This window comes from Python bivittatus, unplaced genomic scaffold, assembly GCF_059951505.1.
Source record: "Python bivittatus isolate LINGU-HERP-01145 unplaced genomic scaffold, Pbiv_v1 ctg000020_np1212, whole genome shotgun sequence".
NCBI classification, from domain to species: domain Eukaryota; kingdom Metazoa; phylum Chordata; class Lepidosauria; order Squamata; family Pythonidae; genus Python; species Python bivittatus.
Window position 1 is genome coordinate 67238348 of NW_028277030.1, and position 550286 is coordinate 67788633.

The 550286-nt window shown below is 37.9% G+C and overlaps 2 protein-coding genes and 1 pseudogene across 9 annotated transcripts; all 3 read right to left on the reverse strand.

The window, feature by feature from the left end:
* Positions 1-53040: 53040 nt before the first annotated feature.
* Positions 53041-70098, reverse strand: THEMIS (thymocyte selection associated). Its single transcript, XM_007421007.3, has 4 exons — positions 69821-70098; positions 62727-62885; positions 60579-61037; positions 53041-54125 (listed from the first exon to the last, which is right to left on the reverse strand). The coding sequence occupies exons 1-4, from the start codon at positions 69909-69911 to the stop codon at positions 53041-53043; spliced, it is 1794 nt and encodes a 597-aa protein (XP_007421069.3). The 5' UTR covers positions 69912-70098.
* Positions 70099-83103: 13005 nt separating this feature from the next.
* PTPRK (protein tyrosine phosphatase receptor type K) lies at positions 83104-460467 on the reverse strand. 8 transcript variants are annotated; one of them, XM_088140663.1, is made up of 31 exons: positions 460034-460467; positions 386527-386649; positions 342547-342818; positions 283437-283518; positions 281410-281525; positions 262996-263170; positions 243738-244031; positions 186550-186852; positions 177885-177994; positions 175814-176015; positions 170314-170419; positions 157464-157737; positions 154339-154375; positions 133643-133778; positions 120058-120218; positions 118163-118198; positions 112705-112889; positions 110805-110892; positions 109182-109258; positions 105775-105811; positions 104538-104635; positions 103546-103662; positions 101430-101599; positions 98462-98597; positions 95787-95936; positions 95163-95336; positions 93305-93436; positions 90897-91022; positions 89611-89774; positions 87348-87483; positions 83104-84617 (listed from the first exon to the last, which is right to left on the reverse strand). In XM_088140663.1, the coding sequence occupies exons 1-31, from the start codon at positions 460134-460136 to the stop codon at positions 84564-84566; spliced, it is 4374 nt and encodes a 1457-aa protein (XP_087996789.1). In that variant the 5' UTR covers positions 460137-460467; the 3' UTR covers positions 83104-84563. The 8 variants fall into 8 exon arrangements, with proteins under 8 accessions (XP_087996789.1, XP_087996791.1, XP_087996781.1 ...); XM_088140665.1 differs by having other exon boundaries at positions 101445-101599; positions 133643-133781; XM_088140655.1 differs by having other exon boundaries at positions 133643-133781.
* Positions 220077-220177, reverse strand: LOC112541068 (U6 spliceosomal RNA; annotated as a pseudogene).
* Positions 460468-550286: the final 89819 nt, after the last annotated feature.

Sequence of the window (550286 nt, forward strand, 5' to 3'; positions counted from 1 at the left end):
ACTGAAAAAGTAACTTTACAACTAGTGCTCAAACTTACAACTGTTGCAGCATCCCCATGGTCATGTGATAACTGTTTAGGTGTTTTGCAGCCAGCATGCATTCATGACCATCCCTGCGGTCTTGTGATCACCATTTGTGAGCTTCACAGCTGGCTTCCGACACACAAGTCAATGGAGAAGCCAGGAGTAAAATCTCAAGTCACAGTCACATGATGTCTTGCTTAACAACCAAGACTGATTTGCTTAGTGATTGCAGCAGAACTGATATTGTAAATTAGGCACTTAGTGATGGAGTTGCTGGTCCCAATTTTGGTCATTAAGTGAGGACTACCTGTATTCATTAAAACAAATTAAAAAAGAAAATTAAAAAACAGTATAGTATAGTCTTCAGGCATTTTAGGGGGAAAACATTTTTTTTTAACCAAATGAACAGGCAGTCTTCTTGCCTTAATTGGGCACACAGAAAAAGAGCTCTAAAAACTGTAACAGAGCACCACCTTGTGGAACTGGTTAGTAGGTGTTACAAAAGCCTTCTTCATCTAGTATGTTTGGAAGTAGCACTGTTTACACACACATGCAAATTTAATCCTGATTAAATTACTATATTGCACAGTATCCTACTTTACCCTCAGTTTGGTTCTGAAACTCGTAAATGTGGTACCTTGATTGTTAGTGGTTTCAAACACTTTTTCTTGATATAATACCCATTTAAAACAGGTCTACTGGCTAGAAGCTTTCTTTCTGCACATGTAGTTGAGGGGAACACTCTTTTCATGAGATTAGAAAGACCCCATGTTTCTTATTATTGTGAAGGAAGGTAATACCTTTCTTCCACCAATTTTATACATTTTATATTTTACAGATTGGTAGTGTTTGAATGTAGTGCTAAACCATGAGTTAACCATTACTTATTGAATAAGTCACTGGTGGTGGGGTTCACATTTTGTGCCAAACTATAAACCATGGTTACTACTACAGTGGCTGAGTGCATATAACAGACTAAGCAAAAATCAAATCAACTTCATTAATTTTGGTTTGGAATGGGGAAAATATTTTTTTAACCTTTCATCTCTCCTCTGGCTGCAACATTGTATTGAAAGCAGTTGTTAATCCTTGTCATTACTGTGATCAAAGGTCACAGGGCTTCAATTACAGAGTCACTTTTTTTTTAGATTTTTTCATCCCGCCTTTATTATTTTTATAAATAATTCAAGGTGGTGAATATACTGATACTCCTTCCTTCTCCTATTTTCCCCACAACAACCACCGTGTGAGATGAGTTGGGCTGAGAGAGCGTGACTGGCCCAAAGTCACCCAGCCAGTTTTTCATGCCTAAGGCGGGACTAGAACTCACATGTCTCCTGGTTTCTAGTCTGGAGCCTTATCCGCTAGACCAAACTTCCTCTTTCTGATCTTTTGGACACACATTACACATACCCCATGGAATCCCTTGCATGGGATGGAAAAGCTCCTTTTGAGAATTTAGGTTAATGTTAAGTGATTCACTCATTTTATGTCACATGTTGTAGTGGCAATGCGGAAGACCACTGTTATTTCAAGGAGTTTAGGTGACATAGTTTGATTTCTCCTGCACATGTTAAGAAAGTTCACTTTGAATCATAATAATGTTCAGCTGGCTTGTTTTTCACTTTTACTTAGAAGTGGGGGGAGGGGGAGCAAAACCCTTGGGATCGTTTAGGATAAGCACTAGCTTATCTTTACAGTTCCCGGGCTCTGGAATCTTCTGATGAGGAGGTATCACATCTGGTCAAGGTCACTTTCAAAGCCCCTGTCTCCAAAACAGAGTCAGACTTGGATAAAAAGCCCTGGCATTGCCCCTGGAGTTTGGAGTGTGGACACAGGCCTTGGGACTAGGTGCTGTGTTATCTAAACCATCTTGGGGTCTCTCCTCTGTCACCTTATGGTTGCTCCCGACAGCAGGGGAAGAGTTTTATCATCTTGCTTGGTATGTTATGCTTTTATACTATGCTCTTGTATTCATGTTTAAGTCTGTTTGCTCAGGTTAACAGTAAAGCTTAAAATCTCCTTACCTACTGGTGTGTTCATTGTCTCTGGATCTAAAAGAACTAAAAGAACCAGTTGCCTGGGCACCTGATCACTGCCTTGACAATTGGCAAAATACATGTTCTCTATTTATTTAACTTTACCCCATTTTTTTGATAATTAGGCTTAAATTGCTTGGGAAAAATGACAGCATCCTTAAGGAAAAAGAGGAAAACCCCATCCATCCATCCATCCATCCATCCATCCATCCATCCATCCATCCGCATTTATTTAAAATATGTAATATTCTGTTTCTCAGTTTAAAATAAAATTCTCAGGCTCTTATACTTCACAATACAAGCAAGAAAACACTGTCGTCACCCATGATGACTGAAACAATTGTTCATAGTTAGAGCCGTAAGATCAGCTCTTTACATCTTTGGAGTATAGATCCTTCTCCTCAAAGATCTTGGATTCTGACACTGTCCCTTATTGAAATCAGCTTTCCTTTTGTTTCTGCTCAAATCTATCCAGAGGACTTTTTTTCTGAAAAAGCTCCCCACCCCCAATGTTTTCATCAACTGGCAGAAATTTAATAAAGTCTGCTTTGTGCTATGTTCTGGAAGCTGCATTTGTTCATCTTTTTCTGCATCACATCACTTTAACATGCAGGACCCTGCTAGGAAATGCAACGCCATGTCCATGCAGCCATCTCAAGAAAGGCTCTCTTTGCTAGCTCAGAATCTTGGCTAGCTCAGGGTCCAACACACAGTGCATTGTACACCTTCAACGGCTATGTTCTGAGCTATATATTAAGCCTTTCTGGACAGTGGAATTACAGGATGCCCCAAACTCTGTCTGGTGCTTGGTACTGACATGTACTATTCAATATAGAATCACTGACTATAGAAAAGGTGACAGAATCAGGACATACTCTAAAAAAAAACCTCCTGAATTTTGCAGAGCCATACAAAATCCTCTTTGGCATTGCTAAATAGCTCTGGAAAACTCTGAAGAGGCCCTAGATAATAACGACCTAGATGGACTACTGGTCCAAGGCTAGAAGACTACTTCCATTTTCTTGTAAATAAAGTCTCCTTCAGGATGAGTTTGCTGCTTGCTAACTTCACAGATATACCCATGGAGTTTTCTTGACAATCATATGGATGTGGTTTGCCACTACCACCTTCCCAGTTGACTCCACAGCCCTAGAATTCCTGAAGTCTCCCAAGTACTAGCCAGACTAGCAGTGCTTAACCTCCAAGCCCAAATAGAGTCATCCAGATGCTGTCACTTGCTGAGAAGATAATCTCATAGCTACACTATAATTATTTTAAGAGGGTATATATATATCGATTGCATACTCTAGATTACCTTAAAGGACCACCAATGAACAAGGAGAAAAAAAAAACAGGTCTCAAAACCTCATTCAAATCCATTTACTATAGAGACTGGAGTTCCTCTGATAAGATATACCTGATTTGATGACGCATGGATTGAAAATGCATCAAAACATTCAACTCTGAAGTAGTATTTTGTCCTTTAATGTCCCAGGACAAAGCTTCCAATTATTCAGCATCATTTTATGGATAAGCTTATAATGTACTGTCATTATCTAGTAATTTTCAAAGGAAATAAGTTAATGAGGTCTAAGAAAATGTGGGAGTTTTTACCTTAATTACCTGGTTCATAGATCAGAGTAATTATATTTCAACAGATTTCCATATATAATCTACAAGTAATTACTGCAGCTGCCAGCTGTTAAAATATTAAACTAATTGTACCCAAGAAAAGTTTTGAAAACAAGTTTTTGACCCTTTGTGGGTTTGAATTAGAATATATTTCACAGTTTCCATGAAAAAAAAAAACTAAATGAAGATAAAATACCAAACCAAATCAATGAAGGACGCAAGTGGCTTTTTTCCATCAAGGAAATAAACAAGAGTGGGAATAGACCTTCTGGATTTATTTATTAAAAAGCAAAGCTAGCATGTTATTTATTCAGTGAAGCTAATTTATAAAGCTTTCTTCCATACTCAACATTTCTCCTTCATTTCAAGGAAGATAAAGGATTCCTGAAAAAAAAAATGCTTTATTTCACTCATCAAAATTCCGTCCTAATTTTCTAAAATCTCTTCTGTCTCTGTTTACTCTGGACAGCAGAGTTTGGGATTAATTATGAAAGCAAAACTAAAGAACCCTTTTAATTACATACCGTTATGTAGATTTAACTTCTTCTGATTTTTGCAATTTTCCCCCTATTTTTGTAATATAATTTTAGGGAAAAAATGTTCACGTGTTCAGTATTATTTCTCATTAAATGCATTAAAAACCAAGGATAAGTCACTTTTCAAATCCTTTATTTTAGGTAGGAAATAACAATATATTTGAGAACTCTAATTTTTAGGACCTTATATAAATAATTTTCAAGGAAAGTACCAGGGATTTGAAAGTATACATTTTATTTAAGCATAAGATATTGTCTAGAAAAAGAATGCAGTCCTCTTTAAAAGACATTGGAGCTTTAATGTATGCACAAGTGAATATTTTGTCCTTGATCATTATATATATATATACATATATAACACACACACATACACACCACCAGAAACCTGAACAGTAGAGTGCAGAAATCCCACGGAAATCAGTGGAATAAGTCCCACAGCTTTCTCAAATTTAAGGTGATATATTTATGGCACATTGTCTATGGGGAAAAATTAATCTCAATGAATTCTACTGAGCTTACAGGTATTCCTTGCATAACGACAGTAATTGGGACTGATAACTCTGTTGCTGAGCAACGTGGTTGTAAAGCACAATGTCATGTGACTGCGCAGACTTATGACGACAGTTGCAGCAGTTCTAGCTGTCGTTGTTAGGTGAATCCCACATGGTCATTAGATGCGGCATTACATGATTGCCATTTGTGACCTCCTGCCAGCTTCCCCGTTGACTTTGCTTGTCCAAAGCCAGCAGTGAAATCACAAATGGCAATCACGTGACTGTTGGATGCTGCGATTGTCATAATTGCAAGCCAGTTGCCAAGCACCCAAATCACGGTAACATGATTGTGGGGATGCTGTGGCAGCTGCAAGTACAAGAATCAGTCGTAAGTCTCCTCATTCAGCACCGTTGTAACTTCAAATGGTCACTGAATGAGTGGTCACTGAACTAGGACTACCTGTACTTCAATATGTAGTATGTAGAGAACTGTAATACTAATCTGGATTTATCCCATATTTGTTATAAAGTCCCATCTATTAACTCCCTACACATTTCATGGGAGATAACATTGATCATATTAAAGGAACTAGAGGCAGTGAAGATTGCATCAGCCCCTTCTTCCACTTCTTACTGCCCTCCAGCAGAAGTTTGGTGCTATCCAGTATTATCTTCAACCAGACCTAATCACAGGATAAGACCTTGTACTGTCAGGAAATGTGCATGGACCATATACCAGGTTTCCAGTAATGGCAAACAAGAAAGCTTCCTGTTACATACTGCATATGTGCTGGAACAGGTTGAGGTGTCTTTTTTTCTTCTATAGCCAATATGGATTGCAAATGAGTTGGTTTAAGTAAGAAAGCTGCATCTTTCTCCCCAACCTTAAGAAAAACTTGAGTTGCCAGCATTTCATTTCTTTTCTTTCTTTTTCCCCAACTGGCTAAGTCAGCATTTTTCTATCTCCAGGCCTGTCATGGGAAAAAGTGACATCTGCAGATTTCTGCTTACCGCATCACCCCCAAAGCACAGAAATATTGATTATGTATGTGTGAAATAATCATGAATAACAGATGATGCCGGTTAACTGCTGTGGTATGAGGGAAGCTTTGAGCACAGTGGCTGGTTATGCTGGTTGAAACTAGTAGTGCAGTTCTATATGCTTGTTCTCAGAAGTAAACTCTGTGGAGTTTAAATGTATATGTTCAGTAAAACAAATGACTACAATCTAAAGAACTAAGGTTAGGGATCTATTACTCCATGAATGAAGTAATCTTCCTATTTTTCTTTCAAGATACTATCATTTCTGCAATTTTAACATGAGGAGAAATTATTTAACAGATTTAGTAACTTTTTAAAAATTTTCCCATTAATAAAATCAATTCGTATTGCTGAACTTCAGGTGGTCCTTTCCACCACCACTGGAATATCTTTTCCTACCACTTTCCACAACTTTGCTGTTTTCCTAATAAATTGTGTGGGCGGTGGTAAATTCTTTTTTGACAAAGTACGGTGCTTCTTTTCCAGATGGTTCTGAAAACAAAAATAACCAGTGAACAGCTTCATCATTTAGAAACAATGCAGAAATGTATGCCTGAATGTTTGCTTTGTTCACTTTTTACCAATAGTATTTTTGTACATATTGTTTCTTGAATGCTAAAAAAACCCTTTTGTACACATTTATTTGGCATGTTCCAAATTGATATTTTCATCTTATGGTGATGAATTTCTCATATATCCTTAGTTAAAATTAGACAAACAGAAGTTTTGTTTTACTGACTTAACCAAGAACTAAATAAACCAGTCAGTGCTTTCTCCTGAAGCCAACATTGTATAGACATAATGTCTTCATATCTCCAAATCCCGATCCTGACATATTTTTAAAGCTGCACATACCCAAATATTCTGAACATGGCCAGCTTGACACATATTTACTGGGAAATAATTTTAATTAAAACGGGAAATGTCATAAGCCCATTAAGGACAACTGTTTTAGATTTTATTCATCTACTATAATGTTTGTGTTCTTGGAAATCAGATGATTTGCATAATAGAGAAAAAGCAATTAGAAGATTGTCAGACCTGCTGGCTGACAGAAAATTAGACATCCTTTATCTATCAGATGATCTCACAAAACAGGACTGTTTCTCAGCTATTAAAGATAATTGATAGAATGGTTTCATAATCCAAGTCTCTGGTAGCAACGTCTGGAGAGACAGCCAGGGTCTTTGACTTTCATGTATTTCTAAAGCCTTCAAACAACAGGGCTAACGAAGTGCAGTTTGCTGTTTGTGCAGGAATTTAAAGGGCAGGGGGATAAAGTTTTGAAGGCCCTTTAATGTCACAATTAGAAGACCTTCCAACAACTGATGATACTTGAAGGTTGCCCTCTGTTCATCTGCCATAAGGGAAAGAGTTGAATCAAATAGTATACAGCAGAATATGTAGTCCCCCTGGAGATTCAGCATTATTGACCTTCTCTTATTATACAGAATGCATAAAACCTTTAGGTGTTTTCTGAAGCACCATATGCGAAGTGGTTCCCTTCATGTTCTTGATGAAATATAGAGTCTAGAAGATTTCTTGGACTTTATAACAAAATCATGCAAATCAAGTAGGCATAGACCTAGGCCATCATTCTTTTAAAATGATATCAAAATTGGCCCTACTTGTAATATTGCAAGGCATCTTACCATGGTAAAAAGAAATATAGAGGAAATTGGTTGAGTTGCTATAGTGATAGAGAAGCACAAGAGGAAAAGTAGAAGAATATTCACGCTGAGGTGCTAGGAAAAATAACTTCTTGCTGCCAGAAAGAATGACAAGACAAACAGAAGAACCACCTAAAAACAAGGAGGAAGACCCAGAGACAAATCAAGGATCAGGCAAGAGAAAATAGTGGGATTTCTGGAGTGAGTGAAAGAAGTGAGTGATTCAAACAACTGAGGAAAAGGCAGAGACAGGAATCCAAAAGAAACAAAAATGATTGGGGGGAATGCAATCCAGCTGCAGGAGAATCAGTCTGATTTTAAGGACTCTGCTCATATATTAATACAGTGACAGTTCAGATGTAAAACCAGACCACTGCCTAACATCACCAGAACAAGCCACAGAGCGCTTGGCCTTGAACATTTTTCTTCTTGTCTGATGTGAAGAAGGCATGGAAAGCATTCAACTCCATAATATGATCAGGAGAAACAAGCCAATTTTCTATTCCATGAGGTGAAAACTGCTTTGCTCATGCAGTAATTATCCTGGAAAGCCAGTATCTCTAAGTTTGCAGTCTATGACTTTGTGATTCTACTTTTCCTTGACCTCCTTGATGCAATCGTGACCTGCCAAGCACGCTAACCCATCTTTCTTTGCCAGTTCCTATTCAGCAAGGCTTCTCCATCTTACTGTTCTCCAAAACTGTTCAGGGGTACTAACTGCCTGACCCTAGCTGAATGGGAAAAGCTAAGCTAGGATTTTATGCATACCCATAAGTAGTCCCACGCATTTTCAGTACTTCAGCTCAACCTTTATTATGTGCAGAGTGCCCTTTCCAGCTACTGAATAATGCCAGCTAGAAGTACTGTATATACTGTATTTTTCCGTCAATAAGACGCCCCCATGTACAAGACGACCCCCACTTTTCCAACCCAAAATTAAGAAATCAATATTTTAAAGATAGTGCAGAACACATTTTTATTTAGTAATTAGTTAACATTTACCTGATACACTCGGTGGGAGGAGGTCCAAACCGTCTCTCTGGAGCTCTATTTCCAGGCTCTTTTGCATAACTGATTACATTCAATCACGAGTGAAACTGCCGATAGCTTGTCTCTGCAAACAGACTTCCTCCAATTGGTTTGTTCAGCATCAGCTGACGTCAGTTACATAAGGCTCGTGATTGGAGGAAGTCTGTTTGCAGACTCAAGCTATTTCACTCATGATTGGAGGCTAGCAATAGGAGGAAGCCTCTTTGCAGAGACAAAGTATGGGCAGTTTTGCCACCACGTGGTTCCCTCCTCGGCTGACTTCCTTGAATAAGACGCCCTTCAATTTTTAGCGTAAGGATTTTACAAAAAAGTATCGTCTTATAGTCGGAAAAATACAGTATATATGAAATTTAAGAAAGTGGTCTTTCCATATCAAAAGCCAGTTGAGTAATGGTGGCCCATTTCTCTTCCTTTACACACGCACAGCAGAAACATATGTGTGTCTTCCAGTACAGAAATGCAAATGAATAGAAATAGGATCTGGAAAAGGCAGGAAAAGGGCAAGGGACAGAGCCAGGCACTGAACCAATTTTGAAAGGAAAAAGGTCATTTGGAATATGTGTAGGCTTGCTGGTAGCGCTTTTTGTCAACTCCTTAATCCAAACAAAGATGTGCTCCAAAGCACCATTTCCCCTTCAGATCTGCTTCCGTGCACTGCCCTCATTCATAAGAAGTGAGATCACAGAGTACATCATTTAGGAATAATAATAACCCTAACCCTAACCCTATGCAAAAGAGAAAGGAATGACAACATAGGAAGAGGGCAAGTTTTGCTTTACTCTGGATGAGCAGTCAGTTTCCCACAGTCTTATTCTCTCTCTTAATTGTTTATCTCCGAAAACAGCCAGGCTAGCTCAGAGTGGCATCAATTTTGTGATTCCAAAAAACTGATGATTTCATGTACTTAAAATTAATGTAGGCTTAGCTTTTTAAATAATTGAAAAAGAAATGAAATAATGAATGTCAGCCAAGCTCTTTTTTGGATTTTTATTTTTAAAAAAGCATCAGTGAAATCCTTGTGTTTTTTCTGACTGAAAACATTAGGACAATCAGTATTTATTGAAAAGAATTTTATAATATCTCTAGGTTACATTTATAATGAATGTTCAGACACTCACCATTTTTGATCCTCTTCTCTAATGAGTACTATTAAGAGAACTCTGCTGGAGTTTTTTGGTAATATTTTCTGTAATATTTTTATTCTTCTCCTCTTCTTTGTTGTCAGATCCAGCCTTTGATTTCTGTTCTGCTCTGAACCTCACAGACATTCTACTTGATGAATCTAAACAAGCAGGAGACATAATAGTCGTAGGAATACGTAAAACATTTCAAATTCAAACCATTTTGAATCTGAAAGGGGGCTATTTCAATCATTTTGGAAGCGTTTCAAGCTCAAAACATTGTTTTGTACTTGAGATGGGGTTATTTCAACCACAACATTTTTGAAATGATTGAAACAGTCCATGTGGCATTCGAGACAACTATTCTACATTAGAAATGTGGCATTTTGAACTCATGACTGTTTCAGATTTGCAATGTTTTGCACATGCCTGGTACTATGTGAAGAATGAAGTATTGTCAGTTTCAGGATTATTGGTGTAGGTCCATAGAAACTCAGATTGTATATCATTAGGAATGTTGACTTATTTTTGTTAACAAGTGTCTCCTCCCCCTGCATGGCAAGCCAGTTTTTGAACTTAAGGGTGCTTTCAAAGGCAATGTTTGATTCAAGATTGGGGGATCACCATTCCCAAAAAGCACCAGTTGGCAGATACCTAATGCATTATTATTGATCCTTTGAATTTGACATTGTTTAATCAGGATGCAGTTCAGTAATCAAATGCCACAAAAAGACACACACTGTGGGGAGACTTCCTGTGAGGGCCATGGTGAGCTGACGTCCTGCTCGTTAGCGGTACAGCTTTGCAAGGAGAATCGCGGCTGGATGCTGGATTTGGACCAGCTAAATTTCTCTAGAAGAAGGAGAAATCATTGAGATTATCCATGTGACTCTAGACAGCTGCTACTCATGAGTAGGCTGTGGAAACTGCCATTTTGTGGTCATCTTATGAGAGGAGGGGCTGGGAGTTGGGATTTCATTAAACTTACACTCGCAAAGCAGCCTTTTACAAACATTAAGCTTGATTGAGCCTTATTTCTTAATCATTTTTTTGGATTTGGATTATTAATTTTTGTTTGTTTGTTTGTTTACTGGAGAGATTAAGACCCTTTGAACCAGCAAGGTTTTACTGTATTCATCGGGTAAGTTTCCTCCTCCTTAAGGGACGATGGTGTAAATTCGATGTTAAAAGTTTTGGAAATCTATGATTTCTTGAACTATATCGCAAAAGGGTGCTTAGTATATGGATTTGGAAAGTTAACAATGGGTTAAGGGGCCAGAAGGATTTGGAATTATAGCTTTGAATTATGTAGAAGATATTTTCTCATGAGAAAATGGTGACTGTTGTTGCTTTTATAGGATAAGAAGGTTTTGGTTGTTTTTAGGATGAGACCTTGAAGGTTGGACACTAGAGGGAGCTAGAGGATAAGGAATATGGAGAATATCTATACAGGTAGTCCTCCGGATAAGAACACCTGGGTTACAGACTACCTGTAGTTAATAACAGAGCCTATTGTAGCAAAATTTGAGTTAAATACCCAATGATTCGAGTTACACAATGGTTTGAGTTCATTACACTATACTGTTTATACAGTATTATACAATAATACTGTTCCGGCTTATATATACATTCAACTTAAGGACAGACCTTGGGAATGGAACTCGTTCTTAAACTGGGGACTACCTGTATTGCAAATTTTTGAATATCTCTCTATTAAGCTTCTTAATAGAATGGATCAATTGCTTGACACGATGGACAGAATGTGTGGTTATGAAGTTTTAGAACAAGACAAATTGCAATGGATGTCTATGAAATTACTTGAAAGGGGGACTTAAATGTAACACAAATGGATCTGATGGATGACTTATTCCCTAAAGGACATGTACAGATATTAAACCAAGGAATTGATTTGGATAATTTTTTTCTTACTGGATATACAAAAGAGCTCTGTTAAGGGTCTGAAGGAGTGACAAACAAAAGGATAAATGTATTGGATATAGCAAAGAAACTTGTTGAAATTCTGAAATATTTCTGCCTTGAAACACAGATGACCGGCAAACTTCTTTTGGGACTCTCTCTGAAGGGGCTAAAGAATATTTTTAAAAACTCTGGGAAGGAATAAAAGGTTGGTTTGTTCAATCAGGGCTAAAAGAGGAAAATAGTTATATCTGATTGCTCTTACTGGACTTTTGCTGACAAAGAACAGTTGACAAAGCATTTGGATTTTGTTTTTTACTTAAGAGTTGAGCTATGGGGTGAAGAGAGGTTATGTTGTATTTAGAGATGGTGATAGGCTATTAAATTTGTCTTTACTTGCTGGGATGAAAGAGGAAGTTGCTTCTTTTTTTCTTTTTCTTTTTTTTCTTTTTTTTCTTTTTTCCTTTCCATACCCCTCCCTTCTCCCCCCCCCCCCCGTTTTTGTATTTTTCTGTTTGTATTTTTTTTGTATTTTGCATTGGCTTTTATTCTTGCTATTTATAATTCTTAATAAAATTATTTGAAAAAAAACAAAGACACACACTGTACAGCTGAGAGTTCCATAGGACTAAAAAGTATTTCCTACAATATAATTTTGCAACAGCAGCCAGTCATTCCAGAGTGGAACAGGTTGTATTAATTCACAACTAAGAGTCCAGGCCTTCAAGCAATATGACAGTGAATTACTACTCCCCCATATTTTTATCCCTGTCATGAAGGAAATAACACTTGGCTGCTTATTTATGTATAAATAAGCAGCTCAACAGATATTTTCTAAAAAGCCATGGAAATGTATCAAGCATGCTTCGGGCCAGAAGGTTTATATCAGCAGCAGCTCAACATCCCTGCATGCCATATCAAAAAGAGGGGACTTTTCCAGAAAATGATTGTAGATTCAGCAGAGCATTTTCAGACTTCCTGCATGTTGAGTCTCATTTGACGTAAGATTGCCAAGGGTGTCAGTGGGGGTGGAGGCCAAAAACGTCAAGATGGTGGCTACCACCTTGATGTCTTTTACCCTCCCCGTGGATGTCACTGTGGGTAGGGCCATTTCGATCTGGAATCCCTGCATTACTGAGCTGAGCCAGCGTATCAGATGAAACATAAGTAGTCCATTCAAAGGACCCAAAGCAATATGTACGGTACTTTGGGTCAGGCTGAGGAAAGGTTCTAAGTGCTGAATTGAAGTCAAAGGGAAGAGAGGTAGGTGGACCAGCAGGTTGGGAAGAAGAGAAGAACAGAGAATATAGGCCATATAGTCGCACGTAGTGATGCAACCAGCTCTCGTGGTGTTGCTGCTATGCAAAGATCTTTTATTGTACTGAAGAGTTGACATACACAAATACCAAGACAAACAGGCCTTCCTCATGTAATTCATCCCATCCTTTTATGCAGTAGATGCTTTGCATGAATGGGGCCAGCTCAAACGTATGCACTGTGGCTCTGTTTAATTTCAGAAAAGTCATACGCTTCATTGCATGCCTGTGTCACAAAGGCACAAGTGAGCTTGCCTGTGTCTGGTTAAGAGGCAAAGACCTGAACTGTGTGCAATCACGTATATCATATCTGAATCTCCACAGACCACTCTTGTCTCTTTTCCTTCTCCTTTCAGCTCCTTCATTAAAACCAATCTCCTACTCTTTTCAGAAGCACATGGATTTATTTTTAACCAGGGGATTTTGGCTGAAAAGGGGCTCTCGGGGAAATCCATGAGAGAACAAGGAAGTGGCACATAAGCAAACACCCACATGGTAAAATTAATCTTGAAACCTTGACATTTCTCATCACTAAAGATGGGCACACATAACATGCAAAGATCGGAGGCATTCAAGCACAGCAGAAAGTTGCTGCTGAACTCTGCAAAATTTGTTGTGCGCTTCAGTTTCTGATCCAGCTTCCCTGGAGAATGAACTGTTGTTTTATATATCCAGGGGGACATATTTCTAGTGGGTGAGCAATAGCATGTAATTCATTATTCAGACAGTAAGCAGAGAGTTAATAAACCTTTCTACTTTTAAAATGTTCTTTTCATGGGCCAGTCTTGCACAGAATATTTATTTACCTGTTTCATTATTTATGGTTTCTGCCAACAAGTAGCACCCAAAGCAGTAAACAACAGCAAGGGCAACTTCAAATTAATTGAAAATACAATTCAAATATTCATAAAACCTAATTAAAAGAATGAAAATAGCAGCAGCATCCTCCAAAAAGTTGATTATAAAGTCAAGTCTCCAAGTTGAGCTTGATTTTTGGTGCCTTGGTGACATGTCCATGTAGTTTTCTTGGGTACAGTATAAAAATGGATCACCTTTGCCTTCTTCCAGGATGTAGTCTACAATCCTGAGAGCCAGTTTGGCCTAGCGGTTAAGGCCCCAGGCTAGAATCCAGGAGACTGGGAGTTCTAGTCCTGCCTTAGGTATAAAAGCCAGCTGGGTGACTTTGGGCCAGTCACTCACTCTCAGCCCCCCACGTCACAGGGTTGCTGTTGTTGTGGGGAAAATAGGAGGAGGAAAAAGTATTAGGTATGTTCACCACCTTGCATTATATATATATAATAATTTATATTATATAAATATAATTTTATATTATATAAATATAATTTATATTATATATAAAGGCAGGATAAAAAATAAAATAAAATAAAATAATAATAATAATAATAATAATAATAATAATTATTATTATTATTATTATAAAGGACAGTCCTTTATTTGAGAAAGCAGTCCTTTAGATTTATTTAATTATTTATTTTCTTGGTTTTGCTCTTGGCTTTTTCTTTGTAAAGCAAAGTTATAAACACAAACTTTTTCTTTATCCTTATGAACCTCTTTGAGATTTGCCCCTTTTCCAGGTTTGTCCTTTATTTTTTCCAAGAAAATATGGTCACTGTACTCTTATCCCAATGCTAGGAAGGCCTGATCCCACTTAACTGCTCAGACCAGATAAAATGGGCCTGGTGTTGCTAATTCCTGAGATTAACACAGACTACCAGCTATAAACTATAAGCATGAAAATTATAAATTATAAGCCTGAGCAAGCAAAGACCAGGCAACAGCCACAGCTGCTTCTCACTAGCGGTTCAATGACTGAGCTAATAGAAAATGCAAATATGCCTGCTTGAAAGATATCAATATTTGTTATTTTGGAGGCTCTACACTTCTAGTCAACCCAGCTGTGAGCTCAGTTTGGTCAATGCTTTGGTCAATAATTTGTTCAGATATGTGAACTATGTTTGTTGCCTCCAGTCAAGCATTTTCCTAAAATGCAGAAAATAAATGAAACCATGCAGAATACTAAGAGTAAGTGGTCCTAAATGGTTAGGCATAGGTCACTTGGAACCTCCAAAATGCAACATCTTGATGAAAAAAGGCATGGCCTGCCAAACCTACGCCAGCCCAGCAGTGAACGAATGTAAGTAGAAAGGCCTGGAAAGGCTAACTAAGCCACTGTCCTTCCAGATTTAGTTTTCCACTCTACAATAGGAGGTTCCAAGTGACTTTTACCTAGGACCAGTGTTTTTCCAGTTCCTCACTGGCTGGGGAATTCTGGGAGTTGAAGTCCACATGACTTCAAGCTGCCAAGGTTGAGAAACACTGCCTAAGACAGTTCTCATAAGGATCCTTTTTATTATCCAGGCTGAGCAATTGTGTTGGGTGTTGTTTGTTAGTTTGCTTGTTTTTTAATGGACCTTGCGAAGAGCCTCTGCCCAGAACAGCACCATATATTCACAGCATGATGTGAAACAGACTCTAATCCAGAGTTGCTCCTCTGGCAGAACGCTTTCTGATAGACCCATGAAAAAAAGGTCAAAAGGGGAGGCCAACTTTTCTGGGTAATTAATTGATTCACAGATTCTAGTTTAAAAAGTGGAACAGCACACATTTCCCAAAACTTGGTTTATGTTGTGTATATCGGTCTCTTCCTACACATATATACATATAATACAGTATATGAAAACTCAACTCACCTTTAACCCTCCTATGATCTCTCAACATAGCTATCCCATCCATGCCTTCCTTATTCTCCTGATGCTGCAAATCACTTGGACAACCTGACCCAGAAGCAGCTTGGTTAGAAGTCCACTTCTTGGTGGCATCTCCATAAAGATTCTGAAATGACATCAGACAAGAGGGCTGATTCATGCAGAACTATGAGTCAAAACCTCATGTTCTTGGCAATGAAATGAAGGAGAACGCTAGTCAAAAATTAGCATATTGATGGAGAAATCACATTTTGTCAGAGGAAATTATAAGCCACATTTTAAAAAATGCCTTTGAAGCACATATAGGTGCATAACTAGAACATGACAGAAACGTCTTAAAAGGTTGGATACCCTATGCATACACAGATGGGCATTTATGTATGGTATAGCATCTTTTTTCAGATACTGAGAAAAAGTAAAGTAACTCTCTCACCTATTAATGCCTGTACACAATCTCAGACAATATCATGGCTATAGTATAGAACGCTCAGTATTGAGAAAACATGATACCACTAATCAACTGGGTTTTTATTAGTGTCACCAGTAATAAATAGATTACAGTAATAAATAGATTACAGGAATCTATTTCTGTAATCAGCATCAGGACCTTTTGATATAAATGCTTGTGGCCATATCCACACCTTAGCATGATACAATCATGATCTGAACCAATGTTTGCATTGTTCCCATAAAGTTGGATTTATACCCAACCCATAAATGAGACAGGCTTAAATTGTCTTTAGTTGTATCAACACAGTTAGTATTTCTCCTCTTTAACTGCCACTATTCCGCCACAACTTATAAGTGTCTAAAATCTTTAATGCTTTGCAACCCAGAATCTTGGAGGTGAAGGCAGGTAAACAATAAGTGATGCAATCAGAGTCTGTTATAGGCAGTGTGGATACACACACATCCTCTAGTCACTAGCCAGTCACCACCTCAGTCATTCTTGAGGAAATTTCCCATTGGTCACGTCGTTGCCTGTTTTATGTATTTGACACCAACTCTTCTCTTAGCTTCCAATAAGGAGCACAGAAGGGCAGATTAACTCTATTTTATTTGGGGAAGAAGAGTAGGCCTCTTTGTAATCATGTGCTGGTTTCTCTATATTTGTAAAGTTCAATCACATCCCCACCTCCTGATAAAGTAAGAGATATATTACCGATGAAGTACGAGATATAATAGAAGAGTATATTCTGTTGATGTAAGAGAGGTGATTGTTCAGCAGCTAGTCAATTTCAGTTTTCCACCCTACAGGACGTAACTGACTGCAATCATCACAGGGACTCTGTTCCTCTTCCTTGTAATAATTTCTACCTTAATGTCTTTCCATGTTTCTTTATTTCATATTATATTAACTTGGGAAATTGTCAAATGAAAGTAAGGACAGACAAACCAATCTAGAGCAGAAAGGCAAAGACTAGAAGTGAGACCTATCCAACTTTTGTTCTAGTACTGTGGCTGATAGATATGTTTTTCCACTGCTAGGTCATGTGCTAAATGAGGAAAGTAGCAAAGTCAGAGTGACACACTCAAAGATATGGACAATAGGATTTGGAAGGTACTTGGAACAGAAGCAATAATAGCAGGACAGAAATTGGCAGTGGGGCAGCACACGTTATGCCAGCAATGTTTTGTTCTAACTCAAGAATAGAGTTATGAATACTCTATACTCATGAATAATACTCTAAGTCAGTAGTGGGGAAAGTCCTTATGACCTGCCAGCTCTGATCTAATAAAGTTCTACTAGATAGTATTTTTGATATTAAAGTTGTATTTCTGGCTTCATCCCAATCCATGTTCATTCTGCCCTGTTGGATCCAACCAAGGATCAATACTTTTTGTAAACAGTATGACAACCCTCCCAAGAAAATATGAGTCCAAATGTCATATAATGAGTCAGGGGACATAGCCAGATAGTAGGAATTGGATTCTTGAAAGTCTCAGTGTACCACAACTACAGGTTTGGTCAATGTTCATATTTGTTCATACTAAAAGTATATTAACATTTCTGTTTAGATAATACAATTTTAAGTTAAGAAAGCCAAGATTTTTAAAACTATAATCTACAATGTATAATCTTGGTAGTTTCTGAGCTCGGTTGTTTTCATGCAGATGTTTCATCATCAAACTAGATAACATCATCCATGCAAGGTAGAGCAGAGTTTGCTGGTTGTTTTTATATAGTAGCTTTCCCTGCTAGTCTTGGTTGGCATGTAGTTTCTTCCTTGATGGTTCCTCAATTAGGGTATCTTTTCTTCTCTGATTGTTTGTCTGGTGCTGTGACCTGCTTATCTGGGAACAAGGGAGGATTTGCTCTGACTTGGTTGGTTCCATCCTTGACTAGTGGTGGTATCTTTTAAATGATATGGAGATGGGGTTTATCTCTATGGCTGATTTGTCAGAATTCCAAGCTTCCAGGAATTCCCTAGCATTTTTGGATCTGGCCTGGTCTAAAATGTCAGTAGTTTCCCAACTATTGACATTGCTGAAATTATGGCTGAATTTCTCTATGTGTTAAGAGATTAAGGAACTTTCGTCATGTCTTCTGACTGCCATTGTTGGTTGAGGATGTGTTCTGCCAATCTTCTACCTGTCTGTCCTATATAGTAGATGTTACAGTCCCTAGACTGTATGTTGCAATCTGGTCTTCTGCTTGAGGGAACACCAAGAGCCTATCTTGCTATCTAAACACTTGCAAAATTATGGTGCACCTACAAACTTTTCACAAATAAGTTATGCCTCTTGATCCTCATTTGGGAATTAGTGCTTTATATCCCTGCAGCAAGAATTTACAACCTACTCCAGATTTTTTTCTTTTCAAAACATTTTTCCTCACTATAATCAAAATGGTGCAAGCCACTTTCCTTATTTTCAATTGTCCTCAAACAACTTGCAAATAAAGCTTTATTTTAATAACAGTACCAACTGGGAAATTTTTCAGCTTTGAAAAATTTGTACATATGCTGTTGGTAATATTATCAATCAAATCACTCTTTTATAGTTTTGTTCACAAAACGTCTCCCACAGACACGCTGCAAATAAAATAACATCTAAAGTACTTCAATATTTTATAGTAAGTCATGTTTCAAAAAATAGAGGACATCTGATTTCAACTTAAATTGAAAGCAGATGTCCTCCTAGCACATCAATTAGCCTGACAATATGTATTATAATATGTTATATATTTGAAATGCTAAAAAAAAGAAGAAGAAGAAGCCAGATCCCAGCATATTACGGATGCTTAATGTCAGTGAATTAACACAGCTAAAGACATCCAACTTGTGACTCAAAACCCCACCTCAGAACTGTCAGTAATGTTTTTTTTATTTATTTATTTATTTATTTATTTATTTATTTATTTATTATCAAACTTGTATGCCGCCCATCTCCCCCAATGGGTGATTCTGGGCGGCTCACAATAATAAAAAAGAAAAAACACAGGTCCCTCCAACCATGGACAAAATCTATAAATAATTAAAAAACATATATTAAAAATGCCCTAAAACCTCCTATAATTTTTAGCCCTAAAAACCTGCAAGATGCTGGGGGGGGGGGACAAACCCATCATCCCACCAGCCATCTCCACAGGTGCGGGCCCCCCTCCGGCCCCCAGGCCTTCTGGCAGAGCCAGGATTTGATCCCTTTCCTGAAGGCCATGAGGGAGGGGGCACACCAGATCTCAGGAGGCAGGATGTTCCATAGGGCGGGCGCTGCAGCAGAAAAGGCTCTCTGCCTAGACCCCACCAATCGAAATTCCTTGACTGGTGGGGTCTGCAGCCTGCCCCTTCTGCTGGACCGAGTGGGGCGGGCTGAGATGACCGGGCCGAGGCGGTTCCTCAGATAACCAGTTATTCCCAGTATTTCAGTGGAGAGCTGTTTTTCAGCTGAAATAAATTAATTACTCTCTGTATGGATGTTGCTTGCAGAACTAAAGCCCCATTAGGTGCAGGAATTTCACAGTTTGCATTTGTGCACCAACAACTGCATGGCGATGCTAAATAACACAGCAGGAGATACAATATGGTCTAGTTGAACACAGATAGGTAATAATTTGTTTGGTTCAGTTTTTGTAATAACGGACTTAAATATACAGTACAAACTGGTTTGAAAGAAATGGATTTTTAAAAAAAAATTGAAACACAAAAATGAATTATTTATTTATTTTTCAAATTTATGTAGCTGCCCATCTCAAAAACATGTGACTCTGGGTAGCATACAACAAGGCTAAAAACAATTAGTAAATAAATACCAAATAATAATAATAATTAATAGTATTAAAAACATTAAAAATTGTAAAAAGCAAGCTAAAAGAGAAGAACTATTGGGCAAAGTGATGTTAATAATAGTATAGCCACACCTCAATAATTCACGGTCTCCTGGGGTCCCCAGGCCTGATGGCACAACCAGATTTTGAGGGATCTTCAGAAAGTCAGAAGTGATGAAGCCAGAAGCATATGCTGGTTGGGGAATTCTGGAAGTTGAAGTCCACACATCTTAAAGTTGCCAAGGTTGAGAAACCCTGCAGTAGACTGTGATTAATCTAGAACCAGAAGGAGAATCTTTGTGCTCTCCAAAAATATGGACCACTCCAAAAGTATGGGATTAAGTTTAGTTTGCTCTTGTAGTACCATATCCAACACAGCCAGTGTGTCACATCCAACCTCTTTTGAAAGCATACACTGATAATTTCCAGAAACAGCAAATTCAAGGAAGAATTTCTACACAATTCTCCCTCCCTCCCTCCCTCCCTCCCTCCCTCCCTCCCTCCTTTCCTTTTAGTCTCAAACAATATCTTTTATCTGAAGACAAATCTAGTACACTCATGAATGTACTAAAAATATTACTAGGTTTAGAGGATTGAGGAACAAATTAATATATATTCTTCAAATGTCTATTAATTAAAAGAATGTGATGCCTATTGATACACTTTTAAATTTAAAAAAAATCCAGAAAATTCAATAATGTTAAAAGGATCTATTAATAAAAGCTGACTATCTGCAATGTATTGCTCCATAGTGAAAATAGGTTAAATGACAGGTTAAGAGGGCAGAGAAAGAAACATAGACAGAACCTATAAGAAAAGTAGAGTCAGAATAATCTGATGGAGTCACCCATTTCCAGACAGAATGTTTCATTGCTATATGGTTACAAAGTACTCCAGTGAAGAGAATGGCCAATGTAGTGGGGTAATTGGGGCTGGACATAGCACTAGAACTGTTTGATTACATTCAGGGTCATTACCCATGCTACAAGATTAACTAACTACTATCTTTTAAAGAGATCCTAGAGAACTCCTGTGGTGCCTTCTGAAATTCTGGATGAAATTCTAAAGAGATTTTAGTATTAATTAGCAACCTATTCTGTATACACTAATCTGCTTCCAACACATCTGCAAGGCACCAGGTAGTAGAAAGCTGATATAGGAAGTTGGCTTATGCCAAATCAGACCATTGATCTATCTAACTCAGAAAAGCCTACATTGGGTTTTTCTCAATGTAAACCAGGGATCTTCAACATGCTGTCTGTCTGTCTGTCCGTCTGTCCGTCTGTCCGTCTGTCCGTCTGTCCATCCATCCATCCATCCATCCATCCATCCATCCATCCATCCACACACACACACACACACACACACATTTGTTAAGTTGAAAATATGAACTTATAAATATAGAAATTCCTTAATACCAGCATTGCTTTTCTAGCCATAAATGTAATTAGAGATCTTGCTTAAAACAGAATATATTGCATCTTCTAATTCTACTCAATGTTCTAAAAATGCATGTAGAAAGCTGCTGGTGGGCAAGACCTGGAGAAGGTTCCAAGGCTGCAATCCTAGCCCAAAGTTCACCAAATGGGGTGCTATACAATTCAGCAGAAGCCCCACTACATCAGGAGATCATCAGAAATAGGGGTAGAACTTGTAGTGCATGTTTCTGTTTGCATAAATGCCAAATGGTTCTGCCACTGTATCTTCACTGTGACAAGGTACAGTGTGAATATAGGAATACTCTACATCTAAACAGCCAGGCATAACTTTAAGAAGCAGAGCTTACAGACATCCCATTGTGGTCCTTAAGGTTAATGCACCAAGCCAACATCTGACCAAAGGGCAATTATCTATCAAACCGTTTCACCATTGTTTATTAATATTCCTTAAAATAAATGTAAACATTATCTAGGAAGATTTCCACTTTCATCATGGAGATTCTGCTCCAAACATCACTTTGTTGTGAATTGAATGCCAGCATGGTTTTCATAACTGATCTTCAAATGCATTTTAAGACACATGCCTTTAAAATGCAACAGAGTGAGAGGCTGTGACACTTTGTAATGAAGGAACTATTACTTTCATGACTACAAGTCAAGGCTGATTTGTTCCATGCTGGCAAACATAATTTTCTTTTTTATTGTTACTCATTTTATGTCACAGTAGCCCTCTTGCTTCAGCTGTCGACAAGCCCAGCTATATTGCACACCAGAGTAATATTTTGCACAGGCGTTATGTAACTACAGTTATGAGCACTAATAGGGTCCATGTTTTTGTGACATGAAGCTTTCAACTCACTTTCCATGCTACATGAATTCCAACCTAGGAAGTGTGCCTTCATTTTCAAGTTTATTGGTCAGTGTGGAAATGAAATTCTAGGAAACTACTAATCTGCAAAAGGGTCAGTGACAATAAAAAGAAGTCTTATAAACACTAATGGTATGTTAGTGAGTGAGTAAGTGAGTGAGTGAGTGAGTGAGTGAGTGAGTGAGTGAGTGAGTGAGTTAGCTTTTTCCTGGAAGAGCTGGAAGGCACAATGAAAAGTACATAAATATTTTCTGGTGTCAAGCATATATTGGTCATGCCTAAAAATCTCAGCAAGAGTCCATGGAGATAATCTCAGAGAAAGCAACTCTATCATCACAAAACACACCACGGCCATATTAGAATGAAAGGTTAATTGTGCACTGGGGGCAAGGCTTCACTACACACAACTGGTGCAGAGGAGGAATTAACGCTGGTTGTGTCTATGGTTGTTTTGAAACATACAGTATCTGACATTCAGTGCAGCATATGTTTTTGTTCTATTGACTAGGAATGAAGAAGACCCATGAAAAGAAGACTTCTAGAAAAGCTAGATTACACAGTAAACATTTGAAATTATTACAACCACATTCAGTGTAAAAAGTAATCCCTTGCTTCAATCCATATCCTCAGGTATGTTTCAGAGAATCCATTATGGAATCAGACTTCTGAAAGCAGAACAGCTCCATGTCTGTGAAAATTATATTAGTGAAGAATTACATCTATGAAGGAATTACATCTATAACAGGAAAGATGATTAGGCACAAAGCTTCCATATCTGAGTTTCTGTGTGTGTGTGTATATGTATATGTGTGTATATGTGTGTGTATTCCACAAGAAATGATTTCTAATCCACAATAAATGATTGGATCATGATTTTTTTTTGGTATTAGTACATTACATATTCAGATAAGTTAATATATGTGTTTTATATCTGGATATTTCTTGTATATTTCCTGATGCTTTGTACTGTACCATATCTTCACAAATAAGTTTAGAATTCTAGGTACTCTGCTTAGACAATCAGACCAGAATTTATCCCCCTCTCTGTGGAATTTCATCATGTTATCTGAAATCTGTAAAAGAACTGGACCTGTGTTATGCATTTTTGTATAAGGAAGCTCCTAATACCTAGTATATACATGCCTTCATTCCACGAGAACAGTTTTATCCATATATGCTTTTACTGATGTACAGATTACAGCACAGATGAAAAACAGACTTTCTTTGGGATATATTAGGACAAAAATACCCTACCATGGTTATTCCTGGAGAGTATGCCAATCTTCATATGCATTATACATGGCTATATTAATCTGTTTGTTCTACAACCCAATTGTGGGAATAGCACAACCTGATAAAACTTGCCATTGGGAATAATCTACTAAATTGCCTGTCATGAACTCAAGTACATGCCAGATGTGCAGGTAAAGAAATAGGAAAAAGAAAACAAGCACATTCTTCTTTCAGTGCCAACAAGAGCAGGATCTTCATGTCAGTGTAAAATGAACCACTAGATGTCCCTCTTTCCTGCTGTATGAAGTGCACTTGAAAATTAGCACAGCTATTCCATTTTAAACTTCTCATTTCAAGGGTCCATAACTCTGGGTAAAAATTCACTGCAGGCAAAGACTTGTCATAAAAAGATCCAATCTAAGAGAGGTATTTATTTTCTCTTTCTCCTGCTCCTCCTACGAATACTTGAAAATATTGGGTCTTCATAATAGCAGTACTAAATTGTTAACTAGATTCCAGTTTGTTTCCGGCCGCCGCTGGATGAAATTGTTGATAAATAATATGGAGAAAGTAATAACAAAAAGGGAACAGGGAATGAAATATTTATAAGGCAGCTTCAGGAAAGAAAGAGCAGCACTGCCTTTCACTTTCAGAATTTCCACCCAAGTCACTCTCCTGTTCTCTTTCTCTGAAGTGCTCACAAATAGAGTCCTCCTCCCCATATGAGAGGTGGTTGAATTTTAACTATACCAGTGGCAACAGGATAGTATTTTCCACCATGTTTGAGAAGACCAGGCTAAGTGGCACATGGAGCTCTGCTCTCTGGCATCTCACTATTTCCAGCCTCCACCATCCTTTCTCTCAGAAAGGTTCCTCATTCTACCTCATGGTAGGTCCAATCTGTCCTCAGGTGCAGTACAGTGAAGGATTCAGTTATGATTAAGAAGGGTCCTGCTTGGTCAGGTCTTAGGGCTACCATTTCCTATTAATAGCAAGCACTGATTCCCCCCACCCCACCTCCCACTGATCCCTTTCCCAGTTGGTCAGATGCCATCAGTATGGCTATACTTGAAGCTGTCTGTCTCTGTATGTAGTCTTATCCTTCATTCTAAGCAGTCTAAAATGATTTGGAATAATATTCCAGTTTCCTCAGGATAGATGGATGGCAGGTAAAACAAAACCCTTTTCTGTTGTAGAGATTTTGCCTTTGGAACTCAATCCAACATAACTCCCTGCTCAAATCTTTTGAGAATCCAGCCAGGACCTCATTTATTTTTAAATGCTTTTTTAAAAATCCAGTTGAACAGTGTGTGTGTGTGTGTGTGTACGCGCACGCGTGTATAGTTGAACTTTCTACATTTTATGCTGTGTGTTTATTCTTTAATATGTGATTTTGTTGCAATTCATGTGATTTGTAAACTGCTTTGGAAGTTGCAACACTGAAGGATTTTTTTTTTTTAGTTATCATAAACTTTGTAGAATCATTACCCTGAGATTTACAGCAGATTACATGAGGGGCTGAATCACACAACACACATCTATCCTTCTGGCTTCATGAATGCAGCATCAGCCGGTGATGTGAGATAATATTCTAATCAAAGAATACAGAGAGCACTTTCATCTTTTCATATCATCTCAACATGTTTCTGGTAGAGTCTGCTGGTATATTTCACTGCAGTTCCTCAGTTGTGAAGAAATGTCCAGTGGTGATCATTTATGCACATGTAATTCATCCTTAAGTAACTGTCAATCTAGAGGTACGTACTGGAGAAACGAAACTATGAAATAAAAAGCAGAGAAGGAAATTGATAGGATGGGGGGCAATATGTAGTGTAGCAAACACAAACAGTTTAGAGAAGATTAGTGCAACTCAGCTGTATGTTGACAGCCACGTTCTCATGGATGCCATACAGTTAGTGCTGAGATTGCAGGAATGAATGAAAATGATGTTTTAATCTATATAGTATCATCATCCTTAAACTTTTTGATGACTCTGCTAATCTGTAAAACATTCAAACATCCCTGTAAAACATTCCAGGGATGTGTAATGTATAAAATAATATACATTAAATAAATAAATAAGTAAGTAAAATATAAAATATTGTTATTCCAAGGATTCTGGAATAAATAATAGATTGAAAAGTTGACAACACGCACCCTGAATCCAGAATACCAAAGCAGGTATCAACAGTTTTCAGTTTACAGTTGGGGCTATTTAATGCATGTTTGGTGGATAATGGGTTTACTGGTCAACAGAACTCTTAGTGAAGCCAATCCTTCCTTACTATCCAATAAAGCCCAAGTTGAGCTACAGATGTGTACATGAGCTCATTCTGAGATCAGCCACTCTTTACATCTGGCAAAGTTACTAACTACTTCTGGAAGTTTCACTCAATATTTTAGCCACCAGGAAAACTGCTTTAAAAATGTAATATACTATATAGCAGGCGTATCATCGTATGCTATAGTGATTTCCTTTGAGAGGCATTGATCCATTATCTTACAGCATCCTTCCACCAACCAGATGCCTTCCTGCAGTGTGAGGAATACAGTGCCAGAATTGTCTGGCTAACATGGATAAGAATTCTGAAAAGTATACTCTCTGACCTACATATGTGGCTGTATCATTAGCTATTATATTATGTGGGGGGGAGAGGATTACAATAATTATTTAAAAATCTTCTAGTGAACAGTGCTGTTCAGTTAAGCCTTTACCTCAGCACACAGGCATGGCTCCTTGTTTTCATGATAACTGGAAGCATTCAACCTATCAAATGTATTCCGTATCATCTGAAATGCTTCACATTTTTATAGCATGTTACGTCTTCTGAACTTCATACAACTGACATTGACTAATGAATCTTCTCAAACTCCAGAGAAAGACATGGTTACAGATCATCATCATCTCATTTTACAGGTGAGTGAACTACAACTCAGACAATTCTCCTTGTGTCAAGAAATAGGGTTCCATGGAAAATAGGAGACATAGATACGATTTAAAAGGAGAACTAATCAGATTTCATTCTTTTGAGACTGTATCATCCCAGTTGATAATGAATATATATTTTTTTGAAGGAATGATATTGTAAACTAGATGGTTTGGATGTATATCCAGTGATATACATGGTGAAAAAGATTTGCCTGAAATCTATGATTGTCACTACCCCTCAGTGTCATCTGTATTGAGCTTTCTGTTTTCTACAGCAAACTGCTAACCATGATTTACTTAGATCAGTACAGAAAATCGGGAAATTCCTACAAATATTGTTGGAAATAGTTTGCAAATAACTTGATCCAGGACTCAGTAGGTTCATTATGCATTATTTATTTGTAATGCATAATCTTATTTATAATCTTCTTTCCATTAGAGACTCTCAACTTAATAGTTCAGATCTGAAGGATATTCAATTAACATTTGGGAAGGATCCAAGAGTACATCAACCAAAGAAATTCTGGGTGCTGTGTTTTCTATAGATGGTGGCAAAAAAGTGCATGTAAGACTTTGCAAATGTGGGCTTGGCATAAACAGGTATCTTGAGAAGTTGTGCAGGTCCTTGGGCATGAGATTTTACAATGCTTTGGGCTAACAAGCATCATCTTGAGGCAAAAACTTGCATATTGGTTTTTTCTAACACTCACCTTGGAGATAGTAACAGAAAGAATTCAGTGGCTCTTTTTTATAATAATTTTTTTTCCTAAAGAATTAAACCAGGCCAAACACTTCTCTTTCCAAAAAACACCCTCATCATGTTTTGGATGTTCATTGAAAGATGTGCATGAAAACACCTGTATTTGCCTCTCTCAGGAAGGGGGTCTGCTTTCTAACTTCCACAATTAAAAAGGCCAGTTTCAGCATCTCTCCTTGCCCACTTGAGTTGGCTAGAATACAGTTTGTCTCTGAAAAGTGTTGAAAGGTATCTGTGAACAAGCTTGTAGGAAAGGACACCAGATTAAGTTCATCTGGATCAAGCAATTTTAAAAGTAGCAAGACTGTTGTTTTGAAGTTTGAGCCATTTGCATAAAAAAGTTAGAATGACATATTTAGGATTTCTGAGCACAATAAAACTGGAGTTTTCACCCCAGCAATATATTTAAAGAAACCCTAGAGAATTATTTTTTGTATGGTAAAGGTAATCCCAATATATCTGGAAATAACATTCTAAAAGAATTGTATTGTAGGCAGGAATCTTAACTCTGGATAAGAAAAAATGGCAGAACAAGGAATCTCATAAAACTAGATAATTTATTATTTATGCAAGGAACAATTAGGGGTGAAAAGCACAGTGTAGATAACCTTTTCAGCTAAACTTGTTTTTCTGTCCTTTTCTAAATTGAAGAGAAACAGATGAGATACAAGGTGTATTACCTGGACAGCTTTAATTTGTTGAGACAGGAAACTACATTTAACTGAGTTTTTATACTTTAATAAACTACGTAAAAATACAAGAATATGCTGGAAAATATTTGGAAATCAAAACAGTCATGCCAGTTCTTTTGAAAATGATGGTATTATTTCACTATTACATTGTTCTTACATTAAAAAAAGAAAGTCATTCTTTTAAACCTTTTCATTTTTTCCTTCTTGTTATCTCCTGTTGGGGAAAAAAACTTAGAAAAATCCAGAATAAATACTTCTACAGGTAGTCCTTAATGACCACAATAGGGACTGGAAAATTGGTCATTAAGTGGGGCAGTTGTTAAGTCAGTCATCACTTGACCAGTCCCAATTTTATGACCATTTTTACAACAGTCATTAAGTGAATCACCACAGTCGTTAAGCAAATCACATCACCACTAAGTGAATCACATGGTTGTTAAGCAAATCATGTGGTCATTAAACAAATCCAGCTTCCCCAATGGGCATTTTTTGATGATTGTTATAAAAAAGGTTACAAATTGTGATCACATAACTACAGGAGTAGGGGGACGCGGTGGCGCAGCGGCTTAATGACGCTGAAAGTTGCTGGCCAGAAATGGTCAACACTTCAGTGGTTCGAGCCCAGCCTTCCCACAGCAGAGTGAGCTCCTGCTTCCTCCCCCAGTTCCTGTCAACCCAACAGTTCGAAAACTTACGTGAGTAGACAAATGGGTACTCTCACTCCGGTGGGAGGAAAAATGCTGGTGGCGCTTTGCAAAAGGAGTCAGGAGCAGTTGCCAGTAGCATGGAAGCTGCGCTCGCCCGAAAAAGGTGCGAAGCAATGGAAACCCCACCTCCTGCGCTCGCCAGCTGGACTCTGCTCTAGGAAGGAGGCACTGGCAAACCACTTCCGAAACACCTTGCCTTGAAAACTGTAAAAGGACTCGTCCAAAAAGCAGTCACTGCAGAGTCGGTAACAACTGAGTGCAGATAAAAAAACAAAACAAAACTACGGGAGTGGTGTGACAGTTTGTGATAGTTGTAAAACACTTTTTCTGAGGTCGTCATAACTTCAAACCATTGTTAAATGCATGGTCATTAAGCAAGGACTATCTGTAATAAGAAAATATTTTATTCATTATTCTTTTAGGAACAGTACACGAAAGTACACTTGCAATAGTGCACCAATGTGATGGTGAAGGCACTGTAATCAGCCAAATTAATTTCATTCTTTACCCATTTTGCTCTCAGTTACACTTAGAACCTTTAGAAAAATGATTTGATCTTGACTGAAAGCTTCCTAATCTGTCCTATATACCAGGATGACCTGGTAGTCTGTCATCCAAGTACTAACTAGGTTTGACTCTGCTTGGCTTCCAAGTTCAGCAAAGATCAGTCTGGTTTTACCACTTGCTGAGACCTCAAACATTATACCACCAAAGAAAATAGTTCTGGTTAGTAAGAGTGTGGTTAATCCAACAACCTACTGATACCATCTAATGTACAAAATATATATGAAAATGTGTTATGTGTCACTCATTTCCACAGAAGTTGAGATAAAATCTGTGCTCAACATGAAAATCCCATGCCAATTATGTTTAAATTAGCATGACAGGGAAGCCCAAAGCCCATCTTCTAGTTACAAAAGAGAAAGTGAAAGGTGATTTGTCTACATATTACAACTCCACATGTGTTGCTTTTGACTGTTCCCTTATAGGAAGCTTCTGTTCAGGAATAGATGTCAGGGCTGAAATCTGGGGTCCTGCAATCAAGGTCCACCCTAAGGATAACCCTGGGAGTAGCAAATGATGGAGGTAGAGAGGAACAGGACCAGCATGAGCATCTGGGGCTGTCACTGGCACCACATTTCTTCTAATTTTTTTAAAAAAAGGATTGTCAGGGAACCAGACAGGCATGCAGATGTTGTACATTTTATACTTTTGCTTCATAATATGTATTACCCTTTCCAATAACAATTTTTTTTCATATTCTAAAAAAAGCCTTCAGGATAACAGAAACCAACTCCATTTTTTTTCTGGTAGTCATAATAGCACTGTGGTTTTAATGAGTTTAAACTGTAAAACTGCATGTACTTAGAGATCATTTTTCCAATCTAAGTTAGCAAACTTTTCTATGGTGTGTGTGTGTGTGTGTGTGTGTGTGTGTGTGTTTTAATCCAATGTATCAGAACTGTAGAAGTGGTTGTAAAACAAGGAATGATGCAGGGAGGGAGAAGATACATGTTAGCTATGAGCTTCATAACTGACGCTCAACCATCTTGAGGTGAGGTTCTGTGTTTCCTGTAAGACCATTTAGTTCATGGTCAAGAATGGCCCCAAAGGATCACTGCCTGAAGCAGGAGGAATCTTTGCCATTGGGGATAGCAGGGAGATCTAAAGCTTCCCCCCCCACGCCACTCCAGGACTCACACAATTTCCCCATCTCCAGTGACAGCAGCAGTGCGCTGTCCTACAAGGAGGAGCTCTGCTTTGTTTTGTTTTGTTTTATTGTGGGGTAGCTGTGATGACTCTCTGTGTGGGGAGATGCCATTGTTATGTAAGTATGTGTTGCTTTAGAAGGATGATGATAGAGCAGACAACTTAAGAGAAACTTTAACAGCACAATAGAGTGAGATTGCTGAGCTCCCATTCATCAAAAGGTTCCAGGCTATCTCTGAAGGTCTCAACAAACACAGTGGGTTTTTAACACATTATAGCAGTTAATTGATAAGGTACTTGTAATCTGTCTCACAGGTAACCTACATCAGTATAACTAACTTGTCTTCCCCTCCTCCCCACCCCCAGTCTTATCCCAATTTAAATCCTACATTAGTTTAGCCACTCCATGCATCTGATGAAGTGAGAGGCAGCTCATGAAAGTTCATACCTTTTAATATAACTTGTTAGTTGGAAAAAGATGCTCCCAGACTCCTGAGTCATGAGAGGCTGGAGCATTACCCCTGCTCAGGGTGGGGTGGTCAGGAAGTCAATAGGTGGGGACTTTGCCTGAATTCATCCCTTTTCCCATCCTGTTGCTCAAAGTGAGCATTTCATTTCACTTAAGGTGGGGTTGCCTGTCCTGAGTCTAAAATTATTTTGTTACAACATTATTCCTACTGCCAGATATCTGAACATGGATTTATCAATGCCAGAGAGCATACTGCTTGCCAGGAAGAAAAATAAAAGAATATGGGTGAACCATAACTTTCAAACAAGCAAATAAACAGAGAATCTCAAACAAGCTAGCTAGAACGTAATTATTTGAAGAAGCATTTCATGTTATTACCATAGCTGCATATTCATAATTATGATGGCTTCCTTAGGGTTGTTACTCCATAAATTCATAAATTATGTAATTTCTATTAATGTGAAAAGAGCTAAGTGGCCTCAACAATGCAAACTCAGTTTTTTGGGATTGCACAGTCTTTCTTACTTTTTCCTTATAGATTAGAATGAATTGATGAGTGACTATAAAATTAGTACTGATCATTCTCAGGCATTCAGTACAAATAAATTTAATAGGTTCTCTGTTCATAAGCTTTTTTGCACTCAGTTTTTTCTTTCTCTGAAAGTTGCACACTGATTTCCTTAAAATGATGAGAAAATTGTATACCAAATAACACTAATTCCTTGGGGATGTTTCCTCTGATAATCAGGAATTTGTTTTACATATTGTATTAAATGTTTTTTTTCTGGATAGCTGATAAGTAACTGTGCCATATTTTGCATTCTTGTAACCACTATTCTTTGCTGTATTTATAAAGAGAAATGGAACTTATTAACTAGTGAAGATAATCAAATGACTGATTCACTTTATTTTAATGGAAGCAGAGCTTCATTGCCTTTAATGAAAATGTCAATTTCTATCAATTATAGATTCATTTTGCTCCACTAAATACACATTCCAGTTCTATCCTAGTGGATGTCTAGATTCTGCACACTAGAACAGGGCACTTTTTGTAACCTATGCTGCAGAGAACATTTTGCATGTCTGCTTTTGTTTTTTCCAAGATCCACACCAGCTTGTATCTCAGCTGAACCATAACATTGGTGATGAGTCATTTCCAAGACTTGGGACTCAAAAGTGCATTGTGGCTTACATGGGAAGGTAAACCTTTGTGTGTTATTGTGGTTTTACCGGAGGATAGTGAAGAAAATTGTTTTCAGTAAGTAGAGATTTAATAACAATAAAGTTCACAGCAGCTATGAGGCATAAGGTAAGGTATGTTATATATACAGTATATCTCCTCTCACCCCTATGAGTGGTACGTGTCTTCCTCAATCTTAGGTCTTCTACTAGAGGCCTGGGAGTTTCATGGTTCTGCACAGTATCTTAGCTGTTCCTAGCACTACACTCTTCTGGGCAGAGAGCTCTGGTGTTTTTCCTGGGATCTGTTGGAGCCACTCTCCCACCTTAGGAGTCACAGCCCTGAGTGCTCCTACCACCACTGGGACCACTTTGGCCTTTACTTTCCACATACTGTCTAGTTCCTCCTTCACCCCTTGGTACTTCTCCAGTTTCTCATAGTCCTTCTTCCTGATGTTGCCAGGCATTCACAGATCCATGTGTATGGCATTGAGTCATATGCTTTTCTGTAGTCAATCCAGTCTGTGCTCAGATTGGTCTGTCTAGATCTTGAATCTCGGGTGACTGCTCTATTTATGAACCACTGGTGTTTTGAGCCTCTGGTGGTCCCAATACCCTTCTGAGCTGCGCTCATGTACTGGCCCATATAGGAATGGAATGGAAGGAAGATAACAGAAGTATTTGGTCTGATTTCCTGACCTTGCTTCTTTTGTCATACTGTGGTGCTTTTATTGCCACTCCCAATTCATCACCAAACCAACAAGAAAGTAAAAAAAGAAAAAAGAAAAAAAAGGAAGAAAGAAAACACACTCTTTCCTCAGACACATCCTGCACTCATTAGCACAGCTATAACCACTTTCTAACTTTTAGCAAAAACAATGTCACCATGAAACCTTGTAGTTCTAGAAGAAGGCTAAAAAAAAGGTGATGCCCCATCCGAAGACCTGATTGGAGTAAGCTAGAATTCAGGACTACCTATGGCAGGTGAGCTGGATAGAATTGCAGCCAAGCTTTTTCTGAAATGCAAACGACTATTATGTATTGGAAAACCTTCAGATAGTTCTGGGCTGAGCTATTTGATGAGAGAACCAGATCAAGGGAAGAGAATTACCTTAGCTAACCTTTGAGAATTGAGTGGCATAGAAACCATAATAAACACACACACACACACACACACACACACACACATGGTTGGAGGCCAAAGCCAGAAGTTAGTCAGGACTAAACATAAAAGTAGGCTGAACTACCCCTCCCATTTCCTTCTGCTGAAGATTTGAATTCAACTGGATGCACTCATGATCATATGCTGAGCGCTGAAAGAATACTGAGTACATAGTTACAACACAGAGTGTCCCATTAAATAGACAAAATGCTCATAATACAGTTTTCTTGAATGACGAGGATGTACTTCAACCAGATTTCAGTGAATTTTAACAGATATTCATTATATCTGAGGTGAAAAGTAGATTCATCAAGAAATAGATGAGGACAAAAAGCTTCACTGATATTAACATCACTACATACTGAAGAGAAGGAAGTATGAGCGGGAGAGAGAGGGAGAGTTCCCTTTTGTCTTTTAAGCACAGAGACTGGTATTATTATTATTAACAATAGGCCAGGTGAGAAACACACAGCTCTTGCCATGTGCCTTGGCTGTCAGAATTGCTCATGGGTGCAAAGAGATAATGCAGTTTCCATCACTACCACCCTAGCCAGTGGGTGGCAAAGGGAGGGCCAGATTGCCCAGACCTTGAACTGGCTGCTAGCAGAGAGCTTTGGAAAGTAGGCCAAGGTCTTGTGACATCAGATCAAAAGCTGCATTCATGCCTGGTGTCACAAGCTGCCCATTTCTGCACTAACTGATGTGATAGCTAACAACTTCTGCAAAAAGAACAAGATGAAATAATATGTTATGTCACATTGCCGATATACAAATAAACATGCACATGCACATGCACATACACATACACACACACACACACACACACACACACCAGAAACCACATTGGAGTAATTAGTTTCATGAACATCAGGAAAGAACAGCATTTGTACATGTAAGATAATCTTAATAAGAAAATCTAGCTTCATTGTTAATCAAAGTGTCAGAACTTTGTACAATATGTTAATATCAAGCAGAAAGCAATAGCAAATTGTGCTCTTTTTGATGAATCTCTGCCAGCCTTTTATCCCTGCAGTGTGACATCCAGCTCACTCTTCATTCACATGATGCACACCCCAATCTCCCCAGTGCTATTCCCCCATCCCTAATATACCACTATTTCCCGTGCCTATTTCTATTTATTCCACCTCTTTGGGTGATCGTGGCTTCCATCCATTGTGCAGAAAAACATATTTCAAATTTGCAGGATTTCAATTTCCTTTTTGGAATGATTATGACTACACGGATAGAAACAAGGACAGAGCATGATTGGGAAAAGAGCATCCCATCTGAGTGCCATGGAATTGTGCCTGAGACAGAATAAAAATAAAAAAAGCAGAAATCCTGAGTGGTAATCAGGGCTAGCAAAGAAAAATTGTGAATAGTAAGAGCTTCCTTCCTTCCTTCCTTCCTTCCTTCCTTCCTTCCTTCCTTCCTTCCTTCCTTCCTTCCTTCCTTCCTTCCTTCCTTCCTTCCTTCCTTCCTTCCTTCCTCTTTCTCTCTCTCTCTCTCTCTCTCTCTCCCTCCCTCCCTTCCCCTCCCTCCCTCCCTCTCCCTCTCCCTCTCCCTCTTATTTGATGGTTGGATGTACAAAGAGCAAAGTCATTATTTTTAAAAGCATATTACTAAGCACAATCACAGACAAATACTGTGATTGTAAACATCATGGGACCAACCCATGATCTTTCTAGCACCTTCCGCTTCTCACAGAGATATGACACTTTTAATGTGTGCTTCACACTCGCATATTAAACCCAGCAGATCTAGTCATTGCCATGCACCCCTCTGCCCAGGCGGCAGGAACCGCATTTCAGAAAAACACTGCCGCTGCAACACCTCATACAGAAGAGGTTCTAGTGCAGAGATCATCTGGGATAAAGTATAAGTGGAACAATTACACATTTTCTGCTGAGGGCCTGTTTGCAAGCTGTCACTCACATCAGATGCAGATACATTTTTCTCTTTGTATTTTCTCAGAAGCAAAGGAACACATGACTTGTTATTTCATTTTTTAGGTTTCTATGGAACATTGTACACAAAGTTGCAGAATACACAACGGTTCATTTATAACATGAGAAAAATGTGAATGGTAAAAAAGAATGAAATAGGATTCCAGCATATCTTCCTCTCTTCTCTAGGTCTGAGCAAAGGTTCTCATGGATACATTTTGGAGAGAAAGACATGAGGATGCTCAGAAAATGGCTGCCATTTGGATGTCCTAAATATCCATTTTCCAGAAGACAAACTGGTATGATTCCCCCACCCACCCACCCAGCCGTCTCCCCGGGATGCTTGCTATCATAGTTTACATTTGGTTTTGGTTTCAAACAAAATACTAGGCTGTAGCCTTGCATTGTTTCTATTTTTAAAAACTGGTCTTGGAACTATCTGGGACCTATCTGGATCTCTTGTTATAATAAAATGATGGCTGAAGCTGACAGTTTGCTTTGTGGCATACTAAATTCTCATTTATCTTTAAATAAATCCATCTTAAAGGGGAAAAAAAAACAGAGAAAGGAGAGAAGGGAAGTACTGTATCAGTGAGTTCATTAGTGCATATAGACATCAGGTTGGATCCAAAGATCAGAGATTCTCTAGGCTGGGTGCCTCCAAAGATTTGGGACTATAACTCCCCAAATTTCCAGTGAACCACACTATTGTCTGCCTTTTCCATGTCTTCTGAATCCACTTATTCAGGGTGTCTGCAAGAGGGAGAGTGTAAAACAAATCAAGATGGGGCACATGGTTGGACATGTAAAAAAAGGGATGGGGCTCTGATCACATGGTTGTGGCCCTTATCTTGACTTTTTCAGAATACAGAAAGCAGCAGTCATGAGGATGAAACTGGCCAGAAATCACTACTACTATTTCATCCACTAAAGAAACATATGTATCCATTCAACTGTTAGTTTACTAAAAATGGAAAAAAAAAAAGGAATATTAATCATGGAACGATCTCATTTAGGTAGGCTCTGCATGTGCATATCTATAAGCAAAGTTTCTCTTCCTGAGTGTTGTCATGTCACCCAGATTGGGGGACCTCCACTGCTTTGTCATAGAGTCCCAGAATCGTAGAGCTGGAAAGTACCTTAAAGGTAAGTTAGTCCAACCCACTGGTCAGTACAGAATCCACTATAGTATCTCTGATAGATAACCATACAGCTTCTGTTTGAAAATCTTTGTAAAATAGGACATTAGGAGTTCCAGTCATGACACACTTTATGTCAACTGTGACTCTTAAGACCAAAGCAGATATAATATAAATAAATATCAAGAAGTAATATATCTAGGTTTGCCTTAGTTAATAAAAGGAACATGGTAAGTGGGGTGGGAACAGGAAATAAGCTGAGTCTTCTTAGGAATGCTTCATAGAAGAAAGAAGCTTATGCATCTCCATTGCATTAACTTTAAATTCTTTTATAGTTACTAATTTGAGATTAAAACACAGAAGGAAAAAATGACATTTCTGATAAGAATTCCTCACTTGTAAAAGTAATTAAAATAAAATCACATATCTAGCCAACTACTACATATTTATAAAGCATCTGGCCCTTAGTCATCACTAACCAATTTAGACTGATAGCTTTTTACTGCATCTATTACAAGTGCCACTTAAGTTAAATCCACAATTTAAATAACGTGACTTAATTTTAGCCAAAGCCCTGCTAAAAAATAAAACTAACAACATATGATTAGTATCACTTGATTCTGCTACACTTTACAAAATGGGCACAATCCCAAACAGAGTTCAGTGTGCTTAATTTGGGAATGTATTGCAACCAGTGGCCATAAATCCAGATTCAAAGGATATTATGCTATAATACAGCAATGTATACACTGTTCACGAAGTCTCTTACATAAATGCCTGGGAAAAAAGACACTAGATCTAATCAAGTCAGACTTTTCTACAAAAGCCGATATAATAATATATACTGTGTTAACAAACTGTTTTTTATTTATTTATTTTAGTGTCTAGAGTTCCTCCTTCGTAATCTTTTCCATGCCTTGCTAAACAACATATCAATTTCAGCTGGCCCATTAAATTTGTTAGGTGGAAATTATTGGTGCTTTTTAGAATTAGAATCATAAACACACATATATTTCTCAATGGATAGCATGCTAAGAAAAATTCAGAGTGCAGTTGATTTCACTTTGCATACCCCATTAATAACACCCAGCATCTTTGACGGTAATATATGGTAAGATTACTCCACACTGGGTTTGCTTCCTTGGGATTACAGAGGCACAAAGACAAACGGCCAGTTTAAATAATGCTGTTTGTATTCCCAGCAACACTGCCTGTCTGCAAATTGGACTTGGGGAGTGAGTGAGACTGGAATAGGTATATACAAAAAGTCATGATCTGATGACCACAGATCCCCAGCAAGGCATGCAGAAAAGCCCCAAGGGTCTAAGCAACACTGGCTTAGTCACAGGAATTACTTAGGTACAGGTGCTTAAAACTTTTCAAATCCAAAATCTGATTTTAAACTCACCTTGCATCAGTGGGTCCATTTTTCCCTTTGCCTTCCCTGCTTTTCAGAATAACTCCCCAAAAGAGGAACAATTTCTCCCTCTCCCTCTCCCTCTCTCTCCCCCACCCTAAGAGGCACCCTCTTGATGGGCTCCAAACTAACCAATCCACAAAACTCCCAGTTCTCCCTCACTTAGGCCATTTTCCAAGGTAGTGGTGGTGGTGGAGGAGGAACTGTGCTAGTGCTTTGTCAAGAAAATCCTCAAAGTAAATAAAAGCTAGTGGTTTTCTCCCACTCCCCTACCAATCTGTTTGCCGTAAACTCAACAGAAGGCCTTAAACTGAGAACAGTCTGGCTGGCTGGGAGTAGGCTGAGAGTGCGTGGCCTTTGGAACCTGACCGATGTTTTACAGCTGACCTTTAAAGGAGTGGAGTTATGAGGAAGAGCAGCAAGAATCCCCTTTTAAAAAATCACTTTGCCATCCAGAATGCTAAATTAATGCTGTGGAGAATAGAAATGAAAGTGAGGGCTTGCAATGAAGTGCAGAAAATCTGATAGTTCAGGGGCAGCCTGAACTTCCTGGGCTTCACTTTATAGAAGGAACACCGTAGAAGAGAGAAGGATGTGGATGCTGCAGAAAGAAATTTAGTGGAGAAGCCTTAATTACAGGTTAGGCATGGCTTAGGGTTTTATAATGTGACTGACATGCAGATTTGTGGTTAGTGAAATACGTTCTGCTGCAATGCACTTAAGATAGAAAAGTTCTCGGACACAGAGCATTCAAAGTTTCTGGAAACAAATGTTTTCACAGTTAGTTTGACACACCTTTGCTTCTACAATGTAGCATCTTTTCTCACAATCATCTCTGTTCAGAAGGAAAAATAGTCCCCCCCCCCCAACAGTATTGTGTGAAACCTTCTATTTCTCACATGGTATTGAATTTATTTTACATTCATGGAATTGTAATGTTGGAGATACAAAATATTACAGAAATCATCAGGCATTTCTTTTAAAAAAAAGTGATATTGACTATACACTCTGGTCAAATCATCACTCCACAATCCTGCAATTATGTTTTTGTGGCATAACAAAAAGATCACACAGCTCTTTCTTTTCATATAATGTATCTTTTATTTTATTGCTCTTTGCAGCACCGGTCAAACATTTTCCTAAAGAATGCCCAGTTCTTTTCTAGTACTTAGATACATATAATCTGTTAATCTTCACACTTCCCTTGGGCATTTCTGATAGGTTGGTGTCTTTTATTGAAAATATGCCCTGCAATGGTACTCTTTTATATCTAGTTTTTAGAGGACTTCCAAACGTATATACAGGTAGTCCTTGCTTAACAATGGTAGTTGGGACTGGAATTTCCATCACTAAGTGATGTGGTTGTAAAGTGCAAAATCACATGACTGCATCACTTAGCGACAGCAATCCCAAGTGCAGAGCCCACTCCCTAGTTCTCTGGAACATAAGGGCAGGGGAGGGGGGAAGTGCTTTCAGAGTTGCAACATTCTGCTACTGTAACCTTACAATAAAGATAGTGTTAGTATTCATGGTTTTGATTTCCTGCTCTGGACTACATCAAAGGGCTGACATCAATCTTGCAAGTCTGGAAGCATTTCCCCCTTCCCTGCCTTTACCTTCCAGAGAACAAGGGAGGGTCAATTCTGAGATGCTTACTCAAATTGCATTCCTGCTTTGGACTCAGATTTCTCTTAACTGACTATTGTCTAGCCTGTGGCTCTTCCTCCTCTCTCTCAAGGTTATTCTTACAGTCCATTACAAAAAGAAAGCACATAGTAAACTATGGAATTCTTTGCCATTAGATGTGGGTAAATGGTTTATCAATGATGTCTAATCTTAAAGATGTTATGTTACTTCTTAAATCTCAGAAGGCATGCCTAAAAGATCTGCTGCTAGGGAACCCAGCTGGAAGAGGAGATCAATCTCTTGTCCATGCTGGTAAGCATCTCATTAGCCTAATTTACAGAATGCCAGACTAGACAGTGCTTGGTTCAATCATTGTTGTTGTTGTTGTTCAGTCATTAAGTCGTGTCTGACTCTTCGTGACCCCATGAACCATATTGCACCAGGCCTTCCTGTCCTTCACTGCCTCCCTGAGTTTGCTCAGTTTCATGCTCATTGCTTCAGTGATGCTATCTAACCATCTCATCCTCTGCCGTCCTCTTCTCCTTTTGCCTTCAATCTTTCCCAGCATCAGGATCTTTTCCAAAGAGTCCTCTCTTCGCAGGTTCAATCATACATTCTCATAATAGCAACCCACGTAATGAGTGTAACACTATAGCATCCTCTGACAGTAAAATGATGTAGCAACTTTGCTGAAACCAAGCAGGACTGGGCCCTTGAATTTTGTGAAACAAAGGCTGAATGGTTTCTGTAGCAGATAGTTTAGAGCAGTGTTTCTCAACCTTGGCAACTTTAAGACAGGTGGACTTCAACTCCCAGAATTCCCCAGCCAGCATGGATGAGAGATTGATTTCCTCTTCCAGCTGGGTTCCCTAGCTGCAGATCTTTTAGGCATGCCTGAGATTTAAGATCACTGGCTGGGGAATTCTGGGAGTTGAAGTCCACCCATCTTAAGGTTGCCAAGGTTGAAAAACACTGGTTTAGGGTCTTAACATTATTATCATGTGCATGGGGCAATCACTACAAAGAGATGGGTCATGTGCAGTGGTATTAAATAGCCCAAGCCATTTTGGAATTAGAGACAAAATGTATTGCTGGTGTTCCTATGATGGATGAAAAATAATGATGAAAAAACAACAGGATGTTTGCTGTTATATTCCCTTGCACAGTCACCTCTACCAGCATTAAGTGCTCTCTTACTTAACCAGTATATGGAGTCGCATAGTGAATGGGTGGCCATGTACATTGAATAATATATAAATTTATAAAATTTATAGAATTTGTATTGTAAACACAAGAGTGGTGACTTGACAGCCATAGTTACCCAGAACAGGAATATCTTCCTGGGAGAAATATGGCTTAACAAACGGCAGGAGTGTGAGATTCTTAAATAAATGTAATCTAGCAAAGGCAGGACAGACTGTAGCAAATAGGATGCCAGCATCAAAGACCTGCCTGTATAAAATCAAAGAGAGATTTCCTGTAGAGAATTAAGAACAGATGTAAAAAGATCTGATAATAGAATGAATGTGACTGAAACAGGCTTAAATGAACATTCGGCTAAAGTTAACTGATACAGCTATAGGTCTCGAGACATTTGACAAACGAGAGTAAGCTTGCACTGCAAAATTAAAAAGATGCCTGGAAGGGGTACAGAAAAGTATTATTGGAAAAACATGAAAAAAGAAGAGAAGAGAGCTTTTAAATAAGAAACGGTGCATTTCTACATAGCAATTAAGCAATAGTTGACTCTTATCTTTAAGTAGGTATGGAATTTTGCTTCAGGGAGGGACAACTATGTTAATATCAAGACAATGCAACTGATTGAAAAGAGAGAAAGAGGGAGATTACATTTTTAAGACCAAAGAAAGAGTAGAATACTACTAATAAATTTTTTATGGAGACATACTTAGGTTTATCAAACACATTCCTTGTTTTCATCTTATTTCAGACACACAGAACAGTAATACTGTTATTCTATTAGTGGGCCTTTTATTACTGTATGTAGTTTACTGCCTTAGAAGCTGCCTAGAAATATTTGTACTGAAAGATAGCATAGGAAGTCTTTAAATGTAATTTTTAAAATATCACTTTGTTCCACATAGAAAAATGGAAATCAGAGAGCTACAGATAGCACTTGGTATTCACAGCAAGCATATAGGGAAACAATGAGGTCCAGAGGCATAAGGGGAGGGGATCAAAATAGTCAAGATGGTGGCTGTGACTGAGCAATTGAAGATCTGCTCCTTTTCCAATGCTCATAAAAAGGGGCAGATCTTCATTGTTCAGTCACACCTGCCATCTTCAATTCTTTGACCCCTCAAAAACTGAAGGGCTGACAAAAACCGAAGAGAGACCAAAGTTGTTTACTGCTATAAAGGGCTTACTGATAGATAATTATCAGTATTATGGCATCTAAAACACTAATAAATATGGAGTATACAGTTCTTCTTTCTTTACTGCCTTCCCAGAACTCGGGATAGAGTATAGTAATATAGCCAAGTTTCAACAGTTTTCCAAAAGGCCAATAGGGTTGGGGCTAATGTAATGTTGAGTATGGAGTTCCAGAGGGCAGGCAGTATTCAACAGAAGATGCATACTTCCTGGGTCCTATAGGATTCTCTAACTGATGGAACCTGGAGCGTGCCCCTCCTGCCAGATTTGATAGGTCAACTCCAAAGGACCTGCATGAAAGCCAAAATCCAAGTTAGTGAATCCAAACAATTTTATCAACCAAATGCCTAGAATATTTCTCACAGAGGCCTTGTAAATGAGTTTTCACTGGGATATAAGAGAGAAGAGAGCCTCTTATAGCCTCTTTCAGTAAAGTATAATGCTACTCTTCCTGTGGAGTCAGTTTCCTGATCTGGTCTATCCCAATGGGCTGAAACCTGGTCACTCAAAGCAGGTTGGATGGACAGCTATCTGGCCATGCAATAAGGATGGAGAAGTAATGCCACTTTGCCACCTTTACTGGCACAAGATAGGCATTAATAACAGTTCTACCTTGTGCTCAATTGGATTTATTCCTTGTCATTCTCCAATGGTGCTCTAGGTGTCACTTTCCCTGCTTCAGTGTCCTAAACTCCTCCATAAACCAGATCAGTCCCAAAATACACGCGGGGTGGTGGTGGTGGTGAGGGAGAGATTCTGCACAGGCTCAATCTGATCTAAAGCCACCCTTGTTTCACAGATACTAGAAGTATCATACCCATTTGCTCTGCTCTGTTCAATTAAATGATGCCATCTACATCTTGAAAATAAATAAAAACAAATAAATAATTCTTGTTCTCACACTAAAATATGTAGAATAAATATAGAAAGTGGAGGTTTGGATCCCTTGCTTGTTCTTTTTCCAACTATATGCTCACTGAATATTCAATAAATAGCTCCTATTATCTACAAAGATTTTGTATTGAGAATCTAATCATAAGGAGTATTGAATATGTATAGATATTCAATAATACTTGTAAAGAGACTCTTTGGAGAGTTTTTTGAAATCATTAATGGGTCAGTCCAAATGTTGATGCATTCACTCAGTGAAATCAACTTCATTTGCCTTGAATAACCACTTGAAAACTCCTTACTTTCACAGTGCTGTTTTGGGCAGATGCCAAGAGGAATGAATCAGTTCAGGTAGCTTCAACGTGGGCCTGCAAACAATTGGTTCACAGGCTGCACTGAATGTGTCTAGGTCAGGGGAACCAGGATCTGCAAGCACATTTCCATCTTGCACACACATGGACATGTTTAGATTAATTGGGTATTCCATGATGTGCAAAAAAGAATAATGTGCTATCTGTTTTTAGAAATCAGAGATACACAGTCCAAGGGATAGTGGAGAAGCCAATAGAAAGGAAAAACATAAGATGTCTGACTTAATTGTAGGCTTGAAATAAAATATTTAACTTTTTGGGCACTAGCAATTGATATTAATTCGAATGTATCTCTCATTTAAGGTCAACTGTTTCAACTGAAAAGGTTTCTTTTGACAGTAAGTTCTTTCCTTAACGATGAGAGAAGAAAAGCTAAAGAATGCAGTGTAAGATTAAAATTGATTAAGACTGAAACCCAGAAATCTGTGGCTGAAAGAAAATGTCAAGATGTAATTGACAATTAATGTGCAAGTGGTTTTGTACCGTTGAGTCACCTATAATAAACCGTATTCATCATGGATCCAACACTGCACCCTGTTAATTTATAACAAACTTTCTTGTCGATCCAAACACTCATTATAACTGGATCGGCCTTCAGAGGTAGGTGTTTCATTGATTGTACAGACACAGGAATGTCAGTCCTTTGAAAAGAAAAATGTCAGCCTGTATGGAATGACTGTAATCTATACTTTTGAGTATACTTCTGGAAAGGCCATCTAACCGTTGCACTCTTGTCCCTAATTTAATTAATTGCTTGCACGTCCCCATTCAAAACTGTGAATCTTGCATAATTCATAACAAATGAATAAACCCATGAACATTTTTTAAAACATTCCAGCTTGCTTGACTACAGGTATATTTGATTGTATCAGATATTGTTTAATTGTCCCTAATTTAAGGTTTTAAAGCTTATATTATTTAATGGCACATAACAGATGCTTCCAAATCTTTCAACATTTTTAAAGGGCTGTGTCCCTGGTAGCCTTCCTGATACTTTCCTGAACATAACTAACTACAACTCTCAGCATGCCCAGGCTCCATTACTGGAGTACTCCTAAAAGTTGCATAAAAGCAATGTATTTATTTCTGTTAGTCCTTCATTCAGATTCAAGAGTAGAATAAGATGAAACAGTCTGTGCATTAAAAAAAGAAACAGTCCTATGACAGATGGCTGGTGTGGGTCTTCCAGGCTGTGTGGCCGTGTTCTGGAAGTTTTGTTTCCTAACGTTTCGCCAGCTGTTTTGCCGTTAACCCCAACCCCCCAACCCCCCCAACCCCCCAACCCCCCAACCCCCCTCCCCCTTCAGATCTCTATAAATACCCACAAAAGGGTCACATCATCCTGGGCACAGAGAGAACTGCTCCTCTCTGTGCTCCTGCACTCTGAAGATGCTGGTCACAGATGCTGGCGAAACGTTAGGAAACAAAACTTCCAGAACACGGCCACACAGCCCGGAAGACCCACACCAGCCATTGTACGCTGGCCATGAAAGCCTTCGACAATACAGTCCCATGACACCTTAAAGACTAACAAATATATAACACCAGAAGATTTCATGAGCACAGTACAGATATTTGAGCAAACACCTATTCAGAGCAGTGCTATGGACTGTAATGGCACCTTCCTTTCATCCATAGAAGTAGCCATGCAAGGGTTTTCTGCACATGTTGAGGAAATGTGTAGAAGCCACTGTCAGCAAGATAGACTAGCTCCATCTAGAGGTTTCAGCAAGATGGAATGATGCACCTCCAATGCAAAACAGAGTGTCATATTTTTTACAGGAATGCCTTCAGATCCCACAAAAGTTCTACTAGGATTGTAGGGACTATCCTGGGCTGCTAGTTTACATTCTGGTAAATGAGTATTTTGTGAAGGGCCAGACTCCTATGGAAACTATTTGATGAGTCTACTTGTCACGTACTTTAGAATTCCAGTTGTGCCCCTGGTCGAAGAAACTGTAGGAGGAGAACTATGCTAGTTTATTGTAGCCAAAAAGCAGTAGTAGTCTGGTAGCACCTTTTCAAACTAATACATTTTATTAAGAGGCCCCCCAAAATTGTCCACCTGTCTCCTGACTGAGTTCCATGCAGCTATTGCCATTTAATAAATATATTTCTTGTTTCTTCTTTGACAAAAAGGCTCACCAATGACCTGCAATGGATCACTAAGAAGGAGCAGGACAAGCAGGACAAGAAGAGCAACGTGTGTGAGAGTCAAGGGAAATGAGTGCATATGCATAGAAATGACTACAAGTATTTGTGGCCCTTGTTGTGGAATTTCCTTAGCTAAGTCAAAAACAGGTAAACTGTGAATAGCTCACGTGAATGGCAGGAGAGAAAGTAGATAATGGCTTCAACAGTTTGTCTTTACAATATGTGGATGAAAGGGTTAAAATTTACGCTGTGTTATAATTTGGAGAATTTCTATAAAATGATGTATAGATGTATCTATCACCAGAAAGATTATCAAAAATGTACAGAGGGGTTTCAAATATATGTTGGAAATATGAACAACATGAAGGGACTTTTTATCATCTTTGGTGGACATGTAATAAGGCTAAAAAAAATTGGACCCAAATTCATATATTAATTCAGAAGATCTTGAAGGTTAATATACAGTTAAAACCAGAGACTTTCCTTTTGGGACTGATGGGCAAACAATTGGAAAAAGCTCATGGACCTTTGTTTTGATATATGATAACTGCAGATAGACTTTTATATGTTCAAAGGTGGAAAGACTCGACATTACCCAGAAAGGAAGAACGAATGATGAAGATGATGGAGTTAGCTGAGATGGCAGAATTGACAGCTTTGCTTAGAGAAAAAACATGGACTAATTTTAATGCCAATTGGAAGCCCCTTTTGGACTTTTTGCAGGAAACAGAAAAAATGAAATTATGAGATATGGATTTGATGATTAGTTAAATGTTATACAAAATATGTATATTGAGGTAGTTTTAGAGTAAGAGGTTATTATATGATTTATCTATATCTGCTGTATAAGAAGTCGGAAGTCATTCTTTTTGTAATTTTTCCTTTTTTCCCTTTTCTTCACTTTCCATCACTTTTGCATTCTTTCTTTATTTCTAACTCTCTTGTTCTCTACTTCTCTCTTTGATTATTAGTTCTTGTTTGCTTTTATCTTTATGCTTTTTATAATTTAATAAAGTTCTTATAATAAAAAAAACAGTTTGTCTTTGCCTGGGGGAGAAGAAGATTCCTAAAAGTATAGAGATTAGATAAAGGATAAAGATTATAAAGATAAAGATTATAAAGATAAAGGATAAAGATAAACTGACGGAGACTGAAATCTAAGAAGGGAAACTTAATAGTATATAATTGGCTTATAGAAGCTGAAGTGTAACTGTTGAATAATGATGAGCATTGTTGAATAATAATGAGTATTCTGTAGTCCTATAAAAACTATGCTAACCATTTTTCTGGGTCCCTTCCTGTAAAGCTTTGCCTAGGGAGGGCACCTCTTGTACAAGAATTCTTCAAAATGAAATTACTTTGCTTTATTCCACTACATCTGGTTAACTGGTATACAGCTAGGAACAAACTCCTTATGCAAATGGAGATTTCCATAAGAACCTTGATGCATAACATCCAACCTATGCATCCTTCAGATTTCTCCACCTGTAACTTAAAACCATAGGGACAGTCCAGCTCACAGAAAAAAATGACAGAAATACCGGTAATTATATAATGGGAATTAAATTATCAGTCCAGTTATGCTGATCTCTTGCAGCTATTATATATTATTATAGTTAGAATTGCTGAAACTCAGAAAGTTTCTGAAAGTTTTCCTTGACTGTATTCTCTAGTCTGCAGGAGTGTTGCAATTTGAAAATAAACACATGATGTTCTTCTGTGTAATATAGCAATAACACTAGACAATAGGGAAATAAATGAAATAATACATTATTAAACCCACTATTATTCATTTTTTATTTGTTAGATTTATATACCATATTTTCATTCGGGGACTCAAAGTGATTATAGATCTTCCTCCTCTTCATTTTGCCTGTAAGAACAACTCTGTTAGATGGGTTGGGGCCCAAAGTCACTCAAGGAGTTCCCTGGCTGAGGATGGACTGAATTTCCCCACTCCTACTGACACTGTAACCATTGTACTACACTACCCTTGTGGTCTACTGAATGCCTTCAACCCTTGATTCTTCAGTCCATGTTCTTATTGTGCAGAGGACTGAGCAATGCTGTTATTTATTTCATTACCATTATGGAAGATTAACACTTTAGTAATTCCCTCATCATTTCAGCAGACAGTCTTGGATATGAACAAACAAAACTCTGTGTTGCCAACCTAGTGGGTCCTACTTTATCATACTGTTTGTATGTAAAATTCATGGAATAATTATTTAAATGGCAGCTCTTTTCAGCATCTTGGTGGCTGCTTTGTTAGTGACTGGCATGAAATTATATTCAATTTCACCTACAGGCTGTGATTTCAACGGTTTCTACAGGGCCTGTTTAGACTTTAAATTCAGCTCCATGGGGAGAGTTAGCACAGGCACAGACACCACATAATTCCCACTTAGGTTCCCAAAATAACTCTTAAGGGAATCTGTCCTCTCTTCTGTGTGCAAGTTTAACTCTTGCTTTGGCTAATAGATGTTGAACGCGTGCTTCAAAGTAAAAATAACAACGCGGCATACAATTGTGTCAACCCTGATTACTCATTGGAAGGATCGATAATGAAGCTCAAGCTCAGATATTTTGGTCACCTAATGCGAAGAGAGATCTCTTTGGAGAAGACCCTGATGCTGGGAAAGATTGAAGGCAAAAGGAGAAGAGGACGGCAGAGGATGAGATGGTTAGATAGCATCACTGAAGCAATGAGCATGAAACTGAGCAAACTCAGGGAGGCAGTGAAGGACAGGAAGGCCTGGTGCAATATGGTTCATGGGGTCATGAAGAGTCGGACACGACTTAACGACTAAACTACAACAATACAATTGTGACATCTCTGTATAATCGATTGATAATCTAATCTCCTTTAAGATTAAAAGGAAGAGAGAGAGAGAGGAGAAAATAAAGCTCTTTGAGTCTTTGAAGCACTCAGAATAATGGAATGGTACTCTGAAATCTCTGAACCCAGGACCCTCTTTCGCCTATTGACTTATTTTTCCTATAAGGTTAAAAAAGGATAATGATGAAATGATGCCAACTTTTTCTGTGGGGGAATGGGGGGAAGCATCAAAGTATGACAACACAAAAGAATAATATTTTTTTAATGCATGTTCATTCAAGCCAGAAAATCTATGGGCAGTTTTATTTACTGTTGTTGAAAACAGCTTGTCATGTTTTTCTGAAACTTCATCTGTCAGTTCTGAGCAGAGGCGTGTATGAGAATAGTTGCATTGGCTCCCCAAGATCACATCCAGTCTAGCACCCTTTTTCCCACAGGGCCTAACCCTAAGCAGCAATTCTGCCTCTTTTACTAGATGTAATATGTGGCTATCCTAACTGGTAACTGCTATTAACCTTCATGACTTTGACTTCTTGTCTCTTTTCAAAGCTATCCTCCATATGGTCGGATTGTGTTCTATAAGCTTTGTTTCACTGCAACACCTCTGTCTTCTCTCTGAAGCTTTTGGTTAGTGCTGTTTTATGTGGATAGTGAAAAAGCAGAGCCTCTGAATATAAAGTACCACGAGGACAACATCCCCCCTTTCAAAACCTTCTTGCTCCTAGCTGGGCAAAACTGTGCAAAGAATGTAACATCTTCTTTGAGTTACATGCCTTGTGACTTCATGGACATGATCATGTAACTTACAGAGATTCCCTTAGACCAGGATTGGGGGACTGTAGTAGCCCCTATGGAAACTTTTGGAGGCCACACATGTGATCCCTTCTCTGTGGCCCAGATGTGGGTTGAGCAGCTGGGGAGTGGACAACAGTGAATGGGGTTCCTAGGAACTTGTGCAGCAGATAGCATGGCCAAGGGTTAGGGGCTTTAGAATGTCCACAAACGCCATGCCTTAGATATTTGAAACCAATCTGATGTCAATCTAGAGGTAGGCAAAAGAGCAGTCAGGGATGCTTGTAGAGGAAGGTAGAGGCTCTGGCAGGCAAATATGTGATCAGAGAGATGAAGAAAACATGTGAGGTGCCAACCTCCATAAAGCCTGAGCACAGTTTTTGAGTGACTGAGCAACATTGTGCTTTAAGAAGGAAAGTTCTGTTTTAATGGGAAACCCTGACTGGATTCACAAGAGAGTTTTGCAGTCCAAGGTTTTGCAGTCCAAACAGCATATAACTTTGGCATAGATTTTGGGGGGAGATATAATACCAAATTTTAAGCTTTCAATTTTATAAATGTTCTAATTAGGCAAGGACCTTTGAAACAAACTTATTCTGTGTGCAGTATTGTGTAATCCATCCAGTGACCTAAAAATATAATATTTTCTGGACTACCTCCATTCAACTGGCTTCAAATGTTTTATCATAAGGAGCTCTGAGACTCAGCCTAGAATCCTCCTACTTCCCGCTGATTTCCACACAGGGTGAGTGAGATGCTGACCTAGCCTTGTACTGTTACTAGGCACTGCACAGAAGAGAGTAAGTTCAGGCTGAGTGCTGTTCTGAAGATTTTCTTCAGAGGCACAGAATAAGATTAAATGCTAAATAGGGTACCTAATTGTATTTTACTCATAAAGTGGAAGATTGCATGTAAATGCTGAAGCATGAATTCAAAAACAATATTACATTTGTTTTTTGTTTTTGTTTTAGGGAATAATTACAAACTTCAATATTAACCAATTAAAGCACTTCAGGATCCAGACACCCACTAGAATTTATAGAGTCAGGAGTAAGTAGATAATTAAGAAGGGGATTTACAAAGCACTCATCTTCGCTTCTGGTAAACATATTGACTTCCAAAATAATGTCACTGTCAGTGAACTCCTTTGTGGTGTCAAGGCAAACTTTAATTGCTTCATTTACACCCAGGGGAAACCTTTTACTTCGGCTGAGATTTTGATTCATCTTTGTTGAAAGACTGCATACTAATCATCCTGGAAAATCAATACAAATTTCACTTGAATGTAAAAGATTCAAGTGATCATCACTGTTTTTGGTTCTGTTGATATATTGATAAATATGGCACAAGACTGCATGGCCCAGAGTTTGAGGAAAAATGGAATATATACCTATATCACAGAAAAGATATGCAAGGGGATGCATCAGTTACTAACCCACTGCATGTATTCCTACTGACATACTCTATCTATCTATCTATCTATCTATCTATCTATCTATCTATCTATCTATCTATCTATCTATCTATCATCTATCTATCTATCTATCTATCTATCTATCTATCTATCTATCTATCTATCTATCTATCTATTGTACTTATATGGCTGCCTATCTCATGTAATGACTCTAAACTCTGTCTCATATAATGACATACATATGTATTCATCACAGTGTAAGCAGTTGTGGAATGTCCAAGTGCTATTACCTATCATCTACCTAGTTTATGCCAATACCTTTTGCATTATCGTTCCATAAATTACTATCCTTGTAAACCATTCTTGCTTTCACCTGCTTCATACACTGCTGCATGAATTTCCTTTTGTTCTTTAACTTTTCCGCTTTCTTTTTGAGGATTTCATCATTTCCTGACTTTCCTGACATTCTCAAATGTCCCCTTTCAATCTCCCTATTTACTCTTCCTCTGCATAATTGTTTTGGGATTCATTCCACATTCATTCTATCTATATGACCAAACCATCTCAATGTACGCTTTTCTAAGCAGATTCTCATCATAGCCACCATTCTTATTCAGTTTTGGATCTCCAGTATTTTTCCATACTCTCTTGATTCATTCCCATCTAGCCAAAAAGATTTTCCCCCCAAAATTTATCTGTTGTTACTGTTTTTTTCATTGTCACTAGTCACTGGAGTGTCACATGAAACCATCACTGAATTATGGGTTCCTACTTTCATTTGCACTCACAACAAGCCAGAAGACATAAATTCATACTTTCTGTCATACAGTTCAGCCCTTCCATTCATAATTAAACCTGTACTTTTCTGCATATCTGCTACAACTCCACAAGATCAGACCATTGACCTTTGTCACCCACCATTGTTTTGTTCAATTGAGGCATTCACATATTGTTTTTTAGTGTGACAGAAAAGATACTAATTATATTACCAGTCATAGTGACACCCATGCCAAATGCAGCATTCCTTGCTAATAGTAAGGACAGCAAAATTTGGTCAGTAGGCCACAAATGCAACCAAAAGCTAGTTTAACTCTGAGTATGCTCAGCTATTCTGAGCTTGCTCATACAAACCAGGATCACTAATACAGAGACTACTTTGCAATCCATAATAAGGATGCACTTATTTCTCATGCAAGAAAAAGCTGGCCTGAGATTTTACAAAGAAGAATAGAACCACATATGCCAAAGGAAAGGTGGTTTTCCAAAAAGGAAGAGGGACATGAAAGCAGAAAGACATGGTATTTTATGATATGATAATATCTTCAGAGCATAAGAAAGAGGCTTAATCTTGCTTCATTTACTACAGCAAGGTCTTTGACTATGCACATCATGTCAGAAGGTGGAACATATTAAGATGGATAGGCATACCAGAAAGCTACTGAAGGATCTGAATTTGGTAAAACAAAGTGGTTCAAAAACAGAAAGGGGGTCAGTGTATTATTCCCATACTTGTTTAACTAATACAGTGGATATATCATGACAGGATTGGAAGAGATGACAGCATGAATCAAAATTAGAGGTCAAAATGCTAACAATATGAGATATGCAGAGACCATCATTTTGTTAGCTGAAAGTAAAGAAGATTTTGAAGAGCTCCTTGTGAAATAAATAATGGAAAGTGAAAAAATCCAATTTAATGTTAAATATTAAGAAGACAAACACAATGTTAACAGTATGCTTAGTGAACTTATATCTGACAGTGAAATATAGATGGTTTTGGTGTCTTGTGCTCCAAAATAGATAAAGAAGGCAGTGTGCTGGAGAAGTCAAGAACACATTAATCTTTGGGAATAAGGTGATGACAGTTTTAGGTAAGATCAGGAAGGATAAAGAAATTTCAGTGACAAAAACATCAGAATAATTAAAGCAATGGTCTTCCTGTGGTAATATACAACTAGGAAAGCTGGACCCTGAGAAAGAGCAGGAGAAAGAAGATGGATGTTTCCAGTTACAGTCTTGGAGATATTTACTGAGGCTACCATGAAGTGCAAGTACCAGCAGTCATCAATTCTGGATCAAATAAAGGCTGGCTGCTCACTTAAAGCCATGATCAGCAAGCAGAAACTGACTTAACTACTTTCACTATGTGATGCAAGAAAATGATGGGCTGGGGAAAAAAATGTTTACGCTTGGTAGGAATTAGGAAAAGTAGAAGAAGAGGAAGGCAATGAATAATGTGAATGGACAGAATCAAATGGATTACTGGAATGTTACAGGTTACTACCAAAGACAGGGCAAAAAGATGAGCATTGACCACATAATTCACTTGAGTCAAACTTGACTTGATGACACCTGACTAACCAATCAACTAACTAATTATTTTGTTGAAGCTGAAGGAAACAATTCTTTCCACCCTCTTCTGATAATTACCTTGACTAATTCCACTCACCATTTATGACACAGAGAAACTAGGTATATTAGGTATATTCTTCCACTGATACCTTGCCTACACATTAAGGATTATGTGATACAGCTCTCTTTGGACTGTGCTACTTCAGAATGTGTCATGTGTCAGAATGTGTCATGTACATTTCAAGAGAAATGTAATGATTTTACATGCCAGAAATTCTGTGTGGTGATGGAAACTAACATAGAAAAGATAAAAAACCATATCCTCATCTTCTTCCTCATTCTTCTGAAAAATTGATTGGTCTCAGGAATTAGTCATGGAGAGAGAGAAAAAAAGAAATAAAGGAAAACATCTCAAAATATAAATCTATATTTTATGTCAGAATGAATGGCTTGTTATAATGGTCCATTTATCCTTACATGATCACCACATACATCTACCCAGTGGGGCAACCTAAGTGACTTAATGACACCAAGAGTCTTGTGACTGCAGCAAGTATAAATGCAAAAAATAAATACAATGAACTAAAATCTAAAGAAACTAAGGTGTGATCAAAACCACCATTAATCTGGAACAGACAAATGTAGAACTAAATAGTTTTCAGAACAATAATAATAACTAGACATGAAATAAAATAGGAAGCTGAGTTTCTGCTTTATAACTAGTATCTTTCTAGAGGTCTATGTGTCTTCCTACCTTGTCATCTTCTGGTGTATCAAAAAGATGGTGAACTGGAATGGTGGGAAAAGATGACTTGGATTCTTCTACAATGTGTATTTTAGGAGGTCTGGGTGGTGGGTTTGTGGCTTGATTTTTATATTTTCGCATCATATAGTATTGCTCTTCTGTAATCTCTTCTACAACTGACTTTATTGGGTCTTCTGGAGCCACAGTGTCTTCTGGATGTTCGCTCAGCAATTGGAAGGTCATATTTAAACAGTGCACAGAAACTTCCCAGATTTCTGTGGGATTATTGAAATTGCTGATTAACAAGTAAGAATCATTTATTTCCTCTTCAAGCTGCAGCCAGGGAACGCCAGCCAAAATATCCTCCTGGATGGAAAGATCCCTTATGGCGACTGTGACATTTAATGGAAGGTGGAAATCGTTGCAAAGCTCTAAAAGGTCATATTGCTTCTTATCATGCACCACTTCAGTGAAGCCCCCTTCCATGAACATTGGAAGAAGGATGGGCTTATGGGCTTTCTTTGGCAAGATAATTTGTTCACAGGGTAATGCAGTCTGCACACACTGCCTTCCAAATTCAGCAGCTTGGCTTTTCTGGTACTTCGGAATCAAAAATTCGTCTCCCACAGAAACTGAGCACATCTCTTCATGAGGACAGTCAAAAGCTTTGGTGGCTGCAACATGAAGCTTTTCCTTCATGTTCCTTGCTATTTCCAGGTCATAGGCGGTTGGGAATTCCCGAGGTTTCCTTTTGAATTTCCCTTTGTAGCTGGTAGGAATTAAAAAGTGTCTTTTAGAGGAATTATTCTTGATTTCAGATGCTAAGATTCTTGCTGCCTGACATTTTTTGTTAATTACTATTTCTCTACCAGGACCCAGCAAATTATAAGAGTGCTTGTTTCCAATGGAGGCTTCAACTACAGCAACAACAAAAGGGGATCCAGTGTCTGTCTTTTCTAATATATCTTTCACTGATAATGGCTGGAGGAAACTATTAATATTGTAATGGTCAGTGACATCCTCAACTTCCACATCTAAATCAGAATGGAAGTGAACGATCTCTTTTTGAACTGAAAAAGAAAGAAAGAATGAAACAAAATTCTGGTCAGTTTTTAATGATATAATGGTGCTAATTATCCAACAGTTCACTGTATAAAAAATGAATTATTTTCTATACATATCATTGATTGTTATACTGGGAGTTGCTTGAAACAATGATTCATGAGATTAAATGTTATTTCTAAATCCTATGTTAAGCGTTGAAATTAATTGTGTGTTATCCAGCACTTAAGAAATATGATAGTAGTCTAAGAGCAGTACTAGCAATTGTAATATACTGTGGGTGCTTTCGAGTACACTCTGTGATCCTAGGGAGGTCAGATTAGTGACTTTGTGTGTGTGTGTGTGTGTGTGTGTGTGTGTGAATGCCTTTGAGTCGGTGTTGACTCCTGGTGACTGTCTGGACTAGTCCCTGCAGTTTTCTTGCAAAGATTGTTGGAAGTGGTTTGCCCTTGCCTTCTTCTTCCTAGGGCTGAGGAAGTGCAACTGGCCTAAAGAAACCCAGCTGGCTTCACACCTAAGGTGAGACTCAAACACAGTTACATAGTTTAGACTGTAGTTAAGTTGCACAGTCTGTTCCACTTAGCATCCAAAATGGAGCAGGATGGCTTTGTATCACAAAATGGTTCTTCCTGAGATACAGCACAGAGGACAGAGAGTGATTGGCCCGAGGTTACCCAACTGGCTTTGTGCCTAAGGCAGGACTTGGACCTGGGTCTTCCTGATCCTAGTCCAGCAGCTTAAGATTTTCTGAATGTCTTTATATATTTCTTCCCAGCTGTTCTGATGTTTTTTTTACATAACCACCACATATGTAAATGTTCCTTCTTTGTAATCTTTCCAACATTTGTTATTATCCATAAATTGTAGATAATGATGGCTGAAAGATATTGGTTTGCAATTATTCAGGTGTATTTCTGCCAGGGAAAGCTGATGTCACATCATATTCCATAGAATTTTTATGTACATAAGTGAGATCCAATGTGTTAGTGAAGTATCCCTCTTAGCAAGATTCTTTAAAATGACACAGTTAAATATAGCAAACCTACATTTTCTATGAGCCATACAATGAATTATGCACTTGAGTTTATACTGAAGATCTGCATACTGCACACATTATCTAAATATTGATTAGTCCCCCTTAGCTGTGACAATTTTATTTATAACAGAATGAGTGCTAGGCTTGAGACTGCAATCTTATACTATATTGTTTCAAAGAAATGCAGGAATCTATTCTTCACAGCTCACAAAACAAATAGCTTGTTCTAGGAAACAAGTTACTTCTCAACAGAACATAGCAGAAACTGTTTAGAAAATATTCACTGCAATTTATCTGTGAACTCATGGTGAAATTCACTGATATGTTGGAAAACAGAATAGTTACTGAAGCATGCAGGTATAACATAAATTCTTTATTTTATCTGAAAAATATATTTGAAACTTGATCCTGCAATTAGGAGAAAGCTTTTTAAAAAAATGCTAACTCTGACTCTAGAATCATACTTGCTGTATTTCTGTAATACATATGGATATCTTTAGGAAAACTTCCTTTCCCTTTGTTGTCTTTTTCTTGCTGCTGTAGGTTATGTTGAAGGGTGCTTTCAGCTAGAGTTACTATCAACTGTATCACATTGGATTACTGTAAAAGATTCTACAACATTGCTTTTGTGGAGAAGGTGTGAGAATCTTGAGGGAAATGATCAGTGGAAGGTGTAATCAGTTGAACCCCTTGCCTCCATAAAATTCATCAGAAGAGGCAGGCAGTTGCACAACAGAAGTTTCATTTTGGGCAATTCCACACTGCAGCCTAAGCTGCTTGTCTCCCATGTAGCTCCCAGCTGTTTCTTAAGCTAACTTCACAAATTCCACCCTGGGTTGCAGTGGGTTAGCAATGGGAGCAAGCTGGAGCTCAGTCTAGATCAGTGTTTCTTAACCTTGGCAACTTGAAGATGTGTGGACTTCAGCTCTGGGGAATTCTGGGAGTTGAAGTCCATACATCTTCAAGCTGCCAAGGTTGAGAAACACTGCCTAGGCTATGGCCACCACAAGGCCTACATGCTCATTCCCTGCTTCTTGCCTTTCCTGTCCACACAGGGGAGGCGAAGCTCACTAGCTGCCTCCTGAGTGGACCAGTCTCCCAGTGCCTGCCTTTTCCTTTTAGGGATTGTTCCCTCCTCACTGGTCCCTGTACCTTTCCTTTGCTTTCCCAGATGTTTGCATACATGGAAGCCTTCACATACCCCTTCCCACTTATCTCCTTTGATACGAATGCATGGCCTTCCTTTTCTTCTTTTTTCCCCTTGGGGTACCATCATTGCTCTGATGCTACAGTAATCGCAGCAATAGGGAACAGGTTGTTCTTTCACTCCTACATCCTTCTGTAGACCATTGGAAATATTTTAGCAAGGAAAAATGGCTACTTCAGCTTAATAGAAACCAAGTAGCAAGGTTCCTAGGCTGCAATGTAAAGATGCTATATTTTTAAAAATAAAGGAAAAGGGAGGAAAATTTGCAGCTGTGGTAAGAGGGAGTAGAAAAGCAAGGGGAGCACGGCTCACCTGGGCAGAAACTGTAAGGGTGACCACTGGGAAATAAAAAAGCTGAATGGAATATGGGCTTCCAGGGTTGAGGTTCATTGACTTAATGGGCTATTAATGAATCAGCTGAAAGATTATTGGGGGAAAAATACCAGCAACTGCTGATCAGCAGAGAACATAGCAGCCCAGCAGCCCAGGACTAATTAGGTGCCCAGGGCAATGACCAGTTACTGGAAGGGAGAGGATGTGCCAGGGACTGCAGCCAATCAGAGCTGAAGCTGCTGCTGGGACAGAGCAAAGTGTTGTAGGCCATCTATTCTGAAGGGCTTAAGATGTCTTGGGTCAGAAAACAGCAGTTTTGAATGGAAGCTGGAAAACCCAGCCATGGGGTGCATTTGCAATGGGATGGGAGTGGGAGTAGGATGACATCATCTGCTCCTGCACTCAGGAGCAATGGGCCAGGCAGAAAGTATGGATTAGCTCACAGAAGCATTCATTGCTGGAATTAAGTTTGTTGTCAATATTAAGTATGTTGTCAGGATTAAGAATGTCAGTATTTCCTGAATTTGACAGTGAGGATAGATCTTCTGAAAGCAAGCTACATGAAGATGTATTATCACAGGTGAATAATAAAGTTATAAACAGCACCAAAAGAGCTATACATAATTCCAGGTCATCTAGCTAATCTCACATATTCTGTACACAGAAAATAGTTGCCTGTGTCTAACAGAAAATAGACACAGGCAAGTAATTGAAATTGGTCTGTGCTTATAAAACTTGCTATTTTATGAGGATGAAAGCACTTTTCATGCATTTGTGTTTTCATGTTCACAGTTGCTGCATAATCAAGCATAATGATGATGATGATTTTCTTGGTTCTGGCCTTTCATGTAAAGTCTACAGCTACCTCTGGTGTTACAATGTCTTCAGAATGACCACTTCAGTAGCCCCCTCTCCTCCAAAACTCACTGCTAAAGGTACAACCACATGGGGAAAAGTTGCAAAGAGGAACAGAAAACCTGTAAAGGGACAAACTCCAGGGAAAATGGGATAGCACTCTGAAGATATAAAAATCTCACTTATTATTAGAATTATTATTCTAGATTATTAGAAAACCTTTTTTTTAAAAAAAACGCTACTTTTACTTCACACATTATATATGCATGGATAGTTTTTATTATCTATTCACAAAGGATTTATTCTAGTTTGATTAAGGAAAGTCAAGAAAAATCAGCACTGCTTTCATGAAGATGTGCTATTTCGTAGGGCTGTGCTACATTTTGGATCTGATTCCAAAGAGGCCTTTCCATTACAATGATCCTGGGAAAGATGCAGCTGTTTTAAAGAGCTGCATTCTGCTGCCACTTTCAAACTCCCATGTGCCTAGAAACATGAAGCTGGGCCTAAGGATGCCAGAGAATTCCTAGAAGCTTGGCACCCTGACGATTTAGCCATCGACTGACAAGTAGAAGCATATTTATTTATCTATATATTTTTCAAAAGGAACAATCAAAGGTCAAAGAAAGGGGCAAAGAGCTCAGAGTATGCTCTCCTTTATCACACATCTATTAAGCAACACTCAGATGAGCAGGAATCAGCACCTCATCACCACAATAAGTACCAGACAAGAGCGTGCCACTCGAAGAAAGAACAATGCACATCCTGCATGAAAACACACCATCTGGTAGGGCAAGCTGCTCTGTATATAGGTAGTCCTCACTTAACAACCACAATAGGAACCAGAAAATTTGTCGTTAAATGGGGTGATCATTAAGTGAAGCATCACATGACCGCACTCAATTTTACGACCTTTTTTGCGGCAATTGTTACACAAATCACATGGTCATTAAGTGAATCATGTGGTTACTTATTGATTTTGCTTGCTGAAGCCGGCTGGAAAGGTTGCAAATGGTGATCATGTGACCATGGGATACTGAACTGTGAAGTATGAGCTGATTACCAAGCACCCAGATCGTAATCATGTGACCGTGGGGGCACTGTAACGGTTATAAGTGCAAGGACCAGCTGTAAGTAACTTTTTTCAGTGCTGTTGTAACTTTGGATGGTCACTAAAAAAATGGTTGTTAAGTGAGGACTATCTGTATGCAGCCCAAAGAACCTCAATTCTCCATATCAGAGCACTGATGATGTTACCTGGTCTGGTAATTAAACACCAGCAAGAAGAAAACCCAGTTCAGAAAACACCAAGAACCCAACAATTCAACCCTAAGTTACATATTCTCTCCACTATTGCAATATCTTCTAATAATTTCTGGGGTGTTGTACAATCTTGCTGTTTATCACTGAAACATAACAACACATGTTGCTGCTGTTTCTTTTAAGCGTTTTCAGCTTATCAGAAAGAAAGTTAAACTAGTACCCATCTCCTTGAATCTTCTAACTTTCTGGTTTTGTTTGCTTTTTCTAAATTGGGGGCATTCATTTATATTATCACCACCATCCCCACCACACCACAGCCATGCCTCTCTCCCCAGCATCATCTGCAGCCTGAAGTAAAGCAGTCCAAAAACCAGATTACTACCTCACTGGTTTGTGATAGAAGCATTTATCAGACTTTACTCTGAGCTTTGGCAGAATAGTTACAGATGATGAAATCAAGTGTTTTTCTTTTTATTCCATTAGCCCTTCTAGGCAAGTCCTGCTTAGAATTACGGAGTTGAAAATAACCATTTAGGTCATCAAGTCCAATCCCTTGCTGAGCACAAAAATCAAAATTAAGGCTTTCTTCAACACATCCACTGAATACACTGGGTAATTAGTTTAACTGCTGAATTGCACTTACTATTAGGAAGGTCTTTGCTAACATTCAGTCAAAATGTTCTTTCTTGTCTGTATTAGCTATGTTTGGAGGACCGCAGAAAAAAAGTTGAGATAATTCCAACTGAATTTTCCTAGTTCATTCACTGGGTGTTGTATTTAGCAAAGCATATGTATGTAAGTAGAACATAGCTCGTTACAAATAGCTAGTGAGAGATGCTTAGGATCCAAAAGGACAAGTACCATTTAAGTAAGCTACAAGTTAGTATCAACTGATGGATCATCAGACAAATTGACCCAGAGTCCTCACTCGAGGCACAAATGAGCAGGCTCAAATTATCGTACTTTGGACACTTTATGTGAAGGCCCAGCTCTCTGGAGAAGGCTGTAATGCTGGGAAAGGTGGAAGGAAAGGACGACCAGCAGCAACGTGGATGGACCCAGCGGTGATGAGTGCACTGTTAGGAGATCTGAAATAACAGGTTAGGGATAGACTGCCATGGAGAAAATCTATGTGGTCGCTAGGAGTCGAAAAGAACTTGATGGCACATAATCAATCAATCAATCAATCAATCAATCAATCATATCTTATTATAGAGTTCCTACATCTCTGAGGTTTTTGTCCTCATGGTGGGGAAAAGTGGGGGGAGAGAAAATACTCCTTCAGTAGAAAGAAGGCTGAAGGGAAGAAAGATCCTAAGAATCCTCCAATCAGAGGAAAGCAGAACAAAGAGGAAGAGAGAATCAGAGAGGAAGACCCTTGTTGTTATCTCTTTTCCTAATGCCCCGGCAGTAAAGAAGATTTACCAAAGTGGATGCATCTCTGTTCATTCAAGCAGTAAATTATATCTCCAGAATAATGGAAGCTTTTAAATTGTACCTATTTCATTTTCAATCTGGCCTGAGTGTGGGGATCAAAAGCACCTGCTACCTGCACATTCATACACATTGTGACCCATTATGTCAACAGCTAAACAAGTTATTCCAGATCTTAGGATAAAACATGACATGAGATTGAATTACAAATATGCTAGAGCTAAGTCATTTAATTTTCAGCTTTATTAACCTGCTCAAACTATTGAGCCACTATGTTTTTGTCTTTGAAACACCTTGGTGTTTCTGATTTGGTGCTCGTGTTTATCAACTTACATTTCATCACGGCATGGACTTCATATATTGCTTCTAGAACTACACAGCTTCCAAAATTCTTAGGCAGCAGCTCAGGAGTGTATCCGGCATTGCCAGTATCAGTGAACAGGACTTTCCGTGTTTGGCTCTTTGGGATTTTCCATTTGGCAACCTCTTCCAGGGTGTATATCTGGTCATCTTGACATTCATAGAAATCACCTTCTTGAGAAAGTGGCAGAGGAAAGGCATGTATCTGGTCATTCCTCTTTATTTCACAGTTCACTGTCAGGGTCTCATTGTGATCTTCTACAGACATAAATGCAAATTTCTCCCCCTGTTTGATGGTCAGGTTTTCTACCTGCATATCCTTAGAGCAATAGAAGCATGGCTGTTCATGCTGGGTAGGTCCAATCCAAACTTTGTTCACAATTTCTGCAACGTTGACATATGGGGTTTTATCAGCCACTAGCCTGCAAAGACCTTCAAAGGCAATTTTTAAATTGAGAAAGAGATGTTAACATTATGCAAATATCAAACATTACTGAACATTCATTTCATATTTATAGTTGCATGAATTCAGGAAATTGTATTAAACTAGAAAAAGATGATAATATTTTTGTAAAATAAAAAAATGTACAAAACAATCTATATTTTTTCCCATTTGACTTATACAAAAATATGCCTGCCATTTATATATGTAGGTTTACATGTGTGTGCATGTGTGTGCACATCTGGGAATGCTCTGAGGGTACCCACTGTGGTGACATTTGCTCATTTTCATTTGTCAAATTAATAATTGAAATGTTATCGGCCCAGGATTTAAGCTACTTCATTTGCAGAATATCGAGCCATAAGACTTTTGAGGCTCCTTCTAACATGAGGGTGTACAAGTAACTGTGTACAAGTGTGTACAAATAATGGTGTGTACAAGTAACTGTACATCCTTCTTTCAGAGAGAAGGATTTGCTTTTGCTTTTAATCTTTTTACTCTGCTGAAGGGGTAATGCCAGTAATAATGAGGGTAGAGGCCAATTGTGAGTGGGGCTGAAGCTACAGATGAAGCCCAAAATGGGCAGGGCCACCCTCTCCATGCTGCAGCCTCTGATTTTCCATCTTCCCCTCTTTGGGACTACCTAATGTTTAAGACTACCTAGTGAGCTTCGTAAACATTTGGTCATTGGCTTATATAAAAATGCAAGCATATAATCTGTTGTCCCCTTTCAGCTAGCTTTATATTGTTATAGCTTAACTTTTGAGTAGCTAGAAAGAATTTTTTTCCCAGCTAGGAAGCAGTAGAAATCAGAGTTTCCTCCCTGCTCCCAGTATATAGTCTTGGATGGAGTTTTTGGCCAGGACTCTGGAACCAGAAAGTATTGTGATGAATGGTGACAGTAGAGCAGTGTTGTCCAAACTTGGCCACTTTAAGATGAGTGGACTTCAACTCCCAGAATTCCCCAGCCAGCCATGCTGGCTGGGGAATTCTGGGAGTTGAAGTCCACTCATCTTAAAGTGGCCAAGTTTGGACAACACTGCAGTAGAGGGTGGCAGCTATACCCATGAGTTTTGTGTTTAGGCATTGCAGGGTTTGGGTTATCTAGTTCTAATTACAGCCTTGGAATGCTAAGAACCAAAAGGTTCTGCAAATGAAATACTTGAAAGGTGTTTTTATTTTCATGTTAATCAGAGCCATTGAGACTGTTTTATTAGAACTATGGGATGTGGGTTGGGGGGAAGAGTGCTTATGTATATTTGGAAAGAGTTTTTATTGTTTTCTTTTTCTTTTTTCCATAGTGGAAGGTTCAGTGAGACGTTTAGAGAACCAGGAAGTGAAAATTAATTTGGCTGTGTGATTAAACTGTAACTTTTGATATAATGGGATTTATGGCTGGCATTGTATGTTCTGGAAAATGCATTGCTATCTCTGATTTTTCCCTATAAAATGTAATGCCATAAAATTGTGGTATAGACTTGGGATTTTTTTTATTTTTGGTCTATACTTGTTCATCTTTCAGATAAGGCTGACTACTATGTATCATGGAGGTAAATTCAGGAGAAGCTGAAGTTCATTGCAGATAGGACACCTGGAAAATAACTACTTCAAAACTTTTTTATGCTGTTTCACTCTGCTCATTGGCTTTCTTATCTAAGCAGAAAAATATTGCACTGTACCTGGAAAATTTAGAGGTAGTTCTACTGTAGTGGGCTGTAGGTTTGCATCTTCACTTGCTTGATTACTTGCAAGGATTTTTTTTATGTCTAATGCAACAACTTTAATCACATCGCCTGTGGACAAACAACATTCATGGCCAAGCTTTTCATACATCGAACCTGAGAGATAATGTGAAGATAAAGAAGTTTTACTGATGTTATTAGCAGTTTCAAAGTACAGTTCCATAAATTTTACTCCTCCTTTGAGAAGCCACATTTTTTACCGTTAGTGCACAGTTTAGATACCATCATCTACGTTCCTATTATTTTGGGTCTAAATATCAAGATAAGTGAGAACCAAAATAATTATTCTGAGACTTGCTAACCTATACTTTCATCTGCGTCTAAGGAGGCATGGCAGCTTCCAAAAGAAGCAAAGCTTTCTCTGTCATCCCTTCTGCAATTTGTCCAGCCTTGTCCAGAAACTATTTGTTTAATTTGTTCCCAGAACTTTGCATGTAATTCCGTGAACCACCAGTACTGCTAGCATCTAATATTTTCAAATTGTTTATGGCTGATTGAAAAAACCTTTAGCAGTCACTCAAGTGTACAGAAGGGAGCCAGTTTGGTGCAGTGGTTAAGGCACCAGGCTAAAAAATGGGAGATGCGAGTTCTAGGCCCACCTTAGGCACGAAGCCAGCTGGGTGACCTTGGGCCAGTCACTCCCTCTCAGCCCTAGGAAGAAGCAAGCAATGGCAAGCCACTTCTGAAAATGCTGCCAAGAAAACTTCAGGGACTAGTCCAGGCAGTCGCCAGGAGTCAACACTGACTCAAAAGCACAAAACAAAAAACAAAAACAAAACCCTAGCCATACAGGCCATTTTAAAGGAAGAGCCCAAACAAGAGGATAATTTTAGAAATTACCGAGCAGTTTGTAATTGAAACACATTCCTAATATTGCTTACAAATGGCAGCTTCAGTTGACTTCAAGACTCTGCTTCCTCCACCTCAAATAACACAGCAGTTCTCTGTCTTGGCTTTATTTTTTTATCCTATACATTTTAGAGCACATGGGATTTAAATCTAAATAAATGGTTCTGGGCATATCCACATTTCTTAGGGAAAGCATGACACTTTTTAACATCCTTAAGTCAGCAGAAAATTCAGTTGTCTATAAAATTGTTATTGTGCATATTTTTAAAAGGAAAGCTTTTTGTAAGGTGGGGAATACAAATTCATTTCCCTGAAATCAATTGGCAAATAACACGCTTAGCTTATTCAATATCCACATTTATTTGACTCCTTTGAGGAGACAGTTTCAGTAAATCAGATGCATTTTTAGGAGACTTACTGTTCTTTAAAATCATATTTATGCTTAAATGAATCACTGCAATCATTCATTTCTTCAGTACGGATTATGAAATAATTGCCAGGGGAGGGGAAAATGGGAAATGTTTTTTTGTTTCTAACTTGAAACAAAACATTGCCTCCTGAAATACCTGCTGTATGGCTTCAAATTGCCTATGGTTTTATGAAACAAAACTTGGACTGCTCTAGGTATTCAGCATTTAATTGAACCAAACCTTGAAAAGGTGTCAAGTGTTTTGGCTGGGAGAAATAGTGGGAAAATCAGAATGACCTTCTTGGGATGCAAAAATTTGCAATGGCAGCAAAGAAGTACAAGAAACAAACTCTTGGCTACCCTCTAGTGGTGTTCCAGATGTTTGCAGCCCAGATATGGGGGCCTGAGCGCTAGCCTTTCTTGAGCTTCGATTACAATCATAATATAGCTATGGAGATGATTACAGCTAGTCCTTGTTTAGTGAACGCAATTGGTTCTGGTGTTAAGTGAAGCAGTCACTAAGTTGAAAATCATGTGACTTATGATTTCACTTCAGCTTTCCTTTGCTTTACAGCATCAGAAGGATATGACCCCCAAACAGCTGGGTGGGCCCAAATGGAGGAGAAGGTTTCTGGAACTCGACTCATGAGGAAGCCAGGTAAAAGAGCAAATCTTATAGCCTTTTCCCACTATTCCCCTGCCCTGTGGAATGCTTTCCCCAGCACTGGGATAATTAGCAAGAAGAGAATTGATGTTTGTATTTACATTCATTGGAGAGGGAGGATGACAACAGAGTAAGCAGGCACACAACTGGGAACACACATCAAAGGGATGCACCAGCCCTGCTGTTTGCCCAGTGAGCTGCTTAGGAGGCAGACAAAAGCCTTAGGGTGAAACTGATTAGGGCCTTGTCAATTTCAGATGCCAGCAGCTGCAAGCTGGAAGGTTCTAATCAACTCATTGAGGTCACAGAGCTGAACTTGTTAACTTGTGGTTAGTACTTTTTAAGGAAGTGCTTGCCCTGCAGAGAAAAACAGCTCAGGAAGAGACAGCTTGTTTAGGCAATCTCTCTGCTTTGGGGGGAGAGGAGAGAAAAATGGGTCAGGCACAGGACAATGTGCACTAATTGACTATAATAGTGAACCTGTGACTGAGAGAGAGACTCTGTGAAGGTTGTGAACATGGGCATGGGTTGCAAAGTTACTTCTTCATCTCTGTTGTAACTGCAAATGGTCACTGTCTGAGGCGGTCACTAAATGAGGATTATCTGTAATAGGCTGAGTTTGGGGGATTTTGATCTCACATACAGGACACAACCCTTTCAAATCAATTATCTCTTCTAGGGCAGGAGGACCTCCTAGTAGAAAACATTGCATTCAGGTTGTAGCATGAAAGTGGAGGGAGGGTTGCAAGCAAGGCCGGAGGGTTGGAGGATGACAGCTATTTATTTTGCAAAGGCCAGAATGAGTTTTGAGAGCTCCTGCTTTGCTTGCAGCAGTCAGAACTCACTCTTGCTTTCCTTGGACGAGTCTACAAATAAGCCCTGAGAAGTGACTTTTGAGGTTGCCCACTCAGGCAAACCTGAAACATTGTTGAAACTCTTTCCAGTTTGCCTGGACACACCTGCAGTAGGTTTTGTGCAGGCGAAGTGGGGCAGCAAAGCCTCTAGCAACCTTTGAGAGATCAGTCAAACATATCCGCCAAGCACTGCAGCTTTATTTTTTTATTTGTGGGAGGGGGAGATCACATACATCCATTGAGCATTTTAAGGAATGCAGTGTTGCAACATTTGAGAAACCCTGAATTCTTAAAAAACGAATCCAAATACCTTCTCAATCTTTGTCATCCCTTTGAGGTAGTCCAGACAAGACACCAAAACCATGAGTACTAAGACTACCTTTATTGTAAGGTTACAGTAACAGAATCTTGCAAGTCTGAAAGCGCTTCTCCCCTCCCCTGCCTTTACTTTCCCATCTGAGACTTTTTCCATGATTCTATTCCTTCTGGGGCTGAGGCATCTTTTGTCTGACCATTGTCTAGGCTGTAACTCTCCCTCCTGTCTACCAAGGTTATTCTCACAGCCCATTACAATCTGTTTTGTCTATGCATAAACCCCATTTTGCAGACAATTATGGACCATCTCTCTCCAGTCTAGCAGGTACAGCCAAACCGAGTTGGGGCTGCTGATAGAGTGGAATGAACTGCTAGAGATCTTCTATCTCTTTGCTTTATTCTAGCAGTCATCCAAATTTGCAGTCCAGATAAGGAAGGTCTATGGGAGATGGGAATCATCTTCCCAAAAACTCTGGGACAAAAGGTCAAAGATACAAATCAGCTATTTATTTATTTAATCAAATTTATTAGCTGCCCAACTCCTTTTCTACCCTCTAGCTGCTTTTCTGGAAGTACAGTACGGTTTTTCTTCTTAGAAACCTGAATGGAGAAAATTGTTCCATTCATTTGTGTAGGGGAGAAAAAAGAAACTTCCTCCTTTGCAAATTTTCTTTCTGTTCGTCTGTGTGTGTGAGAAGAGAGAGAGAAGGAGAAAGAGAAAGCAAGAGAATGAGGAACAAAGGAACCTTTATCATTTTATGATGGGACACAACCATATTAACTATTTCCTACAGCAATCATTCTGTGTCTTTCCTACCCCATGACTTTTTCAAAGAACGGCCAAACGAGCCAAGAATCCAAAAGATTTTGAGAAAGCTGCTAATATGTTAAAAGTGGGTTTAAATTATCAGTTAACAAAACTGCAGCTCTTTGTAGAGCTATACTTCCGTAGATCACTTTCTGGTTTTCATCTGCTATTGAACTCACTTAGTATATTATCATATTTATTGCAAATACTTCTGGTAACGTGGGTTAGCACAAGTTTCCTAAAATAATTGAGGGTGAGAAAATAAGTTAGGCATTATGATTTCTGAGGCTTCTCTTCATTTTAATGTGGTTTTGTGGTATTCTGAGTAGAGCAGTTTGTGTGAGATCATGGGCAGCAATGGCTATGCATTAAAAGACAACCATATGAAAACAGCAGGGCATTGGGCTGTGCTCATAGTACCGTACTAATGACAATAAGTAGAACAGCCAGCCTTAGAATTGACAATGAAGATATTGAAGTATCTTCTGGATAGCCTCTGCCCTTTAGGATCAACCATCAACACTAAAGAAGCAAGCAGTCAAGAAATACGCCACAGACTAACACTTGGTAGAGCAGACATGAAGGCCTAGGAATTCAGATGCTATGATGTATCGATGCCTACAAAGATCAGAATAGTGCAAGCCATGGTATTTTGTGTGACACTCTATTGAAGTGAAAGTTGGACTTTAAAGAAGCAGGAAAGGAAGAGTTTTGATGCTTTTGAACTTTGGTGTTGGAGAAGACTCTTGAGAAGATCATAAACAGCCAAGAAAGCAAACAAATAGATCATCGAACAAATCAGCTCAGAGTTCTCACTTGAGGCAGAAGTGACCAGGCTCAAATTATTCTACTTCAGACAGATTATGCAAAGACCAACTCTCTGGAAAAGGCTCTAATGCTGGGAAAGGTAGAAGGAAAGAAAATAAGAAGATGACCAGCAGCAAGGTGGATGGACTCAGTTACAGTGGTGATGAGTACATCATTAGAAGACCTGAAAAACTAAGTTAGGGACAGATCATCATGGAGAAAACTATCTATGTGGTTGCTAAGAGTTGACACTGACTTCATGGCACATAATCAACCAAACAATCCAATAGTACCATAGATATGTTTGCTTAATTCCATGAAAAAGCATTCCCAAGACCACAGCTGCTTTATTTTATACCTACTGCTTTTCAGCTTTCTTATGCTGCTGATCAGATGAGGTTTGAGTCCTCTGCATAGAGGGATGTGGATATAACATTGATATAGGTATGCAGAAGTCATTGAGGGAAGATAAAAGACAATTCAGTCCTGAGAAAGGGGAAGGTGTGAGAAGAAAGAGAAAGAAAGAAAGAAAGAAAGAAAGAAAGAAAGAAAGAAAGAAAGAAAGGAAGGAAGGAAGGAAGGAAGGAAGGAAGGAAGGAAGGAAGGAAGGAAGAAAGAAAGAAAGAAAGAAAGATTCTCAAAATAACCCACCTTGATGGTGGTGTTTGTGTAAGAGGGTGCAGAGGGAAACTCTGGCAGGGTTTCCAGACTGTTATTCTGCCCTCCAATAATAAAGTAGTGTTCCTGTAAGCTATGGCATACCCTGAAAGGTTGACCCTCTGGGACTGAAGAACTTTCTCCAGTTACTCTCACCATCATAAATATAGAATACCAAAAGCTGTGTCAATAAGGGACCCCTAATACCCATTCCCATACAATAATATTATTGTGATGGTACTGTTAAGGCTCTATTCCTTCCCCTATTCCTACTTTAAAGGGTTCAGAAAAAGATCAGAGTCTCCTAACCAGACATCCCTTGCATGTGTTGGTCTGAAGCTCTTATTAATCCCATTTAGCAGAGAATTGGGGGAGTCATGGTCCCAGGTCAGCTAGAGAGAACCAGGTTAAAATATGCATAGGACACACAGGCTAAGTTAATTGTGAGCAGAACTGCTGTTTCTTTTGCATCAATCAGCCACATTTAGCATGGAACTATGCCTATCAATAACAGGTGCTAAAAAGTTAATGACAATGATTTTTTCATGAAGGCATCTTCAGATATTGAGTGCAGACCAAGTTTTTTTTTTCTGTACACATCTAGCAATGGCACAAGTCTATTTCCAGATGCACACTTCTTTTAGTAGATTTAGCAACAAAGCTAAATTTGTTTAGCAACAAAGCCAACTTTATTGCTAAATTTCATGAAATACTTTGAACACTTATTTATGAAACTTCTACATGTCAATTCCTGAATTATATTACATCTGATCCTTATTTGCTATGTGTCCAGATATACTCTCATTAGGTGGTCCTTGTAGAAGGAAGGCTCTTACACTACAAATGCAGAGCTGTTTTACCACTATTTTATTGGGCCTTCCTGGATATACTTTTTCCCATAAAGGAAAAAAAAAATAGAAAAACCACAGGCAAACATCGGAAGGTTATAAATGATAAATGACATTCTCTGGATATTCTATCAAATACTGTGAAGAAGTTGGCAGGACTGAACAATGTGTCATCTGGAAGCATCATGAAAGCTTCCTCCTCAAACTTCCCTTTTTATTTGTTTTATTGAAACATTATTAATTTAATCATGAACAAGCAGTCCTAATTTCTCTGTCTCTCATCCCATCATTTACTTTCTGTCCTATCTAATATATATTCAAGTGACACAGAGAAATAATAGAATATACAATGAAAAAGAAACCAAATATGAATAGTGGTATAAAAAGTACAAAGTGTACAAAACACTCTGAGTTACAGCTAAAGTTCATGCCATTGGCCTTGCTGCTTTGGCGTGACACTATCTGGACTCAGTACATTTCTGATAGCCTACTTCAAACACTTCTATTTTTTCTAGCCTCATATATGCCACCCGTTCAGATGACACTCATGTTAGAATGTCTTTAGACTACCCTTCATGGTTCAGTGACAACTTAGACTTACTTTTCTGTGCTTGAGGAGGATGGCAACTATGAATGCTGTCATTAGTCAAGTGTTTTAACTGTGCTGATCAATCAGAGATTTAGTCAGGAGTCTAAATTCACTACTGATGTAAGGGGTCCCGCTAGTAATGACATAATGCTGTTCTTACAATATTCACCCTCAGATAAATGCTGAAACTGCACTGCTACACACAGTTAGGTGATTCAGACCAAAGCTCACCTTCATCATAAAAGCCAGACTGGATTTGCAGAATCCGAGGTAGGGATTTTGGATCCAGAGAATGGATGAAATTCTTCAGGCTACAGGCCATAGTCTGCAGAGCAACAGGGAGATGCCAGGCTTAAAGCCAAGCACCTTATAAGAGGCTTTCTGTTATCTCTTCTTGCATTTGAAATCAAGCCTGGGAAATTCTGAAGTATGCTTTCTCTAGCAGAGACAAGGTCTCATAATTCTTCACTGGGAGACCACTTCCTCTGACTTCACTCTGGGTTGCTGTAAAAAAGGAATAAGACTGCTAAGAGAGCTGCACTGAACACCTGGGTATGCGCTACCTACTTCTTGTACCAATCTGGGCTACAGGAAATACAGTTTACAAGCAGCTGTACACAGAAATATTGACTTTGACAGATTAACAATGAAGCTCTGGAACATTTAACATTAAAGCAGAGAGTTTTCTTCTTTTAAAGAAGCCCTTTCTTTCTTTCTTTCTTTCTTTCTTTCTTTCTTTCTTTCTTTCTTTCTTTCTTTCTTTCTTTCTTTCTTTCTTTCTTTCTTTCTCTTTCTCTTTCTCTTTCTCTTTCTCTTTCTCTTTTTCTTTTTCTTTTTCTTTTTCTTTTTTCTGCTGTTGTTTTTAAAAAGGGAATTTTACTTGCTTTCGCTATTAAAAGTAGCAGGAAATTTTGGTTAGAAACTGGTTAACTGAAAATGGTCTAGGAGCAAAGCAGAATAAAACTATTGCCCTACAGATAACACACTGGGGACATCTATTTGAAGGTGACCCTTTCTTTGCTGTCTGCAAAGAAACAGCAATTCTGAAGGCTCCCTTACAATTCAAATTATCTTCCTCTTGCAGAATGATGTGAGGCAGTCCAGTTCACCATTTCAGCTTTCTGTAATAGCAGGGTTCAGAGACCATTCCCCATGTTTTCAAAGATGGTCAGCAGGCTATCTCAATGCCCTACTTTTGAGCTCAGAAGCTATATCCTACTGCCATGCTCAGGAGTCACCATCCAATCAGCTTTGGGTTCAACCAGGGCTCCATATGTATATCACTCATGACCCCTCCCCCCCCCCATTCTCTATGGGTTCACTGCTGAAGAGTCCTGTGGAAGTGCTTCTTATTATAACAGTGAACAGTGGGGGCAGGAGAACGAGGTGGACGAATCAAGGCTAAATTATGTTCACCTTAAAAAAAAGTGGGCTGAAATCTCATCTTCCTTTGAGTAGTAGCAAAGACATTTTTCTAAGCTTTCAGTCAATGGGTCTAGTGAATCATTCCATATGGCTTTGAACTCACACATAATCTATAATATCGTTGTTAAAGCAATAGGTAATCCAATATTGCTAATCCAGATTATGAATTAAGGAGATGCAGATCATTTAAAGAATAGTCAGGATGATGAAGAGGTCAAGCCATTTTCTACAGAGAAAAGGCTAAAATGGTTGGTGTTTTCCCAGTCTCAGATCAAGCTCTATAAAGATGGTTCTGAACAGAATCAGATTGGTTTTCATTTTTGTTTTTTAATGAAGGGAAACCCATGAGCAATGCCTGTTTATACAGGCTTTGGATTGGAATTGACTTAAGGAAGTTCAGGTTTTGAGGCTGTCAAGGCCCAAACTGATAATGAGGTATGGCAGTTACCTGGACAAAACTTGGCTTAATTTTTGGTTCCTTGTTTCTTGATATGATTTGCTCGCTTCTCTGTAACCGAGTATATGAAATTGATGCCACAGCCTCTTACCCCTAAATTATAACCCTTCACTTTGATATCAATGGCAGTTTTCCATGGTAAACTATGGAGACATGATCAGTTGTCAATCAATTCCCTTCAGTAGAGTTTCTATTACAACAGGTGGTGTTTCAAGATGATCCACTAACAGTTACAAGACAAATAAATAAATAAATAATCAGACATTTATAAACACATGTTATGATTATGCAACTTGGCTAATAGCTTCATGTGTTTCAGGATGAAATGGGTTCTTGTGTATGTCATGGGTGAAGGCATTTAGGTCTAGCTTTACTTACAAAACTGTGGAGGAAAAGAAAACCCTTCAGCCTCCTTGGGATGTCAACAGTCCGTTCCAGCTATCAAGTAATTCTCCTCCCACTTCCAAGCAAAAACAGGACCAGGAAAGTCAGCCTTCCATTTCTTCCCTAAAACAAAGCCTGTTTCTATTTCATTCTTCATTCTTCCTTCTTTTCATCCCTGGCCCTGTCTGTCTGATTTTTAAAAACACTCCTCAAGTAACTTTCAAGTAAATGAGTACCGGACAAGAGTTGTCTGGCTTACCTCCACTGTCATTCCCATAAAGGCCAGCAACAGGAATGGAGGACATCTCCCTATACTCACCCCACCACCACCACGAACCTAACCTCAAGGTATATTTTTCTGTGTGGCTTTTAAAGAAGTGTTTTCCCATCTCTTTCAGCCTAAGCCCTGCCACCCAGTTTGCCTGCTACATGTTGCTTCCTTCTAGGCCACTCCCTACACTTGGATCGGTTGTTTTGCAGAGGCAGCAATGACCCCTTGGCTCATGGCCCTCAATGAAATCTGTGCCAGGAGCTGTTGTAACAGGTGTTTCTTGCTAGCCTAATGGTTGTAACAAATGCCTGACTGCAAACCATCTCCAGTTCAAAAGTTGGGGTTTAGTATTTTTGGCTGGCTACTTTTCTGCTGGTTTCTTTTTAAAAACAAGTCCACCAGTGCACCATTTAATCATTTTTCCAATCACTGGGACTCTGGCAGCGTACAAATTTAAAAATAAACAAATATTTTTGCCTGTGCTTCATCATTGCAGAGTTCCTAATAGAAGGAGCCAGTTGGCATATAAATTTGACAATCATAATATTTTTAATACACTTTTGAAGTCTTTGCAGAAGTACCTAAAACCAGCAGTAAGGACAGAATGCTATATTTTACTGAACTATGGTACTTCAGTTAAAGCATAATGTCTGTGTTGTTTAGGAAAGGGGTTGCTAACAGACATTTGGTTGTCTTCATTACATGGCTAGTTTATTGGGAAGTTAAGCCAAGACTGGCAGTTATGTGTGACATTTCAACTTGGATGGGCCATTTTCATAGCTTGCAAGATTGTCTGAGTTCCCAGAGAGGATGGGAGGAGAAGCAACGTCATCTTCCTGTCTAATTTTTTTAACAAATAGGATTGTGCAGATGCCATCTGTAGATATGATGGATGCTTTAGTGTCTCTAGGCACCGCACTGCTGTGCAGGCATGAAGCCACAAACAAATACTGCATTGGTTTATGCATGTTGTTCTATGTAGCATACCTGTATCATAGGTAATTGGTGGGAATATGCAAACACCTCTGGGCATGGAACATCTCATCTGTTTCCTGTCCATTGTTGTTCTATTCTTTTGTGTCAGTTATTGTATTTTTTTTCCCCTTGTTTTTAATGTTTTTAACTTGTGAGCTGGCCAGAGTCCCTGGGAATGAAAGAACAACAAATCCACACAATCCAAATGTTCATTCTTAAACCAGAAGAAAAGTGTATTATCTAAGTCATGCACATGCCATTAATTTTAAATATAATTTTTCCTTTAGAAGAAACCAACTTCTAGATGGTCATTCATAGTGTTACCAATGCAAAGCTCAGTGAGATTCGTTAAAGAAAAGAAAAAAAAGAGCCTATAGTATAATGAGGAAAATACCAAGCACCATTATGTGGGGGAACATGAAGCCAAAAATAATTCACTTTCTAAAGCAGTGTTTCTCAACCTTGGCAACTTTAAGCATGTGTCTTCCTCAATCTCAGGTCCTCTACCAGAGGTCGGGGAGTTTGAGGGTTCTGCACAGTATCTTAGCTGTTCCTAGCACTGCACTCTTCTGGACAGAGAGCTCTTAAAGTTGCCACGGTTGAGAAACACTGTTCTAAAGGGAAGGGAAGGGAAGGGAAGGGAAGGGAAGGGAAGGGAAGGGAAGGGAAGGGAAGGGAAGGGAAGGGAAGAGAAAGAGCTAGAAATTTAGGAACTGGAATTGATCCAGTTGTTGTACAGTGCTATGCCAAGTACTTCAATCTATCTCTTACAGTTTGATAGAAAAGATCTCATTAGCATGTTCTCAGTAATGTTAGAGAGAACATATGGGTAATAGTGTTGGCAATTCATGTGTCCTCATTTCCCCTTAGTGTTACACTGGCAAACAAAAAAGATTCTCAGCTCAAGCATGGGAATAGAAGAGACTCAGAGAATCCCTTCAGTTCGAATTACAAATTGTATTTGTGAAAATGGAAGTGTTACAGAAAGAGTGATTCAAGAACAGGTAAATACGTTCATTAAGCCTTTCAGCTTCCCGAACTCAACTGAAATGCTAACAAGCATAAAGGGGGCAATCTGAGAGGAATATTTGTTCGCAGCTCAGATGGCCCGATAAGCCTTTGACTGACAACTAACACAAAGACGCCTTTACAACCTTTGGTTGCTCTTTCCAGAAACTGCCATGTAATCCCAAAGTAAATATGAAAGTTATTTGATTATTGGCGCCGATTTAATCAAATAAGAAAGTAACTCAATCTCTGTTTTCTCTTGCAATTAAAAATCACTAAGAGTTAATTTCATGAACAGAAAGGTTTATGTTGTATTAATGATGTGTACACCCAAACTAGTAATTATACTGTATATTGTAATGCTTAATTTAAGTGAGTTGGTATTAATAATTCCTATACAATGGAATATGATTAAGGTTAAAACAAAAAAACCTTGTTTGACATTCCTCAACATGTAAAATAGAATTAGCACTACTCTCTAATTGCACTAATTCTGTATGTAGCCATAAGTACATTTATTTAGTAGTTAAGTCCTACTATATTCTATAGAGCTCATTTCCAAATGAACAGGCATAGAATCAAATGTGGCCTTCATGCTTCGTATTTCACAACAGTGTTTCTCGCTGATGGAATGATTCTTACCATGTTTTCATGCAAAATTGAATGAATAGAACTTCACCCCTCCCACCGCACACCATCCAAATCTTTTGCGGAAGATTTGAGGTGCTACAGAAAAATAAGAATCTGATCCTGCCAGTAATGTGTGTACATGGCTGACACATTTGGATGTAATCTAGGATAGGTTGAAGCTATTAAAGCTTTGGCCTGATATTATGTTTATAAACAAATTATTGAGGTTTGTATATCTCATAGCACACACATTGGTTGAATCACACACACACACACACACACACTCTCTCTCTCTTAATGACTTTTACAAATCAGTGAGTGGTGGTACTTTAATATTGGGGGGACATTAAAGGAAACTTAGACTCAGTGGACAAATTATATAATATATCCAATTACTGCAACTTTTGAAGAACTTTTCATATCACAGATACCTCTTTCTGTATTACAGTCTGGATTTCTTTCTAAAAGGAATTGGAGAAGCCAAGGAAGTTAGTTTTCCTAGATCATCATTGAGTGATTTACAATATAAGAATTTTTCCTAAGAAATTTTACAGCTCTTATAAAAACTTTTGGCTATCCTTCCAGAATTGCTTAGATACATTCTATGAATCTCCAATTCTAGATTATACAGAATGATCCTAAAATGTTGCTGGTCTTATGAAATTCTTTTATCTTTTCTTTCAAAGCAAGTCATCAGATTTACTTCTGGCAAAATTTAGCCCTGACTGCATCTGAAACAACTTAAAAATTATTTGAACTAATTAATCAATGATGAAACAAATTATACAGAATTATATAGAAAGCCAGTTGACACCTTAAACAAAAATAACTTAAATCAACAAACTATTATTTTACCAATAGAGATTGATTCATTGATAATCATATTTGATATTTTTATAGTATGGTAATGCCTATTGATTTCTCTTGCTCCTCCAAGATCAAGTGTTTTAAGAGTAGCCTCATGAATTCCCTTTGCTTTGTACTGAACAATAAAATGCAACTCAAACGTAAAAATATTTATTGACGATGACGTGTTAACATATGTTTCGCCTTTAAGAAAGTCTAGCAATGACTGTAAACACTGCTTACCCCAAAAGGAAATAGCATTATGGGTATGTATGTATTTAATTTTACTCTCAAGTGTATATACTACTTCTTTATCCACAGAAGGTGGGCTAAATTCTTTCTTTGTTTTTCATATCATGTCACATCAAATTGGGGGGGTCTCCGATGCAATACAATGAGGTATGGATAAACTTTTCAACTGACCCTGTATATAATGGGCAATTACTGTATATTCTGTTTATGAAATCTTTCAGTATGTTCCTTCTGTATATATTGTTACAGTATGACAATTATCTGCCTGCTCCCAATTTATTTATTTATTTATTTGTTTATTTAGTTCAGTTATGTAAGGTAAACATATCACACATGCAGTTTTCAAAAATAAAATACGGAAATGTTTTAAATTGGTTTTGTTTTGTTTCTGGTAAGATAATTTTTGCACTAGTGATTTATAGCATCATCTAGAGCTCTTAAACCACTGTTTGCCAGAATTATAGTAATGCAGACAAGGTTTTTTTCACTTTCAACAATGGCTAAGTAATGCAATGAAGATGCTATACGTCACCAGCATGGAAATGACCAAAATGGACATCTTATTCAAGGCCATCATGCCAAACAACCAAACCAACCAATATTTTTGAATCCCACGTGTAATTTAAATCTAGCAAAACAAATCTTGAAAGCCAAATAGGAGCAAAATGTAATTTTAGTTCACAACAAACTCACAGGCTTGCAGAGATCAAAATAGTCAAGAAGAGATGTTAAATAGTTCAAGATGTACTCGAGTTCAGCAGATACTGAGATAAGTTTCCTACGAGATTTCTATGAGGGGTAATAGACTTGAACTTTATAAAGGAGTCTTAACAGACCAAAATATTCTTTTTCCCCAAGAGATTATTTTTGAATGCCTAGGAAATTACTGAAAGGGACATGACTTTCTCTGCACCCACAAAATCTTTTTGGGAGTATACTTTAAGAAACAGGCAGCAGTATAGGAGAAAGAGCTAAATAAATAACTTGATAAACAAACAATGTTTTGGGGTGCTGACTGCGTTCCTTTTCAGATGTTCTAAACATGTCTTAGAACACTACAGACACATCCCAGAAGCCAGAGAAGGAGCAGAGTTCTAGTCGTTCTGCTTGTCTTTGCTTTTGTTCTTCTTGCACTCTGGATGAATTGAAGCATAAAGCAGGATCTTAGATCACTTTGCTCCAAAGTTGGGAAGCTAATGAGAACAGGGACAGACGGGGTCAATCTACCATGTGTAGCTCCTTCATTTGGTGAAGACAGCCAGGGAAGCTTTCAAAACAGCCATATAAAACCTGTGCTTTAAAAATCTGCATAGAGGGGTTTGGACAGTGCTCCTCCACGTTCCCTCTCAAATACTTTGGAAAGCCCTTATTTCTAATTATGTTTTACTCTATCCACTGATCTCTTCCACTAAAAACATTATAATGTACAAAGAGAGAAGACAAGCCACCTGTTATGTAAGAGCTTCTATGGCAATAATTTTTAATGGAAAAGTAGATACGAGACCTGCAGCCATTTAATCTCAATGTTTTACAAAAAGCAGGAAGTTACTAGCCACATTTAAATGTCAAAATGACAAAATGTCATTTTGAATAGAATATTCTTTCTGAGATGAAAATTCATTTGAGTTGTGGATTCATAAAAACTGTAGGAAAGTTGTTTGCAAGCTGAACTTTGCATGCATTCCTGTTAAACTCATTCTCAGGAACATCCTGATTCACAGCTTACTTAAATATTTCTACATAAACATATAAAAAGGTATAATCTATCATACTCAAAAAAAATAATTACTTGAACTCCTCCTCCACTGGCTGTCATACATTCCTCTCCTGTACTTTGTTTGTCTTGTTAATATCATTTCCTTTCATGAAAAAAGAAAAACCATAACTGAGCTTTTGATTAGTTAAATAAGATTTTTTTCTTATTTTGAAGAATCCTTTCCATCATGCCTGATTCTCAGAGATTGCCTAGACAAGTCCCTGCAATTTTCTTGGCAAGATTTTTCAGAAGTGGTTTGCCATTGCCTTCTTCCTAGGGCTAAGAGAAAGTGACTGGCTCAAGATCTCCCAGCTGGCTTTGTGCCTAGGCAGGACTAGAACTCACCGTCTCCCACCTGTTGCCTTAACCACTACACCACTACATCTTATTTAGATGCTCTCTCTAAATAAGAGTAGGAAGTCTCAAACTTGTGACCTAGCCTTTCTCTCTGTTTAGGTATTCTCTTCTCTTTGTTTAAGCATTTTCTCTTGGGAAACATTCAGTAAATCTTTTTGGTTTTATATCTTGATTTTGGATGGTTTTTCATGGGTGCTGCTGACTTCACATAAAGTTGATGTTTTCTGTTTGGCTATTGCTGCACTAGTCCAGCATCAAGTTTAAAAAAATGGAACTCTGGTTACCAATTCTTTCTCTATAACATTGTTAAATTTCAGAGAATATAATAAGAAAAAGGGACAAAGTTCAGCCCATAATACTATAATAATCTAACTGGTTTATTTTGCTCCCATCTTCATCTAGTTTTTAATTTTACTCTAAGAAAATGCTCTAGAGTAATGGCTCTGTATGGAATGACAAGTGCACACTTCACAGAAATGATCCCATCTCATAGAAAGCAGGCCTGTGTATCACTGGCGAATGGCTAATCCTGACTTGGAGGAAATCTCCACCAGTTAAAGCTGATTCTTATCCACATGATAAGAATGGATCCTAAGTAATCCTAAGTAACAGCCAGAAAACCAAAATGATTTCTTCTTGCATCTTGGGAATCTAAAAGAAATACCAGACTAGATTTCTATTTTGTATACTGCTGTCAAGAAATATCAAGCTATTCGCTTTCCCATGTGGAAAAAGTTGTTGAGTTGATAGGCAAAACTTCAGAAACAATTAAGTAAAGTGATTGGGTAAATGCCACTGGGAAGATCAGTCTTGCACAAATGAATGTAAATGAATTCACTGTCCTTTTCTTTTAGCAGAGTTTTCATATAAAGGACTTCAGGGGCATTTCTTTCATGACACCCAAGAATGGTTGTGGCCTCTTTAAAAATGTATTGCCAAGCACAACAACAGACACCATAAGAGGGGTGATCTGTAACATTAATTCAAAAAGTCTCGTGTGCATCTTCAGATGTCTCAAATGTGCTGAACACAGGCCAAACACATTTCAGAACATTTTTGCTATAATCTGAAGCACTGAAGTAATTTTCCTCTCAAAGTAAACCTTTAGCAGACCTCTTTTCACAAAGAGGTAACTTGGTTCTTTGTCTAAATACTTGACACTATCTGTGATGACAGATAATATTTTGCTACAAACACTTTCAGCAGTCAGTTAGGTTGCTTGGAGGAAAAAATCTTCAATAAGCTTTTTGTACCTAGAAAACAATCAGCGTAATTGGAAGAAAACACGTCCAGGAATCATTAATATTAGGTTCTATGCTAAATTATAAGAATGTCAATTTCAATAACTTGTGAGCTTTGGGGGAGCCAGAGGTGAAACTCTTCTAGCTCAGGTGAGTGGAAAAACAGTGAAATAGTCCTCCGTTCTCTTTTTAAAAAAAGCACAAGGAATAATTGGAAGCTCAGGAGAAAGGGACTTCCAGGGGAGGAATGGCGAGCGAACACGTCTCCAAATGAGTGGAGACAATGACACAGCTGCAACCAAAGGACTGGTGAGTAGACTGGCCACATGGAACCTCTTCAGATAAGGAAAGGATGGGAAATCACGCACTTGTGCTCCAGATGGCTGCTCCTCACGAGGAGACTACAGGATAGTGCTGGGAGATGAAAGGAAGCTGAAGGGAAGCCATCACTCTCCCAACTGTGGCGGAGCCTTTTAAAGAACACCGGGTTTGCTAACCTCACTTTCTAATCACTTTCAGAAATTACTTATTTAACTATCTTAAGTATAATAGAAATCTTCAAAATCACAAGTTTGAAAAGCCAACAGTTGTTTTTATCTTCGTTCTAGAACAAAAGAAAAATTAACTATAAGATTAAGAATTTGAAGCAAACAGTAAAAGCTAAATAAGATTTTAATTCAAGAAAGTTATAAACATATTAAGGGACCAGATGAATTTGGAATATTAGGATTTTTGCTATAAGGTTTTGGAAGTAATTATATAAATAAACATCTCCTTCATGGGAACTAAATTGTATAGTCAACCTTAAGTCATACAAAAATTCAAGGCTTTGTGATTTCAGAAATTGATTACTAGAGGGGATTAAAGATCCCAGGCATAAAGGGAGAAAAAAAGAAAAAAAGAGAGATGGGCTTGCTTTTTGTCTTTGGTCAGCATTGGGACAAAATGACACAAAATGGCATGACAGTTGAAATACTTCAGGAGATAATGAAGAATGGGGACAGAAACTAGCAACTACAATGTCACCAATGTTCTCTGCTTCTATGGGTAGATTACGCCCAAAAGATATTTAAAAAGAAATGACAGATGTGAGAGAATACCTTGGAAGATCTACGGATAAAGAGCTGAAACAAGTCTTATGCAGAAAAATTAGAATATAAAGAAATTGTTGAAATACTGGAAAATGAAAACAATTGTGGATTACAAAACAGAGATGACAGTTAAAGTGGAAATACAAATGATAAGCCAAGAGAATGACCTGGATAATGACTCCTTACTGGATCTACAAAAGGGATTTGTTAAAGCTTTGAAAAGCCTTTGAGATGGGAAAAAGAAAATCTGAAGAGAGATCAAAACCTACAACTTCTGAATGAATTAAAGATTAAGATTCCTAGAAGCAAAAGGAAGGAGTACAAAGCTGGCTTGTTTGACCAAGGTTAAAATAAGACATGTTTCTATAAAATTCTGGGAACCCTTTATGGACTTTTGCTGACACCAGGCTGAAATGTTAATGATTTATGGATTTGTGTGTGGATAACAGATGGGTTATGGGTAGAAGAGATACTTGCATGTAACCTTATAGGGGGTGAAGAATTCTATGTTTGTACTTGTGATGAAGATCGGAAGTTGCTTCTTTAAATTTTTTTTTCTTCTTTTTCTTATTCTGTTTTTTTCTTTTCTTTTTTCTTGCACTTTCTGTTCTCTCTTTACTTTTTTTTCCTTTTTGAGTTTAGTTTGTATTGTCTTAAGCAGAGTAGTATGGAAGGAATTTTTAAGCTAGTTGTCGTGACTGCATGTATGTGCATTTTGATGCTTTAACTTTGTATATATAAATTCAATTTAACTCTATGTATGTGTTTCACATATAAAAGCCTATATATCCCACACACCAGAAGGAAAACAACTGGCTATTTTCCTGGGAGAGAAAAATGGGAGGGGCACAACAGAAGGGAGGAAGTGGTAGCCTGAAGCCCGGAGTGAATGCCTTTGACCCTTTGTTGCCCAAGTCCAGACAGGACTGCCTTAAACTGCCTTAGAATCAAGCCAACATGAGTACCCAAAAGGAGCAACTTAAATGGTAAATGGATGTGCCATTTAGTCTTAAGTAAAGAAAAATTATTGATAGACCATTTATGGATCCAACCCATGATGTTTTTAGTTGACTTCTATAACAATTCAAAGGCTGGGTCACTTGATGCTTACACAATCTTAACCAGGAGTCTTTTTTTTTTTTGAACTGCAGTAGATTCCACATGAGCTATTTAGTGCCATAGTTACTGAGTGCTATTTTTAGAGATTTTTAACACATCTACTAAGCTACACACAGTCCATTAACCAAATATTATGGCACATCAGATCATTAACAACCCTAGTTTATTTGAAATTCCAGATGGGCAACAAAAAGAAAAATCTCTGGTGAGATGCCACACAAGACTGATAGTTTAAATTAGCTTAGTGAATCCCACATCGTGCAAGACTGTATTAGCTGATCAGATGATATTATATTCTATTTAAACAGCTTTCATTCCTTTGTTATATTATTTTCACTTTAATTTTTTTAAAAAAATTATTATGTGCGTAATAGCTATAATTTTATATTTTTAAGGAGAGATTTTTTGCAGCTAATCTTTCCATTCCAACTGTGAGTCATATGCATGCAGAAAGAATACATATATCTCAGCAAGCTGGAAAACTGTGCATCCTGATCCTGAATCAGAAGCTGTGCTAATCCAAATTGGGCTGTTTCATTAGCAGCGTAATATTTTGATAGAGAAAGCAAAGACAAGAGACTTAGTCATCTCTGCCCATCAAAGAGCCGATTGTGCTGATTATCTCAGAGGCATCCATAAAGAGCCACAGACTGGGTTTAAGGAAGCTGATGACACCCCATTTTTCATGCTTGGATACGACTTGGTGAAACAACTCTTCTTCCTCCTGCTACTGGACTTCCCCAATTTGCCACTGGAAAAGGACTAGGGTTCTCCTCACTGTCCAGATGTGGCCAACGGTGACCAATTGTGTGCCCCCAAGTCACCAATTCACTGTGTCACACCCTGAACCGCTCTTACTGGGATGAATCTTTGACTCCTGTCACTTGAGAGATGTCAGCATTTTTCCTTTTTCACAGGAGCTTGGAGACTTTAAAACTAAAATCACCAAGTGCTGCAATGTAACTGGAAGGTTTCTGGAGGGGAGGCCCAAAATGGGGTCTGGGAGCTTTCTGAAACCAATGGGCTACCCATCTTGGTCACTACTGTATTTAATTTTAACTAATTATTGTGTTCTTTGTCTTTGCCTCTTCAATGCAGGACTAGGGTGTGCTTCCTTCCCTCAGCCTGCCCTATCTGGGTGCAGAGCAGCACTTCCCACCCTAAAGATATAGAAAGGAGCTGCACTGGTGGTGATGTCAGGGAAGTAGGCCCTGATCCTCATGGCCATCTCCCATGAGGTTGCTGGTGACCCCAAGATTGGTGCAAGGTGACATCCCGTGAATTGGCTCTGGTAGGAGCAGGACAGCCCCACCTGGGGTATTGCATCATCACAGGGTTTTCAGGGTCTCTTATACCAAGCCAACATCTCCCTGTGCTAGGGCTGTCCCCCACATGCCCAGCTCCAATGTCACTAGCAGCCCCAACAGTCCTTAAACAGACATGCAGAAAAGTAGCTGTTTCACAGCAAAGTTCTACTTAAGAGCTTTCCATTTAATAACACACTATGGTACTTTTCATTTTTGGCTCCCTGGAGACTTTTGTATCAGTGTACGAAAAGATTTCAGTGTTGTGGACCTTGGGCTAATTTCCACCAATTTTTGATCACTGTGAGACAGTGATGAATGACCTTGCACAAGGGAGCTGTGATGTGTGTGATACTTTTAATAAAGGGATAAGTGAAATCAAAATAGGACATATGAACTCAATATTTTATAAAACTTCTTTAATTCACTCTTATTTTACACGAGTATTTATAAGCACCTTATCATTTACTCTTGATAAAAAAAATCAACAGGACACAGTACATGTTTTTCATTATGAAAATATGTCCAGGCTTATGAATGTGCATATGAAGAGCAAAGTAAAAAACATACCAAAGCTATCACCTAACTCTTGAATTGATTCAATCCATTTTGGCTTTGTCAGAACACAAAGCTACCAGTGCCACAAATCTAGACGACCACTGGGGGAAAAGCTGGAGCTGCTCTGGAACCTTTGACAAAAGCCGATTCCTTGGCTCAACTGGGAAGCCACAACCGAGGATGAGAAGATTCCTCCAGCAATGCAGAAGGGAAAATTGCATGCTGTGGTTGTCTAGAACATGTGCCTCAACTGTAAACATTAAAATAAATGTTATTAATTTGTATTTTTATTTATTTTTGTACTTGCTCTGTGTGTCAAGCATTCATTATTAACCCACGTATTCCTTAAAAAATTAATGAAACTCCCAAAGTTATATATATGTGCAGTTTCTATTTGATTTCTTATTCATATAAACTGAAAAAAACAAACCCTATATAATCTGAGAAAGAAGTTTTACGTTTGGTTTCTTATTCTTGTTTACGTGAATTTCATTCATAAGCGTGTACACACACCAACCAAAAAGTGTATCAATGTCTTCTGGTTTATCCATAAAAGGTATTTTCATTCTCTCTCCTTCTACTTACACAATACATACAAAAAATAATCTACAAAAATCATTTACACTTGATTTCAGCAACGTTTCTAAGAAAAAATGGTTGTGTCCAACCATCCTACAAGGAATGTCAGTAAACAATAAATACAATGTGCTTTCTTTCCCATATAAACATATTTACACTTGAGTCTTTGGCTTATGTTTGGAGTTCTTTATAAAGAACTTTGATCAGGCTGTCATTGCACAGGAAAACAAAATAAGCCGTTTTGTAAAAATGTGTGTAGTGTGTGTGGCTGTATCTCTCTCCATATATATATTCTTGCAGCACACGAAACCTATAGATTATCAATCTGCACAGTATTTTTAAAAACTTTTAACAGTATGAAATTAAGGGCAAAAGTGAAATAAAATATTCACTAGAATAGATACATGCAACAGATGACAGGTCTAACATAGCTGAGAGACAGCTGAATATGCAAACATTGAAAAGTTCAACTTTGTATAGCAGATGTGCTCTGACTTGACTCTTATTTATTTTTGTGGTATTATATTCAGATGGTATACAGGAATAGAAGAACAGTCCATAGATATATTTACACCATTTATTAAGAAAAATACTTTTGCATTTAAAAATTAAGTCTCCCCTTCACTAAAACGTTTCTTCATAGATTCAACAGCTGATGCCAAAACACAGTTTATTAAATTTCATATTATTTGGTTCACTTGATTGTATTTATCCTTTCATATTAAGTCGATTCAAGGTACTCCAGTGCGACATCATAGCAGAAACGATATTGTTCCTAAAAGAGCAAAAACACAAGTTACATTGCATTTGTGGAGGAATGAAAGTGAAAGGAGCACTACGATTCTTTAGAATTGCTTGTTCTTAACTCATAATATTTTAATTTTTTTCCCATGATTTTTGTTAAAAATAATAATAATTGGAATTCCTTGCTATCAATGGCTTCATATCTCACTATGATGCTCATTGCTAGTTATTTGTCTACCAAAGAATTGTTCTGCTACTCTACCAGTTGAAAAGAATAATAATAAAAAATCATTCATTTATCAGCTAACAAACCTCAATATTTTAATACTATAACTGATTTTACACCCAACTGAATGAAACATAAAACTATCTCCAGCAATTCTAATGAAAGCCCATAGAGTCAAAAAAGATATGAATTTGAATAAGTCAAGATATACAGTTTATAATATGGTTGTGAAAATATGTGTTTCCTAAGAGACAGGTTTTTACCAAGGCCCACGGTCTGAAAGACACAATAATATGTTGATCTATTCAAATAAATGCTAACATTTCATCTGATTTTTTTTTTAAAGTTACCCACCCTTCCTCCCAGGTGTAAAAACTATGACCACATGATTCTTAGCAGGAAGTGGGAAAAGATTTCTAAAACCATTTACTGCAGTTTCATTCTGGTTCTCTGATTAACTCAGTGAGTGCAGGTCAGGTGAGAACGTTTGGTTGATTTTCTTGGCTGGTTCCCTCTCCCAGCTTAACAGCTTTTGGGGATGTGATCAAGCCATTTTGCCCACATAAAGCATGACCTTGAAAACACCCCACTTTGGCAGCTGCACAGGAAGAATGTAATGGAATAGCACTGCTGCTTTTTGCTTTTACTTACAATCAAAGCTGTTAGAAATCATAGCAAGCTAGAAATACTAAAATAAACAACACTGATTACAATGTATGTGTTCTGAAGTGCTTTTAAATTATAAGTGGGGAAGATAGCAAAGGCAGATCTGTGGTACTGCCCTCCTCCATTCCAGCACAACAAAACAAATCCTACCCAGTGGATAAATCTACTAGTGTGCATATTCTGCAAATGAAAGGATGCAAAATGGATTTGTAAATAATTATAGTGGTGGTAGGCAAGAAAGAAAGAAAGAAAGAAAGAAAGAAAGAAAGAAAGAAAGAAAGAAAGAAAGAAAGAAAGAAAGAAAGAAAGAAAGAAAGTTATTTTTTCTTAAAAGAGGTGTAACATCTGTGATTCCCCAGATGGTCTTAAACTTAGACCTCAACTCTTGTCGTACTTGGCCCTTGTTCATACTGGCTGAGAATGATAGGAGTTCAAGGCCACAAGGTCCCTCTCTTGCCCAAAACCTGACTCTAGTTCTTTCTCTCTGCCTTGTCATCCTCACTCCCAGAGATCCCCCCCCGCCAGCTTCCTATTCTTTACTCTTTTCCCTTTATATGATCTAATATTTGGGGAAAATAAACACATACTCAGCAAATGTGCTAATCATGCCTTTTCAGTTTGCAGGAAGTAAGTCAACATGTTTTAAAAATTCCTACATCAGAAGTGCTAGAGTAGATATGGGATTCTATGGCTTTTGTCAAGATTGTTTCCATATCTCAGAGACTGGGCTGTGTAGATCAATTTACCTCACATCTAGATGATTGTTACAGAGTTGGGTTCAAAGGATGAAAAAAATGACCTTTAATAGTCAAAGGCTACAGATTCATTGGTTTCAGAGATAGTGCTGGCAATAAGCAAATCTTGTTTTGTTCTGACGCATTTCGATAACTTCTACATTTTCAAGCGTCTGCAGCTTAAAAATGTGCAAGTCTAGATTTAATTATAAACTTCAGGACTTAATTAATTTTATATTGTTACTTATGGATATTACATGGATCTTTTTCTCCCTTTTTTGGTCATTAGCCCCTTTCTTCTCTTTTGTAATATTTACTTTAACTTAATCACCATTATATATCTAGGGGTTTGTATAACCATCATTTATCTCTATCTCTCTCTTTCGGTTTCCCTATTGAATCTAATTTTAAAAAATGGTAAGAGTCTGTGGTATAATACATTGAATCATTTAAAGTTTTAATGAACTCTGGGTGATACCTTCTATAAGATTGGAAGTTCTTTATGTATCATATTTGGCTGACAAACAATAGCAGACATAAGTAAATGGTGGGCCATCTCGACAGCAACCTACTTTAATTCCACAGAAATGCCTGGAACGTTCTTGAGGAAAATTAGAATGCCAGGCTGGTTCTTTGCTTAAACCAGCTGTAACTACATTGGAAAAAGGAAATAATTTGGTTCCTTCTCTCCAAAAGCTGATCCACTGCTTTACAAGCTACATTGTCTTCTCCAGTGACTCCTCTTAGCACAGAGATGACAGCAACCCCAAACTTTCTGAAACTATGTCTTATGAGTCAAATTGGGACAGGAAGTTAGAGAGAGAGAGGGGGGAGAGAGAGAGATGTTTCCAATGATTACTGTGAAACCATCATCTTTCAGGTTTATCAAAGACCTAGATCTTTCGGCAGTGACAAAAGACTTTGACCTTCAGCATGCATTCAGTGCATGGGAATATGTATGGAACTATAATTCAGTATTAATGCATTTTTGATGTATTCTAATTATTTTGATATATGTTGATAATTTATTGATCATAGTCCGTGTTTCTGGAGTCTTGGAAGAATGATTTTATTTAGGTGACTTTTGTAATTTTCATGCTTTTGTTTATTTGGTTGTTAGTAGAACATAACTTACCGGTGTTTCTACCATGTTAGGCTTACTGTTCCGTAAAGTTTTTACTGCATGGAAAACATCAATGACGTTTTGCCTTTTAACCATTTCCACTACTATGCCTATGGCGCAAAACATCCCGCTTCGCCCACCGCCATTCCTGGATATGAAAAGAAGAGTGGTTAACAAAAAATAGTTCCTGTATAGAGAAGCTGAACCAGATTAGGAACTGACAACTCTGCCTTTTCTTCATTATTGGTTAGCATGCTCCTGTGATATTTAAATAGGTCCTATTTGTGGTTCTTAGCATCCTTCATCAATCTCCACTCATTCTGAGCTTTAACTTTCCTGACATTAGCTCTACAAATACAGGGTACTTTTATGTGCTTTTCCTTGGTGACCTGACCATCTGTCCACCTCCATTAGCTCCATTTTTCATTTTCACATTTTCACTAAACTTTTTGTGCAGCCACACTGGCTTCTTCTGCCATCTTCCTTTCCCCCGTCTTCCCCCCCAAATTGTTTGTGACTGTGCTTTTAGTATTTCTTTTGTGGAGTCCATCTTGGGCTTCAGTTTCTCTCACCATGAATTCCTACTAATCATTGCTTTGAGGTTATTCAGATTCACCCTATTGAAGTCCAAGATAAGTCTTTGATTACATTAAGCTTCAATTTTTCTGAATATAAAGAATTTCATCTTTACATGTTATTTTTCCTCAATTGTCCCACTACTATTTTGTTTTCCCTGTTGATTAAGATCAAGTCAAGCAGAGATGATTCCTCATGCCTTGTTAAACCCACTGAAGGACTGTCAGAGACACAGATCAATTATTTTCCTGGATGGACCATGTTTGTCAGAGTTTATCTTCCAACAGATGTTGAAGTAATTAAAGTGTCCCATCACTACTCCTTCATGCCTTTTTGAAAGACATGTAATTAGCTTTTGGTTATCTCCTATTATGGTTTTGTATCATCCTTCTTTTTTTCCTTGATAACCCGTTAACTAACAATACCCTTGTTTTACTTGGGCTGAGTTTCTGTTTCTTCAGCCTAATACAGTGTATCTCTATTTAAGTCATAACTACACTGTAACATGTTGAAAATGAGTAGGGGGGAGGGAAGAGAAAGGGGGGGGAAAGGAAGTTGGTTACATATTGATGACTATGTAGATTAGGACTACATAGTCATATATTAAGACTCCCTAAAATCTAAATATTGTTGGCAATAGCAAAATCACTATCACAGAGAAGAGCCTAAATTTGGTCAATGTTCAATAGCAGTAGGAAAGATTTTGCCTAGAAGGTAGTTCTAAATGCTTGGGGTGGTGTGAGACTAGGCTGAAGCTGCCATAAGCTAAAGATGGAGCAGGCATGTAAGCAGAAGACAAAAGCCAGGAAACTTGTCTATGAGATCCCTTCGGGGAGGTAGATAAGAAGGAAGCAAGTCGTTAAGGAAACAAAGGACTTGAATCAGCCAAAAGAAGTTGGGCCTGCGCACATGGAAACCCTCACCCCAATCCCATCAACTTGTAAATCAACCAAGCAAAGACTTCTGGGGATAAAAGGGATCCCAAAGCCCGCCCACTCTGAATTGTCTGAGTCATCTTTGGATCCAGATTTGGCGGCTTCTGTCCCTCTAGCTAGTGCCTGGCAGCCTAGTTGGGAAGGACCTGGGTAACTGTGGATGAGCGTGTGTGTGTGCATGAGAAAGAGCAAATGTACCTTGCAACCAGTAAAGTTTTGCTGTTACTTTAAATTCACTGGGCCTCCGTGTATTACAAAGAACTTCTTGTGCCTCAGAGTTAGGTTGGAAGTGATTTGTGTGTATCCCTAATTATTTCCTGGCTGTTGACCAGGGCTGTGTGTTTTGTCTGCTCCAGCCGCACTTATCTGGAAAACCCAGATAGAAAGCGAGGGGGGCTGACAAGATCTACGTGCCTCAACAGGCTGTGAGTGTGTGAATGAGTGACCATAAGCTGAACCTGGGAGCAGCGTGTGTAACAGTGGCAGGTATACAATGTGGTCTGAGATATCCCTCACTTTTCCATTACATTTATTATTAATTTAGATAACCCTGTTCAAGTCTCCAATATATGTATGCTATCATCAAATGAGAAAGGCACACACTGTTCTTGTGAATGAGAAATATTCCTCTTTGACTAGGGAAATAGGAGAACACACTATCATTCTCTTAATGAGACATATCTAGAACATTCATCTTCATGAAATTCCATTCCACAGCACAGAGATAATAAACAGTCAGGATGAAAATGTTAAATTACACTTACAGACAATGAATTATGGTTCTCCCTTCCCCTTCTTCGCATTCTTCTTGCCACTTTTCTACTTGAAGAATTAAGTTTAAGAATGACCGTTTGGAGCCCGGCACATCCCTGTGAGATGCCCAACTCAGATACTGAAATTGCTGAACCATCAGATAACCTTCCTGCGGCTGGTGAAAATAAACAATCTTATGCCCATTACAGACAATATCACTACATTACATAAGAATGAATGGCTATATTAAGACTAACTAAAAGTTACATGGCAGGCCAGTTTTCAAGTTCATCAGGCAGAATAGCAGAAAGCAGGGTGACAAAAGTTCTACTCTGCACAGTTGCAAAAGTATGAAGATGGAGAAGAGTTGCTTTGCAATCTAGGTTAACTCATATCTCAGCTTGCACTAGTGCTACAGAAAAAAATATGAGCATTCATTCTTCAAAAATATTATCACATTTGTATAACCACCCATCTCATACAGTGACCCCAATATAAATGCTTGCAATTATTTAGTCAAGTTTCTAGAAACAGTCCTGACCCAAAGAAGGTTTTTTTGGGGGGAGGGGGGAGAGGATCCATCATTTGTCAGAGAAAATTATAAGAACTACAATTTTCCAGTGATACCACAGATTAACTTTAGGTGCTGCATTAGGTGCAAAACAAAATATCCGGAGTTTTTCATCTTTCCAAAAATCCTGTGAGGCAGATCAGGCTGGGAGATAGTAAGTTTTTGTAGCTGTTTAATGCAGAAATAATCTGGTCCTCAGCCTCCCTGTCTCTTTTACTGCAAACTCCTGTATCTTTGGAGGAAAGAGTGAAAAAGTGTCTGGCAATAGGTGAGGGGATTTCTAGAGAAAGGGGTAGCTGCTTTCAATTAGAGGTGGGCAGTAGTTGGATCTGATATGGACACCCTCACTCAGGAAAATACACATTTGAATTAAGGAGATTGTGCTGCTTATAATGCCTCCTGAACTCAAAATGAGCCTCCTTTGTGGCTATGGAGCAAGACCAAGAGAAGACACAGCTCCTTGAAATGGCTGCTAACAGGTCCAGCAAGGATATCCATGCTGCATCTGAAGCAACTTTGCCTGCTTCAGATCTGAATACTATATAGCAGTGTCTCTCAGCTTTGGCAACTTTAAGACAAGTGGACTTCAACTCCCACAATTCCCCAGCCAGCATGCTGTATAGTAAGGTTTTTTTTTTTAAAGATCCCTTTAATTAGCTTTTTTTTTTTTTAAATGCTTTGCTGAATATAGAGGTCTATTACAATAGCTCAGTAAATATGCCTTACCCTTGTTAAATTGCATATCCTGAAAATTCTGTTGATTACATCACACTCCATTGAGCAGGACATGCACTCAACCTGAATAGGACCATATCTCAGCATTCCTTCCTCTGGCCAATATTGTGGGCAGCCCTGCGTAATATTAAATAAATGTTATGTAAGTAGCTTTGGACATTGTACTAAATCGCCATACATTACAGTGTCTTATAACTAAGATATCAGAATCACGATAGCTTAATCGTTACGCAAATATGATAGAAGATGAAAAAAATTCACACTGTTCCATTTTTGCATGGTAAAGTAGTTTTAATTACCAAACTCTCTTATTAATTGCAACTACTGAAGGAGCTCACAGTTCCCATGTTTAATTAAATTGGCTCATATCTGGGAGGAGGGCGACAGGTACAATATATGAAACTTCATCATCTTCTTCTTAGCAATTTCTTTTACATGAAATGTTTTATTTTACTGAACAAAATAACTATTGGCCAGCAGGGGTGTGCACTGATAATATTTTGTTTGGGCCAATTTGCTAACATGAAAAACAACCCAACTTACTTTGTTTTAATCTGGAGATTTCCCAGTTGGATTTGGGAACTTGCGAAATCTCATTCTATAATTGCCTAAGATTCAAAATCATAGCTTTCTCTCTTTTGTCTGTCACCTTGCTGTATTTCAGATTGATTCACTAAGGGACTTTTGTGCAAGAAGAGCATTTACACTTTGGATCTTCTAAAATAGAAACCGGTACCTCCTAAAGCTTTTGGGGGTCAGGCGTTGTTATGAAAAAGATACATAATAGAGATGGCCCTAGCTTAGAAATCTAAAATGTTAAAAAAATAGTAGTAAAGGCTTTTGCATAAGGGAGTACTGAGAAGTGGGCATGGTGATACACCTGCCTGCCTGCCTGCCTGCCTGCCTGCCTGCCTGCCTGCCTGCCTTCATTCATTCATTCATTCATTCATTCATTCATTCATTCATTCATTCATTCATTCATTCATTCATTCATTTTAAATGGCTAATACCAATACCATTCACATGTCCCTAGACAAAAAACCTATAAAATATCAGAAAAATAGCTGCAGGGTGTAGAGTGTGATAAATTTTAAAGTGTTTTCTGCTCAACTGAGGCTAAAGCCACAGAAAATGCAGTAAACAGGTGGAATGATGGATGTGGTGGAACAAACAACAGTTGAGACAGAACAGTTGAATGTCCAGTGCTTTCTGAGACAGCATCAACTGCTATACCAAGATATCAAAATATTTACCAGAAACTCTGACTTTTCCTGTTCCCAGGAAAGAGTATGAGTAAATAGCAATAAACTGCAGAACAAAGCTGTGATGCACTATTCAGTATTGCTCTATGTAGTGCTGTGATAGGAGTCCTAGCAAAATCTTTCCATGTGAGTAAAAGTTAGCACAGTGAAACCTTGATTTAACAGATGTCCCTTTGGCAGACTTCAGATACAGTGGACCAGATTTCTGTTGTGACATCTCCCTGAAATAGCAGACTAGTTTTTGTATCTAAAGTAGTCTCGATGAAGCAGTTAATTTTACTTTATTTGTGGCAATTTATGCAAATGGGGTCATTTGCACTAATTAACCTAATTTGCACAGTGTATTTGCATTATACAAATAACACATACAGCTGCAAATTAAATAAATAATGTGTGATTTAACAGACATTCAGGAGTAATGGGTACCCTTCCCCCATTGGCCTGTGAAATCTAGATTTCACTCTACTACTCTTTCTCACCATTCCCTTCTATGTAGTGTTTTTTACTTCACAAGCTCATGGAGAAATTATCAATATCTGTGGACATGATTTCTGTGCCCTTAATGCACAGAATAATGAAACTTCAGAAAGGTTCATGTATAGATCATGGTCTAGATTCGATCACCTCCTGAATCTGTCTGAATGGATCATATTCAGTCTGGAATTCAGCTGAATTCAATGCACATTTCTACTGGCTAGTTAGTTACATTATATTTTAAAATTATGATTAGTGGATTTAGGACCTAAAAGTAAGTCCATTTATGTAAAAGACGTTACTTCTAAATTGGCTGTAAGTATCCAAGCATTCTTAGAAATGCTTTAGATTGTTAATGTGAACACATGTTCCTTCCTTATTTATCTATCTCTATCTCTAATATATAAATCTGTATCTAAATCTAAATATGAAAGGAACATGTATGTATGTGTGTGTGTGCATGTGTGTGTGTGTGTATAAGTGTATGTGTGTGTGTGTGCGCACACACGTATGGATGTCTATGCAATGTACAGTATAGAGAACATCTATACCATTTCAGACTGAATATGAGCAAAATTTTCTATTGAACATCCAGCTCTAATAGTGACAAGATCAGTCCTTTTAAGGAGGCTTCCATAAACTCTTTCAGCATCAAGATCTTACTTGCGCTAAATCAACTTCATTTAACATCACAAGAGAGGTACAGCCGTAGTCGTAGACTAATCTCCAGAAGTCTTTCACAGTGTTCGGCAGAGGATGCTGCGTGACAATGAAAGCAGCAGGTTGTCTATAGCTCTGTATTACAAAATAGATAAATACAAAGAGAGAGAGAGAGAGAGAGAGAGAGAGAGAGAGAGAGAGAGAGAGAGAGAAATGCAGTCAGCAACATCCCCATCACCAAATAAATAAATAAATGAATGGATCTTACACACTACTGCACCATTCTCCTGCTCGAACAACAGAACAACAAAACCATAACAGCAGAACAGATGACAAAATATTAACTCCTTTCATCTTTTGGAAGGTGGAACCAAGAAAACAGAAGGTTAAATCATGGCCAGAGCTGAGGAACTGCTTAGTTTTTGTTTTCACTTTCGTTTACTTCTTTGTCTTGGAGAACACTGATCCTAATGATAAATCTTAAGGCAGAGGACCTTTGGCCATGAACAGCTACCAGAAATTTTTTTAGCGGTATGCTAGCTGTCAAGGGATGGATTAATGGGTTCGTCCCTTTGAGCTAACTGATCACTGGACTATGGGGATGATTGGTGTGTATGAGAAACAGTGAACGTGAGCATGTACTCCTATTACTTCCTTCTGCATCCTATCCCTTGAGATATGCGGCAGAAGAATTGGCCCCTGGTTATAGGGGAAGGAGGTAATAGGAGTAAAAGGAGGTTAAAAAATTACTATAGCTTCTTGGAGTGAAGTACTGCCCATTACTTTGGCCTACTTACTGGCACTTTCCAACTGGTTGGTGTAAAGCAGGAGTTCCCAATTTGGGGTGCGAGATGGAATTTCTGGGTGTGTGACAATTTTATGCACTGAGTTAAAAGCTTTTTTTTTTTAAGTTCAATTTGTTCACCTGCATTAGAAATTAGACTTCTTCATCTTCAAATGTGATATTACTTTTGTAGGGGGTGCAAACATTAATCAAACATTTCTTAGGGGTGTGGGGCATAGAAAAGGTTGGGAACCACTGGTATAAAGGATTGAGTCAGTTGGCCTAATCCCTAGTATCATACTTCTTGGAAGGAAATGTGAAAAGATTATAGGATGTTCTTTCTAGGATCAATCTTTGACGCTACATTGCCCAGAGGCAAATGGTACAAAAGAATGAGACATGCCTTACTTATACTTTCTCTCTAGGCAACATTATGGGCCCAATTTTCCATGCTGCCATGCCCAGAAAAGGTGAAGTAATCTTAGCTCCCACCTTTTCTTGCTTTTGACTTTTTGAAAAGCTCAGAAGGGATCTGCAAGCAGCAAGATGAGAGATCTCTTCTTTCTGTTCTTTTGGAGTTTTCTAACCTCTCCTGAAGGGAAAGGACAGCTGTTCAGAAGGGCCTTTCAAGGCTAAGATCATTTGGGATGCCTTATTGTTGTTGTAGTTATTTTAAATTTTAGTAATAATTGTATTAATACTAATGAATTAATTATAAGGTGGAAAATAACTGTTTTGGTTTTTAGGTGTAAATTACCATGAGTCCTATGGCAGGTTGGAAGTGGTTGTTTCCTCAAACTACAGGGTCACTTAGCGGCTGCATTACAATATAAATATATCAAAGCTCTGCTAACATTTCCCTTCAGCAATTTTCATCTCCAAAAAACTATAGAAAGTTTGCAATATTCACAAAGTCAGAAAAAAAAATCCATACTTTTAGCTTCTTTATTAAAAAAAAAAAAGTTGCTGCACATCAGAGTAAGTGCAAATTAATCTTTTTTCAAGTACCAATAATTCTGTGGCACATTAGTCATCTTTTCAAGGGGTGTTACATAGTCAAGGAAAATAGTCTCTTACATCCATAAGGGCAGCATTGATGTAATTGCTACTCTCGCCATCAATAGTAATTAGGAAAGGCAGACATCTGTCAGGTGGTAGCATATCCATAAAGCGGTTTTTGTCATGATTCCTTGGCAAGCATGCGATGCTGCAGTCTTCAGCTTGTAGCCGAGGAGTCACAGAATTCAGGGTCTACAAGGCAAAAGAAACCTTTATTATGACATTGTGTGTCTAACTCAAAGAGATTTGGGCATAAGGGATATTGGCAAGGTGACAACACTGAAAGCCACAAAGAAAGCAAAAGCACATTTAGTTCTGTTTAGTCACAATGGGTGGCATGGGGGGAGAATTTGCATATACGGAATTTGAAATCATCATGTAAAATTCATGGCCTGTATTTTACACCTATCTAAAATGCAAAAATTGCTCCTGGTAGGCCAAAGGTCATCTGTGTATAAATGAACTGGCAGCCTACAGTGATTACAATCACACAGTGATATTTCCCATATCCAGACATGAAGGAACACCATGAAAGAAGGAGACAATCCATCATGAAACTGACGCAAGAGCTACAAGAAAGTCTATATTATAGGAAGCAAAGAAGTTGTTGGTTTTTAAAATAACATCAGCCAATGAAACTACCTGGAATTCATCTTTAAGATGCGAAGAGTTTGTCTGAGAGTCTATTCTAATCATGTCAAAATATGCCGCTTTAAATTCACAGACTGGGATGGCAGTTTCTCCGCATAAACAGGCTTCCAGGATTGCATCATGAATAAAGATATACTGCTCCTGCCAGAGAAAGAACAGAAGAAGTTTGGAATCCTAGAGTTGGAACAGATCATTTAGGTCACTGGATCTAACCTTTTGCTCAGTGTAGGAATACAAATTAAAGAATCTTCAACACTTGGCTGTGTAGCTCCACCTGAAAGCATCTAATGAAAGAGAGTCCACCACCTCTCTGGATAACTGTTCCTCTGTTGAACTGCTTTTATTCATTAGGAAGTTTTTTGTAACATTTAACAGGATGTCTTAATTATTGAGTCCATTAATACCTTTTAAAGGAGTAAAATCTCTTCTTTAGATACTTTCTCATGAACACACTTCTTCAAGAAAGCTTAAAAATGACAATTTTCATCTTACACAAGTTAAAATACGGTATATATTTCTTAACTAGTATTCATTTAATCAGTATTATTTTTAAAGAAGGGCAGATTTTAATTCCAACAATACTTAATGGCAAAGGTAAAGATTTAATATTGGGGGATGGTTTTTTCCCCCCGGTTTTTGCTTGCCGGTGAGTTTGCATAACTCCATCTATGAAGAACATACCATACCCACACCACCACTTATACAAAAGTTAATTGCTTGGAAGTATACATTTTATTTTAAAAATGGAAATGTCATGTGTCTCATGATTAGGGATGGAAGAAAATGTTAGAAATAGAAACATTCAGAAACAAAATTCCCCAGTCAAGAAATTCTCCAGCATTTGCAAACTCAACAAATGCTATGGCTGCTTCTAGGCAAGTCCTGATGATATAAACCATATGAAGTGTACCTTCTTGTTGACATTCCACTGACTAGAAGAAACTCCTACTTCCATGGTGAGAATGAAATGTTCAGACATGCCCTGAAATTTCTTGCAGAGAACAAGAAACTTGGAAGTCATTTTTTCAAATATATTTCTCTGTTCACAGTATGGAAGTTTGTAAAAGTTGAATGTTAAGTCTATAGTAAAGGGATCTAAGGAATGGGATAGGTGAGAGTGCAGGCAAGTCTGAAAGGCACAAGAAAGAATTGGTCATGAAGTTTCCCAAAGGACTGAAAAAGTCGACTCCATTCTGAACAGTCCTTCCAGGTTTTGACAATACAAATCTGATATTGTGATATATTCCTCGTGTTTGTGCTTCCCTCCTCAGATATAATCATAAAATTAGCTTGATATATTTAGGTGTCAATATATAATAGTTTCAATGCCTTTCCTGTTTTAATTATAATCTCCTTAGGAAAAGATCATAGGCATTTTGGTTAAGAGTGTAAGAAGAGCCCCACTAGATCAGGCCATAGGCTTGCCCAGTCCAGTATTCTGCACCAACAGGAGTATCTTGGGCTGGAGGCAATAACCTCCTTCCACTGTTGCTTCTTAGCAATCAATCTTTATGATGTACTGCCTATGGTTCAGGAGGTAATGATCAGGCATTAATATTAGCAAGCTACCGATAGCCTGATTCTCCATGAACCTGCTCAGTTGCCTTTGAGCACCATCCAGACTGGCTGCTATTGTGACAAGTGCTGGAAGCAAATTACATAGTTTACGGATGTGAAAAACTATGTCCTAGGTGTGAAAAACTACTTCTTTCTCTTAGTCCTAAATCTTCCTATATATAGTTTCAATGGATGGCCTTGAGTTCTAACAGTGACAGAGGGACAAAGAACTACTGTAATGTCCATGTCATGCATGATTTTATCTCTCTTTCACATCTCTCCTTTGTTCTAAGCTGAAGAGCTCCAATTGCTATAGTCTTTTCTTGGAATGGAGATACTCCACCCATCTCATTACTTTGCAGATTTTTTTGCAATATCTTTTCTAGCTTGTTATACTATTTTGTACAGATGCCATATGCATTGGCTGGGAAATAAGGGTAAAATGCTAAAGATGTTTTCCACATGAAAGAAAAAAATGTGAACCCTCTTAAATGAAGTTGATGTGTTTGTATTGCTAGCAGTTTATTTTGTTTGTGTGATGTAACTTTCAGTCCAGTTCAGTGCTGAGTTTTCTTTTACAACATTTTCAACATCAACTGGACTAGTGCCTAGATAACCTTTTACCACATTATATTGCATCTAAAAAATAATGACTGTTTTGCAGTGTTAGCATAAGACATATAACCTATTGCCTGAAAACTGAGGAACACATGGAGGAAGAAAAGTACTATAAAACTTGGTAAATAGTAACTCCTATCTGGTATGTAATGACTACCTCTCTCTTTACACACAATCTCAGTGTAAATGTATTCTGGGCATACATGCAAGCACAGAGATGACTTTGGAAGGCCCTTGATACATTGTTTTAAGGAGAGAAGCTTTGGAATATATAGAGAGGACAGGATGGTTGGAAAGGGTATAACAAAGGTCAGTTTTATCTCCTTCCCAACCTCTGCAAATCATTTGTCTTGCTCTCTATTCAGATCCTTTATTTATCCGGACTTGAGTTGCTCATTTTGCTTAGTAATTTGCCAGATTCAGAATAATTTTTAGGGAGAGTGACTAAATGCACATGAGAACTGGATCATTGATTCATTACAGCACAATACCTCTGTCTGTACCATATTGATGCGGCGTGAACGTAATGCTTTGACACAGTTGTAGATGTCTACAACACCTTCTCTTTCTGCCATGTCTAACATTATGTCAATTACAATATAGCATCCAGTTCTCCCAGCTCCAGCACTAGAATAAATCAGAAAACAACACACATATTTTTAAAAAAATTACAAGCATCCCAAATAAATCAGAAGTCTAATGAATAAATACAAAAAATTCCAAAGTATTTTACTTTGTGAAACTGGAATTGTTTTTAGCTAAAGCAAAAATGTAATTAGATATACACTTCCAGTGTTATTTCTGAACACACTGTAGTCAATTTGCAAAGCAGAAAAAAAAATCTAGTTTTAGAATTGGTTAAGTGACACATATTAATATTGCTTATATAGTTGTTTTCCTGTGCTGTTCTTGTTCATCTCAGTTAAACTGCCACAGACATTTCCAGCAGAAACCTTTTCTGTCCTTGAAGTTTTCAATAAGGATAACTTTTTTTTTCTTCCTAGTGTTTTTCCCACAGGTGCAAGGTCTGCTTTTTTGGATCAACTGAATGTTGGTCCATTGGTTGCGAGAGGAATTTACTGACTGGCTTGTAAGCCTGACGTTGTGAGCTGAGAGAGAGCGACTGGCCCAAAGTCACCCAGCCAGCTTTAACCACTAGATCAAACTGGCTCTCTTCAGTAAGGATAACTGTGCATAAAATATTCACTAACTTGATTCTGAGGATAGTAATTAAAAAGACTGATTTTTGTTTTGTTTTGTTTGTTGATTTATTTCATGCATTTCATTATACAAAAAAAAAAATCTATTTTTAAAAAATCTCTCTAAAGTTACAGCCTTCTGAAAGAGGTTGTATTTGATCACAGTTTTGTTTTCCAACAGCCATTCCCAGATAAAACTGTGGCATATGTTTAGCTGAATTCATAAACCATACAGTTGACATGTGTCATTTAGCTCATTGACTAAATTCCTGGATCCATGCAGGGATCTAAATCAAAGTATCCTGCTTCAACACATCCAGGGTAGGGAAGCAAATTATCCTTCTGGGAAGTTAGTTCCAAACTGTCCTAGAGTTAGGAACTTTTTTCAGTTACTATTATTCCATGTCTTCCTATCTAGAACAAAAGAACCTGAAAGGATATCACACAGAACAAGTATTAATGTTCTATGTGACATCCTTTCAGGTATTTGAAGGGTTCTGTCATAGTTTTTCTTCCTTGAGGCAAAACGTTCCCAGATACTTCCATCTCTCTTCACAGGACTGTTTCTAGTCCCTGTGAAAGTTGGTTTTCATTCAATTAAAAGTAAGTAACTTGATACCAGATCAGGCCATTACTGAAATAAGGAACAGATGGAAATGTTATCACCTGCCCAAAACAGATCTGCTTCTAGGCAAAAGAAATGTGAACACTGGTTGTTATAAACAGAACTTGCATTTGATATACAGCAGTTCCTGGAATTATTTCATAACAGCTTCATATTTTGCTACAGCCAATCTACTTCTCTCAGACTTTATGTTCTGGTAAATAAATTCCTGCAGGGTTTTGCCTTGTTAGTCAAGAGAATCCTGACAGTCCTCAGATTATCCTTATTGCTGCATTCTGAACCATTTCTGATTTGTCTGAATCCTCCTTCTCAGTCCAGGTGTGTATTTGATTTCTTTTTCCTGAGTAAGAGCTTTGCATAAGCTAATTTTCATTCTGTGGTTTTCAATCAATTTCTTTAAACTTTCAAGATAGTTTTGAGTTTAATTTCTGTCTTGTATGCTATTAGCTATCCCACCAAATTTTGATAAGTATCCCCTCCACCTCCATGTCATTACAGAAAATGTCAAAGTATACATGTCTAGAAAGGAAGTTTGTGGCATCTTATTTGATACTTACTGTGATGGAATGGAATTATGAAGGCCAGGCTCAGGGAGAAAAACATTTTCTTAGCTTGCCGGAGGAGCGTGGGAGATACAAGAGGATGAGACTGGCACCTCCCTGAGAAATTCACAATGATGTGGCTGGCTTTGGGATCTGGGGTTTCAGTCTGGGAAGATTCTTGCTAGAGATTGTAGCTAATAAACATAGCTGAACTGAATTTGCATTGTCTCTTGGAGTTCCTTGAGCTAGGCCTGACACTTACTTCCAAGTTGATGAGGAATGTTCTTTGAATATGGCTTTAAGCCAGCTACCAAGCCACATAACAGTCATATCACATGTTCATCCTTAACTAGCTTGGTAATCAAAATATGAGGGTGTCTCTATTGCATTAAAAAATCTACTAGGTAAGTTATCCTAGCATGTAAAATAAGACCAGCCTGGCAAAATATGTTTGTTAATTTCTATATTTTTTTGAAATCCAAGCATGTGATACTATAGAGGTCTTGCATCAAGGTTAATGTAAGTGGAGAAAAGAATAAAAAGAATAATATTATTGTTGTTTATTACTACTTGAACGGGAATATGTTGACGATCCAGAATACCCAGAAGCAAGTTGTAGGTCTTTGAAGGATAAAAAGTAGTGATGAGGGCAAATGTTTAATTTCTTTGGTATGATTAGTAGCCAGTGCAGATGCACTAATGGCTCAGATATTACTTCTCTTGAAGTATTTTAAGAATACTTCTATATAAGTAATCTATAAGTCTATATGGAAACATTTTTAAACCAGCGACTGCCAACCTCAAGTTGCTAATAATATAATATACTATATATGGAGACTTCCCAGGTTGGAACACTGATCTAAATCAACCTTATACCTTAGTAGTATTTAAAAAGACCTGACAACTTTAGAACATAGAAACTGAAACTGAATCGGACATTCTTGGAAACTGGATCATGGAGTTCTCTCTCAAACGTGTGAGCTGAAAATAATAATCCAAGCTATCTGATCAACCCACCCCATATCACACTACAACAACGTCACAACACTTGACAGATCATGCACACATTGAGAGTTATAGAAAATGCATCTACCTCTTTTCTACACACCTGCAATGCACAACAATAGGCCCGGCACTTGGGGGGTTAGATAGTTTCACACGGCGTATAAATGAAAGAAGGCCTGTTGCATTGTAAGGTACTCCATGATCAGGCCAACCAGTAAAGTGGAACTGTTTAACTTCACGGATTTCATTGTAACCTCTCTGTCAAAATGGAAAATAATAAAGTAGTATTTTTCTTTCATCTGATAAGTTATGTTAAGTTAGATTTCTGTTAGTTTTCTAAGACAAAAATATCACCATTTTTGCTTTAAACAGAACAACTGTGTTAGAATTTATGCTGGACTACGATTATAAGCTTCAATTGATTTTAATAGGTTTCCTTCATAAAACCAGTAAAATATTGAATGTAGCACTATTTTCTCATCATACCTTAATCACTGCATGTTTATGCTGCATATATACCAGGCCAATTGTATATTACCATGAAATTATAATATATGCAAAGTTCCCCAAGAAAGGAAAAATTCAGTCCTTAAAGAAATAGCCTGGAAGTCTTTAATATCAAACTGAGATAGTGCTCCAATGGTGGTCTGCATTAGAAATGTAATGACATTATGTGAGAGTAGCTCTCATGATCCCATGAAAACAGAATTATAACTGAAAGAGTTTTAAATTTAGGTATACCCTCACATTTAAGTAAAGTATAACAATGATGTATATACAGGTGAGTAAGAAATATATCTTGAATGGAGAGAAAAGTACTGAGGATTACTGGAAGTAGGAATCAAAGTTCCAGGAGTAACTATCAAAGTTCTAATGGTCCAGTTCCATGTATCACAAAGCTTTGCTATGATTCTTGTTGTTTCTTGCTAGTTGTATGAGCCTACAACAGCCTCAAGCTTGTGTATTCCTCTCTACTTCTGTTTTACAGCTATACAGAAACCAGAAACATCTGTGTTCCTTAACTGCTGGTTAAAACATTAAACATTTTTAACATTAAAAATTAATGTTAAAACATTCCTTCACATACTATAGAGTTTAAACCAGACTTCCACAAGGAGCAAGGGCAAGAAATATGGGAATTCCATTTCAGTCCCAACATAGCTGGAGGACATCAGGTTGGGGAAGGCTAACTTAAACAATTGGAGCTCCCTGATTTCAGAGATTAAAAAGATTGTGGTTTGGGAGTAGAAGTTACCAAATTCTCCTTGTGGCGACTCTGAAGCTCATGCAAGCTTGTTTAGATAAGTGGAAATCTTGCTTTCTTTTATGTCTGAACTAGGCATATATAAATGAAAATCTATTGGCTTAATCAATTTTCTATAATGTAAGAATACTATAAGCACAGGAACAGTATTCATCTGACTATAACACAACTCTTTTTTTGTGTGTGTGTGTACTGAAATTATAAGGAACCAACTATGTAACATATAAAGGAAGACTAAGTAAGTGTGGGCAATTTAGCAGTGACCTGAGGAAAAAGTCTAAATTATATGTAACTATGCACAAGTAGAAACTTGAAGTTGCTTACCTAGCAAATTATCAGCCAAGGAAGCTGATACTAAAATTCTTTATGGATGTTTCTATGATAGACAGACAGACAGACAGGATTGCTAAGCTACAATGTGGTATGTTTGTTTATTTAGCATGTTGTGTGAACCAGACATTATGGCATACTCAGACAGACATGGTTAAAACAAAGCAAACTGTGGCTGCTGAGGTATATAACCTAGTCATAGAAATAACCCTAAGACAGCTCAGATCCTCAAAAGTTTGAACTGATGGCAAAATATTCCAAAGTATTTTTGTTTTTTATAAAAAAAACAAGGCACAAGATATGACCAAGAAAATTAGTATGAGAATAAAAATAATAGACATGTGAGACGCTGTTTATAAAATGAAAAAAATAGGAGCAGAATTAAATTGACAGAAGTGTGGATGGAAAATAAATACATTAGGAAAGTTCAGGTGTAGCAGAATGAGTGTGTCAGTTCAGGTGTTGTAAGTACTGCAGTGGTGGGCTGATAAAAGAATGGTTTAAAAATAATGCTTGAATTATAATGGAATTCTTACATATTACCAAAAAATGTTAAATTCACAATAGTTTTCAGTTAAATAATAGAAAGCTCTAATCCAGAAATATTTACCCTTTCAAGGGTGAACGTCCTGACAACATATTCTGCAAGTGGTTCCACTTCCACACAAGTAACTTTGAAGTCCCCATAAACTTCAGTATCATCAGGCCAATACTTGTAGCATTTAACCTACAATCAACATTATAGAAATACTTCTCAAAGAAATGTATGAATCACTGGAACATGCCCACCATATTATTACTTTTATCTAGTGGTAGATTATATTTCATAAATGAAAATACAGGTGAAGGTGGTGAAAACATAAAGGTAGAATAAGCATTTTTAAAACACTTATCTATATAATAACCATATATTTATTTTATATAGTGTAGTATTTGCTTTTACATCATTTAGGATCATCCACTCAATTTTACTGTCAGAATTACAAAGGAAAACATCTAAACTAAAGAATTCTGCATTTGATTTGACTGTTTCTACCTTCTCATCTAATGGACAGATTAGAGGATAAAAAAAGTTTGGTGCCTTTAAGAACATAGAATAAAAGCAGAGGCATTAGCAAATGGAAAAGGCGGTTATATGGAATGTTCTTCATTTAATTCTCTGTTCACTTCTAGAGGGAGGATAATTCATCAGCACTATGTTGAGATTGTTCAGCCTATTTCTGTTTCTCACACGAGAGGAGGATGAGATTGTGATTTTTTGTCCTTTATTTCACCTCTGTACCTTCCAGCCATCCATGCACAGACAGAAAAATGTGTGCCCTGAGCCAGTAGGAACAGAAACACAGAATCACAGAATTTCTTTTTCAGATAAACAAACATCTCAAAGGCTGACATGCACTTGCATTCATAATGTTTGCTTTTTCTATCAACCCAGATCCACTTCACAGATTACAGACATGCAGACATGTGCAGCTTTGTATTCTGGCTCCATATTGGTCATTGAAAGGTTGGTATATATTCCTCCCTGGCTGTGCTTCTGTTTTTCTTAACAAAGGAACTGCAATATTTAATGTGTTTTGGTATTTCTCAGGAGATACTTACCCGCCCCACTTCAACTAAATTTGTAACCATAACGATGCAGGCTGATTGTTCTTGCCATATCATTCTCCAGAAATCATAGACTGTCTCATGCACTGGCCCTGGCAAAGAAAATGCTCATAAATAAATTTAAAGAAACTGTAAAGCCACTATCTCTAAAATAGCTGTCAGGTATTCATTAAGTATGAAGGATTTCAGTAATCTTTCAAAAAGTGCTGCACATTAATCATTAGCATTGAAGTATTCCATTGAAACCAGATTATTAGTTTTTAAAAAACCCAAATAAAGATTAAGCCAGATGCTTTAGTGCAAGAAAATGCCAATGTCTGAGAATTAAAAGAATTTTAGAATGGGCTCATTTATACTTGGGAAAAAGACACAGAAAGTCTTTGTGCACTCCAAAGAATTTTAAGTACTGCACAACCCTACAGCTTATCACAATTTTTATTATTTGACTTAATCTCCCATTACCACGATTTATTATAACCCCAACAACTTTGTTGTCTTATTTCCATGTAGGAAAAACATGAGAATTTGATCTGCACTGGCCCCTCCCATTTTGAATGTTGGTACTCATACTTTGTAAGGCTTGTTTTCGTTAGCTTTTGTTAATTACTTTCTTACAGGCAAATTCTATATAAGATTACTGATGAGGAATACTTGTCAACATGCCTTAACATCCTGGTTCAGGGATAATATGCTGCTTCTGAATACCCACAACCAGGAGAGGGCTACTGTTTGCATGTCCTGCATTTGCTGAGGTGTATGATTGGCTAGTATGGATAAAGGATACTGGACTGGATTAGAGACCAACCCCCAAGCCCCTTTTTCTGCAGCACATGGAGCCCCTCTCAAGATTACACCACTGAAATTCAACAGCATCCCTTCCCACTGCAATTCTTCACCCATTTTTGGTGGAAAGTTAACTAAATAAAATAGCATGTTAATTAATTTATAATCTAAACTGCTGAGAGATTGAATATGCCTACTTACATTATCTGCCAAGAGTCATTGTTTTATTATAGCAGGAGATAAATGCAATTAACAAACTAGTCCCCCCCCTCCAAACTCACAAAAATAGAGATTAAACTTTTCTCTTGTTCATCTCTGCTGGTGATATAGACATCCAAAAGAGCACTTTGGGAAATTGTAGCTAACTTACAACATTTAGTATGAATTTACAGTCTTGCACGTATTTCTGCAAGAATGTAAATTGCAACTGCAAGACTGCAACTCTTACCTTGGGTTGCAATGTAGTGGCTTGGTCTCTGGTATCCCTACAATAATAATAATAATAAAAGTTGATTTTTAAAACAGTCTGTTACCTTAAAAATATAAAATCAAATAGGGAAAATGAAGGCATACCAAAATATTCCTGGATACCCCTTTCAAATAGGCTAGTAGTGGCTAATCCAATCAACTGTATTCAACTACCTAGTTTCAACCATTTCCAGAATATCAAAGTGCAGCACTGGATGTGAAATAAGCCCAGTTGATTTCAAGGTGTTATTTTTGAGAGAATGGGGTTTAGGATTGAATGAAAAATTCATGAAAACTTCAACTTCACTACCTCAAAAGGAAGTGGCTTATTGTTTCTTAATTGCTCTGTTTTGTGAAATCTATGACTGTTGCCATTTATTTAATTTCTTAAATTTCTGAATTTAAGTTCTAATTCAGTGAAACTATGAAATTGTTCTAAGCAACTATGAGATGTGCCTTCAGTTAAAAAATACAGATTGACATAGTTTTGTTTGTTATTTTTTTAGATATTAAGCACAAAACAACCAAACTCTTAGCAAAAACCTTTACTATGAATGCACCAGAAAAAAAAAATTGAGCCATAATGAATAAGCAAAATGGCTGAACGTTAGAGCTGGACAATGTATATGTGTGCACAGATTGCAAATCTACATGCAATACTGCAATTTTGTGCAATTACATAAAACTAAGTTTAGAAGTTAAGCAACGGTGTGTACATATAATATAAAGATGAACACACATATAGGTGCCATTACTGAACTTTCTCTAAAGTACAATTTTTAAATGCAGGGAAGGATTCCATATCCATATACTTTAAAAAGGGCTTGTTGGCCTTTGGCTAAAATCAAGTAAACAATCATTGACCATGATTGGTTAATGGCTAGAATATGAAACAACAAAAAAGATAACTGGATGTCATGAACATTATTTCATCAAGTTTTTGCTAATTATATGATAGAATTTGGGGAAGGCAGGAAATTAGTCATACTAGCTTAAGAATAACTCTGGTAGCAGCACACGTAAACAACATCTTTACTGATGTGATCCTCAGTGATTCTATGGCTTAGAAGCAGGATTAGAAGCAGCATTGTATAATTTTCCTGTATAAAACACATTGTATTAAGTTGGTCAAAGGAAGAAATAATTATTATGAAAAAGAATTCCCAAAGATACACTCAGTGCTTTATTGAGAAATGCTTATATAAAGCAACGTTATGCTAAACATTGCTTCTTCAATTTTCCCGTCACTTCATATTCAGTTTAATGGGAAAGATACTTTTTCCGTTGCATTTTCGAAAGGAGGAGAAATCATTGAGAATCATGGATTTGGTATAGTATTGTAGATGTTAACTTAATTATGAGGGGCTGATGACACTGAAATGCCTACAGGTAGTCCTTGACTTATGACCACAATTGAGACTGGAATGTTCTTTGCTAAGCAATGTGGTCATTAAGCGAGTTGTGCCTGATTTTATGACCTTTTTTGCTGTAGCTGTCAAGGGAATCACTATGGTCGTTAAGCGACTCATGCAGTCATTAAGCAAATCTGGCTTCCCTCATTGACTTTGCTTGTTGGAAGCCCCCTGGGAAAGTCACAAATGGTGATCATGTGACCCTGGGATGCTGCAACTGTCATAAATACATAATGGTTGCCAAGTGCTCGAATTTTGACCACATGACCACGGAGACTCTGCAATGGTCATAAGTGTGAGGAACGGTTGTCTTTTTTCAGCACTGTTGTAACTTCGAATGGTTGTCAAATGAATGGTTGTAAGTCGAGGACTACCTGTATTACTAGCCATTAATGGTCCTACCAGCCTGCAGCCTCCCTGGTTTTAACATCACAAACAAGTCCCATAATAATGTAGCCTCTGAGATTTTCAGAAAAACACAGAGATGTGTGATGCAGCTGTGCAGTGATCTGGATTCAAAGAGCAAAATGTGATTTAGAGTACATGTGCATGTCATATCTATTGTAAACACCTTGAATTAAACGACACTGACTTTAAGATGCTGTTGACTATGACACCCTTCAAATCAAGATTGCTGCACAGCCATAATAAGAAAAACAAAATAAAATCAGTATCCTTGGGCAAGGGTATTGGGAACTCAAAAACCCTACAAAAATTTAGATCACCTGAGAATGCATTACAGATAGGGGAAGAAAACATTCTCTTGCAGAGAAACAAAACACTTAAGGAATTAGATAACAGCTTCCAGCAGAGTCCTGAAGTAAAATTGAGGCCCTGTAAACACATAGCAGTATTGTTCTCTAACTCATAATCTAGCACATGCATTCATTCAAATTATCAGGGACATAGCTATGAAATTCTTTTATTAAAATTGTTGGTGGGTGTATTTGCTGAATGATAACTGCTCTGTTAAAGTAACTGCACCTGCCTGGAAAACTATCTTCTAAGTACACCAGTGGTGATTACCCACATTACACATTTTGAAATTTTGTATTGAATTAGATTGTCAAATATACAAGCCTTTACTACAGTCTAGGAAATGATGACCCCATTATAGCCTTCATGGTCATTTATGTTCATTTGTATTTGTCCAAAATTTTAAGCTTCTGTATCATTTTCTAACTCATTATTATTATTTCATTTTTACTGCAAGTTGAGGATTCTTGCCTTGCATTAGAAATATGAGGGTCAAGGGTTAGTAGGAAGAGCACTATTACTTATATGAATTCCCTTTAAGAATAGGAGACAACTCCAGGCCTCCCACCCGTTATCCCTTCCAGACTATCAGTAGGTTTCTTTTCAAGAGCAACACACTATATTCTATTATCCAGCTTCTCACACAAAAATAATGGAATACAAAATAAAAATTACTAAACAATGCAAAAAAAAAAAAGAAAGAAAGAAAATACACAAGCAAAGGGTGAATCTTGTAAGGGTTAGGTTCCATTGATTTAGCTAATGATTTTCATGATCGCTGTAAAAAACTAAGGATATTTTTAAAATGTAGGTAAAAGCAAAAAAAAAAAAAGAAAAAAAGCAAGAAAAAAAAGCACAAAGGAATATTAAAAAGACTAGATATATAAATGGAGTTCATTAATGAGGCATGCACATATATCTAGTAATAGTAAAGCAACTGAGAATGTTCACTATATTAAATAGTCATAACAGGATGCTGTTATTCACATATAGTGGTACTTACATCCCTGTACAGCCAAATCTACAGCCCAAATCAAAGTCAGATGTGAAAGAAAGCACAACAATGTCAGTGAGTACTAGGACGGAGGACAAGGAAAAGTGTACATTTTGTTCATAATTTTAAGAAGGCTCTCATTCAATTCATAGGAATTGCATGCAAAAATGTTTCACAGAGAGTAGATGGGAAGAAAAAAAAAAGCAAGATATACATTCTACTTACATCAATATAATTAGCATTAATGTAGTCTGAAGAAGGATCATCCTCCACAGGTTGCAATATCACTCTGGAGTGATCATCTGTAAAAAATGGGTTTTGTCTTTGGAATGATATACAGCAGAAACAAATGAGTCTGAAATGGGCCCCCTACAGGCCCCCTTACTGGAAGGAGAAAAAAGGTAATCCCCCATTTACTTGCAGCGCCTCCCAGTCTGCTCAAAAAGGTTGGAGAAACCTCCAAGCCATATCTAAAATGGCATAGAAGGCTGGAGCCATAAGAAGAAAACAGAAACGGTACCTACTCTTGGGACAGTTGAGCGAAATGAGTGAACAGAGGAATCTACACACTTTAGAGCCTGCCTGGGCTTTAAAGCACTAAGAGCAGAAAGACTGGCAAACATTACAAAGAGGCTTTTCTCAGGGATGACCCCACCCCTATGGAGTTTCTTTCCTAAGGGAATACTATGGCCCCATTTGTAGCTACTTTTGAAACAGCGTTAGAAACAGTACTGTATGTCAGAAGCGTCAAGTTGGATACCATTTGGCTATTTTCTAGGCTCTGAGCTGTTCAATGTATTTATAAATTACTTGGATAAGGGGTTAGAAAATATGACCATCAAATTTGTAGACACCATAAAGATAGGAGGAATGGCAAACTTTTCAGTATCAAGGTTCAGGAGAATCTTGATGAACCAGAATAATAGTCAGAAACCAGCAAGATAATTTCAACAAGGACAAATGCAAAGTCCTTCATCTGAGTATGGGATAGGAGGGTGAACCATACTGGACAGGACATACCAAAAACATCTAGTGTCTTGGTGGATCACACAAAGCTGAACATGAGACAATAGTATGACAGAGCTGTCAAAAAAGCAAATGCAATTCTAGGCTGCATTAACAGAAATATAGTGTCACTATCAAGAGAAATCATTGTTCCTCATGGTTCTGTGGTGGTTAGACAACAATCAGAGTATTGTGTTTATTTCTAGGCACTGCATTTTAGTAAGGATACTGAGAAGATGGAGCACATCCAGAGGCGAGCTACCAAAATATAGAACCTGGAAGGAAAAACGTATGGAGAACTACTGACGATGCTGGCTATGTTTAATCTTGGTAAGGCATGACAGCTGCCTTCAGGTGCAAAATTGTTTGAAGTTGTTTCAGAAGGCAGTGCATGAAACAATGGTTTACAAGAGAGGATATTTTGGTTGTACATCAGGAGAAAATTCCTAATAGTAAGGCCCGCTCAATACTGGAACAGACTGTCTAGGGAGCTTATGGACTCTCCTTTACTGAATAGGTTAAAAGGGAGGCTGAATGGCCATCTGTCATGGGTGTTTACATTGGTTGGAATAAGTGATCTCCAAGGTCCCTTCTATGCTGTGATTCTGTGAAATACAAAGTTTTTGTCCATGAGTCTCTTCACGGCATTTGCTAATCCAGTGCAATGGAGTAGTTAAAGCAATGAACTAGGGCAAAGGAGAAATATTCAAATGTTTACCCACCATGAAACATATCACTTGCCATTGTGTAGGATGGGTAGACATAATAATATCCTGTCTCGGTTGTGTCAATAGGCAACGTAACAAACATATTCATCTACATGATTATCTGTTTTTAACTTACATGCTATAATGTTCCCATATCTATTCTTCGTTCTGTTTTGATCCTTTTTTGCCACATCCCAAGAAGCTGATTGTCCTTCAAAGAAACTCTTTCAAAATAAAGAGATAATTTATATTTATTTTAGCATTTTATTCATCCGGACATATTTTACATTAACATTAATTTAGAACATCAGTTGGGTTCTTGGTGTTCTCTGAGTTTGGTTGTTTTCCTGGAGTTAGACTATCGGCATATATACTTTTTCCTAGCAACATGGCAATATTCTGCCAGGCTGAAAAGCTCTAGAAAACACAAGAAGTCTTGTGGTAGAAGAAAGTGAGACAATTCCTGATATCGGTGTTTCTCAACCTCAGCAACTTTAAGATGCGGGCTGGGGAATTCTGAGAGTTGAAGTCCACACATATTAAAAGTTGTGGAGGTTGAAAAACACTGCTTGATATAAATGAAATGATCCAACTATATGCAAAGAAAATATTCCTCAGTTAAATAATTATTTCCAGCACAATGGTAAAAAGCAAATATAGTATTTCTTGAACCAAACAACTGAAAATAGGCTACAGTACATTAATAACATAAAATAACTTTTAGTTCATGATTTTTACATATTCGCTCCTACATGATGAGAATATCGCATACAGTATTAGCTTGGAATCAGGCAACAGTGATTTGTGGTTACTAATAAGAATGGCTTTTTTTTTTTTTACTAATTCCCCCTACCCCACTTAATGGATCCATTGTAGTATTTATCCTGTATATTGTCTTTCTTTGTGACAAAATGAACAATATTGAATAAATACAGATTGAATAAATAAACAAAGAACTAAATAAAAAAAGAAGATGCATGTCATTAACAAGTCATACCTACTTTGTTTTATGTGGATAAAGGAATGAACTAGTAACTCACAGAGCAGAAATTAAAATCAAAGGCTAAAAGATCTGTATCTATATCTATATCTATATCTGTATCTTATCTGTATCTGTATCTATATCTATATATTCTTTATATAAAACTAGTTGATTAACTAAGATTAAGATCAGAGTTTCAGAACTAGGATTCAAGGAACTATAGTTGGTCTAGGCAGGCCAGGCATGTGCTTTTCATCCCGATTTGTCCAAGGTCTCTCTGCATATGAAAGATATACAGTACACAGGTGGATGGTCTTGCCAGAACTGTATCTGTCCACCTGGTGAGAACATCTCAGTCCATCCTCTTTCTGAATGGAACGGGGCAGGGACAAAACAACAGGTTTTGTGACCCCCCCCCCACTTTTGAATCCCTTACCTCCAGAAATCATGGTTTTTAGAATATCTTTAAAGACAGGCTCCCCCCCCCCAACTCTATTGGCAGCCATCTTGGGGGAATGTTGATTTATTATCTCTTTATCTGCTGTTGCTTTTATCTTTTAATGTCTTGGAACCTACCCAGAGTCTTTTGATCAGGGCGGCTATAAAAAGCTACCAATAAATTTGCAAATAAATAAATAAAATAGGCAAAGAAGACTGCTTTTTTTTTTCAGTGTACAAGTACTGGTGCTGCATATAGAGCCTCCCAGGGAAACTTTTCAACAAATGACCTTTGTATGCAAGATTTGATTTATATAATATCCTGCATAGGAATGTTGAAGGAAAAGCTGTCCTTAAAAAGGGAGGAATACCTGTATGAGGAGCATGTGTTTTTGATACTTTTCACTCTTTGCAACGCTCTGGTTCTCACATAATACTTTTAAATTCTTTCACTCATTCATGGCACACTCAAAATGGTCTTTTTAAAAATGTAACCCCATTAAACATTCATTTTCATGCTCCTGTAATTAAGAACTCTCTTTGCAATCAAGAAGCTTTACTCTCAAAGGAACTCTCTGCCCTAGGCCATGTAAAAAACAACTGCTGACAGTGTTACCTCATATTCTTCTTTAAAACCATAGCTGTCAGATGTTTTCATGAGATTAATATGCTGCAGCAAATCCGCTACTCTGATAGCAGGATGTAGTTGGCCGGTTTGGTACGGGGATTCTGTTCCTTCGCAGAGATAACGAGGTACATCTAACAGACGACTTGACTCTGCTGTTGCGCTGTGGTTTTCATCTGTGGTTATAAGAGCCCAAGAATGGAGGAGAGTTCAGCAACAGTGGAACTAAAATACTCCTGCTACAGCCCATCTTTACATGAGCTCATTGCAGCACCCTGCAAAGTTCTGGATGCTATTTTTACTCTTACAAAAGAAAGCATCAGCAACAAGCGGCTGCCCAAGTTGATCGAGAAGAGGGAGCTCCCTCTGTGTTCCCTGTCTTAAAGGACGTCATCTCACCGGCCGTCTCAGTCACTGACCCCCTGATCTGGAATAGCATCCCCTTAGAGGTTTAACCTGACTCAACAGGACAACTGATAAGTAGGAATGCAAACAAAGCAGGGTTACTTCAGCAGAGCTTTGGGGGGACATGAATTGAGAGAAACCCTTCCTGTGAATGAGTATATGACTGTGGGTTTCCTCAGCATAGGATTTTGCTACTATTGTGTTAAATTTGTGAATGTTTATGTTTGTCATTTTTTGGGGGGTTCTATTTTCTTAGATCTTTTAATTCTGTTTATGCATGGTACGTAAGACTGTAAGGTGTTCAGCTGGTTAATGATTGGAGTGGCCTATAAGCCAAATTAAAATAAAGATATGCATCCCCTTTATATTTTTACAAGGTTATGTTCAAAATGCACAGTCAGAAGCTTCAAATCAATTGTCCAACAGTGATTGGACAAGCTGAGTTTTCAGTCTGGGTTGGTTAACATGAGTTAGAATGGACACGGGCACGTGTTGAATAACAACCTGATTTTGATTCATACATGGAGAAGCCTCAAGGTGTGTACAGTTGTAGTTCAACTTCCATGTCCCATGATACTTACTGATTGTACAAATGCAAACCACTGTTCATTGGGTTTAGAAAGGTTTAACTACCTCCGTGCCCCCAAATTTGCTATTGGCTCCCTTGAACTTATATTCGGTTATCTTCTTACCCATAATTAAAAGTGAAGAGAAAAACAACTTTCAGAAAAGTTGTCTATTTTGGTTTGGTTCATGACTGCTGCACTGAAGTAATTTGTACATCTTTGGAAATGTGTGGACTAATCTGTCTGATCTAGCTTGTTGAGGGTTCACAATAAACAGTTTTTATTGAGCATGCAGGCGCTCACCATAATGCATAAACTGATGATATTGGCCTTGGAAAGGCTTGAAGAGAATCATCAGCATTGTTTTCTGATTATAGGCAGCAGGGCCTGTGGGCCCCAATGTACCCCAAGAATGCCTTCCACCAAGCCCGTAGACCCATTCAATTAAACGTTTCTTTTACTTCTGTTCCCAGGCATACCACCCGACCACAGCTAGACTTTTGCTAGAGAGGAAACAGGAACTGCTGCTGGAGGCTGTCACTCTGCTCACTAACACGGGTTGTCATAAACTGAGCAAGGCAGCAGTTTTGAGAAAAAGTCTTAAGTGTGCTTAGTGTCAAGTGAAAGTTTTGTCTGTTATATACCTCCATATGTTTCATGTTTGGGGGAAAATTACTTATCCTTGAGCATCACTTGTTTGCTATCTTAAACATCCTTATATGAAATGGATATTTTCTTGTGCTTCATTGGACATAAGAGGTAGTTTGATATATGCAGCTCGGATCCAACTATTGGTTTGCATAGTATTTCTTGAGAAAATTACTGGTCTCTTATGATTAAGTTGCGCAGTTCTCCACAACAGACATTTTGTGATGGAACTGGATTTCCAAATGTATTCAATGGTCCAAAAAGTCTGGAGTCTCTGAGTGTTTAATTTTGCAATACATGGGCCTTATTAAATTAACTTGCACTGCAAGTAACAAGTCAAAGTCTCAATAAATAGAATATTTCACTATGCCATATATAATTTAACAAAAATCATTTCATGGTCAACTTTACACAGTATTTCCTCCAATACTTACCACTTATAGGGACTGGAACACATTGAAGCATGAAAAAGCAAATAAAACATCTGAGACACATTTGAAGCCAGCTGTATGTTACAAAATCATGAAAGCAACCTTACAAGTTGTAGAAGTCTTATAATGATGGTACTGAGGTAGGCTTTGCCATTTTAGAAATGCTTTACGCTATTTTTAATCACTACATGCTAATGTGAATACTTCAAATTATATTTCATATGCAAAATACTTCATTAATGCAAAGCAACAAGAGCTATTAGAGCTATACTATTAGACACCACATATATTAGCAAGTATATAAGTCAAGTGCAAACACCCACAACCTCCAGCTGAGACATCGAGCTTCGCATAAATAAAGGTGAAAAAGTAACAAATGGAAACCAACACAGTGACGTGAATGCGTGCAGAACCTGTCAGTCTGTCTGTCAGTTTTGCCCTGGGTTTGCTCTTTGCAGTTCTAATAGATTAACCTTTGCATGTCAAAACAATCATTTTACCTACTTGGAGGTTCTGTTAGCATTAATGTCACATCAAATATATTTGTTTAGTGCCTTACTACTATAGAATAAGATTGTCTCAATAAAAAGCATTAGGGAAATAACACTGAATCATCCAGTTTAATTTCATTGATTGCTTAGAGTTGTAGATTGTATTTCAAAATTGTAATTCATTCATTATTAAATAGCTGATGCTAAATAGAGGAGATCTGACATGAACCTTTGGGTGAATTTTACAACTAGACATGAAGCCTTAGTGTAGATTTCAAACAACCTGGCCTATCTCAGTGTTATCCTCAGTTTTTAAAAGGAAACACAGGATAAAAATGAAACTAGTAAAATAGTTCAACCCATCTAAGATATTCTTGAACAAGAGTCTCCATGGCAGACATACCATTTGGTATACCTAAAACCTTTCAGCTTGATCTGTTCTTAGAAAGTTACTAAGATACTAAGTGATTCATGATTCTTGCTATGCTTTACATAAAGTGCATAGTCCCTCCTAATGAACTTTTACAAGTTGAAGGTATCACAACATTCATAAGTGCTTTCTAAGAACATATCTTCATTTTTTTTCCTCTTTGAATCCAATGTAATTGTGCTCCTGCCAGGGTTTGATCCTGGAACTGCCCAGAATGCCTTGGTTAAACGTCTATATGTTCTACTCCTGGAAATGTCCTTGATACCACTGACAGTGGTATCCTTCTGGACAGCCTGCTTCAGATGGGGGTTGGATGCAACATATAATCATTTTATTTGGCTAGATATGGATGACAGGTTGGCATCATAACCACAGAGTTCACTCTTGACTCCCATGCTGTTTAAGATCTACATGGAGCCACAAGCTGAGACTATTTGGAGAGTGCACCCACATCTAACATTATTTTTATTTTAACATTGCTTCTAGAGTATTAATTAATTAATTAATTAATTAAACAAATTTATATGGCCACTCAACTCACACATGGTGACTCTGGGTGGCTGACAGAATTAAAACCCATAATACAACAACCTACCCCCCGGCGGCAACAATCACACTCAGACTAACCATTTGATCAGCTCCGTATCAGCCTGGGGTCCCCAGACACGCTGACAAAACCACATCTTCAGGGCCTTCTAGAAAAGTAGCAAGGTGGGGGCCAGTCTTATCTCCGGGAGAATGATATTCCATAGGGAAGGAACAACCACAGAGAAAGCCCTTTTTCTTGGTCCCACTAGATGTACTTCCCTTACTGAAGGGACCCGTAGCATACCCTGCCTCCCGGCTCTGGAGGGCTGAGTAGATGTAACTGGGGAAAGGCAGTGCTTCAAATAACCCGGCCTCAAGCCATGTAGGCCTTTAAAGATAATAACCAGTACCTTGAATTGGACCCAGAAGCAAATTGGCAACCAATGCAGCTCCCACAAATCTAGGCTTGTGCAAATATGCAGGTGGCGCATTTTGAACCAACTGAAGCTTCCAGATACTCCTCAAGGGCAGCCCCATGTAGAGCGCATTACCAAACGGGAGGTAACTAGGGTATGGCTGAGTGTGAGAAGGGCATGTTGGTCCAGAAATGGGTGTAACTGGCGCACAGTTGTTGCAAGTCCAGGAGAATCCCCAGATTACATAATGCAACCCCGTCCAAGACCAAAAATGGTAATTCTCCTGAGACCAAAGAGTCCTGAACCCAAAGCCACTCCATCTTACCAGGGTTCAGCTTCAAACTGTTGTTCCCCATCCAGACCTCAACAGCCTCTCACGGCATTGCTAAACTCACCATGGGCAGAGATGAGCAACTGAGTATCATCTGAATATTGATGATATCTCACCCCATGGTGGCAAATGATCTCACCCAGTGGCTTCATGTAGATGTTAAACAGGAGCGGAGAAAGTGCCGACCCTTGGGGAACCCAGTATTAATTTTCCTTCCATGTATCTACAGATCAGTGACGGTCTAAAATAACTTTACAACACCATCCTTTGCTAGTTCCATGCTATCTTTTTGTTTCAAAATGGATTATATATTGCAAAGAAAAGTGACATCATCAAGCAACCATGTCAGATGAGCTACATGATATTACCTCTTTGCATATGCTGGGGTGGGAACCCTTAGTTGCTTTAAGGTAGCATGCAACTTATTGGAAGTTTGAGGTTTGCAGTGCAATGAGGCAAGAATGCAAAGTGGGTGAGTATCACAGATATGGGCAGAGCTGGGGTTTTTCTTTTTACCCACAGGTTTTCAGGAGGAAGCTTTTAGAATTATGTTAAATTAATTGTAAGATTTTCACCACAGTTTAATGGGTTTCTTGTCCCCAAATGGTTAAAAAAAGAAAAAAAAGCCATCACTGTTCAGAAATAGTAGTTTGAGTGGGTTCCAAAAACCACATAAATGAGCTTGGGAATATTTGCACCCTGAGCTACAGTTCACTAACCTCTGGCTTGAGACAGAACAAGATCTATAGGCATGCATATATAAACAAACATTCATGAAAGCTATCATTGCCTAAGCTGTAAAATTCCTAAGCTAATAATATCTGTGCGTGCAAGAGTGTGTAGAAAGCTTTTCAGTAGACAGTGGATATCTAACCTGCTGTTACAGACAGTGCTGAACTACAGTTCCCAGCATCCATTATTTCTGACTAGAGTTCTTAGAGTTGTTTTTAGCACCACATCAGGTGGAACTGCATGTTGTACACCCAACTTTCAGCTCACGAAAATTCTTGCTTACACTGGTATTGTTTATAGTACACGAATCTTTGGAAAATGTAACATATAACTGAACATACCCAAATATTCTGCTAAGTACCAGGCCTACCTTTCTAAATCTGAAAGCTAGCTTGGACATACAATAAATATATTTACTGACAAGAGTTGTTAAGTCATGAAGAAAAAGAAGATGAAGGACTAGGTCCTCACCTAACACAGCAGTCGGCACAAGTGGATCATTGGGCACTGCAGGAAAACAAAGCTTATGAAAAAATACATTACCTCCAACTGTTTTTTTTAAAGAAACAGACTTTTTGGAACACACAGCAACGTCTATTCATCTTATTAGCGGTACAGGAAATACAAAACCACTTTGTACAAAACGATGTTTGCTTCTTACAGAATAAACAGTGCAATAAATTTATAAAACTGTCCAAATGGGTTGGATTTAGTTGTTATCTAAGCATTTTCTTCCTGAGAGCTATAGCGAAAAAGCCTCAGACAGTTCTACCAGAGCAGTTGCCCAAGGCTAATTACTGCTCTCAGAACTCCATGTGCTCAGCAAGGAGGAGAAGCAAATGTTTTAAGCCTCCAAATTGTGAACTTTCTTAGCAGGGCAAAGACTTGGTATGGCTTGAGTAAAGCTATGGCTGGCCAAAATTCCTGGGGGAACTGGCAGGCTAAATAAACAAACAAACAAACAAACAAGGTTTCTTTGGCCCTGCAATGGGTCCTATGCAATATAATGGGGTTACCCTGCTCATTCCAATCACTACTGGGGACAGGGGAGAAGGCTTTTAGGTGATTGTGGTGGCATTCCCATCCTCAGATTTGGCCTTCATTTTCCAACAACCACCTTCACATTGTATCCCCCGTTGTTCTGAAAAATCCCTTAAATTGGTTTGGGTTTTTGCAGGGGAACATGAGCCTGCACAGAAAATAGGGTGGGAAAATTGACTAAATTACAGCCAAATCTTAAAGCATTTTAAAGAAGTTCAGGGAAGAAAGGTTTCCTATATGCTCCTCCCCCCCATATCTCTGCATCACATCGAGTAGCATATTGTTCAAGAGAGCTCTTAACTCTCCAAATAATCTCTTTTCAATAATATCCTTATGTACTTCAGCCTAGCATCCAAGCCTACAGAAGTATCTGTTCTTAAGTTATTGGCAGCAACACTGTTGTGCAACTAGCATAAACAATACCTTTTAATAGAACTCTCACACACACACACTCTAATCAGATGAGCATCTAGATATAAATACAATACCCCAAATTGTTGAAATAAAAAGTTATTTGAATTTCAAATTGTATATGAATATGTATATACACAAATGTATACAATCATACTGGGTTAGTGTAAGAATAATGATCTAAAACATACTTTTGATTAAATGGAAATCTGTTTTTATCAAACACAATTTTACAGATGTTGAGGTTCTATTGGCAAAATACAAGGTTTTTAAAAAATATATACATTTTTGCAATATAATTTTTAAAGAGCTACAATTCTTTCTATTCTTTAAAGAACAATCGTATGAACCCATATATTACCTGTTTAATGTTGGAGGAGAAAAAGGCAACATCCATTTTTTTTCTGTAGATTAATACTGGAAAAAGATAATGTAATCCTACACTTCCTAATGAAGGAATGGAAAGTAATTGTTGCCTGCTGTTTCTGAAGCAATTTGCGTACTACAAAACTGCAATTGTACTACAGTGGGAGGTCACTTGAAATATTATCTTGAAAAGGAATTTTCTGTTGGAACTTATATATGCATTAGTCTTCTAAAGTACTGTCCTTAGTGTTTCTCATCTTTGGACCCAGCACAAGCAAAGAATATGAAAGTTATTAAATTATGGCTTTGGAGTAAACATTCCAGTGGTTATATCAGAGAATAACCTCAGAAAATTGTATTTGATAAACACGTATTCTAAATTTCTCTGTATTTGATTTTTTTTTTTTTTTTGGTCTGCAAGAAGGACAAATGTTTAATAACTCTAGTGTATCATTCCCTTGCATGAAATATATTTGTATGGTACCAAACGCAATGTATAGCAAATATAAACAGAAGTAACAATGAGCCCTTGCCACTATTATACTTACATCTGGGGTTGAAGTTATGAGAATCCATAAAGGTGACTGAAAGAGGATCCTCTGCATGAAGAGTGCTTTGATCAGCATAGCTCCGATCCATTGCATTCACCATATGGGTCATTTCTTGCCTAGTGTTTCCCATGGCATCCTTGCGTTTCTTAGCCAGTTTACTGCCCAACCAAACATCAAGAGAGAAAAGCTTTAAACAGTCATCACACTTTTATTATCTAATCATAACAGCTATGAGTGAATGAATCTGTCAGACTATTTTAGAGCAGGTATAGAGTTGTGCATTTGCTATAAACAATTCAAAGTAGCTTTAATGATGGCAGCTGTATACATGATTTTCCTATCCTAACTTTTGGGGAAAAAGCTACGGAGATAATATTTACAATTTAAGAAATGTAGGGGATCAGTATGCATACAGAGATATTAATTCAAGGTGTTCTAAGGGGAATCACTTTTCAGCAGGAAAGTTTAGGATTTTAGCTCTGGCTTCATCTTTTTACAAAAACCAGAGCACAGCAATAATAGAAATGTAATACCCATAAGCTTCCTATGACAGCTGCCATCATTAAAGCTACTCTGAATTGTTTATAGCAAAATGCACATATTTCCATATTCATAATTATTCAAATTAGAACTTCTACCATTATTTTATTTGTTTGTGGGAATATCTTCATTTACATTCCTACTATTTTTTAAAAATATTTTTGGTACATTATGATGGTATATACAAATCTGAGAAAACCCTTAATATGTAACACCTTATAATTACATTCTCCATTCAATCTATATCATGATACATGGTCTGATACCTTTCTCTACACACACACACACACACACACACACACACACACAATGTTCATTCATTCATTCATTCTTGGGTAAAATGCACAAATATCAGCAAAATGAGGAACGTAATTTGTTGTTTATTTAAACTACCAATTATTTGCATTTATTTTTCCCTGTAGTATGACAAATGAAAAAGGGGACAATATTTTTCCTTCTGTAGTTGCATGTTTAGAGGCGTCAGCAGTTCTACACCATGTTCAATCTTGTCCAACCTGCTTTTTAACATACATATGAAACTGCTGGGACAGGTTATATTGAGTTTGGAGCTTAGTGCTACAAATATACTTATATCAATTAGCTGTTATCTTTTATTTTCCTCTAAATCCAAGGAAGCTGCTCAATTTTTAAATTAACATCTGATATTGGCAATACACAGGAAGAGGGCAAACAAATAAAGGCTTAACCCAGAAAAGACAGGGATACTTTTGGCCAAGAGAGAGGTATTCAATCTGTGTAGGATGAATTTACATTCCTCCTCAAGATGCGTTTAGCACTTTGGAGGTATTCCTGGGGTTACTATTGAAACAATTTAGGGCAAACTAGGAATAAACCAAGTGGGCCAGGTGAACTTATTTTTATAAGTCATCATCTGGCTTTGATGACTTATAGCTCACGTCTGCACTACCTTTATTCACATGTTATTTAATTAGCAGATATATTATTTTATATCTTTTTGCTATTCTTTTTAGTGACATCTGTCTGTTTGTCTGTCTGTATCTTATATCTAATCATATAAATAAATATTGTTTTGCATGTATAAAATTTAGTGTCAGTCACACAATTTGAGAATCTCACAAGGACTGGATTATCTATGGAGTTACTGCTTACCTGTGAGTATATACTATTATGTTCCAGGGCAGAAACTAATTGTGTCACTAAGTTCTGAGCAACTGCTACAGGCATTATCCTTTGTATTGTTGAAAATCCACAAGGCAGAGTGATAGCATTAAGTAGGCAACACTGTCCAAGTTGATGCCTATTCTTAACTATACAAATAAAATGCTATGGTGATTGTTTATCATAACACTTACTATCAGTTAATAGGAATAACAGTAAATATGAACAACTGTTTTGAATTCTGTGCGCTGTATGTGCACATAATACACAAAACTACTCTTAATAGCACCTCCACTGGTAATTTCAGGGGAAACAGAAGTCATTCTGGAATATTCATAGATAAGTAACAGGCAGTTTAGGAGTAGAAACTACAATCAGTGAGGCTAAAGATGCTTCCCCTACAGAGATGTTCACAAATTATCTTCTTGTGACATTATATAATGAAAAGAAAGCAGTTTTGCCCTTAAAACAGATGTCTCTGAATATAACTTACAGCATCTCTCACTCCTGGCCATACTGCCTGGAGATGATGGATGTTGAGGCTGTAAGAGTTTTCAGAAAAGCTCTGTTTCATTTCTGCACCTAAGGGTTGTGAAGACATTAGTGGTGACACAAATGCCATCAAGACCTGCTCAGGAAATCTCTTTCATCATTCTTATGTTCAGGGAAAACCCAGTCAAAGGTAACATGATAAGGACCTGTAATTTGACAATTATAAAAACCTATTGGAAAAGTACTGTAGTCCTCAAGTGCTTGGTCACATAAGCCTAGGTTGCTTCACACCCAAGCCACTTATTAAGACATTAAGACATTTAACCATTTTTGGCTTTTGGCACATTAGAAAAATGTAAAAGCTCTCATGGGCACCACAAAATAGCCGCTGGGAAGGGGAGAGCAGGGCAGAAGCTCAATAACAAAAGATTACTATTTTTTTCAGAAACAAAGACAAATGAAAAAGACTGAATTGAACACTAAATCCTATACCATTTCATTTGACCTCCCAGCACAAAATACATCCCCATCTCATAGAAGGAAAACTGATGAAGCTCAGAAACAAATAATTTGCCAAAGTATTAAGTCAGAGATGTTATCTAGCGAATTTGGCCCACTTATTAAATTCTCTTCACTGCTGCTTCCTCTATCTCTCTGCCCCCCACTGCATCCCCCACTTTCATCCTCCTTGCTGCTCAGGGACAGTTGTGGCTCAAGAATGAGGCTAGTCTGGCTCCCCACTAGTCAAGATCCAGGATGAAAGTCCAGTGCACCAGTCAAATTGGAGGAGGAAGACGAGCTAGGTTGGAATCAGTTGTTGTCTAAATTCGATAACACCCCTGTACTGAGTACAAAGTAGAGACTATTCCTCAAATGCTAAATCACTTATCTAAGAACATAAGACTAGCCAAGGCCACCTTAATCTAGCTTTTGCTTTCTCACAGAAGATAATCAAATGCTGCAGGTCCTACCAGGGATCTGCTCCCACAAAGTAAAAGATACCAGTTTAACCAAAGGTAAAATGGTAACTGATGTGGGTCTTCCGGGCTGTGTGGCTATGTTCTGGAAGTTTCAACTTCCAGAACATGGTCACACAGCCTGGAAGAGCCACATCAGCCATCGTATTCCAGCTGTGAAAGCCTTCGACAATACGTAAAATGGTAATGTTAAGAAAAACTCCCTCACCAAAACTATGTATGTAAATACACATAATCAAAGCACAAAAGAAGTGTGTTTTCCTCCACCCCATAGCAAGAGGAAGCAGTGAATGCAGTTGGTCGCTGGGAAGCCTGTAGGGTGAAAAAGACCATACTAGCAAGCAAACCAAGGCATCTTAATGGGAAAAGTTGTTCTCTACTGAAAAGCTCAAGGGAATTTGGCAAAGGGACTGCCCTTGGTGACTACAGCTTCATTCAGTCCAAATCTATCCTGGGATGGAAGGAAACTGATAGGTCCTTCCCCAGTATATCATTTAAAGTTAGCCAGGCAGGCAAAGAACAACATAGATCAGGTAGGGAAAAAAATGAAAATAAATGAAGTATTGTGCTAATGAGTTTTTTAGGGAAAAAACCAACACCCCCCTCCTCCCAAAGACCAGATTTGGAGGTATACAAGGTGAACTAATGGGTGTCATGATGATGGTGAGGGCAGATTTTAATTTTTTCATACAGAAGAGGTAGGGGGGAAAAGTTAGTTTTCCATCTATGTGGTGGTCACGTTCCAAAACGAGCCATTGTGCAGTTAAATTGAGGTGAAGACACACCAGTAAAATCCAACTTCTTGTACCCATATGGACAGATCCACAGAAGTGTTCTTTTTGGCAAAATACTGATGTGTTTCCCATTTTTTTCTTATGGGATGTTCATTTAATTTCCCAGTCTATTTTACAGTCCTGGGATTTCCTGGTGATCTTTCATCGAAGTACTAGCCAGACCCAACTTTAAAAAAAAAATCTTCTGAGGTTGGCTAGCTGCTGAGCAAACAAACTCCAGAAGTAGAGCAACATAATATGCAGTCATCTAGCATAGGTCTTAGTTGAGTGATCGAGCCCTTGAGGCCATGGATCACATCACTTAATTCAAGACAGACAGCTAGAGAATTCCTTTTTAATTCTGGGCTGTGCTATCAAGGGTGGTGTTAAATATTTGTGCTATTGTTAAATCCTATTATTACAGCTGTCCTCTTGAATGGGTGGGGAAAATAACAAGGTGATAAGGATGGTGATTGTTCCAAGTTTCAGCTATCATCTTGCTGTGTACATATAACCCACATGGCAGAAAATCAGAAGGTTTCTATGCACTTACATGCTTGCAGGTCTCTTGTTTTCATTGTTTCAACATATGCTCTGAGGCACTTTGCCCTAATAATGGTTACAGATTATATTTAGAGCGGTAGCTATCAAGGTCTTTTTACAAGTGTAAAAATGAAATGTCAAGAACTAAAATAGAGGCGATTTATTGCTATTCTTTAATCTTGCACTTTGTTCAAGGCATTTATTGTTCTGATAGCTTTACCGTCCTTCACACTAAAGCTTTCAATTAGATTGTTCAATCTTAATGCCACCTCTAGGAAAGAAGAAAAAGAAGAATAACCAGTTACATTTTACTAAATCCTCTTTTGAAGCACCAATTTATAAATCTTCATAAAAATCCTCCAGGATTTGAAGTGGAGTTCTGAGATTCAACTAGAGTAAAGATTGAACTAACTTTTTGGATAAAGCAAGCTGAAAAGTCAACAGCATTTCAGTCTTCAAGAAGCAAAGATATGAAAAAGTTAATTTTTGTGAAAAGGCCACAGCAGATTTAGGGAATTTCCCCACATGATTTCTGAAGTCATGACTGCCAGGAAACAGAAAGTACCTGGAAGTTTGTCATTAAATAGTCAAAAATCTATGTTGTAACAATATACAAAACCTTTCTTAGGATACTGTCTGTTTGAACTTTTGAGTTGCACAACTATTCATCTGACAGAATGATGGACAATGCTAAAAAATGGGGAGGAGGAAGAAAACAAGTGGTTAATGTTCAATTCAGGTTTGCTGTTAGTTATGAAGAATGTCCTACAAACATTCCAATTAGGTCTCACTGATACAGCTTTATTATGAACCTAGAATCCTCCCCAAGGACTGCTGGGACAGAAAAATAAAAAGAAACATGCTAATGAAAATGGTTGATTCCTCCATTGTTGGCTGGAAAACCCCCAACACTTCCAACCCATCTATCCTTAGATGAAATATAAAAGTAATCACAAAACAGAAAGAACTAGAGTTTTTATTTTGGACACACACACACACACACACACACACACACACATACACACACAGAATATGAATCCCTTACATCCCTAGTATCACTAGGTATTTCTGTATTACTGAATAGTTATTATTTTAAAGAGATACACAAGTTGAAGCCTCCCCCAAATTCTTGGCTGCAGAGATGCCCAAAAGCCTCCCTGTAAGATGCCTATGAAGTTATTGTTTTATATATATTACTAAATAAAAGGGGATATTATGGGAGGAGAGCCATGTGATTCTATAATAGGCCAAAATCAGAAGTCTGATAGCACCTTTTCATATTAACAATTATAATTAAAAGGCATAAACGTTTGTGAACTACAGCTCATGTCATGATGTCAGATTAAATCAAATTTGGATCCTATCTTTTTGGAATGCAAACTGTTAGCAACCAATAAAACACCAAGTATGTTCCTCAGCCTGAAAAATATTGTGCATCTCTGACTAAAAGTACTATAAAGGTTCTTATTTTTGTATCGTTTATAACCAACCTTGCAACTCTACCTGAAAATCCAAACTATGTGGTTTTATAGTAACAGGTGCTCTGATTCAGCAATATTATTCCCCCCATCATATCTGTAAAAGCATTGTCTAATTTTAGCAACCAATAGCTCCATGTACCATTGGCTCTTCAGCTCAGCACAGGCAACTGAGGAATGCTGAACATGTGACAGCATCTGGCTGTTCTTGGCTGATTCTGAAAGAGTGGATCTGGTTGGTACTTGGATGACTACCAACAGAACAGAAATTACTAGGACTGGAAGCTAGACTGAGAAGTGGAAAACACATTCTGGAAGAAAACAATGGCAAGCCACTTCCGTATTGTTTCCAAGAAAACAAGACTAACACATCCCTGAATCCATCAGGCATCCAGATCAACTCACGGGAGACTTAAGCACTTCAGAGACTAAGCACAGTAGATTATTATTAGTCGTGACATAATTCTTCTGCCTACATCTACAGAATTATTTCAAGAAGAGTCCTAGTAAGAGGGAAGATACATCCTATGTACATATTTAATTACTTCTAGCTGTGCAAATTGTTATTTAAAAAGGGAATTGCAATTTGTCATAATAAACCAGAGGACATTAGTCTACACATGTTTAGTTAGGTTTTCTTTTAAAGAAAAGAAATAAATAAGAAACTGTCTCTACAGCAAATCTTTGATTTAACAGATTTTGACTTAGCAGATTTTGGATGCAATGGACAAAATATATCCATTCACTTGATGTTTCTGCACTTTCATAAAAGCCCATTTGGTATTTTAAGCATGTGTAAAATACACGTCCTAAAATCACAATTGGATTTTATGGACATTCTGCTTTAACAAACACAACCTTTCCCTACTAATGCATTAAATTCAGCGTTTATTCTATTTAGCAAATGATTACTTCTTTATTTGCTGAAGAAAACCTCATTACTATGAAAGCTGGGGCATGCCTTATATGGTAGCTTCCTTTGATTGTTTAAATTAATTTTGCTTCAATTCTCCCTATGTCAGATCTCTTCAAAATAGCAACAATCAGATGTTCAAGCTGGAATACAGACTATATTTTGAGATAGCTGACGGGCCTAATCCTTCAGAGAAAAGAAAAATTAGCCTACCATAGTGATTAACCAGATGCCTGGTGAAGGGTCCACTGTTGTCCCTTCCTGTGTATGACCTGAAGCACCTAGCACTGAGAAGCCTACTTACTTGATAGTGGTGGTAATATACTGTTACGATGTTTTATCATGTCTGATAATCTTATCCTCCATTGATTAGTCAAAGCCATTTTAAAGCTTTCCAAATTAATTAATTAACCTGCACTTTTTACTGAACTTTGAGCATATTTTCTGTCCTAAATACCATGGTCCCAGGGGAAGAGATTACTTTCTGATGGCTGGTGTGGGTCTTCCGGGCTGTGTGGCCGTGTTCTTGAAGTTTTGTTTCCTAACGTTTCGCCAGCACCTGTGACCGGCATCTTCAGAGTGCAGGAGCACAGACAGGAGCAGTTCTCTCTGTGCCCAGTTAGGGTTAGCCGTGAAAGCCTTCGACAATAAAGATTACTTTCTCCCATGCATAACTATATATAACTTTATCATGATTCTAATTGTTTTTTTAAAGGTACCAAAGCCCCCAGTATGGTAAATTTCAACATACAAAAATTGCTCCAGATCTTCCATTATCTTATAGTCATTTCCAGCTTTACAATATTATTTTGGGGGAAAGTTGTAATCAGAAGGAGCACATGAATTTATTTTCACTTTCCTGAGAAAGACTGGATGGCCATGCTGGATGGGAGCAAAGAAGTGTAAGAGACTTGAATGACTTTTTTCTTTTCTTTTCTTTTCTTTCTTTTTTCTTTTCTTTTCCCTAGGGAGAGAGGTCTAATTGCCACTGCATTCTATTACTATGTTTACTTCTAGATACAGAGTGGGAATAAACACAGGACATTTTTACTGCCCAGGAGAAAAGGTAACAGCAGCTAGCAATAGAAGAGGAACATTAACGGAGAAGGCAGAAAATGTGTTCATTTTTATATCACCAGTAACACCAGAAGGTGACCAGAGTTGGATCTAATTCTCTCAGTGAATAAAACAGGAGTCACACTTCCCATTGTACAACACAAAGGATTCTACTGCTGGAAATGGATGCTGATTGTACCACCAGCCATTTGTTTCCTTTTTGAATGGTGGATGTTCTGAGAGAGTGGCTATGTTCCTATCAGTTTGTTACCTAAAATACAATGGCTTCACAACAGTGGTCCTTCTCAACAAAAGACACTGCCTGACACATAAGCCTACATAGGATGGAGCTAAAGGTTGATTTTAGAATGAAAATACATGGTGGTATATTTATATATATATATATAAATGAATGTGTGGGGAATGTACATCCAATTAGAATATAATAACCCTTTAAAGATAAAGCAAAACCCCTAAAATTATATGTGGCTCCTTAAAAAGTATCAAAATGATATGGGAATTTTGAGCAAAATATGAATCCTGTTTCTATACTTTTTTTTTTTTATGAAAAGGGATACTGCATCTTCAAAACATATAAAGAAGTAAGTCACCCATTTCTACTTACAGGTAGTAGGAGTAAGAATAGTAGCTCCTCCTGGCAAGCAAATCACAGACAGTGGAAAAAAAGAAGCAATGGTGAATGAAAAGCGTGACTCGGTCACATTCAATAAAGCAGAGAAATGTGCGTTTAAAAAAAATTAAAAAATCATGTTTTCTTGCTTAGCGTTACAATTTTGCTCATGCACTGATTAGCTTTACAGAGCCATGCAATTAAAAAAATATGTTAGCATATAAAAATGATTTCGATAACAGAGATCACTAGAGAAAAATGACATGCTAACACTTCATTTATTGCAGAAAAAAAATGGAAATCAAACTGGGTTATGTTACTTCAGCATGCAGCATAAATGTGATGGCTGATAACTATCTAAATGTTATGAAATACAAAACAGCTGTGTACAGTTCTTGTGCTCTAAAGTTTTATTTTCCTTCTTTTCTCTTTTAGCTTTCAGTTACAAACTCAAAGACTCGTAGTAGCAGAGATTGGTTAACCAACAACTACTGTAAGACAATTACTTACAGGTATACAGGTGCAAACTTTTGCTAAGCCATAATGTTTTATTGTTTTTGAGTTGAATGATGTGCAAATAAAGCCATTATGGCATTTGTATTATGTGCAAACCAGGCTACTATAGCTCACCGCCCCCCCCCCCAAAACAAGATAAAAAAGACAACCAGAACAGAGGCTTAGCATTATGTGCGAATGCAACGAATGTGCTGTGCTCTGGCATTCTACAGTAGAAGTGTGTGTATATTAAGCCCATATATACACACACAGCTGCTGTTTTTAAACCTTTAAACTGAAAGTACTGATATAGGCATGCCTAGCTTCAAAAATGGGAAATAAACAAATGGAAGAAGATGATGTACATTTGGAAATATTACAACAATGGTTAAAAAAATACAGTATTTGCTATTCAAGAGATGCAGTATCCCTTTTTTAAAATTCAGCTTTATAACGTTGTAAAACTCTATAATGACTAATAGAGTTTCCATCCACTTCAAAATCGGTACAAAATGATAAAGCAAAGCATAAGACATTTCTGATTTGTAACGTCATACATAAGTGCTTACCAATCAATGTGTTTTTTCCCCCCATTCGTTCAAATTTGATAATCTATGCAAGATTAAATCTGTGAAATCTGTGAAATTCGGAAGCATTTTTCTGAGTTTACTAAAAATGTTGATGTATCAAAAGGGATACCACATAATGGAATCTCTAATATGTATCTACAAAATGATAATCAATAATTATTTTATAGCACTTGAAATACACTAAGAACTTAGGGTTAAAGCAGAAAGCATTTTCTAACACCACTGTGTTTACATGCTGCTGTGTATGTAAAGAAATATTTCTTTATTCAGCAAAAAATATAGACATGTTTCCCTAATTCACAGGAGAATGGATTCATTAAGAACCCAATTAAAATGGAGGCCTGGATGGATACTTTTGTCCAGTGATATCAATCCTGATCAGAAGGAGAAAAAAGAGCTCCATGCAAGTATCTTGAAATAGAAAGCAATGTGTTGAGACTACTATAAGGTAAGGAAGCATATGTTTATGTATGTGTGGGGTAGGTAGGAAATGTTAGTAATGTAAATTGAATCAAATTTCCACTTATCCTAGAAAAAATGCTAGCTTGATGGCTGCAGTTCCATATAACAAGCTGCTTGAAAAATGGGTGATCCTCAGGATAATTTTAGGTACATCATCACAGCCTGTGTCAGAATCCGATGGGGAGCTGCTCACACAAATGGCTTACTGTAGATTTATCTGTATATCTATCATTATCTATCTCCATCTCTATCCCCAAATGGCTTTTCAGTGAGGAAGTGATCTTGAAGGGTCTCCAGGAGCCAAGCTGGGTAGTGTACCTGCTACATGTCAGCATGCTCACTCTGCTTGTGGAGAGCCTTGTAGACTTGGCCCCGTAGACAAAGCTAAGGATGACAGTAGCTAAACATTCAAGGGGAAGGGATTATGTTTTCACTTACCTATCTCTTTTGCATGCTGATTTTCTCTAGATTTAGGTGAAAGTAGCCACTATGCAGTGATATGGTCAGCTAAAGAAGGGGACTAGTTAGTGACTCCTCCTGTACTGCACATCTGACTAAACTCTTTCACTCTTTTCTGTATACTGGAGTTGTGGCACATTCAGTGGGGAGAACCTGGGAACTTTCATGTAATGTATACAAGGAACCATTTTAATGTCTAGCCATCATGCCAAAGAAGTAGTTGTGTGAATCTCTAAGTCAGCTTTAATCTATTTAAACCCAGTTTTGTATTAAAGCATTAAACGAAAAATATCCTTAGAACTTTTTGTCTAAAGATGTCTGTATAATTGCTTACTTTGGAAGGGAAGAAAGAGGCTGAATGGCTTTTCTGCTATCTTTATTTTTTTTAAAAAAATCAAAACATTAAAGGGGTAGTTTGCTGCCTATTTTGACCATGTTTCAGGTTTTGGTGTTAAAGAAAGGACTTTATAGCAATATAGCTAGTTTATCAACTCGCAAAAGAAACACGTGAACCCAATACCAAATGAATCTAAATCCAGCTAAAATAAAAAATTGAAATGTGGGAGTTTCAGGGTCAAGAACATTCTCCAGCAATAATTCTGGGACAATTCTAGACCAAGAATTGCTGTCCATTTAATGCAACAAACAGGAAAGTTTTCCATCCACCTCCTTTTAATCTGAATTAACAGAGTCCATGAGCAAATCCCTACACACTATGAAACAGATCAATGCAATAAAAGTTCACACACTGCGGGGTCAGTGAACTTATTAATGACATGATAAATTAGGTAAGGTGGCACATAGCTATGAAAATGTCATGCAAATTAAACATGAGATGCTGATGAACTAGATCAGGTGATGGACCGTGCATCTGATAATATTCTTCCGCTGAAATTGATTCCCTCCAATAGGAAGAAAAACCCTCTGCAAACTGACTCCCCCCAACATAATTTAAGAAACTGTTGACAAATTGTTTAATTTTGCAAAGTGAAGCTTGTAGCAGCACTGAGGTGTTCTCCCCACTGGAAATGAAATGAGAACTGAAAAAATTCAGTGGATAATAGCTGAAATTCACCAGAATGCTAGTGAATTCAGGCTTACTAACCTCCAAGGCAGAAATACTCCCCAATGTTAAGCAACATGAATTGCAAAATCTCCAAGCCTATTCTTTGAGCTGGACTCAAAGGAAAATTCCAAGACTTGGAAAGCTCTAATATAAAGCTTACATGAGCCAGTCAGCTGGTTAAGATATATAAGTTTCAGCATATTTCCCCCCAAATTATGAGATCTATATCTCCAAGGTCACTTACAAATAGAATATTCACTCTACTGGCCCAATTATTTTATTTCTGCAGCTCTAAAACTTATACAAGCAATGGTGTCCTCAGTGTTGCTACTGGAAAAGCCATTATAATTGAACACAGGTTAATCTCACAGAAAGGTCTAATGGTGTTGGCGTAAATGTCAGCATGAATGCTGACGTTATGATAGGTTTGTAAGGAAGAGTTACATTCCCAGGAGCAGATATTGGCTACCTGATATTCCAAGGACATTTCCCACTGGCCTGCCTTTACAGTTCTGATGATCATGTCTCTTTATCATTTGTCAAGCAGAACTTCCAGGTAAAAAGCAAGAAAGCTGTTTACTGATCTGCCCCTTAATTTGCACAAGTGGGCTTCTCATCATTTTAGTATGAACTGGTTTGTAGCATGTATGTCTATTTTTAAGCACAGAGGTACACAACAGGAAAAAAAAGTGAAAGCACTATTGGGAGAAATCACATATGTGTCTAACTAACACAGAACACTATTAGCATACCTAAGGGTTCTAATGCAGACGTTTCTCCTCCATGTTATATATCTCCAGGGGAATCATTGTAAAAAGGCAATAAATTAAAAAAAAATCTATTGGAAACCATTAAGACATAAATATGATTTTTAGGCACACTATCTGTTTTTTTCCCCCCCTACTTGGTAAACTGGAACAGAAAATTCATTTCACTTTAACATAGATAAGAGATACAAAAATATCCTTATTTTTATTCATTCCTTGCCTAATAAAAAAAACAACAAATTGCAATGGATCTCTGAAGCAAGAAATCCACAGCTCAGTGGTAGAGCACATACTCTGCATCCATAAATTCTGCATATGATTTTTATCATCTCCAGTTAAAGGATCACCAGTACCAAGTGGTGAGAGAGATTTTTAAGTGATATTTTAAAGAACTACCTGTCTGTCCATCAGTCCGGGACTGGATGGAGCAAATTGCTTGACATAAGCAGCTTCATATTAAGCAGTCATTTGCTCATCCAGATTTCAGAGGAAAAAAGAAATGGCAAGGAAAAGGGGTCTGAGAACTGTTTATTAACAGTTGTATATGTTGATTATGACAATTTGTGCCAATTAACGAAGTGTATGAAACTTACCAGTAAAATGTATTTTAAAAAAAGAAAATAATTATAGTCTTTTTTCCTCCAGAATGACTTATAATTCCAGAAGGTGGTGCTATTGATTTTTGTTGTGACTTTGAAATTGCTAAGATTTTTTTTTTTTTTAATCAGACACCATTTAATATCCTTTTGCATTTTAAGGTCTGCATACATATAACCCAATGGAAAATTTATGGTAAGGTAATGTGATTTTAACTATAACTTTCAGCACTTATAAAGATATAAATGAACGTAACATAACCTATAAAATATTTTCCAAGACAAGCAGACTAGACATTGCATAATACAAGAGAATTAGCAGGGCTAATTGAAACAGCAAGGTCAGCTTAAACCTAATAAAGTATAAGAAACATTATGAAGATAAGAAGGTATTATTTCAATTTCATCACTCATTGTCTTTATAGTTTTTGCAACTTAATACTAAAAAGTATTTGATTTTACAGTAGAATATTGGTTCCTGACTCTACAAAATGCCTTCTGTTCATGTGCTCTTCCCTTGCACACGTTTTCTTACAATGGCCTGTGAAAGAATTTCTAATGATTTATTTGAATGAAAAGAAAATGGCAAATTTACAATACTTACCTTTTTTTGACAATTAATATGACAAGGAGGAGGATGAGAATGAAGACAAGGATTCCAGCACTTATTCCTGCTATTTTCACCACACGGTCAGTCTGCTTGGCTGGATCAGGAATAACCTCTGGTTCTTCTGTTGCAGCTGCTGAGAGAAAGAGTATTAAAAGTTATTTGAACTGTTTTAATCATTGCTCCCATCCAGAGGAATGGTTGCTCTCCAGAGGGGCTCGGCAACTGGTCTTTGATACAGTACTGGACCTGGAAGGAGAACCATTTTACAAAGACCTAGTTGGGCATACAGATTCCCCATACGCTCAGGAGTAAGAATGTCTAGAACTGCTTTAACTTACACCTCCCGTCCCAAAAATGCATCAGAATATTAAGTTGAAAAAAATTACGCTCAAAGAATGGTTAAAGAGAGAATTTGCTCGTTTGACTAGTAGAGGGCATACAAGATTCATAGCTTTTCCATTTTTCTCTGTCTCTATCTAACCACCAGCTAGTAAATGATTCTAAGACAGTAATGAGTCTCCATGCCCTAACAGGCCCCTGCACCTTTGTTGCTACACTTTAAGAACCAGTGGCCAGCCAGATGTTGCTGAATCTCCCAATGCCCTCCACCAACATGGCTGGGAAATGATGGTTGATGGAAACAGCTGGAGAGCTATAGGACCTTTCCCCTATTTTAGAATATCCTGCCCAGATACATAAAACATTAGTTTCATCTGCTAGATACGACACCAGGATTTTTGTTGGCTACACGTCCTTTCTTGTAAGTGATTTTACACTATTCCTTTACCCAAGTACTTCATACATGAAACATTTAGAGATATACCAAAACAAACCAGGGTTCCTGTAATGAGCTACCGCAGTGCAGGTAGTGCCTTATTTTCTGAAAGATGTAAAATCTGGGCTAGTGGTTTATGCCTATTTCCCATCCACTCAGTAGAGTTCTACTGAACTTCCATTACAGATGCCTGAAACACTTAAAATAGGTGAAAAATGCCCATTCCCTTTCCCTGCAAACCAAACTCCTTTCCAAGAGTTAAAAAAAAAAAAATCAGAAAAAAGTAAATGGCAACTGGAAGGGACTGTCCCACCACATATACAAGGTAAGGTTTTTGCTCATTTGAAGACAAGGGCAATTACCCTGGAAGAATCTGCAACATTCAAATAAGCTCTACTAAAATATATGCAATACAGGAAAGACTGCAAGTAGATCAGAGAAGCAGAATCTATGGCCCAGGGACATGCAATGCAGCCTTGGCAAGCCATTAAAATACTCTTACAGATTAGATGCTGATACAGTGTTTGTACTGTATTTTTGTCAAACTTCTATAATATGTGCTCTGCCTCTTGAGATTACAGTGTTCTCTACTTACAGTCTGGGGCCACTATACTTTCTAGCATATGAAAAAAAGAACTAGGCTTCAGAGCAAGGTGGGGAACTTATTAAAGTATCTCATCTAGAGAAGTTCCTGAGACTGATTTATTGACATACCTCTCTCAAATACGTGATGAGAATTACAATGCCCAAACTTGTCACCATCTTATGGTGGATTCGCTTGCAAATACAGTCCTTCCTAATTTGATAGACATGAGTGTTGCATGCATTCAATGTCCTGTATAAGAGTATTATGGGCATTCTGGTAATGAGAGGAGAAGATCAGAAGATCAGAAACATCCCACCAGGTAAGATTAGAAGAAAAGAGGAATTTTGATTCCATCTAGGAGGAGTGATGACTAAGAGAACATCTAGTCATGTTATCTGGGACTCCTTTTGGCATGTGGACACTGGATATGTGAAGAGGGCGTTTTCCAGTACAGCCTCTTACTGTGGGCTTAATTTTTCCCCTTCCAGGTACTTTTATGGGCTGGAGGTATGACTAGTTGGGAAGTGGTCAATGACTCCTCGTGAGATAGCTTGTTGCCTACAGCACTAAAACCTTTAACCCCTTCTTAAGAGGCCTTCTGAGTACCTGGCTTTCTATGATTAATACTACCCAGTCTCCAAATGTCCATGCTAGGAAGCTGCTAGGAGAGGTCATCCATTGGTTTGGAGTGCAATATCACCAATATGCTGATGATATATAATTGTACTTTGCTACCTCAGGCTGAGCTGGGGTGCTATCAAATCTTGTCTCACTGTCTGGAGGGTGTTTGGGTCTGAATGGGAGGCAACGACTGCAGTTGAACCCAAGCAAGATGGAACTGTGGTTCATTTCTCAAGATCCTCTGGCAGGTCCAGTGTTATCTCTTGAAGAGCAGGTCCATGACTTAAAAGTCCTCCTGGACTCATGGCTACTGCTGGTTGAGCAGATGGAGGTCATGACCTTTGCACAGTTGTGGCTGGTATGCCATTTATAGCTGTACCTAGAGTGGGTGGATGTCATAATAGTGACTCATGCCTTCATCTCTATGCAAGTGGATAACTGCAATATGTTGTACATGGGGCTGCCTTTGAAGACCTGGAAAGACCTACTGTTCAAAATGCAGTAGATATACAGTATATTATTTGGTACTTGATAAGTATATCACACCTGTGCTGCTGGCTTTATATTGGATTCCAACAGGTTTCCAAGTATGACTCAAACTGCTGTTTGAATGGCTTTGCAACTAGAAACTTACAGGACCACCCCCTCTAACCAGAATTAACCTCTCTGATGCAATCATTCCAGGAGAAGCTGTTTTTTGTATCACATTTCTGGGAGGTGAGGGACTAAGGCCTGCAAGCATTGTTTTTCAATTATGGTGTCTTTGTTGTGGAATGGCCTCCCACTTGAGTTTGAGGCTAGCTTCTTCCTTACTTGCTTTCTAGAAATAGATTAAGATGAATAATTTCTGGAGTGAATTTGGGGGTTATTAGGGTGACACTATTTGTTGTTATTAGTTATCTGTCGATATAATAATATAATTTTTAATATAATTAACTTTGATAAAGGAATCATGGATGGACCATGGATCAGATCACACTTGTGCAGACTCTCTCTGCTTGTGGATTGCAAAGAGTCCCCTGGTTTTCAGATGAAACAGCAGAAGTGATAGATGCCTAGAGTGTTGCTGGAAGAAAACAAACCCAACTGAGCATGGGTAAGAGCCTTTCTTAAGGAGTACCTTGTGGCAATAAGAGTGTCAAAATGTATTTATTTTTCTACTTTTATCATGTCCACAGATAGCCAGCTGGCAGGCCTGGGGAAGGAGAGACCAGAGGAAGATTTAGGTTATTCTTGACATCTGTCAGATAAAGCTGCTCAGATCTTTTCTGAGTTGGAATCCACTATGCAAGTCCTATCTCTATAGGAGGACTACTGTGGTCACCTGAGAAGATTTTGAACCTGGTGGTTCTAAGGAAATGGAAAGAGTCCTGGAGGCTGTGACATCATCTGTCAGTTAAAGTCTCTCAGAAGATGACATGTGGTTGGATGCAGGTGATGGTGAATGTATCCTTGATGGAGAGGGTGATTCCTCTTGCTCTTAAAGAGGCAGTTATACATCTCTTCCTCAAGTATTCAATGGTATCAAACAATTTTTAATTCATAAAATGAGAAGGTGATCGGTTTACAACTCCAGAAGCCGCTGGAGGAAATAGCTTATCTGCACCTTTTCCAGCTGGGATACAATACCAAGATGGCATTGACCACACTTGTATCTACCTTTAGTGGGACCGGGATGTGGTGATGCATCCACTTTGGCCCTTCTTGATCTCTCAATAGCTTTCAATACTATCAATCATAGTATCCCTCTGGACTGGCTTTGGGGATTAGAAGTGGGAGACTTTATGTTCTGGAGCCAATTCCTGTTGATGTTGGTGAGAAATCTAGCTCTAGTCCTTGCTTTGTGGGGTACCTCAGAATTCTACAATCTCTCTGTTCTTCTTTAACATCTACATGAAGCTGCTGGGAGAGGTCATCCACTGGCACAGGGTCAGATATCAGTATGTTGATGACATCCAGGTATACAGCATTACCCTGGGCCATCCAAGTAATGCCTTCAAGATTCTTGCCCAAAGTTTGGAGGCTATGGGGGTCTGGATGGCAAGGAACAGGCTTCAGCTTAAGGAAGACCAAGTGGCTGTAAGTGTCAGGGTCCCCTGGTTTTATCTTGTGTGCCAATTGCACCCACTGCTGGATCAGGAAGGTGTGCTTACAGTTCCTCATGTCTTGGTTACCTCCCATTTGGACTACTGCAATGTATTTTACATGGAGCTGCCCTTGAAGACCATCCAGAAACTGCATGTAGTCCAGAATGCAATGGTGCAGGTAGTTATGAATGCACCATGGTATATGTCAGAAGCTGCACTTAGTTTCCAAATGCAATTCAAAATGCTGGTTACTACCTATACAGCCCTTCATGACACAAGACCCCAGGTTATCTGTGGGTCTTCCTGACTCAAATTGTCTCTGCCTGTCCCATGAGAACCAGCAGGGTGGGCATGCCTTGAGTTCCTTCTGTAAAACAGTGTCACCCAGCTGGACCCAGAGTTTTTCTGTCACTGAACCTGCCCTTTGGAATAGCATATAGCCTGAGATTCAGATGGCCCAAACCCTGTTGGCTTTTGGTAAGGCCTTGAAAATCTGTTTTTTTTTCTCCTGCACACTAGGCCAGAGCATTGGATAAACCTGTCTTGTAATCGTATGGGGATTGGAATATGTTTGTGCCTTGGGCTTGGTTATGCTGTATTGTGGTACATCTCTCTTTTTTTCAATTAGTTATTTTGTTTTGATGTTTTTAACCCTTTGTTAGCCGCCCTACTTGTGAATTGGGTGACTATATAAATCTTTTAAATAAATACATGTAAACAAATACACGTTGAGTAAAGCAAGCCACCGCAAATACATAAACTGCTACAGAAATTGTGACATACAGTTTGGGCTTCTAATTAGAGAAGCATGCTTTAATACGCTCTCTCTGTGGAGACTTGGCATAATAAACAGAGATCAGAAACCAGGCTTCTAAACAATACTACTTTGCATTCCAGAACAGCCAGTAGCACCTAGTCAACTTTGGTCTTGAAAAAACTAAGCAGAGTAAGACCAACATGAAATACAGAATGGTAGGCTAAAGCAAGAAGTAAAAACAAACAAACAAACCCATCCCAGAAGAAGACAAGAGCAAGCCAGTTATGTATTTTCCCCAAGAAATCTATCCCTGTATACATATAGTCACCAGGAATGGAGCCTAACTTAATGGCGTCTTTACCTTTTTAAATCCATGTTACACATTTGAAGGTCTGAGTGCAATCTGAATAATCAAACTAGTGGGTAACATAACAAAAGCTACACCCTTCCAAGCTGAAACCAGTGCAGTGAATGATTGGTTATTAAAAGTTGAGGATTCATTTCCATTGTGGACTGGGTGAGATATTTTGGCAGACGCAATGCTCACATCCCTTTTATAAAGGTCTCTTCTTTTGGCTGCATATGTTGATGTGTGTTCCTCCCTCCCCCATCTTTCCAGCTCCAAGTATCATTTTTGCTCTCAATTATATTGCTCCTCAAAAGAATGTGAAAGGTTCTGCACTATGCTAATCTTATTCTATTTTGGTTTACAACTCCTGTAAGAAAGAAACTATGTACAGAAGCCCTAATATTTATTTGGTTTTTGTTGTGTCATTAAATTCAAACCGAATCATCATTATCTTGCCAAACATGCCATATTTTATAATGTTAACAGTGCTGTTTGTATTAAGACATTAGAGCTCATGATGAGTGCAAATCCATCGACACATCTTTTTGAAACACATGTGCAGTGGAAATATGATTAAACAAGGTAAGGAAAATTTCATTAGAATCTAGCGGCAGCTATCATTTATAATTTAGAGCTATCAGAGAAGGCATTGATATTCTGCATTCAAAACATTTGTATGAACCAAGGTTTAATGGCTTTAAAATTTATTGAAATCTTTATAATTATGGATTGTAACCCACCATGTGATGTGCTATATAGTGGGAGGATGAAAAATATTTCAACATTATAATTTGCAGACTCCACAAATTCATTGAATGGCATAGAACATATGGAAATGTAAAGACACTTTATACATTCCCCCTTTTTCTGGATTGCATTCAATAGCTAGGTCCAGAACTAAAAAAGCTCATCCCTTAATGAAGCTACAACAGGATGGAACTTAAATTGGCTCAAGCTGTTTTGAAGAAAGAAATATTTTTAACTTTATCCACATTCTTTGGGAGCCATTTAAATAGGGTTCCTATGTGATCTCCCATCTGGGCAGTTCAGAGAAAAATCTGCAGAAAAATATGTGCCGTCAGACTGTTCTTTGGATCTCTTGCATATGTTGTGTTGAATGGCAAAAATGTACATCCATATTCTGAGAAGGAATGGAAGCTATGCAAATTGAAAGAACAGTGAATTCATTCATGATACAATTTTCACTCCGTTCTATATAAATCAGTAACTTACATTTCTGTATCTCCTGCCTCCACATTCTAAGCAAAATGCCAAGGTGTATTTTGGTGACATGACACCATTAAGATTCAATGCTTCATCATACATTCAGTTACAGACTTGTAAAGCTTATCCATCTAGAGATTGCTGATCTTGCTGACCTAATATAATCAGTGAGGACACTGTGAATAGTATTCGGGCATACTGAAGTCTCATCTTGAAATCATTCTGACATACCTGGTTTAATGTATTTTTCATTATCTGCAAGGCATGCCTTTCGGAAACAGTCATGTGTATCACATCAATTATATTATTATTTTGGTCATTAGAATATAACCACCCGCCTATCATCTCGTCCAATATTTCATTATTTATACTTTCCTCTAAATAATCCAAAGGATCCTCTGGATTAAAGTGCATACATAATGCAGATTCAGAGGTCTGATAAAATATCATTTGGATTTCAAAATCAGGATGTGATCTGCTTATTTTATACATGTATGAGTAATCTACTAAGTAGGCAACGTCAACCAAAAAAAGCAGCAAAATGCAAATTCATGCTGGAAATTTCCCATACAGAAAATATAGAGTTTGTGTATAGCCTTCTCTTGGAATTCAGATTTTTTTTTTAAATTTTCAACACACATTGTATATAATTTAACAGCCTGCATACAAAATGGCAGAGGAAGCTACTATATCACATCCCAAGCTTGCCTTTCATGCCTACATGTTTTTATCATCTGCTGGGGTAAAATGTCCCTTACAATTTACTGACTCTTTTGGAAGTGACAAATTAGAAGAGGCATTTCGGAAATAGGTGGGAGGAATTCTACAGAAATGTTAAAAACGGATCTTTTCTTTTTAACTGTTTTTTTTATTGTTTTCTTTTCTCTATCAGCAGTGAACATGATCCTATAGGCATTTACCATTTTCCCCACTTGAGCTCACAACTGAAGTTAAATAACCAACATTCCCCCAAGCAGTTTACTTAGCATGTTAGAGGAGACATATTAAAGGATGGGAAAATGCATAAAATGGGGGAAAGGATCAGTACAGCATTAAATGGGAAAACATTTTTTAAGCAAATCTATTGATAGTCCAAGAAACCCTTCACACAAAACAGTGTATTTAGGAGAACTGGGAAAGGAGTGAAAAAGGCAGTTTGATGGATAGAAATAGAAAATCTGATTAGACTAATATAAAGCAATCGGGAAGCCATCCATTAGCTTCTCCAGAGAAGATTGATTCATTTCAGAAGGAATGCCGTCAGTTCCACAGGACACAAGAGAGACTGGATGTTATAGGTACAAAAATCTAATTTTCAGCCTATTTACTAGAGCTGGTACAGGGGAAAAGTAGCTTGTTCTCAGAGGGAACTAATGAAGTGTGATGAATTATGTGAAGATGAAAGATTAAATTAAGAGAAAAAATAGGAAAATTGAATAATATGAAGAAAACAAATGGAACTATTACTTCGGGCTCTGTAAAACACTTTCATAATGGAAATTTAGTTACTGCACGTCCACCATCTACCATATAAATAAGATTCCCTCAGACAGCAGTGTAAAAAAGCAAAATACCAAATGTTTTTGCTTTGGAACTGAATACCACATGTATCATTATTTTGGGTAATCAAGATGAATCATTCTTTTCCAGAGATCTCCAGAACAACATGGATGTCTGTACTGTACAGAACTAAGTAACTTATTTTTCAGAGAGAAAGAGAGATGTCATCCCCTGTTATATAGCTGCCCATCTCAATACATGACTCTGGGCGGCTCACAGTTAAAAATAATATTAAAACAGCAAAACAATGCAACAGTTTAAAGCAATCGAAACACTACAAAACCGTATAAAAAGCCATATCACATATATCTGGTTCTGCAATAGACTACCTATCCGTAATCATTTAAGCCATGCAGAGAATGCTGACGTTAATTGCAGAGAAGTTAATGTATTTCCATTAAGAGAAGTCGAACCAGATAAAGTTATGTAAAGTAATACAAATCATGGGCATGACCATTTAGAATTGACAGCACCTGCAGGATTTGGGATTTCTGACATAGAAACAATGCATCTGTGGATGTGTGAGAAACAAGTATATTATAAACACTCACAGTTCTTGAATCTCTTACATTTTACATTATCGTAGTGTCTGAATGTTGGCAAAAGTGTGTAGTGGTGAAGGTGTTGGCCTAGAATCCAGGAGATCTTGAGTTCTAGTCCCGCCTTAGGCATGAAAGCCGGCTGGGTGACTTTGGGCCAGTCACGCTCTCTCAGCCCAACTCACCTCACAGAGTTGTTGTTGTAAGGAAAATAGGAGGAGGAAGGAGTATTAGGCATATTTGCCTCCTTGAGTTATTTATAAAAATAATAAAGGTGGGATAAAAAATCTAAAAAAAAAAAGTAAAAACAACAGCTATGCACACTCAGAAGATCAGGACAGCAGGTTCAGAAAGGCAAAGTGCCTTCTGAATATTTGCACAGTCCTACATTATAATAGAGTATAATAGGTTACAAAAATCCTGCTGCAACATTTAAATAATTATGTTTTTTTTAAATGTATAAATGTAGTTTTGATTCTATTCAATGCCTTTTTCACAGCACTGATTTACCAAAGGGATGATTTTAAAGGGGGAAAATGTTAGAATTGATCTAAACTGAAGCTTGTGGATAGGGATAATATACTGAAGAAATGAGGACATGCAATGGTCTCTGTAAATGACTTCCAGCTGTCCATATGCCAGAAACATAAATCTAAGGAAAAGCTGTACTGATTGTAACACATACGAATGGCACTTGGGGCAACAGCACAGATGCCACAGTGCTACACTTTCAATCTAAGAGCTGTCTAAAGGAGGGAGAGAGAGAGGAAGCAGTCGGTTAAATGATTTAAGAGATCCAGATATAATGAGGCAAGTTGTGGAATCCAGCATTTGGTAAGTTAGAGGCTAGAAGTATTAGGATTGTGGTTGAAGTATCTTCAACTGCTAACATGGCTTAGGACTGCATTCAGCTTTCTGAGTCTATTACTACCTTCTTGATTCCCAGTTTTGCAGATTTCTGGGGATTTCTGGATGACATATGGGCAGCGTTAGGAGCATTAAAGATTTTGTATCATCATCATCATAAAAAACAGACACAAAGGGATGAAATATGCACGTGGCTGTGTGTAATCCTCCTATTATCCAGGCATTAATTAAACCAAAAGCCCATTTATGGTCTAATTCTGTTAAACAGGATTGGAAAAAAAAAATAACTATAATTTAAGTCTAACAATTCTAAGCCTTAGGTGTCATTAAATAATTCCAAGGCTTTCAGTTTCTATGAAGTACGACTGCATGGCAGATATTTTTGATTCATATGCTTACATGATTGATTCATTATTCCCAGGTCACACAACTTTAAAAATTATTAATATATTGTGCTGCTTTTCAATCTATATATATAATCATGTCGTTATTTATACCAAACAGTTTTATAAAATATTTACGAGAATTTGTATGAATGTATGCCTTTTGGGTCTTCTGAAGTGGATTCTTCCTCCACTTCAGATGACCGAAAAGGCATGCATTCATACAAATTCTCGTAAATATTTTATAAAACTGCAGTTCTTTGAGTGGTCATCTGTGAATGCATATGAACCTTTGCAGACCCCCGTTTGGAACCTTCCAGAGCTTACAGAACTGTTTGGTGCTCCCCTCCCCTAATATACTATGCAGCTGTCATACCATCAGTTCCTAAGAAGGACAAAGTGGTTTCAAGGAAACAGTGACACCAAGCAAGGTAGGAGATGACAACTTGAAGAACTGCAGTTATGGGTAAATAACCAGTTCTTCTTCATTGTAATTCTCTGTGATTCACACACAAGTGAGTATTTTTACATAGAGAAAGGTCTGTTTGGCTGGCTCATAGTGAAACTTGATGGTTGCTACTTTCCATTTGTAAAACCCCTGGTGAGAAAGACCACAGCTTTTAAAAAGGCTTTGGAAGGCCAGGAATAATTTTAGTCCTAGTAAAACAATTATTAAAAGCAACAAGGCAATTTGATGTTTGGTGAGCACAGAACTCAGTATGTAATCCTGTGAAATAACAACAGAACCCAATGATCATTATGTAACAACTTACTTTGAAAGTAAGCCGGGGGGTTCCAAATAGGGGATTATCAAAGGTACTGCTTGCAGCCTTCAGGCTAGCACCTACATCTGTGCTTTGTTAGACATGCAGATTCTGGCAAGACCCCCTTGGATATAAAATGGTATGCTCTTCCATTTGAAAAGGCTTCCATTTGGTTAAGACATGAACATAGTGGGAGGGACAAAGTTGGGTAGCTGCATCTTCCATTTTCTGCTGTAGAAAATTTCTGAACCCTCAGAGTGTTCTTAGTCTTACAGCTCAATAGTTTGCTTCAGTGAAAGGAATGTCCTAAATTTTAGCCCTAACCTCCAGTGTCACTTAAGTGGAACAGAGTTAGATATAGATCAGTGTTTCTCAACTTTAGCAACTTTACAATATGTGGACTTCAACTCCCAGAATCTCCCAGCCACCTTTGAAGTTCACATATCGTAAAGTTGCTAAGGTTGAGAAACTCTGACCTAAGGACAATAGAAAATGCCATAAACTTGGCTGCTGAGTCATCTGTCTGATGAGTCATATTTGATTCTTAAAATATGGTGTTTCTGATGAAAAATGATTGCCTGTTGTCTGGTAAATGAGATAGAAACATGGCTCTCTTTTACAAAATGTGAGAATCCTGGAATTGCACCAGGAGGTTAGGTTTTAAGTATTTTAAGTAGTTGTCCACAGTTGCATGTTGAGTGGGTGGCTACATAAATTGAATAAATAAATAAATCCATGATATTGCAGCATTCATGCTTGATATGGACCATGAAAGGCCCCAAACTTCCATCCATGACTACCTAATTTTCTACCATCCTTGACCACAGATACAGAATGCTGTTGACAGTGGAAACCTGATTGTGATGCCTCCTCTATAAAAATGTTAGGAGTAGAACTTGGAATAAGGAATAGCATTTTTTTTTTCCTTTACAAAGATTCTTAATGTGGCAGGAAGTCAATGTCATAGAAGCTGGCTTGGCTCAGGAGTCCCTTGCTGTCCCTTGGAACAAGGACTGGTGAAAGAGTAGTATTAGTATTCATATTTTGTACTAATTGGAATTCTGGGTGCTTTATCATTTGACAAGATTGTTGAACCTCAAGAGAAAGAGAATGCCATCCTACAATTTGTTTATTGTAAAAATGAAGACCATCCAAAGGAGAACTGGATACTTGGTCCTTAACCTGAGCATTGAATGATTTATCACATAATAAAAAATACACAGTCACACACAAAGAAAGAGGCACGTGTGGGTGGAGGCCATCCTCACCTCAGGGGGCAACCTATTTCATAGGAAGGAAGCTGCCATTGAGAAATTCAGTGTTGGGCCCCCTTCTGCCATATCACTGGATCTCTGGCTGTTTGGTTTGGCCATCTATGCTATGTTAGGCATGCAGATTCTGGCAAGACCTCCTTAGTTATAAATAAATAAAATGGCATGTTCTTCCATTTGAAAGGTTGATGGCTTTTGGTTACAACATGAACATATGGGAAGGACAAAGCTGGGTAGCTGCATCTTCCATTTTCTGTTGTAGAAAACTTCTGAACCCTCAGAGTGTTCTTAGTCTTACAGCTCAATTGTTTGCTTCAGTGAAAGGAATGTCCTAAATCCATTGAGAAACTCAGTGTTGGGTCCCCTCTTGCTGTATCATCGGATCTCTGGCCATCTGGTTTGGATAGACAGAGACTATTTAGAAAAGGTGATCTCTTAGATACCCAGGCCCCAAGCCATACATGGCTTTAAAGAGGGAAACCAGTACTTTGAATTGCACTGCAGCCAGGCCAGCTCCTTTTCCTATGCTGGCACCGCTAGCTGCCAGCCAACAAGATAGCAAGTTGGATGTCTGTCACAGTCCAGTGATAAGGAAAGCTCAGACAGAACTTTTAGAAGATGTAAATGCAAGTCAACAGGCTTGGCACAGGTGAGGCCAGGAAACTAATAAAAAAAACAATGAATCCAAGGGAAAAGACAGGAGACACAGTGAGGTAGAATCCAGAGTCCTAAACCTGGCACAGCAAGGTAAGCATGACCTGTTCTTAATGACTGCTCCCAAGGAGTGAGGCCAACAAATCAGCAATGCTGAGCCTCTATCCAGGACACAGCTGAGGCAGTTTACTCCTCAACATTGGCTCTTCTGTTGACTGGTTTCTGCTCTACCTTTATCACTTGCCTCTGCTAAGGGCAGGGTGGCTGAATCTGAATCTGAGAGGCTGTCAGGGGGTGCAGGCAAGGAGTCCTGGGGGCTTCCTGAATCTGTCTCAACCAGAGTGGGGTCATTGGCTCCACTGCTGCTGGAATCACCAATGCCAAGACTTTTGTCTCTAGATGCCCCTGACTCAATTTCCTCTTCATCTCAGGACATGTCCAGCAGTATAACGCCCCTGCAGCAGTGGTGTGATATAACAATACCAAGACCAGTCAGTGTGCTGCCTTCTGGACCAGCTAAAGTTTCTGACCAAATTACAGTAATCTAATCAGAAGATGACAAGGGCATGAGTGACTGTCCTCATAGCATCCTGTTCCAGTTAAGGTTGCAGCCAAAGCTGAGGAAAAACTGTTCAGGGTTGCCTTGGTATTTAACTGGTTAAATATAATGGATAACATACTGGAAACAAATCTTGTTATTTATTTTTGGCAAACAATTCCCACTATGGAGCTGAAAAACAATCTGGTTTCAAGGAGATTCTGTTTGAATAAAAACAAATGCACAAAGAATGCATTACTACTGGGAAATATACTAGAAGGCATGTCACAACATACATAAAAGTATGCATTAATATTTTATATCCTATGGGAAAACAGACACCAGCCTTCAAAGGTGTTTAACCACACTGAAGATAAGTTGGGAATTGTGCACATCATAAACAAATTTCTAATAGAATTCTTCATCAGAATTCTGTAATACTCTTTTCCCATCGCTGTGATGGTATTTTTGGGGGACGCATTTAGATATGCCGCTAATTGGTGGATATAAAATACCATATGGTTGCAAGCTAACCTCTCCTTACACAGATACTGTTCTAATCCTGATAATTTTAGTTGCCTTTTTCTTTTTGAGGTTCATTGCCAAAACATGTAGACAGTATCCCAGATACGTTCACACCATAGAGGTGTATATTGGCAGTTTTACTTTAATTCCTTTCCTGATAACATTTGCTTTTTTCACAGCAGCTGCACACTTGGCATTACAATGGCTGTTTTCAGTCCTCTTGTACTGAGCTCTCTCATCTTAGGTATTTTTGTGAAAATAACTACTTTTTTGCACCTGAGCTGTTTAAGGATCTTCAGATGGATATTGGCTTGACTCACAAATTTGATTGCTTTCAACTTGTCAGTAAGACATTCAGGAATTCATTTTTTTCTCACTGCTATTTGTCTTAGTCTCCCTTCCTGAAAATATAAGTTCTGGACAAATTCTAGAGGCTTCATCCAAGGCTTTGAGGGCCATGTGCAGACTTGGAGTTGTAGGTTACAGCACTTTACTCTCTCCTTGTGCAAATTTGTGGGTAGTGGGTAGTTTGTTCTGTTCTCTTTATCTGGGAAAATGAAAGGAAGGTTTCTTTCCTCTAATAGAAACCTAGACTTGGTTTGCTTATTAAAAGAAAACTCAAATAACTATTACCTTAAAGAATGGAAACCATTGATGGACTATTTGCAAAATGCAGGTGGGGTGAAGCTTACATGGGGATTTGAAGATTAGATTATAAATGTAATGGGATATGTTTTGACAAAGAATTACTCCTACTTAATGTATTAAAAACTAGCACTTATGATAGTCTTACTATTCCTAAAACCAGAGATAGATTGGAAGTTATCTATTTTTCATATCTTTTTTCTTTTTCTTTTTCTTTATCTCACTTTTTCTTTTCCTTTTCTTTATAATTTGTATTTTCAATTTTCTTTTTTATTTCTAACTTTTAACTTTGTAACTTTAAAATTTCAATAAAATATTATTAAAAAAAAAGAAACCTAGACTTGGTGATACATTTCCTGGTTTTCTTTACGTATTACATATAATGTTAATTGTGGTTTTAAATAACTAAGATGGAGAAATCTAAATTTCTTTATTTCAGATCCAAGCAAAATCAATGACAGTTGTTTCAGTCAGTAAAAGCAAAGCTGAAAAGTTTGAGTCATACTTAAAATGAACTAATAAAGCAATTGGGGAGTTTACCTTAAAACGCTTATCAAGTCCCCAGAGGCCAAGAAATAATTGTTATGCAGAAATATATACAACCCTCCAATATTAGAAGTCTAAAAAATCTGGATTTTGAAAGGTGTTTTTGATATGGGAGGTTCATTATAACCTTTTGTCTTCACTCTCCGTACCTACCCCTGAGAATCTAAAGAATGTAGCTAATCCTGGAGCTGGCATAGGCAATTCTCATTAACATGAGTAGGAAGGAAACAGTTAAGAAAGGAAAAGGTTTGGGTGTGTGTGTGTTGGGGGGACTCTAATTCTGTTCTGATACCCAGCAGACCCAAGGTTTGCTTTGTATGTGACAAAGTTTGGCTGCTGGACAGACTTGTTAAATTAGAGAAGGGAAAAAGATGCTTGCAGAGTTAGGGATAGTTGCCAAGTAGTTTGCAAAGGGATTTCAGGTTTCAGGACTTCATTGCTTGGGATTATGTGATGTGCTTATCAGAATAATTTGATTTTGTATTTTCCACTCTGGGCAATGCGTGAAGTCTCTAAAGGTATTAAGCAATTTAAAATTTGCTGTCAGGTGTTCACACAAAGGGACCTTGAATTATCAAAAGTAGCAACAAATCAACAATAGCTACTTGTTCCTACACCACCACTATTAGAAATAAATGCATGCCATAGTGAGTTGCAACGTATTGCAGCATCAGCTAATTCAGGAACAAGAGCTATGACTATGAATGAAAAGTTTGGTGGATCTGTAGGACAGTGTTGTTACTTAACTGAAGATGTTTCCAACATCAACCTGCACTTCTGAATTACAGTATCTTATGCCACTGCACCCAATTAGAAAAACATTCAGAAGGAAATACATTTTATTTCATTACTATCATGGCTCCTCTGCCCTTGCTACTATAACTGCGATAGGGTAGACCGGTAAACATGCAAGCAAGATGGGTGGCCACATAAATTAAAATAAATAAATAGTCATCAGCCCAAAGTTTTTGGATCTCCATAGTCCTAACTACTCATCAGATAAGATTTAGGGTGGGGTTATATGGAACATCATAAATGCAGAAAGAAAAAAAGCAGAGACGTTTAGCGCCATAGCCAAGTATCCTTGTGTTGTAAGGACCTAGGATCTGGGAATATTATGGTTCCAACCCCTTATTAGCAACAGTCCACATAGGAGTGTTCTTAGAATAGTTGACAAAATCATACAAACAAAATGGGTTAGACTAGAACTTAGAAATAATGCTAAATTGAAAAATGAAAGAAGATACCACTCACTTGCACAAATAACTAATAGTTCTTAAAGCATTTATTTCAGATGTCTTGATTAACCTGTTAATAAAAGTAGAAAAACTAGAAAATAACTTTTTGTCTTACTATTTGATTATATTTGCAGAACACATTTACCTCAAGATATGGCAAATATAGTGTGATCAATTATAGCATTCTTCATTCTTTACGCTCTCAACTCCTACTATGCTACCTCATCAGGGTGAAGTGGATGTTTTTGTGAGGGATGAACAAAGAATACCAGGAGTGTCCACCAAGAGGGGTGTCAGCCCTATTAGATGGACCAGGATAGGATTTCAACTCCACAGGAAGGCTAAAGCTACTTTTATTGAGATGGGCTATAATAACATGTCTGATTAAGCTGTACTTCCTCCTGCACCTCCTCCTCTTTCTTATAGTTCAGTTGAATTAGGGAGGCGTCTGAGTCACTTCCAAATGTTATCTGGCTGTTCCGGACTTAAAAAATGCATCAGCCCCTTTTGCCTAGGCAACAGCTCCTGCATATCTCCATCAAGGTCATCTTCCTTACTCTCTTCGAGGGATCTCTCAAGCCATGAACCTCATCCCGCTGCCCAGCTAAAGCAGGCAGGTATATCTATATTGGGCAGTAGTGATATACATGATAATGGAAGCAGATGATCTTTTTAGTAACAACAGCAAAGGCATCATGGGAGAAGGCAATACATTAAACCGTTCCCATATTTTACCAAAAAACAAAAACAAAAACCCACATGAACAGACAAGATATTGATCATATAGTGCTGGATGATGGATTCCTCAGATCAGCTGGCACTCAAGATGTTTCAGAGTACTAATAACATTTATGATGCAGCTAGATTAAAGCCTTCAGGACATCCAGTTGCTGAAGTTACTATGCAGGAAAAGAAAATCCAAAGGTGCAAGGACAGAATTACAGTGGGAACATGGAATGTAAAAAGCACAAAGATGGGAAAGCTCAACACTGTGAAAGATGAAATGAAATTACTACAAACGGACATCTTAGACATCAGTGAATTGAGATGGACTGGGATTGGGCACTTTCAGTAACAGGATAACTGTTTACTACTCAGGAGACACACACACACACACAAAGAAGGACTGGCATTGCTTTCATAGTCAGGACGGATACAGAAAGGATAGTATTTTGGTACAATGTAGTCAATGACCAAACAATTATTAATTAAATTTCACAGACAACCCTTTAATATGATGGTTTTTCCAAGCTTATGCTCCAAACACTGCTGCAGAGGAAGAAAAGATTGATGAGTTTTATGGTCAAGTTCATTATGAAATTGACAGAACATGCAGTCAAGATGTGCTGCTTATGGTTGGAAACAGTAAGGAGGAAAATGTAGACTGCCCTCATGGCCTAGAAATCAGAAATGAAGCAGGAGAATGACTTATTAATTTCTGCCCACCCAGTGGTTTCTTCATTACTGACACTGCCATCAAACAACCCAAACAATGTCTACATAAATGGACAACACCAAATGGAGTACACAAAAAATAATTAGTGCAAGACAAAGATCTTAGGAAGAACTTAACAAAGAATTGCAGAGCACTGTTAGAAGAGAGAAGAAGCAATATTACAATAACATCCGTAAAAGACACAGAAGTGGGAAACATACACGGAAAAACAAGGAATGTCTTCTGAAAGATCTCTGAACTCAGAAGGAGATTCCAGCCTTGAATTGGTATGCCAAAGGATGTCAATTGACAGTAAATAATTCAAAGAAGAATGTCAGGCCTAGCCCAAGGAACTCCAAGAGACAATACCAATTCAGTCCAGCTATGTTTATTAGCTACAACCTCTAGCAAGAATCTTCCCAGACTAAAACCCCAGTTCCCAAAGTCCTCCAGCCACAACAGTGTGAATTCCTCAGGGAGGTGCCAGTCTCATCCTCTTGTTCCTCCCACGCGGTTCTGGTGAGCTAAGAAAATGTTTATCTCCCTGAGCTTGGCCTTCATAATTCTATTCCATCACAAAGAATCAAACAAAGATGGAAGGAGTACACTGATATTCTGTACAGTACAGATGTCAATATCCAAGATACTTTATAAGATACTTCTTATTTACAAGTACCTCTATTAGAAAATGAAGTTAGATCAGTATTCCAGTCATTACCAAGTTGGAGGGCACAGGAATTGATGGATTGATGGATGCTTAGGATCATCCAGTATAGATCAGAGCCTTACCTGAAAAGGGAGATGCCAGAAGTTCAAGCTGATTTTAGAAAAGGCCAAGGAACAACAGATATTATTGCTGATGTACATTGAATAATTGAGAAAAATTAAGAATAGCAAAAGTCAATAAGTGCTTCACGGATTATAGAAAGGCCTTCGATTGTATCAAGCATGTCAAGCTGTGGAATGTCATTAGGAAAACAGGAATCCCACAGTATCTCATTGTCCTCGTGCAAAACCTATGCACAGGAGAGGAAGCCACAATCCAGATAGAACATAGCAAAACAGACTGGCTCCAAGTCAGTAAAGGAGTAAGACAAGGCTGTATACTCTTTCCTTACTTATTCAACCTTTATGCTGAATATATATTGAGGAGGCTGGATTGGAAGAAAATGGCTATGGTTTTAAATTGGAGGAAGATAACCTCCAGTTGATAGCAGTGTCATCAGTAGTGACTGATAGCTGAAAATTGAAATAATCTGCAAGCTATGGTAATGAAAGTCAATAAGAACAGTGAAAAAAATGGGACTAAGATTAAATATAAAGAAGACCTAACTAATGACAACAGATGTAGCAACTAGCCTTAGGATCAACATAGTTATGGATAACTCCTGCCTTGTAGTATCAACCGTCAACAATAAAGGAACCAGCAGTCCAGACATACACTACAGTAGCCACAAAGACATTGGAAAAGGAATTCAGTGTGTGTTCCTAATCTTTGTAGGTACAGACTACACGCTATCACACACGCAATAGTTTTCCTTGTAGCACTTTATGGAAGTGAAAGCATTGAAGAAGCAGGATGGAAAAACTATTGATGCTTTTAAAGTGTGATGGTGGGGAAGGTTGAGAATGCCATGGATAGCCAAGAAAGCAAACAGATATAGAACAAATCAATCCAGAGTTCTCATTCCAGGCACACTTGATCAAGCTCAAATTATATTTTTGACACATGATATGAAGACCTAATCTACAATGTGGAAAAGGTGGAAGGAGAGAGAAGAAGATGGGTGGACTCAATTATAGCAGCTATGAGTACATCATTAGAAAGCCTCATGGTCAAGGTTGGCAACAGATCTATGTGAGAAGGTGAAGGTCTATCTATGTGGTTCCTAACAATCAGCACAAACTTGATGATACATCACATAATAAAATCATTCATTAGTCTGCTTGAATTTAATTTGATCTAATGACATTATGGCTACATTTTCATTCTATGTTATCCCATGGTAAGTAAATATTATAAAAACACTGCACCAACTGCCTTTCCTGAGCAGTGCAGCTATAAAACCTCTCTGTGGTTCAAGAATAAGCATGTCATATGACTACTACTTCCACCTTAACCTAAAACATGCCACAAAGTCCTACTATGGTTGATGCAACCCAAAACAGTAGATGTACAAAGACACTCACCTTGAAACAAACCATGGATGAGTTTAGCTACCGTACTGTGTAAAGGAGTAGATACAGTTACAACAACCATGCATACACACACATACAGAAAAATCTGGGAGCAGTTCAGCCATACAGGCCTGAAAAAGATTGTTTAACAATCTGAAAAGAAGCACTTCATACATGCACCCATACTTTCAAATGTACAGCTCTATTCTGCAGTGAGGATGGTAAACTCATGACAAGACACTGTCAGAGTAAGATGCAAGATTTAAAAATTACAGTGTAATCTGGTAGCCAGTTATGTATTTTTCATCTTCAGGAGAAAAAAAATCTAGTATTATTTATTATAAATCTCCATGATATTTAGCTTTTCATTCTCTAGGTTTAAGAAGGGATATACCATAATTCCCAGCATCAGCCAGTCAGTACTTAAATTTTTTAGGACACAACTAACATTAGAGAGAAACATTATAAACTAGCATGTTATACCATAATTAGTGTTTTGCAATGTTACAAATTGGTACTTTTTACTTTATAAGTCACTTTTACCTTCTCCAGTTCTCTGGATTATCACATGAACATGAATTTACCTATCCCCAAAGTGAGTGAAATAAACTTTCCTTAAAAAAACAAAAACAACAACAAAAAAAAACATAGAAGCACTTCTACATGCATACAACGCTTTTGTGAGCTCTGGCTTTCACACAGGCTGGCCTGCTTTCATAAAAGAGACAAAGCTCCCTCTGTTTACATCAAAAGAGAACCAGAAACGTCCTATTCTAATCTACCTGTATAATAGGTTTCTCATTCAAAAGCACAGTACTTGCTGGAATTAAGCTTCTTCCTAATAAAACTTAATAATCAGGGCTCTGAGCAACTTGTTCTTTGGAATAATTATTTCCAGTCATGGTTGCCACAGGAGAAGTGACACCTTTTAATTAATGCTGCTGCAAAACTTTCTACTGAGCCAGCACTAAGGTAACCTCATCTCCTGGGAACATTACCCCAGTCTGCATGATACAACATCAAGCAGAGCCCAACTATTTTACAGGAACAGAACATGTCACAGAACTTAAAATGTAAACTCTCAGCACAAAAATCAGCACAAATCAAACTATCAAAGCCCTCTTGTTCATGGGGGTAAAATCTCTTACCTTTAGTAGCAATTCGAACACACTGAGTTTTGGTCTCCTGTTTAAAAAAAAATAAAGAAAAATACCTTTAGTCCAATTTATTAGTACCACCAGTATATCATCTTGGCAAATTCTAAAACAGTACTTTAACTCATGCTGCCATTGTGTACAAATTATCATTTACAAGTTGAAGAAGACATGAACAGTAAATTTTAAACGTAAATGCAGAGGCAAAATGAGATTGCATCAATCTATATTTTTTCCAAGAAGTACTACTGGATCTTGCAAGTTGCTGGCATATTCAGGGAACGGGTTCCAGGTAAACAAAAGAGCATCTGGCTAATCTCTGTACATATTGATTCTGAGTGCATAATCTCAGCAGCAAGAAAATCCCACACTCTTCTTAACCACTAAAGAATGGTCAAGTCAGCTTTTTAAACTAACCCAAGTCTTAGCTTTTTTTTTTTTTTTTTTGCTTTTTTTGTGCCTTCAAGTCAGTTTTGACTCTGGGCGACTGGCTGGACTAGTCCCTGCAGTTTTCTTGGCAAGATTTTCAGACGTGGTTTGCCCTTGCCCGCTTCCTAGGGCTGAGAGAGAATGACTGGCTGAAGGTCACCCAGCTAGCTTCGTGCCTAAGGCGGGACTAGAACTCACCGTCTCCTGGTTTCTAGCCTGTTTTTAATCACTACACCAGATGGGCTCTCCTTAGCTGTTTATAGTAATGAAATACAAGGATACTATGATTTGAGTATCATTCTGTATATCTAACAATGCAGGCCAGATACATAGGAAGGTAGATACTTGTGATACAACTGATTGGGTGTAATGTACGGAACCAAATGCTGTATCCAATTTTACATCCCCACCAAATGTGGAAGAAAGTTCCTTATGTTCATACCTCCATCCCTGCCCAGAAATAAGCTGGTCTCTAATCCAAGTTTAAAGTTACAGAAAAGGAGGGTCACATACCATCTAGAAAGGAATTTGTAAAATAGTTCTTTTCTAAAGCCCAAGTTCAGAGATAAAAAGCATGCTTTGTACTCAGAAGATTCTAAGCTTAATTCCTGCCATCTCCATATAAGGCTGGGAGGAAATCATGCCAGAATCCCTTAAAGTCAGCCACAGTCAGAAACCAGCTTCACAATTCTACTAAACCAAACCATGGTTTCCTTGGTTTGGTTTAGCATGCTGTGAGAACCCAGCCAACTGTACTTTATTCAAAGAACCATAGTTAAACATTCCATTGTTTAGCATCAATACAAACCCAGTCAATATAGATAATGTTAAGCTAGGCACACCAATTATTATTAGGCATCTTTCTATACACCTGTACGTTTCTAAATTGACGCCAATATAGTCTCCAAAATTTTATGTTGTCTTTTGTCTTCCATTCCATCTGCTAATGCATCTCTCAGTTGAACTTACCAGTTAATTTGATCATGTATCTCTCCCTCTATGAGAATACAACACCAATTTTATGGTCATTAATTTAAGCACACACTAGCTTCAGGAAAATCCTCCAGCTCCACAAGCCATTGTAGGATGGTTTTAAAAATGATGCCATTTCCCCATCTTGCCACAATATTCAGCTAATTTTTATAATTACAACATTAGGCAAGAATTCATTCTAGAGGTTTGATGGTAAAATCACTGAAGCTGCAAGATCTATATTATTAACTGCAGCCAAAATGCGAATGGCAGGGTAGGAAAATCAGTCTTTCTAAAGCAGATTAATTATTCTGAAGATTACCAATTTAATAGCAAACCCTCCCTTGGCCCCCTCATCTTTTCCCAGCCATCTGCTACTGGGACATCATAAGTAGGAGACCGAGATTTTATGCAAGGCCATACTTAATTTTGAAACTGAAGTCTTAAATATCTCAGCTACTGTCCCAAATGCTGTTTCTCCCTCTTCTTGTCTCATATTTTGGTTTATAAGAGAAAATGATTCAGTGGCAGCAGTATGGGAGTTATCAAGTCACGTTGCTTTTCACACCTATAACTGCCAGCAGTACTTAACTTCCTGTTGCTTTGTTCTCTATCAATATACAATCTGAAATAGAAGCAGTGCTCAGTGGCACCAAAATCTCAAACAGTGAAGAAATTGCAGTAGCAATCTGTGGTCATACCTTCAGTACCCGCACAGCAGTCAAGCAATCTCTAACTTGTACACTGAGTTTTTGCACAAACAAGTAATGGATATAGGTGATATTTCAAATAAATGGCTTCTAAAAATTTACTGTTTTCATTTGAAGTATGGGGTGAAAGCTATGAAAACTTGGTAATTTTATATTAGCCTGCCGAGCAACCTAGGTTTTATTTTTCCAAAAGCAACTTAATATTTTGAACTGTTTTGGCTGTAAAACAGAGAGGTAGAGGGTTATTTGTTCTGAAAATGTAAAACCATAGCATGGCTGAACTGATTTTATTGAAATTACTACTTTAAATATTTTTGGACAGAATATTTGCTATGAAAAAAAACGCATGTGGAATATGCATGGTACAGAACCATTTTGTTTCAAAAAGAAAGCCAGGCTAAGGATTGAAACCTAAGGACAAAAATTCACACTAATTGAGATTATCATTGGAATTATAGAGGATGCAACATCATGCTTCTGCTGATAGATATGGGATACTATTAAGGCAAAGGAAATGGTCAATATAAATTGTGCCCCTCGTCCAATGTGGATTTTTGATTTTTTTTCCACATTAGGCATTAGAATGCCTACCAAGACATGAATCCAAGTGTTGAAATCTAGATATTTTCATTTAAAAATATATATATTTTAAGCTTTATTGCAACTCTTCAATCATACTGAAGCTTTTCTTTTATGGTCAGTAGCCCTCGTGAATTCAATTTCCAAGGAAAGTGGCATAAAAATGTAGCAAAATATATATATTTATTTTTTAACCTATAACAAGTATTCTTTTGAAGCCAAGTTGTTTGCCACACATGGCAGACATGAAAGTGAAAAAGAGTCAAAATCCCAATTCTGTACTTGGGACCTCTCTCTGGATCATGGTCTTGGTCTGACAGTGCAGGAAAAACAATTGATTTAGAGTTGGGCTGTGGTTGGGATTGCTGAAAATCAAATGAATGGATGGATGAATCAATAAACAAACAAGAAAAGCCAGTATGTACTTACCTTCTCAACACTGCTCATGGCTTGAAAATAGATATTATACCCTTTCCGAGGCACCAAAGGTGGGTTCCAGAAGCCTTGATAAGTTCTATTGTCACCAACTGTGAAAGGTGCTGCTTCTGGAAGATTGCCAGGAGACAGTTCTGCAGCAAAATAATATGGCGAGCCACTGCTCAGAGCATTTTGATATGTGACAGGAATCTGGTAGCAATCCATTGCACCAGTTTCTCGTTTGGTTCGATGAGGATGCAGTTCTTCAACAACAATCTGATAGGCGCTGTTCAAGACCGAGAGGAAGAATGACAGAATGAGTGGGTAAATGACTATATAGCCATCATGAAGTTTAAAGACTGAAATAAAGAGATGGTGATACTGGAAATGAGCCCTCTGATAAATAGGACATCATGACTATGATTTGGCCTTGCTGGTTGAGGCAGTTCAACATGAGGACTTTGCATCAATTCAGAACCAGATCTGTATCCATGTGATTGCATGGTCAACTGAGAGTGGATACTGGAGCAAAGGAAAGCAAATCAAGTCCATGTCTTCACTGTGCTCCCTGGGACCTTCCATAATTGTTCTGCTATTATGGATGCTAACCGACCTCTGTGAAGACCAACCTACAACTTGGCAGAAGAAGCAAAAAATCTGCTCTAGGGCAACTTGTCCAGATGACTCACTAAGGCAATCTCTAGAAAACACCCCTAAAGGTAGATGCATCAACTGACTTGGTCAATGGCATAGAATGTTGAAGAGATCAGAGCATTTTTTCCCCCCCATAATCAACCATGAGTCAAAAGAAACAGAGTGGAGATTCATGGTCATCAGACTCCTGGAAGAAGATACATAAACAGAACAGAACTGGAGTAAAACTAGTATTTTCTTTATAATTCTGAGATTCTGCTAAGTTATGGCAGTCTGTGGGAATTCTTGCCTCTCTCCATTTCTCAGCTCCATAACTATTACAACCCCCTCAACCAAAAGCTTCAGTATCCTGTATCTAGTGCCTGACTGTAGATACTGTTCAAAATGTATTTCCCCTTACCTCTGATTCCAGCCATTGCAGAAAAATGGAACCTGGGAAAATCATCAGGTTGCAAATATAAAGTATTTCACTGACATCTTACAAGAGGCTTTTTAATGCAGGAAGAAAGACAACTTTAAATCCAGAAGCTTTCCTTCATATTAACCACCCAGATTTCTTGGCAAATGATCGTACAAATAAAATGAAATAAAAACATTGGGGGGGGGGCACTAGCAATTTATTTTATTTCCTGTTTGTGTGGAATAGGGTTAAGAGGATTTTTTGTTTCCTTAGGACTTGCATTAGCTAAAGATGGTTCACTGACTGCATTTTTTTTTTTTTTGCATTCTTCTGTTGGTCAGCAGGAGAGTAGGTACCCCCGGCCTGCAACGTTCCCTCCTGTTCTCAGCATTTCAAGGTCAGCAAAATTGAAGATGACTGCAGGTCAACGTCAAACTGCTATGGAGGGACTGAGAATGCTGAGAATTAAAAGCTCAACATATCTGGTGAGCACTGGATTGGGCTTCAAGGAAACCCTTTCAACTTTAAAGGCTTTGGCATTTTAGCAGTCCAAGACTAGACTTCACATTACACAGAGTAATTTGTAACAGATTAAACATTCTGCTTGATAATTTGCAGCATTTAAAGTTAGCATTTCCCTTTGAAATGATAATACAGAAAGCTCAGTTTCAAGGCTCAACAGGGCAACCTTTAAGCCATGCCTGAAGCACCAAATTGCACTTGTCATGTTATTCCAAGACAAAGCATGTTGACAGGCATCTCTGCCTTCTGACCTTGATATGGCAACTTGTTTGACTCACAGCTATGCAGATCTAAAATATAAGCGACATCTTGTAATACAAGCACAGATGGAGAGAAATCTGTCCACTCTCTCCAAATAGTCAGCTCCTTTCCCCATAGTTGCCACTGACAAAAACTTAACACATTGTTTGAGCAGATGGCATTCTTCCTATTTAATAATAAAAAACACACTAATCTTTATTTATTTATTTATTTAAGCCTAAACTGCCAATAGTTTCCTCTCAAAGACAGCACTTGGTCATTCCTAATAAAACACCCATTTCAGTAGAGATCATATTTACAATTATTTTCAATGCAGAAGAAACAGGCAAACAACTGAAATGGTACAACTAGTTGAAATGCAGCATTCTGATGTTCTGACAGACAGTGCCATAAATTGCAAAGCTGAATTTGAAACTCTCATTTTAAAATCAGAAAAATAATGTAAATTATTTCAGAATCTCTCTCCCAGCCTTCTGACAAAATGAAATACAATAAAATAAAAAGTGATCACTTACAAAGATAGGATATTCAACCCAGTACAGAAATCTTTCAAGCAAAGAGGCCACATAGAAGTACCATCATCAGAAGCGATAATCTGAACTGGTTCTGATACATGACCAGATGCTCTGTACCCTATATAGTCCTGAATCATCTGCCAAGTGCAGATATAAGACTATTGATCCCTTAAACACGGGTAGAAGAAAAAGCCCTCTGTGGGCTTTTTGCCCTACATTCATTATATTTGCTTGCTTCAACCATCTCAAGATGGACAGCTATTCTGAGCCCCAAATTAACCTCAACACCTTCATCTAAGCATAAATGCAACAGTTAGGAACATGTAGGCGGGCAAGGGAGAGAAATCCAGATTTGCCCACGTTGGACAAAAGGGAAGTGTCTCAACCATCACCTCAGAAAAGCAGGTGGTTTAAAACCCAAGCCTTAAAGGGAGAAGGGAGAACACTCTGTGGGGCTTCACTATCTTCTGTAAACTGTAAAAAGAAAGGTTGGATGTTGAAGAGAAGCAAAGTGTGGGTCAAGGTAACACTGAAGGAACTTCTGATTTCAGGAATTGTTGTTTGGGTAATAAAATTCAGCTACAACTCTTTTTCAGAATTTTAGGTTTTATTTTAATGAATGTTACTTGTTAAATGCTTTAACATCCCTGAGACTTTAAAATTCCTACTTATTGGCTATCGTTTCATGTTCACTGCACATGCTCAGCAATTTGTGTAGTTATTCTCTTTTATGGATTTTGGAACCTCTTTAGCTTTGAGTGCTTCCAAACTACAACAACTCAGGAAACCATCTCCTGGACTGCTCCACAGTTTTATTTCTCCTCTGAACTATTTTCTTGGAGATTATTTTTAGTGTGCTGCTTGTAATTTTAGCAGTGCTATAGGAGTAATATCTCCAACAGTCACTGTTCTCACAAGAGTCTGTTTAAAGTGGAGAGGAAAATTGTAATCTTTTTCTTTTCTTATTTTAATAAAACTTAATTTACAAATAAAGCCTATTATATTGTTTTGGCTCCTAAGGGTATGAGGGTGGTTTTCCCTAGTATACTCCTCAAGGTCATACTACAGTTACAGGAGGGAGCACAACAGATTTTAATTTACTTTTGTAATTCATGTATTCCTTGATTTGCTAAAAGAGGGTGTGGATTATTTTATGTTCTACCCTCTGATGTTAAGGAGGAGAGTATTCCCTATTGAGATAGATTGTGGTAGCAAAAATACTACAAAGCCACAGTGCCAAGGCAGGCCAGAAAAAGTAAAATTCAGAGGATTTCTGGGAAAACATGGTAGAGACTCCTCATCTTTCATCCTATGGGTCCAACCCTGACCATTAAAATCACAAAGTTGGCTTCCAAACCCTGTTGTGTCATTACTCCTATGTTCCCATGGGGCTGTCTCCAAAATTTTGGGATTCTGATTGATAGGGATTCAATCTTTCACAAGGCCTTGTTCAAGTTAACCTGGGCTCATGAGATGGTTATTTTAATTGTTGTCTAACTGGTTTTTACCTTGGCTGCTGTTATGCATTTCATTTTGTTGTTGCTTTTGTTTTTAACAGTCATTAGCCTCCCAGAGTCACCAGGGTGATATGGGTGGCCATATAAACTGCTAAATAAATAAATATTTGGTCACATGGCTGTGTTTCCATTTCCTGCTGGGGAAGAGTTGAAACAAGAACAGACACAAATGCACAGTTATCAGACAATTTATTTGTGACTTAGAGAATCAAGGGACATTCTACTATACGCCATTCATGGAATAATAAACAATAATTGAACCCCCCCCCCCACAACTCCTTGGACATTGAGTTTTGATGCATCTGTGAGAAATTCATTGATGAAAAGGTGAGGGGTGGGGTGTGACTGAGTGAAAACTGAATAGAGAACAACTGTTAAATCTGAAAAAACACACACACAAATAACTGGAATCCCTATCTAAATTGGCAGATCATAATTTGAGATTATTGGAAGCAAAGCACCAGCCCTATCTCCAATATGGAGATAATATAACCAGACTAGAGTTGCTGTACCCATTTTCTCAGTTACATTCCTATCTACAGTATCTGACTATTAATAGCAAATTGCATCACAGGCTTAGGCCATGCTATTTCTCAAAAGAATGTCAAGTAATCAATTAAAATGCTCTTAATCGAGATTGGATGTGATTCTTGTTGAAAGGAAAAGTAACTATGACCTTTCAGGGTTGATGAGCCAGAAGCAAATCCACATCACTTCAATATTCAATTCATATATGGTTTATTTTGCTTGGGTAAAATCTACTCAAGTAGCAAAAAGCAAAGTGAGTGTGACACAAGGGACTGAAAACCAGTGTGGGCAAATGGTGATAAGCAAAGTGGAAAAGTTTACTCTATGAATGACTATGTTCAGATGCTTTTCCATGAAAAGATATAGAATTGTATGCACTTTTATTGTTACCTTTAAGAATCTAGGCGCTATTAAATTACAAAGTTTCATATAAACAGCTGGACTACTCTGTTGGGAACATAGGCAACTTATCTTAGACTTTACAGACACAGCTGCTCTTATTTTTCTGAGCAGCCAACACAACACAACCAGCCTTTTGCTCTCCACAGTACCAAGAGATCACTAAACTTGTCAATGTCAAAATCTTGCCTGTTTAGAATAATCAGAATTAGGGTATGGAACCACAGTGCAGTTGCGTATATAAAGCAAAATGTCTTGGAGGGGGGATAGGCTCGGTAAGGTTTTATTTATTGCCTAATTTATAGTTTAACTTGGAGCTAACATCTCATTAGAGTTGGATTTAAGGCAAAATCAATTTATGTCTAGGAAGGGAGGGTGCAAGGTGTCTGCAAGGCGGAGAGGTAAATGACAAAATGTTGGGTGCAAGTATGTAAGGATGTAGGTTGTGGCATGGTACCACAAAGCATGTTTTTTTTTTCATTCTGACACTGGGAGAAGGAAATTTTCTTCAGCATTCAGACCGAACATAAGAAGAACCAGAGCATATAAATTAGTCCTGCCCCAATATCTGTACAGATGGAGATTCAGATCTTTGGGTTTAATGCAAAGATCTGAGAGGTGCTTCTAAACAGAAGTTTGTGGGCTTCCCTTCATTGGATGAATTCATTCATAGGATGGATAGAAAATTAGGTATTTTTTTCATTTGGATTCCTATACTAAGCAGGATGTTGGACTCAGTGGTATGTTGTTCCAAATCTGTGAACACACAGAAGAAATGAATGCATGAAAGTCTTAATATTTTTTTGCAGGAATAATTGGAACATTAGGAGTATGATTCCGACTTCTTTATGTATTCATAGTGTGTTTGAGGCTTCTGATTTCAAAGCTTCAAAGTTTAATTTTAACATGGGAGGTGCACATTTCACAGACTAAGTATCCAGGTAAGTTTGGTGACCATGTGAGGAAGCTATAACTTTAAATCTGTAAAAGTATAGCACATGTTAAATGGTTCCTATAGGAAAAAAAAGAAAAAAGAAATATAGCACCAATATAGGAGTCTCAATATGTGGATAGGTCCCAGAAAAAGGGATTTAGATTTTAAAAACACTGAGAAACTTTGGGGAACAAAAGTGAACCTGTAAAAGAGAGGTGGGTTCCATTTGAACTGAAATGGTACCAGGCTGCTGATGGCTAACATTACAAAGGTGGCAGAGCAGCTTTGAAACTGGTCCCTGGGGAAGCAGACCAGTGCTGGGCAGCACAGAGTTCTGAAAAGTATAGGTGTCTCAGGAAATACTATAAAGGATAGGGCCAATGTTGGAAATGGGTTAATGGATGGACACGGCAGTCAGGAGACAAAAAGGTAATGACAAGGCCAGGAAAAGGCTTGCATCAATGGCAACTAAAAAAGGACATCATTACAGATATTTCTATGCCAGGCTAAAAGTCTCCAAGTCAAGAAAAGGGAATTAGAGTGTTTGGCTGTGTATAAGCATAAGCAGAGATATCATGAAGGTAATAGAAGTTGGGAGGGATGGAGAGAATCCAGGTGATATGAACATTCCAGAATATACACAGTGTAGAAAGGAAAGGAAAGGATGTATTAGGAAAGGTGTTGCTTTTCACACCAAAAGTATAAACCAAAAAACAATGTATGACTGGGTTTTTCCACAGAATCACTTTGGATGGCATTATCTGGCCACAAATATAAATTAGATCCAGGAATATGCTATTACCCCTCTGATGACATGCCTCAGATTTCTTTCGATAACTCAAGATCACCCTCAGTGTTCTGATCTTGAGTTATTGAAAGAAATCTGAGGCATACAAAGCAGAAGTTGGTACAATAATGGAGGGTTACAATTGTATTCACATAAGGTAGCCCTCGACTTACGACCATTCATTTAGTGACCATTCAAAGTTACAATGGCACTGAAAAAAGTGACTTATGGTGCACTTACAACCATTGCAGTGTCCCTGTAGCTATGTGATCAAAATTTGGGTGCTTGGCAACCAGCATGTATTTACGATGGTTGCAGCATCCCAGGGTCACATGATGCCATTTGCAACCTTCCCCGCCTGCTTCCGACAAGTAAAATCAATGGGGAACCATGTGATTTGTTTAACAACGTGTGATTTGCTTAACGACCACATGATTCACTTAACAACAGCCACAACAATGTTGTAAAATTAGTACAGTCACATGATGCCTTGCTTAGTGACTGCACCACTTAATGATGAATTTTCTGGTCCTATTGTGTTCATAAGTCTAGGACTACCTGTAGTCTGAGTACATTCATGCTTAGGCTATGACGAGACATCAAATTTATTAAATAACCTAAATAACCTGCCTTATAATAATGGGTCTTTCAACTGATTACAGAGGCTACAGTCCTGGATTTAATCCTAAATGGTGACTGTCATCTGGTCTGAGACAAACATGTTGTGAAACAAAAGGAAGTATTGATCATAATTCTATTCCAATAGAAGAGATTATAGGTAGCTCAGGGTTGGACTTGGTGTTGTTTGAGCTTGGTGGTTTTCTTGCAGTGTTTCATTGCCAGGCTAGGTAACATATAAGTGTGATGGAGAGCAGGGTTTGCTGGCTGCTTACATATAGCTGCTTGCCCTGTCAGTCTTGGCTGAGGTGTGGTTTCTTCCTTCTATGATTCCTTGATTAAAGTATTGCTTCTTTCCTGATTATTTATCCAGAGCTATTTCCTGCTTATCTGGGTATCGGCTCCTGGAGGGGATGTGGTCTACACTGTTTGTTTCATTCTTAGGCTTTTAGTTGTATCTTTTAAGTGGTAATTAAAGGGCTTTATCCCTCTGGGCCTATTGATGGCTTATTTGTGTGAATGCCAGACTTCCAGGAGTTCCCTAGCAGTTTTGGATTTGACCAATGGCCAATACCCAGATCAGCAGCATGTTTCAAGGAACTGTGCTGGACTTGTACTTTATTTGACTTGCTCATAACTGATCTTGACTTAGGAGTAGGTAGTGAATTAGCCAACTTTATGGATAATATCAAGCTATTTGGGGTAAACCCCAAAATGATTATGAGGAGCTCCAGAAAGATCTCCTTAAACTGGGTGAATTGTCAACCAAACGGCAAATGCAATTCAGTTTAAATATGTTTAAAGTGATGCACATTCAGGCAAAAACCCCTAACTTCATATACACAGTGAGGAAATCAGAGCTGCTTTCAATTAATCAGGAAAATGATTTCAAGGTCATAGTGGATACCTTAACGAAGATGCTGATTCAATGTGAAAAATGGCAAATTCTCTGCAAAGAATCATTTGGAAAGGAGTTGAAAATAAAACTTCTGATTTTGTAATAGCCTTGTACAAATCTTATTCTAAGTCCATATTTAGAATACTATGTATACTTCTGCTTGCTGCCTTTGAATAAGGATACATTTGAGCCAGAAAAAATGCAGGAGGAGAACCAAAACCATAGCTACTTATGTCCAATACAAGTAATAATACTCATCTTGAACACCTGCTTTGTGAGAAAAGGCTAGAAAGTTTAGGACTCTTTTGTTTAAAAAGAAGGTCACTGAGGGGAGCCATGATTAAAAAGTATGAAATCATGCATGGCAGAGAAAGATAAATTACACACTAGGCCAGTGGTCATCCAGGGAAGTTGATTGGAAGGAGATTTAGAATATATATATTTTTTTCATACAGCACATAATTAACCTACGGAACTCATTTCCACAAGTTATGGGGATAGCTGCTAATTTGAATAGCTTTAAAAGGGAATTGGATATATTAATGGAAGACATGTCTGTCAAGAGCTGTTTCTCTGGAGTGGAAGATTCAGTGTTACCTCTAAGTTGGGAGCACCATGTTTCCAGATTCTAGTTGGAGAGGAACAATGGGTAGACAGGGGTATGTCTCCAATTCCCGCTTGGGAGCATCCCAGAGTCATCTGGTTGGCCACTGTGAGTGTCAGGACCTGCACAAGCTATTATTCAAAGCTAGTAGAAAGCATGTTAAGAATGTAGAATAGTGATATATAGTTAGTAGGATTAAATGTAAAAGAAAAAGATATGCAAGAAAGCAAAATGGCTGTCTGATGAGGCTTTACAAATAGCTGTGGAAAGAAGGAATGCGAAAAGCAAGGGTGAAAGGGAAAGATATAAGCAACTGAATGCAGATTTCCAGAGAATAGCAAGGAGAGATAAGAAGGCCTTCTTAAATGAACAATGCAAAGAAATCGAGGAAAACAATAGAATGGGGAAGACTAGATCTCTCTACAAGAAAATTGGAGATATGAAAGGAACGTTTAGTGCAAAGATGGGCATGATAAAGGACAAAAAAGGCAGGGACCTAACAGAAGCAGAAGAGATTAAGAAGAGGTGGCAAGAATACACAGAAGAACTATACAAGAAAGATCTTAATGTCCCTGATGTCCATGCTGGTGTGATCACTGACCTTGAGCCAGATCCTAGAGAGTGAAGTCAAGTGGGCCTTAGGAAGCATTGCTAACAACAAAGCTAGTGGAGATGACAGTATTCCAGCTGAGTTATTTAAAATACTAAAAGATGATGGTGTTTAAGTGCTGCACTCAATATGACAGCAAGTTTGGAAAACGCAACAGTGGCCACGGGATTGGAAAAGGTCAGTTTACGTTCCAATTCCAAAGAAGGGCAATGCCAAAGAATGCTCAAACTATCGCACAATTGCACTCATTTCACATGCTAGCAAGGTTATGCTCAAAATCCTACAAGCTAGGCTTCAGCAGTATGTGAACCAAGAACTACCAGATGTACAAGCTGGGTTTCGAAGAGGCAGAGGAACTAGAGATCAAATCACCAACATTTGCTCAATCATGGAGAAAGCACGAGAGTTCCAGAAAAACATCTACTTCTGCTTCATTGACTATGCAAAAAACTTTGATTGTGTGGATCACAACAAACTGTGGCAAATTCTTAAAGAGATGGGAGTACCAGACCACCTTAGCTGTCTCCTGAGAAATCTGTATGCGGGCCAAGAAGCAACAGTTAGAACCGGTCATGGAACAACCGATTGGTTCAAAATAGGGAAAGGTGTATGACAAGGCTGTATACTGTCACCCTGCTTATTTAACCTATATGCAGAGCACAACATGAGAAATGCCAGGCTGGAAGAATCACAAGCCGGAATTAAGATTGCAGGGAGAATCATCAACAACCTCAGATATGCAGACGATACCACCCTAATGGCAGAAAGTGAAGAAGAACTAAAGAGCCTCCTGATGAGGGTGAAAGAGGAGAGTGCGAAAGCTGGCTTGAAACTCAACATTAAAAAAACTAAGATCATGGCATGTGGGCCCATCAATTCCTGGCAAATAGAAGGAGTAGAAATGGAAGCAGTAACAAACTTCATTTATTTGGGCTCCAAGATCACCGCAGATGGAGACTGCAGCCATGAAATTAAAAGACGCTTGCTCCTTGGGAGGAAAGCTATGGCAAGCCTAGATAGCATATTAAAAAGCAGAGACATCACCTTGCCGACAAAGATCCGCATAGTCAAAGCTATGGTTTTTCCAGTAGTAATGTATGGCTGTGAGAGCTGGACCATAAAGAAGGCTGAGCGCCAAAGAATTGATGCCTTTGAACTGTGGTGCTGGAGAAGACTCTTGAGAGTCCCCTGGACTGCTAGGAGGTCAAACCAGTCAATCTTAAAGGAAATCAACCCTGATTGTTCATTGGAAGGATTGATAATTAAACTCAAGCTCAGATACTTTGGTCACCTAATGCGAAGAGAGGACTCTTTGGAGAAGACCCTGATGCTGGGAAAGATTGAAGGCAAAAGGAGAAGAGGACGGCAGAGGATGAGATGGTTAGATAACATCACTGAAGCAATGAGCATGAAACTGAGCAAACTCAGGGAGGCAGTGAAGGACAGGAAGGCCTGGCGCAATACGGTTCATGGGGTCACGAAGAGTCGGACACGACTTGACGACTAAACAACAACACAACAAGGATTAAATGTTAGTTAAAGATAAGACTATGATTTGTATAACCGCTTGCTGGTTCCTGCCATAAATGTCAGGAGGAGGGGGGAAATAAAACAACGAGCCAGGTGCAACCACTATCTTGGTTGGAGGCGCCAACAAGATCAAACGGCCGTGAGACCCAGGAACAGGCGTGAAGAAATTCAAGCGGGAACAGTAGAGAAGAGGGGGGGAAAGGGGGTTAAAAGGAAAGCTTTACACTAGGGAAAATCAGACTTAACAAACTTTAGTGTGCTGTATGCTGCTTCTCAATAAAGAAATCCTTGATGAAACCAAATAGACTCCAGAGGGTTTACTGAACTTGGGTTTGAGTGTGCAGACTCTGACAGTGAGAAACAAAGTGCTGGACTAAACTGGGCCTTGTCCTGATCCAACAGAACTGTTTTTATGTTTTTATGTTAATTTAGAAAATATCAGAGGAGATGGTAAATTTGATCCTGAGCATGGAACAACAGAATATCCATGTTTCATTAGCAATTTCTTGACACATTTATTTATAAATCTGAAGACACTGCTTAGCAGAAAGGTTCAACTAGTATGTGTTGCTAATGATAAATAAATCATTCGTGTCTGCATGTCTGTGTCTCTGCATATGCACACATATCTCATTTTTGAATAAATATTTATTCTTTACTGGCTGAGCTGAGGATCTCCAGCTTGGTAAAAAAGCTTCATATTTTATAACAAACACTGATTCATCCAGTCTCCCTTTGTATTTCAGATCTGCTGTTTGGCTTACAGCTTCAGGAGGCCATAAAAAACTACAGATTATGATATAATACTTGGCAGGAAAGACACGATTCTGTCATGATTAGAACTGTGACTACCGCAGCATGTTGCATCTTAAGAAATGATTGACAGCACCTGCAATTTTGAATTGGATTAGCAAACATCTGCTTCAAGGGCCATGTGCACGGAGCAGGCAGGAAAGAAAAGGGAACAGTTGTACAGGGCAGGCTGACATCTAAAATGCACAATTTCTATTTAAATCAAGAATAGAAATAGCATGGGCATCATGAGCCTGTTTTTAGAATATCATCTGAGAAGGCTTTGCCTCCATTATGGATCCTAGAACTATGGCACATCAGGAAATCAATAGAGACAACCATGGCAATCAACATCTTTTCACATTTTTTTGTCACCTCATGTGACAAAAGGGGTGCACAGGAGAAGTGCTCTAAATTCTCCCCTCACATATTATCATACCTAGTCATTCTCTTGGTTCTATCATTTCTCTGTTTTCATCTCACCTTGAACAAAGAAGAAGGAAAACAGTCTGGATGTTTTGAATAAGTAAGGCGGAATCAGGGGAAGATCTTGCACCTTCTTCCACACAGTTTTTTTTTACTGTTAAAGGAAGGCACACTTCTTTGTGTATGTGAATGTACTCGACATATGATTAATGTTCCTGTTCACACCTATCTCACTATGGGTAGGCAATTTTGCAGCTCATTCTTGACTTTTTTTGAACACCCCTGGCATCTAAGCTAAATATTAATGCATGGCAAAAGTATATCTACATTATATAGTCTCATGCAATTCAATATTTTACCTGTTTATGCTGAAGTAAGGCCTACTGTATTGGAATAAAGCCTTTTTAAATCCCATAAGCACTAAAGCAGTTAACGAAGTGCAAGACAGTCACATCAAAGAGGCTTCAGATCATTCATTCATTGAATTATTAAGATCTTTTGAAGAAGGGATAAGTTACATAATCTATATGGCTAATCATGTAAATCAGAAGTATGATTTCCTACTGATTTCCAGTAGGAAATTTAAAAAAAAATGCATTAAGCTCTAAGCTATAGGGGCGGTGCACCAAGACAGCAAAGCAAAATAAAATAAAACATGGAAGCCATCCCAAAACATGAAAAATATCTCATCCCATTTACGTAGTGTCATGATAATATCTCCTTGCCCACTCTACTTTTTGGTTGTCAAGTGTGTGTGCATATGCTCACACATATAGCTCTCAAAAGTTGCCAGCTGCTGATCCAAGTTTTTTTTTTCTTTCCTCCATTTTTATTACATGAGGATCTTAATGTAATTGCTATTTTTACCTGATAGGAGCTCCTTTGGCTTGTGCTGGTCTCAGGAGTACAGTTATGGTTGTGGCTGTTTCATTGAGAGAGGCATCAATACCTTCATAGTCTGGTAATGTGGGAGCTGGGTCAAAAGAAAATTGACATCATTGGTAAAAAAAATCCAGGTTTTCTACCAGTTTTTCACAGAAAAAAAAACATTACTCGCTGACAACTTTGTAAACTGGTGAAGCAAGCTGCAAATCACAGTGATGTGTAGTATGGGGTTTAGGTTAGAATATATATTTAGCCATGACACTGAAAAATTAGGAATTTCAAGTTTTCTAAGCTTACCACATGTAAAAATATTGACATTTCTTGGAATTATCTCTATTTTCTTGGGTTAAAGTTGTAAGGAGCCAATATAGAATCACTGGATTTCTTTTACGATGTTTCATGCAACCTGGATCTGCTGTGGTCCACCAGAGGATATAACATTCCCCCCCCTCCACATTTCTTTATTCTATTTTCCAATCAGGGCAGGAAATACAATTATAATTTCAATAGCTACAGTTTAAAACTAACTTTGAAGCCAGTCCGGACAGAAAATGGCACTTATAGTTAATATTAATTATAGTCAAGATTAGTCAAAAGATCTAGTAATGCCTTACAGCAATACAAATTAATCACCAAAACTGCATTATGTGACCTCTTCATTCTTGGGAAGTAATATCATCATCCAGGTTTATATCACAGGACTGTAAAAAATTGGCATGAATACTACAACAATCTCTCACTTCTGTTTTACATCCCTCTTCTATATCCTATCCAGAATTCTTGTACAGCTTTTTTGAATTGAGCAAGAAAACAACAATGAAATGTGGCTGTTTTGGTGGGTTTTGGAGGGAGGACCTCTGACTAGGGTTGAGCTACATATGAAGATAAAGTAGACCTATCAGGAGTCATCCAAATCTTCAACCACTCAACTGAAATTATTAGTACTTACTAGGCCTTGTTGATGAACTGTGACAATAGCCCAGTAAGTTGTCAAGATTCGTAACATGACTTAAGTTCTTACTACAGTCTCAAGAGAATTTTCTAAACCATATTCAGAATTTAAAAATAATATATGCCTTAGGACATATATGCCCTGAACATCACCTTAGCTCTGATCCATTTAGAGATTTTTTTTGTATTAAAAAAAATGGGGTGGGGGGGGCACTGGTTGTAATAATGTACACCTGAATGTGGTTATACCCTAGCTACAGATTCTTCTCTCAAAACAGGAAGATTGGTGTGGAAGGGGAGGAACTGTATCTGTTGGACATTTGCAAGATCTACACCTTGAACAGTATTAACCATAGTGATTGTTTTTGGCTGTGAACTATTCGAATCAGGTGGCAAACTCTGTATAAGAGAAGTATCCTTCCTCTTACTTGTTTTGCTGCTTTCTGATTTTACCTTTTTATGCTCACTGCTTTTACCCTGCTGTCTGGTATATATTTTGTATTGTATTATTTATATTCTTTGTTGTTACTTCTGTATTGTTGAGGATGTATTTTATATCTAATTTTACCTTTTGTATATTTTAAGTAGATATAAAGGTTGATATTATATACCTTGTCTCCTCTTAATCTCATTACCCAACAGTATCATGGAAACTTGTCAATTTCAGCGACTTTTTTCATGCATGGACTCAGCTGTACAGTTTTCAGAGTTTGTAGTCTGAAATCCACTACAGAAATAACCTCAATGTATAAATTGAAATAAGAATCTTTAATAATGCCTGGCCATTTTCTATTCAGTGTTTCAGTAACTGCTATGTTAGAAATATTGCTCAAGTTGCAGGAACATGTGGTTGAATCACGTATCCATTATCTATAATTTGTTCTACCATAGTTTTTCCCATTTGATTGGCAGTGTTTTAACTGTGATGCAGCAGCTCAGTGTGAAAGACCACACTTCTAACAGCTGCCTATTTTGAGAATTGCAGCAATTTAAGATTTACAATAATGAGAAGCAATATACAATTATATCAAATAAATAAATAAACACTGCAAAATAATTACAAGTTTTCAAGTCTTCTGAAAGCTTATATATACCATTCCTAAATTATTCATCTCGAGAAACTGATGTTTAATTCTAGTCTTTTGAAATACCAGCAATTTTCACTGGAGTCTGCTGGATGATAAACAAGTACTATTCAAATGAAAAGATACTCATTATTCTTAGAGGAGATAAATGCTGCCACTCTTCTCACTTTGTACGAAAAGGTATATTCTCTTTGTCCTTCCTTACTTATATCAGGGTTCCTCAACCTTGGCAACTTTAAGACGGGTGGACTTCAACTTCCAGAATTCCACAACCAGCCTTGCTGGCTGGGGAATTCTGGAGGTTGAAGTCTACCCGTCTTAAAGTTGCCAAGGTTGAGGAACCTTGACTTATATGAACCACCCATCTCCCAGACTTTGAAAGTTTTAGCAAAACATTTGATGCTCTACAAAAACTTTTTGGGCTAAGACTGTTCAATGGCAATTGATACATTTAAAAATACCTCTAATATGATTATCTTTATTTTTTGTTCTTTCTTCCTTTTTCCTCACTGAATGCTTTATTTTTTGGTTTATGTTGTTTTCTGTTTGTGTGTGTGCGCTTTGGTTTTTAATTGTATTTGGTCATTGTTTTCTTTTTTCTTTTGTTGTAGATTATAAGGCATTATATATTATTTTAAAAACTAACAACAAGGTGTGTGCACAGGGGGAAATGGGAGACATAATATTCTTCCTCCCATCACATTGTTCCTTCTTCATAAGACGTGCATTTAGCTAGGCCAAAGTTATACAAACATTGTTCCAGGCTCCCTTCCTGCCTGAAACTCATTCAGTATGCTCTGAAGGACACACTTCCCCCTCACCCTCCAGAGTAGATTTGCACAGGGTTCGCATTGTGTTTGTAAGTATTTAAGAGTCTAGCAGGAGTTCTACATAAGTCTTCTATTTTAACTTCACTGCTTCCACTGCCTCACTCCACTGTAGCTTTGTCTATATTCCACTGTGCAAGGTCACATCCTGGTAGCTATTTTCCCTAAATTGTATCACTGAGCTGTCTTTAGTTCCATATACTGTACTGCGAAATCTTGTTTTAACAGAATAATGGGGGGAGGAGGTATCCATTATTCACAAAAGTGTAGTGAATTGGGGAGTATGTCATCACACAAATAATGCAAATCACACAATTATGTCATTTTATGTAATGTGTTAATTAAGTCATTATGCAGATGAGATAAAATGCAGCCAGTTTGGTCTGTTGCATATAAGTCCATTGCATCAAAGTCAATAAATTAAGGTTTCACTATATATTGTTTCAGCAGATGACAAAAGGGGAAATTTGAGCTATCCACTGGCAGACAGACACTGTTAGATAAACTCATATTTTCAAGATCTCATGTTCTACTATTTGTGTTTCTGAAAATGGTTTTATTGTTTCAAAATGCACTAGCAAGTTAGAAAAAAATAAAAGGAAAGAAGAAAAAGCACAATTGTTGTTGGAAGTTTAAGTACTATAAATTTAGATGTTCTTCTTTGGATCAAGTAATTACTCAAATATCTTTAAATAAATGACACCAGTCCTTGCTTAATGACCACATTTGGGACTGACAACTCTGTCACTAAGTGATCTGGTCGTTAAGCGAGATGTCATGTGACTGCAACAAGCTTATGACCTCACTTCCACTGTGGTTGTTGAGCAAGTCACCCATGGTCATTAAGTGAGACATCTCATGACCGCAACTTGCAGTTTTACTGCTGGCTTCTCTGTTGACTCTGCTTGTCAGAAGCCAGCTGTGAAGTGTGCAAATAGCAATCATGTGACTGTGGGACACTCATAAATGTCTGCCTGTTGCGAAGCACCCAAATGGTGATCATGTGACTGCAGGGAAGCTGTAATGGTCATAAATGCGAGGACTGGTTGTAAAGTTACTTTTTCAGCACTGTTGTGACCTCATGGTTTCTAAACAGGGCAGTCGTTAAGTGAAGTCTACCTGTATAGTAGCTAGTGTGGGACTCAACCTGGGAGAACATTGTGATCCTTAATATTTTACTGATAACACAGAGCATCAATTGCTAGGTAGATGACTAGACATTTTTACCTTCTATATGTCTTAGGGACAATTTATCATTGTATTGTAGTTTAACACCAGCTATAGGCAATTTCAGAAATGCTACCTACAGATCATGGTTGTGACTGACATATAAAGATAGTTAGATCCAGAGAAACACCTACTTATGTAACAATAAGCATACTATGTTCATTTTGCTCTATCCTGATACTCACTTCTAGTCACTCTTGGTAGCACCAAAGAAGAGGCCCAGAATCTATCACTAAACTAATAATGAACTGTAAAACCATCAGTATTTGTATTAATTTTGTATGCAGGTAGCCCTTGTTGAACAACTACTCATTCAGTGACCATTCAAAGTTATGATGGTGCTGAATGAGATTTATGATGGGTCCTTGTAGTTGTGGCCATCACAGTGTGTCCGTGGCCACGTGATTGCAATTCAGGTGCTTTGTAATTGGCTAATAATTATGACGTCGCAGTGTCCTGTGGTCACATGATCGCCATTTGTGACCTTCACTTCAGGCTTCCAACAAGCAAAGTCATTGGGGAAGCTAGCAGGAGGTTGTAAATGGCAATCATGTGACCACGGGATGCTGCGACTGAGCAGAATTCGCCTCATGATGGCAACTGGGACTGCTGCAACTGCTGTTGTAAGTCAGTGCAGTCATGTGACATCTTGCTTTACAACTGTATTGCTTAGCGATTGAGTTGCAGGTCCCAATTACCATAGTTAAGTGAAGGCAATCTATATATGCAAGACAAGTTTATTTTATCTGTTCATAAAGATTGCTAGCAGAGTAAGGTAAGGTAAATAAAATAATTAAAATAATGCATTTTCTATAGTTAGAGAACTATCAATTCCATTTGTGCATAGAATGTTTTTTTTTTAATATTGATTTTAATGAACTGGTGAGTTTTTGGGGGGATTTAATCTTTGTATGCAACCCAGAGTCAACTTCATCAGATGGGGGCCATATAAATTATTTAAAAACTGAACTAACCAAACCAAACCAAACCAAAACAATTTTCAGGAGTTTAGCACCAGTTCCCAGAATTCCTTCAGTGAAAAGAACATTGGGCTGCATTCTAATATATAACACAGCAGAAATGAGTACATGTAACTGTATAGTAGAATTTTGCAGCCGTTTGCAAAATTCCATAATAATCTTAATAATTCAGTATGAATTTTAAACAGTCTACAACCTTCACTGATTTAAATATGTACATCCTTAAATATACACAGTCATCTTTCTTGGTGCCTATTTATCCTTACACACTTACTATATCATGCTTTTTTGCCACCATGTTTTCCATGTATTCTCTATATGAAAGTGACAGTGGTTTCAGTTGAAGAAAGAAGGAGAAGGAGAAGGAGATTCAACGTGATAAATTTTCCAACTGTTCCATGTTCACTCTTACCTGAAATATTGGTTGTTACATTGATGGCTGTAGCTGGTCCAAAACCTTTGACAGTGCTGGCTCTTATATAAAACTGATAGGTAGTCCCAGGATGTAGATGGGGAAAGACATGATGTGTACTGTTCCATAGTTTTGACACAGTTTGAGGTGGCCCAGCCACTGGAACTGCAGGATCAAATGATCGTATGCTACTGTAACTGACCTGTGGAAATTATGTCAGATTTTTAGTGGAAATTCAAGCCTGGTTAGGACATTTCTATGAATTTGCTCCCTAAGTTTTTTTTTTTTTTTTAAATAATGCTTCATTTCCCCATTTTCTTTGAATTTCTGTAGTGAAATACAGGTATAGTGTTACTGATCCCTAGGACTACAAAACATGGCAGGTGGGTCACAAATTATGCAAACAGCTCTGATTTGTACAATGCTAAACAAGTTTATTTTTTGTAGCACATTAACACATCTTTTTTACCCTTCTTTCTAATAAACCTACAGATAAGGAAGCTATCTGATATTTGTTTATTCAAACTCTTACACTGAATTTACACTGTATACACTAAGTATACACTGAACTCTTTCTATAAGTATCTTTATTGAAGGACCAGCAATTAAAAGTACCTGTTAGAAGAACACAGCTTAACTAAGTCATCTGAATATATGACTGAGGCATTTAAGAGCTTCCAACAGATATTTAGTTTGTTTTAATGAGAAATGTGGTATTGTCAAGGCTGCCCAGTTCTAAAAATGATAGATACACAAGAAATTGGATGCAAAATTATTATTTTCCCTTCATTCCTCAAGGGCTCATTCATCAAATATATGATCTTTTTTTAAAAAAAAATCAGTATTTGCATTTCAAGTTTCCAGGAGAGAAAAATGTTACCTTGAAGTCTAGAAATGTCTCATATCTATTAATAATTCTCACATATATTATCTGTAGCCTTCATTGGACAGGACTCCATTAAATCATGATTTTAGAAGGCTATAAATTAATGCTACCAGAACTAAATCAAAGTTGCATATTTAAGTCCTGGATTTTAACATTTATTACAAACTCACTAGCAGTGTCTTGGAAAAAACAAGATCATTATGCAATTTTAGGCTGCATTTTTCATTTTTATTCTAAAAATTTTATCCACTCTATGACTGAAACAAAAGATCATTAGTAGCACATGCTAACTTAAGACTCATAGGTTTATCATTGGGTGAGACGCATGGTGCCTTGACAGTGACATGCTCTTCCTTAAATAAAAAAATGGATAATATTTGTGGCCCTGATAACTTCAAATGGTTTAATACAATGTTTCTCAACCTTGGCAGCTTGAAGATGTGTGGACTTCAACCCCCAGAAGTCCCCAGACAGCCATGTTGAAGTCTACACATCTTCAAGCTGCCAAGGCTGAGAAACACTGGTTTAACACATTCATGTACAGGCAAGGGCACATGTATGCACAACTCTCTCTTCACCCCTCATGCCCCCAACATAACACAAGTTTTCTGAACAGGAGAGACTGCCCGTGTGCCTTTCTGAGCGGACGTACTTTTTCAAATGCCTTTGAACAGCATGGAAATGGTTTCTGTCTTACATTGCTCAGCTTCAGGCTGAGCAGTGGGCAGTGACACAAACACAACCAGGCACCCGGGGACTCTGCAAACTAAAGCACAGCCATGTGCTGAATACAATTGATGGTTTGTCCACATATGATGATTCCAGTCATTACGTTCTCAAGTCTAAAACTCAGTTACCCGAAACAGACTGAAAAGAAGGGGCAACCATAGCACTTTTTTTTCATTTCTACAATTTTACATTGTTTTTCTGAAATCCTGGGAGAGTGCTTTTGGCCAGGGATACCTTCCAAGCCAATATACATAGTATAATAGTGCATTTTGATTAAGCAGACTATCTACTGATCTGTTAAGGTCCTGGGATAGAAAAAAAAAAAAAAAGGCTTGGGGAACCTCATAACCCATGGCCTATTTCAGGATCCAGATCAAAATGTCATCAGTGGTTTACTTTTCTTTTTTTGTCAGAAATAAACCTATGTGTTTTTGCCCAATCCAGTTTTATTACTACCTCATACTGGGTGATGATACCATTTGGATCCATCGGTTCTTTCCAGTTTAAGAAGATCTTGTCTTCAAAGGGAGTTCCTTTTAACGATTTTGTAGGTACAGGACCGGGCACTGCAAAAAATAAAATTAATGGTATACCATGTTGCCATTCATTTATTTATATTCCACCTGCTCCTAGTTTAACTAGCCTGTGGCTGCTGAAAACTACATTAAGTATATTTGTGTATGTATGAGATGTTGCTATTTAAATAACAGCCAAGAAAATAAATAATATTTAAATTATTCTGGATTTCAGTTCTATAAGGCATCTATAAAACAACTCATAGCTCTTTGTGGGTATCAGCAGATAATCTGAGAAGAAATGTATATTGGAAAACACTCAGGTGGGCAACAATTTGCTTTTATTTAAACACCTAAATCTATATTCACATAGCTTTTTAAATTAGTTTTTTCTCGTGCTTTAATTCAACATACATAAATTCACATATAACATTTCCTAAAGATTTTCAAAACATATAGCAATTTTGTAAAAGCAAAAAAATAAAGTTAATGGATCAAAGAAAATATCATGCAATGTGCCAGCAGCATTAAGAAATAGCAGGAGGTCCTTTACTGGTGTCAGATTTATTTCAGATTATATGAAACTATAAATAATAAGTTGCCCCTTGGACATCTAATGTAATTTGATAAAGTAAAAATAAATTCAAAATGTAAAGCCACCATAGGTACACAGATGGAATTTAGAACACTCATCTTTCATGAAATATATTCATCCATAAGTCTATTTCAGACTGCTGTTCTTTGCCTCACAACTCTGACAAAAATATCACAGCAGATCATAGCTGATGCGCCTTGACAGTCCTTCTGGGCTGCTCTGTGGCGGTTGCTGAATTCCTGTAGGCATTGTTCTGTTTTCTATGGGAATGTCATTTGTTTCTCTTGACTACAGTTCAAAGGAACTTTGTATTGCAAGGCACATGGTTTGGCCCAGGTGGTAGATTTCTTTTGGCACACATGATCAATAACTGCACTGCAATGTACCGAGTAAATTAACAGAATTATATTATGTGCAAAGCTGGATTATTCATTACAAATTCAGGCACCAAGGCTGCATGTTCAGGGCTTTGTGACTGCATATAAAATCAAAGGATTGGGAATCATCATAATGCAGTGAGAACGAAACTAGAATCCAGTTAAAAAACTGGTTATCAGTGCAGATTAGCATTTGAAATCCATCCCCACACCCAATCACAACTTTGGTTCCATTGCCTTACTGATGTTATTTAGTTACACTGCATTAACAAAAAAGCAGTAACTTGAAAAATTCCATTACTGAGGTCTAGACTTAGATCAGTAGAGGATTAACTGTGGCCCTGGGCCTAATTTCATATGTCTTAAAATCAAGAGCCCTCAGAGGGGCTTCTTCCTTCACCAACAAGGAACTAGGCAAGAGAGAGAAGAACATACATGTAGTCCTCATTTAGCAAATGCTTCATTTAGTGACATTTGCAGTTACAACAGTGATGAAAAAGTAACTTTACAACCAATCCTTGCATTTATGACCTTCGCTGCAAAGGAAAGCTGAACTAAGATCATAAGCACAGTCACAATTTCACTTAGCAACTGCTTCACTTAATGACTGAGTTACCAGTCCAAATTGTGGTTGCTAAATGAGGACTACCTGTAAAGAGAAGAAAGTGCCAGGCAGAAAGGAAAGGAGTGGAAGTCTCATCACAGAAAGAGAGGAGGAGGAAATGCTGCTTACCTCTACCTTCTGTTCTAATCACTGATAGCATGCAGGGCAACTAAATGCAGTTGTAGCCCAATTAAGCTCCTCCATTTTTTTCTATGCCTTAGAAATCTTATGGTTGTATTAGCACCATTGTTTGCCAGTATTATCCAGGTGCTAATTGAGTATTTTTGCCCTTTTATATTGGAAATTCATAAAAGTTGATTAGCCACCATGGCTCTTGACCAGCCTCTCACTTCTCCAATAAACTTTCCTAATTTCTCCAATTAATAAGTCTTAAGAGGCCTTGCCCTTTCTGCCAAATCATGATAATAATGAATGTGATAAGCCAGTTGTCAGCCCTGCTTTGGTGCTGACTAGTCATGGATCCATATACCTGTGTGGATTCAGGAGTGGGTGTTAGAGGAGAGAAAGCAGCCAAACAATTTCTGTTAGCTTTGTGCTTTGCTGATAAGGAGCTGGAAAGAGAAAATAGTTTAGCTATTTGTAGAACATCATGTTAATAGGCAGAGGAGCAGATATGGAGCTTGCATCAAGGGAGGAAATGTTAAAACTTCCAGATGACACATTATGATTGAAGAGAATTCTAGGAGGAAAAAGCTGAGTAACAGAGGAGCTGGCTGGTAGCTAGAAATGCTATCATGGCTAAAACAAACTGGGCAACTCTACTAGCTGTTGAAGATAGACTGTGTATGGTAGCTTGCTACCCAGGGTAAGATTGGCTGAATAGTTGACATTAAGTAGGACTTCTGGGGTTTTATTTATTCAAATGTATTAGAGCCGCCCAACTCCAATGGACTCTGGGTGGCATACAAAATCAAAAAATCCATAAAAACAGATAAAACATAAAACTGCCCAGACTAAAATAATCTTACAAACAACACAAACAAAATAGGGGCCTCAGAAGTGCAACAGTACATTACTACATCAACTCGAGGTCTGGGACCCAAACCAGGTTTTAACAGCTGGGGACGATGGATAAGATTGAAAGAGTAAAACAAATACCTGAACCAAGAACTTCAAACTACCAAAGCCCCTGAACTCAAGTAAGTCTCCTTAATGACTTGTTTAGGCATTTGCAGATGTTGGCTCATGGGTTATCTTAAATCAGCATTTGTATTTTTAAATGGGAACCAGAAAGTAACTAACCACAAAAACTGATTTGTGCCAACCTCTGCTTTATTAACTGTGTATTTTCATTATAAGAAAATCTAACCCATATTATCAAAAATAAGATGATTGGCATTTGATACCATTACTGGTCAGCATTTATTATATGACTATATAAAGGTTCTTTGTACCCTCCTTAAGTGGGCAGAACCTTGTATGCTGACCCCAGTGGTGTTCAAATAAACTTGGCTCAAGCAAATTGTGCTGTCTCCACTTGTAAATTGGGTCATGGGGAATTTTCCCCTTCAAGATCAGGAGAAGATTCGCGCAAGTGTCTGAGGACCCAACCTTCGGAAGAATAGTGCTGAAGGGAAAAAGCACTGTGCAGGCACATAGCCAAATGACCCCAGGGTTTTGGCTATGGTGAAGGTGATGGAAAACAGGAAAATCAAAGGTTTGCCTGCCAGAGAATAACCATCCAGTCACCTATCAACTCTTCACTCTGAGAGTAGGGAGCACAATGTCAGTTATTCAAGTGAGCCCTTTCCTTAAACCCAGAGTGGTAAATAGGAGTAGAACATGGAAATACGAACAGTCGGGGGTGCACATATATTGAACACTGATATAAGGCACCCCTCATATTGTGTTAAGAGTTGTTACTTAGAATGCTTTTGAAAATGCAGGTCCAGAGAGAAAAAATGCTTGTTTTTGGTTCTTTTCATTTTGGCTATGCCAAGGTATCTGTTGGGAGGTAGGAAAATGCCCAGTGAACCATGCAAACAAACAAACAATAAAGCCCGTGAAAAATGAAACTTGACTCCTCAGAGTGAGGCTCAGCTTATATCCAGATTGCTTATTTCTGACTTTATAAAACCAAATGAAAGATAAATATCTGCAAACTACGTGGTCTTGTTCTGTCCCCATCAGATCTTGAACTGGTGTTCGTGCATCTTCTGACAATGCTACCTCAATTCTCTATCTTCTCTTCTGAAGATTTATTCTTTTATATTTCTGGATTTGACTACAGCAAATGATGCACAGAAGTGTGCTAGATGGAAATATGAGGCTGTCAGAAGAGCATTTGAGAACCCAATGTGCAAATATATAAAATTCCACATTTGTATTACAAATGTTGTAGGTATATAAATCAGAGGTTTTTAAGCATCTGGAGTTGGCAATGCTGGGTCTGCAGATGATTTATGTATTTCCTCATAGTTCCACATTTCTTTATATGGATATCTGAGAGAGGGGAAAAGAATCTGCAGCTGGCTCATATGCTACATTTTGACATTCAAATATTTTGCTAGTGAAAATGAAAAGGATGGAAAACAGCACAACGGTATAGCTTAGTTGCACCTTTGTTTACTATGAGCTATTAGGCATAAATAATATATACAGATAGGTAAATGCAAAGTAACTTCCAGCCACAAAGTACATTAAAAGAAATTGGAAATATGCAGACACATAACTTTAAGGACATTTTGATCCTGTACCCAGGAGATTAACTGAGAGCTAGTGTGGTGTATGTTAAGATGCTGGATTAGGGGCCCAGAGACCCACTTCTAGTCTTCCCCTAGGCACAGAAGCCAACTGGGTGTCTTTGGGCCAGTCCCTCCCTCTCAGCCTTACTCATTGTCAGGCTCCGTGACAAGCTGGCTGAAAAACAAAGCCCTCATTGCACCATGCACTGATAGCTTCACTGTGAGGACTAGGTGAGCATAATGTGAAACAAATGGATCCTATATAAGCAGGATAAATGCTATGAACAACCCAGGAGATGAACTGCCAGCTTTATTCGTGTTTATAAAAAACAAGAGTTCACAAACAAATATGTCCATTGTCAAACTTCTCAGGTATCAACGATCCAAGGACTTGAACTCTGTTTGCCATTCATCTCATATACAAAATGAAGGGTTCACAGTTTTGAACCAGCTGTTCCTGTTTTGCATTGCTTAGTCTCCTCTCCCTGCTTTTAAATTTTTAAAATCAATCTCTGCTCATGGGTGCTTTGGAATGGACACATTTAATTGCAATTTAGCCGCGCAATGGGTTCAAATCCCCGATCACCCCTCCCCCCACTCCACAAATGTCCCTCTATAATCAAGGAAAGAGGGCATGTTTTAGTTCCATTTCCCAACAATGTTCTGCTTGCTTTGCCTGAGAAAGTCAATGGAAGTGAATCACACATATAGAAGAAAGCAAACTGGGGAACCAGTTACAATGAGGGGAATAATCACCATTCCACACTGCTATTGATTACCTCTTTTGATCTGTTTAGGAACAGGGAAATTATTAGCATGTTACTTCTTCCATGAAATTTGATGGCTCCACTGACTTAAAAGCACTGTATCTGAGGACACGTGTTGAAATAAACTAAAAGTGATACCTAGTGTCAGAGCAGGGTAGTATGTTTCTGGGCGTATTTCAGTGGCATACCTCAGAACAACTGCCTACTTTGTCCCAGTTGAATGACTGCCATTCACTTTCAAGTGATAAAAGTATAATTGTACCTTCTGGGGATTATAGAATTCTTTTATGGTACTTTATTATGAATATCAAACCACTGTATTGGGAAATATTATTGAAGTACAACACCCCAGTTAAGAATATAAGTTCTGCTGGTTCAAACCAGAATCATCTACTCTAGCAACTTGTTTCCACAGTAGCCAACCAGATGCCCATAGGAAGTCTTAAACAGAACATGAGTCAATAGGACACTCTGGCTGTTTTCCCCCAGTAACTGGTATTTAGAAGCATGCTGCTGCATTGATACAGGATGTAGCACTTAGCTATCATAGCAGGTGACTACTGTCAGCATTCCATAATGTTGTCTAGCTTGCTTTAATCTCATAAACTATGGCTGCTCCTTCACAAAGCCATCTACTGTATGGATCACAAACACTGACATCACTGAAATATATATAAAAGTTATTCTAAAGTCTTTTAGTTTCAACAAAGATTCACAAGTTATATATGCTCATTTGTCCCTATTCCCTCTTCTTCCAGCTCAGCTGGATATCATATCAAATCATTATGGTGCATATCAATCATTGTGCAAGTTTCCAGTCAGAGAAACCATAGTTTAGAGCTGCTTGTCTTTCTTTTCCCATATGTTCAACATTTCTAAGTTATTTTGGCTTCTGGAAATACAACCATGACTACAGCCAAGATTTACTGAATTAGGCATTGCTATAAATCATAATCAATATATTCCATGGTTTACAAATTCTGATTTGTCTCTCTGGACAGTATATTAAACTTTAGTTGAAATTCCTTGCTGCAGTTTCTGAAGTTTATTCCAGTGAAGCATTTCTACCGCCCTTTCTGTTGATGTCAATAAGATAACCTGGTTGGGTTTCCCAGAAGTATATAATGTGAAAATCGGATTGTGTACCACAGTTTTAATATGAATATTTGCAATGTGAATATGCAGTTAGTCGCAAACTCAACTGTATGAACATTAAGCTACTTTCATATATTATCATTTCCATGTAATTAGGAATGTTTAATTCTATTTTAATTTGCTTGAAATTAAGATTCATAAAGGATAATCACTGAAGAGCTTTGTAAACATCTAAAGCATCCTTTATTTTCCCTCAAATATGATAAATAAAGCTAATTTGTAAGCAGAATTAAATGAAGATTATTTTAAGTCAGAAATCTCAGTTATGCAGTTTATAATTACTGAGGGAGTAGGAAGAACATAAAAGTATATGCAGGTAGTCCTCACTTAGTGATCACTCATTCAGTGACTGTTCAAAGTTACGAAGGTGCTAAATGACGAGACTTACAACTGGTCCTCGAAGTTGCGATCATCACAGCATCCCTGCAGTCACGTGATCACTATTCAGGTGCTTAGTAACCAGCATGTAATTATAATGGTTGCAGCTTCCTGCAGTCACGCAACCTTCAACCTTCACTGCAGGTTTCTGACAATCAAAGTAATTGGGAATGCAGGCAGGAAGTCGCAAGTTGCAGTCATGTGACATCATGCTTAATGACCTGTGTGATTCGCTTAATGACCACAACCAGAACTGCTGTTGTAAGTTGGCGCAGTCATGTGATTTTGCGCTTTACGACTGCATTGCTTAGCGATGAAGTTGTTGGTCCCAATTATGGTTGTTAACTGAGGACTACCAGTTCAGGAATTTGTTGGTGTTACTTGGATCTTTAAACAAATGTTGAAATATAATTGAAATTTCTATGGACTGGTTCGCATAGAATCTTGGAATCAGAATTAATGGATAAGCTGTCTCTCTCCCTTTCTCTCCCAATTTCTCCTACTATGTTTGGCTTTATGTAACTAAAGACCTGTTTGACTTTAAGCCCATCAATGCATTTTACATACATCTAAGAACATGCGTGTGCACTTCATGTAAGGCTCTGTTCCCAACATCCCTGCACATACTAACTCCAACCATTCAGCTCAGGTTTTTCTTTCTTGAGCAAAGTGTGAAGAGAAGCTATGCTAATAGCTGAGTCTATCATTAGAGTATGCAAGTAATAAGTGGAATGTCACTTATATTCATATGAACATGAATAAAGTTTCTGTATATACATTGCTGATCATCATACGGACACTGGGAATGATTTCCGCCCACATAACCCCACAAGAGTTGAAGAGTTGTTTTCATTTTAATTAGGAATACCAATCAATATCCAACAAAGTGGACAATGCGCCACTTTCAGTGGAGTCATCCTTCTTCTACAACAAAACTGGAAGTGCACTACACGCTCACCATTTCTATGATCCAGTCTGACACAGACTTATTCGCAGCGCCCCATCATTGTCCTCAGCACTCTTATTCTTTATGAATAATTTTTACGAAAAGAAGATTTTTACAAAGGTTTTAAAAATTACAGAAACTTAGAAGAAATAGAAAAAAATATGGAAGAGTAAAAGAAAAAGTGCAGAATAACAAAAAAGCAAGAAAAAGAAAAATATCTGAAGAAGCAACTTCCGATCTTCTTTGCAGCAGTTACAAACATAGCAATTACCACCTCCACCCTCCCATATTGCATATCGTCATTCCCTTCTTCCCATAAACAAAACTTTTAAATCAATAAATCCCAAAATCAGCAGTTCATTTTTACCCATTTTCAGCAAAAAGTCTATAAAGTGTTTCCAGTCTTTTATAAAAGTAGTTGTAGTTCCCTCAACACTCTTATATAGCTAATAGGGAAGCATAAACATTGTTAGCCTTTCAGCTCCCTGCCCATCATCATTCCAACTTTGCATGTGGTTTTAAAACCAGTTTTTAAAAAAATTAGCTACTGTAAGAAGCAGCTAGTTGGTGTACCCTGCTTATTTTAAAAAAACAAGTGAAAAGGTACCATAGTACTGTGGCACCATAACCCAAGCAGGGAGATGGGAAAGCTGGAGAGGAAGAGAGGATAGGAGCTTCTTCCAATGGAGGAACACCCATCTCCAAGTTTCAGTTCTTCACTTGTAGAATTGAATATACAGTATAAAGTCATTCTTCCTGCACTGGTGCTGGGCAGGAAATTAACTGGCTCTGCCACCCAGCGATGAGAAATCCTCTGTGCAAGAGGGTTATCTGGGACAGCACAAATGTTATGCGTCCAAGGCCCCCGATTTATTTTCTCTTTCCAAAATCTTAGGCATTCAAAAGAATTTTTAAAAGCTAGATTCAAGATATTTACATTAAGATTATGTAAATATTGTCTCAAAATGACATTTTTTTTTATTCACAAGGTATTTGGAACATGAGAAGCTAGAGGTAGGAGAGCCACACATCACAATAACCAGTTAGTTCTACATGCTAAGGAATAAAGCTGAACATACCATCTTCATCTGTTTGAATAATGGTCTCCTCACTCTCTTTCCGTCCTTCAGGATTTGTCAAAATCATTTTGAGGCTCACGTTTGTGTAAGGAGGCAGGTGATTCACAACATGCTGTGGTGCTTTGGGATCCATGTCCAAGCAGTCAGCTTTGCTTCCATTGTGGCCATGGAAGTAATGGTAGCAGATGGTAACATTGAAGGTATGGCAGCGGGTGATGTTGTAACCCAGGGATTCCCAATCCACAGCAATACGACGTGCCTGGATCTCGGCAATTTTTAAAGTCTTGGGTGTTCTCATAGGCTCTAAAAATACAGAATATAATACTATCACATTAACAACTCACAAAATAATGTGCCACAGAATTCATGCATAAAATGCTGAATTCTTTTTTATTTATTTACTTATAGGACTTATTTGGCAGCCTATCTTGTACAATGACTCTAGGAGGCTCACAACAATCCATAAAACATAGTTAAAAACAAAGGTACCTTTCCCCTCCAGGTGCCAGACCAAACATCCTCACAGTCAACCTCCATCCTAGCCCAGTGCTTGGGGGAAAAGCCAGGTCTTCACAGCCCTCTGGAAGGCTAAAAGGGTAGGGGTTCCTCTGATCTCTGGTGGGAAGCTGTTCCAAGAAGGCATGCCTCCAAGGTCCCATCAGATAGCATCATTTAAGGGAGGTGATCAGGAGCACACCCATCCTATCTAACCTAGTAGGATGGGCAGATACCCTCAGAGAGAGGCAGTCTCACAAGCAACCTGGCCCTGTGCCATGTAGGGCTTTAAAGGTGATAACCAGCACCTTGAATTGTACCCAGAAAGCAACTGGAAGCCAGTACAGCTTATGAAGCAGTGGGGTGCTTTGGGTGAACCGTGGGGCACACAAAACTGTATGTGCCACTGCATTCTGGACCAGTTGCAGGTTACAGATGGACTTCGAGGACAACTGCATGTAGACCACATTTCAGTAATCCAAATGGGAGGTGACTAAGGCATGGGTGACTGTGAGCAAGGCCTCCCAATCCAGGAATGGGTGCAATTGGTGCACAAGATGGATTTGTGCAAAGGCCCCCTGGCCATGGCTGCCACTTGCTCTTCCAGCAGGAGCCGTGAGTCCAAAAGGACCCGAAATTGCACACCAGATCTGTATGGGGGAGTGTTACCTCATCCAGAGTTAGAGATGTCAACTCTCCTGACCTGGGGGCGAAACCCCACAACCACTCCATCTTGCTAGGGTTGAGTCATAGCTGGTTTCTCCAGGTCCTTACAGCCTCCAGGCACTCAGTCAGCACCTGAACAGCATGATGTGCCTGGCATAGGGTAGAGATGTATAATTGGGTAACATCAGCATACTGATGATGCTGAACCCTATGCTGGCAGATGACCTCTCCCAGCAGCTTCATATAGAATTTAAATAGGAGGGGAGAAACTTGAGCCCTGAGGCACCCTGCAGAAAAAAACCCTCTGAGTTGGGCTGTCAATAAGCTGGGCCAGTTCCATGGCTGCCACAGTGGCCATGAACTCCTGGGCCACCTTTGACTCCAGGCCCAGAGAAGGCAGGAACCATATACCTGGGAACTCCACTGCCAACCAACATGGAGTCCATGAGCCCGGGCTTGGCCACTGCCACCCCACAGGGAGTAAGCAGCAAGCCCAACTGATCCCTGTGACCCAACTTCACAAAGACAACCTGGTATCCAACTATGTCTGGGACAGTGCCCCAAAGGCCACTAGAGATTCCTGCCCTGGAGTTGTGGCTGGCGCCACACTTGAAACCTGGGGAAGCACATTTCTGAGAGAGGAACACTCCCTTCTGTGCCAGATCTCAGTAAGGCAGGCCAGGTCAGCTCTCTCATCCACGATCAAATCATGGATGAGGTGAGCTTTATTGCTGATCAATCTGGCATTAAGCAGCAGCAGTTGGAGTCCAGGGCCTCCAAGGTTCCAGTGACCAGGCTTTGGGGCTGAGCACAGGGGGATGGAAAGCGACATCTGTGTTAGCTATTGGGTCTGCCTTCCCTGAGAACTTCCTGCCCCCTGTCTCCTACAATATCACCCCATGCCCATCACTACCTCAGTGCCACCCCCTGCCCACTACCTCCTGCCATCTCATCCCATCCCATCCCATCCCATCCCATCCCATCCCATCCCATCCCATCCCATCCCATCCCATCCCACCCACTTCCTTCCTGCCCTGAAAGCTAATGGGCCCATCCCAAAACAACTACATTTTCCAGCACCTTCCATTCCTAGCAGGAGGGTACCCAATGCTTGTACTCAGTGCCTGTGCCAGTTCCTCCTTCCGATCTATACAAAACACTCTAATTCTCCTTCTCCCTCCCCTCCCCGTCACCCCACTCTCACCTGTGTTACCGGGGAAGACCCACACTCAACAGGCCCAGCAAGTTGAGCTCAGCCCCCTCCCCCGGTCTCTCACATGAGGGCAGGAGGCCAGCACAACCCCACTGTGCCTCCTCCTCCGAAATAGTATCAGCTAGTAGAACTCCCAGATTTTCTCCTCTACACAGCCAGAGTCCAAAGTGATGTTTTCCTAAACCTGCCCCAGCATCTCAGCAGTCAGGCAAAGACCAGTCCGCTCCAGTCCTGAGTCCTGGAAGGAAGGTAATGGAGACTGCCAGTATGGCCACTGATCCATGTGGCTGGTCAAGTGACAGCCACAGGATTTAGTTCCACTCCTGCTGTTGGTATTCACCCAAGTGCCTGAGTCCTCTGTCCCCCTGAGGGTCCTCACCACCAGGATGAGGCAGTGAGGACAATGAACACAATGAAAATCTTTTAAAATCAACTGTTTGTATTAAAACAGAATATCTATCAAATCTACTATGTTAGATGGTACTGCTTCTTTTATTCCAATGCATAATAAATAATTTCCATGGAACATTTTATTTTGCGGTTCCTGTATCACATATGGAAAACTGATATACGTGATCACACTGGTAGATGGGGTCTGCAAGATGGCCATTGTGCAAACTTAAATTTCCCTTGTCTTGTCACAAAAGTTTCATTCCTTTCCTCTGTCCCTTTTGTACAAGTTCTTAATAACATCCACAAGTGTTAAAAATAAAATGTTTAATTAGCAGACATTTTTGACTAATTAAAAATATTTGGGAAGACAGACAGAAGACTGACCAAGAGCCACCAAAGACTGCCAACAGCTGTTGGAATGCTTCTTTTTATTTTGTGATTTCCTTGGGCGCACATAAAATTTGAGTAAATTGGATAATACATCATCCTGGTGAAGAGACAACGTGCTCCTAACTGTGATTTATCATGCCACCAAGCTATGCTGTTTACTAATTACACTAATTGCTCTACTAAGCTAGCAGTAACCAAAATGATACAGATATTAATTAAAATTTATGACTTCAGTTGCTTTGCTATTTATCCACAGCAGAAAGCTGAAAAACTAAAATAGAAAATCACTTTGAAATAGCTATCATCAGACCCCTTCCTTGATTCCCCAAATAAACTAGCAGATATCTGAACTGGTAAAATATGCATCACCACCCATGCTTGACCAATTGCATGTACATAGATCTCAATTTTGCTAGAGAACATCAGAGTTACTTGTTTTACTCCTTGGGCAGCCATCAATCTATCACCAACTCCCCAGTGTATTTATCCCCCATGCAAGACTAACTTTATAGTCCAACTTAATTAAAATGACTGCAAAATGAGAGTCATGACCATGACTATACATAGTGGAGCTACATTCAAAAGTCTATTCTCCACTATATTTATTTATATTAGTAAAATTATGATTTCTATGCATTAATCTCAGATGCAGGATGTTAGATTCGCACATAATTCAAATATTCACTGTGTGTGTCTGTGCAAACACACAAAGACACACAAATATTCATTCACAAATTTTCATAGGCTTTTAAAATACTAATTAAACAAATTAAAAATCTTAACTGAGCAAACAGCAAGGTCCAAATGGCAGTCAAGCAGGGGCTACATTAAATGTGTTCAAGCATTCAAGCTAATACAAGCCCCTATTTCTTGATTCAACATAGAGTTTGCTGGATGAAGGTATTTTTCACAATTCAAATGTCATGTGTGGATTTTTCTTCCTGCTCACAATTATCAGCTTCCAATGTGGGTATTTTTCCATCTGCACTAGCTTTTATTTTTCTGGTTAAAAGACAGTATAATAAATGAGAACAGGCGATGAACATCTCAGCAATAATAAGCTTGTTTTCATCAACTCCTTCAAACTCAGAGCTTCAGAACTCAACAAACAACAGACTAGAACAAGAGTTTAAAGGATACCAGCTCAGAGGGTCATAACATGTTCTACACATCTTTTCTGTTCAGCAGACCTTTTGAGTTGAATTAATGATGATTTTGGCTATGGTTGATTTACTTTATCAGGGGGAGGGGGAGGTAAATTTGGTTATTTTGCTGGTTAGATGTGCGTGTGTGTGTGTATGAGAGAGAGAGAAAGAGATTCATTCATTCATTCATTCATTCATTCATTCATTCATTCGTTCATGCATTCATTCCCCTCTCACCCCTATGTGCAGTATGTCTCTTTCTCAATCTCAGGTCCTCTATATATAGCACCAGTACCTTATAGCAGATCTGTCTGTCTGTCTGTCTATTAATCAATCAATCAATCAATCAATCAATCAATCAATCACCAAACCGGCTCTCATTAGATGCCTTAAGGGCTTCAGAAATGGAATACACATTTAAATAATAAGCTAAACTTTAGTGCCTTGAAGGTTTAACTGACAAATCTGGTATAAGGTACTGATGGTAAAATTAGCAATCTGAGAGGAGCACATAGAAAGTAATTACCCATGTTTGTGTAGGGCATAATTTTTTGGTAACCACTTCCAGGCCTAGAAAAAGGTTCTCCAGTTACTAACCAGCAGGACAGAAAAAAGTATATGCCTTTTTGACTGTAGTTCTCAAAGAAAATCTGAGACTAAAAGAACTCAAAGGGCCCTTTCTATCCTGGTGTGAAGATTTTCTCATGGAGGTGCTACCTGATTTGCTCTCCCCCTCTCTAAACTGCACTCCCAATCTGGTTCAAAGTTTGTGCAGTCTCAATACTTTAGCTAAGCCATGAATTAAATGAAATTAAAAGAGACCTTTCCTATGACTTGTGATCTAAGTGAAGTTCAAACATTCTCAGCCTGTCTATTTGCATGACTGATTAGCAAGACAATGGCACATTTAGCAGAAAAGGTACCTACCTGTCCTGCATGTTTGGCAAGTCTTTTTAACAGGTAAGGAAGTATGCAAATAATAATTGAAACATGCATTAATTATCTGCAATATTAATTGTTCTTGCCAGCAGGAGAACTATTAACTAAAACAGATACCTTACTAAGTACTGTATATCCTTATGCCTTCTATAATTTTAACTTTTAAAATATGTTTTTCTTCATTAATAATTGTTTTTATATACTAGGATTTGATACCTCTTTCTTTCTCCTTTCAGTACCCTATATTCTAGACTCACACTTCAAAAATTTTTTTTTCAGCAAGTGCTATTTAATGAATAAGAAATTGATTATGCTAATCAAGTAGTAACCAATTATAGTTTAGCCCAACAAAAAACAAATTCTAATTCCTTTAGGTAGAAAATAGTTCTTATTTAAGAGCCTGACTTTCTCTACTTTAACAGTTAACTGGCTATGACCCCTGTGTTAGACTACAAATTCTTAATTATGCCAAGAATCACAGTAAAACTGGTGACATTTGAATTTGGCCTATAAACAAATACACTATAATTTAATCATCAGGTGATTATTTGATTGCCCTGTATGCCATTAGTCCAAACATTATTAGAATAAATTATATTGGTTATTAATTGTAGTTTTATTTTTGGATTTCCTGAATACATAACCTATTTAATGAACAATAGTGTCAGGTCCCAACAGAAATGATGCTGTGGGAGGTCCCAGTTCATTACAATGGCTAGTGACAGTAGTCCTCTTTTTTAAGATATTATTCCAGATGATCTCGGAGTGGGAGAAATTACATTGGTCATTGCTTGTGGGCCAAATTAAACAATGCACTAAATGCACAGGCCCCTTGAAGGAAGAGATTCCCCTCCTTCCAATCAATTAGTTCCTTCTGAAGAAAAGCAGCAGTCGTTCTGTATGACAGCTTCCCTCCATGGCAGAACAGCAGTCTGGGAACTGGACAGGAGGACCATTACAAGGATCTCAATGTGGAGAAAAAAGGTGTCTCAATTCCATCTCTTCCCCAGTTATATTGATGGAGGCTATTTATTTACTGTGATTATTTCAAAAGTAAAAACAAAAAACAAAGAAAAACAAAATAGTAAATGCATATATGCTTAAAGCTACAGTATTTCAGAATTTCTAGTTTGCCCCCCACCTATGGTCATCATGAGATTAAAAAAAAAATAAATCCTTGAAATGTTAAAAAAAACAAAAAACAGCTTCTGGTAACCAAAGACATAAAGCACCCTCTACTTCTTGTGCCAGAAAACAGGGGAGAAAGGACAGACAAATCAGTTTTGTATTGATCAATTCATCATTAGCAAAGAATGACCATTTTCTGAGATGATAATTACAGTCAGCCCTATTTCTTTGTAGCATTGGTAAAACTCTGCCAGCTGTCCCACTGCTGCTGAAAATGATGCTTTGAAGTGCAATTTTTGTTTTCTGCTCAGAAGAACATCCATAACAGGGTCCTGAGAGATCAGATCCAATTGTTTTAAACTGGGGCACTGTAAAACCTCTAGCCGCAAAGCCTCAATGGACAGTAATCTAATAATTGTTTCTTGATAAGAGGTGGCTATTTTGTTTAGTAAATCTGAAAAACTTAATTGCATCTCATTAAGAATAATTTCATCCAAAAGAGGAGGAGAATGAACCTATCCCAGATATTACTCTTCAGGGCTTCTCTGCCCTACAGACCACCGGCTGAGCTTTCTTACAATTTAATTCCAGCTAAGAACCAAGCTATATTTTCCAAAGTTATCGGGGCATTGTTTTTATTATTCTCATCTTCTGTGGGCTTATTTCTTCACATACTCTCCAATCAAAAATTCTAATTAAATTCAAGGAAATATACTTTGCTAACATATTATCTTCTGTGCAGAGATGCCTAACTCATTGTTATGTTTTTAAAACTTCCTATAAGCGGAGACATTAATGTTTGAAAGCCTAGGGCACTATGTAATTATTCAGTAGTTTATTATATCTCTTCTGCATGTCAAAATTCTTCCTCCCTAAGGGCACATCCTGTTGATTATAGGTTTAGCAACAACCCTAGATGCAAAGAAGTTCAAAATTAAAGATATTTTTTTAAAAAATGGCCAAAATCTCCAAAGATTTGGTCTATCCAATGTGATTTGGAGCATCATGTGATGGTGCCTGCTGACCCTTGGATAGTCACATCAGTCTTGGGTGGGGCAACCAAATAAATAAGCGTAGGACTCAGAAGAAGACATAAGCTTGCTTCCAATAAGTCAGGTGCAATGAGGAAATACAATCTATGCAAACAGCAGCTAAATATACTGGCTCTCAGTAATTAAAACTGGGTTGCTTTTCTTATATCATTGCATGTCATCTCTATCTCTTTCCCAGGGTTCAATTTGAAGTAAACACAGAAGTTTAGCTAGGCAGAGCCTTCAGTAACCTAGCATTCAGATACGGGGAACTTCTCCCCCGCTCTCAACAGATATGCTGTTCATTAGAGATAAGATTTTCTAAAACAACAATATATAAATATGATACCTAAAAACTGACAAATTTATTATAGTGGTGGACTCATTGTCAGAGACATGAGTTGAAAGTGGACTCTAACCCATACAAGTGTAGTCATCATAAACTTGTAATTTGTTATATTTTAGCTGCCACAAGACTGACTCACTCTCTCTCTCTCTCTCTCTCTCTCTGTGTGTGTGTGTGTGTGTGTGTGTGTATTTTTCTTCCTAATGTGGCTCCTCCTGGAAAAGACACAATTACATCAGTTACTTTCTCTCACTGGCAAAATGGCCTGTTATCCCACTGGCTCTCCAAAAGTTACATTTTCTTGTAGAAAGAGGCGTAAGACAGAGAAAAAAATTCTATAATATTACCAGAACTCCTCTTATGCAACTCTGGCAATCTCCCATAAAAATAAATATGCCTATAAGTGATTTTAAAAAATAACAACATAGTGCCAGCTTGTCTTAAACCATAAGCAAGGAAGTAGTCAATGCCATAAGTATGATAAATGTATATGAAATTTGGATTTTTACTAATTGATAGCATTAAAAAAATTCTTCTAAGCCCAGAATCTAGTTTTGCTATGCCTATGAGTAGCAGTGTAAGAGATGCCACTGAGTCTTATTACATGGCTTATTCTAAGTATGAGTTGGAGAAATAAATCATCAGAAAATTGTGATTTTATGTTTAATAACAATATGTTGTCTTTCCTATGGCTCTTCATGCAGAAGACAACGGACACTGGAGACTTTTGCTGTACTCTCCTGACCACTTTTGTTGAGTTTCTCAGGAAGGAGAACAACAACTGGAAGACTGTATGAAATGTCTGAATATGCCACTCTCTCTGCCTAATGGCCCATGGGATGCAGTGTGCCTGATATCTCCTACATAGGGAGAGCTGTGCCATGCCCAATTTTGTTTCCTTTGTAATGTAGCCATCATGCACATTCCTTTTAACAGCTTCCAATAGATAATTGATTTAATATCTTCATACCAGAACCCAAATTAATTATACTTGTGAAGTTGAGAGAAGAGATAAAATCCCTGTCTCTCCCAGATGATAGAAATGCATATAAAAGATGCATGCATGATCGGTATGCCTTCTGACAAATCTTTATTGGTTGGGAAAATGGAGAATGATTATTTTGTATCAGCAGTACTTAATCTTCTGTACTAATCACTCTATCAAAGAATCTGAATGCCACCATGACAGAAATAAAAGCCCATTTTTTCCAAAAAGGATAGTTGTATGCTTATGAGCTACTTTTATTTATTTATTGTTACGTTTATTCACACATAAAAATAAATAAAACTTTATGTCTATTGTAAAACTTTAATTAATGACTCACTCTATGCCTCACAAAGACTATTTCTGAGTCCTCCCTATACTATGTACTATGTGTACTACAGTTTTGCATGATCAATGACATCTTGTTAGAAATCCTCCAAGGGTTATTAATAGAGAAGCGGATAAAAAGATTTTTTAAAAAGTAAACAGAAGAAAGACACAAAACCCACTGATCCACAAGCCAACTTCAAGCAACTGAATGATTTAATAAATAGCTCAAGGTAATAGCTAAAAGGAAATTCGATTTCCTTAGCACTTGATAAGCAATAGATGATATGACAGGTCTGTATCAGGGTCTCCTTGTAGAGATTACCCACTTTTGTTCAGAGACTGTTTTCAAAACAAAAGGTCCATCATTAAATAGGAAAAGCAGAGAGCAACATGCATTTCCTTGGAACCAATTTTAATGATAAAATGCATTACCCACTGTCAATCAAAGAAAAATAGAATATGTTACCATGCCTGTGTGACAAAAAGGCTATTTCTCAAAGATGTACACAAGGATAGGACATTCAAGCTTGACAAGTGCTTTGCCATTGCTGTTTTTCAATAGACATCCTATAGGTTGATCGCAACACACAATTTCAGTTCCATTTATTTGAAATAAAAGGAAGTGGCTTTTCTTCTTGGAAGATAACACATATTTGTCAGTGTGAAATTGAAAACAATGAGACAAATTTAATAGCAATGGCAAAAGAGGATGATAAAAAGAACAGCATAAATATTTGGTGTCTTTAGCCATTTTCCTCCCTTTTTATTCTCCTGCCCCCAAGTTTTGAGGCACAATCAGGAGCTACTTAAAGATTCCATAACCAAGCATTCTAGAAGGCTTGTTGTCACCTGTGTCTTTTACAGCTCCTTAGCATACAAGGGAGAGTTAACACTGAAAGGAACATGCTCTCTTTTTAAAAGGCAATATAATATTATGGCTAAGGAAGGGATCTGCATGTCAGGAAATCTCCAGTTCAAATCTCACTCCAACAACAAATTTACAAAGCTGACTACTCTATTCTCCAAAACTGTTTTTTTTTTTTTTAAGATTTTTTTTATCCTGCCTTTATTATTTTTATAAATATCTCAAGGCGGTGAACAATCTTAACACTCCTTCCTCCTCCTATTTTCCCCACAACAACAACCCTGTGAGGTTAGTTGGGCTGAGAGAGGGTGACTGGCCCAAAGTCACCCAGCCACTTTCATGCCTAAGGCAGGACTAGAATTCACACTCTCCTGCTTTCCAGCCTGGTGCCTTAACCACTAGACCAAACTGGGTAGACCAAACGTTTAATGATATTGTTTTACTTTACAAATCATATTATTCTCAGTACAAATATAATGCAGTATGGCCAACTAGGTTATTACCCGTGAACTAAGGCAATTGAGAGATTTCCTTCACCATGTCAGATCATGACCTGATCCAGATGACACTGACTGCCACTTGGGACTTCCATGGGGTACATGCACCCATTTGAATGGTCTGCTCCAGAAGCCTAATGGATCTATATGATGATGATGATGGTGATGATGATCGATGTGCCCCCTGACTCCCAGTGACTCTGGGCAATTTACAAATGGTAAAAAACATTAAAGCAAGGGGAAAAAATGCAAAACAAAAAAGAACGAAGATGGGAGAGGTAGCAAATTCAGATTGGAACAAAGAAAAAGAAGAAAAGGAGAGTCTTCAGGGCCCTTTGAAACACCAGTAGGTGGGGGATTCAAATCTTGGGGAGAACCTCATTCCAGAGGGCAAGGTCTATTACAGAGAAGGCACACTTCTGGGTTTCCAAGAGATGGCATTGTTCAATCAAAGGAACCCAGAGCGCACCAACCCTGCGAGATCAAATTGGCAGGGCAGATACTGTGGGAGAGAAGTGGTCCCTCAAGCAACCTGGCCCTGGGCCATGTATGGTTTCCAGAGGGCTCTTGAGGAATTTCCTAGCATTCTAGCAGACAACTCTGTCTATGGTCCGGTAAGCCAAGCACAGGATGAAATTGCCCTGAGTAGTCTCTTCCTGCTGGCTGATCCTATTTGGTCCTTTATTAAAGAGGACCCCCAGGAAATGAGGGGACAGATGTGATGCCTAGAGCACTGGTAGAGAAAGATGAAAAGGGATACTGATTGTTTATGTGCTGTGTTCTGACCTATAATGTGATGATAAGGGAGGCAAAGCATTTTTACTTTTCCTTCCTTTTTGTGTTGAAAGGCTGTGGTCTAGCAGCCTTTTTAGGGTAGCCTGTCAAAGACAAGATCTCCCACCTGGCCACTGTGATCAATTACTGCAGCATTTTGCCAATTAAAGTTGGTCTGATTCACCAGAATCTTGAGTCCTCAGGGTCAGAATCTTTGGTAGTGACTAGGGCATCATTCTGTCATATGACTTGAGGTGCTTTCTCTCCTCTGAACTCTGAGGAACTCAATAGGGTGCTCTCTAGCTTATCTTCGGATACTTGAGGATTTGACCCTTGCCTGTCCTGGCTCCTTTGTGGGGCTAGGAAGAATGTGATTACCTAGATCCAGATTGCCAATGCCTCTTTGCAGGAGAGGGTTTTGCCAGCAGATCTTAAAAAGGCAGTGGTGCAGCCCTCCTGAAGAGATCCTCCCCAGGCTATTGCCTAGACTCCAACCTTCTATTTGGGGGAAAGGTAGTTGACAAGGGGGTGGCAGATCAACTATATGGCACTCAACTCTTTTCAGTCAGGGTTGCTTTCTTTGATTACCTCTATCAGAAACTGGATGAGGAGAATGTGTCTGATTCTCTAGCTCTCTCAGTTGACCATGGTATCTTACTGGATTGCCTTATGCAGCTGGGGATTACAGATACTGTTGGCAATGGTTCTGCTCCTTCTTCAATGGCTGGGTTCAATCAGTGGAAATGGGTAAGGAGAGGTCAGCAGAATGACCCCTGCTTTGTAGGGTTCCACAGGGGCCAATCTTCTTTCCCCTGCTCTTTTATATTTATCTGAACTGCTGGGTGAGGTGACCTATCTGACAGTTTGGAGTGAGGCATCATCACTATGTAGATGACACCTAACTTTGCCTCACCACCCTGGGCTAAAGGGGGATAATGTTGACATTGTTTCTAATGCGTGGAGGCTATCAGGGTCTGGAGGGAACAGAAAAGACTGAAACTGAATCCAGACAAGACAAAGGTATTGTTTGTCCATCAAAGCTCTCCAGTGACACCAGTGTTATCTCTGGCTGAGCAGGCAATACCTTTCAAGGAGCAGGTTGATGACTTGGAGGGGACTTTCTAGATTAGGAGCTCCAGCTAGTGCAGCAGGTAGAGGCCACAGCTAGAGGGGCCTTTGCCCAGCATTGATTGGTGTGCCAGTTGTGGCCTTACCTGGGGCAAGCAGACTTTGCTAAAGTGACTCATGCCCTTATTACCACCCAGTTAGACTGCTGCAATACACTTTACATGGGGCTGCCTTTAAAGACTACTTGTATACTGCAGTTATTCCAGAATGCTGCAGCCCTTTGGGAGCATATTACATCTGTGCTATGGACCAATTAGCTTCTGGAGGCAATTTAAAGAGCTGTCCCTGACCAATAAAACTCTTTATGGCTTGGCATCTTGGGACCTACAGGACCACCAACCAGAATTGGCCCAACGCATCCGGTGATCTCAGGAGAAATTGCTCCTAGTGCCTTGCTTTGGGGAGGTGGAGGGAGCTGAGGCCAGGAGCCACTGCTTTTCAGTAGTAGTATTAGTTCTCTGGAACAGTTTCCCTGGGAAGAGCAAGCTGCCTCCCTCCCTGATGGTGTTCAGAAAGATGCTGAAAATGTAAGTGTTCCAGAGGGCATTTGAACCACATTGGGCCATCTCTGCTTTTATTTTTGAATTGTTACTTTATTTTTACTTAGTTTGGATGATTTATATTGTTTTTCTTTGTATCACTTTAACCACCAAGAGTTTTTGATTGCAGAGAGACACAAATACAATAAAAAATAGATATCAGTCCAATAATTGAGTTCATACTTGGTGTGCCTAGCTGTTTTCATCTGAATGTAAATGCAGCCACATCCTAAGCAGCAATACAAATCACCCAAGCAGTAAAACACAGAAAAGAGGTAGAGATAAGTAGAATGGCACAGAATAGTAAGGGGAAAAAATATTCTAAGACAGAACAGAGAGGAAGTTCATAGCTTCCCATCCAAAGGCAGTAGCTGCTGATGGAAGTATAACTATATGTATAATTACTAATATCTTCCCCATAATATCTTGGTGGATTTTGCAGGTTGATCTACATTAAGAGTATAACGGTGAAGTTTTTAGCTAAATAAACTGATTACTTGGAGCTCAACAAAAATTCTGGCATTTAACAATTCTTGTAAAAATTCTTAAATGCAGGAATTTTTGTTGAGCTCCAAGTAACCACAGAATGATGTATTGTTGGTACATGATGACAGAGAGATTATCTAGAATGTATAAAGGCATTCCAAATGTATGTTGGAAATGTGAACAACATGAAGGGACAGTCTATCATGCTTGGTGGAGCTGTAAAAAAGCTAAAACAGTTTGGGTTCCAATACAGACATTGATACAGAGGATTTTAAAGATTAATATTCAACGAACGCCAGAACTTTTCCTTCTAGGGCTGACAGATACGCAGCTAGAAAAGAGTCATGGGAGATTATTTCAATATACGATTACTGCAGCAAGATTATTATATGCACAAAGATTCAGCACTATGCACCATGGAGGAATGGTTGGTGAAATTGACAGAACTTGCTGAGATGGCCAAACCGACTTCTTTGATTAGAGAAAGATCATTATTGACATTCATCAATGACTGAAACCCCTTCTGGACTTTTTATGCAAAAAAGAAAATGATTTTGTAACTTATGGTTTTGATGATTAGACAGAATAGGTTATATAAAGAAAGGAATGATGATAATCTTAGAGAGAGAGATCTGATTAGAATTATATGTATAACTGCTGAGAGGAAGATCAGAAGCCATTTCTTTATATTTCTTTTCATGTTTTCTGTTCTTTTCTTTTCTTTTCTTTTCTTTTCTATCCCCTTTTTTCTTTGTCTCTTCTTTTCCTTTCTTTCTTCTTCTTCTCCTCTTTCACATTTACTATATCTTTTTCTTTGAATGTATTTATGTAAATCTTTTAACAAAAATGATTTTAAAAAATTGCTGGCATTTAACCAGAAGGTTCTGATTGTTCTCTTCTTTTGACCGGCACCAACAACATTTTGACCACAAGCTCAAAGGAGAAGTTAGTGTAGTATTTATGTAAGGAGTCAGAAATCAAAAATTATGCTTGTTACATATCATATATACATGATTTTGGGGTAAGCAAGTTATGCAAAGTGTAGAAAGAAAGTAAGAAATAGTAAGTTAAAAGTTAAAAGAAACCTTTTTTAAGTTAAAAAAATAAAGGAGAAAAGGAAAAGAAATCTAAATGTAATTATTTAGATTTCACCAAAACCATTCACTATACATCATTATTTTTTATCCTTGCAAACTGTCCTACTTATATCTCATCTGTACGCTGATTCAAACAATCACTTGCTGTGTATTCAGTCCGGGTTTATTCAGCACCTATTCATTGTTGACCCTATCCTTGTTTTACCATACAAGTATCCCACCCCATATGTTTGTCCTGGCATATTCAACTCAACTTGTCATAAAACAAATTAGACAGAAGCAATGTAATTATACCCACCTGTGGCATATTGGGAAAATAGCAGTGTTTATTGTAATGTACTACATATAAAACGAATTAACTTTGCTTGCAATACACATACCTACTTTGGGGTTAGAATACGAGTTCTGTTTATCACAGGGAACTCACCTCAAACCATCTCTATAAGCAATATTGCCTCTTCACTATAAAGAGCTATATCAAGCCCCTTCCCTATCACACTGCTTATGGTCGGGCCCATAAGCCCTAGCTTTTGTAGACAATAATTCTCTAGACCAGCCTTTCACATATTCACCTAAGGAAGTCTATAAAGCATGCTGTGGATGGGGATCACTCACAAAGATGAAGTCTGACAGCATTTCCATAACTCTGCATTCCCTTCTTCAGACACACAGTTTGAACCATTTCTATACACAGAAATCTATTATCTATAAGCACTGTATATAAACATATATAGGGTGAGATAGAACCATATACTTTAATAAATTATGTGTGAAATAACCATATAGCATTATATTTATTTCAGGGGAAGAATACTACTGGGGTTTTCACATTCTTTGGGGGTTTTGTTCTTTCCCTCCTCCTGGTTAAGTAACCCTTTTGTTTGGGGCTACATAATGTGTGGACCTCAAGTAAACCCCTATGTTATTACACAGATAATCAGCAGAACCACTGTGGCTTCAGTAGTAATCTGGGGATCATCAATATATTTAAATACATATTTTTACACATGCGAAATCTCTCTCTACTGCAGAGACAAAGTAAAGAGACAAAGATATAACTGCACTGTTTGCAATTATTTTTCCGTTTATCTGGTGGAATGTTTATTCTACAGCCTTCATGCATGATTAACAGTTTGTGTATCCTTCACCTGTAATCAATAGCTGTGAAGTCTTGTATTAGCTGTAGAGATTAGATAGCCCTTGATAATAAATTCCATTGATTTCTACATCTGAGCTGTAATAATCCCACAACATTTTTCAGCATTTAAATTAAAAAGAAATATACAGCTTTCAATAAGCGGAAATACCATCGTGATTATACAATGTGACCTCTTTAAACTCATCCCTCCAGATGAATAAAAGCATCTGATATAATAAAATGTGAATGAGTGTGTCAACAAGCATGGAAATGAAAAAAACAAACAAAACAAAAAACAAAAAAAAACAAAGGAGCAAACAAGTGCTAGAAAAATCTTGTTATAATTTTTAAAAGATGAAAAGGATTTCCCTCCCCCAATCTACTTAAATTTTGCTATCCTTTGTTGTTCCTGCTTTTTGAAAGGAACACATTTGATTTCCTCATTATATGTAATATCCATGCTCAACCATGAATATTACATATAACGAGGAAATCAAATGTTCAACCCATCCCATTCTTAGATAATCCTTAACTGTAAAGTTATAGTCCACATACTGAAATGTAGAGCTCAAAAGAGATTTCAAACTCATATTCTAAGTCCCTTGCCATGATGCCTGCTTCCTTTAAATGGAAAATGGAGAAAGCAGATGCTCTGAATTAAAAATATGTTGTTTTCTCCCCTTTCCAGCTTTTACTGGTAACTGCAGGCAACACATGAACATAACTGCAGGTATCACACCTGCAGTGAGAATCAAGAGCATGTGGGTCTTACTGCTGGCAAGATATGCAACCTCTTTCTCTCTATACCTCTGCTCCCTGCAGAAGCATCAGGACTAAATGGAAATAGATGTTGTGATATACTGGGATTAATTACGATAAATCTGTGTTCACATTTTGTAGTAAAAGATGCGGCGTCAGTTTCTTAACTATCTAGGATTCCCCTCAGACAAACAAAAACTTATCACCTGCACTTGAGTGTTCCACAGTTTTTATTTCTGCACCTGTATCTGTGTGGACCTCAATCCTGTATTAAGAAACACACTCTTACTCCCTCATTGAAACTACCATAAACATGTTGGGGTATCTGCATAAACAAGAAACAAACCAACATTATCCCTCCTTGTTCTGTGAAGGAACAATACTTCATCATCATATAACATATCTAAAAAAATTTCCATACAACTTTTCCAACTTCCAACTTCACAGTAGGAAGACTCTAGGTTCCAAATAAGATTTCCTTCTAATGGCAATGTAGCTTCTTGGCTAGCATGTTGGGGCCTTTAGGGTGGCATGAGAGGATGGAAATGAAGATGAATGATGCAGAAACTGATGCATGCAATTTATTTCCTAAGGTTAACTGGCACTGCGGTTGGGCATTCCTGACCCTCGCACCTAGGATTTGCCCCTTGAAGATGTTCTGTCTAGAATCAGAAGTACATGACTGGAATAATACAGAATCATGAATGGTACATAATGGTTACTCATGCACTGAAATATACATAACTCCATCTGTGCCATGTGCACATAGTAACTCCATGTTTTGTATTTTAAGCAGTTTGAATCGGTCGACAGTGATTAGTCACTCAGTTACTGTATCCAGAAAAAACTAAGATCTAACCGCTCGTATTTGTATATCGCAAATCAATCATAACCATTTCTGCACTTTCCAGATTTTTACTGAATAATTACAACCATGTATGTAAGAAAAAAATGTGCAGATGGATGACACTGCCATTAGAGTGATAAGTTGGCAATGCAGACTTTTAGAATAAACAAAAGAGGACAAAATCGTGCTTAGGGGCGAAAAAAAAAAAAAAAAGCCTTTCTTTTTTCTTGAAAGCAAGTATCTTCTCTATGAGACACAGAAGCCTCCCTAGAGATGATTCAAATTAGAGTCACAGGGCAAACAAAAGACATTTCTATGAAACCAAATACTTCTGCTCATTTAACAGGCTCCTGTGATTTCGAGTCAAACAACATCACAGAAAGACTTGGTTGGCAGCCTTCTTTTTTCTTTGTCTTGTTTTTCAGAACTAAGTATCTCAAATATCTGGTGCAGGGGAGGAAAGCAACTTGGCTATAATAAAGAAAAAATAAATCCTGTTAAACTCAAGTTAATTTTCTTCTGTTAGAAATCAAGCAATGTTGTCTTCACTCTACACCTGTTTTCTTTCACACTGCATCCACTTCCATTCCAAACTTCAAGCAACGCTTGACAATACTGTCTCTTCTAAGAGCTTAGGTGAGTAAACTAGAGAAGTTGATTTACAATGCAACAAACAAGGTAAAGGGGGCTTCTCAGAGAACTCTGAGAACTATCCACAACCCCAATAGGTTTCTTTTTTTAAAAACAAACAAACAAAGCCTTCATGCCATCAGGATGCAAAAATACCTAGCAATCTGACATGGAGTTCCATTAACTCTACATAAACAAAGCCAGCTCACCACTGGAATTTCAAATGACTTTTGGTATCAGTGACAACCAGAGATGGGATTCTGGCTACTGGCAGCCCCTTGGTCTAATTTCTTTCAGTTTCTGTCCTTTTAAAAACTCTTCTATGGGTTATTCATCTTCCATTCCCTGCAATATGCTGCACATGAACAGAAGTTGGACAGTAATAAAGAATGGCAGGGTGTTGAAAAGAGGGTAAAAAAGAGCATATCAAAGAAAGAATGAATGGCATCACCCACTGTTGGGTCTCATGCACTGCTTGTTTCTGCCCCTCCGCCATGAAGCTGGCAACTAAAGGAATGTGGCCCCCAATAGAAAAGTCACCCACTCCTGAATTAAATAGTCTAAGAAGCACATGTACAATCACAATTATACTTCACAATTATTCTTTTCTTTAATTTCAGATTATTTTTTTAAATGTTAAATTACCACTTTCTCTTGCCAAAATGTTAGCTGTTTAAATTATGTAGAACCTAGCAAAAGCCAAACACCTTTAAACCCTGTATCTACAAATTGCTTTTTCTCTCTGCTGCCAGCTCATAATTACATATATAATTGTTTTCCAGACCCTAGATGCCCATTTAATTGCTATTTGTAAAGGAAAAATTAGTTTTCAAACATTTAAAACTCAAATAAAAAAATAACAAATCCTCTTAGGGGTGTGCTATTAAAAAAGCATAAAAATTTTAAATATATTCGGTTCTGCAAAGAATAATGACTGGTTATTGGCAACTTTCTTTTTAAAATATGATCATTTCTGGTTCTTTACACATAGAGTTTTATTTTTTTTAATTGTTTAATAAAACAAAAGGAAACCAAACATATAAGATGTCAAAATATAAAAAAGGAAAAAGGAAAAAGAACCTCGAACTAGGAAAAAACAAAACTCAGAATCTGGTATTACACAGAAATGTAGGGCTGTGCTGTGACTCAAAGGAGGAATCTTTCAGTCTGCATGGGGCTGTCCTGTTCTATAAGCAAGTGAACTATATTTTGCCCCTGGAAGTGATTCTATACACAGACTAACTAGGGTCCCAGGGAAGGTAAGGGTTGGTGGCAGAAAACATCTTGGCTAGGAAAAAGGTAGGGTAAGGGCAGAAAGAACAACTTTGAGGAACAGGAGGAAGAGTCACAACCAAGACAATGGTCAGATAAAAGAAATCTGAGTCTGGGCCAGGTTTGTAACATGAGTAAGTGTCTCAGACAAGACCTTCCTTAATTCTCACAAACATGAAGGGAGGGAGGGAGGAACACATTCATACTTGCAAGATTCTGTTACTATAACCTTATAGGTAGTATGTCACACATGGCTTTGGTTTCCTAATCTGGTCTACCTTGGAGGGTTTTTCTTCTGGTAAATTCTTGGTTTTTGACTATGCACACCATGATAGCCATTTCTTTAAATATCAGTGGCATGCTTTTAAAATGTGTCCTTTGATATTTTGGGGCCCTGTTTATTCCAGGGACCACAGGTCAACCAGATTGCTTCTCATGGTTAATCCTTCTATATGTCTTCACATACCATTTGCACTGAATATAAAAATCTCTCTCTTTCTCATTCAGTTTCGTGGTCCTATGTATGTTATTCAGGAATAGGCCAGCCTTTTTCCCTCTCTTCAATACCATGAGTATTGAAGATGACCTGCTAATGATCTGAGTGGGTACCTACTAACGATCTGCAACTTGTTACTATTTTAAGACAAAGGAGCTCTTCCCATAATTGTCGCTATGGGAAACTTAGAACAGTAAGAGTAGAGGTTTTTGTGCAGTAAGGGGTTATGGGAAGAGATCTCTTTACAAATTGAGAGATGGTCTAAATTTGACCATCTCTTATGAAGCATTCCAAGTGATGTAATTTTCTTGAAAGAAAGACAATTACCACCTGTTCTGTAAAATAATTATATCTACCAAATGTTGTTGCCCAGAAATATAAATGTATAATTGTTCCTGCCATCTGTTAATTATGCTATTAACTACTTAATCATTTATATACTGTATATTACTTGACTTCTATATACTTTTAAATAGCTTTCATAGATCCTCTGCTCCCATTCTGACAGAACTAAGACATTAAGAACATCTACATGATTCTGCACAGTAGTATCCTACCACAGTTCTCCGGATAAAAGTGCTTTCTTATTCTGGACAATTTGTGTAACAACAAGAAAGGCAAAATACAAAATAATTATCTTGAATAATGGCACCAATTATCAAAGCCACAAACAACCAGTTTATAAATAGAACAAGAAGAGAAGCAGGTTGCCACTTGGATACTGAATTTGAGTTTTCCAATTGGGGAGGTATTTAAACAGCTGGAGAGGAAACAGCTTTCAATACCTAGTAGGTGGATTTACTGTGACCACTAAATGGAGTATGGTCACCAGATAATTGACCACAGAGTTAACTCCTCTTCTGGTGAGAAGGCAGACATCAAAAATCTTCCTTCCTATTGCTTGGGAGAAAACCTCTTAATAGAAGTTGACTTGATGTGAACAGATTACATTCTTTATTACTTGTAACAATCAGTGGTGAAAGAAAAATACCCCCTCCCCTCCAGTACATAACCAGATAGCCACCTATCTTCACCACAGGCCGTCTTCTCCAGTCAGAATCAACCTATCCCATTCATGCATTTGGGAGAAATTGCTGGTGCTCCCCTGCTTTGCGAGGTGACCAGAACTGAGGTTTGCGGGGCATGCTTTTTGGTGGATGCATCTGCAGTGTGGAAGTCTCCCACTGGATATTGCCTCCACATTACTAGCTTTCTGTAAGCAATTAAAAACAGTTATTTTGAAACGCTTATGGTGAAAGAGTTGACCCCACTGGATGGTGTGTTTTTGTGATAGGTTGCTGATGTTGCTGATAGGAACCTAGAGAAACAGATTATCTTGACCTATGTCAGTCAGGGCTGAGGCCTGCACAGGGGATGGAAAAAGCACTGGTCAGTCTATTTGATAATCTTTGTCAGGACCTGACAAAGGACATGGGAAGAGTGCATCCTCCTGGTCCTACTGAACTTTTCAGCAGCATTTGATGCCATTGATCATGGTATCCTGCTCAACAGTCTGGGGGTGGTTCATACCTGACCAGACAGTACCAGCCTGTACTGAGGATAACTTGTACATCAATACATAACGCTAGGCTAGGGATGTTGTGAAAGTCCCAGGCCCCCACCTTTTGTGAGATCACAGGGCTGGAGGCCTGCTTTCTCAATGGAAGTCCCTACATTATGGAATACCTTTCTACTTTAGGGATGGATGGTGGATTTGGGTTATGTTTATAATTTTATTATGTATACTTTGAGGTTTTATTTTTATTATGTGAATAAACTTGAGTTGCAAGAAGGTGGGCAACACAGAAATTTTGTAATAAATAAATATTGATTGATTCTATGCCAAGTTGATATTGACTGTTAGTGACCACATAGATTTTCTCAAGAAGGAGCTGTCCCAACCTGGTCCTTCAGGTCTTCCAACAGTGAATTAAATAAATATAGAAATATAGAAATAAAGAAAAATATAATTCAAATTTATATTCCCGGAAGTTAAAGAAACAGCCTGTCACAAGACATTTAATGCACATTTCTAGAGAGTAAAGAAGCACAATATATTTTACAAATTATCTTAAATTATAAATAATTTCATATAAGAAATAGTGATGGACATTTAAAGAAGCCTGTCTAAACAGCAGCATTATAGTAAATAAAAGCCTGTGTTTATTTACTACTCATTCTATTTGTTTTTACAACTCTCTTTATAGTGCCAGGTTTATCAAATTATACTGGCAATTCTTCTCCATCTTCCAATTGATTTCTTTTTCCTAAGCTTCATGCAATTTCAACAAAGTGAACCTGATATTACAAAACAAGGTTAAAATTCTGTACTACTGAAAGACTGTTAACTGCTAAAGAACTCTTCCTTAATAAATACTGGAACCTGAGAGCTGTGATCAATCCAAAATCATTTAGTTAAAAGCCCTCTTAGGAATCTATTGAAATGGACAGCCTCATTTGGAGGTGTTTATGGATATGTCAATTTCCAATGAACTCTGAACCAAAGCAGTATGGGATGTTTCCCCTCAAGAGGGCAAGAATCTAACTCAACCTGCTTCCAATTCAAAATCCTCCACAGAACTTCACCTAATTCAGGAACTCAATAATGTAAAGGGTAGGATGTCATACCTTGTTTCAAAGGGAGGGTGGGGGAGAAGGATTTAAAACCATTACCTTAGGAGGGTATGATATTCAGAGATCAGTAAGTCCACCTTCAAAAACCAGAATGGCCCTTGCAATTGGTCACCTCAATCAGAGAATTTTGGATGGGTCATGAGATCATGGGATGTGGAGAAGAGGAGAGAAGTGAATTTCCTATAGCTTTAATCCCACCTCACTGTCACCGAGGGTCACTTCTTCTGTACTTGTATGTCTAGCTGTCCTTTTTCTTATAAATAACCAACTATTTTTTTTCATTATCTTCATTTAACTCTCACTTGATCCTTCTTCATTTACTCTGGTTGTCCAACACTACAGTCTTATTCTTTTTCACTTCTATTCCTTTCACAGCATATTCTAATATTGTATTTCAGTTAAATTGCACTAGCTTTTTTCCTTACTTAGTCCTGCTCTTTCACTTATTTATCCTTTCTGCAAATAATTCAATTGTTATTATTAGCTTCTATTTTTAACCATGGAAGCTATTTAATAGATCATTGTGTATGTATGCCTGCTTTTTATCTTTGATATTGTAATCAGGGCGTGATAGCTCTATGCGTGAGTATATATTATATGATGATACTAGGGTAATAAAACACCAGCTGGGAGGGATGATCTCAGTCAAATTTTGCTGGCAAAGGATTACTGGAAATGCTGCAGAAGTGGGTCTGAGCAAGTAGCTGCAACGTTCCTGAAAGCTTGAAAACCCCTGCACAGATTTCTATGAAGTCAGGCACACTTTATCCCCCTGTAATGGTACAGGTAGTCCCCAGTTTAAGAACAAGTTCTGTTCCCAAGGTCTATCCTTAAGTCAAATTTGTATGTAATCCGGAACAGTATTATTGTATAATACTGTATAAGTAATATTGTGTAATGAACTTGAAACAGTGTGTATTTAATTGGAATTGTGTATTTAACTCAAATTTTGCTGCAATAGGCTCAGTTCTTAACTATGGGTCATCTGTAAACTGGGTGTTCTTAACCAGGGGACTACCTACATAGTTTACTAGGAAGGTTCAACCCACTGTAAAGAAAAGAAAAAAGGCACTTAAATAACATACATTCCTGCATTAATTTATATGATCCAGGGGTATTATCTGACAACAACTGGTACCCTAATCCTAACTCTTCCCTATAAAGGGAACCAAGGGTTAGATTGTTTTCAGATGGTAAGGGGCAGATCCCATCTTTGAAGAAACTGCCTGCTTTTTGGGATGATTTGGTGCAAAAGTTGCACTCTGGATTGTGAGTATATGTAGTAGCTGGATGCAGAAAGGAAAACCTAGTCCCACAACTGCAGGATTAAAAGGTAGAACCTCCATGAGTTGTATCCTGGCTTTGTAGAAAGCAATGGTGGGGGTGGGGCAGGGACGTTTTTCTACCCTTTGTATCCACTGCAAAGAAAACCTGTTGGAGGAAAGGGTTGGGGAAACCATATACCCACAAAATTCCCCATCTCAATTTTTGGGGTAGAGAGGAGCCATAATGTTAGGACACGGGTTTTACTTTGTTCCCCAACTTCCTTAGCTAGACATGCTGCGCACCCATCCCAGTCCTTATCCTGATTCAATCTCAGATGGTCAGCCTCAATCAACCCAGGTTCTTCCTCCAGGTTGACCAGTCTGCTGGACTCTACTTCTGGATCTTGCCTAGAGGGGAACCAGACTACCATTGTTTGTGAACAATGTATGTGTCATTAGTGGCACTGGCTGCAGAGGAAGTAGCTGGTGGGGGCATATAAAGCATGACCTGGGAGGTGAGCAGCCCAGACTAGGTGCTGGAGACAGTGAGCTGTCCACTGAAACTGGTCCTGCTGGGCCTCTGTGTCTTCCCTGGAGGAAGAGGAAGGCTTAATAACCACTTCATACAAACTGGCTAGATACTATCCCTGATCAGCTCCTGTCCCATCCTGATCCTTTGTACTTTTGGAAAGAACATGTGTTCTGAAGCATAATATGCTCATTTAAGATTGAATAAGAAAAGTTGTAATTCAATAGGAGGGTGGTTTACACCACAAATTTAGCATGTGATCTGTCTTGATTTCACTCCATTTCTAGCTAATAAACATCTCTTCTTTTTCAAGATTCTGCAAACTGCTTTGTTGTTAAATAATAGCCAGAAATAGTTTCTACTAAAGATATTATAGTAATGCTTACTTAAAATGTTAAACATAATTTAGGTGTCTAACATTAACAAAGCCTGAGAATTACAATTTCCTTCTTGGAACTTCTAATCTTACCTATATAAAGGGAGAATGTCTGAGAAACTCAAAGAAATGAAAGCAAATGTTACAATTTTGTCATCAGATAATGTCATACTCGAGCAACAATAATCTTGCTAATCCTAAATATAAAGGGCTACTTGGGGAACCCAGCACGAAGTCTGAGCAATGCCAAATTGCATTAGTTTCTTAACTGTGAGGAATTTTTCATATCAACAGTATTGAAATTAAATGGTTCTTGGGTCAAAAACATCAAGATAGCATTGTGATAAAATATACTTAATTAATTCTACTAAATCTAATTTTAACAGCTTCAAAGGTTTTTTTTTAAAACCTCCCTCATTTCATTACCAAGCCTTAGATTCCTATTTGATCAAAAGTTGCAAATATTTAATTTCCTGAGTTTAATTAATTTGGGCTTTTAAAAAAGATGGTCCATGTAATACCTAGATCAGAACATTTATATACCAAGAGATACTATCCAGGAGATCATTCCAAGGACAGTTTAATCTAAGCATTTGCACAATGCTTTAAGCTCATCTAAACCATATTCATCCTTATATAGAAATATTGGCCTAATTAGCTGGCAGCACGATCCTCTTCAAAATAAGGACAGCTATCCAAGTTGGCAGTATTTTAAGGGAATAGGAGAACTCATGATAGAAATCTGGTACCAACTTTTTGTTTAGATCTGGAAAAGTAGTGCTTGTCCCCTGCATCTCCTATTATTGTCACCCTAACCCTTTACTCAGGCCTTTCTAATACCCATAAGGCAAAAATGCTTCTGGTTAGAAGCGGACATCTAAAACTGCTATTGTACCTTAAAGATTCTGCAGATTACCAAATCTTTGTACAATTATAGCAGAAAACATGTACCCATACAAAGCAATGGAAGCCAAGTTACTGTTTTTAATTATGACAAGAATCCAAAACTGAGATGCAACAGAAAATCAGGCACATGTTAATATAGCTTTAGTAATGTAGCCAAAAATACTGGGATCAAGATAGGAAAATAAACTTGATTCAGAAGACCAGTAGGAATGTTTACCTGATTACAGGATGTTACAATGCTCCAGAGAGTACCTTTCACAAGATACAGCCATTCAGAAGCACACAATCAAAGTATATGAAAGTATGTGTTCTACTTAACCAATACTGCCTACTACTCTGACCTGACAAGCCCTCTGAGGCCCACAGCAGAAGTGCCAATCAGCTTTGTTTAGATTACACAAAGTGGGCAGTGCCCCATATATACAGTAGATGAGGCTGGGATTTTCTGGGTATTCTAGGCCAGTTGGGGAGGATTCTTATTTGCTTAAAAGAAGCTTGTTTTAATGCTTACATTAGTGCTTTTTGGTTTCTGACCCAAAGTGATGCTGCTGGGGGCTTTTGGCTGCCCCATTTGACTCTGGGTTCACTCCTGCTTTAATTGGACATGCATGAATTGTACTTCTTATGCATGAGGCTTCTAGAGTTCCTTAGTTACAATTAATGGTACAATTAATGGTACGTCAAAAACTGTCCTGCAATTTCTCAACTTTTTTCCCCCATGGTGAAAGGCAGAAAAGTTTTGCTACTCGTGAGCTGCATGATACTCTCCTGTGATATCCTCTCCCTTTCAAGACCCAGTAACACATGTGCACAGAGCGCATGGCTCCCTCCCTTTAGAAGACACCTGCTTGTCTGCCTGACAATCTTTCGCTTTCCCCTCCTACCTTCATAAGCAAAGAGGAGGAAGAGAATGTCTATCTAATAGCACCAGGAAAGCTGCTTGGGCCACTTCCAATTCTGGCTGCTGCTATGACGGCTTACTCAGGAGCAGTGGAGGAGGAGGTGGTGGTGTAGTGGTAGCAGTACTCTTCTTCTTCCCTGCCACTCCTGTGCAGTGAGTAGAAGAGGGAACTGCACTCTCATACTGGCAGAGCGCAGTCAGGTACTTAACCTGGGCTTCATTCTAGGGAGCAATCAAGATGGTTTTCTAGATGTGGTGTTCAAGCATCTGGGTAGCATCTGCTGAGATTGAGTTGGGAAGCTTGATACTTTGCTTCTAAAAGACCACAGCTGAATTCCCTGACCCCTTTCACTGCTTTGGAAAGGAGGAAAGGGCAACAGAATTCTTTGGATACTACTGTAGGGCAATATCGTAGGGCAATACCAGATTCATTTTGTGTGAGATGGGCGGCTACATAAATGTGACATACATACATACATACATACATACATACATACATACATATAAATAAGCAAGCAAGCAAGCCCACACATACCCAGCATGAAATCAGACCTAGAGAGTGTTTTTTATTCCCAATAAAAGAAGGCACAATTAACCATTTAAGCATTAAAAAAAATTCCTCATCTCAAATTTAATAATGCCAAATTAGAGCCCACTAATGCTGTGATAATACTTTCTAATAGAATGGAGGCTACAAGCTGTGTCGTTAGCTGTTCTCCTTCATTCCAATCTTTTCCCTGACGTAAAATATTATCCTGCCTAATAGTTTGTGTATAAAATATTTAAATAAATTAGTCCCATTTATGCATATGCATTCTTTTCTTAAAGGTCATGCCAGTTTTTCAGCCAAATAATTACAAAGCACTACATGTCATTAAATCTTAGTTTAGTAATTTAAGGGAAAGCACTTAAAAGCTTACCCAAGAGACTATACATTAAAGGGCAAAGCTGAAAGCATTTGTCAGACTTAAATGAATTAATCCTATGTTACAGCTCATCTCTCTGAGTTCTACTAATTTCAGTGTTATCCAAATGCTATATCCCTCAACAACCATTCTGCTCCATGCAAGAGAAAACATACCATATCTCATCATTACAGTTAGGTCTACAACAGGTTTATCAAGGCTGCCTTTTAGATGGGTAAACAGAAGAACTGTCAATGCTTTGAATAAGGAAATCATTCCTGAGGCATGCAGGACCTGAGTAAATAGTTGTATGTGTTGGTTATTAAGCACACATATCAACCTAATTTTGTCTTTCACATTCCATGATCTTCACACATGAAGATAATCTATATCTGTTTGGCCTGAGGCCCAATTAGCATATTAAATAGGAAAATGGTTTTCTGATTCCTGACATTTAAGATGATAAATAGCACTTTTCTTTTGAAGCAGAATTGTTCTAGAATCACAGGCTGGAGTTTGCCATCAGAACAAAGAAATCAGTCAATAAGTGATGTCAGTATATAAATGTGATGTATAAATAAATAAAATAAGTAAGTAAGTAAAAAATAGAATCTCTGCTGTGTCTAGTTCAACTCCTGGTGATTTCACAGATGCATCCATGTTCAGCCTGACTCCTGGTAATTTTATGGACATATCTATGTAGCTGACTTACTAATAATATGGAACTTTTTCAACATCTGGTAGTAGCTGATAGCACCAGCCCAACAAGAAACTTCAAATGCTTCAATGAAACTCCATCTGGTCACACAAATGATTTCAGGCTGTGGCTAACTGGGGAGGTCAGCCTTAGGGTAGATACAGTTGAGCTAGGTAAGGTAGGATATTGTACAACATTAGATTTAAGGTGTGTTAGATGAGCTCTGCTACCTGTATGCTGAACCCCTGCCCTTCCTAACTTTAATATGCTGTAGGAAAGGGGACAAGAAGCTGGATCTGGATGTATGTGCAAAGATGGAAAGACTCTTTCCATTGTGGGAAAGGCCCATGGTAGAGGAATAGTTGATGAAGATGACAGAATGAGCAGAGATGGCAAAATTAACTTGTTCAATTAGAGAAAGATCAATAACTACTTTTATCAGTGACTGGAAACCCCTTATGGACTATTTGCTGAAAAAAGAAAAAAATGAACTTGTGATTCATGGGTTTGAGGATTAGAGGATAGCTTATGGAAAAAAGGAAATTATGATGTAACCTTAGAGAGGGTAAAATATAAATGCATTTATAACCACTGTCAAAAAGATTGGAAGCTGCTTCTTTATAATCTTTTCTTTTCTTTTCCATTTTCTTTCTTACTTAGGGTTAGGTTTATTATTAGTATTCTTCGATCAGAAATTTAAAGATGTATTCTTACATTTTCTTGCACTTCCCCATAAAAATTGAAGGGAAAAGTAATGGCAAATCAGCATGACATCAGAAACTCTTCATCCGTTGTAAACAACAACTACAAATCTGTTTTCCATTCTTGAATTCTCACAACAATAGGAGAATTCTGCATGTAAACTCGAAAAGCACAAGACAAATTTACCATTTCCAGTTTTAAAATTCAAATTGAGCAACCTGCAGAGAAGCTGATAAGCTTTCTAGTAGAGTATAAAGTCTACATACGCCTTAAGATCTACCACAGGTGTATTATGTATAATGAAGTAAAAGGAATAAATATCTGGCTTGAACAAATCAATCACAACTTTCACCCAAGCAAGAAAACAAAACTGCAAGTTCAAGAGCTATGAAACCAAATATCTCAAAAACTATATATAAATATTACATTCCCCAAGGAAAGTTGCCTCAGATCTAGATACATTACATTAATCTTTAAAAACACAACATAAAGCAGACGAACTTGACGGCATTTCAAGGACATAGCATAAGAAACATGGGAGGGAAGCAATCTTCTTCCTTGCCCAACTTATTTCTACTTGCCTTAAATTAAAAATGTTCTCCGTTCCTCAAATTTCTTCAAAGTCCTTCAACTGCTAAAAGTCAAGTAAGTTGCAAAACAGTAAGGCAGAAAATGTCTGGTATGAAAAGTTGATAACTAAATCACATTAAAACAAAATTTAGATAATGGCTGCAGAGGATGTTTGGTTCTTTAGCAGGCCTTGTTATATAGTGGGGTAGAAGCAAGTTTTCTTACCCTGCCAGCGATACGGATTATTCCAAGGGTTTTATGAAAATTTATAAAAGCAGTACAGTACTACGTGTGTTGTAATGTGCTCTTATTCAGGATTAATATGTTTTATGCTGTTTGTTATTAAGCTTAAGGGAAGTTTCTAAAGTGTGTCAGGCAAAATAAAGTTTGTTCAGGCCCATTGAGGAATACATATTTTTTTTCTGTTTCTTTGTTCTGAGGAAATGGAAACTTTAGATGGTCTTATTTTGCCTAATGCTTGTTCTTTTAAAAGAAACAAAACAAAACAAAACAAAACAAAAAAGCTAGGAACATTGTTTGAACAAAATCTGAAGCTTTGTAATCAGCAGTGCTGCTTCTCTCCAGGTTTTCATTCTCTACAGATTCCTTAAGCTTCCCAAACAAGCCCCTAACCAGCTATCGCATAAGTTTGTATAGGAAGACACAGCTACTGGAGATGGTGGCAGGTACAGACCATTATTTTTGGAGGGCACTAAGTTACAAAAGGTTGCTCTACAGCAAAGTTTTCAGTGCCACTGTAAAGTCAGTATCTGAAAATTCATTCCACTGGCAGGACTGTCAGAGGGCCTATTTTTTGTGTTCCTCAGGAATGATGCAATATACCATAACCCAATTTTTCAGCAGCAGTCCTTCAAATGGACTCACAGTTGCTTGAATGCCCACATCCAAAGAATGCTTGTTAAAGCTTCGCTTTCGCTTGGTGGAATTACTAAGTGAAAACCTGGGGTGCAACAGGGTTTTGTGGATAAGTCCTGTACAAAATTGAGCACTGGTATGGAATGAACAGAATCCTCCTACTTCCATTCGTAAGATGATATAATAGAAATATGCTTCCCTCTGGAACCACTGAGCAAGGTGAGGAATGGTTAGATTCACATATTGTGCTAAATCATGGTGTATGATGCCACCAGACAAGCATTCCACACTCTTCTTTCTCAGATGGGATCTTACTGGCTGAGGCATAGCTGACTAGCATATAGGAGGGAGGGAGGGAGGGAGAGAGAGAGAGAGAGAGAGAGAGTTCCACCAACCACTATTCAAGTAAAAGACTTTTGTTCTTTTGGAAAAATTGCAGTCCGTTCTTTGGCAAGAACAGAAGTAAGAAGTCATAGACAAAGACTTGGAAAAGGACTACAATAATATTGCTTCTGAGCCTCTGATTAAAGGTTGGATTTAGGAAATCCAGGGAAACATAGAGGAACCCTTTGTTTCTGGAAATGTTTGTCTCTAAGGTATAAGGAAACAAATTTAGTTAAAATTTAGGAATTTATGCTTTTCTTGACTGTGTATCTAGTCTGATGTATGTTTTCTGGTGATATATTTACTCTACGCAAGCTCAGTTATTGTATGTTTGATGTATGGTATACCTGTACACCAAAGTATTCTATATTAGCATATTTTTATGATTAGGCATCCCTGGTTGATTTGGTGGGCTGCAAATATGATTGATTAATTAATTAATTAAAAAAATACATCCATTCCATCTTGTAATCTGCTGCAAGATCATCTTCTTCTTTGTAGTTTTCTATGGGGGATTTCTTTGAGACACTGTCTCTGATTTTAGGAGCACTATAGGCTTATATCTTCCAACCTTGTTCTAGCATGTGGTTACTTAAAAGGGAATCTGTGTACTCTCACTTTATTTCTGTAAAAATAAATATTGATTTTAACTATCCTTTGTGAGATTGATTTAACACCCAAAGGGATGGGAAAGGCAGATTTCCCTAATTGCATATTACAATGGTCCACAGCCAGGAAGTGAAGCTATATAATTTAATTGATCTTTAACAGTCATTCTTTTACTTCATTTTCCAGGAAGGCACTGAATCTCTCTCTCACACACTGAGGTTAAGGGTAAGGATGCCAGGTAAGAGGTCCCCCTGGAAGATAGATGGTGGTGGCAGCAATAGATATCAAGTAGTTACCCCAAGGCAGGAAGACAGGGCCAGAGGTGTAGACCCAGAGGCTTCTGTGCGAGGTTTAAGACCTCCAAACTTTCTCGCTATGAGCTCAGGCCTGCCATCACTCATGATCTGTTCTAGGATGGTTTGTTAAATAAGCCACATTTGATTAGTTCACACACTCCTGCAATACAAACCAAGATTTAAAATGACCTAGATCATAAAATATCCTATTCTCGAACAGGGAAACCACATTATGCCATAGTTTGATATGTGAACCTTGTAAGTTAAAGCTGAAAGGTCATTGTAGCTGTAATGGACATCAAGAGATTTGACCTGGTTCCTTTTTCTGAAAGTGAATACAAAGAAGTATGTGGGCGATTTAATTACCTAGTCTCCCTTACTGAGAGATTAATATTTGAACAGCCTCATTCATGGTGCTCTGTTAAAAAAAAAGAAAAAAAAAAGACAAATTGCTCACTTGTGGAAACAGGGTTGTGGCTCTATCTGGTAACTTTGATGTTTCCAATCAGTAACACAGGTGAAGGGAAAATTTAGCTAATCAATGGTAGCAGCTTTTGAAAACTTTGAACATCAGTGAAAAAGCTTTTTGCTAAATACAAAATGAGGGGGATGAATGAAAAAAAATAAAGAAAATTGGTTTTAAAAGGAAAAAGTATAAGACACAGTCTTTGCCGCAATAGTTTATTGTTTAAGTTTTCTTAAGTGGATGCTGCCTGCTGAGAATTTCACAGAATTCTGGAAGATAGCCTCTGTGTCTGTTATTGTTGATGATTTAGACCTCGGTTTCTTTCCTCTGTTCCAGTGAAAGTAGTGTTCAGTGTATAGAATGAGGAACAATGCAATTCAGTGTTAAAAATATGCATCATAATAAATATTTCAACCCCGTTTAACTTCTAAAGAAAACAGTAGCAATCTAACAATAGCAGTATGTTTTAACCCATACCAAAGCAGCACTACAACGTGCAATCATTACCACTTAAAATGTAAATATAATCAGGAAACAGTAAGTATAAACCACAGTTACATAGCACATCTTCAATCTTCATTCATAGCCCACAAAATGCCTCACCCAGAAAGGCAAAATCTAGCCTTTTAACTCAACAAAAGAACAGGAAAAAGGAAGTTTCCTTGAGTCTTACCCATTTTTCAACTAAAGGTAAGCTCTTCACAATGGATTCATGCTCTAATCGTGGGGGGAAGGGGCAAAAGGCTTGGTAACCCGCTGAGAAAGAGCCTAAACTTCATAATAGAACTACCCGCTCATCAGAATTCTGTTCCAATCTCTAAAAGTATAGAGGGGAAGACTTTGAGCAAGCCCCTAAGGCATGACCTGCTAGCAACAATTGCGATCTATGTCAGCCTTTGGTAAAATATCTTTACTCCTGCAGTTACAAAATCAAACAGGAAGACTTCTTACTGAGCTACAGAGGAAGACGTTGGCTGCTCTAGCAACATACTCTTGTTATTTCAATTGTTCCTCAAGCAGAATCCCAAGGAATTTTTGTGGCTATTTGAGACTTGCAACTTTTTAGGAAAAAAAAACTTTTGTCTTCTTGACTGTTCCCTCAACCACTTATGGAAGGAAAGAGAAGAAGAGAACAACCAGCAGCAAGGTGGGTGGACTTGGTTACAGTGGCAACGGGTGCACCATGGCAAGAGCTAAATGACCAGGTTAGGGACAGATTGTCATGGAGAAAATCTATCAGTGTAGTCCCTAGGAGTTGAAAACGACTTGATGGCATATAATGAATCACTCAACCATTTATGGGTTATGCTGCTCTGCTATAAGTTGAATGTTAAATATTTGGAGAGGGGTATAATCTAGCTGGTTCAGCCTGATTTTGGAAAATTGGGTCTTAAAAGTGTTGCTAACATTACAGCTAAGCCAAAATCTCACATTTTTCCTACTCTGCCTGGATGCTTATTTAAAGCAGGAAGGAAGGCCTAAAAATACTTGACAAGGATTGAGCTTTGCATCCACAAGGAAAGTCATAAGCCAAACAGGACCATACTGTGGGCTTTCTAGGTAGGCAGCTTGTCCAGGCACAAAAGGGAAAACTGTGAATATTTATATCTTAGTTCTAATTGTCTTGAAAACACTGGGATCTAAAATACCTAATGAAGAATGTAACTTCTGTTGATTCCTTAACAGACTACCAAATTATTAAAATTATGCCTATTTTAAGTAAGTATTTCTGTATTTATCAAATTTGTATGCTGCTGAAATCACAAGATTCTTGACAGTTAAATGGTAGAAAAAATATAGTACAAACAAGGTAAAACAAACAAAAAAAATAGAACCCTTCACAAATTTGCATGTCTTCCTTGCCATGCTAATCTTCTTTGTATTATTCTAATATGTTGCTGAATATGTAATGGTGTGCCATATCAGCAATATTTGGGGGCAGGCAGGGAGGGAGAAGTTAAATAATGAAAAAAAAATTAATCAACATTTATCTTTCATCATCCATGCTCAACAGATTGTCAAACTATTTTCCTTTACTTGTTCAGTTCTCTGAGTAAAGCAACCAGGATTATTTTTATCTTTCTTACCAAGAAATGACATCCAGCTCAAGAGCAATTCTTTATATGACTATGTCTGTTTTACATACAGTCTTTATATGGAAGATATAATGGAGATAAAACTTGGGAACAATAAGAAAACACTGTCACTCTTTGATAGGAAAGAAAATGGGGAAATAAATATATTTGCCCTTAACTGAAGGGGCAGGGTTGACAGTTTTTTGTTCAAGATCAACAAAGCCTAAAATCTTTGTTGTGACTTAGAGGATCTTCTCATACAGACCACCAGGATCATCCTGTGAAAAAGAAGCCATGAGGATTGGCCACCTTCACTCATTACTGTTGTGAACAACTGGGCTGGGTGGTATTATTCCCTCCTTACAGAGGCCTCAGGATAAATTCTTCTCTTCAGAAGAACAAGATGATATTGGCTGGAGAGAGTGGTGTCTTCTGGGCCTTCTTGAGCAGCCTCTTTCCATCACAGCTGACCATCAAAGAACTGATGCCAAGTCACCTTCTTCTCCTTCTATTCCCCCCTCCCCCCTCCTGCTTTTCTGCATTGCGTCTTTTTCCGTTTACAAGCTTGAGGGCAAGAACAGCCTGGTTTTTATTATTCAGTAAGCTATCCTGGGAGCTTCGAAGCTGAAGAGTACAGTACAAATGCTTTAGGCAAAAAAATAGTGATGAATTCATCAACTCCTTCTCTTCACTGTGGCCAGTTTTCTATAAAGTTTTCATCATGAATTTTCTACAGCAGCACCTACAGATGGAATGATCTCCCCACTGAGATTAGGCAGGTGTGCAGCATGGACTACCTCAGCCAAAAAGAAAAGATCTCTTTGCTCAAACATTCCTCTGACTAACCTACTGCCTGTTACCTGTAATGACTGCTGTCATATCTGACAGAGTTTATTGTATGTGGTAATATTATTTGACTATTTTATTTAATGTTTTATTAGAATTACATAAAGCATTACACATAATTTTTATTGCACATTTTATCATTCTGATAATGTTTTGTTATTATTATTACATAAAGTGTTATCTAAATTTTTAAACAAATAACATTAAAATAAGTGCTTCCATAGTAACAGTGTTAAAAAGTAGCATTGTAAAGAATCACATCTGGCCACCTAAGGAGATCCCTCATGTAGCCATTTTCACAAGAAATCTAGTATGAAAATCTTGAAGGTTTGGGATTGTCTGAAAGAACAAAGTATTTCTTCATACACACAAACTTTTGCTCACCAGTGAGTCCACTGAAAATTTGTGTAGCAAGTGTTCTCTAGAGTTAGCAAATTTGAGCCACGGTGAAAGAAAAGAGTGACGTTATATGCATATTGATCACAAATGACACTTCCTCCCTTTGTGTATACATATTTTTACTTGAAGTAATAAGTCTTTAAGGGCCACTGTGCCATCAATAACTTTAAATCAACTTAGCCCATTTTAGTTCAAAATCATGACACAATTTATCACAGTTCATCACTAATATATATTAATGACTAAGATGCTGAACTGTTTTTATAAGTAGCAAATATAGCATAGCTACACAATTTGCCAAAATATGTCACATCCTCTCAGCAAAGTTCCACGGAAGCTAAAGTCTTGCACAATTAAAGTATTACTACATTCAAGCTGAAAGACACAGGGTCTACATCATCATTTCCTGGCTTTTGATCACAGTTTAAATATTAGCCAAAATTATGTTCCACCCTTCCTTTCAGAAATAATTGTGGATAAACAAAATTAAGAACTTGTATCCAGGAACTAAACATGGCATGACTCATTAAATCAAGCAGCAGAAGCACTGGTGTCATGACTTCATCTGACAAAGCCAGAAAGGAGCTTGAATCTATATCCTTGATGGGCAAAGACTGCAAATCTGGACAATCTCTCCCATTACTAACATACAGCTTTTCATTCCATTTTTCTTAAGATTCACATTATTTGCAATATAATAAAGAACTGTTAAAAGTATGGTAAATACAATAAAACTGGCATATGGTCCCAGTTTGCATTTAATAATATAATTTATAAACCTTCAAGTTATATAATTCTTCCAAGAACACTACCTTCTTTATTTAAAAAAATCTACTTCAGTAAAACTGGGCGAGCATTATGTTTCCTATTAACTTTAGGAGGTCTGATTGAAAACAACTAGGAGTTAACCTTTTGCCCTGCTTCAGGAACAAGATCTCCTAAGCGCATTGCCTAACAATTGGTAACTGGAAACATTTTTCTTGGATTTCTGGTCATGTACTCACAAAGTTCAACAGATGAAAGTGACTGCACAAAGTGTAACACTTAATTATCTTTAACAAGCTTCAAATCCAATACAGTAAAAAGCCCAAACTGATCTAGGCCACTAAAGGAATTTAATGAAGATGAAATGTTTATCACAAACATTATGGATTACATTTGGCCTGTTCATCAAAATACTTTTGATTTGGTGCATCTTGCATTTGGTGGGTCCCAGGAGGTGGGACTTCTCTGCTGTGGCTCCCTCCTTGGGGAACATTCTCCCTCCTGAAGTTAGGCTTGCCCCTTCCCTGCTGTCGTAAGTCCCTCAAGACCTGGTTGTGTCATCAGGCCTGGGAGTCTTTGGGAACCTCAGATATTCTTAGATGGATCCACTGTAATTGATATTCTGCTCTCTGTGTGGGGTTTGTATATTTTAAAATCTAATTTTTAAATTTTTTTGATAATGCTTTTATTTTAATAATCACTTATCATTTTATAATGCTTATTTTTATCCACTTGTTATTTTATTTAATATTTGTATGCTGCCCAAAGTCGCTTTATGTGAGATGGCAGCTATGTAAATGTGACATATAAATGTGACATGTAAATAAATAAAATGGCATGCCTTGCTAGAAGAATAGTCTGGATTTAATTCATGGCATTATTGGTTAACAAGTTCTCAGATTTGGAAACATCTAGAAAGGAGTTTAAAGTTAGAAAAGTTTATTCTGACCTAATGCAAATGCTTATGTTCCATTTATAAATGTCAGCAGCTCAGCTCATCCATTGTTATATATGCAATGGAATCATGTTATTGGAATAGTACATATATGTGCAATAGAAATTTAGGAAAAATATTGGGGCAGGGATAAACCATTTCTAAGTGGCTGCTCATGTGAAATTCTCTCTTCCAAATAACAAAAGTTTGGCCCACTAGTAACCATTCCACAGAGTATTCTGATTAATCTGAAAAACATAAAACTCTGAGTAATGTGTTTGTGAGAATATATGCATTTGGAGGTCTCTGTGGATTCCAAAGGACATTTTATTTCTAGCACCACATCATAATTTATCTTTATCAGCAATGAGCTGAAATTACCAGTTTCCAATTAATATCTTTCTTTTGTCCAACTGGAGAGTGAAGTTGGTGCTATATCAGGTGATGAGTAAGGAGTTTGAAGTAAAATTAATAACTATTTGGCTCATTCACATTATAAACAACCAGAGTTGTTAAATATTTACCCATTTGTTCCCCCCATCCCCCCCCTCCCCATTTCAGGTTCTTTAGTTCCAAATTAAAATCACAAACCTAAGAATATACATTTAATTTAGCAATGCTTAATGAAAGGTACTATATTATTGGGGTTTAAAGATTGTAGTATATTTCAGAGAAGATAGTGAACACACATTCAAAAGGTCTCATACAATGGTGTGAACATCTGCACATGTCCATTTGGCCACACCACCTCTGGCTGCCTTTATCAGGCAAGACAACCATAGATTGGGTATATTTAAGCAACTGATCACATAATTCCAAGAATTCTATCTAGGTCTCTTTGTATCCATGGGAAAGTTCCCATAGCAGTTGGACATAGGCACATAGTACCCCCCTATAGCTTCCACACTAGCTATAGCTTTCATAATAACAAAATAAGTATGAATGAAAACTGGTCATAATGTGGTCTTTCTCCTCTTCAGCTGCCAAGGTGTTAACTGTGCAAAAACAAGAATTTTTCCACATTTTTTACAATATATAGTCTTTGTTGCAAAACATGTCTTATTTCAGTCATTCATTAGTGCAAGAGAAAATAGGGAAGTAGAGAACTAAATTAAAAGATGTTTTTCCCCCTCCACCAGTATTGATTTGCTTCATTTTAGACAGTGATCACCATGATGTTTGTATCAGCCTTGCAAGACTGGCTATTTTGCAGTCCAGGAAAAACAAACATTCACCTCATCATACAAATGATCAGTATCTTTTACAGGAAATCACCAGCATTGATTACTTGCCTATATCATATGCACAGAAATTCAATATATTCTCTCTTCATCCACCTGTTCATTATTTTTTTAAAGGAGACAGGGTCTGATGATACTCTATCACTGTGTTTCAGCTTAAGCTCTTCCTGCAGTTTAAATGAGTGAGCACAAAGAACTTCTAGAAGGAAAAAAGGTGCCTATAGAGACTTTATTGATATGTTATTAAATGCTTGAACATTAGCTCTGCTCTGATAATATCTAGCTGCTAATATACACGGTGCTTTATCAAGTAAGATAACTACATTCAGAAGTCTTGTCTTATTTGCAATGTTGGTAGATCAGATGAGATTTCTATTGTAACAATGGAGGGTGCTGTTAGCAACACTAAAAATAAAGGAAATTTCTGGATATGTACGCAGCTCCCTGCACAAGGGCTAAAAGTCAAGATTAGTAACTGATATTCCTTATGTTCAACAAGGCCATGCTGATTATATCAGAAAAGGCTATACATTTGACAGATGAATTACTGCATCCTATTTCAGAGCAACTAAAGAAGGCAGAAAACACATGTACCTTCTAAAACCAGATTCTGTTATGTTAGTCTTTTTATATAGAGATTATCATTAAATACTTCTAATGCAACATTTTTACTAATTATTTTAGTGAGGAAATAACACTTATCCAATCTGCAGATGACACAAAATTGAATGGGACTTTTCATAATTCAGAAGACAGAAATAATTTTCAATAGTTTCCTGAATAACATAGGTAGGAGCCACACAAATCTCTTAGGGGAGGACATTCCAGAGGGCAGGAATTGCAACTGGGAAGGTATGCTTTCTGGATCCCACAAGATGACATTCTTTAACTGATGGGATGCAGAGCATGCCAACCTGCTGGACTGTACCAGACAGGCAGAGATGATTGGAGGTAGGTGGTCCCTCAGATAGCCAGGCCGTATGCCTATGAAAGACTTTCCTGGAAGCCAGTTGGTAACCAGTGCAGCTCACAAAGCAGTGGGGTGACACATGCATAATATGGCACCCCCATTACTACCCATTCTTCCACATTATGGACCAGCTGTAGTTTCCTGATGGTCTTCAAGGGCAGCCCCAAGTAGAGTGCATTACAGTAATCCAATGGTGAGGTGACTAGGGCATGAGTGATTGTCCAAAGGACCTCCCAATCCAGGAAAGGATACAACTGGTGCACAAGGTGTACCTGTGCAAAGGGTCTCTTGGCCACAGTTTCCACCTGCTCTTCAATGCCAGCAATGCAAATAGCCCAAATTGCCATAGCTACTCAGTCTTGTCAGGACTGAGCCTGAGTCTATTCCTCCCTGTCCAGATCTACACAACTTCCAGGTGCTGGGTCAGCAGTTTGACCATGTTACTTAGCTAAGCAGGGGTCAAGATGTACAGCTTGGTATCATCTGCATATTGATGATACCTGACCCCAATCTGGTGGATGACCCCACCCAGTGGTTTCATGTAGATGTTAAACAGGAGTTGGCTGATTAGAGTTACATCAGTATTTTTTAAACTTGGCAACTTTAAGATGTGTGGACTTCTGGGAGTTAAAGTTCACACATCTTAAAGTTGCCAAGTTTGAAAAACACTGTGTTACATCATGAAGGAATGCCAGAAGGTAATTTCTAAGGACTGACTGTAAGGCCATGTGATTGAATATGGCATGAAAAGGCACTTCCAGTGGGGACAATGGCAGCTTAATCATCTCTCCATGAGAGGGGAGACAGCACTGCAGCTGGATTGATGGCTGGCAGCAAGTGCTGGCCACCCAACTTGCTCTGGATTAAAGAGGAAGTGAACAAACCAACCCATACACTCTCCAGATGGCCAGTCCTCAAAAGCTAATCATGGAGATGTAAGCTTCTGTGAACAGCTTTTGAGTCCAGCAGCTGGGAGGCAGAGGATCCATCTGTCTGAAGCTGTGGCACAGCCTTTTTTATGGACACTAGAGCTGACCATACCTCATTTCTAAACACTGTCGAGTATAACTTTTTTGCAACTTAAGAGGGACCTTCCTTCACAACAGATAAGTAACTCTCTTGGGGTTTATCCTTATTTTGGGGACTATACTTTTAAAAGAAGAAATAGAGCTTTAATTGGAATTTGATTAATTCGCAAAAAGCAGGAGGAAAATTGGAATTTGAAAGAGATTTAAAAGTTACTTATTATGAAAAGGGAAGATTTGTCAAAGTTTATTTTTCTATGAAACTCCATTTGTCTTAATGAAGTTTGCCTTTTCAATGGGAAAGTTTCTTCATTTGTTAGATTATGTCTGTTGATTGGCTGGGTTTTTAAAACAGAAGAAGAAGATTGTAACTTGATCCTTGTATGTATTTCCTTGATGCGCACCTGCAATTCCAGGTTGAAAGACAATAGAGGGCGTGAACTGGTGGTTTACTTTCACTTGTAATAAATTATATCCAGCTATACGTTTTATTTGTCTAAATGGAAAAAAGAAGAAGAAATAGCTAGAAGAGATCCTTTGGAGCAGCTGTTAGAAGATAAAATAACTCCTTTAAGTTTACTCCAGTCGATGTTTGATGAACTAGGAGCTAAATTCATGTCCCTTGAAAAAAAAATAGAGGAAGGAGTGGGGAAGATGGTTAACTTTGAAAAAGAGGTGGAGATTGATTCGAATGTGGAATTGGAGTTGGACTGTGAAGGTGGTATGAACAAAGAAGTTGTGGATTAGAACATGGATTTGAAATGGCCAAAGGATAAGAGCGATATGAGAAAAGATGCCAGAATGGATTTACAAATGGAATCAATTGCTGTTACCTTGTTTAAAGGAAACATGCAAATAATGGCGAAGAGAATTTTGGAAAGATTTTTTAACTTGGACTTGCAAAAGGAATGTGTTGAATTGGTGAGGGTGTTCCTGGGAAGAGACAAAGAGAAATTCATGGGGATGTTTCTGGGAGAAGACAAGAAGAGCCTAATGGGGAATCAACTTGTGGATCATTATTTGAAAGGATTAAGGTTTAAGCTTTTTAAAACTAAACAGAAGATTGACAAAGTGAATTTATTGGACTATGGGTAATATATATGCTGAGGCTTCTGGTAGTTATTAATGGGATTTTTTTTTTTTTTTTGGTGACCAGGATTGAATGACAATACTTTAAGGATCTGTGTATAAAGTTCACTAAGGTTAAAATTTATTTGTTATTAAATGTATGAAATTTCTCTTCTTATGTATGACAACAGTAGTAAGGATTTTATATGTACAAAGGTAAAGGATATGACATTATCTATAACTTTATTTTTAAATATGATAACAGCAGCAAGGCTTTTAAATGCAATAAATGCAAAGAAGTAGAAGATGAGACATTATCTACAGTGGAAGAATGGCTGGTGAGGTCAATGGGGTTGGCTGAGATGGCAAAATTGATGGCTATAACTCGAGATAAGACATTGTGTAATTTTAGATTTTAGAATTTTAGAAAACTTTTTTTGGACTTTTTGCAGGATATAGAAAAAAAGAAATTATGTTGTATGGGTTTGATGATTAAAAATAATATGGATTAATAGAAATAATGGAAGTTATGTTGTAAATTTAGAGCAAGAGTTTGATGTATATTGTTACTTATATCTGTTGCGGGTAGGGTTGGAAGTCAGTTCTTTTTCTTCTGTTGTTTTTTCTTTTCCTTTTCTTTTCTTTTCTTTTCTGCACTTTTGCTTTTTACTATTTTCTCTTTTTCCAATTCCTTCTTTTTTCCTTATTCTCTTTCTTAATATTAGCTTTTGTTAGTTTTTACTGTTCTTTTTAAAAAAATTAATAAAGTTATTATAAAAAAGAATATGGCATAAAAAACATATTTGGAGAAAAACCATCTGAATTGCAGAGGTGAAAATGAGAAACTTCAGCAGAAACGGAAGAAACAGCTGCAGCACTAAGCAGATCAAATTATATTTTTAAATAATTTCCACTTCATTAGCAATGAAGTAATCAGGAGCTCTTCAGAAACTGAGTGGCAACACTTGATATGCATAACAACAAACTGTAGAGAAAATTATTTATAAGTTTCACAGACTATTTTTGAAGAGAGGGAAAGAAAATGCACCTTTCAATTTAAATTTAGCAAGGCATAACAAATATTATGTGGGGAATGAAAAGTATTATCACTTGCCAGAAAATGCTGAGACTTAACATTCCCTAATTAGTTGAAACTATAATAAATAACTGATTTTTATATTCATTCTTTTTTTTTTTTGGTTATCTGGGAGTATTTGCGCTGTTTCTAGTCATCAATATTTTAATTATTTTGTGCCCAAAGGGGAAAAACAATTAGATAATTGTAAGGAATGCAAAAATTACAAGTTAAAGGGGCATTTTGAAAACAAAACAAAACAAAAAAACCCAATAAACTTTACAATCCACTTTCACTGGTTATATTTCATTATGCAATGAAGAAGAAACTACACAATGAACTCAAGGAATGTGAAATAATTCAAATCAAGTAGCCAGATCCAAGCAATTCTAATTACAAGGACTATCAGGGGAGCTCTGCTCAAATACAGTTTTTTGGTCACAGCATGAATATTTGGCATCTCCCTTTCCACATAGGACTCAGATCTATGTTGGATGATCCTAAGAATTATTTTGCTAGCATCTAAAATTATGCATTGGCCACTGTGTCATCGTCCAGATTTGCTGGCATAGTTTGGTTAGAACCTTTATGGATACTTCTTCTGTTACTGGCTATATTTCTGTAGCTATTCCATCAGTTCCTATAGCCTTCCAACTTGGTAATGCCTGGAGTGCTGACCTAACTTCATTGCTACTACTAGAGATTCCTGTAAGTAGGGAATATCTTTTAAGGTATCTTGAATATTGACATCTCTTCTGTGCACAATTTCAGTATACTCCTTCCATGTTTGTTTCTTCTTTGATTCAGTCACTATCTGTTAATTGGCATACTTTAGTATACCAATCTGAGGTTGGGACATCCTTCAGAGTTTAGAGATCTTTTAGAAAACTTGCCTTGTTTTTCCATGTCTGTTTCCATTTTCAATGTCTTTACAGATGTTATTGTAATACTGCTTCTTGTGTCTTCTAACAACTCTCTAAAACTTTTTGTGAAGTTCCCTCTAAGAACCCTCTGAACTTCTTTGTGAAGTTTCTTCCTGAGATCTTTGTCTTTCTTGGTTTTGGCTTCTCTTCTCTTCTTGGCAATTCCCATCTTTTGTTCCAAAACCGAGTCTGTTTTCTTCTGTTTCTTGATCTTTGGCATTTTCTTTTCACACTACTTGATTTCATTCCACAGTTCCTCTGATTCCCTATCAATGTGGTTCAAGACTTCAAAGTGATTACTGATGTTCTCCTTTAAAATGGTGGGTCTAAGGTCAAGATAACTGAGCTTTTTCATTTCATCAAATATAATCAATTTGATTTCTTTGTACAGGTAGTTCTCAGTTAACCACCATTTGTTCAGCAACTGTTCAAAATTATGATGGTGTGTACAAGGAGACTTATGGCTGGTCCTCGAAGTTGCAGCTGTTGTAGTGTCCCTGTAGTCATATCATCATGATTTGGGTGCTTGGCAACTGGCTTGAAATTACCAGGGTTGCAGTGTCCTGCGGTCATGTGATCACGATTTGCGACCTTCGTTGCTGGGTTCTGGCAAGCAAAGTCAGTGGGGAAGCCGGTAGGAGGTCATAAATGGCAATCATGTGATGTTACACCTAATGACCATGTGGGATTCACTTAATGACTGCAACTGGAACTGCCAGAACTGCCATCATAAGGCAGTGCAGTCACATGATGTCACGCTTTATGACTGTGTCTGTCAGAACCTCACAATCAATTAACCAGCACTATAGCCAGCTTGCTCAGTTTTGCCATGATAGTGGTAAAAGGGGGGGGGGGGTAGATGAATAGCCGTTAGAGCAGATGGCTCATTATCTAGTTCTCAAGAATGCCAAAGTCGTACCAGTGTCAAAGCAGGAGAAGGCACCAGAAGAACCAAGGGGAGGAAGGGAGGCAAGGAAGAGGGGTTAAGAAAACGTTGCTGTGCGCAGGCTTTTCAGTTTCAGCAATCTCCACTATGGACTGTATGTTAATCCTCAATAAACTGATTTTCTTTTGGATGTGCTAAGTCTCCAGAGAAGGTTTCTTTTTATTGGGTTGAGAGCTGCAGTGCCTGACAGTGTCATTTAGTGATGGAGATCCTGGTCCCAATTACTGTTGTTAACTGAAGACTACCTGTACTCCATATGGTGAGGTCCAGGTTATTTCAACTGTTTGAAGGCTGTAAAGCAAAGATGTCAGGGAAGTTTATATATTCTCCAAGGGCATAAACTTGAGGCTTCTTTCTCCTCTGCTTCCAAATTAATGGATACTTGGAACAGTACTTAGTGGCCTTGAAGTCAAGGGGTTGTCTTATGTTTACATAAATGGCCACCTCTAAATAGGGGACTATCCACCTTGCTAGTCTCGACCCTTTGAGGATGCATAAGGGAACTGAATCACATTTTTCATAAAATGCAAGACTGGCTCTAACTAGCCCAAGTTTGCTGGCTTAAAAAGACAAAATCATGAGTACATGTAAGCCACCTATATTATATCATAATATATAAAAGTTGTTTTGTTTGTTAGAGTTAGCATCCTGTGATTAAAGCTGCAATGTACTGCTCATTTACTCCATAGTAAGCCTTCTTAGATCAAGAGCACTGTCTGGATTCAGAGGATTGAGGGCTCTGACCCAAGGATAATGATGTCCCCAGAGAGAAGAGAGCTGGCAGGGAATGTGTTAGCCTCTTAGGCCAATTAGGGTTGTCTTTGAAGTTAATGGTGATTATGCCCCTAAATTGTACCCGGAGAACTATTTTAGTATTGACAGAAAGATAAAATACATAGCTGAGGAACTGTCACTGAATTATTAACACTGCATTAAAGAAGCTTGAGAGCCTCTAAGGCTCTGCATTTTCTCTTTGATGGGCTGGTGGCATTTAGACTAACTAATTATTAGTGTTTTTCAAGTGATTGTTTTCTACCAGAAAGTAATAATATTATTTGACTTTGGTAGACAGCTGCAACACTGCTTATATTATGGCCACTGTAGTAACTAGCAGGGGCCAGAAAATATCAATAAAATACCATCCTCAGCAACCTCTATGTAAAACATATTGTACATCTCTCGTTTCATTGTTTACTGATATGTACAAATTCACTGACAATAATGGCAATCCTTCCATCTTCTCTCAGAGGAAGTCAGATTTTGAATGACAGTGTATTGTCTTCTTCTACCACAAACTACTGACAAAAGATTCTCCCACTGGGTGAATAAAAGTGCCTGAAATTCAAAGCTTATATTGCTGAAAAGAGGCAGAAGATTATATATACTCTTTTACACATAGTAGAGCTGCTGCAGAAATAGTGGTTTAATGACCCCAAAAAGAAAACAGAGTCCTCACAAGTGGAGGCTCTGGCAGGATTAAATGTTTATACAATGATATGTGGCCATTAGATAATTAAAGATTCTTTCTATATAGCCTACTATTAAATGTCACTCTATTTTACTTCACAACTGTGACAATTAAAGTTGGAAAAGGGTTGCAAGCTCTCAGCTTTGAGATTCAAGTACTTAACTACAACTGACAAGCTTTTAGAAACTGGGCCTTATGTAAAATTTATCCCAGTCATTCACACTGATAAGTCCATTCTTCTTAGCTCCGAAGTTGAGAAACTAAACATAACCATTTTGTAAACATCTAAACAATAAATTACAACCAGAATCAAGCAACACAGTATATTGTCAGCATAGAAAACAATGCTCTACCTAAAAGGCTATCAGACAGAATTTACATATTTAGGAAAAGCTGGTCCTTTAACCTCCAGGAAGGCTGTGAAATTTTTATCAATAGCTATGGTTTATAGAAGTTGTCTGATGCCCTGTTTATATTACTAATTGTTTTAGGGCTGCCTTACACTTTTTAAATACATGTTTTATCTGCTGTATCGGTTTTTTGTTTTTTTTTAGTGATTAGCCTTAGGCGGTACATAAATAAAATTTGAAGGGGAAAAAAAGAAACGTTTGACCTTTGGTAGTGCCATATTAAACTATAAAAGAAAACAAGTCAGGAAATAGGACTACAGAATCATTTCTCCATATTCCGATTATTATTCCTAGGAAAAGAAAGAGTTTTGACTGTATCACAGAAATTAGTGAGTGTTTTGCTATGTTTTTATTCTATCAGAACCTTTTATAAACCAAGGGCTGAAATTTGTGCTTAACAAAACCTTATGAACTATATGCATACTTAAGAACTGTGTTAGGTAAGAATGAAGTGAGACTAGAAGCTAGGAAAAATATTTTGTGAGCACAGCATCAAAATAGGTTTTCAACATGCAGCATGATGTTGGAACCATGGGACTTATGCAGCACAGCCATTATAAAATGGATCTAGCAACTCTGGGGAAATAGCTTTGCTGATCTAAATAGCTGTGCAAAATGTTCTATATATGAAAATAATATTTTACCACAGAAATGTTAAACAACTTTTTTTTTTCTAAAAAGGTTTTACCATTCATGGCAGATCACATGATTTGCATACTGAAAATCCTCACTACAATTGCTATCACCTCAAATTCTTAATGATTGGTTATGGCAGGGACCAGTTTTTGCCCTGAGGCCAGATTCCAATTTTGGAAGTTTCAAGAACCCCTTTCTAAGGATGAACGAAGTCAAAATGGATGCCTCTCATGTGATGGTTATAATAATGTTTCTTTCATGAGCTTAAAAATATCAGGTTGTTTTGGCAGAGCCACTCTCAACTGTGTCTCCAATTTATCATGGGATAATTTAACATGAAATTGGCTCCTGGCATCAAGAAGAACTGCTCACTGCAGTAGGTAATTCCAAATACTGTATATCTCTGGAGTGCTAGAAATCATTTATTATTTGCTTATATATGCCACACAACTCTTAAATTTTGTTTTTTGCAGTTCCAGTAGTCTAAGCCCAAATTTATGTGGTGCAGCAGCTACTTTAAGATAAGAAACGCTGCAAAAAGACCTCATCTGATTTCCTATACTTTTAGGGCTCTGGCTTATTCACCATAATTCTAAACCATGATTGCGTACTATATAATTGACTCAAGTTTCTGCTCTCGATTTGCTAACCTGGTTTGCTAGAATGATCTTTTTGCCTTTAGATGCTTTTTCATTTCAGTCAAATGAGGGAAGCAACTGGTTCTAGACTTCCCATCTGAGGTAGAACTTTGAAAGGTACCTAGTAAAAACAGCCAAGAATGTTAGTTAACATAACCAATTTGAGTTGTTGTGCCACTGGTCTGCCCACTACTTCCCTAAAAACTTGCACATTGTTCTCCAGTAAAGAAGTATATTCTAGCATGTTATTTCAGCTCTGTCAGCTTGCTTTTTGGTAAGGAATGAAATCCTTGTAACTCTCAGAAGTGGAGGCTGTCACAGCCTTGGCTTTGATGAGATTAATGCATAATAATGCTAACATCACTGCTTTTATTTCCACGGAGTGTAGAGAAAGGTTCTAATGAATTATGTAGTGGCAGAGTAGCACGTTATTTGGAACAAAGCTGAAATGAACAACCTTTTTAGCATTGTAAAGTCTTTTATAAGCCACAATTATTACAGATATGCTAACAATGGTAATACCACAGGGTTTCTCAAACGGTATCTCTACCATTCACTGCAACCAGAATTGGCTCAAAATTATGTTTTCCTTTAATACACTCATGGGCAGCTGACAAGGATATTAACTCCCCTTTAATCTCAGAGTATGATGCTATGCAGGAAAATTGTCATCTGGGCGATATTATTTAATGTCATCAAACAACTGAATAGTAGAAGACAAATTCAGAAACAGAGCCTTTCAGAGACAGTTCAATATCCTCTGACTTCTTCAAATTCTGTCATATACTGTCCCCTGGGATAAGCTCATATTTCAAATAAGTTCAATTTCTTTGGTGCCAATCAGAGAAACAAGCAGCCAAGAATTACAAGGTGGCCTCTGAATGGGGGCAAAGGTTTTTTTTGGGGGGGGAGGGGTTTGCTGCAAGTTCACCAACATCACAACTGGCATATTTCTTTGATCACTTCATACTTCTTCTGTTTAATATCACACTGTGGTTCTAACATGATGTCATTCTAACATAACGTCTTTATCATCATGGCAACTGATTCATCAGAAAGCTTGGCTCACTCATTAATTTTTTTTCCTAGACTTTTTTATCCTGCCTTTATTATTTTTATAAACAACTCAAGGCGGCGAACATACATAATACTCCTTCCTCCTCCTATTTTCCCTGCAACAACCACCCTGTGAGGTGAGTTGTTTGCTGTCTTGAGGCAAGAAAAAAAGTGAAATGCTTATGACAGGTTCTGCTAATGTTATCAAAATCATTTTAGCTTCCTTTGGAATTTCTACAACTCTTTAGCTTGGCAGGACACTCTCTGTCAATTTTAATTTTGCTTCCGAAAAATATTAGGTGGAAGTTCTTATATAAAAAGTGCTGTAAAACATAGCCATTATTTCAGATTAAGTTACATGAAAAATTAGCTGCAAACTATGTATCAACAAACTCAGTTGACTGTTGTAAGTGATAACAAATTGAATTTGTTTACATATCTGGCATATATAATAAATCCTGAATATGCACATTTTAATGTTTATTTATACCAATAAAAACAGCACTGAAGAAATTAGAAATTTTCTTTATCATTTTTCACTTCAATTTCCTTTCATTGTAAATTATAGTCAAGGAAAATTATTCATATCCAACTGAACCTCTTAGCCAGCTAAATTACATAGCCATGGAGCTGCAATGCTAAAAACATGTGTTACTCTACCATATTCCTTTTTAAATGCATAAGATAAATAAATGTGTATAGTATCAGCAATGGAAAAGACTTGGATGATTCAAACACCAAAATAAATTTGATAAGATTAGCAACTCTTCACTCAAATCTTTCACTTTAGTCTAGTTCATTGCATTTATACACCACGCTAAGACATAATTGGTTTTAACTAGTTAGTTAAATAAGACAAAATAGCTTATATAACACATTTAACACTAAGCCACAAAAATAATTTACAGATGACTGTGGGCGGTTTCACACAACATACAATGTTAAAACCAAACAAGCTACGTGATGGCTTAACACACAGTGTGAACTCAAGTACATATACAAGATGAAAATGATTCGAGAATGTGTTCTCTCCTACACAAAAATGAAAAGGGTCACAACCAGGGTGGCTGATGATGCCAAACCAAGAAAGTAGCAACAATGATAAATTACTTTTGTTACAGCAGCAAAACAATACCTTGGAAGATGACTTGCTACTGAGGCAGTAAGGAATTCCTATAGTTTGTTTTTTTTATGTTGTTGAAATTGTAAATCATTTTTCAAAATTTTATACAATCTACCTCTTTAAAAGGTCTCCCCAACAAATTTTTATTTCTGTATAGTGAAGAACAAATTAAACATGTTTATAATATTTGATCCTGTCAAACTCTGCCCTAAGTACTTTGTGTCCACATCAACCAACGTTTTATAAAAAGCATGAAAATACTGCATTAGGGAAAATGACTCCCCCCGCACCCAGAATCAGGTGTCCCCTTAAATCCAGGCTGAATGTAATATTAGAGAAGAGGGAAAGTATTTATATTCTTATTTATTTCATGGAGTTGTAAATCTCTGGTGCTCCACAGGAAACTAAAGAACTAACTTATTTAAATATCAACTCTTAAGTATAACGAAGTCTTACTAAATAGGCTCATGTCAGAGTTTTATCCCAGAGAATGTAACTTGACTGGCCATATGCTCTGATCACTGTACTTCTGAAAAGTGTATTATAGAGCTAGAACAGAGACAGAAAAGGGAAACTAAAATTTTGAAGGAGCTAGAGGTTGGGGTTTTTGGAGCTTTTCGCTTAGAGTGAAGGCAAATACAGTAAGGCAAGATGCAACAGATGTACAGAACATCATACAAATTGTGGAAAAATGGGCAGAGAGAAAGTTCTTTTCTCCTATACAGTGTTAGAACATGGAATAATTCACTGAAACTAAATGTAGGTAGATTCAAGTATAATAAAATAGAATTGCTACTTTCTAATACACAGAGAAAATTAAGGAATTCTTTGCCATCAAATGTGATGATGGCTAACCAGTTTGATAACTGTTATTTCTGAAATCAAAGGCACCTGGTTCTTAATACCAGATGCTAAGAAGCAACATTGAAAGTCTTCCTTGTGAGCACTTATGGCTCCAGCCATTTTTGTCATGGGTGCCATAGAGGAGGTCCAGTGGGTTGGGGGGAGGGGGATGTCAAATGCTTATCCTAAACTTATTTTCTCTGAAATAAACCCTACTGATTTAGATAAATATAGGTAACAGAAATTGCTCTTGATGCTGTAAACAAGCATTTAACCAATGTGGTTAAATTACAACCTCAAATTACAATAAGGAAAATACCCTACATAAATATTTTTATTTACAAATTAGGCACTGGTAACAGATTCCTTTCAAAAATATAGTTCCTTACTTTTGACCCAATTCTAATAAGGATGCATCTAGGAATAAACTAGGTGTCAGTGAGATTAAGGAGAGCAAACTGAAACAAGACAACCCTTGGCCAGGCAAGAAAGGAAAGGCATGCTATTATTTATCCGTAGTTTAGTTGGCCAAGCTGGCAGTACCCAAATGGCCTTTCTCTTTCATTTCAGATTCAGATTCATATCTTCATTAATTTCTCATAGCACCACTAAAGCATCACTGTACCAAAATAACAGGAGCGAAAACGAGCTTTATATAGTCACAACAATGGCTGAATGATGCCATAAACCAATAATGAGGAAATGGCCTCAAAAAGGTCACCACTGTGTGTATAACCTCTTCTTTGATTTGTGACTCTTGTTTCAATCATTCCTAAATCTCTTGTACTGTTACATGCACAATGGCAATCCAAAATAGCCCTTTGCTGTACAACATGTCCAGAGAGATTCAGATGCCAATCAGAGGGAAGAAGGAAATGAAGGTAATGTTTACTCAAGGGTATGTTTATAAACTTAGGGTTGAGTGGTCTTCTTGATGGTCACTATGACCAATGAGCCTGTATGACCTGGGGCAAATTACTTTGATCAAGTTGAATTTCTCGGGGGACTTCTGGACTACTTTAGAAATGCTATACACATGAAGTTGATCCTTCAAAGTATTGTCTGGAGCTTCAAACAAAAATAATACAAAAGGAAGAGCTGGTAACTTTTTTAGACAAAACAGAGAGCAACCATGTATTTTGGCATAGAATGCAACATATCCCTACTCTTTCAAAATTTGATACATTATTGATTATATATAGAAGCAATAAAATTACTGAAAGTGACGATTTAACAGCTAAGCATAATGTAATTTGACATACCCTGTGAGTGTCTGACAATTTCTTCAATACTTTTATTATGTTTCTTTTTCCAGTTCAGTGAAATGTAAATGCACATACAAACTTAATACAACATGCAATTATTAAAGAGTAAAAAATGGCTTGTTGTACTTCTTCCAGAAATGGTGCTTCTATATTCTTTATAGCTCCACTCATTACACTGGCATAAGCGTACTCTGTGCTATGCACATTTTTATCCCATTTCCATACAAACATGCCAAGATGTCTTTTATATAATTCATTAGTAAATAGCATCTAGCTAAGGACACTAACAAAACCCAACAAATAGATATGCATTTGTAACAATAATGGAGGGCCACTGAAATTTCTTCTTGCTTACAAATGACCTTAGTTTTATCACTAATCATAATCATAATCATCATAATAAAAACCTCCTGTTTCTTTCAGTTTTTGTAAACATAAACCATCCTGCTCATGTTATTTAACAATTTATCTTCTACTGAGGGAAGTATATACTTTGAATTACAAGGTACACTAGTTTAGAATGTACCAATAGAAAGAATATGTGTAGCACAGGTCTGAACTGTGGAGTCCCTGGAGTTCTCTGAGCTTGGCTGTTTTCTTGCAAACGTTTCATTACCCAGCTAGGTAACATCTTCAGTGCTAGAATGGAATGGGGTTTGCTCTCTGTTTATATACAGTGACATGCTCTGCCAGTGTTGGTGGGGTGGGGGTTTTGTTTTGTTTTTTCCTCTGTTAGTTTCTTGATTGAATCAAGGACCTACCTGGGGAAAAAACAAAACAAAGCAAAACCCACAACCTGTCAGGTTCAGCCCAAGAACTACAATGAGGCGATCCAGTACAGTTCAGTTCCTTTATTAGTTCGCACCTAATAGACAAAATCTCGCCAGACTCAACCTACGCTAAAGCAACTAGTGGCTATAACCTGTGAGACTCTAGGGAAGGGACAGCCTCATCCTCTTCGTCTTCCCACACTCTTGTTGTGGGCTGAGGAGGCGCTTGCCCTGGAATGTCTCCCCCCCCCCCGACAACTTTGAAGTTCCATTCCAGAATCTTCCCCGCTCATGCCATCCGTTACACCTCCCCACCAACACTGGCAGGGCTTGCCACAGTATATAAACAGAGAGCAAACCCCATCCCATTCTAGCACCGAAGATGTTACCTAGCCGGATAATGAAACGTTTGCAAGAAAACAGCCAAGCTCAGAGAACTCCACAGACTCCATAGTTTAGAATGAATTCTGCGGTCATGAACTACAACTGGTTGCAAGACTTCAAGGAAATTTCTCCTGTTCACTCATCGCTTCCCTTGCCTGGTATCCACACTAAGTTATTTTTTGTTTAGTGATAAAACGCAAAATTTGCAAAGAGTGGTCAAACAATTACTATTTTCTTTTGTAAGTTCTTTATGAGTATCAATTTAGTGGACCAAAACAGAGTCTCCTTTACCTTTCTATGTTTCTCCATAACTCTCTCAAGCCATCATGCAATCTTCAAATCAGAATAATTTTCAATAGGATTTTTCTAGTTGCTGCACCACTTGTGAGTAAACATATTTTCTCAGCCACTAGCAACCTTTCCAATGAAATGGCAACAAATTGTAAGACTGATAAGAAATTCAGTATCCTTTCCAAAACAATCGACAGATGCACTCTCCTTCTCATTCACAAGAGACAAATTTCTTCCATTTTAAACAGAAAGCAGAAACGCCCTGTCCTAATTTGCCTATATACAGATTTCTCATCTGAAATTAAGAGTACTTGCCAGCATTGCTGCTATTTCAACTTTCCTTTTAATAAGAGCTCTGAGAGAATTGGTCATGGAATTAACTGTTTCCAGTCCAGGTTATCACAAGAGAAATCTGACATAAGCAAAGCAAAACAAAAGTATTTCCAAATAAACTATATTTAGATCAAGAGTACAGGACATATCAGGCTGGATTAAAATGTCACCATATGTGATGGAATGGAATTATGAAGGCCAGGCTCAGGGAGATAAGCGTTTTCTTAGTTCACCAAAAGAGCGTGGGAACTACAAGAGGATGAGGCTGGCACCTCCCTGAGGAATTCACGGTGTTGTAGCTGGCTGGCTTGGGAGCTGGGCTTTCAGTCTGGGGAGATTCTTGCTAGAGGTTGTAGCTAATAAACATAGCTGAACTGATTTTGCATTGTCTCTTGGAGTTCCTTGGGCTAAACCTGACACCATAATTGGCCAAATGCTGCTGGCAGAAAGTATTTTAGACTGGCTATATTAGATTATACAACATCACTTAGACCTGTTAAAATATTTAAATAAGTAGGTACATGCACCTCAGGCAGAAGACTGAGGGCATGACACCCCTTGATCATTTTCTTTAACAGACTCACTTGCATTGGACAATTTCTCACCTCCCCCCCCCCCAAAAAAACTTCACTTAGTTGCACCTTTCTGAAGAATCTCCCTATGCTTCGGTGACCTCAGAACTTCTTGGCTGCATTTATGACATACTGGACTAAAGGTCTTAAAAATTGACATTTTTGCTTAGGCAACTTTAAGAAATGGAATAAAACTTGGGCACACCAACTTTTTCTGTAAAACTATCCTCCTTTATCAGCTTTGTAAGCTGCAGCTCTGCTTTTCCCCAGAATATGATTGCTCCCCCTACTTATCTCCTTCTTGAACTAAAGCTCCTCCTCCTCCTTATAGTAGTTAGCCTCGTGGTTGGTTTCTCCTTCTCTTGCATCATATGTATCCTGAATCTCATGCCTCAAGTAAAGCTAATTTACATGGAATCCTTTGTCCTGCAACAGGGGCAATCTACCTCAGGCTACCTTTCCTTAAGAGGCCCAGTGCACAATGCCCAAGTCTGTAGTATAATGAACAGCTTTTTAAAAAATGAATTTGTGAAAAGTACTTTTTCTTCCAACCAAAATGGCTCAGTCAAAGTTGGGGATGATGGCTGGATCACCACATAATATAGAATATTAGGCTACACGGGCCTTTGGTCTGCTATAGGAGGGCTCCTCTTCTGTTTTTATATACAGTATCACCTGTGCCAAGGTATGAAGCTGTGTGAAGATAAGCAATTCTAGCTCAACAACTGACCTTGCTCTTCTGCAGGAGCTAGCAGTGTTCCTTAATGAGCTATTGCTTTAGTTCTATGAGTTGAAAAAGAACAAGCTATCCTTGGAAGCAGATGAAGATGGGAATGTCCTCAGGCTGAAAATCCAAAAAGTATTATAGCTTACATCTCCTTCTCATCTAAATTATGCCTGGGGCAGAACATCATTAAACGCAGAGACAACTGTGAATGTACTTTCATCATATATGTTAGGACAGCTGCCTCAAAGAGAAGTATTTTATGCAGAATAAAAAGGAAGACATTCTCTCTTGTAAATAATTAACACAATCATTTTCTGTATCTTTAGCTGCAATACTGTTGATAGAAACTTTCTCTCAGACCTGGGAATCCTCACCTTTCTACAATCCCCCTATGTCTTGGGTGGTTAATCTTCCTGATATTTTGAAGCATCCTAGATCTTTCTTTCCTTATTAAATGCTATAAAACGTTTGTATCTATATTTGGGAAAGGAGCGCACCAAGATTGTATAATGTCACCTATTTATTAAGCTGAAAATACATCAGGAAAAATGCTGAATTAGAAAAAACAGAAATTGGAATTAAAATTGCTAGGAAGAACAACCACCACCTCAGATATGCTGGTTATATCTCTTTGATGGCTGGAGGTGAGGAAGACTTAAGAAATCTCTTGCTAAAGGTGAGGCAAGACAGCACAAAAGCCACTCTACTGCTCAATATTAAAACAAAAACAACCCCCCCCCCCAAGCTTATGTCAGCAATGCCAGCCCAATGCAAATAGGCAGAGAAGGCGCTGAAGCAGTAACAGATTTTATCTTCCTGAATTCAAAAATTCACAGGGATGGTGACTTTCCCTTTGTGGCTTTAGAGAAGTAGAGACTTTTGCCCACATCTTCTTATAGTATCCCTTATATTGCTCACTTTGCTCAAATTGTTTCTAAATTTGAGTGTCAAATATATAAATTTTATGTTTATTATTTTTAAGGGATGTGAATTCTTCACTCACATTGCTGGTTGCCAAATACCTTTCCAAGCCAGTTGACTGCTCAGAACTTTGACTCTGATGTTTTGTTCTATTGTTTTATGATAATTTTTTGGGAATGAGTTTGCTGTAGCAATTTATTGTCTTTCTCCTTTTTGTAATGCTCATCAAAGGCCATAATAAAACATGCCATTTCATGTCATTTCAAAGCCAGTATGAAGGCTTATATACACTTCTTTCTTGATCTCCAGATCATGATCTTAGAGATAGAGTCAACACAGAGATTACAACTGAGCAGAATGGTGAAAACATTTTTTCAGAGAGGAATCTACCTTTGTAAATCACAATAAACAAAAAGGTGCTTTAATGAGTTGAAATATTAAAGCAGCAGCATCTTTTTTCAGGCTTTGAACAGAACCTTGCTTTACAAAATGTTGCTACATTTGTTTTCCCATCAGTCCTAAAGCACCTCTTCTGCATCAAACCTGACACATCCCAAATAAACACTAACTTATGCAGATTATTGTTATTTTTGTTTATCTACTCAATGATATATGCAGCTCCACATACTGAAAAATACATACGTGTTTCATGCCAGCTGTTTTCAGCTTTTCGGAATCAAAATAAATGTTTCAAGACTTTTGTTTCAAAGTTACAACAGTACATGCTGTTTTGTTGCAACCATGAACAACCAAAACAAACTGGGTCTTTAGAATTGATTTTTTTTATTCTGATGAAAGGTATGCAGTACCTATATCCAAAGAGGGCAAAGGTGATTTAGTTCTGAAACAGTCATGGTGATTTTTCATAAACTAACTGATTTATACAGAAGTGCAATGTTTATACCATTTTTGAAAAACAAACCTTTAATAAACTTTACGTTTGTAGTGTCTTTGGTAAAGGACCTGGGGTCCAAAACATGTTAGGTGGCAATAAAATCCACACTTCTCAATATTTTATCAAAAGATTTAATGAAGTAGCAGAGAAAGTTACTAGAATAGAGGTTTCCCCCCCATTTTTCATGTGTTGTTTTTTAAAAGTGTTAAAGAAATAACCCCCTCCTCTCAAGTTTCAAAATCACTTAGGTTTATAACTGAGTAAGATTCAACATAGTAATCACTTTCTCTCTGATTTCAGCTGATTTCAGCTGAACTCTTGCAGGATTTGGGAAGAATATGTCATTCAATACCGAGAAATCACTTTTCTACAAGAAAATAAAGGCTGTTGTGTAAGAACTCAAGACCCAATCCATATTAGATATTTACACTTTTGTAACAGAAATAGAAATGCATTTACTATTCTGCTTTTCAATTGTTCATGTATTATCTCAGTAATCTTTTAAAATTGTATGTTAACTAAGTATTAAGTATCACCTTACTCTTCTGGTGGAAAAATATGATATATATCTAATGAATAAATAATAACAACAATAAATAGTATCTTCATATTATATGAACAGTTGAGGAGTATTGCCTTGCTGAAGCTATCCTTCAAGTTTTTTAGATTTAAATCTCAGGGCTTTTGGCTTACTCTTTAAAATTAAGCTTCAGCTTTATGTCTCTGCTTTTAACTGTTATTAAAAGAAAGGAGCCAGTACACATTCAGAAATGTATGCATTTGATTTCTTAGTTACTACATTAGGAAGCTGATTCTAGAATAGTATTTTAGGACTGTTTCATCACAGGAAAACATAGAACATTGACTGGAACAATGTGTTATACCTGCACATTTGGTTCGGGTAATCAGCGGAGGGCCCGGCTGACCTGTGCCACCTTCTCCAGGCCTGGTTAGAAGAACACGAATCTCATACTCTGTGTCTGGGTCCAAATGCCACAGCTTATATGTCGGTGCATTGACAGCATGAGTTTCTGTCCAGGTCCCTGTGGTCATATGGTATTCCACCTCTTTTAGGATGATAGGTCCATCCCCAATAATAGAATTTGCATTCAACTGAATGAGCAGATATGTTGGTCCAACTCCAAGCAACTGTGGAGGTGCTATTGGTCGAGGAGGTTCTGTAAGACATAACAGAAGCAAATTGAGTCAGAAAGATAATAAAACAGTAAGATAATAAACAAAGATGAAGACAGAGGTCAGAATCTTAAAGATTACACAATAATTCTCATTCTAAGTAAATGGATGAATATTTAAACATAGCTTACAATGATTATTAGCCAATAATATATGGGTATATATCTGTATGTGTGTATAGAGATAAATTGAAAAGTCAAACAAAAATAAAATACCATCTCTGAATTCCTGCCTATAAGTAGCAATATCCAAGAATGATTTATTAATGCAAAAATTAAGGAAGCACATACATTTCTAAATAACATAACCCAATAAAAGGCTCCATTTTCATTTGCAGGTGGCTCATTTTGGCTAATTAATTCAGTCAATTACACCAAAGCTAAAGTCAAGGTAAAGAGGGCTTTCACATTTGGGTGGACTATAACAAAGCAACTCCAAAAGCTGGAGAAGTAACTAAGAAAAATGCCTATCCTACAACAGCTATTACAAACAATTTCCTGAGTGTGTTCATTCTCTTGGAAAAAAGAGAATGCCACGCAACATTAAGTAGCTGCTTTATTTTATGTGAAAATACCATGGAACATTAAATAGTTGCTTTCTACAATATTAAAAAAGGAGCTTCCAATGCTGCCTTGTGAAATCCACCATGTCAAAGTAAAGCATAAAATTAGATGCTTCTCTCTCCTGTAGATTAGATTTCTCAAAGTTTCATAGCTGCCTGGCCACCATTTACACTGTGTACTGTTTTAGATAATGACAATTATAAGGAATGCATATGTTTCCAGATGCAAGCATATTTTTAATACCTGAAATATTATCTCTTGGATCCCAGACCATTTCAATTACAATTTTCTACCACTGTTGTGAACAACACATCTCACTTACTTACCATTAGCATATAACTTTTACAGTCATAAACATACCCGGAAACAAAAAGCTTTTTTTTCCTTTCTCTTTTTTACTGAATCAAAATAACACCAAGACAAACATTATAACATAGACTAAAAAAAGAAATAAACAAATAAAAAACAGAAAGGAGAGAGAGAGAGAGAGAGAGAGAGAGAGAGAGAGAACGAACACAGACAAGAATAGAATGGAAGTATGTGGAGGTTGTAGGATCTGGATGGAGAGAAAAAGGCTCAGTCTCAATCCTAGTAAGACCAAATAGCTGTGGACTTTGGGTCCTGTTGGATCTGGAGATCTTCCATTGCTAGTTCTGGATGGGATTATATTCTCCAGACAGAACTGGTGTGCAGGCTGGAGATTCTCCTAGACTTTAGTCTCCTGCTCAAAGAACAGGTGGCAGCCATGATTAGGAGGACTTTTGCACGCATTCATCTTCTGTACCATTTGTGCCCATTCCTGGTTTGGAAAGTCCTGCTCATGATCATTCTTGCTTTAGTCACTTCACATCTGGATTACTGCAACCCACTATGCATGGAATTGCCCTTGAAGACTGTTTGGAAGATACAGCTGGTCCAGATTGTTGCAGTGCAAGTAGTTATGACAATGTAAATCTACTACTATTTGAGCTGTACTGATGTCAGCCCTCCGAGGTAGACCAGACGTGACCCCAAACTCATGAATACTAAAACTACTTTTATTTTAGGGTTACAGTAACAGAATCTTGTAACTCTGAATGTGCCTCCCCCTCTCCCTGCCTTTATCCTAAAGACTAGGGAGGGTCAAGTCTGAGATACTTTCTCAAATTCCATTCCTGCTTTGGACTCAAATTTCTCTTATCTGACCTTTGCCTTGGTTGCAGCTCTTCCTCCTCTTCCTTAAGGTTATTCTCAGAGCCTATTACAACTGGTTACCAGTGTCTTCTGGGTACAATTCAAGGTACAAAGGACAGGAATATTTGTGGGACCATTTGTCTCCCTATTCTCTCTGCTTGTCTAATAAGATCAGTCAGGGTTGGCATGTTCTAGATCCCATTAATTAAGCAACATCACCTTATAGGACCAGGGAAGTATGCCTCCTCTGGTACTACACTTGCTAACACTATCTTCAAACAACCAAAACAACACCTCTATACATGGACATCACCAGATATATCAAATTGATTATATTATTACTAAAAGGAGGTGGAGGGGCTTGATTATAGCATCAAAGACAAAGATAAAGAAGAAGAAAGCTAGCCAGTTTCCATGATATGACCTTGAACATATACCCATCATTTTCAAGAAGAACATCAGGAATCACTTTAAAGTCCTGAACCTAATCGATAGAGAACTGGAGGAATTATGGAATGAACTTAAAGAAGTTATTAAGGATGAATATGAAAAGAGACTGCCAAAGATGAAGAAACAGAATAAAGCAAACTAGATGTCAGAACAAACTGTGGAAGTTGCCAAGAAGAGAAGCCAAAACCAAGAAAGACAAACATTTCAGGAAGGAACTTAACAGAGGTTTCAGAGAGCTGTTAAAAGAGACAAGAAGCAGTATTACAGCAACCTCTGTAAAGACACTGAAGATGGAAACAGACAAGGATAGCCTTTTAAAAGATCTCTGAACTCAGAAGAAGGTTCAAACTGGTATGCTAAATGACACCAATGGACAGATAGCAACCAAGTCAAAGGAAATTACATGAAGATGGAAGGAGTATACTGAAACACTATGCAGTAGAGACGTCAACATCCAAGATACCTTAGAAGATATTACCTAATTGGAAGGCCACAAGAACTGATGGAATACCCAAAGAAATATGGCAAGCAACAGAAGAAGAATCAGTAAAGGTTCTAACCAAGCTATGCCAGCAAATCTGGAGAACAACATAGGGGCCAACCAATTGGAAGAGATCAATCTACAATTCAATGCCAAAAAAAGGAGATTTATCAGTGTGTGCAAACTATCATACAATATCCTTAATTTCATTCCAGTGCTAGCAAAAGAATGCTTAAGATTATCCAGTGCAGATTAGAGCCCTACGTGGAAAAAAAGAAGCCAGGTGTTGAGGCTGGATTTAGAAAAGGCTGAGGAACATGAGACATTATTGCTGATGCATGCTGGATAATTGAGAAAGCCAAACAATACCAAAACGAAGTCACTATGTGCTTCATTGATTATAGAAAGGCCTTTAATGCTGTTGATCAGGTCAAACTGTGAAATGTGTTCAGAAAAATGGGAATCCCAGCTTTCGGTGAGGAATGGCAAACTAACACTCTGCATTTTCTCTGCTCTGCAAATCATGGGAGACATTACGGCTGAAAAGGTAGCTAGATGCAGGATCTGGACTGCTGAAATTCCCCCTGGATCAAAGAGAGATCTTGAGATTACCCATATGTACTCTGAACAGCTGGTTTTTGTGAATAGACTGCAGAAACCAATGTTTTTGCAGTTGCTTGCAATCAGCTGGGAGTCACAGTTTCCCTCATGGTCTGAGCCGTTAATGCAGCCTTTTATGGACTCAAGGTTTGACCAAACCTCATCTTTTTAATCACTTTGGAGCTTAATTTTCTTTCATTGGTTTTTTAAGATTGAAAAACCTTCAGCCCCAGAAATTTAGTATTCACTGGGTGAGTCTCTCCATTTAAAAAGAAAGAAAATACATGTTTCCAGCTTCATAAGTTTAAGTAAGTTTCTTTATTTCTTGCAATATACAGCAAAAGGGTGATTATAGTGTTGTTTTTGAAAGTTTTTAAATGCTAAGGGTTTGGATGAAATTGATTTAAATAAAGAGTTGGAAGTAATCTCAAGTGAGAATAATTTTTCTCACATTCCAAGCTGATAACAAGACTTTGAAGGTTGATCACTATAGAGGGCACCAGATGGCTACTTTAAAGGAAGCGTTTGATATGTTGGCCCAATAAGTGTTTGCGTTATAAGAAGACATACAAATAACATATCAAAAGAGGGTTGTGGATTACCTTTTTAAATTGGAATATAAGACACCTACTGGAGTTACTACACAGAAATTATAAAATGAACTTGGATAAAGAAGACAAGAATTCCAAGAGAAGAGACAAAGATAGTAGAAGAAAGCAGAAGTCAGAACTTTATTTATGGGACTTAAAAATTGCTGGGACGGAGAAAAAAAAATACAAAATTGTTTTATTTGATTATGGTTAAATAAGGAGTTGCTATCTCTGGTGATGTTTAATGGTTATTTTGACTGGATAGTTCTTTTTGGCAATGTTCAACTGGCTGAAATGGATTAGTCTGCAATATCTATATTACTATTTTTGATATGTAAATAAGGGGTTACTATTTCTGGTAGTGTTTAATAGCTTTTACTTTTTTGAGATTCTGATTATTAAAGAGAGGGATTGGGGGGATTTGATTAAATGAAAAGGGAGGTTATATATTTATGTTGTTAGGTATTTCTGTTAACTTTTACTGGACCTTTGCTGATTAATAAGAACTGAAGATTAGAGATGAATTTATAGAAAATGGGGTGAGGTATGTAATGAAGATGTATTTGGTTATATTTTAAGAGACAGTGATAAGTTGTTAATGTTGAATATATTTGCTTATTATCTTTCCTTCTTTTTTCTTTTTTTTGGGTGGGGGGGTTTCTGTATCATACTTTGGACACATTATGTAAAGATCTAGTTCTCTGGAGAAGGCTGTCATGCTGGGAAAGTTGGAAGGAAAGAGGATGACCAGAAGCAAGGTGGATGGACTCAATTACAGTGGCGATGGGTATACCACTGGAAGACCTGAAAGACCAGGTTAGGGACAGATAGCTATGGAGAAAATCCATCTATGCGTTCACTAAGAGTAGAGAACAATTTGATGGTACATAATCATAACCATTACTTGCCCAAAGTTGCATGGGGGAAGGGAAGGGAAGGGAAGGGAAGGGAAGGGAAGGGAAGGGAAAGGAAAGGAAAGGAAAGGAAAGGAAAGGAAAGGAAAGGAAAGGAAAGGAAAGGAAAGGAAAGGAAAGGAAAGGAAAGGAAAGGAAAGGAACTTGTTGTGGATGTTTGTGTATGAATTTATGTATGTGTGTGTGTGTATCGCCAAATGAAAGTAATCTATTAGGAAAAACATTACTTTGTTGTATTATTATTTGCCCTAAGCACTTTTTGAAATCAATTGATCCAATGAAAGATGCACTTTAGTTTTCTAGTATTTTGCAATAATAAACATAGCTAGTAACAGGAAGTGAATCAATTTCTTATGTTGTATAAGGAAGTAATACTGGAACAGAATAACCCAATAGCAGGATCTATTGTGAAAGCTTGTTGGGTGATTTTCTCAATCACTTCAAAAACTTTGACCAAAAATTGTGCATTAGCATCAGCAATGGCTGTACGTACCAATTTGCTTCCAACCCCACCAACACAATCTAAAAACAAATAATTCTATAATGTTAATTACATTGCATGAATTATATCAGAATCATATTTAGATTATTTCCATGATCGGTTCTTAATGATATGCTGAAAGAATTCTATGCCACAAATAGCCAATGACATTTGTTGAGCTCAGAGCCCAAATCATTGCATGGAAAGCTCAGACTCAGACTCAGAGCCAGAGTTTGAGAGGCAGGAGCTTCCAGAGCTGCAAGCAGAAGAGGAACTGGGGCAGTCGGAGCCATCGGACAGCTGGCTGTGCAACTGGAGGAGGTGGGGCAGGGCAGTGAGCAACTGAACCGGCTGGACCCACTCTCCGATAATGAGGCAGTTATGACCACCCGATGCCAGAGGGTGGAGGGTGGACGAAAGAGTTCAGCAGAGATGCTCAGTGAGGCTGAGGGAACCTCACCCTCAGTAATGAGCAATACCAGGGCGGCTTTTAGAAAAAAGACTTGGCGAGCTGGTGTCTCTTTGGTAACAACAACTGTCTGGTTACCCCGCTTCATATCCTGCTGTTTTGTGATACCTAACCCGGACTGACTGCCGAACCCCGATCCTTGGTTGACTTTGGACTGCACTTGACAAGTCGCCCCATTTGCTGTGTGTTCAACCCTATTGACAGGCAAGCTGTACAGACTCTGAGACTAACTGGAAATTTGTATCTGTATCGTACTGTTTAGTAAAAAAAAAAAGGAAATAAACTCCTCCATGTGTGTGCATGTGGGGCAGGATCAGGACAATCAATCATCCAATATTTAAAAGCTTCTGAAAAAACCTGGCATGACTAGTATGAGCTTCAAAATATTAAATTAGTTGTACACCATACTATAAACGTTCATTTTATTTATTATATTTTATACCATTGGTCTCCACTGATGCCTGTTAGTTTACACCATTATCCCAAAGTAAAATAAAAAGGCAAAAAGGCAAAAAGCACAGTGATACCATTCACTTCCCAAAAGCCTCTGGTACAACTCAGTTTTCAGTAGTTTCTGGAAGGCCAACAATAAGGGTGTCAGCCTAATTTCAAGTGGAGGTCATTCCATAATACGATGAGTACAATTAAAAATATTGCCTTGTGAACCCTCATCTCTTATCTCATAGGCACAGGGACCATTAAAAGATGGGATGTGTGCATTGGGCAGGGGAGACAATCTTATAAGTACTTAGGCCAAGCCATACAAGGTTTGATAGGTTAAAACCAGTGCTTTGAATTAAACCTGGACACCTAGTGGTAACCTATGCAGGAGACCTAGTGGTAACCTATAACAGGTATTCTAGGTTAGTGGCAACTTTGATTTGCTAATATACAAGCTAATGCATTTTGTACTACCTATAGTTTCCTTCCAAAATAGCCACACATAAGAGTGTATTGCTGGATTCTGCAGTTAACGGTAAGTTCTTGAGCCATTGTGACTAGGTTGATAATGACCATAATTGATAAGATGCAGTAACCTTAAGAAGATCTAACAATTTATTTGAAACCTTCCTGATTCTTTCAAGATGGTGGTATAAAGATGCAAACTAAAATTGATTTTAAAAACGTATTGAAACTTGTTTAGCCAGTACTTTTGGTAATTCTCAATTCATTCTAGGCAGAGATTACTGATGGATATGCACAGCTGAGGCTTGCATAGAGTGACTGCAGTACTTGGGATTTTGTGGGAGGTGAAGGTGGCCCTTCCTTTGCAGTGACCATTTGTGCATAGTTTGCTAGGACTGTCATAGACTGGGGCTGGACTGAATAGACAAAGCCATAGAGTCAAGGTAAAAAAAAAAAAAATCATTGATGTATCCAGGGAACCCTCAAAGAGAGCACTGGCAGCTATTGTTCTGGTAGCAGTGAAAGTAAAGATGGTTCCATGTTATTGCTGCAAGTTCAGTAAAGGGAATTTCTGCTACATGTGACTCCAGTTAATTCCTAGAGAACTATCTGCAATCCTTAGCAGAATATATGTAGAAAATGTATTCCATCAATGATCGGATATTCAATTTTGTGATATCCTCCATTTTTCCATTTATATATGTAACAAATTTAAGGGTGATTGAGGAATAGTATCATACTTACAGATAACAAGCAAATCAGCACTAATCTTTTGGCAGGCTATATTAACTAGCACATAACTTCTAGTACTTTGTGAAGAATAACAGACTGCTCATCTGATAAAATATAAGAGGTATAAAAATCACCTGAATGTCCAGGAAGAGATCATAAAAGAGTTAAACCTGCTAAAACTGCAGCTGAGTTATATCTCCACTCTGAAAAAATATGAGTATGACATCCACAAACAGATTAATTACATGCTGCTTTGTTTTTATAATAGGACAAATATTTTTGCTGTTCACAATATTCTGTGCTAACCCTTCTATAATAAGATCAAACAAAACAGAAATAAGACTCCATATTTGTTGGGTGTCTGGACTTGTCAGGAAAAAATTCCTATCCATTTATGCTATTTACTGCTAAGGAATATAGCCAATTAATTATAGAAATGAAATTAATACTCAAATCCCTTTTCCAATAACAATTTTTCAAGAAATATAATTTAATTTCCATCAAATACTTCAAAATATCTAAAGGCTACAGAATGGAATGTTAATATATTTGGCATAATTTACTATATTGAATTGAAACTGAAATCTTTTAACTGAAACAGCTATGTTTGTTTTAGGGGGAAAAACAAATTAATCAGACAGATGTATAATTACTAAGAAATATGTTGACAAATAATACAATGTTTTTGTTTTAATTTTAATTTAACAATGCAAAAGCCCTAAACCTTATTTCGGTTAGGAAGAATCAGCCTCCAAAGGAAAAACAAATTGTGTCATTTCATAAGAAATTCATTGAAAGTAGGTGAAGAAATGTATTTCATTTCTTGCAATGAAATACATGGATGCTTACATTATGTTTTAGGCTTGGTGTTCCGGTTTGTTAGCATTATGAGAGCAATTATTAAATCCATATTATTAAAATCTAATATTTTGATCAGATAAGTTAGTAAGGGGCATGGCTAATTGGGGACAGATGAGGAATGAACTTGGCATAGGCAATAAAGATTAATGATTGATAAGACCCAGTGTGGGGCAGAGATTAAGGCATTGGATTCAGAGTGGGGAGACCCAGGTTCTAGTCGTCCTTCAGCCACAGAAGCTCATTGGATGCCTCTGGACCAATCACCCTCTCTCAGCCCAATTTTCCTCAATGGGTAGTAGAAGAGGGAGCACTAAACTGTTGTACAAAACCAGACCAAACCAAACCAAACCAAAATAGAAATCTAATAATGTCCACTCACCTGAAAGAATATTGAAGAAATTGGACTGCATATGCACATTATAGTGCTGTGTCAAAATATTCTTTTTTCAATCGTTCTTAATTTAATTTGATGCAAAAGAAATTGCTGTCAGGTTTTTCAAATAAAAACATTTCAGAGAGCTTCACGTGGATGGAAGCAGAGCTCCTAAGCTTGCCTTTATTAGAAGGTGGTCAAAGACTATGGGGTTTTGTGTGCCTTTCTGTTTCTCAGTGAGGGAGACAGACAATCTTCCCCAGTATCATTTTCTTTCCAGCAGCCTCTCTGGCTTTTTAACACACCAGTAAAATCAGGAGGGCCTTTTTGCAGAACCAGGAACAAGAGTGATGGAAAGAAGGGCAACACATACACACACATGCAGACACACATAGAGAGCAACAATACCATTCTCCACTGCCTAGCAACTTCATCAATTCAAAAACAACAGTGAAAGAATGGAAACAGCATAGGGAGAATCTGAGGACTGATTTACACATTTGTGAATGTATAGTAATAAAACTGGCTATGTCACCGATCAGAATTTCCTATAAGACTGAAATTTCAGAGAGGCATGGAAAATGGGAGGAGAAAGAAAAACATGTTTCTTCCCCCTGAGCGTACATAGTTTATTAATGGGAAAGCCTCATATATTTATGTGGTGTAATTCTCATAATATAAACTCATGTTTCAAAAACAAGATTTCCATATGATACTATTAATGGTTCATATTCCTGGGTACCTATCCTCATCTCCCACACCTATTTTAATCAGCTCCATTTTGCAAGCTTTTAGAAGAGTATGTAATGTTTAGAAATGGGCTTTTAAAAATTAAAATATTGATTCTTATGGAAAAAGCCATCCATTCACAAGCCTAATACATCACTGTATGCAAGTTTTTTCTTAGGCTGAAAGCAAAGCATATTTTAATATTTGTATATGCATTTATTTTCAGGCTCCTGAAGACATTTATAAAGGGATACATTATAAAATCCCTTCATGTACTCATAAATTACACATGATTTTTAACCAGTTATCAAATTAAACAGTAATTGTTTTGCAGCATTATTAATATTCTTCATAACCCAATATACTGTCAGAGCCAGAGGTACGTTGTAACTAAGAATTCCCAAACTATACTAAGTGACAACTGAAGCATGCAGTCCCAATGTACCAGATAAACTTTTCAGTTACCTAATTAACTTTCCTCTTAATGACTCTCATTCCTTATTCTACAACTAGAGCAATCACATATTCCCCAATTATCATTTCAATATTACAGAGTTTACTTTTATGTTGCAATAACCTGAAACATTTTGCATCAAAATTAGTGGCTAAAATACAGACTGCCTAAAGTTAGTTTTATATTGCATTATTTTTCAGATGACTAAATGACAACTTAAGGATAGGTTTCAGCAATGAGGAGAGAAGAGACTCAACCTTAACTTTTACTTGGTTATTCTAGGACTGATGGGTGTCACTTAATAAATTCCATATTAACTTCTGAAATTATATTTGACCAGATGGAAATAGGGAGGGATGTGAATGCATCACAAACCAAGCTACTAACCAAGAACATCAATATGGTACCTACGGTCTATATGTTTGCAAAACTTCTTTCTTTAAAGAGACATGTTGTATCTTAAAAAAATATTGGGGTGCGTTAGCTTATCCATTGTTGGGTTAGAATTGACAAGCTTACAATGGAGGACAAAGCTTGGTCAGCAGGAACTTGTTGAAACACTAATACACCTTCATGATTTTAATAGGTCAGTGCAAAAAAAAAAAAGCAATATAGATTGAGTTTGGCTTCCATTCTATGGAATGGAGAATACAGAGCATGTGCTATGGTCTGTTAGCGGATGAGTAACGCTTGCCTTGGTTTTAATTATTCCCAAAACTCTTTTAAACTTTACAGATCTTATTAATCTCACTTATAATCTTTGCAGATTTTCCAACTGCTGATATCAACAGAACCTAGACCATAATGTGACAATTTTTCCTCTGATTTGTTTTAACAGGTTCTTGTCCGCCTATGTTAAAATGAACATTACTAAACATGTGGTACAACAGTCAGCTGGTCCTCAGAAACAAAAACAAAGGGTCTAAATGGTAAAAAGGAGTTTGCATTGCTAAAGACATTTAAACAAGCAACGTTGGTTCACATTGTAAAGTGAACATTGTAATAGTGTGCATTTAGTATAAAACCAAGCCCTATAAAAATAAAGCAGTTCACCCACGCTCATATAGCAATACAGACAAATGATGTTTATGGGAGGCAGCCCAAAGACCTATAACATAAGAAAACCTTTGAAATGATTTAGGGATAGAACGAAATCTCTGCTGCAGGGTCCCCAGCGTAGGGCAGGGAGCAAGCATTGCCCCACCTAACCCATTATTTGAAGGTACTGGAATAGAAATCAGATATTAAGTGCAGCCAGGCTGGTTGCTTATTTGCCTGCTTTGGAACTATAGAAGACAAACATGGCTATTCTTTTAGTCCTCAAGTTGCACGTCCGCTGGAATGGGGAAAAAGTAAACCGGGGAATGAAATGTGAGCAAGTATAGTGTTCAGTTCCCATCAGTGAGGCATTTAAATTAGCTTTCTTGACCTCCCTTTACAGAGAGAGAGCAGACATATCACTAAATTGGTTTAAAAGTAGAAATTTCAGATTATTTGCAAGGCTCCAGCTAAACTTTATTTCATCTGATACAACAGTCTACCTACTTACTTGCCTTTCTCTCTGGGATATAAACTTTGTGTGAGCTTCCCTCATTGTACAAAAGTACTTTTCAAGAGAACATAAACTAAGAGCATAAATGCATTTGAACAGGCCTGAGCACCCCATGTTAGAAGCATGCTACATGCCCAGTCGCAGAAAAAAGGGTTCAGGGTTTGTATCAATGATGAGCAATTAAATAGCAAACTAAATCAAAATGTATTATGCTGCATAAGTTAGAGACTTCCAGTAGATATTGGTAACAGTTAAGAATCCAGGGTCTTTTTCATTATTGCACAATGTGCCATAGTTCAACTCAGTCACACTTCTGCACCCGTGCTACGTGTACTGTACAAAAAGCGTATGTAACATCTTAGTAACTCGATGCCTACTGACTGGAGTGCTGAAATATGAAGAACAATTTTACTTTGTAAACTGCCAACTTCTGCATACTGAATTTCACAGCAGCACCGGTATCCCCAAGGCATTTAATTCAGCTCAATCTGAAATACCACTGTGATTATTTTAAAATTTGTTCCTAAGCAGTAAAAAAGCATAGTGCTCTACAAAATAATTCTCAACAGAAGTTAAAGACAAGGTTTGCTTTCTGTCCAAGGCATATGTAGCTTTCTTTGTTACTCTTTAAATATAACATTCATACTCACTTTATGCCTATTCTATATATGGTCTACGGGTGAGCTCCTGTTTCCTCCCCAGTTCCTGTCAACCCAACAGGTCGAAAACTCACGTGAGTAGATAAATGGGGACTCTCACTCCGGTGGGAGGAAAAATGCTGGCGGCGCCTTGCAAAAAAGGAGTTGGGAGCAGTTGCCGGTAAGCGCGCAAAACTGTGCGTGCCCAAAAAGGGCGCGAAGCAACGGAAACCCCGCCTCCTGCGCTCGCCAGCTGGGCTCTGCCCTAGGAAGGAGGCTCTGGCAAACCACTTCCGAAAAACAGTTGCCTTGAAAACTGCAAGGACTCGTCCAAGCAGTCACTGCAGGGTCAGCAATGACTGAGCGCAGACAAAAAAAAAAAAAATGAGTAGGTCTACCCTTTATAAATGAAACTTTATTACTGCACAGTGTTTCCCTGATGTGCATACATGAATGTTTAGGGACGCACTATATCATTGATCACTGCTGTGACACCAGTGTGCAGAGAGCATCCAGGTTGGCTGCAGAAAGGGCAGAGCAGCCCAAATGCCACATCACATTAAAACCTGACATAAAACTCATTGTCAATATAATATTGAACTTGTATGATCACACAATCAGGGGTGGGTGGAGGTGGGGGGAATGCAGTTCTAGAATTAAATTTCTGGTCATTTTCCTCACCTGATGTATTGAGAATGTTGTGTTTTTTTTAAAAAAATAGATTATTTGCATATAACGGCATGGTATGAATGGCAGGGGATTACAGGGCTAGAAGTGCAATTATTCTGAAGCAAGAAGCCCACTGATGCCCCCTTGTATAAGCCACAGAAACCCCACAATAGGGCCAACTTGCTAATCCATTTTCTGTAAGGAGACCATATTTTGTACTACCTTTGCCCTTTCTGTGTTTCTAATGACAGCCCTTCTATCTGTTCTTCTGTGGACTTTTCAGCAGGGAAAAACTCACTCTCTGACATGACTGATTGTGAAAAGACTGCAATCTTCTAACTGGGCTGACAGAAGGGGAGAAGAACAAAATACTGGTCTTCATCAATGGTCCAATGTTGCTACCCTTGGTAATGATGGACAACCCTGAAGGAGGCAACAATAAAATGTGTGTTGTGATGTTGCAACACAAACTCTGCCCTTTTTTATATGTCTGTGGCAACATCACACTCAAGTACATACGGGTCAGACTTTTCAGCGTGATATCACAATGAATATTTTGTCATTCTGATGGAATTGTGGCTTGCCGTAGACACTTCTGGATAGAATAGAAAACATGCTGAGAAGCATAAATCATTTTTAAAAACCCATTAGAAAGCCTTTACCCACCTTTCCCTATAAGTATAGGGCTATGACAGCTTTGACTGGGGAATGGAGGTCATAGTTCAAAATATCTTGAAGGTACCACTTTGAGGAAGGCTGAAGTATAAAATGGCTGCTTCCAAACCCAACAAAAATGAATTGTGGTATCATTTACTTATTTGAGCAGGATATCATTTACTTATTTTATCTTCTGAAGCCACTTGTGCCCAGCAAAGGAATAGCAATATACAAAGACTTAGGGTACACAGGATCAAGCATAGGAACAAAAAGCAGACTGAAGGCCTACTGGCATAAAAAAGAGGGCCATGCTATAGCTCTGCCTCTGCCTGTTCACTTTTCATGGCCCGAGTTAATGTTATTTGCAAAAGCATCTGCCCAATATAATTACTTTCCAATTATGAAAGTATTCAGAAGTATTACAATATGCCTATTAAGCACAAGCAGAATTTTGCTCTACTAACTTCATAAACTTATACAAGGGAGTCTACTTCATTACAGTTTCAGAACTGCTTCACATCCAGAAATGTAGATTACTTTTGATTACAAATTGGTGCAAATATTTTATTCTGCTGTTAAACTTTGTTTTTATTGTCAGCATAAATGGATTTTTCAGTGCTAAGTATTTTATATTCTAAAACTCTCATAATTCAAAGGAGTTGAATGATTAAACATTCTATTCCCTACACACACACACACACTGAAAATAGGAACACCAACTAAAATAAACAAATCCTCATTCTGGAACTAGAGCTCATATATTCTCTCTCCCCACCCACCCTTCTTTCTCTCTGTACAGATTCAGCTCTTGATGTCTCTCTCAAAAGTATGTGAATATCCATGTGGGCATGTGAGTGTATGTGTGTGTGTGAGAGAGAGAGAGAGAGATTGGAACATAATACAAGATCCTTTATTTTAGGTGGTGGACAGTATACAGTAGCTATATTCATCATGAGTTAGAAAGAAGTCATTATCCATACCAGCTGTCCCTGAATACAGTACTGTATAGGATTGTAGATTACCATCAGTACAATTTGTGCTAATCCTAACTGGGTACTACTTCAAACCCAGCCTCCGAAATCAGGATTATATTGCACTGGCCATTGCCAATATTTTACCCTTAATACCAGCTAACAAGAGATCTGCACCAGACCTCTGGGTAAAATAACTAACTGAGCAGCTGAACTGAACCTAGAAAGAATCTCAAATAGCCCATCAATGTGCTATTTTATAGGTAACATTAACAGGGTCATGATTAGTCATTTCCTGCGAATGATTAAAGAACCAAATTCTTTCAGAATGAAAGATCTGTTCTGGTTGAGCATTGTGCCATTTCTTTCAAAATTATTCTCAACAGCACAAGTGCCCAGTGAAGGTCACTGATATATCACAAATCACTTTATTTCAACCTAGAGGGAAAAAATAATTACAACTGCAAAAACGATATGAGACACATTTTAGATATAACACCCAATTATCCATTTCATTTTCATTTATGCAAGCGGGGTGCGATCATTTATCATATTTCATGAGAATGTCCAGGATGTGCACACAGACAATTTTGAGAGGTAACAAATTTCTCACCATATTAACATAAGCTTACAAGATTCCATCAACAAGTACTGGGCATAAATATGAGATAATTACATTTACAATGAGCAGAAATGTTTGAGATGCAAAAATGATGGTTTCATAATTGAACATCCCGGTTTGCTTTCTTAAGTACAGTCATTCAGATCCAGCAATCAAGAATTACTGTGCTGTTGGAACACCAGCCAGTTGTCACTGTGTGGCTCTGAATCTGGAGATGAATCTTTTATCATCAAGTCTTATTGCTTCTTGCCACCAAGTCATCCATCATGTTTCTGAGACAGCTTGGAATAATAGTGCTGGACCCTCACATTACTGCTCCTTGAACTCCATCTCATCCATCTTTTGCATCATGCCTGATTTGCAGCAAAGTATCATCTCCCTGCTGCAAAACCAGGTGTGAACCCAATCATGCCTCTAACCTAGAGTGCCACTCTAATAGTAATTGATTTTTTTTAGTGCTATACTCAGAACTTGGAAATCCCATCTATGGGAATTCAGAAAGGGAGATGATAGAAAATGCAATTGCTTCAGAGAATTCAGATCTATTTATTTATCTGCCTCTCTTAAACCTTCTTTAAATATAAATGTTACTGGTGTCTATTTTGGATTGGTCCCAGATATGCCCACACATGAAAAACTGCAAACATACTGTTTGCATAGGCACACCGTATTATTCTAGAGACTCTTCAAATTGTTACTAATTGAACAGAATACCTTTAGATATTTAAATTAATATATTTAATGTGTACTCACCCTGTGCACCAAAAAGTGGAACTTATTATTAACCCCCAGTTCATCATTCAAATAAAGTCTGTTTCAAAATCCCAACAGACAATAAACCATCCAAGATTAAGTATAATAATTCAGTTTCATCTGAATACAGCTATATAGTTTAATAAATCAAAATGATCAAAATGTCCCAGTGGCAGATTGGGATTCTGTTTCCAATTCAAATTCTCTTTAATATATGTCTTCACTGACATCTTGCATTTTCTCTCATCTAGGCTGAATTCCAAATGGGTTCCTTTTTTGCTGTTACCAAGCACTGGGCAACCAATGGAGTCATCCAATCACTTCTCAGCAACCCCGCACAACCCTTGAGAGATGTCAGACTTGCTAGAGTTTTCTTTTGTATTCATCAATGAATGGCAGATAAGAATAAAATATTATGAAAACCTCCCTATAGTACTGATTAGAACAGAATACTCTGATTCTATATTTCTACTCAAGGATTTCTTTTTATACAATATTAACAATAGAAAAGCGTTTGAAGGGCTAATAAGAACCGCATCCCATTTTGAGATAAAACCAGGGTATAATTCTGTTTTAAAACATCTATAAACATAGCTTATTTTCTTCTCCAATACATACAACCTGAGCAGAGTATTAATACAGCCAGTATGCCGTTTTAGCTAGAAAATATCCTTCTTGTGAAAACTTTCAATTAGGACATCTCTATTTTAGATTTTAAAATAACATCTAGGATGATGAACCAACAAATATGTCTGGCATTGGGTCCTTGAGGATGACAAATTTCTTTCTGCAGTTAATTAGATGTGCACAGATATCAGAATCCAAACTGTAACTCTAGAAAAGACAAGAATCTAAGCCTGAATGAATTCTTGATTCAGTGAGAATTATTAAAGTAACCTCTCCATTTGGGGATTATTTCTGTGACCAATACAACAAGACAGAACTGAGCAACTGTAGTGGTAGAAATAGTTTTTATTATTAATATCTGTCTCAGATGTTTTCCCCATTGCTGTTAATCATTACTAGTATCTCTGCTGCTATCACAGAGCATTTGGAAGAAGAAGACAATCCATCTTTTGATTAATTTAGAAATGAGTTTACTCTGATACATTGTGAATATTAAAACAGAGAAAGTAGACCCAGGCTCATAGATCTAAGTCACATATACATGATTGTTTCTATCATTAATCTGATACTTGATTAAAAGATGACAGTGACAGATAAGGAGCAAGGTAACTTAAGTAGAAGTAAACAAATAAAACACATTCAATTTTATATTTTTCCTTTTCACAAACTTACTAAATGTCAATAATTTGACTATGCATATCATATTTGATGTTTTCTTCACAAAACGTTAGAATTGATAGAAATAACATTGCAACACTGCCTCTACTCTTCATCATTTCCATGCTGTTCCAAAACATCAGCATCTGTTCCTCAAAGCTGTAGGATTTATTTTAAAATATACACCATTTTTGGTTTAAAAATTAGTCTTACAAAAACAGTGCTTAAAAATGCAAGATATAATATAAAAATATTAAGGGAAATAAAAATAATTAAATATGTAAAGAAATATTAGGAGATCTTTTCAATTATATTTTTATTAATTAAGAAGAAAAATTCTCTCGAGGAAAAGATGGTGTCTGACACCTGTTCATATCAATGCTCAAGAATTTAATCCATAATTTGTAAACACTGCTTTACTGACAAGGTACATTTTTAGAAAACCTATCAGAGAGAGCTGGCATGGGTAGTGATTAAGGGCTTGGACTAGGAATGGAGAGGCCCAGATTCTAAGCCGCCTATCCTACTTCACAGGGTTACTGTTGTAGAGAGGAAATTAACGGAGATCCTCTTGTAAGCTCCCTTGAGCTCCAGGAGGTACACAGCAGGACATTAAATAAATAAATAAATAAATAAATAAATAAATAAATAAATAAATACTCAAGTGTGAAGATGCAACTTCGTATAGCATTTAGCAACTTCCCTGAGAAATAAAAAGAACATAATTTAATCTGTACTGTTGTACATGAAACTAAGGTTTGGGTTTTATTCCATTTTCTGGTGGACTTTACCTCTTAGAGCTACTGCCTCTGAAATGGACAACACTGAGTAATATCAGTGTAAGTTAGCCACCCCTGTTATGTTTTCTGACATTTATGATTTCTAAATTATAAACGTAAAAATATACACAGTAAATTCTCTTTTAATGATATATTTTTATTCTAACATTCTACCCTGATTATTTTCTATCTTCCTGCTGGCTTATCAATATTAGGTATTAAACCTCATCTCTTGAACATATACACCTTGCAATAAACCAGAGCCAATTTTAATCTAGTTTGTCAACAGCTGTTCTTATTCATCTCACATTCATTAAAAACTAGTAGTGTCAAGATTTGTCTTCTACGAGTTGAAGATAGTCTCATTAGTCAAAATGATATAGAAGCAATACTCAAGACATGACAAAATAAATTGTATTTCATCATATCATGTTTTTCTTCCTGCAGTGGAGGGATCACATAGATCAAGATTCGTTGGTATGAAGACCCAGCACTGAAATTTTAGTTTCTTCCAAATAGCAACAGAAAGTCCTTAAGCATGCCCTGTCACTTTGGGTTTAGAAAGGAATGCATTAATAAACTCCTACCCCAGGTCATTTTTGACTATGGGCAACACTATGCCAGCTTTTATTAAAGGCAATTCATATCACTGGCCCAAAAATTTCCTTTAAAATTACCATCTTTTGTGTCCATGGAATAGGACATCGGCTTTAAAGTGCCATTAGGATATAGGTCCTGTCACTGTACTTAATTTTCAGCACAGTTTTAACACCGGGATAGCTTTTTCCCCAGGGTATGTTTTTGACTAATGAGGCTTGTTTGATGGTTAACGAAACAAAGAAGAAGAAAACATTGTTACTGGGTACTGCTTTTGAAATAATATAGTAAGCACAGAACTCTACATATTCTAGCTATGAACTCATAGATTTTAGATACAGAATTTTAAAAATAGGGTACATTTATAATAGTATGACGTGCTAGTTAAGGTGTTGGACTGGCACCAAACCAGTTAAGGCTGAGGTGCACCTTTGCCACAGAAGCTCACTGGTTGCCTTTCAGCCAGCCACTCTGTCTCAGCCCAACCGATTTTGTAGGGTTTGTTGTGGTAAAAAATGGGAGGAGCTGCTTTGAGCTTCTGAAGGAAAAGTAGGATATAAATCAATCAATCAAACAAACAAAAAACAAATTAATTAATAATGATAATATGTAAAGGGCCCATGTCTGAGAAATTTGAGAGAAACCCTTACCTCGAACAATAAGCTGGGCAAAGTTGGAAACTCCAGATCCTCTCTCAGACTGAGTAACACAACGATATAAATCCTGATCCGTTTTTGTTACTTCCTGAAGCTTAAAGGTAGCAGCAAAACGTCTGTGATTGATGTTTTTTGTTTGGGCCACTGGAATATCTTCTCCATTGCGCCTCTGAAAATAATAAAACCCTATGTTAAAAAGGATGGATGATGTGAACATCATGTATCTAATCAGCACAGTTTAAAAAAAAAATTATTGTATAGCTAATTCCATTCATCAAAATATAGCTTCACAACTTTTTAAAAAATACATCATGAGCTTGTATTCTGTTTATTTACCTATGTTATTTAAAATCTGTCTTTTCTGAGAAAGACTGGCAAGCATTAAACAGTGTATAAATAATTGCACTTTAATCACCTTCAATTCTGGATTGCTGAATGAATGAAAGTATTTTTTCAAGAGTAATGATTGCGGGTTTTTTTGTTTTTTGTTTTGCACATAACATCTCTCTCACCTGTTCAGAATTTGGGCAAACCAATCTCACAGTTGTTTTGTACACAATGTCACCCAGTAAGCCTAACATAGCAGAATTACTGTAGGAAAGAAAGATGGCCTGCTGCAGAATGGAAATTTGTCTTAATGCACTCTGAGCACAGCACCACGGTCAGAATACCAAAGAATCTCCTCTGAAAGGCCAGAGAATACTGCTGGAAGTGGTGGGGTTTTGAAACAGCAGTTTCTTATCACTTCTTTTATGTGGATCAGTACACTGTGTTTGATAGTTCTGAGGACCTCCAGTGTCATGCCTGGAGCATCATGGCATGTGCCCTTCTTGATAGCATCTATGCTACCCCCAAATTAAATGAAAATCTTTGGACTGGACAGTATTGAAGTTATTGTAACAATAAAAACAAAAAAAAAAAAAATTAATTTAACAAAATTAAATCGTTTGAGTTCACCAAATCTCAAAAGATACCAGTGTTTCCTCCTGAAATCTCAAAAGATTGGGGCAATAATATCAAAAGCTTTTTTAAATATGTATATTTTTAATATATAAATATTTGAATTACCGTAATACAAACTAATACAAACTAAACTCAGAGACAGGAAGAAAAGTAAAAAGAGAGTAAAAAATGCAAAGAAACAAAAAGTGAAAAAGAAAAAGGAAAGAGTGAAATAAAGAAAAAGAAAAGAAATATATAAAGAAGTGACTACCAATCTTCACGACAAGTATAAACTCATTTGGTAGCTCTTCGCCCCCTATAAGGTTACAAATAGATATTTCATCTTCTCATAAACCTGTAAAGGTTTGCCAGAATTTCATAAAAATACGTCTCATTTTAACTTTAATCAAATAAACCAACTTTATATTCCTTCCTTTTACCTCTGAAAATCTTAATCTTTAATTCATTCAAATATTGTCATAGGATTTGATCTCTCTTTAATTCTTTGTCCCATTGCATAGGCTTCTTCGAGGTTTTAACAAGCCTCTTTTGTAAATCCAATAAAAAGATATTATCCAGGTCATTCTCTTGGTTTATCATTTGCATTTCCCCTTTAATTTTTTAAAACTTCAGCCAGCTTCTTTTGTATATCCAGTAAAGAGTCCTTATCCAGGTAATTCTCTTGGTCTGCCACTTGTATTTCTACTTTAAATACCTTTTCTATCTTTCAATCTACACTTTTTTTTTAATCCAGTATTTCTGATTCTACTATTTCTGCATCAAGCAAGATTTGATTCATATCTGTCATTCCTTCATTAACATCCTTTAAACATAGTCTGTCCACAGAGAGATGTCATTACTGGTACTGTCAATATTGTGGCTACTAATTTCTGGTTCCATTCTTTGAAGATCTCCTTTAATAATTCAAATGTTATAATGTTTTGTGTCATTTCGTAAATCCCAATCTAAGTCAAAGTCAAAGGCAGGGTCTTTTCCCCCCCTTTTTGCCTGGAATCTTTAGTCCCCTCTAGTGTCCAGTTTAAATCGTAAGGTCTCTAATCTCTGTTATAACTTACAGTAGACAAAATAATTCTAGTTTCCATGAAAAGCTGTTTATTTTATATAGTTAGTTCCAAAATCTTATGGTAAAAGTTTCAATATTCCAAATTTGTCTGGACCCTTCATTCATTTATATCTTTCTTAGTACAAAATCTTATTTAGCTTTTTGCCATTTATTTCAAATTCTTTAAATTCTTAAACTTATAGTTATTTTTTCTTTTGTTCAGAAATGAAGATAGACTCTTCAGGTGGCTTTTCAAGCTTGTCATTCCAAAGATTTCTAATAGCCTTAAGATATAAATATGCAATTTCCAAAAGTGATTAGAAGTGAGGTTAGTGAACTTAGGGTCCTTTAAAAACCTCCACTGGGGTTGTGAGCTTGATGATTGATCTCTTTGTCTCCCGGTACTCAGACCCATGGGGAACTGTTGTCCTGCTGTCTCCTTGTACGGAGTAGCTGTCCAGAGCACATGTAGGCAAGCTCTTGTCCTCTCCTTGTCTGGAGAGGTTCTGAAGAACTGATCTACTCACTGGTTCGTTGGTCTCTGCCATGGTCATCTCCGCTCTCCATGGAGATGTGTTTAGCTTGCCATGCCTCCACTGAAGTCCAATCGCAATAATATCAAAATCTTGCAAGATTTCCAGTGGGACTGCAGCAGACCATCTGATGACAAGGTGATATTTCAGACTGTCCCTTCATGGGTGCTTTTTTTTTGGAGAGGGGAATGCTATGGTTGAAAGTGTGTGTGTGGAGGGCCTCTGGAAGGCAAATGACTTCTATTTTCCCCTTTAACCCTACTTAAAACTCCCAAAATGTGATGAAATTGCACTACCATAATGCAACCATTTTGCTGTCAAACTTCAACAGTCTGCAGGTTGCCAAGTCTTGTCTTACCTAATAACACACATAATGGCTTATCGCTGCACTGTGAGTTTCCTTTATTCTTCACTGACAACTACTTCAATTGCAAGGCAACTTGGAAAGCAATGTTATCATGTCATAAAATTTTGTACTGTGAACAGAGAGAGGGAAATGAGGGATACTAATATTAGGGCCACTAGATATGTTACATTACGTACAGTTTGATGAAAACAGCAAGTTAGAATGAAGTAATTGTTAAAATATAGAGAAAGAAAATCCAATTGTAAGGACAATAAGGAGAGTGACTAAAGCATTACAACTAGTAACATAATGTTTTTATACACTGATAGATCCATAGTGAGAGAACACTGCAATGCAGCTTGCTGCAAGTATGAATGTATGTATACATTTGTGTGTGTATGTGTGTGTGTGTATATATGTTTGTATTTATATATAATAGATTTCCCATTTCTAGAAAGGAAAGGATGAGATAAGGCTTCCCTTTCATACCAGAAATCCTCCCAGGGATGCTACTTAAGTTCACCCATTTCCCACTACTAGTAGGAAACTAGAGATAAGTTTCCCATAAGCATGATTATTCAGCTGGCCAGACGAAAAGGAAGAAAAGCCCTTTGCACCATAGGGGGAATCATTGATAGAAAATGTTATTTATGGAGAAATATCAGAAACATTTTCTAAAGCAGAAGAGTCTGAGAAAATGAATACTTAACTAAAGAGTAACAAATTTTTGACTATTCAGATAGACACAGTCTAAAATATTAACTACAAATATGTGGAATGTTACTCTCAGCTGCACAATTATCATGTCAAGATACTTATGAACATGGCGCAATATTAAACCTGCTTAAACTGTAGCTTAAAATACTAGCTTGGTACATGGTTTGATTGTTCATGCCAGGATAGAAAGAAGGTCCGTGTACAAGCCAAATGTTTGGTCTTATTTATAACTTTAAGTGTGACTGATTGATTGATGGGAGAATCCCATGTTATTAAACCAGATGCAATAATCTGAATGTGGCTAGTTGGTTTCCTGGAGAGCAACAGCTACCACAGTGGTTGATCAGCGGTAGAAAAACGGAATCATAACACTTTATACTTGACCAGTGATAAGTCCTGCAGCCTTGTAGTCAGTGAAGAATGGCTAGTAAATTTCCCTAAGCCATACTGCAAGAGTCAAATGTTAACAGCATTTAGGCATCCCCAGGGAGAATCTATATTGCTTATGTGACTTACAGAGGAGTTGCAAATGAAAGAGCCAGGGGAAATGATCGTATTTCTTCATGAAAGAGAAGCTCTCTTCTAAACTAAATGACAGAAATGGCTTCACAAGACAGAATACAGAGTGACAAGAAGAATTTAATCTACAAACTCACGTGCTTTAAACTGAACTTCTGGAAAAACCTCAAGTAAATTAAAATAAAGAATAAAACGGCAGCATTGGTGTCCAATGCTAATACAATATAGCACATGCAAGACATTGTTCTAATGTGAGTCAGTTTATAAAAAATATTGTATCTAACAATATAATTTTTTCTTTGTATGCTGAGCTTAAATCTCTTTTCTGTGTATATAATTGTTAGGCAATGAATGACTAGTTGTTTTTAATGTGTTTTCTTATATATGTATTTTTCAAGTTTTATTTTTATGTTATTAATATTATACCATGGACATTTTAATGTAGTGGATAGCCTTGGAAGCTGTGAAAAGGTTTTGATTGTGGCAAGCAAGAAATCCAATAAATGAATGAACAAACGAATGAATGAATGAATGTTAAATTAACAGAACAAGAGAAGGTCTGCACCTCTGTGGGGAAATGCAGTTTTAAGTATACTTATATTGTTCAACAAGAACAGAAACTCACTTGCGCTTGTGCTGATACTTATTGCTTAGGATACTGTGCTTTTATATTTTTGTGTTTGTATTTGCTATGCTGTTTATTTATTTTCCTCAATTTCTGGTATAATATTTTCAGACATTACTTTTTCTAAGCACCTTGGGTGCAATCACCTGTCTGACTGGTTAAATTCCACTATAATCAATAATATTTAAACAGTCAATATGTAGGACTGCATCCTTTTTCAACCACTTATATTTTCCTATTGCTTATTCTAACACAATGATGTAAATCATATAGTAACTGCAAATGAAACCAAGAAATAAAACAATTTTGCCATTTTACCACATGGACATTCTTAAACCAATCAAGATATCTTTTAAAACACATCAAATCTATTTCATTCTTTGCCATTACAACGAAAGAAAAATACTAGATGCACAGTTTTTCAGTTACATAGTCCCAAAGGGCCAAAATATTTAAGCCATCAGTCATAAACATAGTGGTTCAGAAGTGAACCTAGGGAGTACAATGGGAGTTATTAATGAATAAACTTGCTTATGTTCCAAGAGTTTTAAACAGGGAAGTCAAGAATCACATCTGCCCCAGACCCTAACCAAAAGCAAATTTTAGACAGTGATATTCTTTGTGTCCTGGGGTGGGGGGGAGTGAGAATCCACAAGCCTGCAGTGGAGCAAGGAGCAGTAAGAGGGGGAAAACAAAGGTAGAAGAAGAGATGGAAAAGCTCTACAGAATTGCATGAATTGTTTTCTCCAATTATGTGACAGTTATGATTCAATTTGGTGGAAAAGAGCATGCATTCAAGGGAGTTTTTCAAAGAAGACAAGTGTTTTGATGAAATTCTCCTTAATTTCACTGATGAGATACAAGATCTTGCTCTTAATTATGAAGGTATCCTGGCTTGGGTGACCATCCCTGCTTTCATCACCCAAATCTTCTCTCCTGTAATATGTAGTTGCCTTGGGTCTCACACCTCAGATAAATTTTAAGGGAAGACACTGGGTAATTCAGAAAGTACAGGTAGCCAAGAAAGCTGCAATGTGATGGAGAGATTTGAAACAAAAAGAAAAGAAAACTTTTGGGAAACTGGAAGACAGATTTTAACCTAGTATTAAGCTAAATCATCCAAAAGTAGTAAGGTTTTCCATGTTGTAAACAAATGGTGGTATAGAAATGTTGCACAAATTCATCTAAAAACAAACTCTATAAGGTACAACTTTTTCCAGCATAAAATAGCAAAGTTTGCTGATTTTTCCTCCATCTTTGTCATTTTAAAGAAAGAAAAGACTTCTAATTTTCAAAGAAAGTCCCTAAAAAATCTGAAATTTTGGTCTCAGTTTAAACAATCTATAGTTACCTTAATTCAAATACCACAGAAAACCATGGTTGAAATGAAAACTCTCATGTCCCCCCCCCCACTTTTTGGGGGGGATAGGCAAAAGGAAGGGGAGGGATTTGGAAAGACTAAGATCCATGCAGGTTCATTCACTTAATCAGAAATAATGATTTTCCAGTATGTCTAAACCAAGTCAAACTGAATTAACTTTAGTTTCTCAACCAGTCAAAATGACCTTTGTGAATGGTGACCAGCTCATTTATCCTGCTGAACTTCATAATTCTTGGAAAAAGAGTTCTATTATGCTACAATCATAAAAATCACCAATGTTTTAAAGGCTATAAAGACTCAACAGATTTGTGAAGTGGGATGGTGAAACAGACCAGAAGCACAGTAAGAACCTCTAGTTATGATGAGACTATTTGATATGAAGACATCTTCAGAAACAAATCTCTTATCAGACAGCTGTGTGTAAGGACAGGAAAGCTATCTGGGAGCCCACTATCAGAGGAGCTTGGAAAAAGAACAGTGGGATAATACTTTCAGTGCCAGAGCCATAATAGAAAGAGGCATTCCTCTGAAGAATGATGCAATGCTGGACATGCTGTAAGCATCAGTTCCTTTGCAGAACAGAGTCTGGAGGGGACTGCATCTGCAGCAGTCCCCTGAATCATGTGTCACCATGGTTACCCTGTAACAATGAGACAGAACATGAGAAGACACAAATTGCCTACAAAGCCCTAGAAGTAAAAGAAAAAGAAAACCTGAGGGGAGCTTTACAAAACAATTTTATAGCAGGGAGGGAAAATTAAGGAATGTAAAGCAAGACTTTTTTTTTTTACACTATCTTGCACCACCGCAGGAATATAGTAGGGGTTTATAAAAGCAGGAGGTAGTTTAGGCCTAAGCCAAGTGCTTTACCTCCAAAGTCCTGGTGGACTTTAATCCGATGAAAGAAAATCTAAAGAGCAAGTCTTACTGCCTTTCTGATTTGCCCTAGCCCTGTTTCTTTTTTGAGTATGACCCCGAGATGGCATTCAGAAGTCATCTAAACAAAGTTATGTACTTCTGACTTAAAGTCCAAAGAGAGGTGGGGCAGTACTGAAGCTGGAGAGGAGCACCATGTTGTGCAGAGATTTTCTTCTGCCTTTGTATTTTTTCTTTTCTTTTTAACTCTACTTCTGCAAGGTGGAGTCCCTCTCATCACATGGCAGGAAAACCGTATTTTCTAGCCATGCACACAAAAGTCTATTGGAGACTTTCTGCTCAAGCTCAGAGGAAGTATTTTCTCATTTAGCTGGCTACAGGGGTCACTTTTCAGGTTGATTAGAATTCAAGAGACACTGTTCTAAATAGATACTGTGGACTCATCCAATATTGGTCAAAAGACCCACCTCCTTGTCAATTTACAGTCAAACCATTAGATAGAAAATATGAATGGTTCTGTCCTAATGGCTTAGGAGATAAATATCTAATGGAAAATATTTGAGTTCTGAAATGCTAATAACTCTATACCTTTTACTTCAACTAGTCTTGTTAAAATTATGTTGTTCATGCTTAGGAAAAGGATTAATTTTAGTTGGATAACTGCCCTCCTAGGGCTAAAACTGATTTTCAAACCATTTCCCCTTCTGCTTTGGATGTGATCGTCCTGGCTGAATCTCCCTCTGCTTTCAGGAAGGTCACCCACATTTCAGCCCAATTTAAAAGAAATCAGTCCTAAATCTCTATCCATTCAAATTAAATTGCAATCCTTTGCTTTGTGTTTAAAAGAAATATCTCTAACCTGCCATGTATTACAAACAAAAGAACCATGTAAACAAGTAAACCAATTGCATTTACAATGGGATGTGTTCCACCGGACATTAAAATTAAAATAAAATTAAAATTAAAAATGCTAATATAAAGCAAGCCCATCTTTGATTTCTGAATCAACAGAAGACCACAGGCACAAGATGGGATGGGCATTTGTGGCAAATTCTGCATTTCCAAGTTTATATTATGGGGCAGACTGTAAGACACTGTTAGTTAAATATTTCAGAAGAGCTTCTGCATTCCCATCATTCATAACTTTAAATTGATTTCATGAGAATCATAAATATTTATTAGGGAGAAGTATGAGCTTTTTGTATAAGATCTCTTTATAACCAAGATCCACCAAAGTGTAAGCAGAATCAAAGTCACACTAGCCAAATAACTAGTTCACACTCAATTTTTTTTTTTTTTATCATAAAACCAAGCAAAGAGGGGGGAAACCAGAAATTGTTAATTACTTTGAAGCAATGTAATAAATATAAAATATAGGATTAGCTAACTTTTTATAGTCAACAACTTAACTGCTAAGAGTAATTCAATGAAGCAAACTATAAATAGTGGTCAACCTTAGTTAGCAACAACTCCTTTTTGGCAGCCACATGAAATAGATTTTTCACAAACAACTTGTTAAAGAATGGTCAGGTTCTAAAGAGAAATTGGAAATTCAAACTGACCAATCCAGAGTGTCCAATTACATCATAATCTGTCTTTTAGGTAGACATAATAATTACATTATATTAAATGTCCCTATTTAACAGGGTTGTACAAAGCTTCAGATTTTCCTACAAAAAGGAAAGTGCTTTGGTCACATCTTGTGGGGCAACAGAAAATAAGCTCACTCACTCCTTTGTGTAATTGAACACTACTTTCTTAGTCACTTTTTTGGTAAACTAAAAATACACAGAACCTTTAACTGTTCTTTGCAGGGCTTCATTTCCAGATTCCTCACCATCATGGTAGCCCTCCTCCAAACTTGCTCTAATTCTTTTCTGTCCTTTTTGAATTATGGCTCCCAAACTGGACACTGGACTCCAGATGAGGATCTGACCAGAACAGAGTAGAGTGGAGCATTTACAGTATGTGATCTAACCATAGTATTAACGGATCTATATTTTACTATTTTATGAATAAGAATATCATGAGGCACTCTGGAGGTTTTGCTATGGTCTAGCTACCTAAACAAGAAATATCAAATCATTTTCCCTATAAAATATTGAGCTATTTTGGCACTCCCTGATGGAAGGTTGGGCTAAGCACAAACAAGCAAACAAACAAACAAATCTTCTGGGTTTCTAGAAACCATTTACAAACTTGAGAGATCTGGCTGTCAGAGAAACCATGTTGATTTGCAACAAAATGCTAATAGGACATTAGGACCATTGCAAAATGTTTGAAAGAGATGCTGGTACGGTATGGGTAAAGCATCTCTATTCTAATTGCCTAAGCAACTGCATCCTTTAGAAGGCTCACGTGGCCAATTTGCATCCTATCCCTCACTGTCTGCTTTTCTGTGTGCATGTCCAAGGAAGCAAGGTTGTTTTTCCTCTTCAATTTCTGTCTCAAGAAAATGGTTCTTTTCAAGCCATCCCCTTTTAAGATCTAACAAACACAGCCAATTCCAGACTACCTAAACTCAGACTCCTTAATAAAAAGATTCACCAAATGAACAGAAGACCTCTCTGCCTTTTTTCTAGGACATGCAAAATCTGACATGTATTAATTATTTGCTTACTATAATTACATAAATTGCTGTGTTCATATATAATCCTAAACCAAGATGTTTAACCATATGTATGACTTCTCAGTAGCTTGATCCATGCAAAGCTAAGCTGTGAGGACTGGGATAACTCATCATGCTAAATCAAAACCAAATCATATGCTTTGCATTACATGTGAATCAGGCCATGGTTACTTAGCACATTCATACCATTGTATGTCTACAGTCCTTATGCAGCCATATTCCATAAAGAAACTAGAAGCATGCATTATTATCATTACCTAGAAATGTCTATTTTATAAGCTACAAATGCTGTGGTTGGCAGCATCTCCCATAATTCTAATGATGTGCAAAAGAAAAATCGATGGCATCTAACTACAGTAAAGCCAAATACATTAACAAGCCCTGAGTTGCATTTGCAGCAAGCTGTTCTGATATTTTCCACTCTATTTTCTATCCTCCAATTACTACTTCCAGGCAACTGTTTTAATTATCTGAAACTCCACCAGGAATGATATTTTCCTCGGGCTGGGAAAGGAAAAGCATCATGCTGCATTAATGCTGATGAGCATCTCCAAGGGTGAAAACATGGCACCCTCTTCCAGCTTTGGCCTGCCAACTGAGGAGGCATTTAGCCAGCACCTAAAGCCGCTGCAGACAGATTGGCCTATGTGCATCTTTTGCTTTTATCTCAATCTGCACAGGATTACCAGTCAGGCTTTATTTATTTATTTTTTTTAAGTGAAGGTGGCTGTCTTCTTAATTTGGGACATACCAAAATCAGTGGCAGCACCTTGGCCTGCATGGCAGAATGCAAACAGAATTACAAAAGGAGGCCAAGCTTCTCTACCCAAGCCAAATGACGTGTGGATGCCAAGACACAACAGTGATGGATAGACTCATTAGTGATTCAGTTATGAACTACTAAACTGGGAGCCAGGGCATATGGTTTAGCAGATGCTCCAAGCACAAGGCTTTATGGATGGGGCAGTATAGGTGTTACCTTATTCTGGGCATCTAAGTGAGATCTAAAACCCTGTGGGACAGTTTATGCTATCCATTGTTATTCCAAGGCTAGAAAGTAACTGGAGATCGCTTGGTTCTGAAATAAAAAGGGGGGAAATGGCTCTGATACTCCCATTGAACTAACAAAAAAACAGCTAAGTTGCATAACTCAGGATGCTTTTGAATCCTCGTTCTTTGGCTTTTCTATTGGCTTTTAGTTTTTAAATTACCTCATTTCGTTCCAGAAAGGACCCAATCTATTTGAAGTTTGCTAAAGCATCCAGTTCCATCCGTTAATTCATATTCTTCTCCTCTATACTATTTATGCACGCAGGCTCCACATGAATAAACCACAGGAAAAAGCAAACTTTTGGATTATTCACTGACAGCCTTCTTTTAGTTTCACCACTGCATAATCTTCAGGCAACATCTATATCTATAAGCATAAGTAAAATAAAAATGCAAATCCTGAAGGAAAGGAAAGCTACAGGAATCCACACATATCCAATTCTGGAATGTATTTTAAAAATTATCCTAGTTAGAGAAGAATTCAAGAAAAGTGTTACAGAGAGTGAAAAGAACTCACAGAACCATAGCAGGGATGGGGAATCTGTGCTCCTCTGGTTGTGGTTAACGTCAGTTTATATCAATCCCAGTCAGCTTGCCCAATAATCAGTGCTGAGTTGTATTCCAACAATATCTGGCAGATCATGGATTAGCTAGCCTTGCTCCAAAGCTCTTGCTCTAAAGCAGAGGTACTTAAACCCAGTACAGCTGTGACCCCCCCCCCAATGATTAATGAATTTGTATGACTCCCCCATGAATAAAACTAATAAGCGCCTACTTTGTAATAGTGTGCCAGGTACCAGCTTAACACTGAATGTGTTCTTTATCCCATTGTTTATTCTTTTTGCACATGGAAAGTCTGCCATCAGAACTCCATTCTGCTGCCCGCTTACCCAGGCAGAGCTGGACTGAGGTCTCCCAGGGCTCTGAGACTGCAGCATGGAGGTCTTGCATGCATTTTTTTTTTTTTACCAAGAAGCAGGTCCAGATGTGCACTGTCTTCCTGATAAAGATTGGTGCACTCAGGTGGGGGGTTGAATTCAAGAAGAACAGAATTGAGGAAAAATTTCTGGCAGCCCATAAAGGATGTGGGAGAAGCAGAAACACTCGGGCCCATCTGGCTTCTCTGTCAATAAAACCAGGCTTTTGTGGTTACAGAAATGCCTCCTTCCCACTCCACCTCCTGATCATTGAAACCATTTCCTTTGCACCCAATTATCTCTGGCTTCTTTATGATTCTTATTTGGCTTATGCTTAACATCTCCATTAAAAAGATCAGAAGGACCACAAGGCGGGGGAAGAGTCATCCCCTCCCCTCAAAAGTATCCTGCAGTGGTTATGGGATCACTGGAGCAAGAACTTGTCTCCAGCAAGGCAGCTTTTGAATGGTTATAAAGGATATGTTTACACAACACTTAATCTATTACTAGAAACCCAGTTTCTGGAATTGCACACTATACTGAATTATAAACTAGCTGAATGGATAGATAAACAGGCTGGATTCACTCATTTCACTCATGTGAAGAAACATTTTCCCCTGATGTGCATATTCAGCTGCTAGATCTTGAACTGACCTGGTTACACGTGTTGTGTGAAACCAGCCAATGGACACAAGGAATCTTGTTGAAGTCTGCTCAGTTCCTTTTGGGACAGAGCCCAGAAGCTCCAGGCACAACCTGGCCCAGGGACTCTGGTGCAGTACCAAGAGTTTTCAGTCCTTTTCAGGCTGACTCCCAAATGCACTTTCACTTCAGGCCCCATCCATCCTGATGCTTGCACCCCAGCAGAGCCAGCAGGAAACCAGAACCCAGGAAAACACTGCTGTCTGTAGGACTACATCTTAGAAGCAGGTGGAAAAGTGTCCCAGGATCTTGTCCACAGTTCAACAGGTGGAAGAAATGCTTATCATGACCACCTACCTTGTTAGAGAACAATGAGGATGTGCTCCTGACTCAGCTGACTTCCTTTGACAGGGAAGATTATGTTAAGGACATCTCCCTGCCCCTTTCTGAGTTGGTAGTCCACAGGATGTAAACAAACCATTCTCACCACTGGTGGGGAACTCAATGCCTCAATCTCACTGCATTCCTGGAAGGCACTTCAGGATAGGCACTGACCACTGGGAGGAAATTCATGCAGAGCAAATGGATAGCCAGACAGATCTGGGTTGAGCTGAGCAGCAAGCCAAGAAGAAGAAGAAGGTCAAGAAGTAGGATCCAGACCAGAAGGGTATGTTAAGAGCAAGCACTGCCCAGAGCCAGCAGCAGCAACATAGGATGAGGTCAGAGATTTTATAGCAGGATGGAGGTGCAGGGCAAAAAGACTGCAAGAACTAATGTTGCAGAAGAGTGTGCTGGGCCAACAGACACCTTGTTGATCTGTTACTTTCCTCCAGCCTTTGAGAGCCTATCTGCATATGAGGAAGAGAAAATTCAATGGTGTGGCTGCCCACTTGCCAAGACAAGGTGAAACTTGTAACTTGCCACTCAAATTTTGTTATCCCCCACAAAGAGCTGGATTACTGTCAGAATCTCATGTTGCCTGGAGAAGCTATACCCATGACCCCATATTCACTACCCTAGAAGAACATAATGGAAGAAACCAATTCATCTGTAGAATTCACACATATTTGAAATTCAAAGCAAGAAATGGTCAAATGAATCAACATTTGCTATACAAGACATAAAGCCAAAAAGTCTGAAATAGAGAGACTGATCTACTTATAACTGCACAACTAACTCTGAAAATTACATACTTCTTTCAATAAAGGATATGGAATGACTTAAAATAAGGCACTATTCTCTAGCAAGAAAGCTATACTGTAATCCTAGGCAATTATTCTTTGGAGTAACAAACATATGGTTGACTTCTTCCAGCAGTTTCATGCTGAAAAGCTTTGGGAAACAGGATGAAACAAGCAAAAAGGGCAAGGGACAAAAGAGAGTTTCTTAGCACCATTTTCTAAAGAGTATCCTAGGTAGAACATCAACAATTGGCATTCAGAGCACACAAGCTCCATTCTGGCAAGATGAGTTGGCAGTACTGTATATCAGAGTTGGCAGTATTATGAATCACAAAGAGTATCAGGAAAACCCACCACTGTCTTATTCCCCAAACCAATCCCAGCTGAAAAACTATCTCACTTCACTTTACTGTTAAGCAGTAATAGACATGCAGATAAAATCCTCTCTCTCTCTCTCTCTCTCTCTCTCTCTCTCTCTCTCTCTCTCTCTCCATTTGTGATCATTAAGACATCAGCTGCCAACTCTGTCCTTAGAAGTGTGTTCTCAGCAACTGCTACACAACTTCTGTACTTCTCTCACTTAAGGATTTTAACCCATTAGAAAGATAATTTTTTGGATAAAATGAACATGCCCATTTTCAAGCAACAAACACACAATTCTAAAATTGCTATCTTACTTATTAATGACTGGAAACCCCTTGTGGACTTTTTGCTGAAAAGAGAGGAAAATGAACTTGTGACTTATGAGTTTGAAGATTAGAAAGGGTAGCTTGTGGAAAGAAGAAAATTATGATATAACCTTAGAGAGAGAGGGTAAAATATAAATGTACCTATAGGCACTGTCAAGAAGATTGGAAGCCACTTCTTTAGAATCCTTTCTTTTCTTTTTCTACATATTTTTCCATTTCTTATTACTTTTCTTTATTCTTTAATTCAAAATTTGTATTGTTTTTAATTCTGTTGAAAAACTTCTGCAATAAAATTATTAAAAAAATAAAATAAAATTGCTATCTAACAATAGATTTGAACAAATACAAGACACGAAATTTAGCATCCAGGGAAAGTGGGGCTGATCAGAAACTTGAAATGAAAAATCATCATCAAGTACAGCTCTGCTTTCCTTAAGTATGGGTGGTAAGTAGGGGCTTGCTCTTTGGGAAAAGAAACCAAATGTGTCACAGGATTTAAGAGATCACAGATAGTAGGTTCAAAATTTCATCACTCCATTCAATGTCAGGATTTTGTACTGTTATGTCAAAAGATAATTATCACAATATTATTATTATCACAAGTTGCAATAACAGTATCATAGATGAGCTTCTCTATTATTAGAACCTATGATTTGAACTACTGAAATCTAGTTGGAAGACAATATAATTCTCTCTAATCCTGTTGTCACTGTAAACTTATTCTCTATCAGATATTTCCAAATGAAACAGGAAAGTTTCATTTTCTAACTAAAAACATCTACTTTTCACCTGCTTATGACTTTATGTCACCAGTAAAGAATTTTAATGAGTATTTCTTTAGCAATATTACACTTTTTTTTTTTTTACAGAACTGACAATTGATTGCATGTTACATATGACATTTCTTCAGCTACTGTTGGAGTACTTATTCATTTGTGGGATGATATAATATCATTATGCCTTATTATTATGCTTCAGTCAGAAGATGTTTCATCACATGTCAAACTAGATGCCACCAACACTGCTTTAGAAGATGCTGTTTCTGGGTGGAAACTGAGGGGCCCATACTAACTTCAGAGGCTGGGGGAAAAAAGAAGAAGAAGCAACACTACCCAGTTCCAGAGAGGTCTGGAAACAGTCTGTACTAAGAGAGAAGTGCTCAGATGAGGAACAGATCTCAGTTATGTTATGTTATGTTATTTTATTTCCATTTCAGTCCTGCCTTTCTGCCTTATGAGCTACCAAGAACATAATGTAAAATCACTATAAAATAAACTCACAAAGAAAAGTCCTTGCTGAAGAGGACAGAGGAAGCTCTTGTTTCCTTTCCTATAAACAGAAAGAGGGAGGACCTTCTTTCCCTTCAAGGAAGATCATTCTAGAGAAATGAAGGGCTCAACAGAAGAAACACCTAGTTCTTCCCAGATTGGTCTGGTTGAAGCCTTGTAGGCTCTGGCTTAAAGAAAAATTGGTTTCCAGCAAATAATATTTGAATAATTATGGCAAGCCGTCTGTTCCAACTCTAGCTACTATCCTTAATCCCTGCTGCCTGGATTTTGGATTGAACATGATGGACCAATGTTCATGCCTGTTCACAGTCCTGCCAATTGGCCTGGTTTGCCCCAGGAAAATCCCCAGCTGGCACAATAGTCCAGGCTGGCAGCACTGGACACAAGTTGTAGCAGGAGAAAGGAAGCAGCAGTGATACCCTACATCTGCTATATCTAATGGGGATGCTACTGCTCAACACTCTGGAGCTGAGACTAAAGCACAGAAGAAGAGAGTGGCCAGCAAGATATAGTAGTACCAGTCAGGAAAATAGCTTGGAAGACATACTTCTGAAGTCAAGGAGGAATCCTCAAATACAGAAGAGAATTTGAAATACCATTTATTACTTTCATTCAGGGGTTCTTTGATTTAGAATATACATTTTATTTTGAAGTACTGCTAATTACTTCCATTTAGGGCTTTTCTGATATATATTGCCCCTTTTGGGAATGTGGCATTTGGCAAGTATACATGCATGCGCACACACACACACATTTATATACATATAGACATATACTGCCCCCCCCCCCGCAACATACACAGTGGGTATTTGTAAAGCATATGCTTCACTTGGACTGCACTGATTCAACCATTCCAGAGATCATCAAAGTAAATCTTCCAGATTAGGAAGTGGTGCATAGCATTCCATCTTAAAATTGTGTCTTTTTGTGGAAAATGTATCTCCAGAAAGTGTTTGACCACCCTCAAAAATGGCTGGTAAAAAAATGGTTCAGGTAAATAATGGAATGTTCTGGTGTTCCCTAGAATGCTCTGTTTTTAGAATTATAATAGCATGTTTTGCATATCTGTTATGCAATCTGGCTTCAGCTGGAGTAGGGGAAGCTAGGCATGGGACAAGATTTTCCTATGTGTTTTGTTAATTAATTAATTTTTCTTTGGGGTGCTCATCTTAAATTCAGGGATGTCTTCCTTTTGGGTCAGTGCAGAGGTTAATGCCAAGTATGTTACAAATGTAAAATTCAAAGTAATTTCAATCCTCCTGAGCAACGGTGTAATGTTTATCCAATCCACATAAACCAGTATCAGAGCATGGAAACTGCAACTCTTTTTTCAAAGTCCCTTATGCCTGAAAAACATCCATTTCTGTACATAATAGACTCACTAAACTGGCAAGCAGGCTGTTTCCAGACTGAAATAGTTGAAGAGATATGAATGCAGATGCAGAAGAACAAGTTATCCTATCCTCTGCCCTGGAAAAGGAAGTACTGGTCCACCCAAGACCAATAATTGCCAAGTACTGATAATTTAAAAGAGATTTTTCACTGAGTACAAGTGACAGTTCTGGCAAGTCCTCATCATTGGTGAAGATGCTGGAGATTCAGTTAGGACTCACTTTCTTGATATATCCACCAGTAAACCATATACAGGCCACTGAAATAACGTCTGCTGATTCTGCCCTGAGCCTAAAATAGCCAATGAGTTCTTTCTTTCAGGCTGTGTTTTCTCCCACTGGTTTAATTCCAACACTTGTTCTAATAATTAAAATTTTCAACTGCAGGCTCAAGGCTGACTTCTTAATGAAAGGATTAATTCAATGAAGATACCATACAATGCAGTACCTATGAACAGTGCTGAAAATAGAATGCTGTAACTCCAGTGAATGCAGCTTTGTTTTCCTAGAAGTGTATAATGTTCAGGGACATTGACTCTCAATACCTGAGCTGCTTATATGACTTGCTTATACTGCTCTGTCACATGCAAGATTTGGGTGGAATTGTTTTCAATCAACTTACTATTTTTAAACCAAGGCAAGTTAAACCAAGGTCTGTTAAACAAACCCATAATGCCTTAAGTTTGCACATCATACTAAGCCATAATAAGTGAATTTATACATCCTGCTAAACCATACTCCTCAACAAACTGCATTATATCTTAGTGCAATACTGGAGCCTACCCTGTATGGTTAAGTTATCACATTATAAATATGCATGATTGAACTGCCCTCATCTATGTAGTGGTTAATGTACTGAAACAGAAACTAGGAGACCGTGAGCTCCAGCCTTCCCTTAGGTATGAAAGTCCACCTCACAATTTCACCTTGGATTCTATAAAATATAAGTGAGATACAACCCTATTATTAGTAATAATAAATAATCATAATCATAAATGACAGCTGCTGGGCCCCAGTGCAGACATGTGCCTGCCAAATGCCTTACCCATTGTTCCCAAAAGTAGGCTGCTACTTTCAGATGTACCAGAGAATGCTGTCCCATTGCCAGTTCTGCACATATAACTGAACAGTCAACATCACCACCTTGCAGTGTGGGAGAAGGTGCACCTTGATCTGTTCCTCAGACAGCAAAATATTTGGGGCTGGCTCTGTGTTAATATCTTATCAGCTTGATTTCATTAAGACCAGCCTACCAATGATGCAGTAATCCAATATTTTCTACACAGAGCTTGCCACCTTGCAAGTTAAAAGAATAAACCCCACAGATAAAGGAGGAAATGGGGTAGAGAAGTTTTCTCCTGTCTTCCCCATCCCTCCTGCCTGTTCTACAGAATGGAACAAAATTCCATATGTGCAAGCCAGACAGTGGGAGGTGGCATTTAAACACTCCTTGTGACAAGCTGGTGCAAACAAAATTGAAATAGATATAGTTAAATAATAAATAAGAAGGTTTTTTTTCCCTGCCAAATGTATGCTTCTCTCATATATAACCACTGAGGAACTGGACTCCTTGTTTTTATCCAAAGTCTGCCCACAAGTGGGTCAGAATGAGTCTTACCTGCAGCCATAACTTGTTCTTCACTGCATCCCTCCCTGTAGCAATGCACTGAAATGTTGCATTCTGGCCTGCATTGACCTCTACGTCCCCCAGCCTCAGGAAATGAGGAGATTTATCTGCAGAGGTGGGGAAAGCAAAAAGTTACTAAAGGGTGCTCACAGTCACAAAAACGTGTTCATTTCTCCCCCAAAATACACAACATTGAGTCTTTGGGGCAAAAGAAATGTATACATGGAAGAAAAAAAAATGTTTTAGCTCATGGGGGAGAAGAGCCAAATAGGATGCAAAACCCCAAAGAAATCACAAATCTTAACAGGGAATTTCAATAATATTCAGTGTGAAACCTCTGCAACATGGAACTACTGCATTAATAACACAAAGGGTCAGATTTAATTAGTTGTGTGTAATGTTAGGTTGTGGGAATGGGGAGCCCCTGTCAGTAAATGTCATTTGCATCCCAGACATACTAACATATGACCCAGTGACAAACCTTTGCATGCTTTCTGCATTGCCTCAGGGAAAGCTCTGTGACAAAACCCTGTGTATGAAAAGATAGGGTTGAAAAAGGCAGCGACAGCAGATAAGGTATGGGTGTGTTATGTATTAAGGCAGTGTTTCTCAACCTCAGCAATTTTAAGTTGGGTGGACTTCAACTCCCAGAATTCTCCAGTCAGCTTCTGGGAGTTGAAGTCCACCCAACTTAAAATTGCTGAGGTTGAGAAGCCCTGTATTAAGGTAAAGACTCCCTCAAGTAGAGCCTGACTTCTCATGACTACCTGGAAATGTCCACATGGTTTTCTTGGCAAGAAAGCAGATGCAGTTTGCCGTTGTCCTCTTCCAGGACGTGTTTGTGTTTGTTTGTTTGTTTTGTTTTTAAATCCCAATCTAGCCTATAGCGCTGGGATTTCATACACTACTCTCCTAAATTACCAAAGATTAGGGATAAGCAATGTTGACAGTTATGCTTACTTTAGTTTCCGCAAACTCCATTTCACTTGTTATTACACTCTTCTGTAACATGTACTAACTCTCTTGAATTTCTTCAAGTCTATCTATGAGAACATCTTGGAAACTTCAACCAGTCAGAATGTACAAAACATCCAAGCAATGCTAGGTCCTAGAAGCACATTGCCCCAGAATTTTAGCTATATTAATGCATTGATTTATTGCTAGTTTTTATGGCTAAATCAAAGACTTATCATTATTAACTCCTTTTCATTACTCAGGCATTTGACTTGTAAAATCCTTGGAAATACAACCTGTCAGCCCAACAGGATAGACCAAACTAAGAAACCAATGCCATATAGGGCAGGACTATTTTCACTGTAACAGCTATAGTAACAGAATCTTGCAAGTCTGAATGTGTTTCCCCCTCCCTCACTTTATCTTTGTGTGAACTAGAGAGGGGGTTGTCTGAGATGTTTACTCATGTTATTTTCTTGGCCTGGGCTCAAGCCCCTCTTCTCTGACCCTTTCCTTGGTAGCAGCTCTTTCTCCTGTCCTTCAAGGCCATTCCCTCTGTCCTCTACACAGCTTGGTGTCTACCCATGGTCCCTATCCTCTGTCCCCTGAATTTCCAAAGACATGACCCCAAATGCAACAACAATTGCAAAATTTGCCAGTAGAGAAATCATTGCCCATGTCTGAAAACACATTTTTCAGAGCTGTCACAATACATTTTTAAAATAGGGCTTATAAATTGTTGTTACCTACTTTTATTATTGGGAATGAAATGAATTAGAAATCCAACTCACAATAAAACTATTAGATACCCATTATTTCACTTTAACTACAGTCTATTAACAATGAGAGAGAATCACTGAATTGAAGTAATTATGTGATAACCAAATAAAATTCATGACTTTGACATTCTCATTTTCTTTTTCTAATGTGTTAGAAAAGAAAAAGATAGAAAAACGGAGGTGGCAGCAAGACACCAATGGCTGAGTAATGAAAACACCAGTCAGACAATATTGAACCTCTCTTAGAAAAGACAGAGAAAAATGTGTCTCTTAATCATTACTTACCACAAGGGTAGCTCAGAACCTGGATGTCATCAATGGCAACGTAGCCATTTCTTCCATCTGAGACTTCAGCCTCAAATATTACCTGTCAAGGAGAAAGAAAAACGGTTTACAACACACTGCAACGGAATTCCCACCAGTGCAGAGTGAAGAGTGCATTTTCTCATTAAAGCCAAACGTTCTGCTATATTTCATGAACAGATTTAATAATGTTCGCTGCTCTTTATTTATTCCAAGATGTTCTTACGTAATACTTGTCAATGCTCACTTTTCAGTGGCCTGCTATACACAAATTAACATTTTAAAAAGAACCAGACCTTTCAGGTAAAAGAGGCACAATGATTTTTCAGCTTTCCATGATATTGTCTAGGAGACCAGTCTGCCACAGTGGCAGCGAAAGTAAAAACTGAATTTGCTTGCAGCTATCGTTATTCTTTGTTAAGCGTGTGATAAAAATGTCACACAAGAAATAATGAAGGGATTGGTATTATACCATGGGCAAATTCATAGGAACTGCAGTAGCATGGAATTACTGCTATGAATAGTCCTCATATGCCCCTGACTAGCAAGGGCTAAGAATTTTCATGAGAGAGGGAGGGGGACAGATTTTGAGAAATTTCCCTTCGATTACAAATAGCAGTTTTAAGGGAGGCAATGTTCCCTGGGAATGTGGTGGGAAGAATGAACAATTTTTACCTGTAAGACCATTGCCATGCTATTTTAGAAAATGCTCTGCCCCTTCAGGGGCAGAGAGGGCAGCAAATGGAAAGAACTACTGGCAAAAGTATCTCTTCCTCCTTCCTCCTTCTTCTCTCCTTCTAAAAGATTCCTATGGCTAAAGTTTATCACCCCACATATAGCTTAGATCCATCCTGAAGAAACACCTGTATCTCTCTGCTCTGAAAGCTTAATGGACTGTATATACCATTCTGATGGCCGCTATATATCCCTTCCTTCAACTGCTGAGCACTAGGGCCTGGATAGCTCTTAACGTTAATGCACTGTACATTGTCATCCAAGTACAAAGATCTGTAAGTTCAATTCCTGGTAGAGGGTTTGGACCCATAGGACAACATCTGGTTACCCTCTTGATCATCCCCCAAAAGGATGAAACTGGTAACACGGTGCCTCCTGGTGGTTAATGTAACCCATTATATTTATATTATTTATTTATTTATTTGTATTATGAATTGAGGGGAAGGGTTGATGCACACCTTTCTTTTTTGATTTTTTAAAAGAAAAATAAGCAACGGCTCCTCGCCTGCAAAGAAACTGTGTTACAAATACTTTAATTGCAGTCTTATCAAAAGTACATTATTTGCACATCAATAATTTTACTGAGATAAGCAAGCAATCTAAATGATCAAGACATTGACCCCAAAATAGGGGAAAAACAAAGAAGTCATCCATTCTATACAGTCTCAGCTGAATATAACCTACCATGCTTCAGAAACAGGCTATATAAATTGAATAAATAAATAAATAAATCAGACATGATAGTACAGTACTTTCTTCTTAAATAGGTAGTGCTAAACTAGTTAAAAGTGAGCCCCCCCCTTCATACGTAGCAGAATCCAGAGAAAACAACAAACTCGTTACATATGCATGCACGTCCAAACGCGCAGTGTGAAAAAGTTGGTTCTCATCTAGTTTTAGAAATATATGGGGCTGTAACCAGGAAAAAACAAAAATTGGTGAATCAATTGTTGCTCTTTTGTCAAGCCTAGTATTTATAATGATGGGGGGCGGGGGGGAAGAATCCCTTTTTCACAGCACAGCAAAAGTGTTTCTTTTTTTTTTTTAAATCACCATGTTATTATGACATTTTTATGGTTGATAATTGACAGTATACAGAATGCAAGTCCTACAATCATAAAATGATCTATACAAATTAGATGAACATACACATGTAGAGAGAGGAAGAAAGAATGTTTATGAGACAGGCTAACTCACACAAGGAGTTCTAGTCCTGCCTTAGGCATGAAAGCTGGCTGGGTGACTTTGGGCCAGTCCCTCTCTCTCAGACCAACTCACCTCACAGGGTTGTTGTTGTGGGGAAAATAGGAGGAGGGAGGGGGATTAGGTATATTCACCACCTTGAGTTATTTACAAGATGATGATGATGATGACGATGATGACAATGACGATGGGATAAAGAAAATAAAGAAGTGGAAGACACCTATCTAAGGTCTTTCAAAACATTATGTGTAAACTTTGCATCCTAACAGTTGGATGGTTCACTATGTCAGCCCACTAGAAATGGTATTTTGCTGCTTGTTCTTTGTGAAACTTCACATAAACAAGATTATTTAAGCAATTAAAAGTGTTTTAGAATAGAAAAAAATTAGGATGCTCACAATCTAGTACTGCGTGGTAAAAATGATCTACTCTATGTTCCACTTAATGAATAATATTTTACTTTTTGTAGGCCTATGAGCAAGATTACTTTGTTTCAAATACAAAAGAGATTCAATTTTAATTCACAGTTCTAGCCCATAGAATAACCTCGAAGAAAGACATATAGTATATTTATTGCAATCCCGTAACTTGGTTAACTGATACAATTTGGAGGGCTGCTGCAAAGCTGGAAAATATAACGGGATAATCAATAAGAGAAGAAGGTATGTTTCTTAAGAAGCAAGCAGGATCTCATCCATGATAGCATTTAAGAAAAACAGAGGCTAAAGTTACAGTTAATTCTTTATTTTTCAAAGCCAAGCTTCTGTTTTAATGGCCTTTTGATATTCAAGTACAAGGAGTGGAGTAAGTTGACATTCAAACACAGCAAACCCAAATCTGAAATTTACCAATCTTACAAACCTAAGAGAAACGCCATCCTATCAGACAAATAAAGTATCAGACAGATTAGGCACCTATTTCAGTTGAGCAACTGGACAGCAAGGTCAGAGACAATCATCCTTTTTTCATTTGATAGTCAACACTTCTGTCACAAGTAGAATCCTCTGCCTGCCATGAAGGGAAGAAGATTCTTGACCTGGTAAAGCTTAGTAAGTACAGTGCTGCTTAAAAGTTTGTGAACCCTTTTGAATTTGCAATATGTCTGCATAAATATGACCTAAAACGTGATCACACAAGTCCTAAAACTAGGTAAAGAAAATCCAATTAAACAAATGAGTCAAAAACATTATACTTGGGACTTCCTGTTTTGGGATGCCGCTGTGAGTGCACGTCTCTTGCCTGTCTCCTAATTAAAGTACTTTCGAATTTCTGAATTATCGGACTGTGTAGACAAAGACTTTGATCACACATAAATAAATTTGTATTACATATTATCTTGTTTTTAATCAGCTATTGGGATGGCAACTAGACATAAATGTTCAACAGCTGGCTTGATTTCAACTGTGCCACTATCTGCTGAGCCAGGTGAGATGGTGGAGGAAGATTCTTCCACTGATTTGTTAAAGGAGATCCTGGCTCAAGTAAGTCTTGAAGCTGATCGAACAAGAACTGGCAGAGCTTAAATGTGATTTAAAACTGATGCAAGAAAAAATGGCTCGCTATGAGGATCACTTAAATGCCCATGAGTCAATTACTCAAGCCAGTCATAATATTTGGATAAATGGATTATTTATTTAGAATCACAATTGCATAGGAAAAATCTACATGTGATTGGTATTGAAAACCCTCCAAGTCAATCAAACCTGGCTGAATTTATGGAGGATTTTTTCAGAAAGCTCCTTCCTTTGGGAATGGATTTTCCAGCCGAGATTGATCATGTGATTAAAATTACTTTAACAAGAAAGAAGACTGGAACTAATTCCAATATTATTATTGGGCAATTCCTCCATGTTACCACAAGAGATGAGATTTTACGTATATTTCGCCAGGAATCAGTAAAGTCTCCTTTGAAGTGGGGTTCTAGTCAAAGCAAGATATCAATTTATCCTGATTTTACTAAAGAAGTTTCAAAAAAGAAAAGGATGTTTACAAAAGCTCGAAATCTTGCCAGATCAATACAACTTCAATATTTCATGCATTTCCCATCTACATTCTTCATTAATCATCAAGATCAGATTCACAGATTCGATAATCCTTTGAAAAGAGAGGTCTTTATTCTATCTTTAAAATCTGCTGATGGACAAGCCTGATTCTGTTTCACTCCATGGAATCTACTGCAGGAGAAGTTTGTTTGCTTACAGCTCTGCTGTAAAAGCCTTATTATAAAAGCGTCTGTGCCTGCATTTTATTTTTTTTTCTGTACTCTTCTTTTCTGTTTTGGTTAATTTCAAGATAGAAAGTCTGGGCTTACTACCAACTCTATCATCTATTTTTAACACATAGAACATTTCCTTCAACTAGTAATATTTGAAACTGTTTTGTAATTTTCATTGTAAGAAGACAGATGAAACCACCATGCCATCCCCTTTGAAAAGTCATCAAGTTCTGCAATTTTTTTCTATTTTTTAGGATCCTTTTAAATCTCTTTAATAATGTTATTTGCTTGTTCCCTTGTTTATTTTTTTGCACCTAATCACGCTTTTCTTTTTTTCTTTTAAGTGTAAATCCTATGCACATATATGTAATAGAATGGTATTTGAATGCTGAATTGAGTCTTTATGGAGGTTCCACATCTGTGAGCAATACTAGTAAATATGTTAAATATTTAAACATAGAAAAGTTTATTATTAGATATTTTTAAAATGGTACAGGTCATAAAATGAATTAGTATTGGGAGAATATTAATAAGTGGGCCAAAATAAAATTAATGAATGAAGTTAGTCTTAATGTAAAAGGGTTGCGAGAATCAAAGAAACAAAATGTAATCTTAGCATATTTGAAATCATCAAGGGCAGATATTGCTTATCTACAGGAGACTCGTTTAATGGAATAGGATAAATCTCTGTTAATGAAGGATTGGGTGGGACAGGTTTACCTCACAGATAGTTCGACAAAAGCTAAAGGTGTGGCCGTTTTGTTTTGAAAAGGATTCCCAATTGAAGTGCAACAACTTATCACTGATGCAAATGGGCGTTATTTGATTTTATGTGCTAAAATAGCAGGGACTGCAGTAACTACGGTTAATGTTTATGGACCAAATTTAGATTCTCTGATTATGTTTTATTAATGTTTTCAACACTTAAAATGAGTGTACTTATGGTAAAGTGATAATAGGAGATTTCAATGAAATACTGGATCCTGAGCTTAATAGAAATACACTGGCACCAAAAAACAAAAACAAAAAACCAGTCATTAGCAAGGGGAAAAAATTAAGACTTATACGGAAGAATTGAATTGAGTAGACCCCTGGCATTTGATGTACCCAACTAAAAGAGAATATACGTTTTATTCAAATGTGCACCATAATTTTTTTAGGCTTGATTATTTTTTAATATCATCAACCTTACATACCAAATTCAAGAATGTAATATTGATGTTTGTTATGCATCTGATCATAGTGCAATCACCTTGAAGTGTACGTTTCAGAAATCAGTTAAGGTACTGAGAAATTGGTATTTCAATGTTTCCATACTGAATGATAAAGAATTTGTACAACAAATGCGGGTAGAGACCTCACAATATTTTGATTTGAATTCAGAAATATCAAGTGCCTGAATTTTTGAATGGGAAGCATATAAGGCATACATTCGAGGTTGAATTATAGCTTATGCATCATACAAAAATAAGATTAAAATTAAAAGGAAAATAATTTGAAAGGTAAACTGAAACATTTATGGGCACAGATGGTTAGATGCTCATCTACAATTTTGTACAGAGAAATACAGGAAAAGAAATATGAATTAACTACTATAATATTACAGCAGACAGAATTTATGCTAACTTGTTTACAACAGAGATACTGGGAGCATGGCGAAAGACCTGGTAAGATCCTGGCTAATCACTTAAAGCAAAAGAAAGACAGGGGAATGATTCCAATTATTAGAGGTGAAAGTGATGAAATATATAAAAAATATAAAATATGAAATATATAACACTTCAATTTGATATAAATTGTCAATTTTTAAAATTTTATTCAGAATTATACAGTAAACCAGAGAATGTACTGAATGAAGATATAGAAGCCTTTTAAAATAGAATAAAAGAAAATTAACCTATCACATTTAGATGATATTAAAAAAAAACAACTTTTATTTGCTCTATCTGAGGTAGTGTGATGGAATGGAATTATGAAGGCCATGCTCAGGGAGATAAGCATGTTCTTAGCCCCAACAGGAGCATGGGAAGTTCAAGAAGATGAGGCTGGCACCTCCCTAAGGAATTTACGGTGTTGTGGCTGACTGGCTTGGGAACTTGGGTTCAGTCTGGTGAGATTCTGTCTTGAGGTGGAAGCTAATAAATGCAACAGAACTGTATTTGCATTGTCTCTTGGAATTCTTTGGGCTGAACCTGACATCAATCTTACCAGACTCAACCCAAGTTCCCAAGCCAGCCAGCCACAACACCATGAATTCCTTAGGGAGGTGCCAGCCTCATCTTCTTGAACTTCCCACACTCCTGTGGAAGGCTAAAGAACACACTTATCTCCCTGAGCATGGCCTTCATAATTCCATTCCATCACAGGTAGAGATTAAAGAAATAATTTTAAAAATGGCAAGTGGTAAAATACCAGGATTAGATGGATTCCATATCATGTGGTATAAAACATTTATAGATCTTTTGGTGGCAAACCTGTCTAGTATATGAAGAGATATTTGATAAGGGAATTTTATTACCGGCATTTAATCAGGCTTATATTATAGTTATACAAAAAGCAGGTAAAGATCACACTCAGTGTGCTAATTATTGTCCAATCTCATTTATTAATGTTGATACAAAGATCTTAACAGCAGTGCTAGATAGATTACAGCAAGTCATACCATTCATTATGAAGAATGATCAAGCAGGGTTTATAAAAATTAGGCAAACATAAGACAACATTAGGTTAGTTGTAGATCTAATAGACTTGAATAAAAATAAAGATCAGTTTGTCATTTTATCATTAGATGCCTTGACAAAATACATAAACAGTACATGTTTGCTGTACTAAATAGATTTAGATATCCTTTACACTTCATAAAATGGATCAAGATGTTATATGAGTCGCCCACAGCTAAAGTAAAGGTTAATGACATGCTTTCTCCTACTTTCCCACTATTTAGAGGAACTAGACAAAGATGCCCCCTTTCACCCTTGCTTTTTAATATCCATGTGGAACCCTTGGCTTGTGCTATTAGACAACATAGAAAGATTTACAGAATAGTACATAATTCAGTTGAACACAAAGTGGTTTTATTTGCAGACATTCTTTTGTTTATTTCTAAACCTCATACTACTATCCCAGTGTTGATGCAAAAGATAGATGTCTTTAGTAAAATAGCAGGATATGCCATTAACAGGTCCAAATGAGAATTGATGCCAATAAGTGAAAATTTGCTTACCCATTCATTTAAGGAATATCAATTCCATATTTGTACCAAATCCATTAAATATCTAGGTACGTGTATACCAAAGAATATAACTCAGTTAGTAACATGTAATATAAATAAAATGTATAGAGAGGTTTCTTCAGATACCAATAGATGGGAGTCATTAAACCTCACCCTCTGGGGTAAGGTGAATGCTCTCAAAATGAATATTATTCACAGATTAATTTATATTCTGAGAGGAATTCCAGTTCATATATCTGGAAAATATTTTCAGAAAATAAATTCTTTGTTTAGAACATTTCTATGGGGTTCTTTAATTCCAAGAATATCTTTACAAAAAATGCAATTACAATTAATGAGGGAGGATTTGGTTTTCTGAATCAGGAGCTATATCATCATACTGTTAAATATCAGAAGCCAACAAGTGGTGTTAATTTTCCGATTTGAGCAACTTTGGAATATACGTATATAACACCTTTGGTTGGATTGACAGTATTAGGTTCTAAATATACTAAAACTCTACTATCTCTGGAAACAATTATATCAGTTAGAAAGTTATGGAAAGGAATGTCTAATAAAAAAAGATTCAACCCTTCTTCCCATGCCAAATTGACATTATGAGGAAACCTAAGTTTAAAAACTGGGAAAAAGATTGGATGGAAGCAGGGATATTGATTTTGGATCAATTGATAGATGATGAAGATGAATTTTTAACATACTCTGTGTTAAGAGATAAATATCATCTATCAGATATAACCCAATGGCAATATTTACAGTTACAAGAATTGTTAACAGCATTGTTTGGACCAGCAGCATTTCAGCTTCTGAGACCCTTGAGATATTAGAACAACTTGTTAAATTCTTTAAAACTAAAAAACCTATTATTAGATTCTATAGATATTTGTTATCAATAAACCAATTTGATATGCAGATGCTAAGAAATTAGTGGAATAAAGAATTAGAAGTTCCTACAGGTATATGCCTAAATGATGGGACAGTATCTTAACTTCTATAGCAGGAGTGTCAATGGACCTCACATTATCACTTATACAACAAAAAATAATATTTAGAATTTACTGGAATCCATTATGTTTGTATAAAAAAGGACTGTCAAAAACAGCATTTTGTTGGAGATGTAGTAAGGATATTGCTGCTTTAAAACATGTTTCTACAATGTCCTATACTTACTAAGTTTTGGGAGAAGGTAGTGGATTATATAAATATGATTGTGTGACAAAAGCTAAAATTTTCAGAGGATAATATTCTCTTGAACTATATACCAAGTACATAGAATCTGACAACCAGACAACGTAAATGGATTCTCCATGCCCTTACTATGGCCAAAAGACTGATATTGCAGCACTGGAAAGATAAATGTATGGTCCCATTTACTCAATGGATTGAAGACCTGATTGCACTTGCCACTTATAAGTAGATAGCCTACAGATATAGACTTTGTATGGACAAGTATAATGAAATACTGTATGGGACTCATTTATACAAAATACAGTAGGTTAAAAAAACCATGATAGTCATATAAGTGTACTAGAAATATATAGGTACTTGAATAATATCTGCATTAGATAAGTATATATAGAATTATAAACATTTACTGTTATAATAATGTATCATGCTATATATTTTTTCCTTTGTTGTATTTCTTTTACTTTTTTGTTAAAGCACTTTTTATGTGTTTTTTCTTCTTTTTGACAATGTATGTATTTCCATCATAATTATCTTTGTGTTTGTTCCTTTTTTCTTTTCTTTTCTTTTTTTTAATTATTATTTTACAGGCAATTTTTTTTAAAAAAAATAAAAAATATTATACTTGGGAATGGGACGAGTCTCAGTCCCTTGGATGTTAATTATTCTGCTGTCAGTAATAAGGACAATGATCAGAATCCAAAATAGACTGCCAGTGCTTCATATCTTTTGAAATGATTTTCAGAGAAAGTGAACAGGAATTGGGAGGTATCCTGTATGGGCTTCAAAAGTATCAAAAGTCCAGTAAAAAGTAAAAATCTAAGGAAAGTAACCCGGAGTACAAAGTTTAGAGAGGGGAAGAAGTGACTGAATGTTTGTTGAATAAATTGAACAAAAGTACAAACAAATAGTATTGTGGCTTAAATACTGTCTTGGTTTGAAATATTGATTTCAAAGAAAAGTTCCAGTAATGGTCTTCTTAGATCCTGGAAAACAGGATAGTAGTTTGGAAAATTTTACAAGTTGGGAACACCAACACATTTTTCCATTATTGGGAAAATAGACAGCTCCCCTGTCCATCAAAGGCCATTAACTAGAAAGTTAAGACATCTCTGCTGTAGAAACCTAAATTCAGTGCTAAACTGAGAGTATCCAGTTGCTGATACTTCTGTTCCCAAATTCTCTTTTCTTTTCAATAAATCTGATTAGAGAAGCCTCGGTGAGTATATTGTTTTTAGGTGTAATCACCTTGATAACAAGTTCCTAAGTTCTTCTCCAGTGTGCATATTCTCCCAGCTTATTTGCTCAATTCTTGATTCCTTCAAATGAATTTACTGTTTCCTGCTATGCTACAATTATCTAATTGTGTCCATGTTTCAACTGCATGGGAAGAAAAAGCAATCATCTCTCATTCTGCATCTCTTCTCTGACACCGTGAACACTATATAACAATACAGTGGGCTCAGTTTTGCAATGGGCTTTAATTATGAAAGACAAGAAGAGATATAGCCCACACTGAAGGCAAATAGGATTGTGTGGCATTATGGCAGCTGGATATTTTAAGGTTTGAAAAGCTTTGGAATGGACGGTTGCACATACAATATGCATGTTAATAAAGAAGTTTTAAACATGGAGAAGCAGAAGAGTCTATGTGAATATAGGCACAGAAGCTCTGATACCACCAGTTTATTCTATAGAATCAAATCAGCTCTTGCTGAAATAAATTTCTAGTTCCACTTCCACATATGACAAATAAATGGCTCTGACAAAACAAAAGTTTTCTCTTTTTCTCCTTGCAATTTATTTTCCCCTTGCTAGGCTCTAATATACATCATTAAGATGAGCAGAAAGGCAGAATTCAGAACTGTCCAAAACCTAATCGTCCTTATCATTTTAGCAGATCATTCAGCTGGTATATCATTTCATTCTGTCCAACTACAGGAAGACATGGATTCTTGCTAGCTTAATTATCTGAAACTTGAGCTGAGATATAGGTCATTCCTAATATCTTGTGTCAAGAACGTTAAAGAATTGGATGCAGAAAGGACAGCCATCCCAGCAACATGGAAGAAAATGTACATATCAGCTTGGAAGTGAAATGAATTTGTACTTTATGCTATTTTTTCCTTCATTTCACTTAGCTGAAATCCTAATGCATTCTGGTTCATGAAGCTCCAGGTTCATTTCTAGATAACTGGCTTAATTATTAAGTGAAGGACTTACTAGTTCAACTTGTTTCTCTTTCTTTACATTAAAAAAGGATAATATATGAACATATAAGTAACTCTATATACATTAATAAATTGCTTAGATATCAGTAATAGAAGATATTCTATATTCAGAACCTGGGAGGGGAAGCTAAAAATACATAAATACAAAAGCCAATATTTCTTCAATTTTATCCCAGATAGATAGATAGATAGATAGATAGATAGATAGATAGATAGATAGATAGATAGATAAAGTCAAATTTGTTGCTGGACTCAGAAGGCTGTAACTTTACAGTTGCCTTTTTTTCTATACCTGTAGAGGACTATGAAGATCACTCTTAAAGAAAGAATTCAATGGTTATTATATAAACATCAATTCAGCCAGGATAGACTGGAAGTGTGAAGGAAAAGCTGAAGATTTTCCTCCCTTGATTCTCTTTAGTATAAGAAGGAAGAGAAATTTCTGCCAAGCTTTCAAGATTCTGTTATTATACCTTATAACAATAGTTTATGTGTTGTCTCTTCCCTAAATTGGCTTAGCTTGAATGGCTGACAACAATAGCCACCAGCTGTTTTATTAACATGGAAATGGTTTAGGATCAGCGTTAAAGGTTCAAATTACAGGATGAAAGAGCAAATATAGCCACTAATACTTAGCAGAATAACAATTAAGATCATTTAAAGAATAAAATATTATGCCATTGTGTATTTTAGACTAACTGGACTTTTTATCATACCTGTCTGCAGCTTGAGCTGGTAAAACAGCCAGAAGATCTTTCAAGGAAGACATACTTCTGTAATGGTATGTGGGAATGACCTTGGGAGACAGGAGGAAGAGCCACAGACAACGGCCTGAAATTTGAGTCTGAAGGAGGATGGGTGGTGAAAGTATCTCAGAAGGGAACTTCCTTAGGTTTTGGGATAGTAAAAGTGAAGGAAGGGAAGGATACTTTCAGACTTGCAAGATTCTGTTAATGTAACCTTACAATAAAGATAGAGCTAGTACTCCTGGCTGTGCTTCTTGCATAGACTACCTTGCAAGGCTAACATTGATCTTGCAAGTCTTAAATTACTCCCACGCCTTCCTTCACTTTTACTCCCCCCAAAAATAGGGATGGTCCCTTCTGAGACACCTGTCACGTGAGCATGCCTACTGATTCTAAGAAGGCATTAAGGTTTTGTTTTTCTCTCCCTAAAGGATCTGTCCAGCCCCCCAGCCCCCATTCAGAGAATGTACTTGTGGCAAATAGCACAAAGTATCACATCTGATAACCATCTGATAATCTGACCCCTTGCTAAAAGTGGGCCTTATGTGCTCAATGAAAAAGAGGAGGAGCAAGAACAAAAATGGCCTGCCTACCAACATCCAAGCAGGAGGCAGAGATACTTTCTCTACAACTAACCTATCTGTAGTGAGCATACGCTAAGAGCCAAAAGCTTATTCAAAGAAGTAATAAATAACTGGTTTAGCCAGCCTAACAGTATTAATTCTATTTGAAATTCTTTGTATGTATCCCTTTCCTTATTCCCTATTGTTCCTTTTTCTCAATAAACTTCTGCTCACATCTGTAGCTTCACTGGTTTTAGCAGGGAATTTCTCATTACAAACTTCCTGATATGCAAGACTGTGTGGTTACAAAGCCATTTCTTATGTTTCAGAATTTGCCCAGGGATTTAAGTGCATTATTCTGAGGCTTTAGGTAGGAAAACACTTTACCAGTTTTCTTAGAGCTGGACTAAAGAAAGAAAAGCTGGGTAGAAAGACTGAGAATTCCTCCTGAACAGGCAAAGGCAGTGTTAGGAAGTTTAGCCTTACTGGCAGGACCCTACTGTAATTTCTTTTTCTGGAGAACCCTTGGAAGAGGGGGGCTGCCAGACAGGTTTAAAATGACTCTTCCTCTTGATTTGTAACAATACCATAAGTGACAGCACTCCCTTTTGTCTCCTTGCCAGCAGCATCCCAATCAAGGACAAGATTGTCACATGGCTACAAAAAGAACAGAAGATACCACCAAAGCAAAGAGGACTTGGGACATAAGCCAAACTTGAACTTTTGAATATCAGACGGCCTGGCTCTTTCCCCACCTTTCCCTTATACACACACACTGACAACTGCATAGAGATTCAATACTTGCAGTACATGATCATTTTAGGCAGCCTAAGTTCCTCCCTGAAACAGTAAGCTAAGAAGAGATGTCTCAACATGCATTTCTACCTAACCCACAATTTTTTTGTTGACATAATAAAATGAATCTCCCATGTGAAACTTCCAGATAATTTTTGCTTAGCTAATTTAGAAACCATGAAAACATAATTATTTCCCTTTGAATGCTTAAGTAATGCTGTGAGGCTGGGTTTTCTGCTGACAGAGCCCCGGAGGATTTTTTTTTTTTTTTAAACAGTAAATCAAACACTTGGGTGGAAAATTGTAATATAGCTTCTTAAAGATGTGCTACTTAAGAAACACACTTCTCAGGAGATTTGAAAATGAAGTTAAACAGCCATCCACTTGTTTTTAAAACAGTCTGATTCTTAAGAAGGTTGGTTGGCAAGTGTTATCTAGTTACATTTATCTAATGATAATCAGATGAGGAAGCTTGTGCCATTTGCCATTATTTTTTCAACCTGCCAAATGATTACACAAATGCATTGTTCTATCTCATCAACCCAGCCCGTGAATTGTCCAATCATAGTTACTGATGCAGGATAGTCCTCCACGAAATAATAAACTTAAGCAAAATTGAGCAACAATTCAGACAAGGTAATAAGGAACAGATTGAAATTACAGGTACTTCTCTCTGTCTCTCTTTTCCTGAACAACCATGAGGAAGGAAATGGACCATTCTGAAATACTATAATACAAAAAAAACTAAGGCTATGCATTGCAAGATGATATGCTTTGCTGTTATTATCAGAAACATCATTCTTATGAGGGTGAATACATAGGACCATTTACCAAGCAATAGCTTAGTGTGGTATAATTGTAGCCAATTGATAAAACGGTTCTTAATTGTCCTCAAAAATGGTAAGAAGAATATCACCCAAAGCAGCATTTTCTGGAACTTTGGCTTCTAAATGTCATTTTAGGCCAAGTTTGGGGCAGTTCTCATTAGTTCTAATGGTCGTTCATTCTGATGCAAGTGTAGTGCTAACTATTGTTATACAATAGATCATAATGATATTCATATCCAAGAGAAGAGGGAATATGCACAGCCTTTCATTATTGATACCCAAAGCACAGCTGGAAATAAGGAATAATGCATTTGATGCTTACTGGCTGACTCAGAGGATTTCATTGAGAGAAGAGCCTGTGAGGCTATTATGTTTTTCAAAAAGATACTAATTCCTTTTTTTCCCCTCCTTGTTCCCACTTTAAGCCGAGCTGTTATATGACATGTCATCATATGTCAGTGTAGACAAAACAGATTAAAAATTATTGTGGCATATTTTCATTAAAAGCATGCATTGCCCAAGCAATGCAAGGTGACTCAGATCAGAGTTCATCTCTGGGGTGCAGCAGAATGATTTTCACCCAATTTGTTCCAAATCTTGGTTTTAGTAAAGTCCCATCATGCTGCTTCAAAGAGTTGCATTTCACAGCACTTGTGCCCAAATCAATCACTTTTATTGAGGTTCAAACTATGTGCTGCTGTTATTTTAACACTGTAGTGGATTTCCCAACTCTTTTTGTACCAGTAACTCTACACCATTTCAATGAAAATCATTGAACATGTTTTATCTATTTATCACTTTTTAGCTTCCTGAAAGAAAGTTACAGCTATTATTGGTTCTCCACGCTAATCAATAGCAGAAGAAGGCCCATCTTAACAAAACTGCTCCATCTTAGTCAATGAGATGGAGCAAAATATTCCTGGAATGAACCAGAACAAATCAGGCTACTTAAGGGCCTAAACCAAAGGTGGGGAACCTAGAGTACAGTAGATACTCTCTGCACATTCCCAACTGTAAGCCAGAGAAGACAGATTTTCAAAACTAAGTCATCATCATAATAGTTCACAATTTGACTTAACTAATGCAGAACTAATAAAGTTAAGTTCTCTGGTATTCTTATCAAAGATCAGGTGACTTAAGAGTTACCCTTTTGTTACAGCATAGTGATTCCAGAAAAGGTGGGATCCTAAAGTTCTTCAATAATTATTTTAATTCATAAGAAAACTAAGATTAACAGCCATCGTGGCACAGTGGTTGAAAGGCTGAATTAGCACTAGTAGGACTCAGGTTCAATTTTACCTTCAGCCATGAAAGAAGATGAGTCTTTTCATTTCAACTAACTAATTGTTTTGGGAAAAACCAGAAGGTAATTATTATGGATGACTTCTTGAGCTTCTGGGAGGAAAGGCAAGATATAAATCTATTTAGCCAAGGTACCTCACCCCTTCCTAGGTTAATCCATTCACAAACAGAAGACAGAAGAAGACAGTGAAATTATTGCTGAACTTGGATGTGCTTATGGACTACCGTATATAGCACTAGAGCAAACCTTTTCCTCACCTTCTCTGGATTTTGCCAGCTGAGCCCTGATGTAACAAAGATCTTATTCCTTTCTAATTCATTTTGAAATACACCTAGGTGAGAGTTAAAAGACATAAAAATTCATAAAGGAGACAGTAAAATGGAAGAGAGATGAGAGTTACAAGAAAAGTGGTTTATAGAAAACATATTGGTAGAATGGCAGCTTTTTCATCTCCTTTCAAGTTTCAGTTATATGACTTTCACATTAATTTTCATGAGGGGAGATGTGTTTAACTCTGGATTTGTTGTGCATGCTTGTTGTTGTTCCACATTCCAGATTCAACAAAGGAACTGATTGCCTGAAAATCTGGGCTTTCACTTTTATCAAATGAGGGGGAAGCTTGAAAATGTGACCCAAGACCCAACACTAAGACAAAGAAAGCAAATAAAAATATCCACAAAAAGCCTGAACTAGAAGCACATCTCAAAAGTCTAAAGTAAAAACAAATCTGCCTGGGGAATTTCCAGCTTTCAAATTATAAGATGCGTAGATTAAATGAAACCATATTAGAGTAGGTTCATTCTAATCAAAGTTTCCAATAATCTAAATTTAGATAATGGGGTAATATTGAATACACATGGGTGTTTGCAAGTATCTGGGTTTGTCAGGTATGATCATAAGTGCTTGAGGGAAGCAATATTAAAATGTGTACTTGGTAAGAAAGTCCACATTCCCAAAGGTGGTAATTATATTTTGCTTGGGCAAGACCAAGCTGTCCCCTCATCTCTAGTCTTCTGAGTGTCCCATGTCTCCCCCATGCATCAAAGGTTCTATGTTACAGTAGCCTGAAGGAGAAAATTGCTCATAGAATTCAGGAAAGGGGTGGGGTTCAGGTTGGCACAGAGAAGTATAATATTACACGATGCTTCCCATATATCAAAGCTATATGGGGTTTTAAGAATAAGCACTGTAAATCAATTTGATTCCATCTATACCTTCCATATTCTAAGGCATAGCAGGTTGTAAAGATCCCTGTCTTAAATCTACAAGCATGTTGATGTAGTGAGAATGACAGATAAATATTATAATTAATAAAATAAGTAAAACTTCACAGTTAAAGTGTTCACAAAGTGAGAACTTTAATTAAGCCAAACAAAGTCCAGAATTAAGAATTGCATCAAGAGCGTATTCATTCATTCACCTATGGCATGAAAGTTGTTAGCACTTTATGTGGCTTCTGCTGCATTAAATTAACCAGAACTATAGCAACCAGGTTCCTCTGGGCTAAAAACCCACCCTTTCTTCCAGCTACCAATTCTGTTTCTTCTCTTCAAAAGTTATAGTGAGAAAAGTCTTTCAGAAAACTCTAGAAGCAGACAGATTACAACATATCTCTGATTGATCTTATTTATCAAATCCCTATAAGCATTCTTAGGAAAATAAAGAATGTGGCTCACTGCAACCCAAGTCTTTCTTTGCTCTTAAAAAAAAAAAAAAAAAGTTGAGATGGTACAGAGCATCCTGGAGAGCAGATGGGTGTCAGAGAACAATCTCACCAGTTTAGAAATGGGTGTGATGTGATGGTCATTTTGTGCATAGGAAGGCTCTCCTCTTTTGGTAGTCATCTTGTAAAAATTCTCTTGACATACACACAAAACACAAAATGATCCCACCAGTCCAAAATCTTGCATTATTGATTGGGTACAACTGCGAGAGCATTCCTTTTCCATTCTTTTTAAGTGACTGTACACAAGAACCCACTGGGGAATCCAGTATGGGCCAAGGGGATTGTTACTTTTCCCACTTTTCAGCATACAGAGTGTTCTATAAGAATGGTGATGAATCTGGTCCCATTCGACTCAAAACAATAAAAGCTATATCCCATGTTGAAAACAAGTCTAATTTTGTTTATTGGTGTGTCTACGACTGCAACTGAAAAAGATAACTTCAAAGAAAATGCAAGATATTTCCTCACCAGTACTTCAGACTATTTTGCATTCAATGATAAAAGTTATTCTTAGAAGCCACAGTAGTCAGAAACTATCACACCAGTTGAAATTTAACTACAGTTGCCTGAGTTCATCTTTACAAAGCAGAAGAATACATGAAAGATCCTTGCAAGGTAACAGTTGAGGCCTTTGATGGCAATCCTCAATGTCTGTCTGTCTGTCTGTCTGTCTATCTATCAATCAAAATAAAATAAAATAAAATAAAATAAAATAAAATAAAATAAAATAAAATAAAATAAAATAAAATAAAATAAAATAAAATATAGAAACAGTTTGGTCTAGTGGCAAGGCACTAAGCTAGAATCCAGGGAACCATGAGTTCTAGTCCCACCTTAAGCATGAAAGACAGCTGGGTGACTTTGGGTCAGTTGTTCTCTGTCAGCCCAACTCACCTCACAGGGTTGTTGTTGTGGGGAAAATAGGAGGAGGAAAGAGTATTAGATATGTTTGCCGCTTTGAGTTATTTATAAAAATAAGAAAGGCAGGATAATTAAAAAAAAAATCCTCAGTAGACAAGACACATAGGCATTGTTAGTGATGAATGAAGATTAACTTTAGAAAAACAAGCCTAACCAATTAGACCTTATACAGTAATCCATGACTATTACTATCTTCCTTTCAGAAATGCTTCTTGACAATTAAAAAAAAGCATGATAGAAAGTCTTACAAAGAAAGGTATGCAAAATAGCTATTCAGAAGCAATTAGTAGTTTCCTTTCTTCCCTAGCCCAGGTTATATACTCAAAAGGCCAAGCAGTGCCTTCATTCCATTTAATTGAAAGGAATCTTGCCTCTCAACTGGGAGGATATTAAATAGCCTGAAAATTACACAGCTAAAACAAAGAAACACACACTTACATGTCATCTCACCTTTTAAAGTCTAGCCAAACTCAGACCCAGGATAATGGTGTTTTACCTACATTCTCTTTCTTCTCCTCTTCCCCCACAATTTCCAAATAAAACAACGTATTCAACACCTGTTCAAGGCCCCATGCCACAGACCTCCCAGTGACAACAGAATCTCCATCAAAGAAGATGCATCTAGGGGATGGAAACAAACATGCATGTTTTCAGCAACCTAATCAGTATACTTATCAAATTTAAATCAGTATACTTATCAAATTTCAAACCTTAACATTTGTTCACCTCCAATCCCATGAATATTATAGCTTCCTATGCAGGAACTCAAGTTCCCTCTGCTCTATATCAAAATTCATTCAAGTGTGTGTGAAGATGATTTCCAACCTATATCCACAGCAAGTAGGTATTTTACATTTTACTGTGAAGCGACTGTGAATTTCTGACTAGCAATGAAGTTCGTAGCACTGAGCTAAAATCAACTGTTGAGATCCTTAAGAATTTGAAATGGTTTCTGGGTCTCGCATGGACCCTTCTACCAGGCTGAACTTGAAAATAAGGCAATCCTTGACAGAATCTTCACAGGCTGCAGCCTGTAAACAACCAATATGGGACAAACAGTCTAGTAAGATGTTAAGAAAGGAAAATATTCAAGTTTTAGAGGGTCAGTAAGAGACAACACTCATCCTGCCTGACACTATTTCTTTAAAATTGTAATTGCTTTAAGGTAAAAGAGAAAGGGGAAAAAAGAAAGATTAAAAAAAACACACAAAAAGAAAACAACAGAAATGTATTATATTAGAGATAGGAAAAAATTACTCAGCCAAATTCTGAAACACATTTCTTGTACGATATGAAGAAGTGTCCTCTCATTCTTTTTACACTTCTGATTGTGACAACTTGTTCTAAACATTGTCTAAAATGACCAGTAAAAATAAAAGAAAATCTTTTGTTGAATTAAGCATCTTAAAACCACAGTGCCATAGACTTAAAATAATCCAAAACAGATGACAAACTGATTAAATCATGATTTTTTCTTGTTGATAATGCAGCTGGAACAAAGTGTGAAAAATGGTTTCACTGAATGGACTACATTTCATGCTGTTAAGCAATATAAGTTGAAATGTTTTAAAAACTTGATCAATAATCAGCTGATTACTTGCACATACATTTCAGTTTTCAAACTGGGATAAATATCCCAATGACCTGTTTGTCATGTGAATAAGAATCAATATTATTTATTTATCTGAATGTATTCCAAATGCACCCTGCAGTCTTTAATGCAGGAAATGGATAGAAGTATCACTAAAAATGGAACCAGATCCATGAAATATATCAGTGAAGTTACATAATAATTTTTTTGGTTGATGATTAGTATGTCATTAAAGAAACTGAACTCAAAATATGTGCCCAATGAATCAGGAAAGTTAACCACATCATATGTGTCTTCATATGATAAATGTAATTTAGATAAAGACAATCTAGGATTTGTCTTTCCTTTAAAAAATTCTTACTATCTTATCAATCAGCTTAATATAGCTTAAGAGTATAGCAAAGGAATGTCTCTGAGTCAATATATCACTCTTGAAGTGATATTACTTTTTAACAGTATTTATCTTACTTAATCATATACAGTATTTATATCATAATGTTTATATCAATATAAACAGTTGGATATATTTACATCCACAAAGTTTCCTTGGAAATATTTAAATAATGTTAAATATTGAAATATTAAATACATATTTAAAAGAATTCACACAACCTGTAAACACCCAATTTTTACAAATTTCAGTAGAAACATTGGAGCCTATAAAAAGCGTATGAAACTTGCTCCAGTTAATTGAATAGGCTGATAATTTACCAAACCTATTTACCAAATAGATTAATAATTTACGAAACTATTATACAAGATCATTAGGTTTTAATATAGTGCATCCATAATAGTCGAACATGTTTAACTCCAGTCACTGTTATATCCACAACCCAGATGTCTAATATTGAAGGTCAATAATTCCAGTATCAAATTAAAAATCAAAAGAAACAAAGGACATCCTTGACAAGTTCCATGAGTTATCTTTACAGATGAAAAAATAATTCAATCTGTAATAACCCTAGTTAGAAGAATTAGAGTGCCATATATAAATCCTATTAATAAAATGGGTAAGAGATTGTTTGCCAAAATTCCTTTCAAAACTTTCCTCTGCATAATATCAAAACTCTTTATGCATTCAACAATTTTACTGAAGCATATTCAAAAGATCAATGAACAACCTAATAATATTGGGGAGGGGGAAGAAAATCATATTGTGCATAATCAAGAATAGCATAATCTGTAACCTGCATGCTAGGTCAGTCAATATTTTTCATAAATATTTTACATTGTGCAATAACTCACCCCAGCAGCAAACTTTGCCAGCCTTCAAAATCACATCTATATAAACCTCCCTAAAGGAGGTAAGAAAAACTTTATTCAGAAAAGGCATTATTATAAAACTGTGTCTATGAAGACTAAAAAAAAAAAACAGTCTATGTCTTGCATTACTGAAGAATCATTAAGATCGGAATTCTTTATAAATTTCATGGGCTCAATAATTTCTTGAAGACTTAATGTTGCAGCTATATAGACAGTTTGATCGTGTGGAAGAGCTATGTTTTAGAATCGATTTTTTTTTTCCTGATTTACTTTTGACTCAGTACTATATAATAAAGAATAAACAATGAAGTTGTTGATTGATTAAACCAAAGTTGTTATACACTTTGTCCTCAGTGCTCTAGATAATAGAAATAATATTATTCTTTCAGCTGAGAAACCAAATTGTTTGCTAGGTCTTTCCTCTTTCTCCAAATATTTTTGTTTTATACAATTTAATAAATATTCTGTATGAATTACATAAAGTTCTTCTTTAGCACTTCTAAAAGCTTCATACAAATCTGGTGGTTATCGTGTGTGTGTGTGTGTGTGTGTGTGTGTGTGTGTGTATATATATATATATATATATATATATATATATATATATAAAAATTTCCTTAACTTTTCCCCAATTTTTCCATTGGAGACTTTTATATTTATTTTTCCAATATTATGGCACGGATATATAGTATGTCTTAAAATGCATCCCAAACAACCACGGCATTTACAGTGGGGGTATTTATTGGGGGGGGGGACTTCCCTCTCATTGAATCTGTTTTATAGAAAACCAGACCCTTTAATAATGGCATTTTATATACAGTTTAAAGAGGGGGGGGATGACTTTAGCTTGCAATACAATTGACTTTTGCTTGATATTTACAGTAGCTCCAATTTTGGGAAGCAAATGCTTACTTTTCTTAAATGTTTCTGAATTCCCATTGTGAGGAGGAAGACGTGTTTGAAGCTTGCTGTAGCTTCTGTGGTACAGAAGCAGGTGGCTATAACCACTTTGAACTAGTCCCTTGAGAAGGAATATTTGGCTCAAGAGCAATTTTGTTAATTATTTCATTTCACTATTTTCTGCTTGATACTTTGTCTGGCATAGATTTCCAGTTCTGTACCTTTTTGCTTATATTCCCCCAACTATGCGGGGGGAAAAGGGGAGGGAAAAATGATATGGATCTTTATGCCATGGAGAAACAACACCTTTTGTCATCACCCATACTATCTGATATCCTGGCAATCTGAGTTTAGCCATGGACATTTCATAAACCCTCTTGCAGACAGAATCACTTACCTCCACTCATGTGGTCATGTTCATGCAAACATCAAAACACTGTAATAAAGAATTAATGAAGCAAATGTGTGCAAATTTGAGTGTAGGAGATGGACAGAGGAAAGGAAGACATTGTGAACGCCTGCATATTTTTAAGGCATATTCCATTCTATAAAGCAGCAGATTAACAGATTCTGTACATTGCAAAAGGTTGCCCTGCCTCCTAGTTTGACTTGTTAAAATGCTTCCACTTACTAGTAATTAATGAAACAATACAATATATTGAAAAACAACAGAAGGCACTGAATAATGAGTCTTGACAGAATGCACAGATCATCTATCATTGGATTTATTTTCAGGAGCATCTGTGTGTGTGTGTGTGTCCCTACACTCAGAACCCATCAACAGTCATTATACTGACAAAACTAAATAATGAATGGCAATGCAAACAAAAATGAAAAGAAAAAAAATCATCATCATCATCCTTGTCCACACTGTAAAAATGCAAAGCTTTTGTAAGCAATAAATTTAGTCAATGTCAGAATATCCAGGCAACTCTGGCACAATTCATCTTACATTTGAAAGCTATATAGAACAATCCTTTACAAGCAGCCATGCTTTTTTCTTTTTTCTCTTTCCTGTTTCTCTTTTATTTACTGCCTTGCAAGATACTATTGAATATCTTGATTTCTAAAAGCAATGCACAATACTAAAGGGGAGGAAGAGGGAGAGGGAGAGGGAGAGGGAGAGGGAGAGGGAGAGGGAGAGGGAGAGGGAGAGAGAAATCTTGTTTATATTTTAGCCCTCTCTGTGTCTCTGTGTGTGTTTGTACATATGTAATACATTGAACTGTATTTGAAATGACATGCTTATCACACTGACTCTATAGAACAAATACCACAACATACTATTAAATACTTAGTTATTGTATTTTAAAGAATAAACTACATAGATAACTCAAGGAAATCACATGAAATCCACAAGGGAAGAGTGATAATTATAATTTCTTTGATTGTTGTGAGCTGCCCAGAGTCATTGAGAGTCGGGCAGCATGCAAGCTTAATATGTTGTCGTTGTTCTTCCTTTTATGCTATCATGGGGCTATTAGCATTTACTGAACTAACCAGAGAAACATTATTGTATCTGCTTAAGTTCCTAAAACCATTCTTCTTTTTCCTTGGATTAACAAGGACATATCAGCCCCAACTGTAACCACCTCTCTATGGAAAGCCACCTTTAGCGAGGAAGCAAGTTCCTGTGGTATATTCTTTGTCCACCTGGCTTGACTCTCTTGCCACTGTTCTCAAACAGGTCCAGGCTGGTCACAAGCAACCTGAATGTCTTGGTTCAGAGGCACCCAGAGAAAAACAAAGCATTGGAAGAGACTTCAAGGGCCTTGCTGCACTCTCTGTTTCACTGTGTATTTCAGAAGAAAGAGATCTGACTAGGCAGTGGCAGACACTGAAGCTTATCTACAGCTGCTCTGATGGGAAAGATATACAAAGAACCAGAGCAAAAGGAAATGGAAATGTTATCAAGAGGGAGCCAAGAGATGTCTACACCAGGAAGCAATACACAAGCAAGACTAGATTCAAAGGCATCTTCTGCTCCCCCCGCCCTTCCCTGTGCAATGGAAAGGAGTATTGCTGCCACCAGTTAGTCAATCTGAACCAGCTAAGAAGGAAGGGAAATAATATTCTCTCTTTTGGAGGAGAGAGGCCAAATGGGCAAGCAAGAGAGATGGGATGAGGAGAAGTTACTGACAAAGGGTGGAGGGAATAGCATGCTATGTCTGTGTTAAGGGATAACAGTTTTCTTTCTTCTCCTCTTCAAACTTTCTACTCAAATCTTGCTAAACAATAAAAACAGGTTATAGTTGTAACAGCTAATATGAAAATGTTTTTAAACACATACATAAAAATGCTAATGTAATGGTTTGTGGGAATGACCTTGGGAAACAGGAGGAAGAGCTACAGACTAGACCACCATCATGCAAAAGGTATCTCAGCCCACAGAAGCAAAAGGGGTGTGGGAAGCATCTCAGAAAAGACTCTCCCTAGTTTTCTGAAAAGTAAAAGTAAAGGAAGGCAGAAATGCTTTCAGACTTGCCATATTCTGTTTCTGCAACTTACAATGAAAGTAGTGTTAGTAGTCATGGTTTGTGCTGCTTGTCTAGACTACCTCAAAGAGATGACAGTTAATGTTCAAAGATTTTTGGAAAACTTTCTGTGACTCACTATCTTGCTCACTTCCTTTAGCCCAATATACTGTGGCTTTTGAACACATTCCACACATGGCCAGGTATCTCCCCACCCCCACCCCAACTCCCATGCTTTACTGTTGTATGTCAAGGTTTCTATCAAATATCAGATGATAATGGAAGTTGAGCCCTCAGTGATACTGACCTGAAATTAAGCCTAACATGACTGTGGATGTACTGTCATACAAATAGACAGGGACCTATATAGCCTCTGATATCCCTATCAGCATTTACCAATCAACACACATCTTTAAACTCAGTGTACTTATCTACAGATTCTGATCCACGAGGAATTTCAAGGAAGTCCAGACATATCTCAAATGTTGCTTAAAATACACTGTGGGAAAGATACAGTGCACTAATGCTGGACAGGGCAATTCACTCTTGAAATCATTTCCTGTCATTCACAAGTGAACAGTGAAAATGATTATATGATGCATACAGGGAGAACAGCCACCTTGATTTAATAAGGACTTTTAGTGATACTTGTTCAATATAATTAGCTGCAATCAAAATACAATTCAACAAATTAATCAGAACCATATGCCTGGGAAAAATGAAGGTAATCAGTTAATGCCACAGCAAAAAGTTGTGTTCAGTTACAAAGTATACTGGCATTCCCAACGTGGTGATGGTATTAAATTAGATAATTGCCTTCATTCTGTCTAATGCAAAGATAAATATGCAGCAGGTAAATGTATGGGGCAGGAGGTCAACTTGTTTACTTCAAAAAGAAATGAAAAGAAAAATCCAGTGAACCTTTCCGTAATTATGTATTCATGTTTAATTTTTAAACTGCTTTGTAGATTTTTCTGTCCTAATAATATTAACCTCAGATACCACTCTTTCAAGGAATTACAATAGAATGACAACATCTAAAAAGATTATAGGACATACATATAAGGTGACATTCAGAGGGCACACGCACATTCTTCCCGTTCGATATGTTTAAAACTGGTCCTTAACTAAATGTATCTATGTCTATTTTTTTTTTTTAAGTCTACCAGCAATTACTTTTCCTGCATTGATTATGTATTTGCTCTGTATCCAAGACCTCAATGTACAGAGATATGAACTGGGGCAAAGGCATAGCACTATACAGTACAAAATAGATACTCAAATTCAGAGGACACATTTACTGAGTATCAAGGCAGGTTTTGATAATTTACAGTCTGTAAAGTGGTGTTGGGGGGTCTGGATAATTCCCCCCCTTTCTTTACAGAGATTATTTATGTGCCATTCTCAAGTAATGGAAAGACTATGTATGTTTGGGTCTGAATACAGAATGCTAATTTTGAAATCATCCTGCCTGGTTAGACTCAACAGCTTTCAACTTCTATTTCCTTCATATGCAATCTTCTTACAATTTGTTCGTGTTAAGATAATCAGTACTATCAAGTATTTAACCAGCAATTTATAAATATTCACAGTCTCCTCAGGCTATCTGCAGAAAAAATGCATATATTTAAATCTATGTTTTACAGCAAACTGTCAACACTGCCTTTTAGTAATTATCAGATACTTTTTTTCTCAGCCAATAAAATCTTAAACTGAAAAGTGTTGCTGTCTTCATAAAGTGTGATTTCAACAGTAATTGGGTTGAACTCTTTTAACAATAATCATCACTGACAAACTGAACAGACAGTAACCTTTGTGGTACTGATTAAATTAAATGATTCAGGCAAAAGTTATTGGAGAAAAAAAATCATGACATCCACATTAGTGAAAGAGGATGGCATTGTGTGTTTTTTTTTAATCTATTTACACTCATCTCAAATTAAATCTAGTTGAAGTACATATGAATTCTGGATTCATTTCTGTTAGGGTTATAAAATTCTGAATTAACAAAAAGGCCCTTGCCGATTTCATTTCAGCTGAAGATTTTATGAAGGTGTCATAATCAACAGTCTCGAAGTACCACAAAGAAAATTAGGTGAATCAACATATATCCAGTTCTCATCACAGGCTGTTTCAATTCCTGAACCAAAAACAATAGATAAAAATTGTCATCTGGTATTGTGGAGTCCTTGGGGCTCTCTGAGTTGGGTTATTTCTTGCAGATGATATTACCTAGTCAGGTAATGAAAGGTTTGCAAACAAACAATCAAGCTCAGAGAGCCCCAAGGACTCCACAGTTCAACCCTGAGCTACACATATTCTCTTCCATTGAAATATGGTATTGTTGCTAGTCTTTCAAGTTCTAAAAAAGTAATAAGGTTCTTCAACCAGTCTATGGGCCAATTATTTCCACCTCTACCCTGGGGGAGGGGGCTGCATTTAGTCTATGGGCACTTCTTAAAGACCTTTTGTTTTATTTTGTTTTTAAAATAAGGGTGGAAATTAGTAACTCCTTCGGATGATCATATGGCGTGTTTCATGACACAGTTCCTTAACCAGGTAAAATTACTCTACTGGATAACAGTATGCTATGCAACAGAGGGCAGAATAATACCTTCTTCTGTTCTCTCACCATTATGGAAAAGGCATTGGTTAAAATGGGCTCAAAACCTGCAGTTGACTGGATTTATCTCAAGTCCTTCTCCATTTATGCCTATCTAGATTATTTTTAAACCTCCTCCAAGTCTGCAGTGGGGTGTGTGTGAGAGAGACAGAATGTGTGCGCATAAATTTTTCTAAGCAAGTGGGTTAGGGAGAATTTGCACACTGGTCCAGATTCAGAACAAACCACCTTTAGTTTTTATTACAGAAAAATATAACCAAAACACCACTAATGTATTCAATACATTTTGCAGTTTGTCCAATTAAAGAAAATTCATATGTAAGATTTGGAACATAACCTAAGATACTACCTCCTGGACACCTTAATGGGCCTGTAATTAAAAACCAGCATGAACTTGCAGCTAAGAATATGGAGCTTTATCAGCCTGGCCTAATGTAGTCTTCCAAGTTGAGTCAAATATAATAATCTTTTCCATGATTGTTTCTGCTTCCATCCAAACTGTTACTTTAAAAAAAAAGCTACAATACAAAAGGAAAATATTAAACAGAGCCAGATGGATTTCATACACGAATAAACAAACTGACAATGCAATTTCCATAACTTGCACGATTTAATTAAGAAAGCCACCAGCATTTGTCAGTGTGAAAGAACCAATTAATTATTGCACATAAAGCAGAACTTTATATACAGTTTTATTGACGGCTTGTTGCACATAGAAAGCTATTTCAATGGCTACAAATAACAGCCATTCTCTGGTACAAACCAAATGAAAACATTTAAATAGGAAAAATGAACAAAGGGCGTACGAAGTGTTTTGACTGCCATTGGTATATTTAAACTGTCATTATGTTTGTGAGTAAAACTGCGAATATATGCCTTATATTATACAAAAAATCCTTGCTCATGCTATCTTATCTTATCCATAAGCTACCTTTGCTAATACCCCAGAACAAACCTATTTACACATTTATAATACATCTCTTAATTTTTCTGCACTTGATGACTAGTAGCTGAATTGTGTGTGAGAGTTTTGAAATGATGCAAAGATGAGATCTGAAATGTCTGGCTGTTACGTGATTTGCATTTATGAATGGCAATAATCATTAGACATGGCATATGAATATGCCCGTGTAAACAAGTTCATTGTCTAAGGGTGAACACTGACAAACATTCAGTGTGGTTGGAAAAATGTTGAGTGTTCTTGCTACCCTGAACAATTCCTCAGAAAGCTGTGAATGTAATACTGCTTCTACCACATTTTAGAACACATAGGCCTTCCACCTATTTTTTTATCAAAATTTAAGAAAATGAAAGAGAAAATTCACTGTTGTGTAGCAACCTAGGCAAGTAGTCTGGTCCTTTACATCTGTCCCACTAGATGTCAGAACTAGATCAGTGGTGGAAGCATATGGCCCTCTAGATGTTGTTGAACTACAACTTGTATCGTTCCTCATAACTAGTTATAATTGAAAGGGTCACATCTTTCAATTTTAGTTTCTGAAGGAAAAAAAAACAAGAATATGTGGCTAAGAATCATGCTCCTAACAGATGCAACAACATGGATATGGTACAATATTTGCTGCTGAGGTTAGTTCCAACTTCATCACTACCGTGTAGATGGATAGGTATGAGTGGTAGAACAGAATCTCCAAGTTTCAGATTTATCTGTGCACTGGGAAGTTTATGAAAGGGAAACTAACATTCCATCTTCTGTGCAACCAGCTGGTATTCTCTGCTATGTTTACCCATTTCTCAACCAATACTATACGCACAGAACAATACATCTATACATTTTATACTGAATGGATTTTCTCTTACTGTTTCTGCTGTTTTATTCATGCATTCACTGAAGCGACTTTACTGTTATATTTTCATATTATTTCACTGTGTCTGAATATCATTACATGCGCCTTTGTATGATGCTGCTTGTTTTGAAGAGACAACAGGATACAATTACACTCAGGCTTACTGAAAATAAATGGCCTGAGAAACAACATGCTGGTCTCTTTAGCAAGTTATTTAGAGAAACATACATACTGCCAACTGGCATGGAGCGAAAAAAGGGGCAACCAACCTTGGGGGTGGCTAGCACCTTGAAGAGGCTCCCATATGTTAACATCTTACTGATTATCAACATCTCGGAAGATATTATTTTTGTATGTGTTTGGTTTTTATTCTACTTTTATTCTATTTTATATTGTTTTATTGTATTTTAATTAATATTTATTGCTATTTTATTGTGAACCGCTCAGAGTCACTTTTTCGTGAGATGGGCGGTATCCAAATTTGAAATATATATAAATGAATGAATGAATGAATGAATATATATATATATATATATATATATATATATATATATATGGAGTGTTCTTCCTGCTATTCATTGATCTGCTTTTTTTTATGCTGCATATGGGTTGGGGAGAGAAACAAGCCACAGGGTTTGAGGTTTTTTTATTATTTGAAGCAAATGTATTTTTTAATTGGTTTCTTGTTTTCTTGTTTAATGTAAACTGCCCAGATGACTTTCTTTCGTTCTTTGAAGACTTGGCTGGTTATCTTCAACTATATATATTTAAAGTTTTGGTGGGGGATTATATGCCCTGCATGACCAATTCATCAACCGCTGTAGGAAAAAAGCAATAACAGATTAAGGACAATGCCTGAGGCTAGCATGAAAATTAATATTGATTTGGAACAGGTCTCAGTAGCTTTAGAACATAGGAACTTAATAGCACAGAGGAATTCAAGTGACAAACGCTGCCTCCTGGATTCAAAATTCAGGATGACTTAACTATAACTTTCTTTTCCCTACATACGACAAATACAGGTCCAATTTTTGTACTGTTCTTTATGAGAGCATTAGTATATTTTCACTTTTGGTACAGTCTGTAATGCAATTATTATCTCCCCAATCCCAGAAGATAATTTACCTTCTGTATGTTAAGATGTATTCCACTGAGTTGAATACGCAGAAACACACTTGGAATATCACAGGACTTAGAGTGTTAGTTAAGACAAGTCAGTTTCACCTATTTCTAGTGATCTCTGATAAAGCATCAGTAAATATGTAAAAATCACACATATAATTAATACATTACATGTCATTCATTTTCCCTCTGCAGGACTATTTCCTGCTATATTTTCTGCTTCCCCTTCTGCAGGTGTAGTTATTCCAATGAAAAAAACATTTCAGCACATATCATGATTACTTAAGCTTTCTAAGAGTTTTGCTAGAGGATCTTGTTAAAGGCTTTATGAAACCTTCAAGTAGATAATATCAGTTTAATCTATTCTGTTCATTGAAAAAACAGCAAAGACTTTACTGACAATTTTAGAGTAAAATTTTTATTATCATGTAAACTTTCATGGATCGTAATCCACTTAATGTTAATAGATTAAGAAGCCCCAATATTTATCTAACAACCATTTTGATATTTATTTTCCATAAGAGGACAATTTTTTTTTTTTAGTTTTTTCACACTGAACCTATTTAGACTTGTAATCATCAAATAAGAAATCTAGACTAAAACAAAACCAAAATACTTTTGGAACCACAGGTATTCCTTGCTTACTGACTGCTTGTTCAAGCAACCATATGAAGTTACGACAGTGCTGAAAAAGGAAATTTACAACCAGTCCTCAAACTTATGGCAGCTGCAGTGTCCCCATGGTCATTTGATGGCAAAGGGGGACTTGGCAACCGGTGTATATTTACAACAGTTGAAGCATCCCACAATCATGCGATTGCCATTTGTGACCTTCACAGCTGGCTTCCGATAAGCAAAGCCAATGGGGAAGCCAGCAGGAAGTCACAAGTCACAGACACATGACATTGCGTTTAACAATCGCAGTGATTCGCTTCACAAATGCAGCCAGAACTGACATCGTAAGCAGGGCGTGGTCATGTGATGTTTCATTTTATGACCTCATCACTTAACAATGGAGTTGCTGGTCCCAACTGTAGTCAGTAAGTGAGGACTACCTGTAGTAACTTTACAGTGTAGTTGATAAACTCACATCATGTGCCTTATTATGTATTTGAAACTAGTTATACCCATGTTTTATTATCATCAGTAGTCTAGTTTCAAGGATCCAGTATTTTTAAAAAAACAAAGTTATTATTAATCTAACATAGAGGCTACAATGATTATCAATAAGCTTCTGGGGGAATTCAGGGAGCTGCTTGTAACCTATAAAGTTCTACATGGCACACAGCCTGGTTACTTGCTGGACTGTCTTTCTCTGATTACTTCTACCTGTCTGATAAGATCTGATAGAGTGGGCACGCTTTGGGTCCTATCACTGAATCAGGATCATCTGGCAGATCCCAGGAGAAGCATCTTCTCTGTCACCATAACCACCCTATGGAACAGCATTCCCCCTGAGATCCATATGGCCCAGACCCTACTTGTCTTCTGCCAGGCTCTTAAGACCTGGCTTTTCACCCAGATACTGGGTCAGGAGGTTATGTGCCATCTTGACTTTTTTTTAAAAAAAATTGTATTTGATGGATGAGCAATATAATTTAACAGTGGTGCAATATGCTTAATGTTTTCAGTTATTATATGCTGTGTTTAATCTGGGTATGCCTCCCTGAATCACATATCAGTTAGACACATATCTAAATTGACTGGATGGATAGTTAGATGGATGGATAGACAGACGGACAAGTAGAATTAGTTTAACATGTTATATTTTGATTTCTTTTTAGGTTATTGGGTGAACAATATTTGCTCCCAGTGACTGCTGAAAATTTAATTACTTTTGCTCTTTGAAGATACAAGTAGACAAACAGCAACCTTGGGGTACTTTTTGTGGCTCTCCTTTCCTCCTCCTACGTTTCCCAACTATCCAAATAGCTTATAGCTGGAATAGGAAAAATTTCATTGGTTCCTTCCTGCTAATGGGGCTTAATACCACTAAATATTAATCTCCATTGAATCAAGCTCAACTCCTGGAGACTTTCTGGATGCATCCATGTAGGATTTTTTTTTTTTTTTTTGCAGTAATATGTAGGTGTTTTGCCACTGCTTTTTTCTGGGTTTTTTTTTTTTCTTTCCAATTTTCCAATCTAGCCTACAATCCTGGTAGCCAAAACCAGTGACCTGGAGCAAAATCACTGAGTGAAAGAATAACACTAGTACTGCGATCTTCTTTAAAATATGTACTTTTAAATTACCTTAGTGGTGAAAAACCAGAAATCTGAACAAAGATCATGATGAACGAAAAAGTGAGATATAGAATGAGGATTCCCTCTTTCCAGGACCCAGCTTAAACTATAGCAATTGAAACGTGGAGAAGAAATCTGTCATATTTTCAAGTATGTAATCAAGCATATATATATAGTATTAGTATCTTTATTTCAGCAATCAACCAGCATAAAATAACATCCAGTGATAAAATCACAGTAGATTGCTATATATACTGTGAGAAATGATGAAAGATTTAAGCTGCTAGCACAAACTATAAGACTGTGATTCTGATACCATTAAGACTGTAAAATTAAGATTAAGAAGACAGAAATGAGTACAGTGCAGTACAGATTTATATAATTTGGATGTTAATAATATAAACTACGGAATAATAACTTATTTGATATTGTAACTATAAGAACTATAACAGTATAGTGTCAAATCAAGTAATATACAGAAGAGAATGGCAACAAGAGTAAAAGGCTAAAGAATTAAAAATACCAATAAAATCCAAATTTATGGCAATCTTCATCAGTCTAATGGCTGTGGGTAAGAGAATTTTATTAGTGTGGTCATGGGTCGTATATAATAAAATAAACTCTAAACTCTATCATTAATTGTTATTGACCATCTGCACAGGAAGTTTACACATGATGTAACAAAATGTTGCCATATCTAGGGAAGTAAAATTAAGTTGATCAGCTAGTAATGTAAATTAAACTTATAAGAGTGCCTCCCAAATTTAGATAAGGGGGATAATCAGATGATCATTGATGTCCCTTTAAAAGCTCATGTTCTCCTGGCAGTAAAGGAGAACATTAGCTATACTTTCTGTGGCGCTGAATGAAACTTTTGTATTTCTTTTTCAAAACAGCTGCAAGGAGACAGTGAAATGGCCAAGAGTTAGAGCTCTTCTAAATTTGGGGACTGAAAAGTGGTACAAATAATAAGCTGGTTTAAAATGGAAAATGGGATTATCTCTGAAGTCTCCTGTGGGAGGATAGCAGATTCTACTAGACTTTCTGTACCTAAAATCCTTTGTTTTAAAGTTAATTTACCTTGATCTGGCCCTCGGGGCAAAATAGCATAATAGGAAAAACCATCATAATACAGTTACGTAGGGATAGTTTTTACCAAGAGGATTCAAAATTATCTGCCAGAATTAGGGAATTTTGGTTTATGGTGTAGTTTTAGCCATTAAATAAAGACATTTATCCAGAAACTGGATTCAACTTTACTAACTCTTCCTTCCTGCCAGAGCACTATGTTTGGAACACTGCAGGTAACCTGGAAGATGTTTCTTAAACATTTTGTTGGTACTTTCTCTAGGATAGTCATGTTGTGCAGTCCTAACTGAGTTCATATATCAACTGTATTTGGGATTTCGCTGCAAATAACTTAATTGCAGCAGGTATGAACTGTGCAACTGAAGCAAAATAATAAGGTTATTATTAAGAATGACTAAAGGTGATTTCTACATGTTTTGAGATACATAATCCACATGAGCATTCTGGCTTGAAAAACTACTTCTGTTTATTTGAAAATCTTGATCTGCTCAATGGCATATCCACCTAACTGCTAGATTTACTGTTTTGGATGTCTGGAGAACATGAGGATCTTAGTCTTGACAAAATGGGTTAACTGCTCCTTATTGAAATAAGAAAGAAGTAATCTCAGAGTAAAGACAATCTCAAAGACAAAATTATTGCTTCATCAACAATACACTAACATGCTTATGGGGTAGTTTAGGAGAATGAAAATTGGCATTACTTGAATGAGGCACCAAAAAATGTAGGAAATAATGAAATAAGGCTGGAGCCAATATATATCCCTGTCTAACTCTTCTCCCCACAGGTATTTCTACTGTAATGCCTCCTTGATTTTAACCTGACACATGAATTTTAAATATCAAAAGCAGCAGACATTTGCCTATTGAAGAGCTTTTGAGTTTATACCACAGTTTAGACCAGGATACTGTGTCAAAAGTGAACTTAACATCAATAAAAGCTAAAGTACTGCAGTACCATAGCATGGTTTAGTGTTGATCAACCTGTCCTGAGTCCAGCACATTCACCAATCAAAATGTTTTCCAGTCAGAGCCAGTTGAGAAATTTAACTTGCATTTACTGTACTATTGCTGATTTGACTTAGGACTAACTGAGTGGAAGTTAGCCAGATAATCTCTTTTGCCTTAGATTAAAAAAAAAAAAAGTTGGAAAAATTACAACCTGACATTATTATGCTCCAAGAAACACATATTACTACCAAATGAACAGCTTTTCTTGAGGCTAAGAAGTGGAATGGACAAACATACATTAGCAGATACTCAAATAAAGCATGTGGTGTAGCTATTATGTTTAACAGCAATCTTAAAACTGATCTGGAATATAAACACAATAAGAGTGAAGGACATTTTAATTTGTTTATACTTAAGATAGCTACTTTTGCTATTGTTCCATTTAACATTTGTGGTCCTATTAAGAACACTTTTAAAGTCTTAGCCCCCTATAGATTAACTTTCACTCCAACATATCTGCCATGATCATAAGTCAATATAAGCATTAGATATAGTTGTGGATTTATATATAAAACAACTCAATTTTTTCCCATTCCCATTGAAATAAATTCTTCACCCAGATTTTTGTGACTCAGATGTTTTACATCTTTTTTTTCTAATATGCATTTCTTGTAAGCAAATCATATCTAATGGAGAAAACTAGCAAAACACATTTACTAAAGACTGAGAAAAAAGTAAAATACTTGCATATTATTATGACAAATATGAATTGTATGTTATTTCAAAATAATTATGTTAAGACATGGAATGAAATTCAGAAGGACATGTTAATATAGGAGATATTAAAATTGTCACTGTTAGGGAGAATTTCTGTGATAAAAATGAATGTTTTGCCTAGAATGATGTTTCTGTTTCAGACAATACCTGTTTTGACAGCTGATGTACCATTCAAACAATGGCAAAAAGATATATCTAAATTTATCTGGCAAGAGAAAAAAACCACAAGTTAAATATAAAGTGTTACAAGTTGCAAAGGAAAGAGGAGGATTGGGTTTACTGGGTTTGAAAGCTGTATTTTGCAGTTGTTGTTTGGTATGGATGAAAGAATGGGTGTTGCTGAGAAACAAGAGACTTTTAGAGTTAGAAGATCACAACCTGAGATTTGGATGGCAAGGATAGTTATAGTATGACAAAGTTAAAATTAATGTGAATTTTAAAAGTCATTTAATTAGACGTGCCATATTGAGAATATGGAATAGATACAAATCCAGGCTGTGTCCAGAAACACGTCTGTGGATCTCAGCACAAGAAGCTTTCCACAGAAGAGAAACAGCAGGCAAAGACAAAATGGTTAACGTACCAGGAATTATTGGAAAATAATGAAGGAAAATATAAGATTAAATCAAGAGAGCAACTAATAGCAGAAGGATCTAGTTGTCAAATGGTTTTCCCATTTACAGTTATCAGAAAGATTCAGAATGGATAAAAAGACTTATCACATGGAGTCAGAATCTGAAGTACACTTGTGCAGTGATGACGAACGTGTAATTGCTAAAATGTATAAACTTTTGTTGAAATTTGAAACAGAGGAAGAACAGGTTAAAGAATGCATGATAAAGTGGCCTAAGATTTTTGATTTATAATATACAGATGGATAAATGGGAAAATATGTGGTTAAAAGGATTGAAATTTACATTATATTATAATCTTAAAGAGAATTTTTATGAAATGATATATTGTTGGTATATGATGCCATAGAAATTATCTAGAATGTATAAAGACATTTCAAATGTATGTTGGAAATGTGAACAACGTGAAGGGACATTTTATCATGCTTGGTGGACATGTAAAAAAAGCTAAAACATTTTGGATTTCATTTATTTATTTATTGTATTTATATAGCCGCCCATCTCACACAAAGTGACTTGTATTCAAATGCATACCTTGATACCGAGGATTTTAAAGATTAATATTCAATTGAAGCCATAACTTTTCCTTTTAGGATTGATGGATAAACAGAAAAAAGCCATGGAAGATTATTTTAATATATGATTGCTGTGGCAAGATTAATGGTTGGTGAAATTGACAGAACTTGCTAAGATGGACAAACTCACTTCTTTTATTAGAGAAAGGACAATATCTACATTAATTGGTGACTGGAAACCTCTTATGGACTTTTTGCATAAAAATGAAAAAAAATGAACTTGTGATTTATGGTTTTGATGATTAGACAGGATAGATGATAGAAAGAAGACAGCCATGATGCAAATTTAGAGAGAGAGGTTAAAATATAATTGTACTTGTAACTGCTGTGAAGAATATCAGAAGCTACTTTTTTATACCTTTATATCTTTCTTTCTTTTTTCCTACTTTTTTCCATTTTCTTTATTGCACTTTTAGTTTTTTCTGTTATTTCTCTCTTTTTCATTTTCTCTAATTTAGTTTGTATTAGTTCTTATTATTGCTCTTAAAACGTTTAATAAAAATTAGTTTAAAAAAAGAATCTAGATTGTTCTTACATGCCAATGACATTATGGCTATTCTTGATAATTATGCAATGTCATTAGCAAAGCTTGTTGAAGTTATTCAGCAATGCACTTTACATTCTGGTTATACTATTAATTGGAATAAGTCTAATTTGTTGCCTTTGAGATCTACTATATCTACAGATAACTGTAGGAGATTAGGATTTACAGTTTGTACCAAGTCTATAAAATACCTGGATTTACATGTTTCTTGAAATATATTACAATATGTTGAATTAAATATGCCTGAATGTATAGATGCAATTTCACTGGATATAATTCAATGCTTAAAAGTCCCATTAAGTCTTTGGGGTAAGATTAATGTTATTAAAATGAACATTAGAGAGAGATTAATGTATATTTTAAGAGGGATTCCAATGTTAATTTCCATTAGATATTTTACACAGATAGATAAGCTAATGAGAACTTAAAAGGCTAAAGCCACTAGAATATCTGCTAAATTGCAGCTACCTCATGATGGCTTTAACATACAGATTTTCAACTATACTATTGGGTTTTTATTTTAACATTTTTTTTAGGGGGAAGACTGAGACTTTTTATGGTTACTCTCCTCTTTGGGCCCATTTGGAGAGCAAGTGTATAACATTTCTGAAATCTTGGCAAGTTTCATCGTCCAGACACATTAAACTGGGACATTCATTTCCTGCTGTGAAAGCTGCTAGGCATATTTGGTTATTGGTAAGCCGTTACAGTTTGATCCCAAATCACACAAGAAATTGATGTTGTGGTATAACACAAAATTGAAAATAGTGGGAAAGATGTTCTATTGGAATGCTTGAGCAAAACAATGGATTGATATTTTAAAGTAGATGAATTCTAATGGAAGTTTTAAAGATTTTGAGAGATTGTGTTTTGAATTTGATTTATATGCAATACAGTATATGCTTGGCATATACACAACTGAAACACATATTAATCAGTTTAGCCCAGACATTTTAGCAACCTTCAAGGTACCTGAAATTTTACTTTCCTTAAAAACTAAATGGAAACCAACCATTCAATTTTGTAAGGTATTACAAAAATGAAATGAAAGTTGTTTCATTCAGTATTAGTTATATATTTGAACTTTGGATCAAAGAAGTGGAATATTCAGTTTTGGAGAATCAATGGGTTTAGGTGTTAAGAAATGTATAATATGCTTCTTATGATCTAAAAATGAAGTTAATGCATTAGAAAATATTATGTTTGTGTTTATTGGATCTCTCAAAGAATGTCTAAAAAGGGATGGGCATTGAACTACTTCTTATCCCATTATATATATAAATGTATGTCACCTCAAGATGGCGAACATACTATCAGCCTTGTGAAGTACTCCAGACAAGAAGCACACCCAGAAGTACTCACTCTAAAAGTTACATTAACACAATCTTGCACCTCTGAAAATACATCTCTCCTCCTCACCTTTACAGTCCAAGAAACTAGGGAGGATCCCTTCTGAGATGTTTGTGACACCCAGATTCCTTCTGTGGACCCAGCTGTGGCTTGTCTAACCTTTGTTTGGTCTGAGGCTCTTCCTCCTGTCTCCCAGGGTCATTCCCACACACCATTACACGTACCTAATACTCCTTACTCCTATTTTCCCCATTACCACCACAAGCCTGTGAGGTGGGTTGGACTGAGAGAGAGTGACTGGCCCAAAGTCAACCAGCTGGCTTTCATGCCTAAGGGAGCCTGGAACTCACAGTCTTCTGGTTTCTAGGCCAGCACTTTAACCACTACATTAAACTGGTTCTCTTATGTTGGTGATGTAATAAATTTGAAGAGTCTTTAGGCATAAGATTTGGTCTTGTTCTATTATAGCCTTGTTTTGGCTTAATAATATGAATGTTACTACAATGTCGGGAAAATATTATAGCTAAGGATCTCAATGTCATGTTGAATTATATCCCTAAAATATGGAATTTGTCACCTCTTAAAGACAAATCAAGCCTGGGATATGGCATAGAGGATAATTTTATGTAGTAGTAATTTTATGTTTTCCAGGAGGATCTGTCCCCAACCTGGTCCTTCAGGTCTTCCAACAGTGCACTCAGTGACTTCATTGTCAATGAAATTGGGGCCATCCACTTTGCTGCTGCTTGTCCTCTTCTCTTTTCTTCCACCTTTATCAGCATTAACCCTTCTCCAGAGAGGCAGGTCTTTACATAATGTGTCCAAAGTAGGATAATTTGAGCTCAGTCATTTATACCTCGAGTGAGAACTCAGAGCTGATTTGTTCTATGAATCCTTTGTTTGTTTTCTTGCCTATTCATGATATTCCCTTTCTTCTCCAACACCAAAATTCAAAAGCATCAATATTCTTCCTATTCTCCTTCTTCAAAGTCCTACTCTCCTTTTTTTCTATAAAGTGTTGCAGGGAAAACAACTTCCTGTATGATTCTGATCTCTGTAGGTATAGAAACATTCTGGCATTTGAATATCACTTCCAAGGCCTTCATGGATACTCTGCCAAGTGCTAGTCTATGGTGTCACATTTAGTCCATTTTAATCATTATAATATATTTAGCTTTTTTCCCCCCTTCATTACAGAATCACTATCTTTTTTTGGTAATTTAGGCTTTTTAAAAATTTTACAATAAAAAAAAATAAAAGGATCACCTCTTTTGCCTTTCCTGTATAATGGAATTATAGTAGCCAAGCCAATCTTGGCAGCGAAATCTAATGCATAAAAGGATAAGTCAGCATCAGGCTCCACCCATCCAAATAGCTATATATAACTTCTTAAATTATGATATCTAAATCAGGGACTTTTCCTGGTTTAAATTGCTTAACTATGCCTTTAATACTGAACACAACAACAGGGACCAAATACACATCCAAACTCACTATCTCCTATTCACCAAATGTGATTGTTTGAGATGGAAAAAATGTCCTTGTACCAAAAGCATAAACATTTACAAAGGTTTGTAAATGTTGTAATCAAACATGAGTCTACTCAGAGCCTTTTTAAAGAGGGGGTAATTTGCTTCAGGTTCCATGCATGGAGAGGGCTTTATCCAAAGTATAATTTAGTAGCTGAAATGGTCAAATGGATCAACATTTTTTAATTCAAGGCATTTGAAATATAATAGCAAAAGTAATTTCAGTATTATGGGATTCTCCCACAACTGAACTATTTTCTGCAATGGGCAAGTCAATGGAGAAAAAAAACCTACTGATACTAGACAGGTCAAAGAAAGTGGAGAAGAAGGGAAATCTTCAAATGAATGTTGTACCTCAACAGTTTTAAAGAAGCTGGGATTCATCGGAATAATGTTTATACCCATACAGTATTCAAAGACTGACTGATATTGAGCCAGATCTATATATTCTTCAGAGTCAGATCTAGACATTCTCCAGATCTAAAGCTGACTGAACTGACTCTAGGAGTTCCAGGTATTGGCTGTTTCCCGTTCAATAAACTGTGGACATTAAGTTTCATTATGACAATTATTTAAGATTCATTAGAATGCTGTCAGTGTTGGTAACATTTTTTCAAGCTATCCAGAACTCTTTACACAGATTTTCAAGCTAAACAAAAGAGAGAGACAGAGGGGAAAGATACCAGGGCAAGGCTCCCAGACTTGGAAACAACAGCTTTTCTGCCACACATATATGTATGAATATATTTACACAGCATATTCTAATTCCTTTCTTTTTATCCTACCATTCTGTCTGAAAAAGAATTCTAGAAAAGTGAAAAAGTCATTCATGGTTTTCTAAAGCTTTGTCTTGGATATGGTGCTTAATGAGCCAGTAGAACTAGCTATAATTCTTGTGAACTCTACACCTTGTCCTCAGCCACATAATCTGTACAGCTAGTCCTTGTTAAATGACCACTCATTCAGTGACCTTTACGACAGCACTGAACGAGGGGGATTTGCAACAGGTCCTTATAGTTGTAGCTGTAACAGCATCCCCATGGTCACGTGGTCATGACCCGGGCACTTGGCAACCAGCTCAGAATTACGACGTCTCAGTGTCCCACAGACATGTGATTGCCATTTGCGACCTTAACTGCCGGCTTCCGACAAGCAAAGTCAATGGGGAAGCTGGCAGGAGGTTGCAAATGATGATCATGTGATTGCAGGATGCTGCGACTGTGCAGGATTTGCCTATATCAGCAACTGAGACAGCCAAAACTGCCGTCATAAGTCTGCACAATCACGTGACATCGCAATTTATGGTAGCTTAGCTATGGAGTTGCCATTCCCATTTACCATAATTAAGTGAGAACTACCTGTATATGGAAACAAAAAGCACAATCCCTTTTACTGTCCTAAAATAAATAAATGCAATAGAAAATAATACTATGTAATATATAGAGATTGCTGAAGACAAGGCTTTGGAATGGGAGCCATTTTAGGGCTAGACTAATATTGTAATGAAAACTATCTTCCTGTCTCAGAAATGTTTTTCTGTTGCATTCTCAGGCTGTTTTGAATTTATTTAATATTTATTTTGGAGTGTCTGAGCTTATTATATTCTGATGTGATGGTTGAATGAACTCCTGTGGTTTTTGTCTTCTGGTCAAACATATATGCATCACTCAGCAGCCTTACTGGCTGTTCCTGCTTTCTCATCCGATAAGGATCATAGGTAGAGTTCCCTCAGACTGCTACAGACTGCCAGAGAGGCGGTATACAATAATGGGTACTTTCTTTCTCACCATCTCATACACACACACAAATCACAGTCTCAGCCAACTCATAATGAAGCTATATGAATTCTACATTCTATAGGAATTCTACATTCTACCAAAAATGTTAAGTTTTTCCTTCCAAAAACTGAAAACAGTTTAGTTTCCAGGAAATTGAAAGAGTATGGTTCAAAGGCTGCACTGCCTTTGGAGGGCTTTCCAAAGACAGCATAGCTTTCCAAGGGCTCACGGAGCCACGCATAGGAAATGTTCGCCAGAGAAGCTGGGTCCGAAAAGGTGACAGCAAAGGCAGCAAGGCGCTTCTGCTTCGGCAGCTGGGTGCAAAAGGCAAAAGGTTGATGGGGGGAACTGGGAGAGAAGGCAACTGGGTGAACAAATGGTTGCTGGTGCTTTCCAGGCACTGTGGCATGCTAGCAGTTGCTGGGGCAGGCTGTAGCAGCTGTGGCTTTTAGGGGCGGCTGCAGCTTCATGCTCTGCTGCAGCTCAGGGGCTTCTTGCAGCCCCAAAGCTGCAGCACACCAGAAGCCCCTGAGCCGTACTGTGGCAAGCAGCCCCAGAGCCACATCGTTGTGGGGCTGATTGCTGCCCCACAAGGCAGGGTGCAGGGTGGCCAAAAGGGCAGAGATGGGAGGGAAGATAGGTGGCTAGGGAAGTTAGAGGCAGTCCCTTACTTTACTGAGGCTTGAGGCTGAGAGGGACCAAGCCTGGAATGGTTTGGATTGGGTGGGCCCTCAGCTAACAACTCGTGAAATTTGCTTAACAACAGCAAGGGGGATTGTTGCCGCTAAGTGATGTGGTCACGTGATGTGTTGCTTTATGACCACATTGCTTAGCGATGGAAATTCTGGTCCAATTGTGGTTGTTAAGTTGAGGACTACCTGCAACTCAAACATCATAATGAAAATCACACCAAACATTAAAAAACATTAAAACTCACAATACGTTATATGCTACTATATACTACTACATACACAACAACCTCAGACAAACAGGCTGTAATAATTCATAGCTACAAGCATAAAATCCATGGTAGCAATCTTAAAATACCAAACTTTTAGAGAGAAGCTTAAGTGTAAAGATGAGGGTTTTACCTTTCTTCTTAAAACAAACTAGGGAGTGGGCTTCTGAAAACAGTCTGTAAAGAATCTTCTCTGATTATCATAAATAATTTATACAATCAACTTCTGAACTGTATTAGACTGTATGTTAACTTCAGAGGCACCTGTTACAAGCCAGTATGACATCAAAACATGATGTGCGCCATTGTGCAAATGACAATTGCACAATTGTCATTTGTCCCACCAGCACCACCACAAAAGCTAACTTTAAATACACAGATCAGAGATGGTATGTGGTGACAACATACAGATTTTCATTCAGAGATACTTCAACAATTGAAAAAAATAAAGCCATTACAAAAGCCTGATGCACTGAAGAAACTTCCTACTTTTGCAGTAAGCACTAGCTCTATACCTAAAATAGCAAAGGAATATGTGCTGAAGATTGTCATAAAGAGGAATAGCTACTGTTACAAGGATTGGAGTGGTAGGCAATATTCTAAATGCTACAGTAACCTTTACAAGAATACAAGCATTGAGCCTGCACAGCATAAATTATGATTATGATTCCGAATGTGTTACCCCGTCTTTGTGAAATAAGGAATTTGACATTTCAGCCTCCTCTTAAGATTTTGCTGTGGCTTTATCAAAATGTGAGGTTTCTCCGTCAAAAATAGCACAACGTGTATCTATCTCCCTCTCTCTCTTGGCAGAGAAACAGGATACAAACCACACTGGCCCAGATTTCTTTAGGGCTAACAGCTTTCTCCTACTCTCAAACCTTTGGTAGGTATACAGATTTTAGAAGAACAGCTGTTATTTAGAAGGAAAGGCTAGTATTATCTGAGCCAAACCATGCTTAGCTTTTCTGAGACCAGCCAAGGTCAGCACTCCAACACTGTAACTTATTCCTTCATATTTAATATGGAATTTTCATGGTACCATCATCCAACTTTAGACTTGCTGTGTCTGCCCCACGCATATGCCATATTTTCCAGACTACTGAAAGTGCACTTAAAAAAACCCCTCTCTTTTCTTTCTTTCTGGTTAAAGGTATCACACTGTGCCTCAGCACACAATCCTTCAGACTAGCCTAACATTTGAAGAATACCAGGATGAGTGAATCATTACCTAGCATTACTCTTTGCTGTTAGCTTTGGTGTTTGAGCCCAATAATTCTCTGATCTTAAAAGTTATTACCTACCTATGTATGTATCTATCTACATACCTACTTACCTGGTCTATTTTCTATTGAGTTAAAACAGATGCTTTCTGGGTTTTTCTCTTCTTCTTTTTCTTCTACAGCAGCCCTTTTTCACGGCTGCAACTATGTACTGGCAGGTTGATGAGACAAGCAAAAGCCAATGAATATTTTAAAATTATTTCAAAACCTTTTGTTCATGTTGATTTCTGGCACCTTAAGATTCAGTGGCAGGCCCTCCTTGTAATTCTCCAAGTTTTATACCAAGTAAAAAATGAGGTGGATGGCTCTTGGCATCAGACTTGTTTGTTCCCAACTCTGGCAGAATGAGAAACAGCAGATTACAAGGAGGCCTCCCACAAAAAGCCAGCAGCCAATTTCCTCCTCTTGGTTGCACTCATGAACTCTTCTCTGCTGCTCTATTTCCTCCAAGGGCGCAACTTTTGGAGGAAATATTGGCCACCCATATTATCAAATTCAACTTCCCAGTTTAGAGACTAGCAGTATGTGCAGAATATAGCAGGATATGTACACAAGACTCGAAAGTCCTAGGTGTGTGGGAAGTCCATCATAATCCTACTTGTGCCTTACAGCAGAAAAGTAATTGAAGTTATGGTACCTCTCTCTTTGTGGCTCTGGTGGACTTTGCTACTTTTTAGATCTGAATGTGTACTTTTTAAATACACACACACACACACACACACAGACACACACATATATATATATATATATGTATACACACAAGTTCATTATTATTCTTTGATATTAAATATGGCAAACAATCTCAGATGTTTAAATCAAGGGGGGGGCAGAACATACTGTATATGGAAATTCAAGGTAAATAAACACAAGTAAAACGAATACTAACAAATTTACAGATATCCTCTAATTAGCAAGTAATTCCAATCACTGACAACCTAAGAAAGGGTCCAGAAGTTCATGCAACCAGAAAGAGACTACATTTTAAAAAGCATTCTGCTATGACACATCACATGTCAGCAGTTATTTTCACCATGTCAATATACGCATAGTCAACTTGGCATTATGTCACTTCAGCTAACATGAATAGGCTGAACTTTCCAAAGAGCAAAATCAGACAGCGTAAGAAAACATTTCACAGACAGTAACCCCTTTTAAATCCCATTTTCCCTGTTTTAAAGGGGAGTCCATTTCACTGACAGGGCACAGGTTATAGCCTTTATCAGAACCTACCTTGTGATAAGAGCGGTGAGGCAAGCTCACTTCTCTGCTCCTATAGCATCTTCAGATAGCCAGCCAGCACGTTTTGGGTGTCTCCATGGGAAGGGGGGGGGGGGCTGGAAGACTGCCTGCAGAGCTGCTGTGAGGAGTATTCTAAATGAATAAAGTCATTCAGATTCACTCAGTGTTGGATTCTGGATGGGCTGGTCTTATGGAAGTGACTGAGGCATGTCCTTGTTCAGTTATCTGGGAAGAGTTTCAGCAAGTTGGTTCTGAGGAAGTGGAAAGGATACTTGTTGCTGTAAGTTCTGCCACCTGTGTTCTGGACCCACACCCACCCTGGTTGATTACGGTCTCTCAGGAGGTGGGATGCAGTTGAGTCTAAGCAGTGGTTACTGCTTCTATGCAGGAGGTGGTGGTTCCACCTGCCTTGAATGAGGTGATGTCTGGACCCTTCTCAAGAGGCTATCCTTGAATCCAACTGTGTCGGACATCTTCCATCCAGTTTCCAACCTTCCTTTTGTAGGGAAAGTTGTTGAGGTGGGCATTCAGCTTCAAAGGGCCCTGGAGGAAGTGGATTATCCAGACCCTTTTCAGTCAGGGTTCAGGCCAGATTATAGTATTGAGACAGCATTGGCCGTACTTGTAGATGACCTTTGGAAGGTTCGGAATGGGGGAGAGCACGTCTGTCATGGCTCTCCTGGGTCTCTCAGTGGTTTTCAATACCATCCTTCTGGACTGGTTGAGAGTGGAGGGCACTGTTTTGCAGTAGTTCTCCTCCTTCCTCCACAGCCAATTCCAGTTAGTGTTATGGGGAGGGGAGATCTGGCCCTAGACCCTCATGTGTGGTGCCCCAAGGCTCAGCTCTCTCATCATTCCTATTTAATATTTACATGAAGCCTCTGGGTGAGGTCATGATAATCAGTTGTACATATCTACCGTAGGCTGATGCCATTCATGTGCTTACCCAATGCCTGGAGGCTGTGATGATCTGGAAAGGAAGGAATTGGCTGCAACTCAACTCTAGCAGGACACTGTGTGTCTAGGTTTTAAGGTCCCCTGAGTCTGGAGAGTTGTCATCTTTCAACTGCACTCCCCCAGTCAGAGCTGGTGCGCAACCTGGTGGTAGTCCCAGCCTTGCGGCTCCTGTTCAAGAAGCAGGTGGGAGCTTTGGCTAGGGAGGCCTTTGCTCAAATCCATCTAGTGCCCCAGATGTACTCATTCTTGGATTGGGAGGCCTTACTCATGGTCACTCATGCCTTAGTCACTACCTGATTGGACTACTGCAATGCACTCTACAGGGGGCTACTCTTGAAGTCCACCTGGAAGTTTCAACTGGTCTAGCACATACCCCAAGCCATCACACAATGTAAAATGGTACACAATGTACCATTTCTCTTCACATGGAAATCAGCATGGCTAGTATTATAAATATTGAGGCTTTCCACATAAACTTTTGCATCTATGAATGCACTTCTTGTGGAAGCTGATTTCATTTGAGTTATGTCAGCTGGAAAAGGGCTCAGGAAACTTCTAGATTGATAAGTTCTTGTTCATTGCCCCAAAGGGCTACACTTATTATGACATCAGCTTTTGGTGACAAAATGTGATTACTGGATATATGGTCATTTTTCAATCACCACAAAATTCTTCGGGTACACTTTAATTATCTCTACGAAACCCGGGATGGTGGAAAAATCCATCCATTTCAATTTTCTATACAAGATTGATATAAATCTGCACTTCCCAAACCTATGTGCAAAGCAGTACAGATTTTTGCACTGACCTCTGCCTCTTCAGAAATGTGGCTGTTCTAAATGATCAGCTGCTTTACTGCTGTGCTTGGAAGGGTTTTAAGTTCATGCTATTACATGTTTCTATACCTTTATGAAGTTACATGCTAGGAGTCTTTTATTAATTATTGTGGTATACAGAACTAATTAAAAAAATGTGGGTTCCATCTCCTAAAAAAAGAATGGGAATATGGGGAGGAGAGTGCTACTAAAGTCACCATTTCCAATGGAGGTTCAAGTAACCTCTCTGGCCAATATTTACTGTCAGCTTCATTTGGTATATTAATTATTCACCTTTGTAGACAAGGACAGTTATTCATGCTCTGGAAATCTCAGGTTACTGTAATGAGCGGGGGAGGGGGAAGAATACCCCTTTGTTTGTTTCAGAAGCTGCAGCTTGTGCAAAATGTGGCAGTCAGGTGGGTGAATGAGACATCTTGCCATGTACATGTTCCATCCTTGTTGAAGCAACTGCACTGGCTGTCAAGCAACTATTAAACCTATTGGGAGTTTTCTTCTTGAAATATAGATAAGACCCTAAACAACTTGGTACCAGGATATCTGACAGACTGTCTTTGCCACCATCAGCTTGGCTGACTGATAAGATCATCAAAGGATGTCCTGCTGCATGTGCCAAGATTGATATCTTGTGATTATATGTGGAGAGGCCATCTCCATGGGAGGACAAATTGCTCAAGTGCTCTTCCCCCATACAATATGCTATGTACCTACTACTAGATCTTTTAGAGGATTATCATCCAGGCCTTCCTTGTATCAATGTTAGTTAGTGGTTCTATTCTGCTTTTGGCTTCCTCTCCCAAATTTTAGTGAATTTTATGCTGCTTGAATTCATTGTTTTTATACTGTACCTTATAATTTTATTGTATATTGCTTTGAGAATGGACATATATTAAATAAATGATTACACTGTGATGCGATTTGCAACTCAAAAATGCACACAAAAATAGAAATACAAAGAAAAGGTGTACACCAAAAATGGATATACCTGAGAATGTAGTTTATAAAAGTGTGTACATCAGGAAAAGTGTATACAAAATGCATGAGTTTTCATGCACATATTTTTGGATAATTTTTCAGACTAATGGGTCAAAATAACCCTAAGGTCAGGAAAATGAGAAATAAAGTGAAGCTAATCTACAAAATTTGCCTCTACCAACATTTCCACAGAGTTAATGCTTTTGTATGTTCCACTGTGAAAACAAAGAACTGAAAGGCTATCATGCTTTCAATGTCAAAAAACAAAACTCCTTGCAACAGCAACTGCTTTGAGTTAAAACAGTTAACTAGACTTGCTTTTTATTATTGTTTTCAGGATAAAAGAAGCAAATATAAGAAAGAAAGAAGAAACATATGAAAATGAAGGCCTCATTGCATTTTTTTTTTTAATCTGTTCAGTCATGTCTGATTCTTGGAGACTGCCTGGACAAGTCTCTGCAGTTTTCTTGGCAAGGTTTTTCAGAAGTGGTTTGCCCTTGCCTCCTTCCTAGGGCTGATGACTGCCCCAAGGTGACCCAGCTGGCTTTGTGCCTAGGCAGGACTAGAACTCACGGTCTCCGGGTTTCTTGCTTGATGCTTTAACCACTACACCAAACTGGCTCTCAAATGTGTGTTATCAAGCCAAGTAAATGTAAAACATTACATTGTAAAAAATTCAAATTTAATCACCAATTTTCATTTTGATACTTTCAGTTTTATGGGAGGCTATTATTCAGTGGTTGACTATCATGCTAAATTGTATCAAAATAGCTTAGCTCAGTCTTCCAAATATGATTTAAACCCCAAAGATCTGCAAAAAGAAACATCAAATTAGTTTTTTTAAAGCTGCTTTAACACTTTAAAATCTTTCGAGTACTCTTAAAGTCACTGGAATATAGACACAGACACATCGCAAACCTCTGTACTGAGACAAAGTATGTAGAGGAAATGCAACGAGTTTATCATGATAAACAGTAACAATTAAAGCTGACATTCTAAGGAAAGTCCAAAAATTATCAATACATCACTTCTCAAAACCAAATTAAAAAAATAAAAAAGAAACTAGCCAGGTTAGTCTCTCATCTTCAGCATGGAAGAGACATAGTGAAGTCCAAGAGAAGCAGAATCAAAACAGAGCCCCTTCTAAGATGCCATGGCATTTTTTACAATCTTTTCACTGCTCCAGAATAAATATTCCCATGTTTCTAGAATTGAAATGAATTATTCCAAAAGTAAAAACTAGCAGGGGTCACTTGTATCAGAGAGATTATAGTTACTGTCTTTTCTAAGTGAACAGTAACCAACACAGCTTGGCCTGACCTGTTAAAACACTTTGATCTCATGGCACAGTTACAGGTAATTAAGTAGCCTGCAATTTTTGATGGAATGAATGAGGTGCCCAAAGAGAAATTTCCTGGGGGCTGTGTGCATCTTAGCAGCAGGGTAATTAGTTACACAGTTAGGGATGTGCCCAAAGATGCTTAATGCGCCAGATGAAGCCTGTCAGACCACAGTCACTTTATGCAACTCTTAGTAATCTTCCTCAAGGACATGCAGAGTAAACAGATAACGTGGTACCCACCAAGAACTTAGTCCAATTTAGTAAGGCAGCATGATGTTACAGCTGGAAGATGGCAAGAACAGGGTTGTTGTTACTAAGTCTACCACTTACCCTTTGATCTTTGCCATCACTAGCCAAGAGAAACTGGCAAATTCCTCTTGATCACTGTGAATTAGAGACAGGGGCAGCCAACCCAGAATCCACAGACTCCTGGCAGTTCCCTTAAGGGTTTTTTGCAATTTCAGGAGAACAATTGTTATGATCTGCTGCCAATTTTTAGTGCCACCACCAAAGTTCTCCATCCATATATTGACAGGAACCTCAAACCACAGTATTCTGAGCAATTTTCCAGAATGGCTGTGGAAGAATATAGGTTACTCTTCAGCAGCAGCATTTATTTTGTTTTTGTTTTTATTCCTTCCATGCTGTAGTCCTCTGAACAAATCGATTTTCAGAATTCAGTAGAATTATGCCACAGATGGAGCATGCAAAAAAGTGGGATAGTGACTGTTGTTGTTCAGTCGTTAAGTCATGTCCGACTCTTTTGTGACCCCCATGAACCATATTGCACCAGGCCTTCCTGTCCTCCACTGCCTCCCTGAGTTTGCTCAGTTTCATGCTCATTGCTTCAGTGATGCTATCTAACCATCTCATCCTCTGCTGTCCCCTTCTCCTTTTGCCTTCAATCTTTCCCAGCATCAGGGTCTTTTCCAAAGAGTCCTCTCTTGGCATTAGGTGTCCAAAGTATCTGAGCTTGAGCTTCATTATCAATCCTTCCAATGAGCAATCAGGATTGATTTCCTTTAAGGTTGACTGGTTTGACCTCCTAGCAGTCCAGGGGACTCTCAAGAGTCTTCTCCAGCACCACAGTTCAAAGGCATCAATTCTTCGGCGCTCAGCCTTCTTTATGGTCCAGCTCTCACAGCCATACATTACTACTGGAAAAACCATAGCTTTGACTATGTGGATCTTTGTCGGCAAGGTGACATCTCTGCTTTTTGATATGCTATCTAGGTTTGCCATGGCTTTCCTCCTAAGGAGCAAGCGTCTTTTAATTTCATGGCTGCAGTCTCCGTCAGTGGTGATCTTGGAGCCCAAATAAATGAAGTCTGTTACTGCTTCCATTTCTACCCCTTCTATTTGCCAGGAATTGATGGGTCCAGATGCCATGATCTTAGGTTTTTTTAATGTTGAGTTTCAAGCCAGCTTTCGCACTCTCCTCTTTCACCCTCATCAAGAGGCTCTTTAGTTCTTCTTCACTTTCTGCCATTAGAGTGGTATCATCTGTATATCTGAGGTTATTGATGTTTCTCCCTGCAATCTTAATTCCGGCTTGTGATTCTTCCAGCCTGGCATTTCTCATGATGTACTCTGCATATAGGTTAAATAAGCAGGGTGACAGTATACAGCCTTGTCATACTCCTTTCCCTATTTTGAACCAATTGGTTGTTCCATGACTGGTTCTAACTGTTGCTTCTTGGCCCGCATATAGATTTCTCAGGAGACAGGTAAGATGGTCTGGTACCCCCATCTCTTTAAGAATTTGCCACAGTTTGTTGTGATCCACACAATCAAAGGCTTTTGCATAGTCAATGAGGGATAGTGACCATCCCGTTCCTAAATAGCATAATCCTTTTAGAAAATTTAACCCTCTGTGTGCCACCACTGAAAAATCCCTACCCTCCACCAATTACGGAGCAGATTCCAGAGCAACGTCTGAGCTAATAACCATATCCTATCATCAAGTTCACATGAGACACAGCACACAGCTTAGAATTCCACCTGTTACCATATTCTGTACTAGCTGCAGTTTCCAAACATCTTTCAATAGGCAGCCCCAGACAGACGACAGACAGTAGTAGTGTAATCTAAGTATTGCCAGGCAGATTGCTTTTATCCTATAGAGGTCTACATGGCAACCATTTCAACCTCTTTTTAAGAAGGAAAGTCTGAACCAGGAGGAGCTCAAGCTCTTTACATGATCAGGTAGGAGCACAGAGAGTCTATAGATCACAGACAATCCTTTTTAAGGAAACTATAACCTTTCCATCATCCTAGCAAGTCAATACTGCTTTACCAGATCTAATGTGTGAGGACTAACTTTCATCCAGTAGCCATTCCGCCCACCGTTCCTAAAAGTTGCCAGAGCAATTTAAAAGTTCTGTCACTAGTTATAGACTGAATTAAATATTCTTCTGTTTCTTAAAGGCATATCTCATCCAAAGAATTCAAGTTTCCATAAATCATTTCATCTTTCATGTAAACAACTACAGTATTGTGCAGAGATACTTTAAAAGAAGATAAACTTATAATTTACCCAGTGAATGTAAGTCAGTTTTAGCATCTAAGCTTTGTTCTTGAACCTGTTCTGACACAAAATAACACTGTATTATCTAAAAAGAATAAAGAGAACAGCCAGAAGTATGCCAAGCATCTAAGCTGATGTGCGTTCTTTCTTCAGTCACCATCAACTACAAAACAAATAGTTCTGCTTATCAATTGAGATAATTACTCCCTTTCATGTGTCCTGTTGCTTTACCAGAAATGATACTTCTGCACTCTACAAAGAGCAAGCCTCCAGCTGTGTGTCCCATCATTTTTCTTTCCTTTTTTTTAAAATCCAATTACAAGACCAACATTTTTCTTCCAGAAGAAAATCTGTATAAAGAACATGCATTCTCCATCACCCTGAGAAATGCTGAATGTTGCAACTACTTTTAAAAAGAGGGAGACAAACAAAAGCAGTTGTAAATACAGTTTCCTTTGAAATAGGCTTTCAAGTGTTATTTGTCTTGCGTTGCCTTTTTGCAGGGTATTGCTGAGAGATGCCGGGAATCTGCCATAGCCCGAATTGCTTGGGATGGAGAGCAATTCATGCCAACCACTTACATATTAGATTGGCATATTCATCTCTCAGACTGAGTCCCCTGCCCCTTCACTGAATGGATCCTTACATCCATTGATAAAAATATAAGTTTCTGAAAATAAAGCAATGAGCAGGGAGTGCTAAATGATGACAAGCATCCCTGCTGAAAAGTGTGGATGTATTTGAAGATTAGCCAACATTGGACTGGAGCTGTTTTCCTAGAAATGGAAAACCCCTTTCTGAAGACCCAAGCAGGATTCTTTCTTCCTTCAAATTCTTTTCCTGGTCTCATTCCATCTCCCCTCTCAGGGACCTATCTTTTACCCCATGTTCATCTTAGTTTGCTTTTCTTCCCTTTTTTCCTGTTAGAAAGAGGGAGATGAATCTGCACAGGAGCTTGTACTTGTGCTTCTCTATGTTTTGTGTATGACAGAATATGCAGATGAGGGTAATTAATTATTTAAATCATGCCTCTTATTTATTGGCAATGGATTTAATCAGCAGTTTTTCATTCAGTTAATACTCATTTAATTTGTTCCCAAGCCCTGCCCTGCCCTACACTTTTTAAAGTGTAGATTCTGCACATATTTAAGTGGGGGGGGGGGGAGGGAAGAAATAAATCTCCCATATTTATTTCAGCTGGAGTTGGTGACTCTACTCTGAACAATACATGGGACTTTTGACTGTGTATGGTTTTCTTTCTATGCCTTTTTTTTGGGATGGCAGCTTAAATGTAGAGTTGACTTCCCTTTGAGCAAATATGGCACAAAAACCAATTGATTTGTATCTGTAGAGTCCTTGGGGTAGGACTAGTTGGGTCATATAATGTCTGCAAGAAAACAACCAAGCTCAGAAAACCCTAAGGACTCTACAGCCCAACCCTGAGCTACACATATTCTCTTCTATTGATTTGTATCTATCAGCCATCTGCAATCGATTTGTCACAATTCCTACCTCTGAGTTGTTTTACACAGCAGCAGCAGCAAGAAAATGTCTCTTTTCTTGAAACTCTATTGCTGAAATACAGACAACATGGGATGATCAGGAGTGGATCTTTGTTCTGAAGGACTGTGAGCATCATTCAGTTTGGTCTCAGAATAAATTTTCTTTTTTCTTTTTCCAGTTCAATTAGGTAGCTTCCTTTACTTTACAATTGTGTGTGTGTGTGTGTGTGGGTGGGTGGGTGTACGTGCCTTTGAGTCAGTGATGACTCATGGCAGTCACTTGGACAAGTCCCTGCAGTTTTCTTGGCAAAAATTTTGGAAGTGGTTTGCCATTGCCTGCTTCCTAGGGCTGAGAGAGAGTGACTGGCTCAAGGTCACCCAGTTGGTTTTGTATCTAAGGTGGGACTAGAACTCCCAGTTTCTAGCCCGATGCCTTAACTACTACACCACACTGGCTCTCTCAATTTTACACTTTACACTTTTACAATTAGGTACTTCCTTTACTTTACTTTCACATGTTGGTTCTGCATAGATCCAATTCTGGCCATATTATACTAAGACGACTATGATGCTCACCTTGTGTATACTGTATTCTTTGCTTTTTTTCTTAAACTGTGTTTGTTAATACTGATAATTATATATTATCAGGGTGCTCCAGATTTTATTTAATTTACTCTAAATCAGTGTTGTCCAAACTTGGCCACTTTAAGATGAATGGACTTCAACTCCCAGAATTCCGCAGCCAGCATGGCTGGCTGGGGAATTCTGGGAGTTGAAGCCCACTCATCTTAAAGTGGCCAAGTTTGGACAACACTGCTCTAAGTGCATATCCCCTGATCTGGTCTGGAAGTACTTCACGCAGAGGAAGTGAAACCTAATCCCTACCTGCAGTCTCCTTGTGCAGCACTGTACTTTTACTGCACCTTTATTGTAAATAACATTCAAAAGTGGAGCAGCACCCCACACGTTTTATGCATTGTCTAATATAGCCTGTGTTTTGTAAAGGGTCAGAAAGATGACACAGACCTAAAGAACTGCTATGATTCATGAACAGCTTAGACTCCCACAACCACACCCCAAACTAAAAAGACAGTATCAAAAACTGCTTTTGAGAATACATTTAAGTTTCAGAAGCAATTTAACATGTGGCATTATTGGCTTTTCCAAAGAAAAAAACCATAAAACCAAGTAGGGAGCATCGAGATTTTGGAATTTTTAGGAATCCAGATGATGACATAAACACATGTTTTGGGTCTATTTCTGAGTTCCCAAGAAATGCATATTTCCAGGAAGACTATGTAAAGCCAGATAGCAGGTTGCAGTCATGGATTGCCTGATGCTATTTGTGGATGTATTTAAAGAGGCTTAAAACAAGCTCTTTTGTCTGCAACCACAAATATGAACTAATCTCAAGTAGTGTTGATGTTTCGTAGGAAGACAGGCTTGCCCTTATTTACAGAGAAGTTATAACTAAACAACTGTGAATTATCTGGCAGTTTTAGTTTTAGAGGGAAAGGAATAGCATGAGATGTACGTATGTACAGTATGTATGTATGTATGAATGAATATAGAACGGTTTGGAGGGTGAGCTTTTCTCACCCAAAGCATTTATCACCAACGCCTATAATCTTATCCATAGTCTGCCCCATTCTCCCATTTTAATGCTCTTATCTCTATCCATCTAGCTACTAAACCTGTCAAACATTTTCATTTTTAATTTGTGCTGATAACTTGGAAGTGGGTAAAAGCTTTTCCTTGCATTACACAGAGTCCCTGATCAATTCTCATATGTCCTTGTTGTCCAAAGATTTCATCTTTCCCTGGCTATCATGATAGCTTGTTCTGAAAACACTTAGCTCTTTTCTCTTTTGAAATTTAGGGAATATATTTTCTGCCTGGGCTTCACAATGTTTCCAATCTCATTATATAACTCCTCAGATTCCTTTTTACATCACTTAAGCTACTGAATTAATTTCTTATACTTATGCTATATTCTCATCATATGTTCTCCAAGTCATATCTTGCTGGTATCCTCTTTAATTTTAATTAAATAATTAATTTAATTTAATTATTAAATTAATATAATTAATATACTTCATTTCTATATTAATTTCTTTATATTTTATATTATATAATTTATATAAATTATATATGTATATATAATTTATATAATTAATATATAATTAAATTAATATAATTAATTTAATTATAATTTCTTATACATGCAATATTCTGATCATATGTTCTCCAAGTCATATCTTGCTGGTATCCTCTTTAATTTTCTCACTTTAATTTGTATACTTGATAATACTAATTCATGTTCTAGTCCATAATCTACATCTGCAAAGTGTCCTGATTGACTAGATTGCACTTCTTCATCTTCTATTTCCTACCACATAGTCCAGTTTATTCCAATATTGTCTACCTGATGATGCCATGTGTAGAATTTGCTAAACGAGACGTGATAACAGGAGTTCTTTAGAATTATCTATTACCAGAGCAGGGCAAGGGGGGCATCATTTGCTTTGACAAGGTGCTCTGTGCTGCAGAGACAATCTACTCTACTCTTTAATGCAAAGGAGCAATGAGCTTTCATCAACAAGGCACTTGGCACAATACAAAACATCTCTTCTGGAACACCATCCTCCCCTCCCCCTTAACTGGAAATTCACCTGTGCGCTTCTGTTGTGCCTGAGTAGAAGTCCATTTTTCCAGTGAAGTGGCTGCTCCACTTTAAGAATCAGAGAGCCATGTCATACAACAAAGCTGTTTCAAAAGAGTGTTTCTACTGTCTTTTTATCAGAGATAAAAGCAACTAGCAGTTATAATTTACAATCTCAAAAGGAGTTCTATTTGTGGCTGCTTTGATACAGAAAATAATATCTCGCTTCAATGTATTTATTTATTTATCACATTTCTATATCGCCATATTTCCCAACAAGTCAGGGTGGTGTACAATGAAAATCAAAACATATTACAATAACTAAATACGTAAAACAATATCACAAAATAACCAATAACACCATGCGAATTGTATAACAGCAAAAATAATGTTGCAGAAATCAAGCTACATTCATCTTCAAGTCTCCCCTGCCAATCTCCTGGCACAAGTTTCAATGCAAAATACCCATAAAACATTACATTGATCATTCCATTATATTAAAGTATTGCCCTAGAAAGCCAGCATGGTATCACGGTTAAGGTGCTGGACAAGGAGTGGGGAAACCCAGGGTTCCCTGGGCAGAGAAATTAGTTGGGTGACCTTGGGCCAGTCATTCTTTCTCAGCCCTAATTATTGCCAGGCTCTGTAACAAGTTGGCTAAGAAACAAAACTCTGTGTTGCATCATGCATTGATAAGCTTTGCTGTAAAAATTAGGCAAGTACAGTGCAAAACAATGGTCCAGTTACAGTGGACCATGTAAATAAGCAGGACACAACACTAAGAACAACATTAATAAAGCATTCTTCTTAAACATTAACCACTCATTCCATCTTGAATACAATATATTCTGAAGCCTTTGGATGACATGTATCCAAGAACTGTTTGGGAAGCCTGAACATTTGCAGGCAGTCCTTGAGAAGTATGTAGAGGCTGAGTCATGGCAACTGGACTTCTTTTCCTTTGGTTTAATATGTTTTGCTGCTTGCCATGACTCAACCGCCAGATAATTCCACCTGGATGACTGAGAATCTTCCTCAACAAAACATTTTGAGAAGTATGCTTCACAAGGACAATAAAAAAATTCTCACACTTGGCTGTTCAGAGTTTACAATGGCAAATTTAAGCAATGCTCCACCTTTTTAGTTTGCATTGTAGTTTTAACTTTTTAGCTTAATTTTAACCTTTTGTAGTTCTTAACTTATACATTTTTTCTAGGATTTTATAGTTTTTTATGTGTAACGCCGCCTATAGTCACTTGTATAGTGAGATGGGCGGCATATATACATTTGAAAATGAATGAATGAATGAATGAATGAATGAATGAATGAATGAATGAATAAATGAATGAATGAATGAATGAAAAGACATCTGAGTCTTTGACATTTTGATTAGCTGTTTAAGTAATTTTATGTCAACGTCACTCCAGGACTTTAAGACAGAGTAAAAGGCACTGCTATGGTTCAGCCATTGTCAGCAATAAAACAATCTAAGGGAAGAACAGTGAAAGTCCATTTTTTCCATCTCAACCAAATGAACAGGGAAGGAGAATTATGCAAACTGAGTCTCCATACATTGAACTGCCATTTAAGAGTCATTCTACCACTCCAAACAATCTTAGCATGGCCTCAAGTGTTAATAAATAGACTGGCTCTGAATCAAAATGAAGCCAGTATGAATGTCATCACATAAAACATTTTGTCCTTTGAACAAAATACTTAATCTTACCACACCACTAGGAATCCGTTAACAACAATGATTAAATTGTTCTTTCCTCTATAAAACATAGGCTGCCATTTCACAATCAAAGTTTTTTTGCCAAGACAGGCATTCCAAACTCCACTACATTCACGTAGGACTCTAAATTCCTAGAACTTATTTCATTATTTCCTACTAGGATCAATCTGTGTTCAATGAAGCTAATAAAAGCTTCATTGAACCCTGATGACAGATGATAACAAGAAATTCACATATGTGTCAATGATGGCTATTGTTTATAAGCAAAAAAAAAAAAAATCTTTATTTTTTCTGGCAGACAACCATCAGTGGTAAGTTAAACATTTGACTGTTCAAGTTAATAATTTGATGGTAAGAAAGAAGGAAAAAATGACAGTGTAACCTGGATGATATTCACTTTCTCACTTCCTCCATATAAAAAAATATTACTAAGGAAGCTGATTAGCAAAGATGTTCATCTGACTTACTACTTTCTTACAACTGTCCTAAATGGGAAAATATATACATAAAAATGTATACATAGGAATGCATGCATGCATGCTATATTTATGGCAGGTTCTACTTCCCTGTAATATCAAATTTATCACGGGCATGAATATGTCTTTGTTTTACATTTCAAGTGAAGCCCTGAAAAGCAAATTCATAGCTGTCAATCCTGTCTTAAACACATGTGACATTATGCGAGTGTTTGCTAAACTCTCAATAGGCTAACATGCAACCAGCAGAGTTGGTCAACTGAAGAATTGTCAGAGAGAATTGCAGCTGAACAAAGGAAACATTCATGCTATACTCTGTAGTGAAACACAACATTAAAACCAGCTTTGCACAGGGGGAAGGGAATTGGTACTTTTAAGCAGCTGTGTTGACCTCATGTCTTGAAAGGAAGTACTTACAAAAGAAGAGCAAAAAAAAAAAAAGTACACTGTTCACAAAGGAAGAAAACAGTTTAGGGTGATATAGCTTTCTCTCTCCATAAAATTGTACAAGATTATATGGCTTTCCAATGGCACTCCATTAGGTGGCACTTAGAGCTGGTTCATCTTATAGTAATCAAAAGCTGGGGTAAACAAATGCTTCTGACCTACATTTCTTTTGATGGAGAGAAATGGGAGATATTTCATTTTCCCTTAGCACTTGCTTTGTTATGTGCATAAACAAAAGAGCCCAAATAGCAGGAAATATAGAGGGGATAGTTCTAGTGGAAGAATGCTTTCTAAAAACTATTAGCAAAATACCTCTCTTACTGATCAGAATTTCCACATGGCATAGTCTTATTTGAGATGAGTCTTCATATCATTTACTGCATTGTTCCCCATCTACAGTCTATCTCCATTTACTGAGCAAGAGATCAAACAGACTAGATACCCATACCCACTTCTTTAAAGGAACAGGGCTGGAACAGGAAGCATTGAAATCCTAAGATTTTGGAATAAATTGTCTTATTCAAGTGAAGAGGAGAAAAAGAAAGAAATGGATGAATCTTTCCTCTCTCTTTTCTTCCGCATTTCAAGCAGATGAAGGCTCTTCATATCCTAATATGTAAAACATAACACATCTGTAACACACACCACACATCTCATATGTCCCATATTTCATATCATAGCTATTCTTGGCACTCAGAGCATTACCTTTGCACCCTAAATATTGCTTGCCTTGTTTTTCCTGATTTCTCCGATGGTTTATGCAATTAGACCAGGAAACATAGCTCACGCCACAATAGAAAATTGTAGCCAGAATGGGGTGGCGGGGGGGGGGGGACATAAAATCAAAGTTAGGTGATTGGAAGAATAAAGGATGCAATGGTTGAGGGAGAGTAGCAAATTCTTAAATGATGCCAGGGAACTGCCTGTCAAAGACATTAATAGCCATTCTCAGCAGCTGGAAACAAGTGAATATTTTCTCAACACCAAATCCTGAGTCTTTGGAAATGCCCTTGTTCCTTCTGATCCACTTCCAGAGATGCTGGGGAATTGGCAGATATAACACACCTGGAGTACCCACCAACACTCTCTCACTATTTCTGCACTGCAATATGACCCTTCTTTTCTAGTAGCATCTTAAGGATGCGTGGCCAGGAAGTGAAGAAATTATACCTGCTGGTAGTAGATACAAATCTCTTTTCTTTGTTCTTTATTTGGTTTTGCTCCTGGCTTACCTGATATTCATTTGGCCAGAAGGTGCTGACAGCCAGCTCTGCCCGTAGCCAGTCTTTGCCAGTAGAGCCGGTCACATTCCAAATGGGGTTCGCCAGAGGACCCTTGTTCACCCTAACCAAGATGTTCAGAGTTCCAGGGCTTGTCCCTTTCTTACTGTACAAAAGGTAGCTGAAATCGATACAGTGAGTATCATTCTCTTTCATGGTAGGAAGCTGAAGTCGTGCCTTTTCTCCATGGCTGTGGTGTGAAGAATCTACTACCATGTAGGAACCTAAAAGAGAAAAGAAAGACCAACAACAGGTCAATATGAAGGTACATGTCAATTCATTCAGAAGAAAACAGGGACCGATCCCTGCTTTCACAATAAGGTGCACACATATTCCCACCAGCATCTCTGTCCACCATCTTTAGAAATGGCTTCTCTGAAGCTACTGCTATTTACATCAAACCAGGGCCGAGCAGGTGATTAGAACACAAAAAATGACCTTAGGCTACGGTCCATCTGCAGTCAAGCACTTTTGTAAATTTGTGTATGTGAAAGAGCAATTTATGTGCAAATGTTTTATGTGTGTGTATGTGTGTCCAGGTCGGGGCTGAATTAATTTACAAAAGCAAAAATATTTTACAGGTAATTTTTTTACCTGTAATTATTTTACCAATAACTCATTTTAATCAAAAGTCATTGTTTAATTAACCTTCACTTAACTTTTCAGAGTGTGGCCTCTGACTAGTACTTATGCATTCTTGTTGGAAGTGCGGAAATAGCAAGAACTGGTTTCAGTGACAATTTGGGTTGACAATGTAAGGAAGCTGGAAGATTTCTGTATGTGTTATAGACGTTCTGTCTCCTGTTCCTTGTTTGTGTGGATTCATCTTTAATGTAGGACTTACTTCCTTTTGGATAATGCTGTCAGTTGTTCAATTTATACCCTTTTTTGCTGAGCATTGGTATGTGAGTCCAACATAAGCAGTGTCCTTCTGGAACAGACCCCTGGCCCATCTAGTCCAGCAGTCTGTTCTTACAGTGGCCAACCGATTGCACAAGGAACCCCACTAGTCCCCCAGCAGAGACAGTCACATTGCCATCAAGGCTACTATCTTGATAAGCACAATACTAAAAACAAAAAACAAAAAAACCCTACACACACACACAAACCACTGGAGGGCTCAATATTCCGATGCTTTAAAGAAAATAGGTTATAGTAAGTAGCCAACACTAAAGCTTCCAAAATAATTTACCTACATTTATATGCAATGGAGTTATTCTGCATGCCAACCTGCTTTCCAGAATGGTTTCATTAACTACTTTTGAAAATGAACTTGAGGTAATTCAGGATAGACTGTTTCATTGCTCAATGAAAATAAAAAATAGGCCAGTACGTGACAGAAAAATCAACATCTATTTTATCTGGGTACATATCTTAATCACCATTCCAAGCAATACAGCACCGTTAAGCATTAGGTGCTAGAGACAGTAATGCTTTACAGATACAAAAATACCTTAAAATTCTATTACTGATATGCAATTATGTTTTGGGTATCTAAGCAAAAACAAATAAATAAATATGAAGCTATTAAAGTTCTCTGGCTATTTATATATCTATTCGATTAACCACACTGAATGCACTGGATTTTAAGTTTGAGAAAACTTTGCAAGACTGCACTGGCTGCTGGCCAACCTAATTTTTACTTCTTGTTTCTTAAATCTGAAAATAATTGGGCACCAGGATATTTACAGCCATCATTACTGGCAATTTCTACTCTGATGGATCAGAAATGACTTAATATAGCACATTAGGAGTTTCTAAAGTAAATGCTGTGGGATGCATAGAATTCAAATTATTATGTTCTTACATTCAAAGAACTTGCAGACACATATCCCTAAGCATAGACAGATGAGATGTGTCCTTGAGCACATTTTTACCTACCTCCATTTGTGCTTAGATGGCAGTTCCAAAACTGGGATATCAAACCTGATAGAGAACAACTTCAATATATAAATTTGGGAGAGAACCTATGGGTTTTGGCTGATTAGTCCTGGGAATCCCAGGATTGTAGGCTGGACTGGGAAATGGGGAAAAACTGTTCAGAAGAAAGCAACAGTAAATCACTTTTATACACTACTATTGCCAAGAAATCTGTGGGGATGTTTATAAAGACATCAGGACATTCCAGTAAATGTTGTACCCCTTCCTGTATAACACAGACATAACCACTAACACACAGGTCATTATTAACCTGAAGCAAAGCGGGGGGGGGGGGGGGGAATGATTCAGAAAAACCATCAGAAACTCATGTGGGCCACTTTATTTTACTTAGTTTTGGATTTGACTCACTTCCAGTTAATTTCTAGATGCAATTCAAAGTGCTGGCTTTTATCTTCAAAGCCCTAAATGAATTGAAGCCAGGATAGCAGAAGATTGTAGCCTTCCAAAATGATCCCCCCCTTCCCACTCTGTTGAATATCAAGACGTTCCGCAAGCACCCTATTATTTTCCAGAGCACAGCTCTTGGATGTGAAACAACACCTTTTCCTAAAGTGCCTCTAAAATCTTGGAAGTACCCTTCAAGGGAGATGAATGAGTTTCTAAGATCTAAGAACTTTACATTCTGCTAAGAATTTAGTATGATTTAATGCTTTCATTCCTCAACTTTGTTCTAACCTGCATTTACCACATCATGCAGATCTTAATAATTTCTAGTTATATAATAATAAATGTATTATTATTATTATTTTATTATTGCATTATTTGTGGATAGATACCGTAATTCGCTTTATTTTTTATTTATAAAGAAAAAGCAAGCTATATAGAGTTTCCTCATCCCTTGTCCATTTCAGGTGCCAAAATTATAGATCCATAGCATTTAAAAATAAGATAAGCCATATAGCTTGTTAAACTTTTAAATTCCTTTTGCAATAATGAATTATCTCCAAACACAAATGATGACTTTTCAATTTGAAAACACCTTGTTAACCCATGTTATATATAAACCCACACATAATTGTCCCAAGGCAACAAATTAAAAAAAAAAAATCTCCCACATCACCCCCAACCTAAAAGAGCCTGCTGGACAACCTAACCCAAGGCCCGAGAGGAGACACTTATTTTCAGAGCTCATTTAAAGCAGGTCAGGTGGTGGCCAAAGAAATCTTCAGGGCAGGACTGGTTCCTGGTCCTGCTAAATGGCATTGCTTAATTGCCTGGACCCAGACCAAGACACTGGCTTAATTAACAGGACCCAAAGATTATACAGGGTGGGCAGATACTGCAGGAGAAAGACTGTCCCTCACATAGTCAGGCCCTGCATTAGGGCTTTATAGATAACAACCAGCACCTTAAATTGTTCCTCAAAGCTTACTGTTAACCAGCACAGCTCATGTAGCAGAGCACTATGTTATATAGACATAGTGAGGCCTTCCCATCACTGCTTGTGTTGCTGTATTTTGTACAAGATGTAGTTTTTGAGTGGTCTTTACGGGCAGCCTCATGAAAAACGTATTGCAACAGACCATTTGCAAGGTGACTGAGTCATGAATGACTATAAGGAGGGCCTCTTAGTCCAGGAACAGGCACAGATTTTGCATCTTCCCCCCACCAACATTGACTGGAATCAGCTGTGGAGAAAGGAGGAGAACCACCACAATGCCATGCCTCCCACTCCATTCCCTACAGCTGCCACAAGATACCATGAACAATGGTATCAACGATTGCTAAGAGATCAAAGAGCACAGGAATGGATGCACCATCCCCATCCACAAGCATGACAAATGCTGTCTCGATACTATTTCTCAGCCTGAAACCCAAATGAAAAAGCTCCAGATAATTCGAGTTTTAATTAGAGTCCTTGGCAGCTGCAATCTGAGCACCTTTTTCATAACTCTCCCCCAGAAGGGGAGGTGGGAGCCTGAATGAAAGTTGTCCAGTGACAGCCTCTTAAGGAGGGAGCCCACCAATGCTTCCTTCAAGGCTGGCAGAAGAGAGGTTGGTACCACCTCATGGAACCAACTGCATATTCCCTCCTGAGTGGACATCACCTGCCAGGAGGGACAAGGAACTAACAAACAAGTGGATGGGTTAGCAATCCCAAGTATCCTGCCCACTTCATCAGGAGTCACAGAATCAAACTCTTCCCAACTAACCAAGCAAGACTGTACCTCCTTCACCCTAACCGGACCTGCCCAGTCAGAGTCCAACTCCAAACAAATCCAAGCCAGTGTATTTCTCAGATGCCTACTGATAGCGTCACAGCAGCCCAATAGATTTTTTCCCCAAGAAATCTTTTTATTAACTGAACACGAAACACAAATATACACAAAATGATAAAGAAAAAACAAAACAGAAACAAAAACAAAAACAAAAACATATAGGGCATATAGTCACAGACACACATACATGCATAAAACTGGTACAATACACATTTCAATGAATGGAAGCCATAATTCCTTACAATCATCCATAGCTAATCTCTATAGATAAGTTATTGGCTTGTAAATTGCTGGTGGCATTAATTCTGCAACCCACTGGATAGTTGGGGCCACTCCAGAGTCCACTGGAATTTGGTGACCAATAAATGGAAGGAAGGAAGGAAGGAAGGAAGGAAGGAAGGAAGGAAGGAAGGAAGGAAGGAAGGAAGGAAGGAAGGAAGGAAGGAAGGAAGGAAGGAAATAAATGTTTATCTTTCCAGTGCTGAACAATACAGCAGTCCAACAGATGATCATGAGATCTGTCCCTCCCCAGTAAGAGAAGGGCTACCTGAAAAAGGGCTATTTGTTGGCTCCCAGCAGATTTGGTAAGAGCAGAGAAGCAACTCTGCTTCAGTGCTCTTACTCAATAATGCAATTCCTAACGTGGGCTTGGTTTGGTCGGATTCACTCTGTCAGATTTTCTTCCCATGGTGCTTGAGATATCTCTTCTGATTAAAGGAAGTTACCCATTTGCTTCCTCTGAAACACAAAAGGCTATGCTAGTGCAGAACAACTCCTTCAAGGGAGACAAATGCTGTCTAGAAAGCTGACACTGGCAGCTCAGAAACCTGATGCTCCTGCTGTTTAATAGCTTGCCACTTCCACACACTGCGCTGGAAAAATGCTGGGATCACATGCTTTCCTCTCTTTCCAGCTGAAACACACAGCAATATCAACACCCCAAACCCTTGAGTTTTGCCTGGATGAAATAAGATCCCTTGAAGTACAATCTGTCCCCTTCTTTGCCAAAATGTAACGGGATGGGATTAAATATTATGTGACGGATATAGCGCGGCCTTTTAAAGAAGGCAATTTCACAGCAATATACTGTAGGAAGAATTGAGCAAAATCACGTTGAGCGTTTATCTTTAAAATTCAATACTGCGCTTGAATACCAATGAAAAATATAGCTGAAATGAATTAATTGTGTTCATCATACTACCTCATTTTAAATTGAGCACTTATATACTATTTTTGTTTATTTTATTGAATTTTATCCCCCTTTATTTTTGGTGAACTTAAGGTGGTATGCATACCTAATGATCCCACCTCCTATTTTCCCTACAACAACAACCCTGTGAGGTAGGTTGGGCTGAGAGAGAGTGACTGGGCCAAAATCAATCCACTGGTTTTCATATGTAAGGGAGGGCTATAACTCATAATCTCCCAGTTTCTAGCCCAGCATCTAACCACTACTGTCCGCCAAACTGGCTGTTGAAATCTCTGTCTCGGTTGTATTTAGAGCAACAGCTCACTTCAGGAAAAACTTATGTTGTAGACTAAACTAAAGGAAAAAAAATCAGTGTTTGTTCTGTATATACTCAATACATTTCCTTAAGATTCTTACGCCCACCATAATCTAGGATATAAAGAGTTATGTTTACTCTCAATCACATTTTTTTAAGTCTTAAGCACCCATTGATCAAAGGACATATTCTTATCATAGCCAGTCTAGTGCCAGTTTTAGAGCCACATTTCTGCAAACTCCACTGGAATAAATAGGATTTGCACTATCCAAATCATTTAGTTTGTTCAAGCAGGTTCCTCAAAATGGCTGTTTGTAAATTAACATAATAGAACTCTGAGAAAAAGGCTGCAGCAAGCAATCTCAGATTTTCCCATTATTGTGAAAAGTATAAATGTTAAACTGAAGCAGAAGTGTAGAGGCCCATTGCAACTCTTAGATTGCAGAGTTTGGGCTATTATACAGCTTTGCCTGACGGGAGAAAAACCAGTGCCTTGAAATGCTAAAAATAATGGACGTTTATCACAGTTAATAAAACATATTTCTTTTCCCCAATAGATTTGGTCACTATTGTGTACATCAGTTGCGATTTCCTAAATCCATATAAATGCAGTGACATGGAAGATGGTATATTCTGAAGGCCTCGGCATGGATTTTGATTTAGGTCTGTTTTGTCTTGCTTTGTCATGTGACACACGGAGATCAAAACAGCAAACACACATACAGGCACAGACACAAACACACACACACCCTAACTTAAAATGCCTCAGAATCAGAATTCTTTTATGGGGCTCATTATGTTCACTAGTTCACTGGATTTGGGCAGCCAATAAATTTAGAGAGAGAGAGAGAGAATATATAGCTAAGTGTGTTGCTAGCAAATTTAAGACGCTCCAACCCCCCAATTTTGGAACTACAAAGGGGACAAGCAGGAACAAACCAGCTCCAAGGCTCAGTGGTGGAAGGAAGCCATGCCTTCCAAATGCAGCTGGTGAAGGTGACAAGGAGAATATCTAGATCCTGGCAAACAAGTTGTGACTTGGCTCCCAGGTGCAGCCCAGTACTGTGAAAATTTTCAGCAGGAAAATGTCAGCCTAACAGTAAGAAAACTTTTTTTTTTCTTTTTTCTTTTTTTTTGGTGCCCATATATTTAATATGGGAAGTAGCCAAGAGATGTATGGTGACACTTCAATGGCATCTAAGGCCTTATTCATCTAATTTGTGCATTACCTTAGGTTATCTGAGCATCTTGTTTTTCAGACAACAGTATATTTTGTAGTGGCACGTTTAGTGTTTCTTTTCTTCTTCGTTTAAACTGAAATGAATTGCATATTATTGCTGGATACATCAACATCTATTTTGCTTCACTCGCTTGTCCTAATGTGAAGTTTAAGAGAATTGTAGGAAGGCAAGCTTGATTTGATTTGCTCATCAACCAATAGGCAATGTTTAGTTTCAGCTACAGGATTGAAGGCTTCATTAATTTCAGGCTTTGCTGATTGCCAAAGTGAATGAATGATCACACAAGACTCATGTTAACAGTAAACCTGTTTACTTGGCAGAACTTTGAGATAATAATTACTCCCTTCTAGTGAACTATTCTACCATTTCTATTTAAATATGCTAGAGGAATATTGTTTTGCTCTTGTCTGGTGCACATTTTGCCATATTTGTCCCCTGTCAAGTGCAGTTGCATGTGAGAACACTCAATAGATGTTCACATATCTCACAATATTCTTGTCTCGTAAAAATCTGAAGATTGAGATAAAGATTGAAGAATGCAGGTAAAAAACAGTATCCATCTCTGAAGTGAAATGTGATCATGAAACAGCTGGGGTGGAGAACAAATTTACCTTAAAAGGGATGAATACTGCCAAATAATATATCCAAGAATGAATTAACAGAACTATCCTTAATAAATAAACTTTTTGTGAAACTGTCAAGATATTCTGAGGCCCAGATCATGGTTAATGACAAGAGGGCAAGTGAATTTTTAAATTTTATTTTACTCTATTTTTGTATAATGCTGTCGATCCACATAAGTTCTAGTCTATCCTTGCAAGCTGCCTTTGACATAACTGGTGCCATAAACTACAGGGCACTAATGAAGTAATTAAACAGGCAGATGAAGCTTCAATTTCTGCATGACTCTATTGCAGGTCAGACCAATGATCAGTCCAACCTATAACCTTCCTTTGATATAACTGGTGCCATAAACTACAGGGCACTAATGCAGTAATTAAATTACTATCTAAAGAACAGGTACTTTGCAATGCAGAACCCATAGTCTAGACAATAATACAAGGTTCATGACTGTGATTATGCACATGTGGCCAACAGGAAAAGAACCCTTTAATTACTGGCTGCACCACTGACTCTTAATTCAGACCTACTTTATTTATTACACTCTTAGAGATTGAGCAGCTACTGGGTAATTATTTGATTTATGTTCTTTAAAGCTCTGCCAATTAAAAAGGAAACCCAAGCTATCTCAAAGAAGCTAATGATCTAACTCAAAAGCATATCTCCAATCAAGTAAATGAAGGAGTTTTTAAGCAGCAGCATCATCACCACCACCACTGAAATACGGTAAGTAATTGTGCATGGTTATTGCTTTCAGCCCATGATTGCACAAAGACTTGACAGTAGTTCATTATACTAACAGAATCCATCCACATGTTTCTTTACAATTTCTCTTATGACAATGGTCTTCTTGTACAATCCTACAAATAACTCAAAATTAAGTTCAGTGAATAAAATGGACTTGCTCCTATAGGTATGTATAGTATTAAAACCTCTGTATCTTTAAACCTGTAAACCACCACTAAAGATTTATTCAAAATAACAATAAGAGTGAGAAGAAGTTATTTGGCAACTATTTACCTTCACAAATACAATGAGGTCTCTTTAAATAAAAAGAAAAGCACTCTAGGAAATCTCTAAATTGTTTCAGATATTTCCAAAGTTTTACCTAGAACAGTGTATCTTCAGATTATTATCAGGATTTTCATTGTCATACTCTGATCAAAGGATATAGGTTTTCATGAAATAAGAGTTGCTTTCTTATTTCCCTATTTATAGCTTAAAACTATCAAATTTTATTTTCCCTTTTTTTTGAAAAGAATTGGCATTCATAGGATTTTCTGTCTCCAGGGGAAAATTCTGGCTGCAACTTAAAAAAAAATTCATTGTACATAATTTATTCTCCATCCTAATGATTCTCATCAAAAGAATATTGATTTAAGTCATAGCTGAAGTTATTTAACAAGATGACTCAAGTGTAACCAAAAGGAATAATTTCCAGATGAGACTTCAGGCTAAATCAGAAGTTGAAGTCGGTGCATGCTTCAGTGATACTAACCTTGAAGCCTTGCTGTTCCAAGAAATCTCTATCTGCAGGAGTCCAGAATTTCTAACTAAGTAAGCAGGTGGTTCAAAGGCCATCTGCCAAGACTTTTCCCACATAGGAAGGCCATATGTGCCACTGGATTCTCACTGAACCAGATGAAACCAAAACAAAACATAGAAAACTCAACTTTTCGTGTAAGTTTCAGAGGAACTAGATGTGGAGATGGCTATTGTAATCCATTTGAAGAGATGCCCTTATAGACACAAGAAAGGATAATTAGGGGAGCTCCAATCCTTCTTCTGCTGTTACTTTTGGCACATATAGTACAATACAACATACTACAGCACTATACAAGCACAACATAGCACACTGGGCAAGTACAGGATTGCAAGGCCTATTCATATTCGGTTATCTTTAGCCATCTGCCATTCCCCACTGTTAGTGCTTGAAATGATTTGTTTATTCATCTTCCAGCATATATTTATAGATGGACTTATAGCAGAGTTATTAGGGTAGCTTATCAGAAGTAATTAGAAATATAAAAATCAGTAGCAATGAAACCAATGCAACTGTAATGCAGAATAAAATAAAAGTAGCAAAGTAGCATGTAGTAGCATGTATGGATTTTTCTAATCCAAACATGGTAGCCCTACATTTTATTCTTGAAAAAAGAAGAGGAATAAGAGAGAATCCTGGGTAGCAGCAGAGGAACTAGCATCCAATTCCTCTCCATATTTGTCACTGATTCAAGAAGATGTCTCCAAGGAGAAGCTAAGGTAAAAGTAAATATGTCCTTGAGTCAAACTTGACTCACATGATTGCATCTGTCCAGTTTTCTTGGAATGTTAATGAAGTAGTTTGTTATTGCTTTCTTCTGGGTGTTTTTTCAACCTCCCAGTCTAGCCCACAGCCTTGGAATTCCAGTGTGGTCCCCAATCCAACTACTAGCAAGGATGATGCAGCTGACCTTTCAAAATAAGCTAAGGTCAGTACTTCATGGAGTTTCTGGATGCATTCCAAACCTTCTTAACTAACAATCCAAGAAGATGCCTACAACTGGTCAATCTGGGTGTTTAATAGAAAGTACCTTCAACCCCAAAATAATACAGGTTAAAAACACACTTTTGTTCTGCATGCCTCAATCTTCCTTTCATTAGCATGAATTCTGTAATGCTTAGCCAGCCACCCTTAATGCATCAGAAGAGCCAGAAAGCTCCCTGAGTTTTTTTTCATTGATCCCACACTCTGAATGTGGCCTATTGTCATGGCTCCTCTAGTTTTCTTTAAGTTGATAAAAGTTGAGTTCTAACTGCTCTTTAATCTTGAATCTGCATGGACAGATTCACTGTTACACCACTCTAAGATTAGCCACTTGCCTCTCAGTCCTTCTCACTGTGATATTTCCCAGCATTATCCCTATTCTACTCCTAACCCAGATTTCCAGGTTGAGTTTCTCATTCCTATGTTTCACATGAAGATACCTAATTGCCTTTTCTGCCCAGAGGACTGATGAAATATCTAGTATGGTTCTCCAGCCATCTTCTCTATGTGGCCACCCATGTACCAGACTGGAAGCTTAATACTGGCCCTTTTGCAGTGAGCAACTTCATATGAGACTATGCTACTTTCTAAGAGTAACTGTCTCTGAATGTAGCTGTTTATTTCACTTGACGATAAAATGGGAGTCCTGAGCATTTTATTATAATTGTTACAGTTTCTCAGCATGATAAACAGAACTGGTAATAAGCTCTTCTCTTCATTTGTTGAAAAGTTCTGCTCTCTGGGAAAGACCTCAGTAATTCAGATTTATTGGACACATGGTGAGTTCCAACATGGATGATGTGGTGTTATGATAGTTCTACTCTTTCCAAATTTCAAGCAGGAATTTCTTAAAGACTGATTTGAAAGAACCTATGGGAAGCACTTTAAGAAACCCTTCCAAGGCAACCCTCATTTTTTTTTTCCCTGCACCTCTTGCATGTCACAAAAACCTTGGCATTAAGCTTTTATTTGCTGACAGGCTCCTGTGTTTTAAATAAGAACACAGAGGTAGAAAACTGCAAGCGCTGCATATTAAAGCAGTCGTTTAAACAGAATACAGAATATGCTGTTACAGAGACTGCTGAGCTCTTCAACGCTGCACTGTTGCATATTGTCTATATCCTCCTCTTCAATGAATAATTACAGTTCTGCTACGAAAGGACGTTAAGGTATATTTAGAGGGCATTAGAAGTTCTGACTTCAAAAGAGCTGCAGTTTAAATTTGTTTTATTAGATCGTGTCACTGGGACAGAGTGCCTAGGTTTACAAAACTACTTTGAACTGTTGAGAGAAATGACTTTTGTCTAGATGGGATGCAGGTAATTATGAATTATACATGATTGCAGAGGAAACAATGCCTCCTCTCTATTCCACTGATACTGTTTTATTCCTCAAGATCCTAATGAAATCCTTGCATTTATTGTACATAACTTTTAATATCACATTCTTCTACAAAGATCTGCATTGTGCTGAGAAAGACAATTCTTGTACAAATTCCTAATAGCATTTTCAAATATCAATGGCTAACTTGTTCGATAAATATGCCAGAAAGAATGTCTACATTATAGGATGGACGCAGAGGCATAGTTCCAGCTCGAGCATAGCTGAGTCCAAAGTTTCTAGGAGAGCTTGCTTGTAACAGGAAAAGAAAGTTGTAAAGAAACTAAACTTTTCCTCCTTTGGGAGAAAGTTAGATGAAAGGATAGTAAAGGGAAAAAATTAGAAAATTCCAGAAGGGAAAGGAATGGCTTAAAAAGAGATGGTAAGGTTGGGAGTTCTGAGCACTCAGAAAAGGACACTGCTCACATAATCATGAGAACAGTGTAATGTTCTTAAGTGCTACTTTCAGAAAAGAAAGTAAGAAAAATTTACAGAGCGAGAAAGAGAGAGAGGAAACAGATTTAAATATAAGGAAGTTTAAGGATAATAGAAGATTCTTAGAGGCAATTTTAAGACTTGAAAGAAACCAAAATACAGAGTGGAGTTTACAATGATCTCCTCCTACCAAAAGCATTAAATCACATCAGTCCACAGGTTCATCTAACCCAGTAAAGTACTGAGTTACTATGACCCTCCAGGGTTTCAATCATACTCAGAGAACGATCATAAAAACTTTGGCCCAACACCAAGACAATATTAATGTCACATAGCACGTGCATAATCATATACAAGGCAAAGAAAAAAAATGATGTACATATGAGTATGCAGTGCAATAGATCCCTAATAATTATTGTTGCTTCCCTTGACTGTTCTTTATAAATGCCTCTACTTCTAATAAGTCATTAAAGGTATATATTTTAACTCTTAAAATGCTAAAAGTCTAAAGGGCCACAGTGGTCAAGCAATGATGTAAAGTGTGCAGAGCTGGGTACTGTCCCTTTTGGGGAAGATGGGGGGATTTTGTTTTTAGAGCTATGTTTTAGGGTTTACAGTATGTGTTTCCTGCCTCCAAACAATGCCAATATTCAAAAATTGTAATCAAACAGGGCTTTAGAGGTCCTCAAAAATATTCCAAGACTACATGTTGTCTGTCAGTTATATAAAGGTACAGCTGCTTGACACATGAATTGATTTTGTAATGGTTATCCTGCCTCACTTCAAGGATTTGCACTAAATGTGGATTAAAAGAATGTGGACAACCACATTACCTATATCTAAAAAATCAATTTAAAGTGGAGAGATTTCTTGAAAAAAGACTCATTTCAGAGAGTAGACTTAGATTCCATACACATTACCTTTGCAAATTTAATTTGGATAGATAATATCTAACTGGATTGGTAGTATACGGAGTGCTTTGATTTTTCTGGTCATTCAAGATTACTGTTGATCCGGATGGGATCAAACACAGTAGGAAAGTATGTATACCTTGTATGCAGAAGGTCACAGAATCAGCAATTGTCATATCCACTTAAAATAAAGGTGAGGAGGAAGGCATGATAGGAATAGATCTCCTCCTTCTAAAACACCAGAGAACCACTATCAGATAATAAACTCTGGTTTATTAATTACCTTGACAAATAGTGTAAAAGGGTGGGTGGAAACGTTCTATATTTCTACTTAATAGATACATCCAGATTCATCTTTAAGTTTTTTTGCAAAATAATAAGTAAAAATCCTTATTAAATCAGTGACACTGGGAAAAAAACTTGCAACCTTCCTTGAACCATTAAACATCTACATCCAGGTGCCTAACCTGTACCACTTAAAGGCAGTGTGGTTTTCAGGCTGAAAAGGACTTAAGCCTTTTTGAAACTTTCAAGGAAAAATAAAGTGGTGAAAATAGTTCTCCATTACTTCACCAACCAATATAATAAAAAGAGTTTTTCTCAAAATAATATAAGACATAGATGAAAAAAAGTCATATTTACATACATATAAATTTTACATATATAAAGAGTATCTAGATACCTTCCCTTACATATCTGTTCCCAATTTTACTGAATCAAAGACTATCCTTTTGTAAACTATTTGGCTCATAAAAAACCTGGCTGCATTAGTTTGAGTTTTTCCTGCAGATGCCAAACTGCAGATTCTTAATAAGCATTATCTCCGTTTTCTGCCAAATTAAATAACAATAATAATTTTTTAAACGTTTTTAATGCTGATTTTAAACCAGTGAAAAAGGTATATACAAATGCAAACATCCTCTAGATGAATTATTTATTTTTTATTTAATATCACAACAATTAAATTTGGACAAGTAACATGCAGGTCAATCCAGGAGATTTTGACCCTACTTAAAGTACAGCTTTACAACAAGAAATCAATGCATTGCTCAAAGACATTAAAAACACAGAGAATATTGCAAGATCTTTCTTGCTCACACATTCCGTTTGGAAGAATTGATTTCAGGATCCCGATTAAATGAACAGTACTCTTCCTCCCAGTAGAGACTGCCATCATAATGACAGAGTGCTGTACTTAACAGCAGGAGACCAAGTCTCATGAGGTAGAGTTGGCTTGAGATCTATACAGTCCCATTATCTACCATTAGAAGGAAATCAAGCAGTGAGTGTCAAAACAGAGTTAAGATAAACTTTGTGTCAAGGCAGCAACCATGCACATTGAAAGAAGCTGATCTGGGATATGACACAGATGCTCCACTCTTAATATAAAGCAACAACTATCAAGTTGGTGCATGGAAGCCAGAAAGCAGGACTTGTGTATGTGAAGCAAATCACAACCAGAGCCTAAACGGTATTCAAACAAGCATTCCTACTGATGGAACGGCACTCACAAATAAAACAAAAAAGGGAGATAGACACACCCTGATCAGCTTTATTCCGTCCAGTTAACATTAGCCTAAAAACCTAAGTCTCAATCCTGTCAATTGCTTCATCAAGAATGAGGCAAAAACATTTCCCAAGTTTTGCAGGGTTTTTTTTTTTAAGGCTATTTTTAAAAATATTATTTTAGCATTCTGATGTGTCTTCAGTTATATTTCATTTGTAGTTTAATTGTTCACTGCATTTCATTTTCATTCTAAGGACCTTGTGAAGCAACCCAAACGACTGTGTAAAAAAAGCAGATAAAACTATTGCACAGAGCAATAAAAAGCCCCAACTGTGGAGTTAGGGTTGCTCCTAATTAGCTCTTCTATAAAGCTTGTATACTAGCAGAGTTTCTGACCAATCCTGCAAATAATAGCTGATCTTGCAATAATTTTCACCAGGAAGCAGCTTTAACATTAATACACAGAGGAGAGGAGAGGAGAGGAGCGGAGCACATAATTAGGTAAAGCCTACCAGACTCAAATTTGTGACTAGACTTACAGACACGGCTCTGCATTGTGTACAGCAGGGTTTCTATTCAAGCCAGACTAAATTTCAGCATTGTGGCCTCTTCACACAGCTGGGACGGGGTTTAGAACTGCCAAATGAGCAGGCTTAAGCCTCCATCCAGGTGAATACTCCAGTTCACCATCTAGGGATGGCTACAGAGGAGGATTGAAACAAGGCTTCAAAAGCCAACAAAACCTGCTAGACATATTGCGACAGTCAGATTTCTTTTTTTAAAAAAATAATTGTTCCTACATTATTTCCTTTTTAACTAAGAAAAGCTGAACAAATCACTGAATGATAATATCCGTTGCTACTAGGAGTGCACAACTGAGAATTTCTCATCTTTCCTAGCAGGACATCCTTCCATAAGAATCAAGAAAGAGAAACCCTGACATCAATACAGAACTGGGAGACTGAAATTGAAGAATATGTGGCAATGGAAAAACTGATGGTATACATTCACAGCAGAAGTCTAACCAAATTCAAGAATGAATAGTTCCCTTCTAATCGGTTAAATGCAAATTAATTTTTCCTTGAAAGTATACAAAGTTCAAAGCATTAGAATATTGTGCTAAAATCTGTAGTTGGTAAATCCATTTATACTTTAATGCTCCTTTCCTCATAAGTATATTGATTTTTCCTCTGATGTAATATTACTAGGTAAAATAATTTAGCTGAATTCCTGTTCCATCATGTTGACAGGTGCAACCACTGATAGGGATAGAAACAAGCAAGTTCTCAGGTATACTATAAGTCACACAAAACACAGATCTTTCAGGGTGTTCCTTCCACAAAGACCATAATTTGGTCCCATAATTAATTTCAATGCCCATATTCAAACTTCCTATCTTCATCAAAAGAGATGAGTAAATTGAGAACTAAATAAAACATGACCCTGAATTTTCTACACCACTGCTTCTAGTGCATGTTTGCTATTCCATAGTTATGAGTAATCTGAAGGGAGGAAGATTTCCTTCAGGGAACCAGAGTGAAGACAAACTTGTTTGGTTCAAGCTGGGTATCTGTATTTGATGGCTGCTTTTGGGGGGCACAGAAACAACATCAGAAGCCCCAGTCATTGAACCCTCATACCATACCTAGAAAGTACTTAGATGTCACTCAGCCAAAATGCAAGAAAACCTATGGACTCGTATATAAGCAAAGAGATTATTCATTTGCTCTCATACTTGGTACAACACAATTCATTTAGGAACTCAGCTGCTGTTATTTTATGTTATTTGTTGTTTTTTAAGTTTGATTTTTTTTTTACTACGTATTTATTCTGTTTTTACCTGTTAGCCACCCAGAGTCATGTATATGAGATGGGCAGCCACATAAATGTATTAAATAAATATAATAAAAACTTGCAATGCTGGCAGGGAGATACTGCACAAGATACTAACAAGAATCCAGTTCATGTGCAAACAGAACAGATCTACAAAAAAGGACTTAATGCATGGGTAAGAAAAGATGTATTCACTGCAGGAACATGTAAGAAACCCTACTGGAGAGAAAATATTTTGAGAGAAAAGCTGTTTTCAACCATATCTAATGAAGAAGTGCACGTCATGGCACTGATTCCCAGCCTGATATGTGCTCATAACGCATTCCTGAGACAGGCATATTAGTTGCGCCTTTCTATCCTATGATGACACTTGGAATCTTGAGAGCACGTTGTGAAGGGCTGTCGTGGGAGATATGCCTAGTTGCACAAGGCATGGTAAACACAGCAATCACAAAACATCCACTTCCTAGAAAGCTTATTAGTGAAATTGCTCCCCCAACTCTGCCTAGGTCCCTCAGGGTGCTCTCTACCATACAGTCTACATTTATGAGTTGTCTTTGTTTTTGTCCCCTGGGCAGGTGGGCATATTTCCAAATAAAACTTAGTGCTGCAAGTCACCCAGGCTTTTCAGAGTGCTTTTGAAGGCTCAGAGGCAATCTTGTAAATAAGGATGAGGGTAGAGAGTGACACTTTGCTTTGCACTATACTAGCTTCCTCACATTTTGATCCAAAGAAACTTTTTTTAAAATGTCAAGTCAGGTGAATCAATTGTTGTTGATTCAAGTTTTCAAGTCTTTATGATTTGATGGACATTATTTCACCAGGGTTGTCTGTCAGTAACCACTTCTTAGGGGTTTTGCAAGGTCATGCTTTTGCTGTCAGTAATAGTCTCCAGCCACCTTGTCTTCCTTTGGTTTCTTTTTGATGGTCTTTGATTTTTCCAGTATCAAGGTCTTTTCCAATGACTCTTGCTTTCATATTATAAGTCCAAAATAACTGCAGCTTCATTATGAGTCTTTCAGGGAGCAGTCTGGTTTCATGTTATCTAGTATTGAGTTATTTGTTCTTGTGGTCTATGATATTCTCAACAATTTCCCCCAACCTCACCATTCAAAGACATAATTGTTTCTTCATTCAGCCTTTCTAATAGTCTAGCTTTCACAGACACATTACAACTAGGGAAACAATAGCCCTGACAAAATGGTATATTGTCTATAGAAATTGCATAAATTGGCTACAGAAATTGCAGAGATAAATAAATGTAGCTGTGTTGTCTCCAAATGTTAATATTTTGTCTATATAAATCATCATCTTTCTCTCAAGAAGCCAATATCGCTTTACTTCATAATTGCAAACACCACCCTTGTGATCACTTAAGCCTAGGATTATCTTCAACTCTTATTGACGATATTATTTCAACTCTTCTTTACCTATCTGCACTGGGCTGGCGTTGCCTCTTGACATAACCTTTATTGGCTTACGTGTGTGTAGTTGTGTTTAATATTGAGTACGCAGTCTCTTCTTTCACCTTCAGGAAGAGATTCTTTAAGTCTTCTTTACTTCTAGACATCAAAGTGGTCTCATCACCATATCTAAGGCTGCTGATGCTTCTCCCAGCAATTTTCATTCCAGTTTCTATTTCCTTCTCCTAGTCCAGTATTTCCCATGATATTCAGCATATATGCCACAGATAGGACACAGATACAACCGTGGCACACTTTTTGATTTTGAACCATTTAGTTGTTCCATATTCCATTCTAACTAACTTTCTGGTTATTGTATAAACTATTCAACAGGTTGATGACGTGAACTAGTTCAGCCATGTTTTTGAAAAATCTGTTCTGGCCTAGACAGTCAAAACCCATGGTATAATCAATAAAAACAGAAATACATTTTTTTCACTCTCACTATCCATTGCATGTTTTCAGTATGATCTTACATGCCCATACCTCTTTGAATCCAGCTTGTATATATGCAGTACACATTCCAATGCTGTTGAAATCTAGACTGCAAAATCTTGAGCATTACCTTACTGTCATGTGAGATGAGTGCAACTGTTTGGTAATTTCAGCACTGTTATTTTTGATATTGGAATATACATTGATCTCTTCTAGTCCCTTGGCCTGGCAGTCTGATACAATCCCTATTTGGTCATTGTTTAAGAAAATAACTGACCCAATTCTGTTGCATTAGAATTTTTAGAATGAAAACCTACAGGGTTGAACATTATAAAGTGTTATACAGTATCATCATGCAAGACCTAGGTAAAATATACATTTCGTGTTTACATACAGTTTCTCACTCTGCCCCATTTGACCTTCAGTGTAGTTTTCCACAATAATTAAATTGGGCAGCTAACTTCTTGATTTATATTTCAAAGATCAATTAAGCATGCTACAATGTCTGGCATGTAATCTAATTGGGAGAAAATTAAAACTTCAGCCACTGATTTTTATTTTTTATAAGTGGAGCAAATATACATGAAAAATGCCTGGTAATCTTTCACTCTAAGCTCTTTTTCTGAACTTTTCCTTACATTAATATCAGCAGTATTTCTTTCTCATGGGAATGCTATGTTTGCCCCTTAGATTAGTTAATAAGGTCCGGTTAAACATATTTTACAATTTAGTAGTGATTAGATGTAATGCCTTGAGAAGGATACATTAGTGTTTGGTCATTTTAAAAATGCAGGATGACCTTTTTCTCCCAGCTCCTTTAACTAGAATGACCTTGTATATCTTTTAACATCATAATTCATATAAACATGACCTCTTTCAGGCAGTAATATTCCCATGAAAAAGGAAGCAAATGTTGTTGCACTTAAAGACTACAAACCAAGCACCAAAGGATCAGGAAATTAAATGAAAATCACACGGGAATCCTCTTCAGGCATTCAAATACAAATTCAATAGTAGAGAGGGGAAATAGAATAACAATGCTTGTTCAATTGAGGATCCCCATCTTCCTCACCCTCCTTGTGTTGAGTGTGAATTTATGCAGTGGAGAGCCTTTAGATCTGCCCAGGATAAATAAGTAGTGCAAAATGATAAGACAAGAGATGAAAAATGACCTGGGCAAGGACTTATCATGGGATTTATAAAAGAAGATTTCTAAAGTTTTGAAGAAATCTCTGAGATGGGAGAAAGAACATTTGAATGGAGATTCAGTCGTATGACAGCAACTTGATGAATTAAAGATCACGATTGTCAGAACCAAAAGAAAGGAATATAAAATTGACTTATTTGATCAGGTTATACATTTTAAATAAGCAATATAGAATTACATGAGTAGAGTCCTTATCTGGTTCTTCTCAATTTCATTTCTCAACTTGGTCTACTGAAATGAAGGATAAGGCATGATAGCATTATGTGGCAAACTGTGTCAAGAAAGCACACACTAATTTGAGAATGCTTTTTAAAAATATAGTACAGGGGAGAAGGAAAATCTTTGGTGACAACTTCATTTATTACTTTCTTATTTAGCTCTATATTTAATGCATAGAGATTAGGAATGGTCATCACTCTCATAACCAATTTCTAACAGAAACTGATCCATGTAGCAGCAACCATGGGAGAGGGGCAAGGGGATTAGTCAGAGGGATGTATGCATGACGCAAGCCCTGCTCCTTTTCTACACATGTGACATCGCAGGCTTGCTCAAAGGGGACAAAACTAGGGCCGCAATGCTGCTTTCACTATTCTGACAAAGAGTGAGCCTAAGGATCCCTCCAGATCAATATAAGTAGCTTTTATTAATACACAGTAATTAAGGAAGCAGAAAGCCTGAGTATTATTTTTCTGTTAATTATCTAGTACTAAATGCCCATTCAAGACAGAATGGGTCTAAAATACATTTTTAAAAACGATGTCTTAATTTGCCACAACTAATAATGGATCTGCAACATTGAAATAAAGCTGGAGATAGTTGCTATCTAATTAACGTGAAGGTCAAAGACCAAATATCATTGGATGTAATTTTTCTTCCCATTATAACTTTTCAGTTCATTCTGAAGAGTAAAAAACCATGCAAATTCAATTAGGTTTGGCAAATCATTAAGATGTACTTGCTTCTTTCAGGAACATAAAATTCTCTTCCACTCCCAGTACTGAAGGCATTAGCATCCATTTATCAGTTTCAGTTCTTTGATCAAAGTTTGCTTTTCCATATCCACAGTTCTTAAGATTTACCAAAAATTAATGACGTAGTACACAATGAAGCCTTTGTAGCCAGAAATCTTCAATTAGAAATAACCTGAAGCCAAAAAATTAGTTCTTCATGTTTTGCAGCAAATGAAATATCATATACAGTACTTATTTTTCTTTGTATATTGAATTTTGTTAGATCCTTATACTTAATACATTTTGCCATCAGTTCCCAAGCTTCTTTAGCAATGATTGGTTTCCCAACAAACACAATTAAACCTTTTCTTTATGAGAGAGAGAGAGAGAGGGAGAGAGAGAGAGGGAGAGAGAGGGAGAAATAAGAGATACAACTCAGAATACACAGGAAACTTAAATGCTGCAAAAAACATTTAAGGTAGAACAGCAGGCTAACTATATATCATTTGACCATGCTAAAATATTTCCCAAGTATTTGATTTCACCAAAAGTAATTTCCTCTATGTTAAATAGTATTTCTTGCCTGGTAAGTTGTTAAGCATCTTAATAGCAGGAGATACGAATAAGGCAATTTGATTTCACCCTTTTACAAAGCTCATAGCATTTTCTCCCTTAGAGGCAGCCTCTCCAATTACAATTTTAAATAAAATTGAAAATAAAAGCAACAAAAAGGGTCAACGCATAGCAATGCAATAATATCACAATTAAGGGGGAAATGGACATGTGGTCATCCACAATGAAGTGGATGTCAGTGTCTAAGAGTGTGAGAGGCTCCTGTAGTCATGAACCACTGAGTCAGGGATAACTCTCCTTCACCAGTGGCTTCACTTTGAGGAAAGTGGCTTCTCCACAGGCTGAGGTGAAGTCACACGGCTGTACGATGGGAGTTACTTTGCTCTGCTGGGTACTTTCCTCAAGGCGAAATTCAAGCAATGCACCACTTCAAAGCTACCACACCCTTCCTATTTTCTCCTGATCTGTGAACAGGGATGCCTAATTATAAATGCAGCATGAAACTTGCTGACAGAATGACTGTCATGTCCCTACTTCTGCTTCCTGTCATGCCAGGAGTCTGGGTGCTTCACTGATAGTGGCTGAGCAACTTTAATCAATTCAGAATTGGGAGGTTATGCTGCCTCTGAATGCTAGGTGTAACCCAATACCTTTAACAGTTACACATGACTAAGATATTCAGTGTACGATCTCAATTTTAGGATCAATGCTAAATTGGAAATCTCATAACACTTCATCTGGTCTAACTGAACACAAACATGCTTATAATATACTGACTTGTATGTTTACTACCCCTTCATGGATCACTGCCTTGTCGTGGCAAAGGGGCTTGCATAACTCAGTGAAGCCATGAGCTATACCGTGCAGGGCCACCCAAGACGGACAGGTCATGACAGAGAGTTCTGACAAAATGTGGTCCACTGGAGAAGGAAATGGCAACCCACTCCAGTATCCTTGCCAAGAAAACCCCACGGACAATGTTAAAAGGCTAAAAGATATGACGCCGGAAGATGAGCCCCTCAGGTCGGAAGGTGTCCAATATGCTACTGGGGAAGAGCGGAGGGCAATTCCAAGTAGCTCCAGAAAGAGTGAAGCGGCTGGGCCAAAGCCGAAAGGACGTTCAGCTGTGGATGTATCTGGAAGCGAAAAGAAGGTCCGATGCTGTAAAGAACAATATTGTATAGGTACCTGGAATGTAAGATCTATGAACCAAGGCAAGCTGGATGTGGTCAAACATGAGATGACAAGATTGAACGTCGACATCTTGGGAATCAGCGAATTGAAATGGATGGGAATGGGTGAATTTAATTCAGGTGACCATTATATCTACTACTGTGGCCAAGAAACCCTTAGAAGAAATGGAGTTGCACTCATAGTCAATAAGAGAGTGGGAAAGGCAGTAATGGGGTACAACATCAAAAACGACAGAATGATTTCAGTGCATATCCAAGGCAAACCATTCAACACCACAGTAATCCAAGTCTATGCCCCAACCACTGATGCCGAAGAAGCTGATGTTGACTGCTTCTATGAAGACCTACAACACCTTCTAGAACTAGCACCAAAAAAAAGATGTCCTTTTCATCATAGGGGATTGGAATGCTAAAGTAGGAAGTCAAGGAGTAATCGGAATAACAGGCAAGTTTGGCCTTGGAGTACAAAATGAAGCAGGGCAAAGGCTAATAGAGTTCTGTCAAGAGAACAAGCTAGTCATAGCAAACACTCTTTTCCAACAACACAAGAGACGACTCTACACTTGGACATCACCAGATGGTCAATACCGAAACCAGATTGATTACATACTTTGCAGCCAAAGATGGAGAAGCTCTATACAGACAGCAAAAAACAAGACCAGGAGCTGACTGTGGCTCAGATCATGAGCTTCTTACTGCAAAATTTAGGCTTAAATTGAAGAATGTAGGGAAAACCACTAGACCACTCAGGTATGACTTAGATCACATTCCTTGTGAGTACACAGTGAAGGTGATGAATAGATTTAGAGGATTAGATGTTGTAGACAGAGTACCTGAAGAACTATGGACGGAGGTCTGTAACATTGTACAGGAGGCAGCAACTAAAACCATCCCAAGGAAAAAGAAATGCAAGAAAGCAAAATGGCTGTCTGATGAGGCTTTACAAATAGCTGTGGGAAGAAGGAATGTGAAAAGCAAGGGTGAAAGGGAAAGATATAAGCAACTGAATGCAGATTTCCAGAGAATAGCAAGGAGAGATAAGAAGGCCTTCTTAAATGAACAATGCAAAGAAATTGAGGAAAACAATAGAATGGGGAAGACTAGAGATCTCTTCAAGAAAATTGGAGATATCAAAGGAACGTTTAGTGCAAAGATGGGCATGATAAAGGACAAAAAAGGCAGGGACCTAACAGAAGCAGAAGAGATTAGGAAGAGGTGGCAAGAATACACAGAAGAACTATACAAGAAAGATCTTAATGTCCCTAATGTCCACGCTGGTGTGGTCACTGACCTTGAGCCAGACATCCTAGAGAGTGAAGTCAAGTGGGCCTTAGGAAGCATTGCTAACAACAAAGCTAGTGGAGATGACAGTATTCCAGCTGAGTTATTTAAAATACTAAAAGATGATGCTGTTAAAGTGCTGCACTCAATATGCCAGCAAGTTTGGAAAACGCAACAGTGGCCACGGGATTGGAAAAGGTCAGTTTACGTTCCAATTCCAAAGAAGGGCAATGCCAAAGAATGCTCAAAGTATCGCACAATTGCACTCATTTCACATGCTAGCAAGGTTATGCTCAAAATCCTACAAGCTAGGCTTCAGCAGTACGTGAACCGAGAACTACCGGATGTAGAAGCTGGGTTTCGAAGAGGCAGAGGAACTAGAGATCAAATTGCCAACATTCGCTGGATCATGGAGAAAGCATGAGAGTTCCAGAAAAACATCTATTTCTGCTTCATTGACTATGCAAAAGCCTTCGATTGTGTGGATCACAACAAACTGTGGCAAATTCTTAAAGAGATGTGGGTACCAGAACATCTTACCTGTCTCCTGAGAAATCTGTATGTGGGCCAAGAAGCAACAGTTAGAACCGGTCACGAAACAACCGATTGGTTCAAAATAGGGAAAGGAGTACGACAAGGCTGTATACTGTCACCCTGCTTATTTAACCTATATGCAGAGTACATCATGAGAAATGCCAGGCTGGAAGAATCACAAGCCGGAATTAAGATTGCAGGGAGAAACATCAATAACCTCAGATATGCAGACGATACCACCCTAATGGCAGAAAGTGAAGAAGAACTAAAGAGCCTCTTGATGAGGGTGAAAGAGGAGAGTGCGAAAGCTGGCTTGAAACTCAACATTAAAAAAACTAAGATCATGGCATCTGGACCCATCAATTCCTGGCAAATAGAAGGGGTAGAAATGGAAGCAGTAACAGACTTCATTTATTTGGGCTCCAAGATCACCGCAGACGGAGACTGCAGCCATGAAATTAAAAGGCGCTTGCTCCTTGGGAGGAAAGCCATGGCAAGCCTAGATAGCATATTAAAAAGCAGAGACGTCACCTTGTCGACAAAGATCCGCATAGTCAAAGCTATGGTTTTTCCAGTAGTAATGTATGGCTGTGAGAGCTGGACCATAAAGAAGGCTGATCGACGAAGAATTGATGCCTTTGAACTGTGCTGCTGGAGAAGACTCTTAAGAGTCCCCTGGACTGCTATGAGGTCAAACCAGTCAATCTTAAAGGAAATCAATCCTGATTGCTCATTGGAAGGATTGATAATGAAGCTCAAGCTCAGATACTTTGGACACCTAATGCGAAGAGAGGACTCTTTGGAAAAGAACCTGATGCTGGGAAAGATTGAAGGCAAAAGGAGAAGAGGACAGCAGAGGATGAGATGGTTAGATAGCATCACTGAAACAATGAACATGAAACTGAGCAAACTGAGGGAGGCAGTGAAGGACAGGAAGGCCTGGCGCAATATGGTTCATGGGGTCACGAAGAGTCGGACACAACTTAAGACTGAACAACAACAAAATGTTTACTACATCTGTAATCTGAATGTCACAATACATCTCTATTCTCTTATTCATTTACCTGCTTTTCCTAACAACAGAAGTCAAATTAGAACAAGAAGCAATGCTATGCATGCATGAAGCCACTGAGTTAGAGAGGATACTATCATTACTCTTTTCCTGCTTTTTGGGGGGAACTTTCACCTCTTTTTAAACCAACTCAAGGAGAACAAATCATAGCTAACTTTAATTATACAGATTTTGAGATAACCATCCATGATCCAAGGTTATACATATATATACCAGCATGCACGTTAAACCCCTTCAAACACCAACTGAATGCATGGAAACTTGGCTGCTGTACCAAGGCAGGAGCAAGATGATGCCATCCTGCTCTCCAATCCTTAAATAAATTTCATTCAAGTGATACATTTGTGTGCACTACTCAAGCAATGATAAGCAACTCCTAGCCTCTGTAAAGTCATGATGTATCATCATGACTGTTCCCAGTGGGGAAGCTTTTACAGAGAGGGCTCTATGTATGAAGTCTCCCATATGAGTTGGAACTCTTGATACTGCAGGATTGGGCATAACATGGAAGGCTTCACATGTAAATCTCTCTATACGTTCTTGCTGAAGACAGTCACAGCATACTTGTAGATGACTAACCACACAGTGTGATTTTATGGAGGGAACTGCTCACTACTGCTTATATGGTGAGTGCTACAGATGAATAAATTAATTGAATGGGATTATAGTTAGTGCATACCCTATGATGATGAAAAAAAGGTTCATCTTACTATCATAATTTCCTAAATCCTTTCATATTCACTCAGAAGTACATCATTGTAAGTTCAGGGGGGCTTCCTTTTAGGTAAGCCTTCATAGGACTGCAGATGAGGTAATAAAGTAAAATATATAATTGTATAGCCATTTCTATTTTCTTCATATGGTTTATAGCTAGACATTGTGACATGCATCTACACCCAAAATGGGATCCACTACAATCTCCATTACACAACTACAATGCTTCCATAGGATCTGGATAGTGCCCAGTTTGAGGCAATCCAACAGGCTGGCCTTCCTGAAAAAGAATTTATCCAGCATCAGGTAAAGCAATAATAGGTTATTTTGTTACTTAGAAAGAAAATTATTTGTGTCTTAAATACTACCAATTTTATTTTAAAAAAAGAGTTCCATTAAATGATGTAGCTGGAACTATATTGTTGTGATACATTTACTATTATAGAATATCAATGAATCAGCATTCATTGATGTTCTATAATAGTAAATGTATCACAACAATATAGTTCCAGCTACATCATTCATTCTCCTAGTACAGAGACATAATAAGGAAAAAAGTATTACACATTGAACCACCAAAATGGATAGAATTCCAAAAATCGATATTTATGTCAAACAAGCTTCAGATTCTGTAGAATATTACATGTAAAAATACATAATGATTTTACTATTTCTTTCACTTCTTCTCTGTGATGATGTCTAATTATTTTTTGAAGTCCAATTTGATGTTGCCCTCATCATGTTCAAAGTCCAATTTGATGTTGCCCTCATTATGTTCTCTGTCTCAACATTTCTATCATTGACTTATTTACTCAACACATTGTCTCAAATTAGATTTCAAGGCCCTTAGGTCAGGCTGTTATGCCTATTAGACCGTTCACTGCTAGATGATGGTCATCTTCGGAACCTTTAAGTACTGCTATTTCACAGTTCTATTATTATCTTCAAACAAATATTTATGTAAACAAGTTATAATTACAGGAAGATCAAGAATTCAAAGGTTATTTGAACAACAGAAATTATATGAACATTCTTCATCAGAAGCTTATTTGCCTGTGCAATAAAAACAACTAAGCAATTTGTAATGAGATGGTCTTACTAGATGATTGACTTCTTTGAATTTTAAATTAGATTAAAAACCATTCCATGGTGCTAAGAAATTCCTCTCATACACACCCAGAGCAAAACTAACTATCTGAATCATTTTTTGGCAGAGAAAATTGCACCATCTACTGAAGGCAGGTGGTCTGGAGGACATTAAGGTCTGCAGAAGTACAAGCAAAGGAAGGGAGATGAGAACCCCAGTACCTTAAAAGAATATGAAATATGGTCTCAGAATATTGACTGATGGTGGGGGCGAGTGCAATGGCAGGCATGGAAGAGAAATTTGTTTCAAGTTCCACTTTGGATCTATAACAGAAAGAGTGCAGATTCTTCTCTCCCAAACCCATGGTTACATTTGAGCCAAACTGGTTATTTAGCAGCTGTATTCCAGCTGCAGTTTTACCTAATGTGACAGGCAGTTTTCCCTTATTATTCTCACAAAAAAAGAGAGGACGGAGCATCGGTTTCTCAAAGAGCTTGCTTTTTTTGTTAAGATTCCCCTTCATTAAAGCTCGGTACTGTGCAGAGGCTTCAAAATCAAATCAGCATTTTCAAAAGACTCAAGTTTCAGTCAAATCAAACAGTCCCACAAAAGTAAGCTAGGGCCAGTCTTTAGGCAAAGGGAGAAAGCCACCAACAGAAACAGAAGATAATTGAAATATTTAATGGGAGATTTACACAGATTTTTTCCCCCTTATTTGGGATTGTAGCACTGCATCTGTTCCTCTAAAAACATTCAGGCATTTCTGATTCCCAGATTAAAGAAACTCACTTAGATTCATCTGAACTCTTCTTTAACTTTATTATTTTCAACCTCATTTAAGTTTAGTAAAACAGCAGCAATCTAGTTATCTGCAATCTATGACTCTAGCACTTGTGCTTGTTAATATCACTAATGACCAAACAAAACATTGATTAACAAGCTGTATTAAGCATGTTTTAAAATGGAAAGAGAGGAGATGCTTAATCAGCTCAAGGAATTTATTTTGATAGACGCTCTGAGGGTTTTTTTTTTTTCCTCCTAACAAGGCACTTAGTATTAAACATGCTACCATAAGCAAAATGAAATAATTCATCTTCTTAAATTCAGAAGCAACTAGTCATTAAAGACAGGATAGACTACTGGACTTCTTTGAGGCAGGATTCCTCAATACTGGGGAAACAGGGGCTATGTTTGGAATTTGGAAACCATGTTGTAGTAACTCACACACATGGTTGAAGGGAAGACAGCTTGTTCATTTTCAAAATGGCTACCATGGTGGATATAGCAAGACACAGAACACTCCTATATCAGAAAGCAAATAAGTAAATTTGTTCTCAGCCACCTCCTCTTACTTTCCCCCTACCCCAAGAGATTTCCTACTACCTCAGTTTAGTTTTCTGGTTTACTTCCAGACATATTTCCAAACAAAACATTGTCTCCTATCTTAAAGAATTGTTATGGAGTCTATGTCGAGCCCATAAGAATTCTTGTAAAAAAGGATGTTGATATTATTGCACTTTCCTTTTTAAAAAATTAAAATAGTCTATTAAAAAATTAAAACAGCCTATTCAAAAATTAAAATCCCATGTTTCTCGTTAGAGAGATATTCTGGATTCCAAACCTTGGAGCTCTTTCCAGAAAATACTGTTTTCCCCCAACCTATCAAAATGGGAGAAAAAAATCCTGGTTTTGGAATGCCTTTTTACGTGCTACACACAAGGAGACTCTTGACATCCTGAATTGAGATCTGGGATTCCACTATACTTAAGGTACTGAATTTCATCAGAGAGAAAGCATACACAAGATGTCAGGCAGCCAGCTGGAATGAAGCGTCTTTGGCCCCTGCCTCAATCATAAAGTGGAGAAATGGAACTCCAATCACCCTGAAGACTCGAGTCCACAATAAGTTATTAGTTCCCTCTACCTCCCAAAGAAACAAGATTTTGGTTTGATAAACTATATCTTCTAAGTTCTAACTCAATTTGTTCCTGATTGACTGGTAGCTATCCAATAGTGCCCAAGAGATTAGAGATCCTTAATTAAAGATCAGTTTGGACTAGAATCTAAGACAACATTGGACCACTGATTCCAAGCATAGCAAAGAGTAAGACCAATTTGGCAGAAAGTGCAGTTACCAAGAGATGTGGCTTCCCATTCTAAGTGTATTCTAATGGGGTATACACATCTATGTGCTGAAAGAGCTTTATTTTGGATACCTGCACTGGTGGCCTCAATAGGCCATGTGATATTTCATGCACGTAAGTAAACAACGGCATATAACATACAATATTTGTGCCAATTGTACATTATTTCTGATATGATTCCAGAAATACGTTGATGAATAAGCAATGTTTGCCAAAAATGCAAAGTGGCAATAGCTTCAGTTAAAACATTCTCTGACATCTAAATGTGACTCAGCCACTCTGTTTCAGAACCTGGTCTAGTTCTAGAGGATTTAACAGCCTGATTCCAAAATAATGCTTACAAATGGCTATTAAAATTTACTAAATTCCATATTCAAAGGTATAGAGAGACATGGAAAGCAATTGGAATACCAATACATGGGCATCAACAGAACAAAATTTTGGCAAGAGAATATTCCCATAGTTGAAAATTATGACTACTTACAAAAATAAACTGATTTTCTCATTGGTAATGTCATGCTCAAAATACAATATTGTTTATTCAAGTCCTGTGTGGTAATGATTCCCTTTTAGCAGATGTTATTTCACATATTAATTCTGATCTGGAGGACTCCCTGTTTTTTGTAGATGTTCAGGCAGGTTCTTTTGAACTGAATGCCAACACTTTAGTAATGAACAGAAGGACCATGGAAATGAACACCATACTTTTTATGATGGGGGGGGTAAAAGATACAAGATTGGCAGGACCTGTTGTCTATCAAATAACCAATGGTCTGAAGAATTTCTCTCTTCTCCTACATTTGAACAATTGTTCAGAATTTCAACTGGAAGACTGTTTAAACAGCTGGGCTGCATTTACTAGTTTAAATGTTTAATTTCCCATTTTCCTTATTATTAAGTAATGTATTTTTGTAATAGTTTTGATTAGTATATGAAAGTTGAAAGGTTTTGTGGGCTTTTTTTTTTCTTTTTGCACATAAAATAGGAAATGCTATATGAATTCATATCTTGTTATGCAATAGGTATCAACCCTTAAAATTGCCTTCAGGCACTACTTGAGAATTTCATCCCAGAGCATCTGGCAGGGAAACTTCCAGAAACAGAAAGACTGCACATTTTATTATCTTAATCATGGTCCCCAATGCTGAAGATGATGAGTAAAAATGATTTACATGTTAGTGACAATAAAGTTCAAGCTAAACTTAAACACTGTCTTGTTTTTATACTATAGTACATTACAATGCAAAGAAAAACAGAACAGGCAGGATCCATAGCAGCCTTCCTCAATCTCCTACCCTCCCCCCAGATGTATTTTGACTACAACTCTATTAATTCCCAACCAGCATGGTCAACACAGAGACAGAATGCATACAATGAGTACAGGTTTAACCATTCCCTCCCTAGACACAGTCCATTCCTTTGTGTCACTTGGCACCAATTGGGACTTTTAAAATTGCCGTATATACTCGCATATAAGTCCATCCATGGATAAGCTGACCCTCGGATTTTTAACCAAAACACTATGAAAAATGCACCGCCAAGAGATAAGTTAACCCGCATTTTTCATGGTATTTTGGTTAAAAATTTGAAAGTCTGCTTATCTGTGGATGGGCTTATCTATGAGTATATATGGGATATACAAGTACTTCAAAAAATATTACTGTATATACAGTAATATCACGCTCCCCATGACTCTCAGAAGTCAATAAACAGGTCAAAGAAATAATTATGTCCCCTGGCTACAAAATAATGGTCCTGCCCTAATCTAGCATAATATTGTCAACACTGATCAACAGCAGCGGTTCTCCAATTATGTAGTTAGGAATTATTCCAGCCCTACCTGGAAGGCCAAGGATAAACTTGGAAAAGTAAAGTAACTGCCACCTTGGAAGGTAAGGGATTTTTCCATAATTAATGCAACTGGGACTCAATTATGGAGGCTGAAGAATCCCCACCCCACCCCCAACCACACTCCCTGCTTTTATTTAGAGTCTTAGCAGATTTGATTATAGTATTTGACTGACTCTACAAGCTTCAAGGTATTTTGTATCAAGAAACTGACATAAAGAGTCCATAATAAATTTAAACAAACAAGCAAACACTTTTAAAAATGCACATGTTTTATGTAGTGAACTTTTATGTATACATTCTGATATAAATATGCAAATGATGAATCTGGGCACAGGCCACAGTCAATGAAACCACTTCAACATTTAGGGCTAAGAGCATAAAATCACTGCTAATTTTGTTACATCAGACATCATTTTAAGATATACATACTTCATCAGAATACTTGGTCCCTGTTTTTTCCTTCTTATCTCTGACTTTAACTCACAGATGTAAAGTTCTAGTACTTTCTATCTTTCCTTCTGTACCTTTACCTTCAGCCCCATTAGTACTCTAAAATGTGACAATATTACATTCTCAAAACAGTGAATGCAAGACCTTTTCCCAGCCTATCATTTCTGCCTTTTGTAATTTTAAACATTCTTCATTGTGCAATTTTATGTAAGAGAGAGCCTTTACATTAAGAAGGATCCTTTATTAGATGACATTCTTTCTAAATGTTCATTAGGGTTCTAATTCTCTGACTCTTTGTTGTTCAAAGCATTGCAGCTGAAAATGGGCATGCCAAATGTGATAATTACACTTCTTTTGGATCTGAGAGTAAATGTAACCCTTAAATACAGCTCTGTAAGAAAGTGCTTAGAGAAAAAAATAGCAAAATGTGCATGTATTTTACTGAGATCACCTCTCAACAGTATTTTCCTGAGATCACCACTACACTTCTACTGTTAGATGTATTAACACATTGCAGTTTACAGTCAGTGTCAAGACCAAACTAGAGCCCAAAAGTAAGTACTAGTAAGTACTGACCATAAATTACATCTCCCATTTCTTCCTCCTTCCTACCTTCATTATTTCAAATCACTGGTTTTTTATTTTTAAAAAAAGCAGCTTTATTAATGTTAAAATAGTATAAACATAATCAAAAAAATCTAGCAAACATGTCCACACTGCACATCAGCTCCCAGCCTGCTCTTGACCCCTTCACCCTTGCCTTACTACCAAGCCGGCTCACTAGTCCATCTAGCTCAGTCCTGTCATATTAGAATTACACAGCTGAACTGTCTTAAAAAAAAAAAAAAACTTTGGAAAATGGGTTGTTTTAACTAATATGCTTCTCAGATCACACACTTTTATTATTGTTCTCCTTTTTAGCCACCCCCTTCCCAGCATATATTCTGTCGCTCAAGTGCTAAACAGATAAAACTAATAAAATAAGACGTTAGTAATTATGTGAGCAGTCATGAAATACGTATAAATTATGAATGAGAGAAAACCAGGGCAAAGGATTATATTTCTTTTTATTTTGCCCCATGCCCAAATATAAAATATACATATAAATAACAAGAGCTAACTGGGGCTGAACAGCATGTCAAACTTCAGTATAAAATTGCAACTGAGTTGAAATCTATGAAGCAATCTTGTGGTTTTTTTCTACCCTAACCTAACAATCATTCAGGCCCCTAATTGTGCTTACTAGCACCTTGTGGTCATCAGCATCTCTTTCTCTATACAGTACATATACATGGAATGTATGTACAATATATATGCATTATATATGTTCACTGGCCAAAGTCCTAACTTCTCTCCAGTATTTGCTGATCAATAGACAGCAGGTATCTTTCCTGCCCATGTTCTTCTAGGCTACCATATTCTTCTAGGCTGATTCATTATCAAAGGCTATTTCAGACTCTTAAAGGAAAAGAATGAATCCCAGACATTTTAGATCTAGGAAAAACCTGGTGTATGGTAAATGTAGTTTACCCTAATTTTGGATCATAAGGATAGCAATATGAGATGGGAGAGGGGGAAGGAAGGACCCATTGAAGTAATTGCACATCTTCAACACCAGATGGAGTGAAAGCTTTAGTCTGATGCATCTGGATCCTACCTTGAATGAGATGGAGACAAGCGGCTGGAAGAAGCCACCCATAATCTTTGTATGTCTTTTCAAAAAAAAGTTCTTTCCTTTATTTCTTTAGAATTTATCTTATTTATTATTGTTGGTCGCACAGTCATCCAGATGTTTATACTGGATTTGGCATTTTTATCCACCTATCGAGTTCTTCCAAAGGACTTGGGATAGGCAGATTTTGTTGTTTGATGGTGTTAAAGGTATCGTTGCAGGATATGAGCTGTTCCAAGTAAAGCTGCCTTTTGCAATTGACTGATGTTGATTTTGTTGTTGTTGTCATCGTTGTCGTCATCATCATCATCATCTAATATTTAATTTAGGCACCACCTGACTCCACACTGACTCTGGGCGGTGTACAATAAAACCAAAGAAAATACTAAAATACAACATAATGAAATTATTAAAGAAAAAGGGAATAAGAAAAAGAATAAACAAGAAGAACAGATGGCAAGTCTGGCTAAGGGCACCCACACCCCCAGACATATCCAACAGGAGCCCAACCACCCTAACACAAGGCCTGGGAGAACATTCAGAAAAGAAAAGGGCAACATAAAATAGAAAAAGCAAGGCATGAGATGATGCCTTATTCTTCTTCCTCTGCTTCTTTTGAGCATTAACCTATGGCTAAAGTGCCTGCATAAGTCCATCTAACTGGTGCCCATAAAGGGACTGGGGAGAACTATCAACCAAAGTGATTCTATCTTGGTGCTCTTTTGGGTGAATCCCAAAGAGAGAGAGAGACAGAGAGAGAGAGAGAGACAGAGAGATAGAGAGCATGAGCGCCAGTTTGGTGTAGTGGTTAAGGCACTAGGCTAGAAACTGGAAGATCATGAGTTCTAGTCCCTCCTTAGGCACAAAGCCAGCTGGGTGCCCTTGGGCCGTCACTATCTCTAAGTCCCAAGAAGGAAGCAATGGCAAACCACTTCTGAAATCTTGCCAAGAAAAATGCAGGGACTTGTCCAGGCAGTTGCCAGGAGTCAACACTGACTCAAAGGCTCTATCTATCTATCTATCTATCTATCTATCTATCTATCTATCTATCTATCTATCTATCATCTTAATCTCAGATTCCTGGGGATCTGCCAGTGACCACGTATGCTGTGATCAGTAACTACTCTTTTTCTTTTCTTTTGCCACTGAGAACTGCAAAAATCAAAGTGATCATACAGTGATAGGAATAAATGAGTGCAATTGCAAGTTTCACCCTTTTAGCAAGGTTTTTTTTTGGGGGGGGGAGATATGGTTAAGCAAGCAGGGTGGCGGCAATTGATATTTCTTCTACTTGTTCCACTGTTGGTTAGATATTTAATATTGTCTGTCTTCATTACACCAGTTTCCCCATTTTAATGAAGTGCCTTAATACCCTTCTAGGTCAGGTATAAGAAAATGGTAAAGACTGTGAAATCTTTGTTTTCTAAGAAGAAAACAAGGATAAAGCTATCAGCATTTTAATCAGAACTTTAATAAGTGACGACCATGTTTCATTACACCAGTGTTTTTACTGCACTTGATGGGTGGGAAAGCTGACTTAACAACTTTCCAGGATTATATAATCAAGACTATAGGAAGGAAGGAAGGAAGGAAGGAAGGAAGGAAGGAAGGAAGGAAGGAAGGAAGGAAGGAAGGAAGGAAGGAAGGAAGGAAGGAAGGAAGGAAGGAAGGAAGGAAAAACTTTTAGATTTCAGGGGGTCATGACTTTCTTCTTTGATCTCTGTTGCATTTTCCACCAGAAGGCATTCAAAAAGCAACATGTCTTGATTAAAAGCAGAGCCTCTAACTTCTGAAAGCTTGGCTGTCTTTAGGGGCTGAATCTAAATGCACTCATGCTACCTGTGTGAACACAAAGGTCAGAATTTTCCAATACTGAAATATAAACCACAGCTCTAAAGGCTTCTATTATGTATACTTTTAATTAGTCATGTTCAGACAGAACGCCAGACTGAAGAGATAAGGCAGCACTGAACACGAAAGGAGCTGAACCACCACTGTAGAACAGGACAAAGATACCCTCCAGCAACTTAAAGTGTCTTGCAAAGGACAACAAGATAGAAAAATCTGATTGTTGCACCATCATTCTCACCCTTATCTTACAAACCCTGGAGCAGGAATTCCACTTCCTTTCTTCTATGCAAGCCACCCGTTGGAGTTGGAAAGACGAAATAACAATACTAGAAGCAGAGGCGGGAAATTCCAGAGGAGAGAAAACTTAGTAAGCATAGCAGTGGGCTTTATTTAAAGAAACTTCTATAAATAAGGGCTAACTTAAAACTAAGGAAAAAAGAAAAATCTGCAACTAATACTGTTCTGGGGATGGTAAAATTTCATTCATTAATTCTATTATGCTAAAATGGGGTGGGGACAAGAGCATGCTCCTGGAGCAAGCATCTCCAGCCGAAGCACGGTGATATATTCAGAATCGGTGGGACTGAAATTGTTGACCTTTTCTCAACTTTGGGTTTTTTTTTTAGGAGCAGGGAGCCTCTGGGAGGCAAATAGCTCCCATTTCCAGTCTTAAATGCTCTCAACCCACTCCAAGTGCTGCTGAAATTCATGGTAAAATGGCCATATTTCAGCAACATCATTTCAGCCCGGGGAGAAGGGTCTATTAAGGGTGAGAATGGGAGCGCTTATCTTCTCAGAGGACTCCTACTCCCATTCCCACTTATATTTTTTAAATGAAGGGGGAAAATACTCCATCACTAAAAACTGGCCAATTTGCTGCTGTGAACCTAAGATGCTGTATCCAGCCTCTTTTTAAAGAATTGAAATTACCAAAGACTTGCCCTAGAAGCCACAATGAGTAACTTCAAGCTTATAGACCACAAAACGTTATGTCTATAAATTAAAAAACGTTCTTTTTTAGCATGAGAGGTAGAAACTACATCTGCCAGTGGATTTAATCCCATTATCATTTTTCCCTATCATTTCCACACGCACAATGAATAATCTGAAAAGGTAAGAGAAGCCCCCCTGAATTAAATCAAATCCCTATTCCATTCAACCTTCTATTCTGACCAATCAACAATACAGGCTATAGGAAGTCCTCAAGCAGGATAAAAGTACTATACTACTCCCCACCACCCAGTAGCATATGCAGGGAGACAATCGAAAAGGGAGAGATGGCAGTAGACATGGCATTGCAATTGTATAATACTCTTTTTTAACTGTAATCAGAACTCTACAAAATAGTTCAACTGTAGTCTTGATACCATAGCTATTTATAACGGTATTAAGAAAACTCCAATTTATTTAATGATCCTCAAGATGTTTTCTTTTCATAGAGGTTCTACACTAACCAACTTTTTAACTGAGCTATTAATCCCAGTCTTAAATCTCCTTTCCTAGTCAGTCACTGATCCCATCAGCATATATTCCAAAGGCTAGTGAAGACCTTACTATTTCATAAGTCCTTTGGAAGTTGATTATGTATTGCTAGTGGCATTACGATAGTTGGTTTTATTAATTTTTCCATTCTTATATTAGTATAACCATTCTATTTTGTTACTATGTTTGTATTTTGTAGCTCACCTACAGACCTAAGGAACAAAAGTGGTCAACAAATATAAATACAGAAAACAAATATGAAATTAGGATTTGGGGGGGAAGGGACTCCAGTGGGCATCATTTTATACTTGCTTAACCTGAACCACTTTTGGCATTTTAAAACACATTCTTCCAATATTGAGAAAGCCTTTAAAGGTTTTCACGTTCACATTTAATTTTAGGCACATTAAATGTTGTGTCATTACAGATATAGAACAAATTTCTAAGCAGTTGATACAGATTCCTTGGTTCCCAAATCTCCACAGCAAGAAATGCCATTTTATCTCTCCTCTTCAGCTTTCTGTTCTGTTTAGCTAGTAACTAAATTACATGAGGTTCTCTGCTTTTCTGCTATGACAACTATATTTGCACTACAGGCAGAGGTGAAGAGTAGGAGATGCGAAAGGAAATTCACATAGAACAGTTTAGAAAATGCAAACATTTCCTTCGGAAATACAGTACGTACAGAGAGAAGCATAGTTGTAATAGAATTTACATTTTTCTCCCTGCCTCTTGTTCAGGAGAGAAACCAAGCTTCTGACCTATGCAATAAATTCACTACTGATTTAGAGCGAACAGGAATCTCTGTACATTCTCTGCTTACTTGCTAGTTGCTGACTGATAAACAGAATTCGGGGGGGGGGGCACATTGTGCCTGGTGGTGCTGGAGAAGGAGTTAGTATATTTGAGCCTAGAGCATAGCAGTTCATGTAAAGAAAGAATGCATATGCCTGAGAAAAGAATTACTTCGGACGCCCAGGAGGAGGGTTTGTCTTGGCACCAACAGAAAGAAGCAGAATCAGCTGACACAATACATAGACTGATTTGAGAGTAAAGCATATACCTAGTTGCCTGCTTTGCTTGAACCATCCAAATGAATTTCCGATAAACAGTGCACAAAATGAGGAAAATATTTTGTTTTGAACCAACACCAAGCCACTGCTTTCCAAAGGCTACTGACGGTGCATGGAATATATCCCACTGGTCTGACAACCTCTGTGAACTTCATATTGCCTGCCCTAAACTACCTTATGATTTATATTTCAAAATGTTAGAATGCTACATAGCCATTTTCTCAACAACTGCATTAGAGTGTGCTCTAAGGATCATAACAGAGGCACGTGGAATCCACATGCAACTGTGGCCTGAAATTGTCCACCCATATTTTAACTTCAGATCAACTTCCTAGTGACAGGTCCTTTCCCTTTAATGGATTAGGTGCTGTTAATGAAATCTGAAAATTAACAAAATAGCCAATCATATGAGCATCCTTCCATATGAAATTAATTAATTCAAATGTGTATCCAAACAAGCCACTCTGAACAGTAAACTTATTTCAAATGATTATTTAATCTATTTAAAAATATATCCAAAGTTCAGATGTTAAGCAAATCCAAAAGTTTTCATGGCAGGAAGAAAAACATCAAAACTAAAATGTGTCAAGTAATTGATTTTATCAGGTGTTTCAATCCTGACAGAAATAATACAAATAAGAATATTGCGTTTGAACTTGTCTACCTAAAAGGATGGCATTCTCACCATTAATGTAACCTTAACATTTCATTTCTAAACGAATGAAACAAATGTTACTGGTAACATTAATTAAAAGCAAAATCTAATATTCCTAGTAGGAAGCCACAGCTAAGAGACACAATTTTTTACAACATTAGGGAGTACTGTATTTTCAAACATGAGTCGTTTTTACATTTTTAATGAAATATGATAAGCATGAAGTGATCATTTCCTTATGATTTAAACTGTGTAGCCCAGATCAATAAAAGATAATGGTTCAAGATCTATTACAAATTCAAAAGAGACTGTTCTATCTGTAGACCTGATCATATTTTAAACGTGAAAATCCCTCCAAGTCAGGAGAGTCTTTCCAAACAGCCTAACTAAAATATTCCTGACACTTACCAGCTGACTTGAATGTTTCCATATCCCATCAGTTACTGTACCAAAAAAAAAAAGCTTTTCTTTTTTTTTTTAATTGAGCCTTTTAATAATGGAATTATTTGATGGAAAACTATGTGAGGAAACAAATATAAACAAAGGCATTAGAATCTTCCAAAGGCTCCTTAGAATTCTTTATTGCATTTAAAAACTCCTTGAAATTATGAAGGTGAAATATGATGGCATGTCAGCAATTCTGCAACTCAGGCTCTTTTTTTCAGTAGCTGGGAATCTGGTTGAATGTTGTTAATGGGGGAGCAGGGAGATAAGTTTTATCCAATGCATAGAGATAGGGCCAGTTTCAAGAAAGGAGGCTGAAGCTCTGTATCAACACGATGGAGGAAGGGGAAAGGGAAATGACAGGCTTAAGCCAATGAATCAGAGGTAAGGTGAGGCAGTAACAATTATAATTCATTTATTGCGTGCCATCACCAAGGCATGGTATAACAAAACAAAGCCCCAACAGCAGAATAGTTACACATCAATCCAGGAAAATTGGCTCAGAACCCAGTAAACAAATATTGGCAGTAAAACAACCAACAAAACAACAATTAATTTAACAATATCTGCCAATAAGAAACCAGACTGGGTAACAAAATCTGGCATCAGTGTGCCTTTAACATGAAACAAAGCTAACATTCCTCAAAATACTTGCTGCTTGACTCGTTAGCAAGAGCCTCTCCTCTCCTCTCCTCTCCTCTCCTCTCCTCTCCTCTCCTCTCCCTTTACAGTGAAGCAGTACTACTTCTACAAGGATAGTGTCTCCTCACAGAGGATCAAAATTTTAAACCAGGAGAAGAGAACAAAAAAGGAGAGTGAACAAAGAGAAATGTGATGTTGGAAATTCACAACCACTCCATGACTGCCTATGATTGTCAGAATCTGGACACACCATTGATTGTTTAGATAGGAAATTGAGGGGAGGGGGGAGGACTGCCTGCCCATCAAGCAGGCAATACCTGCAGTGAATTTTATTTCATCTGCTGCTCAACATTAAAAAGCTTATGGCATTGTTTCATTTCATGCTCATAGGTACACAGTAATAACCTGCTTTGGATCTGTGCATTAATTTAAACTATTTCTAGATGTTCAGATGAATAAGAACAAAATATGTACATGAAGCTGATCAACATTTTGTACAATACAAGAATAGAAAAACTTGCTCTCATTGGCTTGGCTCATCCAGAACAAATTATGTAGTAGTTTAGTTAGCTCTGGCTTAGCATCTTTTGTAAGACACATTTATCCAACAAATCATGGTTCAAAGCACTGTGCAAACCTAGGCACTGCGGTCTATAAACCATGTGTTACAGCAGTGTTCTTCTCGACTACTGAACCATTGTTCTTCTACTATGGTTTGTTCAAGAAATCCTGGTTTAGGACAACTTTTAAACCCAGTCACTATGTGAATGCATTTCATTTTACTTAATGCTACAACCTAATCCACAAATTTCATATAAACATTTTGTCTTAATTCTATTTGTTAAAATATTTAAATGTTGCACATGAAATGTGCTCATGTATAATTGTATCATTTACCTCCCTACCTCCTGATGAAATGATAAAGTGATTTTTGATTATTTACCCTTGCATTTGTCTATGATTTCATAGGATCAGTTGTCTTTTTAGAAAAACAGGAGGGGTGGTACAGGTACATGTTAATCAGCAAAAATGGACAAAAATGCATTTGTGGAAACATTCTAAATAAACTTATGCTCAGGGAATTGAACCATGAACAGACTATTACTATGGATCCAGCCTAATATATTTAATAATTTGACAGTGATTCACTAGTCCAGAGAAAGCTGATTCAGCATAAACACTGATTTCCCTCACATTCTAGAACAACAGTGGACATCATGAGATCACCCAGGAGACAAGAATTGGTTTAAATACATCCGTAATACATTATCGAACTTAATGAGGAAGATGCAATGTAGCATTCAACCATTTATCAACTGGAACTACATAAAAGTGAAAGCCTAATTGCTAGTTATAAAAGTGAAAGAGTGCTTGCTTTTAAGTATAATTAATTAGAGAAATGTAGACAAGAAAAAGGATGGTGATGTTGCAAGCAGGTAGGATTAATTTTATAGTGCAAAGGTCCCTTATTCCATCCTTACATAGCTGCAAGTTGTTTGAAGGGATAAATAAAGTAGTCCTGACCTTTATTTCCTCCTTTTGCATGATTAATTATTTAATATCCCATTAATTGAAAAATGAACTTGAATTTCAGAAGCATTCATTCTGCTCAGCATATCAGTCTGTCGAGAAAGCACCGATTAAGCTGTTTATCAAAGGTGAACAGACAAGGTCATCTATGCTGTACCTCTTCAGTTATTCATTATCTTGTCCACAGTAGTAATTAACAATGAAAACATTTCCATAAATCAGAATCCTAGTGGTATTCCCAAACTAAAGAACAGTCAGAAGGTCCCTCTTTTTCTTTTCTTCTGCTTTCCCTCCCCCAGTGCCCTAAACATAAAAACATAATTTTTTTATAATCAAGTATAAGTATTTAAAAAACATGCTGAGAAGACATGAACCCATCACTTTACATCAATTTAAGCAAGTGTGGGTGTGTATACACACGGAGGATATGTTCAGTAATCCAAATGCATAGGTGCTTATTCCTTTATTTTCACTGCTATGTCAATAAACTTTCTGGGAATATTTCCTGTCTTGCTACTGTTATAGTTTGAAGATAACTATTATGGTATTCTGCAGAATCTGGATCAAAAAGGAGAAGGTGATTTGGAGTAGGGTGGATAGGTGTATAGCATCTGTTTGCAACTCCCCAAATCAAACATCTCTTTCCTAAGAGAGTGTAGCATCCATCAGGATAGGAGAGTGCAGAGACAGTCTGGTCAAAGGAATGCAAGAATTGTTAGGAGAACTGGTTAAGAGATCATTAATGACAACTCAGAGAGAATGTGGGAATGAGACTCAAAATAAACCCGCCTTGGTTCTGGTGCTTGGTAGAAGCAGGGGGCAGAGGGAAACTCTGGCAGGCTTTCAAGATTCAGCTATTCTATCCTATAACGCAGTGTTCCTCAACCTTGGCAGCTTTCAGATGTGTGGACTCCAACTCCCAGAATTCCCCAGCCAGCATGCTGGCTGGAGAATTCTGGGAGTTGGAGTCCACACATCTGAAAGCTGCCAAGGTTGAGGAACACTGTTATAACAAAAAAGTAGAGTTCCAGTCCAGCAGTCCTTGCGTTGTTTGTACCCTGGCCAGCCTACCTCAAACAACCAGAACTAGGGCACCTAGGACCAGTTTCTGTTTCCTTGTTTTTCAGGCCATAAAAACATGTGAAGTTGTGGTCCATGCTGACTACTACTTACTGAAAAAAAATGACTGAGGGGATGATTTTTAAAATACTTTTTAAACTTTAAAATACATCTCCATAGGAACCAATGGGAACACAACTCTGCTTTCACTCTGAAAAATCTGTTTAGAATCTGTTATCAGGGAGAAGAGACACAAGCCTTTCCAATTTAAATGAACCCTCCAAATTGCTCAGCCAAGAGATTAGAGGACAAAGAGAGCAGCTAATCTCTTTAACATTCCCTTTCAATTAGCTCATGTACTCTATAAGGTTATCTTAACATTCTGCATTTAAAAAACAAAAATCCTTGGCCAATTTTTCTGTGGATGTGACACATTATTCAGCAAGATCTTAACAGATTTAACATGTTTTGGGGGATGTAGCAGCCTACATGCCAAATGCAAGTCAAGAAAAGTAACAGTATTATTCTTTGCTGTTGCACTTTCTGCGGCAAAAAGCTGTGATTTTCAACTGCACGTGAATATCGTGCAAGACAGAATAGCACGTACAGAATGCGCCCAAATGCCAAAGCTTGACCGTGCTGCCCAAACTCACACAGAATCTTCACCCTGAAGCTCAGCACCAATGGGACACAAGAGCAAGCCAACAGTGTTGTGTTGGAAACCACACACATTTAACAAATCAACCAAATCAACATTGGACTTAGTAGTCCTGAAATGTACACAACAGCCTTAGTAACACCTGAGCATGAAGTACAATTATGCGTGCAGAACTTCATATTGCCAGCCTGCAAAATAAAGCCCAGCATAACACATATGCAACTCATCTATCCATTCACATGACGTTCAACGTAGCAATTTCTTTTTTAAAAAAAGAGTAACTTCCCAGACAAGCTGCCAAGCACGTCCGTAACTGCTTCTTTCCTCTCAATGCTCCACTCAACATTCCCCATCCAATCAAAATCAAGTGCAACAGGGGCTAGATTTGGCTGGAAAAGATTTGGAAAAATAAATAAATAAAGCAATCCAGTAATAATCCACAAAAGAAGTCCAGTCAGTGCCCTAAACAGCTAAAACAATCCAAAGGATGCTGTTTGAAACAATTCAGCTTTGTTTCATGCTTGGAACAAAAACAGTGTGTTTTCTTTCAGCCTCAAAACGAAACTGTCAAAACAGTGTCCCCCCCCACACACACACACACACAACACTCAAAATAACTGTTTTAGGGCATAAATCTTTTGCACATCCCTTGACTAGGAGTTGCAGTTAATCAATCCACCAGATACAAGCATACTTATATTCTTTAATTACTGTGGAGTTTGTGCAATATAAATTGCAGTCACATTATTTTTTGTAGGTACTGAGTACAACAGCTTTAACTATTTAGTTTTTAACTGCTTTGAAGGTAACAGATAATTTTTACTGTGAGAAAAGAGTTGTTCTACTGCATTCCATTTCAGAATTCAAATGTGAGTGACTTAAGTCAATACTCCGCCAAGCATTTTGATTTATATGTTACTTTTCTTTCACATATTAAAGGAAAAATATACAATATGCTCTCTCCCAATTCTTCCCAGGACAACTCTGTGAAGTAGGTTGGCTTGAGAGGCAGGGGCTGCCCTGTCTCCAAGTGAACTGCATGGCTGAGGGTGAATCTGGACTTTAGCCTGTTTGGGCCTGGTCTAATACTTTAATCACTCCACTATGCTGGCTCTCCAATGCCATCCGGAAGGCACTGAATTGTTAGAGGCTCTCTTTACTAACTCATTATTATCTGAAAGGATGCAAGGCTGTTGCTCAGTATTCCAGCAATTCCAGCTTCCTGGCCAAAGAGCATCTCACAGAACATTCAACACTCCACTTCCCCATTTCCCAGCCATACCTTTGTCTTGCTCATGGGTGGTGCCTATTTTGGCATTTTGGTTATACAAGCAATGATACTGGTAGTACACACCTTGGAAACTATGGAAGTTATAGTGTAAAAGTGGAATCTTTATACTGCCGAGTATTGTAGTGACTTCTATAAGATAAAGGAATGTATGGTTGAAGAACAAATCTGAGGCTTAACATGCTGTGCAACTGCAGTGCAACTGTGCTGATTTCTCAGGTCTGGGCTACCTTATGCAAATCTAGGTCATTTTTTACTGGAATTCTGTTAAAGTGGTATACAATAAGCATACATTTATAGGAAAGTTAGATCTGGAAGCCTATGAGTTATATTATTCCTTCTTTCACTTGAGTGCAAAGGTAATTCTTACCACAACCTCATTTGTGCTACCACACTGTTCCCTGGGGAACAGTTCTCAGATTGATCAGGGTGGGGAAAAAACCCATACATCCAGTCACATCCCACAAAGTATTTGTGTTTACCAACACTCTGGAGACTTACCTAGAGGCATCTCAGGGGGGAGGTAATGAGGCTCTTGAGCGCTAACATGCACCCAGTCAAAATCATCATAGGGGTCCTGGTGATAATCACAGGGTCCCGGGCCATCTTCAAAGGTGCAGCCTCCTAAAAGAAAGAGGAATCAATCAATCAATGCATAAAAACCAGATTATAGTATACAGACTTTTAAAAAACTTGGCTTTTTGGTCAAACTTTACTTTCCTTCAGTGACCCTCTGAGAAAACCTGATTTTATTGAACAGAACAATGCTGAAAAATGTTGGCAGCATGTGCTGCAGGCTTTAGGATTTTCCTGCCCAACCATCATTTATTGTCAGCAAATTGGGGCAGTCAGCATTTTTTGATGTGGCCTATGTCTTTCTCTCATTAACACATTGCTTTTTCCAGTCCTAGCAAAAGAGTGATTCTAGAAACTAGCTGGTGGCTGCTATTATCCAGAAAGACTGTGTGCAGTAATGTTGGTGTAATAATGCCACAAAGAAGAAGAGGAACTCTTTCATGAAAAAGTGAAGCGACAACAACAGTAGTATCACTGCAAACACTACAAGCAACTTCTGGTCCGAATATGCTAGTATAGGTAGATTAGGGGCTCGCATCATCCACCAGCCTGATCTTGGTCATGTGGTTTTGCTCAAATCCAACTATTCTCTCAATGTGCATAGCCAATAAGGCTATTGCTCTATCTAGAAGAAACCCAAAACACTGTGGTATGATAAAGTCAAGGTTAATCATTATGTTAGACGTGGCACATTGAGAATATGGAATAGATACAAACCCAGGTAGTGCCCAAAAACACCTTTGTGGCTCTCAGCACAAGAAGCATTTTATAGACGAGAAATAACAGGCAAACACAAATAGCTAACTTATTGCGAGATACTAGAATTTTGTCAAGGGGAATGTAAAATAAAATCAAGAGAAAAACTGGTGGCAGAGGCATAAAGGTGTCAGTGGTTCTCTTATTTACAATTATCAGAAAGTTTAAAAGTAGACAAAAGAATTTATGGTTTTGAACACGGTAAGAATTTGAAATAGAATTGTGTACAAAAAATGAACATCTCATTGCTAAAATATATAAACTTATTGAAATTTGAAACAGAAGAACAAGGAGTGAAAGAATGTACGATAAATTGGGCTAAAAAAATTGTTGTTTACAGATGGAACAATGGGAAAATATGTGGCAGAACCGATTGAAATTTACACTATGTTATAATCTTAAAAAGAACTTTTATAAAATGATGTATCGTTGGTATATGTCACCAGAGAAATTGTCTAGAATGTAGAAAGGCACTTCAGATTTATATTGGAAATGGGAACAACAAGAAGGAACATTTTATCATGTTTGGTGGATGTGTAAAAAAGCTTGAAAATTCTGGATTCAAATACATACTCTAATTCAGAGGATTTTAAAATATACAATTGAGACCAGAGGTTTTTCTTTTGGGATTTATGGACAAACAGTTGGAAAAAAGTCATGGAACTTTGTTTTTGTACATGATAACTGCAGCAAGATTATTGTATGCACAAAGATGGAAAGATTCGGCATTACCCACAATGGAGGAATGGTTGGTGAAGATGATTGAACTTGCTGAGATAGTCAAATGGACTTCTTTGATCAGAGAAAAGACATTATCTATGTTTATTGCTGACTAGAAACTCTTTATGCACTTTTTGCATGAAACAGGAAAAAAATGAATTTGTGATTTATGGTTTTGATGATTAGACAAGACAGATGATAGAAAGAAGAGAGTTATGTTGTAACCATATAATAAGAAATAAACAGCTACTTTTTTGTATCTTTCTCTCTCTCTTTTCTATTTTCTTTTACTTTTTTTCTTTCTTGCACTTTTAGCTTCCTCTTTGATTCCTTTCCACTTTATATTAGTTTATGTTAGTTTTTATCACACACACACACACACACACACACAAACCCAAAGACTAAGGTTTAACAAGAAAGTGGTAATCTCAATAAAAAGCTATAAGCTATGTTGTTGTTGTTCAGTCGTTAAGTCGTGTCCGACTCTTCATGACCCCATGAACCATATTGCGCCAAGCCTTCCTATCCTTCACTGCCTCCCTGAGTTTGCTCAGTTTCATGCTCATTGCTTCAGTGATGCTATCTAACCATCTCATCCTCTGCCGTCCTCTTCTCCTTTTGCCTTCAATCTTTCCCAGCATCAGGGTCTTTTCCAAAGAGTCCTCTCTTCGCATTAGGTGACCAAAGTATCTGAGCTTGAGCTTCATTATCAATCCTTCCAATGAGCAATCAGGGTGGATTTCCTTTAGGTTTGACTGGTTTGACCTCCTAGCAGTCCAGGGGACTCTTAAGAGTCTTCTCCAGCACCACAGTTCAAAGGCATCAATTCTTCGGTGCTCAGCCTTCTTTATGGTCCAGCTCTCACAGCCATACATTACTACTAGAAAAACCATAGCTTTGACTATGCGGATCTTTGTCGGCAAGGTGACGTCTCTGATTTTTAATATGCTATCTAGGTTTGCCATAGCTTTCCTCCCAAGGAGCAAGCTGCAGTCTCCGTCTGCGGTGATCTTGGAGCCCAAATAAATGAAGTCTGTTACTGCTTCCATTTCTACCCCTTCTATTTGCCAGGAATTGATGGATCCAGATGCCATGATCTTAGGTTTTTTTAATGTTGAGTTTCAAGCCAGCTTTCGCACTCTCCTCTTTCACTCTCATCAAGAGGTTCTTTAGTTCTTCTTCACTTTCTGCCATTAGGGTGGTATCGTCTGCATATCTGAGGTTATTGATGTTTCTCCCTACAATCTTAATTCCAGCTTGTTATTCTTCCAGCCTGGCATTTCTCATGATGTACTCTGCATATAGGTTAAATAAGCAGGGTGACGGTATACAGCCTTGTCGTACTCCTTTCCCTATTTTGAACCAATCGGTTGTTCCATGACCGGTTCTAACTGTTGCTTCTTGGCCCGCATACAGATTTCTCAGGAGACAGGTAAGATGGTCTGGTACTCCCATCTCTTTAAGAATTTGCCACAGTTTGTTGTGATCCACACAATCAAAGGCTTTTGCATAGTCAATGAAGCAGAAGTAGATGTTTTTTTGGAACTCTCATGCTTTCTCCATGATCCAGCGAATGTTGGCAATTTGATCTCTAGTTCCTCTGCCTCTTCGAAACCCAGCTTGTACATCTGGTAGTTCTCGGTTCACGTACTGCTGAAGCATAGCTTGTAGGATTTTGAGCATAACCTTGCTAGCATGTGAAATGAGTGCAATTGTGCGATACTTTGAGCATTCTTTGGCATTGCCCTTCTTTGGAATTGGAACGTAAACTGACCTTTTCCAATCCCGTGGCCACTGTTGCGTTTTCCAAACTTGCTGGCATATTGAGTGCAGCACTTTAACAGCATCATCTTTTAGTATTTTAAATAACTCAGCTGGAATACTGTCATCTCCACTACCTTTGTTGTTAGCAATGCTTCCTAAGGCCCACTTGACTTCACTCTCTAGGATGTCTGGCTCAAGGTCAGTGACCACACCAGCATGGACATTAGGGACATTAAGATCTTTCTTGTATAGTTCTTCTGTGTATTCTTGCCACCTCTTCTTAATCTCTTCTGCTTCTGTTAGGTCCCTGCCTTTTTTGTCCTTTATCATGCCCATCTTTGCACTAAACGTTCCTTTGATATCTCCAATTTTCTTGAAGAGATCTCTAGCCTTCCCCATTCTATTGTTTTCCTCAATTTCTTTGCATTGTTCATTTAAGAAGGCCTTCTTATCTCTCCTTGCTATTCTCTGGAAATCTGCATTCAGTTGCTTATATCTTTCCCTTTCACCCTTGCTTTTCACATTCCTTCTTTCCACAGCTATTTGTAAAGCCTCATCAGACAGCCATTTTGCTTTCTTGCATTTCTTTTTCCTTGGGATGGTTTTAGTTGCTGCCTCCTGTACAATGTTACAGATCTCTGTCCATAGTTCTTCAGGCACTCTGTCTACCAAATCTAATCCTCTAAATCTATTCATCACCTTCACTGTGTACTCACAAGGAATATGATCTAAGTCATACCTGAGTGGTCTAGTGGTTTTCCCTACATTCTTCAATTTAAGCCTAGATTTTGCAGTAAGAAGCTCATGATCTGAGCCACAGTCAGCTCCTGGTCTTGTTTTTTGCTGTCTGTATAGAGCTTCTCCATCTTTGGCTGCAAAGTATGTAATCAATCTGGTTTCGGTATTGACCATCTGGTGATGTCCATGTGTAGAGTCGTCTCTTGTGTTGTTGGAAAAGAGTGTTTGTTATGACTAGCTTGTTCTCTTGACAGAACTCTATTAGCCTTTGCCCTGCTTCATTTTGTACTCCAAGGCCAAACGTGCCTGTTATTCCCATTACTCCTTGACTTCCTACTTTAGCATTCCAATCCCCTATGATGAAAAGGACATCTTTTTTTGGTGCTAGTTCTAGAAGGTGTTGTAGGTCTTCATAGAACGGTCAACTTCAGCTTCTTCGGCATCAGTGGTTGGGGCATAGACTTGAATTACTGTGATGTTGAATGGTTTGCCTTGGATACGCACTGAGAATATTCTGTCGTTTTTGATGTTGTACCCCATTACTGCCTTTCCCACTCTCTTATTGACTATGAGTGCAACTCCATTTCTTCTAAGGGTTTCTTGGCCACAGTAGTAGATATAATGGTCACCTGAATTAAATTCACCCATTCCCGTCCATTTCAGTTCGCTGATTCCCAAGATGTCGACGTTCAATCTTGTCATCTCATGTTTGACCACATCCAGCTTGCCTTGATTCATAGATCTTACATTCCAGGTACCTATACAATATTGTTCTTTACAGCATCGGACCTTCTTTTCACTTCCAGATACATCCACAGCTGAACGTCCTTTCGGCTTTGGCCCAGCCGCTTCACTCTTTCTGGAGCTACTTGGAATTGCCCTCCGCTCTTCCCCAGTAGCATATTTGACACTTTCCGACCTGAGGGGCTCATCTTCCGGCGTCATATCTTTTAGCCTTTTAATATTGTCCATGGGGTTTTCTTGGCAAGGATACTGGAGTGGGTTGCCATTTCCTTCTCCAGCGGACCACATTTTGTCAGAACTCTCTGTCATGACCTGTCCGTCCTGGGTGGCCCTGCACGGTATAGCTCATGGCTTCACTGAGTTACGCAAGCCCCTTCGCCATGACAAGGTAGTGATCCATGTAGAGGAAAAAAAAAAAAAAGCTATGATTGGACCACAAATGCTCTTTTGTAGATAAATGGGGACTCTCACTCTGGTGGGAGGAAAAATGCTGGCAGCGCCTTGCAAAAAGGGAGTTGGGAGCAGTTGCTGGTAAGCGCGAAAAACTGTGCATGCCCGAAAAGGGCGCGAAGCAACGGAAACCCGCCTCCTGCACTCGCCAGCTGGGCTCTGCTCTAGGAAGGAGGCTCTGGCAAACCACTTCCGAAAAACAATTGCCTTGAAAACTGCAAGGACTTGTCCAAGCAGTCACTGCAGAGTCGGTAACGACTGAGCGCAGACCCCCCCCCAAAAATATATATATATACAACTCTACTTTTACAGAAAGTTTTTTATAGAATGTTACTGTAGCTTACACTATCTATCAACAACAATAAAAATATGAATTTCCAACTTTTTAAAAAATATCTAAAATCTTTATAATCTGTTTACCAGTGCTACAAAAAATTATCTAAGAAGCCATGAGAAATCGTAAGTTGAGCCAACACAAAGTGAAATGTATCTTAGTAGTTATTTAAAGAAGAACATGGAATGGAGATGCATGGAGTAAACTGAGAACAAATTAAGGATGACATTCCATCAAAAATACGTCCGTCTATCCAATTCTTAGTACTGAATTAAACTTGTCATTCAGCAAAACCACAGAGAAATACAGAATGGAATACACTAATATTGTCATTAGTAGAGACCTCATTTAATATTTTTGATAAGTCTCTCACAATCATAAAAGAAGAGCACCGTAAACATTAGTACAAATATCTATGAGTCCCCATTGCCAAGGCAACATAAATTCCATGAAAATGTAAAACCCGAAGAGAACTGGCTTGGGGGGAAACCAACCAAACAAACAAACAATGGTTTTCACTTGAAACTGAGTGCTCATTTTCAACTGTTCAAGAATCACTGAAGAAGAAGCCAAAATGAATGAACTGAAAATGTGAATTCTGGAATGAAATTCTAGTATGTACCAGCTTTCCCCGACCAGGTCTCTTTCAGATGCATTAAATACAATTTTTAATCCCTAACCACCTGAACCAATAGATTTGCTGGGCATCTCTACCCAAAGCACTTGAAGGAGCAGACTGATGTAGAAGACGATGATAAGGAGCTTAATAAACTGCTTTCTGCTATACTAGAAATAATGCAGGGCCAGGTACAAATAACCTGGTGTAAAAGAATGCACCTTCAAGGACAACAGTTGCCAACCATATTATAAATTTTGCAGCAGCTGTTGTTGTCTCAGCCTACATCCTTGGATTTGCTGCAAAAAAATCTTTATGAAAATGAAAAGCATGGTAAGAAAAGATAATCTGTGATAATACCAAAGAAAATGGCTGCCTGTGAACATGTACTCCGGTCTTCTATATCCAGCAGCATTTATAAACCATAGGCACAAAAATATTTTTTTTAAACATTAAGATTACAGATGAAAGGGCAAAGATAGAATGGTGTACAGTATTACACTAGCAAAATTGGGTTCCTAATTTGTGATTGCAAACTAAATGTTAAAAATGCTTTGATGTTGGGTGTATGATAATTCAGTTTGACAAATGCTAATTATTTACTAGTCCTATTTAAATATTTTTAAAAATGACTAACCCAGGATGTGAGTGTGGCCATGCTGAGTAACTCAAATGTGTGATACTACACATATTTTGTGTGACCTTTACTTGTGTGCTGAATATTTCAGATAGATAGATAGATAGATAGATAGATAGATAGATAGATAGATAGATAGATAGATAGATAGATAGATAGATAGCATGCAGAGGCTCCGACACAAGGAAAAGTAGGGATACTAGGGTTACATCTCATGAGACACCCCTGCAAATGCAAATACATATGTGAGTTTCTCTTGAAAAAGTGAAGAACATGCAGGTGTGAGGAAAAGTCTAAATGAACCGGTCAACATAGGAAGAAGGCAGAGCTGTACTCTAGTTCTGTTCTCTTCTTACTTGCTGGGTTAAATATTTTTAATAGGACTACTATACCATAACAATTTAGTGTTTCTTTTGTACACTTCACTTTTAATTTTTCAGTTCAAGCAAACATATCCAGTTTTTTCCCCCCTAAGGGAAGGTAGAGAAAAGTGAACCATGCATTTTGCAACATTGTTCTTTGACTAGCTGCTATTTTAGAAACTGGTCAAATTTTTAAGAGGATAGGAACAGTATAACACAGATAGAAAGGGGATCTTCAAAGTGCTTTTTTAAAGTGCCATTTACTGTGTTGCCCAATGTGTTTTGGACCTGGGGTCTCTCATCTTCCACTTCTTCCAGAAATGCATTGGTACACATGATAAAACACATCATAGGCAATTTGAGGATCACTTCTCCATTTGTCTTGGACTATTTTAGAAAAAGAAAATGGCTGACTTTCTTACATGACAATTTCAATACAGAAGTGTTAGAGAAAGCTGTACATTTTCCTGGCTGAAAAGCAGAATGACAGCCCAAATTATATCATTACCAATCACATTTTCAGGTTTACAGAACTTTTCAATAAAGAGGACAGAAAAAGGAATATGAATACCCTAGAATAGTATCATCATATTATATGCATTTATTGAAATTATTTTAAAATTATTCTCTTTGTTTAGTCTCAGACCATAAATTTCTTATTATAGATTATATTATTTTCCTTAACCTACTAATCAAATGGTTTTATTACTACAGTGTTGCTCTGGATATACTGCTGAAGGGCATTATGACCTTTTTATTATATTTACATTACATAATATAGTTACAAAGGGTAAAAAAGGCAATTTTCATTCTATAGTCAATTTCGCTTATTCTAATGCATAATTATGCAGTTAGTTCATTAAAGGATTTGTTTTTGAGAATGCTTTGTTTCTATATGCATAAATGGAAAGGTAGACAATGCAACCATCATTACCTATCAATTTATTTATTAACATTAGGGCAATGAAAGAAAGATTTTTCTGAACTAAAGCTATGTTTATACTTATAATGGCCTAGAGTGGTCATCTTTGCAGTAGAAGGTTAATTAGTTATTTGAAACAACAGTAGTAGATTGCCAGGGTTGTAGTCCAGAAAATCTAAAGGACATCAGATCCTGTAGCATAGTTGGAAGACAAATCCTATTCTAATTAATTCCATAATCTACTAGACTGTTGCAGCATGATTAATCAATATGGTACAGGTTCTTTGTGGTATTATATAGTTATCACAATAGTTTTTAGTTAATATCTTTATATTTTTGCACTGCACCAAAGGAATTACTACAAGAAACCCACTTTTGTTTCTCTTAGCTCATTTGAGAATGACTCAAACTTGGGCTTTCTCAGTAGCTACTCCTAGTTTTAGAATGCACAATCCCTCCTAAAATACACAGCTCAACAACTGTTTATGGATTATGAATGCCTTCAAACCATGCTTTGTCCAAATATTAATATTAATTTCAATTGTTACTTTTTCTTGTATTGTATGTTTAATTCTTAGTAATCCATAAACAGGTGGATGATCACTGTGAGCAATTTTCAGCAATCTTTCCTAATTTATCTCAACTTGGATTCTAGTGTTGGGGCAAGATCATGGAAAAATCATGATCTTCTTCAAAAATTCTCTTGTCTTACTATCAAGAGAGATTAGATTAATGGGGACAATTTTCTGTGGCAGCATCTCTTCCTAAAGTCCAATTAGACCCATTGTAGCCTAACTTTAGGTGGGCCTCAAACACTGATGATTGATATGTCTTAAATTTTTACTCCATGTTCAGATTATCTTAAAGATAGCTTGCTTTATTCTTACTAAACTATTTTACGTTAAAGTTGTGTCTTACACCAGTCAGAGGCACTTTCACACAAAAAGGTGATTTATAACTATTAAAAATGAATAAAGGAAGTAGCAGGTGGTAGGTCAAGAATCTCTTTGTTCAAGGCCCTAGAGATCTCCTAAGGGCTAAGTGGACAAAGCTGACATGGAATATGATAATTCCCTAAAATATTATAGACAATCCCCTCTGTTAGTGATTAATCTTTCCACATTCTGTTTATGGAGTCTAAATGTCATAATCTCTCTTACACACACAAGCATACACTCACACACACACACACACACAAAATTTATCTAAAACCAAAACATGTGTAGGGAACAAAAACCTACAGATGATAGGATGAGATACAAATCTTTCAGCAAATAAAACTGAACACTATGCCCAGATTCCACAGAGCTGCCCAGGTACTCTTGGACACATGAGCTTGTATTTCTTTAATAACCCAATATACTGATACTCTCAAATTATTTGAAAACAGAAAGAAGCTTCTAGAAGTAGCGTCCCTGTTGTATACCAGGGTCTGAATTTTAATGGAATAAGGTTAAAAATTCTTAGTCACATTACACAACACTGCAAATCAAGGGAATAATGGGATTGCACTCCCTCTGTTCTTTACTGATGAAGGTCAAACATCAGAGCAACCAAAGTTGATTCTTGAGACTAGATTGGAACCTAGACTGAGTGGGTCCCAATAATCAGTGTCCTCTAAGAGGGCTCTCCATTATGCTATGACCATCCTACATCTTGCCACAAAAGGAATATTTGTAACCTTCAAGTCCGTGAATCCAAGGAAGTTTTTTCTAGTGTATCACATAAGAAGTTCTTAAAAGTATATAGGTCAATGGCACTGCACAAAGATTATTTATAAAATCTCTCAATCTATTTTCCCAGATCCCTCCCCTCCCAATACCCAGTTAGCTCTAATAAGCCATGTTAAGACAAGAGAAAAAAGGGCATATGGTTGCCCAAGTTTTCTTGAGACCTTTGTCTACATCCTAAGACTGGATAAGAAAAAATTGACATCAGAAACTTTTGCATCAGGATTCAACAATCCTGATGCAAACAGAGCATCAGGATCCTTCAATAAGATCTAAATTCACCTTGATATTCAGTTCACTGTAGAGATGGAGAATTTTATTTTCAAAGTGTAACAACTTCATCACAATAGGCTTTTCATGTGTGTTTCTATATTAGGATGATTAGCAGAGGATGTTCTTGTTGTTATAGGAAACCAATTGCGCTTGTACTGATATTTAGCATTCTTTTTTCTAAAAAAAATAATCTTCACCTTACAGAATTCTTAATAATGACCAGGCTGGCTGAGCAATATTGGGAACTGATGTGTGAAGACTATTAGAGTTGGGGAAGACTTCTTAATGTTTCATGAAATGCTACTGAGGAAGACTCTCTGATCTTTTGGGGCAGCTTTTTAAAACACAAATAAATATGGTTCTAGAACAGGAATACTTGAAAGCTTTTCTGTGCAAAAAGTGAATGTCTTTTCCCCAACATTAATGTGCATGGAATTGGCTACCTGTATAACTAATTCCACTGATGCATTCAGAAAATATAGATATGCATACAAAACAATATTCCCTATAAAATACTGAAGAACATGGAATGCAATCTCAGATTTCAATGCTTGTGCTAGTAATTACATTGCATTATAATATGACAGTGTCAGATTATCTATTTCAGGATTTTTCGAATTGTGCTCCATGGAACCCTAGGGTTTCACTAGAAGTTGTTGAGATTCTGTGAGCAACTAAGGACCAAAAAAAAAAAAAAAAATCATTCAAATGTAGCCAATTTTCTATCACTAGAACTTTGTCTCTTGATCAGGAGTTCAAGTTTTTTTTTTTTAACTAACAGATTCCATAGCCTGAAAAAGCTTGAAAAATCCTAATTTATTCTACAGCAATTCAAGTTGTTTTACATTTTTGTTTTGTTTTATCAAGAGACTGTCAAAATTATTAAATTACTTTAAACATTTGCATGTTAGATAGGTTTTGTTTGTTCAACAGATACAATCCTTAGAAAGATTAACAAAATAACAAAAGAATTATAAAATGAAAATTGGGCCCTCTTGGAAAAAGCACCAGTTTATGAGAAAAATAATATTGCACAGAAATTTTCACAAGTGCTACCACTTTTAAGAAAACTCTAGATTTTGTATTCATCTACAACATTTCAAAGGACCATGTTCTTGGTGCAATGTGGAAAATGTGGAAAGAGCTTTTCTTCCATGAACTGTTGTAGGGTTTCAAACAATGAAACCAGTGATCTGAATTGTATTTAAATGCTGAGTGAAGGATATTTTGGAACTAAACTAATGATCAGCTGCACTGGTCACTCTGTGTGGAGACACCAATCATTTCAAAACAGTCTTTGTGGTCATCCCCACATTCAGAATATATTACATCAAGAAAAGGAACACTGAGAGCACAGCTGGTGCAACAAAGGAAAGGGGCATTTCTGGCAATGGCCATTATATGCAAATTATTAACCCTGGCCACAATTTATGAGCCCGGTCCTTCAGAAAGAACACTATTCTGTCCAGAGCAGGTACCTAACTAAAATTAGAGTTCTATTTACAACCATAAAACACTGCTTTATCTGACAATTTGACAGTTAACTGGCTCTCACTATCCCACTCCACATTCCAGAGGCTGTCTCAGAAATTTCATTGATAGCACTTATGCCCAAATCTCAGACCCTCACAGACAAATCAAAACCAGTGGAGTCCTTGGGGTTCTCTGAGGGTTTTTTTTTTTTTTTTTTGCAAATGTGTCTTGCAACGTTTGCAAGAAAACAACCAAGCTCAGAGAATCCCAAGGACTCCACAGTTCAACCCTGAGCTACATATATTCTCTTCTATTGAAATCAAAACCAGTTTTACAGGAAATATCAAGGGCCACTGTTGGAAAGTTAATTTGCTACATCTAAACTACTGAAGAAATAGCTCTTGCAGAAAGAAATATGAGGTTTTTCCATTTTCATTCATCAAACAAAAGGAAAGTACACTACTTCAATGTACCATAAGTACAATGAATGTGTACAGATTGTCACTATATATGTCCAGTTCCTACACACTGCCTCAGATTTTGGAGCTGCAATATTGGGCTACATCAATAGCCTTATTAAATTGCTCCTATCAAAAGGAATGCACATGAAAGAAAAGCACGCAGAATCTAATAAAGAAAAGACACTAAAAAATACAAATTATGAAAAACCTTAAGCCTGATTTAGTACTCATTAATTAAATTCATAATTTGTAGTGTCCATACCACAAAGTTGTTGGGAAGATAGGAGTTAAACCTTAAGGCCAAAAATTATAAGTTTCAATTTCATCCAAATGAAGAAACATATATCAAAACTGAATAAATCATAATCAACCTTAAGAAGGACTCAACCCTCCTTCCATAATTTCTCTTGATTACATACACCAAGTAACTCATATTTTACAAAATGTGTTAATGTTGAAAATAGTGATGGTCCAGTAGCTGGATCTTACATTTTGAGTAGCTGATGCCAAAACTGATCAATCTTTACCTCCTTGATGTAAAGGAGGTATGTAGAGCTATCAACTGCATAAAAACCATACAAAAATCATTTTGTATGCTGTGCAGTAATACACTGGGAAATTGTTCCAAAGAATCTATGTCAATGCTACAGCTTAGATTTTCACTTCCTGCAGGATGAATCACAATGTTGCCTTCAGTATTTGATCAATGATTGAGAATGTTTGCTTCACGTACAGATTCTTCCAATAAAATCTCCTCACTTTAGCATGGAACTTAACACTTTCAGACGTCACATGCTCTTCCTCAGTTGTGAGGCCTCAAGATCTATCCGTCTATCAAAATCTTAGCCTGACTACTGAAGTCTTCCTCCCATCATCTTGTTCTCAAGTTTGACCAGTGGTTTAATAAAGTATCCTATTACACCTATAGACAACTTCATCATGGCAGGGTACAATTCAATCTGCAAAACATTGACGTTTTTGAAATAAGGCACAACTGCATGCAGAAACAGTACCTATGGTTTATGCAGTATTTGCTAATCCAACCTGTCTTGTTTCAGGTAACTTATCGGTACTTATCCTTCTGTTTTGCGGCATTTCAGTGAAACAAGCTCATCAGCTTCCCAATCTAGTAAGGTACGAAATTACGCTCAGAGCCACCCTAGTATATAGGGCCTTTTCAACTGTGTTTGGTAAGTTTAATCATCAAGTTGCAGCAAGTTCCATGATGTTTCAAAACGACAGAAGATAAAATGATAAAAATCATTTATCAAAGGAAAGCATCTTGGCCCCATATTTTGCTACTAGACATGCTAAATGGCATGTACAGTCAGTGTCATAAATTTTCTGTCATTTTATTTCCTGTAGAAGTGTCAAAACTCCATTATTCTTGCCAATCATTATAAATAAGGTACTGTCTGAAACAAAAGCCATATAATTCTTCAGGCTGATTCCTGAATCAGGGATATTTCTTCAGTGGTTTTTGCCCCATTTTCAGCCACTGCACAGTTTAGTGTGGTGTAACTAATTCCTAACTGAATGCTGACAACCTTCAAGGTATCAAAGAGTAAAAATTAAAATAAATAAAATAAAATAAAAATTGTTGCTTTGTCAGAACTCTCTATATTCAGTGAAAAGTATTTTTAAAGCATTAGCACTTCTGTTATCATCATTTGTAGATGGCATCTATGCTTTCTTTTCCAATGCAATGGATAAACTGATTGGCTTTTATGCATTTGCATTCAAATTTCCTACCAGTTTTACCATCTGGAAATATTCTTCCTACCTGTTTACTGAAATATGATTCACTGTGCTGCAATAAAAATATTTTTAAAAAACAAAAATAGTTCTGCTTTCCATGCTCTTTCTTCCATCGTGCTATACATAGTAGACCAAGATCTCATCAAGTCTTGGTGGGATTTTAAATTCTCTTGTCTTACTGCATTTGTCTTAAACTTCATATTAAGTGCATGCAGGTAGACATTGCTTAACAACTGCCCTGTTTAGTGACCGTTCAAAGTTACAATAATGCTGAAAAAGTAATTTTACAACTGGTCCTCACATTTACGACTGTCACAGCATTGTGTGCCAGTTGTGAAGTGCTCAGGGTCATGTGATCACCATTTGGGCACTTCACAACTGGTGGGTGTTTACAACCATTGCAGCATTCCACGGTCATGTGATCACCATTTGCATGCTTCAGAGATGGCCTCTGACAAGCAGAGTCAATGGAGAAGCCAGCAATAAAATCATAAGTTGTCACATGATGTCTTGCTTAATGACCACAGGTTATTTGCTTAATGACTGCAATGGAAGTGAGGTCCTACATCCATCACAGTCACATGATGTCTCACTTAATGATCATCTTGCTTAGCAATGGAGTTGCTGGTCCCAATTATGGTTGTTAGGTAAGAACTACCTGTAGTACCTATCACATTGTGACTATTGAGAAGTCACAAACCCATTTAACAACAAGGCACGTATGTTTTCTCATCTAGCTAGCTATATAAATCCTCTCTTGTCTGCAAAATGTAAGAAACAATGAAATTTCGCAATTGTTTGGCTTCAGTTTTTGCTTAGGCATACAGTAGGTGATACTGTTCTAGATAAGGAAGTCCCTTGACTGGAGTACTTTAGTAATTTTTGAAAGTAAAAGATTGTATTTTAAGACTTAACCACTCAAGTCCACCATGCCTTTTGGTGCCTCCTGGCTGGCACTTTCTGTTATATGTACACTCCCACCCCACCTCCCCCTCATGAACTCATTCAAAGAGTATTGAGTCAAGAGAGCTCCTATAGGAGCTGCCACATGCATAAATGTTGGGCAGAGCAGCCAGCAACTTCCCCCTAGACTACAAAGCTTTGCAATGATACTACATGAGCACCAGTACTGTATGCACAGGCATGAACAGAGCACATGTGGCTGGACTGCTGATCAGGGAGAGTTTTCTTCAGATGGCAGACATGGAAGGTTCACATGTGACTAGAGTGTCACTTTAGCGTGCACACTAGCTGCATGAATGAGGTGAGCTTCGGTGCAGCTGGGGAATATCCGCTTTCTCATTCTCAAGTACCAACATGGAATATCCTGGGATGGATCCATATAAGATAATCCCCCAAACCATGACTGTCCCTACAAGACAGTTGGCCAATACAAAAATCAACAAAGGCTGTACAGAGGTGATAAACTACTAGAAGAGCCAGTCTGGTATAGTCACTAAAATGCTGAATTAGAAACTGGAAGGCTGAGGTTCAGTCCTGCCTTAGGCAAGGAAGCCAGCTGGGTGACTTTGGTCTGGTCACTCTCTCTCAGTCCAGTCCACCTCACAGGATGGTTGTTGTGGGGAAAACAGTAGGAACACCTTTAGTCATACAAAATAAAGGCAGGAAGAAATAATAATGTTAGAAAGGAAGATTCCCAATCCCAGTTTACACTATTCCTGTAGAATATACCAAGATCTAACTATATTAGCAGTTACAATGGACTTTTTATTTTCAATTGCCACGTTTGTGCTCTATGTTATGTTGTTATTTTTTTTTAAAGCAGAGATACTGTGTTGTAATCCAAAGAGATTCTTAGTAATAATGCCTCATCACATAGTTCTGCCTTGAATTCCTTGGCCAAGTTACTAAGGAATCCTACTGCTTCCTAATTCAGTAAGTAGTTGCCACTAAGACTCCCTCAAGGTTCTTTTACAGCAGGTTCATCTTCTGAAGACAGCATGGTGACTTAGATTAGTCTTTGTTGCAATTCAATTCCTTGAAATGCCAGGAAATACCAGGGGTTAAGAACCATGAGATACCTCAAGATACATCACAGTCTTCTCTCTAGGCATCCAATGTAAAATAATAATAATAATTATAATTATAATTATTATATATACATATACATATTCATATAAATTATTTTTATGGAAAAAGAAACATGGGTATAAAAAATAACAAAAATGATGGTTGAAAGTTCAATTAGATATCTCTCTGATCACAGGGTGAGTTTGAATGGCTTCTCAATGCTCATCTCTCCAAATGGCTAGAGTTCAAACACAGAAGGGATTAGGCAACAATGAGTCAACCTTGGCACAGGAAATTGTGATAAGCAGTGAGTACCTGAAGCTAATGTTGTGAGGTACCTAGAAAGATGTCCTAGTGCTATTACCTGATAAAAAACAGGGTACTGGCCTCTCTTTAGCCCCAAATGAGTCTCCATAGCCCTCATTTTAGGGTGCTACTTTCAGTAAGGTTTGGAAATGTCCCTCTGTGGCCTACATTGTAAAACAACAGAAACAAGCATCTCTCCCCAGCAGCCCTAATGATTAGCAGAGAAGGGTGAAAAAGTGTCATTCCAATTTTGGAAATAACGTTTCTTGGCCTCAGGGTTAGAGCTATCAAGGAGCTGCTGAGGTATAGAATACTAAAATGTAAAATGTCAGCTAAAAATGCAATGAGTAAAAAGCCAAGGGATCTGCTCAGACAACCTCATATTCTTACCTCTGCCTTGGGACAGTTCGAGCTTTTTCATCATTTGTTTTTAGTTGAAAGGGAAACTGGATTTAAAAAAAAGATATTTGTATAGCTATGAGATAGAGTTACTTAAAGATTGGATAAAAGTGAGTTGGGACAGCTAATAGAATACCATGAAAATAAGCCCTTTTTGCCTTCTGAAATAAACAGCTATATTGCCAAGTGCCAGGAGAAAACTTAAGCAAATGTAGTCTGTTAAATATATAAACATACGTGGAAAGCCAGTAGAACTGGGGACATGTATATATGAGTGAATGAAGTCTGCATTTAAGATCTTTCTTTGAACAGTGACACATCCTTATTTAATTTTTCTAAGTGTCTGATTGCTGCATTTTCCCCTCGCAAACAGACATGCATATGTGAACCTGTAAAAAAAAAAGCATGCCATTCCCCAAAAATATTAAATCCACTGTTGTATATATTGCCATGAAAAGTGCATAATGAAAAGCTTCAAAGACAAGGGAAAGTCTTAAAGTTAACCTTATCCATGTAAAAAAGGGATCTGTTCTCCATAAGAAATGAAATTGCAATGTTTCTAAAATGGCAGGCTTTCCTACTTGTCCTTTATTATACAGTAAGCTATCCTGACAAAATAAAGAGATGTTTGTGTAATTTAATACCAGATATCACTTTTCCCAATCAGAGGAATGTTTCACAGCAGAGCAGGAAAAGAAAAAAAAACAACAGCAAAAGCAGAATATAGCTCTGTAATCAGCTGTCAATTCAATTGTCAATATGAATTCTAATTGTAAATAGTCAATGCATAGTTCATCTGCTAATTAGCATCTATGTAGGAAGATAATTGCTCCACTCTGAAGTTTATTCAGTCATAGCTGTAGAGGATTTCCTTGCTATGCACTGCTTTCCTCTCTGTATTTCTTTCTAACATATGCAAAAACAAGCCAAAAAGCAGCCCTATATCACTGATTTAGTTTGTTAACTGATCTTAAGCCAATTTAGATGCATTTAGCAACTCAATGCAAACCAAGTTATCTGAGCGTATGAAATTATGCATGAACTTCTACATACACACTTGGTTCACACAGGGAGCTAAGACATAATTTAACCACAGTTTACTGAATAAACTGCAATTGCCTGGGTTGGATTCTCATAGCACACTGAGCCACAATATATTTTGCTTAGTTTGATGGATACCTATGTGAACCCAACTACACTGTGCATTTAAGATCAGATTTGCTGTGTTTTTAATGTTTTTACTGGTTGCTGTCAGCTGCCTAGGATCATGGTGTGAGATGGGCGGCCTGTAAGTTCTTTAAATAAATGACTGACTGACTATTCATATTTTTAAGAGAGTTTGCCATTATTAATCACATATTCAAATGAGGAAAGAACTGGAGCTATGTGGTAAAGACTTAACCCTGTCTTAGAAAAAGTGGCATATGAATCAGACCCTTCACTCACAGTTTACTCACTTTGGATCACTTTTTACTGCCTGGTCATGTTAAGATGCAGCGTTTTGGCACTACACTTCAGAAATTAGTTTCTGTACTGTCTGAGATGGATCCAGCCTTCTATTATACACAATAAACATTGTGGGCAAGAAGTAGACTATAGAAGAGCCCATACCGACTCACTCTGCCATTCATAACAATATTCAGGCAATTGTATATAAACATAACATAACATGTCATACTGTAAGCCTTTTTGCCCATGTTTAATGTACTTTCGTTATTTGTTTTGTGAAGTGAGGAAACCAGAAAACTTTTAATTAGAATTTAGTTTTGTTTGAACTGTAGAGCTATAGCTAACTTCTTCAGAATGTCAGGATATTCAAATATTCTGAAATCAGTAGCTAAGTTTCCTAGTTCTGAAGCAGAAAACCAGGTGACTGAAAGGATTTTTGGCGGCTGTGAGAATGGCCAAGTACAGTAGTCATATCTTGGCTTATTATTTAATTAATTATTTGTTTTAATTATTTATATGCCACCTGTTATACCAAGGACCCCAGTCAGGAGGCATCAAAATACTTTTCATACAATGAAAGTGTAAAATAGATTAAAATGACATAGTAATATCTCTCAGCTGACATCCAAGATTCAGTAACTCTTCTCATTTGGCCTTGGTTCACAAACCACTAGGTTTATAGGTAGTTTGGTTTGAGTTTAATATGTTGTATATATCCAGTCATGCTGGTTTGCAATGTCAATACACCTTCAATATACAAACTTGTAACAGTCTACTCAGCTTCAGATTTTTAGCCATGAAGTTGATTTGCAGGAGTACTCTCTTAGCTGTGATCGGGGGGGAAAAATGAGTTATAGAATGCACAAAAGTACAACTAAAGCTGGAAGAAAGATATTCACAATGGTCAATACTTGGAACGTGACAAAGAAATAAAACTAACCCAGGCCTGCATTTATACAACATACCATTTTTCTGTACAGAATATTAAGCATCCTGGATGCAATTACTCCTCTGACAGGCTTGTAAAAATATCCTGCCCATATAAGTTAATAGTTCATAATTCACACTGATAGCTCTGTGCAAACAATAGACATGTAAGTTGCTTAGCAATGCTTAAGAGCTTTCTACCTTAAATCACTGAGCTTGTGAGTGAAAAACGAATGGGGCTGTTTTATAGCCAAATTTGCACTTTCAAGTTTGAAAGTAGAACATTTACTAGAGACATTAGAAGTAAATGAAGGTTTTAATCTTACAGCACTGTCACTTTCAGTTCGAATAAAGAACCGAAGAAACTATTCAGAGAAGCCCATTTCTGATGTGGTACAGAGCATTTAATCTTTTTAAATGCACACATGAATCCTACTGGCCAAGAGAAACTGTTTTCCTGGGAGTTTAAAATGGTGGTAATCAAATACTAACTTCACTATTATGAGATTCTTGTTCTGAAGGCAGCCAAGCACACCACTGCCACATGAATAGTGTGGTCACAGTACTATACAGAGATCTTGCCCGTAAGTTCTTTACTAGTATCTCAGATATACTGTTCTAAAATGTGGCAGTGGTAGTGAAAGATGTACATGGAATCATCAGAACGAATGTTCAATGCCTAGTGACAATTCATGAGGCAAGTTTAACTTTGAGAAAACTCAGAAAGTTCTCTGTTGTGAGTATCAGAATGGTCACCACTGAATGCAGGCATGTATATGGGATGGAAAGTTAGCACTTCCTGCGCCAGGCAGCAAGGAATGCCTTTCAGCCTTCTTAAGAGTTTCTGGAACAAAATGATTGTTATAATTATCTATGCTAATCTACAGATACAAAGGAATTTGTGCCCTGCATTTGAAGGAAGTGACAAGCTGAATTACTTCATTATTAATGGTTTAGTGCAAAGGTTGGCAATGTTTTGGGGCTGTTGAGCACATTTGTAATGTTGAAGGCAAAGAGTTATTGGAACCACAATTAGATAATGGTTCCCAGGGGCAAGACATGCCTTTTCAGAAAATGGCTGACAAAATGGGTATGGTCAATAAAATATTTATTTACAGGATGGTGAATTGCCTCTAGCTCTCCATGCTACTTTCAACTACACCAACTTCCAGTGTCCTCTTTTTAACCAGATAATCAAACATCAAAACAAACTTTGGGTTGTAGTTACCCACAATTTTTACTAAGAGACCCTTGAGTCTAAAGACATTTTTGTAACTAAAGATAACGCCAGACATTTATGAGCTGAAGAATGCCAACATGCTATTTATTTATTTACATTATTGTAAGCTAGGTGGGTACCACAAGAGTGACTAAGAACCCATAGGAGTACCTGGATACAGAAAACTTTAAAAAAAACAACACTCTTATCCATGGAAACCTTCATGATCATTAAAACTTTCTTTAAAAAGCAAATGACAGTTCTTTCAAAAAGTGAATTCAAATAGAAGATTAATGATACTTTGCTGGATGGAATGGAGTAAAGGAAGGAACGTTAAGTATATAATTTGGGGGCTTAAAATCTCCTTCTGCTGCATTTACTTAAATATTGTGTCTAGAGCTTCATCATTTAAAAGTGGTTATTATATGTATTCTTAGAAAGGATGCTGTGCAATTTTGCCCCTGAGTTTTAATCTGCCTATTGTTAAACCAACCCTTGGTCCTCTTTGGAATCAATGATATTGAGCCTAAGGTATGAAAATAGCTGAAAAGTTAAGTTCAAAAATTTTACTTTTAAAATTACTGTGTGCATGTCTATATACATACATACGCACTGACACAGACATATAGACAAAGAGTCACCCACACCAGATCAGGCCAAAGGCCTAACTGGTACAGCACTCTAATACTGAACAATGTTCAGCCAGATGCAGTCAGGAAGTTCAGACACAATAGTCCTACTGCTGCCTAGCAAACGGCATTTAGTACAAACTGCCTTTGACTCTGGAAGTAATTTACACTGTACAAACCTTCCAGATTCAGGCAGCATGACCTCAACATTTCAGTGAACATCCAGCTCTCATCCCCATCATTGCTATTATTTTTGTTGCTACTGATTGGGTATAATCTCTATCTATTCCTTTTGCATAACTGACTGAATGCAATTCTTGACTGTAAACACAAGAACAGGCATGACCATCAGGCATGACCATTTTTAACCTCTAGTGTGCAACTGTCAATACTAGCCACCTTCATGGATTAAGTCCTTTTTAAAAACCATCTGTGTTGATAGCCACATTACCACACCCCACTACAAGTTTTCCTCACTTACCGACGGTAATTGGGACCTAAGCAGTGTGGTCATAAGGCATCACATCATGTGACCACACCAATTTACAACAGCAGTTCCAGCAGTCCAAGTTGCCGTCGTTAGGTGAATCCCACATGGTTGCAGCATCCCATGGTCATGTGATCGCCATTTTTAGCCTCCTGCCAGCTTCCCCATTGACTTTCCTAATCACTTGACTACAAGGTTGCTGCAACTGCTGCAACTACTGTACAAGGACCGACCATAAATACCCATTGTAACTTTGAACAGTTGCTGAATGAGTGGATGTTAAACAAGGAGTACCTGTATTTGCTTAACACAAATGTTTACAATGGCAAAGCTGAGTTGGCTTCTAGTACACTCATACATGCAAAGGCTTCTCTATTGTAGATATTCACACTCATCATCCCAGTAAGTATAGCAGCCAATATCATTCAAAGAGCATCAGCTGGGTAGGCAGACATGAGAGATTATCCAGAGTGGCCTGTATAGCAAAGGCCTCAACAAGGCTATTTTGTTACATAAAGTTTTATTTACAGATGGATAGTCAATGCAAAAATGCTGATTTACACAATATCCAAAGAAAACAAGAGAGCAAAGCAGCTATAAAACATACTAAAAGAAACCCCCAAATGACTATATTCTTTAGAGTTTACATTCATTCCTATACATCTGTAATAAATCCTTTCTTAAAGAAAATTCTGAGATATGCTATGTAATCCAAAGATTTTTTTTCCATGCATATACATTTGCAAAGAGCCATGTACATCTTGTTTTCATGTCAGCTAGAAGTTCCAGTAATACTTAATGCCATCTGATATACCAATCCAAAAATTTACAACAAGAATGCATGTGTGTAAATTATCACCACTAAAAAACAGATCTGTATTTTCTTTTTCAATATATATACACAGAAATTTGCAATTCCAAAAGGAATAATCAGATTAGAACTTTGTAACGTTTTATGCTATCATAAAGCAGGAATAGGCAACCAGAGCCCAATGAAATTTTTTGTTGTACTCTCTGGAACATATTTTGATGCAAAAATAAAGAGAACTGTAGTGCAGATCCTAAAACAACCTTAGCACAGCCAAAGAAAATCAAAGACCCATACATTTTCTGTCATAATTCCAACTACTGGGGTCCTCAGACCCTCCAAAAGCATTAGGTCGGCACCTAGCCATTGAATTGTTACCCATCCCTGTCTTTAAAACTAACCAATTTATTTCAGCAAGCCATTGCCTAACTCGCTGTATATGTGATGGTGATCTAGAGAGAGCCTTTGAAAAAGGGCTTCTCAATTTGCAAATACGTGTCATGAATATACAGTATCTGCCAGTCTGCTCAATTCCACAAAGCTGTAAGCATTTAGACAACATATTGCTAACACTAACAGTACAGAAATGTATCAAAAAAATATATTTTAAATAAATATTGTGCCTAATTAATGATGGTGATGAGGGTGATAATAATAGGTTTATTGAGATATTTTGGGAAGTAATATTATCTTAGTGAAAAATAAATGATCCAGTTACACTGACATTTATTTATCTAAGTCACCAATTCAATCACGAATCTTTTGGAATGTAGTCCAGCAGGAATTTTCAGTATTCAAAATACAGACAGCAAAAAGGGGGAAAGAAGTAAATGGTACTACAGCCAATCTTCTGTCCATGAAAACAGCACTGATTTCATACGTCATCAAATAACAATCAGACACAGTTTGGATCATTTAGGGTGGTGTTCCTCAACCTTAGCAACTTTAAGATATTAAGAATTCTGGGAGTTGAAGTCCACATATCTTAAAGATGCTAAGGTTGAGGAACATTGATTTAGGGGACATACTTCTTCTTCTATTCTAAGACACCTTCTATAGCAGTAAGATAGCATAGCATTCCTGTTCTATAACTGTCTAGTTTGTTTATGGATACAATATATGTTTCAGCCTCTCACAATAAATGAATATATTATAGATATTTAATATATTCTTTGATCTGTTCCTTTTGTTTTGCTTCAACAGTAATACAATGCATAAGCAAACAATCAGGATCCCAATTTAAAACCAAAAGGGCAACCACGAATACTGTGGTTATAATGTCTTACTGTGTGATAATGTCTGTGGAATAATGTCTATTGAAATGTTTTAATGTTTAATTCTTTAATGTTAAGATCCATCAGTCTCTTTTATAAGTTACTTATGCTTAAACAAAGATAAGTACAGCAGAAAAAAATTGAGGATGAAGCTTCAGGACCAATTCAGGCATTACGCTTATGGAAGTTGGGCCAACAGGATGTTGCCTCAGACCAAATCAGATTGGACCTCAAAGAACTTCACCTGCATGGTCCCAAAGGATCCTACAGCTGCACATTTTGAATGTGTTAAGTTGGAGAAGATTCTTTTACAAGTTCAGGGAGTCTAGTCAGAAATGTATTCCTTCATTCCATCAAATAAAATCTACTTAAACAATGAAAAATATAGCACTGCCATTGGTATTTCTACGAATGGTGTGTCTTAAAATTAAGTGTGACTGTATTTGTACACTGTAAGAATGTATAATGAATTCAAGCCCCACTAGAGTTATAAATCAACTACTTAAGAAAATATGGAACTTAGCTGCTTATCAACATATTAAAACTGTGGAGGCTGATCCATGAGGGGAAGGAAGTAAAACTGGAGCTGGAGAAGGGCAGGATGCAACACTTTAATTCAGTCATTGACGAATTCATTTGTAAGGCACTAATTTTAGTAATTAGGGAAAGAGGTCCATTATTACAACATCCATTAAATGACAATCAGTAATCTTAATGGTTAATCTGAAGAAAAAGATTTATTGTAGAAAATATATAAAATAAAACCTTACAGAAAGCATAGGTTAGTGATGATTTTTTTTTAAAAAAACCTCATCTATTGCTGTTTATTTTTTTAAAATGTACAAATAAAAATGGTAGTTGGACTATCTTGAGAAGAGCTGCATGGAAAAGCATAGTCCTAGTAAGAAGTATAGTTAAAACCAAAATAGCCTTCTATTGATTCTCACATTTTATCAAGTTTTTAAGAATCCTATACATGATTTCTTGAATTAGTAGGAGACCTGTAACTACTGGAATAGCATACATTGTGCAACAGAATGAAATTTGTCCAGTAAGTTTCCATTCCTTAAGGCAGAGAACTAGTATCTCACAAAACATCTGCTGTCCTCTGATGTTTTAAACCTCTGACTTCTTTTAACATGGCAGTTACATTATTTATTAAATCCTTGCCCTACAAACAGTAAAGCAATGTCATTAAATCAGTTTAATTGGCAAACATAAAACTATGTGGTTTGCAATGTATATAGATTTTTCTCCTCTTTATTTTATCTCATATTAACATCAATCACCTATAGCACAAACAGAAAGAGAGGCTCAGATGTGATTTTTAATTTCATGTTTAAAAACTAAGAATAATTCTTCTGTGTTACAGAAAAATGGGATCAGGTGCATTATCTATCCCAAAAAATCTCAATATAGTAAGAAAGAAAAGATCAAGCATAAAAATGAGAGAATTGTTAGCAAAGAGCTTTCTGAATTAAGCACCATAAGATTCATCCATATATTCAGCAAATTTGCATCAATAAAAACAAAATCACTGAAGGGACAGGGAGAAGACGTGTACATCAAGGAAGGCAAAGAGGCATCTTCACCTGTACAGCCCCTGCTATCATTGGCACTTTTTAAAGAGTAGCAACTTTTTCTTTCAAGGTACATCAGATATATCAAGACAGCTTTTATTGTTCCTTTTTTATAAAGATAGATAGATAGACAGACAGACAGACAGACAGACAGACAGACATCCCACTATTCATATGTATTTTATTCAATAGGTTATATCAACTGATTTAACCTGTAACTGATCAAAACATAAATCATTCACATTACCTGAAGGAGAAAATAAGAATAAATCTTTCCATATATTTTTTAATTAATAGGTGGGAGGGGAACACCTCTACTGTTCACCGATATTCTTCCCATTCACTCACATTCTTCCTGCCATATTTTTAAGCTACCAGATATTATCCTTCATCATTTAACGTGTTGCTAAATTTAACATATTTTTCTTGTCACTAATCATGAGTCAAATAATCACGAGTCAAAAATAAATGAGGGCATGAGGTGTTATGAAATAGGATGGAATGGGGCAAGAAAGGTGGAGTATCATCAAAGAAGAATGTGATTGTGTAAAAAGAATATATTTTTTAAAGCTTCATCAGTAAATTTATCCCCACAACTTCTTTAAGCCCATCTTAAAACTGCTAAACTGAATTTTAATATACTTACTATATACCAATACAACAGAGAAGTGACTATAGAAGGATACACAAAAGTCTTCTGGGAAGTATGTGAAGTTTCCTGGATTCAGATTCTGACCTTCTAAGCAGTCAGATGAAATAAACCTAAAACAGGCAAATCCTTTCTGGGAAGTATTGCTATCCTTTCATATAGTATGAAGGAGGGAATATACTGTACAAGATGAATGTTCTATATCCTTTCCCTCACTTTGCTGAAACAAATCCAAATACTGAATTACATTGTTAAATAAATTCTTTGTGGCACAGAAAAGCTGATGTGGTGGAGTAGTTAAAGTGTTTGTTTGTTTATTAAATTTGTATGCCGCCCATCTCCCCCAACGGGTGACTCTGGGTGGCTCCCAACGGGAGACTATCTGTGAATCAGTGGCATTTCATGCATTGGCAGAAGGCTCTGCTCTTAGCATCTAGGCACTCTCTGAACAAGCAAGCTGAAAAAGTATCTACAACACTGTTTAAACATAAGAAGGAAACTGGCATCTGAGGACTGGGTTAAAGTGACATTCCATCCATCCAATTTGTATCTACCACAGTGTTTAAGCTTAAGAAGGAAAGTGGCATCTGAGGCCTGGATAAAGTGACATTCTATCCATCTAACTTAATTACATTAAATTAAAATTACAAGATTTCAATTAGCAACACTTCAGAAGCTCAAGGCTACTATTCCTATTATAGCAGAGACGGGCTTATGTTCTGAGCATTCCAAAATGTTCCACATAACCAAAAGCTCATCTTGCTTCTAGAAAACTAGTATTTTAGGGAGAATGCTAACTTAAAAACTTTCTGAATTATACATTAGCTTTCCTCTGTGCAGGCTTTCGAAGGGAGATATAAATAATCTACCTATATTCTGGATTTGTTTCATTATTACATTTATAAATTGCCTTTCTGCAAAGGTCCCCAAGGCTAAGTGCAAGAGTTCAGAGAAATGATACCATTTAATTCTGTTGAGGCTGCTAGCAAAATTTCCACTAGTCTAGTGGAAATACTGGTAAGAAGAAGCCAATTATGTCACTGTTCCAATTGAGCTTGTTGTTTTTACCCTGCACGTGCTGGGTCACTTTCCTCAACCTTCTGCCATCTGAATGTGTTTAACTCTATGGGAGCTGTGAAGTCTGATATACTTGGAGGGTAAACACCTGGAAAACTTACTTTCAACCAACACAGTCCCAATATTCACCAGTACTAATATATCTGACCATACTATCTATATATCAAAAGTCAATAGTGAAGCAATTCTTTGGCTTTTCTCCACATGTTATGGAATTCCTTTTATCTAGATATCTGCTAAACAGATCCATGCCCATTTCAGACTGCTTCCAGGGCAGCCTCATTATCATATTCAGACTTAACCTCTCAGTGTAATGTGGAATTTAATTTGAATTATAATTCAGTTGAAATTGGATCTTCAGACGCTTCTTGATGGAAATGAAGAAATAACTGACCTGAACTGAATAGCCTATAGAGGATATAAGAATTCAGCACAAATCTACTGTTCAGAGACAGGTATTTAATTCTGATGGATCTAGAGAACGTATCTTAACTAGCAGGTGCCATCCAGATGTGCTGGAACTAGCATTCCTGGAAATCTCAGCTGTTGGCCAGAATGCTAGGAATTCTGGGAACTATAATCACAACACCTCTAAAGATCACTAGATTGAACATGGCTTAGCTGCCACATACATTTAGCAGTTGTTTGAAGGAAAAGAAAACCATCTAAAAAAACTTGGTTCTATTATTCAGACCTCAAAATTGGGAACGAAGCAGCTGTGCCATGGGACGTGTTCACTTTCTATGGATACACTGTGGATGATTTGTAAAGTTTAATTGGACTCCAGCTGGGGTTAATCGTTTTTTCCACCTTCCTTGCTGCTTTTATTTCTTTCAATACAACAGATTAACAGATTGAACAGGAAATAGAAACACCTCCATCATTCAAATGCTACAGGATAGAAACTGTGAACAGGAGAAAATAATGTTTGATTTTGCAAGAGTATAAGCAAATTATATTGAAGTTAAGAGGAGGTAGGGAAATACATGAAGCTTTTTAAATTTAAATTAGCAATTTAGTATGTGTTGATATAATGCCCTTGTTACATTAATATACCTGGAGTCTTGTGCAACTGTACCCATCCTGGGTGAGCTTCCTAGTGGAAAGCATTTTTCAGTCCTGCAACTTCTCCCAATAGTTCAGTTGGAAGGCTAAAGTTTTATTCAGCTGTCCCCCCCCTCCCCCCAGTAACAGGAAGCCAAAATGTAAACAGTTTTGTCCATCTTATAATTCCAACATGCTGCTTATTCTCTTTGCCTATCCAAGTCCAATCTAGGGACATCTGCACCCTTGAGAAACATATACTGTTTTCTTCATTTCTTAATTCTGCTGTAGGCAAGGGATCACATTTGGAATGATGAGAGGGGAGAGAAAATGCCTACAATCAATATGGGTACATCATATGCTTAGATTCTTTAAGACAATAGAGCAAAGCTGAAAGGACAAGAGATTCTGACAGAATTTTTGGCTCCTTACAACACAACAATTCCAGGGATCTTCCAACAAGGCAATACAATTGGCATAGCAACAGTCCTTTCTCTGATCTCATTCTTTTCTTTTCCAAAAGAATGTCATATGAACAAAGGGAAGCTCTGCATTTTTTATCTGATTAACAGATGGTAGCAAGAAAATGAAAGAACAAAACCTTCCCTGAATATTCTTGACTTGTAATGCAGATACTGTTGCAAATTAAACATCAAAAGAGCTTTGTGATTATTACCACAGCATGTCTCCCTAAATCCCCCCCCCCTTTCTAGATAGTCCAATTCCCCTTTTTGCCCTACCATTACTAATGAATGCTATTATCTTGTCATTCACCAATGTCATTCGATCCACCTCAATATTTCTCTTTCCCTACAGCTTAGCTCAGCTGACTTTTGTATTTCCTCCATTTAAAAAAAGTTTAGACATCCCTCAAAATGACTACCTGGATATGTCCATGTGATCTTGTACAAAACATTTTTATTCCTAGTGCAGCCTAAAGCTTTGGGATTCCCTCATACTTTTCCTCCCAGGTCCAACACTGCTTAATTTTTTTAAAGATAAACTGAAATAACCTATTAATTAAAAATATATGGAAATCTTGTAACTATGCAGTGGTTAGTGTACTAAATTTAAGATTATGGGACATAGGTTCAAATTCCACTCATTTACCTACACTCACCAGAATAGTATTTCTTGGGATATTTACCGTAATCTTGCATGATTCACCATATCTCAGCCCTACCTCATACCAGCGATAACAAATTTATGTGAGAAAAGCTATTACGCTAACTCCTTGGATTAAAAACTGCTGAGGCTGAAAGATGAAGGGTATAATGCATATATAATACAGCAGCATTTCACATCCTCAGGAGATCTTATAAATACCATCTTACAATTTAATTGACCATCTTGCCTAAATAGATACTGACACACCAAAAATCTCAGCAGAGGAGCAGATAAGTCAGCATACCAATAATTGAGCCAACTTCCAGCTCCCAGTTTTCAGAACAGTAGCAAAATGTGAAATAGAGTTACTCTAGCTTTTGTGATTTAGTATCAGTCATAAAGAGAAATGCTAGATAAGGTAAAAATATATCCCTAGTGCAGGTTTCACAGCCAGGATCTGTTGGGCAGTGCTGGACTTCAGGGTTTTGTGACTGGGGTCTAGAGAACAGATTTCCGGACATTTTGCTGGCAACTGTGGCTGACGTCTTCAGAGGCAAAGTGGTTTGCTACCACAAGATGCCAGCAATGACCCAACACTGCCCAACTAAAAATATATTCTTCCTTTAAAAAATGTTCGTATAGAGAGCTTAATAGTAAAAGCATTTAAGAGAAACCCTATAACTTATACAAAATACCAAATGTAATGATATCTAAAAAGATAGGACAATTGACACAACTGAGATAGGTTTCATTGTGTACATTTTATTTTGCTATTCACCTAAAGGCCCTGTACCTAATTTCCATTCATGTAAACTTTAGGATGCTCTCTTTGAATAGCCTGCCTTTAAGGACAGATTAATCTGGATCCCCTCATGGAATTATTTATTCCAACTCTACTTTCTAGCCATGGTTATTTATTTTCATGTTCAGGCATAATGCAAGAACAAAAATCAGCCTGTTCTGAAAAATACAGGTGAAACTCGAAAAATTAGAATATCGTGCAAATGTTCATTTATGTCAGTATGGCAACTCAAAAGGTGAAACCAATATATGAGATAGACGCATTACATGCAAAGCGAGATATGTCAAGCCTTACTTTGGTATAATTGTGATGATTATGGCATACAGCCATACATAATTTTCAAGATTCCACATACTTTACAATTCTTAACCAGACTACAACCAAGAACTTTTGTGAACTAAATAGTAATTAAACTTAACAGTGGGCATATCTAGCCTAAATCTGAAAATGTACTTTCTACCTCAGATGTTTTATAAGAAGTATTACAGATAAAGATCTAGTTTTTTTTTTCAGAGTTCTATTTAAAAGATAATGCCACATATTTATTAGCCATCCAGAGAATTCTGTGCATTACGTATTTATACAAAGTCCTCATTTGTCAGTCTTTCCAATGGTTCAGCATTAAATTACCATGACTAAGTATGGCTAACCAAAATCTACAACTGTTTGGTTTTAAGTTTACAACCATTTTGTAAGAAATATATTAATCTTAACCATTGTCTGTATGTAATGGCAAGGAACTGCTAATTCCAGTAATGAAAAGGAAGAGGACTTTGTTACCGAACAGGGAAAAGGAAGGATGCTGGAAAGCATCCTGCAATACTTAGTCCTGTTCCAGATCACCTAGTTTTGGATAAGAATTGAGAATTATTCCTGCAGTGGACCAATGAAAAAAAGAAGGTGATTATAGTGGGACTTCTATTCACCTAGGTATTCTCCAGGTTGCTATTACACAGGAAAAGAAGGGACATTTTGCTTTCAAAACTCTTTCGTCCTCCACTCATTCTCTCATTGACTTATGTTCCTCTTAAAATATGCCAATGACTTTGTCCAAATTAGCCATGGATATTTTTGGATTTTTGCATCAAAAATAAAACTGAAAGTAGTGATGGAGTTGGAAAGAGGCCCTTACACTATATGTGCTTAGCATACTTTTATAAGCAGGTTCAGGATCAATTTAGAAGGTCTTGTTCACCACCCACAGTTATTTCCTCTTACCCTGGCAGAAAAATAGTTCTCCACTGCAGCAAGCTAATTACACCATCTGTTTAGTTGCCATGCCGCAATACTAAAACATTAACTTCTTAACATTCCCAAATGAACCTGGCTTGAGTTGCCCTTATACTGCTTCAGGCTGTCAGCGATAGCATCAAGACAGAAAGCAAGGTAACTCAAAACTTCCCTGTTATTTGTATTCTTTTTGCCCTCCAATACAGCTACAGTGTTAATTCTCCAGAGGGATTTCAACAACCTGACAGATTCCCTCCACCTCACCTCACTGCTGTAGTTGCCAGTTGTCAGGATTGGCAATAAAAAACATCAATCTCCTTCTCTTACACACAAAGGCATATGCACACTTACCCTGCAAAAGGAGGGAGGAAACCTTTGAAAGGCAGTACCGTTTGTCAAAGGAAACAGGCAAACCTGTTTCAACCAAAGCATGCAGAGTACAGAAATTATTTAAATTCCATGTGAAATCTGAAAGATCAATGCCCAATAGGTTTCGGTTTAGAAGCATACTGATAAAATGGCTCTCCTTTTAACTGTCTCATTCTCAAGCACCCTTACGTATAATTATATTTCTACAGACCTCCTTACAATGTTTTTGGACTTTTAAAATATTACCTTTATTAGGTCTTCTGGATCAGCCATGCCTTACTGAGACTTGTATTACTTTCTTCTCAAGCTGCTTGACCTCTCAATCCCCCTCCATGTGTCCTCCCCATTTCCTCTTACTCTCTCTCTCTCTCTCTTTTTTTGCAAATAAGAACACAATTATTGACTTGCTACTGAAAAGGTTTTTCACAGAGAACATGCACAGTGAGAAATCTCAGATCAGCAAGAGAAGATGGAACTTCTGCTACTTCTCATGATAATCATGTTTTAAAAGGCTTGGCAGATCTCTTAAGAGACTCCTCTGTTTAACAAAGTTTTGACTGAGGTGCACTTTCAAAGTGAAGTGACAAATCAAAGCACCATTTCTCTTCAGCTGGATTGGACCAGCTGTCCGCGCTTCAATCTGGACATCAAAAAAGTTTTTGTGCACAGAACGAGGCCCCTTGACACTGGATTGAAGCGGCCAGCTGAATTTAATCAGTTTACTTCAATGGTTCAATTCAAGGGTGACTCTTGAATTTTGATTCAAAATTTTCCAAAACAAGGCTCTGTCTTAAATTGGATTACTGCAAGTCAACTTATCAAACTAAAATAGAGTCACTTTGCACAGGCCTAAAGTTTAGCATCCACAAATGCGACAGTTTCCCATTTCTTAAGTTATTTTCAAAAGGTACTTGACTATTTATTAGCCAGTATATTTGTAGTTTTATAGAAATGCTTGCATTATATACACTTACCTTTTAACATGAGCAACTATTCTGCAGAATACCTCCCATATTTTATTTTGTGTGGGTATATGCACTTCTAGCATAAATATCCTGTCTTTCATTTATAACCATCTTCCCCAGTCTGGTGCCCTCCATATATTTTAAACTACAGGTAGTCGAGTTACAACCATTTGTTCAGCGACCGTTCAAAGTTAAGGCAGTGCTGAACAAATGGTACTTATGCCTGGTCCCCAAAATTATGGCTGTTCCAGCACCCTTGCAGTCACATGATCAAAATTCAAGCGCTTAGCAGCCGCCTGTACTTATAACCACAGGAGCACTTCAACTCCCCCACCTGCCTACCTCCCCCACCTCTGCCCTTTTGGCCACCTTGCACAGTGGCACTCCTCAGCAGTGGCACTAGGGCTGAAGAGGCCCGGGGCGTTCAGCAATCTCAGCACGCTGCTATTGCCCCTAGGCCTTTACTTCAGCCCCAGCACCACAGCTGAGGAGTGCTGCCTCAAGTCTTTCTGAAGGCTTTCTGAAGCATCATGAGAACAGGGTGCACTATTTGAACAGCGCAAGTGGCCTCGGGAAGAAGGCCTGTTGTGGCCAGAAACTGCCGTGCATAGGGCCAGGCCAGGCGTGCCTCATCAGCATCAGGAGGAAGATGGCTAAAGTCAGTTGGGTGTGGCAGGGCAGTGGGGCAAGAGCTTTGCACTGTGGACCTGTTGGGGCTTGCCACAGCACAAAACCTGAGGCAGCACTCTGCAGTAGCAGCAGCTGACTGAGACTGCTGATGTCCCCAGGCCTCTACTTCAGCCCCAGTGCCACCACTAAGGAATGGTGCTGTGCAGCGTGGCCAAAAGGGCAGAGATGGGGGGGGGGGGGGAGACAGGTGGGTGGGGGGAGTTCAAGAGGAGGCAGTCTTTTTCCAAGCTGGGAATGGCTTGAACCAGGGTGAGTCCTCACTTAACAACCAGTGACATTCAGTTAACAACAGCAACAGGGAGTGCTGGGATTGCTGTCGCTAAATGATGCGGTTAAATGACGTTTCACCTAACAACTGCATTGCTTAGCGATGGAAATTCCGGTCCCAATAACCATTGAACCTTGAGGACTACTGAATATCACAAATAACCCCAGCCAGGATGGCCAGTATTCAAGAACATTAGAATTTTAGTCCTAAAGATATGGAAGACCACATGTCAGGAAGACTAATTCACTATGAGATACAGTATCAATGAATTGATTAAATCATTTTACAATTGGCTTTGCAGGATCATGAGGTTACCCCATTCATTAAAAGATCCTGACTGAGCAGGATGATCTAAGAAATTAAGGAAACAGCCTTTGGGGAAAAAAGGGAAACCAAGATAGCAGCAGTCGAGTAAATTAATTGTATAAAATACAGCTAACAAAGATTAGTCTAATTTGGCCTTTCCACCTACAAAAAGTATGAGTTATGAAAATCAAGTGAAGAATAATCAGTACAACCCTAACAGATACTCCCCTTATTAATGGGAATCATAAGTGGACATTGGACACTGAAGTATTTCAAGGAACCAAAAGAAGCCAACATTTAAAAGAACACTTTCTTGCGGGAAATTAAGTATAAGAAACTATCCTCTTTGCCTGCTTTCTTCTCTTAAAATTTTGAAAAAGACACACATGATTGGAGGAGAAGATTAATTTTATTTCTGTGTAAGATTTTTGGGTTGCAGCTGCACTGAAAATAACATTCAATAGGAAAGATGCAAGGAGCTGAGTAAAGAAGGGAATGTTTAGTTAAATTTGATTGTGTTATTCTTATCAGAAAAACTCATCACCAAATTACAGAAACTAATGCAAGCGGCGTGCATTTGTGCTAAAAAAGTCTATGAAACATATTTCTAAAATCTACTTTTTAGAAAAACCATTTTTGCAATTATCTATAAATAAATTTGTAGCTTTTTAACCTAACATTACAACTGTATATCTAGGCAAGGGAAATAACTTATTTGCATAATGCCAGAAATAGACCCTATTTTCATTGCATAGCTTGTATTCATGTCTTCCAGTTACAGTCTCTGTCTTTGCTCCAATATTTTCATCCACTAATGAAACCAATTTTTAAAAAGCCAGGGGGCAGAATTCACTGAAATGGGGACTCTAGCATAATTTGGTTGGATTTTACAACCAATGGAAAATTCCTAAATGAATTAATCCACTATACATGAGCTACCCAGAAAAAGCCTAGCTATTCACAGTGCTGTACACAAGCTCAGTGCTCGTTTGTATGGTGTGTAGAGATATACACAATATATTTCAAAAATAAACTCAGATATGGGTTGGCATAGCCTCAAGATTAGGGTTTCCCAATGAATAATAGTAGTATGAATACTACAGGGGGTACAACGAGTTTAGTAAACAAAAGGAAGCACAAAAGCAAAGCAAAAACTGAATTATTTGGCCACGAGATTAGCCTAGTATTCCATTTACTGTATCAGTTGATGGAAAAATACCAAGCCAGCCAAAAACATTGCTTTTTCTAGATAAGATCAAAAGTTGAACTACAGTGACCATTTCCTTGATGTGGAAAAAAACTTTTGCAAGTCAACCAGTGGTGAGAATCCAGCAAAACAAGGTAGCCTGAACTGCTTCATTACATGGTCTCTGCCAATGCCTTAGTTTTAGCAAGCCACAAGACTGTAGTTTTGCCCACACTGCATGAAATATAGCTAAGTTTCCCAGGTTGCTTAAAAGAAATGCTCCCAAAACGCAAACTAATTCCACTACAAGCAGAGGATAGGAATTGCTGGGCAAACAGGGTTTGCTTCCAGCCACCTCAATGGACTGGCCATAATTGTTTTTGCTTCTTAAAATAATAATTTTAAAAATAGAAATGCTCATGAAGACTGTATTCCTACATCATACTAAGCCATATCATGGTTGGTTGGCTTTTGGCTTAGCATATTGTTTGATTCCACTGTGCTTCCTAACTAAGTATGCTGTGTGAACCCAGCTTTGTGGCTTATTTGACAAACTATGACTTAGCATGATATGAACATGGAGCTAAATGTATTCCTGTCTTAATTTTCTCCTGGATATTGCATATGCAGCAACATATGAGCAATCCATTATTTTTTATTTTAAAACATTCATTTTGGGGATTTAAACTGCTGTGCATATGTGAGGTGCTGCAATTTCTCACTGACACTGTTCATTTATGATCCCTACAACCTCCCTGAATCTAGATAACCAGTATATCACCCAAGCAGTTATACACACAAACAAAAACAATGAAAAAGGAACCAAAGCTACATTCATTTTCCATTTTCACTGTCGCTTTATTAGCTATGTACATTAGCACTTTAATGTACACCATCAGATTCAGAAAAATAAAATAAAAAGAATCAGAAATTAAAGAGAGTTGTAACAAACTACACACACTAATTACAACATTAATGCTAGAAGTATTTCACAATAAAATCTCAAAATATGAAAGTGCATGAACAGAGTAAAATCCATGAAAGAGAACAGAAAAAACCCTATTTATCCTTCACAAAAAGTATATTTCCACTTTCCATTATTTTTTTAGGTTCCCTAAAATCTATTTCTTTCATTTACCATCCAAGATTTACTATCTCCCAATTTTGCTCCTGGGATTTCTCAGAGTCTCTCACAATCAATAATAAATAGCTTTTTTAAAATGTGCAACTAGATGATTTAAAAAAAAAAATTCAGTGGGATTCAATGGGACATTAATGGAAAGTAAGGGATAAAATAACAATGAGACACTTCAATTCCACATTTTTTTCTCAAAAACATGTATTTCAACTTGTCAGCAATGAGCAATATTTTTAAATGACAGGTGTATTGTAAGTATCTATAGCAGAACAGGATTTCTAGACAGATCACTAATCAAGCCAAACCACTAAAAACATGCTTGAATATGTGCCAAGATCTACTATAAGATTATTCAGGTATGAAAGGAATGCAGAATGTTTATTTGTTATTATGTAATCAACTTGGCAAATAATAATAATAACTTCAAAAGATAATTGCAAGGCTTCATGGTTGCACCTCAGGTAAAAACCTTTTAAAAGAGTGGGAAAAATCCCCTCCCATTAAACAGTATATAAACCAGTGGTTCCAATTAATGCAATTCCCCCCCCCAAAAAAAATATTACAATTACTAACTTAAGGGTTGTGTTACAGAGAAATCTTCATAAGTAGAAACAGTAGTTTCTGTGATGTGTTTGTTACAGAACTGACTATAATGACACTTCAACGCTTTTTTAGACTGCAATACAGTATTAAAGATGTAGTTGAGAATAAGAAGCATGGCCATACTTCATGGTGATAAAGTGAAGATTGACTTGTGAAAGTCTGTGTCCCAGAATAGTTCATACCCAGAGCCTTTCTAAACAACTTACTGTGTGTCCCATATTCAAAATTGCATCAGAATGTTCATAACCTGACAGCTAACATTCTAGCATTCATAATATTATACCTCAACCACCAATGCACAGGAAATGCCAGAATGCATGCTGTCCAACCAAAAAATCATTATCCTTTTTACCTGTCCAGAATCCTTTCTCCACTCCAACTCAACGTGTGCAAATTCCACACATTTCTTTGCTGCTTCAAAAATCCCCTTGCTCGAAGAGGCCCGAAGATTTCTGCTATTGGCTATCTGCAGCCCTGAATTAGGAACTGGGGGAGGAGGGGACAGCAACATTTTGATGCAGACCTCACTGATCCTATGACCATTACCACAGGCAGAACATTCAGCTCTTCTCACAATGCTTTTTTTACAGTAGGATATATTTATACAATCACTTAGAGTCATCGAGGATAAGTGGTACATATGAGCACATGTGCCTGAATGTCTATGCAAGGGAAAAGACCTGGCAAAGCTTCCCTCAAACAGAAAAAAACAATGAAAAATTCCAGCATTCTCCTTTACAAAATGGGCTAGCATCATAGAATGCAAGGGGGAGGGGGGGAGAGGAGCAGCTAAGAAACCAAATTCTAATTCAGGAACCATATTATTTTTACAATGATTGAAGTTTCAACTCAATATCTATCCAATATTTTTAGTTGTTTACCATTTTCGGGAACCTGCTTTAAAATAAGCAGGGACTGATCTGTAACACAGAGTTGACATGGACTCTCCCTCAAACCTCTTATGCCTTCAATGGAATTCAAAGATAGTTCACCTACAGCCACCTTCAATTTTGCTTTCATTTGTGCCTCCTAACAGAGGGATAAGTGGATGTTACAGTAGAAAAACGGCACAAATTCTTAGCATAGGTTCTGTAAATGATTTCAGTTGTACCAAGAGAGGAGGAAAGAACACAGGTTACACAGGCCACAAATTGAAAAGATTAAATCCATTTTGTTAGTTCTCTCTCCTGGGCTGGCTTTCTCTTCTGAAAATTTTCTCCACACTGGTATTCTTTGATAGCTTGAATCTATTGAACAAATTTTTTTAGCTGGGAAAGAGAATGGCTCAAAAACAATAAATGGCCTTTACCCACTATTTTAAACATCAGAGTCTAGCAAAGCAAATAGGCGACAAAGCTCAGAAGGAAACTGTTGTTCAGGGCCATCAAGTGGGGGTGGGGGTCTGCAATTTATCATAGCCAGTTCCAGAATGAGAGCCATACACTGTTTGCACCCCAGCACTGAACAAGCTGCAATGGATAGGACTACAGTAATTGGGCAGAAATGAACTATTTTCCAGTTACTTTGCATATCTGCCTCTAATTTGTGTGGGAAAGCAAGCTTTTTTTTTCCTTTGCAAAAAGTATGTGATGAGTTCCTTCTGTTTTTCCTTCCACTTTAACAAGAACCTAAAACTTAGAGAAATATAATTAACATTTGAGAACAGAAAAAGCCAAATCCTAACCAATGAACAAACAGTATGTGTGTGTGTATGTGTTTATATATACAAACACGCATGAACTTAACTATTATTTATCAAATCTCCACAGAGTTAAGCTATGCCTTTGCTTTTAGTGAAAGAAACACAAATTGGCTAATATCCAAAAACCCCAATACTATTTCCCAAATAAGAATATAGAAAATTCAAAAAGCCCCAAAGCAGTTGCTCCTATTGTTTATGACAGCTTGAGATCCAAAGTATAAAATGTTCTTACGGCAATGAAATAAAGCTGCATTTATGATAATTGATATATGTACCAAAATGTATACAATCTGAGCAACAGTACTTCGCCAGGAAAATCCCACTAATTCTCTTTACCACTGAAGATTATGCTTACCGATAGCCTCTCCTACAATATACAACATTATCATGTTCATCTTGATAAAGAAAGCATATACCCAAGCAAGTTTCAGTGTTATTTAGATTGATAAGAAAGACTGTTTCTCTTCCTCCTGGTTGGGGTGGGGGGCAGAAGGAGTTCTGAATAACTTGTCTTAGGATGACATTTAGGGAAAGCTGTCCTCAAAGCTGCAACTAATCATTCTGCATAACCACAAAAGTCTTATTGAAAAAAATCATAAAATTATAAAGGCCTATTTTAACAACAGAAAAAAGAAAGCAGAGCAAATAATCAAACAGTATGTTGTTTGGAAAGTACCATATTGCCGAATGTTCCGGAAGCACTGTCTGCTAAAAACAGAATCGCATAACCTCAAAGGTCTTTGTGTAATTAATATATACTTATTGAACAGCATGTTGATTGCTTTTAACCTCCCGCAAAAAGAAACCATGGTTCTTCCTTTTCCCAAAGAATTTGAAAGATCTAGAGCTAATGCCATTGATTGGAAGAAGGATGTTAATAACCACTCAATTACAGTAATGCACAGCTCCATCCAGAACTTTTCCAAGCAGATGAGTTGACTTAATTTTCTATTTACAAACCTTAGACAAATTAAGTATAGCTTTAGAACTTCAGCTCAATTATATTTAAAAAAAACCTTTTAATATTAATTAGAGCTTAACAAGCTCATCTTTTCAGCAGTACAAGATGACTTTTGTCCAAACGTGGGGTTCAGTGATATTTTAAAATCACCTATCACATTTGAAGTATGAAGATTAAGCGCATTCGTGGTCATGTGTGAGAGTTGCCCAAAGATACATAGTTTCTGCAGACTACGTAAGCTTTAACCTTCTTTGTTATGAGAAACTCTGCTTTGCTATTGCACTTGAAATGCGATTGTAATACTAATTAAACTTTATTTATTTATTTACTGGCTTTTCCCCTGCCACAATCAATGACAGTCTCAGCACTTTACAACATCCATCAGTACAATATAAAATGTCACTGTACAAGCAATAAAACACAATAACATAACGGACGAAACCTAATATACAGTGCTGTAACAGGGCATTAGAGAGGTAGTTTACTCTGCTTTCAAATTCCAAGGGAAACAGAAAAAAGCTAAATGAGATTTAACTGAATGCTCTGCAATTCTACTGTTTGCTTTTCAATGTTTCATCTTGGACTTGATGTAAATTTAGTCTAGTCTTAAACAGAATTTGAAACACTGAAAAAGAACATATAAAAACAAGAAAATAATACTGTTGCATTTAGGAATGTTAATTTAGCTATATATCCATTACACCGTATTTCATAATTAATTCTTAGTTGATAGTGCTGAGTGAAGTTCCAACTTTAGCTAGCATCATACAGCACAATGTAGAAAATCATTGAAGCATTAACCATTTGTCTTTCTGGGAAAAATATTTGCTTTAAATAATAACTGTTTCAGAAAGCATATTTAGGGCCAAAAAAGCAGAAGATTGGAAAAAAGTAAACAATTACGCTGCTTTTTTCTTTGGAAAGTTATCCAGAAATGAATACTACCTAGAATAAGAGACATTCAGTCTTATATACTTGTACATTTTTCTACATACCATGGCACACTAAGAAGACAAACACAAGCTTAAATCTAAATGTATAAAACTATTTTTAATCTATTTGTAGAAACTTTGGAATGTACCATTTTAGCTGGATCCCAGAAACACACATTTATATGGAGGGCAATGGGAAGCCTTCATCCTGTGCATTTCAGATCATACATTATATCTTCTGCGCACAGGTTTTTTAAGAATAATAAAACAAAGAACCAGAATTGTCTCTACAATAAAATGTGACAATTTAATTCCAAAGAACTAGCCTTCAAATTATACTGAGAATCTTGCCCCACCAGTAAATCTTGCCCCTCCCATCCCCTGAATGGGAGCAGAGTTGACTTGAACCTGTTCAACTAGTGTTCCGCTTCCAACTATCAAGGGATGTTCAAGGTAGCCTTCTCTATCTGGGTGGCCTCCAGAAGAATTGGGACAATTATAGGAATTCTCAGACAGGATGTCAAAACAAGACATAATAAAACATGATATGTTTCCCATGTAATTTAAAAACATAGTATTCCAGTAAGCTATCTTTGTGAAAGGGATAATGTTCAGCTCATATCAAGCTGTGACACAGGAATTTAATGATTTTTATTGGTTTGGGCAGAGAATACTATAAAAGTCAAAACTCCCATGAATTGAAGTCTACTCCTGATGATTAACCAACAGAGTCATATTTCTTTTCTTGGCAACAGTGCAGAAGGAATTTCTCATTGCCTTCTTCAATTTCGCAGTGTAGCCTTCAGCCCTGGGATTTTCAGGTATTCTCCCATCCAAGTATTAACTAGATGCAACCCTGCTTAGCTTTTCTGAAATTAGCTAAAGTTTGCTCAATGCTGCCACTTGCTGTGACCAAAGAATACTATATTATGTATTAATTTGAACAACCTTACAGACCCAAGTATTCAAATCATAGTATTAGTCCATATGATTGAAATGATATGATATAATATGGACTAATGGTATGAGGTAGACTATAATAAAAAAAAGGGGATGGGATGAACTATTTGAAAAACATAATTTAAAACTAAGGGAAAGCATTCAGAGAGGCAACAGTAGTCTGTATAGTATGAGAAAAAAATCATTGTTGCTGTTGCTTTTAAACAATGTAATCTGGTTAAGATGCTACAATAAGCTAAATCTGGCTACTTAGCAAAAGTTTCCATTAATAAAATATCCACTTAGACTATTTTTTTTAGAGTGAATTCTTCACATAACCACTTACAGAATGAGATCACATATAAAATGATTAAGAAATGTAAAATGTTAATAAAATAGCAGTTGAACTAAAATACTAAAACCATATGCATATCAGAGCAATAAAATCACATTGGAATGCACATTTTTTAAAATTATCATTTAAACTTTTTCAGCATCTACCCCATTTAGCTGCTAAACCAAAACCTTCTAATATGCCTGATGAAGTATGTGCTACATTTATTGTGTTAAATGAGGACACTGACAAAGAGAACTTGCCTCTCTATTTCCTCTAACTGGACCCAATTATAATATAGTCAATATGAAATATTACAGCAAAGAAAAATGCAATTAAATGTGATTGCTATTGCCATCTGCTGGTCACAGTTAGAGGTTGTAAAATACTGAATCTTTTAAAATCTATTGACTACTGAACCATGATCCAAAATAAATGTGGAGCAAATGCCAGAAAAAGGAGTGTATTGTATGCTGCAATGAAAGTGCCATGTCAAAATTCAGAGTGAAATTGACTTCACAGAAAGTTTAGTAACATGCTCAAGAAACAGCTGCAGCAGCTCGAGAAGAAAAGGGTGTGGCTTTTCAGAATTTATCAAATAGTTTGGCCCAGGAATTGTGATGTGATCTCTTTATCAAAGGTTTAGATAATGTAAAAACATGAAAAACTTACAGACCCAGAAAACAGAACTCTATTATCATTTATATTTTTTGGAATTGATCGTAGATTCAGATTGTGCTATTCCCTTACTTTTAAAATGTCCAAACCACCTGTTAGTAAACTTACCACAACTTCCCATTCATTAAAACCCTAGCAACTTTAAGAGGTGCTCTTCTCAGCCCTGTTGCTTTTCTTTTAATTGCAAAACAAATCATGTTATTCCAAACAAAAAAATGTTAAATCAATTATTAGATTTTTGAGGCTCTACTTATCTTTATTAGGCAAGAATATGGAAAGACCTCTGCTTATTGTTAGAACTATTTTTTCTTTCAATATTTATATATGTATCACCTTCACTTTAAAAAATCCCACTTTATAAATCCAAAAAATTAAAAGAGTAAATTAAAACAACTGATAAAAACATATATTAGCACAGTATAAAATATATGAAATAAAACAAGAAATACAAGCGGCAATAAATAACAAAGCAAAAGCAGAAATTAAAAAATAAAAAAACTGATTACAAAAGCTTACAGTAAGATATAATTAAAATAAAACATAACAAAAATGCTTTTGGGATTAAAAAAAGTGTTTCACCAGCTGCTGAAAAGGTAATCAACACAGTGCCAAGGATTTTCACTAGGGGCTATCACTGAACAGCCCCACTTCTGGAAAGCTCCCTGCTATACCTCAACAGGGGAAGGCATCTAGAGCAGGCCTTTGAAAAATGCCTTTAGGGTACAGGTAGGAATATACAGAAGAGGTATCCTTTCAGATACTGTGGTTCAAAGCTATGGAGTGTTTTTAAGGTAAAACCAGCCACTTAAATTGGGACTGGAAATGAACTGGAGAATCAGCAAGATTAAAAAGAATTGGCTACAGACAGCCCCGCATGCCGTAAACCTGTAAAACAAACCTTGCAAATCCAATAATAATTGTATTCCTATATGATCATTCTAGGACTGTGTATATGTGGACCTCAAAATCTTCTAAAGGCTTCAAGACTCAAGAAATAGTGACAGTGAAACATCAAATAATGATCTGAATAATCAGCTTAATCTCCTACAGCTGAAAGGAGAAGGAAATAATTACCTGGAGCATCTATAGCAGACTGAATAATAGAACCAAACTTGGACTATGTCCCCTACCTACCCGTTAGAAGATAAAATAACCTCTGTGAAAGGGAGTTTGTTGAGAAACCATTAAAGCCTAGCCCAGGTCCCACCTTCCCTAAATAGGCTACAATAATTTGTCTTGGGATTCTGGTAATGCTGTGCTGGACCTCAACAAGAATAAATCTCATCTATGAACACAATGCCCTTATTGTATCCTGAGAACCACCCAGATACCAATAATCCAGACATTATTTAAGGTACACAGACTCTGAAAAACATTTGAGCAAGAATGTGTGCATGGGCAAATGTAGCTTTAAAGCATTCATTTTGCTGTTTTAAACCCACTAACCTTCAGAAGGCCTCAACCCTTTCAAAAAGCCAAAAATATGTTATGCTACTCATTGCCAGCCAGGCCCTGATGGTCTTCAGTGGTCAACTGAGTGGAGGAGGAGATGCCCTGGGCACAAAGAAGTTGTACACCACTCAACTTAGCAGATGCTAAACAATTTAAGACAGATCCAGAAAACATATAGTACAATGTGTTATATTGTTCATTAAAAAATAGTATCTTGTTGGATAGCACCAACAGATCCAGAGTAATTAGTCCCACATTGCATTACCTATCACCTTTCATATCACACTAGATCTAAGACACAGCATCTCATTTTAGCTTATTTTACTATAGTTAGAGACAAACACATACAAATCCTATAAAAATATGCTTGCTTTGACTGATACACCTGAACATTTTGCTTGAAGTCAAACAATGGAGACAACAAACATCTTTATGTACACATATCTTACTGTGGATCTTGGGCTTTTTGTATTTATCTGTAGAGTTGGTAAATTGAATTGGTTCCAACCAACACATTAATTAGTAAAGGCCAATTTTAACAGATAGAACTGGGAGTAAAGGACACAGCTTCTTAGTAATTTTTGTGAGGTTTTTTCTGCATTGTAAAAAATGTGTTTTATCTCAGAAAGAAACTGAGGTGCTAGATAGGTAATATACAAAGTTAATGAGATTTCTTTTTTTCCCTACAAAATGTTATTCCTGTATGGTGGTTGTGTTTTTTAAAAAAATCATCAACAACTCAGTTTACATTCAACTTGTGAAGATTTGTATGAGAAAGTGGAGTCAAAACCTGAAGTAAAAATCCAGTTTTCTGTGAATCAGAAGATTATTTTAATTATTCCTTCCCTCAGTCTAGATCAGTGGTCTTGAAACTCGAGATACCTGAGGAGCCTTTCTCAATGTGAAAAATTAGTGCAGAACCCATTAATAAATATGTTTCCTGTAATACCTTGTCACAGACTTCTCTCTTTTAAATGAAACAACGGAATGAAGATCTTACAATTTCACTGTAATCATAAGAACACACTGTCATGTTGAACCCTTGGATGAGGGTGAACAGGGAACACAGTTTGAATACCCCAGGTTTAGATCAATCAATCATTATTAAGGTTTTGTTCTGACACGTGGCTATGAGCACAGACTGAGTTTTTCTGAAAAACAAAACAGATACAGTAAATAATTGTATCTTAGTTTAAATGGCATGGTTTTCTTTGAATAGTCATGCTGAGGTATCACAGCCTAAAACTCTGAGTCAGTTAAGAAACCATTTTTGGGGGGAAAATTCTATAGTGCCTAATGTTCAAAACTGCCACTTAAAAACCATGCGGTGTTATTTTGCAGCCATGAGATCAACTTGCAAAGCTGCACACACACATACACAATATAAATTTATGCTATGTCAAAACAAAACAAGAATGATGTATGTTACATAGCTTTGGGGAAACAGTATGAAAATAAAATGTTTATATATAGATACACCATTTTAAAAATAAACCTAGCACTTTCATTAAAAACAGAGTGGATATTAATTTAAGCTAGTTAAAAAAATGTGATGGCTTTCACCAGAAAATAAACAAGTTTATGCCAAAATAAACACACCCTCCCCCCCCCCCAATTTCTTAGATTTATCAGCTATATATATTAGGGCTATGCAACATTAACCCAACCTTCTTTGCTACTCAGAAAGTAAAGGCTAGATCTGCATCTCAGAAATGAGTCTGGTGGCTTTGTTTTGGTCTATGGCAGTGTTTCTCAACCTTGGCAGCTTTAAGATGTGTGGTCTTCAACTCTCAGAATTCCCAGCTAGCATAAGAAACAGTAGTCTAAAGAGCAGTTTGTCCTGTCTCATTTACCAGTTTTAAACTGGACTTCAGTGTTTTCATCATCTAGTATGAGAAAAACTGTGCCTAAAGGTTTTCTCCCCACAGGAATGTTAGAACATTATAAGGGAATGTACCTTGCTGGACACCACAGAAATCAAACTATATTCCTTTTATAAACTGGCTTATTAAAGTATCCATAACTTTTTTCTTTTTTTTCTTTTTTTTTGCTTTTCAATCAGAATAGGATGAAAGTAGGATCACGTGAGAATGGGACTTAAAGGGAAAAATCAGTTGACTGCAAGAGAGAACTGCCTAACAGTACCAGATGCTAGGTGGCAATGGGATATTTGTACAGTCACAACAAACGTATTTTAATATCTCTCTTCATTTCCTACAGTCTTCCCACTCATTCAAAAGCTTCCACTGGTACAATATATCACAAGGGTCACTCTGTCTGAGAATGGATCTATAGATTTCTTAATCAAATACCCCCCTCAACAAGGTTTTACATGAATAAGCACCAAAAAGCACCTTTAAAAATCTGTCTGTGTATCATCACATGGTGCTAGACCCTGTTCTTTTTAGAAAGCTCAGTTCCCAAACTTTATATCCAAACTTGGGGAAGGATTCTGAATCATAAATACAGAACAAAGGTAGAAAAGACCAATGTGCTTTAAAGGGCCAGCTGGCCTTAAAGAAACTCAGACAACTAGGTAGGCTCAGATCTGTTAGTACTTCAGGAAATTTCAAGGATGGAAAGTATCCTTGAAGGAAACAGTGGAAAACCACTTCCCTTCTATTCCCAAGAAAACATGAAATTACCAAAAGTGAAACAACTTGAAGAGACTTTACCTTGTCCTTTCACATACAGAGTTCACTGCAAGGGATCTAATTGGGTAATTTTATGAATTGAAGTGGACAATCTTTTCTGAATTGGAGGCCTCATTCTAAGGAATGAATCATCTTAAGAACTCTACAGTACTGCAAAATATGGGTGGATCCTGGGGGAAAATAGGTAGAGTTTAAGTAGAAAAATAGGGCAAAATGAACAGCTTCAGGGTGCTAACTGTAATTCAGCAGCAGTAAGCCACATACGACACATCACTGAAAGTCCTCTTTACTGATCATTAGCTTTGTCTATTATTGTTGTTGTTGTTGTTGTTATTGTTAAACACTGAGTTTCAGATACAGTGGGTTAACATCATCATCATCAATGTTGAATTTCCCATGCCATTTGTCATTTTTACTAGTATGATTAACACTCAATTATTTATGTATTGTTAATTTCAATTTCCCATTCATAGAGTAATGATACTTTTAAAAAAGTACTTTCTGTATCTTTTGTTATCCTTGAAGTACAATTGTTGGAGCATCTCCACATGAGAGACCAAGCAGAGGAAGGATTAAAGAGGAAATGAATAGCTGAGTCGGAATAGGCAGACTCAATATTCCTCAGCAAGTCCAGACAAGTAAATATGGAGTTTTTAAAAGGGGACAGGGGTACGAGGAACACAGACATTGAAGGAAGAGAGCTGTGTTCATCTATGGTGGCCAAAAACCAGAGGGGTCAGGTAGCACCTTTTCCGACTAACAAATTTATTAAAAGGCATGTGCCATTGTGAGCTACAGCTGACTTCATCAAATGCACAGTTTCTATGCCTAGGAACACACACTTTAATTGGAAGTTTAACAGAGAAGTCATGTTGATAGCAGTCTTGAAGAAATTGGCAGAAAACCACAAATAAGCAGCTAGCAAGAAATGGAATACCAGTTATTGCTTGTCTTTTAGCAACAAAGCTTTAGAATTTGGGCAAATGGCAGACCATCTCTCTTTCTCTCTTTCATACATATACTGAATATCAGGAAAGGAATTAGAGAATACAGTTATGGATAAAAAGAGGCAGATATGATGTGCTAAAAACTAATAGATGATGCCACGTGACAGATACGATCACAAATACTGGTGGCAACTTTGGAAGCTACACAAAGCTTCTGGGGCCACATCAAGTTCCCAGGTTGCTTAGCCTTGTTATAAAGACTGGCCCTATGGTTTTCCACTAAATTATGGCTCTACTAATTTATAGGGGTGCAGACAAAATGAAAATGTGATTTTGTTCATACTCCACATAAATACAACACTCTTCAGCATAGCCTGTGTGCTGGCCTGCCCCATCCTCCCCAGATCTTTCCAGTGCTTTCCTTTCCCTAACACCCCTTCGCGGCTGTTAGCGCCACCGATAAGCCTGGCTTTTTCCTGCTTCGCAGCAAAAGAGATATGCTTCTCATATGTGTGTTTTGGTCTACATACAATGCACTCAAAGCTAGCTGTTCCAAGCTCTGCTAGTTAGAAACTATGGGAAAGACTTCAATTTATATTCGAGTCTTTAATCCAAAGGTCTTAAAGCAACCAACATATATAAACAAAGAAGCAATCAAAACTTTATGAGGGCCTTATCATACACTTCTACCCTGTTTGCTCCTAGAAAAATGTGAGAACAGTGAACTAGCTCATTCCTATATTTAATTAGTACTGTTCACAAGAAAGAAAATCCCAAGCTTTCATTTTCAAAGTGGAGATCTTTTTTGCATCTTCCTGGTATGAATGACAAAGACATCACTTTTGATGGACCTAAACCTATATCTTAATCATACTAGAAAAAGATTAATAAAATTGATCATTTATTTTCCAGAAGTCATTTGTACACTAAGCTATTTTATAATATTTTATCTACTTGGAATCATCTGGCCTTTTTGAAATGTAAGTTTAGGAGTGAGTGAGAAGTTGGTTCAGCCTCTCAGTAATGTTCTGATTTGCTGGCTGAGCCAAAGACATTAGAAATGGAGAATATCAAAATATTTGGAGGGGTGGGGGGAAACACATACAGCCAGTCTCTACTAAGTGGCTTTCACTTATTTTGGATTCCCATAAATAAGAGATTTTGCCCTCAAGCTTAGCAACATCTCATCAGAAACCATATGCACTCTCTAGATTCTGTTTGGGTTTTTTTTGCAACATACTGAAAATAAATCCAAGAATTTTTGCAAGTAAGTAGAATGAAACCAGCTGAGTTTAACAGAGTTTGTGTTAGAATTCTGTATGATTATTACCTTCTCTAATTTTTCTCATTTTCCCCTTTTCTATTTCATATTTGTCTGTTTGGTATGTTTTACTTTGCTACATAAATATTATATAAAATAGAATGTGAGTGCACGTACCTATGATGCAGAATATAGAAATGTAATGCATGCTGCTTATTCCTATAGGATTTGAAGCTTTTAGTTATTTCTCCAACTTATCCTGCTAGCAGTCATTTCACCATTATAGTTACTTAAATTATAGATTCAAGTAAGTACAGAAAAATCAATTGTTTTAACCTGCAATCTTATGCTCATTTACCTAGGCCTAAGCACTACTGAATTAATGAGATTTACTGCTGAGTAGACATCTAAAGAATTGTGCTTTTATTTATTCTGTATTAAAAAAAAATTAAAGTTCACACTAAGATGACTAAATGATATGCTTCTTTATTCAGCTCTCTTCTGTAAAAAGTGCCACTTTCTGTACATTAACAGCTGTTTAAAGACAACATTGCCTGAAACAAAACATCTTCACACTTTCTAATTCTTCTCTTCATGTTCTGCTAACAGTATGTAATACACATAACACTAAACAGAGAACTGTGAATTTAATCTACAACTTGACAATGAGAAAACCCCCTATGGCCTTGGTTTGCAAGACTAAAATGGATTACATTTGTTTAGCTCTAGGAAGTTTAAGATTGATATGATATTGCAAGTCCCTATGCACTTAAAAATGTAAATTTGCTCCCCAGGGACCCCTCCTCCCTCTCCCATTACCATCTTATTCTGCCAAAAGCCTTATTTAACTCATTCAAGCAATTTTGGAAAGGAAGGAGGGAGGGGGGAAAGGCAGAACTGGAAATGATGCAGATTCAAGCAAGATTTGGGTTTGTTTGTTTTTTTAGATTGTTTATCCTGCCTTTATTATTTTATAAATAACTCAAGGCAGCGAACATACTTAATATTCCTTCTTCCTCCTATTTTTCCCACAACCACCCCCCTGTGAGGTGAGTTGGGCTGAGAGAGAGTGACTGGCCCAAAGTCACCCAGCTGACTTTCATGCCTAAGGTGGGAGACTAGAACTCACAGTCTCCTGGTTTCTAACCTGGGGTCTTAACCACTAGACCAAACTGACTATAGTGGTTGGGGAAATGTCATTACTAAGGAATACAAGCTTACCAACAATTCTTTTTTTAAAAAAAAATCAAGTTCCAAACAGGCATAAAACATTCAGAGCCTTTATACAAAGGCCTTTATATACATTTTATCTGCCAAGAATGAACAAGATTTACTGTGGAATAAGACCTGAAGTTTTAACAAGGAACTTTGCCCTGTCCACTAAAAGACAAGCCAACACATTTTCTTCAAACATCTGAAGAGCAGAGAAGGTGGAAAATAATATATTTCTCATTTAGTAATCATTAGAATTAGCAGATATTGTGTTTGCAACTGAACATTTGCATACCAGAGGCTAAATGGATTCCCTGGAAACACTTCATCCTGGTTTGCTTCTTGCTCTTCTGTAGAAAGAAAAATATTCTAATCCAGTATGAAGGCAGCTAAATGAGTTATTGCCTAGATTCACATATCACCACCAAGCCATCATTTCATTCACATGGATGGCTACATAAACTACAATTACTCACATATTGCTTGCCCTAACCTAACCTAACCTAAACAAACTATGTTATGATTTATGGTAATCTGTGAACCCAGCAACAATACAAACTAGTAAACTCCATCAGATAATTATATTGTGACAGCAACAATGTTTTGTAACAATTTAATCTTAGAATAAATTTAATCAGAGATCCACAAATTCATGTTAGATTTCCACAACTTTCCCCATTCCATTCTGAAATGCAGACAGACACACTAGAGGAAGCCTACATTACAGCTTGGATTGGCAGAGCATATGATTTAATTAACAGGCAGCAGCCACAAATTCAACAACTGGCCTTGGACATCAGTGCTGCTGCTGACAAAAGGCTATGCCTCATGGACCTACAGATCTTTGTGAAAAGTATTTGTGTGAGTGCATGGAGTAAAACTGCTCTCACTAGTTGAAGCAAATTACATTCCCAGAATCCTGGCTTGGCCATAGAGCAAGAGTAGAGTTGACTCAAGCCCAATTAAAGCAATCCCACAGCCTCACCTGCACCTTGCCGAGAGAGGTCCTTCAAATGTTTTTGTCTTATCCAAGAACATACTATCACAAGTAGATTCTTAAGTGCCTTTGGCTTTAGAACACAATATTCTAGTTTAAAGCAAACATTTACTGTTTAAATTAAAGGGTGAAGGATCTGGTGGGAGTTCTGTTAGAAGCTGTGAACTGAAAACAGCTCTTCCAAATGCCCTGATATGAAGTCATGCAAATTGGGAGGGGGGAGGATTTATAAGGATGCATATCTATTTGTTTTATTTCAGGTCCTTTAATATGTTTGTAACATTTTTGAGACTTTTTATCACTCCCTTGAGGACTAAAGGTACTCTAAGTAAAATAAGATGACAGAATGGTTACAATGCTAGCTTTGCCACTAATAGCAAATCTGAAAGGAAATGTCAGTAGAGAAAGTTAGGAGACAAAGACCAACGACCAAACCAGCATTTGTCACTTGCAGAATTATAAGGACAAGAACTGAAGCAATTTTTCCTCCATGTTAGCTGAAAACCCAATTCCTTACAAACACTTAAGAAAAGACCTCAAAGGACCATGCTCATTTCTTTTCCTTTTTTTCTTAAAGCCACTGTTATGAACACAACTTCCAAAGGAGAAAAAAGGGTACCGTGCATAAAGATGTGACTCATTTCTTGCCTGGGTATTAGATTCACTCCATGTTGTCATACTAATAGATAGATATAGAGATATAGATATATAGATATATAGATATAGATATACTACAATTAATCTAACCTCAAAGTCTAAGGAGTGATATCCAAGGTATATAGCTTCTACACCCCAGGTACCATGTGGCTGTTCCCAAGGCCCTGGTATGGCCCCAGAGGCCCTATGTCATTGCTTCTACATGTCATCAGAGATTTTAATTGAATCCATTCCCATTACTTTAATTAATATGATTTTTTTTTCCCGACTGCTTTTTGGGGAGTTCAGTCACCAATACACCACTCAAAAAAGCATGTGACTTCTAGTCAAGTTATGCATCTTCATCATATGCTAAAGTTTAGCCTGGCATAACTTAACATTCAAACATTCCATTGATTTTTCAGCCTTTGGAGAAAATAGAATTAATTCCATGCCCCATTAGGCTTCAGAATGGGCAAGCTGGGAATTCCGGAAGTGGTAATTCAATCATATCTGGAGAACTGGTGGATATCATAATGATGGATGTGCATCTTTCATTATAGAATTAGTGCCCTATTAATGCTATGCTATGCTATGCTATGCTATGCTATGCTATGCTATGCTATGCTATGCTATGCTATGCTATGCTATGCTATGCTACGCTACGCTACGCTATTCTATTCTAGGTTTTTACATTGCATTAAACTATGATTTACAAACTACAATTGTTGGACTCACACAATATGCTAACTCAAAACCAAGGAGAGCACACTGTGGCTTCACCAGCCTACAAATAATTATTCTCTCCCATGAAGATGAATCTTAATCTAGAAAATAGCCAAGGTTTTCAAACTTTTCCAGACTACCGAACCTGTCAGTTTAAAAAAAAATTCCCAGAAGCAAACCTCTAGTGATAGAAAATATGCTGTTTTTGAGTGAACTTTTTTGTTTTGGGGTTCTCCCCCCCCCCCTTAGTCTCTTATGGAACTCCATCAGGTTTTTGTGAAGCCCTAGGGTTCCATGGAACACAGTTTGAAAAGCCCCAAGCTAAACAACAGCCACATGATTTAGTAGGCCACAGCTTTAACAATGTATACAAAGCAATATTTTTCTTGTTAAGATCATACTTGAACCACAGAGTCAATTTAAAAAAGACCTTGAGCACTCCACCCTCCTTACATACAGCAATATTAATCATCTAAATGATCTAAAATCAATTATGAATAATTTTCTTCTAAGCAAAATCAACTACGATGATCCAATATTTTGTCAGATGAAACACAGAAATACTTCAATACTTCTTGTTAATGGCATTCAAAACAAAATAATGAATATGCATAAAAGTACTTCCCAAAGGCAAAAGAAATGTGGGAGAGGGGGCTCATAATTCCAAAATGCATGCCAATTTCCTACAGATACATCTGCCTCTAACAGCCTCCAACACTACAAGCCAATGCACAGAGACAGTGGCCCAACCTCCTCAATGCAGGAGTCCCAGAAACACTGCAGTGGGACCAATTAGATCCTTGTGCGAGTGCACAAATGCTGGCATCCATCCATCCAGTGAAGTGCTTCAGCACACTTTGTATGACACAACTAAGCTTTACCAAAAGACTTCCTTAGGACACTATGGGGTGAACTGTGGGCAAGGAACCAAAATGGCTCACATACAGAACAGTGGCTGTTTCCCAAATACATAGCAGGATGACTTTTCCAATTGTTAGATAATGACTCAGTTTGCAACAGACCCAGATTTTAACTTACATAACAGTCATACTTTTTTTTTCCACATATGATTCATTTTTAAAAAATGAAGTTTTATTTTTGCAGAATATGCACATATCTCACTTGAAAATAAACAGAATTGGGAACCAGAAAATCCCTACTTCGTTTTTCTACTACCAGGAATTAATTATGTTTACAAGCTATACCTCCTTAGCTACAGTCCCCTGTGGTCAATCCATTTCAGTTTTATCCCGAAATCAATGTCTGATGGCAAAAGCTAACTGGATCATAGTGATTGTCCAGATCTTTGGTGAAACCGAAAGCCAAATTCCCTGGTCACTGAAGCTTACAAAATCAGCCAGGCTTCTCCACCCTCATGCCCTAAACAATCTGTGGCCTCATTAGTCTGACATAAGAAGCCAAAGTTTCTAACACTCTGGTTAATTTTAGTAAATTAGATGTTTTCATGTTTTATCATATCTGAACTGGGATCCCTGGCTGGTTCCCTTTCTGACAAGTCTGATGGAAACTGTGTCTTGTTCTTGACTTCTGCTACATGGCAGAAACTTCTGTAGTTGGCTGATTCACTCCCAGTAGGATTCATTGAGGTACATGTGCTTCAGTACACCATGCATTCATGGAGTTTTGGAAATTCTGGAATACTATGATATATGAACTCTTCCTATATCTACTATTATCTCTTTCGGAGTGGGCAGATATAGAATATAACAGAATATAAATGTATTGCCCAGGAACATCTAAGCTACACAGCATAATAATATTGCACAATACAATATAATAAAGTTCAAGAATTTGTCTTATTTTCACAGAAATCATCTTTCAGTGCAAAAAATGTGAAATAACTTCACAATATTGTGAACTTTAAAATGTATTGGCAGTGGTCACCTTCTATGCTTCGTGGAAGGTTCTGTTGCAAAAAGCATGTCAATCAAGCACAAATACATATGTCAGAGAGGCACAAGTATCCATAGCAATAAAAAAATGGTAAAAAGACTGCAAATATTAAGTCAGTAATTACTGATACATTATGGAACAGGTATGAGAGATGAGGAGAAACAGTGCAACCCGTTTGCCTCACCGTGCACTGAGACTGCTTGTTCAATAAAGTTTGATTGACCTTCAAGGGGGGAAAAAAAAAAAAGACCAGATAAAGCCAAAGTAAACTAAACTAAACTAACAACCAACACTATCAAGAACGAGTATCTTCTGAAAGACCTGTAACTTTTTAACTGCAAATATGTTAGGGTTTGACATGATATGTTTAAGGAAGAAACAAGCAGACGCGGTCAAATGCCCTTCTAGGATTCTAGCATTTTACAAATTTGCTCACTGTGCAGTTGCTATACATTTGTCTCCTTGCTGCCAACTTATATCCTTTCTAAGTCAGGTTTTTCCTATTCTGCAGGTTATTAATCTCCCTGGAGGTGGACACTTCTGGGAAGCTGCAACAGCTCATCCTTTTTTCTGGTCAATTCTTCTTTTAATCTCCTTTCCCAATGAAAAATTCTGTGAAATTAAATCTCCATGGAGGTTGACGTTTCTGTAGATGTTATAGTTTGTCCACCTTTTCTTTCAGATCAATGTTGACAATTTGCTGAAGCCAATAATCTAATTAATTAATTTTCTTTTTTTTCCCCCCATATTAGCTGCATTTCACTCCTGACAGAGCATTAACTTGTTTTCCAGTTTCCTTCCTGCACTGTTACAGCATAGTTCACAGTAACAATGTCTGGGCTGTACCAAATCAGCCAAAAGTCTGAAATGACTAGTGTGATAGACACAGTGATGGGTGAAAGGCAGGGGAGAGGAGTCTTATGACGTGGAGCATAAACGTCATAATTCCTTGGTAGTACTGACTGAGGCTGAGGGAAGTTATTTAAAACATCTAAATGCACCAGGATGCAAACCCTGCTCTCACAGGATTCCTATATGTATAGTGTTGTGACAGAAACCTAGAGGCTCAATGTTGAAATACAGTCCATGTCATCTTGTGAACCCTTCCCCCAGCTGTTCTGATGTGGCACTATCCACACCAGTTCATCTACTCAGAATTCACTAGGTTTTAAAATTACATGGAGTTGATTGGTTATGTGCCATCAAGTTGGTGTTGACTCTTAGCAACCACATAGATAGATCTTCTCCAAGAATATCTGTCCCTAACCTGGTCTTGCAGACCTTCAAATGGTGTACCCATCATCCCTGTAATTGAGTCTCCCTTGCTGCTGGTTGCCCTTTTCTTCCTTTCCTTCCACCTTTCCCAGCATTAAAGCCTTCCCCAGAGTGTTAGGTCTTTGCATAATTTGTCTGAAGTATGATCATTTGAGCCTGTTCATTTGTGCCTCAGATGAGACCTCTGAGTTGATTTGTTCAATGATCCATTGGTTGGTTTATTTGGCCATCCATAGTATTCTCAGGAGTCTTCTCCAACAACAATGTCCACAAGTGTCAATACTCTTTCTATCCTGCTTCTTCAAAGTTCAACTTTCACTTCCATAGAATACCAAAGGAAACACCATTGCTTGCACTATTATGATCTTTATAGGTATAGATACATCATGGCATCTGAATATATTTTCCAAGGCCTTCAAGGCTAATCTACTAAGTGCTAGCCTACAGAATATTTCTTCACTGCCTGTTCCTTTACTCTTGATAAATGAAATGGTTTTATCACCAAGTAATTAATGGGTACATTGCTGAGTACTTATCTGGCAATTTTCAAATACTTAGCACGTTTTATACCTAAATCAGGGAAGGTAGAAGACATAGGCTCCAAAACATTAGATAATTGTTTATGTACAGCTACATTATAGTTTTAACTAACTAAATCAAGTTTAGGAGCATCAGAGCTAAGAATCTGGGGGGGTGTCCAGATCCAGTCCAAGCCTGCCAATGTTAAAAATTTCCAACAAGTTTTATAACATCAACTAAAACAGCAGGTTCTAAATTAAAGATTTTATTCAGTAAGCCCACCAACCCTCTATAAGATCAGACTCCCAAATCATGATGAAAATGGCAATTATATACCTTTAAAAGGAAAAAAAAATACTATTACAGACAGCATTTGTCCTGCAGAAAAATTCTCTATTATCCTGATAACTTGTTCTGATTACCTTCTCTATACATGAGCATTAATTCAATGCAGTCACATTATTAGCATACATTTTGATTATGTTGAATGTTTATCAACCAAGTTTCTTACAGATGTTCAGCCAGTCTTCAAGTCCTTACTCATTGGACTTTTCCATTATTTACAACTCTCCACTGAGTATCAAATGACCTAACATGTGCCTTAGCCCTCTACCACAGCAGGAATCTCAAATTTCTTCTCTTATTCAGGGGAAAGAGAAGTCCAAAGCTCAATGTCATAGGATTAACTGCTGTTCTAGTTTTGCCCCAATACAAAGAAGGATTCATAAAACAAGGACAATAAATCAAAATCAACTGAAAAGTATTGTTTCACCTGTCTGTGAAAGCTGTACACCCTCCAGCAATCTAAAAAGCTGACCTGGGACATGAACTGATACATATAAAAAAAAAAAAAGAAATCTCTTTTCTTCTCCTACTAAATAAATGCAACTAGCTACCAATTCCTATTCTTAACCCAAGAAGAGTAGACAAAGTATTCAAAAAATGATGGTTCATTCTTCTCTTGAAAAACTTTAAAAAAGGAAAATCCACAGTTCTTTGTAGATTCTTGGTTTAATTTTGGATCTTGGATTTTTTTAATTTGTTCAACTCAAATGTACAATTTCATAATTCAAACCTATTGCTCCTCACATTATTCCCAGAGGACATGCTGAATTTACATTTCAATTCATCTTTCTGACATCTACTATGTATCTTTGCAAAGTCATCTCATTTCCTTCAAACATTTTCATCTGCTTTTAACAAAACCACAACAAACCCAAACCCAGTTTGTACATTCTTCTTCCTATGCTTTGCTCCCCATTTCATTCACCTATATTACAAAAATGAGTTTAGCACAATTGGACAACACACAATTGGTGATGGCAATTCAGAATTTCAAAATACAGGAAGCCCCCCCCTTTCTTAGAATGAGAACAGGTAACGAGCATGCATTGCACTGGTGGCCTGTGGCTGTTTGCACCTGGCTTTGGCTTTAGTGCATCATGTACAATCATATGCAGTGATCACTTCTACTTTCCTGATTATCTCCATGACTGCCCTGCTGGTGCTGCTAATGAAAGCCAGGCTGATCATTTTGAAAAAATATATCAGCTTTTTAAGCATACTATATACTGACTTATTGAAATTCAGTTGGACGAAGAACTGTGAACCTCTCCCAGATGTGTCTATAAGATGATTAGGTTCAGCACCAACATAGTTTAAGGGGTGGGAGTGATGTTGATCTTCTCTCATAAAAAAGAAATCAATCTCTCCAATAAGATACAATATCAACAGATCCTTGTTTCTAATGCTAATATCTGATACAGTCTAGGAAATCCAATTATTGTTGTGCATCATTTACCCTATAGAGTACCAGTTTTTTTAAGGTGATCTAGAAAAACCTAAGGAGGGTCAAGGTCTTTAGCATTCATAATTAGGCCACCTTCTCTGGAAAGACTTAGAATTACAAAAATATCATGATAGTCTTGGACTCCTGTCAAATTATAGTGGGCTAACCACAGTGATACAGCAGCTATGTTCTTCTTAGTTGTGCCTCCAGATTAATAATTACTGAAGAGGAGAAAAAATCATATAAACATCTTCTAGAATTCAGAAACTAGGAACGTCTCTTGCAACTTTAGCCAAGATTCTGAATAGTGCTTGGAATGAAGGAATGAACAAGGGCTTGAGTCAGAAACTGAAGACAAATGAAACAGATGGGCGTAAAAACTCAGGTAGAAGTGGCAAATATTTCACTGAAAATACAACCAAGACAGTTCAGTGGGAGACTTACTAATACAGATTCGTGTTATTTGAATATTCCATTTTATTAAAAAATGACAGTCTAATGAAGTTCCAAGATTCAGAACAGGTCAGACCTCTGGGGGGGAAAAACCCCACTACAATAATAAATACATTTAAATACACAGTAACTACCAACATAAGCCCTGGAGTACAAAATAAGAATATAGCAAATTCCTATCACATACTTTCTTCTACTGTGAATTATCTTCTAGTTCAGTCATTTACAACAAAGTTGGTGCTGGGGAAAAAGTCCTGAAAGGAAAAGAATAAGATGTACCTTCTTGGCTGTAAATTCCAGATGGTGGCCAAAATGCATTTTTTTAAAAATAATGAACATATACCATGCACTGTCATTTACCACATGGTCATTTCCAGGCAAGTGCAATGACCAAAGGAATGCTCACTGGGCCTTTTATCATTATCTGACAGGAATATATACTACGTAGCCAGATTATAGCATGGTATGAAACACAAGAGACAAATGTTTTCCTTGGGTGATTCATTGTCAAAGTTAGTCAGAACTTGAAACAGGAGAATTATGCTCCGAGTTCTGGTGCCACTTGAAGGAAACCAATCAGCCATTCTCTTTGATTCAGCTTGCAGGTAGTCCTCATTTAGTGACTATCTCAGACAGTGACCATTTGCAATTATAATGGTGATCAAAAAGTAACTTTGTGACCAATGCCCACATTTACGACCTTTGCAGTCTCTGTAACATGTTTACCATTAACAGTCAGTTAGTACATGTCCTGTGCCTGAACCATTCTCCCCCCCCCTCCCCCCGGCCCCTTATAGGGTGGATAGATTGCCTAAACAAGCTATCTCTTCCTGAGCTGTTTTTCTCTGCAGTGCAGCTCTTCCCAGCTCTAGGACAATTGATTAGAACCCTCCAGCTGCTGGCAGCTGAAATTGACAAGACCCTAATCAGTTTCACCCTAAAGGCTTTTCTTTGCCTCCTAAGCAGCTCACTAGGCAAACAGCAGGGACTGGTGCATCCCTTTGATGTGTGTTCTCAGTTGTGTGCCTGCTTACTCTCTTGTAATCCCTTCCTCTCCAATGAATGTAAATACAATCAATTGTCTTCTTGCTAATTATCCCACAGCTGTGGTGAGCATTCCAAAGGGTGGGGGAGTGGGGAAAAAGGGCCATAAGATTTGCCCTTTTACCCAGCTTCCTCATGAGTTGAATTCCAGAAACCTTCCCCACTGTTTGGGCCCACCTGGCTGTTTGGAGTCTATCCTTCTGATGCTGTAAAGCAAAGGAAAGCTGGAGTAAAATCGTAAACACAGTCACACTGATGTAATTTTTCACTTAGTGTCCACTTCACTTAACAACCAAGTTGCTGGTACCGATTGAGGTTACTAAATGAAGATTACCTGTAATTACAAATGCTTTCAGATTAGGCCTTGCCAATATGAACTTTAGTCCTACTTTCATCATCCTGAAGCTCTCCAGATTATAACTTGGATTATAACTGCCCCATAATTCTAAATCATGATAGCTGGTAATTCTGGGAGATATAAGCCTAGCATACCTAAATGGTACCAGATTGGGAAAGATAGGGCTAGCTTATTGCCTTCCTGCAATTGGCTTTAAACCTGCCAATGTATCTCCCCTACCAGATCACTTTAGTTCTCCCACTCCATGTTGCTTTTGAACTAACTCAAAAATTAGATCGACGTGTGGAATGTCCATCAATACCAGCTCCTAATCGAAGCATGTCCCAGTATGAACCTGACTAATTGCCTCTGGCTCAGAACTGATTCTGTTGTACTGTTTCCGGCCCAGTGCTAATTTTGCTGTAGCTAAATTTAGAGGTGTACAAAGATTTTGAGGTCAAAACATTCCAGCCTCATAATATCCTATTCCAACTTTATAATAGCTGGTCTGGCCTCAGAACAGAAGTGTGCTGATTATGGTCTGTTCTTAGAATGGCCAATTCCAAGATTGGACTGCTTCCAGAATACTCAGAACCAGATGTTCTATCAACATATCTCAATGTTTCAACCACAAAGTGTTTCCCACAACTCTAGTTAAATTATTGATTTAGCCATTCAAGTTACCAATAAATTAAAAACAACCCCTTATATTTGATTAATTAGATCAAGTTTGGTTTACTGTGCTAATCTAACTTGAAGGCTTCTTTTCTTAGTATCCATAGGCAGTCCAAATCTTTTCTTGTTGAGGTTTCTTAATGATAACTATACCTCCCATTTGCTCCAGGGGCCAGGCAAGAAGATTGTGGTATCTCTCTTGGCTTATCATCACATCAAAGAAACTTCCATACTACAACCACTTACGATCTACTGGTACTCATCATAGGGCCCTACAAGCCTAATCAGAGCCCCATTTGAACCCTTGTGTGAGTTAGCCTTAGTCTTGACATAAAAAGTATCACTACTGATAGTTATAACTTTGGCCACATGGGTATCAGCAACAGATGTCTCTGCCAAGAAAGAGTTATGTATTATCAGCCAGACTATCCCTCTGCACCTTCAGCTGAGCTGCTGCTGCTGCTGTTGCTGCTATTAAACTGAATTTGGTTTTTCATGAGGGCCAGGAAGTAATCCTCTCCTTCTCTGACCTCAGTCTCAAGACCCAAATCTATCTGAACAGAATAGAGGAATTCAGAGCCACAAGACAGCCTCTTAGCTTCCCTACACCACCACCATCTGGGCTACAAAGCTTCACCAACCATAATCTTCTGGTGGATCAAGAACTGCATCAAATGACCCTACAAGACTGAAAGGAAGTTTGCTTCTCAAGAAATTGTGGCCTATTCTAAAAGAAGAACAGCCATCTCAGCCCCACCCAATACTAATGTTCCCTGGGAGATGTATGTAGGGCTGCTACATGACAGTATTAGATTAATTCCAAATCCTTAATTGAAGCCTCCTTCAGGAGAATGTTTTGGAAAATAGTCTCTAGATGTTAACTAATAGTGGCTATACTGCAATAGCAAACTATAAATCTAGACTTTTAAAGCAGTGTGTTTATGTTCACAGCCTGTTTGCTCAACTTCTCCTTATATGTGAGCAAAAAACAATCCCTGAAGCTATATTTGAACATAGTTTTACATTACATCTGAATTGTTCCCAATAAGCTAGAATACATAAGCTTGCTTGATTTAAGGCCTGCTTCCAATTGTGCATTATTTAGGAACAATTATCCTTCAACCTAAGATTCATATACAACAAGAAGCTTTGTTAAATTGAGGCTTCCTTGTTTATTTATCTTTTTATGTGGATTTATTAATCCAGGCGATATTCAGAATCCCATGGATGTGATACACATATGAAAAATCCATGAAATGGAAAGGACTGCATTCCATCTTCTCACCTGAATTTTCAACCAATAAAACAGTAAGTGCCTGATAAGATCTCAAAACATTTTGCAAAGATTTTATGGTAAAAAAAGCAGATCCAGGTATTATTTTGTCAAACTTTATCGTACTAATTTATCACAGAGAGGCTATTGATGAGGCAAACCCATGAATTAGAGGCCAATTATGAAATCCACACCAGCCCTCTGATAAAGTTTCAAAAGCAAAGCAGAATACATTCTTCTGGAAGAAATGACTAAACATTTACCAACTTCTTCCTTGCATTAGTGTATCCTCCAGGGACTCTCTAGTGCATAAGCTAATTAAACACAAGCAGTTCTGTAGTACTTTCTTGAATTCTTGATTGCTTCCAGGCTCTGCTGCCTCGAGGGCTGAAGCCAACATCCTTCACACTTAAGACTACTTCACAAACTTCATAGAGCCCATTAATTTATTTTACATACGGTACACACATTAGCTTCAATTTATTTTCAAGAGCTCTTTCGGTCTCAGATAAACAATTACGGTATTGCTGAGTGCACTCCATGAAACAATCTTTTTAGAACATGAAGCTAACACATTTGATGGCTGCTTCCCTGATCCAACAGTCAAGGAGATGTTTATGGTTAGCATCTGGACACTATTAACTTGTAGAGAACAACTATCCTTTTACCTTATAGTATAGCCAAGGTCTTTATAATTATATATGGAATTTCTCCAACTCTTACAGATAGCCTTTAAACCTCAGGCAGAGTGTTTTAAGTACACTGTCAATTTAAGAATCAGGACTAACCTCTCCTTCCCAACCCAAATATGTCCAAAGAACATCTGTGTTCTTTCATTGTCATGATGATCTTGGCCAAACTAAACTTAGATCACTCAAGCTCAACTTCTTAATCCATAGTTGTCAGAATCAGGCAACAAACTGGCCACCTCATTCAGGGTTTAACTCAAGATACCTTGAGAAGAAGTGGGAAACTGACCCTGCGCTGAGACTCCTGAAGTAAAACGAGCAGTGACAATTCCTTCTGAAAGAAGACTTGTGTGCTCTTGTGGGAACTGGAAAACCAGGTATCATGTATCTGGCTGAAGGATGAATGTGCCACAGTATAACTGTTCTGTGACCAAACCCTGTTTGAAATCTCTGAAAATAGGTAAAGGAGGGCTGATCACATTCCTTATCCAAAGTTGCTTCCTTCAAAGGAAATGGAGAAAATATTCATGCCATACGTAGCAAGCAACAATTTTCACCCTGAAGACATACTCAAAAAAAAGGGGGCGGCATCCAATATTACATATGCTATTACATCCTTATGTATAATATCAAATACGCATAATATCAGACATTTCTACTAGTCAGCCAGTGTGTTTTAGGTGTACACTTAAAAAAAAAATCTGCAATGATCATATAAAAATGCAATATATGAAGGGGTCCTGATTTTGTTATTCCTAACATTATCACAAGTAATGGTTTGTTTAATGTATTTATTTACTCTTGCATGTAATGTTTTTTTTTAAAGGTTTACATTCTGCTTTTTTCTCTAAGGAAGTCAAGACAATATACATGATGGTTCTTCCCTTCCCAATTATTTTTCCTGTTTTGTTTCCCCACATTCCTATGAAGGAACGTAAAAATGCCCCATACTACCTCTTTCTTCTACCACTGGCATACTCTAATAATTTTTTTTCCTCAAAAATCTGCAAGCACACTTCAAGGTGCATGTTTCTTAACAAGGCTAGCTATATCTCATTTAAGAAAAAAGTCACATTGCTGAACAAATATACTTCAGTGGCTGTTTCCATAGCAAAATTTATGGCTGAGTCACAACTTTGTCTTAGCTCTAACAGTTTGTTTATTGCTGCAAAAATGCTTATTTCACAATAACAAACACAAATGAAGTGCAACTCAAGCTATGTACATGGTTTGACATGGGCCAAAAGACGTGTATCAGGCACGTAAGGCCAACCCTTGATTTATCAAACCAGATGTATACCAACCTTTGTCGAGGGAGGTATTCAGGTAGTGGAAAAGCTAGTTTCCGGTGATCTGTACCTGGACCAAAGCATGCAGATGAAGTCTCCAGGACAGAAGTATTTGAGGGGAGGGAGGGGGATAGGAAAAAACTAAAGACAGCAGTGGCAGCAAACAGATAGTAGAGAAAGGAAAGCCCTGGGAAGTTTGGGGGTGGGTAGACCAGTTGTACAACTACCACCAACTATGACCTTAGCTTCAAATGTGGACTACAAAACTCCCTCCTCCTTCAGTGTGCCAGGCCTCCTTTCTCTTAGTTTCTTCCCCTTAGTAGCCACCACTCCCTATGTCTGTGGATTTAAGTGCAGCATTAGAGGAGGTCAGGAAAGCGAGCTGCCGGAAAGACCAATGAACAGGTTGCCAAACAGGTCCTGCAGAGGAAGAGGGGGGAAAGGGCAAGGTGCACCAACCTTTCCCTATTAGCCTTGTAAGACCCCTCTAGGTTGCGTCTTGGCCAAAACCAAGAACCACCAAGAGTCCAGGCTTCAGCTGTGCTGAGCAGCAGTCTGCCTGGAAGAGTTCCGCAAAACTCCCAAGTTGCAATTTTTTTGTTTTGCTTGGGAAACAAAATGCATTTTCTGTTTCATACACAATCCTGCCTTTGATCTTCAATTTAGACTCTAATCATATTTATTCATTTATTAGATTTATATGGCTGTCCATCTTGTGGCACACAACTCTGGGAGGCTAACAATAATAAAAATGGAAGCAAAAAAACCAATACAAAAAAATTAGGCTAACATGGTAACCACCATTGCCTCAATGAAAAAGCACAGCATAAGACAATAAGCAATATTTAATGGCAAGCATACCCATTCAGATAAAATATACCAATGGTGTAGCAAATAGTTTTAGTAAATGCTTATCCAATGCAAACTAAGTAATTCAACATTGAGAAGATATTAACGGTTTGCACACAAAGTCTCCTGAGAAATAGTTTTACAATTCCGGTAAGAATCTGTGAGAAGAGTAAGCCATCATTTTGGACTGGTAAATGCAACAAAAAGGTTAAGAAAGTATCATGGATATTCTAATGGCTGTCATGGATAGAGGCTTATCTACTCATAAAAGGGTAACACAGAACATTCATTTATTAGAAGACTAACATGAAATGAACCTCTCTATACCATCCCCACTTACTGCTGCCTTTTTTTCTAAGCAGGTTGGCAGCTTTTCAACGTTTTTTTAATTCTCTAAAAATGTCTTTGGAGCCCAGAGATATTATTAGAAATAAAAATCATGCTGGAGGCTGATTCCTCTTTCCCTGTAGTGTACCAATTTCAAGGGCTGTGTGATGCTTCAGATCCAGTTTCAAAAAGGTACATCACAGTGCAGCAGCTGTCAGTGACTCATTAAGAAAGCTGCAGCTTATTCTAGAATAGCACAGCAACTGTTTAGAAGAGCTTTCTACTGTAGCTGCACACTCCTGGAAACAGATGCAGCTGTTTTAATGAGTTGCCAATAAATGCTACATCCATACCCCAAAGCAAATTTCTGGAATCAAACCACTTCCAGTCCTATCAGCTTCCTATTTAATAAAGGTAAAAACTCCCTAGTGTTGAGCTTGAATCCTTGGTAACTACATGTAATTTTCTTGGCAACAGCTTCCCAGTCAGCATAGTCTATAGCCCTGAGATTTCCTCATAGTCTCCAATTCAAGTTCCAACCAGGTATAACCTTGCTATATGCTTGTCACTACAACAGATGTCTCTGTAGGGCATTATAGTATTCAACAGGTGGGCATATGACTAGTTTTGCTTCATGTCAGATCCAGACTATTTGGGGTACCAACTTTAAAATTCCAAATGATTGTATTTGATAGCTAGTTTAATTATGATATTGGTGACATTGAACGTAAAGCAGTTCCTGTGAAATTAAAGAGTTATGCTAAGAATATTTAAGATGACATAGGTAAAATGTATTAATATATCTGCAACCCAGGGAATCTCAACCTTTTTGTGCCATGGACCTCTTTGAGAGTCTGGTGAAACTTACAAACCCCTTCTCAGAAAAATGTATTTAAATGCATAAAATAAAGTAGTGGAAAAAACAGTATATATTTTTTTCTATCCAAGTTCACAAACCCCCTGAAATCTTAACCCCAGGTTAAGAATCCCTGTTGCAGCCCTCCCACTTACACATATTTTCATGTAACATTGGGCTGAAGGGAGAGTCATTGTGATGTAGTGGCTAAGGTACTGGACTATAAGTGCATAAACCTGGAAAAAGTCATGGCTGCTTTAATTATTCAAAAAAGAAATACTCTATACATACATTCCAAAGCACCCTTCTTTTAAAGGGTTTGCACAGCCTTACAAAAGAATGTAAAGATGATTAACTCTGTTCTACCATTTGTAGCAAGCTATATGATTTTATATATGATATCAGAATATGAAACATAGTAATGTATACCTACATTTTTGATTAGCCTTCGAAGAAATCTTTATAATGAAACAAAGAAATAATATAAAAATGGCATCTGAAGGTACAAAGAGGTTCAAAATAAGAATGGAGTAAATCAAGGATGAATATTGTCCCCATAACCTAGAATCAAAATTGGAAGTCAAAATACAAACAGTCTGAGATATGTAGATAACACCACTTTGTTAGGTGAAAACAAATGAGTCTTGGAAGAACTAATTATGAAAGTAACAAGGGAAAAGGAAAGATCTGGCTAATTGAGAAATATTAAGGAAACAAAGATAATGTCAAACAGCAAGCTTAGTGAACTTACAGTTGATGGCAAAGAAGTGAAGGTAGCAGATAATTTTCTTTTCTTCAGGTCAAGAATAAAGATAGGCAATGTACTGGAGACATAAAGTGATTAATTCTAGGGAGGAAGGCAGTGACAAATTTAGACAAAATCATAAATGATATTTCTATGACAACAAAGATAAGAATAGTTAATGCAATGTTTTTTTTCCAGTAATAATTTATAGCTTTGAAAGGTGGACACTGAGAAAAAGCAGGAGAAATAAGATAAGATGCTTCTGAATTATGGATTTGTAGACAGTTATTAAGAGTCCCTTGAACTGCAAGAAGAGGTAATCAGTCCATCCTGGACTGAATTAAAAAAAAAAAAAAACAGCTATCCCTCTGAAGCACTGAACACCAAGCAGAAACTCACACTTCGGACATGTGATGGACTTTATTGGCAAGGCTGAGGGAAGCAGAAGTAGGGAAAGACAATAGATTATGTAGATGGATAGGAACAAAGTAAAGCCAGTTTGGTGTAGTAAGTAAGGCACCAGGCTAGAAACTGGGAGATTTTGAGTTCTAGTCCCATCTTAGACATGAAGCCACCTAGGTAACTTTGGGCCAGTCATTCTCTCTCAGCCCTAAGAAGAAGACAATGGCAAATCACTTCTGAAAATCTTGCCAAGAAAACTGTAGGGACTGATTCAGACAGTCACCAGGAATCAAGACTGACTTGAGGGGAGGGGAGGGGAGGGGAGGGGAGGGGAGGGGAGGGGAGGGGAGGGGAGGGGAGGGAGGGAGGGAGGGAGGGAAGGAAGGAAGGAAGGAAGGAAGGAAGGAAGGAAGGAAGGAAGGAAGGAAGGAAGGAAGGAAGGAAGGAAGGAAGGAAAGATTACCGGAATATGCAAGGAAGACCTGTAAGTTACCAAAGACAGATCAAGATGCTGAATATTTGCACATATAATCAAAAGGAGTTGCATTCAACTCAAAGACACCTAGTTACCTTCTTTGAATATTATTTTTTTGGCATCTGCTCAGTTTTCATTCATATTATTTTAGTAATTTCTACTCCACTGTTCAAATAAACTCAAAGAAATAATAGAAAAAATAACACAGTACACAAAATAAAACAAAAATGTCAATAAAATCAAATATAGAAACTATATTTACTGTTTATGAGCAAAGATCTTAAGCTTTCTGGCTTGACAAGGTTGGAGAAGCAGAAAGGGAAAGACTACATTGGATGTAGGGGATCAAAAAGATTAGTGGAATGTTCTTGGAAGAGGTACAGATTATTACTGGAAAGAGGTCAAGTTGGAGGGCATTTGTCTATAGGGTCATCAGATGTCAAAGTATGACTCAGTGGCACCATACTAATGATTCTTCAAGTAACACAACTTTAACTAGTTAAGCACAGGAGGCCAAGCACTTCTTTCAGTAAGCAAAAAATATAAAATGGCATTCTATTTTATTTGGCTGCTATTAAATGCTTGACAGGTTAACTCCTTCAGTGAGACTATGTAGTTTGCTTGCTTTTGAAGTACAGGTAGTCCTCATTCAACAACCACTCATTCAGCAACCATCAAAAGTAATGTGGCACTAAATAAGAGGGACTTACAACTGGTCCTTGTAGTTGCGGCCATCTGTGTCCCCATGGTCACGTGATTGTGATTCAGGCACTTGGCAACCAGCTTGCAATTACAATTACAACATTGCAATATCCACAGTCACGTGATCACCATTTGTGACCTTCACTGCTGGCTTCCAACAAGCAAAGTCAGCGGAGAAGCCAGCAGGGGGTCACAAATGACAATCACGTGAATGTAGGATGCTGCGACCATGTGGGATTCACCTAATGACAGCAACTGTGACTTGTGGAACTACTGCCATAAGTCAGCATGGTCATACGATGTGTCGCTTAGCGACAGAGTTCCTGGTCCCAATTACCATCAGGTAGTCCTTGTTTGGTAACTGCCTTGGATAGTTGTTGTTGTTCAGTCGTTAAGTCGTGTCCGACTCTTCGTGACCCCATGAACCATATTGCGCCAGGCCTTCCTGTCCTTCACTGCCTCCCTGAGTTTGCTCAGTTTCATGGTCATTGCTTCAGTGATGCTATCTAACCATCTCATCCTCTGCCGTCCTCTTCTCCTTTTGCCTTCAATCTTTCCCAGCATCAGGGTCTTTTCCAAAGACTGACAGTAATAAAGGTTGTAAAAAATAATCTTCTGACCAATGTGCACACTTACACCCAAATTCCTGAGCCTGGCAACAACACATGCCGGAGTGAGAGTAACGCTGGTATAACTGCACAAGAGAACTTTATCTAAATGAGATGGCAGCAACCAGCTATCTTCATGTCTTTCCCTCAGTCACATGATTCGCTTAGCGACCATGTCACTTAATGACCATTTCATTGGAATCAACTGCAGTGGCTAAATGAGGACTACCTTTAGCATGTTATGTGAACCCAATCACTATGTTTTGTAAACAGTTGTCTATGGTTTATAACACATGTACTGTAGCTTATTCAATGCAAACCATGGTTTAACATGAAGTGTGAATCAAATTATATATAAAGAGAGAGCATGTGCACTATAGTCCATCATTTATCTGCAACCAATTCATATGGTCCATTTTGATTGGTTTAGATAAATCCTATGGGTCACATGACTTGCCTAGTTTCTCCTTTACTCCCCAAAGGATCATGTCTTATTCCATAAGCTTCCTTCTATTATATTACTCAGGAGCCAAGCTGTTGTGTTCATAAAGAACACAAGTGGGTTTGTAATCAACTGAGATAGTTAATGAGCATATCTGCAGTTATCATATTGCCAATTGCATGAAATGGACCTGATATCAGATACAAGGCTGAAAAAAAGAGAATTAAAAGGGTGATGACGCAGCGATAAGATCAAGTTCATCACCTGTGCTACCACTATCAAGTGTTAGAATCTTTCATCATTTAAAGAAGCACCATTTGAGTAGACTAGTTAGACTGACCAGTGCCTAAATCAGTTGGCAGAAACTTACCTTTTTTTAAGAAGAGCAATCATATTTCAATTTTTAAAATTTTATTTGTTTAGAAAATCTTGTACCAGAACTTGCCAAACTAGATCATATTGTTTCTACTTAAACTCACTTTCCCCAAGAAAATTATATTTGTTTCACATTCATTTGTTAAGTCTACTATTCCTATTTGTGTCTGGCTGAGTTTCAAATTAATTAAATAAAACCTACATCACTGTTAAGAGATTGGCATTGGAGTAAGTTCTTTCACAAGTGATAAGAAGTAAGATTTTTAAGGGAACTATTTTACAGGTTTTCTGCTATCTTGATCAATTTCATTAAAATGTAGTATTAAATTGTGCCTTTCCAATAAAAAGTATAGACGGATTTTCTTAATTTTGACAAAGCTATGATCTGGACATTTAAAGACTTTGTATAATTATTCCCTCCACTGTCTCCACTTTGAAATATTCTAAGAACCCACTCTGGGGAGACTATTTCTCTGTGAAATGGTTTGACAAAATGTAATAAAAGTGAGATACTTGTCCTGAAAGAGCAGCAATTATCATTTATTTTCACCCACTGAAAAAAGAGCAACTCATGCCTTCTCCAATTCCCATAGTGCTTTGGATCATACATATATAGATCATATAGGATAGATCTAACATACAATCATGAATGTAAAATCCACCCATACAATGTATTCTAGAACTAGGACACACCATTAACAATGAAACAAAAAGAGGGAGGGAGGGAGAGAGAGAAAGAGAAAACAATAGCATAAAGTGAGAACCCTATTTTTCCCAAACCATGAATAACTCATAAAACAACTCATTTTACCTATATTATCCTCAAGACAGAATATTATATACCAAAAGGTAAAATAGAGTATTTTGTGTACCCAAAATAACTCCCAAGACAAAAAGATTATGGAGACAACCTTCCCAAAATGGTCATTGGATGTTAAATTATAGTTAACAAAAGGATAACGCAGGATAATGAACAGCTGGAATTTTGAAGAGCACTCTGACATGGAATTCCTACCTATTAATCGATCCTAACTATCTTTTTGCTGTACATGGAAGGTTGGGTGAATAATGTATATGAAAAAGTCATGTTCCGGTGTTTTCCCTTTTTGCAGTTTTCCTCTCTCCTCTTAGAAGCGTCCCTGTTCTGGGCTATTCCCCTTACCTAGTACCATTTCATCTTGCCCTATTTCTAATTTCTTCTGTAAACTCACCCTAAACATCATCACTAGAGAGAAACTGAAGACAGGAGAAAAGCACTTGGAAAAGGGCCAGTTTCACAGAACCTTGTGAACTATATTTAGGGCTGGAACCAATACAGAATCCTACACAGTCTAATTTAAAAAGCAGCACCATGTTTTTATGCTACTTCTGAATGCTGCTTCTATGCCAACAAATGATTCAAGAATTAAACTAAAGACTATAATACAATTTCAATTAATGTGCTCACATCATTGAGCTACTGAAGTCATTGCTGACATTATTTAAAATGTTAATTAAATGATGATCAAGACAGTCAACATTTACACTGAATCTGATAATTTTAAACACAGAGTTCTAGACAAGAATTACAATGAACTTCATATAATCAGATGAAGGGAGATACAGACCCCAGTCATGATGTAAAAGCTTTATGACAAATGTATGATACTCGCATTTGCATAAACATATACAACACTGGTAAATTTATACATTGCTGTTCCATCCAAAACAGTATTCAAGGTAACTATTGATAAAATAACAAAGTTGGAATAAAAAAATGTTAAGCTATCTTATTGTCTTTTGTCCCATATTTATTACAGAAAGAAGTGCTTCCCTGAATTAATTTGCAGCACTCTAATGTGTGTCTTTGTTGCACACATTAGAACCTTTTTTTAATAACACGTAGAACAAAGTTGAAGAGAATTCACTGTACAAAATTACAGACAGTTGCTGCAGGCCACATTATGCAGATATTCTAAACTCAAGAACAAACTAATCTTATGCTGCTACAATTTGTGGCAACTCTCAAAATTGTACTCTTTTTCTTCAAACTTAAAAGTCTGTATTAATAAATGTCCAACTGACAGCATTTCAATTTGATTGCCAGATATCTGAAGTCAAGGGCAGACTGTGTTTAATACTGAGAGTCAAGCACACCAGAAAACCCTTCCAATTTATTCCAGTAATCTATTCTAAAAAGAATAGGACAATTCAGAGACTGCTGGAGTTCATTCGATTCCTGTACTATTGCAGGTGGTCTGTGAATCACCCTCTAAGAATCCCTTCATCTGTGTGTGTCTGTTTTCCTCATGTCACCACACCTAATAAAATTCCAGGATACTGATGTAACCTTTGGTCATTTATTCTACCTTCTAAGCTACAAAGAATAGAGTACTTGTAGAATAAGCAGTTGTCATAACTTTCCTTGGGGAAAGAGTAGGTGAGAAACAAGACCTGAAAGATGAAGAGCAGCACCAGAATCTGAAAATAAAAGCTACAAAGACAGACCACAGATTTAACCGCTTCAGCATTAAAATGGATATAACTAAAAAATAAAATTTAGATCGCCTGATTGAAATGATAGATTAAAAACCCAAGATGATTTAGCATAGCCAGTACTGTACACAAACCATGTAACTTACAGGCAAATGCACACAACTACTGGCACTAAAAAAAGAAAAGTTTTGCTTTTTTAAAAAAAAATCAGAATGTTCTGAGAATATAGACAAAACATGAATGTTTATGTTTGTTATAAATATAATAGCTTATAATATTTTTCAGTCTCAGCAATTGGGGCAATTCTATACCTATCAGTTTTCAAACTTTGTATCAATGTGTAAGTCTTGCCAAATTTGGAAGGGAGGGAGAAAGTTTATTTCAGAATTTAATTTATCAACGTTGCTTATGTTTATTGGATGAAAGGGCTTCTTTACAACATAATTATATACACTCAACTGGACTTCAGTGGCAGTAAGAATCCTGCCATCTCAAAGTTTCTATCCCACTACAGAAAAGACTGCACACAGTTTACCTGGATTAAGAGAGCCTGTTCCTCTGACCTTATATACAAAACACAATAAGCAGGGCCAGCGATCCAAAACTCTCACTAGGTTCTAAAATTAATCTAAATTGGGAAGGAAGCCTGCGAAAGTGTCATTTCGTGAGTTTGCAGGCTGCTGCCAACTGAATGGCTGCTTTTCCTTGCAAACAAAAGGAAATGGTTACATCTGGGATGTATACCCGCGTCCCTTGAACTGGGCAAGCAGGTTTGTTGGGACTTTCAGCATTTCGCTCTGTAGCTGTCAACTTGCATTCCTCTCCCCCACCCCAAAACCTTCAGATGACTTTCTCCCTGGCGCTCGATCACGGCTTCTCCAGAAACAAAGGCGAGGCTGAAAGGCGCTCGCTCACCAGAACACATGCCAAGTTCCTAACGTCTGCGCAGGGGAGCCCGCGCGTCCAAAGCCATTCCACCCGCGTGAAGTCGCTGGCGCCGAGATCAGCCCCTTGGGCCAAAAGTTAGCCCAGCAGTAAAGTCAACAGAAGAAAAGAGGAATCGGCCCGTCGCTGTTGGGTGCAGCCTGTTTGCTTTAGAAAAGCCTGATAACCGCGTCGAAGTATTAACTATTTCACGGCTGCTCTCGACTCCCCTGAAAGGGAAAGAGGCTGCTGAAATGACCGGGGGAGGGAAAGGTAAACCCGAGACGGTGACCTGCGGCGCTATCCTCCCTTCAAAGCTCCGGTTATACGAAGTGAAGCCAAACGGAGCGCAACAGAATTTTTCCTCCTCGGCTTCTTTCCAGCTTAGATACAAAGAAGTTAGCGAAAGCTTCCGGGGAAACTTAAGATCCCTTTTAAGGTGCCTCGCTTTCTGCCGCGATCATGCAGAGATCAGCCCGGCCCCCAAATGCACCCCCGTCTCTACTAACAAAGCAAAGGAGACATTCCACAATGTAACGAGCCAAGGCTATGTAAACAGGATCTGGGCAACTGACCAGGCGAGAGGTCGAGGATTGGCGTGAGAAGCTGAAAATGTGCAGCTCTGGAAGTCTGGCGGATTCCTGCACCAAGCAGCGGGTTCGACTCGATGGTCTAAAGGGCCCCTTCAAACTCTATGGTTCCCCCCTCCCCCCCCCCCCCCCACGTTCCAAGATGCAAAACTCAAGTGATTTTACACAAAGAGCCCCTACCCGCGGTCGCCACTGCCAGCCGGGGGGAGGGCGATTTCCCGGCTTCGAGGAAAGGGCGAGCGAAAGGACAACGCTTTCGAGCGGTCCCCTTCTCGTTCCCGAACGCGTCAAGGTTCCGAAGGTGGGATTCTGAAAGGAAGGCACCGCCGCGTTCCGCTTCCTCCAACCTCCGGAGCAATTGAGAGCGAGAAACTCGAACGAACGGCTAGCCTTCTTTGGGGAAAGGGGTCTCAGCACCGCAATCAGGAGGCTGCTGGGCACCCTCCTTTCAGAATCTCGGGAATGTGGCGGAATCACCCGGGAAAGAAGCCTACTTCTCCATGGGACCCTTCCTCAGTACAACCTCCACCGCCTCCCCCCCCCCGCTCCGACTGGAGGGAGCTCTTCGAACCCCAAAGGTCCCCCGGGTACCCATCAAGCCGGAGCGGGAGAAGCCGAGAGAGGCGGAGGAGGAAGGAGGTGGTCCCCTTTCCCCCTAGAAACGGGACGCCTTGCCATGGAGCAAGTCCTTACCTGCCGAGAACTGGCCGCGAGCTGCTCCCAGAAAGGCAGCCGAGGGCGCGACGAAGGAGACGATCGCCGCCAGTAAGCCGACGGCTCCAGCCTCCGGGGCCATAGCGAGTTTGGATAACTTTACCAGGAGTCTTTGCTCAGGCGCTCTCTGCCCAACGCCGCGAGGAAACCTGTCGCCTCCCCGGAGCCTCCTGTTGCCTGGATGGAAAGGAGAGAAAGAAGTGGGGAGGCAACAGTTTTTCCTTCTTCGCTGGCTGTGCGGCGGTGCTCTTCCCTGCCCCCTCCGGGCGCAAGCTCAAGCCCGGCGCTCCGTATTATGCGATCGCGGCTGCTCTTACTCCATCGGAGTTACTTTGCTCAGCGGCGAAAGGAGGAGCTGAGCGCCAGCGCGCGTCCGTCCCTCCGTTTCTTAGCGCCTCGGCCACGGGAATGAGGGACTCATTTCGGCCGGGAGCCCATAGCCCGTTAGAGCGGACCCGCCAGCGCCTCCTGCCGCCCGCTCACGGGAAGGCAGTCCGGCAGAGCTCCCTCCAGGCAGCTCCGGCTGCGCGGGAGCGTTACGATTCAAGCCCCGGCCCCTGCCGTGGCTGCGCTTTGCTTGGGTCGGACGGAAGGATGCGCGTGTACTGGGGAGGAGAGAGGGAAGAGGGAGCTTCTTCAAAAGCGGAGGATGTGCGAGTGGCGTATGCTTCCTATTTTTCTCAGCGACACGAGGAAGGGAAGCCCAGGCACACTTTTCCTGGAGGCAGCCAGACATTTAAACAAAGCCAGGTGCCGGATCCGCCTCGGTGTTCCGTGGGGTTGGCTTCCTTTAAGTCTACCCAGCGCTTAGCCGGTTTACAAGCATGTGGTCCCCCAAGTGAGAGGTCGCGGGTCGCCTAGGCGTTGTCGCTCAAGTGTTAAGTCCCGCTTTCTCAGCTGTAACCGGCTTCAAAGTGTGAACTCATACGCTTGCTAGCCCTCGAGGCGAGTTGAATAACACCTAAAGCAACGCTTTAGCTTTGCTAAATGGCTGCGTGGTTGCCTTCATCCACCCAGTCCCCGCTGCTTCAGCCTCGGCTTGATAATGCCACAGGTGCAGTTTGGCCCATGACTTCCGAACCTGAGTGAAGCTGCACCTGTTGAATCGCTCCTGCCTTGACCACCTGTTAAGGGCAACTGCCCTAAGAGCCAACCGCACCAGGCGCTAAGCTCCGGGCAGGGAAGTCTAGTCGATCTCCGAGTGCACTCGAGCGGGTTCTCCTCCTTGCAGACAGCGGCAGCGCGTTCAGTTCCGATTAAAAGACGGCTCCCATTTCGAATGGCTTTCAGAATACAGTACAATTGGACAAGGCTTTAAAATGGTGCAGAGGGGGAGTGGGCGGGAGGGGGGCTAAACGAAAGGAGCCCGGAGTGCTTTTATAGTGCGGAAGTTCCAGTTTGAAATAGGGCATCTGAGAAAGCAAAGCCTATTGTGTGCCTACCTTGAAGCTATCACCATGCTTAAAGAGTACTTAACTGACAAGGGTTAGAAAATAGGCACTCAGTTGGAAGAAGATGAGGAATTAAGATAAAAAATCCCCTTCACCCCAGGCATATTCCTCTATGGGCAACCTTGAGGAAATTGTTCTCTTGTTTAACTAGATTTGCTGGTGTAAAATAAATGAAATGAATGGCCTGCATGTTGTATACTTAAAGTGTTATAGCTGTGATAAATACTGTAACTGAGGTACAACTTAGATATAAATGGAACTGGCCTTATTAGACAGTTTTGAATGTATATTTCTTTAAACAAGGAAAAAGGTTTTGATGCATGTGGCAGGTCCACTAAATCTGACAAAATCTGTTTTTGAGATAGCAGAATAGGAGGTTACAAGCCTACCGTATACAGATTTCAAGGAAATATTCTCAATTTTTGAGTAAACATGTTTAGATTTCACCTTAAGACTATGATCCTATATGCATCTACTGTGGTGTAAGAATTAAATCTGAATATATCTGGTCACACTGCACTGCATTCCATTTCTGACTGAACAACCCCAACTAGTAGCTCCTACAAGATGGCCAAATTTCTTTTCTGGCCTTTGCTCAGCAAGAGATTGGTGTTTTCTCAGAAGACTGAAAGTGAATCTTAGTAAATGCGGAATGTTTTCAATGGGGGGATTGACCATTTTGTCTTTATCCCAGAACTGTTTAAAAAAAACAACTTGAATCTGATAGAGAAATGGTTCTCAAACCAACTGGGTTCACAAACATGGTCATCTGCAAGGGGGGGACAAATGACAACATACGTGCCATGACACCATCATACAAATTGCTATATAATTTGTTTCAGCATCATGCAACTCAGTGTTTGGACTGATGCAAATTACACAGTTTGTACTGTTTGCATGGTGACATTGAGGTACACTTGATGCCAATATGGTTTGCTCTAGATCAGTGTTGTCCAAACTTGGCCACTTTATGATGAGTGGACTTCAACTCCCAGAATTCCCCAGCCAGCCATCTAGATGCTGATCTAGATGCATATGTTCCCAAATTGTATAAAGCCATAATATGTTTTGTTTGATTTTGGCTAATTATATTGGGTGAATTCTCCCTCTGTGGCTTGTAATCCACGTTTTATGGCTTAGTGCAAGTTTATATAACAAACCATAGCTAAACCAAAAATCATGGGTTAGCCCAGTGTGTAAACCTAGACCCAATCTTTAGGTTCAAGACTTACTGCTATAGGAGCAAGCCAATTTTTGTTCTTTATATATTTTTTTCTATTTCCTCTTTTGTATAGCACCTGGACAGATAAAGGGGTTTAGAAATCTAGGAAGTTTGTTCACTTATTTTAAAATATATGTCTTGATCCTGATAAAAGCACTGCCAAGTGACAGATTTTTTTTTTATTAGTGTTTTTTACTCCTTGAAAGTCCCATTACTTTAGAAGTCACCTAGTAGGCATTCAATTGTTTTCCACTACAGTAATTTGGCTACTAGTATACCATAAAGGCTGATTTGCGAATGAACATATTCAATAGGTTCCTAGTCACTTTAATTAGTTTATAAATACTTCTTAAATTGCTTCATTAATTAAAATGACAGAAATTGGTGTTTCATTTAAACATTAAAAAAATTCTCTTCCCAAGAGAACATTACTAGCTGGAATTTCTTTGCCCTAATTCTTGCTATTAGTGCCAGATTTTTGTTTGTTTTTTGTTTTTTGTTTTTTTTTGCCTTTTCTGGTTTTTAAATCTATATTTTTCTTTTTCTCATTAAATTTTGATGAAATATGTTGATTCTTCCTTCCCACCTCTGTAAATGAGAGGAATATATCCTGTGATTTTAACTATTAAAGTTTAACTGTTGGTTAGCAGGAGAAATTTCAGGAGGTGCAGTTTATCTTACATACAGATGAGAAGATTTACTTTTAAAGCTCCTATCTGGATTTCCATGGGATCACTCTAAAGCCCAGGGGGACTGCAAGCTGTAGTTCAGCTGAATGCCTATTGCAGGATTGGTAAATTGGCTGGACTGCAGTTGGTATAAGATCCTATAACCTTAGAAATGAGTCTCCTTGCAGTGGTAGTTGCCTGAGGCCTATCAGGCTAGAGTTTTGGACCTGTAAATAGAACTAGCAAAATACTCAGTAGTGCCTCTTTTTGTTAAGAAAAAATAAAACAAAAATATTCTTGGGTTGATCTTACAAATTAACAACTGTATTGACTTTCAGTAGCTGGCTAAGGAAATGACTAATTACTACATTCTTGAATTCTTTCTTCTTCCATCTCCTCCCCATTTCCTTTATAGGAAATGATGTGCCATACTGCTTTTCAAAGAAAAACATGTTAGAACTGAGCAAAAGACAAAGTAACAGATCCTGTAAGAGTCTTCAGATACTAGTGGGCTATTATAAATCTGATGGTAGAGCAGGGAACTTTGGAGCACCTATGGAAGTGTTCACTGCTTTACCTCCATCTGGGCTCTGCCTACCTATTTGTGAATAAATACACATATTACCCAATGCAACTGAGCATCCAATGACATGCCAAAATAAACCAGAACTGGAAAAGCGCTGTGCCTCTGAAATTTGACACTGCTCAGAAACTGGGTTCTTGGGACTGCATTATTGTTCATTTCATGTACATTGATCTATCACTGGTCAGGGCTAAAAATGTGAGAAAGCACCTAGGAGAGGAAAGATGGCAGCAGCTATGTTTAAAAGCTATTAGTTTTATTTTTTGGCATCTCCAGATGGATCTGGGAAAAAAACCTTTCTGAAACTTTGGAGAGCTACAACTAGTCAGCATTGGCAATGCTATCCTAAATAAACTAATTGTCTGGCTTGGCAAAATGCATCTCAGTCCCCAGATATCTGGCTAGGATTCCTCAAATCGCTTTTCTCACACCAATGAATCAGTGCAATGCAGCCCACTGATTCTGAGAGAGGCACTGCTTTTGCACCACACAGAATAATCTAAGCATCAGTGGGATACTGTCTTTTATTGATCAGTGCACGAAAACCTTTTTTTAAAAAAAAAACCAACCCTCTCTTGACAGTATGTATCCATATTGCTAAAAAAAAAATTGTTAGTTGTACTTAAGTGTTGCTTTACTACTGCACTGCAAGAAAAGTGTTCCTGTCACAACAGAGTATCTACTTTATAAGAGATAATTTATTGTTGAATTTTATTGACCTCCTGAGCTAGCAGATATGGATGTAACTATTTCATCATAGTTATTTGTAACAGCTCACATTGCCACTTTTAAGGACTTTTCCACACTGTTGATTGTATTCAGAAAATGGTCTGTTATTAGCCACATGTCCTGGAAGACCCGGCCAATATTTTGCAATCAGTGTAGATAAAAATGCGTGTTTCATTGCACTGAAACCACAATGTTGATTTGCTAGGAAAATGAAGTTTCCTTTGTGCCTTCGGGGTTGCATAAACAACCACAGACTGAATGTTGGCAAAGGGAAAAGAAAAATGTAAGCAATTTGAAGTTACCCTCAATTTTGTTTTGTTTTCATCCATTTGCAGGTTGCATTTATCCTTAGTCATAATCTAGGACTCCATACATCTGCCAGCCTTATGGGGTAGAATTTCCTGGCTTCAGAGGTATCATGCCCTAGAACCAACCCTAGCCCTTGAGGTGGAAAGAAGGATAAAGCAATGTCTATGGTCTTCTGGAAGGGTCTAAAGTAGAGCAAATCTATTGTTATCTGAGGTTATTCTTCTAGCCATATATGCCCAGTTCACCTGCAAGGCTAAGCCAGCATGTGGTTCGATTTGACCAAAGGTGATGTGAATCTATCCATCACAGTTTAACATTATGTATGAATTAGGCTGCTTTTGGCTTATTCAACAAAGCCAAATACAGTGGTACCTCTAGTTACGAACTTAATCCGTTCCGTGACTCTGGTTGCAACTCGAGTTGGTCTCAAGTCAAAGTAAATTTTCCCATAAGGTTCAATGTAAATACGGTTAATCCGTTCCGGCCTCCGAATTTGGTCTCACCACGAGGCAAATTTCCCCATAAGGTTCAATGTAAATATGGCTAATCCGCCCTCCAAATTTGGTCGCACCCCGAGGTAAATTTCCCCCATAAGGTTCAATGTAAATATGGCTAAACAGTTCTGAAACATATGCATTTTATTTTTAAACCTCAAAAATCTTCCAAACGCCACAAAACACACCACAAGCCTCACCGAACGTCTCCTTGCTACCGCGATCTCGCCCACAGGAAGCCGCGACCGCGTGGCAGCAGGGAAAATGGCCGCGGATCTGGTTCGTAAGTAGAGGCAAGTTCGTAAGTAGAGGTAAATTTTTGGGGCCGTATCTGGTCGTATCTGCAAGGAAACCTATTTAGTTTGTGACTTTCTTCATTTTAAATCTTATTTATAACATTTCTATCTTGACTTTCATTGTAGGGCAGTCTAGAAGTTGGAATGCAAGTCATCAAAACAATTTAAAGCTATTAACCCTTTGAAATAATTTACCATTTTAAAACATTTAAAACTCATGTTTTGAATTTCCATCTATGAGCTGCTCTAAAAAAAATAAGAACATGACATTAAAGTTGTAATTCTGAATATACTTACCAGCTAAACTGCTCCATTGAAGTCAATGGGACTTCTGAATAAATGTGTATATGATGGATTTCTCTATAAAAAGACAGCAAATAAAAGAATACTAAATGTTTACATCTGGATTATCAATACTGTCATTTAAGAAGATATTGACTGTTCTATATGTTTGTGTAAGATTTTGGGAATGAAGGGAAGGGAAATTGGCATGTACTACAGAATCTTTTCTTTGTAGTGGAGATGAATAACATTTTACAAAGGTCTTTGCTGTGTAGAGAAACTTGAATGTGGTCCAAAAAGATGTTACTTGAATGGAATGACTGAAAAGTAACCCCAATATATCTGGAACATGCAAGCAGCTGTGGTTTAAGAAACACTAATTCTTTATATGACAGAGCCAAGAAGATGCCAAATTATGTTGGTTTAGCTCAAGAATTCCCGATCCCAATACATCCCTGGTTCCTGGGTTTTAGAACAGTTGAGCATATAATCAAGACACAGCAATCTGAGCAATCAGTGTAAAAGCTACTGCATTGGTTCTTCTTTTAAATTGCTTTGATTCCATTTTTTTTCTGCATTTAATTCTAAACTTACCTCTAGCAATCTAGCTGCACCTCCTCTAGCTAGACTCCTAGAGGAGATAATGAGGGCAGCCTTGCCTTGATGTGGCTTCCTTGATATATATTTGTTGTTTGAGTAGCTAGTGAAGACCCAAAGAATGCCTAGTTCCGGTTCTTCTGTGGCAATCCTAAGAAATCTGGGCTTGGAGGATTTTTCAGTAGCAGTATTCACACTAAATGCTTAGCTGCCAATTTCAGTTATCGCATGCAGCACCATTTTTCACTAAATGTTGTTCTTAGTTAAAAAGTCTGGGCCCAGATATCAGATGGATAGCTGCCATCTTGGATCTTTAACTCAAATACTGTAACTACTGGAAACCTAAAATAATATTTGAATTAAAAGGACTCAAAATGGCTTCTGGCTGGGTTTTGCCTGAAACCTCACTTTAAGAATGTGTTGAGGGATCATTTTAAAATATAAGCCACCAACATTTATTGTTTATTTATGCAATTTATATATACAATTTATGTACCACATATGGTATGGATAACCTGCTGGATAGAAAGCATTTCATTTAGGTCATTGCAAAGCAGTGCTCCATTGAAATCAATGGGAGTTCTGAATAAGCGTGTATGTGATGGATTTCTCTATAAAAAGACAGCAAATAAAAGTACTAAATGTTAGACTCAGCAGGTCTGGATGAAATTCTACGGGTAACTGGAACCCCAAAATAATTTGTAGAATCCAATGATTTTGTGAGAGATGCTTAAGTATTCTTTAATTACACTAATAGCAGATTGCAAAACACACTAGTCAGCCACATTTTAGCCTGTCTGTTTACAATGCAACATGTTGTACAACTACAGCAATTAAGGATTCCCCGAGATTAAACAATTGATATTTTCAGTGTATGACTTCTAAGAAACATCTGGTTGGTAAGGTTGAGAAACATGATGCTGGACTTCACTGGATTATTGGTATTAGTTGAGCATGAGTATATATGAATTAAATTTATATATTTTACATTTTTCCAGTTCATATGTTTCTGAGTATTTAAACTTTAAGAGAGAATAAGTCAAAAATAACATCCAGATCTGTCTATCTATTAATGGTTTAGTTAAGTCATATGTTGAGTGGGAACTTGGAGAGAACATAAAAAGATGATACCATATGATTTTTTTTTCTCTCTTTCTCTTACCCTGGAAGGAGGCTCTGCCTAACACACGAAGCCCTAAGGAACTTACCATCTTTAATTGCAGCTGGTGATATGCTTTAAAAATAGCTTAATACTTCCAAATATCTATAGGACATCCCATACCTGAATGTATTCTCATTAGAATTTTCCAACTACTCTTTAAAGTGGTCATATCATAGGCCATGTTGCAATGCTACCAAGTTAAAAAAAAAAAAAAAAAAAGAGGGTGACTTTCATTTATTACTTTTCATTAACATTTTACTTGGTTTCCTATCTGTACTCAGAGACTACATACCATATTATAAAGAAAGCATTTTTTTTTTTACTGATTGCATAAACTTTGCATTATTGTTGGATTGCTCTACTGACTAGCAGAATACTGCCAAGCAAAAAGCTGGCAGCTGAAAGTCTATGTTACATATTTCTTCTGTGCCATTGACACATATAGCACTCTACAAAGAACAGGAGGATGGGTCCCTGCCCAGAAAAGAGACCCAGCTTAGAAGCAGGGAGATGAACTGAATTCAGCTGAGCACTAGTTCAAAGAGGGTGTCTTCATACTTACTTTGTGAGTCCACACAACCAAGCCAAATTCCTGAAAAGTTATCTGAATTGAACTGGGGGCAATTGAGCAGATGGAGTGTCAAGAAAGGAAGGAAAGATTCATTTACTTCTTGTTTGTAAAACACTAAAATGGGGAGAAGAGAGAGAGAGAAAATTAAGTGATTAACAACTATTCTATGGACAATTATAGGGACCATTTCCCAATCAAAATACCAGTTGTGGCTGAACAGTAATAAGCTCCTGTGAATCAAGGTAACTGCTCGTGTTCCCACTGGCATCTCTCTCTGAAATCTGAAAAATTTATCCCCATGCATAGTATTTAATTTTATCCCAAACCAACAAGATTAGAGTCGTGAAAAGAAGCAAAGAAGACATTTAGCTTCAAACCTCCTACACCTAATTCTCTGAAACTGTGTTTGTTGCCAAAGGTCCTTTCTACAGTTTTCATAACATTGCCTACCAAACATTAGGTAAATTTAATTAATCATTTTACCCCATGAAATCTGAAAAGTTTCCTTTTTCACAAAACTCCACTGTCAGCAGGTGTGTGGAAGTTCTCAGGATCAAACAGACAAAACACAGCATGTAAGGATCTTGTGAAGCAGTTCAATTTTTTTCTTTATTTGTGACATTTTGAAGATAGAAAAACGTTGGTTTCTCTGAGTTTGACTTTTACAGCTAGATAGTTCTGTGACTTGCAGCTAAAGCAAATAAACTGATCTTCGGAGTCCCCCCTCCCTTGTTTGCCTGCCAGCAAAGAAAGTTGGTATGCAGTAAATTGATTTATTACCTAATTTCTCTACCATTCTGAGCTCAGCTATCTCCTTGCTTGCAATAGTAAAGCTTCTGTTACTATTACAGTATGTGTCTATTCTGAAATGTAGCTATGTGTGCAGCTATAACTAAATTCCCCTTAGTGTTAATCATGGGCTTCGGATAAAACCTAGCTGGCAATTTCTTGTGGCTAGTAGAACCTTGATTCCTTGGGTCCTCTTCTCCCTCAGGAAATGTATACAGGATAGACTGATCCCTCAAAGCGCGGTCTGCTTCCATCTCTGGTCATTTTTATTCAGCCAGAAACCCTCTTCAGTGGTCTTCATCCCATCCTAGAACCTGGTTACCATGAGCAGTCTGAATCTCCTAAATCCAACTTTGCTCACTAGCCATCTTCTCTTCTCTTTCCTGCCAGCTCCTTAACAGATTTCAACTTCTTCCCCTGCTTCATGAGAAACTCTGTGTGTTTCTTGTTTCTTGTCCGTTTTTTCCCCAGTTATTTTCCCAGATAGAGTTTGTCATTTCCAGGCAGTTTATATACCTGGGAGATCATATGACAATGTTAACTGCTTCATTCTATCACACATATACTATGTCTCTGAAATTGGACATAGAAAGAACTGTGCCTTTAAATATCTTCTAATTATGTCAAAAATAATAAAGTTACAGGCACTTGGTTTTAAAAAACAAAATAAGGAACCTATTCTCATGCATATTTTTATCTCAGATTGGACATCATCTTCTGTGTTTCTATTGTTAACTGCATGTTTCCTCTGACTTGTGAAAAAAAAGAACCCAAGGAAGAATGAAAGAAAAGTTACATTTTATTGATATCCACCAGTAAAAGGCACAACTTTTGCTTTGGGGGTCATGTATCCAAAGGAACCAGGCAGACACTGATTTGGCATGAGCTATTTTCAGAAGCACCAAATCTTGTAGTCCAATTGAGAGGACCAGCACTTAGAGTTTTTGATGGCAAGCTGAGGCAAAGTTTGCAAGACACATCAAGTCAAAAATCCTGGCCCCGCAGATGGCCATCGTATTACCACCTCCCTTTAACCAAGTTTGGAAGCTCACCTAAAGCTAAGCATGTTCCATGAACCTGAAATGAATACCTGGGTCAGTTTGTGAGAAGTAGAATTTGAAACAATGACTAGCATTGCTTGTTAATCCCAGTCCCTACAAACTGACAATGGTAGAAGCTACAGGAGCAGGACTTGATTAGCGTTACCTAAACCACCAAATTTGGTTAAACGGCAATTTACCTAGGGAGAGAAGTAAAGCTGGAGTCCTATCAAACAGATATTTTTACCTTAATGTGTTATGCAAACATATGCAGAAAATGAAACTACTTGTATTCTGCCATTCTGATAGTGGAAACTATCTTTGACAGCTACAATTGTTTGTTATTACAGCTGGGGGGGGGCAGTCATACAAGCCTAGAAAAAAGCACAGCCGCATTAAGATGCTTCACACAGGTGCACTGAGAGCACCCTCGGGTGCTCCAAAGCACTTTTTTGCCTTTGAATTTGAAGGCCTAAAATCCACATTCAACAGTGCCTTCAGATGGGCCTCTGATAATTCTGCCTACGTCAAGTATAAAAATCCCAGCTTGAATTCTTCTGAAGATGCACTCATGCTGGCAATCAATGTGGATGCAGAGATTTTCCAAGGACTTAAGCTCTGTTTTTATGCTGGAAGTGCTTTTGCTATGCTACTTGAAATCAGAAAAAAGAACCTCTAAATAACCATACACGGGGTTGCACTATTAGAAAAAGAGGAACAGGAATCACAGCCACTCAACGTAGTGTTCCTCCATTACTTTCTAAACATTCAAGGGGGTCACTGAGAGTCAGTACTGCTCAAATTTCCTTCAGATATGTTATGTGTGCAGTGTTGATTGTTGCTGAAAACAGGACAGACAGATTAATGGTGAAAATCAAATTAAGATAAAATACTGTGATCCTTAGAACATCTACTGTTCTGGGGACACATTCAACAAGTTGTGTATGTGGAAGAAGTTCAGTTGATGTTAATGTTTAAAATTGTGGCCATGTGGGCCTGCACAGATTAAAAGATAAAATTGTACAGAGGAGCAAGTAGCTAGGCTCACACATCTAGGTTCACTAACACATGGCTCGGTTAAGATGCCCCAGTTGGCAAGCACATATGTTTCATTAGGTTAACAGGGCTTACAAGCCACAATTACTAGGTCAGCTAAATCACAAACAAGCAAACCCTTTTATAGTGCCACATGTGAACTTGCTTGGTAAGAAATTGATCACCTTTTTCTTTCTGCTCCTCCAGAGATAACCTGAAATGATGCAGACTATCCCCACTCAAACCTTTATTTCTGCACTATGCATTTATTGTTATGCTGCAAGCAGTTCTGGATACAATATTCAATGCCCTGTATATAAATAATAGTAACAGGGGTGATAATGATGAATAATGTCAGCAAAAGCAACACTCTCTGTTTATCAGGCTGTTGCTAAAGCTATAAGTTCAGTTCAAAAGTGGGCATCCTTAGATGCAAGAAGTTTGGAACATGACAAGTTGTGCTACTATTATTGGATGTCAGATTGGAAAATTCTTACTTGCATTGTCTATAACATAGAGTTGCTCTGCAAAACCATGTACATTCATGGAAATCCTTGTATTCTCCTTATATATAAAGGAGAACTCACATGTTTGAACAAGAATATAAATTAGACTGTCTCTTACTAATGTCCCTACAAAACATCCCATCTGGTACTCTTCTTCATTCTTAATACTTCTTCCCTTGAAATGCTCTTCTATGGCTTCCCTTTCTATAATTTGCCATTGGAGATGTTGTTCAACTTTGGAATAAAAAGAACTGTATGTATGATGGGGTGTAAGACAGATGTGATTTGACTTTGAAAAATACCTTAAATATTGATATAACACAATAGTGAACTCAGAGGACCAAAATCAGAGGACCAAAACTTAAGTGGTAATTTTCATTTCAAGATATGCTTGTCCATTGGCTTAGAGATGTTAATGCTCACTTCCTTCTTATTTCAGTATGAAAAAGTTGAGACCCAGAGAATTCTCATAAACTGCATCTGATCTTGGATATTATGCAGAAAATGGGAATGGTAACATCTCAGTATGAGAGTAGTGAGCCCTTTTCTGGTGTTACAGTAATTAGCAAGTCAAAATTGGCTAGGCTCAAATTTGTTACCTTATGGAGATGGATTTGTTAACTGGACTGCAATTGTAGCACTTAGCACACACTGAGTGTTATATTAGATTTTTTTCCTCTGAACTCAGAAATGGGTTCATTGTTCTAACAGCTTTCTTTGCCTCCTCAAATAAAGAGCTTCAACAAAGAAACCTTCAAAGTTGGCATAAGAATGCAATCACTCTTTTCTAGAAATAATTTTTGTCCAAGTCTGATTGTTAATTCATGAATAAAAAGCTATTACTCTGATTTTAGAAGGGGATGCAGAGTGCAGGAAGCTTGCATATATAAAAAAAATTAATCCAGTATTCAAACCTCTCTTTCTTTGAGCCACCTAAATAAAGTACCTAATGTTGCATAACAGCATGTCAATTGCTTCTGGAAACCCTAACAGATTAAAGAATGCACTCAAGAATTTTCAAACATTTGGCAGAACCAATACATTATAGAAATGCCATTGTTTTTGTTAATGGCCATTCTGAAAATGATGAGTGTTAAACAATGCTTTGGAATGTGCATGCTTGATTTAAATTACTGGATAAGGAGCAGACAGAACTATTTCTGAAAAATCTTAAAAACTGTTGATCAGTGCACTTTTCTGTATATATATATACCCACATATATACTTGAAGAGAAAATTTTACAGCATTTCAAGGTTTGGGGTGGTATTTGTTTGTTTTGATAGTGTTTAATTTTAAGAACAGTTCTATTGTTTTTAGCAATAGGGTTTTTTTTCATGTTCCCTTTATGATAAAGGGAACTCAGGATTCAGGAGTGATTATAATATAGCTTATTATTTTATTATGGTAATAACAAGAGACTTCAACTACCCGGACATATGTTGGACAACTAACTCAGCCAAGACTGCACCCCTTTCCCCCATCTCTTAGTAGTCTTGCTAACCATTTTATTTTCCAGAAGGTTGAAGAAGAGATAACATGATTGGCTGTCCTAGATCTGATCTTAAACAATACAGAATTGCTAGCAAAGATAACATAGTGGGAACATTGAGAGGAAGGGACCACATTACCTTGGGGTTCAAGGTGCTACTGAAAGAGAAATTGGATTGTGGTCATCCGTACACACTAGATCTCAGGAGAGCCAATTTCAACAAGTTTAGAGAAGAACTAAGCAGGATCAAATGGACAAAAGTCCTCAAGCAGCAACATCCACTGAGGGGATTCATCAAAGGCAAGATGGCAGAAGTATCATCTCAATGCAAGCCCCCACTGCCACCCCTTTGTATGTATATGTAACTTCAACGTATGTACAAAAGGGATGGGGTTTGCATTGCAATGCCAACTCTATTACTGTGTCTTTTTTGACACCTCTGGAGGAGACTGCTCTTGTCAGAACAAAGGGATCATAGCAAGACTGGAACCTTTTTAAAAGTCAGATATTTAGAAGTAAAACCCCACCATTCCAGTTAAGAAAAAAATGGAGGGAAGCAGCTTAGAAAATAGTTGTAGAGGCACAGGAAGCTTTTGACTATGCTACCAGTTAAAAGATATATGGATAAAATATGGAATATGGGTGTAGTCACAAAGGAAGTGTACCAACAGGTAACAACTATCAGAGAAAGAAAACTAGAAAGGCCAAAGAAACTGGAAAAGAAACATAGGCTTGCAAGAGAAGCTAAAAGCAACAAAAAGAAGTTTTGGGACTATGTCAGTAGTCAAAGGAAGAAAAAGGAAGGGATGGGTCTGCTCCTGGCTCATGCCAAGAGAAAATGGTAGAATAAGTAATAGATGGCAATGAGAGATCAGGGCTCTTCTAATCCTACTTTGCTTCAATCTTCTCTCCTAAGAGGACCATGTTCAAACAGACATAAGCAGAACGATTGACAAAAGGAGGGAGTGGCAACCCAAGGTAGTTAAAGAGATGGTAAGACACTATCCAGCTATGATTAATAGTTTAAGTTTCCAGGACTAGACTATAGTTTAATTATATCCAGGAGTCTTGAAGGGGTTTGTGGATGTCATCTCAGAACCCCTTTCTGTGAACTTTGAGACATTATGTGGAGGTCATAGTGCTAGACAACTGGAGATGGTAAATGTTGTTCATTTACTCCTACCTTCAAAAACGGGAGTTGGTTACCACACGCTGATCAGATTGAAGTCAATGCCAGGCAAAACTCTGGAACAAATAATTAAGCAGTCAGTTTGTGATCATTCTGAAAAGAATGCATTGCTCATCAGGACCCACCAGAGTTTATCAAGAATAAATCATTCCTAGTCAACTTGTTCTTTTCTGTTAGAGTGAACAATTTAGGTGGCCACAGGAATGCAGTACAAATAAGTACCTTAATTTTAGCAAAGCATTCAACAAAGTCTTTTCATGAGATACTAGTAGAGAAGATAGCAACATTTGAGCTCAAGTATACTATCAGTAGATGGCTACAAAGCTGGTGCCACAATTTTACCCAATGAGTATATGCCAGTTTTACCAAATCTGTATATGGTTCCATATCAAGCTGTAAGGAATTCTTGAGTGGTGTACTGCAGGGCTCTGTTCTAGACCCTGTGCAGTTCAACATATTAAAAAATGACTTGGATGTGGGATTAGAAATTATGATTATCAAATCTGCAAATGACACAAAGATAGGGGAAATAGCAGACATCTTAGAGGACAGCATCAAGATTCAGGAAGATCCTGACAAGCTGAAACAACATCCAGATGAATTTCAGCAATGATTAATATAGTCCCCTACATTTGGGGGAGAAAAATCAAAGGGATGAGTACAGAATGTTTGAGGGAACTGTACTGTGCAGGAGTACAAGTGAAAAGGATCTGGATGTCTTGGTGGATCACAAAGTTAAATGAGGGTCAATATTGTGATGCAAGTGCCAAAAAAGGCAAATCAACAGAAGTATAGGTCAAGATCAAATTGAGTCCCACTCTATTTTAAGTCCATTTTGGAGTATAGCATTGTAGGAAAGACACTGACAAACTAGAGTGTACCCAGAAGTCAGCATCAAAAATGATAAGGGATCTGGAAGGAAAAACATATGAGAAACAGTTGGAGATGCTGGGCTTGTTTACCCTGGAAAAGAAAACACTGCGGGGAGACATGAGGACTATCTTCAAATATCTGAAAGGCCATCACGTAGAAGAGACGTCAGAATTGCTCAGAGTTGTTCCAGAAGAAAGAACAAGAAATAATTGGTTTAAATTACAAGGAAACCAATTTGGGTGGACATCAGGGGGAAAAAAATCCAAATGGTAAGAGCTGTTCAACAAGAGAACAGATTGCCTTAAGAGGTGGTAGACTTTACAGATGGCCATCTAACAGGGATGCTGTAATAATAATTTATGTACTAGGCAAGGAGCTGAACTAGATGATCCCTTCTAAACCTTATAGTCTATGTTTCTGTCATTTTATAATGCTTTTTTGTTTGTTTGTTTGTAAAATGGATCTGATATTTTTTCCTATATTGAACTTTGTTAATTTCTTGATCAGATTTATTTTAAAAGGAGTATAGGAATACTCAGGGAGGGGGCAAATGCATGTTTGGATCATATTTTACAGAGTTGAAAGGCTGAGAGGATTCTTTGGTCTTCATTCCTCATTTGAAGAAGAAATTTTACAGGGAGGTTTCAGATGTGGCATGGCAAGAGTGTTAGACTACAGGTAGTCCTCAGGTTATGACAACAATCAGGACCAGGATTGCCATCACTAAGTGATGTAGTATTAAAGCATGATGTCAGTCCTGGTTGCCATTGTAACCAGGACATGCAGGTCATTAAACAGGAAGAGGCAGGAGTCCCAAGTAAGGAATGTGGGTGGGGTTACGCAGGTGCTGTGGGGGGGTGGAGGGGTACCATGGGTGGGCACTAGGATGTGAAGGTGGGTCAGCGAGGGCTGTGGGAGGGCCACTGGAGGCCTAGGGTGGGTTGGTGGAGGCCACCGGAGGGCTGGCAGAGGGTTGAGGTCCGTGTTATGGAGTGCGAACAGGCAGGGGGTGCTATGGAATATGAGATCCCTGGGGTGACTTGGGACTTTCCCTGGTGGCTTCCCCATTGATTTTGCTTGTGGGAAGCTGGCAGGGAAGGTCACAAATGGTTTTCACATGATGTGGCTCACTACGATGTCGTAATTGTGAGCCAGCACCCAAGCACCCAAATCACGATCATGTCACTGCAGGGATATTGCAACAGTCAGAACTTCGAGGACCAGTCATAAGTCCATTTTTTCAATCCCACCGTAGCTTTAAACAGTTACTGAACAAATGGACATAATCCAAGGACTACCTGCATAAAACTCTGCCAAGCATTAGAGGCACTGCATTCTCTCAAAGGTTTGCCATGCTATCTGAGCATATATGTTTAAAAGATATTTCCTTTGTGACTGTTGCCAAAGTGAAGTCATTTGTTTTTAACACTTTGAGAGGCAAGTTCTGAAGGACATTTAGTTTATAAATTAGCAGGAATAGTTTTGGTTACAGTTCCACACCAGCTCAGTTTAAACTGATGTAAGTACTCCCCAAAACACAAATGTCATTCAGAGGTTTAAGATTTATAACCTCTGTCAGTATCTCACTTTATGGTCTTTTTTAATGGAGAATGATACAGGTAGGACCAACTATAGAGCAAAAGGTAATAGACAAAGTTTTTTGATAAGGGTCATGCTTACATTTGTTTTTGAGAGGCTAAGTAGTGACATAAAGTAGGTAGAGTAGGCCACATCAGAAATAGCTGGGCTATTTTTTTACTAGAGTGTTTTCTTTTTTTCTTTTTCTTTTTCATTTTTTAACTACTTTAAGCCCATTTAGTTAGTTACTACTGTAAATTATGTGCCCCTTCAATCTAACCAACTCTAAGCGATTTACAAAACCACAGCTGCTCACCCCTGTTTAAGCCTTAATAGTGGTATATAAAATATTTCAAATTCAAAACATTTCAAGCCTGAAGATCTCTATTTCAAGTTTGAAATGTTCTTCTAAGCTGAAATAGCAATGCCAACCTCACTTAAAGTGTTCTGATGCTGTCCTAGCCATTCTGAAATGTTCTGAGCTTGAAATGGTCCTATTTCAAGCTCAAAATGTCAGTTCTGAACTTAGAACCCCCCTTCCAGAATAATAGGAATAGCACTAGACCATCTCAAAAAGATCAAAACAAGCTATTTTGAACACAAAACAACCCTGAATAATTTGCTCACCCCTGTAATCTAATGGAGATCAGACATATTCTCCACTGAACCATGTTAATACTACTCTTTCTAAAATCAATGTGATTTGTCTCATTAGTGTGGAAGTTGATATGGAACAGCTCAGATTTAGAGAAAACAAATGAATCAGTATGGATACTGATGATGTATGTGTACAAATATATATACACATGCATGTGCGCACACACACACATTGAAGATTATGCTGGGATCAAGCAGGATGAGGCAAAAAATATATATACAAGGACTTGCAATTATTATAATGGAGCAAAGAAACCCATATCAGCCCGTTAAGTGAATTATAAGTAAAGATTCATTGAAGAAAGGATAAGAAAAGGTTGGAAGACAAAAAAAAAAAAAAAATACACTAGTGAGGTGACCATTATCCACTGGTCAAAAATCCTATATCTATAAAACCTATTACTGAATATTTGTCTAACTAGACTTATATGCTGAAGTAGAGTGTACCTGCTGCAAAAATCTGTTAGGATTAACCTGGCTGAACATTATTACATGCATTAGCCTTTTTTGGTCCACAGAGTTAGCCAGAGAGTCCAAGAACAGACAGGAATACCAGATTTATTATTTTTTTAAAGACATTTTGCTAAGTTCAAGTAGTAGGACTTTGATTGATAGGTCTCTTTCTTCTTACCAGTAAGCAACAGTACACTTGGGCAGAAGAAGAATTATCAGCGGAGCAGTTATTATCACAGTTCACCTAGACAAGCGGGAATGGGCAAGGAAGTGCTCAACTTCATGCCAGATAATCTTGAATATTTCTGTAGGTATACATCTTGTATATGCTAGACTTAGGAAATATAGCGAAACACAGAAAGCCAACCAGGACTGGGATTCATTACAGTGATGAATAACAGCATAAGATGTACATTTTTAGAATTTGCTTTTATAAGATAAACAACCATAAAATTTAGTTGTTATCATTTGTTTCTATAAAATAAACATATAAGAAGACCAGACATGGTAAGTTGATATGAAATGCCTTCTAACAAACAGGGATTGGGGGCTCAGCTTGGGAATAAAAGAAAGGCTGCATATCTTGTTCAAGTGATAGATATTTTGAATAATTTAAGACTCAGCCATTGTGGGCATTATATATCTGGAGCGGGAGGGAAATGTGTGTTCAGATGGTTTCAGATGGTTTCCTCAAACAAACTACTGCTTGATTCATGATCACGAGATGATGACATTTTGATGACTGGCTAAAGAAAGAGCTTTTAGATAACTATAAGAAAACAGAGAAGATTCAACCTGGTATGGTGAGAATCCCTCATAATAACAGGCAGCTCTGTTATTATCAATAACCCCTCAATCATAAAAATAACAATAATAATAACAGGAGGCCAGTGCCTGTGATTTGATCTTTCTCCCTCTCTGATACCATTTTCATTGTTTCTCAACCTAGTGTCCCTCTAAGTCAACCCATTCCCTGCCACAGCTTTCTTTTATTATTTCAACTCCATTTAAAAGTACATGATGACAACCCATGGCTGCTGGATATATTTCTTTCAATAGATTTTCATTTAACAGATTTTACTGTATTTTATACAGCTCTGAGGCCTGCTTCATTGTTGTCCTCAACTTGCACAGGAAGAGATTTAATGCTGACGGAGCAATCTTTTCCCTGTTCCTTGGAACAGAAATGAATTTGTCAGAGACTATTAAGCATGTGGAAGGTGTCCAGCAATAAATGATCCCCACAGTAGTTGAGCAGGGGGTGTGCATAGCTTTTAATCGGACCATGGCTATCCAGTATTTCAGAATGAAAGAAAAGCAGAATGGAGCTGAGAATGGAAAGAGACTACGGTTTGTTCATTCTGGTAGTTGGAGTTTGGGCTGTCTTTGCTCTCACTGTAAAGCCTTTTGGTTTTTGTTTAAATTAGTTGCTATAGTGAGGCTAATCAGATTATTAATAGGACAATGAGATCATGCTTCAAGATGTTCTCTAAAAGCCTTCTCTCTAAATAAATGGCATTCACTACTTAACCAGGGTGTTTGATCAGTGATGATTTTTTTTTCTTTTCTTTTTTGAGCTGTGATTCCTACAAGGATTTCTCTGTCTTTTTTTTTTTTTTTAATTCCTGAGGCTGGCAAAACCTTTGTAGTTAACTTTCTTCTTTCTACCCTTATTACCTAAATGTCCAGGCCGTAATATAATCTGCGGAGAATTGTGTAAGAGTCCCTATTCTGCATTCACCTGCAGATTTGCTTCAACATTTACCAAGAGAATAGTAATTTTCCATGCTTGACTTTTCACCTAACATATTCCTCTACTCTCCTTAGTGCTTATAATGCTTGGGGCGGGTGGGGTGGAGGCTCCTCTGCTTTTTAAGCAATTGAAAATTGCCCAATATTTCTTTGAGTGACCTAATACCTATTATTTAAAATTGAAACACAGCTTTGAAATAAACCCCACAGAGAACTGGTGCAAAAAGAAGAAGAGGAAGAGGAAGAGGAAATTTATGTTTGTTTTTGTTAAGAATTAGATTTTAAATGCTATGTGATGAGTGTTAACATTTTGACAAACTTCGTAGAATGATATGGTTCACTGCCATTTAACTATGCAAACTTAAACAGTGATTATATTTGGCATAAAAACCTTAGTGAGCATGGACCTTACACTTCCTTATCTGTAAAATATTACAAGGTAGAAGTACCAGGCTGCAAGTACAAGAGTAAATCACAATGCTTCTCAGCAGACATTAAGTTATGCTAGAAAAAAAAAACTAACAGAACCCTGAGATGCTAGTTTGGTACTGACAATATTTTATGTGGGAGAGCATTCTGACACTGACTTGGTTCACTCATCCCACTATGCCATTAACCATGGTTTATAAATCATAGTAGCTGTGTTAACTCATTGAGCTAAGCCATAAATCACATGGGACAGACCTCTAATTTTTAGTATGGCACAATACTGCCCCCCAAAGCATCTGGTAAATTGACCCCATACAAAGAGTCCTGAATAGATGAAATTCATCTTTTGTCCCCCCCCCCCCAGCAAAAAGCATCTCTCATATAATTCTTCTTTAGAATAGTGCAACATGTGATAATTAATCTGTGCCTTTCTCATTTGACCACAGGGCGTTTAGGAAGATGAATTCAGCTACTAGATTATTTTATCTATTTGGTAGCTAGATCCAAAACATCAAAGATGGACCATGTTGCTTGTTTAGGCAAAGAAACAGTCACCCCAAAGAGACTAGCTTTCAATTATCACATTCTATAAAACTGAGGATAGTGCTGAAAAGAAAACAACAAAGAAGGAATACCTCCTTAACAACATCCAAATAGAAAGCTTAAATGATCTCTGTCCAACATTCTTCAATGATCACTGAACATGTGCTGAAACCAAAGTGCTTATTCAAACAAGGGAGGAGAAGGAGGAGGAAAGAAGAAGAAGTTTCAGTTAAACTTCTTATATCATCTTGCATACAATCTGGGTATTAATCAAAATAAAATGATTTGATTTTACTGTATTACTTTCATTTAGAACTGCCTGTATGGTAGTTGCTGCCCCTTCTTCTTCCCATATTCCACTGTTCTTGATAATCAAAGCTTCATTAAAACCTTTTCCATATGCTAGACTCTATGGCTGCATAGCTATCTCCCCACCCCCCACCCCCCAGGGTTGGCACAAGCTTTGGTGATTGATTCTGTATTTACCTCACTGGCAGAGCCCAGTACAAAAATGCTTATAAAACACTGCCACTAGTCAGAGTGAACCTCCCGACTCAGTCTAGTCTGTGCAATTGGGAAGTACTTAGAACCTCAATCTAGCCTTTCTCCATTCATCCTAGGTGAATCAATCTAATTAGCTAAACTAGTTACTTATTACATCACTGAATAAATGTTTCAATTTTGGCACAGGCTGGGTCCATGGCAGAGAGAATGGTTGCAGTGAGATCACCTGGGCCACCAGCACAGAGGTCATTAGGCAAGTCCTTCCTGCTTCTCTTCCTTTTTACTTCTTCTTCTCTTCTTCTGCCTTCTTTTTTTAACCATTCTGTTTTGCTAAGCTAATTAATAAAAGGAAAGCATTAATGAGATAATGCAACTTCAAAGTTATAAATTCACAATTACAAATAAACATTAAAAAGGGAAAAAGGAGAGGAAGAAAAGAAGTTTAAGTAAGAAGAAGATAAAAAAGGGCACTTCCCTTCCTTGAGCACTGTTTAGTTTTACAGAATCTGGAGGAGAAGTGAAAGCAAGACTGTTGTTGAGGAACTTGACTGTTGCTTTATGCAGCCAATGAAAATCTTCTGTCTCTGATGTTCTGGACTTAGCCAGCTAATCAGAGGTTACATAATGGCTAAGCCCACCTTCCTAAGGATCCTTGGTGGAACAAAAGGTGCAGTCTACTTTTCACCTGTTCTCCATTGCCTAAATGGGAAGACATAGATGAGGCATTTCTGAGGAACAAAAGCTGAATTCCACTTATTCAGGCCTTTCAACATGGAGTCAACTCACCAGATGTTTAGGGGGCACTGTTGTGTCATATCAAAATAGAGGTTTGTCAGCCTTCTATTTTAACTAGAGTTGACCTGAAGGGAGAAGTTTTTGGTAGAAGAACTATGAGCTCCTTAGCAAGACAAATGAGGGTGTGTCAGGAAGCTCAGCCTGAGTGTTGATAGACTATCATAATTATCTCTTACTGAGGAACCTTCTGAAGCAGGCTTTAAATTACTGTTCCTTCCAGTTCATAACAGATGGTTTATATAACACAGTAGCTGGGTTCACATACAGTGCTAAGCTTCTTCTGCTAGAATTATAATAATTACCCATTAGAAAGGAATAATGAAACCATAAGCAGCAACTTGGAAGAACAGTAAGTTGAACCAGTTTAAAAAATAAGATCAGATCAGATATGTTCACAGGGAATATCCAATTCATTTTAAAAGGCATCAATTGCAAATTGATCTGAAGGACACAAAAATATTAATGGAATATTGTGATCTCTTTTATGTTTTTATTGTGGTATTGGAATATTAGCTTAGACCAGGGGTCTGCAAACTCTTCAACACATCAACCTCTTCATGAAGTTTCAGATTGTTCATCAACCCCCAAATATTTATTATATGAAAATAATTTAATAAATGCTACTTTAATTAATAGTGCTATGAATAATAAGAGCCAGTTTGGTGTAGTGGTTAAGGCATCAGGCTAGAAACCGGAAGAGCGTGAGTTCTAGTCCCACCTTAGAGACAAAGCTAGCTGGGTGAGTTTGGGCCAGTCACTCTCTCTCAGCCCTAAGAAGAAGCCAATGGCAAACCACTTCTGAAAAACCTTGTCAAGGAAACTGCAGGGACTAGTCCAGGAAGTTGTCAGGAAGTTGTCAAGAGTCAAAAACTAACCTGAAGGAACACACTACAAATAATAACCACCACCACCATTGGATAGTCCCATTGACACTTGGGGGTCAATATTGACCACTTTGGGAACTCTGGCTTAGACTAAGCACACTTCAAGAACACTAGAAAAAATACCAAACATTTGTGTCAGTCTTCTACCCCTCCATGTTCCAGATACTATTCAAATATGATAAGATTTGAATTACCACATAATGTTTGATTTCATGAAAAATCAAGTTTTCATGTTGTAGCTTTTGGGTGAAATTTACTTTAAAAAAAAAATAACCAAGACAACAGAAAATAGTACATACTAGAAATCAAATGGCCCCATGTGATACTGTTTAAAGTGCACGAACTGCTCTAGTAGCCCACGCTGTGGTTGCAAAATCTCCGAGATCTTTTATTGGCAATTCAAAACTTAGAATGATATCATGTATGTGTTTATTGTAAATGATGGTTTTTATTTTTTAAATTGGCATAGTCTTTTACTGTATGTCTAAAATTTTGTATTATTGGAAAAATGTCTTCAGTAAAGACTAACACTTTTTATTTGCAACAGGTATCATAAAGAGCAAAGGCAATGTTTAAATTTTAGTATGGATGTGGGGGGAGCAAGGATAGTTTGCAAGGAAAGAAAAGCATAGAGAGGTATCGTGAACATTGTTGATATAAACTAGATTTAGTCAGCTTAGGAGAAAGGCATTACCTTCATTTGTTTCCAAAAGGCAAAGAGGGCGGGGGCTGTTTGTAGGTCTTGTGGGGAAGGGGGAGTTTTTTCCATGGCTTGTGGAATGCCTTCAGGGCTTGATGCTCTCAACTGATACCCAATTGTATATCTCAAGCCCGAGCTGCGCAGGTGAAGTCGATGTATTGACCCAGCAACTGGAGGCTGTTCTGGTCTACATAGGGAGGAATAGACTTTGGTTCAATCCTGACAAAACTAAGTGGCTGTGGTTGTTTGAGCATACTGGGTCTAGGACATTTTCATCTTTGGTCTTGGATGGGGTTACACTTCCTCGTTCAAGGCTAGTGCACAACTTGGGGTTTCTCTTGAACTTACAGCTACTCTTCAAAAGTCCTGGAAGTTTCCTTAGACCTGGCTCTATTTCCAGGCCTGGGGTGAGGGTGTCTGTGGAACACCTATAGAATTTTTTTTAAATTAACTTATGTAGTTTTGTGTGAGTGGCCATGTTTCTTTAAATTATGTGTTTTTAATTACGGTAAGCTGCCCAGAGTCTTTTGGGGTTGGGCAGCCTCAAAATCCAACAAACAAGCAATTAATAATAAAAAGATGCATTCTGCACTGCTGCTGCATTCTGATGCCGTGCCATGCAGGACTTTAAAGGTAATAGAGTGCCAGTTTGGTGTAGTGGTCAAGGTGCTGGACTAGAAACTTGGAGACTGTGAAAGCCAGCTGGGTGACTTTGGTCCGGTCATTCTCTCTCAGCCCAACCCAGCTCACAGGGTTGTTGTGTGGTAAATAGGAGGCATGAGTATTAGGTATGTTTGCTGCTTTGAGTTATGAGACAGAGAGAGAGATAAAAATAAAGGCAGGATAAAATAATAATAACAGTAACAACAATAACAATAATAAAGTGCCTTGGGTGCAATTCCAAAGCATCTGGAGCACCACCTGAACACCATCAGCATCAACAAAACCAACATCATTGAATTGCAAAAGGCAGCTTTACCTGGAACAGCTTATATCCTGAGACAATACCTTTAACACCATCAAACAACAACATCTGCCTATCCCAGGTCCTTGGGAAGGACGTGATAGTGGACATTGCGATACCTGGAGACAGCAGAATAGAAGAGAAAGAACTGGAGAAAATCACAAAATACAAAGACCTGCAAATAGAAGTAGAACGACTATGGCAAAAGAAAGCAAAGATAGTACCAATAGTTATAGGTGTCTTAGATGCAATCCCAAAACATCTGAAGCACCACTTGAAGACCATTGGCATTAACAGGATCACCATCAGTCAATTGCAAAAGGCAGCTGTACTTGGAACAGCTTATATCCTGCAACCATCAAACAACATCAAACCATCAAATGACATCTGCCTATCTCATGTCCTTGGTAAGGACTTGATAGGTGGATAAAAATGCCAAATCCAGTCTAAACATCTGGCTGTGTGACCAACAACAACAAAATAATAATGCCTAGGGTCTGGATGCCTACTGGCAACTAATGTGGTCATTTTAGCATAGGTATTTTACTTCATTGGTGGGGTTGTCCCACCAGCACTCTGGCAAAGCAGTAAAGCTGGATGAAGCCCTCCCTGGTCACAACTTCTACCTGCTGTTTGAGCAGGAGCCACAAGCCCAAGAGAACCCCTAAGTCATGGACCACCTCCTTTGGGGAGAGTAAAATTATCCAGAGACACTCCTGGGACTAATGTTACTGAGGTGTCCAGTTGTTTACTGACAAACAGAAGCTTTCTTTTGAAAGGATTTAATATAAGCTTATTTTATCCCATTCAGATTCTCACACTGGTTCAGGAGTTCCAGAGCATCTTCAGCTCAGCCTGGAGTGACGATCTACAGCTACATACCCTCAGCATACTGGTGTACCTTGCCCAGGACCGGTGGATGACCTCTCCCAGGAGCTTCCTGTAAATGTTAAATAGAATAGGAGGTGAGAGGATGACTCTTGTGGCACTTTGGTTTCCAGATTGCACAAAGACCATATCGCCTTTTGTGACATGTTTGTTTCCCAGTTAAACAAAAGAACATACAATTTAGCTCTGCCATGAGCTATATTTTAGCAATATAATCAGACGACTCACTAGCTTTGCCTCTTATTTTGCTTTTAATAACAACTCTGGAAGCAAGTTGAGGGGAACCTACAGTATATAAAGTAAAAACCTATGTAATACCAAAGAGTCCTGTGATACTTGATTTACCTAACAGCAACAAAACGTGTACCTCAGAATGTACACCAGACAGATTTCATTTTGAGAAAAGAAACAGCTGCTTCTAATGCTTCCAATGGGATAGTCAGCACAAGAGCTTGATCTGCATTAAGGAACTGATTGCTCAATTTATTGTAATGTTAAATAATTGATGTGACCCTTAGGTCCTTCAAAAAAAATTTTTTTTTGCAGAATATTGTACAGCTGAACATAATAGGAAAGTGAGGTGCCTTAAGAGTGCAGACCACTTGGCTAGCATTATCTTCCATCTCCCAGTGCCCAATGCTTTCTCCAGTCTGTCCTAAAAGGGGATGATATAATAGTCTTGGGAATGTAGATGGATGGATGGATGGATGGATGGATGGATGGATGGATGGATGGATGGATGGATGGATGGATGGATGGATAGAGAATACGAGTAATTCCCAAAGAATTCAGGTACTTTCATCTATACTGTAACTGCAACCTTTCTCCAGTGTCCTACCAATCATTAATAAGAGCTGCAAATATTTTCCTACTGTAAAAATGTTATGTACTGCTCATTAGGACCAAAAAAAAAAAAAATCTGAATAGGAAGAACCCAATCCAACAAAACCTGAACATTTTGAAGAGCCCTATTTCACACTGAGAGTTTGAAGCCAATCCTATTTGCATTTACTATTGCACTGAAATGTGTGTGTAAAGTCATATTGGCTGGTATCTGATATAGGTCTTAATGAAGGGTCCCCCCCCCCCATGGCACTTACCAATGCAATAGTGTCTATGGACACATCTGTTCATGTCAGGTTCCCTGATCTTCCAATATTTTGTTTAAAACTTGCAAGGGTAGCATGTTAGAAGATGAAGTGCTGACCTTCAGTGCCATCTTTGACCTAAGAATTCTCTCTGAGCTTCTAAGATACATAGAAAATAAAACTCTGGTTTTACCTCAGCTGCTAACAAAAAAAAAAATGGAGAGAAAGTAGCAGAGGAAGCAACTACAGGGAGATTATTCTGAATAATTAAGACTACCTGTCAAAGAGTAATTTGATGAGGCTTGTTTTCCCACAAAAGCCTCCAGATTAAATCAGTTTTGTAAGCCACATGGCCCAGGTTTGACGTGTACCTTTCTTTTGTCCAGTTTTTTGTAATTTATTTTTCTAAAAAAATCATGCATACACAATTAACAAAGCAATCTTTAAATTAAAAAATACTTTAAAAAATTGAAAAAGGGACAACCCCAAACAAAACTAAAAATAAAAATTTAAGAAAGAAATGAAAAACAGAAAAAAATCTACCTTATATTTTATATTTATCAATAGTCACTGGTTTAGTAATAAATACACTACTATAATCAGTGAAAATCTCTGCTGTAATAAAGCATTGCTGCATCCTTTGATTAGTAGAAAATACTGCTTTTTACAAAATATATAGATTACACATTTCTGACAACCATTCCTTGGCATCTGGAATAATATCACATTTCCAATTTCTCAGTATCAATATTTTTAGCCACCCCACATGTTTGATACAACCATAATTCCTGATAAACAGTCAGATTCCAAAGCTTTGGTATATAGTTAAATATTACATTAACATCTTTAACATGTACAGATTTTCCCATAAATCTGCTTATATACATTAATGCACTTCCTAAGAGACCAAATGATCACATGACCATATCATATGGGTCAGTGAACTCTCAAATGTTTTATATCCCCAGCCTACAAAATCTGATGTTCATCCTTTCAGATACATTATTTGGGGAGTCCAGAACACCCTAAATACAATTTTTGATGAGTCAACTTTAATCTTGTCAAGTTTCAACTGTGCCATGTCCTGCCTTTGCCAGTCCTTGCATTATCTTGGCCCATGCTTAATCACAGGGATCTGAACTAAATTAGGCAACACCTGATTCACCTTCTGGCTCATGGCTTTTAAACTGGTAAAGCTGAGTGAGATGAAGAGGCACAGTGGCCACACAGTTCCCGGAGCGGAGCTGATGGCAGTAGTGGCCTATGAGTTTTCTACAGCCATGCAACTGGGCTATTCAGAGGCAAACACCAGTTGCAACCTGAGCAGCCAGTAGAGCATCTGGAGGCTCAGGGGGGCTACTAGCACCCGAGCTCTTGGAGGGAGCAGCCACCACTGCCCACCACAGAAGATGTGCTGAGATTCCCAGTTGCAGCTGCTGGAGAAGACCTGTAGGAAGAGAAAGAGGATAGGAGGAAGAAGGCATAGTAGGGACTATACAGGCATCCCAGGCTGGCTATGACTTACTACCTCTATATCAGGGTGATGGCTTCCCCAGAGTACCTTGGCAGCCAAGCACCTGCAGTGTAATGGATCTTGAACATGCTTCATCTCTAGCAAGATGAACTTAAGAAAGAATTAACAACACATGCTCCTGAATCAGACCAAACTGGCTAGGTAATATCCCTGTGGGAACCTTATTTATTTCTACAATATATTTAGTTTGAAAAAGTCTATCTTTTAGCTTCAGTTTTGAAATGTCATGCTCTTGGGCAAAATTATGCTCCATTCCATGTGGACTTCTTAGCTCATTTCAGCTGAAAAGCTGGCTTTGGTGCATTGAAGAGAAGGGAGCTGTTTGCATGGTTCAAAGACCTTAGCAAAAACACTTTGTCTTATATGTTCCGTGTCACAGTGACTCTCTTTTAATATTTTTTAAATTTTATAACTATAAATCTTATCCTCAGATTCTTTATAAACATATAAAACAGGTATTGTTCTTCCAAACTTCTAACCCTCTTTAAGGTGGAATGGCTAGAATGACTCTGTGATAAGTTTTTATATATGGATGATAACACTGGGCATCAGGACATGAGTAAAGTAAAATTTCATTGCCTTTTCCAAACTTAATTATTTTTAAAAATGAAGAATTGCAGTGACATCTGTGTGTACATGTGTGCGTGAGAAAGTTCATGTACATCTATTACCAGAAAAGTCTTATTTTTACCCCAGTCATGTTATTACCTTCTTCTATTTTGGGCTGCCAAGTGACTCATACTCAACCACAACACCTCACCACATTGCCGGCATGTTTAAAAATATGTGATTAGTTTTTAACACTTGGCATATAACATATCATACTTGCCTTAATAAAATTTGGCTGTACATGATCTATTACTGCAGCTTTCATTTTTGCTAATAGCTCTAGATTTTGAATGTTTTAAAGGCTAATCTGATAAACACCTTTCAAAATAAGGATGAAAGCCACAGAGTCACGGTCAATAATATTGGAGACTGAGTAATAAAACTGTTTTTACAAAAGCAAAAGAAACAGAGTAAACACTGCAGAAAGTGCAGTCCTGCTGGTGGGATCAGTGGGGTTCCCAAGAAGCTTCTTTTAAAGATATTCCCTCCACCTTTCTTTTCTGCTAAGAAGTATTCAGAGATTAGAGTGAAGAAGACAGAAGTAGTATGTGCACCAATTACCTGTATCTTTGCAAGGTTCATAAGTCACCAGGCACTGAAATTCACAAAACATAATATTAGAATTACTCTAGACAGAAAGGGTTTTTTAAACAGGCTCATAGCTTGTAGAGTTCCATACATCATCTCAGGATTACTACTACTACTATCTATCTATCTATATACTACTAAAATTCTCATGTCTGTAACCTTCAACTGGACAAAACATCATAGGACAACAATTTTTGAACCAAGGTACCTCAGATGGGCTAACTTACAGAATGCATCCAAAATCCAGGACCCATTACTCCCATGGGATTGAAATTTGGGAAATTTGTGACTGCTTCAGCACTGCTGTACTGCTGCGCTACCGTGGTCAGCCCAGGTCACATGATCGTCATGGCCGTATCCTTCATGGAGGAAGAGGGGGAGGAGGCAGCTCCATTGGGGTCCTCCTGCGGGTCATGAGGGGAGGGCAAATGGTGCAAGCCTATATTACATGTGGGAAGGAAGGAAGGGAGGGAGGGAAGAAAGGATGCCTACTGACAAGGTAGGGATGGCTAGGGGGTGCCAGTGGCCAATGGGTGAGCCCTCTTCCTCCCTCGAGGGAGGGGACCCTTGGGGACACACCAGAATGGGGAGCAGGGGTGCAGTATTCCTCATAGTCCACGGCTCCCTTTGTTCCACCTACCCCGCAGCAAAGTGGCAGGCAGTTCCATGGGCCAGTTGAGGAGGAGGAGGAGGAGGAGGAGGAGGAGGAGGAGGAGGAGGAGGAGGAGGCTTCACAGGGCTCTCCTGAGGGTTGTGAGGAAAGGGCATTTGGTGCAAGCCTATATTATATGTGGGAAGGAAGGAAGGAAGGAAGGAAGGAAGGAAGGAAGGAAGGAAGGAAGGAAGGAAGGAAGGAAGGAAGGAAGGAAGGAAGGAAGGAAGGAAGATTTCTGATGCTCTCTGTCAGTTTCCCACAAGCAAAGTCAATGAGGAAGCTGTCAGCAAGTTGCAATCGCTCACACTCCACTGCTTTTTTGCCCTTGGTCATTCTGCTTCTCTGTTTAGGTAAGGAAATATCTCTGAAACAATGACCGAACAGGTCACAGGTTGTCTAGTTATTATTATATACATAGCAACATGAAATCACAGTTCCAAGTTCTTTACCTGGTGTTGGCCTTCATTTGCACGGAGTTCTTCCCAAGAACCTAGGATGTCGTATTGTATCAGCATAGTATATGTGCAGATGCAAGCAGTGTGGCCCTTTGTAATTTACAGATGGAAAATTGTGCAGATTTTCTAAGTGCCATGCAAGGATTTTGGGTATGGCACCTAGTGTGCCAATAACCACTGGGACTACCACTGCCAGTTTATGCCATAATTTTTCAACTTTGGTTTTCAGATGATATTTTATGATCTTCTCCGATTTTTTGTCTTCTATTCCACTATCCCCTGGTATTGCCACATCAATTATCCACACTTTCTTCTTTTCAACCACAGTTAAATCTGGTGTGTTACGCACCAAAACTTTATCAGTTTGTATTTGGAAATCCCACAGTCATTTAACTCATGTTTGACTACTTTTTCAACTATATGTTCCCACCAATTTTTCATTACTCGCAGGTGATAATTTTTACAGAAGTTCCAATGAACAATTTTAGCAGCTGTGTTATGCTGTTGTTTATAGTCAGTTTGTGCAATCTTCTTGCATGAGCTGAGTATATGATCTACTGTTTCTTCTGCTTCTTTGCACAATCAGCACTTTGAATCATTTGTTGATTTTTCAATTTTGGCCTTGATTGCATTAGTTGGAATAGCTTGCTCTTGAATAGCCAAAATCAAACCTTCACTTTCTTTTTTTAATGTTCCAGTTATAAGCCATTGCCAGGTTTTATCTTTATCCACTCTACCCTCAATCTTTTGTGGAAATTGACCATGTAATGTTTTTCCTTTCCAGCATTCTGTTCATGTTTTTATTACATTATTTCAATATCCACGTTTTGTTTCCTGTACGTTCAGTAAGTTCCAATTTTTAACTTGTATCAGTGCTTGCTCTTGACTGTCTTTTACATAATCAGCCAATGAATGCTTTTCTTCTTTGACAGTTTGTTTCACTTGAAGTAAACCTCTGCCTCCATTTCTGCAGGGCAGGTATAATGTCACTACAGGAATGTAACACATAGTGAATAGTCTTGAGTTTTCTTGTTTTCTGGTCCAAACTGTCTAGTTCAGCTTGTGTCAAGTTAATAATTCCAGCAGTGTACCGTATAACAGGTATAGCCCAGGTATTGATGACTTTGATGGTGTTTCCACAATTCAATTTTGACTTTAACGATTTTCTTACTCTTTGGATGTATTCTTTACTGGTCACATTTTTAATCTGTTCATGCTTGATGCTATCCAACTGTAATATGCCCAGATACTTGTAGGCTTCATCCTGATGGCTCCTGATGGTTTGGCCATTTGGCATTTCAATTCCATGACTGTTCGTGATTTTACTTTGATTTATTGTTACTGATTTATTGCCTAGAGAAATGTACTACATTTCTTGTTTGGAGCTTGGTTGGAGCTTGTACTACACTTCTCTAGGCCAAATTCCATTGTTATATCTGTGCTAAAAATTCTTACAGTATTTGTCAATGACTGGATTTTGATTTCTGATTTTTCATAAAGCTTCAGATCATCCACGTAAAGCAAATGTGAGATTTTATTAGCATTTTTTGCTGTTTGGTAGCCAAGATTTGTTTTTTTCAAAATCACTGAAAGTGGCATCATAGCAATGACAAATTATAAGGGTGATAATGAATCACCCTAGAAGATGCCTCTCCTAATGTTGGCAAGCCCATATTTTTCATTTCCAACCACCAGTTCTGTCTTCTACTGCTTCATTGTTTTTTTGATACAGATTCTAATGTTTTTGCTGACACCACTAGTTTCCAAACATTTGATGATCCAGCTATGTGGTAATGAATCAAAACCTTTTTATAATCAATCCAGACCATATGTAATTTGGTTTTTCGGCTTTTGCAATTCTCAAAACCACTTTATCAATCAGAAGTTGATCTTTTGTACCCCTGCTTTTCCTTTTATTTCCTTTCTGTTCTATTGGAAGGATGTTATTTTCTTCCAAATAATCTTGAATGTTATCCGCTATTATGCTAGTGAGTAATTTAAACATTGTAGGCAACCATGTTATTGGCCTAAACTTTCCTGATGTTGTCCCTTTCCTGGGTCTTTTTGAATCGGATAAGTTTTGCCAGTTATTAACCAGTTGCTGATGTCTCCTTTACACAATACTTCTGTTTAGCTATAATTGGATGTAAGCTAGTCAGATATTTGAGCCAAAAGCCATGCAATTGATCATTTCCAGGAGATGTCCAGTTTTAATCTTTTTCACTCAATATTTAACCATTTCTGCTGTTATTATTATTCCATTTGATTTTACTAAAGTCGCCTTCAAATTCCATTATTATTATTATTATTATTATTATTATTATTATTATTATTACTACTACTACTACTACTACTAGTACTATTCCAAAAGAAGAGAATATATGTAGCTCAGGGTTGAACTGTGGAGTCCTTGGAGCTCTCTGAGCTTGGTTGTTTGCTTGCAGACATTTCATTATCCAACTAGGTAACATCATCAGTGCTGGTGAGTGTGGGGTTTGCTCCCTGTTTATATACAGAAGCTTGCCCTGCCAGTTTGGGTGGGGGTGTGGTTTTCTTCTTGGTAGTCCCTTGATTAGGGTATTGTTTTCTGCTTAATTGTTTGCCTGGTGTTAATCCCTGCTTATCTGGGTGTTGGCTGCTGGAGAGGAAGTGTTCTGATCTTTTCATTTCCTTCTTAGCTTTTAGTGTCTTTTTTGAATGGTGTGTAAATGTGGTTTATCTCTATGTATTTATTGATGGTTGATGTCATCAATGTGTTTATTGATTTTTCTATTGATGGCTGATGTGTCTGAGTGCCAAGCTTCCAGGAATTCTCTAGCATTTTTGGATTTAGCTTGGTCTAAGATGCTCACAGTTTCCCAGTTGAAACTATGGTTGAGTCCACATGTTGGGAGATTAAGGCGTTTTCACCATGTCTTCTGACTGCTAGTTGGTGTTCATGGATGTGCTTTACTAGTCTTCTGCCTGTCTGTCCTACATAGTGGCTGTTACAGTCATTACACTGTATGTTGTAGATGACTCCTGTTTTTTCTTCTTGGACTACTGGGTTTTTTGCTTTACTTAAGATGTTTTGGAGGGCTTTAATTGGTTTGTGTCCTATGGTGATGCCGTGTGGTTGTAATAGTCTGTTGGTTGTTTCTGAGATGTTTTTGATGTATGGAAATGTTATCTTTTTCTTAGCTTGTGTTGACTGTGCTGTAGTGGGTTGAATGGTCAGGGACTTTTTTGATAAAGTTTTTGGGTATCCATTTTGTGTATAGACAGTCTGTTTCCTTTTTCTGGTGTTCTGGGTTGTTGCAGTATGTTTGTATTTGTCTGAATAATGTTCTTACACAGCTCCTCTGGTGGGAGATTGGGTTGTTACTTTAGTACTGGAGCACTTGGTTAGTGTGGGTTGTTTTTTGATAGTCTTGAGTTTCTAATTTGCTGTCTTCTCTGCTGATGAGGATATCCAGGAAGAGTAGTATGTTGTGGTTTTCTTCTTCCTTTGTGAATTTTATTCCTTTGAAGATGTTGTTGATTGTTTCATGTCTCTTTTCTAGTTGTTCCTTTTTTATTAGGACGAAGGTATCAGCTACAAACCAGATCCATACTTTTGGTTGGATTTGTGGGAGTGCTATAGTTTCTAGATGCCGTATTACAGTCTCTGCTATGAGTCCTGAGAGTAGTGATCCCATGGGTGTGCCTCTGATTTGTTGGTATATTGTCCATCAAACTGAATGCAGGTAGTGAGGCAGAGGTTGATGACGTCCATGATTTTGGGTATTTCAATCTTTTTAATTATAATATTATTATTAATATTAACAAATAATAATATTTAATATGATTATAATTATATAATATAATTGTAATTATTCCATAATTATATATAATATATATTATATATTATATAATTATATATATATAATTATATAAATATAAAATATAATTATTAGTGATAATATTTAATAAAAATATTATCATTTATCCCAGATAGATAGATAGACAGATAGATATTTGTTCAACTCAAAGCAGTGAACATACCTAATTCTCCTGCCTCCTATTTTCCCCACAACAACAACCTTGTGAGGTGGGTTGGGCTCAGAGAGGGTGACTGACCCAAAGTCACCCAGCCAGGTTTCATGCCTAAGGCAGACTTAAAACTCACAGTTTCCTGGTTTCTAGGCCAGCACCTTCACCACTCCACCAAACTGGCTCTTGCAGGCCCTGCACTGCTGGCTTTGTCCTGAGCTCACATGAATCCCTGCATTAAACTATGCTGACAACCATACATGAGGCATAGACATCTATGTTGGAATCTTGTGCAATCAGAGTTCCAGTTTCTGGAGAGGCCTATGTAGGTACAGCAAGCATTAATCATACCAGGGATGAGTTGTTTCTGGGTCTCCAGATGTTGTTGAACTGAAACTCTCCTGAATCCTCATCCTATAATATTATTAGATCTCCTTTGCATTGCATGACTATAATAAAATAAAAAATCATATTGATCAAATTGCATAGAACCTTGTATTGTCATTGGCACATCTATGATTAAGTACTTGTCCGTCATCTTCATAACTGCCATACACTTTGTCAGGACAAAATAGAATAGCTATTTTCCTTCTGCAGAGTAGCTTATAGGTAGTCCCCAGTTTAAGAACAAGTTCCATTCCCAAGGTCTGTCCTTAAGTCGAATATGTATGTAAGCCAGAACAGTATTATTGTATAATACAGTATAAGTAATATTGTTTAATGAACTTGAACCATTGTGTATTTAACTTGAATCATTGTGTATTTAACAAATTTTGCTACAATAGTCTCCGTTCTTAACTATGGGTCATCCATAAACAGGGCGTTCTTAACCTGGGGACTATCTGTATTTGTTCTCACTGCATGGTACAAGATATTGGGTGGGCTCACACATCAGGATAAACCACATATTGTTTACTATGGTTTACTGACTGAACTATAATTGGCTGCTTTATATATAATGCTAAACCATAAATCAGGGTTATGAACTACATTGGCTAAATACATACAATGTGCTGAGCCAAAATCAAACAAGCTGCGTTATGAGTTAAAATAAATGGATTCTAACATTGAAAAAGAATCTGTTGATTTTTGTGGTCACTCTATGTAGTGAACAACTGAAATTAAATTGTTCTAAATTTCTATACACACAGCAAAGGGGCAAAATAGCCACTCTGTTTAATAGTGTATTGGCATTATTGATTCTATCATCTATATCTTTCTTTCTTTCTTTCTTTCTTTCTTTCTTTCTTTCTTTCTTTCTTTCTTTCTTTCTTTCTTTCTTTCCTTCCATCCATCCATCCATCCATCCATCCATCCATCCATCCATCCTCTGCCTGAAATGCCTTTGAGTCTTAGTGACCGACAACATAATGCTTCTTGGTTCCCTCCACATAATAGCTTCAGGAAACACTATATATTGGATAAATCTGTCTGTTTAAATCCACAATAAACTCTCAGCATTTATCTCAAACTGAGCATCTCATGGCTAGCCCATAGCACAGGGCTAGCTTGCTTAGTGAATTCTATCACTCTTTATGGCAGCATTTGGGAATTCTAAAGCTGTTGGCTGAATCATGGAGTTGAAAAAAAAACATGTTGAAGAAGGCAGGGACAAACCATTTCCACAGTGCTGCCAAGAAAACTGCTTGGGAACAGCCAAACTCAATGTGAGAGCATCCTTACCTATATAGGCATCTGCAGCAAACTGTGATTCAGTCAAAATAATGACACATATTTGGTGACATCAGGATACAAATCCTGCTCTTAGGTACTGGCATTCCAATATCTGGCATGAGTACATAAGCTGTGTTTTTTGTGCCATGATATCATGGTACATGTTTCATCACTTACACCGCCTTGTCCTGCCCTGTGGTCTTGCATGCTTGGCTCTATCTTTATGGTGGTCATTGAATTTTGCATGAACCATCTGCAAGTTATATATCCTACATAGAAATAAATATGTTCCGTATTCTCTTTTTCTGTAACAAACTTCCTATACTTTTCTTATTATCCAAATCAGCTTTTACAATCTTCATGCATAGCTTCTGTATTGAAATAGAATTCTAAATATGGGTATGGTAATTTGACATTGCTTCTTCATGCTTTTATATACATTGAAATTAACAAGTCTTCTCAAATCACAGTGGACCCTTTTTATAAGGCAGTATCTATTTATTCTGTGTGGAGGGGAAAAGTGACAGTTTGACATCTTGGTGAGACTGAAGCTCTGTTTATTCATATAGCAGATATGGAATGGACTGTAAAAAGGCAGGCTTTAACTGCCTTGTTCGTACGGTCCAGCTTCATCTGGAATATTTGAAAGTTAGTTCCCCAGTGACTAAAGACTATTTCAGACAAAATACCAATAAGTACTGATTTCTGAAGAGTTTGGCTAGAAATATATCAATTGCTGAGGGGTTTTTTTTTTTTTTGGTACATATGTTTTAGAAAGAACACAAATCTGGATACCCATAAACAGATAAATTACACATGGTCACAGTGATACAGAGTTACAGAAAATATTCCTAAGAGATGCCGATCATTATGATTAAGACTTGAACAGAGTGATTCCACCAGTCAGTGCAGAGAGATCCAATACTGAAGTTGCCAACTCTGAGGAATCAGTTTGAGGAGGCCATATCCAGCAACCAAGAAGGCAGTGGGTCTTACAATTCTATAGTCTTTCATACACAGCCAACCCTCTGAGGCTTTTCCTTCTTGTTTTCTGAATCAAAAAGGCTTCTGTGAAGGCTGAGAGAGGGCAGCCACTTTCACACCTCTCCCCCCACCTGGAAGAATGATTCTGACATATTCTATGGGATCTGGAATCATAGAGTGGCAGTGTTAGAGAATAACAATCCTTATCTATAGTGTTAGAGTTGGAAGGGTTTGGTGCACACATGAGCATTCTTGAGAGTGAAAATTTAACTGAACAATGACCAGTGAAGCAGGTTTAATCACTATAAAGAGAAAGGAGAATTATTTAAGGAGATAGGCAAAGCCTAGCACCTCCTAGCACCAGAAGGAGAGTCAGAGAGTAAGTATTCTGCTCTTATGTGCCTTGGAAGAAAGGCAAAGGAAATGACTTGATATCACAATCTCTTAGGCAAACAGCAGGCAGAAGAACAGATAAAGAGGGGCATAGAATAAATCTTGTCCCTACATCTTTACTGATTCCTGTGGCCAGTAGATCATGATGTCCTGAAGAGGCAGTGCCACAGAGTTCACACTCCCAAGAAATCTTACAATGTAGTTCTATTGCACTTTGGTTGCTACTATGACATACCTCAGAATTTCAAATCACTAAGTCACAATTGTAGCTGGCAAAAGGCAATTATCTTTATTTAATACCTATCTTAGCATATATTGAGCCTACTGAGAAAATTAATGAACCATTCAGGCATTCTGAATAGCTCAGATGCTTTAATCCCAGATTAAAGGATCTATTTTTTCATTTCTTGGAAATCAGAGAATAACACTTTATAGAGCTTTAGGCTTCATGCAACTGAGTGTATTTGATAACCTAATGAAATGGATAGCCATTGTACATTTCTTCCAGTGGTACAAAGCTAGTTTCTCAATCACTGTTCTCTTTCCTGTTATTATTGACATAACAGCTAAATGATACATCTAACTAAAAACTCAGATTTAAATTCTGTATTCATTACTTACTTTAAGGTGAGACTGAGCCTCTATTTTTGTGTTCAAAGAATCCATGAGAACTCAAAATGGTAAGAGTGATGGGTGGTGAAAGCTTGTCCTGCCTACTCAGTTCCACATCTTGTCATCCTCCTGAGAGAATTTGAGGTAAGCATCAGACTGCCTCTCAAGACACATCTAGGAATTATTTATTTGTTTTTATGTTTTCAGAGACAATAAACAATATTCTATCATTCTATCTACTGTCAAAAGCTTGCTTGAGATCACCTGCATAATATTGTTACTGTGTTTTAAAATAACAATTTCCAGTGAAACAATTACACAATGGTGAAAAAAAGAAAGAACGTTAACAGTGAAGACCACTGTGGTGGGTGAATCCAGCTAAGAAATGATGGGACTCAACCTGTCTAAAGGATATGTTATCAGACACTCATAGCTGTCATGTTCTGCATCTCCTTTCCACATCTCCCTAGTAACACTAAGTTAATGATGAGATGTCATCATATTCATATTTTCCTTCCCCCGGGAACAGCATCCAAGGACATGGAGCACGGAGGAAATCCAAGGACAATGCTGTCACATTCTGCATGTTCTTTAATTAAGGGTTCTGTGAAGACTTGGAAGCAGCCCATGGAACAGCAGCACTATGTATTCCTTACAAAGCATAGTCTGGGCCTAATAAGAGTTGCTGAAATTGCTATAGATTTCATTGTTGACAGCAGTGACTGTAGCATGTGTCACTTTCCATTTTATAAAAAATATCTCATCGTACTAAAGGACCTGAAAATTTGAGAGGAAGATTAGCTTGCCAACACATAAAAGTGTTATGGCTTTAAAAAAAACCCAAACAAATTGCATATAGATGGGGAGAAGGGGAGAGACAGAGATTTCAGTTTTAATGCTATTAAGAGTCTCTCCATGACAAAGCATTTGATATAAACATTACTGAATGTAAACATCCATATAGATAGTGTGTGTATGTGTATACACATACACACACATACAGACATAAATATTTGTATACAATGTGAAGTTGTTTTAATGGTTTTACTTTCAGTTTTGTAAACCACTAAGAGTCCTTGTGGAGTCAGTGTATAAACAGTGCAAAAAATAAATACATGCACCCAAAAAGATAAAGATGTTTTTATGTTAAACAAATGCATTTCTGGTCTTTAAAGTCTATATGCATTTATGCGTAGAAGAATACAGATATAGTTATGTGGGTTGATGAATTATTCTTCCATGAAGAAAAGGGCTGCTTTCAATTCATGAAAGGGAATGAAATCCAGCAGAAGCTTTTACTAGAGAAAAGGGAGACATTAATCTTTTATGAACTCATTCCTTCCGTGCACATTGCTGTACCACTTCCTATCCACTTCAGAAGGATTCTAGTCTGAGGTGAGTCTAAAGTTCTGAATCAGGAGCAAATGGTCAAGCCAGGCACAAGATCTGTTACATCAATAGACCTTTACTAATTGGCCGGCCAGGGAGCAAGAGAAACAACCAATCAGGATTTGAAAGATGCATAATGCCATTTTGTAATGGAACTGCTCCTATTTTCAGCTGTCCTACAGCTCCATCTTTTCCTTGGAAGACTGACTGGTTATGGCTAGACTGGATGACTTTCAGGAGGATAGTTTCTCACAAACGCTCTAGTATTTGTGTTGGGTTAAAACTATCCCTTGTCTACTATAGTATTAACTGGTTTTGCAGGTTCACTCAACATGCTGTTCTGCTGTTGTCCCATTTAAGCATATTGGATGAATTAGGTCATTATGTCAGAAAGAAATAGGTCTCCATGCCTGTGAGGTTTCTGTCCCACAAAGGATGGAATGAAAATCGAAGACAGTCACACGTCCATAGTTACAGAGGAAACTTCCCTTTGTTTGAAAGGTCATCCGGTCAAAGGACAGTTTAAAATAAAAAAAAATAAATGATATGAAGGGAGATCAGGAGCCTTGAATTCTGCTCTCCTTCAACAGTTAGAAACCTGGACAGCGGACTAAACAGGCACAAGGCCATCTGATCTCAGTTTTCCCTACTGTACATTGCATTATTATTATTGTTATTGTTGGTCACACAGTTAGCCAGATGTTTAGACTGGATTTGGCATTTTTATCCACCTGTCAAGTCCTTACCAAGGACATGAGATAGGCAGATGTTGTCGTTTGATGGTCTGATGTTCTTAAAGGTATGGTTGCAGGATATAAGCTGTTCCAAGTAAAGCTGCCTTTTGCAATTGACTGATGGTGATCCTGTCAATGCTGGTGGTGTTCAAGTGGTGCTCCAGATGTTTTGGGATTACACCCAAGGCGCCTATAACTATTGGTACTATCTTTGCTTTCTTTTGCCATAATTGTTCTACTTCTATTTGCAGGTCTTTATATTTTGTGATTTTCTCCAGTTCTTTCTCTACTATTTTGCTGTCTCCAAGTATTGCAATGTCCACTATCCAGACTTTTTTGTCTTTCTTATCAACAAATGTTATGTCTGGGGTGTTGTGTGGCAGGTGCTTGTCAATAATAATAATAATAATAATAATAATTATTATTATTATTATTATTATTATTTATTAAAATGTGTGGTTACACATATTAGGGCTTCTCTTCAATAGAAGCCCCATCAAAGTGGCCATTCCATTGGCTTTCAATAAGCTACATATGTTCAGAAGATAGTTTTGATGGCAATATGACAAAACACTGTGGCTGGCAGAAATACAATGGCTGCCCTCAAATGGATGCAAAGAGATAGAATATCTTGGTTTTTTTTAATTGGGGTGCCTCCTGGAAATAGATTATTTCAGTAACTGGAGCTAAGGTGCCTCTGTAAAGTGACCCAGTTTCACATAGGCTAGATATATCTAAATCAACCAATGTTCTTTCTTTTTGGGCAGAGTAATTTTGTCTTTTAGGTGGATTGCATAACCCTCTCAGGGCAGTCTGCAAGGTATAGTAAAAACAGGCAAGATGGTGGCTGCAATGATGCAGTCTAAGTTTCACCTGCTTTTTCTATGTATCACACATCAAAAAACAGGTGGAGCTTCACTTGCACCATTGCAGCTGCCATCTTGACCTTTTGTAGGGCAGTGCTGTCTTTTGTGGACAGTGCTATCCCTTCTGATCTCAGAAAGAAGGTGTGGAGAAGGTGCTGCTCAGTCCAGGAATCAAGGCTGGAGTAGCAGAGTTTGGAAGTTCTAAACTGTAGACCAGATATGTAGTGAAGGCTGCAATCTGGAGCGATCCAGAAGTATCATTCACCCTGCCAATCGGATAGCCTAATTTTGCACCCCCTTGAGCATTTGAAAAGTGATTGACTAAATTAGGTCCCAGATACAGAGCATGAAAGTCCTCATGCAGACTAAAGAGGCCTTCTTTCATGAGGCTAAAGCAAATACTCTCTTAGGGCTTCAGCCTCCTCAACTGTTAAGTGCAGCGATTTTCTGTTGGGCCGAGTAATCCGGAGGAAAACAGATGGGCTGGATCAATATTTGTAATTTGAGGTTATGGTTTCAGTTAAGCTTTGGTAAGATAGATTTTGTATTTCAGTTGCATGCAGTTGTTTGATTCACAAGGCTATCCCCCCTGGGGTATAGCATGGAGCAATTGCTGTATTTTATGGCTTAATAAAATTGACATTAGCATACTGAACACTTTTGATACTCGGCAATCTTCTTATCAGCTTGCCAAAAGAGTTTGAATCCAGATTTTAGCTTTAACTGACATTCTCCAAGGTGCAAATATGTCATTTTTACATTGACTTTGTCAAGTGATACATTCCTTCCTCTAGAGCTTAAGTTGAGATGATACCCTCAATGAAAAGCTGACTCTCTTCAGCTCTGTAATTGTTTTCCTTCCCATTAAAAGATAGAGGGACAAATAATAGTTTGGTGAAGGCATGTAATCTAAAGCATGTCAGGAAATCCATGATATCTATTAAAGCTCCAACAAAAATTGCAATTCCCTTGATGGAACATGTGGGGAGGCCCTTTTCCATCTGGTGTTTTTGCAGATGAGGTGCCAAATCTCCTTTCAGTTGCTCACTGGAAGAGATGGAAATGCAATTACAGGATTCCTGACATAACAACAGCATTGAAGAGAAAAGGCAAGTGGTTTTATCAACACCCAATCACTTCACAAGAATGATGACAAATAATAGTCATTAAGAATAAAAGGAGCATTATTTTGGTATTTTATTGGTTTATATGTACTTAAAGGAAATAAAGAAGGTGTGTAATTTAACATTCACAAATTATCTAAACATATATTTATATTTGTCATACTTGGATTTTAAAAATGCAATATCAGTAGCATTGTTTTTATCACGTTTTTAAAAACTGAGGATCAGGAATTCTGTGCAGAGATTCCTGCATGGGGGGCGGGGGGGGGTTAGAGTACAGGATCTCCAATGTCCTTTCCAACACTTACCTTCTAAGATTCTATGAGACTTTAGTGGCCAAACGTTAAGGCCTCTGACAATCTAAAAATATGGTTTCTAAGATACTATTAACCATTTCATAACAAATCATTATGTGCTACACTATGTTTTGCTGTTCTACTAGGTCATATCAATACCACCTATCATATTATGCACCAGTCTGCAAACATTTATGCTGGTGCATTCTCCTGTAAAATATAAATGCTTTAGCACAGTTGGGCTTTACATGTTACTCCTCTCTTATAGAATTAATGTGTCCCCATGGAGAATGCCACAGCAATTTTACAACATTTCATGATGGAATAACCATAGAAGGAAATTCAGCAAGGACAAGTGTAAGACAAAAAGAAAGAAAGAAAGAAAGAAAGAAAGAAAGAAAGAAAGAAAGAAAGAAAGAAAGAAAGAAAGAAAGAAAGAAAGAAAGGTTATAAATTTGTAAATCTATGATTTATAACTGTAACGGTTCAGAACTTTGGTTGGCCAACATTGTTTTTGTAGAAGTAGAATGTAGAAGTCATAGTGTAAGTCCGAAACACTTATCTCTTTTGGACAAAATATGGTTTTATTTTACATGCAGTTTTGGGTTCACATCTTCCCTTTCCTTCTCCAGCATGAAGAGGGTATAGTGTTGCCTACAGACTTGAAATTATGTTGTATTTTATTATTAGTTTCTTAATCAAATGAGCTTTATCAATCATGGTTTAAAAATTTATGTGGATAACATTCCCTATTATAAATAAGTTTATAATATAATACTATTAACTATTGTATTATAGCTGGGTTCACAAGTAATCTTAAGCCAGAACCATATTTTCTTGAAAAGTCATATACTGATATATTTTTTCAAGGCAAAAATAAAGCTTGGCATGATGAGTATCTTAGTGTTTGATGTGAAATAAACTAAGGTTTTTCCAACAAATCATGGTTTAATGTTATGTGTGAATGCAGCTGTATTTTCCCAAGATGTCTAGATATTCCATGGTTGAAGACTAGGAAGACTAAGATATGTTTTTCATCATTTCATTTACAGGTACTCCTCAGTTAACAACTGCCTTGTTTAGCAATCGTTTGAACTTATGATGGTGCTGAAAAAGTAGGTTTATGACCAGTTCTTGAACTTATGATGGTTGCAATGTCCCTGCAGTCACATAATCTCCATTTGAGCACTTCACAACTGGTGTGCATTTATGATGGTCGCAGTGTCCTGCAGTCATGTGACCGCCATTTGCAAGCTTCACACCTGGCTTCCAACAAGCACTTTGTCAGTGAAGGAGCTGACAATTAGTCACAAGTTGCAGCCATGTAATATCACTCTTAATGACTGTGGGTAATTCACTTAATGACCACACAGGAACTGACGTAAGTTGGGCACAGTCACATGATGTTTCACTTAAGAACTGTTTTGCTTAGCAGTGGAGTTGCTGGTCCCAATTGCAGTCATTAAGTGAGGTCTACCTGTATCTGATTGTGTAATACATATGGTAAAATTTCTGGTATTAACTTTTATTTGCTTGTTGATTATGGAACTCATATCCCACCAAATCAATAGAGATAAAGCTTACAAAAACCTTAATATAAAAACAGTTATTTAAAACCGTGTTAATATAATGAAAACAGTACCATAAATTAGGAATTAATTTAATTAGCTGGGAGCAGTTAGCTCTGAGAGTATTGCAGGGATACTAAACTGGCTAAGCTATTGTCAGCATATGTATGTTTGTATGTAATTGTGGGAGGAGTAATCCTTTACTGTTCATCAGCCATGCTTTTAAGGAGAAAAGTAGTGATTTTTATATTGGTGTACTATTCATAGTAGAATCTCTGTATGCTATAAATAGGCTGCAAATCTTGACAGTAACAGTACCATTTCAGCCAATGCTGGTAATGCTCAGGATAAAGTACTCTGTTACATTTAGCGAATTTTAAAAAAAGATCAGGGAAAAACTAGAAAGTTGATAAATTAGAAGGAAGGAGCTATATGACTACTCTTTGTTCAGATTATTAGATATCATAGTTTATCCAATGGATAGCTTTTTAAAAAATAAAAGATATTTGGTACAGAGACCAAGAGAAAATTAACTGGGAAATATTTTAAATATTTTGAAGGTTCCTGAACACCACACCTCTAGCTTGGAGGTCACTGTACTGTTTCAAAAAACAGTTATAATGGAAAATTGAGGAACTAGCATTCATTAGCAAATTGATTCTGAGTTTAAATGAAGATTTTGATGGCTCATGTGTCACATGGAAGCAAACTTACACGAGGAAGCAAACAAGGATTAAGAATTCATTGAGATAAATAACCCAGTCTGCTTTCTCAGAGCCAGATATGTAAACTAGGAGTAGCTATCCCATAGATTTGAATTTCTTGCTGAAGTTTGTCACAGCATAGAAGACTGAACAATCAAACTACCGGAATACATTTTCATTGTTCACTCTCCTGTGCTATGACACCCAGTCCATGCTCTCTATTGAGGAGAGAGCATTAAATATGCCTGTCAACATATTAATGTAGACTTTCCACTCTTATATGAGAGGAATGAAATTCATACTATATGCAAAATGGGACAAAGCAGAATTATGACCAAACAAGTGGCAGCATCCACAGGAAAGTGATCAGTTACTTCAGCTTTACAACAAATGATTGCGCCTCTTTTAAACACCTGTCCTCATACAGTATGTCTGGATACCAGGCCCAAATTACTGAACATTATTTTTCATCTCCAAATAAATTTAGTATACAAAGCTAACTACCACTAAATGGCAGGGGAAAATGGGGGGAAAGTACTTTGAAAATATCATTAAGCATAAAACTTTATGACTAAACTGAACAATAATCCATCAGATTAATTCTCAATGTATTTTAGGAGGAAGAGTTAAGAATTCCATATACTAGCAATTGGGCATATTGTATTTATCTGTAGATTGGAGAATAAGTGGGTCATCTAGTGATATGGAGAGTTTTGATGGGGAGTTTTGCTTGGTGGAACTTTGAGTGAAGCAAAACGTGCACACACACTGTTGTTAACAGTGGAACAGAACAAATGCATCTGTGCGGGAGGCTAACAGAAAGTGTCTGTGAGGGAATGTATCTTTGAGGAGGAGAGTGATGTGTGTGAGATTTGCCCCGTTCGACAGAGAAACTCTCGTGACACGTGTGGTTCACAAAGAAGGTTTACTCATGCGTAACGTAGTAGTCACAAGCAAAGCCAGGACTGGCTTGGTACAATTGCATCACTTGTTATATTCCCCCCTTCCCGCGCTTTTTCCCGCCTCGTGATCGCGTTGCGGCTGTGGGCTATTAGGCCCCCCAATGTCCTCCCTGATCGTTCATGATGGCAGGGTCGGTCAGAGTCCATTGTCCTTGATTGCCAGTCCCCCTCCGGCTGGGTTGGCCCCTCCCTGCTACGTGCAGACCGCAGGTTCTGTGCTGCGTTGCGATCTTGTTTCGCTGCCCTGCGGCCCCGTTCCTTGCTTGCTCGCGCCGTTATCAGTTCGTAATTAAAAGCTTCCGCTGCGGTTTTCCTGTTTAGCTGGCCGCAGGTGGCTCGTTAATTAGCGGCGCTTTCGGTTCCTCTTTTCCCCGCTAGCTACCGCCGGTGGATTCCGCGTGGTCTGGTTGCGAGCTTCCCTGCAGCCCCGTGCTTCCCTGAAGCCTCGTGCTGACCGAACCTGACATGCCGCCCCCCTGACGACAACTCCCCCCCTCGGTCCTATTTCGGCTTCCCGGGGTATTTACTGTAAAAGTCCCGCACTAGGTCCGGCGCCCTTATGTGGGTTTTACTCACCCATTCTCTGTGGGACTTGGGGAAATGTTTCCATTGCACTAGGAGCTGGGTCTGCCCCTTGTGCCTCCGGGCGTCCAGTATCCGGTTGATTTCGAAATGCTGCTCCCCCCCGACCATGATGGGTGGTGGTACTCCCTCCGCCTTGTGCCAGGCGTTCCCCGGCTGGTGCAACTTTAGCAGGCTGCAATGGAACACCGGGTGGATCTTCCCGAGGCTTTTCGGGAGCGTCAGCCTGACGGTCACCGGATTGATGATCTCCGAAATGGGGAACGGCCCCACAAACCTCGGGCTGAGATTTTTCGATGCCTGGTGCGTCTTTAGGTTTTTGGTTGACAGATACACCTGGTCCCCCACTTTCCACTTTTCCTCGGGGAGCCTCTTGCGGTCCGCGTGCTTCTTGTAGTCGGCTTTGGCTCTTTGCAATGCCGCGTGCGCCGCTCGCCGGGTCTCGTCGATTTGGGCGAACCAGGCGTCCAGGGAGTTGATCTGGGATTCCGGCTGAGGCAGCTCCGGCATGGGGACGAATTCTCTCCCGGTGGCTACTTTGAACGGAGAGAACCCGGTGCTCTTGTGGACGGCGTTGTTGTATGCCACCTCCGCGAATGGTAGTAGCTCCGCCCAATCGTCCTGTTGGTGCCCCACGTAGCAGCGCAGGTACTGTTCGAGCCCCCCGTTCAGGCATTCCGTGGCTCCGTCCGTCTGCGGGTGCGCCGCGGAGGATAGGGCTTGTTTCGTCCCCACCCGCTTCAGGAACTCCCGCCAGAACCGCGCGATGAAGTTGCCGCCCCGATCGCTGACGATACGTCGAGGTGCGCCGTGGAGTCGGTAGACATGTTGCACGAACAGTTTCGCCAGCCCCTCGGCCGTGGGGACTCGCCGGCACGCTACAAAGTGCGCTTGTTTGGAGAATAAGTCCGTGACCACCCAAATGGCGGTCTTCCCCTTACTCTCCGGGAGCTCCACTATGAAGTCCATGGCGACCTCTTGCCAAGGGCCGTCGGGTTCCGCTACCGGCTGGAGTAGGCCTCTAGGTTTGCCTTTGGCTCCTTTCGCTGTTGCGCACACCGGGCAACTCCCCGAGTACGCCTCCACGTCCTTCCGGAGCGTGGGCCACCAAAACTGCCGCCGGATTAAGTGGAGTGTCTTTACGAAGCCGTAATGCCCCGCGCTCCGGCTGTCGTGGGCTCTCTCCATGACCTCCCGTCGGCAACCCTCGGGCACGTACAGCTTTCCTTCGTGCCACCACAACCCCTCTTGGCCGGTTAGCGCCTCTCGGTTCTGCTTGAGCCAACCGTCCCGCTCCGCTGCCTCCGCGAACCCTTGCCTTACTTCAGACGCCGCGTCCCGTCGCTCCCCCTTGGTCTGGCTTCGGGTCACCGCCTTTGCAGCCAGCCTGCTGGCGGGGATGACGGAGTCCACGATCTCCTCCCGTAGGCTGGCGTGCTGGGGCATGCGAGACAGTCCATCCGCTAAGAAGTTGCGCTTCCCGGGGATGTGTTTCAGTGTGAACCTGAACCTCCCGAAGTATTGGGACCACCGTGCCTGTTTGGGGGATAGCTTCCGCGGGGTCTTCAGGGCCTCGAGGTTCTTATGGTCCGTCCACACCTCGAACGGTTCAGTTGCCCCCTCCAGTAGATGCCTCCACGTGGCCAGCGCCCACTTGACCGCGTACGCCTCTTTCTCCCACACCATCCACCTCCTCTCCGTCTCGGTGAATTTGCGGGAGGCATAGGCGCACGGGTGGATGGCCCCCTCCGGGCTGGGTTGGAGCAGGACTGCTCCCGTTGCCACGTCTGATGCATCCACTTGGATTATAAACCGCCGGTCTGGGTCGGGATGGCGCAGGATCGGCTCTGCGGTGAACCGCTGTTTTAGTTCCTCAAACGCCCCCTGGCATTCTGCAGTCCACGCGAGTGCCATGCTGGGCTTGGGGGGTTTCCCAGTGCCCTTGGTTTTTAGCAGGTCGGTTAGGGGAAGGGCGATTTGGGCGAAGTTCGGGATGAACTGACGATAGAAGTTCGCAAACCCTAGGAAGCTTTGGAGTTGCCTCCGGGTTCGCGGCGCTTCCCAGCCCAGGACATCCCTTACTTTCGCCGGGTCCATCTCAATTCCCCGGCTGGATATTCGGTAGCCGAGGTAGTCTAGTTGCTCTCGGTGGAACTCGCATTTCGAGAGCTTTGCGTACAGCTGTGCCTTCAGCAGTCTCTGGAGCACCGTGCGCACCAGGCTCACGTGCTCCGCCAGGGTCTCGGTGTAGATGAGGATGTCGTCCAGGTAGACCAGGACGCCTCGGTAGAGTAGGTCGTGCAGTACCTCATTAATTAGCTGCATAAATACCCCCGGGGCCCCTTTTAATCCGAACGGCATCACGGAAAACTGGTAGCTTCCGAGCGGGGTGTTGAACGCCGTCTTCCACTCATCTTTTGCGCGGATCCTAACTCTGAAGTAGGCTTCGCGCAAGTCCAGTTTTGTGAACACCCTCCCCTTCGACAGATGCGACATCAAGTCCTTCATCAGGGGGAGGGGGTATTTGTACTCCGTGCTGATTGCGTTCAGCCCCCGGTAGTCTACGCACATACGGAGCGAGCCGTCCTTCTTCTCCCGGAATAACACCGGGGCCGCTAATGGTGACTTCGCGGGTTGGATGAATCCCCGTGCTAGGTTCTTGTCTATGAACTCGCGCAGGGCTCCCATCTCCCTCCTCGACAGGGAGTACATTTTTGGCTTAGGCAGGGTCGCTCCTGGCTCTAGCTCGATGGCGCAATCACTGGGCCGGTGTGGTGGGAGCTGGTCAGACTCCTTCTCCCCGAACGCTGCCGCCAGGTCTCGATACTGCCTCGGGATTCCGCCGCCCGTCGGGGGTTCCCCGGGTCCGGCCCCTCGCTTTGCGGTTGCCTCGCCAGTCGCCGCTGCCTCCCCTCGCCTCGGGATCGTGGCGGGTCTCCGGGGTCCCGGCGCTGCTGCTGCTGCTGTTGCTGTTGCCGCCCGGGTCTCGGGCCCCATCTGCTCTCGCCCCGTCTCCCGGTGTCCCGGACCCTCCGCTTGTCCGCCGGTGGTTGCGGCTGCCTCCGTCTCCACGGCTCGGTCCCCTCTGCTCTCGCCCCTCGCCGGTCTGTCGACCCCGAACCGCACTGCCTCCGCCGTCCAGTCGACTCGTGGGTTCCGCCGCCGCAGCCACGCCAAGCCGAGTACCACCGCGTAGTCGGCCACCGGGACCACCACGAACCTCAGTTCTTCCCGGTGACTCCCGATCGTCATCTGGACCGGCTCGGTGTAATACTGAGCTGCCCCCCCCCTGCCAGCGTGCCATCTAACTGGCTGAATGAAATGGGCTCCCGGAGGCGCCTCAGCTGTAGCCCGAGCCCCGAGACCACCGCTGGGTGCATCAAGCAGTGGGTGCAGCCCGAGTCCAGTAGCGCCCGTAGCTGCGCCTCCCCTCCGGATCTCACCCCCGGACGTGTATCCTCACCCGGAACGGTGGGCAGTCCTCGTCTCCTATTGGGTCCGCGCGCCTCGACTCCCTGCTCGCACTGGGACGCCGTTCAGTGCGAGCGCGCCTCGTTTCCCGCCGGCTCCGAGTCCTCTCCGGAGGATGCTGTCTCCGGGGTCGACCACCCCCCGCGTCCTTTCTCGGTCACCGCCGCCACTGCCCCCTTCCGCGGTCGGTCACCGGTCCTTTTCCCGTTCGCACGCGGGGTTTTGACTTCGGGCCGTGGTGGGGCGCCTTCCCGCTCCGTCGGGCACTGCGCCGCTCGGTGGCCTCTGCCTCCGCATCGGAAGCACAGATTCGGGGCTCTGGTCGCCTCTCGCCTCCCGGTGGACTGCCGTCGACCGCTCCGTCTCTCCTCGGGGGTCCTCTCCCTCGGCCGGTCCCTCGTCTGGTCCCGTCGTCTTGTGCTCTGTTGGATCTGCCGCCACGCCGATTCCGCCGTTCCGGCCAGCCAGATCCAATCCTTCACTGTGGCCGGGTCGTCCCGCCCCAGTGCCCGTTCCAGGATCTCTGGGTTGAGTCCCCTCTTAAAATACTTCACCTTCAGGGACTCCGGCCAGTCCGCGAGCTTCTCGGCCAACCTCCGGAACTCCAGGGCATATTCCGATACCGATTTGCCCCGCTGCCTGAATTGTAGGATGTCGTCCTCCGCCCGCTTGGCGCTCAATGTGTCCTCGAATCTGTCCCGGAGCGCCTGCATGAAGTCCGGGAAACTCCGTAGTTCCGCCGCGTTGGCATCGTACAGCCCGATCACCCAGCTGGCGGCTTGACCATCTAGCAGCTTGGCCACGTAGGATACCCTGTCCTCGTCTCTAGCGAATAGGTGACCACCCCTCTGCATGAACCCCCTGACGTGCGTCAGAAAGTGCGGCAGCTGTTCGGGGTCCCCTGAGAACTTCCCAGTGATACCTCGAAGTCTCAGGGCGTCTGCCGCCCGTTGGTCCTCCGACCGGGGCGCCGTGGGTGGTGCCGGCGGGGGTGTCGGACCGCCCCCCCTGTCGCTCGCCTCCTCGTTCACCGCCGGTGGCCCCACTCTCTGTAGTAGGGTCTGGAGCATCGCCTCCACGGCGTCTAGGCGTCGCTCGACTCTCTCCTCTAGTCGGGCGAATTTCTCGCTCCACTCACGGTTCCGGAACCCCGAACCCCGGGTCATCGTAACGCCCGAATCGTCTGGTCCTTGATTCACGCCCATCGACCACCGCTCGGATGGAGTGCGCCCGGCCCTGGCCGCTGCCCCGTTGCTCCCGGGCGGCTCCGACCGCCCTTCCGCGAGCCTGGATCCCTCGCGCTCCAGCTGACCCACGGATTCCTCGTCGCTGGTCATGCCTGTATTGAGAAAGAAAACGCTCCTCGGTGGTACCGGGTAGCGCTGACGGTGAGGACAAAAGCAGGACAAAAGGCAACAGAGTCCACAGGAGAAGCGTGGGAAGAGTAAGTGATTCAGGATAATCACTCCCTATCCCCTAGAATCTCCCAGGGTATATCCACTAGTTGCTGTAGTATAGATTTAGTTTGGCAAGATTCTGTCTATAAGATGTAAGCAAATAAAAGAACTGTACTAGACTGGACTGTTTCATCATGCTCTTGGGCTGGGCCTGACAGTGTCTGGGCCAAAGTCAACCAGTAGGCTTCTAAGGCTGAAGGTAGACTTCAACCTGGGTCTTCCTGCTTTTGGTCCAACACCTTGACCACTATACCATACTGGCTGTCCATTGTTCTTCTGATTGACCAAGAGGCTTCTGCATGTGTGGTGCATGTGCAGATATTACTTGCTTTGAAGTATGACTGTCATTTGAAATGGACTGTGCTGTCTCCCCCATGTGAGCTAAAGCACTGAGGCAGAGAGGCCCCACTTTGCCTACTCCTAGACGAAACCCTAATGTAACCCAATCTGCTGACCTCCAGAGGACCTCTAGATGTGTTGACTAAACTTAATTGGGGAGATACAGTTGGGATGTGTAGTTGGGCTGTCAGATAATGCTGCCCTTCTGAGAGAGCCATACTAATGGCAAAACATTACAGTCAAGCCTTTGGCTTAGTGCTGACATAAGCATTATTCAAAGAATGGCAAAGTTCGGTCTCTAGTTTGATGTGAGAGGGGATCAGCTACTGAATTTAGCCAAATGGCTAGAAGAGCCTCTACAAACTTATCTTCCATCTTTCCAGAGTTTTTGTGTAAGCGTAGTTTATTCCTCTGAGGTCAGTGCTCAAGATCCTGCCAGGACAAGCCCAACAGATAGTCCCAACTTTGATGTGAACAATGACACCAGCACTTTTCTTAAGAGTAGCAGCAATGTCCTTCAGGTTTCTGTTCTTTTATATTACTCTCTCTATGATAGTCTGAAGCTTTCCGGTGCGCTTCATGTTGTCTGCTAGAGACATAGGCAGATCTTAACTCTGCCTCTGATGTACCACTCGCTTTCCTGGTGCGCACCTATTGGTTCAACTTCTTCTAGGTAAGAGTTAATCCTTTCTTACTTCTAAGAAATAATCCTTTCCGAGGAGTAATCCTTTCTTGCTTTAGGATTTTTCTAAAGTGTTCAGTATCATCTTCATTATTCATAGGGCTGAGTTAGGCCCCTGATTTTCACAGGTGAATCAGAATAAGATTTTACAGGGAAGCAAAAAGAGGTTTAAACAATTATTAATAGAATTCATTCATTGTGAATGCCACCTAACAAGTGCATAGACAGGTTAAAATAATAATAATTTTCCAAAGAAGAAGAAGAAGAAGAAGAAGAAGAAGAAGAAGAAGAAGAAGAAGAAGAAGAAGAAGAAGAAGAAGAAGAAGAAGAAGAAGAAGAAGAAGAAGAAGAAGAAGAAGAAGAAGAAGAAGAAGAGGAGGAGGAGGAGGAGGAGGAGGAGGAGGAGGAGGAGGAGGGTGTGCGTGCATGTGCGTGTGCTCATGTATCGTCATGAATGACACATTTTTAGTGTTTTTAAATATTAAGTGCAAATGAAAGGAAGTAAAATGATGAAGACCAAAACAGGGTAAGCATTTAAATGCCAAGCCTTTGTTGTTTCATTTGCTTTACTATAGAATGTAATCAGTGCTTTACAACAGGGTTAATATGCTCTCTTCAAGCATGCTATTACTATTTCAGAAGAGCACAAAAAGTTTATTAGTTATGCTGTCTGTAACCCTTCCAATGTGACAATACTGCGTTGGTGTTCAGATCATGAGCAATTCTTAGTGGCTTCTCTTGGAGAATTTCCATGCATGTTAACAATAGCAGCTAACATTACACAGCTGCAAGAAATTTTAATGTTGGAAGATCTAATTTTAATTAGTATAATTAACACCAACAAAACACACACACACAGTAATTTACTGTTTCTGTTTAGCAGTGACTTACTGTTTGGATTCCAGATTTGTCAGCTCTTTCCTATGCAAATGAGATTGGTGTAATTTTCTTCTTTTCCTTCTAAAAGATCATGACAATACAGTGAACAAAAGTATGTAGGAATCTCTAGTATTTACATCCAGTGGCATTGCTTAGTATCCTTGTTTTCTAATTAATCTACCTGTAAATAAATTATTCAAATTTGCTTTCACATACACATATATTTTTCACATGGAATAATGTAATGCGTATGTCCACACATATCACACTGAACCACAATAAGACTTATTTGGTTTTGGCTTAGCTTGATATGTAAATCCAGCCATTTTAGTTTGTAAATCATGGCTTACAACTTAGTCTTCTGAGTGTCTTGTTCAATAGGCCATGACTGAACATGATTAAGCCATATCTTGTTCTAACTATTGTTTATTTATTTATTTATTTATTTATTTATTAAATATATATAGCAGTGCACACAACTGAAAACACAAAGCCAAACAATCAACATTGTTAAAATACAGTTAAAACAGTTAAAAACTATAATAGCAAACAGACAGGAGAGTGCATTCTAAACTTACACACAATACAGCCATTTAATGGGCTCTACACTTCTGTGGGTTCCCCAGGCCTGATGGCAGAACCAAGTTTTAAGGGCCTTCTGGAAGACCAGTAGGGTTGAGGCCAATCTCACCTCAGGGGAAATGATGTTCCAGAGGGCAAGTGCCACGGCAGAAAAGGTTCTCCTCCTGGGTCCTACCACATGAAGCTCCTAGGCTGACAAGACCTGCAACATGCCCCTCCTGCTGGACCTGATGGGATCGATAGATGTAACCAGGGAGAGATGGTCCCTCAGATAACCTGGCCCCATGCCATGCTGTTTGAGTATATGTAACAATATATAGGATACCTGTATGACAGAAAGCTGTAAACCACCATTTATAAATGACAAGACCTGGATGTAAACCATTATATTTAAGACCATTAAGTCAAAACTAAGCAAAACATACGCCCTAATAAGATATCTGAATCTAGACATAGATTCAGGGGGTGTCTGTGGTGCAGTGTGGATTTCTGTGTTTTAGTAGAATGTAAGTATGTAGGTAATGGAAATGGAATGTTTCATCCTTAATATGAGGCAGGAGGTGTCTAAAAAGTCCAGGTGGTGGTCATGACAGTGTGATCAAAGCCCTGTTCCTTCTTTATGTGTGTTGCAGATAGAATGTACTTACACAAGGTGCAGGGCTTCAACTCTATGGTTATGGTGCCATCTTGAGTTTGTTGACAATCCCTGGATATGAGGGACTAATAAAAAGTACAATACACTCAGAGAAGCATAGTTAAAAGGCCTTGATACAGTTCTGCAGGCCATCCCTTCCTGTTGTTCCTAGAACAAGATGGAAAGATGTTTAGAGAAGGAATTCTTATGCCATAGAAACCTAAGAATAGATTAGGAAAAGGAGAGCCAGAGAAAGGGATGGTTGTCCCAAGGTGAGATTCATAATAATCATAATTCTACTCCTCTTTGTATTTCATAAGCATTATTTTGTGTGCTGTCTTTGGTCAAGCACAGATTGGAGTGAAAACCTTTTTCATTTATAACTGAAAACTGCCTCCTTTACTCCCAAAGGGGGGGGGGGATAGATAATGTGCCATTGCAAGTAATTGTTAGAGGAGCTTTGGAAGTTGAACAACTCTGGCTTTCTGAATTTTGTATCTCAAGGAAAAAGAGGGAGCTAAATCCAAGACAATGGTCAGACTATATCCTGAGATAGGAAAAATACCCCTCAGTATCAGGAAATCATTTTTGTAGTTTTCCATTGACATTTATTCTTTCTCTCTTTTTGGATGAATGTCTTTATTTCCTACATCCTCCTAGACTGCATTCTAGGGTTGATCTGAGATCCTTGTAGACCCCAAGGAGCACAGCTTTGATCTATATAGAAATCTTCTGTTTATGCATGCCTTTCCAGTATTTTGTATGCTTTCTTGACCTTATCAGGCTGGGGATGCTGCTGTGTCAAGATATTATTTTCTACCCCCAAAGAAATTTGATGTAGCTGATACGCTTTCCTGCAGAAGAACCATAGAAACATGAGAAGGAAGCTTTGTTATCCATCCATCCATCCATCCATCCATCCATCCATCCATCCATCCATCCATCCATCCATTTATTTCCTTAACCTCCTCAAACTGCTTTCCTTCCCTGCAAGGTATCGCAGCATTTTTGTCTTTATTTCTGCTCCCCTGTCCATCTTTGAGGACAAGGCAAATTACACAGAGGAAATTTTCAGGGCATGTGAGTTGTCATAAACTAAACAAACCTGGGTCTGGTTAGAACCTGAATGGAATGCCTGCTACTTGCAAACCCCCATATACTTTCCTTAGGTGATGACAGAAAATTGGAAAATAACTGCACTGATAATGTAATCCTATCCATGTCTACTCAATAATATACTTCATTGAGATCAGTGGGAGTTTCTTCCAGGGATGTAAATATAAAGTTATATACTGTAGTATAGCCAAATCACCCTGACTAAACTCTTTCTTTGCAGGGGGCATTATTACATTCTTCCACTTGGTTCCTAATATCCCTTTCATATACAAGCACTGCACTGGTTTGAAATTAGCACAAACATCTCTCTTTCTTCACAACACCATGGGGATTTCATGGAGCTTAGGAAACTGAGTTGATGAAGCATCTGCTTTGCTTCTTTTCTGAAAGAGGCTCTGTGAAAACAGTTTTTCATTGGAAACACACGGAAAAACACTTTGGAATCTTGGAGTGGACAGTTCCTATTGTTGGGAATTCCCACCTCCTGGGATTTTCCCCATCTCTGATGTAGCCAAGTCACTCTGGCGCTTTACCACCCAGTAGTTTCAAGAGAAAGCTTTGCAGTTTCTGCAAAATGACAGATTCTTTTCCTTATCCTTTATTTCTTGCCCCCAAAATATGGTAACAAACACACAAGGACAGAGTGCTGTTTTTTGCCCTCTCCCATTGGTCATTCTGAGGGAGCCCTGGCCAGATCAGTGGGATTTTGAAAAGAAAACTTAAAATTGTTTGATTTTCCCCCCTACTCACTTGCCTTATACTTGGAACGAGCCTGATCTTACAGACTTTAGTGGAACATACATCGCCTCAGCCCCCACTTTTCTTCTGTCTGGCTCTCTTCTCCTGAAAGATGGCTCGATGTCAAGAGATTTCCTCAGGAATGAAATTTATTAAAGCACTCTTTTAATTGGGATTGCTGTGGAAGAAAAGAGAACTTTATTCAAAGGAATTTTGCCTGAGGTACTTTCTACAGTCAAGGAAGAAGGGACAGAGAATTTACTTTTAATTAAGCTGAGTTAATTAGAGGAAACGGGAAGGTCAAAACCTTCTGTAGAGCAATTTGGAAAAAAGCTTTTGCACTTGTCTGCCTAAAGTTCTAAAGTACAAAAGGCAAGAGGCCACTAAAAAGACTTTCCTTAGCAAGGTGTTTTATGATGTAACTCTTTTTTTAGTCTTGGAGATTGTGAATGCAACCTTTTTCATATTGGGCTAACTGAAAATGCTGGGTCACTCTGAGCAGCGGCATTGCTTGAAGCCAAAGGCTATTTCACAGCCTTGCACAATCCTGTACAATTTCTAGATGCCTTAAAGCTTGTCTAAGCTAAACAATTCTTCCCTGTGTCAGGTCACCTTTTAAATTTCCTTTAATACTCTGGCAGCATAGCATTATTCCTGGTTATTAGAGAAATCATAAATGGTGTCTTCAAATAATCAATGGGTGTATCTAACCCCAATCAAAGTGCTGCTTCCTGCAGTGAAGAAACTGACCCTCCAGTTCTGCCAGTGGGGAGGTGGTGGGGAGTAGATTCTGGGCCTTTTTGGGAGCTAAATGATAATGGCTGAACTCCTACATAGTGTGAAACCATAATATGTCTTGTTTGTTTTTAACTTAATGTGATTTATGAACTTGCCCATGACAGGTTTGCACTATATATAAAGTATTTTTGCTCCATAAACCATGGTTTAAAGGATCCTGGGTTGGTGTTATATGTGAATGAAGCCATTCAATTCAATATCTTTACTGTGATGAGAGCGAGAAGTCATATGTAGGCTTCTGAGGGATTCTGAAAAAGCTGACCCCAATGGGAGAAAAGAGAAAAGGAAACTGACAATGGCTTTTTATTGGGGAATTGAACTAATTTAAGGTAATAGCTATATTCTCTAAATAAATGAGATTTTAAGCAACAAAAGGTACCTAACCTAATGCATAATTAAATATCTTGAAGTGTAAATAGATTTTAATCCTGTTTATTTATTTAACAGTGAGAGAGGCAGATCTTCTCTGATTCAGTAAGGGCAAGAGGTCAAATAAGCTTTGGAAATAATCCCCCTGTTTTCTAAATTTTTAAAAAGCACAAAGAAAAGGTCATCCTGGCAGTGTAGAGGTGGAGGGCTTACTGCTTTTGAGTCAGAACGAGTCACTTGTTTATATTTCAGTGCACTTCTAGACCATGGCTTGAAACAGCATCTGAAGAAAAACAGGATTGGGGTAGTAAGTGACCACCCTTTGGCTCATAACAGAAGATGAACGTTTATTACACCAGATAAAGAAGGTATTATAAGAGAAGCTAACAGAAGAAACAGGTCTCCTCAAGGAAGAGAATCACACAAAGGAGCAAGTCCAGTGAAGGAGAGTGGCATCCAGGAATAAGAGTCAAGAAGAGATTCTGTCCTGCTGGATTCAGAAATTGCTTTCAGATCCTTGCAGAAGAAATAGGCTCTTAATATCTATGTAAGGACAAAAAACAAACAAGTGACAAGAGACCAGAGTTCTGAAAAGTAGATGGGATGTATTTGCAAGAGTACAAAGAGAAGAATTGTGATGGTTGATTATTCCCTGGGATGAGGGACAGAAACTAAAGGACACTGGAGGAACCTGCTGGCTTATGAATTATGCTGTTCCCAGGAGCCTGAATCAGCTCCATGCAGTTCTCTTGCAGCAATATAGAAGTTATATTGCCCTCTTCCAAATTGTTTCCCATTACTTTTTTCCAGAAAGTTTTTCTCTTCCAACTTTCCAGACTAGCCAACTAGCCTGGGGTTAGTTTCTAGACTAGACTAGACTAGCCTGGGGTTTCTTGGAGTTTCTAATCTGCTTAACTTTTTTTAAAAAATCAGTTAAGGTTGTCTAGATGCTCTTACCTTCTGGTTTATTAAAACCCACTTTCTTAAAGTCAAAGGTATACTTTTGATTATGCTCAGTGTCCAAAGTTTCCTCCAGTTTCATTTTTCCCCCCTTTATCTGCTAGTACCAAGTCAAAGATAGTTGGTCCCCTTGTGTTATCTTCCACCGTGTGAAGAGAAAGTTGTGAGAAAGGCAAATCATACGTTTCTTAGAAGGGACATGTTTGGCAGAGTTTATCTGTCAGCAGATGTTGGGATAATTAAACCCCCCATCAGCACTACTATAGATCTCTTTTAAAGTACAGATAGTCCTCGAGTTATGACCACTTGTTCAGTGACCATTCAAAGTTACAATGGTGCTGAACAAGGAGGACTTATGACTGGTTCGCAAAGTTGTAGCTGTTGCAGTGTCCCCCAGTCATGTGATCAAGATCCGGGCACTTGGGAGCCCAGTTCATGATTATGACATTGCAGCAAGCTGTAGCCATGTGATCAGCATTTGCGACCTTCCCTGCCAGCTTCTCACAAGCAAATTCAATGGGGAAGCTGGCAGAAAGATTGCAAGTCACTCCTGTAAGTAACTCCTGCCACTTTTTTTTCCTGAGGAGCCCTGCTATGGAGTATGAGATCCCAAGGAACTTGTGCTCCATAGCACCCACCCACCCACCTGCATTCCATAGCACACTCCCTCCTGCAGCACCCCCACCTTCCCATGGCCCTTGCTGGCCTGCCTGCACTCCCCTGCACCTACCCGCAACCCTTGCCAGCCTACCTATGCTCTCTAGCACTTGTCATGGCCCAGGACTCAGACTCTGATGCTGAAGAAGCTGCTCTAGATGAAACAGTGGAATGTCAGCCTCAAGAGACTCCAAGCCAGGAGTCACCTGAGGATGATCAAACACAGGCACCATCAGAACAGCTGGAGCACTCAGATGATGTATGGCCTCCAAGCCCTAGGATTCGGTGAGTAGAGCAGAGAGCAGAGCAAAGACACTCAGTGAGGTTCCTTGCCAAGCAAAGGAATAACTCCCTTAATTAAAGACAGCTGACAGCAGCCTGATTTAAGAGGCATCTCTGACTCCTGTTTTTCCATTGGAAACAACCGTTTGATCTCCTGTTCTGGTGTGTCATTCCTGTGAATTATACTCATGAAACTCTGACCTTGGACTGGCCAACAAACCTGACTTGGCTCTCTGAACTTTGGACTGGATTTTGACTACTTTTCTGTGTGCTCTGGTTGAAAGCGAAACCACCCAGGCAAGCTCTCTTTCCAAGACACCTTTCTTCCCTTGTCTGCTGTTATCTGCTCAGCCTTGAGTAAATTTATTTCCTCACCTAGGAATTGCATGTGAGAGAGTTTGAGACCTGAAACAGGACAGTTTTCTTCCAGCCCCCCACCCCTACAATGCAAACTCTACATGAGTCTATCCCTTGAAGACTTCCCAAATGACCATATGTGTGTAGGATTTGTAATCAGCTTATTGACTAGAATTGCTGCTAAGTGGGACACACCTCTTTTGCTCTAGCAGAGCCTCCTGCTAGATAACTTTGATGAATTTAGCCAGCAGTTAGAGATGATGTACACAGAGCCTGTGAAAACCCAAGCTGCCAACAGGCACATTCATGAATTGAAGCAAGGGTGTGGCCCAGTGGTTGAGTCCATCAGTGCTTTTAGGTTACTAGATGTGATGGAAGGCATGAGCGGGAAAGGTTCTGGAATGGAGCTTCAAGGTTGCCAGGAAGGGGGAGAGACATTCCAGGGAAAGCACCTCCTCAGTTCCCAGCCGGAGTGTGGGAAAGCCAAGAGAATGAGACTGGGCCCTCCCTAAGGGCCTCATGATTATAGTAACTGTTGTTGTGTAGATTTAGTCTGATGAGATTCTGTCTATTAGGTGTAAGCTAATAAAGGAGCTAAACTGTTCTAGACTGTCTCGCTGTTGTTCTTGGGCTAAACCTGATGCTAACCCAACTCGTGGACTGGAATGATGCAGCTCTGGCTGACCAGTTTCAGGAAGATCTATCAGATGAACTCCTTGATGAATTGGCTTGAACTGAGTATCCAGAAACCCTTCAAGGCTTGATGTAGCTCTGCCTACATATAGATGGGCATCTACAGCGAAGGGCCAGAATTCAAGCTTCTAAAATATCAGACTTGCTCCATTCACCATGCCTGTACCTCCTGTAACTGAGGAAACTATACAAGTAGGTGGAGGCTGCACACAAATTAACTCCAGAAGAAAAGACTCAACAGCACTGAGATGGGTGCCACATGTCCTTTTAAGGCACCGTGCAGTGTTTCATGCAGCACTGATGATGTTACCTAGTTGGGTAATGAAACATCTGCAAGCAAACAATCGAGCTCAAAGAGCACCAAGGACTCCACAGACTGGAAGAGGTCAGCCTACAGAGCATTACTAAAAAAAGAAGAACAAGACTTAGTAGAGTGTGCAAACTATTGTACAATATCCTTAATTTTACATGCTAGCAAATCAGATTAGCTTTCTGCATAGAAACAGAGATGCCAAATGTTCAAGCTCATTTTAGAAAGGCAAAGGAACAAGCAACATTATTGTTCATTTTCACTGGATAATTGAGAAAGCCAAATATCAGAAAGAAGTCAATATGTGTTTCATTGGTTATAGAAAGACCTTTGATTTTTTTTTTTTTTTTAACCCTGTTCAGCTGTGGAATGTCATTAGGAAAATGGGAATCCCAGAACATCTTATTGTCCTTAGCAAAACATATACATGGGATAGAAAACCACACTTTGGACAGAATACAGTGAAACAGATTGGCTCTAGGTTGAGAAAGGAGTAAGAAAAAGCTGCATACTCTCCCCTAATTTATTCAAGCTATATGTTGAATAGGAGTTGAGGGAGGCTGGATTGGAAGAAGTTTGTTTTTAAAATTGGAGGAAGAAGCATAATAATCTACACTATGGTAATGACACGTCTCTGATAACTGAAAATGCAAATGATCTGCAAGGTCTAGTAATGAAAGTCAAGGGGCATAGTGAAAAAAATGGGATTAAGATTAAAATATAAAGACCAAACTAATGAAAACAGGTACAGCAACTAGCCTTAGTACTGACAATTATGATATTGAAGTGTAGCTTCTGCATTTTAGGATCATCTATCAACAGTGAAGGAACCAGCAGTCAAGAAATACACCTCAGACTAGTACTTGGTAGGGTAGCAATGAAGGCCTTGGAAAAGATACGACATGACTTTTCTATATCTACAAAGAAAAGAATTCTGCAGGCAATAGTTTTCTCTTTGACATTTTATGGAATCAAAAATTGAACTTTGAAGAAGCTGGATAGAAGGAACATTGATGCTTTTGAACTTTGGTGTTGGAGAAACTCCTGAGAATACCATCAATAGCCAAGAAAACAAACAAATGGATGATCATACAAATCAACCAAGAGTTCTCCAGGCACTAATGTTCAAGCTCAAATTATCATATTTTGGACACATTATGCAAGGACCTAGCTCTCTAGAGAAGTCTATAATGCTGAGAAAGGTGGAAGAAAAGAGAAAAAGAAGATAACCACGGGCAAAGTAGATGGATTCAAATATAGCAGCAATGCATGCACTTTTAGAAGACCTGAAGGGCCAGGTTAGCTTAGAATATTCTGGAGACTATCCTAGAGAAGGTCTATGTATGTCATCATTAAGGGTCAACATTGATTCAATCACAGCTAATCAGTCAATGAATCCACATATGTTAAGCTTGTATTATTATTATTGTATTATTATTAACCTGTGTGTGTTTTACTATATAGTTAGTGTTGCCTTCTAACTGAAATGTATCATTTATAAATTTAATTATTTAGATTTATATGGCCATCTCACCACAGTGATTCTGGGTGGTAAAATTTTGAATTCAGAAAAAAAAAAGGCTCTTGCTGCATTTTAAAGATAAATTGTTTTCTTGTCTTATCACCTAAGACTAGGGGGGAGGGAGAAGTAATTTGCAATGCTATATAAAGCAGTTAGCTATGTGTGAGCCTGAGGAATTGAAAGTATTTTGCTTTTAGCTTGAGTTTATTTTATCAGTAGTTTGAATAAATGGGGGGAAATTGGAATGCTGTTTTGTACTAAATTTCAATCAAATCCCCAGATCTGGTAAACATACCCTTTGACATTCTTTTTAAAATAGAAACACTCACTTCACAGCCCATTGTTGGAGAGCTTTTTTTCAATATTTAGATATTAAACTCCATTTTTCCTCGGCGTGTCATCTGCAATCTAATGGTTAAACAGAAAGAACTGATGCAATTCTGAAACAATAATTTAAAAGAAAGAAAATGATTTTTAAAATCTCTGGGTTTCCAACTAGCAACCACTTAAATATGAAGAAAAACTCTTCGTTCCTGTGTTATTTTACTGCTGATGTAAAGAAAAGGTCCAGAAATTATTATGTGCAAAAGGCTGGCAAGAAAGGAATTTTTATTTGCACTTGCATATATGTGCATTTTGCTGCTTTTACTTTGTGTATATAAATTTAACTGTACTTTGTATAGACATATGTTTATGTATATGCATATATATTACACACATGTAACAGCACTAGGACCCACCAGCAGGAGGGAAAGTGATTGGCTATGGTTTCCTGAAAGACAAAGGTGGGAAGGCAAGCCACAGGAGAATTGTCCAATAGGAGGATGTGATAGGCTGCAGTCTGCCAAAGTGTCTCAGGATGGACATGTATCTCTTAAGCTGGTGTAAACTGAAGCTGCCACAAGCACTAGACCGAAGCAGCATAAACAGTGCACAACAGCATGCCCTAAGTCCCATGGAGAGAGATTGCAGGGTATATTTAGCCTTGAGAAGAGAAGACTTGAGAGTGTATAAAGGCACTTCACATTAATGTTGGAAAGGTGAACAAGAAGGGACATTTTATCATGTTTGGTGGACGTGTAAAAAAGCTAGAAAATTCTGGGTTCAGATACACACACTGATTCAGAGGATTTTAAAGATTCCTATACAATTGAGGCCAGAGGTTTTTCTTCTGGGATTGATGGACAAACAGTTGGAAAAAAGTCATGGAACTGTGTACGTAACTGCAGTGAGATTATTGTATGCACAAAGAAGGAAAGATTTGGTAGTATCCACAATGGAGGACTGGTTGGTAAAGATGATGGAACTTGCTGAGATGGCTAAATAGACTTCTTTGATCAGAGAAAAGACAATATCTACATTTATTGCTGACTGGAAACCCCTTATAGACTTTTTACATAAAACAGAAAAAAAAATGAACTTATGATTTATGGTTTTGATCATTAGACAGGATAGATTGTAGAAAGAAGAGAGTTATGTTGTAACTGTAGAATAAGAGGTAAATTTATAATTGTACTTATAACTAAAGAAGAAGATATAAAGATATATCATAAAGATATAATGAAGATCGGAAGCTACTTCTTTGTATCTTCTTTCTTTCTTTTCTATTTTTCTTTTACTCCCCCCCCCCTTTCTTGCACTTCTAGCTTTCTCTTTGATTTCTTTCTTTTTCTTTTCTTTTTCTCACTTTATATTAGTTTGCATTAGTTTTTATCTTCCTTTTAAAAAATATTTAATAAAACTATATTAAAAAAGAGAGAGAAGACTTGAGGGGATACTACAGCATTCTTCAGATAGCTAAGGGAATATCACACCAAAGGTTGACTTCTCATTCCAATGTGCAGGATACAGAATAATGGGTTGAAGTTATGGGAAATTACAGAAAGGCAGATTCTAATTTAATGCTAGAAAAAAACTACTTAGTAAATAGTAAGATCAGTTTAACAGTGGAACCAATTATCCAGAGAATAAAGGCATCTTCACCAGTTCTGCTTGAATAGAGATTACACTGCCATCTATTGGGGGTGATTTCACTTATAGCTTGCACTGGGCAGCAGGTTAAACCGGAGAGCCTACATGGTCCTTTCCAATACTGTGTTTATGTGAATGGCTTCTTCACTCTAAAAGTGCTCACAGGATTTTTTAAATACAACTTCTGGTTGGCCAGTTTTGCTTACATGTCTAAGCCCAAAGCTTCTATGCTGTGGAACGATCATCAGGAGAATATCTATGGGATTGAAATAATGCTGAATCCTTCTACTTTGTGACTGTATTACTGGGTTCACCAGTCATCCTCACCAACCCTTTCTGCTTCCAAAGCACATGCAGATGCCTGGCCACCTGTCTGCTGACAGTCTAAACCTGACAGTGATAGGAATGTTTTTCGCTCATTCATTTTGCTATTCCTATCCAGAACAGGAATTCTTTTCATATATACATTTAACTGAACTAACTGATTATGTGCCCTCAAGCCAGTGTCAGCTCTTAGCAACCTCATAGATAGATGTTCTCCAGGATGAGAAATTAATCTAATTATTTATTTAATATTTAATAAGTCTAAATTATCTAAATGAGTTTCATATTTGTTAATTATTAAATTTAATTAATCAAAGGAAAATAGACATACGTACTAATCGAACAGTATAACTTTAAATCTATTAATCATTATTTAAACAGAAAAAAGGGGGGCCGGCAAATTATGGTATAGACTGAACAACTCCACATATTTTGACTATGATGCCCAGTATCCTCCTTCTTCCTTGTATAGTAATCAGTTTTATATTACATCAAGTCTGAATCATAGATTATAACAGATTTGTGGAAATGAAATGAGGACTGCCTTTATTGCTAGCAAATGAAAGGAAGGGCATATATTCCACAAGACCCTCAATCCAACAAGATACAGTCATGGCTTTTTCTGCAGGTAAGAGGCAGATACATAAATAAGTTTCCCCATCCCTCCTGACAATTCCTCTCCTTTAACTATCCCTCTAAAACTGCTGCTTCCTAGGAAAATCAAGGAGCTTTTATTGCAGACTTATTCAGGTAGCTGAGCCCTCAGGCACTCTAGCCAATAAGGTGAAAACTTGTATTGTGAAAACACCTTAATGTATCAAAGAAAGACTAATTTGAGGGAATATCCCCATCAACAGGGATCTGTTCTCCTACTTATAATCTCAGAAGGCAAACAGAAAATACACAAAGTTACGTGAGAAAGCTGGCCAGATAAATCTACGGCCACGTTTTGAGTTTTGTTCAATCTAACAATACATACAAAACCTACTAATGTGAAAGATAGTATATAAAATGATTTGAGAAAACTATTCCCTTTGCTTTCTGGAAATTAATATAAAGTGCATTAGGAGCTTAGATGGGAAATTGCTGTGTCTTTTTCCTAAAAATAAAAAAAAGGTGTCATGAAAGTTATTACATCCATCATGTGCAAGGCGCAGTTCCTTGAAAATTTATTTTCTGTATGTCTGATAAAGGTAAGATCTATTGGCCCTTTGTTGCAAGAAGGCGAGCACAAGCCATTTAATTCTGGATGTTTCTCACACATTTTCTTTGGGAAGGGCTTCTCTTATAGCCGTTATAAGGTGAAAACACATTAAGCCCATTGGAAGATTGTCTGTCTGAGATAAGCATCATATAAAAGACTTGGTCAGTTCCTGATCTGTTTCTTCTACAAAACAATCCACTCTTTTTATTCATTAACTTCAAGTGCTTGTTTTGCTTCCTTGTAAGAAGCCTCTGTACCTGAACACCCCCACGGCATTTTCTTTCCATTAACTCATTATTGATTTTCATTTATGTGTACAGATTACAGCATATACATTAACTGAAAACATCAGCTAAGGAAAAGTTCAGACTTCAGAGGTGTTTCATCTTGGCGTCATGGCATTCACATCTGAATGTTAATCACAACTTGAGACCATCCTGTTTGCAAAGACACAAGGTTTACAGTTTTGTCTACACCTTGATTGTGCAGAGAATTGTGGAAACTGCTCTCAGCTAGAAATGAATAGCTGTTTATTCATTCAGTGTTTGAGGCCATTTCCAATTTTTTTTTTAAATAAAGTTCTTAGAATCTGTACTAGAAAGCCCATTAAAAATGAAGGCAGAACTTGTGAGGATAATCTTCCATATTAAGTTTATCATATAAACACATGAAATTATCCTCCAATCTTTTTTAAAAATAGCTTCTCTGTGCAAAAGTAATACTAGGACATAATTTTTTTGGAACTGCACCTTCATTTTGATATCTGAGTGTTCTTCTTTTGATAGCTCTTGGGAAGATGGGATAATTTTAGGTAAGTAAATAGGGGTCATTTTGTATTACCTTTCTTATGCGTTACTGTGATTAGTTGAGAATGATCTTCAAAAATTAAAAATAATTTATGCATAGCATTCATTTGGCAGTACGTGTAATTTTTTTTTAATTAATGCAGTTTCCAGCTACTCCATTAAAAAAAATGTGATCAGAGCTAGATGAACAGCAAAGTAGAGCCATTGTACAGGAAACACTGATTGTGCAAAATAATCAAACACTGTCTTACTTTTAAAGCATATCATGAATGCAGTGGAGAAAGAAGACTTGAGATTTTTCTTGATGGTGTTAAAGAACACTAATCAGTGACACTAAATACAGTAGAGTCTTGTTTAACTGACCTTCACTTATCCGACATTCCGTCTTATCCAACGCCTCTAAAAAACACACAACAAGACGCATAAATTGGCAACGAGAAAAGTGTGCCACTTGTTTGCGAGCGTGAGTGTACTCTTTCTTGTTGCTCCTGACGGTGCAGCACCGCAACGCAAAAATCGATTGCAACAGGTGCAGCAGGCGCGTGCGTCTAGCCTATGACTCATGTGTCGGTCATGTCTCGCCTTTCCTAATGGTTGCTCAGTGCAGTTTGTTATTGTATGCAGATCAGTTGTTATTTTTTTTACCGCACTTAATTGTTACTGTGTGTTATCCGACATTTTTGCTTATCCGACGTTCTGCTGGCCCATTTATGTCGGATAAGCGAGACTCTACTGTACTATGGACTTGCTTCATGATACACAAGGCTGAAACCCATCTATATGTCCATATATACCAGACAGAAGCCACACTCCATTAAAGAGCAGGGCCAGGAATATATATATAAACTGTATTACCCACCCCTCCTACAAACTTATATAATTATTGCTTAAAACTAATGAATTGTAAAATATATTGCCCCATTTCTAAAACAAATTGATTCCTTTTTTGCACACACTAACTGTGTTCTCTCACACATAGAAAGAAACAAGTACAACTCCTCACCTCCACCAATTCTCCACCTTTCTGACAACAGAAACTGCAGAAGAAAAAGAAAACAGGGAAGCTGAAATGGGAAGGTAAGGAGAAGAAAAAGAATAACATTGGATGGAGATGTAACTTGGGGAAGCATTAACTAAACTAGGAAACAAAGGGAAAAAAGGGAAATCTTGTATTGCAAATATTGATGAAAATTCAACAGAAGAGTAAGTGATGGCTCATCTTCAAGGCATCCAAACTTTCCCCCAGCAATGTCAGTAGTCATTCCCTCATTTTCACCTCTTGCCCATTTGTTTTCAACAAAAGCCCCCTCCAACTCACAGGTAACATGTGGGGAGGGTGGGGGCTGGGGGACAGATATTGGCTATCTGCGAGTAATGGCATTTACTATCACAAGGTATAATGATAGCTATCTAGTTAGATGACTTTTCAAAGGGATTAGACAATCTGTGGAGGACAAAAGTATTAATTCTAGTACAATAAGTCTGTATAAACTCTAGTAGTGGGTCAGTAGTCTATTACCAGTTGATGGACAACAGGAGAACTTGTATTCTCCTTTGGGCTTCCTATGGGCAACTATGATGTCATGTATTGGATGTCTATTTAAATTACTGCAACTATTTCCAGACTTGAATCTATGATACCCTTCAGCACATGCACATTCTGGGGGTTCCTTCTCACAATGCATGAGTGGCCATCCTTGATGGGAATGGGCCTTCAGAAAGCAAGATTCCATCTTATGGGATAAAGGCATAACTTCTTCCTTTAAAGCTATTTTTAAAAGCTGCTCTTCCCCCAAAGAAAATATAGTATTGGCAACCAATGTAATGGGGAACCCCTAGCTTCAAAACAAAAGATAAGAGCCTCTACTCATCCATTTTATGGATCCTTGCTCTCCGTAAGTTTGCCTTATTATCCTGAATCAAATAGTCCAGTGTTCAAATAGGTATTCATGTATTTATAGGCCATGTTCATCTAAACAATCAATGTTTATGGCAGCCACAGATACTGTTCTTATTTTGGGTTCTAATGAAAGCAGAAGAATGATGCTGAGTTATATTTATGGTTGTAAAATGTATCTGGATAAATCTGCCATCAACTTTTGTGAAGAACTACATACCAGAGCAAAATGGAATACTATTTCTGTGAAATCAAATAGATATGTAACTAAACTTCAGAAGACTTAGATATTTACATTGTACTTGGTAGCAAAGTACCATATTCCTTGGCACATCCTGAGTTGTGTTATGGACTGGTTTTATTTTTTTCCTCTCTAGATTCCATTTTCAATATATACTATAATTTTATTAGAATTGTGGGCTCTTTTATATTACAAGGCTTGCTCAGGGATTGAGAAAAATATTTCTTTCCTCTCTGGTGCTTTGGAACAATATACACCATTGTTCATACAAACAATGCCCATGTTGTCTGTGAGCAATGAAGTTTAGCATGGCACGTTTAGAAGAATAACATTGCTGTGTTCCTTTGTCTTTGGTACGCATTCTTTAGCACTGTCCTAGATTCTAGTTTGGCGGTCTGCTGTTTGGGAGAATTACCATAATATACATCATGAGATTGTTTGCTTCCTGCAAGCTTTTGACAAAGAACTTGTGTAGAAATACTTTGACAAAGGTAGCCTCTATCAAGTACTTCATTCACATTTTGAACCTGGCCCTCAGGGCTTACTTAGGGTATACCAAATATAATAGCAAGGTGCAAAAGCTGACATTCAATTTGAACTACAACATGTCATAGACTTCCAGTTTTCAAAACATCTATATTCTATTCTACAACTAGCAGTTAAGATGTTGGACTAGCAGTTAAGATACATCCTCAGCCATGGAAGTTTCCTGCGTGACTTAGGGCCAGTCACTCTCAGCCCACAGGATTGTTGTGGAAAAAATTGGTAGAAACAGTATAACATATGCCAGCTTTAGTTCCTGAACGTAAAGCAGAATGAAAATCTAATGAGCAAGCAAATAATAGAAGGGTAAACTATAATGTTTATGAATGAACAATGTGGTTTTCCCCTTTGAGCATGTATACAAACACATACATTAACACACACACACGCAAACACAAAAGAGAAAAAGCCAAACTTTAGCTCAGTTTGGTAAAATTTTGACAGTTATTATATGGCAGGAAGGCAGGTAGGCAGGAAGGAAATCTTGCCAATTTTATTATATTTATATTATAATATTATATTTTTGCCAGTTTTTCCACCAAATTGAGCTACATTTTGATCATCCCTTCTCCAGTCTTTCATAATTTATGTGAAAGGGGGTACACATATCCAGTTTCCAAGATTCCGAAATATGAGATTATCTCACCAGATTTTGGGAGGCATATTTTTTTTTTTTTATTATTATTATTATTATTATTATTATTATTATTATTTGCTGTGGTTGTGGTTGTTGTTGTGGTTATCTTATCTACCTTGAATGTGCCTAGGCCTGCAAATGTTGCTGATGCAATATTTTGAAGTATTAAAATCATTTTGGATTATAGTTTTAAAATAATTAAACTGAGAGTTGGATACTATGGGAACCCACACCTGTTAGGTTTCAAGGAAAGAGTAGTCCATATAAATATGTCTCATGCAGAAGCACTTAGCCAACCTTAAAACATTAGCAGCTGTGTATCACTTTTTCTTTCTTTCTTTCTTTCTTTCTTTCTTTCTTTCTTTCTTTCTTTCTTTCTTTCTTTCTTTCTTTCTCTCTCCCTCTCCCTCTCCCTCTCCCTCTCCCTCTCCCTCTCCCTCTCCCTCTCCCTCTCCCTCTCCCTCCTTCCCCTTTATTTTAGGTCATTTAAACTGCACTATCCTGAAACTTGGCCTCACCTGCATAGTGCTCCCACCTGAGTATTAGGGGTTTTCAGTTATCTCAGCCAGGTCATTCTGGGCCCTGGCAGAAAGCACAATTTTTTTTTCTCCTGACTTACCATAGTGCTGTGAAGTGTCATCTTTTGGACATGAAGTTTCACCTGTATGACTTATTTCATATAATTTTATTACAATTAGAAAAAGTAAAAACTAATGCAAACTACAAAAAATATATAAAAAAGGAAAAAGGAAAATAGAAGGTGCGGAAAAAGGAAAATAGAAGGTGCAGAAAAAGAAAGAAAAAGGAAAAGGAAAATGTAAAGAAATAATTTCCCCCTTCATCCTGACAAGTACAAACAATTTTAATAACTAATCACCATCTCTTAAAATACAACAAATGCACTCTTCTTCCCATAACTCATCTCTTAACTATAAACAAAACCTTAAAGCCTTGTCATTCATTCCTAGTCAGCAAAAGTCCATTAAGGGCTACCAGAAATAACTACATATCTATTTTAACCTTGCTTAAATAAGCCAACTTTATATTCCTTCCCTGTACTTTTAACAATCTTGGCTTTTAATCCCTTCAAATAATGTCCTCAAAGGCTGGTGTGGGTCTTCCGGGCTGTGTGGCCGTGTTCTGGAAGTTTTGTTTCCTAATGTTTCGCCAACATCTGTGACCGGCATCTTCAGAGAGCAGGAGCACAGACAGGAGCAGTTCTCTCTGTGCCTAGGATGATGTGACCCTGTTGTGGGTATTTATAGAGATCTGGGGGAGGGGGATTGGGGGTGTGTGGTGGGGGGGTTAGGGGTGTGTGGGGGTGTGTGGGGTTTGGGTTAACGAGTGGCTGCTTGTTTTGGTGTCAGAACATGTGTGTATCTTCCTGGGGATTAGGCAGGGTTTTTTCTTCTATTGAATTGTTAACAAGGGGCTGCTGGGGGTGATTAGCAAGTTCATTGTGTGAACTGTTCACACGTCCTGGTGGTTGAGCTGAGTTCGTTGACCTTTTGCAGGCTGTATTTTTCAGGATTGGTAGCCAGGTTTTGTTGATTTTTAGACTCTCCTCTTTTTTATTGAAGCTGTGCTGGTGTTTGTGAATCTCAATGGCTTCCCGGTATAGCCTGGTATAGTGGCTGTTGGTGTTGTCCAGTATCTCTGTGTTTTCAAATAGGATTTTGTGTCCAGTGTGCTTGAGAGCATGTTCAGCTACTGCAGATTTTTCTGGTTGCTGTAGTCTGCAGTGTCTTTCATGTTCTTTTATCCTGGTCTGGATGCTGCGTTTTGTGGTCTAAAAATCAACAAAACCTGGCTACCAATCCTGAAAAATACAGCCTGCAAAAGGTCAATGAACTCAGCTCAACCACCAGGACGTATGAGCAGCTCACACAATGAACATATTAATCACCCCCAGCAGCCACTCGTTAACAACTCAATAGAAGAAAAAAACCCTGCCTAATCCCCAGGAAGATACACACAGATTCTGACACCAAAACAAGTAGCCACTCATTAACCCAAACCCCACATGCCCCCACACATCCCACACACCCCACACACCCCCAATCCCCCCCCCTCAGATCTCTATAAATACCCACAACAGGATCACATCATCCTGGGCACAGAGAGAACTGCTCCTGTCTATGCTCCTGCTCTCTGAAGATGCTGGTCACAGATGCTGGCAAAATGTTAGGAAACAAAACTTCCAGAACATGGCCACACAGCCCGGAAGACCCACACCAGCCATTGTATTCTGGCTGTGAAAGTGTTCGACAATACAATGTCCTCAAACTTGATTTCTTTTAATCTTCTTTTTGTCTCCTCTTAGCAGATGCTTCAAATCTTTAGCAGATCTCTTTTGTAAGTCCAATAAAAAGAGGTTATCCCAATCATTCTTCTGGTTTAATACTTGTATGTCCTTTTCAAATGTGAAGACATCAGTTGGTTTCATTTGTATATCCAGTACATCATCTTTCTCCATATCATTCTTGTCACTTGTCATGTTTAAATCCAGATTCAAATAAGTTTCAGTCTCGTCTGGTACAGCTTGTTCCTCTTCTATAACAACATTTGCACAGCATCCATCTATGATATTAGAGACTCTTAAAATTAATTTCTGAGTCCATGATTCCCAAATCTCCAATAAAATACCCATTGCTATAGTGTTTTGCTCCATTCTATACTAGCGTACCAAATCTGAACCTTCCTCTCCTTTAATTATAATGTTTAGTTTCTTCTAGTTCCGTCTGGTGTCCATGTCCAAAGTCCCATCTTATCATGCCCCCCCCCCCAAAAAAAAACCAAACAACCAGTTTCCCACAAGAAGGATTCTTATAATTAATTCCAAATTCTTATTTCAAATCCATCTGGACCCTTAGTTGGCTTTTAACTTTCCAAAATCAACACTCTAAATGTCCTTTTGCTGTTTATTTCAAAAATGTTTTTTTCTAAATCCTTAAACTCATATTTAAAGCTTCTTTTTTGAAGAAGGAAACCGTTCCGAATGGTCTTAATATTTCAAAAGCAATAAAAAAATATTTCCAAAGAAGTGAGCCTCAGTTGAATCCATAAAAAAGGCTATGTTACATCTGTGAACTTAGATGGTATCCCTCAATTCCCAGTCACTCGACTCATAAGCCGACCACAAAAACTTGGTTCCTGCTAAAAGACTGATATTACAGCATTGGAAAGATAAAAATGTATGGCTCCATTCACTCAATGGATTGAAGACCTGATTACACTTGCCACCTATGAGTGGATTTCCTATAGATGTAGACTTTATATAGAGAAGTATAATAAAATATGGGATTCATTTATATAAAATACAGTGGGTTAAAAACAGCATGATAGTTATAAAAGTGCATTAGAAGTAAATATATTTATACTTGCATAATATCTGCATTAGATAAGTATATATACAATTGAAACTGTTTACTGTTATAACGATATATTATACTTTGTTTCTGTTTTCTGTTTTTCACTTTTTTTTAAAGCACTTGTAATACTTTTTTTTCCTTTGACAATGTATGTATTTCTGTCATGATTACCTCTGTGTTTTGTTCCTTTTTTCTTCTTCTGTCATGATTTAAAATAAATTAAAAATAAATTTAAAAAAAACTTGTTTCCTGCAGTCTACTCACAAGTGGCTGCGTGGAGTGTGTGTGGGCCATTTTATGTTATCTCCTTTCTCTGGAGATAGCATCCAGCTGCCGATCTCCGCTGTAACCACCATCACACTTCGGCAGGAACTTCTTGCTCACCATGGCACTCAGCAGAAGTCTCATGTGACTTATTTCAAAGGGCACACCTCAGATGGGCATTTGTAAATTTCACCCATATGGATTTTGCATGGAAATCTACCACTGAGAAGGGTCCTCAATACATTATGCTTTATACGGCTTCAGTTGGGGGCAGATGAGAAATATAATCAGTAAACAAAACTCCACTGTAAAACATGCTTAGCTTTTCCCTATTCCTAAAATTTCTACTCTTCTCTAAATCTGTTTATTTTCATAAACATAATAAGGTATAAGATTAAGGCATAGCTGCATATGCTGGTCCTGATCACTCCATTCCTGCATATCTGGTCATCCCTGCTTAGATGCCCAACCTTGCTGGGTTAAACAGCCAGAGCTGTATTTTGGCTGAATGGAAGTACAACTCTCTGTGATAAAGCAGAATCACAGAATACCTGAATGGCTGTGCTTGTGCTAAAGTGAATGAATGTCTCAGAATCTGATATGGAAGGGCAAGGATGCAGGAAATGCATATGAGGACACTGTAATGCCATTATGACCTTTATGTATTCATGAGATTGCATGAAATAGGCTTTATACCTGGCAACATTAGCTCTCTGCAAACTTGTATATTCTCCCCTCCATCTGCTTTATTTGTCTTTTTAAAAGACTAAGCAACACACAATGGCATTTATTAATTATTATGAACCTACTAAGGGTTTTTCAGATATATTACATAGTTGCTCTGAATATCTTTTTACTTTGGCTGACAGCTGATTATTTCTCCATGCTAACTTCATTTTCAGATTGTTTTAAGCTATATTGTCCCCACAGAGGAAAGATGGACTGGAAGATTGGCTGCCGGGATATTCCGACCATACCCACAATATCTGAAGAGTAAAGTCACTGTGCAAAGCCAGCCAAAGTGATAGAGGCAATGTCTTGCAAAGTTGGTTTCATCTTCAGGGTTGGTTTCATCTTAATCTGGAGGAAGTGAACTGAGTTCTGTGCGAGATTGGATCCCTGCTCTACCTGGTTGGGAACCAGGTTGCAAATGGGGATTAATGATGCAGGAGTAGAGGTGATGCCACCTGTCTTGAAAGAGAAAGTAGTATAATCCCTCCTCAAGAAGCCTTCCCACAATCCAGCTTTTATGCATAATTATTGATCTGTCTCCAACCTTCCTTTTTTTTTTCTTTTCTTTTCTCTTTTGAGGCAAGAGAACCCATCTGTGGAAAAACTCACCCCCCTTGACTGGGCCCTGCCTTGTTCCCTCAAAGAAATGTCAGCTGGAAGATTTTAAAAAATGCCTAAACTTCCTTAGCTGCTGTTACCATTTGCCTGTTGGGAAATGAAAAACCCAAAAGACTTTGAACTCTACTGTTGGGTCAGCTTATCTCTTCAGTTGAAATTATAGTTTGATTTATGTTTGGCAGTCTGAAACTTCAAGGGGAGACTGTATTTGTTTAAAGGCGTACCCCTGAGAGTCTAAAGGAATACAGCTGAGTAAACTAATCTTCCTCCCTACTCCATTAGCAAGTTCTGCATTTATGTTCCTGTACTTTCAACTGTTCCCTGCCTTCCTACTCCTTTGGTGGTGGTACAACTCTGCCATGTATCTCTGTTGCAGATATTAACATATAATCAATAGTATTGGAAACTCTACTACCCCAGAAGGTTAATTGCCCTTCAGAGTCACATTCAATTGACCCATTTAAGAAACTCAAATTTTGTAATCAACTGGAAAAACCTCCATCTTCTCCCTGTAATTAGTTCCCTTGTCCTCTGAGTGATGAGTCCTAAGATGCAACTAACTATTGGTCAAAAAGTATGGATTACTATAGAGTTAGCAGAGGATTTCATCACTGAGGCCCAATCTAATGTTAAAGTCATCAGCCAGAATTAAGAGTGCTTTACCAACAAATCTAGGAGGTAATCTTCAAATGTATCCCAACTCCCTAATGGCACTTGATTTAATAGACTGTAAGGTAGAAGATAGACATGGACTAACAAAAGCTTTGTCTAATGGAATTCTCTGAGCCTGATACAAAATATTGCAGAACAAGAACCGACAGACATACCTGTAGTATCAAATATGTGATTAGCATCCTCACTATTAAACCAAGACTCAATTAGGGGATTAATGGTATTAGGGACCCCTTGCCTTACCACACTCACTGACAAATGAGGGCCAAGGTACACATATCCAGTTTCCAAGATTCCAAAACCTGAGCCCCTTATTCCTTGCAATATACCTGCCTACTTAAACTCTGAGAACCTTCCTTACTTGGTTGTGAGTTGCTTGATCTAGACCAACTCACTAACCTACTGGGAGCACCACTGACAGCTAAACAGATGACCAATGCCTTATTTCAAAACAGGTATATACACAGATCAATAGCTTGAATAATGCTGTTACTCAAATGATATAGCAAATAACAATGATCACTGTGCTGCACTTCTGCTATTCCTGATCCTTTGCCCATGTTATTTTGCTTTCCAGGATCTTTATAGCACAGATTTAATGGATCTCAAGACAAGTTCAAACTTTTCATCACTCAGTCTAAGCTGACTACTGGATTCTCCAAGAATCACAATGAAACAGCTTTTATTCCTGGACTCTTGACAAATGGAGCTGCCAAGTAAGAAGTTCCTATCACAGACAACATTGATCCTATCATGGATAACTATGTTAATTTTAGGCAGAGATTTAGAGCTGCTTTTGATGACACTGCCACAGCTATTCCTAATTGGGAGATTCACAGATTGTGCAAAGATAAGTAAAAGTGTGTGAGTATCTAGCAGAATTTCAACTGCATGCTAGGTACATTAGCTGGAATGAATCATCTTTAGTAGATCAATTTCAGGAAGGTCTGTCTATTGAACTGAGAGATGTTAACCGGGGCATGCCAGACAATTCAGAGGAACTGTTTCAATGGTGTGCAGTTATAGACAAAAGCTAGAAGAGCTAACACACACAGGCATGGGAAATAGGAAATTTTACATCCTTTCTATACTCATCTCTCTCTCTCTCTCTCTCTCTCTCTCTCTCTCTCTCTCTCTCTCTTAACTAACTCTGTGGATGCCTTTGACATTGATCCTATGCAACTGGGAGTAGTCCCCCCGACCCCGCCACACACAGACACACATCCCTTGTCAGTTATAGAGAAATAAAACAGGTGTGCTCTCAGTTTATGTCTTTATTGTTGCACTCCGGACACTTTGCACTAAACTTTCTCATTCTTTCTTAGCTATGAACTTCCACACGGGTGGAATTAAAGGGAATATTGCTAGTAGGTGTTCTCATCATTCCAAGCCTGACAATTTGGGAAATGAGCCACACCTTCCTTTCAGGAACATAGAAGGGAGACCAATTTGGCAAATAAAGAAAGCTCAGACATCATAACATCATACACCAAGAAACAATACTTTATTTTGCTAGTGATTTTATATTTTCCAACCAGCTCTGAAAGAAACCTTTCTGAACTATTGGACTCAGGAGCAACAGCTAATATAATTGACAAGGATATTAAACAATAGTTTGTCTTACTACTCAGACAGTAGAGAATCTAATGCCTGTTGAGACCATAATTGGAAGACTTCTGTGATGAAGTCCCATTGTTGAACATACTTTTTACCTTTGCCTCATCATTAGTGACCATCAGGAAACTTGGAAATTCTATTTAACTTCTTCCTTACAAGTTCCCATTGCCTTGGGGATGAATTTGCTACAGAGATACAATCCTGATATTCACTGGAATCTCAGGGGACTATGTACTTTATATAACAAATATGTCAAGATCACTGCTACAGATGGCAGTGTCTGTGGTGGGAGAGGTAGTGCTAGTGGTTGAAATAGCAAGTGTGCAGTCATAGAATCACAATAAAAGCCACATCCTTTTGACCATATATGTGACATTATCACATGTGCACAAGGGCAGAACTTGGATCATGCTGATGCAACCATCAACTTTCCTTCCTTGACCCACCCTGCAATACCAATGATTACAAGCATTAAGACCCCATTGCTTCTCTGTTATCCTGTTTTATCAGAAAAATATTCTGATTTTGTGATGCATTTGGAAAGGAAAAGGCTAGCACATTGCCTGCACCCCACTGTTCCTGTGACTGTACCATAGTTCCTGAAACTCAGATCCCTACCAAACATCAATATACTATGCCCACACAAGAGTTGGTTTGTTTGAAAAAAAAAATCTTGGTGGCAAGAAAAAAGAATTAGAGCTTAATCTCTTGTCTCTGTTCCTACTCTCTTTGTCAAGAAGAAAGACGGCTGTCTGACACTGGTTCATGATTCAGATTTTTGTAAACTGTGTAACCATTAGATATCATACTTCACTGCCACTTAGCTCTGGTCTTTTGGAACATCTCCAAAAGCCAAGTATTTTTCGTAAATTGGGCTTGAGAGGGGCTTATAATTTGATCTGAATGAAGAAAGGCCATGAGTATTAACTGCCTTTGACATACATTATGGGAAATTTGAGTACACAGTGATGCCATTTGGATTATGTAATTACTTCTTGGTATTTATGAAATTTAATGAACAAGATATTTTTTTGACCTCCTGGACTTTTATGTTGTGACATTTTTATTTTTTCCCCAAAACTCAGCTGTTCATACTAAACATATCAGAAATATTCTGGAAAGGCTACACATATACAAACTGCATACCAAGCTAGGAAAAAAAAAATGTGTTTTTGACCTTCTTGCCATGGACTTTGGGGCTATAGAGTTTCTGCCGATGATGTTTAGATGGATCCTATTAAGATGAACTCCATTCCATCCTGGCATTCTCCGGGCCCTGTCAAGGATGCATAGCTTTTGTGGAGCTCTTGAAACTTTTACAGACATTTTATAAAGGATAACATTTTAAACAATTGTAATCCTATTACAAAGGATTTTGCTGAATACATCAGAGTTATAATTTATCCTACTAGGAAAGGAATTCTGTTCAAGTAAACTGCTCAGGCTTACAAAATAGGCAGTCAAACGCTGTTCCTCACCAGCCTGAAAAGTGCATTCCTTGTAATTTATTTCCTGCCACTCTCTTGAAACCTGATCATTTTGTCCCATCTTCCATTTATCGACATTGCCTCCTGAGACTTGGGAGGTGGGGAGGCATGTCTCTGACCTTATGGAATAAGTGCATTTACAGCAGCAACAAGACCTAAGCAACATATCTGGATTTGTATGGATGGTCTTCACAAGCAATGTGAAATTGAACCCTTTTTTCTTGGGATAAGGGACAGAGGGACAGAACAGTTGTCTGTATAGTCCACCTCCTCTCAGGGAAGAAGTTTTTAATCTTTCTAATGACAATAAAACTGCTGGAGATGTTGGCATCTTCAAGACCTTGCACTGTTTATTTTGGGTGGCTTCACATCACAGGAGATGTAAAAGTGTGTTTCTTCTTGTCACATTTTCCATCATGCAAAGTCTGCAATGGCAAAGCCAGCTGGGATGTTATATCCCCTTTTCTCTCCTGCAGGCTAAGGAGCATTGTTATTTAGATGTTATTAGTGACCTTCTGAGTGTTAAGGGCTTGACCACTGTTTTGGTTGTTGTGTATCCTTTTACTAAAGCAGCAGATTCTATTCCATGTAAATGTCTTTCTTCAGTGCTAGAGATTGTTAGACTCTTTACTGTGCGTGTTTTTTAGTGCAGAGGGATAGTTAATCATATTATTTTGGACTATGGTGTTCATTTTATATCATGTTTCTGGAATGATTTGTTCTTATTACTCAGCGTTCAGTTTCATTATCCTCTGCCCATCATTCACAGTTGGATGGTGACACACAACAAACGAATACAACTCTACAGCAATACCTATGCTGCTATGTCAATTACCAGTAGGACACTAGTTGGCAGGGCTGCTTTCCAGGCTTGTTGGTGAGTTGGTAACATTTATTTTATTTTTAATTTGATTAAATTTTGAGGCCACCCAACTCCTAGACAACTCTGGGTGGTTTACAAATAAAAACAATTCATATAAGAAAAAACTCAATGGACCAGAAGAGCAGAACACCAACTATAAACCACCCACAAAAGAAGGGGGCTCCACAATCACCCTGACCCAAGGCTTGGGAGAATAGCTAGGTCTTCAATACTTTCCAAAACAACATAAGAGTGGGAATAACATGAATCTCTTAGAGTGGGGGGTATTATTCTAGACAGCAGGTACTGCAACAGAATAGGTATGCTTCCTGGGCCCAACAAAAGTGCTAAATTGATGGAACCCAGAGCATACCCACCCTGCTCAACTGTACTAGATGGGCAGAGACAACTGGAGATATATGGCCCCTAAGATAGCCAGACCATAAACTGCATAAGCAGTTATATAAATTGTCAACAATAATGCATCATAATAAATTAGTATTGTCTCTAAGAGGAACCCCAGTGACCATCAAGGCTGAAGGCTTGATGAAATAAAACTTTCTTCAGTGATCTTCTAAATGCCAAGAAGGAAGGAGCTTTACAGAACTCTGGAGTAAAAAGTTCAATTCATGTCCCTCTAACTTCAGATAGAAGGCAGACTTTTAATCCACTGAATATATGGCCCTGACCTTGCTGGCTTTCAGGAAGACACTTAAGATGCAGGTTCTGACTAGGATGGTATCGGTTCTACTAGTTATTGAGAAGTATAGTCATTTTGATTTGGTTCCTCCTCTTCAGCACAGTTGCCTTTTAATATTTAATATTTGGTTTTGATTTATTCTAATTTTTGTAAGCCGATGTAGAAAGTAAAGAGGATGGCCTTAAATTAGAGAGGGGAGAACCATTACCAAGGTGATGAGAAGGAAAACACAGATGAAGTTCAGGACATGTAGAAAGTGTGTGCAAATGTCTCAGACAGATTTCTCCCTAATTCACATGGTTATAAAAGAGAGTGGAGCCATGGAGCTGTACATGGCAAGTAGAGATGGTCTAGTAGAAATTAAAATGCTGAGACATATTTACCTTTCAAAGTTGCTATAGCATATAATTGAAGATGAGATATAGACATTGGGCTCTAAAGTCTCACACTCCAAAGCCTCTTATAAGAGAATGATGCTGAATTTGTTTAGTAAACCCATACAGGATGGATCAATTTCTTTTGGAGTGTCATCCTGCTCTATTCCAGGTCAGGAGGATCTCCCACTGAGTGCTCAACAGGTACTGAAAAGATATTAATTCCAAATGTCTTCAGCTGGAAGTGGCAAAGGATGATTCAAAGGAATGGTGGTGTCTTTTTGAATCCTAGAATATTTAGCATTTGGTTCCAAAATCTGGTATCTTATTTTTATTCCTGGGTTTCAGATGGGTGCCTATGCCTTGCCAGGGAATTTTTGGTCTCATATTTGAATAATTTAACATTTCAAGCTACTGCCGTTATTAGGAACTCCTTCATTCTCTCTGCTGCCGATGCTCCTCATCGATATCTGGTTGGTTCACAATATCTGATATCTTCACACTTCTTTGCTAGTCATGTGTGAGGCATAGGATTGGGAAGAGCAGTGTCCAGGTGCATTTGCAACTATCAAATCACATAATTTTTAGATTGGGACACTTTACAGTCAGATTGTCCCTGATCTGTGTTTAGGGATTGGAGACTAATACATTTTAAGTGGGACAACATCTCTGTGCAATCTTGCCAATGCTTTGGTTTAGGTTTTCCACCAACCAGTAATATTAGCTTGCTCCTTCTTCAAAAGTCAACTATAGAAGTTCTTCAGTAAATCTTCCTCAGGGAGATCTTCAGGCAGTGAGAGCTTTAACAATGCCCTAAGGCAAGCTTTATTTTTCTCATCCAAGGTCATCTTACCAATAGCAGAATTATATTCCTCCTCCTGTCTAATTAGTTTGGCAGTAACTAAGTGAGAGTTTTTTCTCCTGTAACATTGGTTTAGTGTCAGAATCGTGGACCACATAGTTATGATAGATTTGGAAGAATGCCAGAAATTTCCTCATTGTGAAACGCACTGAGGAGATAATTAGGGATTTAGATTTTAATAAAATTCTGTGCCCATCACAAGCCCTTCAAAGCCAATCTATCTTTTCCAAATCTATTTGGATTGTTTGAATATGTAAGAGCTGGTTTAGGGAACAGATACATTCTTCATGTAAGGATCATCTATCTTTATTGACATTACTGTTGCTAACAAAAAGCTTTATTTGTGAAGTTTTCAAGACATGGACAAAGGACAAATTTAGTTACTCAGCAGTTACATGGCCACTCATTCCTTTAACAATCAACCACAAACCAGCCTTTTTATTTTATCAGCTTGTGATTTATAGCTCTTCCTGTAATATTATTATTACAGAAAGATATTAAGTTGAAATTCCAGTCTGAGTTACAAACCTTCTTCTAATAGAAGAGAACATATGTAATTCAGGGTAGAACTGTGGAGTCCATGGTGCTCTCTCAGCTTGGCTGTTTATGATAATTATGTATTTTCTATTAAAAATATTGATGTTTGCTGGTTTGTTTGTTTGACAGCATCATAAGCCTTCCCAATCCCAAAGGACTCTAGACATCTAACATCAAGAGATAAAATATAACCATAAAAATATAGCAACAAAAAATCATAATATGTAATAATATGATATTGCATAATGGTGTGGTAATTTGTGACCTATAAAGCCCTTAATGGCATAGAATCTGGTTCTTGGTAGGACCACCTGTCTCTGATTACTTCTGCATGTCTAATAAGATCTGAAAGAGGGCCAAGCACTGGGTCCTTTATACTCAAGCAGTGCCATCAAGTGGATCCCCAGAAATGTGCTTTCTTTGTCAGCCTGCCTGCCTCAGGTACTGGATAGCAGTTTTTGTGCCTGTTTTGATTATTTTGGATTGCTTTTGGATTCTTTGGGGTAGAGGCTGCCTTGGATGCAGTATCTTTTATTATTTTGAATGTTTTCTAGTTATTATGTGTTGCTTTTATGCTACCCTCAGTCATTTATGTGTTCATTCATTATTTTATTCGTTTGTTGATGGAAGTATATCAATTGTTTCTCAGATAAGAAAGACGTAAGTAAAAGTCACAATTTATGGAGTAGTTAAAATCACAATGAGTTTATGGGGAAGGATAAATCATGTAAAATGATTACAGCTTCATCACTGATATACTTAGGTAGAGGTATAACCCATACATTTTAGTTTATAAACTAAACTAAATTAATACATTTACCATGTTTTAAGCAGATTGACAATACATCAAGAATTGTTTAATGGAACACAAAAGCCTCTAGGTTTTCTTGATCTAAATTAAAGCTATTTCATGATGGGAGTTTTCCCTTTCTTGACTTTCAGCTGAATCACTGAACATAAATTTTCACTTCAATTTTTCTATTGAATATATGAGATCCAGTCTGAAAAAGCATTCTGAGCACAATTAGAAGGTTATTATTGACCCCTTAGATGTCAAGGCAGAAGTGTGGCTCCATTTTCAAGTATAGTTCTCCTGAATTTCCAGCATTAAAGGATGCAAGGAAGATGTTCACATGGAAGTACAATTTTGCCCTTATTCATACAACAAATTTATACTCTGGGGCTATCCTTTCTTTCTGGGAATTGCAGGAAAATTATTTTCTTAGGGGTCATGGGCAAGAATAGGTTTTAATGCTCTAGATTGCCATTGACGTTTTTAAACCATTTCAGTTACAGAAAGAAGAATTTGGATGTCTAAATTGCAAAAAGGCAGCATATTCAGTTAAAATATCTCTTGATTTCACAATTTAGTCTGACACATTAGCAGCACCTATGTTACAATTCTCAGATAACTATAAGTATCACTATATCTGTTAGATGATTCTAAGTCTACAGTATTTTTTAACAAACAATTAAACAGCATTGCTAGGGTGGATATTAATTATTTTTATGAATCTGGAATAGCAAATAGGGGTATCTCATATTTAAATCAATGCCTAAGGAGTTTCAATAATATTAAGTATGTTTCATATGGCCTTAAGAAAAGATGAATGAAGCAAAATATTACTTTTCACATTTATTGAATGTTCACATTTATTGAACCAAGAATTGGTTATCAGTCTCATTTTGCTGGAAATGTAAATAGGGTATTGTTATTTAGACATTGGGATTCAATGGACTATATTTCACAAGGACTATCTACTGGTACCTGCTTCTTTGAGTTCTTGTAAGCCCAGGTTTTGTGTTGTTACTGATGGTGTTTTGCATTTTTTTAAAAAAAATTCCAAACATCAAGGTCATCTCAAATTACTCTGCCTCTGCAATATGTGTCCAATATATTTAAGCCTTAGCTTCATTCTTAATGCTTTCAGTGAATAGTCTGGTTTTACCTCACCTAGAATTAAATGATTGCTTCTTCTTGCAGTCGCAACAATTTTTTCTAGCACCATGGTTCAAAGGCATCATTTTTTTCTTCATTTCGCCTTTCTCCTGGTTTGGTTTTCTCAGCCATATGTTACAGCTGGGAAAATCATGGCCTTGACAATATGTACAGTTGTTGTCAGTGTGATATTCCTACACTTTAATATTTCATCTAGATCTGTCATAGTCTTTCTCCCAAATAGCAGAAATCTCTTTATTTCATGGCTACAGGCACCATATCTGTGAACCAGCTGGGTCCATACAATAGATAATAAACAGACAAACAAACAAATAACATCTTTTAGCTTAGAATACTGTGTGAACCTGTTTATATTCAATTTCTCCCTATTTTTCTTTATTTGCTGTTTTAGTTTGTTATTATTCCTTTAGGCATACAATATAATGCCCATTCTTATCCTCCAACACTCCCAGAACTTTAATTTTCCTAGTACACTCTTAGAACTGCCCTGCTTCCAAATGGGGCAGCAAGGTAACAGTCCCCTACCTGTATCATAATTCTAATACAGTTTGAAATAGTTTGGAAGCATAAAGGTATTCTTTATGGCTTTCCTGAGCTACTCCTAGAAAGATTAAATAAAAGATGAGGCATTCATCAGATTTTCAAATCAAGTGTGTTTATGTTGATTAGTCAAGGCATCTGTTTGCCCCCCTTCCATGCATAACAAGGAAATTTCAAGGCAGTGTAAGAAAATATAATGTGTGTAGATTGACAATTTAGCCTTAGGGGCCTGGTTATCCCATCTCTGGGTTAGTGCACAGCAGCAGGAAAGTATGTAAATCTCACATTCTCCAATCAAATAGATAGCAAAGGTTTCCAGAAAGGCAGCTGCCCTAAGTATATGCTATATACTGTACATACTCATGATTCTTTCATCAGGCTGATAAAGGAATTTGGACCCAAAGTGATGCATCTGTAGGTTGCTGGGTAGTACAACAGTGTGTACTTTCTGAGCCAAACAGGGGATTAATAATGGCAACATAAAGCTGAGATACAGGAGGAGTAAATGTTGCTTCACAATTTTGCTTCAGACTGAAACTTCTTATGGCATTCTAAGCCCAGCGCAACATCCAGCTGGAAGTTTTTCTCCTACCCATTAACAACGGTTCTTGATCAAAGCTCATTCTTCTCAATAGGGTCATGAGTATCAGAACTTCCTATACTCTGTACCTTACACTGTTATAGTTATAGTCACACTGAATTTTCTTGGGAACTTTTGACAAGACAACACTTATTTCTAGGGCAAGTAGTGTGGGAAAGCAGCAACAACTGGACCTTATTTTTCCCCCAAAAGATGTAAGTGAAGAATTGTGCAAAATTGTGACTTGATTCAAAAGTGTTTTGACTAAATCATCACACTAAATAAAGTTTCTGAACTGAATTGGTAAGTCAAATCAAATTGTCAAAGTCAAATTTGGTGCAAATACTAATGTTTTTTTTCACCTAACTTGAACTGGATTGACTTTTTTTCAGACTGAATTATTTGAACTGGCAATCAAGGCTGGAATTTTCTTGATTTAGCCTTAGAAAAGGAATAGATAGTAAATCAGCTGATATTATAATGTCCTTATACAAATCTATAGCACAGAAACACTTGGAATACTGTGCATGGTTCTAATCACTACATGTCAGGAGGGTTATTTGTAGAGCTGGAGAAGGTCCAGAAAAAGGCTACCAAGAGGACCAGAGGGCTTGATGTATGAGGACATGTGCAATAGTTGGGGCTTCTAATGTTTGGAGAAAAGGTACTTGTAAGAGTAACTGAGGTTTTTAAAATTATGCACAGTAAAGAAAGGGTGAAGAAGAACAATACTAAAACTAGAATTCTCATAATACTAGAACCAGAAGCCACATAATGAAACTGAGTAGCAGAAGTTAAGAAATTTTCTTCACATATGGTATAATAAGCCACTGGAATATGTTGTCACAATTTGTGGTGTTGGCTGCTAGTTTGGCTTCAAAAGGGAAGAGGACAATTTCCTGGAGGACAGGCCTGTCAGTGGTTAAAACCCTGGATTTTACTAGGTAAACAGGAGCAACAAGGGGAGAGAAGGGTTGCCTTGATCCTATGTTTGTGGGCTTCCTAGATGCATCTGGTGGGCTACCATATGAGACAAAATGCTGGCTGGTACCCAAAGTACTAGAATTATTCTTCTGTTTTCAGAACCAAGACTGATTGTGATTTTTGGCCTTACCCAGAGTCCTAATCTACTATGAAAAGAAATAGTCTGGGTTGATGAATATTTCTATTAAATTATCTTTCTCCTTCTCTGCCAAAATACCTCTTAGATTAGCCAGACTTTACTGCATACAATGCATTCCCCCTCTTGCTTCTTAATGGACAGTAATAGCACTTTACTACCCATTGTCAGTCTCCTGTGACTGGTAACCAGGCAACTGTTTCAGGAGGGAACTCTTCTCAAGTTGCTTTCTGATTTCTACAAATCTATGGTGGGGGTAAACTCTTCTCCTGCCCAGCGCTGATGACTTAGTCAATATCTCCTGACAGAGGCTCTTTCTCCTGCCTCACCCTCTCTGTCTATTCTTGCTATAGCTGGCTACAGTTACCAACCACAGATGGTGATGACTGAGATGTGCAGCTGTCTCTTGCCACTTGGTATCCCCAAGGCAGCTGTGATAGGAATTCAGGTTTTGGTGTGTGCTCTATTAATGCTGTGCATACCCTATGAATTCTTCTCTTACTATATTATTTATTCCCATTTCAATTACAATTGTTATTGAAATTATTATTATTTGCCAGATGCTAAGCATGCATAGCAAGCAAACTCTTAACACCAAAGTTCATCCTTGCATTTAGGGTCTTTTTGTTGTTGGAGCAGATGCTGAGTAGACAGACATAGTTAATAATGCTTTTTGGTCTTTCTTCCCCATGTTATACCTTTCAGGACAATATTTTAAATGACTCAGTCAGTGCCTACTTATGACTAGTTCTGCTGATTGTTTTGCTGAGTACTTTTAAAGAGGTAAAGGGCATTCTGATTTCATTCAGCCTTGTGATAACCCTACCTACAATTTTCTCTAATTTCCATGAATGTTTCTCTGTGGGCAGTTGTGGATTGTAAGTGTCTAGCTGGAGGATTCCTAGTTTACACTGGTTTAATTTCATGCAACTTTTGTGTTGGGGTGGGGGGACATTAATTATAGATTGTTTGAGCTACTTCTAGGCAGGTCTCTGATAGATTTCATTCCCAAGAGACATAGGAAGGTCTCATTCAGATTGCGATCCCATAATTTGAAGCAAGTCCTGTTCATTGGTGAATAGGTAATATATTTGTAAAGGCACAATAGGAGGAGCAGATATATAGAAGAACCAATCCAAAGTACGATTCCATGTCTGAAATTGACAGAAAACTCTGGTGAAAATAAAGTGGGGAGGGAGATTCAAATAAAGATTCTGCCCCCCAGGGCTGAAAGAGTGTTAAGCATAAGACTTGAGCATAAGATTGGGTTCTGCATGGTTAGGCTGCTTAAATCCCACTGAAATGAATGGGATTTAAGCGGTGCCTGAAGTGAGAAAAATAAAAAAGGAGGCTGATTGCAAAGTGAAAGAAAAAAAAAACAACTGAGTTGATCAGGCCAGACTCAGTTCTGTCCTCCTGTAAAAAGGTGATATGTTTACACAGATGGTACATTATAAAAGATAAAGACCCAGGTAAATAAACACTTCCCACACTAATTTGAAAGCATATAAAATATATTTATAAATTTAAAGAAGCATATGCATTTTTAATATCCATCTCTATGCCCTTTCTTAACACCTTTTGTAATATATTCTGGAAAACGACAAGAGAGTAAGGTGGACTAAGAGAGTGGAGAAAGCCCTTACTCTCTTTAGGTCAGATCAAGCTTCTTAGCTCCCCTATTCTATCTGCAATGGACACTTACCCACAAATATGTCCAATGATCTGCAATCCATGCCTGAAACCTGACTGAAAAGGGTCCAGTTAATCTGTTTCCTCCAGGATCCTCTGGAGCTGCAACACCACCACCTGGTTCAAAATGCAGCCGTGCGGACAATCTTGGGTGCCCCAAGGATGCCACATATAACACCTTTACTGCAGGAGCTGCATTGGATGCCAGTTTGCTTCCTGGTCCAATTCAAGGTGTTGGTTATCACCTTTAAAGCCCTACATGGCATGGGTCCAGGTTACCTGAGGGACTGTCTCACCCCCATCACATCAACCCTTCCTACCCATTCAGGCAGAAAGAGCATGTTGTGGACCCCGTCAGCGAGAGAATGTTGGCTGGCAGGGCCCAGGAGGAGAGCCTTCTCTGCTGTTGCCTCTGCCCTTTGAAATATTCTCCCTGCAGAGGTGTGGTGGGCCCCTACCCTCCCGGCTTTCCAGAAAAAACCAAAGACTTGGCTCTGCCAGCTTGCATGGGGCGGTGGGAGCTCTAGTCAATCCGGGGCGTGGCTGGTGCCCTGATGACGCTCTCTGAGCTACTTGCCAATTCCATCCATTCTTGGAATCTATCTATTATTTAAGACTTCTTTTATATTGTATTTTAATTGATTTTATGTTTTCTGTAAACTGCCCAGAGTCACTTTTTCACAAGATGGGCAGTGACAAATTTGATATGTATAAATAAATAAATAATATAAAAATAAATGCCAACTTCCAGCATCTATTAAATTTTGGTTAAAGCATCCACTACAAATCCTGAGGTAAAGTCATTCTCTCTCAGCCCATCTCACCTCACAGGGTTGTTATTGTGGGGAAATAGGCGGAGGAAGGTGTATTAGGTATGTTTGCCACCTTGAGTTATTTATATATAAAAAAAAATACTAAGGGCGGGATATAAAAAGTATTTAAATAAAGTATAACCCCAGGCTCTGGTTTGATCAAGAATGTGACAGTGCTGGGGCAGAGATAAATCAGCTGCTTCAGGGTATATAAAGCCAACAGCTTGAAACATCCTGGAGACAGTGTAATAGAAGAGACAATCCACTCCCCCCCCCCAGTCCTTTTAATGAAGAAAAAGACCCCTGTACAACAGCATCTATGCCTCTGTCCATTGGGAGAAACAGAATCAATCATACATGTCCTTTTTATTCAAACTGGTGCAAAAATTGTCTGTAACACTCTTAACAACACAAAATAGACCATTATCTTATTCTCTCCCTTTTAGCATATACCTCAAAGATGACCTCCAGGAAAGTAGCTAATTTATGTTTGATCACTGTTGCTGTTTCATAAGAGTTAAGGTAGTCTCTGCTATCTAGAATCTATGAACATCATAGTGTTACATTCCAGTTTGGTTACTTTATGTTTAAGTTTGAGCAATAGTCAATGAACACAAGTAAATTTATATTCACCTATTCCCAGGCCATTCTTTTTAGCTATAAAATTAAATTTATCAGCCCCTAGGACTATTTTTAAGCTCATTTAAGATTTTAAGTACCATTAAACTGGAATTCAAATATTTTTGAACTTATGTATTTAGTGTTAGTAATTCCACAATCATTTACTTAATAGTCCTTGTGGTATTGCAAGTTTTTTTTTCTTTTAGATTTTTTCAAACTGTTCAGTTTTATTTATACATAATATCTTTGTTTATTTTAACTGTCTTTTTAGAATTATGTATAATTCTGGTCACTGACTATAATAAACATTTTATTGATTCACTGATTTATTGAACATTAATATGCAGTTTTTCTATCCACAGGGAATTAGTATAGACAGAAGTAAATTGTTAAGTGTTACTTAATTGATATAACTAAAAAATGAAAGTTAATAAAAGGATTATTCAAGGCTCTTTTGCTGATGTGTTATAGTCAATGCTATTTCCCACACTTTGCTGGCTGGGGAATTCTGGGAGTTGAAATCCACACATCTTAAAGTTGATGAGGTTGACAAACACTGATCTGTATAGTACTTGGAACTTGGAACATCATCTGCCAAATATAATCAGCAGATAATAAATGTTGTCCGAATGGGATAGGATCTGTCTAGCACATCCTTTCCCACTTCAAACCGTGGATCTAAGCCATCAAACTGCACAAGTTTTCAGACCCAAAACTATATGAAGTAACTGTCCAGCTTAAATAAACTGGCAGCTTTAGACTGAGACAAAAATACTTTCAAGGTTTTCTCTCTACTGTCTGAAATACAATACAAATGATTAAAACCGCAATGAATTTCCTATCATTTATTTCCCATATAAGCTTCCTGGACTGTAAATCTTGAATTACTATCAGATTTTTTTTTTTTTTTAAAAAAAGCTTCATTTCCTTTTCAACGGGAATTTTGGAAGATTAAACTTTTTTTCTAACAGAAATAGATTATCTTGGTATTAATAGTAGTGCAGGCGAGCAGAAAAAATGATTTTCAGCAGTTGGGTATAAGTTTTTGAAGTTTTACAGCTAATGAATAGCAGTTTTGAAA

Excerpts from the sequence above, each read along its gene's own strand:
- THEMIS (XM_007421007.3), bottom strand. The coding sequence starts at position 69,911 with ATGGCCTGTAGCCTGAAGAATTTCATCCATTCTCTGGATCCAAAATCC. Across the intron at positions 62,886-69,820 it reads GTCTGGCTTTTATGATGAAG|GTTCGATGTATGAAAAGCTT; the intron begins GTGAGCTTTGGT and ends ATTATCTCTCAG. Across the intron at positions 54,126-60,578 it reads AGTCCATGCCGTGATGAAAT|TTCAAAAAGAGATCGTTCAC; the intron begins GTAAGTTGATAA and ends TTTCTTTTTCAG.
- PTPRK (XM_088140655.1), bottom strand. The coding sequence starts at position 460,136 with ATGGCCCCGGAGGCTGGAGCCGTCGGCTTACTGGCGGCGATCGTCTCC. Across the intron at positions 386,650-460,033 it reads TCGCGGCCAGTTCTCGGCAG|GAGGCTGCACCTTTGAAGAT; the intron begins GTAAGGACTTGC and ends TCTTTCTTTTAG. Across the intron at positions 177,995-186,549 it reads TATTCAAACAGATGAAGATG|TGCCCGGTCCTGTACCTACA; the intron begins GTATGTTCAGCT and ends TATTTTTTGCAG.